The 576,716-nt window shown below is 40.2% G+C and overlaps 6 protein-coding genes across 50 annotated transcripts in view; 3 read left to right on the top strand and 3 right to left on the bottom strand.

Annotated features, from left to right (window-relative positions):
- OSBPL6 (oxysterol binding protein like 6) overlaps nt 1–99,342 on the top strand; it is a 167,815-nt gene extending 68,473 nt beyond the window's left edge. For 5 of the 16 annotated variants that reach the window (XM_061608349.1, XM_061608350.1, XM_061608353.1 and 2 more), the window contains 26 exons: nt 10,780–10,871; nt 21,849–22,120; nt 29,500–29,595; nt 33,308–33,430; nt 37,017–37,070; nt 38,668–38,781; nt 38,886–39,056; nt 39,400–39,532; nt 43,096–43,199; nt 43,796–43,882; nt 48,220–48,294; nt 58,815–58,980; nt 60,177–60,307; nt 63,993–64,100; nt 72,539–72,676; nt 78,467–78,554; nt 79,456–79,709; nt 81,338–81,475; nt 81,816–81,879; nt 82,203–82,281; nt 83,918–84,062; nt 87,014–87,158; nt 89,257–89,383; nt 91,155–91,277; nt 91,987–92,091; nt 98,399–99,342. In XM_061608349.1, coding sequence (XP_061464333.1) covers nt 22,019–22,120; nt 29,500–29,595; nt 33,308–33,430; nt 37,017–37,070; nt 38,668–38,781; nt 38,886–39,056; nt 39,400–39,532; nt 43,096–43,199; nt 43,796–43,882; nt 48,220–48,294; nt 58,815–58,980; nt 60,177–60,307; nt 63,993–64,100; nt 72,539–72,676; nt 78,467–78,554; nt 79,456–79,709; nt 81,338–81,475; nt 81,816–81,879; nt 82,203–82,281; nt 83,918–84,062; nt 87,014–87,158; nt 89,257–89,383; nt 91,155–91,277; nt 91,987–92,091; nt 98,399–98,462 — 2,934 coding nt within the window. In that variant the 5' untranslated portion in view covers nt 10,780–10,871; nt 21,849–22,018 and the 3' untranslated portion in view covers nt 98,463–99,342. Of the gene's footprint in view, nt 1–10,779; nt 10,872–21,848; nt 22,121–29,499; nt 29,596–33,307; nt 33,431–34,204; nt 34,328–37,016; nt 37,071–38,667; nt 38,782–38,885; nt 39,057–39,399; nt 39,533–43,095; nt 43,200–43,795; nt 43,883–48,219; nt 48,295–58,814; nt 58,981–60,176; nt 60,308–63,992; nt 64,101–72,538; nt 72,677–78,466; nt 78,555–79,455; nt 79,710–81,337; nt 81,476–81,815; nt 81,880–82,202; nt 82,282–83,917; nt 84,063–87,013; nt 87,159–89,256; nt 89,384–91,154; nt 91,278–91,986 lie in introns of those variants that run through there. The other 11 variants (XM_061608356.1, XM_061608354.1, XM_061608355.1 and 8 more) reach the window with 11 other exon arrangements.
- Nucleotides 96,619–130,669, bottom strand: PRKRA (protein activator of interferon induced protein kinase EIF2AK2). 2 transcript variants are annotated; one of them, XM_061608369.1, is made up of 8 exons: nt 130,494–130,669; nt 126,691–126,860; nt 124,713–124,794; nt 123,429–123,507; nt 116,078–116,195; nt 114,371–114,468; nt 112,015–112,189; nt 96,619–98,138 (listed from the first exon to the last, which is right to left on the bottom strand). In XM_061608369.1, the coding sequence occupies exons 1-8, from the start codon at nt 130,619–130,621 to the stop codon at nt 97,984–97,986; spliced, it is 1,005 nt and encodes a 334-aa protein (XP_061464353.1). In that variant the 5' UTR covers nt 130,622–130,669; the 3' UTR covers nt 96,619–97,983. The 2 variants fall into 2 exon arrangements, with proteins under 2 accessions (XP_061464353.1, XP_061464352.1); XM_061608368.1 differs by lacking the exon at nt 96,619–98,138 and adding an exon at nt 104,794–105,015 and having other exon boundaries at nt 130,494–130,659.
- Nucleotides 130,501–149,866, top strand: PJVK (pejvakin). Of its 3 annotated transcripts, none has more exons than XM_061608365.1 (7): nt 130,501–131,917; nt 137,122–137,537; nt 139,527–139,722; nt 139,897–140,038; nt 141,418–141,535; nt 145,743–145,835; nt 149,227–149,866. In XM_061608365.1, the coding sequence occupies exons 2-7, from the start codon at nt 137,327–137,329 to the stop codon at nt 149,526–149,528; spliced, it is 1,062 nt and encodes a 353-aa protein (XP_061464349.1). In that variant the 5' UTR covers nt 130,501–131,917; nt 137,122–137,326; the 3' UTR covers nt 149,529–149,866. The 3 variants fall into 3 exon arrangements, with proteins under 3 accessions (XP_061464349.1, XP_061464351.1, XP_061464350.1); XM_061608367.1 differs by lacking the exon at nt 130,501–131,917 and having other exon boundaries at nt 137,179–137,223; nt 137,363–137,537; XM_061608366.1 differs by lacking the exons at nt 130,501–131,917; nt 137,122–137,537 and having other exon boundaries at nt 139,673–139,718.
- FKBP7 (FKBP prolyl isomerase 7) lies at nt 147,214–161,975 on the bottom strand. The gene is made up of 4 exons (XM_061608375.1): nt 161,642–161,975; nt 160,126–160,277; nt 155,700–155,833; nt 147,214–154,011 (listed from the first exon to the last, which is right to left on the bottom strand). The coding sequence occupies exons 1-4, from the start codon at nt 161,899–161,901 to the stop codon at nt 153,850–153,852; spliced, it is 708 nt and encodes a 235-aa protein (XP_061464359.1). The 5' UTR covers nt 161,902–161,975; the 3' UTR covers nt 147,214–153,849.
- Nucleotides 161,976–162,002: 27 nt separating this feature from the next.
- PLEKHA3 (pleckstrin homology domain containing A3) lies at nt 162,003–188,688 on the top strand. 5 transcript variants are annotated; one of them, XM_061608371.1, is made up of 10 exons: nt 162,007–162,100; nt 162,972–163,325; nt 174,852–174,968; nt 176,858–177,013; nt 177,444–177,580; nt 178,765–178,929; nt 181,213–181,256; nt 183,405–183,520; nt 184,234–184,402; nt 186,730–188,688. In XM_061608371.1, exons 2-10 carry the CDS (start codon nt 163,286–163,288, stop codon nt 186,788–186,790), a joined length of 1,005 nt encoding a protein of 334 aa, XP_061464355.1. In that variant the 5' UTR covers nt 162,007–162,100; nt 162,972–163,285; the 3' UTR covers nt 186,791–188,688. The 5 variants fall into 5 exon arrangements, with proteins under 5 accessions (XP_061464358.1, XP_061464355.1, XP_061464356.1 ...); XM_061608372.1 differs by lacking the exon at nt 162,007–162,100 and adding an exon at nt 162,164–162,215; XM_061608374.1 differs by lacking the exon at nt 162,972–163,325 and having other exon boundaries at nt 162,003–162,100.
- Nucleotides 188,689–205,564: 16,876 nt separating this feature from the next.
- TTN (titin) lies at nt 205,565–564,731 on the bottom strand. Of its 23 annotated transcripts, none has more exons than XM_061608325.1 (342): nt 564,528–564,731; nt 562,347–562,450; nt 555,852–556,055; nt 553,802–554,089; nt 552,101–552,192; nt 551,761–552,008; nt 547,177–547,492; nt 546,604–546,753; nt 546,020–546,139; nt 540,079–540,216; nt 538,962–539,108; nt 538,379–538,519; nt 536,976–537,257; nt 536,731–536,856; nt 535,178–535,459; nt 534,809–534,874; nt 533,019–533,277; nt 532,609–532,669; nt 532,285–532,506; nt 530,956–531,098; nt 529,958–530,160; nt 529,578–529,808; nt 528,866–529,110; nt 527,155–527,378; nt 526,891–527,055; nt 526,627–526,795; nt 524,445–526,135; nt 524,026–524,307; nt 522,819–523,085; nt 521,297–521,569; nt 519,778–520,041; nt 519,411–519,671; nt 518,425–518,685; nt 516,710–516,973; nt 515,914–516,174; nt 515,495–515,755; nt 514,682–514,942; nt 512,762–512,903; nt 511,760–511,925; nt 510,665–510,896; nt 508,651–508,935; nt 508,416–508,541; nt 504,712–504,900; nt 499,551–499,607; nt 478,346–478,624; nt 476,624–477,187; nt 475,866–476,147; nt 475,489–475,767; nt 473,741–474,019; nt 473,368–473,646; nt 472,949–473,236; nt 472,553–472,831; nt 472,150–472,431; nt 471,767–472,045; nt 471,394–471,672; nt 471,012–471,290; nt 470,581–470,868; nt 470,178–470,456; nt 469,696–469,977; nt 469,319–469,597; nt 468,911–469,189; nt 468,530–468,808; nt 468,118–468,405; nt 467,599–467,877; nt 467,085–467,366; nt 465,955–466,233; nt 465,577–465,852; nt 464,062–464,340; nt 463,678–463,965; nt 463,226–463,504; nt 462,859–463,137; nt 462,478–462,756; nt 462,065–462,352; nt 461,640–461,927; nt 460,698–460,979; nt 459,583–459,861; nt 459,173–459,454; nt 458,759–459,037; nt 458,377–458,664; nt 457,956–458,234; nt 457,555–457,833; nt 457,176–457,454; nt 456,453–456,740; nt 455,560–455,847; nt 453,920–454,201; nt 453,230–453,508; nt 452,846–453,127; nt 452,451–452,729; nt 451,702–451,989; nt 451,271–451,549; nt 450,887–451,165; nt 450,493–450,771; nt 449,141–449,428; nt 448,655–448,942; nt 447,641–447,931; nt 446,230–446,517; nt 445,729–445,821; nt 445,338–445,620; nt 442,812–442,995; nt 442,067–442,156; nt 441,686–441,953; nt 441,333–441,593; nt 440,604–440,813; nt 440,431–440,508; nt 440,294–440,320; nt 438,474–438,521; nt 434,472–434,759; nt 433,545–433,826; nt 432,009–432,287; nt 431,599–431,880; nt 431,185–431,463; nt 430,803–431,090; nt 430,382–430,660; nt 429,981–430,259; nt 429,601–429,879; nt 428,878–429,165; nt 427,972–428,259; nt 426,470–426,751; nt 425,947–426,225; nt 425,563–425,844; nt 425,168–425,446; nt 424,419–424,706; nt 423,988–424,266; nt 423,604–423,882; nt 423,210–423,488; nt 420,409–420,696; nt 418,064–418,351; nt 416,526–416,813; nt 414,223–414,510; nt 412,295–412,576; nt 409,204–409,482; nt 408,823–409,101; nt 408,409–408,696; nt 407,989–408,276; nt 406,999–407,286; nt 405,471–405,758; nt 403,937–404,224; nt 401,634–401,921; nt 397,536–397,817; nt 395,679–395,957; nt 395,298–395,576; nt 394,885–395,172; nt 394,462–394,749; nt 393,528–393,809; nt 391,993–392,271; nt 391,583–391,864; nt 391,169–391,447; nt 390,787–391,074; nt 390,366–390,644; nt 389,965–390,243; nt 389,585–389,863; nt 388,861–389,148; nt 387,954–388,241; nt 386,374–386,661; nt 385,216–385,503; nt 383,866–384,108; nt 382,426–382,518; nt 381,294–381,371; nt 380,214–380,279; nt 379,348–379,431; nt 378,888–378,938; nt 378,563–378,649; nt 378,205–378,285; nt 377,774–377,845; nt 377,496–377,567; nt 377,242–377,325; nt 376,455–376,559; nt 375,037–375,195; nt 372,037–372,090; nt 371,473–371,556; nt 371,143–371,226; nt 370,846–370,911; nt 370,472–370,552; nt 369,942–370,019; nt 368,566–368,649; nt 368,158–368,388; nt 366,872–366,955; nt 366,377–366,451; nt 366,031–366,108; nt 365,421–365,504; nt 364,660–364,956; nt 364,278–364,355; nt 363,237–363,308; nt 362,935–363,018; nt 361,579–361,662; nt 355,339–355,401; nt 354,737–354,811; nt 353,947–354,030; nt 352,636–352,707; nt 352,464–352,532; nt 350,816–350,887; nt 349,387–349,458; nt 346,772–348,154; nt 346,287–346,370; nt 345,904–345,987; nt 345,398–345,481; nt 345,055–345,138; nt 342,838–342,921; nt 342,289–342,387; nt 340,428–340,505; nt 339,648–339,746; nt 339,102–339,188; nt 338,686–338,733; nt 338,019–338,099; nt 336,600–336,653; nt 334,654–335,049; nt 333,410–333,685; nt 331,682–331,957; nt 330,659–330,798; nt 328,288–328,414; nt 327,935–328,198; nt 327,555–327,821; nt 327,139–327,402; nt 326,899–327,038; nt 326,636–326,762; nt 326,234–326,500; nt 325,864–326,130; nt 324,386–324,652; nt 324,054–324,193; nt 322,341–322,467; nt 321,373–321,515; nt 319,729–319,852; nt 319,220–319,486; nt 318,816–318,913; nt 314,039–314,207; nt 313,683–313,949; nt 313,164–313,430; nt 312,776–313,054; nt 312,254–312,662; nt 312,025–312,149; nt 311,664–311,930; nt 310,785–311,054; nt 310,260–310,562; nt 309,862–310,164; nt 309,142–309,329; nt 308,930–309,044; nt 306,671–306,955; nt 306,079–306,230; nt 305,819–305,966; nt 305,154–305,331; nt 304,942–305,063; nt 304,442–304,729; nt 304,054–304,350; nt 303,532–303,718; nt 301,494–301,609; nt 301,104–301,403; nt 300,349–300,648; nt 300,147–300,252; nt 299,061–299,257; nt 298,664–298,969; nt 298,275–298,553; nt 297,680–297,979; nt 297,275–297,577; nt 296,789–297,163; nt 296,396–296,698; nt 294,750–295,049; nt 294,329–294,625; nt 293,952–294,236; nt 293,579–293,872; nt 291,973–292,272; nt 291,568–291,876; nt 291,295–291,485; nt 290,014–290,443; nt 289,343–289,651; nt 287,483–287,631; nt 287,363–287,392; nt 287,127–287,256; nt 286,725–287,024; nt 286,318–286,635; nt 285,912–286,208; nt 285,512–285,811; nt 284,463–284,777; nt 284,192–284,340; nt 280,426–280,576; nt 280,050–280,331; nt 279,639–279,941; nt 279,241–279,543; nt 278,850–279,131; nt 276,197–276,496; nt 275,783–276,085; nt 275,356–275,664; nt 274,994–275,275; nt 274,330–274,629; nt 273,883–274,176; nt 270,810–273,770; nt 270,376–270,696; nt 269,999–270,283; nt 269,547–269,846; nt 263,347–263,649; nt 262,065–262,340; nt 261,666–261,965; nt 261,271–261,573; nt 260,582–260,881; nt 260,180–260,467; nt 259,789–260,085; nt 259,396–259,698; nt 258,978–259,283; nt 257,997–258,284; nt 257,604–257,894; nt 257,212–257,499; nt 256,399–256,989; nt 256,205–256,309; nt 255,039–255,236; nt 254,652–254,948; nt 253,986–254,573; nt 253,595–253,897; nt 236,379–253,481; nt 235,737–236,033; nt 234,762–235,349; nt 234,376–234,678; nt 233,960–234,256; nt 232,987–233,274; nt 232,586–232,885; nt 232,184–232,486; nt 231,728–232,033; nt 229,867–231,633; nt 229,469–229,765; nt 228,558–228,845; nt 228,136–228,435; nt 225,985–228,051; nt 225,590–225,892; nt 225,194–225,499; nt 224,808–225,098; nt 224,406–224,705; nt 223,988–224,293; nt 222,590–222,895; nt 222,216–222,497; nt 221,329–221,922; nt 220,946–221,233; nt 220,524–220,823; nt 219,969–220,271; nt 219,507–219,809; nt 218,817–219,401; nt 218,201–218,506; nt 217,809–218,108; nt 216,875–217,450; nt 216,483–216,788; nt 215,799–216,392; nt 208,360–214,310; nt 208,111–208,264; nt 206,969–207,262; nt 205,565–206,841 (listed from the first exon to the last, which is right to left on the bottom strand). In XM_061608325.1, the coding sequence occupies exons 2-342, from the start codon at nt 562,435–562,437 to the stop codon at nt 206,549–206,551; spliced, it is 112,893 nt and encodes a 37,630-aa protein (XP_061464309.1). In that variant the 5' UTR covers nt 562,438–562,450; nt 564,528–564,731; the 3' UTR covers nt 205,565–206,548. The 23 variants fall into 23 exon arrangements, with proteins under 23 accessions (XP_061464309.1, XP_061464311.1, XP_061464310.1 ...); XM_061608327.1 differs by having other exon boundaries at nt 364,660–364,896; XM_061608326.1 differs by having other exon boundaries at nt 366,872–366,949.
- Nucleotides 564,732–576,716: the final 11,985 nt, after the last annotated feature.

Below are 576,716 nucleotides of genomic sequence, written 5' to 3'. Positions count from 1 at the left end.
AATTTGATAAGCATCCAGTGCTCTTGCCAGTGTACCTGCACAACCCTAACCTCACTGCCTCCTCACCCCTTCCCTTCTCCTTCCTGTTAAGCAGCAGCAATGGTGTTGCCAGGAAGGCAGCACTGTGGCCCTGCCCTACTGAGCAAGCAGCTTCAGGTTCAGTTAATGTAGATTAGTCCTATCTAATAACACACACAACTCCTTGTCAGAGCAGTGCAAAAAAGAGATTATTGTTCATCACCTTTTCGAAGTGTGGCACCCATGGTGATTCTAATCTGTCTTAGCACTTGTGAGTAAACCAGTGGAAGATTAGTTACTGAGGGTTAATAAATCCAGAATGGAAAGAGGATGGCTTTGTGTATGAACCCTTTGGTCTCATTTTTGTGCAGTTTGTCTAGAAAGATTCAATATTCATCTCCTTTATTCCTGGATTGCAGTTAGCAACTCATCCTTGTTGGCAAGTTCAAGGATGCTCCAGCTAATGGCAGTAGCAATGAGTAGCATGATTGGGCAGTGAACTCTCATTATTTTCTTTGCTCATTATTTAACAGATTTATAGCCTACATGTTAAGAGTCATTCTTGATAAAGTAGCTTGCAAAGTACACATCAAAACATAACCAATGCAATATGATTTAAAACAATTTAAAATATCTCCTTCAGAATTCTACTGCAAGTCAGCACAAAAACAACAAGTAGCCATGCATAACAAACATAGAAAAGCCAGAACACAGCACCATTTCTACAGCACAATTTAGAATTAGCTATGGAAGGCCACTACGAGAAAGATGGACCTTCAAGGCCCATTTAAAAATAGAGATGGGGCTTACCTAATCTTAATGAAGTTAACCCTGCTACATTGACTTGTCACAAATATTATAATATTAATTACACTGGTGCATGTTTTTTATCACAACTTACATGAGTATAAGTTGATCTAACTTCCCAAGAATGTTTTTTCAGTTGACTCCATTATAGCTCATGTAAACCTCCTTGAATAATGTTATACATATTCAGATTTGCTTTACTCATGCTTAAAAAGAGATGACTACTGTTGTGAGGGGTTAATTTTGATGATTTTTCAGTATTGGTTAATTTACATAGAACTGACAGCTGTACATGAAAACTTTAAGCGTAGTGATAACAGTTGTGTATTTCCTGAGACACCGTGACATTTTGCGTACTGCAGCATTCACTTGATTGAAGAGCACTGAAAGATAATGCTTCTGTGTGTATATGTGATATGTGTGCGCATGTGCTTCCCTTTCTTTCTCTCAAGAAAGGTCAGCAATTTTAAACCAAATTATTGACCTATTTAGTTTGTAAAAGAGCTGCAGCCTTGACTTTATCATAAGACTTTGGAGGTTTAGGTCCAGTAATTTGTGCAAACATAGGACATGGTCCACCCAAAGCTAAGCTTTTTAGTTTTAGTGGCAGAGCATTAATCATATGCTTAATTTTTATACTGAAATTAGTGGAACTTTGCAAGTTTGGCTGTTTCATGACATAATAGTGGTGGTGCAAAAGACTGGGGTTAGAATGCAACAACTAACATTACCACCACTGTTGTATTGCAAGCAACCAATATGAGTCGAAATCTGGTGGTGCTCTGGAGGAGCACATTTGCCCTTACATTATTTTATATCTAAATTTTGTACTCCTGCAGTACCAGGCTAATAGCCCTGGGGGGGAGGGGTGGTCTGCAGGTGTGAACTTCATTAGGACTGTGGAACTGGAATAGTGTGAGGGTGTGACAACCACATTGTGTCCCCAAAGTGCCTTGAGGGGGAAATTCATTTCTTTCTCCTTTTCCTTGATGTTTTCTGAGACTGCCTCATAGCTTTTTACTTATTAATAATAATCAAATTACTTTTATGATTTGGTAGTCCATTCCAGTAGGGTCTCGACATCATCATAACATGTTAAACCATAGGATATATATCAGCATGCATTATTTTGATATATGGTTTATTTTTAAAACCCTAGCAGGTAGCATCAGATTCCTCTGAGAAATTGGGTTATTGTTACTGTTTTTATTTTACTTCATACTTCCTAAGAAGGAAACGAACTGTTAAATGGTTGTATGTAAAAAGTTTAAACTAAACATGTCAAGTGAAGCATAGTAGTGCTATGAAATAGTAAAATAATTTTCAGTGTTCAGTCCTCCAAGAATTGTCTATGACATATGTGCAGAATGTGTTGGCACATGGAACCCTTGCTGGACTGGATTCTTTGTGGGTGCTGTGTGGGGCAAATATCCCACAACACTCAAGGCTCCTCACAGATCTCCTCAAAAACATCTTAAAAACAATTCCAATGCAGATTCAATCTAGGATAAAGGTCTCTACTTAAAAGTCTTGTTGGAAGAAGAAGGTCTTTGGTAGGTGCTGAAAAGACAACAGGGATGGCACCTGTCTAATATTTAAGGAAAGGGAATTCCAAAGGGTAGGTGCCTACTAGCACGCAATTGGTACAGTCAATTTAGAAGAACACCTGCTGGGGTAAGGCTGCATTCTGGTCACCACTTCCCTATTTCCTGCAAACAGGACTGTTAATCTGATTGTGTCAGGGGAACATGGGCAAATCCTCATGCATAGCGGTTCAAATACAGCCCACTGCTGTAGAGAAGGACCTGGTTAGGACTCTGGTAAATTATAGAGCTAGTCAAACTATTCTGTGAAAGATATGGAATAACTTTTGCACAAGCAAGCTAAGCAAATAGTTGATGGGAGTTTCTACTTGCAGTCCAAACATGATAGGGCTAATCCCCTCACCCATTCATCTCCGATTCCCTTTGCAGCTGCAGCGAGTTCAGTTCCTCAATTCCTTTTTGTTTTAACAAGTTATTACTTAGACGGCACTGCTAAAAGGCATTTTCACAGTACTGTTTGCTTTTGTTCAGTTTATTATTTCTTCTTCTCCATACCTATGTGCTCAAAGAGTCTTCAGTTACTCTTTACTCACTGCTAAACTTAGCAATGTGTTCTCAAAATATTTATTTTACTCCCCCTTATGAAGCTTATAATGCAGTGACTAAATTCCGCCTTGAATCATTGTCTTAGTCTTGATAATCTTGCATTTTGATTAGATTTTGTAAGTGTTGAACTACTACAACAGGCGTGTTTAACTCTTTGCACTATAAGGACAACAGATCAATGACAGGTAGAACACTAGCTCTGCCCTTCAGACATTACTGTGCATACATGGTTCCTTGCTCAGAAAAAGTTTCTGCCTAGGAAAAATGTATTTAATGCGGCAAAGAGTGCTAAGAATAAATGAAATACTGTTAAAATAGATCTGTAGTATTCCAAGTTTTATTTAAAAGCTTGCAATCAACTTCTGTGGTTTATAAAGCAGGACTCTAATTAGGGTTGCATTAAATCAGAAGTCTCCCATGGAGGGCATCTCTTGTCTTACTGCTATGTACTGGCACAGAATTTATAACAGAGATGTGTGTTGCTGAGTTTTGAACTAATGTTGGCATGGCAGGAAACTGTTAACAAAGTTTTTAAAAAAATCTGAAAATGGCCTTGAAAAGCACAAGATAAAGGTACTTTTGAAACCCTTTTGGGTATTTCATGGAGTTTTATTGACTGTTGAAGCCATAATCTCTGATGACTAATTTCTGACTCAGCCATTGGTCTATAAAAATAAAGTCCAATGAGAGCCACTGGTCTTGGGGGAAAAATATAAACGTAGGCTGATGCTGTGGATTTATTTTATCTGCAACAGCAGATGTTCATGAGTAATTTTGGTGTTTGTTTGGCTGTGCCCGTAATAATTTAGAGGAAAGCAACTGCTGGTAATTGGTAATCCATTTTCTATTGAATTCAGTGGCAGAATTCCCATTGGTTTAAGTGGTCCTGGGCAACTCTCACTGGAGCTCTTCAGAAGAATTAGCAGGCATTCCTTCTCTCTTATTTCCTCCTTCCCTCCTTTTACATGTAGCAACTGAAAGCTGCCAATCACAGTGAGCAGTGTATTATGGTATGCTATTGTCCAAAGCTGGCGGGCTATGGTTTATTCAAACCATGGTTTGTGGGTACAGAGGACATGGCAAAGAATGGTTTCCTACTAATCATGATTGGAAGTTTTTCTGATGAATCTTCTTGGAGCTGTGAGTGCTGGTCTTTGTCTTGTCCTTTTTGCTCAGTTGTCCTTTTTTCTCTACTACTAACTACAGGCATAACCCTCTTTAACATACGTACGGAGCGTGTATGTAAAGTGAAAATGTACTTAAAGTGAAGCAATTATCTATGCATGTACTGCACTGCAGTCGCCACTAGATGGCAGCGGCGTCATGCCATTAAGTGTCCGTTATTGTGAAGCGCGTACGTTAAAGTGGGGTATGGTGGAGTATGGAGCATGTACTTTATAGCAAGGCGACTTTAAGTGAAGCGACTTTAAGCGGGGTATGCCTGTATTTATTTATTATTTGATTTATATCCCGCCCTTCCTCCCAGCAGGAGCTAACTACTGTTATTATTCAAATAATATTTCAATTTACTTATTTTAAAACATGTATGTCTTTTTATACTCTTATTGGAAAAGGAATCAACTGTTTTAGTAATGGTATCTCAGTAGCTGTAATCTGTCAAATAGACAGACTAATTCATTTTCTGGTGCAACAGTGTTATTGTTTAGAAGGCCTGAAGGAAATGTTGATCCCAAAGGAAACTGCCAGTTCTAATCACAGGCTGTTCTGCTTGAAGCAGTTTAACCTTATGCAGTCTGTTGCTTACCAGTTGACATCCACTGAGTTCTTTGCCCCTGCTGCCTGAGATATGGAGATGAGCAGAACTCTACGGAACGTCTCAGTAGTGCATGGGACTCCTTTTAATTTATTCCCCATTTCAGGAGGAATAAAGATGAAAAACAACGTAATCTTCCTTCTCCCCCCTCTCCAAAGAAACAAAGCTAACTTTTGCATTCTTGACTATGTCTTCAGATTTTCAGGCTGTATGTTGTAGGAGAAAAGAGGCGCAGAAACCAAGATGCTAGAAAAGTAGAAATTTATTGTTTGTAAAAACCCAACATGTATGTATGTTTTAGTCCAGAGGTTCCCAATCTTTGTGGGCCTGGGGCCATGTTTGGAAATTTAAGAAACAGTTGTGGGCACCACAGAATGCTCAGAAAAACCTCTCCAATCAGGCAAAACAGCTACCCCACCCCCACAAAACAAATGAAAAGCACTTAAAAATAGGCAATCCCCCCAAAAGACACCCCAACCATTTTTTTAAAAAGCCAAAAATCCTTACTAGCAAAAAAAATAAAAGGAAAAGCCTTAGCAGGTGCGGTAGTGTCTGAGGACACCATGGTGACCGCAGGAACCACTCTGGAGACGTAATGTGTAGCTTGTCTTCTTTACAGAATGTTCACTTCCCCATATTACTCAAAAATGATAGTCTTTTTGCACTCTGAAGAGCAACAGAGGTATCGTAGCATAGGTTTTCATGGATTAGAGTTTGTGTATCATAAAATGTTGAGCTCCAAAAACAGCTTGGTTCCAATTCACACTGGTGTCTCCCTTTAAGATTCCTTTGTTGGAAAATTGCACTTTTCTGGTCAGCAGCAGAGTGTCCTGCAAGGTTAAAGTCAGTTCTCCCACTGCTTTCTGAATGCTGCCATTTCTAATGTCAGATTGTGGCCACTTACTCTTCTGCATAAAGGATGATCTGTTTTGTCCTATGTAAAAAGCATAAGGGGGTTGATGGCTTGTCATAGCATATATGACATTGGAAAATGAGCAGATGAATGAGCCCCCAATGTTGTGTTTGGTGCTTTAGGTCTGGTAATAATGTGTCCTAAAATTGGCAAATGCTAATTTAGGCTGCATTAACAGAAATATAGTTTCCAAATCACACGAAGGTTAGTACTAATTCCCCCCTATTTGGCACTGGTTAGACCTCATCTTGAGTATTGTGCCCAGTTCTGGACACCACACTTTAAGAAAGATGCAGACAAACTGGAAGAGGTTCAGAAGAGGGCAACAAGGCTGATTAGAAGACTGGAAACAAAGCCCTCTGAGGAGAGACTGAAAGAACTGGGCATGTTTAGCCTTGAGAAGAGAAGGCTGAGGGGAGATATGATAGCACTCTTGAAGTATTTGAAAGGTTGTCACACAGGAGGGCCAGGATCTCTTCTTGGTCATCCCAGAGTGCAGGACACAGAATAATGGGCTCAAGTTTTAGAGGAAATCAGATTTTGACTGAACATCAGGAAAAGCTTCCCAACTGTTAGAATGGTACGACAATGGAACCAATTACCTAGGGAGCTGGTGGGCTGTCCAACACTGGAAGCATTTAAGAAGCAGCTGGAAGGCTTTAAATTGGATTCCTGCATGGAGCAGGGGGTTGGACTCAATGGCCTTATAGGCCCCTTCCAACTCTGCTATTCTGTGATTCTTTAATTCCTCAGTGGATGGTGGGGACAAAGTTGGTGTTAGGTTTTGCCGCTGCATTGGGTCCTTTTCTTTCTTTCTCTACTATTGTCTGATGCTTGTGAGTAGCTGCTTTAGATTAGAAGGCTGTCTGGAAGCATGGACAGGTCTACAACTCAAGGCCTGTGAGAGGGAGTTATCTTCATCCAGGACGGGAAGTAGATCATTAATGATATATTGGCATTGTGTTTTGTAGATGAAAACAACTAGTGTTCTTTGACACATCTTTGGTTGAATCATAGGGCTTGGCTATGGGCATTGGATCTAGGGTTGCCAGGTTCAGGGCCTGAGACTGATCCTGTATCTTTAGGAGAAGAGAAAGTCAGCCAAGTGCAGGTGTTCTTGCAACATTGAAATGGGAAAAACCACAAGGTGGAAATTCTACCTTCCCCCTGCACAACCATTACAGTGATGCAAGAACCCCTGCAGTTGGTTGACTTTCTCTTCTCCTAACGATACAGGATCAGTCTCAGGCCCTGAACCTGGCAACCCTAATTGGATCCCATGGCGTATTCCAGGTGGCAGCTAAAAGCATACAGATGTATAGCGGCCTGTGGGTTTCCTGTATAAGGAGGTTCTTAAATGCCCATTGTGTAGTCAGAAAAGTGTTCAGAAAGTGAACCTTCTGTGCAGACTGGTTCAGACTCAGGTTGATGGCAGGGTGAAAACTACTGAAGTTTTGGTGCACATTCACCAGAACGTCCTAACACTGGATCCTCACAGAAAGGACTTTTGAAACAGGAGCTGAGGAGGTGGTGTTCTAGGCAAGCCATGTTTAGATTTGCACACTGTGGAGCCACATAAGTATTCATGGCAGGGCCTTTGACCTGAAGATACAAGTTCTTGCCAAATCCTTTGGTGAGGACAGAATGGCAAGACTTGGTGTCCAGCTGGGTTTGTAGTAAGGATAATATTACCAATAATTTGTACCTCATTTGTGGGGCATGTTAGTGCATAGAGCTTCAGCATCTGTGGTTGCCATCTATTGCTAGACGATTTTCAAAGACTAAAAGTGTGATCAAGCTTCTTACATGGAAGTCATCAGAGGTCATGACTTAACATAAGAAAGAGAAATAAGTATTGATATCTTCCATAACAAAATCAAGACAGTTTTGAAATGGAGTAGAAGGCAGTCAATTGTTGGAGGGTTGGTGATAGTAAACATGTCTGTATTTCTTTCTCAAGCTGATGTTTTGCAAATCTAAGCTGATACTGTTTTGATGACTGTAATCATATGTACTCAAGATACACAATTTATTGGTCAGTTTGATACTTCAGGGGGAGCTAGGATATGAAGCTATAAGTGTCTGACAAACTACTTAGCATTTATTCTTACTGAATCTCATTTCCAATACTTATAGCAGTATGTAATGTGGTTGCTTTTTAATGTAACATTATGTATCCGTTTAGCAATATTGAATTTTAAAACCTAGAATACACTGGGTATCTTTTTTTGTTTTGTGCATTTAATGGAAAATTATAGAACTAAATTTTATGGATTTTCTTGATAAAACAATCCCAGAATATTATCCATATATGCCTTTTGAGATTTAAGATGGCTTAAAACTGTGGATTTGAAAAATGTTTCAGTTCATTTGTTTTAATTCCAGTTTGCAAAAAAGTTAAAACCTTTTCCTCTCTGATATATTGCCCTGAATCCACTGAATTAGAGAGAGGAGGTAAATATTTTGTGAAGTCATTGCTGACTCAATTGTATATTGCAGCAGATTACTTCAAACTTCCTACACAAATTGATACAGAAGTCATGCTGCTGCTTGAAAATATGGATCAAGGGTGTTTGCATATGTTCGTGAGCCCTTTTGAAGCAAAGAAATTAATGTAAGACACAATGTGTATGACAGGTTCATTGTGTAGGAGGTGTAAAGGTAATATTTTTAGGTAGTATCCTGGAAATTATTATTGCTTCCAAAGACTGGAGCAATCACAGCAAGATAGGAAGTGAGCAGGTCACAGTCCACACTGAAAAACATTGTTGATGTTTGAGGTTACTGATGTCTGGTCCTGACATGCTATTTATATTCAGGACAGTCTCTTGGGGGAGGGGTGCAATGCCTGGCCACTTGGTAGCCCCCCCCCCAGCTCTGGGCCCTTCACAATAGGTTTAACTGTACCTTGAAGGCTGTGGCTGTAGCATGCTTCCTATTCATAGGATCTATGACAGAATGTTTCTTTTTGTTCTCCTAGGGTAGAACCTGTATTGTCTCAGTCTAGCACATGGAAGAGAATCTCTGAGCATGGAGAATGAAATACAGCTTGCTTGCTGGTTTTGCTTCTATTCCCATTCATCCAGATGAAGAAGAGGCAACTAGTATTGACTAGGGATATAGCCTCTTTACTAATGTTTAAGAAAGTTGTGTTAGCAATAATTTCTTTCATTTGCCATAAAATATACACAGTTATCATTGACTGTTGAAAGGTGATGTAGCAGTTAGCCGCTAGTTTTGTAGAGCTTTACAATATATGGAAGGAAATGGACTGCCTTCAAGTCGATCCTGACTTATGGCGACCCTATGAATAGGGTTTTCATGGTAAGCGGTATTCAGAGGGGGTTTACCATTGCCTCCCTCTGAGGCTAATCCTCCCCAGCTGGCTAGAGCCTGCTCAGCTTGGCACAGCTGCACAAGCCAGCCCCTTCCTTGTCCACAACTGCCAGCTGGGGGGCAACTGGTCTCCTTGGGACTATGCAGCTTGCCCACGGCTGCACAGGTGGCAGGGCACATAACCCCTAAGTCACTCACTGTGGGGGTGATCTTTAGCTGGCCCTTTGGATTCTTTACAGTGTATTAAACAAAAATTTCTCATAAAAGCTGCTTTATTTTCAGAAGTCTTTTAATTACTATTTACACTATTGTGACCCATACTATTAGAGCACCCTTTCCCAGCCAGTGTGCCTCCAGATGTTGTTGGACCACAACTCCCATCAGCCTCAGCCAGCATTGCCAATGGCTGAGGCTGATGGGAGTTGTGGTCCAACAACATCTGGAGGCACACCGGTTGGGAAAGGCTGTATTAGAGGGATGATGCTGAAAGGACCTCATTTGATTTTACAGACCTTTTACCAGTCTATAGTAGTTTTGTGATAGCAGTAGATAAAATTCAAAGTGAATGAGAAATATACTAGCTTCCCAGTAGCTTTCTGCTAGAAGTTGTATCCATTCGTTATCTTTATCCTCTGAAAATATTTTCAGTGTCTGTCTCTTCTCTGACTATGCCCAATGCACAAACCCTAACTTCTGAACTCCTTTCCCCCCAAAGGGTCCATGCCTTACAAACAATACTTCGTTATCCCCCATGCAATCTCTATATACTTGTTGGAGCTCATAATGGGAACAGGTTCCTCCCTGTCTGCCTGGTCTTTTTTCGAGGGTGGGCAGCTTTGACAATACAGGTCTCTTCTCTGCACTCTCTAGAAACATAGAAAGCTGCCTTCTACTGAGTCAGATCGTTGATCCATCTAGCTCAGTATTGTCTACATTGATGAGCAGTAGCTCTCTAGGGTTTAAGGAAAGGACATTCCCAGCCCTACTTGGAGATGCTGGTGATTGAACAAGGGACCTTCTGAATGCAAGGCAGATGCTCTACCACTGAGTTACGGCCCTTCCCTAAAGCTTATACTTGTGTGTTTGTGTGTTTCCCAAATTTGTCCACAGTCATGATTTTGTCAGCATAGTCCAAAGAATTTGCCATCAGGGCACCAAAAAAGGTCGACTTGTGATGGGTTTTAACACATCACCAGCTATGCCAGTTCCATCTGAGCAATAAAGTCCTCTTTTATTATTGGATTGCAATTCACAGAAGGCATAGCTGGATGGGTTTGGCAGCTTCCCAAGCCACGGTAACTCTTGGTGGGGCAAGCCAGTCTATATATACCTACATTGATGCAAAATCTATAGTATCTGGGGGTTTGCCAGTTTTGAGAGCTATTGCTCAAATAAATGGCTGTATGGTTTTGAACAGTTTAATGTAGCCATGCTAACTAAACTATGGACTTTGAGTATGCTGTAGTCTTTTGTAGCTATTAAACTGGTTTTAAATAACAGGGTAACTTATTAATGACAAATCCCTTCTGGCTCCATGGAACATTACACCATCCTTATATGAATGTGAATAAGATCTAATAACATGATCGTTCATCTCTGGTGTCATCTGACCTAGGCCTTGTGTGTGTGCCTGATTCTCTTCTTGGTGGAGTTCAGGTATTGGGTTCCCCTCTGGATACATAGGCTCTTTTATATCCTAGTCACATTGTTTGAAAGACTGGCTCACTCAACAAGCCTGTGTAAAACCATCTTTTCTGTTTTTCTTTTCTGTTTTTGAATAGGGGACGCATTTGCCTCCAGCATAAAGACTGACTGCCCTCTTCTCTGGTTGTTACATTGTGGTAAATGGAGCCAATAAGAATCCTTTTCTAAGGTAAGTCAGGTTTCTCTCTCTCTTACATCCATATCTAGCAAATTGTTAATATATCTACTTCTTTTCTATCCTGTTAAAGTGAACATTTTACGTTTACACTAATACAGTATATAGGTTTTCCTGAACTCTTCATCCGTCCACTTTTAATACCGAGGACAAAAGAAAGGCACTATCCAAAACTTATTTGAATATGGGTAAAGTTTTGCATGTACTTTAAAAAAGAGAAAAAAATAGTTTTTTCCATGGTTCTGAAATCCACATCTGGGTTAAATAGAAAAAGAATTAAATTTCATTATTTCAGTTCAAGAATTTCTGAAGTTCATGCTTGACAGTCTTTATGTGATAGCTTTTAAAAGAAAAAAAATAAGAGCAACATTTCTGAAGGCCTATAAATAGTTTTTAATATTTGGTAAGTAGCTCATCAAATAACCTGTTCTCTGCAGATAAAGTTCTAAATCTATGTTGCCAAAGATAAATCGATAGCTTCTGACTCATAGTAAAGGGACACTGACAAGTTTTATTATATGCATGTTTGTATCTGAAAGCAGGCATTTTGAGTTTCTTTCTGGATCAGAGCTTGCCAATCCTGCTCTTCAGTCTGTTTTTAAAATTAGTTGCTTTTGGTTACAGTTCCCCTTGGAGAACTGTAGGAAAATGCCCTGTTAATCTGAAATGACAATACTACATATTCAAAAACAATAGAGAGCAGACCTTTCTGGGAACATCCTGCTGCACATGGACCTATGAAAATACTGGCCATGAGCAAAGTATACGTCATTCATTGGAGTGGCTGCAGTATATGGTTGTCTCCTACGTCATTCAGGCTGCATAATGGCTAGTTATTATATAGGATTCTACACAGCAGAAACTGTTTTACACAGGTCACAGCTCAAGAACACCAATATTCAGCAGGAAAGCTAGCCAAAGCACAAAAACAATTCTGGATAAGACTTGTGACTGCTTGTTCTGAAGAGCTGATTGAGATGGAAATCATTTGAAAGCCCTCTCAGACTCTGACACACACATATATAGTAATTTTAAAATATTTTTGAGAAGTCTGAAAGATTGTTCCAGAAATCAAGGATTTGACCACTTCTTTCCATTTATGAACATTTGATCATGCTCCTTATATGGAAGACTCAGTGGTGATGTTTAAAGTTTCTGTCTGTTTACTGTTGCGTAGCTAGGTTGCCTTTAGTGAGAATACTAATCTGTGACATTTATTATGGAACATTTTAAAGGACTTGATAAACATAGTGCAGTAATGGAGCTACCTGCAAAGTCTAGCGATTATCAACTTTGCTTTATGCTGGGGTCTCATTCTGGCATGACTCAAAAAGATTTGTAATTTTGAGAAGGTAGAAAGTGAATTCTGAACCACTAATGTGATGAATCTGTACAGAAGCAAATACAATGTCAGTGAGGGTGGAAAAAGAAGGCAATGCAGTCAAAATGCAGGAGAGGAGGAGGAAGAGGAGGCAATGCTCGCTCTGTATAGAATACAGATTGACGTAATTGAGAATACTTTGTACTGAAATTTAAAGCTGGTACAACTGCAAGGAGACACTCTGGAGGAATATTTTTGCTAGGCTAAACAGAACACTGAGAGGAGTTACGTATTTGGACTGAAGCCTTTATGGGGGAAAACCTGAAGAAAGAAAGAAAAAGTATATGTGCAGACAGGAATATGTGGCTATTACTGTTTTAAACTGGAAATTAGGATAGTTACTTCCCACCCACCCATTTGACAGTCATAGGAGGAATTACAGATTTATAGTAATACTGCGTCAGAAAAGCCATAAAGCAAATTATGATTTAGCTCACCCAAGGCATACATTCCCAGTTGATAATCCTACATTATTATAAAATGGTAATGTTGTTGGTTATGTTTTTTCTTTTTCTTTGTTGAAGGGTGATTTTTATTTCTTATTTCCAAAACAGTGGGTACTCTGGCATTGAGGGTATGCAGTCTTTGGACTGCAGTGTTCTAAAATAAGAGTAATTTACTTAAAATAAAGACCTAGCTAATAGACACATTTTTCATAATCAACATTACTTTGGCTTCTCAGCTTGAGCAGCCACAAGCCATATACTATCAAGATGCACTTCAAAAGGGTTTGCCTGTAGGGTGGCCTTTTGTATTTAGACAGAAAATGCTTTGAGGGAAGGTTAAAGCTAGCTTGTACATTTGTGTGTGTATGCCCCTTTCATGCATGATTGCCCTTAGCTGGGATTACCAACATACATTGTTTGCATGGACATGCTGCTGTTCCATTAAATGACAATGCTCAAGCAATTGTAGAAAACAGAACAGAACAAAAACCTGTAGCTGCAACAATCTTGTGTCAGGATGCACAAAAAATAGTACTTCATTTTAAAAATGAAAAAGAACAGGAGACTCCTTTCTAAATTATCACCTAAGCTGGCAATTTAAATGCAATGAAACGTTCTGAATTACCATAAATTGTCCAGAGCTTCTAGAAGGGTAGAAAAGTGTGCTTAATCATGTAAGCAAGTGACAAATAGGAAAGGCAGATGTCATGTTGATCTCCTGTCATCAGGATGTGATTATCTGTGGTTTGACCTCCACTAACCATTTGAGGTCATCATTGATTAATTCCTTCTTAAGATTTAGACATTTAAAGCTAGCGGGGTACTGCAGAAATTATGATACTTATTTGAAACAGACATGAGAAACATCATTATTACAGAATATATGGGGTATGGGTATTTGGGGAAAGCATACAGCCAGTGAATGAACATCAAGTGATTACAATCCAATAAAATTTACTGCTGTAAACAAAACAAAACTCCACGGATTCTCATCAAGAATTGTTTAAAGTGCCATATTTTATGAAGTTGCAGAGAATGTGAAAGCAAGTATCTTCAGGTACTGCCTGGATTATAAACAAGTGTTATGTCCATTCATTCTGAAAAGTGTCAGTTCAGAACTTTTGATGCTACCTGGAAAGGTGCATTAAATTGTAATAATATATATTTTACACACTTTCATGATGATATTTGTAGCTTTGTGTAGCTTCTCTTTCTCAGTAGAATTTGATAGTATGTTGGAATTTCACACTGTTCTTCACTTTTATAAGTATTTTTTTTCTCAGACTGCCTAATTAAATCTGGAAAATAGCAGAGATTTTTGTTTTTGTTCTTTACTGATATGTTCACAGTTAACTAGGTTACTGACATATCTTGAGTGTGGAGCAGAAATAGCTTATGTGAGCAGCTGTGTAAATAATTGCCATATTCTGATCTTCCTAACTCTATTATCTTGCACATTCCCTTAAAAATGTGGCAGGTCTGTACAAAATCAGTATGTGAAATCTACTCTCACCCTACCTATTGAGCCCCCTCAGAATTGCTTGGTACACACTCTGGCAGGGTTTCCTATACCATAAAGGCTGCACTTCTGTGTACACTTACTTGAGAGTAAGCCCCACTCAGTTCTGTGGGATTATTTCTGTATAAATCTGTATAGGCCTTTTATTAGTTGGATAGAAGGGAGAATTTGCCAGGTGCAGTTTTTCCTCACAAAAGTGGTTGCAATGGGAGAAGCTGCCCCTGGTGCAATCTAGAAACCAGGGTTGGCTAGCCTGCAGCCCGTGAACCATATCAAGTCCCCCAAAAGTTTTTTTGTGGTCATCCAAGACCTCCCCATGTGTAGATTTTTAAAAAGTTAGTCACTCCTGCAGTAAACCCAGGACCCTTTAGCTTCAAAATCCATGGACCTCTATTACTAGTGATCCTTTTCTTGCTGACACTCTTATGACAACTTTTTGTAGTTCCTTCCCTTTTGTAAGATCCCCCCCCCGACCTCCCATGTTCTGTTTTGTTCCTTTTTTCTTCAGGTCAGTGTGTATAAGAGGCAGTAGAGGTTCAGCCCATTACCTTCTCTCTCCCAACTACTCTGTCCCATTATTTTTCTACCTAGTGGAGGCTGGTCCATTAGGACCAGTAATTGGGCCACTGCCCACCAAACTCAGTCTGCCCTCAGCCAGCCTCCACGTGCCTTCCTTCCTACTTATAGCCAGTCCAGGAGCCTGTCAGCCTTTTTCTCCTTAGTCTCAATTTTGCCCTTGTAGAACTCAGCGGGGGGGGGAACTAAAATTAGTTGAATCTTCCTGTCATTGGCTCCGGCTCTGCCTGTTGTTGGCTGTGGCTCCACCATTGGCCTCCCTGCCTTCCTCCCTACTACTCCCAGTGGGCACCATCCTCCACTTTTTTTACTTTTAATCTTTTGGTCTGTGACTGTAATAAATATGAGAGCCAGTGTAGTGTTGTGATTATAGTGTTGGACTATGACCTGGGAGTAAAATGTAAATGTACTGGCTTCAAGTCAGTTCCAACTTATGGCGACCCTTTGAATAGGGTTTTTGTGGTAAGTGGTATTCAGAGGGGGTTTACCGTTGCCTTCCTCTGAGGCTGAGAGGCAGTGACTGGCCCAAAGTCACCCAGTGACCTTCATGGCTGTGTGGGGACTCGAACCCTGGTCTCCCAAGGTTGTAGTCCAACACTCTAACCACTACGCCACACTAGGGTTCAAATCCCCACACAGCCATGAAGCTCACTGGGTGACCTTGGGCCAGTCACTGCCTCTCAGCCTCAGAGGAAGGCAATGGTAAACCACCTCTGAATACCACTTACTATGAAAACCCTATTCATAGGGTCACCATAAGTCGGGATTGACTTGAAGGCAGTAAGGCAGTCCATTTCCGTAATAAATGATTCATTCTTTCTTTCTTTTACCAATCTGACTTCCAACTAGCCTCCCTGAATGCCTGATATGCTATACCTTCCCCACTTTTTCCTGTTAGTAGCACAAAGCCCCTCCTATCTGTGTGTCCCCCATATGATTTCCAAACAGCCTCCTTGCCCATTGCCCCCTTCATTCAATTACCTGCTTTCTTTGTCCATTTCTGCAGGCCTCTGTCTTTTCTTTCTTGTTCACTGCTGTTTTAAATCTATTTTGCAATATTTACAACATAAGAAGAGCCTGCTGGATCACGCCAAATTCCCAACTAGTCCAGCATCCTGTTCTCAAAGTGGCCAACCAGATGGCTATGGGAAGATCAAATATTGTTCTAACTGTACAGGAAAGACGGTTCCTTGTCTTTTTAGCTAAAAAATTGGGGCGATGGAGTATCTAGTGTTCTATTTCAAAATTGACTGTACTCCCTTTTGGCTTCCCTGTTGCCTTTTTGGTGGTGAATGGAATGCCCTCCCTAATGAAGTAGCCTGACACCCACATTAATATCTTTTTGGCACCATTTCATTCTCCCAGACCTTTTAGAACTGTGTTTTAGTCCTAAACACTTCTGGTACAGATTATGTTTGCTTCGGTTTAAATGTTTTAACAAGACATTGGGTTGTATTCAATTAAGTCCTACTCAGAGTAGACACATTGAAATTAATGAACCTGTAAGTCATGTCTATTAACTTCAGTGGGTATACTTTGAGTAGGGCTAGCGTTCGATAAATGTAAATGTACTGCCTTCAAGTTGATTCCGACATATGGCAATTCGATGAATAGGGTTTTCATGGTAAGCGGTATTGAGAGGGGGTTTACCATTGGATGCTATCTATTAAATTAGGCTGAGAGAAAGTGACTGGTCTAAGATTATCCAGTGAACTTCATGGCTGAATGGGAATTTGAAAATGGGTCTCTCTAGTCCTAGTCTAATAATTTGTCCACCATGCGTACGGGCTTTTCTGCTTTCCTGTTTTAATTATTTCCACAGCAAGCTAAAGCCAAAAATGTAGTGCACCTAACAAGCCTAGCAACCCACTTCTCTCCAAAACAGACCTTAAAATATTTTTTTCTCTCAAACAGTAAGCTAGTACCATGCTTGGATCTAGCAATGACACCCTTTATTAATCAATTTCAAACGTTTAGAGGACAGCTCAAGTCTCAGATCTCTCTCTCTCTCTTTCTCATACTTATAGTTACCAATGCTAACTATAAATATAAAATTTTCCACATGAATCAACTGAATGGAGCTCAGATGTTTCAAAATCGATTAGATTTTCATTTACCCTAGGTCTAGTTGGCAGGTTTTTTAATGTCCCCTGATCACCATAAATAGCTGAAAACCTGTCCTCTTGAATAAGCTGTTGAGTACAGCTCAGTGAACTAAATGTATTATTTTGCTCTTTTACTGTGATATGCCAAACCTTTTAAGGTGCAGCTATTTTGAACATTAGAATTGATTTTTTAATTTGTGCCAAATCAAGACTGTGTGTCTTCAAATAAGTTTCACATAGATCTTTGTAGCAGTTTGTCATGTATTGTATTTATATAGTATGATTACAATCCTGCACATATATACAGACTGTAAACACAGTGCAGTATGTTCCTGTATAATTGAAGAGGATTGCAACAGATAATGTGCACTATCAAAATGTACATGATTTCATGGTAGTGTATAAGAGTCACAGTATATGACCACACGAGGACTACATTTTTTCATGTTTATGTTGTAAGTATACGTCAGGGAGGATGAGAGTAAAGTTATTTTTTTAGTTGTACAAAATGTACATGTACGCTGATGTACAAACATGTACAAACATTAGGAAAAATAAACACATATGCATTTGTCTAATGGAGCTGTTATCAATACTTGATTTCTAAATTAGAGGTGTTACGACTCAAACTTAGAATAATAGGATAGTAGAGCTGGAAGGGGCCTATAAGGCCATCAAGTCCAACCCCCTGCTCAATGCAGGAATCCAAATCAAAGCATTGTCTGAAAACTGCATACTCTGATATGGAAGCCCTCACCCTAGTCTCAGACACTTTTGCAGGCCCTTATCATGCAACCCACAGACCAGGTGGTCATGCAGTATCTCCTCAAGGTTTGGGAAATTGCACTGTTTTGCCATGCGTCTAAGTTCAGCAACATACAGTGACACACTCTCTGTTTGGCCCTGATTTCATTTGTAGAAATAATTGTGTCGTGCTATTTCAGACAGTTTTGGAGAGAAATGTTCTTGTAAAGCATTCAGGATATCCTCATAAGATGTATTAGCAAGTTTTGCTGGTGCTACAAGGGCACGGGCTAGGTCAAAGGTGTCTGGCCCACAGACACTGAATAACACAGCATGTTTCTTCCAGGGCTGTGGAGTCGTGGAGTCGGAGTCGGGAGCAATTTTGGGTGGAGTCGGAAGAAGTGTTCCAACTCCAATTCCATCTCCGACATAAATGGCAAATGTGTATTAACTAGTAATAACAAATTTACTGTAGTAAAATGGTAGCACAAGGCATTTCATCACCACCACGTGAATCCAGAGCTTGGAAAAGTTACCTTTTTAAACTACAACTCCCATCAGTCCCAGGGATTGGGCTCGTGGGAGTTGTAGTTCAAAAAAGTAACTTTTCCAAGCTCTGGATTCATGTGGTGGTGATGAAATGCCTTCTGCTACCATTTTACTACAGTAAATTTGTTATTACTAGTTAATATACATTTGCCATTTATGAAGGAGTCGGAGTCAGACAGTAGAAAAATAGAGGAGTCGGAGTCGAAGGTCTGGCGTACCGACTCCACAGCCCTGGTTTCCTCTCCGACTCTGTAATGCCATTTGCTGCCAAGTAAAACTCCTGCGTGGCTGCATAACTTTCCCACTTGCTGAGACATGCAGGGTTAAATTCTTCAAGATGCCCTTGGGTACCCATATTCCACAATATACACACTGACCCTGGAGTGCTTTGCAGTGGTTTCTGCAAGGCCCAAGCTGATGTCCTAATCCTAAGGAGAAATCTTCTCTCCCTTTAAGCCTCTAATGCGTGAAGAAAACACTCTGTGTGCCTCAGAATCCCGTCCTCATTGCCAGTGAAAAGTATCATGAAGAGGCCACACAGAGGATCTAACAATAACAATAACTTTACTATAACTAATTATATACAGAGAACAAGGCCCACAGTATGGTGCTGCTTGTAAGGCAGGCCTGGAACTGAAACTGCCACAGCCTGGGGCTGATTCAGCAGTTCCTGGTATGGCAAGCCTGGAGGGCCAATACACTACACTATCAACTTTGGTTGGTGGCCCAGCTTTGTCCCTATCTGGACAGGGATAGCCAGGCTTTAGTTGTCCACACTCTGGTAACCTCCAAATTAGATTACTGCAATGTGCTCTAAGTGGGGCTGCCTTTGAAGACAGTTTGGAAACTGCAGCTTGTGCAAAATGCAGTGGCCAGATTGGTAACAGGGATCAGATGGTTTGAACATATAAAACCAATTCTGGCGCACTTGCATTGGCTGCCTATATGTTTCCAAGCCCGATTCAAGGTGCTGGTTTTAACCTATAAAGCCTTACATGGCTTGGGACCAGAATACTGATGTGGAAAACTTTCCACAGAGTCGGTTCTTTGACAGGAACAAGGCGAGGAGCAGGATGAAAGTCAATACAGCTGCCTTTATTACGTACTATAGTAAAGAGCTGAAGTGTTACAGAAACAAAACAACAAGCTGCCTGCCTCTACAGTGCTCTGCCTTATATCTACTTTTGCAAACACACCCATGTGACCCATTAAACCCAATCAGAAAATTTTAGACATGCTCAAACTTGGATGTGCAGATAACTCAGTAACTTTCCGTTGTGCCAAGTCTTTACTCATCCCCCTCCCTCCTGTCCTTCCTTATCTGAGATAGTGCAGTTTCACTCTTTACCAATGGGGGTAGACATGTTTTCCCTCATCAATACCTGACGAAACGCCTCTCCCGACAATAACCCACCTATACACTATGCTCAACAGAGCAAAGGTCCTCCTCCGGGTGCCTACTCCAAGGGAAGCTCGGAGGATGGCAACAAGGGAGAGGGCCTTTTCAGTGGTGGCCCCCCCAATTATTATGGAATGACCTCCCCGATGAAGTTCGCCTGGCACCTACATTGTTATCTTTTCGATGCCAGATCAAGACTTTCCTTTTCTCCCAGGCATTCTAACACCATGTGCTGAGCTCTGACCCCAGGTCTTTTAACTTGTTTATCTGTGCTTCATGGTTTTTAAACTTTGTATGGTTTTAAAATTGTATATTTATTTTAACGTTCAATATTTTTAATTTTTGTAAACCGCCCAGAGACCTTTGGCTATGGGGCTGTATATAAATGTAATAAATAAATACATCATCTAAAAAAAAGAAGGGTCCCTTCACCATCACAAAGCCTGCAGCAAACTGGGTGGGAACATAAGAACATAAGAGCCTGCTGGATCAGGCCAGTGGCCCATCTAGTTGCTGGAGGCACGCAGAAGACAACACATTCTGTCTCACAACATTCTGTCTCATGATGTACCGTCAATCCCATGAAGCCTTCTGTCCCAAATTAAAAGGAAATGCCACCAAACTGCTGAGATCAGTCTAGCTGTCACTTGAAGGAGTGGCAAAGCTTTTTTTGTTGTTAGAGTAGAAAAAAGGAAAAACTGACAGTCATCTTGTCATTAATGGTAAGCCTACCCCACATCCAAATGTTCTGAGAATTTGTTTTTTCTCCTCAAACAACACCTGTCTCCACCCCTTTTGGAGCTGAGGAACAAAGTGGGTGGTTGTTATGGGATCAGGAAGGGTTTTTCCCCTGCTTAACTCTGGTTGTTTGTTGGGCTGATTCTGACTCTCTCTTTTCTTTTTCAAGATTGACGTATGTGTGTTTTGGTTGGTTGCTTCAGTTTGACTGTGTCCAAGCTATTCCTTTAGAATTCTTTCAGCTTGGCAGAATGACTAGTGTGGATGTAGGACACCAATATGGTGTGAATGAGAAAGTGTCCAGGTAGGAGGACCATCTTGGCTGTGATCGTGATAGCAGGGCACTCACAAGGCTAGAGCAGCTTGTGGAATGGAGATGCTGCCTAGGGTTGTGAAGGTAGGCTATACCCAGCAGAGTTATAGTAAGTGGCTTATGTGGAAAACCAAATCATACCTCCCACCCCCTGCAGGAGGAATCAGCTAGCACCTGTCAGGTATAGCTCAGGCTTTTTTACTCCTATTTAAATTAGATTAAAATCCATAATAATAGGGTAAGAGCCTCAGTGTTGGTGGTAGGTGGGTTAAGAATCACAGCTCTTTTTCTTTTCTTTTGCCACAGTAGTGGCTGCTACCAAAAGAGTTGAATCAAGTAAAAAAAAGGGCCTTCCCTTTTCAACAGTGGGAACGCTGTGCTGAAAAAACAACCACCACCTTCTGGCTGCATTTTGTTCCCTTCATGTCTTCTTTGGATGATAGTCATTTATTTAAGACTGAGCCCCTCTTTAAATTGCTGCTGAAATGACTATTTTCTTATTTCACTACAAAGCGTAGTTTGGTTGCTCAATATAATTTCCAAAGGACACTATGAATGTAAGGCCGATGGCCACATTGAATGTTCACAGCCATATCAGTGGTATTTGTATGTGGAGAAGATGAAGATGCTATGGTTACCATAGATACTGGGCTTCATACATGTTCTTTAGATGACATTGGCTATTTATCTGCATTTATTTCTAAACAAATAAAGCTGTGGTGAGATGGGTAGGGAAAGCTGATTGTAAACAATTTTAACTGCACAGTAACTTGTCACTTGGGAAACCAGGCAAGAGAGAACAATCAGTGTCATGTAAGGAGGAATTGTATTCTGCCATTCAAGAATGTGCTACTAGTTGGAAATCCTGCAGAACGGTATAGAAATTGATTCTGAAATAGAAATGCATGTGCTTTCCCCAAATTTAGCACTTTTTGAAAATAATTTATTGGTACTTCATGGAAATTGATTTGCATATTTTTGCATGCAAACCATTTGCTTCATGTTTACTGGGTTTTAACCCTTTTAGTTGTTTGGTAGATAAGACTTAAGGAGATTCATAGGTAAATTCAGATGCAACATAAAGTGGGCAGAATTTCCTCCCAGCAATTTTTTGTTTTGTTTTTATTTACTGAGGGATATATAATGAAAAATAAAGCGTAATCATATACAATCTCTCCTTTTTCTCCCCTTCTCTTTCAAGGTCTAGTTTGGATGCCTTTTGAATTCATCTTGTGTACACCTTTTGTGTAAGGGACAGACTGAAATGAAATAATGCTGAAAATCATTTGGCTCCCTCTTTGTATGGAAAGCTGAAAGGAGATTAATGTGGTCTTAACTCTCAAAGGAGATCATCTGAATCTAGCTGCAGTAATGAGTTCAGAAGAGAAAGGAATCTCTCCTGCTCACAAAACCTCTACACCATCTCATAAAAGTTCCTCTTCTTCATCATCTTCCCAGCGGGATAGTCGGCAGGTAACTGAAAGAATCTTATACTAGCTATTCACATTGAAACTGCCATTTCTGACAGGGTTTCCTTGTTGTTTCTTCATAATGACAAAGTTTGGAGATCAACATACAAAAACATTCTTCATAAGATTAATAAAAATCCATTATGGACTTACACCCTATAAACTTCTGCTTTCTGCTGCTGCTTAAGAAATGATAACTATGCAAGGGGTTTTAATTATGGTTTTATATAAATTCATTTTGGTGGATATTAATCAAGTTTATATATCATTGGACTTGTACACCACTTGGAATTTCCCCCCAAGCAATAAATGTAAACATTCTCTAAACAAACAAAAAGAGTCATCGCCCAGCCCACCAGTTCTCCCTGCAAGTATACCATCCCTTCTTAAGCTTGTGTAAGTGTTATGAGGGAAATGTGGGGTTGGGAATCCCATGTTAGAATGCCCAGTTGTCTGTTACCCTTCTAGGGTTTTGTTTTGTTTTGTTTGGCTGCCCTGAGTCGTGTGCTTTGCAAGCAGTACAAATGCAACATTAATTCTAACTCTGGCCTGTGGGTGAGAAACCTGACTATGAGGTATATTATAACGGAAGGTTTGCTACTTAATATTAAATATTATTATAAAATAATAATAGTAAAGGCTTTATACTTTATGTAGCAGGGATATACTATCCCTATATAGCCAGGATGAGAAACTGGTGTCCTTCCAGATGTTGTTGAACTACACATCCCGTTATCCCTGTTTATTGATCATACTGGCTGAGGCTGATGGGAATTGGAATCCAACAAAGGGTTCCAGATTCCTCATCTCTCCTATATGGTAGAGGGTAGCCTTTTCCAACCTGGTGCCCTCCAGTTGTTTTGGGCTACAATCCCAGTGAGCCCCAGGCAGTACGGCACTGCCAACTGGGTTTGATGAGAACTGTAGTCCAAAACATATGGAGTACAGCAGGTTGGTGAAGGCTGATATAAGTGATTTCTACCATGTGCAGAACCCAATGGGATAAAAAATAAATAAAACAAACACAGACCCACCCACTCTCTTGCAGAGAGAAACAACTAAACAAGCAGTCCCCCCATATTCCAGAGGGAAGGGCGCAAACAGACACCCATAGATGACAGAGAGGAGGAAAACCTAATGAGCAAGCACAGTTCCCAGAAAGAAGAAAGAAAAAGCCCCAAACCACACACAGTCCCCCACCCCAGCCCCAAGAAGAGAAGAAACCAAGCATACAAATCACCACATATTCTCCGGGCACCAGAAAGGAAGGGGGAACAAGAGAAGAGGATAAAGCAAACAAGACCCCAAAGAGGAGAAGAAAACAAACAAGTGCAGGAGGAAAGCCAGAGTACACACTGTTCTGATCCTTTCCTTCTCCCCCGTAGGTCTTGGGTCCCTCCCTACTTTCTTTCCTCTCTTCCCCCTCCCCTTTTTCTTTGACGAGATTTGGAGCATGTTTCCCCTGCCTCCCTTGTGGGTAGTGGGAATGAGCGACACTCCTCCAGTTTCCACTCTCATCTGTCTAGTTCTGCAGGCTGAAACTGCTCTCTTCCCACTTCCGAAGAGGTGGGGGGGGTTAACTCATGATAAAAGAGGCAATGGTGGTGATGGAGGATGAGGACAGAGGCTTCACAGGCACTAGGGGAGACTTTCACAGGCACCACTGTGCTCACAGGGACTGCGTTTGGGACTCCAAATCTAAAGATTCATATAGAGAGGTGCAGAACATGGCAGTGATAAATACTGTTCTTTCATTTTTTCATTGCTCTGTTAGCTTCTTAAATCTTTGCTTGGGCATTTGAAATCTCAACAGCAGTTCCCCCACCCCCATACAGGAAGACACCTAGAATTCTGACACAGCATATTTCTTTCTTTAAATACACTTCTAGAAAAATATTCAGGCACCTGTTGTAAGTGTATTGCTCTTATTTCCAATTTCTGAGAAAATGAGGTAATAATTTTTTGTTGTTAGACCTCCTTTATGTTTGTAAAATCAGGGAATCCCCCCTTTAACCTATTAATAGGTGCTGAACACCTATTAAAGGATTTTAGTGGGAACAAATAGATCACCCTAAGCAGCCATTGCTGAGTCATTGGTATTGTCCATGTGAGAAGTGTGAATGGGTTATCACAACCTGTTCATAGAACAATACTAGTAGATAAGTCAGCTGTGATTTTTGTATGAGATCTCAAACCTTTCCTAGATGCCCTTCTGGGTATCATCATACCTATTTCAGAAAACTAGCATGTCAGAGATGAGGTTAGGTTACAACCTGTCACCTTGATACTGTTTTCTTATTGGAAGGACTTCGGGTGTGGAAGAGAATTCAATCATGTAGAACCTCCCCACGAACCTGCAGTTAGAAGTGGTACAGCAGAAGTCAGAAATGTTGATGTGCTGGGGATCCCAGAGTTAACGTATCCTAAGGTCGAAACCATTGAGTGCATGCATGCAGGTGCCTGTTCCAAAACAATAAATTCAATAGATATTTTTTACTGCTAAGGAACAGTTTATTTATTTATTTATTAGATTTATATCACACCCTTCCTCCCAGTAGGAGCCGAGGGTGGCAAACCAAAGCACTAAAACCACTCTAAAACATCATAAAAACAGGCTTTAAAATATAGTACAGCAAAACTTCCTTAAAGACATACTAAAAACATGATATTTTAAAGTTTTTCGTGCTGTTGGTTGCTGTCCTGGGCTCCTGCCGGGAGGAAGGGCGGGATATAACTCAAATAATAAATAAAAATAAATAAAACAAAACATCTTTAAAAAACTTTTTAAAAAGCTTTAAAAATGTATTTTTTAAAAAAGCTTTAAAAACATATTAAAAAGTAATTCCAACACAGATTTGCATCTTACCCCATATATTCCCAGTTGACCGCTTTGATCTGCAGAACTGGTACTGTTGCAGGTGTTATGTAATACTTGTTCCATACATGTCAGATACTGATTTTATTATTGTTGTTGTTGTTTTGTTGTTGTTATTATTATTATTATTATTATTTCATTTATGTCCTACCTTTCCTTCAAGGAGCTCAAGGTGACATACCAACATGGTTTTCTCCCTCCTGATTTTATTCTCACAATAGCCCTGTGAGGTAGGTTAAGCTGAGAAACAGTGACTGGCCCAAGGTTATCCACTGACCTTCATGGCTGAGAGGGGATTTTAACCCTGCTGTCCCAGGTTCCAGTCTGGCACTCAAACCTCTACACCACACTGGCCATCTTTTAGTGTGGCAGCACCTCCGCTTTGGAACTCCCTCTCTGTTTATGTCAGGCAGGCACCTTCACTGTACTCTTTCCAGTGCCTGCTTAAAACATTTCTGTTTAGGCAAGCCTATCCAGTCATGCAGAAGATACATGTGTTTTAATTTGTTTTTAGTTTATTATTGATTTTAATTCTTGAATGTTTTTATATATCTGTCTTTAACTGTCTTTTATTGGCTTTAATATGTACTTTCCCCTAAAATTTCCTTTCTTTTTAGAAATTACACAAATTCTTCCTTATAATTGAAACCTCAAATTATTTGGTGAATTATTTCCTACAAAGCCTGAAACTACAGAATGCATGCATATTCATTGTGACTATTTCAACAACATAGCTTGATTAACCATAAGACTGTTGTGGATTGCATAATCACAATGAAACAGGAAACTGGATGGGAACAAAGCACTCATGCCTTCCATCCCCTTATTCCATCCAGAATAAGAGATATGTGCTTATTAAACCCACTCCCCCAAAGGAGGACGAGTGGCTTCTCTCCAGTCCAGTTTTGCCTTATGTAGGGTGGGAGATAAGCTGCTAACTCTTCCCTAGAAGAGAAGAGAGGGAGTTTTATTGAAGGAACTAGGCCTCTGTCTCTCTCCTTCATTCATAATGCTACAAATGCCTTTCCTTGTCCCATCAGTTATAAAAGTGGTAAGTAGCTTGATGTTTCTGTGTGGAAGTTTGGAAGGAAGCAGGAATGTATGTGTATATTTTTTGTTGTGATGCTTTGCTGAATCATAGCTAGCGTGTTGACAGTTGGAATCCCAGTTGCCAAAGAGAATATTTTTTTTGTTTCATATATAATAATTTACTTAATCTTTCATTTTTTAGTTCATCAGTCTGAGATAGTAAAGAAATGTTCTATCCATTTGTTTACTTTAATTAAAGCTCTTTTTACATAGAAAAAATGTGTAGAGTTGAACATATGTGAGGTGAAGAGCGGGATTATGGTGGATGGCCCCATCCAGTGCATGTTCAACAGACTGTGTATATTCCTATATGTGCATCAACTATATGTGTGTGGACTGTGCATGCATGATGGGGAACCCTGCAGAAAGCTCTGTGTATATTTACTCTGTACTTTGACCATATTTATTTATTTATTTTATTTTATTATGAGATTTGTTAGTCGCCCATCTGGCTGGTTGGCCAGCCACTCTGGGCGACGTACACGTTAAAATAGTATATAAAACAGTTAAAAGTTTAAGAACACAGTAAAACTAGCCCGTTCCAAAAGCCTGCTTAAAAAACCAAGTCTTCAGGGTCCGGTGGAAGCTCATTATAGATGGGGCATGGCGTAGATCATTTGGGAGAGAATTCCATAGGGTGGGGGCCACAATTGAGAAGGCCCTCTCTCGGGTCCTCACCAGTCTAGCTGTTTTGACTGGTGGGATCCAGAGAAGGTCTTCTGAGGCTGATCTTGTTGAGCGGCATCCCTGTCGATGCTGGAGGCGCTCCTTCAGATAAGCTGGGCCACAACCGTATAGGGTTTTAAAGGTTACGACCAACACCTTGAATTGGGCTCGGTACACAACCAGTAACCAATGTAAGTCCTTCAACACAGGAGTGATGTGATCTCTATGGCGGCCACCTGTAATCAGACGCGCCGCTGCATTTTGTACCAGCTGTAACTTCCGAACCGTTTTCAAGGGTAACCCCACGTAGAGCGCATTACAGTAGTCTAAGTGAGTGGTGATCAGGGCATGTACCACCGGTGGGAGCAGATGATTGGGAAGGTAGGGGCGTAGCCTCCATATCAGATGGAGTTGATACAGAGCTGCCCGGCTCACAGCCGAAACTTGAGCCTCCATGGACAGCTGGGAGTCAAGAACAACCCCCAGGCTACGAACCTGGTCTTTCAGGGGCAGTCGTACCCCGTTAAGCACCAGGTCTATATCTCCCAGCCTTCCCTTGTCTCCCACGAACAGCACCTCGGTTTTGTTAGGGTTCAGCTTCAGCTTATTCCTTCCCATCCAGCCACTCACCGACTCCAGACATTTGGACAGGGTTTCCACAGCCAACCTTGGTGAAGATTTAAATGAGAGATAGAGCTGCGTGTCATCCGCATACTGATGACACTGCAGCCCAAATTTCCTGATGATTGCTCCCAGCGGCTTTATATAGATGTTAAAAAGCATTGGAGAAAGGATAGATCCCTGTGGTACCCCACAAGTGAGGGGCCAGGGATCTGAAACCTCCTCCTCCAGTGCAATTCTTTGGTACCTCTCAGAAAGGAAGGAATGGAACCACTGTAATACAGTGACCCCAATACCTAACCTCTGCAGGCGGTCCAAGAGGATTTGGGAAGAGGTATTCCCTTAGATGACCCTCCGTGGCGCAGAGTGGTAAGTGGCGGGAACGCAGCCGAAGCTGCTCATGGCCGGAGTTCGATTCCAATGAAAGGAGGAAGTCGAATCTCCGGTAAAAGGGGTCGAGGTCCACTCAGCCTTCCATTTATCCGTGGTTGGTAAAATGAGTCCCCGGCATATGCTGGGGGGTAAAGAAAGGCCAGGGAAGGAACTGGCAATCCCACCCCATATATACGGTCTGCCTAGTAAACGTCGCAAGACGTCACCGTAAGAGTCGGAAATGACTCGCACTACAAGTGCAGGGACACCTTTACCTTTATTCCCTTAGATACTAGCATCCCAAGCTGTCTGAGGCTTTATAGGTTAAAACCAGCACCTTGAATTTGGCCCAGAAACACACTGATAGCCAGTGCCAATGACCAAGGACTAGTTTAATATGTTCAAAACATATGGCCCTTGACTCTGTGTGTTCATAAGAAAGAGGGCTGGCCTTGCTGGTATCAGTCTCTTTTAGTAATATCACTGCTGAATTCAGGCCCAGCTGAGGCTTCTAAACTATCTTCAAGAGCTGCCCCACATTATTGCAGTAATCCAAATGGGAGGTTGCCTGAGCATAGATTGCTGTTGCTAGGGTATCCTCATCCAGATAAGGCCACAGCTGAGTCACCAGCATATAACAGCATATAAAATAATGTATAACAGATATAGAGATCAGTCAGGTGTTCCTGCGCACACACAGTGTGGCTATCCTTGTTCTGTGGAACAGTATTCCTGTGCAGATGTGAGAGGTGGCCACTATCTGTACTTTCCAGAGACAATTGAAGACATTTTTGTTTCAAGAAGCTTTTCCAGCAAGATAAAAAGGTCTCTGCCTTAGGTGTTCATTTTGTACTGTTTTTAAACCTAAACCTGTTGTACTGTTTCTAGAATTATTTCAGCCTTTCTTAAGACTATGTCTGTAAATCACCTTGGGACACATATGTGGAAGGCAGTTCACAAATTAATGACAACAATAACAATAAACAATTGTGAGGAGGAGTGTGGGGCTGTGCCTGCTGTCCTTACTCTGCTACTGCTATAGTATCCTTGATCTCCCTCCCCTCATTGTTTATGCATTAGGATATGTCTGGAGAGAGGAGCTTGCCATACACACTTAGGCTGCCCTCATGATGTATAGCCCTGAGAGTTAAGAGTAAAAAAAGGAGGGGACTATAAGAAGATGGAAGAAAAGGCAGCTGAATGTAATGATATTCGATGAAACAGTGCAACAAAATTCAACTATATAAGATAGTGCTGTTTTTATTTTTATTTGAGTGAATTTCTACCTTATCTTTCTGTGAATAAAATGACTAATCATAGGGTAACAGTAATATCTTACGTGTTGTGCTGCTAACATTTATTTATTTTATTATTTATTATTTGATTTATATCCCACTCTTCCTCCCAGCAGGAGCCCAGGGCGGTAAACAAAAGCACTAAAACACTTTAAAGCACCATAAAAACAGACTTTAAATACATTAAAACAAAATATCTTTAAAAACATTTCTTTAAAAAAACTTTTTTAACATTCACACAGTTAACAGTCACACATGGTATTAAAATATGAAATACATATGCGATAGAAATTTCTGAATTATAAGAGTCAGTGGAAGAAAACTGACTTTGATGGTGATATGATAGGTTGTTCCTAGGAATGTGGTGCTCTTCTATAAGCTATGCCAGCCCTTGGTCTCTGGTTTGTATGGAAAAAATATCTTCTATGGCTGAAAATTTACTCCTCTTGTTTCTTTTTATTTTAGAGTGTCCATGTGTTAGAGCGGAATATTTCTTCTGGAAGCACAGATCCAGTAATTGGCAAACAGTTGCTAGAAAATGAACCAGTAACTATATCTAAAGTAAGTAAGGTCATGGTGTCTGCACTAGAGGTTGGTATGCAAAACCTGTTCAATAAATGGGCATATTCAATGTGAACCTCATGTATATGAAACTATACGTATTGACCTGCTGGAGTTAGCTGCCACTATTGAGGGAAAGAAGAATCAACTGGATCAGATTATGCCTTTATTGAACACCTGCGTTTATGCTTAAAAACATGAGAATAGTTTGAATGGAGCAGGAAGTGTAATTGTTTAAGGAATTTTAGGGAGGACTAATATTTCTAAAAAGTAAAAACTGGGTCATATGTAAAGCAATAATGACCTGGACATGTGGCACTATTGGTAGTAAGTTACAAAACAGTACGGCCTTGGAGAAGTGGGGTTGTTAGGTTCAGAAATAATCAACGGGGGGGGGACAGAGGTGCAGCATGGATCCCCTTGCTGGATTGAATTCAATGTCCATGAAAGGGCGTTATATAAAAAAAAATTAAAGAGCCGTTCTGGCACTTTAGTCTGAAATTGGTCTGTGTATGCTCTCTTGAAAGATGGTCATCAAGTACCAGCTCAGTGTGGAGAGTACATATCCAGCCCCCCCTCCTATCCCCCCCCCAAAAAAACTAGGTGATCAGTGCTGGAAAGCTGACAGTGCTGAGCATTTGTTTGGTAGCTACATATGTGCAGGTCGCCACATGGCAGTCCCAATGAAGGAGAAGTATGTTTGGGATATAGATTAGGACCTTTTCAGTGGTAGCTCTGTGCTTTGAAACTTCATCCCTAAGAAGGTCCTTCAAAGCTCATACTTGGTTATATTTAGGAAATCAATGTACAGACTTTTTTGTTTGCTTGTTTGAAATGGATTTTAAGCAATTTAATTCAGTACACTTGGGACATGATCTAATCAAAGTGAAGTATTTTTAAGCCCCATTAATCTGAATGGGAGTTATCCATGTTGAGGAGACCAGCTCATCCTTTTCCCTCCTCCCTGGCCCTGTTCCTTACTCACTCATTTGTCACTTTTTGGGAACCTAGTTTCACATGTGACGTTTCCTCAGTTTGGTCTCCTCATTTTGAATTCCATATTGAACTAGATTGTGCTTGTAGTTTAGCTACTTCATTCACTATCTTGTTGATGTTTAATGGATGCTTTTAAATTGGTTTTTCAAGTATTTTACAAGCTGCTTTGAATAATTGAAAGAAGTTAGGGTTAGGTAAAAATGTCCACATAAATAAAATAAATATGTAATGTTCTCAAAGTACGAAACCATAGTTCTCAACTGTATTAGAAAAATGGTACAATCTCCTCTTCCGTATTATGTATGTTTTGGAAGAAACACCATTGAACTGAAGCTATCAATATGTTGCTCTTGTTTTAGTGTCTTCCATAACAAAAGAAAAAAGGCAAATCAAATGAAACTGAACAAGTGAAAGTTCAGCAAACAATGAAGGCATAATTAGTCTGTAAAATTCACATAAGGCATACGTAACTTATTGTCATTCTGTAATTACTGATCGCTTACACAGTTGGGAGATCATGAGCTAATTTGTTTTAATTTGTTTTAAACTGTTAATGTAATTTATATTCTTGTGACCTGCCCTTGGACCTACTGTAGAAGGGCAGACAATAAATGCCATTATCATCATCAGTGCATTTTGGTAAAAAAATGAGGTGCCAGTACTCATATCTTGATAAAAGTACTGTGGGTACCAACACAAAATGGCTGGCATGGGCAGCAAAAAAAAAGAGGCGCTGCTACTCCGTGCTGGTGAGTACTGTCACAAAGAAGGCATGATGATGATGATGATGACGATAACAATAACAACAACAATAATAATGCTCAGTCCTGACTGCATCATTGATCATTTTTTAATTCTTCATTTCATTCTGAATTTTTTTTATGGGAAAAGTAATAATTTTTAGTGTTGAGGATAATTTTTCATATTAAAACCAGCTTATTGAAGGATATAATGAGAAACCTTTTAATGAAGGATTGTTTAGGCACAGTCGCTACGTTGTGATATAGTTGTGGCTTGCATCACATCAGTAATGCATAGGTTTTGATCCTCTGGTTTCTTCCCATAATAACATCAGAGCCAAACCATAGATGGTGAGATGACCAGTTTGGTAGCTGTCATTCTGCAATGGTAAACTATGAATAAGGCATCAAGTCTGCTCCAGCATTGCTTTATCTGAGGACAAGTATCATATGTAAAATATATAATACATGGTGACCAGTGTTTTCAGCACCTTGGACAGTTCATTGAAAGTTTGGACTAAAACCTGGACCAGATTCACTGCTCCACTAACATCAGAGTCATGAGCCTCCACAGATGGTGACAGAGTTTCATTAGCATAATTCTGCCACTGGATTGATTGCTAGAATGACTTCACTAGCACTTACTGCTGATTTACAGCCTCATTATACGGAACTGGTTTAATCCCATTTTTAGGCGTGACAGCTTAATACAAGAGGTGAAGCTTCCCCAAGCTTCCTTAATTTATAAAACAAAAGGCACTGGGGGCCAACCATGCTTGGAAGTCATGTCCTATGCTCTGGAAGTCCTTTCTTCCTCATCTTAAGATGCCTGAAGCTTAATTTTGATTACTCAGTAATAAAGGGGCATTGCATACAAAGAGCCTTACTGGATCACATGAATAAAGGGTCTGCCTAGTCTAACATCCTTTTTCACACTGTGGCTACGCAGATGTTTTTGGGAAGCCCAAAAGCACTGTAAGAAACCCTTCCCCATTAGTTCCCTTCAAAATTCCTTCCAGTCAATGGTATTCAAAAGCATATATGTTCAGAGGCACTCGCTTGTCTGTCAGACTTTCACATGTTATAGAACTGTGAGCTGGTTCATGTGTCTTGAGAAGCAAGTTAAAGCAAAAATGTGAATGAGATTTCTGCTTTCCTTGTTCTACTATAATGCATGACGCTACAATTCACAAAGTAGGATATGACCTCTTGGGACTTGGCAGATTTTTTGGTGGAGAAGGTCTGTGAATCTTCCTTGCTTTAAAGGTGTGTGGGGAGCCTTTGGCTGTCCAGATATTGCTAAAATTCCAGCTCCCATCAGCCCCAGCAAGCATGGCCAAGGGCCAGGAATGATGGGAGTTGTAGTTCAGCAACAGTCTGCATCTATGTTGGAATTGTCTTTAGTTTTTTTTAAAAAAAGATGTCTTTAGTGTTTTTGTTTGCAGCCCTGAGCTCCTTCTGGGAGGAAGGATGGGATATAAATTTAATAAATAAGAACAACAACATATGGAGGGCCGAAGGTTTCTGCTTTACATGCTATAGCGGAAGTGGGGAAAGCAGAGTTCTCTAACTTCTGCTCTCTACTCTGCATCCTGGTTTTGATTTTTTTTTCCTGGCTACGGTCCTATTTAATTGAACTTGCTAGATCCTATAGCCATGTTTTCAATAGTAAACAGGGCCTGGGGAAAGTTGGATGGTTCCTTTATCATACAGCATTCTATAGTTCTTTAGATTGGACCAGCTATTTCAGTGCTTCAGTGATATCACATGAACCCCTTAACCCCCTTTATAAGGAGTTGGGCTATCCATTGGCTGGTTCACTATTAAGAATGTTCCCCATGTAAGTGCCTTGGGTAGATGGGTGTGTTGCTGTGACTACACTGTGCTTACAGGCAGTCTTAATGGTTTGAAAACATGGCTCATACAATATGAGTAGTTTCAGATAATATTGAACTTATGGATCACTTTTCCTTCAGGAGCCAGACAGCTGGGAAATTATAGAAGGCCTGAAGATTGGCCAGACTAATGTTCTGAAGCCAGACAAACATGAAGGATTCATGCTGAAGAAGAGGAAATGGCCTTTAAAAGGCTGGCACAAGGTAAAATATCCATAAAACCCTTAAATGACCATCACTATAGATTAAAAACAAAGGGACATTATTATCTGTGGCAAATAGATTTGCTCTTCAAATTTTTCTTCTTTTTTGATACATTTTTATGTATTGTGTTCTTATTGTGTTCTTTCTAGGAAACTTTCCTTAGAGAGTATATGCTCCTAAGTAAAATATGTTTCATGTGAGGAATAGCAAACACTATCTCTATAATGCTTGTATGTTTATAAGTGGAAGTATTACAGTTTGGAGACTTAACCCTTTGGGAGACAGTCAACTTCTGAGGAAAGGGAACCTTTCCTTGCAACACACAGATTAACACAGAAAAGCACAATAAACTATTGTGTGCAGTGTGATGGTGCAGAATCCCTGAGCGTATTGATGTCTGAGATTGGGTACATTATTAATAATTTTATATTTAGTTCATGTCAGGAATTCTGAGTCATGAGAAACTTTGGTGTTTCTGACAGAATGCTACACATAGTGTACAAAAAGGACTGGAGATGGAATATAAGATAGGAAAAGAACACTGGTGAATATAGATGATAAGCTTGTGGTGCACCTTCTCATTTTAGAAGTTGATGCTAAATACATTGCTTTTTGGGAAATAAAGTCCACTACATTTTAGTGCAGCTTGCTGCCAGATAGGTTTGCTTAGGATCATGGTCTCTGTATTTGAGAAGCCCAATCTTGTACACTGCCTTTAGCTGCAGTACAAAGAGTTACTTGAATGGCTGCATCCAATAATTTATCTCATTCTAGCAAATGAAGCAGAGTCACTTCCAGTAATCTAGAAAGGCCTGTATGATGCCATGCAAGAGGACTAGAAGACGCCTACCCATCTCCAATTCTTGCTATTGCCACATCACCTTTTCTGTCTCAAGAGTAAGGATTGGTTATGCAGAGCTGCTCGTATCTGACTACTCAAATACAAATACATTTTCTGGGCTGTGAATGGGTTATAGCTGTAACACAAGGGCATCAGTTATGCCATCACACAAGAGTCTATTTCTTATTGTTATCCTGTCAACTCCTGTTCTTACAAAATGACTTACAGGATTAGGTTGATGTTAGTATGCCAGTATAGTGTGGCTCCAATTCACACAAGACTTGTATTTTTACATTTAACTTTGGTAAAAAGACTTTATCAAGGGATTCATTATGGCCAAGTTCTAGTTAGAATATTTAGGAATTTAGGGTAATCATTTTGTTCCAGTTTTAAAAAACCCTCCTCTTTGTTTGAGTTAGATGGAATTAGTTCTCCTGAAAAGTTATGTTGCATTTATTTATTTATTTATATAGTCTGTGTTGTGTCTGCTTAATGGTTTGGTGACTGCCTCATCTTTGAAGTCCATATTGCAGTAACAGTACAATGGTCCTAGTTGTGAAAGTGACCTTTGAATTCACATTAGCAAGGTTAATTAGTAGCTTTAAAGAAAAAGGATAACACCCCGGAATTAGTCAATCACCATTTTCGCACTCATGTAAATAATTGTATTCATATATTTATTTTATTAGCTACATTAACTCTGTGGTGGTGACAGTGGTGGTTGATGTTATGCTTATGCTTGTTTGTACCACTTGTAGTTCTTGTGACTGAGCAACCTGCTGCTATTATTGAGCAAGTCAGACTATTAAGAATTGGTCTGCATTTTCTCATATATGGACCGTTTAATCAAGATACTCTCCTAATAGGAACAAAAAATTGAGTGATGCCTTCTGATGCTGTCAGATTCATAGGATGGTTTAAGGACCACAGTAGACATTACATGTAACATTCTGCCAACATTTTTTAAAATGAACAGCAGCCTCAGAAGTCTGTATTGAGGGGATGAGATGGGGACCTTAACCCTTTCCCCTCTAGCTATTTTTTCACTCAAATCCCCCCACCACAAGAAAAAAGCAGTGGGGAGAGGAGGGGTGATTTTGAGCAAAACAGCCAGAGGGCAATGGTTTAGCAATACATAAACACTCTTTTTTTCATGTATGTGTGTACAGACAGTATTATTCTGCTCCTAATTACAAGCTCTTGTGGCTTTTTTTTTTTTTAAATGCAACAGTAGGAGCCTTGTGTCAGTCTTTCGCTTGCACTTAGGTCATCTTGATTATAGTTTGAATGTTCAAAGCCAGTGTTATAGAATGATAGGGCACAGTGGTAGGTGGTGGGACACCTGCTTTCTATGCTTTTAAGGCACAGATATGGAACCTTCTTCAGCCTGAGGGCTGTGTTGCCTCATGAGCAACTTTCCAGGGCCACAGGCCAGGGTTGGAGAGGAGCAGTGGATATGACCCTTATGTTTTTTTTAACCACACAGAAGTCTGAGGCTTCTATACTTACACACACACATACTCACACTCCTCCAGTCCCTCTGTCCAGTCCGGCAAGATGCATTAACATACTTTAAGGACACATTGCAGCCAGACAAAAGCGCTTGAGAAAAGCATATAACAAGTTTGGGGAGATGATGGGTGACCTGGGCAGAGTCCTGAGGACATATAAAAGGAATGGAGGGCTGTGTCCACCCCTTGGGCCTTAGGTTCCTCCACCCTGCTCTAAGGTATGCCAAGTTTCATGGCGGCAGAGGAATCCAAACTGTAGGAAGCCACTGTAATTAACAGCATGGTAAATTATGCCAGAATAATTTGTCCCTACTACAAACTCCATTCAGGAATAGAGCTACAGGCGGGCCCCGCTTATACGGCAGGTTCCGTTCCGGACCCCCACCATAAAGTGGAAATTGCTGTAAAGCAGAACCCCATTGATTATAATGGGGCGTGTCATGTGAAAATGTGGCAAAATGCCGCAAAATCGCAAAAATCAGCTTTAAAAAGGGGAATTAAAGCAGCCGCATTAGCGGAACGCCGGGAAGTGGAGCCCTACTGTACTGTCAGCTGAGCTGGCCTGAGCCTGGTACAGGGAAAGCCAGCCTTTAAAACAGAGTTTGACTTACACTACCCTTTTTGCCATTGTATCTTCTGCTGCATTATTAGGGCATGTGACCGAGTGCAAAGAAGTTTGGGATGGGCATACATGTCGCTCTGCCGTTTCCCCAGAACGCCCCTTTTGGGGAACTTAGCCCAGCTTCAGCTGTGCCTGGATGGAGAACTTACGTTGGGACTTCAGCTGGCATAGTCCCAGTTTAGCCCGAGCTTAGCTAGAGATCCGCCTATTCCAAACTCCAGTCATCCTGGTTGATCTTGGGTTTGGATTGCTCCCTGGGAGTGTGAGCTGGGAAGTCCGTAAATCAAATTTCATAGCCATGAACTCACTCCTTTTATGTCCCAGACATCCCTTTGCAGCATGGGGATAATGATAATGGTTTACCTTGATAAGTTTGTTGTAAAGAATATTGAGGTAATACATACAAGGAGTGCTTTGAACACTGAAAAAGTACTACATATATGCTATTACTATTACAATTAACTGCTGCCAAAGCAAATGGAAGCAAGATGTCTTGTCAACGTTATTTCTGCTGTGTGCTAGTTATTCAGCAATCATGGGGAATTTTCATTAGGTATATTGTTGTACATATTCCATATTTTATGTGATTGGTTAAAAATTGTTTTTCTGCAGCGCTTTTTTGTCCTGGATAACGGAATGTTGAAATATTCGAAGTCACCAATTGATGTAAGTAATCCTGGAGCAATTTTTACAGTTGGGAGTTGTTTGTTATATCACTTAAACATTCAGGATTGTATTCAGGTAAGTCCTACTTGGAGGAGACTCATTGATGATCCCAAGGTAGAGCATGGTCCAGCTCACCTTTCCGCCAGGCTGGGGGGAGTTGGATGTGCTGGCAGGTTCCTGGTGCCGCCAGCCTCCACCAGCAGCAGCCCTCTGCCACAGCTGAGGGGTTCTCCCAGAAATGGTCAGCCCGGTGAATGGAGCATTGCAGGGTGTGTGTGTGGACTTGAATGAGATTCTCCTCACATACAGAGCCCTCCCCTGGGTCCTGATCCATCTGGAATCTCCGCTGGCCAAAAGGTAAAAAAATTCCCTTGGTGGCCTATGAGGAGCACACTCCCTGGGAGGCCTGTTCGTGGGAGCCGGTGCTTCCTGGCCGGTTCATGCGTGTGGCTCCCTGCGGAGCCGATGTTCAGCCAGGCCGGCGGCTCCTGAGCAGGAGGAGGATCCTGCAGGACTTTCCGCCAACTCCTCCTCTGCCGGCCCCAGTTATTTGGATTGTTCTGTTAGTCGTGTCGATTAACTTCAGTAGGTCTACTCTGAGCAGGACTAGCATGGAATGCTACTTCTCACTCTTATTATTTATTTATTAGATTTATATCCCGCCCTTCCTTCCAGTAGGAGCCCAGGGCTCTTAATAGGAGTAGATGCCTAGGGATATCTGTTCTTGTGGAGAAGAACTGCAATCCTCCTCTGATGACATGCACTTCCCCCACTTTGTTTGTTTTGCCTTTAATGTTGTTTGTGGGTTTGTCACAAGGTGTCATTTAGTAACTAGCCACTATTTGTGTTTGCCACCAATCCGTCCCTTCCTCTGAGCTCTCTGGTACCTACAGAGAAGGCCTATGTGTTTTGCCTAGCCAGCTCTGAGCTGTGCAGAGGAGCTCATGCTTCTTCCGCCTTTTCTGAATTTCAGAGACACCTGTGTCTTATTTCCATGTTGGGATTTGGAGATGTGATAGAATCATTTCCAATTTGGATTTGGTACCAAAATTTCCATTAATGTGCTTATTCTCAGTCACTGAAGATCGGATTTTAATGTAGTGAATTTCTGAGGCTATTATTGAAAACTGACTTTTAAAAAAAAAAAAAAAAATCTGTCTCTAAAACATTGATTGTAGGAATGATCAATATTTCTTTTTAAAGTTTTGATATTTCCTTCACAATATCGATATTTCCTTATTTGAATCCTGGCCTCAGAGGTTTTTTTTAAATGAATTCTCTCCTTTAAAAATCTGTCCTGTCTGTCTTAAAGTAGTTTACAAAGCTTCTTACTCCATATTTTTGATGCATCTCAACCTACAAGTCTTGGGGAAAACAAAGGACAATGTATTCCCAGCTTCAGGGTGCCCTTTCCATAAAAAATATGCTTTTTATTTGTACTCCCAGCTTTCTCTGCCTCCACAAGTAAAATAAATAATATTTTGAGATGTTTCTGAACTAGTAAACAATATATTGTTTTCCATTAGTCACCATAAAGGGTAATTAAATGACCTTATTTTTCCTAATTCATTGACAGTGTTTTCTCTTTATTTTTCAGACTCAGAAAGGAAAGGTCCATGGGAGCATAGATGTTGGTTTATCAGTTATGTCAATTAAAAAGAAAGCTCGTAGGATAGACCTTGACACTGAAGAGCATATTTACCATTTGAAAGTAAGAAGTTGCCATAATTTTTTTTCCACTTGAAAGAGTCATGTAGCATGATGGAAGTCAAATACTATTACTGAACTCTACGTTCACACTGACTCTTTCACTAGGTGAAATCCCAGGACTCATTTGATGCTTGGGTATCAAAGCTGCGCCACCACAGGTTATATCGTCAGAATGAGATTGTACGATCACCACGAGATGCTAGCTTCCACATATTCCCTTCAACTTCGACCACTGAGTCTTCACCAGCTGCTAATGTTGCTGTTCTGGAGGCTAAGGTATACAATGTCCCTCATCTGGAAGATCTCCCATCTTGAAGTGCATATATTTGTTAAATAATTCATTGCATTTCCTAGCCATTGTCCTCAATTAAAAAATCTGTGCCATTACAGGCAGCACTAACAAAGAGCAGAGGAAGATGTATAACTGAAGACTTCCTGATTTTGCCACATTTACTGAATTGTTTGTTCCTAGCTTTTATTTAGACTAGAGTTCCCAGTACATATGTGCCTCCTTTCAAGAGGAAATATTATTTGCCCCTTGTTTATTTTAATTTTTTTTATCATAGGGCATTTTCCTCCCGGTATTCAGTAATATAATTTTCTGGCTTTTTTTCTTTAGGTCTCACAGAACAACTTCCCATGGCAATCATCTGTCTCCTGCAGTAACAGCCTTCCTGCGACGTACACCACTGGCCAAAGTAAAGTAGTTGCTTGGTTGCAAGACTCTGAGGAGATGGACAGGTGTGCAGAAGGTCAGTCCCTAATCATACCGCTTTCCTGAGAGTAATCCATAGTTTCCTTCAATTTATAGACCCTCCACTGCTAGCTAACAGATATTTCCCATTTAGTGTACAATTCTGGGCCCACAGGAACCAAGGGGTACTATCTCAGTGCAAATCAAATTTGGGATTTATGGTCACAAGGCATCCTATTAATGGTGGCTTTCAAGTTAAAACTGGAGGTTCAAGTTGTTTGACACTAGCCTTTTATCTATGTCTATCTAGCATATACCAAGGTTTCTGGGAGCTATTATTTTATAATGAGGATTCCTGATCAATTTTTAAAAATCTATCTGTTGCTCATACAGTATGCTGAGATTGGTCTAGAGCATGGATGGCCAACTTCTTGTGCTTGTAGGGACAGGCTGCTCTGAGGCTGGATTCCACCAAGATGTCACAGCAGCTTCGTGGAGGAGTGTTTTTGTGAACACTGATTGGCAAACTGCATTGCAAAATTTGAATAATTGAATTTCATAGGATGGCTATGTTTCGCTTACATTGTTTTGGAAAGTGCGAATTTGATACATTTGGTTTGAAATGCAAACTGAATCCTTCTCTCAGTCTGCGTCTGTGATGGAATTACTTTTTTAGATGCTTTAAAAAATGCACTGGCTGATGGCTAAGTACACTGCCACGATGGGGCAGAATGTACACTATGAACAGGCTTAGTACACGGCCACAGATGGGATGGAGCAGAATGTAAAGTCCAAACAGCTTTGTAAGGTTGCCTGGGTTGTCTCTGGCTGTTCTGCCATCATATAATTATTAAGGGTAGCAGTACACTGCCACGATGGGGCAGAATGCACTGTTCCGCCATCTTATATTTTCTATGGGTATCAGTACACTGCCACGATGGGGCAGAATGTACAGACCCGAACAGGCTCAGTACACGGCACACGACTGGGGCAGAATGCACTGGCTGATGGCTAAGTACACTGCCACGATGGGGCAGAATGTACACTATGAATAGTCTTAGTACACGACCAGAATGCACGTCCAGATATCTTGGCACAGTATCCGTAGGTGTGGGACAGTATGGAGCAGAATATAATATTTGCACAGCTTTGCACAGTATCAACAGCTCTGGTACACGGCCACGGATGGGGCAGAATGTACAGTTCAAACAGCTTTGCGTGGTATCAGTAGCCTTGGTACACGGCCACGGGTGCAGAACGTACAGTTCAAACAGCTTTGTATAGTATCAACAGCCTTGGTACACGGCCACGGATGGGGCAGAATGTACAGTTCAAACAACCTTATATAGTATCAACAGCTTGGTACACGGCCACGGATGGGGCAGAATGTACAGTTCAAATGGCTTTGTATATTATCAACAGCCTTGGTACACGGCCACAGATGGGGCAGAATGTACAGTTCAAACAGCCTGGTATAGTATCAACAGCCTTGGTACATGGCCACGGATGGGGCAGAATTTACATTTCAAACAGCTTTGCATAATATCAACAGCCTTGGTACACGGCCACGGATGGGGCAGAATGTACAGTCCAGACAGGGTTTATGTGGTATCAACACCTTGCACACTAGGTATCAGTTGCAGCAATAACAGGCTTTGTACAGGTCCAGTAGCTTTTGTATAGTATGGACAGTCTTTGTACATGGCCACGGATGGGGCAGAATGCACAGTTCAAACAGTTTTGGTATAGTATCAACAGCTTCAAGCAGTTGCAGTATTCAAATAGTCGCAAGAGGCAGCAGCAGTAGCAGAGAGAAAGCTATGTAAATCATGCTGTGGGGCTGCCAGAACAGCACATACACAGGGAGCTGATTACACACAGGGAGCTTGACAAAAAACTGGATCCCGCTAACTCCAGCCCGTGAGAGAGAAAAACCCTCCCCTTTGCAATGCTAATGGGCTCTCAGAGAGAACGGGAAGAAACGGCCATTAAAATGGCGCCCGTAGAAAAAGCGAGAAAATCGAACAAGAATGACGTTTATTTTGCCCAGCAACAACTGTTAAAAAACGTAATGAGTAATGGCGGGCAGAAAAGAATGGCGTCTGAAATTTTAACTGTAAAAATAGAGAGAGCTGCCACGGTAGAATACGGCCGCGGGACTGAACAACGTAATCGCGGCTGGTGGAAAAATGCTAGAAAAAACTCCGTAAGGGAGGCAGTACAGCCTGTGAACTCCCGTAGCCGAAGAAAAATCGACCAACAGGCAAAGCGCAGCCGCGGGCTGAGAGGGCTGTCTAGGGCAGAAACAAAGTGCCGCAGACGAGGAGCAAGGCAGCCCAAGCAAGAGGAGCTGCCAAAAAGGGGAAGGCAAAGAGCCGCAGGCACAGGCTCCAGACGGGGAACTAAAGCGCCACCCGTAAAAATCAAAGACGAAAGGAGCCGCAACCGCAGGCTCCCAATCGTCAGGGCACAAAGGGAGGATCGGTAGAGAAAAAAGGGGGTCGGAGGCTGCAGCCGCAGCTCCTGGCCAAGCCGCGTCCGCCGCTGAGGCGACAGACCGCAGCTGCGGTCTCTGTTGCTGGGGATAAAACACACACACCCAGCAAGGAGGAGAAATTAACAAGGAAATTGACACACAAACAGTGGTAAGGACAGGACAGAGGGAAGGAACGAGATGGCAAACGCACACAAAACTCCACCCTCTATCACACCAAACGAAAGACTTACCTAGCTATAGATCTTGCACGGACGAAGGCAAGAATGAACTGGAGAGTGGGAGGGGCCTGACATCCTAGTCTTGACTTCAGAAACATTCTTGCCTTCGGACGATAGGACGAGCTATAATCCAGCATGATGGGATTCCTCCTATGAAAATCACACTTCAGGTGAGACCAATGGTCCATTTTAGATGCTTTAAAAACTTTTTCTTAAAAAAATGTTTTGTTTTAATATGTTTTTAAATATGCTTTGTTCTAATGTTTTAAAGATGCTTTGTTTTAATATGTTTTAAAGATGTTTTAGAGTGTTTTTATTTGATTTCTTGCCCATCCTTACATGCTGCATATTATTATAAAACTCCTCCTCTTTAAACAGAAGAGGTCCTGACTGCAATTAGTTGGGAATAATTAGGCTACCCATATTGATTTATCACCTAACTGTCCCTCATCAGGAATTGTATCTCAGACTTCTGATTCACCTATTAATCAAGAGATTAGTGGTGGCATCTGAAACTTGAAGTTAGGAACTGAGCTTGTCTCAATTTTTGGCCTGTAACTTATCATTGATATCCTACATAGTGCTCTGCAGATGTCATTGGACTACATTCCCCATTGTCCCTGACCATTGGTTGTGTTTGCTGGGGCTGACAAGTTGTAGTTCAACATCTGGAAGGCACCGTGCTGGCTAGTCCTGGATTAAGAAGGTTAAAAGTGTAAGAATCGCACATTCAGTTCCTCTTTTATTACCTTATGAGAAATGTAGCTAAAAGTTTTATATGTTCTACATCAAGCAGAGTGATTTTGCTGCTATATAGATAATGTACTCCCATATAAGGTTTGTGATACCCTAGCAAAATAAAATCTTAAGGAAGGTAACTAATGTATTTTTTTAAATTTGTGTCAGACCTTGCGCACTGCCAGTCAAACCTTGTGGAACTCAGTAAAATTCTTCAAAACTTAGAAATACTTCAGAGAACTCAGTCAGCCCCAAATTTCACGGATATGCAGGTAACTTTGTTTTTAAAATCCAGATTAAATAATGATGATTGTACACAACATATACTTTGTATTTGAAAAAATGGTTGCTGGAGGATACCATCTGTCACCCTGCAAATAGGCGTAGTTTTATCAAGTTTAGAAACTCTGGTCAATTAGGAAAGATTTAAGCATGTGCAGAATTACCTGTTGTCATACTCAAGATGCTGTGAGGACTATAAATAATGCAACCAGTACGAATTTTCATAAGCATACTTAATTTGGATACTTTGGTCCAGCAATTTAATATTCAGTTTTTTGTTTTTGTTTCTTGTTAAGGAGTTGGACTATCACGTGGGATGGGGGATGAAACCCTGATTTCATTGCATTGAGGCAGAAAATTCTAGAGAAAGTGACATTAGAATTATTCTAATGTTTGCTTTTAAATTTGTCTTAAATGGGCACGCTCTTTGCTTTGCTTGTAGAGCGTAGGTTAGCATTCTTACCATATTTTTATTTGCTGAAAGCTAATGCTAAGATTCTTATTATTAACTTTTGCAATACTGTCTCTGTCAATTGTATGAGCTTTAATACAGTGCTTTGTTGCTTTTAACTATTTTATGACGTAGGCTAATTGTGTAGATAAGAAAGACAAGCGTGTCACAAGAAGATGGAGAACAAAAAGTGTCAGCAAAGATGCTAAAATACAGCTTCAGGTACTGAGTTCATGTTTGCCTGTTCACCCTAATTTTAGATTAACCATTTATAGAATGATGCAGCTGATTTTGAAGCACTGGCTTCTTCATTCTTGAAAGCATTTCATTTGAAGAACAAGGCCTGATGCTCTAGAAATTAACATGAAGGATTTTCATATAAAGAAAGAAAAGGACAGAAAGAAAAGTTGGACATTGGGAAAAGAAATTACTGGCTGGGATTCAAATAATTATTTTTTGTGTGTGCTAGCACTCAGCTTGCCAAATCTGATTTTTTACTCTTTTTTTTTTACTTGAAGACCGTCATGCCATATCACAAACTGAAAAAGTCTTCTCAGTTTCAGACAGTTTGCCATACAGCAGTATTAGAATGGCAGCCGAGGGGGCAGCATTTTGAAAAACATCCTCTTGCAAATACATAACTTGTCCTCTTACAAAAGTACAACTAGTTATGCAGTTGTGTTTGCAAAGATTTCCTAGATAACTTTTCTAGGGAAGCCATGTGTGCAGTTTAAATCATGATGAGCATATGTGTCTATCCTGCTCTGCAAACACATTTTCAGAAAGATATTACTCTGTTCTCTGGTAGAGTAAGGAAAGCATTTGAAGATTCTTTGGGATTCTTTGGGATTGCCCTCTTATTTATTGATTCATTTATAGGCCACTCTTCATCCAGTTGAATCACAGGGCAGTTCACAATATAGTAATAAAACAATTTTTAAAAACCAATAAAACCATTTAATGTTAAACATAGATAAAACTGTTTACAACTCTTCATGTCAGTATAGCAAATAATAAGAACTATATAGATGATCCAACCAAACAGCCATATCACCAAAGGCCTGGACGAAAGCTCAGTAATGAGGCAGATTGACACCTCCAAAGGGAGGGAGGTCCACATGTGGGGCATCACCACAGAGAAGGCCTTATCTCAAGTCACCACATGACAGGCCATTTCCTTTAGCAGAATCACTAGAAGGACCAACATATATAGGGTTCTGTTTGGAAGGATGAAAGAGGGTTGAGCTCTGTAGGAGAGGGACAAGAAGAGAAAGCAGTATGCCTTTGCCTGGAAAACACAGATAAGCTAGCTTCTGCTCTTCTTTCTGTCTTACTTCTTCTCATGTTCTGCTTCTGTCTCACCTTCTACTTGAGAGAAACAGGGGAGGCGGGGTCACAATTTGTCCAGCAGGTTGAATGCAGTAGAGGCAGTTCCTGCTTGCCTGTCTCTTCCATGGTTCTCGTAACGGAGGGCAAAAGAAGAGGTGTGTGTGTCAAGGAGCTCAGCTGAGTGAATGGGGATGGGAAACTATCCACCCCCTGATTATATGTTAGTCAGGATGATTGGTTGCCAAAAGGCAAATCAAAACGAAGAGAAACTGTATGTCTGTGGTATAATATGGAGTAATATCTGTAGTATTCTATTGGGATAACATTTTCTGGAATAAGAAACCAGTGCTTTTTTTTTTAAGTACGCCTGACAAATCAAGTCCTTTTATTCAGCTTATAGACTACGTAACATCTTCAAACAATCTTTGTGCTTGTTTTTGTGCTGTGCTTTCCTTTTTTTAATATAACACTTGTTTCTGTTACATTGCTATTAGTGTCTGTTGTCTGAAGTGCTAACTAGATGCAGACTGTTTTGTGAAATAATATTTTCTTTTTCTTTCTATTTTTTTTAGTGGAGGGGTCTATGTTTCTAATAGCTTGCGACTGAAACACAAACACAGTTATCTTGGGGGAAGACAGGATAGAACAGCCTGAAAACACTTCGTTGAATTAAGGGCCTGAGATGTCATGGTCCAGTTTTACCAGACTTTACTCATAAAATACCCCCCCACCTCCTCTGGTTGTAACAAAAGAATGACTTTCTTGAGAGGCAATTTTCACAAAATATTTCAGGATTTCTGAAACTCTCTCAACCATCACTGGGGAACCTGTGGCCCTCCAGATGTTATTGGACTACAGCTCCCATCATCCTGGTCCATTGAACATGTTGGCTACAGCTGATGGAAGTTATAGTCCAGCAACGTCCCCGCTTCAGATCTAAAACAAGAAGCTGGTCAGTCTGCCTTCTGACCTTTTTCAAATAATTTTCTCACACATAGGCTTTAATCCAGATAGGTGTGCAGATGATCCACAAACTCCTGGATTGCTACCTTATGCTTTGAAAATTATAACACAGATTTTGCACAGGCAGTCAACAGTTATGTTAACTGCTTTCTGATACAACTAGAAAAATTAAGAAAATAAGAGGTGATGAGAAGAAATGTTGCAACATCTTAAAAAATAAAATTGCATCTTTCATATTGTAAGGTTCGTAAATCTTGTCATGTTTATATATAAATCAATAGCATTTTTGGAGAATACATAGTCTTCATTAGTTCTTACTAGATCCTTGTAAGGTTGCTAGAATTTTAAACTTGTCTCTCATATATATTTTTTTCAAAGGAGCACTAATAATTTGAGGGAGGTGGGGACTGGCCAGGAAAGCCTGCAACCAAATTCTAATTTCATTATCTCTGCTTCATGAATTCACATGTTGACTTCACAAGACCATTGTGATTTGTTAATGTTTGTGTTTGTTTTAGTGCAATTCATTTGAAGGCTTGGAAGCCATGTGAAAAAAAATGGTATATGCAGCCTGTGAACATGTTTTTCACTGTTATACATGATGCTTTGTTTCTCTTGTGTGGCTCACAAGAAGTGATAGTGAAGTGCCTGTTTACACTGAGCTTCTCAACCCAGGAGTGAGGGAGGGAGTCTATGGCTCTATATTTTTCCCGCACTGTTCTTTTTGAATAAAAAGTACTATCTTTTTATTATAAAAAGTACAATATCAGGTTTACCTGCACCTGGGATCTCCCAGAAATCCTATCTGTTCCCCTCTTTTAATTGAGGGACAGCTTGAAAGAGTGGGGCAGGGAGCATGGGGGGTGAGGCTTTAAGCAAACCTTAGACTTGCTCCCCCCCTCCTGGCCTGAGAAAAGAATGACTCACAACAAGCCTGAAATGAGGGACATTTTCAAAGTTTACCAGTGGGTGTGGGAATATGGTGCATACCCTGTCCCACATAACCATTTGTCCATGAGCATACAAAGTTGTGTGGTTGCCTTCAAGAAAACCAATGAAGACGTAAAAAAATAAGTTGGTTGTAACTTTGTGAAACTGCTTGCTGAGTGCTCTGGAGTGGCATTCATTTTTTAAAATAACATGTTGAGGGACTGTTATCAGTTACTCACTCCTTTTGGAAGGTGTAGCCTGCAGACAGTGATTTAAATAAGTATTCGTCTGCAGTCCTTGACGTTGTTTTGGGAATATTGAAGAATATGTTTCAAAGGAAATGAACTAACAGGCTAATCATTCAAAAACATGCAGAAGCAGAGTTGAATGTAGAAAATAACTAGTTGGGATGAAACTAGTACCATGCAAGCCAGAAGAGATGCAACCTCAGGTGGCATGAAGTTTTACACAGAGAAATATTTAGTTCCTAAACACCTTTAGACTAGACATGTGCATACTTTCTTTAGTAAGCTTCCAAATTCTGGTAGGCTCACATGCTGAGAGAGCAGCATTCCAGGTGATTTCTGCTACAATGCATAAAGTAAATAGCTGTATCCAAATTATGGAATTTTTCCCCGCTGTCTTTTCATTCCATAGCCTCTTGTTTTAAGTCTGCATGCCAAATAACATACATACCCTTTAGACACTCAGTTGTAGTTCACATATATCAGATACCATTAGGAAGATCTTAAACGTAAATAATTCATCATATACCTTGCACTTATTTGAATGAGAAAGGCATAGGCCTAAATCCAACACGGAGTTAGGCATTGTTAAATCCATTTATTTCAATGACCTTAACCAAGCATAACTTAGTATTGGAGTTAGACCATACTATTGGATGCCAAACCCCTAACAATTAAGAACAATTACTGTTTGTGTATGTGCAAAAGAAGAGTTGCCACATTGCAGCTGGATGTGTGGTGTTGCCACAGTTTGTCCAATTGCTTCACCTTGCCTTCTAATTGCCAGTCAGGGAATGATGAACTAAGTAAAAAAAACACCCAAACTTCATACAGCTTATCATGGGCTAACTGGGGATGAGGGGAACACATAGTGGAACAGCTGTATGACTCCCATTTCCTCCCATTTAGTTACAGTGCAGATTAAGGCAGCCTGCATTTCAGCTCGCATAGAATTATGGAAACTTCCCCTTTGTAGAAATGAGGCGGTTGCAGAACCTCCTCCTCCTTTCTCTGACCGTCTTTCACCTTCTTGAGTCCCACAATCCTTTCCCCTTCTTTCTGCTTCCCTGTTCTTTTCCTGTTCACTGTCAGGAAGGGACAGCGCTGAAGGGCCAGTTCAGTACTCCACGGCGCCGCCAGAGACTAGCAGCAGCAGTGGCTACAACAGTGAGTGGACTTAACAGTCAAGGCACCTACAGTTTTAAAGTGGGAAACTGTACACATGGATGACTGTGTGCTGGCGATGCTGAGAGCTTGAACAGCACTTCAGGTGCTTGTGACAGTTGGGGAGCATGAGGGTGGTGAGGTTACAAGGCCAGCTCTGCCCTCTCACTTGAACATGTTTGCAGTACAACCAAATAAGTGTTTTTTAAAAAATATTGTACAAAAATTAGAGAAATTTAAACACTTTCAGGTCTAATTGATTTCACTGGGAGAGAACTGAACCCACATGGTTAACAAATGAGTCTTTAAAATGTGTATGTTTAGCTAGATGTGTGTGTGTGTTTGTGTGTGTGTGTATCTATGTGTGTAACTACTTTGGATACTACTCTCTGAGCCAATTCTGTGTTTTTTGTATGTATGGTGCACCTTAAGGATGCGCAAAAGGGTTAACAGAAGTTCTCTCTGGTCTCACGTCTATCCTGTTGATTAAAAGCAGTCTCACTACTGCTTTTTTACAGTGTGGTATTTTTGGAGATCTTACGCCAAGAACTCTTCAAAAAACCCAATGACTGTAATTAATCTGGTTGCACATGCTTCTGTATGGTGAGATTAATGACAATTTATTTATATATAAATATATTTGTATACTGCTATTTCATTTAAAAAAACATCAAAGCTGATTACAACTAATATAAACTGTACAGTAAAAACAAAGGTCAACTACTGCCAAAGGACATTATCTTAATTGCCTGCATAAGCCTAATGGAAAAGAAAGGTCTTCAGTAGGTATTTAAAAGGTAGAACAGAAGGTGCCTGCTGAATCTCTGTTGGCAGAGCATTCCAGAGAGCTTGGCTAATAACTAGGGCCGGTTCTAAAGGGCAGCCAGGTGGGGCACTGGCCCGAGGGCCCCGGAGCTCCAGGTGCCCCTGAGGGGCCCTCTGTTCCCCTTCCGCGATCCACCCGAGCCTCCCACCATCCCCCCGCTTCACCTACCTTTCTCTCTGTTGTTTTTTGCAGTGCGTGCAGGGTTGCCATCAATCAAGATGGTGGCCGAGGTTTCTGTAAGGGACTGAAGCCTCTGCCGCCATCTTGGTTGATGGCAGCAATCCGCACACTGCGTGCCATCTTGATTGATCGCAACCCTGTGTGTGCAGTGCGCGCAGCCGCAAAAAACAGCAGAGAAAGGTAGGTGAAATGGGGGGATGGCGGGTGGCTTGGAAGCTCCTGTCCTGCGATCCGCAGTGTGGAAGAGGAGCTGAGGGGCCCAGGGCAGGCTGATGCCCAAGGGCCCCGGCATGCCTGGAGCCAGCCCTGCTAATAACACCAAAGACTTGATTTCATGTCGATGTTAAGTGAGTCTCACCAACGTGGGGAATGACCAATGCTGCTCCTGCAAATGATCTCAGTGACTGAACTGGAATATAAGGGTTCAGGTAGTCCCTAAGATACCCTGGACCTAAATTGTTTAGGGCTTTGTAAATTAACACAAGGACCTTGAACTTGGCTTGGTAGTACATGGGCAGACAATGCAGATGTTTTAACAGTGGTGTTACATATTGTTGGCCATGTGCCCCCATCAGCAGTCTGGCCAACACATTTTGCACCAGCTGGAGCTTCCAAACCAGGCCCAACGGCAGCCCCACATTAAGTGCATTGCAGTAATCCAGCCTCGAGGTTACCACGGCATGGATTACAGTGGTTAGGATATCCCTGTCCAGGAATGGCCATAGCTGACAAACTAGACAAAGCTGGTAAAAGGTACTCTTAGCCACAAAGGACACTTGGGCCTCCAGTGACAAAGATGAAACCAGGAGTATAAACCTGCTCCTTCAGAGAGAGCACTATCTCATCCAGAACAGGTAACTTGCCTATCTCCCAGACATGGGAACCACCTACCCAAAGGGCCTCCGTCTTCCCAGGATCCAAACACAGTTTATTGGCCCTCATCCAATCCACTACAGCATTCAGACGCTGATCCAGAGCATTCACAGCCTCTCCTGATTCAGATGTAATGGAGAAATTGAGTGTGTTGTACAGAAATAGAATATGCTGATGACACCGTTACTCCAAAACCCCTAATGACAGCTTCCAACACCTTCACATAGATGTTAGATGTTAAAGTGGGGAGAGAATAGTACCTCTGGAACTCCATAGCACAAGGAACACTTACCCAGTGCTACTCTCTGGACTCGGCCCTGAAGGTAAGAGCCGAACCACCGTTATATGGTGCCTTCGATACCCATCCCACTGAGTTGATCATTCAGCATCTTATCCGAGACACACATTCATCTGGCTCCTTCCTTCCTTCCTCCTTTCCCTGAGATCTGAGGTGTGGAGGAAGAGTAAGAAACACACAACCAGGCAATTGACCTTCCCATTTCTGGCTCTTGGTGCACACACGCACGCACGCGCGCACACACACACACACACACAGGATGGGAGCAACCATGGCACCCCAATGAGAATTTGGGTTTGAGGGAAGATGTCCACCCCATATCAATGCAGTATACCAGAAGGAATGAGGAGAGCTTTAATTAGATTATTTTTAACTGTTTTATTTAAGCCGTCTGGGGAACACTTCTGGATCAAAAGGTGGGGTAGAAATAACCAAACAAACAAATAAAATATGCATAATAGGAGGCATGATGCAGATCAAAAGAATGGACTTTGAAATATAAAGAATACACGTGAAACCACTCTAAGGGATGTCAGGCCTTATCATTTTAGTACAATTATTTATATTTATTTAGAATAAAATGTATAACCAACTTTCTGACTTCAAATTGAGATGTCCAAAGTGACTAACAGAAAGTATAGAAAAAGCATATAATGATATACCCAAATAATCAAAATATGGCCTATCCTCTTACTTATACCATGCAGTATAAATAACAGGAAAGTAGCTATGTATTTTTAAGATTCTAGCTCAATTGGGAGTAAGTCATTTTGAACTGAGCCCTTATTTATGAATAAAGATGCTTAGAATTGCACTGTAATTCCATTAGCAGTGGTACTATCAAGAAAACAGAAGAGAAATAGTTATCAGGTCCATAAATAAATTAAGTCATGCTTTATTATACCGCATAAGTTTTATTTCTGTTCCATAATCTCAAAAAGTCATATTACTACCATGCCAGTTGTATTTGCTTTTATTTTAAAGAAGTAACAGAATTCTGGTGGAAGCAAAATTTAAGTAAATAAAGTGTGTCGTATTTGGCTTTTTTGAACAGCTGGAATAGCAAAATGTTCACGTAATTCAGTTGTTCATATAGAAGTAGACTTAAGCTTAAACTTACATGACTGCATATGGTGAATCTAGATTGTCAGGAAATGAGAATATTTGAGTTGCCTAGCAAGGGGTTCTTCATATTTCACTTAAATAACAAATTGCCACTCAAATTAAACTGCATGTTGACAGATAGTGATGTTAATATGCAAAAGATGAACACATTTATTTAATTCACAAGCCGCTCTTCAGTGCCTGCAGGAAGAAGGAGAACATCGCCACCCAGGGAAGGAGAGCCTGCTGTTGCTGCTGCTGTTGGAACACCACCTCCACCACCCTTCCCAGTGGGACTGCTGCCTGGCAGACGTGCCTCCTGCAGGACCAGGTCCCAGGTACCCAGCCAGCTGTGACTAATTTCCATCACCTGTCCCTCTTTGGAGGGATACATAAGCTGGCTGGCTGAGGTGGCCTGGGAGACCCAGTGCCTGCAGGAAGAAAGAGAACATCGCCACCCAGGGAAGGAGAGCCTGCTGTTGCTGCTGCTGTTGGAACACCACCTCCACCACCCTTCCCAGTGGAACTGCTGCCTGGCAGATGTGCCTCCTGCAGGACCAGGTCCCAGGTACCCAGCCAGCTGTGACTAATTTCCATCACCTGTCCCTCTTTGGAGGGATACATAAGCCGGCTGGCTGAGGTGGCCTGGGAGACCCAGTGCCTGCAGGAAGAAGGAGAACATCGCCACCCAGGGAAGGAGAGCCTGCTGTTGCTGCTGCTGTTGGAACACTACCTCCACCACCCTTCCCAGTGGGACTGCTGCCTGGCAGATGTGCCTCCTGCAGGACCAGGTCCCAGGTACCCAGCCAGCTGTGACTAATTTCCATCACCTGTCCCTCTTTGGAGGGATACATAAGCTGGCTGGCTGAGGTGGCCTGGGAGACCCAGTGCCTGCAGGAAGAAGGAGAACATCGCCACCCAGGGAAGGAGAGCCTGCTGTTGCTGCTGCTGTTGGAACACCACCTCCACCACCCTTCCCAGTGGGACTGCTGCCTGGCAGACGTGCCTCCTGCAGGACCAGGTCCCAGGTACCCAGCCAGCTGTGACTAATTTCCGTCACCTGTCCCTCTTTGGAGGGATACATAAGCCGGCTGGCTGAGGTGGCCTGGGTTTTTGTCTTTTGTTTTGTTTTTGTTTTCTTTTGGGTGCCATTGGTTTTAGCTATGGGTGGGTTCGGTTTCGTTTTATATTGTAGTTCTTGGGTTTTTATGTAGTTTGTATGTTGTATTTTACTTTATCTTGTACGCCGCCTAGAGTGGCCGCTTGTGCGGCCAGATAGGTGGCCTAGAAATAAAATTTATTATTATTATTATTATAATGTCCCAGGGCAGCATACAGATAAATGAATAAACAGTACAGTAAAATTATACAATGAAAAAAACAAACAGTAAAACCTCAGTTTTTAAACCCCACTGAATCATAAACCAACTTTTGAAATCGGCTATTAAACATCCTGGAATGCCTGGACAAATTAAAAATATCTTTGTCTGGTGCCAAAAATATATCATGGTTGGCTTCGGGCAATCTTTTCAGGTGACGGGCATTCCAAATATAAGATGTTACAAGCAAAATGGCCCCTCTTCCAGCCACCAACCACTTAACTTCAGATGGGAGCAGGGCTTGGAGGAGGGCCTCTGATGAAAAGCAAGTTTCAGGTACGGTCATGGGGTAGAAGGTTGGTGGCCCTTCAGGTAACCAGGCCAGTTTAGGGCTTTATAGGTAATGACCAGCACTTTGATTGAGCCCTGAAATGGACCGGTCAGACATACCAGTGGTCATTTAGAAGGGCGTGCTAACAGAGAGGAATTAGCTTTTCAGCATTGAATGTATGTGTAAGAGTATAATGGTTCAACTTAAAAAATAAAATTTGCAGAGCTGACTACTTCACTGAGCCAAAAAAGCTGTGAACAAATAATTGAAAATGGAGCTTGTGAAAGAGGGGAAATTAAATAGAAAAGGAGTGCAGAAGAATAGGCAGAGTTGGAGAGTGCCCCTGGGAGGCATTCTTTAGGTGGATGGGTACTGTGAAGGAGGAGATCAAGATGGTAACTGCAGCTTTAAGGTATCCCCTGGATGAGTATGCCAAAATTGTAGATGATGCAGTTTGAGAAAGAGAACATCCCCCACCCCCGCTAACAACGAGCTGATTGTTAGGGATTGTTATGGAAGTTTGTGCTGCAGTTGAGAAAGGTACATACATCTGTATGTACATTCTGTGTATCTTTCAGGCCTGTTGGAGCCAGAGTTTCATCCATCTCAGCTTAGAAGTATAAAGCTGAGAATAGCTTTCCTCATGCACGTGTCCATATTCAGCCAATCAAATCTCGGCTTAACAAGCCATGATACAAACAAACCTCCTCTGCCTGCCTACAGCTGCTTTGCACCTCCCTTCGTGTGAGCAGGGAAGCAAGTCAGGAAGCCGCAGTTAACCGTGGCTTCCTCTTATGTCAAGACAGAAATCCAAGCTTAATGGTTTCCAAACAAGCCATGATTTGGAGCTATGGTTTAAAGTTAGCTAATAAGCCAAGATTTGATTGTCCAGATGCGGCTAGCATTGTATATTATTATTGTTGTTGTTGTTGTTGTTTAAAATATTTCTATCCCTCCCTTCTACCCTACAATAGGGCACTCAGGGTGGCTACAATAAAATCGCACACATATATAATAAAATAAACAATAAAAGCACAAAACATTGCAGCAAATTAAAATGCATAAAATACTATTTCCCACAGGCATTGTTGCAACACAACACTTTTTACCTTTTTATTTTCAAATTTAGTACTGAATTTAATTGTTGCATCTTTTGGCCTCTGTTTTAAGCCCCAATTACCACATTAACTAGTGATTTAAAATAATTGCTTAATGCTCTCTGCCCTATCCCCACCCTCATTCCAGATGTTTGGTCTAATTTCCAGGTGCTATATAAAAATAGTCTTTGCCCCTGCCTCTCATGGTTAGAAGGGAGTGAGTCTTGAAATAGCCATAAGAAAATGATATTAAATTATTACTATAAAATATATTTAATTCCTGTTAATTCTGAATTATTATATTTTGATTTTAGACTGTACAGTTTTGTGTACAGTTTTGTGTACAGTTTTGTGTTATTTTTATTGTATTTTTAATGTTCACTGCCCAGAGAGCTGTTGCTAGTCGGGCGGTATATAAGCTTAATTAAATAAATAAATAAATATATTAGTTTCTTCTGTATTAAAATAGATGATGACGGTGTTTTGGTTTGCTGACTACTTGGTGGTAAAATGTTCTGTATATCATTTGCATATTGGACATCATTTTTCAATAAAGGTGAGGTAGCTACAACCTCTTCCACATGTCAATAAGGTCATTTCAGATACTCCAATCTTTGCATGTATTCAGATCATTTTTTAAAAATGCATGTACGTTAGATAGGGTCTGAAGTGCTCTCTACATGTTGTGTATGTGGTGTCAAGGCAAACTGGAGCTTTCCTGGTTTTTCATCCTACCAGCAAATCCTTGTGCAACATAGGAGGCTGCTTTTAAGGTTCCCTTGAGCATGGGGAGAGAATTGCTGATTGGCAGTGCTTCATTTACAGAGGGATCTACAACAGTTTTTCCCACCAGCCCTTTGGATCCTGAATACTGGCAGCCAGTACACACTAAGTTACAAACTCATATTTGGAGCAAAAGTATTCCCATTTGCCATTCCCTCTATAGAACTCCTCAGGGATCAGATGCATGAGCTTCCACAGTCTTTGCCTCCTTCTGCATCACCCTCAGCAGAGCCGTTTGTGTGTTGATGGCAGCTGCTTCCTTAGATCCCTGTGCCAGAGAGAAAGCTGCCCTCTGTGACCCTAGCTTTCCATCTTAGGAGCTCCTTCTCACACTGCCCTGTAGAGTTGGGCTTTCAGAATTGTCCTATTGCCATTTTAAAAGATTGATGGTAGAGCCCCCCCTTAGCTTATCTGTTTTTAAGTTCTTTCTCACAGTTCATTGCTAGATCAGCTCTTGCATGGAGTTTCACTAAATGTTGCTGCAATTGGTTTCAGTCATAGGAATCCTAATGAAGGGTGATAGCCAATTGGGGTGTCCTGCTTGTGCAAACAAGACTTCCACCTGTGCAAACAAGACTTCCCTTTCCTCTTCTGCTCACCCTCAAAATCTGCTCCAGAGAATTGGGGAGAGTGCAGGGGCTGTAGGGGGGAGAATAGGAAGGGGAAGCCACGTCCACTGACATGACATTGGATCTCACCTGGAAAAGGCACGGTTACAAGCCTGAAATAAGCGGGTTGAGAATTGAGAAGCTTATTTGCCAAAAAGGATATTCTAAGGGATTGTTAAAAGAGAGAACATTAATTTAGTAGGATATCTAAATGTAATGCAAGGGTACTGTGGGTGTAAACATACTCACTGTTCTGCCCATTCCATTGCATCTCCACCTTTTTTTCCTGAAAACGGGAGCACACAATGCTAGTCAAATCTGGAGAGATCACTTGAGTGCATTTTTAAAAAAATTCAGCTTCAAAGAGATTTCACAACTGATTGACAGATCAACCCGTTCCTCCTCCAGATGTGGCTAATGGAAACACTTTGCTGTAGGCAACAAGTGTGTTCACAGCCTATGTGCCTGTGATGGCAGTGATATTGGGAGTTCCCCTTGGGAAAGGGAAGCACTTTTTCAGCTTGTTATTTAAACAAGCCCCCCACCAAATAAGAACCATGCCATTTTCTCCAGTCTAAATTTAACTTGGGTTCAAATTTAGTATTTATTGTATAGCTGAATGGAAGAAATGTGTGAAGTACCAGCTGTTTTAAGAGACAGAAGAGTGGTAGGAGAACTGCAATAAATGTGTGAGCAGAATTAGATGTATAATCCCTCAAAATATGTTTTAATTGATGAATTGGAACTTCAAATTATATACTGTGAAAATCCAGGTTCCTGAACGGAACAGAGCAAATTTTATTCTCAGAAGTTCTTACTGGTTATGGAAAATGAATAGTCTGTGGAAATGTAGAGTAATATGACTTTTTATGCTGGTGCTGCTGAGGATATTTCAAAAGCATGTAATATATTTTGTAATAGTTTTTCAGATATTGATATTTAAATTACATGGACGATTTGGATAACAATGCAATTTAGCATATTATTTTATATTCAAGTGCTAAATTGGGTTGCAAGCTCATTGAACGTTGGGCTGCAGATTGCATATGAGGTTGCATGCATTTCGTTTTGCATGCATATTATAGAATAGCATAGCTGTTATTTAAAAAAGCATTGCAAATAAATGTATGTTTGTGTTTTATATCTGGATATGTATTACATGTAATCTAAAAACCTGCATACATATATTGTATATAAAATACACACACAAAATCAAACACACTTAATGTATATGCGATGTATAATGTGTATGCAAACATATTCTTCGAAGGGAATGAAAAGTGGAGATGGCGTAATCATGTCTTTTGGAGACATAATTCAAGATTGTTTTTCTGTGCATTGTGTACACATTGTCTTTCTGTGTATTGTGTAGTTAAATACACCAAATTAAATGGGCATTCTAAATTAAAAGAGAGGTGCCCAAAGTGTCTAGCTTCACAATATGTGATCTGTAGATATACTAATGTAGTATATTTAATATCCATTTCCAGATGTATCAGTGCTTTCATAAGCTTGTTCGTAGTTCTTCTTTGGAAATGTTTAGCTATATTTTTAGTTTTCTAGAGAAACTAGTACTGTTTAAATCCTTTTTTACTATAGCTGCTAACACATTCTTCATACAAGTTTGGAAGGTCAGACTACAATAAGTAAAGTTTTCTTTCCCTTCACTTTTTCGCTTTCCACTGCATGGTTCTGGAAACACTTGAAAATCCATTTTAATACCCCACCCCGAATAGATGGCTAGTTGTGTTCGGCTTTACTTAGAAAGCTCTCTTCCATTTTTATGTTATAAGCTATAACTGTAGATTCTATCTATTCTTCATACATTAATGCTTTTAATGCAGCATTACCCAACCTTTTTTGACCTAACACCTCTTTGCAAAATCTTTTTGTGCCCAACGCCCCCCTCAGATTAAGTATATGCCAATGCTTCCTATTCTTCCCTTAAAATATGAGGAATGCATAAAAGGTATTTTGAATGATTATTACTGATCCTTTTTATCATACCTTTTTATTGCACTTAGATTACACATTGAATTCTTAGTATGATTTATTAATATACATACATAGTTATAGAAAAGTAAATAAAATGAGATTTATTATAAAATACTAATGTGATCCTTGAGCTTGATGAGTTTTGGCTAACTTCACAATATCTGGAGTATACTTGGATAGTAATAGTCTTAAGTCACCACGACTAACAATATCCAAACAGTTTTGATTCTTCACTAGTATGCGATTCACTGCACTGAAGCCTAACTAATTAAGTCTACACAGTATGAACCAATAGAATACACAGTGTTACTTAACAACAAACTCATTCAGTTTACCGGCATTGTTTCGTTAAACAAGTTCATTTAAACATCACAGAAACAACGGGTAGTGAGTGTGTCCCATTCCTGAAGAGCACCAGCAAATAACCGACTGTCTGCGTCACCCATTTGCACATGGCACTCATCCATTGGAAGAATGCGCCCTCCACCAATACACCCAGCTTATCAAACACTCTCTCGTGATTGGTTCCAACATCCCTCAAGACAGCACTGGAACATTACCTAGTGCCGGGGCGTGGCTAATATCCCCATTCCTTGATATGACACTGGCCGGTATTCAGAATTTCTTTACTAAAGAGCACACACTATTTATAGTGTTATTTCCATGAATTGAGACTATTAAATACATTCTGGGTACAAAACAGTTTAAAAATTAATGATTTGTGTATTAAATAAAATGAAACTTAAATGCTTCAACTGTCACATCAGACCGCCAAATGTCAACGCCCCCTAATGAACCCAAATGCCCCCCTAAAGTTTGTAGTTATGCCAATGCCCCCCTGAAAGGCTGTAATGCCCCCCAGGGGGGTGCTACCGCCCATGTTGGGAATCGCTGTTTTAATGCATCAACATTGATTTCAGGGGAAGAAACATAATTTGGGGGCTGTACAAATAAGCAGAACTCTTGTTTTGAAGGAGATTAAACATCTCTTGGGAAAAGTACCAAGACTTTTAAGCATTATGGTAAAGTAAGAAATGTCTTAGGGTGCAGTTCCAGATGTTCTGTGGAGGAAAGATACAGTCCCATTTATCTCTTGGTTTTCAATTTAGGTTCCTTTCAGTACTACAATGTCTCCTGTTCGCCTACATTCATCCAATCCTAACCTTTATGCAGACATCGACTTTCAGACTCCCCCAAGCCATGCATCTGACCCCCTAGAAAGCTCCACAGACTACATAAAACTCCAGGAAGAGTTTTGCCTCATGGCACAGAAAGGTAATTGCATGTGTTACAGCTGCATCTCAGTGGAAACCTTTGATAATAGACCACCTTTGGCCAAGGCATGTGTGTGTGGTTTTGCTTGTTTTATTGTTTCATTTGTGGGCGGAAAAATGAAGTGAGGTGAATGTGCAGTTGTTAAGGGTTTCTCTATCCATTTTCAGAAGAACTCGTGTGTTTCAGTTTTAAAATATTTCTAATCTACACTTTTCACACCCCTTCACAGAAAACTGCATGAGAGGTTCTTCTTTTGGTATGTGCATGAATATTGCAGGCATGTGGGTGACTGCTTCTATGTTTCTTGCCTGATCAGCACCTACCTGGTATGAATGCCATCTTTAAATATTCCAGCTGAAGCTTTTTAGAGGCTTTTCAGATGTATCAGTTGCTGACTCTTAGAGTTTGAGTCTAAAAATTAAGAAAGAAAAACCAAATTGCACTAAGTCCTTTGAATCATTACACAGTGATATACCATGCCATTGGAAGGCATGTTGATACGCTTTACAAGGCAGAATATAAATAGCTCCCCCTGATGTTCAGCATATGCCAACATGCAACCTGGGTCACCATATGAACTGGGTCCCCCCCCCCCAATTTTGCAGGGTGTGTGAAAATATCCTGAATATTTGAGAAGTAGCCTGAGTCTTCTCCATCACTGCTACTCTTGAACAATGTATGAGCAGCAGAGGGTAAGGAGGAAGATCTTCTAGAAAATCCTTGGTTTCTTCTCCTTGTCCATAAAAAAACATACATTGACTTACTCAGACAACTATTTATACCTCTTTTGATAGGCAGGCCTATCATTATAAGGGCAGGGGAGAGAAATATGAGACACCATTTTCCTTGAATTGTCAAAGCTTCTGTTTCAAGAACAAAGTCACCCTTTAATACAGTATTAAATTACTACAGAAGGCAAACTTGGACCAGACATATTTATTCAAAAGAGAGAAGTTAAGAAAAATAGACTAAACTGGTTCTGCATTTTGTGAGGAATAGTGCTGTAGGCTCCAATACATGTATGAGGGCAAAAGTCGTCTTATGGATAATGGCCATTTTTCATACATGGTGATCCAGAGTGGGACATGTGGGCATTCAAAAGTGATAGTGAAAGGTGGAAACTGTCCACTGAAATTTTACAAGTTGCAAGTAAAGTCCTGCTCTGTGTATCAAAGACATTTCTGTTTTCTCTCCAGTACATTCTCTTCTAAAGTCTGCCTTCAACAGCATAGCAATAGAGAAGGAGAAGCTGAAGCAGATGGTGTCAGAACATGATTTTGCAGGACACAATACACAGATAACACGTCTCAGACAATCACTTTCTCAGGTATGCTCTTTTATGGATCTGTTTGCAGATTGTTGACACTGGAGATTCCTGTAATCTGTAACAATTGTTTGTGATGCATAAAATGCCAGATAACGTTCTAAAAATAAATGACAAAATAAAATGTGATACTAATAAAGTCATATCCTGATCTATCCTTTAAACAGAATGAAAAGAGGGTAGAGGTAGAATGGTGAAGAAAAATAAAATACAGCCATACCCTGCTTTAACGTTCGCAATGGGACCGGAGAGTATACTTTAAGCGAAAATAAACTTTAAGTGAAGGAATTGTCTTCACTTGTACTGCACTCAATCACCACTAGATGGCAGCGGCGTCATGCCAATAAAGTATACGTTATTGCGAAGTGCGTGAACGTTAAGCGGGGTATGGGGACTTATGGAGCATGTACGTTATAGCGAGGCGACGTTAAGTGAAGCGACATTAAGCGGGGTATGCCTGTACATTTATATGTCAATCTATAAGTCAAAGCAACATTGTGTTCAAGTACTACTTCGGCTAGAAAAACTTTAATCAAATAAAATATTGCATAACTTGCTTTCCCCCCCCCCCCAATTTCTGGCTCAGTTCCGTTTCTATTGTGGTGATGGTGATGATGATGACTATCATCCTATATACATGTTATTTGTGTGTATATAGCTGTAAATTTGAGCCATGGTACCGTAAGCAGAATTCTAATTCACATGCCAGCACGGCTATATCATTGTTGAGGCAGGAGGATCCTGTGTGTGCCTACCCACTCTGAGCTTGCTTCCTGTTACAATAAAATCCGAAAGCAAAGCCGGCATAATCTTACTGACCCACCACAGTTTAGTTTTATCTAGCTTCGCCAACACATATATATATAAAAACATGTATGGCTATATAAATTCATGATTCTCAAATCAGATGACTAGACTGAACTAAAGTCAATCTTTGGAGACCTGTTTTTTGCCCAGATTACTTTTACTATAAAATGTCATTGAGCTAAGAACTTACTTACTAGAATATAGCAGAGATTCCAGCGTCAGATGAATTGTTGAAATTAATCAGAATAATATTGATATTCTTCTCTTTCATCTCTGTTCTGTAGTCTTGCTCTCAGCTCTGTTCTGCTTTATATAATGTGACCAGTTTTTCTTAGTATGTCACTTGATATGTGTTAGTATGTGTTAGTCTTGGTCTCCTTCAGTATCCTCTTTCCAAGTACAGATCTTTTTCTGTTCTTAGAGAAAATAGGCAGAAAAGCAGCAGCTCATAATATGGTTCATATACTAACTCTGGAGTCCATTTGAATTCTGTTCTCTTGTCTTTTGTCTCTATCTACACAAGTGGCACTTTCTTTGGAGAGAAATTACTGCCAATATACTTGTTTTTAAAGACCAGGGGCACTGCCCTGTGCAAAGTAATGGTAGCATTGCCGTGTTTGCAACAACCAGTTTTTATTTTATTGTGGTGTAGCCAAGGACTATACTGTTGTCTATAGCTATAAATCATGGTGGAAGACTTGCGTCCAGTGTAGTATCCATTGGATTCCTGAGAATTCTAGAGAATTCCCTTCTTATGAAGAGCTTATTTCTGTAGCAGAACTTTAAATCTCCAAGATGAGAAAAAAAGTAAGAAAGGAAGCTTCCTGTTAGCAGATCAAATGACCTTTTCATTCCTTACAAGTCATTGCTTACGTGTGTCTCTCTCTGTCCCAATCCAAATATCTTTGCACCTCCAATACTGCTTGCCAAAATCTCATCAGTCCCATTTCTGCTTTCTCACTGCTGCTGTTCTATTTTTTGCAGTAGTAGTACTTAAACTAGTATGGGTGGTGCTGTCTAAATTAAACAGGTAAATCTTCTGCTGATGCTGAATGAAATTTATGCCCAATAAATTATACCTGACTAGCGTTTAAAAATAAACAGCATTTGGAATTAAATATATGCACTTTTTGCATAATTTACCTCATTTGTTGTAAACTTGTTTTGACTTTCTGTTGCAGCACTTAATTTTTTAGTTGCAGTAAACTAATGCAGTTGGGTAGATTAATTACTGTTTTGCTTCCTCCTGACTATTTGCATAAGGGTTGGTGACTATCTGTCCAGTTTTGTTTGACTTGACTTCAGAGAAAGCAGGCAGTGTTCGGTCACAACAGAGAGCAGATAGGAAAAGGACCTTGGACACCTCCAAGGGAGGCTGCTAAAGCAGCTACAGAATATATTATCTCTGCAGGGAACTAGTGCCAGCTGTGAAGCCTTGTGTAGGCTGACCAGATCTAGAGTGTGGTAGGCAGTGGATACTGGTGGCTCCAATTTCAGTGGGACAGTGAATCTGCTCCTGGGTTTAGTCTGAACTTTCAAGGAGCTGTCCAAGGTGCTGAATCTATTGTGGGAATGGATTTCTGTATATTGGATAGCTCTTTGAAAGTTTAGACTAAAACCCAGAGTGGATTCACTGCCCCAGTGACATTGGAGTTACTAGTCTCCACTGGTGGTAGGGCCTGGCTGAATAAGGACCTTTGCCTTATTTTGCAGAACTTGGCTTCTGCATGGCTGGAGAAATAATTGTACTTCAGGGGATTCAGACTCCGAGTCAGAGGATGGTGGCAGGTTGCATCCTCCTGCTAGGTTCCCTAGAGGTTTTCTCCCTGAGGAAACAGCCTGAAACTTGTCCTCATGTGATTCCTCCACTGTCTGCTGCTGGTTATGGCACTAGTTGGGAGGTATTAACTATATTCTGTGCTCTTCTGTGACATCTTCATTTGTATCAATAAGATGGAATGATATACTATTGACAATGCCAGCAGTATAATATTGATATAATGGATTATAGGCATGATTCATTAATGTATCAATGTTATTTATTCTGCATGAACTGCACAGAGTATTCAAGAGGATAGATGGGTCTGGTTGGGTGAACTTGAATAAAAGTAAGAGCTAAATCTCACTTTACTTATTGAATTCAGATACAAAACACAATAGGTTAAATGGCAAAATATGCAGAAAGCACCATCTCTTGTGAATGGTGCATATGTGCTAAATGACCAGGTTCTCCTGTAACAAATATAATTGGGTTTCTTCTTTCATTGTCTTACATAATCTAATGAAGCAAGGAGATGCTGCTTTTCTGATCACCCCTTGCTTTTTCCCCCACAGGTGAAAAGATGTGAGAATCCAATATCTTTTTTCCACTGGTGAAAAACTGTGTGTGTGTGGGGGGGGGGTAATTTTGACTGGAAAACTGTCTCACAAGGAAAGGACTGAACGACTCTTCTCCGCCACTACTACTACCATATTCACAGCCCCTCATGGCTGTATTCCATTAAAAAAAAGTTAGATCACACTTCTTCCACATTAATCTTTGGCCTTAAACTTGTTTAAAATTAGGGGGCTATGGACCTGTAACAGGGAATTCTTAGTATCCTCACCAAATTACCCGTCCTTATTCTTTGGGAGAAAGTCATAATAGTTAAATGAGTTTAAACTCATATAAATTTATAGTGGAAACATACCCAGTGAGAACTTCTTGGCATACCAACAATGGCAGAGAAGAGACATTAGTTTCTGAGAAGTACCATTCATAGTACTCAATACAATGTAACATTGTGGTTCTGGCCAGTGTATAGGCTACAGCAGTGGTTTGACTCTACTTTATGCTGTGTTGTACATTTGAAATTAAATATTCGATTTTTGTTATTTTAAGGCTCTCAACCAGAATGCTGAACTAAGGAGTCGCTTGAACAGAATACATTCAGAGTCTGTTATATGTGATCAGGTTGTCAGTGTAAATATTATCCCTAGTCCTGATGAGGTAAGTCTTTGGCATTGCTCTAATGGACTTACAGTAGCCAAATCCTGCTAATTATCACTAATGACTAAATCATTCTCTTTGGCAAAGCTGACAAGCAGTGGGTTGAGCTCATTTTAGATAATTTTCTAGTAGCATTCATGAAAGTAATGAGCTGTGGTTCATGTGAGATTGCCTTGGAAAACCACAGTGGAAGGTTTGGTGTGAGAATTCAAAGACCTATTTCTAGTCTATTTGTACATAATAGAGCAAGCAGATGAGAATCCATAGGAAGAGCCCTGCTGGATCAGACCAAAGGCCTATCTACTCTAGCTGCCCGTTTCCCACAGTCAACAACCAGCTGCTGTCTGGGAGGCCACACATGGGGCACGATGGCAATAGCCCTCTCCCGCAAGTGTTCCCTAGCAAAAGGTATTCAGAGGCATACTGCATCTGATCCTAGACTTGGCATGTCACCTTCATGACTACCAGCCATTGATAGCCTTATCCTCCACAAAGTGGTTTCGCTCCTTTGTAATGCTATCTGAGCTAGTAGCAATCACCACATTTATAACAGCAAATTCCATAGGTTAGCTATGTGTCATGTGAAGAAGTACTTGCTTTTGCTGGTCCTGAACCTCTCACCAGTCAGTTTTATTTTACTAACCCTGGGTTCTAGTGTTATGAGAGGGACAAACACTTCTGTCTATCCACTTTCTCCACACTCTGCACCTTTTTCTCTAAACTAAAAAGTCTCAAACTTGGAAGCTTCCTCATAGGGGACTTGCTCCAGCCCCATCATTTTGGTTGCCCTTTTCTGCACCTTTCCAGCTCTACAGTGGCAACCAGTACTGTTCACAGTATTTCAAGTGTGACCACATCATGGATTTGTTCAAAGGCATTGCAATATTGGAAGTTTTATTTTCAGTTCCTTTCTTAATGATCTCTGGCATGGAACTTGCCTTTCTCATAACTGTCGCACAGTGGTCCACATTTTCATTGAGCAACCTTACACAACCCCAAGATTCCTTTCCTGGTCAGTCATCATCAGCTCAGACCTCATCAGTTCATGGATAAAGTTAGGAAGGTTTTTTGGCCCCAACATTCATCTCTTTACATTTATTTATTACATTTGCCATTTTGTTACCCATTCAACCATTTTGTAGAGATCCTTTTGGAGCTTTTCATAATCCATTTTTTTTAATCATTCTCAATAATTTGGTGTCATTGCAAACATGGCCACATCACTGCTTCATCCCAACACAGAATCATTGAAGAGCAAGTTAAAAAGCACCAATGCCAATTCTTGGGGGACTCCACTTCTTAGATATTTTGAGAAGTATTCATTTATTCCTGCTCTCTCTTCCTGTCCTTTAACCAGTTACCGATGCTCATGATTTGGATATGGAAAGATGGAAGAGAAACTTACTAGTTTATGCTTTATCATTGTCAGAATATTTGTTATTCTTTATGCTACCTTGCCCAAACCGATTAACTGAAGTTATAATTGTTGCCCAGTATAACAAGCTCATAACCAGCAGAGAAACTTTTGAAGGGTCTGATCGTCTTCCTTTCTTTTCCTCCTGTCCCTCAGCCTCTGTTGAGCTCCATCATGCCAGAGAGTTTAGTTTCTAAATTAGACAAAGCAAACTTCACATAAACCTATGAGACACGTGGCAAGATAATACCTGAAAGTGTCACTGAATTCTCTGTATTTTATGATATACTGTATTTCTACCTAGAGTATGATTTGTTTTCATAGAATCGTAGAGTTGGAAGGGGCCTATAAGGCCACCAAGTCCAATCCCTTGCTCATTGCAGGAATCCAACTTAAACCATACACAACAGGTGGCCATTGAGCTGCCTCTTGAAGGCCTCCAGTGTTGGAGAGCCCACCACCTCCCTAGGTAATTGGTTCCATTGTTGTACTGCTCTAACAGTTAGGAAGTTTTTCCTTATGTTCAGTTGAAATCTGGCTTTCTGTAACTTGAGCCCACTATTCCATGTCCTGCACTTTGGGATGATTGAGATCCTGGCCATCCTCTGTGTGACAATCTTTCAACTAAATAAAGAGTACTATCATATCTCCTTTCAGTCTTTTCTTCTCAAGGCTAAACATGCCCAGTTCTTTCAGTCTCTCCTCATAGGGCTTTGTTTCCAGTCCCCTGATCATCCTCATTGCCCTCCTCTGAACCCATTCCAGTTTGTCTGCATCCTTCTTAAAGTGTGGTGTCCAGAACTGGACATAGTACTCAAAATGAGGCCTAACCGGTGCCAAATAGACTGGAGCCAATACTTCACGCAATTTAGAAACTATACTTCTGTTAATGCAGCCTAAAACAGTGTTTGCCTTTTTTGTAGCCACATCACACTATTGGCTGATATTCAGCTTGTGATCAGCAACAATCCCAAAATCCTTCTCACATGTAGTATTGCTGAGCCAAGCATCCCCCATCTTATAACACTGCATTTGGTTTCTTTTTCCTACGTGTAGAACTTTGCACTTAACCCTGTTAAATTTCATTTTTTTTCAGCCCAGTCCTCCAGCCTATCAAGATCCCTTTGAATTTTGTTTCTGTCTTCCAAGGTATTAGTTATCCCTCCCAATTTTATATCATCTGCAAATTTGATAAGCATCCCCTGCACCTCCTCATCCAAGTCATTAATAAAAATGTTGAAAAGCCCTGGGCCCAGGACCAAGCCCTGCGGTACCCCACTCGTTACCTCCCCCCAGTTTGGGAAGGAACCATTGATAAGCATTCCTTGAGTACAATTCTGTAGCCAACGGTGGATCCACCTGACAGTTCCATCCAGCCCACATTTAGCTAGTTTGCTAATCAGAATATCATGGGGCACTTTGTCAAAGCTTTGCTGAAGTAGAGCTATATTATGTCCACAGCATTCCCACAATCTACCAGGAAGGTTACCCAATCAAAAAAATGAGGTAAGATTAGTCTGGCAGCATTTGTTCTTGATAAATCCATGTTGGCTTCTCATAATCATTGCATTGTTTTTGAGATGCTTACAGATTGACCAATTTATAATCTGCTCCAGAATTTTCCCAGGGATCGATGTCAGGCTGACTGGTCTGTAGTTCCCAGGTTCCTCCTTTTTGCCCTTTTTGAAGATGGGGACAACATTAACCCTCCTCGAGTCATTCAGCACTTCTCCCATCCTCCACAATTTCACACAGATAATAGACAGTGGTTCCGAGAGTTCCTCAGCCAATTCCGTCAATACTCTAGGATGCAGTTCATTGGGCCCTGCAGATTTGAAGTCGTTCAAAGTGATCAGGTATTCATTGACCATTTGTCTATCAAACTCAAGCTGCAACCCTGCCCCTTCAACTTCACGTTTCTCAGGAGGGTCATAGACCCTCTTTTGGGAGAAGACTGAGCCAAAGTAGGAATTGAGTGCTTCTGCCTTTTCTTTGGCATCAATTATCATTTTGCCATCCTCACTGTGTAGCTGTACCACCATATCTTTTCTCTGTCTTATACTATGGATGTACTTGAAAACTTTTTCGTTGCTTTTGGCATATCTCGCTAACCTCAGCTCATTCTCAGCTTTAGCTTTCCTGACACCATCCCTGCAATGTCATGCTACCTATCTGTACTCTTCCTTCGTGGTCTGGCCTTCTTTCCACTTCCTGTAGTTATCCTTTTTTGTTTTCAGGTTATCTATAAGCTTTCTACGAAGCCACAATGGCTTCTTCTGCTATCTTCCCCCTTTTTTCCTTGACCAGATTGTTTGCCATTGTGCCTTTAGAATTCCTTTTTTTAGAAATTCCCACCCATCTTGGACTTTTCTCATTAGGGTCGCTTGCCATGGAACCTTACTTACCATTGTTTTGAGTTTATAAAAATCAGCTTTCCTGAAGTCCAGGGTACATATTTGTTTACTCTCAGCTTTTGCTTCCTTTAAAATCAAATATAGTGTGGTCACTTTCCCCAAGCGTTCCTGTAACTCCCACTTGCTCTACCAAGTCATCTCTGTTGGTTAGAATCAAGTTGAGGATATTTGCTTCCTTCACTTCCTGTAGGAGAAAATTATCTCCAACACAAGTCAGGAGTTTCTTGCAGGGGCCGTGTTTGGCATAATTTATCTCAACAGATATTGGGGTAATTGAAGGCCCCCATTACTACTACATCATGCCTCCTCGAAACATTGGCAATTTGCTTCGCAAAAGGATGAAATGAACCCTGGTCTCCCAGGTTGTAGTCCAACACTCTAACCACTATGCCACACTAGGGTTCAAATCCCCACACAGCCATGAAGCTCACTGGGTGACCTTGGGCCAGTCACTGCCTCTCAGCCTCAGAGGAAGGCAATGGTAGACCCCCTCTGAATACCGCTTACCATGAAAACCCTATTCAGAGGGTCGCCATAAGTCAGAATCGACTTGAAGGCAGTCCATGTCCATTTTTTCTTCTCCTTGATTGGGTGGTCGATAGTAGACTCCAACTACCATGTTCCTTTTATTCCTTGCCCCATTAATTTTAATCCAGATACTCTCAGTGGAGCTACCAAGGTCATCCTCCTGTATTTCTGTTCAGGGATATATATTTTTAACATATAGTGTGACTCCAATTCCCTTTCTATTCGTTCTTTTCTTTTTGAACAAGTTACATCCTTCAGTCGCGATATTCCAGTCATGGAAGTCATCCTACTAAGTTTCTGTTACACTTACCAAGTCGTATTTACTCTCCTGTATTAAGAGTCCAGGTTTGTCCTGTTTGTTTCCCATACTCTGGGCATTTGTATACAGACATCGAAAACCATGTGATTTACAGCCTGACTTCCTTCCTACATTTTTATGAAGACTATTACTAGACCCCATTAGAGCTGTTCCCTTAGTTCCTCTTACTGTGCACAAGCCTTTGTTAGTCGTTACCGCCATGTTTATGTCTCCCTCCCCCTCAGGATTCATTTTAAAGCTCTCCTGATGAATTTCTCCATACTGTGGCCAAACACATTCTTCGCAATCCTTGTGAGGTGCAACCCATCACTTGCCAGCAGTCCATCTTCCAAGAAGACCCAGAATCCAAATCTTTCATGTCAACATCACCTTCATATAGCCAATCATTCACCCGGAGTATTTTTCTTTCCTTTTCCACTCCTCCTCTTAGTACTGGAAGGATAGACAAGAAGACTATCTGGGCCCCAAAGTCCTTGAGTTTCCTTCCCAGAGCTTCAAAATCTGATGTAATTTCTTCATAGCTCCACTTGGCAGTATCATTTGTTCCCACATGGATAAGAAGAATGGGATATCTGTCAGTGGGTTTATGAGCGATGGCAACCCTTCCATCACATCTCTAATCCATTCTCCAGGGAGTCTGCATACTTGGTGAGTTCATGGATCTTCTCGGCATACTTGGGTTTCAGTCCCACACAGTAGGGAGTCTCCCACCACTGCTACTCTTCTACTGTTGTTGTGGGCTGTGGTTTCGTTGCCTCTGCTTGACTGAGCTTCTGCCTCTCACTTGCTGCCCCCTGAGGTTTCCTGTAATTCTTCCCCTGCAGACTGTCCTCTAGTCTCATCCTCAAGTGCCTGGAAGCGGTTCCATAGTTTCACTGGTGATGGATGTCTTCTTGCTCTTCTGCTCCTAACTGTCACCCTTTTCCACCTCGTTGTTGCTGTCCACAACACTCTCCTCTTCAGCTTCAACATGCTGTTGTTCTTCTACCTCCTGTACTTCTCTTTACTGTTGTCGTTCCAGCGCTCTATCTAAGAACTCATAGTCTTTTCTTATACTCTTCAGTGTGGCCATTCGCTGTTTCAGCCCCTTCACTTTTTCTTCCAACAGTGCCACCAGATTACACTTGTTGCAAGTGTACTCCATGTTGTTCTCAGGCAAGAAAACAAACATTGCACACACCTTGCAGGTCACCACCACTGGAGTATCCTTCCCCTCCATAGCCTCTACTGCATTTTCTTTCTTTCTACTTGTATTGGAATGGCCTGTGCTTTGTCCTGTCCTCCTTCAGGGTAAATGAGAGAGTCCCACTGGTATGTGGTGCGCCGTACAAGGGACATTTTTTTTAGGGACCTCCCCCACCAAACTCCTCTTCCAAACTCTTGTTAACTCTCCCTGTTCTCTCGCTCTGTTCGCTCGTTCTCTGAGAGCTGGCTCATTTATATCTCCTCTGGACCAGCTGACACAGCTCCCTCTGCTCTGCTCAGTTAGGAGTCAGGAAACAGAATCCTAAAGAAAGTTCTGGTGTCTTCCCATCACCATTTTTTCTGTTTTTGTTTTTTTTACTGTTTAGCAATTATCATTACCATGTGCTTTTGTGATTAATCCCTTCAACATGAACAAAAATGTAAATTTGTTTCAGTTTCTTTCTCTTGAAGTCCGCTTTACAGAATGGGAAGCTGGAAGAAGAATCTGAACAGCCATGAAACTACTGCTTAAGAGCTGCTGGCACTACAAAGGCATAGTGCCCTGAACCATCCTTTCAGGGCTTCTGTAGCCCCTGTGCATTCTCTGGATTAATTGGAGTGACTTTCCCCATGGTGCTCAGCATCTTTTTATCACAGCTCATTGAAGTAGTTTATTAACTATGTATAATGGGAAGGGGTGAGCTTTCCTGCTGGGAAACAGTTGCTGCTGCTGAAGAAGATCTTACACCCTGGCCCTTTGATTGTTTTAAGGGAGATGTGAACTGTAGGCAGTGAGCTGTACAGGGGGACGTATCTATCCAAGGAAAACATTTAAACGTTATTTTGAAATAGTGAGCCATTGCAGCAGAGGAAAGAACATTGCACTGGTTTAATATTCATGTGTGGTACAGTGGGGAGGTGAATAAGGGAGCTGAAGAGCAGAGTAAAAAACAAAACAAAACCATTTTGAATAAATAAATAAGCTCTCTCGTCATGGCAAAGTTGGAGTGAGTGCTGACAGAACTAGTCACAGTGGGGCCACAGAGAAGCAGTGCTCACATATCAGCATGCTCATTTGCAGAATTAAAAAAAAAGTAAAAACTTGTAAGGTAAAAACAGCAGCAGCAGTCTGATGAGGACTGAGCATGCTCAGTATCCCCAAAATGTAAAGACAGTGAAAAAAGAAAAAATGGAACACAGCAGGGAGGAGTACAATGCCTTGCTCTGAAGGCATGGCTGGTCCAAACCATGAAGAAGTGTGTTTCTCCGAAGGAAGGATGCAGAAAGTGGAGTCCCCCAAAGATTGGTATTGGGACCTGTGCTTTTTAACTTGTTGATAAACGATATTGAGTTAGGGGTGAGCAGTGAGGAGGCCAAGTTTGCTGATGACCCTAAATTGCTCAGGATTGTTAAAAGAAAAAAAGAGTGCAAAGAGCTCCATTGGATGAATAGGTAGTAAAATGGCAAATGAAATTCAATGTAAACAAATGTAACATTATGCATATTGGAGAAAAAATATTAATTTCACATATACTCCCATGGGGTCTGAACAGGCAATGCCTGACCAAGAATGAGACCTTTGAGTTGTCATGAATAGCTGCATGAAGATTTTGACCCAGTGTGCAGCAACTGCGAAAAAGGCAAATTCTATGCTAGGGATCATTTGGAAAGATATCAAAAATAAAATTGCTGAAATTATAGTGCTGTTATACAAATCTATAGTACGACTGTAAATTGCTTTTTAAAAATGTGTTTTTAAATTTGTATATTTGTTTTTAATGTTTTTAATTGTTGTAAACCGCCCAGAGAGCTTCAACTATGGGGCGGTATACAAATGCAATAAATAAATAAATAAATAAATGTTAAGAAGGAGGATACTCTACAAAATTTTATTACAGGTCCCACTTGGGTATGTACGTATGTGTAAACAAACAAGACCAAACCTGCACATGGAACAGAACAGGGGCTCCCAAACTGTGGTCTGCGGCATATCTGTAAAAATACAATTAGAAACCATGCAGCATCTAGCACAGTGCATTCCAATTGGCAGAAAAAAACATTAAGTGGTCTGCCAAGACCCTCAGCAATTTTCAAGTGGTTCGTGGAGAGAAAAAAGTGTGATAACCATTGGTACCATATCTATCATACAACAAAGTTAGACACCCCTTACACTGGAGTGCTGGATTGTGCCAGCTGAGGGGAGAGTCATCTGCCATTTGAATGCTGGAGAAAGTTGGTTTTCCTGCAGCTGAGGAACAAACTTGAGGGAAGGTATGTCTCTATCCCCTGCCACAAAAAGAGTAATGAGTGCTAGCTGGAAAATAAGTTCTTTGTACTAACCCTTAAAGTAGTCTTGCAAAATGGCTTCTTTTCAACCTAAGTTCTCTGTTTGCTGGAGCTTGTTCTCTGAACCAGGATGCAGGGAAGGAAGGGGAAGCTATGCAGGAAAAAAAGTAGTGCATCTGTCCAGTCAACCATCTCGATTAATCATGACCTTGGTTTTTCTCAAGCATGTGTGAGCTCTCAGGCCCTGTGTACAGCATTTGGAGTTCATATATGTTTTTTTTTTCTTTTGCAGACAGGTGAAAAGATCCATGTCAGTCTCCCACTCTCCCAGCAAGTTTCTAATGAAAGCAGGCTGTCCATGTCTGAATCTGTCTCTGAATTCTTTGATGCACAAGAGGTGCTTCTGTCTGCAAGCTCATCAGAAAATGAGGTTGGGGGTGAAAGCCTTACTATTTATTCCACTATGCTCTTTATAATTATCCACTAACAGGCAAAACACCTTGCAGTTTAAGAATGTACCTATAGCCCACAGATATTTCTATCAAACTTTTAAAAGCAGGGAAATTGAGCAGCTATAGTGAATGCACCAGGGGAGCAGGAGACCTGACCTCCTCTCTGAGATATTGTACCGCCCTACACATTTGTCAAAATGCAAACACCATTTGGGTTTGTCTTTCACAGTCCAATCCACTTCCTGTGTATCTTGGAAGAATTTGATTTTGATCATTTGCATGCTTATTGAGTTCAGTGGGATTTACTCCCATGCAGTCATACTTAGGATAGGTGAAACTGACCTTGGCAGAAGAGGAGAAGAGGGAGGGCTAGAGTAGGCAGGGGAGGAGGAAGAATGAAGAGGGGGAGGGGAGGAAAAAGGAAGAAGGAAGGGAGAGAAGAGGGGAAGGAGGGGAGGGGAGAGGGGGAAAGAGAGGAGAGGGGGAGGGGAAAGGCAGGTCTGCTCATTTGCATGCTTATTGAGTTCAATGGGATTTACTCCCATGCTGCAATGGTCCATGGCTGAATGCAATAAATCGAAATCGAAACCTACTCCCATGCAATCATGCTTAGAATAGGTAAAACTGACCATATAGAAGGAGGGGACAAAAGAGGGAAGGAGGGAGGGAGGGGATTGGAATGGGAGGGGGAGGGAGGGACAAAGAAAGGGGGAGGGAAGGGGCAAGAGGGAGGGGATAGGAGGAGGGGAGGGCAAGTTTCATCATTTGCATGCTTTTAGGGTTCAGTGGGATTTACTCCTGTGCAATCATGCTTAGGATAGGTGAAACTGACCTGGGGGGGAGGGGAGAGGGGAGAGGAAGGAGGAGGAGGGGACTGGAAGGGGGGAGAGAGGGAGAGGATAGGAGGGGGGAGGAGTGGAGGGCAGATTTGATTATATGCATTTTTTTGAGTTCAGTGGGATTTACTCCTGTGCAGTCATGCTTACAATAGGTAAAACTGACTTGGGGGGGGCAGGGAGGGGAGGAGGAGGGTAGGAAGTGGGAGGGGAGGAGATTGGATGGGTGGGCACTGGGCAGAGGGGAAGCCCCTTTATTTTGCAAAAGGAAAACACTGTGAACAGTATCATTGCTTTTCAGGGTTTCCCCCATCTTTTCATTCTATAGCAGGCACATGTAGCCTCCCACCCAAATTTAAACCAGAGCTGTCACTGGCCACATTCACACTAGACCTTTATTTCATTTTAGACAGTCATGGCTTCTCCCAAACAATCCTGGGAAGTATAGTTAGTGAAGGGTGCTGAGAGTTGCTAGGAGATGCCCTGTTCCCCTCACAGAGCTTCAATCAGAGCGGCTGACTGTTAAACCACTCTGGCCACTGGCGCTCTATCAGGGGACTAGGAGTCTGCTAACAACTCTCAGCACCCTTTACAAACTACACTTCCCAGGGGGGAAGCCATGACTGTCTAAAGTGAAATAAAGATCTGGTGTGGGTGTGGCCCCCTGATTAGCCAAATCAAGCAGCTGTGAGCCTGGCTTTTAAAACAATGACAGTTGGGTTTTACTGAGCATGCCTGACGTCATCATTGAGTTCAATGTAAAATTTCTTAAATTAATTACAAATCAGCCAGGCATTTTTTTTAACTTTTAAACTGCAGAAGATGAAGGTCAGAATATGGGGCAAGGTCAGTAATAGGATTACAGGTACTCTGTGAACATGGCTGATGTTTAATTAATTTCAACAAATTATGAGACCACTGCCAGAAAAAAGTCCAACAGGAGTCTGGATTTTCCCCCTCTTGTTTTACACTTTGAACTCTCGATTCTCTCTGAGTATTTTGTGTATCACCGTGACAACTTAGAGGGTTGTTAAGCAAGTGTTCAGGACTATCAGTTTTGTAAGGTTTTGTTTTGAAATGAGCTTCAGAATGGCATGGGGGGTATTTTCAATTTAACATTGCGAAATGCGAAAAATCCATGCTGGCTATAGTATACAGCCACTCCCATGGCTGTATAATAATGCATTTAGGATTAGGTAATATTACAGTCATAGATCCTCCGTGGCGCAGAGTGGTAAGCGGCAGTAATGCAGCCAAAGCTCTGCTCACTGCTGGAGTTTGATTCCAACGAAAGGAGAAAATCGAATCTCCGGTAAAAGGGGTCGAGGTCCACTCAGCCTTCCATCCATCTTTGGTCGGTAAAATGAGTACCCGGCATATGCTGGGGTAAAAGGCTGGGGACGGAACTGGCAATCCCACCCCATATATATATGGTCTGCCTAATAAACGTCGCAAGACATCACCCTAAGAGTCGGAAACGGCTCGCACTACAAGTGCGAGGACACCTTTACCTTTTTAATATTACAGTCTGGGTGCCAAGCTTTTGACCGTAATTCAGAAGCAGTCCCCTAGTTCAAATCATACCTCATCTATGAAGTAAGTTGATGTTCATGGGGATGGCACTATCTCTCAGCCTCAGTATGAAATATGTGGATAACATTTTTCACCTATCACACAAAGTTGTTGTAAGAATTACTGAGATGATATATGGGAAGCTGTTTGAACAATCTGAAATGCTACGTATTATTGTTATGCTTTCAAAAGCTCCATTGACTTTAGTAGGGTTAGTTAAGAATAAAGGAGCTTTTGGCCACTTAATTGTCTTTGGAGCATGGCCAAAGACAACAATTTCTGATCTATTTGCTACACCTTCCTCCTCAAAAGCTAGTAGGAGTACTACAGAGTAAGTGTATACTCCTATCATTGTATTTTTTCCATCTTCCATTCTTTGGAAGGAAGTAAATGAGTTTTTACCCTTTTGTGTCATGGGATCAGACACGTCCTCTTCCACTTACTGGTGGGTTTCTCTAACAGTAGGCCTTATGTGGCCTTTGGCCATTCTCCATGCAGCCCACCAACCCTGGGGGAGCCGTGCCCATTATCCCATGCTGCCCATCTCATCAGCCATTAGCTGAACAGCAAGGAAAAGATTGCTATTTCCACTTTGCTATTAGCAGTATGAGGACAGCGTTCTTATGTAGATCGAGAGCATGGGGGGGGAGGCTTTAACCTCCCCCACCTCTGCAAAGAGGGTCATCCCTGTGTACCTGTCTTTCCTTGGGTCAGTGTGTTTGTGCATGCATGCATGTACATGTACATACAGCTATTTGGCAGACTGGCAGGCATAATTTAAATGGGAAGATAGATGTGCAGGATTGTAAACCTGTCTTTCCTTGTGTGTTGGTGTGTGTACTTAAGGTGTGGTAGTGTGACTGGCTCCAGGCATGCTTGCTGGTATGCGGCCCCCAACCACCTACCCACCCTAGCATGTAGTCCTTGGAACCAGAAAAGGTTACTCATCTCTGCTTTAAAAATATGGCTTGAAGTATGCTTGCAGAGTATTATTTATTAATTATTTACTTACTTACTTACCAACCACCATTCATCAGGGTTTGCTGGTCTACGACCGAAATAAATAAATTCATTCATTCATCAGGAGACTCCAGGGTGATTTACAGCATAGAAAATAACAAACAATATATGCCAATACTTAACATAATATCTATGCCATGATTGAGAGGCAATATTAAGCATAGTTTTACTCATGTGTATGTCATGGGAAACTCTGGTTTGGAAAAGAATATATATAGGTAGATGAGACAGTCCATAGCGTATTTACAAATCACAAAACCACAGTTTGGAAGATTGGGTTTGTGATTCATGAGATATGAACCCGATCATTGTGCTGAACCTTATGTGTTCAAATAAACAAGAAAAATTAATTATCGACTGCCACTTCTATAAATGAATACCTAATATATAGGATTAAAAGGAGCACAGAACACCTGCCTCTCTCGTTCTGCAGCCGTTTTCCTAACAAATGAGATACAAGATTCAAAGATACAAGTTTTGCTGACAAATCAGAGATACGTTAAGAAAATCCTTAATGGCAGATATAAACGAAATGTTTATGTTTAAGGGGTGATCATTTTATGAAAACTTTTTTCCCCTAGCACATAGCTGTATTTTGTTTAGCCTACTACAAGCCATGGAATATGATATTTTCTCTATGTACATTTAAGATTTGCAATACTGATGGTATAGGGCTCCTAGGAGGAAGAGCAGGATATACATTTAATAATAAATAAATAATAGTTTGCTGAGGCTGTACTTTTTTCATATTCTTATTTTTCTTACTCTGAATTGCAGCATTTGCTTTTTTGTTTATTTGTCCTTAACTAAGTCGACACGTGAAACTTCAATTTATATAGCATTTGTAATGTTTAATGTACTTGAAATATTTTTCTTGCCCTCATAGTAATCCCAAGAAGTAGGTCACTCTTATTCCCATTTTACAGATGAGGAACTGCAACTGAGACACAATGGTTTATACAAAGCTTACTCAATAAATGAAGGGATTTTAATCCAGACTTCTTAGTGCTGTATCCAGCATGCTGCCCACTGAGTTACTCTGGCTCTTCCAAGTAACAAATCATGAGATAAGTGCAGTAAGACAACTTAGATAAAATAAACATTTTACTATTTTGCCTAACAATATTATCATTAAAACATTTATACTAAGCCTTTAGGTTCTATAACAGAATCCTTTAAACATTCAGTAAAATCAGTGAATTGTTTACAGTAGTGGCCTTGCTTGCACAAGTTCAGGCTGCCTAGTTTTCACCACACACGTTGCAGACCTCTGTGCCATGTCCCTTTCTGTTCCCAAAAGTCCCCCAACCCTCAGAAACAGCCTTTGCTAAGGGAAGGAGATTAAGTAAGTAGGAGGATCAGTTAAAATCAGGTGCTTTGACTTGTGTTTTCCATTAAGGCAAAGTCACTTTTGGATGCAACTCAACTATCTCTAAAATAAACAGTTCCATTAAAATAACAACAGGAATATTTAAACAAAAGAGAACAATAAGCAGCAGTTATGAGAGCATTAAATTATTACAGAACAAATTAGTGAAAGGTACATATGCATATTTATAATTTTAGTGGCTCGACAGCTGAATCAGGAGTTGCCTGATCTGGGTGCCACCACTGAGAAGACCCTATTCTTCATGCCCACCATCTGCACCTCAAATGGTGGCAGGATGTGGAATATATTAATGAATAATTCTTCAGCACACATTTGGATAATTGTTTTTAGACTTCTTAACCATGTGATTGTAGTGGTTAGAGTCCCGGACTTGGAACAGGGCAGCCTGAGTTCAAATCACTGCTCAGGTATGAAGCTCACTGGGTTACCTTGGCCTGTCACAATCCCTTAGCATAATCTACCTCAAAGAGTCATTGTAAGGAGAGGAAAGGGATAACCCATTTATATACCTCTTGGGTGCCTGAGATAAAAGGAAGGGCAAAAACAATAATTATATATCCCTTGGCATAATTATATATCCCTTGGCAGAGGCATTTCCTCCTGTATCATGTTGACAGTGATGCCTGCTTAAAAGAGTAATCTGTATTTAATAAGACAGACCCTCTTTGTCCTACAGGCACCTCTAGTATAGCTTGTTCTTTATAGTGTGGCAGAAACAGAGTGAGAGAGTGCATATTCAGGCACAAGCTAAACATGGTTGATATTAACCAAACCAGGGTTTAACCAGACAGACAGTCTTTAATGTACAGACACCTTAGTATACATACAACACAGGGGCCTGAATTTATGAAAACATTTATCTAATGTTCCTGTTGTTGTTGTTGTTGTTGTCGTCGTCTTCTTCCTCCTCTATTATTTATTTTCATTTAATCTTGTCATTCTCTTGTTAGGCTTCTGATGATGAATCGTATATCAGTGACGTGAGTGACAACATATCAGAAGACAACACCAGTGTTGCAGACAACATTTCTCGGCAAAGTATGCAGGGTTTTTCTTTAAGTTTTAGAAAATAAGTGTCCTTTTTAGGTGATGTATAAATAGGAACACTTTTTGAACAGGTAGCACACACCAAGTAACACACCAATGACCCAATTGCACGTAACAGAACCCTGTTGTCTTCTCCATTTTTTAAAAGAGGAAAATCTGCTTTGAGGAAGGGTTATCGGGAGCAGAGAAGGCACCATGGTGGAGCCCTCCCCAATCCATTTGGAACCTTAGTAGTGGGGGGAAGCAATTTGGGGGCAATTTGAGATGGTGAAATGGCAGCCGCTTTTTTTGCTCCTAATGATATACTTTTAAAATGGCTTTTCCTAGTGTTTTTTTAAATAGGGGTTCCTTATTTATTTATTAGTAAAATGAGGTTCTTTTGTGTGTAATGTTTAGTTAGTCATTGTGGTCATCTCAAGGTAGTCCATGCAGCATGGCTGGTTGCAGCAGGGTGGAACCCCAGCTCCATCACCCACCATTGACTCCACAGAGAGGGGAAGTAATGTGGATGGAGTGGTACATGAACCCACTCATCCACCTGTTTTGATGGGTATTGGTGGGCTTTAGATCAGGAATAGGGAACCTTTGGCCCTCCTGATGTTGTTGAATTCCTTCTCTCATCAGCCCCAGCCAGCATGGCCAGTAGATAGGGTAGATGAGAGTTGGGGCCCAGCAATATCTGGAGGCCCAAAGAAATACCCTATCCCTACTTCAGTTGTTCCCACAAAGAAGTGAGAGAGGACTGCCCACAATGGCTACAAACTGGAGGGGGCTCCAGTTCGCCCATGGAACTCACGTTGTGTGAGGCCTGCACTAAATGGAAGTTTAATCTAATTATATATTGAAGGTGATGGAAGGATTTCACATCCCTGCTATTTTGTTTCCCTTCCAGTACTTAATGGTGAGCTAACTGGTGGTGCCTTCAGAAATGGACGAAGGACATGTCTCCCAGCCCCCTGTCCTGATACAAGTAATATCAACCTCTGGAACATTTTGAGAAACAATATTGGGAAGGATCTCTCCAAAGTATCAATGCCAGTAGAGCTAAATGAGCCTCTGAATACTTTGCAGCACCTTTGTGAGGAACTAGAATACAGTGAACTCTTGGACAAGGCTGCTGAATCTGATGACCCCTATGAACGCATGGTAAGAAACTAGACAGAGCCCAATGTTACATGTTCCATAATTTGTTTATCATGTCCTAGAGCTCTAATATAGAATGCTTTTGCACATTTTCCAGTCTTGGAACTTCACATATTTAGAATATTAAATAGGTATTTATACAACTAGATGCTGACAGGTTTTTTTCCCCAGCCTATTGTTTTTATTGGTATGTTTTCTTTCAGTCAGTTGAGACAGCCCTTGGCTGGCTCTATTTCTGTAAATAACCACTTTTCCATACAAGGAGGAGTAATAGAAGAGACTGGTGTGAAATTTCAGCTCCTTCTGTTGTTAGAAAAATTGTATGGAACACATCAGAAAATGTGATGAGTACTGTATGTGGTGACCCTCAGAGTCCAGTCTCACATTACCTTTGTGGTTAGAAAGCTGCTTGAGTACATGTTTTTTCAGACTCTGAAGGGAATACCAGAAGCTTCTCCATGTGGGAAGAACCCATATTATATTTTCTCCCCACCCCATCATTGCCCCGCTTTCCAGACAGGACAGTACTGGTATGAGGATCAACAGCATGGGCTCCTCCCACATGATTTAGAACTCCTGATGTTACCTTTGAGATGTGGAAAGGAGCCATGCTCCAGTAGCTCCCACAGTGCTAAGGTAATGTGAGAAAGGGCACTCAGTGTTTCTAGCATGTAGTAGGTAGCTTCTCAAACAGTGAGCAATTCTAAATAAAAATCTCTAGCTACATCTATATATGACCATTTTACTTTTATTTATTATTTGATTTATATCTCGTCCTTCCTCCCAGTAGGAGCCCAGAGCAACACTTTTCTGTGTGAGCCAGATACATGCTCCAATCTGGCAATGAGCAAATCACTAGGGAATTCCACTTTGCAAGCCTGCTTGGAATGCTCTCTCAAGACCCTTTCATTTTAACATGGCATGCGTAGGATCACCTACATTATAGTCATAGACACAAGAATAGTGTTCCAATTTCTGTGTCTGGGAAATAGACCAAAATGCAATGAGATTATGCTCAATAGATTTGTACAGACGATAAATCTTCAGAGGGATGGAAGTTCTCTTCTCCCCCTCTAGTTATATAGGGCACATCCATTTTATTTTATTTTTCTGTTTCCCTGCCCTTGCTGACAAATGGTTTTCAGTTTTTTGATAGCACCTGGGTAAAGTGTCTGGTAAAATCCAAATAAAAATTCTCAAGTTGTCAATGCATGAAGTGGAATTTTAGGCCCCCTGTAGACTCTTGTGTGAGAAGAGTATGTTTCCCCATGAAAGGAAGATTTAAGCCCCTTTCTTTCCCTACACAATTATATTTGATCTCAAAACAAAAAGCAAAAATGTTCTCCATCCAGAAGCCTGTTTGGGACACTCTTTACCACGGGAACAGTTTCGCATGGATATTCTTGGCATTCTTGCCACATGCCCAGAGCAAGAGTTTCCCCTTCCTTTGCTATGTTGGGAAAGTGATTATACTTCTATCGCAAGAATGGAACTAGTGCCTGCCATTGGAGAATTAAGGGCAAAGGTGCTCCAATGGCCTAGAAAAAGAAACACTCTTTTGTACAGTATCCACATTTTTCAACCCAGTATCATGCAGATATTGTTTTTGAGGTTTTTCTTGTTTTAACCAGGTCCTTATTGCTGCCTTTGCAACTTCAGGATATGCCTCCACTTATTACAGAGCTGGAAGCAAGCCTTTTAATCCTGTGCTTGGTGAAACTTATGAGTCTATTAGGGAAGACAGAGGATTCCGTTTTTTCTCAGAGCAGGTAAAATCTGTTTCAAAAGAAGCCAGTAACTTTAACCTGTGAAATTATTTTTTAGGCATTTCATCTTGTTTTAAGAAAGATTGCTGATATGAATCTAAATATATACTTAAAAATATATATATTTGAAAAATATGCGGAATTTGTTTTGAAAACACTAGGTACAATTCATCATTATAAAGCTAATTCTAGTTTTGCAGAAATACTGCTGCCATGTATTCATGTACTTTGCACAGTTGCAAATATCTCTTTTTATGTAAGGCATCTGTTACAGTGATAATGAAAATGGAAATCTTTTGCATCTTTTGTACAATTCATTGCCACTGTGATTTTTTTTTTCCAGGTTAGCCACCACCCACCCATTTCTGCCTGTCACTGTGAATCAAAGAATTTTGTGTTTTGGCAAGGTATACATTTTAATTCACAAGCCTGAAGAGCAAATTTAGTTTTTTATAAAAGAAAAGAAACCTTATATCATAATTACATGTATAGTTCTCTTTTTGGAATTTAACTAAAAGATTAAGATAGTTGTGAAGCCTGCTGTTTTAGGTCTTTCACTTTCACATTTGACAAATAATTTTCTGCCTTCAACATTGCAACATTGCATAATACTCTGATCAGAACAGGCAGTGTTAGATCACATTATATACTGGTAAGAAGATGAATAGTCCATTACATATGTAGAGCTTCAGTCATTTGTAACTTTCTAAGTCTTTGCTGTATTGTTCAGACATCAGGTGGAAAAACAAATTCTGGGGCAAATCAATGGAAATACTGCCAATTGGAACACTGAACGTCACACTTCCAAAGTAAGCAGCTCCTCTGTTCTTTACTTTGTGTTTCTTCCTTCTTCCTTCTGCAAAAGCAGTCCCATGGAACTAGTTTAAGCACTTCAAGTCCTAGGTGTATCCTGATGAATAATGTAGCAGAACTGAAGCCAGACAAGAGAGGGAGCAGAATAGGAGCAACTTGCATATAGTGGTAGTGCACTGGAACCTCTAATAATTACATTCCCTGCTACTATTACTAGATGCTGCAACCATGTTTGCTCAAAAATCTGTGGAAATTCTGCTAGTTGATTCAGAACAGTTTCTTGATGGGTGATGTTTCAGTACTGTGAGTGCCTGTTTTGCACAACAGAAGGAAGCATCTGCCAAATATTTCTGTAAACATTGTTTGGATTTCCCTGAGGAGGTTGTGAGAGGTATCTTGGTAATTCCAAAAGAGGTGTGTCCTTGTAAAGCATGAAGTTTCACAATTACATGAATTTTTAAACAGTGTTGGGAATATGGTGAGCTGTGTCTTAGTGCAGAGGAAAATTAGAGAACCTTCTGAATATTGCTGTTCTTCAATGTTCTTACCTTGAAATTCCTTAGTAGTTGGTCAGCTAATCCTGCAGTTTGTCTGCACAATTCAGCTTGGTTTATACAGAACTAGTATGGTGAAACAAACTGCATAAATGACTGAAAATAGGGAGAACTGGGTTCAAAACTACTCAGCTGGGGGGCTTTTGGCAACTCACAGTTACTCTATTTCATAGAGTTCTTTTGAGGGCAAAACAGTCTTTTTATAATACTGTGGGAGATTCAGTGTCACCATAGCAAGAAAACCCATGTGATGTCCGGCGGAAGGATTGTTTGAGAATAATGTCATCTGAATTGGATCTTCATTCCAGAGGGCTGCAATGTTCCACACAGCATTTAAGTCTCTATTGAATATTTATGAGATTGAATAAATAATTGCCCTAAATGGTTGAGGACCTAAGGACTTTGCTCCCACCTGGACCTGCCAGTCTATTAAAATTGTCTATGGAGGCCCAGCTCTTTCTGTCTCCACCTTCAGAAGTGCAATGGGTAGCTGGCCACCAGAGGCAGGGACTTCTCAGTATTGGCACCTTGACCATGGACAGCCTTCCCCTCTGGCACATTTTTCAGGCATTCACACTGTTTGGTGTAGATATCTGTTAAAAATATCTTTATGTCTTTATTCACCCATTTAGAAATCAGTGGGGATGGTGTTTATGGTTACTGAACATTCTAGACTGCAATTTTGTTTTTACTGGGTTTTAAATTGTTTATTTTAATTGACTTGTAGTTCAACCACCAGCAGGACCCAATACATGTCAAACGCATGTGTTTAATTTTAACACACACACTTTTATCTAAATTTGGGTTTTGTTGGTGGCTGAATTGTTTTGTGGGAACCATTACTGTGTTTAGAATTAATTTATTGCAAGTCATCTGTGGGACCTGAAATGGTGATGGAAAGTTGAGAAATAAATGTTTTAAACAAATAATAAGCAGAGAAGTCATGTTTCCCTCCCGCTCCCCTGCAGTGTTAATTGGTTTCAATATTAGAAAGGTAGTACTAATCTGTTTGTGAATAGGCAGTGATTTGGAAAGGGTACTCTTGAAACTTAGTTTCTGCACTCAACTTTCTTTACAGGTATGGCGATTGCTATGTATGGAACAAAGTCACTACTTGTATACATAACATCCTTAGTGGAAGGAGATGGATAGAACATTATGGAGAAATAACCATCAGAAACACAAAAAGCAGTGTCTGTATTTGTAAACTCACATTTATCAAAGTAAGTTTTCTTTTATTGACATTATGAATAATAGTGAAAGGGCTCCTCATACAACTGATGGCCCATTCACAGTAGCCTCTGCAAGGACATAAGAACATAAGAAGAGCCTGCTGGATCAGGCCAGTGGCCCATCTAGTCCAGCATCCTGTTCTCACAGTGGCCAACCAGGTGCCTGGGGGAAGCCCGCAAGCAGGACCCGAGTGCAAGAACACTCTCCCCTCCTGAGGCTTCCGGCAACTGGTTTTCAGAAGCATGCTGCCTCTGACTAGGGTGGCAGAGCACAGCCATCATGGCTAGTAGCCATTGATAGCCCTGTCCTCCATGAATTTGTCTAATCTTCTTTTAAAGCCATCCAAGCTGGTGGCCATTACTGCATCTTGTGGGAGCAAATTCCATAGTTTAACTATGCGCTGAGTAAAGAAGTACTTCCTTTTGTCTGTCCTGAATCTTCCAACATTCAGCTTCTTTGAATGTCCACGAGTTCTAGTATTATGAGAGAGGGAGAAGAACTTTTCTCTATCCACTTTCTCAATGCCATGCATAATTTTATACACTTCTATCATGTCTCCTCTGACCCGCCTTTTCTCTAAACTAAAAAGCCCCAAATGCTGCAACCTTTCCTCGTAAGGGAGTCGCTCCATCCCCTTGATCACTCTGGTTGCCCTCTTCTGAACCTTTTCCAACTCTAGAATATCCTTTTTGAGATGAGGTGACCAGAACTGTACACAGTATTCCAAATGCGGCCGCACCATAGATTTATACAACGGCATTATGATATCGGCTGTTTTATTTTCAATACCTTTTCTAATTATCGCTAGCATGGAATTTGCCTTTTTCACAGCTGCCGCACACTGGGTCGACATTTTCATCGTGCTGTCCACTACAACCCCGAGGTCTCTCTCCTGGTCGGTCACCGCCAGTTCAGACCCCATGAGCGTATATGTGAAATTCAGATTTTTTGCTCCAATATGCATAATTTTACACTTGTTTATATTGAATTGCATTTGCCATTTTTCTGCCCATTCACTCAGTTTGGAGCTCTTCGCAATCCCTTTTTGTTTTAACAACCCTGAACAATTTAGTGTCGTCAGCAAACTTGGCCACTTCACTGCTCACTCCTAATTCTAGGTCATTAATGAACAAGTTGAAAAGTACAGGTCCCACAATGCTACTGGCAGTTTCATTAGCTGATGAGGATTGATGGGAGGTACCAGCTTTACAAATCAGTGCTTCAGTGTCTGGGTTGAATATATAGCTCTTTCATTAGTTGCCATCAGTCATGTAAATTACAGTGGCAATGTTTCTAGCCTCAACACAATCCCAGCAATGCAATCCCAGCCAGGTCACAACCAGCAAGCACCCTCCATGTTTCCATGGTTTTGCAGTAACGTGCGATAGATTCTGTTTTGGTGCAGGGAAACCAGAAAACCTGTTCAACCTTACCCTTCTGCAACATGCTTATCCTGAAGCTTCTATACAGCTGATCCAGGAATTTGGTCCTGGAGATGGGCACTGGCTGTGTGAACCAGCTCAAAGGTTTAGTGAAAGAATTTTAAGAAAATGTAACTGGAACCCTTTAATTTTCAGATGTGCAAATCTGCTCCACCCCGTCTTGGGCTTTGCTTTTTTCAGACTTCTATTTCTTCTCCCTTATGCCATACATAGTGTGTATTCTTTCTTATGATTAAATTCCCAGTGAAAAAGATGCTCTGTGATGTAAGACAACATGACTCAACTGATAATCAGCGCTGTGATATTTAGAAAATAAATCATTAAGATTAATTGATTCAAAAATATTTGATGGCTAAAATGACACCTGCAATTAAATAGGAAGCATTGTTTAAAAAATAATTATTTAAATAGAAGAATGTGCAGAAACTATGGGCAGCAGGCAGCCTCTTAGACGAGTCATGCATCCCATAAATCACATATGCACATTTATGCAGAGGTGAATCATTTATTAATACACTGAAATGCATACAATTAAGCAACTAAGATTTCTTTAATACTGTGGCAGTACTGCTAATAATATAAGAAGTGTACAAAATGTATTTCAAGAGGTTTTTTTTACATTTTGTAGTGATGTCCATGTCCAGAAACTGAAAGGAAAAAAATTTGGAGGTTGATAGGTAACCTGGCTTCCACCACCATAACTGTTTTCTTGAGAGCCAGTGTGGTGATGTGGTTTGAGTGTTAGACTGGGACCTGGAAGACCAGGGTTCAAATCCCCACTTGGCCATGAAACTCTCACTGGGTGACCGTGGCCAAGTCATTGTCTTTCAGCCTAACCTACTTCACAGGTTTGTTGTAAGGATAAAATCTGGAGAGGGAGAACCATGTTCATGCGTCACCTTGAGCTCCTTGGAGGAAAAGTTGGATATCAATGTAATAAATAAAATAATAACAATAAATAATAAAGCAACCAAAATGCAGATTTTGGAAGGGCTGAAAGTCTTCCATAAAATGATCTCCGTTAAAATGAAAAGTAAAATAACTTTGTGTGGTATCTTATCATCACTGATTTTTAATTTTTCATTATATTATTATGTTGGTCTTGATCCAGAAAGTGTGGCCTGCATGTAGGAGCAGACTTTAAAGTATAAACTCTCTTTTGGATCAGCATAGAATTGGACAGTTCCAATTCCTGTAGCTACACTTCCACACCCAGCATGATAGGCTCTGCACATGATTATAGTCTTGGGACTGCATGTGAAGACATTTGGCATTATCAGTCAAGGGGAGGGTGTCTGAATTTTGCTGAGTCCCTTTTCCCTTCTAGTAGCTGATTGGCACAATCTAGCTGCTAGGTGGGTGTGATGGAATAGATCTGCATGTCAGCAAGTCTTGTTGAATATATATTGATATGTAGTTATAGCCCAAACCCCTGAAAATAGGGCAATTTATCATGCAGTTAGGGAAAAGCTGTGAATCTTTGTTTCTTGCATTTTTAGGTGAATTACTGGAATTCTAATGTAAATGAAGTTCACGGTGTTGTCATGGATCAAGAAGGAAAGGTGGTGCATCGTCTGTTTGGAAAGTGGCATGAAGGACTGTACTGTGGAGTTGGGCCTTCAGCAAAATGTATATGGAGGCCAGGTAAAATCATATCGGATACATGATTCTCATAGGGAGAGAAGTGGGGTAGATAGAAAATTTGTACTACAAGTGAAGGAGCTTTATCCTTATCAAGTATGGTAGACGGGAGTGACTCTATATGATATGCTTTGTGCACTACATCTCTTGTTTTCCTTTAATTACAGGTGTGAGGAGCAATTATTATTGGGATTGTGGCATGTACGGGGGTGAGCTTTAATCATTTTCCTCCCCAGTCATAAAACCCTCTCTGTGCAGCTACATGGCATAAAAAAAGTTCTCAGTGGCATCAGTGAGAACTATTTTCTGTGCCTTGTAGCCATGCTGGAGTGTGGGGTGTGGTTAAGAAAGAAAAGGGAGGGATAAATCTCCTAATGTGCTACAAACCTGATAGCAATCAACACTTCCTCCCAAATGCCTGTAATTAATTAGAGAGGAAGGGCTCCAGTCTTTCAAGAGCCACCTGTCTTCCATACCCTTTACCTGTAGACAAGCCAGAGCTTGGAAAATTTACTTTTTTGAACTACAACTCCCATCAGGCCAATCCAGTGGCCATGCTGGCTGAGGCTGATGGGAGTTGTAGTTCAAAAAAGTAACTTTTCCAAGCTCTGAGACAAGCTGTGTATTGTTCCAAAGTGGGAGCAGTTCCCTACAGGATGCAGGACCATGCAGAATGCTCCATGTTGGCATATGATATGTTTTGGGTGAAGACAGATGTAAAACAGTATTTCAAGAGACCAGCAGAGGCAGTTTGATAGCACTGCTGTTAAAATGCAAGTGTATTTCCCCCCTGTAATTCAAGGACTGAATTTCTGATTTGGTTATATTATGGGAAGAGGAACAGGATTTGAGCCAGCTTCATCTTGCTTAATCAAGAATAACCTTTTGTAGGCCACAACGCCAGGCAGTTGGGATGTGGGGGGTAGGAAAGTGTTGAAAAGTTTTGCATGCTTTCTGCTTCCAGCAAATCTGCTTGACGTTCAAAATTTCTCTAAACAAAAGCATTGAAACCTGAAAAGTAGATAAAGTAAGGTTGGAAGTATTTAGATTAAAAAATATTCCTGATTTCCTGTTAAGGCAAAGAATTTGAGTAGTTCTAGTTTCTCGTTTATTGGCCTCCAATAGGCATTCTGTGTCACAACAATAATAGGGCCATCTAATTTGAAAAGTGAAGTTCTGATGCACCAATTGTCCATAATAATATTAAAAATAATGTTGCCTACTTTACAAATCAGTAGTACATGTTGCATTTGCAGAACTGTTACGTAAAGAAATAATCATAGCTCCGGTTCACAGGCCCTCTTGCACAACAACATACTGCAGACAGGGAGGAGCCATTCCTCAGTGATAGGCCACATACTTTGTATGTAAGAAGTCCAAGGTTCAGTTCCCAGCATTGAGACTCCTTCAGGTGTCTGGTAACAGGGATATGAAATATGACTGCTAGAGACCTTGGCGTACCAGTGCTAGAGAGCACCATACTGGGCCAATGGCAGCTTCATATGTAGCTTGTAGGTTCTCTGTAACAGAAGCTTCATGCTACTGATTCTAACAGCTGGGCTATCTATTGGTCAGGTCAAAATTTACTCTTTTTTCAAATGGAGGCTACTTGGAAAAGGATTCACATGGTGCCCTACCATGCTCGTGGTGTAAAACTGTAGCTCTCTTTATCATACGAATTTTCTTCCTGCTCATTGAGTTTCCAGACTAGCAAGACTCTCCTCCAGCAATAGGGCAAATGGTGGTGTGGAAATACTCTGAACCAGGCAGAAGAAACTTGTGAAGCCCAGACACTAAGTGTAATGGCAGTAGTTTGTGTAAGGCACCACTTCTAGCGGCAGCTCAGTAAAATGTAGAGCAGGCCTTAGTCCACCCGAGAAACAGTGATTAGAGCTGTGAGAAGTGACAGTGCTGACCATCTTTTGGCAGTGCAAGCATGGTGTCAAACACAATGTGCATGATCACCATGGTCACAGTGTGCATGTATCACCAGTAATTGGAGCCACCTTCAGGAGCTACAGGCACGCTCTTCTGTATTAAGAGGACCTTGTTTTTGTTCAAGAAATGTTAGCTACTAACTTTGTCTTGCCTATTAATGCAGGCTCCATGCCAACCAACTATGAGCGTTATTATGGCTTCACAAGGTTTGCCATTGAGCTGAATGAGTTAGATCCTGCACTGAAAGATCTTCTTCCAAGAACAGATGCACGATTCAGGCCAGACCAAAGGCAAGAAGCCCCTTTTTTTGTTTATGCCCCATGGCTGCTTTAAAATGTAGATTCTCGATTACATCTGGTTTTAGAACTCCCAACATTTATTCCAGGGGCAGGGAACCTTTTTCTTCCCAAAGGCCTCATTCCCTCCTGGACCATCTTCTGGTGGGTGAGTATGTCCAGACGTAAAAGTGGGCAGAACAACAGATGCAACTTGTGAGTTTGTACAGTTGGCTACTTTCCAGCCAGGCAAAAGACAGAGATTCTCCCTGTCAGGACCCCTCCTGTATCTTCCACCCGGTCACAGTCCCACCTCAGGATTCTGGTCTCTTAACAGTTCTCTCACCGACCCTAGCACAGATCTCTCAAGATCCCACTACTAGGCAGCACCACCTGACACTCCCTGTAAACAATATTGCCTTGAGACTGTGCCTTAGTCTCCTCCTGGCTTATTGCTACGTTATGTCTGGGTGCACTTACAGGCCACAACCCCCCTGTATCTTTGTGGCTATAAAGATTACAGCCCTGGGTTGTTTTGGATACCTGATGATGTTACACTATCTCTTCACCGCTGCCACCATTGATACTGTTTCCCAACCTTGGTATATGCCCTGCCCACCCTTCTGGTCTGTGTAAACCCAGCCAAGGATCAGCAGTTTTGGTAAACCAAGAACTATTTATTTATTTACACAGGGAATAACAACATTACTTAAAGGTTTAGTCAACATGCGTGTGGTTTCATAAGATATGTTACTCTTTATATTTCTTAATCATAAATAACCTGCCTCACTACCCGTCTAAATCCAATCCACCCAACAACCCTCTCCAAAAAACCCTCTCAGAACTCCAGCCCAGAACAACTGTCATCCTCTCATTTATACTTTCAGACACTCAGACGTTCAGCCAATCATCATACAAGATTCTTCAGCATTCCAACCCATGTACTCTCCCCTCACTCAGTCTACTTACCACATATACTCTAATAAACCCGCACTACCATATTTACAGTAATTACATTTACAGGGGCATCACACTCCTCTACACAGATATGCGCGCACACTGTCCTTCCAGGGAAGCAGGATATATTGTCCCAGTTCAAGGACACATTCCAGCCAGGCAAAAGCATTCAAGGAGGGTGCAGAGCACAACTGATGAGGGGTGTGGCCTGGATGGAATCTCAAGGGCTGCATAGAGACATGGAGGGCCACATTTGACCCCTGGACCTGAAGTTCCCCACCTCTACTTTAGCTGATTGATCTGTTACATAAATTGCTTGGAAAAAAACATGGATCAGCTAAAAGGCTGCCCCAGATTAATCAGGAAGATTTGGTATTTTTATTCACAATTTATTTATAAATAATAATAATAAATAAATGCTGCAGAGTACAGCCACTGTCTTAGAAGAAGCATTCCTCTTCACTCACACACAAGAGGGACTGATTCTTTCAAGACAGGGCCTGAATTGGCATGGACTGCATATTCTAAAAATAAAGTTAAGCATGCTGCTTGTTCAAAACAATTGGTTTTATTTGTATGAATTTCTGCTGATTTAATCAGTAAATCCAGTATGTAACTGACTAAAACTTTAATCATTAAAGATTTCTTTAATTAATTAATTAGGTGACATCGCTGTTAATTATATCTGAACTACATTTTCTGGAATGTATGAATTCAGCAACTCTTGATGGGTTAGCTTGGTGTCTCTGGGGTTTTATTTTGTTGTGGTTGTCATCGTCCAGTGCTTGAATGTTGGTGTCTACTGAAAGTTCCAATTGCTTTACTGTAGGCTTTTGGAAGAAGGGAATTTAGAAGCAGCAGCAGCAGAAAAACTGAGAATAGAAGAACTCCAGAGAAGTCGGAGACGCTACCTAGAAGAAAATAATATGGAACATGTACCAAATTTTTTTAAGTATGTGAAGTCAGGAATATGTTTATTTCCTGCTAACAGATGCACCACCAGCCTGGTAACGTAGGAGGAAAGTTTAAATAGAAGATATTTAGTTTTACTCTCAGTATGTTTTCTTTTTTAACTGGATTGAGGGGTTGGCTGGCAGCTGTAAAAGCACTGTTTTAACAATTAACATTTACAAAAATATTTTCAAGAGTTAAGATAATTTCCTTCAGCATTGGAAAATGCATAATGTTAGGTTGAAAATGTCGGTTTCTTCTCATTGTGCAGGGTGGGAGATTTCCAAAAGGAAAACAAAAACTGACTATAGGCCTTCTTTGGGTGGGGCCTCTTGTTTGAGATAATGCTGGTCCAAGGGTTCAGATTGACATCAGCTGATCAGTACTGACAGGGAGCCCCACTTGTGAAGGAACAATTGGGAGCTCACTTTAAGGTCCTGATTGTTCCTTTGTATCCCCATCCATATCTGCCCCACACCTGATCTCACATATGTCCTTTAAAAAGCTAAAATGCTGTCAGTTGTCCAGTTTGTGGGTTGAATTCAGTTCCTATACTGTCTCTTCCCTACCAAGCAACTGATTGATAGGATTTTTGCTTTTTATAAAGGGCTCTGCAGGCACTGTGTTGCATGGGAGTATAAATCTGTTATTTTTAAAGGCATTTCTGAATTTATTTTGTCTAATAGAATTTGTTTCTTTTAATTTTGCAGAAAAGTTACCGATGCCAATCAAAGAGAAGCTTGGGTTTCTAATGACATGTATTGGGAACTTCGAAAGGATCCTGGCTTTAGTAAAGTAGAAACTCTCAAACTCTGGTAAACTGAGAATGTAGATCTAGTAACATATCACTCTTTAAAAACAACTATGCACAACATGTTTCTTATAGCTGAGGTTGATTTGTGGGCCTGCAGGAAACCTTTCCTTTGCTTTTATATTCATCTTTATAAATGGACTTCCAAAAGTGCATTAGCCCAGACCCTGAACATTTCTGTAACAGTCATTAAATTAAGGGTGAAAAAAACAATACACCCTTTAAAGATTGAGGCATGGAAAATGCAGCACAAGAGAAGCATGTACTGAGTTAGCCAAAGATGCTTTGAAGAGTGATGCTTAAAATAGTCATGGAAAGTCCCAAAACAAAACAACATTTGTTTTAATTGACTTGTCTAGAATGTCTACCCATGCTATTATTAAATCTTGAGCCCCAAGACTTGTTTATATCTGGCATCAGGTTAGTTTCTTGCTGTGATGTGCTTGGACTGGCCATGTTGAAAAAGACATAATGCTTTTCTGGAAGCTCTTCCCATTCATATGCCATTGTTCATGCCTTAAAAACAATGTGAAGTTGTACATTAAGTCATTTTAAAATATGTATTCTTCTTAGACATTTGTCAAGGGCAGATTTTTAAAGCATTAGGATTTTGTTCATATTATAAATAATGGTGAAAGTGTATTATTTAAAAGGAACTCGTGGACATTCAAAGAAGCTGAATGTTGGAAGATTCAGGACAGACAAAAGGAAGTACTTCTTTACTCAGTGCATAGTTAAACTATGGAATTTGCTCCCACAAGATGCAGTAATGGCCACCAGCTTGGATGGCTTTAAAAGAAGATTAGACAAATTCATGGAGGACAGGGCTATCAATGGCTACTAGCCGTGATGGCTGTGCTCTGCCACCCTAGTCAGAGGCAGCATGCTTCTGAAAACCAGTTGCCGGAAGCCTCAGGAGGGGAGAGTGTTCTTGCACTCGGGTCCTGCTTGCGGGCTTCCCCCAGGCACCTGGTTGGCCACTGTGAGAACAGGATGCTGGACTAGATGGGCCACTGGCCTGATCCAGCAGGCTCTTCTTAAGTTCTTATGTTCTTAAACCCAAATGGATTGTAAAGGAAAGCGATCAAATAGTACATGCTTTGACTTTGGTGGGACTTGGTTGTATGGTCAAGTTGAAAGGAAACTGGCTTATTTTGTAACAACCTTGGCAAATGAATTCAAGGTCATATTCTCAATGCCTAATGCTGTGATAAATATACCATCTCTTACCATGACTTCCCATGGCTTCACGCTGACTCATTTTCTCATAAGTCTTTATACAATTGGAATTCCCTGAAGCTTCGCACAAGTGTTATCCACTAAAAGATAAGTGTCTGGCTTCTCTCCTGGAGGTGGAAGATCATCCTGATAGCATATATAGTCATGTTCTCTTTTGTACACAATATACTTTTGTTGCCCATCTCTTTGGGGTTTTGTGGGGAAATTGACTTGGCATATGCAGCCAAGTTCTTGGTAGCATCTTGCTACTGTTAATAATGCTTTTATGCAAAATTATATTTTACAGTTTTTCAGAAAGCAATTATATTTTTGGACGAAGAAGCAAAACCTAACTGGTTGTTGTGTAGCACATTTCAGTGATATGTGTGGAAAGAGCCTGGATGACTTCTCTCTTAAAGTGAAGAGGCATGCTTTGCTGTAGCCAGTATTATTAGATAAAAATCTTAATGCTTTTTTATTTAGTCTTGTCTTTCATTCATGCTCAGTGAATTAATTGACTCTACTTCCATCTCATGGGCATGATACAAAAGATATCTTTGTATAGATTGCAAAACAATATTTCTATATATACATGGCACATAATTCTACATATGCTTTTTCTTTTCATAATGCTTCTTAATATAAGTTCTCAATGGGGTTCCATAGAGATATAGAAGTGTCTCTTTCCATTATTTCCCAAAAGCAAATTAACACATATATACTGCACATTACTTATATATATATGTATATTTCAAAGCCCATAATTTCTTCTCTACAAGCATATCTGCCCAAGAATCAAGGAGTTAAAAATATGGTTTCTCCCCACAATATTACTCTTTGGATATACGATATTGTATGAGCATTAAATATCTGACCACAGCTTCTCTCTTGAGTTTCACTTGCAGCTTGGGATCTCTTTGGTTTGAATGAGGCTTAAAATAAATTCAAGACTATTCAGTGGTAATGACCACATCATCTAATTTGAAATTTGTTCTAGCAAAAGTTTTGTTTAACATTTCAGAATATCAGTTTTCATTTTCTAAACAGAGCAAATTCTCTAGCTTGCAGCTTTCTGGCTGTTGGGGTTGTAATACAAGACTGGAGGTGTGTTGATAGACTCTTCCAGAAAGACAGCCTGGGGCCCCTTGAACTATTTGCCACTCCCATAATTACAGCCTTCCTTACTCTAAATGCTTGCTGAACTCACTTCTTCCCTTCTGTAATTCAAATTAAACAAAGCAGCAAATTTGCTATCATAATGATAATTAAAAGTGATTGATTAAAGCAAGGGTGGATACAGATGTAACATTTTCAGAGTAGTGGGGTTGCTTTGGCAGCACCCTTGCTGTATTCAGTCCAAATATACCTTTAAGTTTTAGGGGCTGATCGCTTGGGGTGGAGAAAACAGTTCTGTATGTTTGCAACAAAAGCAAGCTCTGAACAGCCTGATTGACTGGGGCCCATGGAACACTTGGAAACAGTCTTCTCTTTCCCGTGGTGCTTTTTTTTTTTACTTTGGAAAAAACAGTTCCAAGGAAGAGAGAAAAAAACATTATGTACCTTTAAGAATTAATGAAAAGGCAGACAATCCTCCTGGAGCATGGGGTGAGGGACAAGAGAAGCAGAATTGATGGCTGACCTATTTTTGCTGGGATACACAGCTGTCATTCATATACAAGGGTGAGAGAATACTGGAAGCCTGCCACAGTGAACCATTCATTGACTCCTCTTTTTATAGCACATTTTTCATCACCACTATTTCCCCTCTCCGCTTTGTTCCAAGTCATTTCCTTGCTTGCAGATTCAGTTTTAATCAAATTTGTTTTTTAAGAATATCAGTAATATATACAAAAGCCATTTCTCTCAGTGTGGTTGTACGCTAGCATAGCCTCATGTAACAGGCTTGAGCTAGCCCAGGAATTTTTTTTAAAAAACCTCTCCCCTTCCCCTTGGAACATTTGTCCCACACACCTTCCTCATGCCCCATCACCAATGGCTTCTACAGTTCCCCTAGATTTCAGAAGTATGTTTATTATATGGTACAAGGACCTGCTGTTACCAGAACCATAAACTACCTAGTCTAAACACCTTGGGTTCACTGGGCTAATTTCTTTAGAGCCTGGACACTTTTGAATCCATTCAGTGCAGCACTTGGCTTGAGTTCCTGCTTTTTTATTAACTAAACTAAGTTTGGACAAAGGATATAATATTTATGCAAGATTAGCTTTATTAGAAATTCATGGATTCCAATCGTGCAAAGCAGTCATACATCACTTGCTGTGGATTTTATCTGGATCATTTTACACAGGGTGGCATGGCTGCTGTCACAAAAATGCTTCCCACTTCCACATTGCATTAGTTACATGTTGAAGAACTTTGTCATATTGTTTGCCTAGAACACCGAGGTAATGATCACAGCGGTGGCCTACCCTCATTGGAGAGACTGATGGTAGTATGGCAACATGGTAGCCAATTTCGGAAAAGTGGTTTTGTAGTATCATCCACATTGCAGAGATAATGTGTAAATTAAGCCTCAGTCATGAATATCATGCATTTTCTTATTTGAAACATGAATTTTTCATTGAATTACTTTTTCAAAAATACTATATGAAACATTTTTTAAAAGCTTATAAGCAGAATATACACATTAGTAACAAATAGGCAAAATAACACATTTAAAAATGAATATCATAGAACTCACTTAAGAAAGGAATATAGACCCTATCAGGCAGAAATGCAAAATATAATGTATTTCTGCAAGTGTCTGAACTCATATGATGTAGACTTTTCTTTATTAAATTTCCAGATTGGAAAATTGAGCTCTTCTGTACCCTGAGCCTCTTCCCTCTCCTGCAAGCTTCAGGAAAATCTCAAGAAGACATTGTATGATTTGCTTCCTTGTTAAAATGCTTTTTATTCACTGGAAAGCACTGCACCAAACTATGTCACAGTCATGTTCCCTACCAGAGCTCTGTATATATGCCCGTTTTCAAGCAAACTTCTACCCTCCCATTTTTCTATAACTGATGCTTCTCCCCCCCCCAAAGCTGGATATAACTGAAAAGGTCAAGAAAGTCTCTCACAGGGACTTGCTAAAACCAGGCTTTGTAGCATGTAAGAATTAGGAAAACTTGGCACTACACTACAAGGTCTTGGCATGCAATCACTACCTTTGCTGGATGAAGGCCCAATGTACTGATATACACTGAAGCAAAACCTACTTTTGTAGTTGTTTTATTTTTAGAGATATTCTGCAACAGTTCTTCAACAGAAAAAAAGACAAGTTGGGGGAAATCTTAGGTTCAGGTTTATTAAATTTATATGTCACTTCCCACTACAAACAGTCTTGAAGCAATTTACAACCAGAGCAAAATTAAAAGTATAATAATACATTATGCTGCAGTAATAGACATTTTCCCAAGTTTAGAGTTCACATATAGTGGTTGTGGTTGTGGAAAGGTACCTTTGAATTATGTTCAGTGTTGCATAGATAAGTGAACAAAGACCACTCTCAGACTATTAATCCACACTTTCATGATTTAATAAATTTCCATCATGTTTATCAGAATAGTGCCAATTCTGATACTGGAAAAAATCATTTATCTTTGTGGTATGTGAGAATTTGAGTGCAATCTATTAAAACAGGCATTTTCTCATTTACTTCAGTGGAAGGTGAATTGCCACCAATTCTTTGTTCAAGAGTTCTTGTTCTCCAACTAAATTACCACTGAATTACTTCCCTGTAAAATAACTTTCACTGTCAAGGGTTTTTTTTTTTGTGGGAAATCATTGTGAAGAAAGATATAAGTAATATGTCTTAAGGGCAATAGTTCAGTTCACTTTCATTTTGTATTTATGATTATTCTGTTAGAAAAAAGACAATGTTACCAAACCATGTGCTACATTTTGTGCAGTGTTTTGTTTAAATTCTAACAGACAACTTATAGCAAAATTACCATAGTAAAAGTTTAATTGTCTTTTAAATGAGCACAATCCAGTAAATAATCATTTTAAAGTTTGACTAACAATGGCCTTGTTCACACATCACTTTAACTATAGTTTAAAGCGAACTATGGTTTACTATTAATGTGCACTTCACTTGTTTCCTCCCCCTCCACTCCTTCCTTCAGTGTGGTGGTGAGGAAACATGACAGAGGCTTGTATGTATTATGTGTGAAGCAGTGCCCATGGTTTGTTTCCTCCAAACCAACCACAAGCAGTAAATCAGGAACAAACTTTGGCTGACCACTAGAACTAGTTCACACATAATACAAACCCAGCCTCTGACTTGTATCCTCCTCAGTATGCTGAAAGGAGGAGTGTGGAAAAACCTAAGCACACTTTTACTTTAAATAATTATTTTAAATTATGGTTTAATACAACATCTGATCCGGGCCATTAAAAGCAGTGAAATGGGACAATAATCATCCCTAACTTGAGTCAGCAGGAAAGAATTTAGGCAGCTGCCTTACAATGAGTCAGATCATTAGACCATGTAGTTCAGTATCAACTGCTCTGCCTGGCAGCAGCTCTTCATGGTTCCAGAGAAGGGCTTTCCCCAGACCTACCTGGAGATGTTGGGACCCTTAGGATCTTCTGCATGTAATTAAAGTGCTCTACAATTGAGCAATGCTCCTTTCCTTAAACTTTATGGGATCATAGAGTTAGTCATGATTTACTAGATTGTGCTCTGTGGCTGTAATTGAAAGAAGTGGCATTCAGGGTAGGGCAGAATGCATGTAGACCTGGAACCATTGCTTCCTCTGCCTGTCTCCACTGCCAAAGAAACAAGCCGCTGTTCTAAACGTGTTGTCTTCTCTTTGCCAGCGGGAACTGTTGTGGGAGCAAACAAAATGTGTCGCTCCAGTTACACACCATTTTTTTCCGTGTCTTATCACTTATTTGAATCATGTGTTTGTGGTGCTACTAAAAAGCACGATAACTGTGCCTCTTCAAATGAATGTTGTAGAGGAATGTTCCATTTGTAAGAAAAGAGGCCTCAATAAATTCACAGCAGTTATTTTTTAAAGTCATGTTTTTAAGCTTTCTGATTAACCTTTACTAAAGTTTAATTTGTTACATTTGTCTCCCAGCCTTCTTCCAAGGAGCTTGGGGGGGGGCTACATGGTTCCCCCCACGCCCCACATGCACATTTAATCTCCACGACCACCACTCTGTAGGTTAGAAGGAGAGACAGTGATCGGAACAGGGTCATCCAGCGAGCTTTATGACTGCATGTGCATTTGAACCCAAGTCTCCCCAGTCCAAACCGAATATTCTATTATACCACCCCAGCTTTCTACAGGATCAGACGGGTTTTGACCCGAGAACCTTCTGGCCTGAATACAGTTGATATCCCTGATGGTGAGCTTCTGAAGACATGAATAAGAATCATTAAGGCTGCAATACTAAACCTATGGAAGCAAGCCCCACTGAACACAGTTCCACTTTTCTTCTACTTAAACAATTACAGGATTGTGCTGCAGGTCTCTGCTTCTCCTATTGGGACTCAAACATAAAATCCACCCATAATTTTAAAAAAGTTATTGCACATGTAATGTGAAGTATTTGAATAGAAGTTCATACAGACATTTGAGTGTATTAATCTGGAGTTTAACAGAGATGATGGTTTATTTGCAGATTATAGTCTGTATATTTTATACTTTTACCATCAATTTAGAATGGTTCCTCCTAATCAGCTTTTAACTGACCTTTCCACCTTGCTTTCCCCAGTTCCAACTTGGCAACTGAAGAAGTAGGCTGCCGCATATGACTGTTCCTGCCTTTTTGTATAAAGCTTATTAAAAGTTTTATGCCATCATTTAAGTTTCTTCTTTAAAAAATTTCCCTGAACAAAAGATGCCATTGCTTCTTCGTTGACCTTATGAAGTGTCAAGCATTGCTTTCTAGCCCTCCAGAATGCTTAGTAATTACTGCTATGGATACAATTGTATATGACGGATATAAAACATTTCTTGTGGCCTTCTGTTCTAGCGAAGAATTGTCCTTCTTTGGAACCAAATAAAAATGTGTTTTATTGGAGCCGAAGTCAGAAGAAGAGTATTTTGTGTTATGTTGTTACTCAAACATTGCAGATAGTATTAGTCAAGAAGACCATGACACGAAGCTACTATGTTTTTCTTATTGCTGTGACCAGCATTCCACATATGCTTCAGTACAGAACCTGAGAATGAAAAATGACCAGAGAACTCTCTTGGTCTAGTCCAGGAAACTATGGGCATAGATGTATGCATGCAAGATGACTGGGCTTGTGTCAACAAAGTGTTGATACCTTTGAAGCTAATGGAAATGAACATGCTAATCTACATCTAGTGGTAGGTTGCTCAATATTGGTATACTGTCCGTCTTGTCTGCCCATACACACAAACACACAATGCTTGTTTTGTGCATCTGGTATATATGTCCAGAAAGTTAAACCTATCCTTTCAATCACACCACACAGTGGGCAACCTAGCATAGCTTCACAGGGCTTAGACTTCACACAATATATATGTTGTGTGTGACAATTTGTGATAACTATAAATTAAAAACATGATGTAAAAGTGGCTCTCAAAGTCCATAGAAGTGAACTGAACTGCCTGCATCTTTAATGTTGCTATAATTATTATAACTAGCAGCCTCATACCTGATGTTGCTCAGGAATTCTAAGAAACCAAAAACTCAATCCATGGTAAAACTCAAGTGTTATGAAAGATTTGATCTGCCATCCTGATTCAAAATGGCATCCATTTGTATCCAAATATAGACCCTGCTCCTTGATTTCAGGAACCATCATGCAAAATTTGGTTAAGATATTTTAAGTGGTGTACAACGTATACTGAACAAACAACTTTCCAAAATATATAGTAGATGTTAGCAGTATCAAAGTATAGGCTTCAATTTGTTTTACAGATTTTGATAAGACAATTTAGATTGCAGTCCCATATACACACTTGCCTGCAAGGCCCATTGAATGCCTTTGAGACTTATTTCTGACTTGGGACATACACAGGATTTAATATTATTAAAATGTGTCAATTTTGTTGGATTAAAACTTCCACATTTTCCTACTGCCTGATTTCTTAATGCTGCAGATACTTAAGTCCTCTTGGCAGAAAGTAGCTGTTTGCAACTAAAAATCATTTGTACAATTTAATGAACATTTTCTTTGGATGTGCTATTTAGATAGATCTGAATTATGTAAATTAAGAGGGGAGATTTGTTTCTAGAAGTAGGTAAAATTAATATTGGCAAAAACTGTGGAGACAGATCTCTCACATACAGATCATGGATATATTTATGCAGATATAAGAGCTCTTTCACCCCAGCCTTGCTTCTTAAGAGGTGAATTTTTTTTCTTTGGTATAGATCTATTACAGATTCTCATTCAGACTAGTTGCTTATGCAAGAGACTGAGGAATGACAAGAAACTTGAGATGAGTGTTCCTTGTCTCAATTAAGGTCAAATATTCACCTTACCAGAGTCATGTATTGCTAAGTATAACATGCATATATCTGACTGTAGGTCAAACTTTGCCTGGTTGATTTCACTAGTCAAATGATCCCAGGAAAATAATGTGCATGGAAATTACTTATGCAAGTGGACCATTATACAGTGATGTTTGCTGCAGTATTTGAACAGAAATATCCAAGAACTAAATGTTCAGATAATGTTCTTTTGCTTGGTAGAAAGGTCTATTTGCTTTTTCTTCCAAAGAAATAATTGTGTAACTATAAGAAATTCATCAGAATTGAAGTGTACTTCAAACTAGTGTTGCTTGAATCCCACTATACCTTTATTGCATACTGACTGAGCACTGGTTCACATACATAACAGGGCTAGTACTAGCTCTTCCCTAGTACAAATTACGTTGCATGATAGTATGTAGAATAGATTATGTCACACAAGAACTGGACATGCCAAATTAATGTCCAATAATGCACTTCTTCCCTTTCAAAAAGGGCTGGTGCAGACGTGGCAGCTGGCATTACTGACCCAGAATATAATGGTCAACATGAGTGACCTGTATAATGTATGACACAAGAATGCTTGGAAGACCATAGCGATTCCGTGCATCAGTAGAAAAAGTAGAAGATGCAGCTTTCTAACTATAGAAGAACCCAATGCATTATTTCAAGTGCCATGTCAGTTATGCATGCATACACCAGCTTTTTTAGGGCAAAGATCTCATGCACTGAACTTCTCCAGGTTCAGACGCCTTGGGTGTTCCTGCACATGCACTTGGGGTTTCACATGGGAACTATACTTAGCAGGAACACCCAGGGACTTCACCTCTCTTGCAGTCTCCATTGTAAAAAGGGGGCCTCTGCTTTGGCCCAATTGATTCAGTGTGATCTGAAGGCCTTTGGAGGCTGAATCCCTGCAGAGAGAAGGGACTATTCGACTTGAATTTAGCAAGTCACCTTCAATTCTGCAGCACCTTCAGGACACCCCCAAAGTTGCCTAATGGCATTCAGAATTAACCTTTGCAAAAAATGTAAACAGCCTAGTAGAATAGGCTGAATGTGACACTGCAATTAATAACTTTACCTTTATGAAAATCCCTATGGTACTTTTAAAGAAAACTATATTTCCATGTGGACAATGTGCCTACAGGTGTCTGTGCTCAAATCCCATAGTGGAGGGAGAACTTCATGAGCAAATGTTTATGGTGCTCTAGGCCATTGTGATAACCTCTAGAAATGATAGCTGTATCTGTATTAATTTGATACAACAAATTTACAAAGTGAGCATCTTCCTCTACTCTAAATATACAGAATATATGTCTTAAGATTAAAATAAAAACTTATTACTGCAATTCTTTAAAACAATTTATTAAAGAATGACTAATGACACTTATAGTTATGAAAAAGGCAGTGATGTTAATAAAGTCATTCGTTCTATAAAACTTCAATCTTCAAACCATAAGGTTTAAAAAGGCCACAGTTCACACAGAGAGAAAAATCCAAATTTATAATACACCATGGCCATCACATAAAGCTTTTCAAAACAAATTATTTTCTTGGGGTGTTTCACACACTAGCAACTTTGGTTTCAAGATCCCATATACAGAAGTGGTCAAGAAGAGCCTGTAAGCTTTAGTATACAGAGCCTTGCAAAAATAATCAAACCCCTGACCAATGCTCTCATATTACCAAATTACAAATGGTACATTGTAATTTTGTTCTGTATGGTATTTTATTTTGAAACACGGAAACTCCAAACCAATTATTGTAAGGTGACATTGGTTTTATGTTGGGAAATGTTTGTAAGAAACATAACTGAAACATGTTGCTTGCATATTCAACCCGTGCTGTGGAAGCTCCCAGTTTATACAGATGAAAGAAACTGCGCTATTGAGGACACAATTTCCTTACCATTGGCCTCCACCCGTGAACCATAAGTTGCTGTCACATTGTCAGGGTAAAAACCCCACTGTTGAAGGATCATTGGTCAGGCTGTGGAGCTGTTAAGAAAAATGAAGACCAAAGAGCACTCTACAGAAGTGAGAGATAATGTAATACAAATGCATAAATTAGGAAAAGGGTACAAAATAATATCCAAGTGTTTGGATATCCCAGTGAGCACAGTTGGATCAATACTCAGGAAGTGGAAGCTGCATCACACCACTCAGGCATTGCCAAGAAAAGGCCGTCCCTCAAAACAGCACTCGAACAAGGAGACTCATGAGAGAAGCAACAGAGAGGCCACCAATCACTTTGAAGGAGCTACAGAGTTCAGTGGCTGGGAGTGGAATAATGGTGCACCAGTCAACCATATCAAGACCTCTGCATAAGACTGGCCGGTATGGGAGGGTGGCAAGAAAGAAGCTGTTACTCACAAAGTACCATCTGAAAGCACGCCTGGAGTTTGCCAGAAAACCTCAGAGTGCCCCAGCTGTGAAGTGGGAAAAGGTTTTGTGGTCAGGTGAGACCAAGATAGAGCTTTCTGGCCAAAACTCAAAAGTGCTATGTGTGGTGCAAACCTAACACTGCCCATGCCTCAAGACACCATCCCTACAGTGAAGTATGGTGGTGGCAGCATCATGCTGTGGGGGATGCTTCTCATCAGCAGGGACTTGGCATCTTGTTAAAATTGAAGGAAGAATGGATGGAGCAAAATACAGGGAAATACTGAAAGAGAACCTGCTTCAGTCAACTAAAAAACTGATGCTTGGGAGGAAATTCACTTTGCAGCAGGATAATGATCCCAAGCACAAGGTCAAAGCAACACTAGAGTGGCTCAAGAACAAAAAGGTGAATGTCCTACAGTGGCCCAGTCAAAGTCCTGATCTCAATCCCATCAAGAATCTCTTTGAAAATTGCAGTCCACAAGCAACGTCCAACAAACCTGAATGAACGACCTAGAGCAAATCTGCCAAGAAGAATGTACGAAAATCCCTGCAACACTGTGTGCAAAGCTGGTACATACCTACCCCAAAAGATTTGAAGCTGTTATTGCAGCAAAAGGTGGCTCAACCAAATAACGTGTGGGGGTTGAATATTTATGCAAGCAACATGTTTGTTTTGTTTCTTACAAACATTTCCCAACATGTCACCTCACAATAATTTTGATTTTCAGTTTCAGTGTTTCAAAATAAAATATCATTCAGAACGAAATTACAATGTACCATTTGTAATTCATATGTAATATGAAAGCATTGGTCAGGAGCCTGATTACTTTGCAAGGCACTGTATATGCAGTGTAGGCTCAAAGCTATTTTGTGATACTAAAGCTTAGCCCTGTAAAGTCAATAGTTCCATAATTTTGTGCCAACCCTGTCCCCAATTCAACAATAATTTAAAAAGGAATTATTGTAATCAAAATAGATCATGAAGATTAACTGTTTCTGTCACACACACTTTTTTTCAGGCTTGGAAATTTGTGTCATGAAATGGAAGAAGTATAAAGGAGTCATGTAATGTTAAAGAGAAATCAGCATCTGGGATGGGATGAAGGGGAAGGAGTATGTAGAGATCATACGTCCTGCTCCTGGCCACTAAGAGCTACGCTGTCTGAGGACCAAAACAGACATTATTTTAAACGTGATTACCACCAAAAATGGAAACCGCTCTAGTTCTTCCCTTCCCCTCCCCAGTTAACATCTACTAGAACTTACTGCATGTCATGACTTCACAACATTCCTCTTTTCTCAGGTGTGATGTCATGTCACAAGTGTTGCTGTACTAGAATGTGAAGTAATGGGAGAACTGGATACGTGGCTGCAGTTTGAGGAGCAGCTGCTCACTTAGAGCAATGTTTAATTTGGGCTTTGGCCCTGTGGATTCTGACCCTTCAGATTCTAGAAAGTTGAATTCTGTATCTCATTTCATGCCTGCAGCTACGGTAGTATCTGTGCTTCCTGAGTCTAGTTATCAGACTTGCCAATAATGGATTTGTTTCATTATTATGCATAATTATATATATATGGATTTTGTGATGCAATTTAAAAAACAACAACCACGGCCCCCAATAGTTTGGAAACGGTTCAGTTGGGATACATATATTCTTTTAAGTCATATCTCTCTAAATATTTTGTTTTGCTTGAAGCTTATTTCCGGCCAACCATGATTTTTAAATATTGTAGTGCATTGTGAGCAGCATCATTGTGGGCATTGCCCCAGGAGATTCCAGTCCCATGGCAGACTGTGATTGGATTAGTTGAAAGTTCTGCAAGACACTGGTATTGTCCATTCACACTCAACTCCTCTGAAAGTACAAACACCAATGCTGATTAGTGGAATATTATACCTTTCAAAAAAACAATTACACAAATTCTTTATTCTAAATATTGTGAATGAAAGCAATCAGGATGGTGCACCAATCTAATATAAAGATACATGATTGTAATATGTAAGAAACAACTCCCTACCTGACTAGCACAGCACAGATTCTCTTATCTATATTATACAGCCACAAAAGTGGCTGTATACTATAGCCAGCATGGATTTTTTGCATTCAATGTAAAATTGAAAATACTCCCCCCATGCCATTCTGCTGCTTCTCATAAGCTCAGTTCAAAACCTTACAAAACTTACAGTCCTAAACTCAGAAACACTTGCTTAACAACCCTCTAAGTTTTCACGGCGATACACAAAACACTCAGAGAGAATAAAGAGTTCAAAGTGTAAAACGAGAAAAAAAATCCAGACCCCTGTTGGACTTTTTTCTGTCAGGTCTCATAATTTGTTGAAATGAATTAAACATCAGCCATGCTCACAGAATACCTGTTATCCTTTTACTGATCTTGCCCCATGTGCTGTCCTTTATCCTCTGCGATTTAAAAGTACAAAAAATGCATGGCTGACTTTTAATTAATTTTAAGAAATGTAACAATGGATGCTATGATAGCGCAGGAATGCTCAGTAAGAACCAATTGTCAGGTGTTCTAAAAGCCAGGCTCACAACTTGGCTAATTTGGGCCACACCCACACCAGAACAGATTGCACCTTAAATAGTCCTGGCTTCCCCCCAAAATCCTGGGAAAGTTAGTTTGTAAAGGGTGCTGAGAATTGTTAGGAGACTCCTATTCCCCTGATAGACCTCCTGTGGCCAGAGTGGTTTAACAGTCAGCCCCTTTGCTGAGGATTGTAGCTCTGTGAGGGGAATAGGGCCCCTCCAGTAACTCTCAGCACCTTTCACAAACTACACTTTCCAGGATTTGTTGGGGGAAAGCCATGACTGTCTAAAGTGGAATAAATGTCTGGTGTGGATGTGGCCAGGGACAGCTTTGGTTTAACTTTGGATGGGAGGCTACATGTGCTTGCTGTAGAATAAGAAGGTGGGGGAAATGCTGAAAAACAATGATACTGTTCACAATGTTTTCCTTTTGGAAAGGGGCTTTCCCTCTGCCCAGTGCCAACCCACTCAATCTTCTCCCCTCCTCCACCTTCTTCCTCTTCTCTCCCCCTTCCCCCTCCTCCACCTTCTTCCTCTTCTCTCCCCCTTCCCCCTCATCCTGCTTCCCCCTCCGTGGCCCTCCCCCAAGTCAGCTTCACCTATCTTAAGCTTGATTGTACAGGAGTAAATCCCACTGAACCTTAAAAGCATGCAAATGATCAAACTTGCCCTCCCCTCCTCCTATCCCCTCCCTCTTGCCCCTTCCCTCCCCTTTTCTTTGCCCCTTCCCATTCCAATCCTCTCCCTCCTTCCCTTTCCTGTCCCCTCCCCCTCCTCCTCCATGGTCAGTTTTACCTATTCTTAGCATGATTGCACGGGAGTAAATCCCATTGAACTCAATAAGCATGCAAATGGGCATGCAGATGCCTTTCCCCTCCCGCCACCTCTCCTCTCCTTCCCCCTCTCCTCTCCCTTCTCCCTCCCCTCTCCCTCTTCATTCTTCTTCCTCCCCTGCCTACTCTAGCCCTCCCTCCCTCTCCTCCTCCTCCACCAAGGTCAGTTTCAGCTATCCTAAGTAAGAGTGCACGGGAGTAAATCCCACTGAACTCAATAAGCATGCAAATGATCAAACGTGCCCTCTCCTCCCCCTGCTGCCTACTCCCATCCACCTCCTCCCTCCCTCTCCATCCCCTCATTGTGAGTTTCACCTATCCTAAGCATGATTGCAGGGGAGTAAATCCCACTGAACTCAGTAAGCATGCAAATAATCAATCCATTCTAAGCAAACTTGCACAGGATCCCATTTCTTACCTCCTGGATTAAAAATCAGAGACATTCACTAGTAGGCAAAAAAGGTTTAAGAACATACCTATAGTAACTAGATATTTCTATCAAACTTCAAAAAGCAGGGACATTGGGGAGCTATAGTGAATGCACTAGGGGAGCAGGAGATCTGACCTCCTCTATGAGATATAGTTCTGCCCTACAAATTTGTCAAAATGCAAACACAATTTGGGTTGGTCTTTCAGAGTCTAATCCACTTCATATGTAGCTTGGAAGAATTTGGTGAGTGCTGGCAACACCTGCAATCAGCCCAAAGAACAGAAATAAGACTTGTACTGTGCTGATCTTGTTTTAGCAGGGAGGAAGCAACAACATAAAGACAGTTGATATAGTTCAGATAGTCACTTTAAATAAGTTTGATTTATTTTGCAATTTTAGTGATGTTTCCTATAGTAAATCATTTTTGTTTTTGTTTCTATTTCTGTGAATATGTGAAGTACAGCAACACTTTGCAAAATTTACACTAAAAAACCTCCCAAAACAACTGTGGAATAATGGCACTCCAGTGGACATGAGGAGTGTCTCAATTTACACAAGATAAAACAGTGGGAGGTGAAATATATTTTAGCAAATTTCTAGGTGTGCTCTATGTTTTTAATTGACCATGCCCACCTTTCCTTAAATGGAGTGGTTTAAGCATAGCAGGATGAAAACATGCATCTTGGGCAGGTCAAGTTTATTTTTTCCAACAGCTAGATTCATTGCTTAAGTAGCAACATATTGTAATCAGTCTGATTTTACATCAAACTGCAGTTTCAGATTCAACTGTTAATGCACCCAAAATAGAAGTAGAACATAACCTCCTGTTCCAAACACAAAAGGCTATCTTCACCATCATATAACAGTGGCCAATAAAAAGGCGTTGAAATTAATAAACATAAATTTGACACAGATTTCTAGGATGAGTAATGAAATATGATTTTCTAGGTTAGATTCTTTGTAGAAACAGTAGTAACACAGAAAAGAAGCAAAGTAAGAATACCACCAACAAACATACAAAAATGTAATTCTCCATCTTTGGAGATGGCAGGTGTCGCCAGCACTCACCATATGCTCAGAGGCACGTTACCAAATTCTTCCAAGCTACACAGGAAGTGGATTGGACTGTGAAAGACCAACCCAAATAGTGTTTGCATTTTGACAAATTTGTAGGGCCGTACAATATCTCAGAGAGGGGGTCAGGTCTACTGCTCCCCTGATGCATTCATTATAGCTCCCCAATGTCCCTGCTTTTTGAAGTTTGATAGAAATATCTGTTGGCTATAGGTGCGTTTTTAAACTGCCAAGTTTTTTTGCCTATTAGTGAATAGAATACATGAGCCAGGACTTGAATTGGTACCAAGTGTGCTGAATAAGGTTGCATGCGATTTTTCACAAGATCTGTATCGCACTATTGGAAAATAGGTGGTGACCTTGCAGTTAGCGCTGTCTTATTCGTTTTTTTATTATGCTGAATTTAGTGCCCAGTTTTCAACAAATTGCTGCATGAATAGCCTAGGTAGTTTATTTGACCCTACACCTCAAAATATGACTTATGATATCTCATTTCACACATCTCCATCTCCTTCAAAAATCATTCCCTGGGGTAAAAGGTGTTGTTTTTGCGCAAAGCACATCAATGTGCAATGACCGCAGCTCACAGTTATGAATAAGGAAACTGTAGTTGTGCACTCCAAAATAAGCATTAGGTCATCCCAAATGACACTTGTGTACTACCAGGGGACTGTCTCCTACAGCATGCCATAGAGTTGAGTCTAGCCTACTGCTTTTTTTTTTTTTTTTTTGCACAAGGCGTTGCTATTTATAGAAACTTCAGCAAAAACAACTGTGGACAATTTCACATTACCAGAAATTCTTTTTTAGTTTCTCCTCAACCTATTATGGTAACTTCTTCATTTTAAAATTAGTCATCATTACAATCATCCATTTCCTTCTCAAACTGATGTTCACCATTCTCTGTACTTAAGTCCTGGTTACCACAGTTGGGGAGTTTGCACCTATCAGTGCATATGAGCCCATTTTTCATGCACACACATTTTGGTAGCTCACACTTCTTTGTTCAATTGCAGACTAGTAGATCAAGCACAGCCTGAGGTGCTCACAGACCCTCCATCCAGTGTACAACTAGATGCTCAGTCCCATCTCTGACTTCTAACTTCCAGCCCTGCCAACAGGACTTGGTGTTCTCAGGTCTTGCTGTAAATACGTTCTCCATATTAATTGTTCCCTGGGATAGGATGATATAGATGTGTGCATCTATGCACAACCAAAATAGAAAAAGCATGCATGAAAAGAATGAGTAACTGGGAGTGTCCACCCCAAAATGTGCTGTGGCCTAGGACAAATCATACACAGTAAAGGGTAGAGTGTCCTCTATGAGATGCCACTGCATCCCACCTGATTCGGAGCTTCTTGGGAGCATACAGCACCAATATAGGCATCTATTCACAACCAAAAGACAAAGCATGCAGAAAAAAAGTTACTGGGGGTGCCCACCCTAAAATCTGCTGGGGGCCAGGGCAAATCACATACTGAAGCAAAGAGGAGAGTGTCCTCTACAAAATGCTAGTGCAACCCGCCTGACCTGTGTTTTCTTGTGGGTGCATGGCACTAATACTAACATCTATGCACAACCAAAATAGACAAAGCATGTAGAAAAAAATATGCAGCTGGGGTCTCCCCACAAAAAAATCTGCTGTGGGCCAGGACAAATCATACACCTGAGCAAACAGACAAATGTAATGTCCTCTATCATATGCCACTGCATCCTGCTTGACCCTGAGCTTCTTGTGGATGCAAAACATGAATATGTGCATCTATGCACAGCCAAAATAGCTAAAATAAGTAGAAAATAAGTAACTGGGGGTGCCCACCCCAAAATCTGATGTCAGCCAGGACAAATAATACAACCAAGCAAAGTGGAGGGTGTCATCTATGAGATGCCACTGCATCCCACCTGATCCAGAGCTTCTTATGGGCACACAGCACTGATATGGGCATCTATGCACACCAGCAAAATAGCAAAAGATGGAGAAAAAAATAAGTAACTGGGGTGCCCACCAAAAATCTGCTTTGGGCCAGGTCAAATCTAACATCCAAGCAAAGGGGACAGTGTCCTCTATGAGATGCTAGTGCATCCCACCTGGCACACAGTTTCTTGTGGGCACATGGCAAGGATAAATGCGTCTATGCACAATAAAAATAGCCAAAACACACAGAACGAAAGAAGGAACTGGGTGTGCCTTTCAGGTATCACAAACCAGACAACCACACAAACGGGAGAGGGTCTTTTACATGATGGCAGTGGATGCTGCCCAGCCAAGAGGTTTCTGTACATGTTACACACAAGAGCATCCATGTACAAAAAAAAAAAAAATAGCCAAAATGTATGGGAAAGAAACTCTCCAACTTTGAATATAAAGGATAGTGAACATCTGTTTGAGAAGGAGATGGATGATCATTACGATGACTAATTTGAAAATGGTCAAAGATCATATATGCCCAGGAAAAGCTAAATAAACATTTAAGTTAACTTTTGAAATTGTGCAGTTTTTTGTGAAACTGCTATAGCTGACAGTGCCTTGCACTAAAAGAAAGCAGTGGGTGGGACTCAACTCTATGGCATGCCGTAGGGGACATTCCCCTGGTGGTGTGGAAGTGTCATTTGGGGTGGCCTAATGCTTATTTTTGGGGTGCACAGCTAGTTCCCTTATAACCGCGGGCTGCAGTCATTGCTCATTTGATATGTTTTGCGCAAAAACACCTTTTACCCCAGGAAATGATGATGCATCTCAAAGGGGAGACTTTCCCGGTGATGGAGATGCGCGATATGAGATATTGTAAGTCATATATTGTGGTGTAGTGCCAAATAAACCATCTAGGCTATGCACGTAGCAATTTGTTGAAAAAGGAACTGGGCACCAAAGTCAGCATCATAAAATGCGTAAGACAGTGATAACTTCAAAGGCACCACCTATTTTCCAACTCCTGAGGTATAGATCTTGCAAAAAAAAAGTCAACTGAACCTTATTCAGCACGCTTGGTACCAATTCACCATTTTTGGTCGCATGGCTCACGTCCAGTAGGCTTGTTCACACATAACAGTGAACACAGGTACAAACTGTCTCAACAGATGTACAAGTGTTTGTGGTAGAATATACACTTGTTGATTTGTATAACTCAACTAATGTGTGCATGGGTACACAGACAGTGCACTCATTGAACTTTTATATGTGCATAACTATGAGTGTACAGCTCAGCTATTTGTATTCATAGCTACACAGATTGTACACTCATTGAATGTAATGCATGAACACCCCTTGTATGTTACATAGTAGCACTCAAGCAGTTCAGGTAGTCTTGCCATCTTCACAAACACAAATGGCTGGATCTAGATTTAGTTTCCCACTGAAATCAATAGGGCTTAAGCCATTACTAAATTTTCATTATAATGGAATCTAATCTGGATCAAACCCAGGATTTGTGTTGTATAATTTTGCATACAAGTGGATATAGGAATTGAAACAACACTTCAATGTGGTAATTCTTTCCAGAGCATTTGGTACAGTGAGTGCACCAGTTCCATCATTCGTTTTGGCAACCCTAAATACTTGTTCAGGTTCTTCATTTGTGAACTATGGGAATACTTTTGTCAAAGCACTTTTTAACAAAACAGCAGGTTCAGCACAACATATCCTTGAAAACTGAGCACTGCATAATTGCCACTATCAATTCATTTTATATACATACTTCATGTTTTTAAACCAAGTTAATATTCTGAATATTAGTAGAATTGTGTGTTTTTAAGGATTTGACAAAATGCACAGAAAGTAGGTTTTCTGGTTGCTATTAGCACTAAGGTTTGGTAGAGACTGTGTTGTTGCTAACATTGGTCGAGAATGATCTTTCCATAATTCCCATTTTTTGTGCATTTCATCAGAAATGACTGGTTCTATCTCGCCAGTGTTGGTGGGAAAAAAGATACTAGGGAAGAAGATAGATCTCACCCACAGTCATGGTCCTTACCTATATTTAAGTATTTTGTATTAAAACCTTGCTCTTCTGCAAGTTCTTCAAGAAGCTGGACATAATCTGTATTAGGAATACTGAGGGGACTTATCTTCAGCAAAGTAATTCTTTCTCCAGAAGCATTCCTTAAGGTATTCCATGTGCATCCCAAATTATGACTCTGTTCATTTACCTAAAACAAATTAAGAGCTTTTAGACTTTGTCGCATTTTAAATTTTATTTTAATATTTATTTATTTTTAAAACTTATATACTGCCCGACTAGCAATAGCTCTCAGGGCGGTGAACATAGATACAATAAAATACAATATAATACAAAAACATCAGTCTAAAATCAAATTTCACAATCTAAAAACAGCAAAGGCTAAAATCAAATTACAAACATTACAATCATTAACAAAAAATTAAAATGCCTCGGAGTAGAGAAAGGTTTTAACCTGGCGCCGAAAGGATGATAGTGTCGGCGCCAGGCGAACCTCCTCAGGGAGACTATTCCATAGTTCGGGGGTCACCACTGAGAAGGCCCTTGATCTTGTCACTGCCCTCCGGGCCTCCCTATGAGTCGGGACCCGGAGGAGGGCCTTCGTAGCAGACCGTAGTGTACGAGCCGGTTCATAGCGGGAGAGGCGTTCCGACAGATATCGAGGTCCCGCGCCGTATAAGGCTTTATAGGTTAATACCAACACTTTGAATTTGGCTCGGAAGTGTATTGGAAGCCAGTGCAAGCGGGCCAAAACAGGTGTTATATGGTCAGACCGCTTCGTTCTTGTTAGCAGTCTGGCCGCCGCATTTTGCACCAGCTGTAGCTTCCGAACTGTCTTCAGAGGTAGCCCTACGTAGAGCGCATTACAGTAATCCAAACGTGAGGTTACCAGAGCATGTACTACTGATGTAAGATCCTCCTTACTCAGGTAGGGACATAGCTGGGCTACCAATCGAAGTTGGTAGAACGCATTCCGTGCCACCGAGGCTACATGAGCCTCAAGTGACAGGGAAGAGTCTAGAACGACTCCCAGACTACGAACCTGTTCGTAAAATCATTCTTTGTATTTAGAAAGTTATCCAACATCTTTAATGTGGTCTTTCCGCACCCCCACTCTGCTTGATAATGCATTAGGCAAATGCCAAGCTATCATACTCTGCCCATTTTAATGGTATTACTTTGCTTCTATGTTTCTCTTTATTTATGTATCAGTTCCTCCTGTATAGCCAGTACCAATTTCCCTGATACTCTCAAAATCTTCAGAATGAACCTTCCTCTTCTTCAGCCTGCACAAGGTTGCTGCCTGCATGTGCACACACATATGTGCACTCCTTTAGCTAGTATCTGGGGAAGGAGGGGAAAATGGGAAACTCACACAATTGTTTGACAGTAGCAGTGCTGTATGTTGCTTATTACTTCTGGGTGATAGCAGAATGCGGGGAAGAGACTCTTTTAGGGTGACGGAGAAAGGAGGGGGTGGCAGCGAGGTATTCTGGTGTGTTAAAGAATTTGATAGGGTTGGTGGGCTTCACAGAGGAAGTAACCAGATGCTCTGAAGTGGTATCTGCCAGCAAATATAAAGCCTGATTTCTACAGCAGGCCAAAGGTAAAGCCCTTACTCATATGAGCATTCCACATGCTCCTGCTCATATATAAATCCATGTATAGTGTCCTAGCATGCCAGTGGCACATCTGCATGGAACATGGATGGCTGACATACCAAGTGTTACATGCAAATGTTCACTTTGTAAGTCTATTAAATACACTTACATTTCCAGTCTTATTTAAAAACTTGCTTTTAATGCGGCTTCTCCCAGGATTCTCTTGGTCTGTATCTTTTACTGTAGGTGCTGATGTTTTCCCTCAAGCATTCTTATTTTTAATATGACACAACCTCTATGTACACTCAGTTGCCACTTTTTACTGGTTGTTCTACTGTGGCATTAACAACAGTTTGAAAAGTAGAAATGAAGCAAATGAAACTTTCTCCATTGCTTTATAAACTCCATGCTAAATATAAGGCACATGTAGAAGAGAACATCCATCACTGTTAAGCAGGTTGCTGCATCTGATACTGAGCTGATGGCTGGGATTTATTAGAAGCCTTCTAAATCACCCAAGAATTAAGTGATAAAGATGAGGAAAACAGTCTTCTTCCAGCTTCCAGAGGAGAAACAGGCAACCAGAGATTATGGTGTTTATGCATTTGAAAATATATTAGATTATAGAGGCCCCTGGAGCAGCCCAATTAATGTTCGTTTGATTGGAAATAAGTTTCATGCAACTAGAGTACTTACTCCCAAGATTACATTCTTAGGCGATTGGGTTTTAATAGCTAAACAGTTTCTATAAAATTAAATGAATTACTTACTAAAGAACTAGTGACACTGTCTGCAGAAAAATTATGGAATTTATAAAGCAGTTTCTCAGCAGCATTTCGTTTTGCTAATTTTTTAGAGGTCCCCATCCCTGCGTAATGAAACAAAAAGAAGAAAGATTAAAATAAACAGAGAACTTAGACTGGGATACATTCATACTACAGGGCTACATACCAGCAGTGAGTATGGTCAAACTGAAGGTGGGCATGACAAAATGACCAGGGTGTGCCTGTCCCACATTGCACCCACTATCTCTTGCACAAAGATGTGTGTGCATGCATGCGCGCACGCACACACACACAGAGCTCTCCCACTCCTCTGGTGACCTTCAGCACAGTACTGAACAAGGCATCTCTTTTTCCTCTTGCATGCTGCTGTTGATAGCAGATTTGTGTGCTCCAAAAGCAGGAAGGAACACTCCAAACTGTTCTGGTGTCTCCCAGGATGGCCCCGTAAACATCAGAGTAGGTTGGATTTTTCCAACTTCCACTACTGGTGGGTACGTAAGAAGGAGGAGAGGTATCTTGTTGGTGCAGTTGTTAATTTGGGTCTGGGACTGGTGGGCCTGATCTGGTCTGTGTGTTGCCAGTGCACCACACAAGTTATAAAGGCATTTCACCATGATCTCAAGCTATCTTTCCTGATAAGACATATCCAGCTAAGACCCCATCAGTATATATGTGAAGTCAGGAATTTTTGCCCCAATGAACTTCTATTGATTAAACTAATATTGGCTGCAAGACCCTCTCCCTGCTTGCTGGTGTCTTTCCACCTGGCCTGGAAGGGTGAGGCTTTGGCTGACTGCAGCTGTAAAAGGTATCACTACCTGAAGATGCCAGAAACCACCTTGACTGTGGGGTGTTGTTTAGGGGCTTCTGTTTGGGTAAAAGTTTAATTTCTGATGGTCGGTTTTTTGTTTTGCTGTTATTGGGTTGATGCTTCTGTATTTTATTGTTGGATTTTATTAGGAATTATAAGGATGTATCAATTTACTGTATGTTTTTTATGATGTTTTTGTTAACTTATTGACCATTTGAATTTATTTCTTACAGTGAGTTGTGTAACTTTTTTCTGTTCATGTTGTGAGCCGCCTTGTGCATAAATTGTTATGGAAAGGCAGCATACAAATAAACAGTGATGATGATGAATATGTACAATTCTTCCCCAAATGGGTGCTGTGCCCACAGGCCTCCTTCTCCCCTCCAATCAGCAACAGAAGGCAGAATAGAGATACAGGAGGCATGCAAAGACTTCTTGCGCTACCTGTGCACAGGTACCAGGGTGAGAAATAGTGCTTTGTTGATGCCCCCTGCCATCCATCCTGCCAGCACACTTTGGATTTGGTGGTTCCTCTTCCTTATTCTCTCCCCCCCCCCAAATCTCAGTAGGGTCACTCTGCCCAAGCACTTACCCTGACTTTCAAATTAAAAAGCTCTCAAGGCAGCTGAACTTACAAGATCTGAACAGGGTGGTTCATGACAGATGCTCTTGGAGGTCACTGATTCATAGGGTCACCATAAGTCGTAATCGACTTGAAGGCACATAACAACAACAACAAGGCAGCTTATAAAACAGAATTATATAAAATACTATCAAAAGTGATCAAAAGTAGAAACAAAAGTGGGATTGCTATGGACGATTAGTCCTGTGGTTAATTCAGGTTATGCTATATTTTGCACTAGAAAAAAAGAAATATGTACCTGTTTCTACAAATGTTTCTATTCTGCAAATCATTGTAAACTCTCTGTTATGGGGTGGCCCCGTCTCTTGTGCCAGTGAATACTCAGGAAGTCTCCAACCCTTGTGAATAGCCAGCTCCTAGAGAAAAAGAAAACAGATAATAGACAGAGCAGATTTTGGTCTAGCTTTAAAGCAACAGCTACCTATTAAGAATGGGTTTATAAATCAATTACTTAATGGTAACATAAAGCAAAACGCTGATGTAGAAATATTTGTACTTGGAAGTGGGGCAAAAAAATAAAAAATTAAGCCTGCATGTACAGAAGTGCACATCCGGTGAGCAATGTTCTGAAAGTACTGGTGTCGTTTTTATGGGTATGTCTTGTTGCTAAATATGCCTTTTTACTGCCTTTGCAAAGCAATGTACAAACGTTAATAGACAGATGAATGGTTAAATAATAGTTCTGGTCAGTGCCGTCATTCTGAAATTTTTGTAAGTATGGAATCATAGAAGAATCCACAACTTTGATTATTAATTCCCTCTTTTTTAAAGAAAAAACTATGGTTTCAAGGATTTATACATTTTTAGAGATTTAGGGTGAGCAGAGTTTAGCTTACCATGTGGCAGACTTCTCTCAATAGTTTTTATTAAGTGCCAAAAAATAAGTAGATACTGTACAAAAAGAAACAGAACAAAGGGACCCTGCTAGAAAGCTTACAATCTAACTAGTTAAGTTAATACAATGAAAAAAGAAAATAAAATCATAAGAAAATTGGAGGAGATACTAAAATAATGTGACAAGGAGGAAGCTGACCAGACAGAGAAAGTTTTAAGTGAATTCTTAAATGCCAGAAGAGATCTAATCAACTGGATCTCAGTGGGTTGGAAAGCAAGTACGGGTACTTGTGTCTGCATATGTACGGATATGGTGGTAGAAACTGAAAGAGGTTAGCAAGAACAAGATGGGAAACACTGATTTAGAACAATGTAAAAAAATCAATAACGCACTAGCAGCGACAAATAAGACTATCAGCAGAACAGTTCAGGTCTACAAAGTACCTGCTGATGCCTAGTCTTTGCAAACTAGTGTGAGCTCACCTTTAAAAATACAGAACAGCTTTTGTTAAGTTGGCATTTTTATTTATCGTGTCACACAGACATCCTGCAGACAGAACAAACAGCGTATCTCCCTTTTTGGAGGCCTGCACAGCTCTTCCTTAGCGGCTCATCTTCATTAAATTAGGCACAGTGCCAAACAATTAATTGGAAAGAGAACAACTGCCAAGGATGGACAAGGGACCACACATTCAGGCCTCTCCTCTGTTCCGTTAGGAACATAGGAAGCTCCCTTATACGGAGTCAGACCGTTGGTCCATCTAGCTCAGTACTGTCTACACCAACAGCAGCTCTTCAGGGTTTCAGGCCAGGAATCTTTCTCAGCCCTACCTGGAGATGCTGAGGACTGAACCTGGAACCTTCTGCATGCAAAGCAGATGCTCTACCACTGAGTGGCAGCCCTTCCCCTCTCACACAACCTTACTGCAAAATTTCAAAATTAAAAGAGTTCTTTGGGTTCACACTTATGTATAAACTTGCACTAGGACTTCCCCACCTTTTCTCTCATCTGTAGCTCCAAAGGAGCCACGCCCTAAAGTCCCCCAAATTTCAGAGTCAAACTAGACGTGACATGAGAATTCAGGAAGTGGAATTCTCAATATCTTAAAACAAACGACGACAGAAAGTACCCATGACCCTCCTTACTCTGATTCAGCACTGTAGGAGCGTAACCCTCTCACACCACAATTTTCCTGCTGAAAATCTCACACACACGCATACTACTATTGCCCTGACTGAAAAATTTCATGAGTGCAAAGGGCTAGGCCCATTATTTTTTTCTATCAGAGCAATACCGTGGGCAGTGGCAGGACAGTTCAGTGGGGAAATGGCACTGAAGGGATGGGCTAACCCCCCCACGTCAGAATCCCAATCCAGTTTGGGTGTCCCAACTGCTTTTTGCATGAGAAAATGGCATTGAACTTTCCAGTCATGGAATTCTGTATTATGTTGAATGTGACCCTCAGATGCAACTCCTTGTGTGGCACAGTGATTTGTTTACATTTATTTGTTTGTTTTAAAAACATTTATATCCTGGATTTCTGGTTAAACAAATGTCAACCCAAACACTATAAAATAACCTGTAACATCATAAAAATGACAGAGAGCTTTCTAATAAAGAGCCAGCACAGGTAACAATGCTAAGAATTGAGGTATTCAGTTAATTTTACTCCCAAATGCCCTCCAGAACAAGGCCTTCACAAGTGTTGCACCTACAAATAGTCCAGGAGTATATGTAGAAAAATCATGTCCCATGGCAGAATTAATGAAAAGAATGTGTGGTTGGTTTTATTTGATCAGAAACTACCTGTAGGTACATAATTTCCATGGTGTAACTCTATGTGTTGTGTATAGTTTTGATGACAACTTCAAGATGGCGACCATCAAAATTCACAAAATCATGAATATGTCTGCAAATAGTGGACAGATTTGAATTTATAAGGTCTCAATTTAAAGATAAATCAGAGAGCTACAGAATAACAATAATTTCCATGGTATAACTGGTGTGTGACGCATATTGATGATGTCATCAAGATGGCCACCATCAAAGTTCACAAAATCATCAGCATCTCCTTAAGTTCCATAAGCAAGAAGTTCCTAAGCAAATAACGTGTAGGTGTTCCACCAGTCATACCTGCTACCCCGACAGATCGTTCAATTTACAGTAGGGCCCCACTCATATGGCAGGTTCCATTCCAAGCCCCCACTGAAAAGCAAAAACCGCTGTAAAGTGGGGCCCTACTCAGCTGGAGCATAGGAGCTCCCCGCGCTCCAGCTGCCAAGCTCCAGCTGACAGGGATCAGCTGGAGCGCAAGCTCCCCGCACTCTAGCTGATCCCGCGCTCCAGCTGATCAGCTGGAGCGTACAATCAGCTGTAGCACGGGGAGCTCACATGCTCCAGCTGGAGCTCCCCGCACTACAGCTGATCGCCCTGCTGGCACCACCATATTAGCAGAACGCCGACAAGTGGGGCACCGACAAGCGGGGCCCTACTGTAGTTGACATTCTTGCACCAACTGGAAATTTAACTAAACACATTTGTGGACCAAAATCAAAATGTGTTGTTACACTAGATTTGGGTCTCTATAAGCCTGTACAGCAACTAATAATGTCTCAACACTATCTTTGTGATCGATTTGTTTTATGGCCTGGTGAACTGCACATATGCATACATTAGTTCGTGCAATGGGCACTTGATGGATCTGATATTCCTGAAATGTGGGAAATTTGGCATAGTGAGGGCACTGTGTATCACACTATCATGGGAAAACACCTTCAACACCCTGTAGAAGCTCACACACATATACTCATTGCCCTGTATGAAATATTCTTTAAGAAACATCCATGTGAAGAAATTAGTAAGAAGGCTGAAAACCTACAAGGTAAATCCGATGTTACCAAAGGCAGCAATATTGAAATCTGTTAACCACTATAGAGAAATGCAATCTCTCTGGACAAATAAGGGAATCTGATGAGATACAAAGACAATCAAATCCAATGATTAAAATGATGCAGGAGTACATGGCACTGGTAGAGTGTTTGTTGCAACTATTAGGAGTTGTGACTGGAATGTGCACATTTCATCTCCAGGAGCAATCACTGGGTATTTCTTTGCATTAGATCTACACAATTACTCTGGAATGATGGCATACTACATTGCTGAAGAATGTGCTTTAAAAGAGTCTGATCCTGAAATAGGGAAGGAGTTTGAAAAAAGTAACTGGGTTGTAAGGAAAACTAAGGTTCCATTCTGTGCCCTTGGAACTGATGAAGCACTTGCACGCTAGAATGGAGCTTAGAATGGAGGCTTAGTAGGCATTACACAGTATCCTAAGGGCCTGGCCCATTATTTTTTAACAGCATCAATACTTGACCAAATATCCAAAGAGACGCCAGGCATGGCAGGGATACCATTAGGGCCAGCAACATTGCACAAGCATCATCAGAACTCGAAAGAAGCAGTCACTAAACATAACAGCAATAAATAAACCACGTATCAAACTGAAACGGATTGGAAATCCATTTTCATATGCCAGTCCTGAACTCATTAACGTTGCAACCAAGGCAGTTTTCAGTGAAAAAATTGCAAAGGATGTTAGGTGATTATATGTTCTTGGTACCAGATTTATGAAAGTTTCAAAACATAGAGACTCATCTCAGTAACATGAAACTATGGGATCCAGTCAAGAAGAGCAAACTACATTTGTGTTCAAGTGCCAAGAATAAAAATGAATGTGGCCAGTGTTGTTAAAGAGTTAAAAGCAGACAGAACACTATTTGCCTGACTACTGATTGTAGCTAGATAACAGCACCAGGTTGATTTATGTGAGATATTGGGACACTATGAATTCTCTGCTGTACCACAATCACTGTATAATACTGATGGGACTATGCATCCATCTCAGCTAAAAAGCAAATTAATTGAAATTTTGAAGTCACTTCCACCAACAACACAAAATACTAGCGCAACCAGCAAAACACCTAAAACAGCGTAACATTTGAAAGCATCTTTTTTGTTGCTATTGTGAATGGTATGGCAGAGCTACAAGCTACAGACAAATCAAAATATATTCAAACATGTAAAGATCTGGCTGTTGTATTCATTAAAAAAATTCAGAGCAAGCACTGAGAGCATGATGAAATGCATCTGGTGTTTGACACATACAGACAATTCTATTAAGAGTATGGCACGACAAAAGAGAGTCCCGGGGATATCACCCACCCAGTACAAAATCATAGACAGCATGAACGTAGCAAATGTTACTATGAAGCATCTACTTTCGCACATTATCACCAAAGATTAATTGCTGTAAACTGCCCAGAGAGCTTCAGCTATGGGGCAGTATATAAATGTAATAAATAAATAAATAAAGATGACTTAACTGCGTACCTAGCTCATAAAATGCTTCAGCCTGCTAAAATAACTAGAAAGGACTTTGTAGCTGCATGCGTACAGATGTGGCTGCCTCATATTGTTCTTTGGAGTTTCTTCGTAGTACCCAGGAAGAAGCAGATATCAAGATAATTCTACATGCATGCCATCAATGCCACAGAAAGAGGAGCTAAAAAACTTTATATATTTGTACAGGACACTGATATTTTGGTTCTTGCTGTATGAAGGTACTAAGACTTCCTCCGGAGTCTTACTTTGTTCCTTCTTCAAAAAATGTTACATCACTTGTGAATATATTTCAGTCACTAGGCCCTTTGAAGGCTTCTGCACTGCCTGCATTTCATGCCTTGTCTGGATCGGATTGCACAGATACTTTGTCAGGGAAAGGTAAAGTTTCATACTGAAAAGCATTCACTACAGCAAACAAAGGCACTCCCTTACTTTAAACTCACTAGGAACTACAAGACACAATCCTACACATAGTATTTGATAAATTGGAAGCATTCATTTGCCAGGTTTATCAGCCAAGACCCAGGAAAACTACTCCTGCGGAGTTACATTCGTCCAAATTTTCTAGGAAACAAACAAATTGGGGGAAATTACCACTTACACAAGGTGCTTTTATACCAAGCTATGATTTGGAACCAAGATGACCAGCACGCCCAACAATTCCATCTCCTATTGAACATGGATGGAGCATGGAGGATGGACAGATATTTCTCATTCTCTGGGACATGCCATGCACACCTGATTCAATTCTGCAGTTGATCAGATATTCATGTGTAAAGAACTGATATAGTCCACCCTGAAGATGCTTAGCCAACAACCTACCATGTACAGACATGTGTGAGTGTGGAGGAAATGATGACCTGTGTGATAATGGTTCTCATATTGGACCAGACCATTCAGATTCTGATAATGAAGATGATAAAGGTGATGATGATGGTGACCATGTTGACTAAAGCTTATTAGGATATGCAATGTGTGAACAGTTATGTTATGTTACAGTAACAACTAACAGTTCCAATAAACAGTAGTGAATGACTTTATATAGCTGATAGCACTGCAATTATATTCCATATTACTATCAACATAAAACTGTCACCTATTAAACTTATTACCTATTAAAATCCTTACCAATTAGGTATTAAATATGCAATTTAACCACACATATACAAATTCCAATAGGAATTTTTTGTTCTGTCTTTATTACCTGTATAACACTCAAAACTAGTATAGAAATAGGGTTGATATTATAAATACCCAAATATCTATACGAATTATTGACTTTTGAGTTAAAGTTGATCAGATTTGTAGTTCTGTGAAATGTCCACAAAATGGGCCCTTATAAATTAAAATCTGTCCACTGTTTACAGAGATATTCATGATTTTGTGAAGTTTGATGGCAGCCACCTTGATAATATCATCAAAACTATACGCCACATACCATAGAGTTGCATCATGGAAATTATGTATCTAAAGGTAGTTTCTGATCAAATAAAACCAACCGCATTTGCTCCCATAGGGATGCCTAAGTCGCAATTTGCATGTAAAAGTTCCCCACGCAGTTAGAATGGCCAGTAACAAAAGAGGGCAGGGCTTCTGCACTTTAATAGTTCTGTAGAAGAGGGAATTCCAGCAGATGTATTTTGTGTGGTAAGATTTTTCAGCTGGCCTCCCTAATTGGGCGAGGGGAGAGGAAGAGAGACTGCATGTATGCACGTGCATAGCATACTACACCTGCTAAAATTTTCTCATCTACTCGACGATAGCATCCAGTCACCCTGACACAGCCCTCCAGATCTCAGTCCAGGATAAACCCGAGGGGGCTTCTAAGAAGGCAACATTTCACTGTGCCAGAAGAGCAACCCAGTGAAAAGATTCCATTTCAGTGATGTGAGAACAAGTCTTGCCCTCATTGGTCAAAACCCTGTGCCCAAAGAAAAGCTCTCCATCTTACATATCACCACAGTGAAAGCTCAGCTGTGAATTTTTGCACACAGAGATACATGCATGTGAAACCCTGATGAACAAATCAATAATTTATTTTCTCTTCACCACACCATTTGTAATCACGATACTTTGCTTTATGCCGCTCACTCGACATTCTTTCCTCAGTGGATATGAACGGTCTTCTCCTTCTTCATTTGTGCTACCTGCTTTTGACTGCCTGTGTTGCTCTCAGTCATCAGAAAATAAGAAGGAAACAGAGATGATGGTCTGTACATGTGGATCTAAAGGTAATTTGTAACTTAGGATAACCCAGTTTTAACCTCTAAGAACTCAAATACATATTTTTTACTTTTTTAAAAAGGCAAAAAACTTCCAAAGATGCTACATTTGAAATGCAATTGTAACTTACCTGCAATGATCCTACAGGATTGGACTGGTTCTGCGCTTGGTTGACAGGTTCAGGTATTAAGTAGTCTGGCATAGAAATACTAGAATGAACACAGTAAACTTAAAATTGGCAGTTCAGAAATCATTTCAGGTATCATTTCACTAACAAATCAGATTCCAATCCCAAACACATTCTACATTTTAATATCAGACTGCCCCATTGAGTCTCCCTCTAAAAGATACCTAAAATGAAGAAAGCTTACGTGCTTTTCTATGTCTGAATTGTGGCTATCTATGCACATACAGAGGAGGAGTGTTGTTTGCTCTCTCCTCCCCCTTCCATGGCAGCTTCCTGTGCTGCCCCACAGGCTGCTTTTTAAACACAAGGGCTTTGATCCAGAAAAGAGCAGACATAACTACACTGGTACAAAGGAGCTTTTCCTGCCTTCTACCTAGACACAGCCCCATGCACCCTGACTCAACTACCATACCTAAAAGTAGCAGAAATGGTTTATCTTTATGAAGGAAACATTTACATGTGCATTGCCTCACTGAATGCAATGAAATTAACAGATTGTAGGCAGGCTGTGAACCAAATTTATTTGGGATAACAGTACTAGAATGAAACTGCAGCTCGTTATATAAAGAAACAGTAACCATCCACATTCTTAGAGACTACAATTTTTAATATTTCCACCCAGTCCTAACTAACTTGACAACAACAATGGACTGTCTTCAAGTCGATTCCTACTTATGGCGACCCTATGAACAGGGTTTTCATGGTAAGCAGTGTTCAAAGGGGGTTTATCATTGCCTTCCTCTTAGGCTGGGAGGCAGTGACTGGCCCAAGGTCACACAGTGAGCTTCATGGCTATATGGGGATTCGAACCCTGGTCACCCAGGTCATAGTCCAACACTACACCACACTGGCTCTTAGTTCCATGAAAAGTCATAGAAAGTGTAACGTGATATGCAAGGTCCTTGATGTAAAAACTGCTAGTTTATCACTTCCTCAAAAATTCAAGAAAAGCATTTTTCAGGAGATGGTAATTTTAAAGGTTACAGTGAAATATCCCTGTTACAAGACTATTTTACCACATGGATATTGAAGGGGACAGTCACTATCCCCCTTAAATGTGGTTCCATAATTTGGTCCCATTTCATTTCACTGAGTGTATCTCCAAGTTAAGTAAGGTTAGTATCACAGCCTTCTTCTTTATATATATTTGTAAAGTTCTCTTCCAGAATTTTCCAGGAGTTTCCTTTCAGAAATAACATTGTGTCACAATAATCAAAACCAGCTCACCAAATATTTGAATTGCCTTCCAAAATGTTCAGTGCAGCTTCTGCAGCTCTTTGTTTTGCAACTTTCTTGCTGGGACCCTCTCCTGAATTAATACAAACAAAAATATTTGTGTGTTTTAAACAACAAACTAAGATATGAAAATCTGGTCTTGTAGATGTTTGATTTTGAAATATCAGTTTTCTGTTCTACGATAATTCAAAGTTGAGGGTTTAAAGGTTGTGATCCTATATGCACTTACTCACACGTAATCTTCCAAAATATTTTTCAATGTATCAAATCACAATTCCCTTCTTAAGCAGACCTATTTTTCCACAAAGGTCAGATGGTCTTTCTTGTCATATTTTGCCAGTGCAGGCAAGCATAGTGAAAAATGAGCCTTGTTGCCATACATCATTTTGTCATTGCTCACCTAAAGATTGATGTGAGAAGCAGCCCTGAATATTTTTTGTAAAAATTGCATCTTTAAAATTGAGATTGGGCAGCTGATTCCTATTCATCTGCTTAAGACTGTAGCTGTCTAACTATAAGAATATATAATACACCTGAAGGGAGATGAGTATTTTCAGGAAGGATGAGTAGCCTGCAGCAGGCAGATAACCACAGAGACTTAACACCATTAAAACCTTTATACCAACTATGGAAGCTGCACAGAGGCAGGCAAAATATGGTAGGTTTAGCCTGTAAAAAAGGTGATTAACAGGTGATACTATAGCCATCTCCAAATATCTGAAGAGTTGTCCCATAAAGGATGGACCAAATTTATTTTCTGGTGCACTGGTAGGTAGTACCTGAACCAGTGGGTTAAAATGACAGGAAAAAGGATTTAGACTAAATGTTAGCAAGAACTGCCTGGTAGTACAAGCTCTCTGATAGTGGAACAGATTGTCTCGGAAGGTGGTAGACGCTCCTTTGTTAAGCAGTTTTTAAGCAGAGGCTGGATGGCCTCCTATCAGAGATGGTGTAATAGTAGGTTTCCTGCATCATCAGAGACTCGGACAAGATTACGTCCCTTTCAACTCTATGATTCTATTTTTTCTGGCCACAGCAGCTTCTCCTCCTCTTCCTGTTTCTTTCCTTCTCTAGCTGACTAATTTTAGGAAAGAGTTCAATATAATCTGTGCTATACGTCTTATAATGCCAAGATCAGATTAGTGTCTTGGTCCACAGATCCATACATGCATAGAACGGGCTGCATGCACTCACAAGCTTACAGTGCCTCCACAGCCCAGCACATCTGCAGGGGTGAGCTTCTGCCCTCCTTCTCAACTATAAGCTGGTGAAGGGGGGCATGGACTCACTTTGGTGCTTGCTAATGTGAGGTAGGACACTCATCAAAGTGACTACGCCAAGTGAATTTTTGGACCCCAGATCCAACACCATCCTCATTCTGCTGTCCACAGGATATTATGCAAAGGACAAGACTTCCTTGTGCTGCACAAGATCAATTCTCATGTCATGCATTGTAAGTCCCAGTGCTAGTATCAGCTCCCTGGAGCAGTACCAGAGATCCGTGGTGAGGTTAGATTGCAGTAGTTACTCTTAAACGTGGAGTGTGCTTGCGTGGAGGAGATGAGGAGAGCTGGGGAAGAGGATCAAGGGAGAAGGCACTTCGGAATTAGAGGAGGGGAGGGGAGAATGGACTCTAGGGTTAGAATGGGACAAAAGACATTTGGCTTCTAGGGTTAAGAAGGGGGATGGAAGAGTTGGCAGAAGGGTTAGTTTAAAGGTGGGAAAGAGGAGTTCTGGGGCTAGGACATGAGGGAGAACAGAAGAATACAGGGAAAGGAGGTTGGGCTCTCCCTCTGCCCCTATTGTTGCCCAAGACATCCTCATTCTTGCTACCCCATGCTAGCTTACAAAGAGAGGAAGTGATGTTAAACAGAAGAAACATTTAATTCTTTTAAATAGTAAACATGTACTGCATGCAGTTAAGAAATCAAAGACAGAAATCATATCAAAATGCAACATTGTTTCATACCTGTTGCAGTTATGTCACCTAATGTGACTTTATAGGTGAAGACTGGATTATGTACTTCTCCCTCAGCTTTTTCAAAGTCATACACAGGATTGAGGTTAGCCTTCGTGCCATATTCCTGTAACAGTTGAATTGGTGTTTTCCTGGGTTTGGATGCAATAATTTCCTCCAAGCTGTTTATAAAGTAAAATAATAATGTTATGAATACTTGAGAAATAAAGAGATTAGATGGAGTAAGTGACAGTTAAAATGTTGCTTTTGAAAATACTGTTATCTTTCATTCTTGAAATGCAGAGGGCACAATCTAGAGAACATTAAGCCCACTTCTGTGTTGTACTCATAAGAATGAGTAACCAGTGAACAATTATAAGGAAATGATATCAGATATATAAGAGTCCATGCTTTGGATATTACACCAGAAGTGTGAGAAGATGAAGAGTGATAGACTTGTGCTTCTTCTGTGGTGCTTGGCTGTACTGTACACTGTAATTACAGTGATACAAAATTAACAACCTAGTAATGTTTGCAAAGCAGGCTATGCATAGAATCAGTTTATGACTGGCCTTGGATAAAACTGTCTTCTTAATCTCATTTTCTCTCTCTCCAGCAAATCTAATTATAAAACATAAAGCCCTAACCACCACACATTTATCTTGCTCACTCTCAAATCTGGTGGGCTGGGGCCCAATTAGACGAGATGGTGAAGATCTCCCATCTCTATGCAATAATTTGTATAAAATGCAGGGGCAAGGGTTGGATCAGAACTGTGCCCTCCATGCTACACATAGGTACTTCCCTTAAAAAATGTTGTTTTCATAGGGATAACAGCACAGCAGAAAGGGGTACCCCCAGCCCCCCAGTCCCAATCTGAAACCCCCCTCCTCTCTGATTGCTTTTCACAAACAATTTAAAAAGGGGGAGTTCAGACTGCAAATCTCCAATGTTTCATTTACTTTGCCTCTCAAGCTTTTTCCCTCCTGCTTTCCCCATGCTAAGTGGCTTATAAATAGAAGACATAATGAATTCTCAGTTAATGCAAAACTCATGCAGAATCTCTTATTTGAAAAGTAAAATTACTATAGGCTGTTAAAACAAAACCTAAGGGACAGGGTAAACAGAAAGCTCTTTCAAAGCATATTGCTAAGAATCTTAATCAAGAGACCAATAAAAGAGGGAAATTTGCTTAAGGAAAAGGTGAACCTGGAAGAACTAGTTAGATAAGAAAGCATGATTCAGGTACAGGGATGTATGCAGTGTACATGCAAGAACAAATTTTAAAAAGAGGACAAATTCAACAGATGATGGGCAAATTCTGCTCTAGGATTGAGATTTTTTTTAAAACAAACCAACCCTGAAAATATTTTATTCAGGACAGGAAAGCACAATAGGAATGATATGAAAGAAAGGAATATAACTAAAGGGTTAGAAACCTAGTGGTGTTCAAAACACTGAGGGTAAAAAAGACACATACATATATTCCTCTTTCCAACCTGGGAAACTTTCCTAAGGGCTATTTCACATATGCCTCCACCACTGGAAACTCCTGGGGTGCATTTCCCAGGCAGCTGCAAACAAGCACTTCCTGATTAAACACTGTAAAGTTTTGCATTGTAATTGTTTTTATATGGTTTTTGTAAAAATTTGTAAATTTAGAGGCCAATACTCAAGAAAAGCAGGATATAAATGTTTAAAATAAGTATGTCAATATGCTGTAAAAAAAGTGAATCCCCTATTTTTTATTTTTCAGGAAGAGCCACAGCTCAGTGGTAGAATATTTTCTTTACATGCAGAAGATCTCAGGTGAAATCTCTGACAGAGGTAGGGCTAGCAATGTCCCCTGCCTGGACCAATATTCTGTCTCGGTATAAAGCAGCTTCCTACGTTCCCTCTGAAGTTGCCCAAACCAAGATGATAGATTGATTTAAATAACGTCAATTTAAGCTGGCATCTTAAATTCACTGCAAGACCACTTTAAAATCACAGATTTAAGCAAAGTTACACATTTATACTTCAGGTATTTCTTAAACAAAACTGCATATGGTACAACTATTGATATGCAACTAAAAGGCCTTTTACTCTACCCAGGAGAGTGATCTAACATGTTTGCTCATATGCAATCCACATGCCATTTGCCCAGCAGTAGTCTCTTTGTGTAGAGGAGGGTTACTATAAAACGAATGGCTACGTGTATCTCTCTGCATATGTGTAAGACTGCTGAAGAAACCAGTTTACCAGAAGACATGTTCAGACCTTAACTTAGCCTCCTGGCATAATCCTGTGGGTGACAATTCAAAAGTAAGACTCACTATGGCCAATGGAGCTTGCTCTCTAGTTAAGTGTGTTTAGGACTGCCCCTTTAATGAGGCAGTGCACTGAAACTAGTACACAAGAGTAGCTACTGCCAGACAGAGAAAAAGATGTGAAGGCTGAATTGCTTGACCCAGAAACTCTTAGCTTGTTTGAAGCTCAGGGCAAGCCATGGGCTAAGATGTTTCCCAGGCAAAAGTACCGGTAAAGGTAAAGGTGTCCCCGCACTTATAGTGCGAGTCGTTTCCTACTCTTAGGTTGTTGTCTTGCAATGTTTACTAGACAGACCGTATATATGGGGTGGGATTGCCAGTTCCTTCCCCGGCCTTTCTTTACCCCCCTGCATATGCCAGGGACTCATTTTACCGACCATGGATGGATGGAAGGCTGAGTGGACCTCGACCCCTTTTACCGGAGATTCGACTTCCTCCTTCTGTTGGAATCGAACTCTGGCCGTTAGCAGAGCTTCGGCTGCATTGCCGCCGCTTACCACTCTGCGCCACGGAGGATCTTACCAGTAGTGGCACAGAAAAGCTTCCGTAAACATGGTACCTCCAAATGTGTGAACCAATCCTTAGTGCCCAGAATTTTCCAGAAGCAAAGGCTGATTGTTGTAGGATGTAAGAGAACCATCATGTGTGAGGAGTGCTGACAATGCAGACTACTGCTTCAGTGTTGGAATAGAACTTGGGAGCCAAATCCCGCTCAGCCATGAAGTTTGCTGGGTAACCTTGGGCCAGTCCCAATGTCTCACCCTAACCTACCTCACAGGGTTGTTATGAGGGTAACATGGCGAGGGAGACCAAATATGCCACCTTGAGCTTCTTGAAGGAAAAGGTGGGATATAAATGTAATAAATAAGTACTTAAATTAACAAGTTGTTTAAAGTTAATTCATTACCCCACTTAGCACCTTTTAAACACTGACTTGAACTCACAGTAAGAAAATTAGTCACAAAAAGGAGAGGAGAAATGTTTCAATGCATCTCTATTTTAACTGGATTTGAAACCCACAGTGGTCTCAAAAGTGGAACAAGTATTTGGTCCATTTACAGTGCAATCCTATACACGTTTACTGGGAAGTCCCACCGAGTTCAACTGAGTTTTTTCCCAAGTGAGTATGCACAAGATGACGGAGTGCGTGTTTTAGGGGTGGCACAAAGCACTCACCAGCAAGTGATCCGGGGCTATAAAGTGTGACTGTCACTGCAATCCTATGCATGCCATCGCAAAAATAACCTCTACTGAGTTCAATGAGCGTTACTCCCAGGATTACAACCTGTCTCACACACTCTCCCTTAAAGGATGGGCCATTCAGAGCTAGACACCCTGCCTATCAAGATGCGCGCGTCTGTGGCGTCTGCATCCGATCCCTAATGGGAGCGCGCCCTGTAGTTTTCCGCTACCGGCGGACGTTCCCGCGCCCCGCCGAATGGGCCGTGCGCGGATCATTGCTACCCACAATGCTCCCCCCCCTCTGCACGTCACCCTCTGGCCCACCTGACAGGCTTTTGTTCCGCCACTGGGGAATTTCGCTGCTCCGAGCGCGAGAGGTCCTCTTGGGTCGTAGCCTGGCAGGGGTCAGGCTGGAGCTGAGCCGTGCAGTTCACTGTAACCACCGTCTCCATTTGTACGTGATCGGGAAACACCCCTTTAGCACGGCCCCCTTTCGCTTGTCACGTGTGGTTCCGGGGGCCAACTCTGGGCGGAGCCACCGAGCGACTGAAGCACACAAACGCACAGTCTTCCTCCATGTCAATCTGGCTTGGTTCTGTGAGGGCTCGTCTCGCTCGGCTTCTCCCTGTGGGCGACATCGGAGCCTCAGTCGGTCCCAACCGCCGTGCCGCCTAGAGAGCTGAGACGGCAGAAGCTGCTCCTTGCGCCCTCTGCCTCTGGGAAGGAGCAGGATCGGGGCCTCCGAGGGACCGGGAGGCGAACGGGGCCCCACCAAAGCATGGAAATGGCCCTGCCGGAAGGGGCGCTTGAATTAGCACAATCAACATATTCTGGCGTTCTCCTCAGTGTTGCTGTAACCGTTCCTGCCTGGTCTACTTTTGGATTGAGTTATTTCACAACGGCTGCAATCCTGTAAACTCTTTCTTCGGTATGAATCGCTGAGATTTAGTTCTTGATATCCCTGCCTAGGCTTACGCTACAAGAAAAGACAAGTATAAATGTAAAAGCAGTACATAGATGTCTCATCCATACGTATAGGTTATTCATAGATGACTTTATTTATCCAATCGTGTATTAAAACAATTACAAGATCTGTGCTTCTTGAGTAGGTACGATACATTCTTTTTCACAATGCTGGCGAAACATTCCCAGGAGCAGATTTCATCTTGAAAATCAATGTGAAATTCGTCTGCTCCTGGATCCAGCCTACCTGACCTCTCTGGTGGTGCCAATTGCCCTTGACCATAGACTACCTCCCCAGCTCCTCCTCAACAGCATGAGCACCTTCTGGCTAGTGCGTAACCAATAATTTCTCGAACTACCCAATAGAAAGCAAACTTGCAACATAGCGCCCCGCTATGTGAAAGGTCTCTGTTTTGAAAAAACTGGAGGATGGATTGACATCCTGTTGCTTCGTTTGGTTCTCTTTGTTTAAGGTAATTCTGTTTCTGAAAGCCTGATATGTTACAGGACTGGAGGCGGGTTAGTCTGGATGTCATCAATGGAGCCTCCTCCAAGCCTGTTGTTTTGTATCTGTCAGATGGGATTCTGTAGAAAGAGACTGCTGAAATGCTCAAACCACTCTCTTTGTTAATGGCTCTAGCCCAGTCTATGAAGTATCTTTTTGCATGACTAAAGACTACAGGTGACTGGATGCCACAGAAAGTAATAGCTACAGATGCTTCCAGAAGGTGGGCCAAAGGGAGCAGGTTTCCCCTCCCCTCCCCTGGCTTGGAGTGATATTATTGGTGAGTGTAAGAAAACCAGGGGACAATCTCTTGTAATGGGCTGGGAAGAGAACATATCAATTTCATGGGTTCTTTGAATCCAAACATATGGCTTTGGTGGGACCCCTAGAAACCTAATTGGGGAGCAAGATCTGTTGGAATGTTAATGCTGTGAGTCCTTCCATCTTAAGCTCAGCCTGTATATATATGTAAATAAAAACATATATCTCAACTGTCTCTAGTGACCAGCTCATCCTGAACAGTCCAATTCTCAAAAACAAATCACCTGGACTTGATGGTTATAGAAATGATTTTTTAAAAATAAATTCTTATTCTACACCTTCAACAGGTTTTTCTGTTAGTGAGGATTTTCCAGATCTGGAAACAATCACAATTCATAGTTATTTGAAAACCCTTTAAAGTACCTTTAAAACTAGATTCCTGTCATCCAGTTTCTTTACTGAACTCTGACTAAAATTTTTTTACAGTGATATTATCTAAGCAGGTAATTAAAAAAATTCTTCACAGTGGATTTATCCCCAAGAGACAGATTTATGACCTGTTTAGTAAACTCTTGAATACATTAGCAAACAACAGAGTTCACCTTTAACAATCTTAGCACTTGATATATTTAAGGCTTTTGATTCAGTAGCTTGGAATTTCTTACTTAGGTCTCATCTACACTGTGGTTTAGTGTTGATAAGCCCTAATTGCTCTATGGCTAAATTAAATAAAAGAGTGGACAGGGGACAATCCTGCTTTGCTCTGTAGTTTAGTCTATTTGTTTTAGATTCCCAGTTGTTTATCCAGAAATTTGCATATAAATGTAAATGTACTGCCTTGAAGTCGATTCCGACTTATGGCGACCCTATGAATAGGGTTTTCATGGTAAGCGGTATTCAGAGGGGGTTTACCATTGCCTTCCTCTGAGGCTGAGAGGCAGTGACTGGCCCAAGGTCACACAGTGAGCTTCATGGCTGTGTGGGGATTCGAACCCTGGTCTCCCAGGTCATAGTCCAACACTCTAACCACTATGCATAAAATGTACCAAAAAACAATGTAATATTTTCTCGAATTTGGGACCACAATGGATTTTTTTTGTACTACCTACTTTGAGGGCTTATCCACTTGGGAGCATTGCTTCATACTAAAGATGCCATTTTTACCTCCATTTATTGTTTGCACCATCCACAATAAGGGCTCGATGCCAGCTGCAAACACAGTGTTTTCTATTCACACTGAGGGAAAGGATCAAACACGCAGTTTCCTAATGAGCACGCCCTTCAATTTAACATTTCCACTCCCTCTGGTTACTTGGCAACCGAGCATGCTCAGTTTGTACTACCAGTTTAATTTTTTAAAAAAAAACACCTGGAAGTGCAATTATTTGTATTTTCACTGGTACAATACAGCTGAAATACAAATCTTTGTTTCAGCAATATTATGCTTTTGTTCACAAGTTAGGGGGAAAAGAAAAATAACACACCCTTTGCAGCAACATAAAAAAGGCTTGCAGAACGGGGGAAAGCTGCTGGAAGTTGTTGGTCAGCCTACAGGAAATGAATGAAAGAAGGGAGGAGGAGGGAGTGGGCGAGGAGAGGGGAAACGATTGACACACCTACCTAAAAGCATCAGAACAAAGGGTCTGCAATCACTAGAGATACAGAGTGAAGATTTTTTTCCTTCCCTTTTCATATTATCAGAGGATTGGGTTAGTACGGCTTTAAAGGGAGAAACTGTGTGATAGCTTCTGTTTGCCAGTAATGTCATGTGAACCACATGAATTAAAAGGGAATGTGAGTAGCACCAAACACACAATAAGCCACCATGTACATGAGCCCTTAGTTCACAGTTTACATCTTAACCCACAGATTCAAGGATTACAAATCAGGAAAGTTACTTACCTCCTAAGTGTATACACTACCAATGATTTTAATGTTGTCCAGTCATCCAATCTGGAGATTGTCAGAGTATAGAAGCGAAGTCATCACTGTCTGGAAAGGCCATAGCTTGCAAACCAGTTGGAGCTGGAAATAGGCACACCTAGCCATCAAAGCCATTTGAGCCTTCAGTGGCCATGCTGTACCCAGGAGCTACAAACCTGTTGTTTCTAGGGGAGTGCAACCCAGCTCAAACAGGCCATCTCCCCAACTTCTGGACATGGGAATTCAGAGCACATAACACATATGTCTTTTCGAAATTCAGCTTCAGTTTATTGGCCCACAATCAGCCCATCACTACCTCCAAGCACCACTCCAGATCTTGAACTGCCTCTCTTGACTCAGATGGAACAGAGACGTAGAGGGGGTGTAATCCTGGGCTCCTGCCGGGAGGAAGGACGGGATATAAATCAAATAATAAATAAATAAAATAATCCACATATTGGTGACATCTTATTCCAAATCTCATGACAGCTCCCAGCAGCATCAAACAGATGTTAAATAACATGGAAAACAAGATGGAACCTTGAAGAAGGCCACAAGGTAACTCCCATGGCACTGAAGAATAGCCCCGTACAGCTACTTTCAGGAAACAACTTTGGAGTGGAACCACTCTAATAAGGTGCCCCTGACCCTCACCTCCCTGAATAGATCCAGAAGGTTACTGTGGTCAACAGTATCAAAAGCCACCAATAGGTCAAGCAGAGTCACATTTCCCTCATCTCTTTCCCAACAAATGTTATCACTCAGGTCAACCAAGCAGGTTTTAGAATCATAGAATCATAGAGTTGGAAGGGGCCTTGTAGGCTATCGAGTCCAACCCCCTGCTCACAGCAGGAAATCCACAGCTAGAGCATCTCCTGCAGATAGCTGTCTAGCCTCTGCTTGAAGACATCCAGCGAAGGGGATCCCACCACCTCCCTAGGCAGTCGGTTCCATTGCCGAACTGCCCTTACTGTCAAGAAGTTCCTTCTAATGTCCAATCTGAATCTATGCTCCTGCAACTTAAAACCATTAGACCTAGTCCTACCCTCTGGGGCAGCAGAGAACAAATCTGTACCCTCTATGTGACAGCCCTTCAGGTACTTAAAGAGTGCAATCATGTCACCCCTCAGCCTTCTCTTCACCAGACTGAACATGCCAAGTTCCTTCAACCTTTCCTCATAAGACTTGTTCTCCATACGGGCTATCATCCTCGTCGCCCTCTTCTGAACCCGCTCTAACTTGTCTATATCTTTCTTAAAATGAGGCGCCCAGAACTGAATGCAGTATTCCAGATGAGGCCTGACTAATGCAGAATATAGTGGGACTATTACTTCCCTTGACCTGGAAACGATAGCTCTGGTTATGCAGCCCAAAACCACGTTTGCCTTTTTTGCCGCAGCATCACACTGCTGGGTCATGTTCAACTTGCGATCCACTACAATTCCAAGGTCCTTCTCACACGCACTACTGCTAAGCTGGGTATTTCCCATCCTGTCCCGTGCATTTTGTTTTTGTGGCCTAAATGCAGAATCTTGCATTTGTCTTTATTGAATGTCATTTTATTAATTTCAGCCCAATTTTCTAGTCTATCCAGGTCCCTTTGGATTTTATTCCTGTCTTCCATTGTGTTAGCTATCCCTCCCAGTTTTGTATCATCCGCAAACTTCATAAGGCTTCCCTCCACCCTGTCATCTAAGTCATTGATAAAAATGTTGAAGGGTATCGGCCCCAGGACAGAACCCTGTGGCACTCCACTCGAAACCTCCTTCCAGTCCGAAGCAGAGCCACCGACGACCACTCTTTGAGTACAGTTTTCCAACCAGTTGTGAATCCACCTGACAGTATTTCCATCTAGTCCGCATTTGACCAGTTTGCTAATGCCAGTTAGTGCTATGCCTGGGCCTGAAGCTGGATTGAAATGGGTCCAAATAATACTGTCAAAAGTTTAAAAATCATATGGGAAAAGGGCTGTGATATAAACTTTGACCCACAGTAGTGGGATTCTTTTTGAACTAAACCATCATAGAAATCCATCCCTGCTAATACCAAAGAGATAATGCTAAAACTGATTCATAGATGGTATGTTACTCCGTGGTATAATGGTTGCTATGTCACAAACACAACCTCAACAAATTGCAGAACAGCCTAGAGGGCAAAGGGCATCTTCCACCACATATGGACACGTGGACACTTTGTGACACTTGCTATCAATGAAGTGTGGTTCATCACACACCAAACCACATACTGTGGTTCATCACACCAAAAATTTATAAAACACTTCAACTGGCATTTTTACAGTTACTTGTTGATGTGAATGTGAGTTTGAACAGCAAGCAGCTTCTAGAACACCTCTTGGTTGCCGCTTGTCTCACTGTAGCTAGATTTTGGAGATCTAACAGGGGCAACAATTTCATAATAGTATAGCAAAATCTGGTATATTATGCTTTCAGAAAAGCTGGCCTCTAAGCTTCAATTTCTGTGTGGTCATACCAAATCTGATAATTTTGGAGCAATGTGGTATGACTTTATCATCTATGCCAACAAGAGGGATAACAACATTGAAATATACTAAAATTTGGAGTGCCAAAGCTGGACTTTGGCCCCTGCTTACCTGAATCACTGGTGGTACAGTTCTTTCTTTTTAGTCGCCCTTCCTCGTCTCAGTTGTCATGGGAAAACACCTGTACAGGAAAAGACCAAGCTATTTACACTGTTTTACACTTTGATTTTTGTATTTTTAAAATTCTGTGAATGTACTAAAGATTTAAAAGAGCAATGTAGTGAGTAGGGTATTGAATTAGAATTGGGAAGGTTGAGGTTCAAATCCCCGCTCAGTCATGGAGACACCTGGATGTGCTTAGGCCAGTTATATCTTTCAGCCTAATCCAGTTGACAGGGCAAATAAAAGGAGAACTCCATGTTTTGCTCCTTGGAATAAATAAAGAAGAACAAATTTTCAATGAATGAGGTCAAATTAAAGTATTTCATTCAAATAAATTGTTTTCATAGTCTCTTACTGAGTTGAACTGCAATGACACAAAGACTCAAAATTATGCAGATTATCTTGTGGATAGCTGCTGATGTAAATTTGGGCTGAATAAACTAGTTGAAAAAGCACAGTAGATAAATTCATCCAATCAGTTGTATGTATGTTGAAAAAATTCCGATTAAAGACAGGCATTTTTCTAAGTCATGTGAAAGCTACTATGGTACTACAGAAAAGTATTGCCCTAATAAAGGTGAATGTTGCCCTATCAGTTTACTTCGTTAATGTATTATTCATTCTTTTGAACATGGCAGGAGACTGGAAGGGAGTCCTTGAATAATACACTGGAGGAGCTGAATGGTTAAAATAATACCAGTGCTTCCTTTCCAGCTACATGCAATACATTTTACAAAAAAGTAAGTTATTTGCAATCTAGCAAAGTTAAAATATTTTTAATATGGCTGTATGGTTTGAAAACTGCAGTTAATACAGTTCTGTTTTTTATCGTGTCGGCGTAATATGTTTGCTGCTGCTACCAAAAGTTTTGTTAAGCAGGTTGGAGATGGAGGCCGTTTAGTACCTGTTCGTAGCCTTAGTGAAGCTGATAAGTATCAACCCCTCAGTCTTGTTATCAAGAAGAAAAGCTGTTTTCTTTCAAAAAGATCCAAATTTGTTGCAACACCATTCAGCCTAAAAGACATTCTTCAAGGAGAGAAAGAAATTTCAGCTGGTAAGTGTTTTTTTTAAAACTTCTCTAAAGCGTATAAAATTTGAGTTGCTGATTTTCAGAGGCATAACTGAACAAATGCAAAACAATATGGCATTTGACTGTATAATAGCTTAAATTATCTTAGAGAAATCAAACAGCATGTCAACAATATAAACAAGCATTTTTTAAAAAAGAAAATGTAATGTTTGCATTCATTTAAAAAAGGAAGAATACATTTTAGGAGCTTTCATTGATAATGTGTTCAGTATTTTGGTTTATTTTTGGGTGTAATCTTTTCTGTGTAAAATAATAAAATTACCTGTCAGTTATGTAGAGCGTGATCCTAAACATGCTTATTTTCAAGTGTCATTGAAGTTAATAAGACTTACTTCCCAGTAATTGTGCTTAGAACTACAGCCTTAATATTTCATTATAGAATGTAATAATGTTTATTTCACTATCACATCGGGGTAAGATCACTGCATGGCATGGCCATTTCTCCACCTGTCCACAAATTTATTTTATGAACAATATATAGTTCCCCAGAGTTATTATTTAATAATATGGCAGCGAAATACTTCTGAAAAAATCCATTATCTCTGTCCTAGTAGATGCAGGGTACGGCTCGAGCAGAATGCTGTTCACTGGTCTTGTAGAAGACCATCCTGCTGGTTATGGCAATTTTAGATGCTGTCCTATATAACAGACAAGCATACCACTTTCAACAAAATAAAAAAAGAAAGCAATTTCTGACAGTGATTGTCTGTCCAAAGGATACACAGTGTACAGTGCAATCCTATTCGTATCTACACACAGTCAAGGCCCATTGGTTTCTATCTTACATGCAAGCATGTACACATTTGCAATCTCAACTGATTTCAATGGAGCCTAAGTGTGAATTGTTTACGTTGGATCCAATCCAAATAATTTTATCTCCAAATGTCAGTGGTATTCTGGGATTATACACAATTTAAGTTGTCACATTATTAATGAAGGAATGTTATTTTAGGCTAATTGTTGTATGGAAGGCAGTTCAGTTTCTTTCAGTTTCTGTTGTCAACAATTCGAATACCTTCATATTAAAATAAGTGATATATTGATTTTTTTCTACCATGGCAAAGTACATGCTCTGACAGGGAAAAAAATAATGGGACAGATGTCACAAATGCAAGCTATATTTACCTTTATTTGAAAGGGCAGATTTACTTTCTTTCTGTATTCCAGGCAAAGAGAGATAATAGTAGCAAATAGTGCCCTTTTAGGATACTTGTGCTGTGATATTTCAAGCCTACCAGAGGATTCAGACAAACGTTTTGGTTGGTCGCTTGATCTGCCTTCAAGTACATTGTAAATGTTGCTTCCATGTCTGTTCTGGAATTTTTTTTTTAAGTTTGTCAAAATGTCAATTTCTAAACTGAGATTCCTAAATAATGTTATTGCCAATGAAGATAAGCAGGATAAGCTTTGCCAGATATACTAAGGCAGCTGCCTTGCAGTTGTGCAACGCCTTCCTGGAAACTTGCTGATGCCTATGCCTGATGGGCAGAGCATCTTTTGGAAAGATTCTAACCCATTTGTTTCAGTGGAAAAGAAGTGAGAATGTGAATAATCTTTTGATGTGCCACAATTTTATTCTGTGTAATTAACATTTAACATTTTTGATTGTTACCCACCCTGAGCCTCTGGGATGGCAACTTAATCATATTAGAATACCTACTTACTGCTTAGACATGTTAAGTGAAATGAGTGTCGCAAGAGGTAACCCACAAAGAAATTAAGGCTGCAATCCTAGGCACACATTTCTGGGAACAGTCTTCACTGAAGAACACAGTGGGACTTACCTCTTACTGAGTAGATATGAACAGGCTCAGGCTGTAAGAGATTAGAATTTGAACGTGGAGTAGCATCTATCAGAATCTAACGGGTGAGCAGTTTTTACAAATCATGTTTTGGATTAATATTGCATATTAACCTTTTCCCAGACTTCAATAAGCAGCCTCTTTCCTTTAGGCATTTCATCCTACCAGCTCCTGAATTATGAAGACAAATCTGATGTGTCCCTCAATGGGAGACGAGGAAATCAAATCATGAACTCGGCTGGGGTCAATATCGCTGGATCAGATTCTCTTGCAGTGAAGGCTTCATTCGGCATTGTAACTAAACATGAGGTTGAGGTACCAACATTACTCAGAGAACTTACTAGTAGGTTGGTATTATAATTTCCATTGTTTTACTGTTGCTTAGCTGCTTTAAAGCTGCACTTTCCAAATGAGCACTGAAATATGGATATTTCACAAGAGCAGCATGGGTTACTTAGGTTTTAAGTACCAAACACAGGAATAATGCGAGATTATGTGTATTATTTCCCCCTTTATTTTAGAAAAATGAATTTTGAGCACTGCCTTGTTCGTCAGTCACGAGAAAGTAAGAGGACAGTTCTCTGTGTGGTCATGGAGAGTATTCGAACCACACGACAGTGTTCCCTATCTGTGCATGCTGGTATGAGAGGTGACACAATGAGGGTGAGTGCGCATGTTTAACTAAACGTTAACGTAAATGTTCATATATTAACTTTTTTTGAAATGGTAAGTTGCCTTGGGGGCCTTTTTTGGGTCAAAAGGCAACATATATAATGTTATAACTAAGTAAATAAATCCTTACAAATCATGAAAAGTTTATCAGTAGGCTTAAAAACATTTAACTCTATAATGGTTTGCTGTCTCTTTGTTTAAATCATGCCTGTAATTGGGGACGTTTGAAAAGGAAGAGATTTAAACAGCAGCAAAACAAAAGCCCAAGTAAACTAATTCTAACTTTTTTTGGTACAACCAAAAAAATAAAGAATGCAGAATCTTTCTTGAATCTTTCTTGTTTGTAGTGTACGTAGCTCTCTTGGCTGACGGGGTTATAGTTAAGTCAAAGATTCAACAGAAGCTTGTCCAGTTAAAGATATCCATCCCAGTCTGGGTGAGGAAGTCACACACACAACTCCCCTGCCCTGCCTTCTTGGGCTGTCCTCTTACATCAGTGGACTGGTCAGCTGTGTGTGCGTACATTTTTTGTCCCCATAAACCAGCCTCTTCCATAGGGTGGCCTTGTGTCCTCCCTACTTTACAGAAGATAGTACTCTATTTGAAGGGCTGTCTGGTCCAAGTCCAGTCTGAAGATAAAGAGCTATAAGAAGAAAGCAGGGGCTATGAAGTTGCCCATCAAAATTTAGCATCTGGCCATCAGACTGAGCAGGCAGACAGGTCACCTGGTCACAGTCTTTCCCTCTATGGTGAGATGTATTATATTTCTATTTAAGGATTTCTAAATTTGTATTTTACATATAAATTAGCATATGCAAACCTGTGTCCTCTTTTGTGGCAATGCAAATCTTCCCTCTCCCTTCGGAGATCAGGAGGTTTGATCCTGTAGGGTGCTGCTTATCTGCAAACACCATCCCTGCAAGGAAGCCCCTCATGAATTAGCAGCGCTTGGCACCTCACAGGATCGTATCCTCTGCTTACCAACTGTTGAACAGAAGAGTCCTTCCTCTGTGGTGGTGCTCACGGAGATGGGGAGACCCATTCTTCCACTGAGACTACATGGGAGTTCCGTAAGCACTGGAATTCCTTTGTGCACACGTGGGCTTGTGGAACCCCTTTTTCTGATTTGCCCCCAGCTTTGAAGAGCATTTTAAAGATGGTTGTGAACAACTGAGAAATTTGCCCTAATTGCATTAGAACATCATCTTTATCATCACCACCATAGCAGAAGCTGTAGTCCTTCACTGGCTAGGTTTGACTTTAAAATTTAAAAGTGTTATGTTTTCTAACACTTTTTAAGCTTTAGCCGCATTTTTATTCAAAATGTTTTAAGACAGAAGTTAATCCAATTATCTTTCTTTTTAAAATAGTTTCATATTATTGACGACTATAATTACAAAGGACGTGACAAAGCTATTGTCTTTCCTGCTCATACAACTATTGCATTTAGTGTGTTTGAACTTTATATTCGCTTGGATGGCAATTTTGGTAAGTAGTCAGCTGGTTCTGCAATTATGATTGCTACTATTATTTACAATGTTCTTGTTCTGAGATAATGTTTAATCTGCAACTCTATAAACGTTATATACATGCTTCATCGTATGCTTGTAAGCAATCCGATTCACTTTATCAGGGCGCTGCATCCATACCCTCCAGCAGGGCTGGAGAACCTCAGGCCTAGGAGCCAAATGCAGCCCTCCAGGCCTATATATTTGGCCCTCAGACCCCTTCCCAGGCCATACCCATTGCTAGCCCTGTTTCACAGCCTGAGTATTTTTGCCTAGCTGGAATGTGTCCTTGAGCTCTCACTTCTTGCTTGTCTGGATGAAGGATTTTATATATTTTTATATTTGTTTTTATATTTATATATTTGTTATATTGATCTTGTAATTTTATTATTGTATATGTTTCTATGTTTGCCGCCCAGAGAGCTGTTTGCTAGTCGGGCGGGATATAAGCTGAATAAAATAAATAAATAAATAAATAAAGTGGGGCAGTGGAATCCACTCTGGGTTTTAGTCAGAACTTTCAAGGTTCTGAAGCACTTTGGACAGCTCTTTGAAAGTTTGGACAAACCCGGAGCGGATTCCACAACCCTACTGACTTGGAGCCACCTGCCGCCGCTGGCGGGAAGATATGCAGGAACTACCCTACTGTACAAAGGTAAAATTTACATTAATTGCTTTACCCCCTTTTGTTTCTGGCCCCACCCACGACTGGCATGTGGCCCTCAGAAGGTTGCCCATAAGAGGTGCTTTGGCTGAAAAAGGTTCCCCGCCCCTGCCCTACAGGTGTGTGTAGCTACAATGGCACATACACAATCGCTTCCACCAAGGGATGCAAACTAGGCCTGCCAGCAGCCGACAACCTAGATTGCTTCAGTCACTTATAAAGTAGAAGTGAGGAGGTGAGTTTTAGAACAAAACAGGAGTTTGGATGAGTGGAGTGGAATCCTCCCCTACTTTCATTTTATGTCCCTATAACCTTCCCATCCCCACCCAGCTCTTTCTTCCCAGCCGATATGACTTCTGATATATGAGCTTGGCTTAGGAGAAAAACACTTGAGGGGAATGTACAGAGGGGGGACCCACTGAGTGAAAGGGAGGGGGATTTAGCAACCTCCTGCTGTGTACTCCTTTTGCTCTAACATTTGGATGCCTCCCATTTTATATATGTATTTTCAGAGCTTGGAAAAGTTACTTTTTTGAACTACAACCCCCATCAGCCCAATCCAGTGGCCATGCTGGCTGGGGCTGATGGGAGTTGTAGTTTAAAAAAATAACTTTTCCAAGCTCTGTGTATTTTAATAAATGTGTCTGCTGCTTTCATTTATAGTTTGAGACGTAGCCACATGTAAAATACATACAGGAAGTCCATTGTGCTATATGTAGATTGCAGACCCATCATACTGTTACGTAACATTTATTTAACCAATGGTGTTCTAAGTGTTGATTTAAATACATAACGTCAAGCGGGCAGAGTTTCACCAAGTAGCTGGATATAGTTTGGCTGAAAGACATTAGGTCTGACTTAGATGTGACATGAGATGTTTAATTCACTGCTGTAAATTTTGTAAAATTACGCCATAGGAAAATAAGGAACAAACAATCTTTATACAACACTGTGAAGCTCTTCACACAACTAGGCTGCAATCCTATACAAACATCCCAGTAGTAAGTCCCACTAAACTCAGTGGGGCTTCCTTCTGCATAGATATGTATAGGATGTACTGTAGCACTCAAAATAGCTGCCGCCCTAATTTTCAATTCTCTGTTGGTGTTTCCTCAAAATGTTTACCTCTAGGATCCACTCATGGAACACTTGATTCCATTATTATATGTGTGGCTGTCATTGAAAATAGCTGGACAGTATCACCTCCTCCTTCTCCCACTCATGTACATAAAAACATATGATCTTACTTGACCATGCTGCAGGTTTTCCCACCTTGCAAATGGCAGCCACTGACGTAGAGCAAGGGTGGGACAACTTGCAGATAGCAATGTCGCATCATGCATTTTCTGGTAATTGATATGACCTGGGATGAAAAGAGGAGGTGCCGTGCCGCTGTTTTTGGCAACAGCCATGCAGCTTCTCCTACATCTCATTTCAACCTCATAAGCTAGAGTTTAGAGATGAATCACAGCTCTGCCCCATTGTCATTATCAATGTCCTTTGCTGATTACTGTGCCACATAATGGCTTTGTGCACTTGTGTTTCTCAATTTCAGGCATGGATGTTGCTCTTTAAAGATTTATTATTTATTATTCCTTTAACCCACTCTTATATGGGGCTGCCACTGGTTCCCATCCAAAGGGTTGATCTGCTTAATTAGTTTCAACTATGCTGCCATATCAGGAAGCCATTGTGGACCCAGGATAAAGTTGCTGTGGTGGTATAGTAACATCTTCACATGTTGCAGTGCTTCTGTAGTGCCCTGGCTGCATTGCCATAGAAATTGCAAGCTGTGATGCAGTACTGAATGTATGCATTGTCATTGTGAAGCACATCAAGATGCAATGTTTCTAATGAGATCTCCATCAATCTGCAAGGGGTATATGGAGATCCCTATTCCTGTTCCCCATCCTATAAATTTAGAGCAGGGAAGAAGAACCTGTAGACTCCCAGATGTTGTTGGACTTTAACTCATTGGCCCAAGACAGCGTGTCTAATGGTCAGAGGTGATGGGAATTGCAGTCCTACAAGATCTGAAGGGCCACAGGTTCCCCATCCTTAGCGTAGGCTACTCACTGTGTCTGTTGTGATGCAGATGCAACATGATGAGCAAGCAGTAGGGACAGACATGCCATGAGAACTCAAACTCACATATAAAGTTGAAGCTACCTGGTGACCTTGGGCCAGTCACTGTCTCTAAGCCTCAGGGGAAATGGAAATGGACTGCCTTCAGGTCAATCCCAACTTATGGCTATACTATAAATAGGGTTTTCATAGTAAGCAGCATTCAGAGGGGGGTTACCATTGCCTCTCTCTGAGGCTAGTCCTCCCCAGCTGGCTAGGGCCTGCTCAGCTTACCACAGCTGCACAAGCCAGCCCTTTTCTTGTCCGGACTGCCATCTGGGGGGCAATTGGGCTCCTTGGGACTATGCAGCTTGCCCACGGCTGCACAGGTGGCAGGGCACATAACCCCTGAGCCACTCACTGTGGGGATGATCTGTAGCTGGCCCTTGACACCCAGGAGATACGAGCGGGCATTTGAACTCACATACTGTGGACTCCCAGCCAGGCTCTCCTCCCCACTGTGCTATACCAGCTGTATAGCCTCAGAGGGAGGCAATGGTAAACCATCTCTGAATACTGCTTACCATGAAAACCCTATTCATAGGGTCACCATAAGTCAGGATTGATTTCAAGGCAGTCCATTCCATTCCATCCATCCCTAAGATTAGTACTTAAATTCTGCAACAGCCAACCAGACTAAGATATGTGAAATAATTTTTATAAGCACAAATGTCCAAGCTGAGATTCCAAAGACGTTCTCTTATGTAAATTAAACTGTGGCACATATACAACGTTGATAATAAAGATTCATCTTGCTGCTGGGTGCAGCAGGGATCTCGTAGATGCCATGATTTAATTTCACCCTCTCATGTGAAATGACTTGCAGATGCCAAAGATTTAATTTCACCCTCTCCCTGCTACATCCTTTTGTGCATGTGCTGGAGCAATCAGTTTGCAGAAACCAAATTCAGTGTTCCCAACTCTCTGCTGGACGGGGACTAAAGTTAAGAAATGGAAATAAATTGAAATGATAAATGACTTAAAAATACAAATAAATGCAAATACATAAAGTAATTTAGACTTCATAACTTTTTTTTACAGCCACCCAGTTTGGTTGATTGTAATAGACAACGTTTGTGTTGCAAGCTACTAACAAAGATAGTGGATAGGGACACATGTTCACATCTGTATTGCAAGACACATGGGAATAGGATCCCCATCCATACCATGCAGGATGATGGATATTGTATTAGTTTTACATCTGGATTTGAATCACAATGGATGCCAATGAATCTGTGCTTGTTGAATTAAGCGTTTTATTCTCTGTTGTAGCTTTGCCTTATTTAATATCATTTTTCTATAAAAATTATAAAAGAAATCATTATTTTTAATTAATGGTATTGTAAGATTGCACTGCTTCTGAATATTTGAAATATTCTCTATCATACTTGTTTTGCAGAGCTTTGTGTCACTCCAGATTCAAAAGGGGGATTTGAAAAAGAGCCATCAAGATCGTTTTCACTAACTAAATTAAGGAATCTGTTTTATCGAAGTATGATGTTTGATATTTATGTGTATTACATTAATTAATTTGTTTAGTAATGTATTCAACATTGGGCTCCTGCTGGGAGGAAGGGCAGGATATAAATAAAATAATAAATAAATAAATAGATTACGATTGGTGTTGAAGGTCAGGCTTATAGCAGCATTGAGAAATATTAAATTAATTTAATTTTCTTTTGCATCAGACCAATGGTAACATGGCTGTTACTGGGTCTTATTAAAATAATGACAAAGTTTTCAAAATATGCAGATGTACCAATTTTTAATTATAACGAACATAATAATGATTTTGCTTAATATAAAAATGTCTTGCATTTTAAATAGTTTTAATTGTACAGTAAAATTATACTTAGTAGTCTCGGAAGACTTTTTATGTTGTACAGCGATAATGGTGACAAACAAAAAGTAAAGATAGCCATGTTGGCCCATAATAAAAATAATTTTCAAGTCTATATTAGAATACCTTTATTACACCAACAAAAATATCATAAAATACTGTTAAGCTCCCGAGAACTCTTCATCAGGCTAAATAGTAAACAAAGAAGAATAAAAGGATGGGGGAAGGGGGCGGTAAAGCCATCTATGTCTTCATCTTTCTTTACATGAAGCGAGGGAGGGAGGAGATAGAGACATTCAAATGAAGTCCTGTAGGTATTATGCAGGGATCAGGTTGCAGTAAGGCCAACTGATTTCCCAGTTTGAGGACTACAAGAGCTGGGGTTTTGTTTTGTTTTGTTTTTTGTAGTCACAGAGGTGGAGAATCAACCATGCTTCTTGTTCCTAGCAGGCCTGCCTGCAATCTGATATCTGCATTGGACCTAAGGGGCCTCCTTGAAGGCTGTGAACACTCTAGTCGCCTACAGCAAAGTGTTTCCATTAGCCACACCTGGAGGGGACATGGGTTGATCTGCCAATCAATTGTGAAAACTCTTAGAAACTGAATTTTTAAAAATGCAAGCTGTTCCCACTAGGTTTTACAGTAAAAAGAGGTGGGGTTTGACTAGCATCATGTGTCCCCTTTTTCAGAAGAGAAAGGTGGAGACACACTGGAACCAGCAGAACAGTGAGTATGTTTCCACATATATTATCTCCTACCTCACTCCATTTTAAGAAAGATGCAGACAGAGATGGTTTTATCACCAGCCATCCCCCCCTTTTTTCTTTATTTACAGTGTAGCTGATGAACACTTATAGAGAACTCAAAAGCTTGCAAACTGTTTTATGATATTTTGGTTGACATAATGTATCGCCCCGGCCGTGGGGTGCTTCAAATTTAAGTTCAGTACCAAGGAATCAGTGAGACGGATTCAAAGTTTACTCACAAAGGAGATGTTTATTGAGTAATTTAGCGAGCACACAGGCATAGTCCATAACATAGAACGGGCTGCAAGGTCCTGGCATAGACTCTTGCAGTCTGAACACCAAACTGGGCTACATGGGTGCCTTTTATAGGGAAAATCTTGGCAAGGCACAATGGTGACGGAATACGTCATTAGCCGCTATCTTACATCAGATCATTGCATCTTGACAGGATACATGATTAGCTATGCTATATCAGACTAGGCATCAAAGCTTTCCTATGTCTAATAGGCTATGGCTACTATCTCACTATCTTTGAAGTATCACAGTCTCTTGATCTAGGGTGTCAAGGCACTTGATGGATTATCCTATCTACATGAGAGGACACTGTTCTGGTGTAAACAGGTCATCTTGACCTCTCTATGCCACTCTCCCTGGGCACATGTGCTACTGTTCCTTGACATGTGCGGCTCATTAGAGCTATCTGGATCAGCTTCAAGGCTACTATCCTTGAGAGTACATCAAATGGTTCTTCCCCAGCCCATTAGCCTCCTAGATAAGACACAGCTTGGTGTAGATTGTTTACCCATTGACCATTCCTTGACCCAATCTAACAAGCTGAACTTCTTGCAGGTGCTCAAAGTTGAGAAAAACATCATTATAAGCTTCCATTTGCAAATCTTAACCTCTTAAAGTATACATATAAAAATAGCCATACATATGCATTGCAACAATTACATGAATGCCCCAGGGACTACACATAATAAAGGATTTGCCATAATATGGTTTTTGGAATCAATATTGTGGGCGCATTACAGTATTTTAAAAATTCTTACCTACTCCATTTCTTGTTGTGCTTGCTACCAAACCTGTGGTATGATCTAGTTCAGGAGCACATATGCATTAAAAATCTTCCATGCATTCAGGTGTGTGCATAACCTCATGTAGAACACTGGTGAAAGTGTTGATCAGCTTTAGAAGGAGAAATTAATGGGTTTAGTTTTAGGTTTAGTCTACCTCTTCTTCCTGCCAGCAGCTGATTGATACATTTTTTTTCCTGACTCGCGCTGTGGATGTGTTTTGATGGACAGTTCCTCATCCAGGTAGAGATAAGTGCACAACACTTGGGTCAGGGCCACAAGTCACAGTAGTGGCTTCAATTTATTGTTGGGTAATAGTTAGTGCATTACTACAAGCTGCTTAACCCCGATCTTACATTAGTCATATTGTACACATAGTTGGTTTCTTGCCACTGAAGGTTTCTAAAGTTTAAAAAGTCCTGGTTAGCACAGGGTTTTCATATTGAACTTTTTGTGGTATGAACAGAGAAACAACATGGTTTATTTTGAGGTAATAATGGGTTTTATTCAACTCCTACTCAGAATAGACCCATAGAAATTAATGAACCTTTGTTAGTCATGTCTTAATTTCAATGAGTGTATTCTGCGCAGAGCTTGGAAAAGTTACTTTTTTAAAACTACAACTCCGATCAGCCCCAGCCAGGATGGCCACTGGATTGGGCTGATGGGAGTTGTAGTTCAAAAAAAGTAACTTTTCCAAGCTCTGATTCTGCATAGTGTTCTTTGAGTTGTATCCAACTAAGTCATACTCCATTAAAATAAATGGAGTTAAGTTATTTCAATGGGTCTGCTTTGAGTATGACTTAGTTGGATACAAGCTTTTGTAATTAATATAAAAAGTGAACCAATCCAAACAGTTTATCTCCAGGTTCACAACTTAAAATAGGAATATCAACACTCAGAGTTTTCTTGAAGCAGATTCTGAGAATTTCTAGTGAATAAATAATGCACTAAAATTGTCAGATGCTTATGTATACTTTACAAGTTGATTTATGAATTCTCACTTGCTATAAAAGAAATAAAACACTTTATAATATATTTTGTACTAAAAGGTGGACATCATCTACATTAAAGAGGAAAAATTATACTATTTATGAACTTGTTAGGATGTAACAATTATTGTAGATTCTGGACTGAAGGAGCAGTTTGTATTTCTTCAGTGAGTGACCATTCTAATACGTCACTAGAATTTAACAATATTTCTTCTGTGTTTTTTTACAGATAAAAGGGTAATGGATATCATTGCTCACCCAGATAATTATTTAGACAACATTTTCGCAGACTACTATGAAAAAGCTGCAAGCATGACTGACGTCTCCGCAAGCTACTTCCAAGAAGGGGCTCATATACGAGTGAATTTACTTAATAACAATATCCCCAAAGGTCCTTGTTCCCTGTGTGGAATGGGGAGTTCCAGAAGAGAAACAGTCTATGGTTGTCTTGAGTGCTCCTTTAATGGACAAAAGTTTGTACGACTACATGCTGTGCCTTGTTTTGACCTCTGGCACAAGAGAGTGAAGTAACATTTCCTACAAATGCATATGGGTTGGATCCAGCTTGAGTTAGTTGCACTGAATTCCCACTGAAATCAGTGGGGCTTAATTTAAGTTACATCTAGCTTTTCACTCTAACGTTAATGAGACCTAAAATTGATTTGGATCCAGCCCTGTATGTATACTGAGGTGCGATTGTGCCATAGAATTCCTAATGAGTTTTGAGTGCGAAAGCTTAAAATGTGGAGCCACAGGTGCTTTTCTTTCCTTCCATGTTTTTAAAGATATGTGAACAAGAACTTCATAGAATTACTTCCTGCATGTGATGTCTTTTTAGTTAATGCTTTCTAATTGCCTAATATGAAATAGCTAACATATACTTTTGAGTTAGAAACTCAAAACAGCATTTTTTAAAAAATCTAAAAATATTTAAACTGATGTATAGACGTAATTTGTGTATATGTAAAAGTAATTTGCAAACATTTGCTTTTGTCTAAAGACAAGAATGTGTTTCACCTTAACACCACCACGGTAAGACAGTGATGAAAATATATTATAAATATTTAATTGAAGTATCAGATTACGAACATGTTTGTGTTTGCTCAAGTTAAACAGAGAAATAAAAACTAAATGTTAGTATGACATAATGTTCCCATTTAAATTTGTCAGTGCCCCCATTGCATCTCTTTCCTTAGTCCGTATTTATAATTAATATAGAGCAGGATTAGTGTTTTTAAAATGTTAGATTTGCTATTGTTGGTGCCTTTTGATGTATTTGAAAATAATATTTTTTGTAATAAAGATATACCATTTTGAAATAAAAAGTCACATTATTTTTTTTTTACGTATCTGATGCAGTGTATTATTTACAGTCTAATATCACTAACACTTAGCCATTAGGTGTCAGTATCTACTACTGTGTTTAAAATTGCATGTTAAAATTGGCACTGCTGGGGCAGTCTAGAATTTCTGCTAAATATTTATCTACCAGTGCATTAGTAAAAATAGAAGGGATTAAACATCTGATTCTCTTTAGGTATGAATATAGTACAGCCACTGACCTTGGATTCCTTTGGTGAGACTTAATTTGCATTTAAGTTTTCTAAAAGCAATACATTTAGATCAGTAATACAAAACCTAACTCCTGTACTATTTACATGGCTATTTCCACACAGATGATACTTTGCTTTGCCCATATACTGCAGGAAATGGGAGAATGAAACATGGGTGCCGTATATAACATTTAGGAATATAGACAATGATGCCTATGAAAAAATATATTATTATACACATCTAAGCCTGAGAATAGTTGCATTCTGTTCTAGAACCATCCTCACGGCTCCTTTCAAGAAATCTAGGAAACAGATGTAAAACAGATTTCCCCCAACTGCAATTTAAGTGCAAATTAATCCTGGCCAAATTGGAACCCTACAGCAGGAACACATCCAGTAGTAAAATATCAGGCACACTGATGCAGCAATGGTAACTTGCACACAAAGGTTTGCTCTCTCATGCAGATCGTCTTGTGGAACTAATCACATGCATGCAAAACGAAGCTGCTGGCGTTCTACTTCTTAAGCTGTGCTGCACTGGTACTGTACATGTAACTGAACAAATTGGTTGGTACTGTTATCTGATAACATCAATCAACTGTTTTGGAGGAGAGCACCGAATCAATTTATGTGTGCGTTTGGGTGTGTGTGGGAGCCTGAGAGCACTCCTGGCCAAGCCAACAGTGCTGCTTGTTCAGCAAGTGCACATGATCTTTGCACTCAGGATTTTGATATTGATGCTTGAAAGATCACTATACTTCTTACAACAAATCCACCTTTTTCTAAAACTCATGCAAATTTATTTTTTATAAAAACATCTTTATTACACTACCAAGCGTTCAGTATTCAGAATCAAACACACTGTGTGGAGTGGAAAGGGATTTAAAAAAAATCTAGATCATTAAAAAAAAATCTACTCAGATTTAATTGTTCCAACAACAAATTATGGCTGAAGTCAATAAATTATGGTGAAATAAAATATTTGTACCAGTAGACTGGGATTTTGTGTGTGTACAAGTTTTGTATAGGATTAAAAGTCTTTATTTACAGACTACCTTGGTATGTGATTGCTGCTCTAATGGGCTATATGTCAAGGTGCTCATGGTCCCAAATATCTGAAAGACTGTCTTCTTCCCTACAGATCTTCTCAGGTGCTGAGATCAACAGAGGGGGCCCTTTTGGTAGTTCCGCCACCCTTGGAAATTTGGGGGAGGGTGGCCCAAGAGGGCATGCTGTCTTAGCCCCCAAGCTGTGGAACTCCCTCCCCACCGAGGGGCATCTGGCATCTTCATTGTACAACTTTTGGCGAATGCTGAAGAAGCAACTCTTTACCCTGGCCTTCAGCACCTGAGATGTATATTTTTAGGACCCACTGTATTTCTGTGATGTTTAAGTTGTTTTCAACTGCTTTTAATTATGTGTTTGGAATTGTTGTAACCCGCCAGCGCCACCACCACCACCACCACCCTATTACTACTTCTATGGGATTCTTTTCAGAATGTTAGCACACTCTGAAAAATGAAAGCAGATCCTCACTGGATTTTTTTTACAAATCTCAGATGTTCTCATTTGGCACCCCCAATCTACGCAAGGTGAATGGAATCAGTGGACAGGCCAAAATCAACTCTTGCCTTCTCATACAAATGACATGAGGAATTCTAACCTGTGACATCACACTTCAGTAGATAAATACTTTTGATGTACATACACCACTCCCCCTAAAGTTATTTTCCCTACTCCCAGCTACTGGTTCTCATATGTCTGCTTTAGTGAAAAAACACAGAAAACATCCAAATCATGTTGGGATGTGAAATAATCTAGGCGTTATCACATAAGTTCATAAGCTTGCTAACTTCATGTTGGCTGTGTACACACATAATGCTAAGCCATACCTTGTTCTAAACATGGTTTGTTCAACAAACCATCAATTACCTCACAGATAAGCAAAACAAGCTATGATCCCCCCCCCCAAAGTTTGGTATGTTTTCCAGCTGCTCTTATCTTCTGCCTGTGTAGCTTGGTGTCTGGGGTGGGGATGGCCAAAAAATAAAAATGGGTAAGTAAGGCTGTTGGGTTCAGACATAAGACCAAACCATAGTTGAAACAAGCCGCAGTTCATAAGCCAAGCACAAATCATGGTTTCACACTGTGGTTTGTGGCCAAAATAACAATAAAAACCCATGGTTAATCTACTGGGCTGGTTTTGTATGTTGCAGTTAACCATACTTTGGTTAAACAAACCATGGTTTAGCATAATGTGCGAACCAAGCCATTATGTGAAAGCATAAGCCTCAGTGCCATTAAAGGGTGGTTGGTGAAGCAGCTGAGGGGTAACTCTTCTTTGCTTCAAAAATTTAAAATGAATTTGAACCATGTGGGGAGAAAAGATGTCGGTATGGTAGGGGGGAGGGGAAGCAATTTGGAGCAAAAAACACCAAGCAGCAAAAGGATCTTGCATCCTTTGTCTCTGCCACTCCCCTGCTCAAAATTACTTCTGAAGCTGAATTGTACGTCCCATTAGGGAAATTACTTAGGGATGGAACATTAGCAACTACGTTGTCTGTATTTGGTATACCAGAAATGTTCTCCTTGTTAATACTTTGTTAATTCTTACACCTCTAATTCAGAGAGTTTCATAAAGATTACAAAGCATATGGAGTGCTCCCCTTTTCACTTTTATTTTTAATGGCACCGTTTATCAAATTCTAGTTACCTCTCAATAACAATTTTAAACTTGATAAAAACGTACAAAAATTTACCACAACAAACGTAACACAAAATGTTTTGTGACATAAAGAACTTCCATTTCAGAATGTATCAGTTAAAGCCATTAATCTAATGGACAAGTCCCAGAGAAATCAATGGGGCTGAAGATTATTATAAAGGTGTTCAGTTGGTTGTAAATGTAGTGCCAAATCCCCAGCTACGTCTTCATGTGTATTCTCAAAAATGTGGGCTTCTCAACAAGCAGGGTTTCACATTGACTTCCATGGGGTGGGCAATGATGTGACTGCAGCTGTGTCCCCTCCACTAAAGTGATGATTGTGGATGTCCTTGTGGGCATGGAGAGTCCTTGGGGAAGCTCTATGTGCACATGGAAGGAACTGCTAGACTGGACACTAAGGTCCATAAAACAGGAATGGGGAATGTGTGGTCTTCTAGTTGTTGTTGGACTACAACTCCCATCATTCCTGATCACTGGTTATGCTGTCTAGGAGTGATGGCAGCAGGAGTCCAACAAGATCAGAAGTGCTAAAAATTCCCCATTCCTGCCACACAGACTTTATAGCAATGTTCTGTTACAGTTCATCATGGTGGTAGACGTTATATTCCTTGGCAGATATGAAGCCATCTCCATCGTGGTCATTCCTTTTAAATATATCAACCAAAACATTCTCATGAACAGATGGGTCACGTTTCTTGCCATCTCTTTCAAATTCCTTCTTCAAATAATAGTCTAACTGAAGAACCAAAAAACACACACAGAATTATCTCAAACTTTGTTATCTTAGTACAGTAAAGCTAATATATTTGCAATTATGTTAAGTTAGGCGGCAATCCCATACACGACTACTTGGGAGTAATCTTGACTGAAGTCAGTGGGGCTTACGTCTGAGTGCACAAGTATAGGATTGCACTATCAACAAAGCTGAAAGATGGTAGGATTGAAAATCAATGAACACATGGCAAAAGGTTAGATTGCAATCCTAAGAATGGGAAGGGACAAAAACTGATGGTGGCTGAACTACTTCATTCTAAGTCCCATTGGGTTTCTACCGGCAGGGCAGAAGTGAAGTCAAAGGAGTGCTCTTGCGTTCCTCCCTCCTCCCTTTTCAACTGTTGTTGCTCCCACTGAGAACAATGGGAAGGAAATTCTCAGTTTGGGGGCACATCAGGGGACTGAGATGGCTTTGGATCCAAGTTGCTTCTAAGTGCCCCCCAGCACACTCCTTTTGGCCCTACCAATGTCAGAGCTGACATCAGTTTGGCCAGGGCACTAGAGGTTTGTTTGGTGCAGGGAATAAGGAACCAACATAGGATCCTCCTCTTCAGTGTCAGAGAATGATATATGCTATATCCTATGGCCCCTGGGACACCTTTGCAAGGGCCACAAGATTGCACTGTAAGTGGTCAGATCACATATGTTGGAACTAGTAGCTCATGGCCCAAGACTTGACTGATTTTTCTGCTGGGCCGTGAATGTGGAAGGAATCTAAGGAGTGCCATTGTTAAAATTAGGGAGGTTCTTACTGGTGAGGAAGTGAAGAGGAACTCTCTGCTGGGATAACATACAACAATAACACAGGCAGCTCACAAAGATAAAATGATAAAGTACAAAATTAAAAACATCATAAAAACAGCTGCTGCATAAAGATTTCTAGCAAAGAGAGACCTAAAACCAACTTTTACTAAAACATACCATAAGCAACCAGATTTTTCAGATCACAGTTTAAAAATGAATGTGAGAACAAGGTCTTCATGTGATACCGAAAAGACCATACAGAAGGCACCAGGCAAGCCTCGCTGAGGAGGCTACTCTATAGTTAAGATGCCATTGCTAAGAGGATGCTTTTGGTACAGACAACCATCACTACCATTATTTTCCTGGCTTCCCTCACTGGTAAGAGCAGCTCATCTACCTTCATCTAAAAGGAAGGTAAATGGGAAAGGCTGTGTGTGTGTGCATAAAAATTAATATTATATATTTGTGACAACATGGGAACACAACCAGGTTAGCACTACTTCCGCCAGAATCCTGTCCATGCCTCCCAGAGAGTCACAAAGAGTGGAGTGAAGGTCAAGTTCTAGGAAAGAGGTGGTGATTCCAGGGTGACAACACTCTGTTGACCTATGGAAAGGTGATGGTTGCTTTTTGCCTATACACTGATAGCAAACAATAGTCAAAATTAACACTGTTTGCTCTTCTTGAAATATCAGGCCACAGAAGTGTACGTATTAAATCAAACCGTTAGCAGAAATGGTGTTAGCAGAAAGAGAACAAGAACAGATTTGAAAATGAAGCCTCTATATTTCAATTTTGTCTTGGTGCTAGATTAAAAACAACCATAAAGACAGCTTATAAACAAATAAGGGCAGATGAAACAAAAAGTTGCTGTAATGGGGAGTTTCACAATATGACTCATGTTACCTCATGTCTGGAGAGTTTTTTGTCATTATCCAAGTCTATTTGAGAAAATGCTTCAACGCTGCGGGGTCCTTTTGTTACTGCATACAGTTCAATCTCAAAGATCAATGTTGCATTCGGTGGAATCTTTGCGGGTTCTAAGAATGTAACAAGAGAGTTTCAGGAACTCTGCGTACACACAGATGACAGATAATGTTAGCCACAAACAACAGTATTTCTATGGCTATTTAGGAATGTGTTAATGATGAACTCTAATATTTGATTTTTAAAAATTGGATCTGGAATGTACTGTGTTGAACTACTCTAAATCTGAGGCTGTCCTCTTGATCTTTAGGGGCAAAATACAGCTGGATCTTCCACTGTACACACCCACTTTAATGGTTGCTGGAGAAGAGCATGTACCCAATAGGGGTGTGCAACAGAATTCCCAGGTGGATTGTGCCCTAAGTATATTGTCATGCCATTCTAAAATAGTAAAATCATTCACAAAAAACAGCTCCTCCAAGTTGGATCAAGAATTTTCAGGAAGCTTCTTGATAAACCTAGTAGTTGCTGCTTCAGCAGAGGGTGTCTGTTGTGCCTGGGGTGAGGAATGGTGAGCAGAAGAATGGGATGCCTTACATGGTCAGTGCCACTCTTGCTTCCTTGGACATACCACAGTGGCCCAGAGCTTGCCTTCATCCAATTGGCAGTGCCAGTTGGTCTTTGATGGGTGGGGCCTCAGGGCAGACCAGAGGAGAACTTCATCCCTCTAGTCTGTTCAGGAGCTATACATTCAGCACTCCATTTTCCTCAAGTGTGTGAGAAAGTTCCTTGATACACATGAAATATCTAACCAATCAGAATACTGAACATCCAATCATGACCCTGAACATTCTATAACAAAGAAAGCATACTTGAAATATGCTTTTCAGAGTACAGGGAAGGCTGTTCAAGGATAATAACGCCTCAGTTTGAAGGAAGAAAATGTACTTTATTATTTATTTATTATTTAATTTATATCTTTAAAAAAAATCCATGAGTATCTACTTGATTAATATAACATATTGTATCAAAATTGATATAAACATTTAGCAGATTTTGAGAAAGAAAATGTACTGACAATAATGAAGCTTCCAAAGGCAGTCCAAATCAAGTATTTGGCAAGCCATGCACATGCAGTTTATAAGTAAAGAACCGGGGAACTCATCTGAAATTACCAAGACCAAAATTATAGCAGGTTCAAGCCAAAGCTCAATGACAGAGCACATGCTTTGCATGCAGAAGGTCACAGGTTCGATCTCTGACATTTCCAGGTACAGCTGGGAAGGACTCTTGGCTGTAACCCTAAAAAGCCACTGTCAATCAATGTCCACAGTACTGATCTACACAGATCACTGATCTGCCTCAGGGAGCTGCATATGGTCCTGGAATTTATTTTTGAGCTTCCATGCACTGAAAGCTAACAGTTACAACAGAAATCTTCTCCATAAACAAAGGGAAATCAAATGTCATATGAAGAAGACTCAATAAATAAAGGTGCAGTTATAACCTAAAGGCTAAGACAGTCCTGCACATCTTGTGACCCACTAAACTGAACAGGACTCCCCAGCCATATATTGTGGCCTGTCAAGTGTTATCTCTATATGTGTGTGGTCGTTAAACATAACTGATGGGGTGTATCTAATAGGTCACAAGTTGCCCAAGGCTGGTCCAAGAGATCTTTTCTCTTAAAAATGTTTAGTTAAAACCCCCAACACATACAGCAGCAACATACAGTTTATATTTTGAAACGACTCAGTTTCTAGATTTAGTAGCTAAACTTAAAACAAACAAAAAGGATTCAGACACAAGCAGTTTTGAGAACAATACATACCACAGGAACCAGCATGAAAAGTTATAGAAAGCCACATGCATTCTTGGCATTCAAAATTAGTGCCATCTTTTGCAGCATGCTCAAACTATGCTCTGACAGAAAATAAGCATGTTGGGAGGGGGATCTCCTTCAACTGCAGCCTAAAACAGTCATAGTTAGTGTTCAGCAATCATGCAATGCTCATTGAGAATACCTGTTGACAAATAAAAGTATGTTAATTTGGTTGTGGTACTAATGCCAAATTTATCACTCACTTCTGTAGACTATGAATCACAGGTGAAGTTGGCCTACAAAGGTGTTATGCATGTCAAACACCAAGTCACAATAACTCAACAGCTGGGTATGTTTAAAGTATCATGGGTTCCAATTAACATTAAAAAGACACAGGTTCCAACCCAAAACCGTTAGTTGGGACTAAGTCTATTTGGAATAAGTCAGTCTCAATTATAAGTTACAATGAGACTTAGTCCTAACTAACTTTAGCTGGATTGGGGCCATCATGAAGGCTTAATCAAAACCTGAAAGATCGTCTTACCACTTACCGTATATACCCAGTCAATCACTGCAGGTGAGGGTGTCCTATGGATACCATCTTATCAAGAGGTCCATTCCACACAACATAGATGCGGGCCTTTAGTGTAGTGGCACCTACCCTTTGGAATTCACTCCCCTGAAATATTAGACAAGTGCCGTCTCTTATCTTTTCAGTGCCTATTGAAGACCTTCCTCTTTCAACAAGCCTTTTAAGTAGTGATCTTATCCCAGGCTGAATCTGTGTTGTAATTGCTTTTAAAGATATTTTTAAAGTTTTTTTAAAAGATGTTTAGTTTTAATATGTTGTAAAAGTATTTTGTTTTAAAGATGTTTTAAAGTGCTTTTAGTGTTTTTGTTTGCCACCCTGGGCTCCTTCTGGGAGGAAGGGCAGAACAGCAAGACGGAGGCGCTGTGGGTTGGTGGTTCCCGAGTTCAGACAATTGGTCAGTTGCCTGCTTTGGATGGGGTTGTACTCCCTCTGAAAGAGCAGGTCTGTAGGCTGTGTGTGCTCCTAGATCCATCTTTGTCGCTAGAGGCCCAAGTGACCTCAGTGGCTAGGAGTGCCTTTTACCAGCTTCACCTGGTAAGACAGCTGTGGCCATTTCTGGACCAGGATAGCCTGACCACTGTTGTCTATGCACTGATAATTTCCAGGCTGGATTACTGTAATGCGCTCTATGTGGGGCTGCCCTTGAGGTTGATCCGGAAGCTGCAGCTGGTGCAAAATGCGGTGGCAAGACTGCTCACTGGGGCACAGTATTGCCAACATGTCACCCTGCTGCTGAAAGAATTGCACTGGCTGCCCATTTGCTACTGGGCCAAGATCAAGGTTCTAGTTTTGGTGTACAAAGCCCTATACAGCTTGGGACCAGGATACCTGAAAGACCGTCTTAACCCTTATATACCCAGTTGATCACTGAGCTCTGCAGGTGAGGGCCTCCTGCAGATACCATCTTATCAGGAGGTTCGTTCTGCACGGCATAGGAAACAGACCTTTCATGTGGCGACACCTACTCTGTGGAACTCCCTCCCCTTAAATATTAGACAGGCGCCATCTCTGTTATCTTTTCGGCACCTACTGAAGACCTTCCTCTTTCAACAAGCCTTTTAAGTTGAGACTTTATCCCAGTCTGCTTCTGTGTTGGCATATGCTTTTAAACCTTTTTTTAAAACAATGTTTTTAAACCTTTTTTTAACAAAAATGTCTTCAAAGCTTTTTTAAAACATGTTTTTAAAGTTGTTTTGCTTTAATGTATTTTAAGGCCTGTTTTTATGATGTTTTAAAGTGTTTTTAGTGGTTTTGTTTTGCCGCCCTGGGCTCTTGCAGGGAGGAAGGGCAGGATATAAATCAAATAATAAAAATAAAACCAATAAATATAAATTTAATTAATTGTCACCATCATCAGTGGAACTCTAGCAGACAGATAGATTATCTCTATCTCTTGGAGCTGCCTCTCTCCACAGCCTAATCTTCTCAATGGAACCCAGAAACAGGAAGCTGAAGGGCCAGGCTCCACTAGGCATGGTCTGAAACACAGGCTCAATTCAGATATAATTGTAGAGGTTCCTTGGAAAGCCCCTAGTCTTGTGTGCTCCCTCCTCCCCTTGCACATGGGTACCCTTCCCGTTCCTGGATTTTGCTAATCTGTTTGCTGTCATGTCCAAAATGACAGATGATAGGTAACATCCTATGTAAAAAGCCACACAGATTGATGGTACTATAACAACAATGCAATTTTTCACTTTAAGTCTGGCAACATTCACACGAGGCAAAGTTAAGCATAAAAGTACTATACCGGAATTAAATGCCAGCAGCAATTTATCAGTGTCACAGCCATTACAAAGTGCTAGTGAATAAGTAAAATGGAGAGAAGAAGATGGAAATGTTGAAACAAATTAGATAAATATTGGTTTCCAAGAGCAATATGATTGTGAACCAATAAATATGCTTGTAAATCAACACTCCTTCTCTACATTTTAGATGGAGTGATATAAAGTAGAGAGAATGGGTATTAGCCTTAATATGTAGCCTTGTTTTACCATAACCGTGCTCTCCATAGGCGAATGAAGGAGGTATGATCACTTTCCGTTTCTCTCCAGGACACATATTTAGCATTGCAATATCTAAGCCTTTAATTACTTGTCCAACACCAAGGACAAACCATTTCGGATGGCCATCATTTTGTGTGCGACTACAAAGAAATATTAAAAAGAGACACTTCAAATTTTACCATTTTAAGAAACAAGTTTAATATATAAGCACAGCATTGTTTTTGGTGAGCGTTAATTAGTGCTTTTAATAAAGTACTCCTGCTGAGTGCAACTGACTTTAAAACATTGCTTTCATGTTCAAGATTCACCTTGCCTTTCTGTTTATTATATCCTCCCCCAGCATGAAAATGGTCAAATGATCAACTCGCTGGTGCTGTTTATGGAATCCAGGTTCCCTCCACACAGGTACTTTCATTTGAGATAAGCACCTGTGGTAGCCTCTCCAGGCCACAGCATGCTATGCAAAGGGGCCAACAGCAGATTCACTGCCCTGTTGACAGCATAACACTTATCTGCTCTTAATGAAACACAGCTGAGATATACTGCGGAGAGCAGGAAACTGCAAGTGTACCAGCTCTAGTGGAGAAACTCCATTGTACCAGTTGTGCATTATCTACAATTGTACTGAATCCAGGGACTCTAGTAGCATAGCCCCATACCTCAAGATCAGGACAGCAGATGTCAAACTAAGTACAGAGGACTCCTAATGAAGATAGGAGTCATTCTGGTATTCTGGATCTTGCCCTAAGGAGTGTATGCTATAGTTCAGGAGGAAAAAAAACTGATATAGGTGTCCCCAGTAGTGGTGCGTGTGGTGGGCCAGAGCCACCCTTCCGACATCAGCATGCGACAGCGCTAAGGCACCGTGGTGACGAGGTTGGAACCACTGCCACCACCAATCCTCTTTGCAACCCCAGCCCAGCCCCATCCAGGAGAGCAGCAGTGATGCCAATGTCGGAATGGTCTACCACACACCCCACTACTGTCCCATTGCTCTCTCTTGCACAGCTCAAAATAGGGAGGGAAGGCTCAGGATTAATTTGATCACGATAAGTGATGAGCATTTGAAGTAGGTAAGACTCCTTAAGGAGCTCCGTGCATATTTAGGCATATGCTCACTAGGGCTAAAGGGTCACTTTCCACATGCCTCCTTTAGAACATGATGGAAGTGGCCCTTTGACCCATATGTTAGACATACATGTAAAACACATACATGCATAGCACATACATACATGTTATTAAACAATGCTCAGCGCATCTGTGATTTTCTGGAAACACGTACTACAAATCTCCAAGGCTGCAGTAAACCCCATTAAAGGCAGTAGGATTTACTTCCTAGCAAACTTGTCTAGGAATGGAGTACAATGCACAACTTAAGTTAACTTTGGAAACCAACCATTCAAGTTGCTCAAAGATTTTTTTAAAAAACCGTCAAAGTACTGCTTAGGGTGTTTTATTTGTACGTTGTAGGCGGAGTCCCACAGAAAGTTTTGGACTGACTTACCTGCAATAAAACTTGGATTTATCACTGGCCAAGTACCCGTCATAATGGGCATTAAGCATATCCCCCTTCTTGCTCTTTGGCTGGCAGTTTTCGGGGACATGTATGACGTCTACTTGGACTTCGTCTGTAGATGCACCCTCTTTCTTCTGCCCGTCTGCCTGAAGGGTCACAAGAGCGAAAACCTGCAGGAAAAAACACAGCCTCTTTCCAAACCGCATAGCTGCTGAAGTACTCCGCCGTGCGCGCACCGAGCCCAACATCAGAATCTGCCTCGCTCCTTGCCGGGGTTGCGTGGCACTGGCATTGTTCGACGTCACGCCAGCCGACGGGGGCGTGGCCAAGGGCTACGCCAGATGCAGCCTCGTTTTGTCTTGTCTTGCCTCCTTCCGGCGGATGCGCAGGCGGTGTAGATCTTCCCCGCTTGCACACTGGGCCCTTTGCTCCCTGGACATTTCCCATGTAGGTTTTACAGAGTCTTTGGGACATGGCAGGAGGCAGAGTTGCTTTAGGCTGCAATCCAATACATGTCTACTCAGAAGAAAGCTCTATTGCGTTCAGTGGGACTTGTTCCCAGGTAAGTGTGTGTTGGATTGCAGCCTCAATGTCATGCCAAAAAAAGCTGACGGTCTCCTTTCCCGTTTTCACCTAGGCAGAGTGATAACTATTAGTTTTGGGAGGGTGGCGAGTGTAGATGGCGAAACCGGCAGGTTTGCAGACCCGCTCCCGCAGCTGGGGCGCGCGTTAGTGCTTCTCCCTCTGAATGGTAGCGAGGAACCGATACATGGGAGGAATTCCCCCTGTGCCCCCGCGTTAATGTTTTCCTTGAACTGGATAATTTATTATTTTGTGCTCGGGGGACAGGCTTTTAAAACAATGCCCCGCGACGGCCGATCTTGTGCATGTCCATTTGAAAGTCCCCTCGAGTTCATTGGGGATTTACTCCCGAGTAGGTGTGCACCTCAAGTTGCAGCCTCAACGGTATATCAAGTGATTGAGGCAGGCGGAATAGAAAGGCAAGTATCGTATATAGATCGTGGAAGACTGGATTGTGCACAGTGAGGGATTATGTATATCTGAATGATACATATATTCTGGTTTGTGAAAACGGATGCTGCTTCGGTTGTTGGCTTTATGTATATATACATACATATAACCAGCCCCTTTCATCCAGGAAGTAAATGAGACGTCAGGGTCAATGGAATCAAATGCAAAGGCCCGAGAAAGGGGGAGGGAAAAGGGAAGGAGAAAGGGAAAGAATGGCCGGCGAGGAGAAGCGGGAGGCACTCGGAGCCTCTGCAAGAGGATTTTGGTAATCGCTTTGTTTCCCCAGTGGCTGCGATGTGCATAGGCAATGAATGACTCCGCTGCTGTTATTACTGCTGCTGCTGCACGTGCCTATATAACCCAGTCCGGGCAGCATCCCCAAAGCCAGCCGGATCCAAGGGCTGCTGTTGCTGCTGCCCCCTCAGGCCAAGCCACCTAGCCGTCAATGTCCATAGGGGGTTGCTGCTATCGCCGCCGCCGCCATTGCGTCTGTTTAGGATTGCCGAAGGGAAGAGGGCCCACGGGGAGGCCTTGCCGTTCCTGCTGCTCTTCCTCTGCAGGAGGAAGAGCAGGATGCTGCACAAACCGCGGCTTTGAACTATGGAAGGAGTTCTGTACAAGTGGACCAATTACATCACAGGTACGGGGTGTTCTACGCATCTGGGCGCGGGAGGAGGCTGCTGCTTCTGGTGGTGTTGCTGCTGGTGACGCTGAGGGCTGGTGTGCTGAGAACCGCAGCGGCACAGAGCCCTGCCACGGGTTTCCCGATCGATCCATTGACCGCCCACATCTTCCGCTAGTTGTCCTCCTTTAAAGATTTTGTGAATGAATGGATCTGGGTTGCTGGCTGACAGAATAAAGAGAGGTTTGAATGGTCTGGGAAATTAGCTGCAACCACTTCAAGCATATACTCCAGTGTTTGGGCCTGGCTGTTATTGCTGTTGCGCTATTAACCCCCCCCCCCAATCTTAGTGGCCTTCAGCCACTACTGTCCTTCCTCACATGCTAATCTATAGGTTTTCAATGAGGGAAAACAATTCATATACTTACTGTCAGTCAGAAGTGCTCTATTATAGCGCTTCTTGGTATAGAATGAATCTTCCTCCCCAGCTTTATCTCATGAAGTTGCCATCAGCTGATGCACTTTAGAATGTGTACCTAGACTGTGTATATTTCAAGTCCTCACATTGCCCTCTATTTGTTTCCCCTCCCTTACTTTGCTGTCCTCATTTTATTTGGATTGTAGGCCTTTTGGGGCAGGGACTTGTGTTTATTGTTTTATTTTATGTACAGTGCCACGTGCATCTGATGGCTCTCTATAAATAAATGATGATGATAATAATTTTTCATCTAGCTGGGTTCACTTTTGGTGTCCGAGCTGGGCTTGGAGAAAAGTGTTGGCAGCATTGGTATATGGGGAGATACGGTGGCCCGGGGGTGGGGGGGAAGGAGGGTTCAGCTTTTGCTCTATGACAGGGTAGGGAACCTCAGACCAAATGAGGCCCTCCAAGCCTGTTTATCTGGCGCTTGAGACTCTTGCCAGGCCACCGATTCCTTTCCAGCCTTCTGGCCCTGCTTTGCAGCCTCCTTGAGTTGCTCTTGTCTGGCTGGAATGTGTCCCTGAATGCTTCCCTGGATGGAGGACAGAGTGAGTGTGTGTGAGTGTATAAAATGTACATTCCTTGCGACCTCTGCTTTTGCCTCTGGCCCCGCCCACCATTGGCATGTGGTCCCCAAGAAGGTTGCTCAGAAGGTAGCCTTCAGGCTGAAAAATGTTCCTCACCCCTATTCTATGAAGTGGACCTCCCCAATTTAAATGCAAACATAGCAGACACCTGAAGAACCAATGTGGCTGCCTTTATCACATCTAGTCTGGCCTTTCCACGTAACAACCAGCTTCTCAGAGCTCAGACATCCTCTTTTATTTCCTGTCAGCAGCTGTATCTTAAGAGATTTTACGCAAATATATAGCTCTATGGCGCCTGCAGACATATTTGATAGTTGTACTGTATTTGTGCGTGCTTTAAATGTGGCTTCCGTGCTTTAAATTTAGTAACTGGGTGGAGCACAAGTCTGCACATAGAGATAATTGTAGATATGGATACTGACAGATAAAAAGGGAGGAGCCTTGGAGTTGCATTGCAACATTGCGAAAAAAGTAAAGGAAGGAAACTTTTGAAAAACGGTTGAAAGGTGCAGTGGGATTTGAAACTGTTTCCTACGGGGTTGAACATAATAAAATTGATTTTGTGTTGGATGTTATTTTATTCCTAATGTGATGCTGTTTGGGGGATTATTTGCTCTCCAGTCCTGTAGCATGATATGTCATTTGTTATATGCAGTCCCCTTCTGCAGATTCAGAGACTTCATGTGACCATAACAAACTATGTGGAATGTAGACAGATAGGATATATTGTAGGGACAGAATATGGAGAAACCAATTGGTTCCCAATTGGAAAGGGTGTGAGACAGGTATATTCTATCATGCTATTTGTTTAATCTGTATGCAGAACATATCATATGGATAGCAGGATTGGACCAAGATGAAGGAGATGTGAAAACTGGAGGGAGAAATACCAATAATATAAGATATGCAGATGATACCATACTACTAGCAGACAGGGCTGTGGAGTCGGAGTCGTGGAGTCGGAGTCGGGAGCAATTTTGGGTGGAGTTGGAGTTGGGAGCAATTTTGGGTGGAGTTGGAGTTGGGAGCAATTTTGGGAGGAGTCGGAGTCGGTAACAATGTACTGACTCCGACTTCCAAATAAATTTTGATTGACAAGAAGCAATTTTGGGTGGAGTCGGACAGTGAAAAAATAGAGGAGTCGGAGTTGAAGGTTTGGTGTACCGACTCCACAGCCCTTCTAGCAGAAACCAGTAATGATTTGAAATGAATGCTGATGAAAGTTAAAGAGGAAAGCACAAAAGCAGACTACAGCTGAACGTCAAGAAGACTAAAGTAATGACAACAGAAGATTTATGTAACTTTAAGTTGACAATGAGGACATTGAACTTGTCAAAGATTATCAATACCTTGGCACAGTCATTAACCAAAATGGAGACAATAGTCAAGAAATTGGAATAGGCTAGGACTGTGGAGGGCAGCTATGAGAGAACTAGAATAGGTCCTCAAATGTAAAGATGTATCACTGAACACTAAAGTCAGGATCATTCAGACCATGGTATTCCCGATCTCTATGTATGGATGTGAAAGTTGGACAGTGAAAAAAGTGGGTAAGAGAAAAATCCATTCATCTGAAATGTGGTGTTGGAGTAGAGCTTTGCAGTTACCAAGGACTGCAAAAAAAACAAATAATTGGGTGTCAGAACAAATTAAAGCAGAACTATCACTAGAAGCTAAAATGATGAAACAGGTTATCATACTTTGGACACATAATGAGAAGACCTGATTCACTAGAAAAGACAATAATGCTGGGAAAAACAGAAGGAAATAGAAAAAGAGGAAGACCAAACGAGAGATGGATTGATTCCATAAAGGAAGCCACAGACCTGAACTTACAAGATCTGAACAGGGTGGTTCACGACAGATGCTATTGGAGGTCGCTGATTCATAGGGTTGCCATAAGTCAAAATTGACTTGAAGGCACATAACAACAACAAGGATATATCGTCTGGAAGAAACAATAGAGCCAATACTGCACTGTAACAAGGCCTAACTGAAATAATTACATATTCTCTTCCTGTTCCACTTTCCTTCTTTGGTTGCTTCTAGTGTATCTGTTTTCTTATTGTATGCTCCTTGTGGTAGAGATTTCTCTTCTCATTCTTTGTAAACAGCCAGGCACATAGTCGGTGCTGTATAAATAAATAAAATCCTGACGATAGAACGCTGTCATTCCAGGATGGCTTCTGGGCAGTTCAAGGAAGCAAGTAGAATTGAGTTAAAAGGATCCCCTAGTGTGCAGGCATGTTGAGAGTACAAGAAGTATTAGACCCTTATCCTCCCCCAGATGCTACCCTTGATGTGGGTATGGGAGCCACCACTTGGCAGGTAAGTGGGTGAGGAAAGTATCATAGAATAGTAGAGTTGGAAGGGCCCTATAAGGCCATCGAGTCCAACTCCCATAGCATAAGTTCTGTTTTGTTTGTTTGTTTCAAAGTTTTATACTTTGCCTTTTAATAAGATTCTCAGGGTGCCTTATGAAATTTAAAATAAAATCTAAAGCATACAACTTTAAAATATATAGAAAAATGTGATAAAACAGTCGTATATTTGGGTGAGTGCCAAGGCAAGAGTTGTTTGGGTAGATCTGGCTGGTGGAATATTGAGGAGGAAGTAGCTAGGGAGGCAGGTTACAACTATTTGGGTATACAGTTATGTTTGGGAGCTCTGGTCGCTCCTGGTGTGTCATAAGCAATAAATGCAGAGTAAAAACCTACAGTACATTGATACTACTGGAAGTAATGGCTGATGGTCATGTCTTGTAGGTATAATTAGTGGGAGGCAAGTCCCCAGCCATACCCTATGAAATATCATGACTGGCTAGACAACCATGAAAGGCATGCCTCTTATACATGATGGTGGTCGTAGGGCTGGAGGAGACTTTGGTTTGGTTTGCATTTTTAAATGAACTGACCTAATTCACACCATTCAGACCCATACACAAGTCAGAAAACCATCATCCTTGGGATTTTGCACTACTCTGAATTTTGCAATGCAATTATCTACGCAAAAAGTGTACCAAAATGCATTTAAAAAGTGCATATTTTAGGATAAAATATGTTTTGAAATGCAATATTATTATTTGCATATTCAAATACGCATTTTGTGATAACGTACAATTAAGTACATATTTAAAATATGAATTTAAATACGAATTTCCTTATGAAAAGTTCTCAGATCAATGCAGAAATGGGACAGAACAGACAGATGAATAAATGTGCACAGCGCTGACATGGGCTGGAGAAAAATTGATCTGTCCATCTCAAGGTGATAGGCATTGAGTTAAGTAGAATTTTTAAATTATTAAAAAAAAATCATACTGGAGAAATTGATTGTGCTGTTCTACTAGCACAGTTTCAACTTGTCATTTTTTTCTTTAATAAATGTTGGGCCTTTCTTGAGAAGCTATCACTGTAAGAAGTGTTCCAGATAAGAGTTGGGTGTACAAATGGCATGCAGTTAGGTGATAAGAAAGGCTGCTCCTAAGAAAGTTTTTTTTAGTAGCTTATTAACTTGTCTATAGTCATTGCTGATTTATTGAACAAAGGAATTTATAAATGAAATACTTTATGAAAATATATTTGCACTGTTTTTTAAAGTACAGACAGATACCGGTAATAGAAAGCAAATAGAATGAATCATTAAATTAATTCCACAAACTCATGAGGATTTTGTTTGATTTTATTCACTCATCCCTGTTCTCTCATTTCATGGGGCTGGCCATTGGGATGGCAAAGCATAGCTTCTCCTTTCAGCCTGTTAAAAAGGCTTCCTTACTTGCTAGAACAAATGGGTGATTTGTTCCTTTCGTACAGATCCCATCTAAGTTCCAGAAACTGCTTAATCAGGTCTCTGCCTTAACTGTAGCACTGCGGACTTTGTTTAATTCTGCTGTTCCTTTCTCATTCTGCTCAGTTTGAATCAAGTTCAAATTTCTGCAGTATGCTCAGATAGCAAGATCTGTCTCTTTCAACTTACGAATTGGTTTGTCTTGGATCATTTACCTGTACATTCTTTATCAGATTCCCTCAATAATTTAAAATGTTGAACAATGCAGACATGCAGGTGGTAGAAAGGGTCAAGTGGCCCCTGTTTCATTCTGGTATGTACCAGATGGACAGAGCAATCCAACTGTCTGGAAGCTGGTGGAGAAGGAGCAGGCAGAAAACTCTGCAGGATCTTCCTCCCGCTTGGTTCACGCCCAGTTGTTCACGCTCTGGTAACCTCTAGACTGGACTACTGTAATGCGCTCTACGTAGGGCTGCCCTTGAAGACCGTTCGGAAACTTCAGCTAGTGCAAAATGCGGCAGCCAGGTTGTTAATGAGGACCCGCTGGTCTGCGCATATAACACCTGTCCTGGCCCGCCTGCACTGGCTGCCTATTTGTTTCCGAGCCAGATTCAAGGTGCTGGTTTTGACCTATAAAGCCTTACACGGTGTGGGACCACAATACCTTGTGGAACGCCTCTCCCGCTATGAACCTACCCGTTCACTTCGTTCAATATCCAAGGCCCTCCTCCAGGTACCAACTTATCAGGATGCCCGGAGGATTGTTATTAGATCTAGGGCCTTTTCTGTAGTGGCCCCCGAACTGTGGAACAGCCTACCTGTGGAGATACGCCTGGCGCCTTCGGTACTTTCTTTTAGGCACCAGGTTAAGACCTGGCTATACTCCCAGGCATTTTAATGTTCAATGTGTTTCATTTAATTTTTTTTTTCCGTTTAACTTGTTGCTGATTTTATTGTAATTTTATTGTAATATTGTATTTTAATCTTGTTTTGTTCACCGCCCAGAGAGCTATTCGCTATGGGCGGTTCAAAAATGAAATAAATAAATAAATAAATAAATTGGGAGCTATTGGCCCAGCTGAACACAGGCTCTGTTGGGGGTCATGCGCATGAGCCAGCCGGGAAGCACTGGCTGTAGCAAACAGGCCTCTCCGGGAGTAAGTGCTCCCCATAGGCCTGAATGGGAATTTTAAAATTTTCAAGGGGGATTGGGACCCGGGGAAGGGTCTGAATGTGAGAAGGATCTTGCGTAAGTCCCTCACGTGCCTCTGCCTCCCACGCCTCTAGAATGCCCCACTTTCAGGCTTCCGCCAGCCCTCTGTCTACCAGGCTGCTTGCCCCTGGCAGACCCTTGGCAGCACTGGCAGGCTCCTGGTGGAACCACATCACCACCATAGCGGAGGGCAGCCGCTGGCAGAGCCTAGCACAGCTAGGAGCCCTGCAGCATCCAACTCACCCCAGCCTGGTGGAAAGATGAGTTGAACTGCACCCTTTCTTTATAATATGCAGTAAGTTTTGCCTATGCATTCTTCTTCAGAAATGTCCTTATTCCATGTTATGTGGATAGACCTTGACTGGATGAAACAGATGGCAGACAAAACCCTCAGCTGTAGTGTGGGCAGTTCTTGCTTATGAGATTGGGTTTCTGCATAATAATTGTGCATTTTATCCTGTAATGCAAAATGAAATGCTAAATACACACTCATTTCTCATTGCTGTTTTCTTGAGGAAAGTAGTATTAGTCAAATTGTAATTGTCATACCAGATTCATAGAGCCTTTCTTTAGGTGGAGATGTGAATCACTTGAGAGACTGATGCCACTGAGTTATTAATCTCACAAGGCTTCGTGTTTAAAATGTACTTACGGATTTGATCTCATATGTGCTCCAAAAACACATAGCTACATGTGAACGATTCTTTTGCCTTGTCAACTTTGTTGTGTAAGAATTAACCGGCAGAGTACTGCGAAACCCACAAAGCAATCATCCTGTACATCTTCCCCTCAGTCTTTTAGTTGTTTCAACCACTACTCAACTACTTCTCAGAGTAGTCAAAAGACCAGCGTGTACTTGGACTTCGTTCTTCTACTTGATCAGAGCTTTCAACACATTGCTAGGGTTGTCTTTTAAGATAGATAGATAGATAGATAGATAGATAGATAGATAGATAGATAGATAGATAGATAGATAGATAGATAGATAGATAGATAGATAGATTACATGGTGAACCACTTATCTTTTTAAAAAAGGACATATTAAATTTTGTATTTTCAACACACATTTTAAAATGTGACAAAGGATGAACATGCCATCATAATACAATGAAGGTCACCATAAATGTAAAAATAAAAACTCAATGACAATGGCCTCATTTGCACATCATGGTAAGCCAAACTATGGCTTCCCAGAACAGCGTGAACATGATGGCTACTGGAGAGGATCTCACCTGCTTCGCTGCTCCTCAATCCTTTTAGCTCAACATGGGGTGAATGGATTTAAGCCCATTGATTTCAGTGGAACTGCTCTTAGTATGACTACTCTTAAGGCTCATCCAAACGGAGCGGGATATTCCACGTTTTCCATATTCGGTTTGTCATCTGACAGCCCGCACTTTGCCTGTTATTCGCTCTTTCCCGATAAAAAAAACAGGTTTTTTTGTGCCCACACACGCAGCAGGAAGATCCCTATATTCTTTTCGCTTTTTCCCAGCTCCTCCTGTAAGACCACCCCCTATCAGCCAATTGGCCCACAAAAAATGACATGTGCTCCTCTCACCCTTTGCAATGAAGCACAAAATGCGAGTGCGAAAGATTGAATTTCCTGTGGCTGTAATGGAGTTCTTTGCCGCTCGTCACTCTGGAGCATTTGTATTTTTGTATTTCTGTTAGCTCATATTTGCGATATTTTGCAAAACCAACGGTATGCTTTTCTACCTTTACGCATGTTAACGTTTCTGGAGATACATTTTAAATAAGAAAAAACCTGCATGAAATAAGAGCTTATATCCAGCTACTATTTGGGTTCCTATTGCATTGTACATAACTATATTTCCCTTTCATGAATTCAAGCTGCCATAAGAGTTAAACATCGAGCAGCGAAAGAGAACATTAGTTCTTGCATGAAGGGATGGGATCCTTATACTTTGCAACTGTTTACACTTCAATGTGAAATTGACAAGCAGTAGCAGCAGCAGCCCCTCTGCAAAACGCACATAAAGGGATGGGATCATTATCCTTGGATACAATGCTTCAGCTCACTCTGAAATTAACAAGCAGTAGAAGCAGCAGCAGCAGCTCTGCCTAACTCACATAAAGGGATGGATCATTATCTTTCCACTTCAATGTGAAATTAACAAGCAGGCAGTAGCAGCAGCTCTGCAGAGAGAGAGAAAACTTCCTTCTTTCATCCTTAAGAGGGGCAAAATAATTTGAAAGGGAAGAAGGGGCAGGAGAGAGGGGAAAAAAAACCCTAAAGATCTTAAAAGCCCAGTAGAGCGTGGTTCAGGGCCAGATCTGTGCCGATCTCCTTCGCCCTGGAGCCAGCATGAAGCAAAGGAGGCTTTCTTGTGGCTACTGCTGCTTGCTGCCGGGGCAGTGCAGGAAACCGATCAGCTGTGAGGCGGCCGGTGATCAGCTGGTGGACTGCTTGCCCCCCCCAGCCTTTTGTCACGGCTACTGCCCCTGGCTTCCATCAGCCTGGGCAGTGCAAGCTGCGGCTGACGACCAGCTGGCCGGCGGTCCACTGTGTCCTGCCACCCCTCGCTAGCTTGCGCAGAAGTGGAAAGATGAATTAGGCTGGCAACCACCACTTCTTTCTCCCCTACCTACAACATGGCTGCGTAAACTGCAGTACCTCCTTGTGTGCAAATGTGGAAATGCACATTTCTGCATCTGAGAAGTACAACATAACATCCTGTGGCTCTGATTGGTTCAGTTTCCCAGGCTTTTCCAAGCACATTTGCGCACATGCGCACAAGCGAAAATCCATGATTGGATGGTAAAGACGGAAGGGGTACTGGGACATGCCCAAGGTCCGCCCATGGACCGCCTACAACTCTATAAACCGCGGTTTTGCATCCGAACCCCTAACATTGCAGCAGATGATTACCGGTTTAAAAAAGCAAATCGCATTTTTGCCGGTATTGGAAGGAGCGGATTTAACCCACGAAAATGCGACCAAAAAATAATAAACGCACATAGCGCACGTGTCACACATTTTGCAGTCGTCTGGATGAGCCCTTAGTCAAATACCTTCAATTTTTTCATGAGTTTTAAAGATTAGTATGGGATTGTGACAATGCTGGCAAAGTTATGTTTGTCCAGAAGAAATAAGGTTTTCAAAATGTGGATTAGTATTTGTGTATTGTTAACGTGTGTCTCTATCTTGGCTTTAAAGACTATCTGAGCAGATGTAAATATGGTTTTCAACTAAAAGGTCTAAACTGAGACATCATGCTGTTGTTTGTGTGTGATAAATTATACAGCCACAAGAGTGGCTGTATATTATAGCCAGCATGGATTTTTTGCATTCTGCAATGTAAAATTGAAAATACCCCTCATGCCATTCCGCTGCTTCCTATAAGCTCATTTCAAAACAAAACCTTACCAAACTTATAGTCCTGGACTCAAGACTGAACTCAGTTTCCATGGTGATATGCAAAACAGAGAGAATCTAGAGTTCAAAGTATAAAGCAAGAGGGGGAAAATCCAGACCGGTGCTGGACTTTTTGCTGTCAGTGGTCTCATAATTTGTTGAAATTCATTAAAAACCAGCCATGTTCACAGAGTACCTGTAATCCTATTAATGACCTTGTCCCATACTCTGACCTTCATCGTCTACAGCTTAAAAGTTAAAAAATTGCTTGGCTCATTTTTAATTAATTTAAGAAATTTAACATTGACATCTATTATAGTGTTGGGCATGTTCAGTATGAACCAACTGTTAGTGTTCTAAAAGCCAGACTCACAGCTGTTTGGCTTGGCTAATCAGGGGGCCACACCCACACCAGACTTTTATTTCACTTTAGACAGTCATGGGTTTCCCCAAAGAAGCTTGGGAAGTGTAGTTTGTTAAAGGTGCTGTTAGGAGACTCCTATTTCCCTGACAGAGCTCCAGTGGCCAGAGTGGTTTAACCATCAGCCCCTCTTCTGCAGATTGTAGCTCTGTGAGGGGAATAGGGCCTCTCCTAGCAACTCTCAGCATCCTTCACAAACTACACTTCCCAGGATTCTTTGGAGGAAGCCATGACTATCTAAAGTGAAATAAAGGTTTGGTGTAGATGGGGTCAGTGACAGCTTTGGTTTAAATTTGGATGGGAGACTACATGTGCCTGCTGTAGAATAAAAAGATGGGGGAACCCCCCCAAAATGCCCCCCCAAATGATACTGTTCACAGTGTTTTCCCTTTGGAAAGGAAAGGGGCTTTCCCTCTGCCCAGTGCCCGCCCACCCACCCAATATCCTTTTCTATCTCCCCCTTACTCCCCTTTCCCTCACCTTATTCCCCTTCTCTCCCCCTCCTCCCCCCTCCCTGCCCCTCCCCCAGGTCAGTTTCACCATTCCTAAGCATGATTGTACAGGAGTAAATCCTATTAAACTCAAAAAGCATGCAAATCATCAAACCTGCCCTCCCCTCCTCCTCCTTCCTATCCCCTCCCTCTTGCCCCTTCCCTCCCCCTTCCTTTGCTCCTCCATCTCCATCCCCTTCCAACCCCCTCCTTCCCCTTCCACTTCCCCTTTCTCCTCCCCCATGGTCAGTTTCACCTATCCCAAGCATGATTGCATAGGAGTAAATCCCACTGAACTCAAAAAGCATGCCAATGAACTGACATGCCTTTCCCGTCCTCTCCTTCCCTCTCTCTCCTCCCCCTCTCCCCTCTCCTCCTCCACCTCTCCTCTTCCTTCTTCCTCCCTTCTTCCTCCCCTCCCCCTCTTCATTTTTCCTCCTTCCCTGCCTACTCTAGCCCTCCCTCCCTCCCTCTTCTGGTCCTCCCACATGGTTAGTTTCACCTATCCTAAGCATGATTGCATGGGAGTAAATCCTACTGAACTCAGTAACCATGCATATGATCAAAGCTGCCCCCCTCCTCCCCTCTACCCTTCCTCCTCCCCTCCCCTCCCCCTCTTCATTCTTCCTGCTCCCCTCCCACCCTCTTTTTCTTCTCCCCTGTGGTCAGTTTCACCTATCCTAAGCATGATTGCAGGGGAGTAAATCCTGTTGAACTCAATAAGCATGCAAATGAGCAATCCATTCTCAGCAAACTTGCACAGAATCCCATTTCTTATCTCCCAGATTAAAAAGCAGAGAAATTCACTAATAGCCGAAAAACCTTGTTGTTTAAGAACGATCTACAACCAACAGATATTTCTATCAAACTTGCTCAGAGGCACGTTACCCATTTCTTCCAGCCTACACAGGAAGTGGATTTGACTGTGAAAGACCAACCCAAATTGTGTTTGCGGTCTTATAAATGTGTAAGGCATACAATAATATCTCAGAGAGGAGATCAGGACACCTGCTCCCCTGGTGCATTCACTATAGCTGCCCAGTTTCCCTGCTTTTAAAAGTTTGATAGGAATAGCTGTGGGCTATTGGTACGTTCTTAAACCACAAAGGTTTTTTTTGCCTATTAGTGAATTACATCTGCAATGAAAGAAATTAATGTTGTTTTTCTGTTTATGCTGTTTTCCTAGGCTGGCAGCCTCGCTGGTTTGTTCTCGAAAGCGGGATATTGTCTTACTACGATTCACAGGACGATGTTTGCAAAGGCAGCAAAGGAAGTATAAAGATGGCAGTGTGTGAAATCAAAGGTACGACCTCACAGTAAGAAGCTGCATGATGAAGTACCCTATAGCAGGGGAAGCCAACCTGATGCCCAACAACATCAGCCCCAGCCAGCATGGCAAATGGCGAGGGATGATGGGGTGTAATCCAGCAGCATCTGGAGGGCACCACGTTGGCTGCCTCTGCCCTGTAGGCTGCCTTTGAATACACGGGCTTGAAGCTGGGGAGATTCATTGGTCCCTGTGGTCTACTTTATGTAGTGAAACATGTATCGACAGCACCAAAAGAGCCAAGGGAGGGCAATCCTCAAGCTGGTGCTTGAAAATAGCAACCTGTTATTTTTTCAATGTATATCCTTTGAGTGACGTGTTTTAACTGGTATACCAGAGAAAGATGGAGGAAGATCTTAGGCTGGGCAGTCTTGGCAAAAGAAGTCGATATTTCCAAGCCCCAGGTTGAGGTCTAATACAAGTACAACTTTTATTGTGTGGTCTGAGACCGGGTAATTGAAGTCTGTTTCTCCCTTTGCTCCTTCATTTTTTTGGTGCTGACCTCCCATCCCTTTCTTGTCTAACGCCACCACCCGAGTTAATTCCTTTTGTACCTCGCTGTTCTCTGAAATCACCCAGGGAGGCTCTGCTCCCTTTGGCTTCCTTCACTCAGGAGAAAATCGATGGGTTGTATCCAGGGTTAGTTCTTCTCAGAGTAGACCCACTGAAATTAACGAACCTAGATTAGTCATGTGCACTGAGTAGGACTAACATGTGCTGCCTCCGCTGTCGGAGGCGGTATTGTCTTTTAGTACCAGTTGCTGGGTGGAGGAGACGGCTGTTGCGCTCAGATCCTGCTTATGGGCTTCCCATAGGCATCTGGTTGGCTGCTGGGAGAACGGCGGCTCTTATGTTCTTAACCCTATGACTATGAGGCCTTCTCCACGGTAGTGATTGCTTTGTGGAATATGTTTCCAGTGGAGGCCCATGGGCATGTGCAACTGACGAGCCGATATAATCAGAGACATTTGCACTTGTTTGCTGCTGCTTGTTGTCTCTTTCGTATGTGCTACACTATTTTTGTTGTTCTTAGCTGTTTTTATGTGACGTTGTTGTTTTTAGACTTTGCATTTGTACGGCACTTCCGGTATTGTTTGCGACAGAGAATTGTGGCATAAAAAGGTTAAAAATAAATAATATATCCATAAATTAATAATAATTAATAGTTACATTACTTCATTTCTTGCAGAGATGCAATATGGAAATAATAACGAGACAGCCTTGCAAATAACTCCAAAAAAGTGATAATAGCCCACAAACAAAATTATTAGCCTGTCTTAGCACAAATACTGTCTGGTACATTGACAGACTAAAGAAATTTTCAAATTCCAGACCTGAATTTTTGTTTCAGAGTAGATGGAAGCTGTTGGTCTTTTATTTTTAGGTGCTTTAAAAAAACAGTGGGGGAGAAATTTGTCGTTTCTTCCTTTTGAGAGTATTTTCAAAGATTCTCTCTCACACACACACAGGGCTAGGAAAATTAACCCCTGCTTTCAACATATGTCAAATGCCTGTTCCATACCAGGGAAAATTATAAATTGCTTATACACAACAGAGGAAGGCAGGCTCATTCTGGCAGTGGTATTATTATTAGTATCATCTATTACACTTATATTCTGCAGCAGCCTCAGGTTCAGGGAATGAATGCAGCATTTATGAATGCTGATGTTCCTAGAGATCATCTGGGGGATAATTTCTGCTCATCCAAGGAAACCAGGTGAGCCATAAGATGCAAGCCCCTTAAAACACTGTAACTGATATTTCATTTAAAGTAGGACAACTGTAACTGGGAAATACCGTTGTCACCTCTGTAATTCCAGCCAGTCTTTGAAAAATCTGTACTTTTATTTTGCCTTTGTCATAAGTTCATCCAACAGACAGCGCCAGAATGGAATTAATCATCCCAGGAGAACAGCATTTCTACATGAAAGCTGTTAATGCAGCTGAACGACAGAGGTGGCTAGTAGCACTGGGGAGCTCAAAAGCCTGTTTGACAGACACCAGAACAAGAAAAGAAAAAGGTATTCTAAAGGGTTTTAAAAAAAAAAAACCTGTTGAAAAACCAGGATCTCAGCTATTATGATTGGTCAGATGTCCATCAAATGTAATTCTAATATTTATTTAGTTTTGGTAGTTGAAAGACCACTTGAGGAATTTTGAAATTGTACAGCTCTCCTCCTCCTTCTAAAACACCTAACTCTTTCCTAAGTGCTCTTCAAGTATTAAAAGATAAGACAGTCCTCACCCTCATGCTCACAATCTTAATAGACTCAGCACAAAGGGAAAAAGGAATGGGGAGAGATCTGTTGCTTGTCAGCCAGTAGACAGGTTTTAGAAAGATAATCCTTTTGTTTTAAGGAACGCAGATGCAACTACCTAAATTTGAAACCTGTTGTGGGAACTCCTCCACTTGATCAGTGATCTTCTGATTGTTTCCTAATGTCCTTGCAGAAGTTAATGAAACCAATGAATCTCTGAAAACCAAAATGTCTGAGCTTCGTCTCTACTGTGACCTCTTAATGCAGCAGGTCCATACAATACAAGAATATGTTCACCATGATGAGAATTGCTCGTCGTCCAGCATTGAGGTATCGGATTATTCTTTTGGGGAGCTTTCATTTATCGTCAGCACTGCACATTCACTGCCTGTTTTGGATTGGGAGATGTACCAACAACATGTTGGATCCGTTACTTTATTCAGTAGAGCCATGAATGGGCCCAGCTATAATTCTGTAGGATTTTAATAATTGCATAAATATTTTTGGTGTTTATATTTAAAATATGTTAAATAACCCATGTAGTCTGGTCTTCTTAAGTTTTGAAATCAGTGTTTTTAATGTTGGGGTTGTGGTGAGATTTTGTTTTCTTACTGTATTTAGGTTGCTTTTTATTTTGTATTCAAAATTGTTTTTATATTCATAGTAAGCTGAACCAGATAACTTTGTAATGGGGAAGCATACAAGTGTCATAGTTATATAAATACATCACTCTTTCACTTCAGAATCTACAAAAAGGGCTTGCACAAATAAAATTGGCAATCAAAATCTATATATAAAAATAGCAAAATAAACAACAAAGAGCATAATTGCAAAACACAAGCAAAAAAGAACAGAAAGAGCAACTACAAAATGGCATTCAGTAAAATTGTGAAACAGTACCAAATCGTTGAAATGGCAAGTGCGGAATGGTAGGAGCCATGTTTTCGTCTGTAGTCCTATACCCATTTATCTTGGAGTAAGTCCCATTGAACTCAACAGAGCTTGCATCTGAGAAGACTTGTATAGGATTGCACAGTTATTAGGAATTTCAGGTACTCGGCATTCCCAAAGAGTAACCTTGGGGAAGTACTTGTCCCTCTGTTCCACTGTAAAAAAAGGTTACACCACAACAGAAATGTGTGTGGTGATATGGACTACTTTTGAGTCTCTTTCTGTTTCTACTGCAGGAGTGTGGAACTCGTGAACCTCCGGATGTTGTTGGACTCCAACTCCCATTAGTCCCAGCCAGCATGGCCAATAATCAAGGGAGATGGGAGTATGTCCAGCAATACTTGGAGGGAATTGGGTCCCTGATTTACACAGGCGTTCAGCATTCATCAAAGCCTAAACTATGAAGCAAGAGGAACATTAGGCAAATGTGCAGTTTCCTATGTGATGTTGTATTTAGAAGCAAGCTTCTTTTGTTTCCCCAAAAAGCTTTATCAGGCAACAAATCTAAATGGTTTCATTGTTCTTAAGCAGTTGCTGAACTGTCCTGCTTCCTGTGTTTTCAGAATATGAATGAAGCATCTTCCTTGCTCAGTGCCACCTGTGACACGTTTATCACGACACTTGAAGAATGTGTGAAAATAGCAAATGCCAAGTTGAAGCCAGAGATGTTTCAATTGTCTCATCCTGATCCCTTAGTTTCTCCTGTGTCACCTTCACCTGTACAAATGGTTGGACATCCTTTAATGTCAATTTTTCCTGCAGGCTGGAGGGAGTTTGGGAGAGGACGGTCATGGGATGTGTTCAAAAGCAGAGGCTCCTCAAAATTGACATAGCTTTTCCCAAGTCAATGAGCTGAGCCTCTCTTTCTCTTTTGAGTAATTAAGGCTGTGATTCTTACCAGGAAATAAGAATGGCTTCCACACTGCATGTTTAAGTGTTTGGAAGTGCAAGATTGTATGTACGTGTGGTAGCCAGCTTATATATGTTTTGGGGTATTTGGTAAGGTCTTTAGTGCCCAATAAAGTCAGTGAGATTTATCCGTGAACAAAATATGTTATTTATATCCTGTCTTCCCTCCAAGGAGTTCTGGGTGGTATACATGGTTTCTCCCCAGTTTATTGTCACAACAACTTTATGAGATGGGTTAGACCAAGAGTCCAAAGGTATTGAGGGGGTTTCATGGTTGAGTGGGGATTTGGACTCTGGCTCCCCCCAACCCTAAACTGACATTGTAACTACTAAACCACTCTAGCTTTATTATTTTATTTATATTTTTACCCTGACCTTCCTCCCTAAGGGGAGCCCAGGATGGTGTATATACAATCCACCATAATCGCAACATCAAAGCTCTCCTGTAAATATCGCAATAAAATCATGATATTTTCCAGCAGGAAGAGATAAAGCATCAGCCCTGATCACCCTTCCCAAAAGCTTGGACAAAAAGTGTGTGTTTCGTTGTCAGCATAAAGATGCCCATATGGGAGACAAATGTAGTCCCAATGGGAGGGAGTTTAGGACCAGTGTGTATGACAGAACAAAGGTAACTCTGTCATGGGGCCAAATTGATCATTGAAAAAGAGTGCTAACTAGGCATGCTTTCAGGCCCTTAAAGGCAAGGCTCCAGGGAAGCACAAGGAAAGCAACAATTAACCCTGCAAAAACAAATTCTCAACAGCGCTCCAGTGCGCCCAGTCTTTTCCGGGCTTGTTTTCAAAGAAGAACATGGTACTTGTGTCATACAGATTAGATATAGGGTAGATGAGACAGCTGCTTGGCCCAGAAAATAAAAAAAGAATGGAGTGCAGGGATGAGGATTGTCAGGACTCGGAGCCAAAAGCGGCCCTTCAAGTCTCTTTGATCTGGCCCTCAGGATTCTTTCCCAGGTCATAAGCTTTACTTTTCAACCCCCTTAAGTGTTTTTGCCTGGCTGGAATGTATCTGAACTCAGATAATGCACCTTGCCTAGATCAAGGGTGGGGATCCTCTGGTCTCGGGACCAATCATGGCTCCCCAAGGGGCCCAGTTTTGCCCCTGAGGCCATTTCCCCTAAACCACACTTACCATCTGACGGCACTGGTGAGGGCAGGCGTTCGAAGGTGCTCTCCCATTGGCCCTTCAGCTGATGGGCCGATCCGAGTGCGCTTTCAACCCTCTCCACCGTTCCCTGTGCAGAAGGGGTGCGTTTGAAAGTGCACTCTTATCCTGGGCAGATCGGAACACGCCTTTAGGTTCACTCTGAAGTCTGGAAAACCGGGCCTTCAAAGGGAAGCATTACCTGACGTCACTATAACATGAGGTGATTGACAGATGTGTAGCCCCACCTGTCTGTCAGCTTTTGCCCACCAGGAGTTGGGGAAATGAAGATCTGGCTGTCCAGTCAGAAAAGGTTCCCCACCTCTCGCCTAGACAGACGATACAAGTGTGTGTACAGCTAGCCTACTGTGCAAAGGTAAAATGCACATGCATTGCTCCACCTGCTCCCCCCCCCGGTATGTAGCCCCAGCGGGAAATGCAGTCCTCAGGTTAAAAAGGTTTCCCACCTGTTTTAGAGAGAGGCTCACTTCCAGTGTCAAGTGCTCATCCTCTGCCTTGTGGAGGCTTGTTTCACAGTTTGAAATCAATGGCTGTAATAAGCTCAAACTCAATTTTCCCCCAAACATAGGATGTAGTGCTTTAAGATCTTATAATGGGTAAGCAGAGAACTAAAACAAACATAAAATGCCATGTTTTTTTAAATTATGATGGAGTAAAATGCTGTCAATTAAGATTGATGCATTTATAGTCTTGATGACAATCTGTCTTGTTAACCTGGTGCAATGCAAGAGACTGTGTTGCTCATTCTTGCAACCGATTGTTATAGGAGAGGTAATGGCTACAGATTACAAATAAAACAAACAAGACTCAAACAAATATTTTCCTTTTTTTAAAAAAAGAATTATCCTACAGATGTAAGAAACGAAACATTAAGATGTATATAATAACTTGTTTTCTTTTTTAAAATTAATTCCTAGATGAAACGTTCTGTTAGCCACCCAGGTACTTGTAATCCAGAGAGGTAAGTATAAAATTGAGATTCTGTCATTTTTTAAAGTTTGGAAACCAGCCAGCCAGCCAATAAATAAAAGGTTCTTAATTATTGTATGAAACCCCGTATTGTCTCAAGTAAAAAAACAATTCTCTTGTTCACTGCTGCTGTGCTCTTCCCTGGTCCATATTGCTGTGCCGATCTAAGCCAAGTTTGGCTTAGCGTGTCGTCTGAACTAAGACGGGTGGTTAAGTTCTGTCCTCCAGAACCACGAGTTGTAGTGAAGAACGAGCCTTGGCTATAGCTCATAGTGAGGAGAGAGCTTAACCACAAGTCCCAGTTTGGACAACATGCTAAGCCTTAGTCCAGCATGGCAGTAAAAAAAGAATGGGGAGGAACACAAAGGGTCTGCAGTGTTCTCTCTGGGAAGCTGCATATTTGCACAGTCTCACTAAGCTAAGGTTTGGCTTAGCATGTCTTGTGAACTGGGCCAGTGTGTTGCCCCCATGTAGCTCCTGGGGAAAATGCATTTCTATTTACCTTGGCATGTGACATATAGTTAAACATGGTTAGTACCCAAATAGTTTGAATTCCCTGTGATAGTTCCACTTGTAGAAAGCTATTTATATACATGAGCGTTAGAAGAACACAAAGATATTTGATCATATGGAGTGTTTTTTAAAAAGCTTTTATGCAGTAATAATGAGCAGAATCCATCCCCTAGCAGCAGTGTAAATGATACATAGCAACGATACGCAAACTCCTTAAACTGTTTTCCAGTTTTTGATTTGGTTTTGCCTATTTACTCCTGTGCCAGAAAACCCTTGCTCAGTCTACCTACCAAACTCTGCACACAAAGGGGATTTTGGGTTGGTGTTCTGCTGAGCTTTACTCTCCCACTCTGGTGACCAACTGGGCATATTTCAACTGTGCTGGGCACACTGTGTTGGATCTAGGCAACCCATGGGAGTAGAACACCCACCCACCCCGCATGGTGCATTCCCGTGAAAGAAAGAGGGGGGAGGTGATTTTTGCTGATCTACTTTTCCACCTTTGTCCTCCCAAAACATGTTTCAGAGGACCGTCTGGTCAAGCAGAGGGAAGGGGAAGTGACCTTCTGCTTTCTCCAGTGAGAGCCTCTACTGGATCTCACTCCCTTCCACAAAGAGAAACAGGCCTTCCTTTCTCCAAAGTGCAAGTGTGGATCCAGTCCCATGATGATTATTTACTTGATTATGCTCAGAGGCACATGTTACCAAATTCTTCCAAGCTACACAGGAAGTGGATTGGACTGTGAAAGACCAACCCAAATTGTGTTTGCATTTTGACCAATTTGTAGGGCAGTCCAATATCTCAGAGAGAAGTTCAGGTCTCCTGCTCCCCTGGTGCATTCACTATAGCTGCCCAATTTCCCTGCTTTTTAAAATTTGATAGAAATATCTGTGGGCTAGAAGTACATTGAGAGCCAGTGTGACGTAGTGGTTAGAGTGTTGGACGATGCCTGGGAGACCAGGGTTCGAATCCCCACACAGCCATGAAGTGCACTGGGTGGCCTTGGGCCAGTCACTGCCTCTCAGCCTCAAAAGAAGGTAAACCACCTCTGAATACCACTTACCACGAAAACCCTATTAATAGGGTTGCCATAAGTCGGAATCGACTTGAAGGCGGTACATTTACGTTATACTTACATTCTCAAACCACAAGGGCTTTTTGCCTATTAGTGAATATATATTTTCTTTAAAAATAAAATAATACTACAATGCAGCCAACCATTCCCGATTAATGTGAAGCCCTGCTGTGCCTCTTATATCTTTATCCAGCCATTCTGCTCCTTGCTAAGGCCCAGTCATGCAGGATATTCCTACAAGGGGCGCAAGTATGTTGCACAAGATAGTCTCCTCTTGTTGCAAGTGGGAAAAGATGTGTGTATGTCTCAACTGAATGCCTGTAGTAATCTCTTTCAGAGGCAGAGTTCCTTTCTCTTTTACTATTTTGCTGCACTGTATTTCAGAAAAGTGCTTGACGTACCAAAGAAATACTATTTAAAAGTTAAATAAGATGACCTGGAAGAGAATTGCAAGTCTTAAAAGTAATACTGGGAGAAAGGGAGGGATATAAATCAAATCAATCAGTCAATAAAAATACTAAATAAAATGTATAATGCTGTTTCATTTGTAGGAGCAGTCACTCTATAAAAGAATCAAATTCATCTTCTCACCGGTTATCTCAAAGGTGGAGAAGGGCAGTCTCTGATATGGAACCCTCTATAGATATTCCCCTTGAAGATACAGATAGTAAGTTCTGATGCAAGCGGGCATTACTTTTGTGAACTTCATGCTTCAGTTGTATTCTTTTGCTCCTTGAAACAGAAGGCCATTTGCTCTGTAGCCATTACCTCTCCTATAACAATCGGTTGCAAGAATGAGCAACACAGTCTCTTGCATTGCACCAGGTTAACAAGGTGCCATGTGAGTTGGCACTCTGCCTTTTGGAACATTTAAGAGCTTCAGGATGGAGTCAAACTTCACTTTTTAAACATAGGTAAGAAAAAGTGGTAGGATACTTTTAAATGACAAAATATACACACACATGTTGCAACCAGTTGTGAAGTACATGTGTGTTTATACGAGTGAGTTTCAGAGGTGTGATGATCACTTCAGTGTTTATTGCAGCGAAACCTGGCCATTTACACAGTTATTTATTTAGTTATTTATTATTTAATTTGTGTCCCACCCTTCCTTCCAGCAGGAGCCCAGGGCGGCAAACAAAACGCTAAAAACTTTAAAACATCATAAAAACATCCATGTGCCACCTACGTTCAATGACTTTGGGTATCCAGATCTCAGTATATATAAACTGGAGCTTGAGGGAAATAGGTTTAGAAGTAGTTTATGCTTCCTTGTGAAGTTTGGTCTAGACTTTTTAAGAATAATTGAAATCATATTTGCATTTTTACTGTGCTGAAACTGAAGCCCTTCTCTTCCCTCATTCACAACCCCATTTGTAGGCTGCAAAATGTGTGTGTGGAGGTCATCTTGGGAAAATTCAGGGGCAGATTTGCAAAATTCATGCCACTGGTGGATTTCCCTTCCCAATGGTCACCAGTTGGCAGGTGCCATTTCCATCCCCTCCCCCAAGCTCCTAGAGCAGCCACCACAAGAGGAACTCCAGGTGTGGTGAGTGCATGTGAATTTTGGACCCCTTCCCCCCATTTGCTATGGGATATTATGACTCTGAAATTCAAGGTGACTATGGTAAACTGATAACGTTGGTTCAGTGGCTAATTCTTACACCACAAACTGTCACCCTATTGTCTCTCCTTAGGAGAAAAGCCAATTGGATAGGCTTTAAAGCAAGGCCAAGAAACATGTAGCCCTCCGGATGTTGCTGAAATGCAGTTCCCATCAGCCCTGATCATTGGCTATGCTGGCTCAGGCTGATCGGAGCTGGAGTCCGACAACATGTCGCACGTGGCAAAAGACGTGCTGTGAGGCTGATTGGGCACGAGTAAAACATCATAACCGTGCCTACTGTGTGGCGGTGAGGGCGGTGAAGAAGGCCCACTTCTCTGCCTCCGTCACATCCTCAAGTAGCTGTCTGGTGGAGCTTTTCCGTATTGTCAGGGGTCTGTTGACATCAGCTCCAGGAAATGGAGTTTTAGACCCTTCGGAGACCCACTGTGAATTGTTTGCAAGGCACTTTGAGGGTAAAGTTGCTTGCCTCCGTAGCAGTCTTGATGCCCCATCCACGTCTACTGTAGTCTCCAATGAGGTGTCCAGTGCAATGTCTGCTGCAACTTCTTGGGAATTGTTTCAGTTGATGCGGCCTGATGGTGTAGACAAGGTGCTTGCAATGATGCAGCCAGCAACGTGTCGTCTCAACCCTTGCTCTTCTTGGCTTATTAAAGCTTGCCGAGGAGGTTTGACCAAGTGGATCCAGGGTGTGGTCAACACATCATTGCGGGAGGGAGTGGTTCCAGCTGCTCTGAAAGAGGCAGTGATCTGACTGCTCTTGACAAAGCCCACCCTGGACCCATTGGTCTGCGACAATTACTGACTGGTGGCAAATACCCCCTTCTTAGGGAAGGTGATTGAGAGGGTTGTGGCGCAGCAATTGCAAGTACTCTTGGATGAAACAGATTATCTTGACCCATTCCAGTCTGGGTTCAGGCCTGGTTATGGGACTGAATTGGCCTTGGTCGCCCTGATGGATGACCTTTATTGGGAGAAGGATGAGGACTGCGATCCTGTTACTCTTACTTGATGTCTCAGCGGCTTTTGATACCATTGACCATGGTATCCTTCTGGGCCGACTTTGTGAGATGGGTATCGGAGGCACTGTTTTACAGTGGTTCTCATCCTGTCTCCAAGGGCGTTCTCAAAGAATAGCATTGGGTGACTGTCTTTCGGCCCCCTGGCAGTTTTGCTGTGTGGTGCCGCAGGGTACCATCTTGTCCCCCATGCTGTTTAACATCTATATGAAGCCCTTGGGAGTGGTCATCAGGAGATTTGGGGTGAGGTCTCAGCAGTACACTGATGATACCCAGCTCTATTTCTCTAACATCTGAATTGGGAGAGGCCGTGCAAGCCCTGGACCGCTGCCTGGACTCGGTGGTGGGCTGGATGAGGGCCACTAAACTGAGTCTGAATCCTAGCAAGATGGAGGCGCTGTGGGTTGGTGTAGTGGCACCTACCCTTTGGAATTCACTCCCCATAAATATTAGACAAGTGCCGTCTCTGTTATCTTTTCAGTGCCTGTTGTAACTGCTTTTAAAGATTTTTTAAAAGTTTTTTTTAAAGATGTTCAGTTTTAATATGTTTTTGAAGTCTTTTGTTTTAAAGACGTTTCTATCAGTAGCAGCCTGTGGGGTTGTGCGGGTGGGCTGCATTACTTTCCCGGCTTCCCAGTACTGCAGGTTGCTGCCGCGCATTGGGCGGGGAAAGGGAGAGGCATGGAGAGCTTGGTGTGGTGCATAGTGACAGCGGCAGATTAGGTCCACTGCTGCACGTGGCACTGCGTTCCCTGTGCCTCTCTCTCCGGGTAAGTGGCAGCATCCTGCAGTGATGGAAAGGCCGGAGAGCAATGCAGTCCGACTGGCTGCTACTGCTTTCTGTGCACTTACCTGGCCAAGGTCCAGTGGGGCAAGGATGGTGGAGAGTTAAAGGCTCCTTTAAGGACATGGAGCTCTCTCCCCACCCCAGAATACATGTAGTGGTTAAGGTGTTGGACTACGACCTGGAAGACCAGGGTTCGAATCCCCACAGAGCCATGAAGCTCACTGGGTGACCTTGGGCCAGTCACTGCCTCTCAGCCTCATGAAAACCTTTTTCAGAGGGTCGCCATAAGTCGGAATTGACTTGAAGGCAGTACATACACATGCGGTTCTGAATTCTGAGCTGCGCATAGTGGATCATATGGATCACACCATTTGTGCAATCAAGCCAAAATGACTGAATAGAACTTTTCCACATTAAAAAAACAAAACCACTCTCTCTCTTGGTAGGACCAGCATATTGTTCCAGACGTACTCTCAATGGAGATTTGGCACTTTCAGCCATTCCTGACGCAACTTTATTGGTTTCGAAGAAACAATCAGAACTTGAAGAGACTCTTCCACCGACTTCCTGAAGAAATGGAGGGATCCCTTTTCTCTAAGTAACGCTATGCAAAAGCTGCTGTACTTCTACTATTGTCGTAGGGAGTAGTTAGTTCCCTGTGTGAAGGATTTCTCTGCACTTTATAGAATAATGTAAAAAACTAACTTTGAAGTGTATTTTATCTTTATATAGTTTTATTTCCAAGAATATTTTCCTAAAAAGACACACAACCTTCTGTTTGTGCATTTTTGAAACAAATTATGGTTCAATAGATAGGTATGTACCTTTGTAAATGTGACTCTTTTTAGAAAGTGTGATGGGCAAATAACTTAGTTTGGATATTCCGAACCTTGACAAAAAAAGTTTTACATTTGGGGTAGGGAAAATGTGTGCCATAAATGGGATTGCTGACTTGATCACATAGCTAGTTGCTTTACTGGTACCATATCCCTTGGCGTACATTTCACCTCCTGTTGAATTGAGTGGCAACACTACCTTATTTTTTTTCCTGGCTCAAGGTTGTATCTTATTTCAGTGGGTCCTTTTTCTAACTGTAAGCCTGAGATAGTATTACTAAAACATTGTTTATTGCCCATTAATATTTTCTCCCCCTTCCAAAGCAATGGTGTATAGAAGGGCATAATCTCTGACACTTCTATCTCTTCAGTCCCATTGAAGTAAATGGAAGAGTGCAAGGTAAGGGCATGTCCAGCCAAAATTAAGCACTTTGAAGTCCCATTGGTTTTAATGAGAGATATTTAATCACAATGAAACCAGTGATATTTTAGATTGCTTAGTTTTGGTTAAGTCTTGTTCTCCATTCTTAAATTCCATCTTTTTTCTTTCTTTCTTTCTAAAAATGTATCTGGCTTGCATCCAAAATCTGGCCAATAAAAAGTAAGTGTTGGATGTACAGTATTTTTCTAAACAGGCATATAAATTATCTGATTTATGAGGCATTATTCTATACATGGGGTAAAGGTATTTTAACGTTTTGATGTATTTATTTCCTTTTGCACCACAAAATGCCTACTTGTCGTTACTGGGATGGGGTGGGAGGAAGAGATGTGAAGCTGTGCTTAATTGTTGAGGTGTGTTGCATCACTAAATAGCATTGTTTTTTAAAATCATTGGGCATGATCCAACCAAAGGTGAGCACTTTGAAATTAATAGATATCAGTTGAAGAGTAAAATGCATACTTAACTCTTTCCCATTTCAGCAAATGGGACTAAGATACTTGGCTCTGGCTGGATTGTGCCCCTCCTTTTCACATAACAGCAAAATATCCTTGATGTTTTTTTTTTTACCAAAGGGTTATTTTAGCACATGTTTCTGAAATATGCTCTTCAGCTGCTGTTGTAATGTATTCATAGTTGCAGCTATACCTTTATTTATGACATATTTATACCAAAGGGGGGTGGCTTTTATCATGAGTCTAATAACTTCAGAAGAGCATATATGTACAGCAATATTCTCCTCTCAATTAACTCAAGTGACAAATATGAATTCATTTCTAATGAAGCTGAGAATCATACTCTTAACTAGAGAATGAACCACATAACTTAGCCACCGTCTGTCGTATATTGTGGGCCCAATTTGTCAGAAACCTTTCTTGCGCAGGCTTCGCAAGTGCAAAGATGAAATATGCAGCTTACATTTCAGCAAGGTTTGGACAGGTGTTTCTGATGAACTGTGCCCAACGTTGTTAGTGTTTTGAAATGTAAATTCTTTGTTTTTGTATTCACTTTGGGATAAACTGGGTATGTAATGTCTTGGCCATGGAGCACTTTTTCAAAAAATGATAAAAAAAACTGCTTTCTTTTTAAATAAAGTTATGTAAGTGTTCAATAAATGCAGTTTTTACTCTCAGGCATGCATGAGTTTTGTCTTTTGTCAAATCTTTCAGGCTGTATTTGGTTCCTGTTAGCATACTTTAATTAGATAATCATAGGGTAGTTTGGATGAGCTTCATTGAGTGTAGAGGCTATGCACAGTGAGATCATTCCTTTCTGTCCCATCAACTGCATGGGCTTGACCCACCTACAAATCTGCTCAAGGTCTGCTTGTGGACATAGGTTTTATGAAGGCCATATGTGCAGAAAGTCCAACATGTGGAGGCCAAATCACATTTCCCAAACCATATATGGATATCATTTATATGACCCTGGCCTATGAATTTTATAGATATAAGCCTTACACAAGTTACACCTACACATTTTGTTCATTTAATTGAATTTCAAGCTGCCCTTCATTATATATGGTCTCAGGATTGTTCACAACCATAAAAACAACCCAATAAAAATAAAATACCACAGCAGTAAAGGAATACAAAAAATGAAGATGAAAAAAAAAGCAGATAAATGGCAGTGTGAAATATGTCACCAGTTTAAAGTCTAGAAAAATAAAAAAGTCTTTCCTTGGTGCTGAAAAAATGGCAAAATAAGTGTCAGGCAAGCTTCTCTAGGGAATTATTTCCATAATGGGGATGCCACAACTGAGGAGGCCCTTTTCCCAGTTGCTACCCACTTCACTCCTGTTGGTGGTATCTGGAGGGGGATCTCCAGGTTTTTATTGCTTAGCCATAGGCAAAAAGCTATCATTATCTCTATAGAAGGCCACTGCATGAGAATTAGGCATTTTTTCAAGTAACCTGACCCAAAACGGTATAAGATTTAAAAGGTAAGCCTCAATCTTTTGAATTGTGCTTGGAAATGGATTGGTAATCAGTGAAGATGTTCAGAAATCTATGAAATATTCCCACCCACTGGTTCTTGTCAAAAGACTTAGTTAAATATATTAGCAGTCTTCAAAACAGTCCCATGTACACCTCATTGCAGTAGTCTAATCTGGAAGTTAGCAGTACATGATTAAGTGTGGCCATGCTGTTTCTATATGGAAGGGGACACAGTAGGCACACCAGCCTTGGCTGGTGAAAGGCGGTCCAAGCCACTTCCATCACTTATGCCTGTAGTGACAAAACTGGATTTAGAAGCACCTAGAGGCGGTGTGGTATAGTAGTTAAGGTGTTGGACTATGACCTGGGAGACCAGGGTTCGAATCCCCACATAGCCATGAAGCTCACTGGGTGACCTTGGGCCAGTCACTGCCTCTCAGCCTCATGAAAACCCTATTCATAGGGTCGCCATAAGTTGGAATTGACTTGAAGGCAGTGCATTTACATTTAGAGTACAATTCTTAAAAACACATTGAATTCCTTCTCTCTGGTTAGAAAAAACATCTGCTAACAGCACTTCTGATTGAGTTCTATTTAATGAGCTCTTATCTAGTGTTCTGACCGTGACAAGAGAGTAGCAAAAACATCCCCACAACCAGATTACCATCCTACTGCCAACAGAATAACAAGTCTAGAGCATGACTGGTAACATGTTAGGACAGCCCCATAGTTGTCATGGCAGCCATGAAGTCTTGAACATTCGTTAACAAGACAGCATCAGCATGAACGTTGGAGAAATCTTCCAGGACAATAAACCTGGCTCTTCAACTCCAAATCCAAACTGTCAGCTCAGGTAGAGGGAGTTGGCAGTGGGATTGGAAGTAGTTTTAACAATCTAATGTGTCTTGGGTGTTCAGCACAAGTACAAACACTCGAGCCTGATGAGGGAATTGGCATTCCTGTAGACCAAGTGTGGGGAACCTTTGGCCCTCCAGATGTTGCTGGACTACACTTTTCATAATCCCTGGCCATTGGCTATGCTTGCTAGGGCTGATGGGAGTTGTAGTCAGCAACACCTGAAGAGGCAAAAGTTCCCCACACCTGCTGTAGACAACTGTATCTCTCACTATGAGAGTGTTGCACCAGGAAACCAGACGAACCAGATTGTTCACTAAAGACGCAATAATGCAAGACAGGTTGGCACTCTCATCGACATTCAAGCCATTGATGGTTGTGGGAAGGGCTGTGTGATGTTCCTATATTAATGTATATATGGTAAGTGTTGTTGTTTAGAAGATACATGGTAAGTGGAGTGAAAGAGGAGGGGGAGTGAATGGGCAGTAGAATGCTAGATGATTGGCTGAGTGTTTAAAATGGCTGAATGTATAAAAGGAAGAGTGAGAGTGGAATCTGGGGGGCGGAGAAGAGAACTGAGTGGGTTGCGCCCATACGTGTGGGGATGAAGATTCACAGTGACTACGGATCATCGGGCCTTGTGATGGTTGCAGACTATGAAAAACCATAACACTATGCTGCAGAGGTGGTCCTGGGCCCTACAGGACTATCAAGTGGACTTCCAGTTCATAAAAGGCAAGGACAATGTACTGTCCGATGGACTTTCCAGGCAAGTGGCTGGGACTGCAGTGACGTGACCAGACAGAGGAACAAAGAAAGACATTTTCCCCATAGAGACTTTTATTTGTTAACGCGACGTATAAATCCTGGAACAGGAATAATACTCTGCTGTTGTTTAAGGGGGGGGGAAATGTGATGTTCCTATATTAATGTATATATGGTAAGTGTTGGTTGTTTAGAAGATACATGGTAAGTGGAGTGAAAGAGGAGGGGGAGTGAATGGGCAGTAGAATGCGAGATGATTGGCTGAGTGTTTAAAATGGCTGAATGTATAAAAGGAAGAGTGAGAGTGGAATCTGGGGGGGAGAAGAGAAAGAGTGGGTTGTTTGGTGGGTTTGAGAGAGTGGTTTGCCAGGAGAGAGTGGAGAAGGAGGGGGGTGGAGTTTGGATTAGTATTGAGTAAATACTATATGCTTATGTGCCTTAAGAAGAAATCTTGTTAATCTTGTTAGCTTTGTTATCTTTAATAAATAATTTGGTTTACCAAAGGCCTGATCCTTGGCTGGGGTTTCACAGACCAGAAGGGAGGGTAAGGTAATGACCAAGGCTGAAGGGGAACTGTAACAAATGGTGGCAGCGGTGAAGAGAATAACAATACCAGTATTCAGAGTCTCTGGGAATACTAGTATTAGGACATGACTGGTGGTTGCCTAGCAGGGGGATCTGTTGAGATCTGTGCTAGAGCGGGGAGAGAAAAAATAAAATAAAGGACAGTCCGGACTGGTGGAGTCCCTGGTGGTGCCTAGTGACAGGCAGTAGCCACGCGCAGGTAGGAACCTGACAGGGAGAGCCAGGGAAGGGCGTCACAGGCTGTAGCTCAGTAATAGAGCAGCCACCTCACATGCAGAAGGTCCCAGGTTCAATCCCCAGCATCTTCAGATAGCACTAGGAGAGAACCTTGCTTCAAACCCTGAAGAGCTGCTGCCAGCCAGTGTAGACAGTACTGAGCTAGATGGACTAATGGTGTGACACAGTAAAAGGCAGCTTCCTATGTTCCCATGTTGTGTTGTGGACCAAACTGGCATAAGGTAATAGCACCACAGGGCTTGGTGATGCATTAGTAGAGCAACTTGGGTCATTTCTGCTGGGAAAGACGAGGATAAGGAACATTTACACACCTGCCGATCTGATTGGTTGGATGGGCCACTTTACAGGACAGGAAGGTATGCTCTTGCTTCTTCAATCAGGCTTTGGCATCTCGACATGCCATGAGGTTCTTGTAAACCAGTGTGTTGCAGGCTGGATAGAGAGTTTCTCTTTAAAGTATTAAGATAACTACTATGGCTGAAGCACCTCATCTGCTCCCTGAAACAAAGGCATCTGGGTGCACCTTGAGATTCAGTGGGCCTTGCCCAAACTATGTAAATTAGCTTTTTACTCTTGCATCCAACCCAATGTGGATGAGCTCAAATCTCACTTGGCCCTTCAAGTCTCTCTTTCTACAGGACCCTTCCCATTATTCTAGTTGGGCCTAATAGTGCTTAAATAAGTTTGGGAATTTGACAGATAAGGCCTCAGTCTGCTGTTGTTTGGCTTTCTGTATAGTAGTGACAGTTAAACAGGTAATGTTAAGGCAAACAGTAAACGTCTATAACACCTGGTGCATAGTTAAGAGAGTTTTGAATTACAAATAATAGGATGATTATTTGTCACATTTGTATCCTACAGTTCCTCCAAGAAACTAGGGCAGCAAATATACTGTGAGGATAAAACATAGGTTTATTTTATTTTAGTAGAAGGAGCTCATGTTAGTGTACATTATTTTCCCTGTCACCCCAATTTTGACCTTGCAGCAACTCTATGACATGGACTAGGTTGAGAGATTGTGGCTGGCCCAAGGTCACCAGTGAACGTCATAGTTGGGTAGGGATTTGTACCTCGGTCTCCCTAGTCCAACATCAAACACTATACCACCCTTGTTCACTTATATTAACTTTGACTTAAGTCAGGATACCCAAAGAGTTTCATGCTCAGAGCAACAAGGAGCAGGCATCAGCATGCTTGAGGGAAATGCTGAGTTTTCAGAAGTACAAAATGATGATGATGATGAAGAAGAAGAAGAAGAAGAAGAGGAAGAAGCAGCAGCAAACAACAAAACCAACAAAAATAAAGCACCCCAATCAGGACTGGGCATGCACAGTAATCATGACATGCTGACTGTCAGTTTGGAAACAACAACAGAAAAAAATGGAGAGGGTGGTTTGGAGTATCCCACAGGAAGACATGACTGGCTGGAACCCTGAACAGGAACATACCCTTTAGGGAGTCAGGATACACGGCAAAATGTTGCTGCAAGTCCCACTTGTGTATAGCTTTTTACCATTTGACCACTGTCAGAAACCTTGCTGATTACAAAGTTTGGAAACTGGAAATCCTTCTCACATTCTCTATACATAACAGGTAAAATTTAGACGCTCCAGAGTGCATCTTTCCCATTTTCTTTTACAAATCCAACTATATTCTAAGGTCCAGTCAGGTTTCTCTCTCTCTATGTATGCTTATGCATAAATTGCTGGTGCTATAAATAATATAATGTCTGCATGGCACTAAGATCCACTGGTAAATATTTGGCTCCTAGGGTATTAACTAGGGTTTCCAGGTCTCCAATTTTTATCCAAAGACTCTGGTTTTTGGGGGCCCTCTCTGGGTGAGTCACCCCAATCTCTGGAATCTTAGCTTTAATGTAAAATAAGTTTCTAGGTGGTCTGATTCAAGACATATACACCAAAATGTCAGTTGCCCTCCCTGCAACTTCTGTAAGAAGTCAGCTGCTCTAATCCTGCCTTTTCAGGTTTTTAGCCAATAAGTGAAGTCAGGGTTGAGATTGATGAGAGATTTGTTGACCTTGAGGCAATAGCTAGAACCCATTGCCAATCCTGAAAAGAAGCTTCTTTTTCCTGCTTGTCTCCATAGCAGACATTGAGTGATTGTATAACTTTCAACAACAGCAAGATTGCATTTCTCTCTACTATAGCAGGAAATCTAGAACTGAAAATCACAGTGGATCTTGGTAGGCATTGCAAAGTAAAGAATTTCAGTTATAAATAAAAGTGTACATGCAGGGTTTTTTTTTAAATTACTTGCAAAAAAATTGCATATTATACATTTTATCTTTCAAATAATTTTGAACAGAAATTTGAAAAAGTGTACATGATGCAGCTTATGATGACATTACAATGTGTTATTCTTTTCTAATGTGACAATGGACTGGATGAGGGCTAATAAACTGAGGCTCGATCCAGACAAGACTCAGATGCTGCTAGTGGGTGGTTCTTCTGACCAGATGGTGGATGTCCAACGTGTCCTGGATGGGGTTGCACTCCCCCTGAAGGAGCAGGTTCATAGCTTGGGGGTTCTCCTACAACCATCTCTGTCACTTGAGGCTCAGGTAGCCTTGGTGGCACGGAATGCATTCGACCAACTTTGGTTGGTGGCCCAATTACGTCCCTATCTGGACAGGGATAACCTGGCTTCAGTTGTCCATGCTCTGGTAACCTCCAAATTAGATTACTGCAATGCACTCTTTGTGGGGCTGCCATTGAAGACAGTTCGGAAACTGCAGCTTGTACAAAATGCAGCGGCCAGATTGGTAACAGGGACCAGATGGTCCGAACATATAAAACTGATTCTGGCCCGCTTGCATTGGCTGCCTGTGTGTTTCCGAGCTCAATTCAAGGTGCTGGTTTTGACCTATAAAGCCTTACACGGCTTGGGACCACAATACCTGATGGAACGCCTCTCCTGATATGAACCCACCTGTACACTACGTTCAAGATCAAAGGCCCTCCTTCGGGTGCCTACTCCAAGGGAAGCTCGGAGGGTGGCAACAAGGGAGAGGGCCTTCTCAGTGGTGGCCCCCAAATTATGGAATGATCTCTCTGACGAGGTGCGCCTGGTGCCAACACTGTTATCTTTTCAGCACCAGGTCAAGACTTTCCTCTTCTCCCAGGCATTTTAGCATGTGTTTTAAATTGTTTTTATATTGTTTTAAATTTTAATTTTTTGTTTTAAATTGTTTTTAAAATATGTGTTTTAAATTGTATATTTGTTTTAATGTTTTTGATTGCTGTAAACCGCCCAGAGAGCTTCAGCTATGGGGCGGTATACAAGTGCAATAAATAAATAAATAAATAAATAAATAAATCAATCAATCAATCAATAAAATAAGGAGTCAGGTTTAAATTTTCTTGGGCTGTTGAAGAGGGCAGTTTACTTGTCTAATTCATAGCCTGTTTTGAAAACCTTCTAAATATGAACCTTTAATCCTATACTCACTTTTCTGGAAGTAAAGCTGCAATGCTAATCCTGTATACCTGGGAATAAACCCCACTGAATTCAGAAGGACTTACTTTTGAATACACATAGTTAGGATTGGGCTGTAAATCAACGGGACTTTTGAGTAAACATAGCAAAGGATTGTGTTGTAAATCTTTCTTTCCCCCTTCAATCTTTTTTTAAAAGCAATTAGGCAGGGCTTACCTAGGCATCATTGCTTTTATTTAGTAGGAAACTAATGCTGCTTTAAAAAAAAAAGTTCTGCAATTACTAACTGGTTTTGATTATAAACTATTATATGGGGTGTATGCATTTTTACATCTCCAGTGTGTGTGTGTATGGAAACTTTCCAACAACCCTGTGAGATAGGGTTGGAAACCAAGGCAGCCCACAACAAGAAATGAAAAATGAAACAGACTGCCTTCAAGTCAATTCCGACTTACAGTGACCCTATTAAAAGGGTTTTCATGGTAAGCGGTATTCAGAGGTGGTTTACCATTGCCTTTCTCTGAGGCTGAGAGGCAGTGACTGGCCCAAGGTCACCTAGTGAGCTTCATGGCTGTGTGGGGATTTGAACCCTGGTCTCCCAGGTTGTAGTCTAAAACTTTAGCCACTACACCACACTGGCTCTCACAACAAGAAATAAATCAATTTAAAATCCAATAACCATAAAACAAGTATAAATCAGTTGAAAAACAGCTTAAAGTGGCATGATTTTGAATTTTGGGTTGAGTGAGTGAAGTTCCTTATCATTTGATGTTGCAGTCCTGTGCACGCTTCTCTGTTTGAGTAAGCCCCACTGAATACATTGGGACTTGCTTCTGAGTAAACATGCATAGGATTGCACTACAAATATCTTTACAAGTTGTGTAAATAATAAACATATTTGACATTCATGGTTACATACATCTTCATACTATGTCTCAATATGTATCTGATTTCACATTATGGTTGTACATTATTATTTCCTTTACATTTTAAGTGTGCCCTTCTTGCTTGGGTTGGCCATGGTCCCGCTCTGTTGTTTTCACCCTGAGGGGCAGATTAGGCTGAGAGATGGTGAGTAGCCCATGGTTACCAAGTAAACTTTGTAGCTGATTTCCATTTTAAAAATTAATTAAAATGATTTATGTGCAGGCAAAGTTTATGAAGCAATGCACATCCACACAATACATTTAAAGCATATCGAATTCGCATTTAAAGCACATTATTGTCCTGAAAGAATCCTGAGAAGTGTAGTTTCCCCCTCACAGTTATAGTTCCCACCACCCTTAACAAACTACAGTTCCTATGATTCTGTGGTGGGTTTCATGTGCTTCAAATGTATGTTGAATGTGCTTTAAATGCATGGTGTGGATCTGCCCTAGGTATGATGTGCATTCATTAGTGAATTGAAAAGAACCATTATAAAATATACTTTTTTAAACAGGGGAAGAGCTATAGCTCAGTGGAAAGGTACATGCTTTGCATGCAAAGGTCCAAAATTCAATCTCTGGAAAAGACTATTGCCTGGAATCCTTGAGAGCCAATGCTAGTCCATGTCATCAGTATTAAGAAAGATAGTACCAAATGGCCTGAGTCAGTAGGCTTTGTTCCTAAAAGAGGAAAGAGACCCAAGGGCCATAGTGACTCTGAAATGTATTTATGTATTTTACTTACAACATTTATATACCCCTTTACTGTAAAAAACGTCAAAGCAGTTTACAGAAGGAATTAAAACAATAGCATTGTGGCAAAAACAGTTAAAAACAGGCATGAAAAACATTCAAATAATAAAATCAACAATGTTAAAAACAGATAAAAAGCATAATAGCTTCTATATGCCTGGGTAAGCTTCCCTAAACAAAAAATGGTTTTAGCAGGTGCTGAAAAGAGTACAATGAAGGTACCTGCCTATTGTCAATAGGTAGGGAATTCCAAAATGTAGGTGCTGCCACACTAAAGGATTGATTTCTTATAACAGCAGAACAAGTACTGTGTGGCACCTGTAACATGGAAAGCATACCTTGAACTTGGCCTGGTAGCAAATCAGCAACCAGTGCAGATTGGAGCAGAGGTATCATGTGTTGATTGATAGGGTCTTACCCATGTCAGCAATCGTGCTGCAGCATTCTACACTAACTGCACCCCCTGGGTCACATTGTGCTGCTTGGGGATATCTGTGACCTTGGCTGACTGGCTGCCAGGTTTTTTTAATTTTTGTTTTTGTTTAGGAACCCTGACTGGCTGCAGGACACTGAGTTTTCTGCCTTACTCATAGGAATCTTGTTGTGGTTGGTATGATATTGCATTTAGGAAATCATCACTGTCTTTTGTTTTTGTTTTTCTATTTGCATTTCATTTACGTTTAACCTCACTCCTTTACATCCATAAAAGCAATAACAGTGGTTCCATGCCCTCAGCTCAACCCCCTTAAACCCACTGATGATGCACCTTGTTGGTTGCATGATGGTTTGTTTCTTGTGGTAAAACAGAATTGACACACTGGGAAGTGTGGCTTTAATTGCTGTTGTTCCCAAGCTACTGCCTGTGAAGGCAGACCAAACCATGAGTGTTGTCTGTCTGTCAATTATTACTCACTGGAATTGCGTTGGCTGTCAAACAGAGTTTATAGCAGCCCACAGGGTAGGCAGGAAAGGGTAAAGAATCTTCTTAACTCTTACTCATTTCTCAAACCTCTCCCTGTAGTGAGGAGTCAAGTGTGTAAAGAAGCTTGGAGCAGCCATATTAAAAGGCAAGCAGGGCATTCCAGGCAGGGGGTTGCCAACCCTGCTTGGATATGGATATCTGTGCAGTCAATCCTTATCAACAGCACAATCCTAACAATATCTACTCAGAAGTATGTCCTGTTGAGTTCTATGGGGGCTTAGTCCCTTAGTGTGTTTAGAATTGCAGCCATCTTTACTCCTGAGTACTCCCATCTAACATATTCACAACACTAGGCTCCCTTCCTACAATTGCCTTCTGGTGACTGGCCTGGCCAGAGGGCACTTAAACCCTTCTTGCTAGAAGCAAGTAGGCTAGGTTAAATGTTCCGTACCTAGGCTCCCTAAGCAGGTGAGAAGGAATGATCCCATCACTTCAGCTGGACCTGAGAACACCCTAATTTAGCTAAGATTTCTATCTTAATTTCCAATCAGAGAAATTTTTGTTTGTGTGGTATACTCCAAGCAACTGTGGTTGACACTTAACTTATCATGTTTAATGACATCACTAGGCCCGCCCTGTGACATCACTGGGGCCAGCCCCTGAAATCTCAGAGTTTGGGATGCTTCTGACCTGGCAACCCTAGTGTTAATCCATGTGTGTTTCAGAGTTTTTCAGGCCTTATCTTCACACTCTGTCCACCATAGAATCTGTGCTCTGTGGCATCACTTTTCTGACTCTTTCTAGACCACTTTTCACTGACGTATATATGAGATAAAGGCCACATTGACACCATACATTTATTCCACTATTATTCCACTTGAAACAGTCCTGGCTTCCCCCAAAGAATCCTAGGAAATGTAATTTGTAAAGGGTGCTGATGAGAGTTGTTCAGAGACCCCCTATTCCCCTGACAGAGCTACAAGTCTCAGAGTTCTCTGGGAAGAGGGATTGACTGTTAAACCACTCTGGCAATTGTAGCTCTGTGAGGAGAAAAATAATCTCCTAACAACTCTAAGCACCCTTCACAAGTTACATTTCCCAGGATTCTTTGGGGAAAGTAATGACTATTTAAAGTGGAATAATAGTGGAATAAACGTGTGGCGTGACTGTGGCCAAAATGTGCTGGAGTTTAATATCTTAACAGAATCCTGAAAGGGGGCTGCATGTTTTGTAGTTTGTTTGTTTTTTAGTCCAGTCTTGTACAAAAAGAGTTTAAATATCTTCTGGCTGATGCTCATGGTTTGCCGGACATATTATGGCAGTTCTGGTCCACTAGGTGTTGCTACTACCTTCTTGAACTGCAGTTATCATTTGGTTCATTTTGCATGGACTCTGCTGCTTTTTCACAGTTCCACACGATGCAGCCCAAAGACCCAACTAGCTATAATCCTAGAGTCACATGCTAGATTCTAGTACATGATATTCCAGTTTTGAACAAGGAAAGGAAAGATACCAAAATAAACCAGCAATGCTGGGGTTGTGTAGAGTTAGAGGGACTCAGCTGCATCAGGCTAATGCCTATGCTAGCAGTGCTAGCTGTGGCACCATATCAGAATTTGGAATTGGGAGGCATTTTTGCAGCCTTATGAAAATATAAAATGGTGCCCTGTGCCTCTCATATTGACTCTAGTCAGGGGTGGCAAATCATCTCTCTCTCTCACAAACATTACTTCTGCTCCGCTGGGTTATTAAACCTTGATGGGCTATCAGCCACCTATTTCCTCTTGCCCATCTCACAACCCCAATAGCCAGTCATCACCTGCTGAGGTCCTTGGTAGGATCAATTTTCTGCATTCTCCATCCTGTGTATGTGAACTTCTCCCCACCCCACCCCACATTTTACGTCTTAGCAACTTTCCATTGCAGACAGGCCAGTCCTATCTGTGAAATTCTCACCTTCTCCATTTAGAAATTGTATAACTCTTTGATGAATGTGTTCAAAGGTTAGCAAATGAACAGCTTTGGTCAAAATGGCTAATCTATATCTTGTGGTCAAAGATCAGAAAATGGGAACTAAAGGGAATGGGGAAATGCAGGAAGATAGTGGGTGAAGTGAAATACCTCTGCCTGCAACCCTACAAAGCTAGGGTTGCCATATTGCCCGGTTAGCCGGGTTTTACCCGGATTCTGTGCATGCCACCCGGCGCCCGGCTAGCCCCTTACGTGGCCCGGATACTCAGCTTTAATATATATAAAAAATTAAGTTTCTAGGTGGTCCGGTTCTCGAGATATACATAAAAACATCAGCCGTCCCCCCAACTGTTAAATCTTTCTTTAAACAGTAGTACTATAGCACTTCGTAGCTTTAACCCTGCTCGTTCAGCATTGAAGCCAATCAGGGATTGTGTTTCAGTTTCATTCACCTGAGGCAGTGTCTAGAAAACAAAATGGTGGTTTTCCCCCCCTGTTTATCTGAAATCTCATAAATTGGGTAAGTATATACATTTCAGTTTCTTTTCCTCTTATGTGCAGGAGTCAGATCCTGGGCAGTGTTTTCAAAACCTTCCCAATACTTGGTTTTGTGGGGGTAAAAGTATGCTAATCCCATATGCCCAGAGTAAATCCCATTGAATTCAATAGGACTTACTTTTGAGTAGACATGGTTATGAATGTGCTCAAAATCAATGGGACTTTGGAGTGAATGTAAAAAAGAATTGTGTTTCTGCCCCCTTCTCCAGTCCTATTTTAAAGCAAGTAGGCAGGGCTTACTTAGCTATTACAGTTTTTATTCTGTAGGAAAGTAATACTGATTTTTTAAAAAACTAATACTGATTTTTCTGCAATGACCAACTGGTTTGACAATAAACTATTATATGGGCTGTATGTATTTATACATCTGCAGTGTGTGCGTGTGCGTGTACGGAGTCTTTCCAACACCCCTGTGAGGTAGGGTTGGAAACCAAGGCAGCTCACAACAAGAAATAAAGCCATTTAAAATCCAATAACCATAAAAACAAGTATAAACAGTTGCAAAACAGCGTAAAGTGGCATGATTCGGAATTTTGGGTTGTGTGAACGAAGTTGCTTATCACTTGAGGTTGCATTTCTGTCCCTGTTTGAGTAAGCCCCACTGAATATGCTGGGACTTGCTTCTGAATAAATAAACCTAGGATTGCACTATAAATATCTTTACAGTTTGTGTAAATAATAAATATATTTGATAGTCATGCTTATATAAATATTTCTTCATTTATCATATTTTTGGTTTTTGGTTAGGAATCCTGACTGGTTGTGAGATGCTTAGTTTTTTGCCTTACTCATAGGAATCTTGTTGTGGTTGGTATGGTATTACATTTAGGAAAGTGTTACTGCCTTCTGTGTGTTTTTTTCCTATTTGCATTTCACTTATCTTTAACCTCACTCCGTTACAGCTATAGAAGCAACAGCAGCATATGCAAGATAATTAACTCCCATTAGTGATAAGAACAAGAATTTATAATTATTATTTCAATTAGAACAAGAGGCTTATCAGTACTTTGAAGAGGACCAGATATTTATTTTCTTTCTGAGCCCAGGACTGGGTCTTTCATGATGCCTGGTGGGGGGGGGGAGCAGGAGAGTAGTCGCTAAGACAGACATCCTGGCATTGGTAATCTAATTAGCAAGGTACGTGTGGGGTTGTTGCACACTTCCAGGCCCAGTTTCATTTTGAGTATGGAGGTGGAACCTGTGTAGATGTGGTTGATCAAAGAGAAAAGAAATTTTGAGTTAAGCAAAGCTCTGCTTTTATAAAACTTAAGAAACATACAAATACTTTGAATGTCTGAGTGCCTGCACCAGTGGAATACTGGAGGAACTTGTAAAACTTGCTGCAACAGTATTTAGAACTGAGCATGTGATGTGAAAGACTCCTTTTCCTAACATTTTGGCTTCTTGTTTTTCTCCACCCACCACATCTTTGAAATATATCGTATATGGTTAACTGTACTGCTGCCCTGACTTACTTTGCTATTTTGTGTTTTTATTATGTTTTTATATTGATTGTGTATTTTTATTGTTTTTATTATATTTGTAAGCTGTGCTGAGCTCTGTTTTTAACAGCAAAAGGGCAGGATATAAATTATCTTAATCAACCAATAAATACTCCCTAGCGTTGGAAACTAGAGTCTAGGTATTTAAGGCTGAAAATGTTGCTTTAAAAAAAAGATTTCTCACATCTTTCCCCAGTTTTTGGTGGTAATTCCTAGGCACAAAAACAAAACAACTGGACAATCCAAATTTTAATATGCAAATAATATGCATAATATGCAAATAATATGCAAATAATTTGCATAATATGCAAATTAACCTGCCTGGATTTGTGGAACTGGAATATGGCAACCCTATACAAAGCCACTGCCAGTCAGTGTAAATGCTCCTGGGTTACATGGACAAAGAGTTTGGCCTGGTATAAGGCAACTTCTTGTGTTCCCAAGTCTTCAGATTATCTGGGACACTTGAAAAGCAACTGACACACGAACAAGCAGCAGCAGAGAGTTCTGATAGCATCCCCTGCCAGACCCCTTGAAAGCAATTCCCATCCAGAATGTCATATATTCAGAATATCAAACAGGAGGTAGGTGGTAGATTTGTGGATTAATAGTACTTGGAAATGTAGTGGAAAAGTTGACTAGAAAGCAAGGAATGAGTGAAAAGCTTTTAGAACTTTTGGTACTTCTTTTTAGCTAATATGGGAATTTAAGCGAGAAAAATAAGCAATATTATCTTGCTAGAAAAGGGCCAAGTAACGGTAGATGTGAGTGTTTGGTTGGTTGGTTTGTATTATTGGGGGTTAAGTGTGTGGAACATTTTTTGTATAGCTTTAAGAAGTGGCATCATTGTATAATGGCTAACAGTTGATGCTGGATGAGTTTCAACAGCTAAGGAATGAGTCCGAGGAAAACAGATGCCTCGCCTGAGGGGAATGGGAATAGGAGGCACTGTTTTACAGTGGTTCCATTCCTATCTCTCTGATAGGCACCAGCGGGTGGCATTGGGAGATGAGGCTTCAGACCCTTGGCCTCTCAATTGTGGTGTGCCACAGGGTTCTATCCTCTCTCCCATGCTATTCAACATCTATATAAAGCCGCTGGGGGGCATCATCAGGAGATTTGGGCTGCAGTGCCACCAATATGCGGATGACACTCAGCTCTATCTCTCATTTAAGTCCTCACCAGAGATGGCTGTGGTTACCATTTCCAAGTGCCTGGAGGCCGTAAGTGAATGGATGGGAGGAAACAGGCTGAAGCTGAACCCCGACAAGACCGAGGTACTGCTTGTGGGAGATAGGAGGAAGTTGGGTGATTTTGACCTGGTGTTGAATGGGGTAAGATTGCCCCTGAAGGACCAGGTTCGCAGCCTCGGTGTTGTTCTTGATTCCCAGCTGTCCATGGAGGCTCAGGTCGTGGCGGTGAGCCGGGCAGCTTGGTATCAATTACATTTGATACAAAGGCTGCAACCCTACCTCCCTGTCCATCTGCTCCCACGAGTGGTACATGCCCTGGTCTCCTCTCGCTTAGACTATTGTAATGCGCTCTACGTGGGGCTACCCTTGAAGACAGTCCGGAAATTATAGCTGGTACAGAACGCAGCGGCACGTCTGATCAAGAACAGCCGCCGCCGAGACCATATCACTCCAGTACTTAAAGATCTGCACTGGCTACCAGTTGTTTACCGGGCCCAATTCAAGGTGTTGGTTTTAACCTTTAAAGCCCTACACGGTTTTGGTCCAGTTTATCTAAAGGAACGCCTTCAGCATCACCAGATAGGCCGCCAAACGAGATCAGCCTCCCAAGACCTTCTCTCGGTCCCACCAGTCAAAACAGCTAAGCTGGTGCGGACCAGAGAGAGGGCATTTTCAATTGTGGCCCCCGCCCTCTGGAACTCTCTGCCTTATGATCTCCGCCATGCCCCCTCCCTGACAGGCTTCCGCCGAGAACTGAAAACATGGTTTTTTAGGCAGGCATTCGAAACCTCTGTCTAATTTAGTTTAAATTTTTGTATGATGGGGGTAGGTTTGGATTGTGTATACTTATTGTTGTTTTGTATTATATGTTATATTTTACTCTATGTTATATTTTAGTCTATGTACGCCGCCTAGAGTGGCCGTTAATTCGGCCAGATAGGCGGCCTAGAAATAAAATTTTATTATTATTATTATTATTAAACCCAAGATGCTTGTAAAATAGAAGCGGACAAAGGGGGAGCTCTGACACTCTCCTCAAGAGCTGTTATCTGAAATTATTTTCTCTTGCCATCTGCCCTCCTCACCTCTACCCCACCACACTAATACTTCAGTTTATCATCAGACCTTGAGTACTTCAACATTTAGCGCTACAACACTGCTGGACATCTACACATGTAAAGATCATTCTTAATACTAAGTTCATGCATTATTGCATCTAATCCTATCTCCAGCACACCACACATAGAGGCCCTCCATTGGTGAATGGCTGGAACTGAAAAAGACGAAGAGAGATGGTGTCAGGCCTACATGTTTGCTTTCTCTGCCGCCTAATGTGTTTTTTTATCTTAAAAAAAAAGGTACAAATACAGCAATTTTTTAAAATTTCTGCTGCTAGTGTAAGTTTTAACATTTCCTTTGTAGGTTTTTCATTCCATCCAGTTTTTCACAGGATATTTGCTAGTGTTGTGTTTAGGAGATCTACTCTTTACTCCTTCAGGCCTTATCTTTTACTGGGTTGCTATGGTAATAATTCCCTTTCTAAAAGGGAGAGGCAGGAGCAAGGGGAAAGGGCCTACTTGCCTTTTACCTGCTGGATCTCAGAACTGGGTTCCGTAGATCTACCCTGAATAAAGTCATTTTAGGTTGCAATATTTGCTTCAAACAAACTTCTTCACCCTCTAATGTAGGAAAGCAATTTCTTCATTTATGGCCAAAGTGCTACCTAGATGGACATGTATTACTGAAATCAACTTCCCATTATAAATTGGGAATTCCGAATTTATCTCAGTAATTAATAATGATAGTGAAGAAATCAGAAGAAGGCTAGGACTGAGAAGGGCAGCTATGAAAGAACTAGAAAAGGTCCTCAAATGCAAAAATGTATCACTGAACACTAAAGTCAGGATCATTCTGACCATGGTATTCCTTATCTGTATGGATGGATGTGAAAGTTGGACAGTGACACATAATGAGAAGACATGATTCACTAGAAAAGACAATAATGCTGGGAAAAACAGAAGGGAGTAGAAAAAGAGGAAGGCCAAACAAGAGATGGATCGATTCCATAAAGGAAGCCACAGACCTGAACTTACAAGATCTGAACAGGGTGGTTCATGACAGTTGCTCTTGGAGGTCACTGATTCATAGGTTTGCCATAAGTCGTAATCGACTTGAAGGCACATAACAACAATTAATATTGTAATATTAACATTTGCAGTTTGGGTTGGATGTAAGAGTAAAAAGCAGCAGGGAGAAATTTGACAATAGAAGGATACAGGCTTAAAGTAGAAAAATGCAGGTATCAGAAAGAAAGGGAATATAATAACTAGAACAGACACATGATGAGGTGCAGGTAGCATGCTTTATTTCAAATGAACAATACTATCAAGGAGGTTCAACAAAACAGCTAACAACAATTTACTACTACATAAAACCAACTAAATTTTTTAAGTTCAGGGCAAGATGTGATGTTATAGCAACAGTTTTAACTTTTCTTAAACTGTGGTTCAAACCTTAGTTGCCTGGAGGTGACAGTATCGAGCAAAATCCTAATGCTACCACACAATCACTGCATCCTAGGAACCTCCAAGAGGTACTGTTTCTGCACCTGAGTACCCAAATACCTTTGTTAAAAGAGGCGATGGCCAGGTGATGTTACCTGATTGTAAAGCTATTCAGGCAGTCAGTGTGCCAGAAACAATACGACAGGGTGGTGAACAAAATGCTGGCCGCTTGCACTTTGCTCAAGGTATTGTTAGTCATGAACAAAATATAGTTTGACATTGATCAGACCTAACATAGGACATTAAAGTGAGGCTTACTGGAGGGTATTTGCAAACCTCACCAATGCCTTATATTTCTGATTCAAAATAAATTCGTGCACGTATAATGAAACCATGCACAGCATCATCTCTTAGGTGTAGGTAAATAAGTCTTCAACAGGGAGCCTCTCTACCTGTTGAGGCATTCTTAGACATCAACATTTTGTTGAGGCACAAAAATTAGTTATATGTTGAGCAGGGTATTCGTTTCCTACGAAACTTTCTCCTACCAACTGTTTGTTCCAAAAGTTACATTTTAAAATGTCATAAAATAAATGGTACAAAACTTCATAACCGTTATCTTCGGCTATATACAGTATGTACATGTCAAATGCAAAATTATTTTAAAGTCAGACAATAATGACTATAAGTCATAGTGCATATCCTTGGACTGTCTGGTTCAGGTAGGTACAAAAATATTTTTTATATATTTACAGATCAGTTATTTCAGTCCATATGAATCTCTTACTAAAAGTCAAGTGTAAATAAAAATAGGTCAAGCCTTCTAAATTGATCGAATGTTAATATTCACACTGGCAGAGTCAGTGCCAAATTCATTTTCTAAATTCAGTGTATAAAGTCCTCCATCATTCTTTTGAACATCCATGATGATAAGAGTGGTTAAATCTTCACTGGTTTCAATGTGGAATCTACCACCCTGACTAGAAATGCTTTTTCCTTTGCAAGACCATGATATTTCAGGAGTAGGTTCACCAGAGAAGGCACAGGAAATGGTGAGAACCTTTCCTTCCTCAATGGAGATATCATTTGGAAGAGCTTCAATTTTGGGTGGTATTCCTTTGCAAAATGGGAAAAGAAATTGAAAGTTAGTGGAAACTGCAATTTTACTGCAACAACTTATTCTACATATCTAGGATATTGTGGTGTTTTTTTTTCTAACGCTACATATAATAGTATTGCTCACCTCTCAAATCAGATTTAATCATTCTACTAGAAGAACTTTCCAGTTGGGTCAGACTAGATTTCCCCATTACACTGCTGGAACTCATCTCTGCAAAGGATTCTTTCATGGAGGACATGCTTTTGGCAGACATGCTTGCAAATTTCATTTCACTCATGCTGCTACTGCTGCTACTGCTGAATGAAGCTTCTTGTTTAGAAGCGGACATTTGATGTGACTGCGAAGAGAAACTTTTCTGCATGCTTGCATCACCACTTGTTCTCAACACTACCTCTTTTGGAGGTTCTTCAATTAGAGCTGTGGACAATAGCAAACAGATGGAAAAACCAATGACAACATTAACTGATGAAGTCATGTGACCGATATATTGATTTTATGGAAAAAGAAAGAGGAGACTGGTTTGCTATTTAAGGAAAACTGAATTTGGTTGTAAAAATGTTTTTAGTCATGGATAAAAAAATTATTAATAATGGAAAGTTTGGTGAGAGGTGGTCATATTTTGTAAATTATTGAAATATGAACTTTGGAAATATTCAAAAGAAATTAATTTTTCTAAATTATGGTTTATGTAAAATAATAATATAATAATAATAATAATAATAATAATAATAAAAGTTAATTCCTCTTAAATCTGTATATTGTTGAGTGAAAACATGTAATCCACTTAAAATTACTGAACTAATTGTAAGAATCTGGATTTAAAAAAAAATTTTTTTTAAGGTATTTTTTTGAATAGTGCTTTCTTCTGCCTGCTTACTTTGGACTGCCATTAAAAACCACCACAGCTTTCCTTAAGCAAAAGCACATACATACACACAGCAAAACAGAGAAACCCGTTGACTCCTGGTATCTAGATGACTTAAAAAGTAACAAGTAAGTTTGTATCTTAGAATTTTAATGCAACATTTTTTAAAAAATCCAAAAGACTAATCCTTTGGGAATTAATTATTCTGATAGTTTATTAAGCAGTGATTACCAGAACCAATGGGTTAACAGCAAGATATTAAATAGTATTTTGTAATTATATTGCATTTTAGGTTTGGTAATGAAAATGGAAGCTTGTTGAAGAATCAACACAATCATTTGCTTTTGTTACATCCTAAAAGCCCTACTTGCATAAAGACAAGGCTTAAAAAAGCACTTACGAAGGACAGTCAGCGATGCTGTTGCAGAGCACTGCCCATGGAAGTTTTTCGCTTTGACTGTGTATTTTCCACTGTCATTCACTGTAGCATTTTGGATAACAAGAGAATAAATATTCTTGGAACGATGTACTTGGATGTTGGATGAGAGAGTAATCTGATAACAGAAATAGATGCTTCGTTAAGATCAAGGATAATCAAGGTTTGTGAATGAAGTATTTACTTTTAAGGCTAACATAGATGATTACTTACTGGCTGGTTATCTTTAAACCAGTTGATTTCAGGGGAAGGGTCTCCAGAGACTTCACAGGTAAGCAACACATCTTGTCCTTCATTGATGTTTTGAGATTTAGGTTGTACAATAAAGGCTGGGACATTTGAAACATCTTTAGTAAGACTCATTTCAAAGTGACATTTGACGATACCCTGTTCAGTCTTTCCTTCACAGGTAAGTATTCCTTCATCTTTCTGGGTAGCTTTTTTGATGGTTAGCGTATGATCACTTCCTGACACACCATATCTATAGTCTTCAGAGTTAGTTAGCTCTATTCCATTCAGTAACCATTTCACATTAGAAGCACCAGCAATACTGGCTTTAAGGGTACCCCTTTGACCTTCAGACACACTCATTTTAGTGGTAGTAGATTTAACTTCTTCATAAGATGTTTTAACATCTTCAGACACAAGAGACTTTTTAACAAATTCCTCTTGGACCACTGCCTTTTCTTGAGAAGTCATTGCAGATTTTTTCTGGGCAGATACTTCATGTATTTCAGACTCTTTTTGAACTGATTTTTGAGATTTGGTTAAGCTTGACACCTGAGAATGGATACTTTTAAAAGCTTGGCCAACAAACTGAAAGTTGGTTTTGGAGATGCCACCTTCTCCAACAACCTCACATGTATATTCACCTTGATCAGATTCCTTGAGGTTATGGATTTTAAGTTCATATGTTCCATCAGATGCATAATGAAATTTGAAATGATCATCTTCTTTTAGTTTCTTGCCATCTTTGTACCAGGCTACTTCTCGGACACTCAGAACACTGTTTTCAACTGAACAGAAGAATTTTACTTTGTCACTAGAAGCTTCCACCTTCAGCTGTTGTTTTATCTTAGGAGGAGTAGCAACTGGCAAGTCTGCTTTCTCTGTTGGTGTTGTTTTACTTGCAGCTGTTGACTTGGCTTTGGAGTGGGCAGGAGATGGTTCAGGGGATTTTACTCGCTTGGGAGATTTTACTCTGTCTGGGGTCTTCACATGAGGCTCAGGAGATTTGACCTTTGGAGGTGATGCAATTGCTTTTTCTGGAATCCTTTTCCTTTGCACAGTCAAGCTAAAGTGGGCTTCCTGCCTGCCTTCAGAGTTTTCTACCACAACACTGTAACTTCCTTCATCTGAGGTCTGGACAGATGAAATTTCAAAGGTAGATTTATACTGTGTACGTGTTACTTGGTAGCGCCCAGAAGAAACAATAACTTGATTTGCACGGATCCACGTTACTGTTGGTGTTGGTTCACCATCGATGTCACAAGAAAATCTTGCAGTCTCTCCTTCAGAAACAGTGATTGACCGTGGCTTTGTTAATATTGTAGCAGGCAGAGTAGTTTTGAATTTCCGATGCACAGCTCTTTCTTCCAGTGACTTTTCCTCTGATGCACTGACTTTCTTTTCAGCAGAAGCATAATGTTCATATGATGATAGTGATTCTTTTGTTTCAGTCAGTTCTGACTTGATTTCTCTTACTGAAGAACTTGCTTCTGTTTCAGAAACTTTCTTAAATGAGGAAATTGCATATGCTGCAGTCCTTGTCAAGTCTGGTATAATGGATCTGGGTACTTCCTCATCTCTACGTTGTGAGGTATATGTAGTGTAGTCTCCTCCTGTAACATCTAATGTTGCATAGTCAGAACATTCTCCTTTATAGTTTGTGGACACAACACGGTATGTACCACTGTCGTCAATATGGCAGTCAAGGATCTCCAAGGTTAATACACCACTAGTATTAGTGAAATGTATGTTATGGCTTTCATGAATTTCAATACCATTATGATACCATTTCACTTCAGCAGTTGGTTTGGACTGGACATTCAAAATGAATCTGGTGTTGGTGTTACATGGTACACGATGTGAGCGCATTCTCAACGTGATGCGTGGGGCATGATCCAGAGTGAATGGTTCTTGAGTCAGAACTTCATATTTCCGTTCCATTGTTTTTTGAGTTTTCAAAGCAGCTTTCATGGACTCATACCTTGAAAATATGTCAAATCTTGCTGTCCTTTCAAATCGTGATAGTGATCTCTCGCTAGATACTGGACTTGGTGAGCGTGGGCGTGTTCTCTCTGGTGTGGGAGATCTTCTCTCAGTTTCTTCCACAGGATGTGAGCGGGGCCGAGTTAATTCAGACACAGGGCGCATTAATTCAATGTAAGTTGGAGAAAGAGAACGTCTTCTACCTAGTAATCTTGAGGGAGGAGAAAACTCTCTGTGAACATGTCTCACCATTTCTATTTCTTCTTCTTCTCCTCGTGATGTGACCTCAGTAATTTCTCTCTCTTTCCTTCTTTTCAGTCGCCTCTTTTCTTCTTGTGACATATACTCAAGCTCACTCTTGTATTCAGAGATACGCTGGCTTGTTTTAACTGGCTGGAGCAGCTCCTCGTCCTCTTTCTCAGACATTATTCTCTGTTTTTGTTTTGATGACCTATAAATTGCTCTGTCATGGCGTTGCCGGAGCTGTGCATAAGTTTCAGAGGTATCTTCTTTAGATGGTATATGATAGATTCCATACCTCAGCGCTTTGTGCTTAGATTCCTCTGCGGCAACCTGTGCTTCTGCTTTAGTGTAATGGAGAGAAGACAGTTCAAAACGTGGAGGGCTTCTGCTTGGAGGTGAAGCAGAAAAGCCTAACTCCAGTTCTTCTTCAAGTCGCAGTCTTTCTTCTTCAGTTCTCTTCATTGCTAAATAATCATCAACAGGCAGCAGCAGTTCTTCATCTGACAGGTCACTAAGTGATCGCCTTCTTGGTCTGTAATAAAATTCATAATCAGGAGATGGTGTACGCCGGCGTGCTGGTCTGACAATCTCAAGATCATCTTGTGACAATTTAGGTATGCGCCACTTAGGTTTATATTGATCAGAAATGCGTGGCAGTGGCATAACATAGAACTGTTCCCATCTGGAAAGGCGAATGCGCTTTTGTCGCTTCTGAACAATTCTGTCAAGTTTTCCTGGCATTTCATATTGGTCTCTCAGCTTCTTGTACCACTTCATGTCTGACATTGGCACAAAGAGTTTGATGTTCTGATCTTCAAGAGTAGCAGCCACATGTCTGCGAGGCTCTGGGACATCATAAGGCATTCGGAGTCTCCTTTCTTCTTTAACTTCTTCCTTTCTAAGTTCAAATTCACCTTTGACAGTCTTAGTGGTTACAGCTGGTTTATACAAGATGGCAGCTTGTCTGAGAGCTTCTTGTGCTACTTGTGTCAGTGGGACAGATTCTGTTTTAGAAAGGATTTGTGCCATTCTCACTGTCTTGTCAATGCTTTTCTGTACATGTTTATGCCGCTCTTCTTCGGTCTTGTACTCACGTTTGACATATGTCAAACGCTCTACCTTCAAGTAAGCCTGGCAGCTTGTGGATCCAGCACTATTTGTAGCAGTAACTCTGTAATAACCACTGTCTTCTGGTAAAGTATCCCTTATATGCAAAGCATAGTAATCTAATCCTTCATGTACGATTTCAACATTTGGGCTACGTGATAAAGGCTGTCCATCTTTTTCCCATTTTAGTGTTGGTTTTGGTATCCCAGATACTCTGATCTCAAAGCAGACACTATGGCCTTCTTGGCATTCTGCATTTGCCAATAGTCTTTTGAACATGGGTCTCAACGTGGTGGCCTCTGGAGGTGCATGCTGAACAACAGTTAACTTAGCTTTGCAGCTGTCCTCCCCATATTTGTTGCGAGCCAGCACAGTATATTCAGCGTCGTCATCTTCATTGACATTATGGATGAGAAGTTGATAAAGACCCTTATCAGATTCAAAGGTATACTTCCTATCATCATCTCCTGGCTTGATCTTCTGACCTGCTCTGAACCATGTCACACGAGGCTCTGGGTGAACTGTTATAGTTACTCCAAACCTGACATTTTCACCAACATAGGCAGTACGATTATACAGAGGCAGGGTAAATTCTGGTGGCCTCTCCAAAAGTCTCAAGGTATCTACTCGGCGCTTCACTCTCTTGACAATTCTGCATCTGTAATAGTCAGAAACTTCTCTCACACCTTTAACAAATAGTTCTGCATAGGAACTGTCTTCACCATAGTCATTTACAACTTTGCACCTGTAGGTACCATCATCTGATTTAGCAATATCTTTGACATACATTGTGGCCACTCCTTCATGGTAGCTGATTTCATGTTTTTCACTGTTCTCCAGTTGTCGTACTCCAAAGTACCAGGTCACTTGTGTAGATGAGTCATAGTTTTCAATCTTGCAGACATATTTGGCATGACCACCTTCTTCCCCAACAGCATGCATTATCTGCCCAGAGATGGGTCCAATATCAATTGAAGCCACTTTAACTTTGGCAACTGTAATACCTTTCTGAGATCTGACTGCACCGCCCCATGAAACACGGGCCACTGACACAACTGTATTCCATTCCTTCTTCACCAAAGTTTGGTAATAACGTCTGTGTCTCAGTGTTTTGATTACTTTAGTGCTGGTTTTCTCTGTCCTCTGCTTCAGCCATGTATGTTGAAGGGCTTCACTAGCAGTCATACGAGCTTTCCTTTCTTTTACTAGCAGGCGATCAATGAAATCCAAGGCCTCAATACTTATATCTTTGAAGGCTTCATCATCAAAGTTGTATTCTGCATTTATGATGTTTTCAACTGTCTGTTGATTTGTTTCAGCAGCGAAAGGATTCAGGCCACTTAGAAGTACATACACTAGAGTTCCAAGTGACCACATATCAGTGGCTGTATTGACCATATCATGCTGATGGACTTCAGGTCCATAATATTCAGGAGAAGTAAACTGGAGTCTGAAATTATCGCCAGGTTTCAGCTGCCTTGCCTGCCCAAATTCAATAATTTTAACTATAGAGCTTCTTCTTGTGAAATAGATAATGTTCTCTGGCCTGATATCAAAGTGCCCAATGTTGTGACTGTGTAGGAATGCAAGCGCGTCACATACTTGGCGTACATAGCTTACAATTTCTCTTTCATTAAGTTCAAATGCAGGAGTATTAAGTCTTTCAAAGATGTCAACTCCAGATATGAACTCAGAGATCATCACCAGTTCTTCTAGACTTTCAAATGATTCATGAAGCTGTAAGATATTTCTATGTCTACCAATGTTTAGGATGGAAATTTCTTTCTTTACTAGCACCTGATCGGCACCTTTTACTTTGACAAACTTGGCCAGGTAAGTCTTCTTCGAAACTATCTCAACACACCGGTGAGCAACTCCAAATTGCCCACGCCCAAGTTCTTCAGCAATCACATATTTATCATAAAGTTCTTTTGTAGAAGAGTGAGATGCTTTTGCTATGGTGATTTCTATGGCCTCATCAACTTCTTCATCATAATTTAGTGATCTGGTCTTATCTTCCTTTGTGATAATAGGATCTGTAGGTTCTGAAGGCTGGCTTTGCCCAAATTTATTCTCTGCTATAACATGGAATACATAGCTTGTCCTACCGAATAGGTTTATTACAGTATATCGGGTGTCACGAGCTTGGCCAACACGAATCCATCTCTCAGCCGTGGTAGCACGTTTTTCAATGGTATAGTGTGTGACTTTGCTTCCACCATCATTTGCTGGAGCATTCCATGTCAGGTTGACTGAGTCTCTTGAAACCTCACTTGCTTTCAGTCCTCTTGGTTGATCAGGTACATCAGCCACATCTAATTCAACTGTTTTCTGATCAATGCCAAATCTGTTTTTAGCACAGACAATGTAGAAACCTGCATCTTTTCTGTCCACACCATTAGGGAAAACAAGAGATGTGAATGACCGTGTAACAATAACTTGGTAGTGTCCATTAGTATCAATAAGATCTTGTCCTTTTTGCCATGTGATCACTGGGTCAGGCTTGCCACTGAATGGGATTTTGATACTGATGACTTCACCACGGAGAGCATGGACAGCTCCCATGCCTTCAAGATTTTTAGGCAAGTGGATCTTAGCAGGAACTGTAGCAAAAACACAATGACAAAAAAGAAAATAAGAAAATTAGTGTACATTATTATTTTAAAAGAACTCAAAACACTGCTTCTACATAGACGGAGACTGGTTCAGAAAGTCTTGGGCATAGTGGCTAATATTTGCAACAAACTATCATAAGTTGAGAGAGAAGGATGCAGGTGAAGAAGACATGAGTGCCTGCTCCAGTTGGCCTCTCCATAGGGCCGTTTACCATCAACTATCCTGTAGAAAGGATTTCAGGAAAGAGAGGGACTCAGGCGAAGGCCATATCAGAGCTTCTCCTGTTGGACTTTCCATGCTCACTGGACCATCTTCTATAAACTGTTACATGGAAAGGATTCCAGGAGAGAGAGGGAGGCAGGTGAAAACTACTTTGAGCCTGCTCCAGTTAGGACTTGTGAGAGAAAGGATAGTCTTTCTACCAGCAGCTGTCCTGTGGGAAGGATCCTGATGACTTTTTAATATTGTGTGTTGTGCTCTAAAGCTGCCATGAAAGACAAAATGTAAATAACTGAAACCAACCAACAAACACTTCCCTCTGTTATGCAGCCAGCTGAGCAACAACTGCTGTTCATAATACAGCCATTGGGGACTGTTAATCCAGTTACAGCGCTTCTTTCTGCCACAATGGTAGAGGCTCTTTACCAGACAGGTGTGTGAAAGAGCTTTTTATTATCTCATAGTTTGATAAAAGCATCAACAAAATTGATCACAACACCAGTGCTACAAGAGCACAGACATACTTAGTTATGAATGCTAAGATATGTGTTCAACATATATTTCATATGTTGTTTTATATGTATGTATCCTAGTGTATTTGCATTCTTCAAATGAAAGTACAGTGTATTATGATTAACAGAGCAGTCCTAACCCCCAAAGCCACTGTCTGGAGTTAGGATTGGATGGTTCTTCTTCTCCATAAGTGGGATGGAGATGAACATCCATCATGGAGCCCCCACTATGCCCACAGAAAGCTCAGTTGGTATATATCTACTGCTGATGGTGTTTTCATTAGCAGAAGGCAGGTTAAGTACTGAAAGAGGGCAGGTTTAAGGCAGGCTGGAGATGGCCTTGATCTGCTGAATCGAAAGCTCTTCATTCCTCTGGGCAGCCCCAGGGTCAGACTCATCAACGATGCCATTTTGATGCTGGTGTAGTTAAATATACCCTATTGGTTTCGATAGGAGAATTTCTCCCCAAAATGGAGATCCACCAGAGTGAAAAAGAAGAAAGACATTACTCCCTTTCTTCCTTGGTTAGAGTGAGCCAACAGAACAACCCCACACTTCACTGTATCCACCACTGTACTTAGGATTACTCTGTAAGCCCTGCTATCTAGATGAGCCTGTCACTATCTAACTTATTTTGAGGTTATTAAGAAAATTATTCTAACCCCAGGTATTTTTACTCTTCTATGCCTATTCTGTATGAAAAATTAAAAAAACTAATTTTAAGAGCAAAGCACATTATTTTACCTTCAACATCTAAGGAAGCAGTTCCAGAGATAGATCCTCCCTGGTTGGTTGCTCTCACTTGATAAACAGTGGCATCATCATCTGTTACATCTGTAATTACCAACTGGTGATATCCACCCTTAAATTCTTGTATCTTCACCTTTTCACCATCTGGCATAATCTCTTTGCCCTGCTTGAACCATTTTACAATAGGCTTAGGATGACCAGTGAGTTTGCAAACAAATGTGGCATGACCTCTAAATTTCACATTTAGGTTTCTGATTTCTTCCTTGAAATGCGGTGCCTGAATTGGTACATCAGATTTGGGAGTGATTGGTTGTGAAATTTCACTCCATTCACTTTCACCACCTAGATTTTCACATTTTACACGGAACTCATATTCAAGGCCTTCAATAAGACCTGTGACAGTATAGACGGTTTCGCGAATTTCTTCTGTTGTTACAGCAATCCATTTGTTTTGTTTCTTTTCACGTTTCTCAAGGTAGTAATTTCTGATCTTTGAGCCTCCATCATTAGCAGGTGGCTTCCAAAATACAATACAGGATTCTTTTGTCACAGCAGATACAACTGGTTGACTTGGTTGGCCTGGTTTCTCTGTAAAGAAGAATTTTTTTCAGGACATTAAGTCAGTTTGTTTTGTTGAATTGCAGATAAATGGAAAAATGGATTGTGGAACACACTTACCAAATGGAGTCTTGATAACAACAATAGATGAAACTTCTAAAGCTTCACTAATGCCAAATGTATTCTGAGCACAGACACGGAAATAATAGCCTGCATTTTCAGTTAGGTTAACAATTCTGCAGGTTGTGCCAGAAATGTTTGAAGAAACCAGTTGCCACTCTGTGCCTTCTTTTGCTTCTCTTTTTTCTACAACATAATTTGTTATTAAGGCACCTCCATCATCTTCAGGTGGTTTCCAGCTGATGACTACAGAGTTTTTCAGCAAAGCCTCTACAACAATTGGCCCTCCTGGTTTATCTGGTTTATCTACAAAAATGAAAGACAGTGCTTTAAGATGAATACCAAAAAGCATACTTCATATGATTTCAGGAATATTTAAAGCCAAGACTTACCTTGTATTTCCACATTGAGTACAGTATCAACAGTTCCAAATATATTACTGAGTTGCACCTTGTACTTTCCTGCATGGGTTTTGTGCTGTACATTTTTAATGGAAAGATGGGTATAATGCTCTGTGTTCTCGATAGCAACATTTTCTGTGTTCTTCAGTGGCTTCTTGTCATGGAACCAAGTGATAGCAGGCACTGGACGACCAATGTATACAACATGGAGGCGAAGTGTGGAACCCACACCTGCACAGTATTTCTCTTTCAGTGGGAAGCCAGGGTGGAATTGTGGAGGAGCTTGTAAGAGTAGCTTGCCACTAGTTTCAATCTCTCCAACATCATTAATAGCCCTGCAAGTGTAAACTCCTTCGTCATCCTGCTCTTCTGTGAGTACTGTCAGTGTGTGAGTGCGTCCATCTGATGACACCTTGTATTTTCTGCTCTGTACCAGTTCTTTGCCAAAGCGATACCATTTAATATCAGGAAGAGGTCTCCCAAGAATTTGGCATGATAACTGAGCTGGTTCACCCAGATTAGTAGTGACATCCTTCATTTGTTGTCTTACTCCTGGTGCTTCTCCAGCTGTATTTATAAAGGGAGAAAAATATATGTTGAAAGCTTCCTGTTTCATTATCCCTTTAGTTCAGTGCACATTGCCTCTCAAACTATAATACTATGGCACCAAGTATAATGTTTATTCTGCCAGTTTATTAATTTCATCTTTAATTTCATTAGCAGTGGAGGAGGAAAGAGGTTATTTCCTTCATCTTAGGCGATTAAGCAAAGTAAATATATGAAAGTAAAGCATTATAAATATATCTTGGAATTGTCAAATTACTTCAAGATCACAAAGGCAGTATGTATCTATACCATATCACTGTTTACTGTGACATGTAATATCTTTTCAATAGCAACTTAAGGCATAAAAATTTAAACGTACATGTCAGTTTTGTCTTTACTGCCATAGTTGTTCTACGAGGTCTGCTGAGTCCAGTCTCATTTTCTGCAAAAACTCTAAATTCATATTCTGTAGCTTCCAGTAAGCCTCCCATTGTAAACTGCCTGTCTTTGTTACGTTCTTTATTGCACTTTTTCCAGACAGACTCTTGAGATTGGCGATATTCAATCCAATATCCAATGATCTCTTTACCACCATCGCATTCAGGGCGCTCCCATTCTAAAGTAACACTATCTTTAGATATAGACGTGATCTCAATTTCTCCAGGCTGGCTTGGTTTGTCTGTAAGATTTCAAAAATATTTTTGTAAGAAATTTGTCTTTTCCAAAAAGTTCTGGCTGATGCCCTCTAACACAGAAATTATATTTACGTACCAAATGGATCCTTGCACAAAACTGGCTCAGAGGCAGGACTGGGTTCACCCTCACCAATGTCATTTTGGGCTACAATACGGAATTGATATTCAGCATCTGGAACCAGCCCTGTGACTGTATACATTGTAGTTGTGATGTGAGTTTTGTTGTGCCTGACCCATTTCTCAGTAGATGTTTCTTTACGTTCAATAAAGTAGCCAGTGACACGAGCACCACCATCATCTCTAGGTCTCGACCAACTTAAGCTAATGGAACTCTTTGTGACATCAAGTATTTCTGGTGGATAACTTGGAGGCTCTGGAGGATCTGTTGAAAAGAACGTAACAATAACCATGAGTTAGTCTAATGTAGTGATTAGAGAATTGGACTAAAAACATGGAAACCTAGGGTTCACTAACAGTGCTTTCCTATACATGTCAGCTCAGAACTAAGCCACACTGAGTTCAATAGAACTTACTCCCAGGTAAGCCTGTATAAGGTTGCAACTGAAATGACCTTTGGCTAATCATTATCCTTCAACTTGACTTATCTCACAGGTTTATTGAAGGAAGGGCAAATATATATATACACACACAGTCCACACATAATATACTTTTTTCTGAAACTGTATACTTACTCAGAGGTGTCTTTGGCACAACTGGCTCTTCAGATTTGAGGGACTTGCTTACACCAAATTGGTTTTCAGCATGAACACGGAAATGATATTCCACATTTTCTTTGAGTCCTTTTACTACTAATGATGTACCCTTTACTCTGGAACCAACAGTATACCAAGCAGTCTTTGGTACTTCACGCCTCTCAATAATGTATCCCAATATATCTGCACCACCATCATCAGATGGAGGTTTCCAACTGACTCTAACAGAGCGTGCTTGTATGTCATCATACTCAAGTGGCCCTTCTGGTGGGTTTGGAATGCCAATCACTCTGACCTTGATATAGACAGCCTTCTTGCCACATTTGTTTTCAAGTGTCAGATCATAGGTACCAGAATCTTCTCTTTCTGCATCTTTTATCACAAGTTCGGTATGTGATTCAGAAGTGGCAATCATGGCTCTCTTGGTGACATCATGCCCTTCTTTAGTCCATTTGCATATTGGAATGGGTTTACCTTTAATTGGCACTGTAAGTTTAATTACTCCACCTTGCCTTACAAATACACCTTCCAGGTATTTCTCTTCAAGTTCATAATCAGGGAATTCTGGGAGGGAAGAAAACATTTAATGTTATGTATGAAAAAGCCAAAGAGTGCTATGCTCTTTCAACATTTGTATTTCATTAATAAATAAGAGCTAAAGTATCTTACCAAGCATTTCAGTCACTTTAGCTGTTCCTGGCACATCAGCAGGTTCACCAGGGCCACCAGCATTACAGGCCATAACACGGAATCTATACTCTGCACCTTGTGGAAGATGTGTTATAGTGTATTCACGGATTTTGGTGGGGGTGGTATTGCATTTGGTCCATTCAAACTGATCAACCTTTTGCATTTCAATCAAGTAGCCAGTGACTTTAGACCCGCCTTCATCTTCTGGTGGACTCCAAGCCAAGGAAATAGAAGTTCTTGTAGTATCTGTAAATCTTGGGTTCTGAGGTTTGCCTGGAGGAGCTGAAATATATAATCAGAACAAGACAGACATATTAAATATAGCTGCACATTTAGTTTTTGCTGTTTTAAAAGGCAATCCAAAATGTTAGTATCCACTATTACTTAAATATTTTGCCACTAATACTCTAGTATGCTTTATGAATTTGGCAAATTATTTACCGATTGGATCCATAGCAACTGCAGGCTTGGAAGCTCGGCTTGGTTTGCCAGTGCCCCTAGCATTGATAGCTGTAACACGGTGTTCATACTCCAGTCCTTCAATCAACCCAGTAGATCGATAGCGTGTCATAGTGACTGCGACTTTGTTTACACGGACCCATCTCTCTGATCTAACTTCTTTGCGTTCCACAATATAACCAGAGATCTGTGAACCACCATCCTCTTCTGGTGGATACCAGGTAAGTGTCATTCCATCACGGGAGATATCAAACACTTCTAGGGTACCAGGAGGACCAGGAATACCTACAATTAGTAAATGATTTTTTTAGACCATTTATAGTTATGTTTTGTTCCGAATAAGCAGAGGCAGGGTACTATAGATGACTTGAACTGGGAGGAAGGTAGGGATATACATTTAATAAACAAACAAACAATTCTTTTTTATGCAAAATGAAAATGCAATTTATGAAGTATCAAGATTTCCACATTTTTATATGTCTATGTAAACTGATCTGATGTTTTTAATGCAGAGGACTACAGAAAATATTTACTTACTGATTCTGCTCTTGCATTCTACTATTTCAGATTGTAAGTATGATCCAATCCCAAAGCGGTTTGTGGCAGCCACACGGAACACATACTCGGCACCCTCAGTAAGTTTAGAAAATTTATATGTTGTCCGGGTTACAGATTCAGACACTGGTAACCATCCTGGACGATGAGCATCACGTTGCTCCACCACATATCCACTGAGTGCTGCACCCCCATCCATCTCAGGTGGTTCCCAGGAAATGGTTACAAAAGTTGAATCAATATCAACAACTTTAATAGGTCCAGTGGGTGGTCCAGGTTTGTCTGTGAAAATGAAAAATTAGTCATAAACAAAAAAATAGTAAAACAAGAAAATAGCATAGCTGCATTTGAGAAAATTATACAAGAAAAAAATGGACAATTATATTTTCAAACCAAATTCTTACCAAGAATAATAACTTTTATTCTTTCAAGAGCTGTTCCAGTTGTGTTCTTCAGTTCAAGGGTGTACTCTCCAGTGTCACGTATTGTGGTTTCACGTATGGTTAATTTAGCTACTTTAGCAACTGTTTCAACCTTGACACGTTCTGATTCTCGTAGTTTAGAGCCAGCAAAGAACCAAGAAACAGCTGGAGGTGGTCTTCCAGAAATTGGGATAGCTAGCTCTATAGGTCTGCCAGCTGGAACATGAATGGTCTTCTGAGGTATTCCAGCAAGGTCAATTGCAGGTAGAACTAAAATAAATAAGGAACCCAATGTTATTACCTGTTAAATTATATATCAACACTGAATAATGTTTCATTTTTTTCATTATAATTATGACTCTTACCTTTTTGTTCTTGCACGGTCACTGCTGTGACTATCTCTCTTGGTTCAGACACACCCTGTTGATTTTGTGCTCTGACTCTAAACAAGTACTGTTCACCTTCATTTAATGAAATTATTGTGTGCTCAAAGACTGTAGGTTTCAGTGTTACAACTTTCATCCACCTTTCTGTTCCAGCTTTACTGGCCTCAATTACGTAGCCAGTTAATCTGCTGCCGCCATCATACTGTGGTTTTTCCCATGCAAGTGATACAGTAGATTTAGTTATATCAACCACCTCCAGTTTCTGAGGCACACTTGGAACCTCTGACACCAGCACTGCATCTGACGTCTCACAGGGTTCACCAATGCCGTAGATATTTTCTGGTAGTACTCGGAAATAGTACCGAGCTCCTTCAATGAGTCCAGAAATTCTGTAAATGGTTTTGTTGCATTTAGTAGTTACTGTCTTGAATGCTCGCATGGCAGCCTCACGTTTCTCAATTATATAGTTGTTGACTGGAGCTCCACCATCAATAGTAGGAATTTCCCAAGTAACTGTCACAGACTCTTTTGAAACCTCTTTAACTTTCACTGATCCTGGTGGGCCAGGAGTATCTGTGGGGGTGAAAAGCAAAATAAACTTTTGTCATATTTTTCTGTACTACTCTTTTTTCTGCAGTATTAATATTGTTTCTGCACTACTCAAATTAAATTTACAGACTACCATTGCTCTAGAAACTAGATCCCACTGTGCTCTCTCGCTCTCTCTGCTCTTTGCCTGGTTCCCTTCTTACTTAATTGTTACACAAACTATTTACATTTAAAATCCTTTTGGGGGGGATCTTTTAATTTATGATGAAATAGGCCAAGGTATTTCTGTAACAATAAATAATAGTATTTGTACTTACCATAGACTTTTACAGTAATTGTGGCAGATTTCTTTCCTGATTGATTTTCAGCCTCAATGACATATTTTCCAGCATCATACCGGTTCACTTTATCCACAACCAACAATGTGTAGCTGTCTGTGGTGTCAATAATACCTCGACTTGCTAGGTCAACACCCTTTTTGCTCCATGTAATCACTGGTGCTGGTCTGCCAGATACTGACACCATTAGACGTAAAGAGCCACCTGCTCTAACAGTAATAGTCTTCTTTAGGTCCTCAGCAAGCTCAAGTTCTGGTATTTCTATAGGTGGGGATAGAAATAAAAGATGTGTTTGCATATTTCTAAACAAAATTGTAAACTGTAAATTTGTAAATACTGAATCTTGACATTACCTAGCCTTTCCACAGGTTCAATTTCAGCAGGTGACTCACTGTATTCGCTCATACCATTTATATTGGTGGCAGCCACTCTAAAACGATACTTCTGGCTTGTTTTAAGGCCAGTCACAGTGAATTCAGGGTTCCTTATGGTGGCAGTACTATGTGCTCTATACCACTGATCAGTACCTTCTTCTTTCATTTCAAGAACATAGCCTAATATATCAACTCCACCATCATACATGGGCTTTGTCCAAGCCAAACTTATGCTGGTCCTAGTAGTGTCCACAACTCTTGGAGGTGAAGGTGGTGCAGGAGTGTCTTTGGAAAAGAAAAATGCATGCCTCATGTTACTACAGTGGATATATCTGCATTTTTAACATTTGAAGAAATAATCACTTCAACATTTCTCCAGTAACTATGATTATGTCTTTTGAATGATTCCTGTACTTGGATTGGGATATTAATTGATTAAAATAACTCCTAGGATGTTTCAGTACATTTTGCCCCCAAGGAGCAGATGCTATTAAGGTGCAGCAGTTTTTTTGACCAGTGTGATACTCGAAAGAGATATAATAGAACTATAGGTCTTGAAAGACTCAGGAGGACATGAAGTGAAACATGCTCCCCAAAGAAGGAACTTTCACATGCCATCTCCTTTCCCTTCCTCTTACAGCTGGTCCCATCTAATTCATCCCTCACCTTACTGCAAACAAAAAGGAGGAACAAAACTTGCAGAACAGATAGCACAAGTTGGCCCAAACCTCTGTGTTACTAGTTTAACCTTTATTCAGCTTCTTCTTCTTAATGCCAGATACAACCATTCAGCTAGACTAATCGGATAGATCCTGAGGGTGAAACAAAACCAATTCACTGATTTCCTTTCCCCAAGTAGGAAAATATGATTGAGGTACTACAAGTAATTCCTAATCAATGCTGTATCTCTGGCTGTTGTGGTATTTGATGTGCTAGAGCTATGGCAAACCTTTTGGTCAAGAGTTTAGGTAAGAAAAAATGCTTTCTGACCCAAAGGTGCCAACTGGAGCACTGGAATAAAAAATAAACCACTCTTTCACAAATTTATCTGTTTATATGTGTATGACATAACCTCCAAAGTGCCTATGAATTTTAGGTACCTATTTATAATTTGATAAAATGGAGATGACCAATGGAGAAACTGAGTGAGATGTAAATTAATACATTGTTCTGGGTTAGATATGAATGCATAAGGCTTCTTGAGAACTTGTTTATAGGGCAGCATAAAAATGCCTGAAATACATAGATGAGTATATTCTCATCTGGCACTAATGAGTGGTCCAAACAGCCCATTTGGACTTTCTAGACGCAAGGCCTATGTAGCCCTCATATTGCTTAAACTGTAATTAAATGTATATTTTGATCATGAGAACTTACATGATGGGTCTTTGCACAAAATGTACTGAGAAGCATCACTAGGCTCACTGTTACCAGCAGCATTTACAGCAGTGACTCGGAACTGATATTCACAGCCTTCCATTAGACTAGTAATTTTCAATCTTGTATCATAAATAATGTAGTCTCTGTTAACTCGTGTCCAGCGTAGACTTCTCTTTTCTCGTTTGTCTACAAGATAGGTGCTGATCTCGTTACCCCCATCAGACTCTGGCTTCAACCACTGAATAATGATGTGCTCTTTCCCAACACCCACTGATTCAGGTACACCAGGTGGTGATGGAATAGCTGCAAATATTTTTAAAAGGAGAGAAAAAAAGAGATTTCACATTTTTATGTGTAATACAACTTTCTTTGTGCCTTCCACCAAACACAAATTCTTCATTAGGGAGATACTTACTGAACGAATTTCTAACAATAATGGGTCCTGATTCAAGTGGAACACCTGGTCCATATTTGTTGACAGCTCTTATACGGAATGTGTATTCATTATTCTTTATAAGTCTTGTTGCTACACATGATAGTGTATAGCATTCAGCTTCAACAATAACCCAGTTCAGCCTGCTTGTCTCACGTCTCTCTACAATGTAATGGGTAATTTCTGCCCCTCCATCTTCTTGAGGAAGGTTCCACGCCAGAGTACACTTCTCTTCTGTTACTCGGCTAATGGTGATTTTGCCAGCACATGGACCGGGAGAATCTGTTGACAAACAGTAGAAGGATAATTACTGAAATGAAAGAAATGCTTTCATTAAAAGACAGAAAAGTAGCCACAGAAAATGAGCAATTATGAAGTACTTACCAAGCACTTTGACAAAGACGGCAACTTGCTTTGTCCCACTGGCATTTTTAACGGTTAACGTGTATTTTCCAGTATCACTTCTATCACAGAACTTGATGATTGCAACAGCATGTTTGCTTGTGTATTGTAAAGAGATCTTTTCACAGGGGTCCAATTCTTTATCACCTTTAGACCAAAAGACTTTTGGTTCAGGTTTTCCTCCAATTGATGCCTCAAGAACAAGATCAGATCCAGCCCTAACTGTTACAATATCTCCTTGCAATTTGGCATCCAGCACAGCTTTAGGTGGTGCTATGAAAAAACCAAGAGAAATAAATGTATATTTTGATATCTTAAAAAACTGACATTGATTACATAATTTAAAAACCCAAGTAAATATCACTTACAGTATTCATCTTTACAGGCAACAGGGCCAGTAGATTCAGAACCTTTGCTAATTACACCAGCAGTATTCTTTGCCAGCACACGGAATTCATATTCCTCTCCTTCACTGAGAGCTGTCACAGTAAAGAAGTTTTCTGAGACAATGGTATAGTTGCATTTCAACCAACGTCCATCTCCAGCTTCATTGTATGGTTTGCGTTCAACAATATAGCCAACAATTTTACTTCCACCATCATAAAGAGGAGGAGACCAGGTTAATGACACTGAAGACCTGGTGACATCTGTTACCTCTGGTCTACCTGGTGGATCTGTAAGAGAACACAGTGCAAAAATATTACTTTATTGTCCCTTTACATAGTAAGAGGAACACAGACTTTCCCTCTACCAGTTATACTTACCAACTGGGTTTTGTGCCACTAATGGCCTGGAAGCTTCACTAGCTTTGCTCACCCCAGCAGCATTTAATGCATAGGTTCTGAATTGATACTCCAGACCTTCCACAAGCCCTGTAACCTTGTAGTTGCATTCCAAACATGGACTTTTGTTTTCCTTCACCCAAAGGATTGTGTTGCGTTCTTTCTTTTCAATCCAGTATCCAATAACTTTGCTGCCACCATCATGATAGGGTTCCTCCCACCGAATGGACATGGCATTGGCAGAAACAAAATAGACTTCAGGTCTAGTGGGTGGGCTTGGTGGGACTAATGAAAGAAAATAAAATAAATGTTAGGTATTGCTGGTTTTTTAAAACAAAATTGGAAGACATTTTTCCCTTAAAACAATTATTCCTTACCAAATGGATGCTCAGCCACTATCGGTACTGATTCTATGGGCTTGCTGACACCAAATCTGTTTTCTGAGCTGACACGGAAAGTGTATTCCATATATTTAGTGAGGTGAGTTACTTTGATCTGTGTACGTTTGACGCTGGAATTTACTAGTTGCCATGCTGTTGTACCAGATTCACGTTTTTCAACAATATAGTTTGTAATGTCACTGCCGCCATCATCTTCAGGCTCCTTCCATGATAACACACAGGATTCAGCTGTCACAGATGATATTTCTATGGGGCGTGTAACTGGACCTGGTCTTCCAATAACAATGACTGTAACAGTGAATGTTTTCACACCAGCTGTGTTCTCGAGAGTTAAATAATATTTACCAGAGTCACCTCTCATGCTGTCCTTAATAGTCAATGTGGTTCTATCCTTGGTTGTTTTGATAATTACTCTATCAGTTTCCTTAAGTCTCATTTCTTCAAGTTTCCATGTTACCTTTGGAACAGGGCGTCCACTAATGGGTATATCAATTGTGAAAGCGCTACCGGACTTGCAAGTTATAAGTTGCTTAGTTATTCCACTTAGATCTGCAGTTGGCTCAATCTGTGGCTCTTTAATAATGACAGAAGAGAAGGCTTCTCTTGGTTGACTGTAACCGGCATCATTCCTTGCTTTGACCCGGAACTCATATTCGTTGTTCTCAATAAGACCTTCAACGGTAAAAGTAAGCTGTTTTGTTTGACCAGCTTCAATCCAGTAGTCAGATCCCTTTTGTTTCATCTCTAGGAGATATCCAGTGATACGACTGCCACCATCATGATCCGGTTTAAGCCAAGCTAGTACTGCAGAGGACCTAGTAGTATCAACAATATCTAATCTCTTAGGTGGAGCAGGCTCTTCACTGGCTACAACTGGCTCTGTTAATTCACATGGTTCACCTAATCCATATTCATTTTCTGCTGAAACACGGTAAAAATAGGGCACGCCTTCTGCAAGATCTGTGACCTTGGCAATTTGACGAGTACATTTTTCACTAACAACCTGCCAGCTGCGACGGCTTGCTTCTCGCTTCTCCACAACATAATGACGGATGCGTGCACCTCCATCCAAAATAGGAGCATCCCACATTAAAGTGATAGAGTTTCTGGTCACATCCTTAAATGCAATAGGACCTGGTGGCCCTGGAGTGTCTAGCACTTTAACAATGAAAGCAATAGATTTTGTACCACTGTTGTTTTCTACAGTAAATACATACTTGCCAGCATCTGTTCTGTTGCAGTTCTCCACAGTTAATGTACTGAATGAATCAGTTGTATGTATGTCAGCACGTAGGGTGAGAGCAGAATCTGCTTTGGACCATGTAGCCGTAGGAACAGGTCTGCCCTTGAAGGCAATAAATAGACGGATAGATGCTCCTGCTCTGACAATATGAGTCTGCTTGAAGCTAGCATCAATATCAAGTTCTGGTGAAGAGAGTCTATCTATTGTTTGCACTGAAGCAGAAACTTCACAGCTTTCTCCTTTGCCTGCACCATTTACAGCACTGACTCGGAATTTGTAGTGTTCATTTGGTTCTAGGTCAATCACAGTATACTTGGTAGCAATGCACGTCTCAGCATTGACTTTATGCCATTCTCCTAAATCAGCTTTGCACATTTCAATGATGTAGCCAATTATTTCCAGGCCTCCATCAAAAACTGGCCTGGTCCATTCCAAGCTGACACTTGTCTTTGATGTATCTGTCACTTTGACAACAGTAGGAGCACTTGGTGGATGAACTGGCTCTCTGCATTTAATCAGCCTTGAGATACCACTTGGTGGACCGACTCCTGCATTATTTTCTGCCATAACACGGAACTCATATTCATTGCCTTCAGTTAGGCCAGTGACTCTGAATCTTGTCTCAGAAATGGGCCTCTTGCTGGATACTTTAACCCAGAGAATACTCTTCTTTTCTCTTCTCTCCAAGATATATTGGTTAATGTCACTGCCACCATCTGATTTTGGCCTTTCCCATGTAAGTGTAATGCTGTTTCCTGTTACGTTGCTAGGTTCTGGAGTGCCAGGAGCCTCAGGAACAGCTGTAACAAGAAAGAGATTAGATAACTTTCTCAATAAGGCTGCCAGCACTCTAATTATGATTTCTCAATTTGAAGTAAACTTACTATAATGTGCTTGTGCCACAAATGGATCAGATTCCAATGGCCTGCCGACACCAAACTTGTTGGCTGCAGAGATACGGAACTGGTATTCATTGCCCTTTATTAATTTAAGTGCAGTATAGCTGCATGCTTCACAGTGATCTTCAATCAGTGCCCAGGATACTCGGCTGGTTTCACGCTTTTCAATCACATAATGAGTAATGGTTGCACAGCCGTCATTAGCCGGAGGCTCCCACCATAATGTTGCCTTCTCTTCAGTAATATTAGTGAACCGTATTGGCCCACCTACTTTTCCTGGAGTATCTGTAACAGTCAATTATCAATTATTTTTAATTGTGCTAATTTTAATGTCAAACAAATAGAATGCTAAATAAAAGGTGCTCAATTTGACATAAGGAAAGCTTAGTAAAACAATGTCAAATTACCTTGTACTCTTATGGTTATGTCTGCATGTTTGGTGCCTGATGAATTCTTGGCTTCCACCATATATACTCCACGATGTTCCCGAGAAGCATCTCTTACAAAGATGGTGCTATAGCCGATGGCATCAGTTATTTCCATATTCAATCTCCTGTCAATCTCATCTCCATCTTTAAACCAGGTCACCTGAGGAACTGGCCGGCCAGTGATGAGAGCTTTAAGTCTTATGCTTTCTCCAGCTTTAACTGTAAGACCTTCAAAATGCTCAGCACCAAATTCAATATTTGGCGCAACTAGAAAATAAAAAGAAGTAAAATAATATACACTTAACACCCATCAACATATCTTCCCAGAAAACAATATAAAGAGTTGTATTAGTTATCTTATGCCAGCGTTTGCCTTAATATTAAATATATGACTAGCAGTATTTCTATTTTAAGCCAGTCTTCACATAATATCAATTTATGACTGCGTCAATTACCTTGCATTTATGACCTTTTATAGCAGGGGTGGGAAATATCAGGCTCCTCTGGCCTTCAGGACTCTCACTAGTCACACCCCCTCTCGCCAGGCCACACCCCTCACGAAGACGGTGTCACACCCACCTCAAGGGCTTTTGCTTGGCTGGAATATGTTCTTGAATAGCAATATCATCTCTTGCTTGCTTGGAGAGGATGGTGAGGTGTGTGTGTGTGTGTGTGTGTGTGTGTGTGTGTGTGTAGAAGTCGCTGACATTTGCATGGCTAGAATGTAGCTTACTGTACAAAATTAAGAATCACATCCATTGCTCTGCCCACTCTCACCTCAGTAAGAGTTTGTAGTTGTTCAGTCTGGCCTTAATAAAGTGAGTGCCTCACAAACTTCAAGAGAATCTGATTATACATAACATGCTTAAGTATTAATAAATAAGGCTTACCAGCTTCATCTCTGGTCATGATATAGCCTGAAGACTGAGAAGGAGGGCTGATAGTTCCAACAGCATTTCTTGCAAGAATTCTGAATTCAAATCGATCACCAGGGCTAAGTCCTGTAACTGTATATTGACATTCACTGACATCCATGAAATTGCATCTGACCCAACGATCACCACTTCCTTGCCGTTTCTCAATGCTATAGCCCACAATCTTGCTGCCTCCATCACGCAGAGGTGCAGTCCATTTCAGAGTAATAGTTTCCCTAGTCACATCAATGTAATCAGGGGTGCCAGGTGGATCTGGGGAAAAAAACAACCAAATGCATGTACAGTAATATAAATCAGTATAAATTCCTACAGTGTTGAGAAAGGTATATTATATTTACTGGTCTGTAACTTACCTACTGGAGAGACAGCCAAGGTAAATTTGCTTGGATCACTTGGAGAGCTTAATCCAGCAGAGTTTTCTGCATATACGCGGAACTGGTAGTCCAGACCTTCCATTAATCCAGTAATTCTGTATTCTCTATTAGATATTGATGACAGATTTACTTTTTGCCACAAGATGCTATTTCTTTCTTTCTTTTCAACATGGTATCCAGTAATTTCTGCACCTCCATCATATAATGGAGCATCCCATGATATGGTCATTCCATCAGCTGTTACATTGTAAACAACAGGCTTCCCTGGTGAACCTGGTGGTTTGAACTGGTGTTTTGCTATGACCACTACGGAGTTAAGTGGTGGGCTCACTCCATATCTGTTTTCTGCACGGATTCTGAACTGATACTCTGCATCTTTAACAAGGTTAGGAACTTTGAAAGTTGTCCTTGCTACACTTGAACATACCATTTTCCAGTTGGTTTGTGAGGTTTCCCGTTTCTCAACACTGTAGCCAGTAATTTCTCCTCCTCCATCATCTTCAGGAACACCCCATGAAAGAATCATACTATCTGCTTTGATTTCATCTAGTTTTATAGGTCCTTTTGGCTTAGATGGAGGGCCAAGTGTTATAACTGTAATTGGGAATGACTTCCTCTGAACACCATTGTCAAGAATTAAGGTATATTTGCCACCATTTTCTTTTTTCACATTCTTAATGTTTAAAGTTATTTTGTTTTCTGTTTTCTTAAAGCGAATCTGTTCACTTTCTTTAAGAGGCATGTTGTCTTTCAGCCAACTCATAGTTGGTGTTGGCTTTCCCTTATATGGCAATTCAATGTGTACATTATAACCTATTCTCACTGTTACTTGTCCTCCAAGTATATCAGAAAGGTCTGCTTCAGGTGTTATTACATAGTCTTTCACTGTGATGGGTCCAATTGTAGAACTATCACTTCTTCCTTTTTCATTCTTAGCAGAAACACTGAATTCCATGACAGAAAGCTCCTTAAGTTTTTCAACTTCAAATTCGCATGCTTTAGTTGTCCCTGCAAATGACCATTCTTGTTCATCCTTCAGCTTCTTTTCAATAACATAATCAGATATGATACTACCACCATCAAACTCAGGTTTGCTCCACTGTAAAATGACGGACGTCTTTGTTGAATCTTTCATGGCTAGATCCCGTACAGGTCCAGGGACTTCTGCAGCTTTCACTGGTTCTGAAGTTTCACATGGTTCACCCAGTCCATTTTCATTTTCTGCAAGAACACGGAAGAAGTATGGGATCTTCTCTGATAGGTCACTTATCTTAAATGATGTATTAGAGCACTTTGCTGTAACAGAGGACCAAGCCCTCTTCGTAGCATCTCTTTTTTCAATGACATAATTAGTTACTTCAGAACCACCATTGATGAGTGGTGGTTCCCATACCAATGTCACAGTTCCACGAGAAACATGTTTAAGATGCAGTCTCTGGCATGCAGATGGAGTGTCAAGCACTTTAACATTCACAAATGAAGTTTTGGGTTTCCCAACTCCATTCTCAATTGTGAGGACATATTTTCCTGTATCATTGCGAGTGACTTGGGGAATACTAAGAAGCGTGGATGATTCTGTGTTCTGAATGCTGTATCTTTCATCAACACCTAGATTTTTTTCACCCTTTTTCCATGTGACAATTGGAGGAGGTCGTCCCTTGAATGGAATCATTATTTGTACATCTTCACCAGCTTTTGCTACAATGGAGGTTCTGAGAGCAATATCCAGATCAATCTGTGCCTCCTCTGCAAAAATAAATAAATAAATACATAAACAAATTAGTATTTGTGAAAAGCTGAAAATACAAAATATTAAATATAATTTAAAAAATTTACATACCAAGTATGTCTTTAGCTTGTACAGCTTCTGTCATTTCAATAGGTTCACCTTGTCCAGCACAATTTATAGCAGCTACCCGGAAGTAGTAATTGATTTCTGGCTGAAGATGAGAAACAACATACTCTGTGGTTCTCACTTCTCCTCTTGAACTGACCACAGTCCATTCTTCTTCCTCCCCTTCTCTCTTTTCTATAGCATAGCTGGTAATTGCACTTCCTCCATCATAGGCTGGTTTAGTCCAGCTAAGTGTGACGGATGTCTTTGTAGTATCCACAACCTTTAGCTTAAGGGGTGGCCCAGGTTTTTCTGTAAAATACAAGTAACAAAAATGAAACTTGAAAACTTTGACAACTAATGGTAATAAGGTAGAACAACAAAATCTGCCCTCAAGCAATTTGAAGAATGCCTATAATTTGATCCTTACATTTTTACACATCCACATGTATAGCTTCTTACCTATAGGATCTGCAGCTTTGTAGTAGTCAGATGGATTAGAGAAGGGTCCTTGGCCGGCTGCATTCACAGCAGAAACTCTGAATTGATATTCATTGTTTTCTGTTAGTCCTGTCACTTTCTGTCTGGTGTCACGGATGGTTTCTTTAGTAACCTTAAACCAGCTTAGACTTTTCTTATCACGCTTCTCAAGGTAATATCCATTTATCTCACTACCACCATCTAAAGTTGGCCTGCTCCAGACTACAGTCATTGACTGCTTAGTTATCATGGTGACCTCTGGTACACTAGGTTGTCCGGGTGTAACTGTATTTTTATTAAAAGAAAAATAACATCAAGTCAATATAAATAACAAATCAGCTAGAGATGATCAAGAATGCATTAATTACCACCTGATTAACTTACCAAATGCATTTTTAGCTACAACAGTGTCAGATTCCAGAGGATCACCAATACCAAATTTGTTTACACCTCGTACACGAAATATATATTCATTTCCTTTTATGACTTTTGTGGTAGTGATGATACATTCTTCTTGTTTTTCTGAAACTACAGACCATACCACACGGCTTGTCTCACGTTTTTCAACAATGTAATGTGTTACACGGGCACCTCCATCATCTCCTGGTGGTTCCCACATAAGGGTAATCTTTTCAGCAGTGACTGTTTTGAAATGTATAGGTCCACCTGGAGGTCCTGGCTTATCTGTTTAATATGAGAGGAAATTAGATTTTTTAAATATACAATAATGGGTACAGCTAGTTGAATTTACAGAAGAAAATAATGCAACATTTTCCAAAACATACCAAGAATTTGTACTCTAATGGTGGCAGATGCAGAACCCATGGCATTCTTTAATTTTAGTTCATAATTTCCACTGTTAAGACGAGTTGCATCTTTGATCAGTACAGATGCAAATTCTGTGGTGTTTTCAATAGATATCTGGGCACTGGTTTGTATTTCTTTACCATTTCTGAACCACTCAATTGTAGGCATAGGTTTTCCTGAGATGCCAAGTTTCAGCTTAACTGAAGTGCCAGCTTTGTATTTCACCAATTCGGTATATTCTGGTGGAACATCAATTTCAGGTGCACCTTAATGAAAAATAAGTAGAATAATAAATATTAAAACATTTGAAATATTCAGGAAGATTCAAAGCAAAGCAACATTAACCAATATTCAGTACCAAACAATAATTTTCCATGTCCTCTGAAAGCAAAGGCAAATGGAGTTTGAAACAGTATTGTGCTGTCTAAGAACCCTGAATTCAGATTAGGATTTCTGCCCACAGTGTTAACTTTAACCCCAGGGTAAGAATGGAAGAAACTGTCTTTTTGTTCTCTTACTTTCTCATTTTGCCAATCTTAAATTCAGTCTGCAGCAATTCACTTTTTTTTAAAAAAAATCCATATGAAAAACTGTCAGCATTTTAGTGTGAATTTCTCCTAAACACATTTTTGTATGCAATATTGACTAATGTACATATTTTTGCAAGCAATTGCTCTGAATATAGTGCATTTTTATGTTATTTTCAATAATATATTCATTTTTATGTACAGTTTTACCTCATATATGCATTCTTAAACATTGGTTGGAGAACTACATTGCAAAATTCGGATAAGTATGAATTTCAAAGGATGGCTGTGTTTTAGATGTTGTTTCAGAAAGTGTGAATTTGATTGATTCAATTTTAAATGTGAACAGAATTGACTTTAACCACATCCCTAATCCCATGCATATAACTAGATATTAATGTTTATGTAATTATAAATTTCTTACCATATGTATCTATGCATGTGATAGGACCTAAAACATCAGATGGATTACTAATTGAACCAGCAGCATTCTTAGCAAAAACACGGAATTCATATTGGGAGCTTTGAGTCAGTCCTGATACAGTAAAATGACTCTCAATGACGTTGGTGAAGCTAGCTTTTGTCCACCTTCCATCTGGAAGATCACGTTTCTCAACAATATATCCAGTAATTTTGCTACCACCATCAAAAGCTGGCTGTGTCCAAGAAATACTGACAGACGTTTTGGAAATATCTGTGACACGAAGGCCTCTTGGTGGCTCTGCAAAATGAAAAAAAAAATCATTTGCAATTAGTAATTGTATTATTCAACACTGGCTCACCAAAGACATTTTCTTCTAAATTAATTTGAAATGTGATACTTTACTACAGAACACATACCACATGCATCAATAGCAAGAACTGGATCAGATGGATGACTTGCTTTTCCAATACCAGCTGCATTTTCTGCATACACTCTGAATTCATAAATAAGACCAGCGGTGATATTGGAGGCCTTGAAGTGAGTTGTACGTATAATCATTTTATTAGCTTTCTTCCATAAAATACTGTTTCTGTCCTTCATTTCTAAATGATAGCCAATGACTGCATTGCCTCCATTGGAAACAGGTTCATGCCATCCAACAGTGATGCTTTCTCGAGTCACATTGGTGATCCATGGTGTGGAAGGTGGTCCAGGGGTTGCTAAATAAATATTAAGTGTAGGTTAATAAAACATAAACATATGACTGAAAAATATAAAAACAAGAGTAAATAAAGTTACTTACTGTAAGGAAGTTTAACAGTTATACATGCTGAATCAATATGATCGCTTATGCCAAAGCGATTTTCTGCTTTAATACGGAATTGATATTCTTCTCCTGTGGTAAGCTTCATGATTTTAATAATATTTCTAGCAACTGTTGCAGATACTTCAGACCACACAGCAGTGCTTGTTTCTCTTTTCAGTACGATGTAGTTGGTAACTTGACTTCCGCCATCATAATGAGGTGGCTCCCACTTAAGTGTAAGTCCTTCTTCAGTGATATTACTTACAACGACAGGACCAACAGGAGGGCCTGGTCTGTCTAGGACAACAATCTTAATGAAAGATTTAGTAGTTCCACTGGAGTTGGCAGCTGTGATGTCATATCTACCAGCATCAACAGCTACACTTTCTTTAAGATTAATGATGACACTTTCTGCTGTGATTTCTGTGTTAAACCTCATAGTTGGTTTGAGAAGAACGCCATCCCTGGATAAAGTCACCTTTGGCAATGGTTTCCCAGAAATGGGAATCTCAACCTTTAGATTTGAACCTGCTCTCACGTAAACTGTGTGGTTTGGGAAACCTTTCATGTCAACCTCGGGAGATTCTGAAAAATACATTTACAAAATGTTAAAACAGTGGTTTCAAGTGCATTTTCAATTAAATCTATGAGCTTTAAGCTTACTTTTTATTATTTATTTATTAATTAAAACTATTTTTGTACCAACTTTCATGAAAATGTCACAAAGCAGTGTACCAAGATAAATTAAAATTACATTTAAAAATTTTGAATAAATAAAATAGCAGCCAACATTAGGTCAATCAAACATTAAGTTACTATGATTGATCAGCTGGCATCAACGGCCTGCAAAGTCCTGAGAGAATAAATAAGTTTTCAGCAAATGCTGAAATGCCATCATTGTCAGCACCTGTCTTAATTCACAGAGGAGGTGATTTCAAAGGGAAGACACTACTTCCATATTGGGACACATACCCAGATGTTCTTTAACTGTAACGGCAAGAAGAAGCTCTCTGGGGTCACTTAGACCAGCTTGGTTTTCAGCAAATACTCTGAAAAAGTAGTCGGCATTCTCCTTGAGACCCTGGACAACATGATGAGTTGTCTTGACTACAGCACATTTGACCCATTTTTGCTGCCCTTTCTCCAGAGCTTCAACAAGGTAGCCTACAACTCTGCTTCCACCATCATGTTCTGGCTTTAGCCACACAAGAGATACACTATCTTTAGTAACACTTGATACACCCAATTTTTCTGGTGGACTTGGTTTTTCTGAAAAATAAAAAGAATATAAATTGAGAACAAAATGGGCTATATGCATTCTACTTAATTTTAACATATTCAGCAAGTGCTTAATTTTTTACACAGGAAACTGGCTTATTTTATCGTGCATACATATATTAGAATATTAAATGTTCTTAGTTTTTCCCCAAGACAAACATGTTTGATTACTGCTTTACAATAAATTAATAAATTAAGACTTTACACCTATGAACAATTACTCAGACACATGGGTGTGTATGTGTGTGTGTGCTGCACACGCATGCATGCACGCACGCATGCACACACACACACAATATACATATAAATAAATACATATATATTTAAGTAACCAACCTGTTATTTTAACGCCATCCTTTGTTTCAGTCGGGACTCCAACACCAAACTCATTCTCTCCAGAGATTCTGAAGTAATAAATTCCACCTTCTTGTAGATTGGTAATTTTGTAGGAAAGACGATGGCAATTGTTGGTTACAGTGACCCAAGCTTTCTTGCTTGCTTCTCGTTTTTCAATGTAATAGTTCTTCACAGGAGCACCTCCATCATTCTCAGGAGCTTCCCAAGATAACACTGCCGATTCTTTTGTTACTTCTTTTACAACAATATTAGATGGAGGTCCTGGTGAGTCAAGAACTTTGACAACCAGTGTCAAAGTAGCTGTGCTTACAATATTTTGTAATGTTAGTGTATACTTTCCAGAATCATTCCTTGTTGCTTTTTCAACAGTAAGTGAGGTGCGGTTATCTGAATAATCAATACTTGCTCGAGTACGGAGATCAGTATCTTGTTTACTCCATAGTACATTAGGGACAGGTTTTCCTCTGAAAGGTACAGTCATTGTAAATGATCCACCAGCTTTCACAATTAAAGTCTTTCTCATTTCATTGTCAATATCAAATGCAGGCTCTTCTTCCCTTTCTTTTGCCACTTGAGGTTCTGAGATATCACTTGGCTCACTAGCACCAACTTTGTTGATAGACCTTACTCTGAAAACATATTCAGCTCCCGATGTAAGGCCAATTACAGTGTATTCTGTACCTCTTAAGCTTTGAATAGCAGTTGACCAATCTGTTTCACTTGTTAGCTTGTATTCGACTGTGTATCCAGTAATAGGAGCACCACCATCAAATAATGGTTTTGTCCATCCAATTGTTATATGTGACCTTGTAGAGTCTACAACCTTGGGCCTAGATGGAGGTGCTGGAAGGAAAACTGGATCTTCAGCTTTAATTAGTGATGAAGTGTCACTGGGAAGACTAAGACCTGCAGCATTTTCTGCATATACCCGATATTCATATTCACATCCTTCCCGAAGGCCTGAAGATTTTACCCTTAGATCATAAACTGGCTTTTTGTTCACACGTATCCACCGAAGGCTATTTTTCTCACGTCTTTCAATCACATATCCAGAAATTTCATTACCTCCATCACTGTCAGGTCTTGCCCAACAAATGGTCATGGAATCCTTTGTGACACTGGTAATCTCTAACGATTTAGGTGGGCTTGGAACAGTAAAGGGATCCAGGGCCTTGACAGCATTACTTTCCAAAGGTTCACCAACACCATATTTGTTAACACCCATCACTCTGAAGATATATTCATTTCCTCTAAGCAGTTTTGTTACTTTGCAGGATGTTGTTGGAAGCTCTGCTTCACAAAGAGTCCATGCAAGTCTGCTAGTCTCACGCTTTTCCACAATATAATAATCAATCTCTGCACCTCCATTTTCTTGAGGCGGTCCCCATGATAGGTGACACTTTTCAGCAGTAAGTCCTTTGATTTCTAGTGGGGCTGCAGGTGGACCAGGTCTGTCAAGTACTTTGCAATTGACAGCTAATGATCTTGTTCCACCAACATTTTGTAATGTTAGTACATATTGTCCTGAATCACGTCGAATGCAGTCTTTAACGGTTATAGCAGTAGTGTGATCTGTTGAAACAATTTCAACTCTTGCTTTTTCTTCAATGTCTTTGCCATCCTTTGTCCATGATACTACTGGCAAGGGTCGTCCTGCAATATCTGCATTGATTTTAAAGACATCTCCAGCTTTAACAACAACAACATCCCTGAATTTGACATCCATCATAATTCTTGGAGCTTCAACATCATCTTTTACAGTCACTGGTCCAGTTGTTTCAGATGGCTCACTAAATAGTCCAGCAGCATTCCTTGCAATTACACGGAATTCATATCGCTGGTCTTCAGTAAGTCCTGTTACATCAAAGAAGGTTTCTTGTACATTGGTGAAGTTGCACTTCAGCCAACGGCCATCTGGTAACTCTTTCCGCTCTATAATATAGCCTGTGATTTTAGCACCACCATCATATTCTGGTTTTTTCCATGAGAGTGAGACACATGTTCTGGTAATATTAGTCACTTCTGGTTGGCCAGGAGGATCACATGGGTCCCTTGCAGCAACAGGGTCACATGATTTGCTACATTTACCTATTCCTACAATATTTTCAGCATACACACGGTATTCATACATTAGTCCTTCATCAAGGCCTGTGACCTTCATCTGTGTGTCACTTATACGGGATTTGTTTACTTTAGTCCAAAGGATGCTGCTTCTTTCTTTACGCTCAAGGTGATAGCCAAGTACTTTACTACCTCCATCATTAACTGGCTCTTGCCAGCTTACAACCATGAAGGCTTTAGTTGCATGTACAACTCGTGGAGTAGCAGGTGGGCCAGGAAGATTAAATGGATACTCTGCAACAACAGGTGTAGTTTCAGCATAGGTGCTTTTGCCATAGCGATTTTCTGCAGCAACACGGAATTGATATTCTGATCCTGTGATTAAGCGAGCTACTTTAATTGAAGTTCGTGCAACTGCTGCAGACACTATAGTCCAAGTTGTAGTAGTTGTTTCTCTTTTCTCCACAATATAATTATTAATTTGACATCCACCATCATACTCTGGGGGTTTCCAAGATATGGTTATATTATCAGCACTGACATTGTCAATATGTAATGATGTTGGAGGTCCTGGCTTGTCAAGAACAATTACAGTGATGGAAGCTACTGTAGAGCCAGCACTGTTTGAAACATTTAATTCATAACTTCCTACATCTTCTCTCGATGCTTCCTTGATTGCCAGTGATGTAGATGTTTTTGATGTCTGGACGTTTACCCTTGTCGTCTCTCTTAAAGGCAGTCCATCCTTCTTCCAGCTAACTGATGGAACTGGCCTTCCTCTGATGGGAACATCAACCTTAAGATCTTCACCAGCTTTAACACTGAAAGTATTGAAAAGAAGCTCAACTGAAGGCTGGATTTCAATATCCTTTGCAACTACTGGAACCCCAAGCTGTCTTGCATCACTCTTCCCTTTTTCATTAACAGCACAGACTCGGAAAGTGTATTCTTCTCCCATAGTTAATCCTGATATTGTTGCTTCTAATGTTTTAACTTGTGTGCAGGTGCTCCATTTTTCACTTGTTTTAGTTTGCATTTCTACTACATAGCCAGTTATTTTACTGCCACCATCACTTTCAGGTTTCTCCCATTTAATAGTAGCACTGTTGCGTGTAACATCAACAAGAGTTACTTTTCCAGGTGGATAGGGTGGTTCAGAAGCCTTAACTGGTTCAGATGTTTCTGCTGGCAAACCAATTCCATATTCATTTGCAGCCAAGACACGGAAGTAGTAACTACATCCTTCCTGTAGCTGTTCAATTTTGAAGACAATCTTGGTGCAGTTATTTGTAATGGTGGCATAAGCCTTTCTTGTGGTTTCTCGTTTTTCAATGATGTAATTTGTAATTTTAGCTCCACCATCAATAAGTGGGGGCTCCCAAGCTAATGTTACTGAATCTTTCTTCACTTCTCTGATGGTCAAGTTTACAGGTGCACTTGGTGTATCAAGCACTCTCACATTAACGAAAGCAGATTTTTTGCCACTATTGTTTTCTAAGGTCAAGTTATATTTACCACTGTCAAATCTGTTTACATTATCAATGACCAACATTGTATATGAGCTGGTAACCTCAGTCTGAGCTCTGTCACTCAGAGTGCCTTCTGCTTTTTCCCATTTTACTTCTGGCTCTGGCCTTCCTTTGATAGTGACGAACAATCGCAATGTGCCACCAGCACGTACAGTGACAACTTTTCTGAGATCTGCATCAAGTTCAATTTCAGGAGGTTCAATTTTTTCAGCAGCAGTGACACTGCCAGGTATAGTAGCTGGTTCTCCAACTCCTTCAGAGTTGATAGCACAGATGCGGAAATTATACTCACTATTCTCTTTAAGTTTTGTTACTGTAAATTGCTTTCCTTGTAATCCTGATGGGGGTGTGCAAGTTGTCCATTCATCAGCAGTAGCTTCCTTGAATTCCACAATGTATCCTTTAACAGGTGCACCACCATCGTATATGGGCTTGTTCCATGCAAGGGACACAGATGATCTGGAGGTATCTGTCACCTTTGGATTGCTTGGAGGACCTGGTGGATATATTGCATCACAGGCACGATAGAAAACTGATGGTTCACTGGGTTCACCAACACCAGCAGCATTTTCAGCAGAAACCCTAAACTCATAGAAATGGCCATCTGTAAGTCCAGTTACTCTATATCGTAAGTCTGTCAGTCTCTTTTTATTGCATTTGGTCCACCGAATGCCATCTTTGTCTCGCTTTTCTAGTATGTAACCTTCAATTTCAGCTCCACCATTGTCTATTGGACGACCCCACGTTACAATCATAGAATCTTTTGTGATTGCAGAAACTTCAGGAGTTGAAGGAGGACCTGGAGGTTTGTATGGGTTACATGCCAACACAGGCTCAGATTCTAGTGGTTCACCGATTCCATATTTGTTGACAGCCATAACACGGAAAATGTACTCATTGCCTGGAAGAAGCCTGGTCACTTTGTGGTTCAGAGCTTGCACATCAGATGCTACTTGTGTCCATGAAAGCCGGCTTGTCTCTCTCTTTTCTATGACATAATGTGAAATGCTAGAACCACCATCTTGTAAAGGTGGGCCCCATGCCAGATAACATTTTTCTGCAGTCACACCTGTAACTTTCAAAGGACCTTCTGGAGGTCCAGGTCTGTCAAGTACTTTTACAGTTATTGGTATAGACTTTGTGCCACCAACGTTGCTCAGTTTAAGTGTGTAAAGGCCTCCATCCACTCTGATGCAATCTTTGACTGTGAGGGTTGTTCTCTGAATGGTAGACTTAATTTCCATTCTTGCAGTTGCTTCTTCAAATTCTTTCCCATCTTTTGACCATGTAATATCAGGAATAGGTTTGCCATGGATGTCAGCCTCAAGAATAAATGTTTCTCCAGCATGAACAACAATGACATCTTTGTATTTTGGATCCAGTGAAGCTCTTGGAGCTTCAATTTCATCTCTAGCAATAATTGGTCCTGTGCTTTCAGATGGTTCACTTATACTACCAGCTGCATTTCTTGCAATTACTCTGAATTCATATCTTTGGTCTTCCACAAGACCAGTTACTGTAAACTCGGTTTCTATTACATTTGTAAAACTGGCTTTCATCCAACGACCTTCAGGCAGTTCTCTCTTTTCCACAACATATCCAGTTATTCTGCTGCCACCATCATATTCAGGTTTTTTCCATTTTAGTGTTACATAATTTCTTGTGATAACAATGGCATCTGGACGGCCAGGTGGATCACAAGCATCTCTAGCAACATACGGTTCAGATGATTTGCTAACCTTACCAATGCCAACAATGTTTTCAGCAGAAACTCTGAATTCATATTCAAGACCTTCTTCAAGACCCTCTGTTTTATATTTTGTATCATGAATGAGGGTCTTATTCAACTTTGTCCAAAGAATGCTGTTTTTATCTTTACGTTCCAAATGATATCCAAGAACTTTGCTTCCTCCATCATTAACTGGTTCATGCCATTGTACTATCATGTAATCTTTGGTAGCTGTAGTGACAAATGGTGTTCCTGGTGGTCCTGGTTCTTTGTATGGATATTGTACAAGAACTGGTTTAGAATCTAATGCAGTACTCTTTCCATATCGGTTTTCAGCACTAATTCTAAACTGATATTCAGCACCTGTTTTAAGTTTTGTTACTTTAATAGTTGTTCTTGCAACAGTTGCTGATACCATATGCCAGGTAGTGGTAGTTGTGTCACGTTTTTCTACAATGTAATTGGATATTTGGCAGCCACCTGTGTATACTGGTGGTTCCCATGAGAGGACAACAAAATTTGAGCTAACTTCATCAAAGTGGACAGGTCCTTGTGGTGGGCCAGGCTTCTCTAGCACAATTATACTAAGCTGTTCTGTTGCTGTGCCTGCAGTGTTCGTTGCTGTTACAGTATATTTCCCAAAATCATCTTTGTTACTTTCTTTAATATGCAAAGTAGTTGATGTTGGTGTATCTTCAACATGTAACCTGGTTGTCTGTTTTAGAGGCTGACCATCTTTTTCCCAAGTGATAGTAGGCTTTGGTCGAGCTATAAAGGGTATTTCTACTTTAAGGTCTTCTCCAGCTTGTACCGTATATGTATTGAACATCAGTTTGAAATTTGGCTGAATTGTCAGATCTTTAGCAATAACAGGAACTCCCAATGGTTTAGGGTCACTTTTGCCTTTTTCATTGTATGCCATGACACGGAATTGATATTCATGACCAGAAGTCAAACCAGACACAGCTGCATTGCAAACTTTGGTTTCAGTAACAACATTCCATTTATCACTTCCTTTTGGCTGCATTTCAACAATGTATCCCAATATTCTGCTACCTCCATCATGTTCAGGTTTTTCCCACATAAATGATGCACTTCTCTGAGTCACATCAGTGAGCGTCACTTTTCCAGGTGGCAAAGGTGGCTCTGAGGCTTTTGAAGCATCTGCAGTTTCAACTGGAACACCAATTCCAAATTCATTTTCAGCCATTACTCTGAAATAATAAATTGCCCCTTCCACAAGGTTTTCAACTCTAAAACTTGTTTTGCTGCACTTTGTGCTCACATTTGCGTATGCTTTTCTGGTTGATTCACGTTTATCAATCACATAGTTCTTTATCTTTGCACCGCCATCATTAGCTGGAGGTTCCCATGTCAGTACAGCATAATCTTTTCTTATTTCTTTGACTACTAAATTTTGTGGTGGTCCTGGTGTATCAAGAACTTTTACTGTAACAAATGCAGACTTAGAGCCACTGCTATTCTCCAGTTTAAGCATATACTTTCCAGCATCATTTCTATCACAATAATCAATTGATAGCTGTGTGTAATTCAGGCCCTTCTCAATTTGAACTTTATCTGAAAATTCTCCTTCTTCTCGAGACCACATGATTTCAGGAGTTGGGCGTCCTTTAAATGGTATGTTTATCCTGACAGATCCACCAGCTCTAACCACAATTCCCTTTCTTAATTCTGAGTCAATATCAAGTTCAGGAGCCTCAAGTTTATCTTCCGGTTTAACTGTACCAGGAACTGCTGCAGGTTCACCTACTCCAATTTTGTTAAGGGCACACACTCTTAGTTTGTACTCTTGGTGTTCAATGAGTTTTCTGATCTCAAAACGATTGACTCTCAGACCAGTTTGTGGAGTAACTACTGCCCATTCTTCTTCATCAGCTTTGCAGATTTCTACAATATATCCCAGGATTTCACTGCCACCATCGTAAATAGGTTTACCCCATGCAACTGTAATTGAATTCTTGGTAGTATCCACAGCATGGGCATTAGTGGGTGGGCCAGGTTTGAACATAGGATCACATGCTTTCCAATAGGGAGTAACCTGACTTGGCTCACCAATTCCAGCAGCATTTTCAGCAGATACTCTAAATTCATATTCATGATCTTCTGTTAGTCCTGTGACTCTTAATCGCAAATCAGTAATTCGGCGTTTATTACATTTCACCCATCTGATACCAGCTCTGTCTCTTTTTTCGACAATGTAGCCAACGATTTCACTGCCACCATCACTATCTGGACGTTGCCAGCACACAGTCATAGAATCTTTTGTAATGTTGGTGACTTCAAGGGATTTTGGTGGACCAGGAACAACAAATGGGTTTTTCATTAATACTGGTGCAGACTCCAGAGGTTCTCCAACTCCATATTTATTAACTGCCATTATGCGGAAGATATACTCGTTTCCTTCCAGAAGTTTTGTTACTTTCAGCATTGTGGCTACAGCATCAGAAGCAACAACTGTCCATGCAAGACGACTTGTTTCCCTCTTCTCAATTATGTAGTGAGAAATGTCACTGCCACCATCATGGATAGGTGGAGCCCATGTTAAGGAACACTTTTCAGAAGTAACTCCGGAAATTTGAATACTTTCTGGAGGTCCTGGTCTATCCAGTACTTTTACTGTTATTGGAACTGATTTTGTTCCTGCAACGTTGGAGGCCTCTAAAATATACTGCCCACCATCCACTCGAATGGCATCTTTTACAGTAACCAAGGCCTTAAAGTCTGTATTTCTTACTTCACACCGAGCAGTATCTTCAAGTACTTTATCTTCTTTCAGCCACAGAATAGTAGGAATTGGCTTTCCATAAACATCAGCCTCAAGTCTGAATGTTTCGCCAGCATTTACAACAATTGCATCTTTGTATTTTGGATCCATGGAAATTCTTGGAAGCTCAACTTCATCTTTTGCTGTTATTGGTCCTGTGCTATCAGAAGGCTTGCTTACTGTTCCAGCAGCATTCCTTGCAATTACTCTAAATTCATATCGCTGGTCTTCGGTAAGGCCTGTTACAGTAAACTGAGTTTCAGTGATATTGGTGAAGCTTGCTTTCATCCAACGGCCTTCAGGCAAATCACGTTTCTCTACTACATAGCCTGTAATTTTGCTGCCACCATCATATTCTGGCTTTGTCCACTGCAGAGTAATTGAGCTTCTTTTAACAATAATAGCTTCAGGGCATCCTGGTGGATCACATGGATCATGTGCTACATAACACTCTGAAACTTTGCTTGCTTTACCTACACCAACAATATTTTCTGCAGAAACTTTAAATTCATACTCAATGCCTTCTTCGAGATTGGTTGTCTTATAATGTGTGTCCTGAATAACTGTCTTGTTTATCTTTGTCCACAAAATGCTGTTTCTTTCCTTTCTTTCAAGATGATAACCTAAAATTTTACTTCCACCATCATTTATTGGTTCATGCCATTGCACAACCATAGAGTCTTTTGTAACTGTTGTCACAAATGGTGTGCCAGGAGGACCTGGTTCTTTATAGGGATACCGAGCAACAACTGTATCAGATTCTAGGGCAAAGCTCCGTCCATATCTATTTTCAGCAAATATTCTAAATTGATATTCTGATCCAGTTTTGAGCTTCATTACCTTGAGGGTGGTTCTTGCAACGGTAGCTGAAACTGTTTCCCATACAGTGGTGGTTGTATCTCTCTTATGAACAATGTAATTAGTAATTTGGCAGCCGCCTGTATATGCTGGGGGGTTCCATGATAACGTAATGCTTTCAGCACTAATTTCATCAAATTTAACAGGACCTTTTGGAGGATCAGGCTTGTCAAGTGTTATAATTTCAATAGATGCAGATTTCTGTCCAACCACATTGGCAACTGCAATTTCATATATTCCACTGTCTTCTTTAGTGACTTCTTTAATATTCAGGGTGGTAAGATTAGGTGAATCAGTGACATTAACTCTAGTTGTCTGTTTTAATGGTGTGCCATTTTTGATCCAGGTAATAGTAGGCTTAGGTCGACCAGATACTGGTATTTCAATCTTCAGGTCTTGTCCTACTTGTGTACTGTAACTGTGGAATGCTGGTCTTACATCTGGTTCAATAACTAAATCTTTGGCAGTTACTGGAACAGCAAGTGATCTTGGATCGCTCCTACCCTTTTCATTTACAGCCATTACTCTAAAGATGTAGTCTTCTCCTTGAGTTAAGTTAGTAACAACCGCTTCAAGAACTTTAACACATGTACATTCTGACCATCTGTCACTGCCCTTAACTTGCATCTCCACTATGTAATGTAAAATTTTGCTTCCACCATCATGTTCAGGCTTAGCCCAGCTTAATGAAACACTGTTTCTTGTAACATCATCCACTGTTATCTTTCCTGGAGGTTGAGGAACTTCAGCAACTTTAACTGGGTCACTTGTTTCTACAGGCAAGCCTATTCCAAATTCATTCTCTGCACAAATTCTGAAGTAATAATAGCAGCCTTCTTGAAGTTGGTCCACTTTCCAGGATGTCTTGTGGCAGTTTGTTACAACAGCAGCGTACGCTTTTCTTGTGGCTTCACGCTTTTCAATAATATAATTTTTAATTTTAGCTCCACCATCTATCAAAGGAGGCTCCCATGCAAGTGAAACTGACTCTTTGGTGATCTCCTTTATTTTCAGATTAACTGGAGGGCCTGGGGTATCTAGGACTCTTACACTGACAAACGCAGACTTGGTTCCACTGCTGTTTTCTAAAGTAAGAGTGTATTTTCCAGAATCAAATCTGTTAACATTGTCAAGAACCAGTGAGGTAAAGCTGCTAGTGCTGTCAATAATAGCTGCTTCTCTAATGTCACCATCTACCTTACTCCATTTTACTTCAGGTGTTGGGCGCCCTCTGATAGGAACAAATAACCTTAAGGAACCACCAGCTCTTACATTTATAACTTTCCTCAGTTCCAAGTCAAGATCCAGGTCTGGAGCTTCCAGCTTTTCTTCAACAATAATAGTTCCAGGAACATCAGCATGCTCTCCTACTCCAGCTTTGTTAACAGCACAAATGCGGAATTTATATTCATGTTTTTCTTGCAATTTTTCTACTTCCATATTTGTTTTCTTAATTCCAGTTGGTGGTGTGCAAATTGCCCAGTCCCCATCTCTTACATCACATTTTTCAACAATATATCCTTGAATTTCTGAGCCACCATCATAGATCGGTTTACCCCAGGAAAGGAAAATGGAAGATCTTGTAACATCTATTGCTTTGGGATTGTTGGGAGGACCTGGTTTGTATATAGGGTCACAAGCTTTATAATAAATAGAAGGTGGGCTGGGTTCACTGATGCCAGCTGCATTTTCAGCCGAGACTCTGTATTCATAATCATGATGTTCTATAAGTCCAGTGACTCGGTAACGAAGTTCACTTATCAAACGCTTATTGCATCTTGTCCATCGAATGCCTTCTTTGTCACGTTTTTCTAGAATATAACCCAAAATTTCACTGCCACCATCAGAGGATGGTCTGTCCCATACAACAATCATAGAATCCTTGGTAACAGCTGAGACTTCTGGGGCTTTTGGTGGGAGTGGCACTACAAATGGATTTTTAGCAATAACAGGCTCAGATTCAAGAGGCTCACCGACACCATATTTGTTTACAGCCATGATTCGGAAGATATATTCATTGCCTTCCAAAAGTTTAGTAACTTTGCAACTTAGAGTTTGCACAGTGGCATCAACTAAAGTCCAAACTAAGCGGCTTGTTTCTCTTCTTTCAACAACATAATGTGAAATGTCACTACCACCATCTTGCAGTGGGGGCTTCCATGCTAGCATACATTTTTCAGCAGTAACTCCTGTTATAACAACAGGCCCTTCAGGTGGGCCAGGTCTGTCAAGAACCTTAACATGAATAGAAGCTGTTTTTTCACCTGCAACATTCTTCGCCAGCAATACATAATGACCACTGTCAACACGAATGGCTTCTTTTACACTTAGGCTTGTGGCAAAATCAGTACTTTTTATATCCAAGCGTGCTGTGTTTGTTAGTTCCTTATCACCTTTCAGCCACCTAATAGAAGGCAATGGTTTACCATGAACATCTGCATCAATCTTGAATGATTCACCAGCATTCAGTATAAGTGTTTCTTTAAATTTGGGGTCCATACTTATATGAGGTGGTTCTACTTCATCTCTTGCTGTGACTGCCCCTGAACTTTCAGATGGCTCACTGAAAACACCTGCAGCATTGCGTGCAATGACGCGGAACTCATACCTTTGATCTTCAACTAGGCCAGTTACTGCAAATTGAGTCTCAATGACATTTGTAAAGCTTGCTTTCATCCAGCGGCCTTCTGGAAGCTCCTTCTTTTCAACAATGTAGCCTGTGATCTTGCTTCCACCATCATACTCTGGTTTCTTCCATTGAAGAGTAACAGAATTCCTTGTGACAATGATAGGCTCTGGACGACCTGGAGGATCACAAGGATCATGAGCTGTGTAACATTCTGAACTTTTACTTGCCTTTCCGATACCAACAATATTTTCTGCATAAACTCTGAATTCATATTCAAGACCCTCCTCGAGTCCAGTTGTTTTAAATTTAGTGTCAGGAATTGCTGTCTTGTTCAATTTAACCCAGAGTATGCTGTTTCTTTCCTTGCGCTCCAAATGATATCCAATAATCTTGCTGCCACCATCATTGACTGGTTCATGCCAATGCACAACCATACTATCCCTGGAGACTTCTGGTACAAAAGGAGTTCCAGGTGGCCCCGGTAGTTTGTATGGATACTGGGCTACCACAGACTCTGATGTGAGATATGTACTCTTTCCATATCTGTTTTCAGCAGCAATTCTGAATTGATATTCACTTCCAGTCTTTAATCTACATGCCTTTAGAATTGTTCGGGCAACAGTAGCTGAAACAATCTGCCAAGCAGTAGTGGAGGTATCCCTTTTTTCCACGATATAATTGTTGATAGAACTGCCACCATCATATTTAGGTGGTTCCCAAGATAGTGTAATACTGTCTGCAGTTACTTCATCAATCTTTACAGGTCCAGTTGGAGGCCCTGGCTTGTCAAGGACAATAATACTAAGAATTTCAGTAGCTTCACCAGCTGAATTGGAAAGTTTTACTAAATATTGTCCAACATCTTCTCTACATGCTTCCTTTATTGTTAGTAATGTGTTGTTTGCTGTATTTTCTTCATTTACTCTAGTAGTTTGTCTCAGTGGCACATTATCCTTGAGCCATACTACAGATGGCTTTGGTCGACCAACAAATGGAACATCAACCTTTAAGTCTTCACCTGCTAGTACACTGAAAGTAGTAAACGACAGTTTGAAGGCTGGTGGTATAACAAGATCTTTTGCAATAACTGGTACACTCAGTTGTCGAGGATCACTGATTCCTTTTTCATTCTGAGCTGAAACACGGAAAGAATATTCTTCACCCTGGATCAGTCCAGTTATAGTTGCTTCAGTAACTTTTACAGTAGCACATGTGGCCCATCTGTCACTGCCTTTGCTTTGCATTTCTACAATGTAGCCCAAAATTCTGCTTCCTCCATCATGTTCAGGTTTTTCCCAAGACAAAGACACACTGTTTCTTGTCACATCTAATAAAGTTATTTTCCCAGGAGGAAGAGGCCTTTCGGATACCTTAACAGAGTCTGATGTTTCAACAGGAAGACCTATTCCATATTCATTTTCAGCTAGAACTCTGAAATAATAGTTGCAACCTTCCTGCAAATTGTCCACCTTCCAGCTGGTTTTATGGCAATTAGCCATAACTGTTGAATATGCTTTTCTTGTTGCCTCACGCTTTTCAACAACGTAATTCTTTATTTTAGAGCCACCATCTATGAGGGGAGGTTCCCATGTGAGTGTCACAGATGACTTTGTAACCTCTTTGATTTTCAGATTCTGTGGAGCTCCAGGTGTATCAAGAACCCTTACAATTACAAATGCTGATTTACTGCCCGAACTGTTTTCTACAGTCAGTATATACTTGCCACTATCAAATCTATTCACATTTGCAACTATAAGTAGTGTATAAGAGCTTGTGGATTCAATAGTGGCTTTGTCTAAAGACTCCCCATGTTCTCGTGTCCATTTCACTTCAGGTGTTGGTCTTCCTTTAATTGGAACAAAGAGTCTTAAGGTACAGCAAGCTCTTATAGTTACAACTTTACGTAGGTCTGCATCAAGTTCAATCTCTGGAGGCAGCATCCTTTCTTCTGCCTTTGGTGTCCCAGGAACAAGAGCAGGCTCTCCAATTCCTTCAGAGTTCATAGCATATATTCTGATTTTATACTCCTGGTTTTCTTTTAGATTAGTGATGGTAAAGGAAGTGACCTTCAACCCAGCTGGCGGAGTTACAATTTTCCACTCATCTTCTTCAGGTAATGCTGTTTCAACCATGTAGCCGGTGATTTCTGAGCCACCATCATATATTGGCTTATTCCAAGCAATTGTAATTGAGGACTTGCTTGTATCTAAAACACGAGGATTACCTGGTGGACCAGGCTTAAACACAGCATCAAAAGCTTTGTAGAACTGACTGCTTGGACTTGGTTCACTTACACCAGCAGCATTTTCAGCTTTTACTCGGTATTCATATTCGTGACCTTCTGTCAGTCCAGATACTTTATAACGCAAATCTGTGACAACCCGCTTGTTACATTTCACCCAGCGTAATCCTGCTCTGTCACGACGCTCTACAATGTAATTGATAATAGGACTTCCACCATCAGAATCAGGATGTCCCCAGCACACAATCATAGAATCTTTGGTTGCAGCTGTAACTTCAGGTGTCTTTGGTGGATCAGGTACTACATAAGGATTTACTGCAAGAACAGGCTCTGATTCCAGGGCTTCACCAACTCCATATTTGTTAACAGCCATAACACGGAACACATATTCATTGCCTTTCAAAAGTTTTGTAACCTTTAATTTTGTTACTGGAACTTCTGTGGCTGCAGTTGTCCATGCCAATCTACTAGTCTCACGTTTTTCAACAACATAATGGTCAATACTTGCCCCTCCATCATCCAAAGGTGGTAACCATGACAGGACACATTTTTCTGTAGTAACATCAGACACAGCCAAAGGCCCTTCTGGAGGACCAGGTCTGTCTAGAACTTTGACATTGAAAATATGTTTTGCAAAGCCACCTGGATTAGAAGCTGTAAGTGTGTATGCACCTCCGTCTCTTCTTGTAGAGTCCTTATTACTAAGAATTGTTGAGAAATCTGCTATTTTAATTTCTAATTTTGCTATGTCTTCAAGCTCCTTTCCTTCTTTTGTCCATGTCAGAGTTGGTAGAGGGCGACCTGTAACATCAGCTTCAAGTCTGAAAACTTCACCTGCTTTTAATATTAAAGTGTCTTTGTATTTAGCATCAACCATTATCCTTGGCGCTTCAATCTCATCTCTGCATGTTATTGCATCAGATGGTTCAGATGGGTGGCTAACAGCACCAGCTGCATTTCTAGCAATCACACGGAATTCATAAGCAGCATCTTCTGTGAGACCACTAACAGTGAACTCAGTTTCTAGTATATTGCTGAAGTTAGCCTTTAGCCATCGGCCATTAGGAAGATCTCTCTTTTCAACAGTATAGCCAGTTATCTTAAAACCTCCATTATATTCAGGCTTTGTCCACTTAAGTGCTACTGCATGTCTTGTAATATTGAGAGGAACTGGTTTGCCAGGTGGATCAATAGGGTCAAGAGCAAGCGTTGGTTCAGATGGCTTGCTTGGTTTACTTTTGCCTGCCAGATTTTCTGCTATGACTCGGAATTCATATGCAATGCCATCTGTAAGACCACTGGATTTGAAGATGTTGCCTGATATCAAAGCTTTACTTACAGTTTGCCAAAGAATGCTATTTCGTTCTTTTCGCTCAATGTGATATCCCAAAATTGGACTTCCTCCATCTGTCAGAGGCTCATGCCAGCTAATGCTAATGGAATCTTTTGTGACTGCAATGACTTGAGGAGTGCCTGGAGGCCCAGGAACTTTAAAAGGAAAGCTGGCAATTACATTCTCTGAACTGATGGCTGGACCTGAACCATATCTGTTCTGAGCTTTAACACGGAATTGGTATTCAATTCCAGTAGTGAGACGAGCAGCTTTATATGTAGTACGTATAACAGTAGTTGATAATTCAGTCCATGTGGTACTGTCGGTTTTACGCATTTCTACAACATAGTTACTTATTGGAACCCCTCCATCATTCAGTGGAGGTTCCCATGAGAATGTGACAAAGTCAGATGAAACTTCATCAAATTTGATTGGTCCTGTGGGAGGTCCAGGAACATCATGCACTTGTACAGTTATAACATCACTAACTTCACCAACAATGTTTTTAGCTGAGAGTGGATATCTGCCACTGTCATTTCTAGTGCATTCATTAATGGTTAAGATGGTTGCAGTAGCAGTATTTTCAAAGTTTACCCTTTGGGTTTGTTTAAGCAACTGATCTTCTTTTTTCCAAGTAATAGTTGGCCTTGGGCGACCAAGCACAGGAATCTCAACTTTGATATTGTCACCCGCTCTGGCAATTATTGTTTTCTGATAAATACCACGCAAATCAAATTCTGGAAGCATTGTTTGCTCTTTAACAACAACTGGTCTGCTTTCTCTTGGATCACTTCTTCCAGCACTATTAACTGCCATAACCTGGAAAGTATATTCTTCATTTTCAGTTAGATTCTTTACCACACATTCTAATGTTTTCACAGTTGTGATATGTGTCCACTGAGTTGAACCTTTTTTCTGTGCTTCAATTACATAGCCAGTAATCTTGCTACCACCATCATGTTCTGGCTTTGGCCAAGCAAGGCTGACTGAGTTCCTTGTGATGTCCATAATATTAAGGCTCTCTGGTGGTGATGGTGCTTCAGTTGCTCTTACAGGTTCGGGAGTTTCAGCAGGTTCACCAATTCCAAATTCATTTTCAGCAAATACTCTGAAGTAATATTCACATCCTTCAGCCAAATTAGGAATCCTTAGGGAACATTTTGCGCACTTTGTTGTGATGGTTGAATATGCTTTTCGTGTTGATTCACGTTTTTCAACTATATAATTTGTTATGCGTGAACCACCATCAATTAGAGGCATATCCCACTGCAGGGTGATGCTATCTTTAGATATGTCCCTGGGCTTAAGATTTATTGGTGGCCCTGGAGTATCCAAAACCTTTACATTTACAAAACCAGTCTTCTTGCCAGCAGCATTTTCAAGTGTCATTATATACTTTCCTGCATCATATCTGTTACATTCTGTGACAATGAGAAGAGAGAAAGAGTCGGTATTTTCAATATTGGCACGTGCTTTAAGTGAAATATCATCCTTGGTCCATGTAACTTCAGGAGGTGGACGTCCTCTAATTGGAACAAATACCCGAATGGTCAGTCCAGCTCTAACAACAAGAGTTTTTCTCAGTTCAGCATCTAATTCAAAATCAGGAGCTGCTTCACGTTCCTTGATTTCAACATTTGGTATCTTTGCTGGTTCACCAGCACCAGCAGCATTGATGGCAATAATTCTAAAATTGTATTTGGCTCCTGGCTGCAGATTAGCAACAACAAATTCTGTGATTCTTAAAGCAGTCCCTGTGGTGTCTTTCACCCATGTTTCTTCTCCTTCCTTTTGGTGCTCTACAGTATAGCCAATTATATCAAGTCCACCATCATAATGAGGTTTTCCCCATGCTAGGCTGGCAGTTGTCTTTGTTGTATCAGTAACTCGTGGGTTTGAAGGGGGTCCTGGTGGATCTATAGTAATGAAAAAAGCAACAAAAAGGCATTTAATTAGAGTTATTTTATAGACAATTATGCTGTTAATGCACTATGAAGGTTTTTTTTCAAGGTACAGAAATCATACTAACATGCAGCATCCTTGGTTAATACTGGTTGAGAAACATCACTTGGTGGCCCGATTCCTGCTCTGTTTTCTGCGCTGACACGGAATTCATATTCATTTCCTTCTAGGAGTCCAGTCACTTTGCACCTAAGGTCTGGCACTGGCTTCTTTGTAGCTCTGATCCATCTTGCGCCTTTCTTTTCTCTTCTTTCCACATGGTAACCTGTGATTTCACTGCCACCGTCATCAGTTGGTCTCTTCCAGTTCACAGTAATAGTGTTTTTTGTAACATTTGACACTTCTGGTTTTCCAGGAGGACCAGGAGGACCTAAATAGGGAAAAACATATTTTGAAAATTAGTGGAATATGAATATATAAGCAGTAAATTCATACACCTGTTCACCAGTTTTTCTTACCAAATCTATCCACCATTTTCACTGGCTCTGATTGAGATGGTTCTCCTTTGCCATAGTGATTCACAGCAGAAACACGGAAGATGTACTCATTTCCTTGAATAAGCTTAGTAACAACATGCCTACAAGACTGAATGTCTTCAGCAACTTGAGTCCATAGCAGTCGGCTAGTTTCTCTCTTTTCAAGTACATAAGACTTGATTGGTGATCCTCCATCTTCTGCAGGAGGTGTCCATGTGAGAGTAGCTTTTTCAGCTGAAACATTGCTGACTTCAACTGGTCCAGGGGGACCTGGTACATCTAAAACAGTTACATGCACGTGTTCTTCTTTAGTACCAAAAGCATTGGTTGCAGTGATTGTATATTCACCAGAATCTTTTCTAGTGGCATACTTGACAGTAAGTGTAGAAGAGGTTGGAGTTGATTCAATATGAACAATCTCTGAAGGCTTAAAATCTTTTCCTGCTTTGGACCATGCTGAAGTTGGAAGTGGTTTGCCAAGGATGCTAATCGCAGACATTGAAATGGTATCTCCTGCTTTAACTGTCAGACCATCTTTGACAGTAGGATCAATAACAATAGTTGGTGACTCTGTAAAAGAAAATTAATGTGTCAGAAAAGAAGATACTTTGAACAAAACTGGTATGTGCCTTTACAGGAAATACATACCATACTCATCCTTGCATATAATGGCTCCAGTAGTTTCTGATGGAGGACTAATAGCTCCAGCAGTATTCTTGGCTCTGATTCTGAATTCGTATTTTGAACCCTCAGAAAGGTCAGTTACTGTATATGCACATTCAGGAACATTCACATGATTTGCCTTCATCCAAGTCTTTGAAGGTAGATCACGTTTCTCCACTATGTAGCCAATTAGCTTGTGTCCACCATCATACTTTGGTTCTGTCCAGATCAGAGTCACTGAATTTCTAGTTACACTGATAACCTCAGGCTTCCCAGGAGGATCTGAAAACCAACAGAATACAGAAGTAGTAAAAATGTATATCAGAATTTTCTAACTCATGAAAAATCTTATATTTATTTTGGGAAGCTTACCAATTGGATCTAGGGCTACAATAGGTTCAGAAGGCAGACTTGGTTTACCAACTCCAGCTATATTGATTGCCATCACTCTGAATTCATATTCCAAACCTTCGGTTAACCCTGTCACTCTGAAGTCTTTCATCCTTAGTGGAGTCTTGTTTGCTCGCTTCCATAAAATACTGTTTCTTTCTTTATATTCAATGTGGTAACCTATAGGAGGAAAGACAGGAAACACTTAAAAATTTAAAAGATAAACAAAAAAATGGGGGTGGAAATGAACAACTTTTCCAATATACAAAAGCATCCTCATGTGATCTCCCAGAGCAGTTTCTGTCACCACTGCAGACCACCAGGCAACTTTACAGTGCAATATAAGGAGGTGGAGGTGAAATACAAAGGCAGTTCTACTCTTTTATCCAATGCCCTGCCAGGCTTGAGCCAGCAGAGCAGAAATAACAACAACAATAATAATTATTATTATTAGATTTAGATTTATTAGTCGCCCATCTGGCTGGTTGTCCAGCCATTCTGGGCGACGTACAGAATAAAAACATACAAATACATTAAAACATTAAAATATCAACAGTAGTAATAAACCTATGAGGGAGGATAAATGCTCTGCAATCCTATGTCCTTTTTCAGCTGTAATATAAAAAAATGTTTTCTCTTCCATTGGAAATGTGACTCAATATGTCCCCATATGGGGGGACTGGGAGGCCTATAGAACCAAACTACTTCCTGACATGCACAATTTTTGATGTACCAGTATCAGAGCTCTGACACTGGTTGGTTTAGGCACTGGAGGAGCTGGTGGAGGGGACAGAGGCTTTGACATCAGAACTCTGTCTATATCCTTTGACTCCTGGGATGCCCTCCCAGGGGCCATAGGATTGCACCCTTAGAGTCTTACTCATTTAAAACAATGATTCCAATTTCAATTAATTTGAAATACTAATAGATAAGTAAGCTTACTATGCATTACAGCTTTATATATATATATATATATATTTTAGGTGCTGTACTTGGAGGGAGTGCTGCATTATGAAGAAGTAAAAGGGGACTACATTAACGTGTTTCATCATGATTTGCATTAACATGCATTACATCATAATTTGCATTTGGGATTCTAGGAATTAAAAGCTAGGTGACATGAAAGACGACATGTAAAAAAACCACACCTGTGATAGGAGAGCCGCCTGTCTTTTTGGGGTCTGTCCATGTTAGTGATGCAGAATCATGCCTAATTTCAACAATTTTGGGGGGTGGTGGAGCATCAGGAACATCTAGAAAATGTAAAAAATATAGGAGAGAATTAGATTGGATCTCAAATAATAAAATACTTTACAACGAGCATATTTTAATTTATGCGTACCAAATGGATGCCTTGCAATTACTGGGTCAGATTTAAGACCTTCACCTACTCCGTATTTATTTTCAGCACTGATTCTGAAAGCATATTCATTGCCTTCATGAAGTCTTGTAACTCTAAAGGTAGTTTTCTGCACAGCAGATGCACACGTGACCCATTTATTGTTCACATTGTCTCTCTTTTCAAGAATGTAGTTAGTGATTTCCGAACCACCATCATCTTTTGGAGGACCCCATTTTAATGTCATAGCATCAGCAGTAACTTCATCAAATTTCACAGGTCCTGTTGGGATTCCAGGTTTGCCAACAACCTTCACAGAAATAGTGCCTTCTTTACTGCCAGCAATGTTCTTCAGTGTGATTGTATATTTTCCAGCATCATTTTTATGACAGTCACGAACAAGAAGTGTAGTGTTAACTGCTGTAGCTTCAAATGCAACTCTTCCTGTCTCAGTAAGAGCTTGATCTTCTCCTTTTTTCCATGTCACAGTTGGTGCTGGTTTGCCTTTAATTGGGATTTTCAGACGGAAACAGCTTCCTTCTCTGGCTAAATAGCATAAGTCTGGCAGGTCTCTTAAATCAAGATCAGGTGCCACTGAAAGACAAACAGGAATTCAATAATCATATGTTCAGCACAGAGAATATAATTAGCTTGCTTCAGTAACTTCTGTTCTTTAAAAGAACAAAAAGTCTTGTGACACCTTGGCTATTTTTGCTGCAACACACTAGCATAGTTATCTCATGGAAAGTTCTGCTGTTCACTAAACTGACATATATGGTGTGCTTTATGAATGAGGGTATGAAGACAACTACTTACCAATATCATCCCTTGCCACCACTGTAATTTCATTAGGTGTTCCATACCCAGCTTCATTTTGTGCTCTCACTCTGAAAGTATATTCTTGTCCTTCTTTCAAGTCTCTTGTAGAATACTGGAGATTTTTTGACCTCATAACTTCTTGCCACTGATGTTCACCAGTCATAAGCTCAACGATATACGCATTAATGTGACTTCCACCATCACTAATGGGCTTTTTCCATGATAAATTGCAGGATGATTTTGTCACAGCTAGAGCCTTTAAGTCTACAACTGGTCCAGGTGTTTCTAATAGGAAGGAAAAATATATTGATAAATATATTGATAACATAAAGTTAGAAGCACAAGAGCCTTGTAACAGCTTGATAGGTCAATCATGTGAGTTTTCGCACCCGAAGCTTTAACAGCATCACGCGTTTCACAGGGATCACCAATGCCATATTCATTTTCAGCAAAAACTCGGAAGAAGTAGGATTTGCCTTCTTCTAAATTAGAGATCCTGAAACTTGTTTTTGGACACTCTGTGGTTACTGTAGACCATGACTTTCTCTCTGCGTCACGTTTTTCAACCACATAGTTCTTCACTGGACTTCCACCATCAATTAAAGGAGGCTCCCATGAAATGAAGGCAGAATCTTTAGATGCTTCTTTTACAATCAGATTAATAGGTGGCCCAGGAGTATCTGTATGAATACAAATTAACTATTTCAGTTATTGACAAAAATATGGAAAATATAATGTGTGTATGGATGAATAAATAGGTATGCAGTATTTATAACACTTACCAAGTACTTTGACCACAATTGTGTATGACTTCTTGCCACAGCTGTTCTCCAGAGACAGAACGTATTTTCCAGCATCATATTTATTTACATTTTCACAGCGCAGAAATGTATCAAAATCAGTTGACTGGATATCTAGTCCTTGCCTGTCTCTTATATTGGCACCCACTTTAGACCAAGAAATCTTTGGAGGTGGACGGCCTCTTACCGGCACATAAAGCCTCATTGTGACTCCAGCACGTAATACTAACAGTTTCCTCAATTCAGCATCAAGCTCTCCCTCAGGTGGGACTGCATTGTAAAAATAAATAAATATATATATATGTAAAATACATTATGTATAAGAACAATTTAAAATAGAAACAAAAAATCAGCCTCAGTGGTTGAGGCAGGGTGGATAGGATGAAATAGAAAGAGAAAAATATAAAGAAATGATGCTAGGGGAATAAAACTCCATTTTTTAAAAAAGAAGGAAGTGGGTGAGCAATAGAGAGGAAATCTCTTAAGAGTTACTTCCCTCTCCAATTGTCAGTTTTTATGCCACCCAGCCAAAGACTACAGTGGTTTCTCATAATCTTCTCTCACTTTCTTCTGAGATGAGACTTGAATCCACTCTAGAGTTTCAGCCAAGTTGGAGCTGCTGTTGTACTATAATTGACTAGGAGTTTCCCATTAGGAAACTTTGCTTGCCTTGCACTCAGAACATGATATCTCTACATTATCATTCAGAAGGAGCATACTATTTTCTTTAAAACAAGACAGAGAAGGAGTGTTTGTGTTCAGTATTCAATACTGAAGAAGATTTTAGGTTGCTGTATGATTGTTGACAACTGAGAGATAGTGGTTTAAGGACCAGACACGTATGAGTTCATGAAACAATTCAGTATAGAGACTCTAGTTTTTTGTAGTCAGGTCCTCCACTAATGCTTCTTCCCCTCAATCTGCACTAAAATCAACAAGCTGGTTTCTTTTCAGGATACTCACTTAAAATGTCTTTGGCAAGGTGCTTGTCTGGCACATCGCTTGGATCACTGTATCCAATCTTATTGACGGCATAAATGCGGAACTGGTATTCTGTGTTCTCCATGAGTCCAGTCACAACATAATGAGTATCTGGCAAATTCTTTGGCAAATTGCATCTGACCCAGTTATCTGTGTCTGCTCGTTTTACTTCAACAAGGTAGCCAATAATGGGGCTTCCACCATCATATGCTGGTTTAGACCAAGACAGACTTATAGAACTACGGGTGGTGTCAATCACTTTTGGGAATGCTGGTGGACCAGGAGGATCTGAGAATGAAAGCAACAAGAAATTACACAGAGCACAAGCATAATTTAGCAAAACCATTTGAACACACCAACATCCACATAAGACTGAAAAATAGGTATGTATTCAACTTACACTGAGGATCACGTGCATATGCTGCCTTAGATGGACCACTAGGTTTGCCTGGTCCAGCTTTATTCAGTGCAGTTACTCTATACTCATATTCTGCTCCTTCCTGAAGTCCAGTGGCCTTAATAGTTCTTTCAATTACTGGCTTTCTGTTCACTTTTATCCAGTTAACAGCCTTTGTTTCACGTTTTTCAACGATATATCCAGTTACAGGGGAGCCACCATCATCAGCAGGTGCTTTCCAGCTTACAGTCATGAAGTCTTTTGTTATATTACTAATTATAGGTGGTTCACATGGTCCAGGTACATCTATAAGTAATGATTTAAAATGTTCTCAAGCAACTGTTAAAACATAAATAGTCACCAAATGGATAGAACAAACTAGTAAGAGAAGCTTACCATATGGATTTTTAGCCACTGCTGATTCAGTCAAAATTGGGTCACCCACTCCATACTTGTTTTCAGCACAAATGCGGAACTGGTACTCATGACCCTCAATCAGTTTCTCAACACTGCAGCTGGTGATTGGGACATTGGCTGTGACTTGAGCCCAGTTGGGTCTGCTTGTTTCCCGTTTGTCAACAATGTAATTAGTAATGTCTGATCCCCCATCTTCAAGAGGAGGTTCCCAAGTAAGCATTGCCCGGTCTGTGTACATGTTTGTAATCTTAACTGAAGCTGGAGGACCAGGTTTGTCTGGGAAAGAAAAAAATAGGCAGTGAGTGAAGTCTTACAACTCCTATATTTCCTGAAGTTTAAATACAGTAATTTAAATGACTATTTAGCCTACCTAGTACTTTAAGTTTAATAGTTGCTGATTTTGAACCACTTGGATTTTCAGCTGTAATAGTGTAATCTCCTGTCTGCTTTCTGTTTACACTGAAGAGCTCCACAGTAGACAAGTTTCTCTTTGTGGTTATCTTGATTCCTTCAGATGGTTCTAGGATCTCTGCCTCTTTTTTCCAAGTAATAGTTGGCATTGGTTTGCCAAACACATTAGCCTCAAGGCATACATTGGTTCCAGCTTTTACTACAAGTAATGATTTCATACCTACACCAAGTTCTATTTTTGGTGGTACTGAAATGTTAAAAGAAAAGAAAAGAAAAAGCATAAATTTCAAAGGGTACTTAACAATGTGAAAGATAAAAGTATTGCTTAATACTAACAGTATTCAGTTAACACATTCCTTACCATTTTCTGCCTGAACAGTTACAGGGTCAGAAGGTTCTGAAGGCCCGCTAATGTTTATTGCTGTTTTTGCTATTGCTCTAAATTGATACCGTGCATTTTCCTCCAAATCAGTTGCAGTGTACTCTTCCAGAGGTATTTGATGGGGAATACTATTGCATCGTACCCACTTTTCTCCAGGCAGCTTACAGGATTCAACATAGTATCCAATTATCTTGCTACCACCATCATGTTTTGGTCTTGCCCAGACAAGAGATACAGTACTCTTAGTGACATCAATAACTTCAGGCTTACCAGGGGGATCTAAAAAAAAAAAAAAGTCAGGTTTACTCTATCAGTTTGGGCATTTGATATAAATAATTTCATATGATGAGTAACACAAAGGATGCATCTCCTCTGAGGGGCATGTAAAGTGCAAGGCTTATCACTGAGCAAACTGTATATTTCTTCTTTTAAATCCAGATAAATTAAGGGTGGTGGAGGGGAAACTTTGGGAACAATCCAAGCAAAATCAAGACTTTTCAATGGAATTAGATGTAAGCTTATACTTACTTTTCATGTTGAAATCAGTGTGGTTTAGAAGAGTTTAGTTTTGGTTGGATTATGCTTTATATTACTGATTATTATGGCACTTAAGTTGTCTCAGTATTGATAATTAAACATAATGCAATGTATGCAAATATTTTGCTTACCAACTGGCATTCTTGCTGTAACAAAATCGGTTGGTTTGCTAGGCTTGCTTGCACCAGCTTTGTTCAAAGCATAGATTCTAAATGTGTACTCAAGGCCTTCAATTAAACTTGCACATGGGTATTCAGTGGATCGCACAAGTGCATCATTGGCCTTTACCCAAAGCAAACTGTTCCTTTCTTTACGTTCAATGAGATAGCCAGTTATTGGACTGCCACCATCACTGTCTGGCCTATCCCATGCCACAAAGATGCAGTCCTTGTTCACCTTGGTAACACGTGCATTCTTTGGTTCACTAGGAACATCTGTAGAGGAAGAGATGAGAAAAAATTATCATTTCACCCTTAGAACTATTCTAATAATGACCATACCATTATATGAATTCAATCGAACTTACCAAATGGAAACTTTGCAATCATCTTATCAGATGTAAGTGGCTCAGAAATGCCAAACCGGTTTTCAGCACGAACACGGAACATGTATTCTTGTCCAGGGGTGAGTTTTCCAACTCTGCAATTTGTCTTCGTGACAGAAGCTACTGCTGTTATCCAGTCTCCTCGACTGACGTCACACTTCTCAACCACATAGTTGGTGATGTTACTACCACCATCTTCAAGGGGAATATGCCATGACAAAGAGCAGGCATCAGCATCTATATCAGAAATTTCAAATGGTGGCTGTGGTGGACCAGGAATATCTATAAAAAGATATAAACATATATGTATAAAATAATGCTAACTGATGAATAAAAATAAGTGTGTTGAGAATTAAGCATGGAAAAGAAAATTCAGTGTACCCATGACGACCACTTTGATTTTCTGAGTAGCCACTCCAGAGCTATTTTCAGCTGTTAGACTGTAATAATCACTATCCTTCCTAGTTACGTCCTTAATGATGAGAACTGAAGTGCTGTCTGTTTTATGCACAGCTAGGCGGCTGGATGTTAACACATCTTGGTTTCCTTTCATCCATTTACAGGATGGGTGAGGTTTCCCATAAACATGTGCTTCGATTCTGAGTTTCTGCCCAGCCTTTATACTGACATGTTCTGGCATCAGAATCTTAGGTGGCACTGAAATTAAAATCAAACAATGGAAGCATATATTTAAATCACACACACATTAATAACTTATTTATTTGTATTTTGAATTATTTCTCAGGCATGGTCATTAAATGAGACCATTGTTACTGTTACAATAACAGCTTCCAGTGTCAACCATGCAGATTTCCTGAAACCAAATCTCACGCTCCTGACAGCCTTCATACTCTAGGGGTCTCATCATCTATGACCATTGGCCATGCTGCCTGGGGCTGATGGGAGTTGTAGCCCACAGCATCTGCAGGGCCACAGGCTAGCCACTTCTGAACTAGACATTTTGCATGAGAAAGAACTGATATTACATCCCAAAAACATAATAAAAAAGTTAGTTTGTTTTCTAATAATCACAAAGGAACTATCCCTCATTACTTGCTTCCCCCTTAGTATCCTTGAAACATAACATCTCTGCAACATAATTCAGTTCCTTCTCATTTTTTTGGTATGTTTTGCATTCTAAGGCTCAAGCAACTCACTGTTTTAATTAAATGTATAATCTTATTTTTCAGATGCGGGGAGTTTTACAGCATCTTAAAATGATGAGATGCACAAATTTAAATGTAACCTTGTGGTGCATAAATGAAACAAACTAAAGAAGTTGCCTGCTGGGACTCATATTTAGCACTTTTCAGGCCAGAACTAATGCCTAACACTTTGCTCTGGAAGGTCACAGAGCAGAACTAGTGAACCTATAAGTATAGTGCTCTTAGATTCATAGAATCATAGAATAGCAGAGTTGGAAGGGGCCTATAAGGCCATCAAGTCCAACCCCCTGCTCAATGCAGGAATCCAAATCAAAGCATTCCTGACAGATGGCTGTCCAGCTGCTTTTGAATGTCACTAAAGACAAGGCCAGCTTAAGAGACAACAACTAATTTTATATATTTTAAGACGTGACATCCAAATTTAGATACAAAATCATAAGAAATTCACTGAATTTAAAATATATTTCAATTGTACGTGATAATAATTAGTTACTTACTCAGTTGTTCTTTGACTTCATATATGCCTTCGGTTTCTCTTGGTAAACTTACTCCTACAGCATTTCTAGCAGCCACTCTAAATTTGTATTTCTTTCCTTCCTTTAGGCCAGCAACAACAATATTAAGATCTTTTACAATAGAGTACTGTGTCCAATGATCCTCTGCTTGACCTTCTTGTTGATATGCAATAATGTATCCATCAATTTTAGAACCACCATCACGCAGTGGTGGCAACCATCCTAAAGTAGCGCTGTTCTTTGTTATTTCAGTCACTTCAAGCTTCCTTGGAGGATCTGGTTCACCTTAAGAAAAAAACAGGCAGACATATTAAAACGTTTGCATTTTAACAAGCAAATGCTTAGTTTAAATTATTTCTAAGATCATGGCATCTTCCTGTGATTTATTAGTAGGGTTTAAAAAACCGAATATACTATAAATATTAATTTCAGATTTTTAATAAATAAGTTATTAGATCAGTGGTTTCTCAACCTTTGTAGTACTTTGCAGTATTCTGGTTTGCTTGTTTTTTGTGAACCCCACATATTCTTACTAAATGCCCTCTGCATGGTAAAAGATGGAGAATTACATTTTGGTGTGTTTGTTGGTGTTCTTACTTTGCTTCTTTCCTGTGTTACTAATGTTTCTACAGAGAATCTAATCTAGAAAATTTTATTTCCCTCATTATTCATCCTAGAAATCTGTGTCAAATTTATTTTTATTAATTTCAAAGACTTTTTATTGGTCAGTGTCATATGATGTTGAAGAAAGCCTTTTGTGTTTCAAACTGGAGGTTATGTTCTATTTCTATTTTGGGTGCATTAACAATTGAATCTGAAACTGCAGTTTGATGTAAAATCACACTAATTACAGTATGTTGCTACTTCAGCAATGACTCAAGCTGTTGGAAAAAAGAGGACACATGTTTTAAGCCTGCTATGTTTAAACCACTTCATTTAAGGCAAGGTAGGCATGGTCAATTAAAAACATAGAGCACACCTAGCATTTTGCTAGAATATATTTCACCTCCCACTGTTTTATCTTGTGCAATCTGAGACACTCCTCATGTCCACTGGAGACTATTCTGCAGAATAGTCAGTGCCATTATTCCACAATTATTTTTGGAGTTTTTTAAGTGTAAATTTTGCAGAGTGTTGCTGTACTTCACATATTCACAGAAACAGAAGCAAAAGAAAATGATTTCCCATAGGAAACTTCACTAAAATTGCAAAGGAAATCAGACATATTTAAAGTGACCATCTGAACTATATCAACTGTCTTAATAATGTTGCTTCCTTCCTGTTAAAACAAGATCAGCACAGCACATGTCTTCTTTCTATTATTTGGGCTGATTGCAGGTGTTGCCACCACATCCCATATGCTCAGAGCCACACGTTACCAAATTCTTCCAAGCTACACAACACAATGGTGTTTGCATTTTGACAAATTTGTAGGGCAGTACAATCTCTCAGAGAGGACATCAGGTCTCCTGCTCCCCTAGTACATTCACTATAGCTGCCCAATTTCCCTGCTTTTTAAAGTTTGATAGAAATATCTGTGGGCTATAGGTACGTTCTTAAACTGCAAGGTATTTTGCCTATTAGTGAATTTCTCTGCTTTTTAATCTGGGATGTAAGAAATGGGATCCTGTGCAAGTTTAGAATCATAGAATCATAGAATAGTAGAGTTGGAAGGGGCCTATAAGGCCATCAAGTCCAACTCCCTGCTCAATGCAGAAATCCAAATCAAAGCATTCCTGAGAATGAATTGATCATTTGAATGCTTATTGAGTTCAGTGGGATTTACTCCCCTGCAATCAAGCTTAGGATAGGTAAAACTGACCACAGGGAATTGGGAGGGGGGAGGAGGAGGAGGAGGAGGGAGGGGAAGAAAGGCAGAGGGGAGGAGAGGGAGGGGACCAGGCAGGAGAGGGAGGGGAGGAGAAGGACAGGTGTGATCATTTGCATGTTTTTTGAGTTCAGTGGGATTTACTCCCATGCAATCATGCTTAGGATAGGTAAAACTGACTAGGGGGAGGGAGTGGGCAGGGGAGGAGAAAGAAGCAAGAGGGAAGGGGAGGAGGAAGGGAGAGGAGAGGGGAAGGAGGGGGAAAGCCAGGTCTGATCATTTGCATGCTTATTGAGTTCAATGGGATTTACTCCTATGCAGTCATGGTTAGGATAGGTAAAACTGACCATGGGGGAGAAGGAGGGGGAGGAGAAGGGGGAGGAGAAAGGGGAAGGAGCAGATTGGAGGGGGGCAAAGGAAGGGGAGGGGAGGTTTGTTCATTTGCATGTTTATAGAGTTCAATGGTATTTACTCCTGTGCAATCATGCTTAAGATAGGTAAAACTGATCATGGGGAGGAGGAAGGGGAGGAGGAGGAGGCGGAAGGGGAGGAGGGGATTGGAAGGGGATGGGGAGGGAGGGGCAAAGGAAGGAGGAGGGAAGGGGCAAGAGGGAGGGGATAAGAGGGAAGAGAAGGGAGGGTGGGTTTGATTATTTGCATACTTATTGAATTCAGTGGGATTTATTTCTGTGCAATCATGTTTGAAAATAGAAATGGGCTGCCTTCAAGTCGATCCTGACTTATGGCAACGCTATGAATAGGGTTTTCATGATATTCAAAGGTGGTTTTACCATTGTCTTCTTCTGAAGCTGAGAAGCAGTGACTGGCCCAAGGTCACCCAGTGAGCTTCATGGCTGTGTGCGGATTCAAACCCTGGTCTCCCAGGTCGTAGTCCAACACTGACCCGGAGGAGGGGCAGAGAGGGTAGGAGGAGGGGAGGAGATTGTGTGGTTGGCACTGGGCAGAGGGGAAGCCCCTTTCCAAAAGGAAACATTGGGAACAGTATCATTGCTTTTCAGCGTTTCCCCCACCTTTTTATTCTACAGCAGGCACATGTAACCTCCCACCCAAATTTAAACCAAAGCTGTTCCTGGCCACATCCACACCAGACCTTTATTTCACTTTGGACAGTCATGGCTTCTCCCAAAGAATCCTGGGAAGTGTAGTTAGTGAAGGGTGCTGAGAGTTGCTACGAGATGCCCTATTCCCCTCACAGACCTTCAGTCAGAGTGGCTGACTGTTAAACCACTCTGGCCACTGGAGCTGTGTCAGTGGAATAGGAGTCTCCTCTCAGCACCCTTCACAAACTACACATCCCAGGATTCTTTGGGGGAAGCCATGACTGTCTCACGTGAAATCAAAGTCTAGTGTGGGTGTGGCCCCCTGATTAGCCAAGCAGCTGTGAGTCTGGCTTTTAGAACACTGACAGTTGGTTCTTACTGAGCATGCCCGACACTATCATTCAGTTCAATGCAAAATTTCTTAAATTAATTAAAAATTAATTAATTAATTTTAAAGTGCAGAGGATGAAGGTAATACTAAGGGGCAAGGTCAGTAATAGGATTACAGGTCCTCTGTGAACATGGCTGACTTTTAATGAATTTCAACAAATTATGAGAACTCTGACAGAAAAAAGTCCAAAAGGACTCTGTGTTTTTCCCCCTCTCTCTTTAGACTTTGAACTCTCAATTCTCTCTGACTGTTTTGTGTATCGCCATGAAACTTTAGAGGGTTGTTAAGCAATCATTGCTGAGTTCAGGACTATAAGTTTTGTATGGTTTTGTTTTGAAATGAGCTTATGGGAAGCATCAGAATGGCATGGGGGTATTTTCCATTTAACATTGCAGAATGTGAAATATCCACACTGGCTATAGTATACAGCCACTCTTGTGGCTGTTTAATACGAACATTATTTTATTTGCAGCATTAGAGGTGAGAAATGGAATTAAAGCTGGGTGTACATACATGGATCATTGAAAGAGATAGTGGAGGTTAAATAAAGATTCTATGCAGATTGTGTTTTCTGACATGACATCTAGCACAGACTCTTTTTAATTACTAACAGTGCAACCCTACACTTGTCTACTCAGAAGAAAGTCCAACTGAGTTCAGTGGGGCTTACTCCCAGATAATTGGATGTAGGACTGAAGCCTAAGTGTTTAGGAGATACATTCTGCATATAATCAAGTTTTACTCTAACCCTGCTGATGCATGAAAGCAAACATGAAGATTCTTACAGAAATGTCTGCTTATGCTTAATGGTACAATTTTAGTCATGCAGATTTGTAAACCTCCTGAATATAGACATTTGGTTAATATATTAATGCAGAAATATTAATGATTTGGTTATATACAATGGCCTGGTTTGTACATCACAGTAAGTCAAACTATGTTTTACAGGGCCTGCATGATTGTGTTGGCTCCTGGTGAAGAGCTTGAACCAACTTTGCTCCTTCTTTAGCTGAGTGCAGTTTGGCTTTGTGTATCATCTGAACCCGGGCTTAAAGTTAAGCTGACTCTTCCTTAAACCTTGGGTATAGCTTGTGGTTAAGGACAAGAGAGCATAACCACAGAATTAGGTTTGGAGAATACTCTAAGCCAGTGGTTCCCAACCTAGGGGCCATGATCCCCAGGGGGGCCACAAAGTAATCCAGAGGGGGCCGCGAACAGTAAAGAAATGAATTATTTATTAATTTTTTGAAAAAGTCTTCACTCCCTGGATGCTGTCTGTTCCCCACTGCTGCTGCAGTTGACACCTTCCCTTTGCTTCAACAGAGAGGGAAGGACTTTTGCTGAAGCCCCAGAGTGTCCTTCAGGTGCACCGAGGGCAGGTATCTGCCTATAAAAGACATGGCAGACACCCAAGAAGGTTGAGGGTGAAGCTACCAGGAAGAAGAGGAGATTACTATCACTGACTCCTGTCTCCTTGCAGTACCGCTGCTGACAATACCCTTACTCAGAACGAGAGGAGAGGGCTTTTTGGGAAGCAAAAAGAAGTAAAGCTGCAAGGAAAGGTATCTTTTCCCCCTTCCTTCCAGGCAGCCAGCCTGCCTGCCTTTCTTAGCTCCTGATTCACTGCCATCTCCTTTTAAAAATTATTCTTATTTGTAAAGCTGCCCAGATCTCACCTTTTGCCCAGACAGAGCCAAGGAGCAGGGAGGAAGGTCAGGATTTGCTCGCCCCCCCATCTCTGAGGCTAAGTGTGTGTGTACCAGTGTCCTACCTAAAATCCACCCCCAAACCTCTCTCTCCAAGATGCTGCAGCAGTTGAGGGATTCCCCCCTCCCACAGGCCCAAATACATGCATGCATGCAGTTGCTTGCTGGAGGGACAGGTGTGTTTGTGTGTGTGCATGCGCTGTCTTCTGCTCCACTCTCATTTTCCAAGTGCACACTAACCAAGCCATTGGTTCTGATGATCACCCCAAGGCTGAAAAGCACTAACACCCCTACTCAATCTATCCACTCTTTTGTCTTCACCTTTAGCATCCCCACTACTATCACATTGCTGCTTCTTTATTAATTATTATTTTTTAAAAGCTCAGCAGGTTGGCTGAGGCTGGGGTCCACATACTGCAGCTGAAACGTATTATTAAATAATTATTTATTTAATTATTATTGCATTTATGTCCCACCCTTCCTCCAAGTTGCTCGAGGTGGTGCACACAGTCCCCACACTTTTCAGTTTTACCTTTACACCAACCCTGTGAAATAGGTCAGGCTGAGAGACTATGTCTGGCCAAGGTCACCCAGTGTGCTTCACGGCTGGGTGGGGATTTGAACCTGGTTCTTAGTCCAACACTGTAACCCACTGGTGTTGGGTTACACCAGTAACCTGTACGTCTTCAGATTATGTATGTGGGGATGAGGGGGATACCAATTTGATGAACCTTTGCATTAAGAAAAGAAAGCAATACCTCCCTGTCTGCAGGGAGCTTTTTATGGAAAGGGATATATGGAGATGTGATTTTGCCACGTACCATTTTTTCACTTAACAGAGGGTAAAATTACAATTAGCGGGGGGTGGTGTCATGAAATTATTTGAGCTTATAAAGGGGGTCCTGTACTCATACAGGTTGGGAACCACTGCTCTAAGCCAAATCTTGGCTTAGTTGCCATGCCACACTGGACTAAAAGGACCAGGGAGGAGCAAAGCATTTGTGATCTCCCTGGGAGCCCACATGTTTGTACGCCTATGCTAATTCATGGTTTGGCTTAGTGTTACATGCAAGTGCAGCCAATGTGCTACTATTTAATAATAAGCTATGACAATTGATTTTGAGTATCTGAACTATCATATAAAACTTGAATCTGTTGAATGAAACAATACAGAATCTACATTAATAAATACTTACTTAGTGGATCTGTTGCCAGGATTGGCTTTGGTGTATCCCTTGGAACACCAGGACCATATTCATTGACAGCAGAGACCCTGAAGAAATACTCAGTACCAGGTATAAGATTAGCAACTTTGAAACTAGTCTTCTTTACATCAGCAGCAAGTGTTCCCCAGGTCTTTCTATTAGCCTCACGTCTTTCCACGATATAATGTGTGACAGGACTACCACCATCATTTTCAGGTGGCATCCATGAAAGCTGACATGACATTTTTGTGACATCTGAGACTTTGAACTCTGCTACAGGTCCAGGAGTATCTATTGGAGTGGGAGAGGAAACAATACATGTACGGTATTAGGCAACAATTTAAAATAAGGCAGCAGACTCCTATAAGAAGAAACTGTAATTAATACATTGATAAATCATAAAACCAAAATTAATTGTTGCTAAAATTATTTTTGTTACTCACCAAGGACACGGACATTCACAAAGACAGCCTTTTCTCCAGCAGGGTTAACAACTGTCAAAACGTATTTGCCTGAATCATCCCGTGTAGAATTGGGGATGACACAGAAGGCCATTGTGTCAACCAGGTCAACCTGTCCCTTTCTGATCACATTATCAATTCCCACTCTCCTCCAGGTGACCTTAGGTGCTGGTCGCCCTCTAACAATGGCAAAAAGTCTTATGGGGCATCCTGCTCTGACTGTAACTAACTTTCTCAGGCTTGCATCCAAATCAATTTCAGGAGGTTCTGAAAAAGAACATAAAATGTTAGTCTCTGAAAGTAAACGATAAGATAGCAAACAAATTGCACATGATTTAATGGCCTGTTGGCAAAATTACCAAGTATTTCTTTGGGAGAAACAGCTTCCTTCAAATCAGCTGGCCGGCCAATACCAACTTGATTTTGGGCAGAAACCCTGAACTCATATAGTTCTTTCTCATCCAGGCTTGTGACTGTAAATTCTGTATGGATAACTTGTGCAGCGACATTGCATCTTTTCCATCCTTCATCAGGACCTACTTTTTCAGTTTTTGGTCTCATTTCTACCACATATCCAATAATAGGAGCACCTCCATCATAGAGTGGCTTTCCCCATCCAAGAGTAATAGATGTCTTTGTGCTATCAACAACCTTGAGATTAGTGGGAGGACCAGGTGGTTCTGTAAAATGACATAAAATACAGGAGTAAGCACACCTGTGAATCAGAGAAAGATATGTAAAATTCAAATATTACTAATATTACTATATACAATAATATAGGGAAAAACAGTACCTAGTGGGTCCTTCGCTGTTGCTGGTTTTGATGGGAAACTTGGTTCACCAATTCCAATTTCATTTTCTGCCCTGACACGGAACTGATATTCATATCCTGGAATGAGATTTGTAACTTTCTTGCGTCTTTCTGGAATTGTCGTTTTGGTAACAGGAACCCATTTTAATGAATGTTTTTCTTTTTTCTCTAATATATATCCTGTAATTGATTTGCCACCATCATATTCTGGTGGATTCCAAACTACAGTCATTTCTTCTTTGCTGACTCTTGTGACTTCTGGAGGATCTGGACGACCAGGTCTGTCATACTTTGTTTTTGCTATAAATGGCTGAGTCTCTGTTGGTGGACCAGTTCCCATTTTATTCTCTGCACGGACTCTAAATATATATTCATTGCCTTCAATGAGATGTGTTACATTTACATAGGTCATTATCACTGAGGAGGAATATGTAGTCCATATCATACGTTTGCTTTCACACTTCTCTAAGATGTAGTTTTGTATTTCACAACCACCATCATCTTCAGGTATATCCCAGCTGACTGTACATCGGTCACTTGAAACATCAGAGACCTTCAAATTTCTTACAGGTCCTGGTTTGTCCAAAACATTTACAGTAGCATATGCTACAAAGCTACCAGCTGGATTAGTGGCAGTAATAACATATTTGCCACCATCAGTGCGCTTTGATTTTGTGAGAAGGAACTTAGATGAGTTTGAAGTTGTTTCAATTTTGGCCCTAGGGGATTTGCTTAGATCTGCAGCATCCTTTGTCCAAGACACTTCTGGCTGGGGCTTGCCTCTAAGTCCTGCTTCAATTTTAATTGGTTCACCAGCTTTCACAGTAAGTACTCCAGCTAACTTCAGATCAAGTACTGGTTTCTGCACTTCTTCTTTAACAACAACTTCACTTGTCTTTACCCAGTTACTTTCACCTCCTTCATTCTTTGTCTGAACTCTGAATTGATAAATTTTATTTTCAACACATTTGTCAACCATATATTGTGTTTCTTTAATGCTGCCTTTGTGCACCCTTTCCCATTCATCTGAATCCTTCAGTTTTCTCTCAACATGGTAAGTTAAATTGGGGCTGCCACCATCATAGTCTGGCCTCCTCCATTTCAGATATACAAATGTCTTTCCTGTTTCTGCAATGTGAAGGTTTTCAGGCTCACCTGGCCTATCAATAGGATTAATAGCAAGGACTGGAGTTTTGGTCTCAACAACTGGACCTGTACCTACTTTATTCTCTGCACAAACACGGAATAAATATTCATGATTTTCTATAAGATGTGTTTTTACCAACCGTTTAGTAAGATCAGAAGAAACTATTGACCAGCCTCTCTGATTTGGTTGACGATACTCTACTATATAATTTGTAATTTCAGAACCACCATTATCTTCAGGATTCTCCCAAGAAACCATACAAGAATCTTTAGTGACATAGCTTACTTTCAAGTTCTGGCAAGGTCCTGGCCTATCAAGTACATTAACAATGGCTGATGCTTGGGCATGCCCGCTGCTGTTCTTAGCTGAAATTAGGTATTTGCCATGGTCTGCTCTTGTAGCTGCTTTCACTTGCAGCTCTATATGAGGGAATTCATGAGTGATTTCAGTACGTTTATCTTTTATTAGAGTTTTGCCATCTTTAGACCATGTTATGTCAGGATCTGGTCTGCCTTTCACTTTCCCCACAATCTTTATTGTTTGGCCTACTCTGACAGTAATTACATCACGACAGGTCACATCCAGTTCTACATCTGGAGGACTGAGGATGTCTTTGGCAAGAACTGTTTCTGGCAGTTCTCTGGGTTCTCCCTCTCCTACAATATTAGCTGCTTTTATACGGAATCTATATTCATTTCCTTCAATTAACCCAGGTACTGTAAAGGCACACTGTCTGATAAGTTCATCTTTATTAATTCTATTCCACTGTGTAGTTCCGCTTTTCTGGCATTCCACAACATATCCCAGAATGGGGCTGCCACCATCTTTGAGTGGCTTTGTCCATACTAGTTCAGCTGTTTCTCTGGTCTTATCTTTGAGTTTTGGATTAATGGGAGGTCCAGGAGGTGAGATAGGACGTGATGCTTTTATTGGATCAGAAGGTAGAGATGGTTTGCTTATGCCAGCGGAGTTTTCTGCAAAAACACGGAATTCATATGTGTTGCCCTCGAAGAGGCCTGTAGCTCTGAATTTCAGATCAAGCACTGGAGTTTTGTTGACACGGACCCACTTGCCTGAGACTTCACGGCGTTCAAGAATGTATCCAGTTATTGGACTTCCACCATCAGATTTTGGTATAGACCAAGTTACAGTTGCAGCACTTTCTGTAATATCATGAATGGTTGGTTTACCAGGTGGAGATGGTGGATCATACAAAGCCTTGGCAACTGCTGGTTTTGAATCAAGAGGTGGACCAACTCCTATCTTATTCTCTGCGCAAACTCGGAAAATATATTCACAGCCCTGCTGTAGACGTGGAACTTTAATTCTAGTTTGATTGATCCCTGAAGAGACCATTCCCCAGGTTTCTTTCTTTGTCTCTCGCTTCTCAACAATGTAGTTAATCACAGGACTTCCACCATCATCTTTAGGAGGTCGCCAAGCAATAACCATGTGATCTGGAGTGACTTCTAGAATATCAATTGGGCCAGTTGGAGGACCAGGAACATCCAAAACTGTTAGATGAACAGGTACAGTTTTGCTTCCAGCTATATTAGATACTGTGAGCAGATATTCTCCCGTGTCTTTCCTTGTGCAGCTTTGAATAGTAAGAACTGTTGAGTAATTATCAGTATCAATCTTGTAATTGCCTTCTGATTTGATTTCAGTATTATCAGTGACCCATTTTGCAGTGGGAACAGGTACGCCTCTCATTATTGCAGGGAACCTTACTGTAGTGCCAGCTTTAACAACAAGGCCTTCTATTAATTTCACATCTAGGTCAACAGATGGTGGCACTGAAATAAAAATAAAATACAAAGATATTTCTATATGGTTTCCCAATTCCAATAATTAAATTTAAGCACTGAATACTAAAACTATGTACAATCACACAAATTCAGAAGTTACCTAATTTTTCTTGGCATTCTATTGGTATGGTTGTGTCTGGAAGACTAAGACCCACAATATTTTGGGCTTTTACACGGAACTTGTAAATCTTCCCTTGTTGTAGGCCAGTAACAACACACTCTGGCACAGGGACTGTTTTGAATTTAGTCCAGTCATCTGTCCCTTCTTCTTGGTACTCCACCAAAAATCCAGTTATTTCAGCACCACCATCACGATCAGGCCAATTCCAAACAAGAGTAACTTGTGTCTTGTCAACATCTACATGATGCAAGTTCTTTGGTGGACCAGGAGGATCTTTTAAAATGAAATGAAAATAGGATTAGCATTTTAGTTTTTAAACACATATAAAATGTTCATATGCTCATATATATTGCACAGATTACCAATATAGTACAGTTTACAAAGCTTTTTTTTTTAAGAACAAAATAGTAGTCAAAAGGTGCTTACAAAGTGGATCTATAGCCTTAATTGGCTTGAGGGTTTCAACAAAAGGACCTCTTCCATACTGGTTCTCAGCAGCAACACGGAAGAGATACTGAGTACCTTCCATAAGGTATTTAGCTAACAGGCTGAGTTTCTTAGAGGATGATGATATTGGTAGCCACTGAGCAGCAGCAACATCTTTCCTTTCCACAACATAGTTGGTAATGACAGAGCCACCATCATCCTCAGGTGCCTTCCAAGTCAGATAGCAAGAATCTCTTCTAACTTCACTAACTTCTAGATTCCTAGGAGGCCCAGGCTTATCTGAAAGAACAAAACAAAACAGAATAATTGTTCAGTGATCTATGTATAAAGAATATGCCTCTCTGTGGTGGTGGAGTCCCTCCACTGGGGGAACCAGGAGGAGGAACAGCTCCGCCCAATCCTAATCCCCTCCAGGAGCACAGATCAGGGTTACGATTACTCCCTAGTCTACCTAAACATTTTTGATAATGCTTCATAACATTTAGAAAAATTCCTTCCAAAGTTGGGGAACAAGGTTACTAACTGAAAATTAAAAATATAATTATTCATTCCTGCTTCCCTGCTGTAGAAAAGAGTGTCATATCATTCATATTTATCATGTTTTATTTCCCAGTAAAAGTGTTAAAGTAATTTTGCTAATTACCTAGCACAACAACTTTTACTGAAACAGTCTTTGATCCAACTGGATTCTCCACAGTCAGGGAGTAAATCCCTCCATCTTCATGAGCTGCATTACGAATTTCCAGTTTACTGCCAACTCCTGTAATTTCAATATCTGCTTTTGTAGAAACTTCCTTATCTTCTTTCTTCCAAGTCACCTTTGGGAATGGGATTCCTTTAATTACAGCACTGAGCCTCAGTGTAGTTCCAGCTTTTATATGCTGTTCTCGTGCCATATTAGCATCCAGGATTAAGTCAGGAGGCTCTGTAAAAAAGAGATTTCATGTTCAGAAAACATATCCATTTGGCCCTTTAAAACAAATTAAGATATCATATTCTGCTCACCAAGTCTGTCCTTGACTTCCACCGGATCATGAACATTAGCTGGCTCCGATTCACCTGCTGCATTGACTGCAAAGACTCTGAATTTATATTTGGTACCTTCAGTGAGGCCAATGACTTTGAATTTTGTCTCAGGGCAGGAATCTGCTGTATGATTGGCTTTTTTCCACTCCTCATCTCCAACTTTTTGGTACTCAATGAGATAGCCTATAATCTTGCCTCCTCCATCATGACGTGGTGGTTGCCAAGACAAATCAACTGAATTTTTAGTTTTATCTACTGCTTCAGGATTAATTGGTGGGCTTGGTTTAACTGAAAAACAAAAAAAATAAAAATCCATTAACACTGATATAATGAATCTGAAAAAGAGAATGATTGATCCCAAGTAATACCACCAATATAATACATGAGAAACTGTTTTATAATATACCGATTGGATCTTTAGCAAAGACTGGTTTTGATGGTGGGCTAGGTTCACCAATGCCAATTTCATTTTCTGCTGAAACTCGGAATTCATATTCGCAGCCTTCCAGAAGATCTGTTACCCTGAACTGAGTATCTGGATAAATAGGATCTTTAGTGACTCGCGCCCATCTATTAGACATTGTTTCCTTCTTTTCAAGTATGTACTTGGTTATTGGTTTTCCTCCATCATGTGGCTTGTTCCAGGTAACTAATGCAGAATCTTTGGTGACACCCTTAATGATGGGTTGTTCTGGTGCATCCGGAACATCTGAAGAAATGACATTTTAAAGTTTCAAATCCATTTCATATAAAAATAGGAACATGAAAATACAAAAGAAGTAGAAATATGGCAAAATGAATTAGTAAATAAACAACATACTGAAACGATCCTTGGCCTTCATTTCATCAGATTCTAAAGGATCACTCATGCCATACAAATTTTCAGCATAAATTCGGACAACATATTCTCTTCCCTCAATTAATTTAGGGACTTTGCATGTTGTCTTGACACTGGCTGATGTGACTGGCATCCAGAGGTCTCTGTTTGCATCTCTCTTCTCAATAACGTAGTTTGTAATCGGACTGCCACCATCATCCAAAGGAGGTTTCCAGGAGATAACAAAATGATCTTTATGGACTTCATTAAAAATAACTGGGCCAACTGGTGGTTGAGGACGGTCTATTTAAAAGTGAAACAAATATTTATACCTTTGATTCAAATAATAATGCACAGATTAAACAAATGCAAATGAAGAAAAATAAATACGGCAAAACAGAATAGGCAGAAAAAGTGATACAGCAAATACATTGTCATTATTAACAATAATGGTTGTTTGTTTACTGCAGGAGTGGAGAATCTCAGGCCCAGTGCTTAAGGTTGTCCTCCATGTCCCTCTGTCTAGCCCTTGGGGCTTTCCCCAGGCCATGCTCCTCAGATGCACTTTTCCAAACCCTTCTTGAGAGCTTCTGCAATCTGACAATGCCTGTTTCCTGCCTTGATGGAGGATGTAGAGAGGTGTTTGTGTATAGAAACCTCTGACTTGTGTGTGGTTGAAATGTAGCCTATTATACAAAAGGAAGAGTCACCTTCACTGCTCCGTCCACTTTTCTCTCTGGCTCTGCCCACCACTGGAATGTGGCCCCTGACTGAACGCGAGGGTATGTGACTCTTGTGCTGAAAAAGTATCTCTGCCCCTGGTCTAATGTCAGTAAATGATGTACTCCTTTTCCCCTTTCACATATTTTGGCAAAGTAAATTACATAGGAATCAGTTGTAGTGTGTTATTTATTTGCAAATATATTCAAGGCTGTAAATATTTTGGGAATTTTAGTTGTGAAATTTGATCCGCTAACTGATTGAGTACTTGGCCACAGAAAGGCTGGCATTCAGATTTTACATATTTATTCAGGCATATCTGTCTTGAGTCTGTCTAGTGAACAATAATTTCTAACTATGCACCACAAGGTAACTCTGGTGTGTGTCATGAGAAATACATTAATTTTAAACATAGAGTATTTTGTGAGCCCAAAATGATGCCATTAGGTAAATTTAGATTCTGGGCTTAATGGTCTTACAGGGGCCAAGGGGCTCTTTAGATGATAATGTGTATTAATTCACGTATTTCAAAATGCCAGTCTGGCTGCATTTGGGGTCCCTCCTGTTTATTCTGCTGAGTATGGTCCTGGACTCCTGTTCGAAAGTCCTGTTCTGATGGCACCACTGTACAGCACCCACCCACAGAGAAGACTGCACATTGCATCCCTGCATTATTCATCAGTCTGACCTTTCAGTTAGCTTCTACTGTGAATAGGTAATTCTGCTGCATCTTCACATTGGGTGATTGCTTTGTTCAATCACTCCCAATTCAGGAACACAGCAGAATTACCTTCCCCGAAAGAAGACGTGCCCAGAAGAATGACTCATGCAGAAAGCCAGAAGTTCCTCTGAGTTTACTCTTATACACTCTAAAATATGTATAGCCAACATGATGCCCTCCAGATGTGGAGCTGCAGCTCCCATGATCCCTGACTACTGGCCATGCTAGCTGGTTCTGATGGAAGTTGGAGTAGAAAAACATATGGAAGGCCCCCATATTTTAGAGTATATAAGAGTAACAACCACCTGCCCTTCAAGCAACTTCAGTTTTTATGCACAAGTCACTCTTCTGGGTGTGACTTCTCTCAGGGCAGGTCATTCTGCTGTGTTTAATAGCCCTAACCCTGAAACTGTTCACATATAAACATTTTTACATATAAGCTTGCAGTCTATAAAAAGTTTGGGAAACAGTGGTCTAGAGCAATATCCTATAGTGGTAGTGTAACATATTATTTGCAATGCTGCCGTTAGAGTGTCACATCGGGTTATGAGTCTAACAATGATGATGCCTTGACTGTTTCTTCAGGCTACAGTGATTAATCATATCATTCTAAAATAAATGGATTGAGATTAATAGTATAAACTCAGTGGCTGGGCCCGGAGAAGTGCAAGGGGAGCTCTGTGACTGCAACACAGCTTTCCTACTCCCACTGCATCCCCTTGCCTCCCCCAAGCCACTTCTGAGGGTTGAGACATGGGCTGCATTGGGAAGAAGCAATGGGCAGAAAGGGAGGGCACCTTGTATTTGTGGAAATATCTTCCACTCTCACAAACAACCCTTTGAAACTAAACCATTGTTCTTCCTCCACAGTTTTGGATGTTGAGGATTTATAAGGACATGGTCAGGACATCCCTTCAGCACCTATTTCAATTCAAACATGAGCTTATGTCCCCATGAGATTTAGATGTTTTTCAATCTAAGGGCACAGTCATGAAGTGGGGCCTAACCCAGGGAAACAGCCTTTATTTTTCTTAATTAACAATTTCATAAATAAACTGCATATCTGTTACTAGCAAAGTTCTTCACAGTGCACATTAGGTTAAATGTTATCATGTGATATGCTAATTTGTGATACACCATTCAACCCTTATTTAATCAGTTCAAATTCATATCACATATGCAAATATTATATTTTAGCACTATAGCAGTACTTACCAACTACCGTAACTTGACAAAAGCCTTTTCTTGATCCTGAACTGTTTTCTACAATGACACAATATTTGCCTGAATCTTCACGGACAGATTTTAATATCCCTAAGCAAAGAGTAGCTGGAGTAGTCTGGATCTTTGTCCGTTTGTCTTCTTTCACGGAAATGTCATCTTTGAGCCAAGTAACCTTTGGTGCTGGTTTGCCTGAGTAACGGCCTGTCAAGCTGAAAGCTTCTCCTACACGGACAGTGAGCTTCTCTCTGATATCAAGTTCAAGTTGTGGAGGAGCTAAAAGTATTATTAAAGGAAAATAAAAGACAAACAGTGTTATTTGTAAAAAGTCCCAGATTGGTAAAGGCACGTTGGTTTGTTTGCTTGATCCAGAACTGAAACGTACCAATTTCATCTTTGCACGTGATGGGCTTTGTACAAAATGATGGTTTGCCTTGTCCCACAATATTGCAAGCACTCACACGATACTCATAAGTGTCACCTTCTTTCAATCCTTCAACTGTGTATTTCCTGTCAAGCATTTTCTCTTTTGTAACTCTGGTAAATTTCTCTTTCCCAATAAGGCGGCTTTCCAACACATACATGGTTATATCAGAGCCACCATTATACTTAGGTGGGTTCCAGGTCAGTGTAACAGAATCCTTAGTTACTGCTTTTACTTCAAGATCCTCAGGCCTCTCTGGCACATCTGGAAATAAACATATACAACATTTTAGGTAGTTTTTCCTAGGCGTATTTGTCTTCTCATCATCACTGATGAAATAAACAACAACAAAAACTTACTTATTGGCTCTCTGATTACAAGTTCTTTTGTTGTCTCTACAAATGGGCCCATGCCAATGATATTCTCAGCTGCAATTCGGAAGAAGTATGCTTTGCCCTCAATCAGCCCCTGAACAGTAGCATTTTGTCTGGTGACTGTATAAGTTACTGGTGTCCAAGCCCTGTGGTCTGCTTCACGCTTTTCAATTACGTAGTTGGTGATAGGTGAACCACCATCATCTTCAGGAGAAAACCATGTAAGTTTGCAAGAGTCATTAGTTAGGTTTTCAGTAAGGAATGGAATGCCAACTGGACCTGGAACATCTGTGAAGGAGAATAAACATAAAATGAATAAAAGATCAACATTTACATCTGTGTTCTTAGAACCCAAATAACATAGATGTTTATTTATATATTTATTAAAGTGCTTACCTAGCACATCAACAATAATAGTCTTCTTTCTTTCTCCACCAGCATTTTTAGCAAGAAGACTGTATATGCCCTGGTGACTTCTCTTGCAGTTCTTTATGACCATAGATGAACTAATAGCAGTTTCCTCAATTTTAGCCTCTTCTGGCAGAGCTCTTTCTTCCTTACTCCAGGTAACTGTTGGAGGTGGCTTTCCTGAGACATATGCTATAATGCGGATCACTCCACCAGCATGAACAACAATTCTGTCTTTCACATGAGCATCTAACTGAAGATCAGGAGCAACTGTAGAAACAAACAATGGATTTTAAATGTAGTTTCCATTCTTTTACCCACACAACGAAAAAAAGTGGTTCTTTTATGGTGACAAATTCTGTACCTATTCTGTCCTTTATTTCAATGACTTCAGTAACATCTCCAGGCTCTCCGATACCAGCGGCATTTATTGCTCTGACTCTAAATCTGTAGAAACCTCCTTCTTTTAACCCTGCTATAACAAACTTGGTTCCTCTTATTTCTTTATCTTTTGCCTGAAAACAAAAAGAAAATTTGAACCAACGAATATCAGAAATAATGAACACAATTCCTATGTCAGATGTCCTAAAATGGCCATGTAAAAAAGAAATATAGGAGAATTTAATGCTTGACGTGCATATTTCCTTTTTCAGCAATACACTAGAGCTGTGAGAAATAGATGACAACAGCTGGAAAAACTAACAATACATTTGAGGCTTCAATAATCTTGTTTAATTCTTTACTTGACATTGACCTGGGTTCCCATTTTCCTGGAATATTAGTAAATGCAATAGATAGATAAATAAATCTATCAAACAGTAAAATATGCAGATGACACATCTATTTTTCATAAAGTCTGCAGAAATTTTTGTACAACCACTGTACCTTAAAAAAAAGACAAAGGAAGACTTTACATTTCATGTGCTTCTGCAAAGACAAACCCTTGTGTACACTACTGTACTGTACAGAATATTCTTTTTTACTAACGGGTCATGGAACAAAATTCAGAAGAAAGTTAAGCATACATAGTTCAATGGAACTAAAATAGACTTAACTCTTTCTTGATTATAATCCTTTTCTAACAAATGAAGAAAAGACGGGAAAAGATAATTTTTCTATTATAGATAGACTAATAGTAGTTAATATGCTGGTCCTTCCACGACTATTGTACCTCTTTCAAACATCCTGTTTGGATCCCCCCCCCCAGATAAATGAGAAAATAGCAATCTAAAATACGTAACTTTATATTTGGATCAAAGCAACAGCGACTTAAGAAGTCTCTGTTATATAGATTGGCAATTAAAGGTGGTTAGGAAAAGGTGGTTAGGAAATACCAAATCTTAATATATATTATGAGGCTTGCCAATGAATGCATATGGTATCTTTAATTAAAGAAAAGGAAGAAGTACAATGGGTGAGGATGGAAAATCACATTATAGAGGACACACTGTTAAGTATGATTCCTCTCCTGAAACATGAACATAGGATAATGCAATGGATTAATAATAAATTCACATATACAACCTATAAAATATGGTTAAAAAGGAAGGCTCAACTAGTATGAGGAATGACTCCAATTATACCACTTGAATATCATCCAGGGTTCAGAAATAAGGGGAGGGCATATAATCTACAATCATGGAAAGCCTGAAATGTATATCGCTTGAACTCATTTTCAATATTGATGGGACACCAGTATCATTAGAAATGTTGAGAAATTATAACAGGGACTCCAACATTGGAATCAGGATTTATTTCTAGATTTTATAAACACTTATATCTGGACTATGTCAAAATGATCACCAGAAAGAATGATGGGGATCTAATTGCGAAATGGAAGTAGAAAATGAAGATTGGATCAAACTTTGGAAACCACCACATAATTTCCTTTGGTCACGAACAAGGGAATGCTCACTAAAATTAGCACATGGCTGGCATGTAATTCCTTCACAGCTCTCATTTATATATCTGGGATCTTCCCCCATGTGTTGGCGAGGATGCCAAAGGAATGGCATCCACATGCGGTGGGAATGTCTAAAAGTAAAAGCCTTTTGGGAGAAGGTCTTTTCAGAAATTTCATTAATAATCAAACAAAATATTTCTCCCTCTCCTTATTTGGCTCTTTTGAATCTGTTCATCAGTGCTGATAGAGAGATAAAAAATAAAGAGCTGTTCACACATTTATTGACAGCTGCAAGGGCATTGATTGGCATAGTTGCATAGTTTAGATTGCTGGTATAAGAAGGTCTGGCAAACAGCCCTGCTAAAGAAAATATCACACAAGCTGAGGGCATCTAGGGGACAAATTATACAAGATCAATTCTTAACAGTATGGCAGAACTTTATTTCTTATACATTTGTGAGTGAGATGATACACTCAGGTACCCAATACCCTTGGTCTATGTAGAAATATGGTGCAGATGAATAGAACTTTGTGGTATTTGGGTAAATGGAAAAGGGAAAGAAGAAATGAGATCAGATAATTGTAAAGTCTGATTACCTGAATACATGGAATAAATTGGTAAGGTAATTTAGCACACCTGTAATGTTCTAAATCAATAAGATGGAAAACTCTTTTGACTATTCACTAATAGGCAAAAAACCTTGCGGTTTAAGAACATACCTATAGCCCACAGCTATTCTATCAAACTTTAAAAAGCAGGGAAATTGGGCAGCTATAGTGAATGCACCAGGGGAGCAGGAGACCTTAACTCCTCTCTGAGATATTATACTGCCCTACAAATTGGTCACAATGCAAACACCATTTGGGTTGGTCTTTCACAGTCCACTTCCTGTGTAGCTTGGAAGAATTTGGTAAAATGTGGCCCCCATCCTTAGTATGCACTATGTTATATATAACAGCTAGGGATGAGTGAGAATTTCGATGTAGTTCTCATTTCAAGCAGAATTTATCAAATTCGCAATTTCTAAAACAACATGAGAACTGAAACACAGCCATCCTTCGAAATTCACATTTATTAGAATTTTGGTTCACCAACTAAACAACATTTACAAAAATGCATATATTAGGGTAAACTGTGCATAGAAATGAATACATGAGTGAAAATAACATGCAAAAAGGCATGAAATGATGAGAAATGACTTGGAAAAATGTGTACCTTTGTCAAAACTACCTACAAAAATGTATTTATTTGGAGAAATTCACACACAAATGGTGGAGAATTTTCATGAGGATTTTTTAAAAAAACGTTCGCAGATCGCTATAGAGATGTAGAGAACTGAATTTAACATTGGAAAAATGAGAAATTCAGAGAACTAAAACAGACAAATCTTTCCATCCCTAGTAACAGCCCAGATGTTTATTTTGCTTGCACTTGCGGAGGGGGCATTAACTTTGCCCTTTTGCACATCCACAACTTGCTCATGCGTGGGAATTTTAAAAAAAGATACACATTTCTATGCTCTTCTGAAAAAGTAAGCAAAAAGCAAGTGACCATTATGGACCAATAACTGAAAAGAGGTGGAATTAAGGGAGTGGCCAATGCTAAATCAATTTAGGGGAAAAAATCCCACATGTATGGATGTTTGAAAATTGGGCTTTCACAATATAAATTTGACCACAACAGGGCATGTATAGATCTTGAGGCCACCAACCAAATATGGAAAACGTGGATTTTGTAGTTAGATATGGATGGGCCCTTATTTTACTAACTTGCAACTTGTTACGAATAAATTGCATTAAGAATCTTCTGACACATTGTAATGCAGCTGGCATCTCATAGGCCAAGACTGACTGTGAAAGGGATGCCATGTGGCTTGTCCCCTCCTTGGTTTCTACTTCCTCCTCTTAAACTAGCCATGCTGCCTTATCTGCCTGTCTGTTGGATACAAATTCCTCCCCCTTTTCCTCTTCCATTCTTTCCTCCTTAACCTTACTTCATGACTGGCATCACATCACTTACCTGCCTGCCTTGTCTTTCACTCCTGCTACCAATAAAAGCCACCTGAAGGGAGGAGGAACAATTGTGGTTTTTTTGCTGCTGCCACACAGATGAGATGGGGACCCTTTCAAGGATTCAACCCAGTGCCCTTAATTACCTTTTCAGGATGTCCAATCAACAAAACCTGGCACAATGTTTCAAATTAATTTCCTATGACATTTTACCTACCTTTTCCCATTCTTCCTTCCCCTCCTCTTTGTATTCAACAAGGTAACCAGTGACTTTAGAACCACCATCTTTCAATGGAGGTGACCATTCAAGATCAACTGAAGATTTTGTCCAGTCAGTAACTTTTGGAATTGGAGGACCAGGTGGAGCTGAAAAATGTTATCATACGATTTTGATGTCAGAATATGTATTTATATTTTATCAAACATTCTATACCAACTTTTGGTATATTTCCTCTTTCCACATTAAAAAATAAATCTTAACTATTTACCAATTGGGTCTCTTGCAGTTACTGGATCAGATGGCATGCTTGGTGGGCCAACACCAGCTGCATTAATAGCGTATACGCGGAACTGATAATCTGAACCTTCAATAAGGCCAGTTACTTTGTGAGAAACTCCCAATGTCATAGGTTTAATAGGATCACGGTTAACCCTTGTCCATCTCTTTCCAGTAGTCTCTTTACGCTCCAGCCAATAGCCTGTCACAGGGGAGCCTCCATCATATTCTGGTTCCTCCCAGTTGACAGTCATTGAATCATGTGTTACGCTGCTGACTGTTGGCTTGTCACAAATTCCAGGAACCGCTAGGGAAAAAGGTACACAGAGTGTAAAGCAAAGCACTGAAGGCTAAATGTACCTTTGGTAAATATGTTATTTATGCTGCAGCCTTCTCTTAGAATTGTCTTTCAAAGTCTTTCATCATGGCCTTAACATTTAGCCCATGTCCACTCCAGCTACAGTGACAACCTTTGTGAAGTCAGTAGGATAGGGCTATAAAGTCCTCCTTTTTCTTTGCTATACCTAACTATCAAGTTCAATTCTAGTTCCTAGGATCCTGTGCTAAGAGCTGTGGCTGACCTACATCCTGAAAAGCCCTTTTTACGTCAGTACTGCCCTAAATACCAGCACTTCTTATTTGGTAGATTAGCAGAGCTGATGAGGGGTTCCCTCGGACCAGCACTATGCTTCATTGTGCACAGCAGGCCATAAGGTTGGATTGAATATTTACTTAGACACAAAGATAATGTCTATAATAGTGCGCTAAATACCATCAAATGATATATAGAGACAGTATTATCTAAAATTAAAAACAGTTGTGATTTAATATGGAACAGAAAAAGAGTTAACTATAAAGTGTCTATTTATGAAAATCTTTTAAAAAACTATTATAGACCTTTTTAGCCATATAGAAGTTAAGATGTAAAAAAATATAATTTTCAGCTGTTGTACTACCTAACTATATTACTTACATTCTGCTTTACCAGAGTTCTCAAGTAAATATAACAGCAGGTGAGATTTAAGGCAATTATATACTTACTGAAAAGATTTCTGGCTATTTCAGGTTCACTATCAAGAGGTCCTCCAATGCCATATTTATTCTGTGCCATGATACGGAAGATGTATTCATGGCCTTCTAGCAGTTTAGGTACTGTGAAGATGCATTCTTTAGGTTCATTGGTAACAGGGACCCAGGTCCTTCTGTTTGCTTCCCTTTTTTCAATTACATAATTAGTTATCTTAGATCCACCATCATCTTTAGGAGGAAGCCAAGACAATGTCATCTGATCAGCTGAAATAGATTCAAATTTAATGGGTCCTTCTGGTGGTCCAGGGCGACCTGAAAAATACATTTTTTAAAATAGTAATTGATAAAAAATTGAGTATTATGTAACAAAGGGTAAATTGGGTTGCCAAAGCTGAAAGAAATTAATATGTACCTAGAACATTCAGTCTCATCTCCTTTGAATCTGTTCCATATTTATTAACAGCAGTTATAGTGTACAAGCCAGTATCTTTTCTGCGAGACTGCTGTATTAGTAAAGTACAAGAATCTTCATCCACAATCTTGTTGACATGTTGATCATATATCACTGGCAATTTGTCATCAGGTTTCTTTGGGGGAGCTTTAACCCAAGTCAGTGTCGGGAAGGGCACACCCTTTACTTTGGCTACAATCTTAATATCTGTTCCTTCTTCTGCCTCCATAAACTCTCTGAGTTCAATAGATGGAGGGCCTGAAAACAAAATCAAACAAAGATTATTGTGCTGATAGAAATATAGAAGTCAAAATGCTTTAAAATCTATCTCAAAGTGCACTCACTATTAATGTTTTGCAGCACTTACATGTCTGATCTTTGACAATGATTGGCCCAACAGTAGCTGATGGTCTACTTGGACCTGCTTCATTTACTGCCTTCACTCTGAATTCATATTCTTCACCTTCTTTAAGGTCCTCAACAGTAAACTTTGTTTCTTCCACATCACGTTTGTTGCACTGCCGCCAAGCCTCCTTCCCTTCACCTGTACGATCCCAGCGAAGGCACTCAACATTATAATGTGTCACAGGAGCACCACCATCGTTCTTTGGAGGTTTCCATGTCAAGCTTACTGTGTTCTTAGTTATAAGACCAATCTTGAGTTTGATAGGTGGGTCAGGAGGATCTTTTTAAAAATGAGTAAAGTAAAGTAAGTACTGCTCTACAATATAGTATGATTAGTAAAAGCAATTCTTACACTTTGATTTAACTTACGGATTGGATCCCTTGCTGTGGTCCTTTGAATTGTATCTGCTGGGGGCCCAATTCCAATGCGATTTTCTGCACGTACACGGAAGAAATATTGTTGCCCAGCTATGAGATCAGGAACAACCAAGGATGTGCCAGCACAGTTTGCATTAACTTTTGTCCAGGCTTTCCCTTCAACAGTTCTTTTCTCAATAATATAGTTTCTGATTCTGTCTCCACCATCGTTGTCTGGCATTTTCCATGAAAGTTTGCAGTTGCATCTTGTTATATCACTTACTTTAAGGTCTTTAGGTGGCCCTGGAACATCTATTAATTGTGAAAACACAATGGAAGAGTCATTGTATAGGCCTTATACAGACATCTTTAAATCACAAAATTAGTGCAAAATGAAGATTTTATTAGACTTACCTAAGACATTCACCCTGACATTTACAGTTTTCTGCCCTGCTTTATTCTTTGCTGTAATACTGTATTTTCCAGAATGGCCTCTGTTACATTCAGGGATAGTGATTAATGAAGTAGTATCAGTTGATTCGACCTACACACATAAAATGAACGTATTTAGAAATAAGATAAAATGTCTTGAAAATTAACTTTCAGAAAAGTAGTAGAACTAAAATAAGTGAATTCAAACTATTTGATACCGTAGCATCTTCAGGCACGTTATGTCCATCCTTTAAAATAAAGAAGAAACAGTAAATATAAAGGAAATTTAAATAATTTAATGAGAGATTTGAAACACTTTTCTTTGTTTTGTTACTGACCTTTACAGCTTTCTTTGCGTCTCCTTCAAATTCCCAAAATACTTTGGGAACAGGACGACCCTTAACAACTGCTGGAATTTTGATTGTTGTGCCAGTACGGCAAGAGAGTAAATCTTGTGCTCCAAGTTCAATAAATATTTCTGGTTCCTCTGCAAGATATAAACAATATAATCACAATTCATCTATCTGTCACATAATAATCCTCTGTGTGTATACTCAGAAGTAAGTCCCACCGAGTTCAGTAGGGAGTACTTCCAAATAAATAGTTAGGATTACAACCTTAACTGTGTTTATCATGAAGATAAACACAAATATCAGAATAATTTTTATTTAAAAGATTTATATATTTCCCTGTAGCAAAGCATTCAGGGCATTTTATAAAAACGTGATAAAATACATCAAAATAAAATATATTACAAATATGTTAAAATAAAAATACATTAAAAAACCTGGGGGGGGAAAACATTTTCGGGCACCAAATTAATAACATGGTGTTAGGTGGGTCTCCTTGGGAAGGGAATTCCATGAATTCCCACCATTGAGAAGGACCTGTCTTTGGTCACTGCCTACCTTACCTCATATAGTACAGACACATGGAGGAGAACCCCCAAAGATGACCTCAGTACATGGGCAGATTGAAATAGGATCAAGCATTTCTTCAGGGCATGGTACACAAGCCATATAGGACTTTATAAGTCAGTATTAGCACTTTAAAATTTGTTTAGAGACAGATTGGCAGCTGGTGAAGTTCTATAAGCACCAGTGTAATATGTTCAAAATGACCTGTCACAGTAAGTAATCCAGTATTCTGAACCAATTGCATATTCAGAACAGCCTTCAAAGGCAGACTCATATATGATGAGATCAATCATATTACATTGGGTCAAGCCTAGATGTTTCCAGTGCATGGATAATTGCGGCCAACCTATCTCGGTCCAAGGGAAGTCACATTTGGTGCAATAGCTTAATGTGATGAAAGACCACAGAGGCCACCTGGGCCTCCACTGACAAAGCTGGATCTAGGAGTATTCCAAGACTATTAACTTCATCCTTTAGGGCAAGTGTGGAGAACTGGATCTGGCCAGCAGGCCAGATCTTTATCTCATCTATCCCCATGGGCCAAATTTGACAGATGGACACGGCCTGGTGGGCCAAATGGAGACGGATGGAGGTTCCTCACCCCTGTTTTAGGGGGGTGCAACCCCATCCAGAACACACTGAACATCATATTACTGAACAGATGAACAGACCACAGATGAAACACCTAACCACAAAATTTCTTTCTTGTTGGACCTGAATTTAATTTTATTGGGCTTCAGCAAGGTCAGGCTGAATAGGAGCAGCTTGCTCCTGAAATAAGCTAGCACTAGAGAAGAAAAATAATTAATAGTCAAGGCTTAATGTCCAATGGATATGTTTGTCTTGCCCAATGGATATCTCATGAAATCCATTTACTTTTCTATGGTATGGCTTTCTGATTGATATTATGGCTTTCTAAGTCAGATCATGATCCTGTCATGTTTGGAGCTCTAGCTTTACTGTAGCACAGTTGCTACTATAGCACAGCTCTAGCACAGTTGTTGATAGTTTCTTCTGAAATTGATGCAGAATGATCTTCCTTCCTGCCTCTATTTATCTGATACAGCTGCTGAGCTATCAAATTGATGTATGAGTTTATCTAACTGCTCAAAATATTGGGATTTCCCTTGTACCCATAATATCCTCCAATAGGTTAAGATTTCTTTACATGTTACACCTCTGATGTGCTGGGCAGCCATTCCTACACATCAGTTTTCATATCTTTTTATCTTTCTGCATTTATATGTTCTAATGGAAAGAATTATTTCCAAGAATCCTTACCTAGAATTTCCTTGCATGGTACTTCTGAAGTAGGAAGACTTGGCTCAGATTCACCTGCAGCATTTACAGCCTTTACTCTAAATCTGTACTTTCTGAGCTCTTTCAGGTTAGGTACAACACATTCACAGGTAGGGAAGAGCTTGTCCGGTGCATTCACATTCTTCCAGTCTGAACTACCTTCTTCTTGCATTTCAACAATATAACCTTTAATAGGACTACCACCATCTTTTTGTGGAGGTTTCCATGCAAGAGATATAGTTGACTTGGTTCTGTCTTTGACATCTGGACATGATGGTGCTCCAGGAGGAACTATTGAGTAAATGCAAAATATTCTGACATTAGAACTGTGCCCCCATTGTTCTGTTACAAACCCCACAAACATTCTAAGGCATGAATAAAGCTATTGCACAACCCCCCTCAAATGAAGTGAATGGAAAGCCTATAAATATTTTATATTTTTTCTATACATACCACAGGATGAAGACAATTTAACATATGAAGACATATACTTATGAAAATGAAACATAACATTAAATATTAGACCTTAAATACAGAGCTCATGTACTGAAATCTTAAGTCACGCCAGACAAGCTCAAGACAAATTGAATAAAAATGACTTGGCATTTTGGGGTTATTTACAGGTTATGTTTCTTCACAAATTTTATACTTACAGATTGGATCTGCAGCTTCACAAAGATCTGATGGTTCACTGGGAGGGCCAATTCCAGCAATATTTTCAGCCATAGCCCTGAACTGATATTTTACACCTTCAATCAAACGCAGTACATTGTATTCCAGTCCTTTCACTGATGGTTTTGTTACTGGAGCTCTGTTGACACGAGACCAGTAGACGCCTCCTTCTTCTTTCTTTTCCAGCCAATAGCCAGTAATTGGAGCTCCACCATTGTCTAGAGGAGGTGTCCATGTTACCAGCATTGATGACCTAGTGTGTTCTATAACCTTTGGTTTTCCAGGTGGTCCAGGAAGACCATAAGGATCCTTGATAACCACTTTTTCTGAAAGACATTCATCACTGGTTCCAAACCTGTTCACAGCCCTCACTCTGAATTGATATTGACCATTTGTTGCAAGTTTATAGACCTGAAAAGCAAAACAAACATGACATATTATTTTAAAAGAATCAGATTCAAATTAAATTCTTGTGTTCTTTCCAGTACTGTAAACAAAGCATCCCCAAGGTCTCCTGACAGAGAGGGGCAACCAATGTAGTCAATGGCATGGAAAACAAGCCCTATATTGGGTATGTTTAACATGGATAAGACATGTCTGAAGAGAGACATGTTAGCATACTTCAAATTCCTGAGGGGCTGTCATATAGAAGGCATGACTAGATCAAATAAGCTACAGGAGGGTACGTTTCAATTAAACTTTAGGAGAATTCCCTTAAAAATAAGAGATGTTTGACAATGGCGCCAATTACATAGGGGGAGAATTGGGCTCTTGCTTGCTGGGAGTCTTAAGCAGAACCTGGACAGCCATCTGTTGATGGCGTTTTAGCTCTCATTTTTTTGCATTGAACAGGAATTGGACTAGGTGGATCCCTCCAACTCTACAAGGACCCCTCCAACTCTTTGATCCTATGGTATGTGCAAAATCAATACCAAAACTGTTTTTGGTGCACTTTGGATATTTCCCATGCAGGTAGATGCTATTACATGGCCATCTTAAAACAGTTCCTGAAAAAGCCACCATGTGAAGGGCTCTATACAGCATTCTATCAGACCCAACTCTGAGGGGAGTCAAGCACCATTCATTGTAGAGAATTGGAATGCCTAATTTGGCATTAAATGGAAGGTGGATGTGTAAATGGGAAAAACTTATTGGAAATCTGGAAAATGGGCAGTGTAACATTAACCTTGATGGTTTTATACATAGCCATTTTTCATTTTAAATACTGCCTTTTATGTATGAAATCAAGACAGAAACTTTACCCCAAATCGTCTATCCACAACAGTGCTGGATACTTCCTCCCAATCAGATTTCTTTCTGCTTGCATCACGTTTCTCAATAATGTAGTGGGTAATCTCGCTGCCACCATCATCAAGTGGGGCATCCCATGTCAAACAGCAAGATTCAGCTTTAATATCAGATACAGCAAGGTTTCTTGGTGGAGAAGGACGATCTAAATAAAATCAAATTTAGTATTATGGAAGAAATAAAGGAAAAACAACTTTGGTCATTTAAAGAGGAAGTCAGATACATACCAAATACTTCAACATGAGCATTACGGTATGCTGTGCCGAGACGATTAGAAGCCATAACTGTATAAGTGCCTTTATCACTCCTAACTGCTGCAGGCATACTGAGTTCAGTTTTTGCCTCTGTTCTAGATGTTTCCTTTTTGGTGATCTTAAGGGCATCTGACGTTTTCTCAATAACAACATCATCTTTGGACCATTCAATCTTTGGCATTGGAAGACCTGTCACATCTGCTGGAATACTGACTGGTTGTCCTGCCATAACTTTGATAGTATCTCCCCTAACAGTTAGGCGCAATGTCACCGTGGGAGGTTCTGGAAAAGAAAATAAGTATAAAGGTATCTAAGAATGTATAGCAAATACCTGATGTTCACATTTATAAGTACAGTGTATATATTAAAGAGTCTCACCTTCATCATCCTGTATAACTACATTAAGAGGCAGTGATGGTTCACTTTCTCCAATTTCATTGACAGCTTTGACTCGGAATTCATACATATGCAACTCAGCAAGATTTTCAACAAGAAGTGATGTAGTTGGACAGAGTTTCTTATTGACTCTTTCATATTCCTTTGAGTCATGTCTTCTCTTGTCAACAATGTAGCCAATGATGGGGCTGCCACCGTCATTACGGGGAGGCTTCCAGTCAAGTGTAATGGATGTTTTTGTTCTGTCTGTGTACATGAGCCGCTCAGGTGCACCCGGAGGACCTGTTGTGACAAGAATGTTATAATGACAAGTTTAATTCACACAGATATTCACTGAAAACCTTGTTTTTGATGTCATGTTTATTATTGTGCAGCGGTTTCACTGGTGAAGAAGGTACAAATATATTATTGTATTTATTTGGGTTTCTATCCCCCTATCCCAGAGGCTAAGAGCATGCAACATGTTATTTAAAGAGGAAGGGGCAAAGCTCTGCAGATTTTTATTGAATTCTTTCCCTACATATTGTGTTTAATATTGTCATCAAATACTAAATTAAACAGGAAGGTGTTATGCTACCTCCAAAATGCATTAATGGGGCTCCCATGAATCACTGGAGGAGGGAAGGAGATGTGAAATTTGATGTTGTAAATACAAAGCAGCTACAGAAAAGTTTTATATCACCTTAGAGCCTCTTCCCATGCAACGTTTTATCCTTGTGGTGTGAATGTTTTTTGGAATATTCCCATGCAGAAATGTACATGGAAAGCATTAGATTTTCAGTTTTCATGTAGCATTTTCCATGTGCATCCCGTCATGCTTTTCATTCCAAATGGGGCTCCACAGGAGAAATACATTGACAGAATCAGTCCTCAGATATCAGGAGCTTCTATGAATGAGAGCTGGAAATTGAATATTAATCACTGTTTGAAAACAGTATCATAATAACATTCCATTTCTCTTTAGGAAGCATTTTTTGTCAATATTTGCATGATAATCCCTTGAAACTTCCATTGTTGGAATTTCAAATCTGATTATTATACATATTGATATCCATTATGTCATCTCTATAGTGGAGCATGTTTATGTCTCTGTGAACATGTTTATATGAAACATCTAAACGTTTTTTATTGTTTCCTAGGCCACTAGGATAAATTAATATTCCCTGTATACTTATAGTTCAGTTCTTTATTATGCATGCTCATCTAAAATATGTTAATGAACAGATACCTGAAGGGTTATATACAAAATAATAAGGGTATCTTTCTGCAAGTCACTCTCTTTGTGCTACCTGTGTTGAACCTGCTTGAGCTCAATATACCATCTAGACCAGGAGCAATCAGCACAACCCAAGACTGGATTGCAGGTATTAGGCATGGTGAATCAGTTCTCCTACTCTAGAAAAGTCCCCTTTCAAGAAACTGCTCTGGGTTAAACTGCAAGGAAGCACTTTTGGATATTGGAATTATTATTGTTATTTTAAAAGGATATAATGAAATATTTTTATTATTTTTAAAGTTGAAATTAAAAGAAAAAAAATCCTCTGTTGCAAAGTGTTCTGATGGTTTATAGCAATACAATAACTTTTACCTTTGGGGTCAACAGCAAGGAGAGGTCCCAGTTCAACAGGTGGACCACAGCCAAACTTGTTCTTGGCGAATACACGGAACTTGTATTCTTGCCCTTCAACAAGACCAGTAATATCACACTTTGATCTCTCTGTGTCTACAGCTAGTCTCCAGGTATGCATTTTAGCATCTTTCCTTTCTACAATGAAACCTATGATTTCACTTCCTCCATCATCTTTGGGATCATCCCAGTTAAGTAGACACATCTTTCTATTTACCACTACAGGATGCAAGTCAGTAACTGGTCCAGGAACATCTGGAAAAGAAGACATGAGATGTAATTAAAGAACACATTTTTTTAATCTAATCATTTCCCTGTATGTAGTATTTCTTACCAAATACTTCTACCCTGGTTGCAGCAAATTTAGAACCACTTTCGTTAGTTGCAGTAATCACATATCGTCCATGGTCTTTTCTGAGTGCATTTTTTATAATCAGTTCAGATGAAGTGCCAACATTTTCAATGACAACTCGCTCTTTGTCAATTTCCCCATCCTCTAAAGTCCATACAATTGTAGGCTTAGGGCGACCAGTAACAACAGCAGGAAGTCTAAGAGTTTGACCTGCCAATATCTGAACACCTGCTTTGACAGAAACATCCAGTTCAACAGTGGGAGGTTCTGTATATGGAAAAAGAGAAATAATTAATTAATTAATAGTCTCATAAACTATTCCACATTAGATTTCTTTTTAAATTACATCACCACAGTACCTTGAGGTTCTGCAACTGTTATAGGCTCTGTTTCTCCAGGAGGTCCTTCCCCAGCAATATTTAGAGCAGTGACACGAAGTTTGTAATCTGCGCCTTCTCTTATTCCTTTAACCATATAGCTTCGGACCTTAATAGGTCTCTCTGTGCAGCGGGACCACTCATTTGATCCCACAAACTGCTTGTAAACATAATAACCAGTGATTTCACTACCCCCATTGTATAGTGGAGCATCCCATTCTAGGTCAATAGATGTTGAGCTTGTATCAACAATTCTTGGAATGGGTGGACCAGGTGGCACTAAAAAAAGTAAACATATATATATATATATATATATTAATAGACTTTAATATATAGGTATGAATAGACGTTTAAAACTTCTCTTCCCAAACTTAGTGGTAATACTGTGTTTTTAATAACTTACATATTGGATCTTGTGCAATTTTAGGATCTGAAGGGGGACTGAATTTGCCAGGGCCAGCTGCATTTTCAGCACAAACTCTAAAAACATAAGTTAGCCCTTCCAAAAGTCCTTCAACCCTCATTTCCAGGGCATTCACACGATCTTTATTCACACGAGCCCAGTGGGTTCCATTGATTTCACGCTTTTCAATCCAGTATCCCAAAATGGGGCTACCATTGTCTTTAGGCTCATTCCATTTAACCAACAGACTACTGTTGGTTGGGTCCTCTACTTGAGGTTTATCAGGTGCATCAGGAGGACCTATAAAAAGGAAAATGCAGATTTTAATGAGTCATACCAAATCATATAGAAATTTAATTTGTTAAATGGAGAGAATATCTGCATCATAACCTAGAAGGCTAAATTTGAAGTGGATCAACTGTTCTCCTGTACCATATCTTTACTTTGAGGCTTCAGTTGCAATATTTAGCCCAATCTTATTCACAGTTGAAAATAAGCCCTATGATTTCAGTCATACTTACTCCCAGGTAAAAGTGCGTAGGATTGCATCCTGTTGTTGTAATGTGCCTTCAAGTCAATCACGACTTATGACGACCCTATAAATCAGTGACCTCCAATAGCATCTGTCGTGAACCACCCTGTTCAGATCTTGTAAGTTCAGGTCTGTGGCTTCCTTTATGGAATCAATCCATCTCTTGTTTGGCCTTCCTCTTTTTCTACTCCCTTCTGTTTTCCCCAGCATTAATGTCTTTTCTAGTGAATCATGTCTTCTTATTATGTATCCAAAGTATAACCTCAGTTTCATCATTGCAGCTTCTAGTGATAGTTCTGGTTTAATTTGTTCCAACACCCAATTATTCATCTTTTTTGCAGTCCATGGTATGCACAAAGCTCTGAGAGCTACTAAATTAGCCATTATATGTTTCTATCTTTATTACACAAGGGGGCAAACTAGCACCAAAACTTGGGGAGTTAGATGGGAGAAATGGCTGGTTCCACCAGGACTCCTTTAATCGAATTCAGAGCCCCTCATGTGTAGTAAAATTTAGCCTTTTGCTCAGAAAGCACATGTACCAATGTAACTAAGCTGACTTCAGTGCAGTTTGCAACATATAAATATTTATCTGTGTAACACCCTAACTGTATAGATATGCATGCTTCAGACTGATATAGAATAGAAGGTAGATTCATAGACGTGAACATGGAAAGAAGAAAAGTGTCTTTCACAATTCTTTTTCCACTTTGCATGTATGAATGTATGAATTGCTGCTCAATTTACTTGTACTGGTGGGTACTTCAAAAATTTGCTTTTGATTTTTTTCCTGATCAGTATACCCATGTATCTCAAAGATATAATACTTATGCTTACTTCATGTTGATTCCAGAAAAGAAGAGAGAACAGAACATACAAGTTTGATATGACAAGTTTTACTGCCAACTAGCTTGCATTAACCTAGCAATTTTTTTAAGCAGTTGCACTCAGATCCAATAATCAGGAGATGTAATTGAGCCATCTCTCTCCACAAGGTTTTTCTGCTGGTTTATTATAAAATTAAAGTTTTAACATTGAAGTGCAATATGAGTGTAAAATTATTGTTTATGCAGTGCCTTTGGGGAAAATGAAACACATGGAGTACAAGACTTACTGAATGGATCTTTAGCTACAACAGGTTTTGAAAGACATGGAGGTCCAGCTCCTACTCTGTTCTCAGCTTTCACACGGAAGACATATTCCTTTCCTTCAATGAGTTTGGGCACATTATATTTGCAATGCCTAAGTGTTGAAGTGACAGTAACCCAGCCAATTTCAGCCTTTGTGTTGTCTTTCTTTTCTAGGACATAATTCAATATTTCACTTCCACCATCATCAAGAGGAGGATCCCACTTGCAAGTAACTGAATTTTTCCGAATGTCTTCAAAAACAAAGTTGATCGGTGGTCCAGGTGTATCTGTTTTTAAAATAAAAATGATGAGCACCAGTTCGCACATATCACTTCATACATTTTGAAGAAAACTGTATCATACACATAAGGACATACCTAACACATTGACTTCACATGAAGCTTTTGCAACCCCATGATCATTTTCAACTCGGATAGTATATGTGCCATGGTCTGCTCTGATTGAATCCCGAACAACCACCAAAGACTCTCCTTGTCTGCTATTGTCAATGTTCAAACGCTCTGGCAGGGACAAGTGGAAAGGGACGTCTTCTTCAACTTCACCTTTCTTCTTCCTAGTATACTTGGTAACTCTTTTCTTAATTTCTTCTGGTCTAATAACTTCCTCATTCCATAACCAAGTGATGGTTGGGTAAGGGGATCCTGAAATATGTGCTTCAAGTGGAATCTCAGTCCCTTGCTTCACCTCAAGGCCAGCTTGCAAACTAGTGGCAAGGAAAACTGTTGGAGCCTCTGAAACAATTAAAATATGGTTTTAGTTTACATTTGATACTGTAGCACAGAACAGAATTTTCATATTAAAAATGAATAGGCAGGTGGGAGGGGGAAGTTTGCAAAACGTACCAGTGGGATCCACTGCTTTCACCAGAGGAGTAATATTAGAAGGTTCACTGACACCGGCAGCATTTTCTGCACGGACACGGAACTGATATTCTTTGCCTTCCTCAAGTCCTTTTACAGGAGAAGTCAAAAGAGGAACCAAAAAGTCATTGCATCTTTCCCACTTGTCTCCTCCTTTAACTAACTTTTCCAAAACGTAGCCCATAATTTTGGTTCCTCCATCATACAATGGAGGTTTCCATGTGAGTGTTACTGACTTTGATGTTGGATTATGGACCTCAAGATCAACAGGTGGATCTGGACGCTCTGTATATTGAAAATTAAAAAGGAAATGTATATATAAAAGGCAAAGAGGAATCATTTAGCATTTTTCAGGCTTGGTGATTACCCAATGACATAAAAACTTACGCTTTGGATCTTCTGCAATCACTGGATTTCTCAGTTCAAGGTATTCACCTCCTCCAATTTTATTAACAGCTTTGACACGGAAGTAGTATTCAGCATTTGGTATCAGATCCTTTACATTCCATGCCAATTTGTTCTCACCAGACATCACTGGTATGTATGTTCTCCGACCAGCTTCTCTTCGCTCCAGCACATAATGTAAAATGGGAGTATTGCCATCAAACTCTGGAGGTTCCCAGGTCAGTTTGCATGAATTTTTAGTAACTTCACTTGCCTTAATACTATTGCACTGTCCAGGCACACCTAATTGAAAAAGAATATATACACACGCAGCATTTAATTAAGTAGATAACAATTGACTTGAAAACTTATATATATATATATGTGCGTGCACAAGTCATATGAATAATAAACATTGGAGACCAGTCATATGTATGAAATCTACAATTCCTCAGGTTGACAGATACCTACCACAGATAGATATCAGCGTTGTCTTATGTTACATGTATCAGTTAAGTAGCCATGAACTGATCATCTTGCCATCTGTTGCCTATTATGTCTAACTAACATGTCTGCTAGTATAAGAAAAATAAATTACCTATCACTTTGACATTGACTGTACCAGTTGTTGAACCCAATCTATTTTCCAAAGTAATAGTGTAAACACCAGCATCAGCATGGACAGCATTTGTTACTTCCAGCAAGGCAGAGGAGTAGTCGCTCTTCATTGTTGTTCGGTCACCTGCCTTCAGCTCCTTCCCACTTTTATGCCATGAAATGGTTGGAGACGGGACAGCTCTGAAAGGAACAGGGATCCTTAACTTTTCACCTTCAACCACAATAAGGTCTGTAGTCTTTAGATCAACAGTTGGATTACCTGTTTTTTAAAAAAAAAAGCCCAGAAAAAAATAACTTCAATTAGTGTGCCAAAGCAGTTTTACAATTTTTCATTTAGTTTGTGATTGTATTGAAAAGAAATATACTCACAATCTGGATCTTTGGCTACAACATTTTCTGATATATCTGATGGATCACTAGCTCCTATAGCATTGACAGCTCTGACCCTGAGAACATATTCCTTGTCAGGTGCAATGCCTTCTTCTGCTTTGTATTTCAAATCTTTGACTGGCCGAGAATTTATTCTCATCCATTTTTCAGTTCCTGCTTCACAGAGTTCAATATTGTATCCAATTATAGGACTGCCTCCATTTTTCTCTGGTGGTTTCCATGCAATTGAAATGTGTTTTCTGCTTGCATCTGTCACGTGCAAATCCAGAGGTGGTGAAGGAGGGCCTGCCAAAATGGAAAATTAAAGTTATTTTCTATCATTCTGTTTGGCATAACAACATATATTTCACTGATTGTAATTTTCACGGTAACTCACTTGTTGGATCTTCAATTGGCAGGATGTCGGTTGGTTCGCTGGGATGACCACAGCCAGCTTCATTTTCAGCACGGACCTGGAATTGCACCTCTGTGCCTTCAATGACATCAGTTACTCTGAAATGACAGTCAGGTCCTGCTGTCTTGCCAGCTTTCACCCAGCGTGTGCCAAGCTTCTCTTTCTTTTCAATAACGTATCTGCATGAAGAAGAGATGTTTATAAGGTGCATGAATCCATACAATTAAATCAGGTAGAATTAAATTAAAAACAAATCAATCATTTAGGTACAAAACATTATCCATGCAATAAATAATAAATGTATATGATGACCATACTAAACATCACTGCATACTTTGTTCCTCATTCTAAGTCACTGTATTGCATGCAGAATTCTCTGTCTGCCTTGTCCCAGTGTTCAGAGATCTGCAAATGTGGAATGGCTTGGTATGCACATTAGTATATACAAGGGCGCTTTCTCTTTCATTAATATCACTAGCATTAATTCCTTTAATAATGTTATTATCTACCAAATTAATGTCAGTCTTACTAAGCTTGTTTTTATCCTATAGTTTTTTGGATGCAGTTGCTGTATTTCATATTCTTTTTACAAATTACTTCACTTTCTATAGCTTTCTAGTTCATTTTCAAGATACCACTCTTACCCTTGGGGAATACAGATGACCAGTTCATAATGTGGTTAATGTGGGAAAGACCGTTACCTTTACCAAACATTATAGTGCATTCTAGGGGGAAAAACAACATCACACTTCTTTTAATACAGATGACTGAGTAAATCCATGATAGACAACCTCATCGCTTGGGAAAGTGGTCATCTTTGTTGGGCTGCTGTTTACTTTCCCTGCTTCTTCCTAGTTTTCCATACCTTACTTGAATTTCCCATTGTTTTCTGGAACTGGGGACTCTGCATTTAGAATCTTTAGAAATCAGTTACCTCTCTCTACTGATTTTATGTTTTTCCCCAACATATTGTGTGTGTGTTTATTTATTTTTCTTTAACAAGATGTATACACTACTCAATTGTAAATAGAACCCAAACCAAAAGTATTAAAAATAATGCTCTTTTACCGTTGAATTGGTCTGCCACCATCATTCTTAGGCGGTTCCCATTTTAAGTCGACATGTCTCTTTGTCACTTCAACTGGTGTAAGTGCATATGGTGCTCCAGGGGTAGCTAAAATACATGATATTAATATTAGGAAAACCAAAATTTAAAACCATGACCTAGTTTGTTGAAGCTGAATTCTGAATGTGTGCTCTGAAAACTTACTGAAGGTGTCTTTAGCAAGAACCGAGTCTTCAATTTCACAATAGTCACTCTGTCCTACTGCATTTTCTGCAGCCACACGGAATACATACAGAGAGCCTTCTGTTAGTGGAGTCACGGTATATTTGGTGTCCTTAACTGTAGTATCAACAGTCTGCCAGCCTTTCCGCCGTACATCTCTCTTTTCAACAATATAATTTGTAATAGGGGACCCCCCGTCTCGTTCTGGTACTGTCCATTTAAGGTCTGCAGTGTTTTTAGTGATATTAATGACCTCAAGCCATCGAGGTGGTGAAGGAGGATCTATAACAATATTAAAGCAAAATAGTTATGATTAATTTGAATGTGTCTTAATATTTCCACTGCATTCTTAACATATGCCATTGTTCTAATGAAGACCTACTTAATTTTATTATTGATTTGTGAATCATCTTTTCCATGTGTGTGAAGACAATTTAGAAACATATGATAAAAACAGCTAAAATAGTTTTAAAAACTACAAAAATTACTGAGGATAGGTTTAAAACAATACTAAATGAATACCCAAGGCCTTAAACCTTAAAAGCTTGTTGAAACAAAATCTTAAATTGTTTCCAGAAAGTACAGATAGTGGGCACTTGTATCTCAACAGGAATGCTGTTCAACAGAGCAGGAACAGCCGCACTGAAACCCCTGCTCTGAGTTACTGAGGAGTGGTTTTCTGATATTTTGGGGATCTGAAGGAGAAACTCTCCTATAGAATGCAATGAGCTACTTACTCAGTCTTTCCTTGAATAACACCGGATCGCTGGGCTCGCTAGGCTCACTTTCTCCAGCTTTGTTCACAGCCCTGACTCGGAAGGAGTATTCTTGTTTCTCCATAAGTCCTTTGAGGAAGTGTTCTGTCATAGGAACTCCTTCAGCCACTCTTACCCACTCATCTGTTCCAGTCTTTAACAATTCAATTACATATGACTCAATCTTAGCACCACCATCATGTTCTGGCTTTGTCCAGTTCAGGAAGCATGACGTCTTGGCAACATCTTTCACAGTTGGTTTTCCAGGAGGCCATGGGGGATCTAAACATAAATGGATAATTTAGATCTCAAAAGCCAGCATTATGAATTGGAATAAATTATAAAATTATTCTAAGAAAAATGTTTTCCTACCAATGGGATCCTTCACTAAGATTGCATCTGTCGCTTTGCTTGGTTTTCCTGGCCCAGCAAGATTCTCTGCTGCTACTCGGAACTTGTACTTCTTATGGTTTGTGAGACCTTTAACCCTAATAATGACGATAATGCATTAAATGTATTTTTAATACTGAATACTATTCAATGGTAAAATTAAACATTTGTATCAACACAAGTATATACCATGTATATGTTCTCCCACAGATGTGAAGAAGAAAAATTAATACATTTGTATCGTATAGACCATGTATGTACAATGATCCTCTATCACTCCAATCCAGGGATTCCTTGTCTGCATGAAGGATCTGATCCAAACATAGAGCTTTTGCATGTTAAAGGACTTTCCTATCACTGTAACATTGCAGAGCCCCAGGCATTGGAGAGGAGTATTATAGTTGGTATCTCTATATTATTTGTCAGTAAATATTATATTTTTTAATTAAAATTCTAAGGATAAATAATTTTAAAATGATCTCTTAGTGCCTTGCTGAAGATCTATGTTCATAATCTGACCAATGCTTTTAACCATTGGGTTTGTAACAGGACAGTAACCAAGATTAATAAATCAGACAACTTCTTATAGGTACTGGCTAACATTGTGAGCTAATATACAGAACAGTAAAGATGTCATTTTGGAGACAGCAAACAATACTTGGTGAGAAATATCCCTAGTTTGTATTAGTAATTCAAATTACTGGGAGTTCAAAAGACAGAAGGCGACATTAATCTTTAAGAAGTTCTCATACTAGCACTAATCCAATGAGCTGCTGCAGTGACAGAAACACCTTGGAAGTCACAACTCCACTACTGGTTCAACAGCAGAAATTGGTGCTACAGTGTTGATGATAATCTATACCATAGTGCAGTTTGCCTATTCAGTGGCTCCTGTGTGGCATTGGTGGATGGCTATGAACAGAGCTTGGGAAAGGATATTTTCACTGGCTGCTATAGATCCAAAAGATCATAGAATCATAGAATAGTAGAGTTGGAAGCAGCCTATAAGGCCATCAAGTCCAACCCCCTGCTCAATGCAGGAATCCAAATCAAAGCATTGCCACTGCACCAAAGAAGACTCGTGACACAGTTATGGAACAACTTTATATTTATTTAAAATATAACAATTATATATTAAATCCAATTTCTGCCAATTACCAAATTAAATCTACTTCGGGCAGGTGAGGATACCTAGCTGAGAGGGATTTATCCCTCCAGTTCACTGGGCATGTCAGTCTCTACAGACCATGACTCCCTAGCAAAGTATGTGGGTGAAATTATCCCTCCTTACCAGTAGAGTCAATCACGCGTTTCCACCTCCGCACCCCGGCCCCGCCGTACAGGCATTCATTCTGATGCGCAAGTTGGTAGGACACCCCCAAGATCCCCACCAGCCACGCCTGACTGGCGGTTCCCTAGTGAGTGCCCTTTAATACAATGCCTCAGTCACCTATTTTTGTACCCCACCTTCCTCAGCTGCCCTCACCAGCCAAAGTGAAACAAACCAAATCCCCCCTTTCAGCCAATTATATCAAATCCCAGCAGTATGGAGTAGGCAAAACGAAAGGGATGCTGAAATCAGCATCCCCCCCAAAATTCCTACTCAGCCCCAACTGGCGACTAGCAAAGCTCATACTGATCAGGGAGGGGGGGTGCCGCAAGGCAAAAGAGAGGCAAGATTTGAGGGAGGAGCTGGCTTATATGCCCTGCTCCCCCCTTACTTGGATTGGCGCCAGGGGCCCCACATGATGCAATTTTGAACCCTTCGGGAATGTTCCCGAGCCTTCTGCCAATGTGGGGTGGTGGCAAACACGCCCCCGCCTTGGCGGGAATGCCATTCCCGACAGATGGGCAGCAATACAATTATTTGATGCTATTACAGAACACCAGCTATTTTTTATTCTAATATGTGAGGGATTCAAGAGTATATAAAAGTCAACTGTTTGTTTAAAAACAAATGTCAAATTTCTTCTCAGTCTAGTTCCCTGTTTACAGAAAAAATGAAACATAATGATCTTACTTGAATGTTGTATCTTTAACTGGTATTTTATTGCATCGTATCCATTTATCTTGATCAGGGTCAAACCGTTCAACCCAATAACCAGTGATAGGGCTGCCACCATCGTCATCTGGTTCAGCCCAAGTTAATGTTACAGAATCTTTAGTGATCTCAACAGGCTGAACTCGTGTTGGAGGCCCTGGTGGATCTGAACAAAGAAGTAAAAATGGCAATATTCATATATTTGCAACTTTTATGCAAATGAAAGAGGACTCACCTGTAGCAATAAGTGCCACTTCTAATAAAATAGCTGCCACGCGGAGGCTGCTTGAAACTGTCTCTGTATGGTTGCTGCCTACTCCACTTGGCAAGCAGTTTATGGCTTATATCTATACCATCAGTGATAACATGGAGACAAACAACATGATGGTGGTACCTATGAAATGACACCATTTGGAGTGGCTTCCACATTATGCTTTCCAGCAGCCTCCTTTGGTAGCCAACTGTGACAAGTGGACCTTCTTGTCAAGTGAATGGACTTACCAAATGAATATTTAGCAATAACAGGAATGGACTGGGCTGGTTCTCCAATTCCATACATGTTTTCTGCACTGACTCTGAAGATGTACTCTTTATGAGGTGTTAGGTTTGTAACTTTGAAGTTCGTTTCTTTAATAGTGGATGACAGTTTGTGCCATATTTCACTATCTGTAGCTCTTTGTTCTAGAACATAGTTTGTGATTTTGGAGCCACCATCATCTCTCGGAGGATTCCAAGTCAAAACACAAGATACATTTGTAATATCGGATACATCGAACGCAGCTGGTGGACCAGGCTTATCTGTGGAAACATAACAATACTTTGAGCCTCTTCTATTCAAATATTAATTCAGGTAAACATTGAAAGTTATTTGTATGAAAACAAAACATACCTAGAACATTAACTTCAACTGTAGCTGTTGCCCGACCGCTTGTATTTACAGCTTCAATAATATAGGTGCCACTGTCACTTCTCTTGCTGTCTGTTATTGTGACTGTGGAGTGGTTAGGTTTGGATTCAATAGATATTCTTTTATCAGGTCTCAGGATATGTTCAGCTTTTGTCCAGGTAACCTGTGGGTCAGGCTTTCCATTTATTCTTGCTGGCAGCTCTATTTTAGTTCCAGCTTTGACAGTGATTCCAGCAAGCAGTTTCACATCTAGGAAAATCTCTGGGGCCTCTGGTTTGAGAGAATTAAGGTATTGTTAAAAGAATGATTATTTTTATTTATTGATTTATATACTATTTATATGCCAAGAATGGCTTCTATGTGGTTTACATATATCATATGTACAACTGCACATTTTATAAACAAATCTGTGAACAACAGAAACACACCCACCACTGTTTTCAAGAGTACAAATTAAGTCATATTGGGAAATCAACAATTACCCTTTGTGTCCACTGCCTGGATGTCATCTGTTGGCTTGCTTGGTTTACTTGCTCCTTGCCTATTCAGAGCCTTAACACGATAAGCATACCATTCCCCTTCTTTAAGGTTTGTTACTTCCATTCTGTTAATTATAAAACAGTTTTAGTGTGTTGCATCGTTAAATGCAACCATTTCATTTGTGAAACATTTATTCCTAACTAAAAATTCTTACTTTGTCTCAGTGACTGGTTCACCACAGGGCTCCCATTTGTCAGTGCCACGCTGACATTTTTCAACAATATACCCTTTGATACGTGAACCACCATCATATTTAGGTGGATCCCACGTAAGGAAAATGGACTTAGATGTTGGATCCCTCCATTTAACATTCTCTGGTGGATCAGGTACCGCTGTAAGGAGAAAAAAAGGACATGTATAAGATTCTATATAGTATGTCTTATGCTTTTTAAAATTATTTGCTGTCTTTGGGGCCCTCTTCTCACATTGGTTTGGATCCAACAGTGCCCTGACAAAAGGAAAGACACTTCCACCTGTACAATGTTGCTCTCTGATTTCTGTCAATTCTCCTTTCCCAGACCAGCCCTGGGCACCATATACCACATAATTCTGGGGAGTTCCCCAGTATTAAGTAGCAGCTATTCAGGGGGTACAGAGGGCTGCAATGCAGAAAAGGGCATGTAAGAGCCTGTTGCATAAGCAGAGTTCCACTTCTACATCTTTGAATCCAAGCTTCAGGTGAGCTGTACAAAACCACTGTTGATTCAAAATTTGTTCCTTGTTTTCTCCCAACAGACATGCCAACTCATGTCACTTAGCATGAGGTATTTTGCAAACTACAGATATACAAAATTAGTATGAATAATTAAGAAAACTCACTAGCAGGTGCTGACATGTTAACAGGTTCATCAATGTAGGCAGGTTCTCCTGGTCCACATTTGTTGCATGCTGAAACTTTGAACAAATATTCTTTTCCTTGGGCAAGATCTGGTACAGTGAACTCTTGGTCAAGGACATTGTCAATAACCTAAAAACATGAGAGTAATTACAGATTTTTTTTCATAGCAAGTACAAGAATATTTCATACAATCTTCAGCAATATATACTGAAGACATAGATGTTTTCTTAAAAAAACTCACTTTGATCCATGTTTTGCGGCTCACTTCACGTTTTTCAATAAGATAGCCAGTCAATGGGCTTCCTCCATCATTTTCAGGTGGTTCCCACGTTAATTGGACTGTGTTCCTAGATATATCTGCAACTTTTAGTTCTCTTGGTGCACTTGGGCGAGCTAAAAATAATATATTAGATTATAAACCAGTTATAATATATACTAATTATTTCTTTGATAAAAGGCTGTTTTTTTGGTTATACCTTTGGCTTTTAGGCCATGCGTCTAGTTAAAAAATAACGACTAGGGCCAATTGAATTCCAGGGGGCTTACTTCTGAGTAAACATGGTTAGGGTTGCACTGTTCATTGTTAAAAACAATGGCCTCTCTTGTATTACATTTCATAATAAAATGATAGAATGGGAACTGCCATCCTGGGCCTCTTTAGAAGGAAGGGCAGAATAAAAGTTTAAAAAATAAATAAATCACTGTTGTTTAGTGTTATTTATAACAAAAGGTGACTTGCTGAAACTTTCAGATTGTATACACTTAGTCTTTTACAAAACATTATATACAGTTACTATACAATAAAATTCTTCAGGATATATTTGATTGCTTACCAATGACATTAACATTGATTTCTCCTGATACAGATGACACAGGGTTTTCTAATTTCAAGGTATAAATGCCTTTGTCTGGCCGTTCACTTGGAGTAATAACAAGTTGTGCAAAGGCTGCAGATGTCTCAATTTTCACTCGGCCACCCTCTTCTAAAACTTTGTCACCCACAGACCATGTAGCAGTTGGGACTGGATAGCCAGTGATAGGAACACGTATTTTGATTGGCTCTGGGACAATAACTTCCAGCCCATCTTTAAATCCACTTAAGTCCATTGTAGGTCCAACTGAAAAACGAGCACAAATTATGCCAATTAAAGTTTAAACATTAATATTATTTACAACAGCATTAAAAAGGCAACTGCTGTCAAATGTATTCTCACTGGAAACATTACTACAGATACAGTAGCTGTTTTATCTATTGAGAACAGTCCTACTTTATCTCTCTCTATATTATATTTTTGGAAGATGTTGACATGACGGCACACATTGTGATGTGTGGGAGCAGTGGCAAAGCATCAAACAAAAAAAATGGGGAGAGGAGGTGGCACAAGACCTGGTGTTTGGCAGCGGCAACAGCAGCAGGAGAGGCCCAGCACTAGGCCATGGTGGCAGTGGCAATGGGAGAGGCCTGGCACTAGGCTGCAGAGGGAGAGGCCCAGTGTTAGGACACAGTGGCAGTGGGAGAAACCTGGTACTAGGCAGCAGCAGCGGGAGAAGCCTGATGCTAGATCACAGCCATGACAGCAGGAGAGGCCCAGTGCTAGGCTGAGGTGGTGCTGGGAGTGAGAGAGGCCTGGAGCCAGGCCATGCTGCTGGGAGCGGGAGAGGCCCGGCACTAAGCTGTTACTCAGTGGTGGTGCCGGGAGATGGGGAAGAGCAGTACTAGGCTGTGGTGCCAGGAGTGGGAAAAACCTGTTGCTAGGTGGTGGCAGTGCCAGGATTGGGAGAGGCCCAGCACTCAGTGAAGGCACCAAGAGTGGGAGAGGCCCAGCGCTTGGCAGTGGCACCAGGAATGGTAGAAGCCTGGTGCTTGCCAGAGGTGCCAGAAGCGAGAGAGGCCTGGTGTGCAGAAGCGGTGCCAGCAGCAGGAGAGGCTGGGAGCTTCTTGGAAGGGAGGGAAGGTCTGGTGACCTGTGTGGGAGTGAGAAGGAGGGAGGGGAGATGTATCAACCCTTGTGGGAAAGAGAAGGAGGGAGGGGATGTCTGGCAACCCATGGGAGGGAGAATGGAGGGGAAGTCTCATGAACCATGGGCGGGGAAAGTAGGGAGGGGAGGTCTGGTGACCCATGGAGGAGGGCAGGTCTGACAACCCATGCGGGGAAGTCTGCCCACCTGTGAGGGGCGAGGGAAGGTGTTCCAATGACCTTTGGGGGAAGGGGCAGAGTTTTGGCAAACCGTGGGGGCATGAAGGGGGAGGGGGGATTTGCTGACCCGGGCAAAGGGAGGCTTTGGTGATGGTAAGGGGAATGGTGAGTGAAGTGGCAGGGGTGGAGCCCCTAGTAATCTGATGAAATTGGTAATATAGAAAGCTGGTAGGAAAGCTTACTCTATTTTAAATACAACTAAAATTTCAATTTAATACAGTTTTAATTTTGACATGTTTATTTTCATAATAGATTGAAGGGGCAGCCTACTTTTTAGCAATGCTGCCTTGGGGCAAATATTAAATATATACCAGACCTAGAAAATGTTAAAGGTTTTCTTCCATTTCAGTATGGCTGTTTTATGTTTTAGACCAGGGAAAGAGAACCTGTTGTCCTTCAGATATTGTTTGACTACAACTTCCATAATCCCTGGCTGTTGGCCATGCTGGCCCAGGCTTATGGGAGTTGGAGTCCAGCAACATCTAGAGGGCCACAGGTTCTCCATCCATTTTAGACTGTTACTGCTGGGAGTGGGAAACCTAGGCTGTGTACACACTCCCATTTACTCTGCATCCAATGCGCTCCCACCACTGGTTTGGGAAGCAATGTACCCAGAATGTTAGCCAAAATCCAAATCGATCTTGTATCTATCCTGTTAATGAAATACTGCATTTTGATGCATTTCCCCCCAAGCCAGCTTCGATCCAAATTGAGAAAAAGCACATTCTAGTTGTCTTTTAAGCTGGTAATGTGAACATAGCCGTAGCTTATGAGAGCAATACATTATAGCATTGTTTTTACTAATAAGCATTAATAGTCTCAGATACCATGAAGGCACACACAACCTTTTCTTTCAAGTAGCTGACCATATCAATAAAATAGAATTCTTCTTACCATAAGGATCATCAGCAGTCAGTGGTCCAATGGCTTCAGCTGGATCTGATACACCAGCAGCATTTTCTGCAGATACTCTATAATAATACCTGGCTAGAGGTTTCAATCCAGTTACCTACAAAGACAGATGAAATTGTTGTAATTGATAATCAGTATTTTTTTTAAAAAAAGACAACTTAGTGAGCATTTTCCTTCAGAAAGAAATAGCCTACCTTATAAGTAAGATTAGGTACAAGCTTTGCATTGCAGCGTATCCAGTTGTCGGTGTCCTCTTCACGTCTTTCAATAATGTAACCTAATACTGGGCTGCCTCCATCTTTCAATGGGGGCTCCCATGTAAGTTTCACAGATTCCTTAGTTTGGTCAGAATGACTGAGGTTAATGGGAGGACTTGGTCTTTCTGCAAAACATAATAATTTGCACAATATATCTAATGGCCAGAATCAAAAAACTATGCAACTTGTCCCACAAGTCCAGGAGGGTTACACTTGAGTTCCTCAAACAGTGGCATTGCATGCCCACAACAATCTACTGTTTTGAAACTAAGAGGAATGTCCAAAGTACTTTGTGATGTGACATGGGGACATGCTGTTTATAGAAACAGAAGGTAATTTGCACATGTGCAAGCCCTTGAGTATGCCAAAGGTTGCTTACTAGATCCTGGCCATAGTCTTCTAATAGGTGGTCTATAGTGTTATATCTGTTGATCCTTCCTCATTGAAAATTGGCCCCTGATTTAGAGCTTATAACACTTCCATTCTCATTTTCTGACACTGCTAATTTCTCAAACTGACATATATAATGGTTTCTAGGAAATTAAATCCTAAAACCAGACTTTTGTTCCAGGTGTTGCAACCTTTCCTGTACTCTTATTTTATGCACAAATATCACTAGGTTACTTGGAAAGATTTTCTTGTTGCCTGCATACTAACCAATTGGATCCATAATCTTCACTGCATGTGTAGAAGCACTAGGTTTGCCAACTCCAACCTGGTTTTGAGCTCTGACTCTGAAAAAGTATTCTTTGTTTTCCACCACATCAGTTATGGTTGCAGATAATTCATGTGCTCCTGTGGTCATGGCTGGTTCCCACTTGATTGAACCTCTGTCACGTAATTCAATCACATAGCCCGTAATTGGAGAGCCTCCATCATAATCTGGTGGTTCCCAAGTAAGAGTTGCACCAGACCTGTTTACTTCAGCAACTTGGACATTGAGAGGAGGACCTGGGACATCTGCAAAGTGGGAAGAGAATTAAAAAAAGTGTGTTCCTGTTCAAAAGAACTTAAACAAATGATAGTTTCCAAATAATTATGAATTATTTTCTTACCAAATCTGCTCTTTGCTTCCACAGGCTTATCTGTTTCAACAGGCTCACCGATGCCCACTCTGTTTTTCGCACTCACACGGAAAAGATACTCAACTCCTCCCCTTTGAAGGCCAGTCACTGTGTATTCACAACTGTCAGCACGATCAGTTGCCAAAATCCAGGTCTTCCGCTTGATGTCACGTCTTTCAACAACATACCCAGTGATTTTACTACCGCCATCACTTTCTGGTTCCTCCCAGGCAAGGCTAACTTCACCATCAAATGTTTCAGTGACTTCCAAGTTCCTAACTGGGCCAGGGACATCTGAAATGGAAGATAAATATTGTTTACTTAAAGAATTTTGGAAATGCTTTGAGTCTCATATAACAGTAATAGCTCAATAAGGTGTATAGCTGTAGTCTCCTTATTTTCTAGTTCTCTCATTATTATATACCAGTGCTTTTCCTTTCTACATGATTACACAATGCTTTCATTGGAAAAAAATATATCAGCTAAAGGCCAGGGCACAAGAAATGACAAACTTACCAATAACTTGAACATTGATGTGTGCTTCAGCTTGGCCATGTTTATTTTTAAGTATAATTTTGTAACTTCCTCTGTGTGATGTCTTTGCTTCATGAATTTTGAAGGTGGTACTGTCAGGTGTTGTATCGACTGTAAGAGTGGGCAAGGCTTCGTCTTCCTTAAACCATTCAGCTTCTGCTCGTGGGTAGGCATCATATGGAACAGTCATAGTCAATGGCTGTCCAACATCTACCACAAGGTTCTGATCACCTGTCTTTATTCTTGGAGCAGCTAGAAAAATAATGATAAAAGAGGGTGCATTTTCCAAACATGTTACAGAAAATCTGATACAGGAAAAACCACAGTGAGCTATTTGTGATTTTTAAACAACGTTGGTGTGAACGGAGTACCAAAATTATAACCGATAGCGGTGTTGTATATATACCATCTTGTGCCACTCAGGTCACTGGGGGTCCCAGTGCTTTCTCCAACATATATAGATAATCTTTACTGGGTAAAGCCGACTTCCAAAAATACAGAAGCCACAGCACAAAGCTCTATCATAAAAGCTACAAAAAACATATGCTGCTTGCAGGCTCTCAATGGCAATGTTACGATTCATGCACGTTTATGTTCAAAATGACTAACAGTGCCTCCACATTTGAAATGTGGAGGTTAGAAATGGAAAGGAAGACAGGAAAACAGGACAATTCTCCTGCTTTGATATATATAAACGAATGGAATTGCATAGGGCCACTAAAATGTTGTATGCCTTTTCTTGTGTGACCAATGTTTATTACTATTAGAATTGTAATAAAGTATTCAAAATTACTGAAAATTTCACATTACTGCTGTAAATATTATTTTATCTTATTTTTTAAATAAACTTCAGTGGCTTACCTGCCAATTCTAGCTTAGCTCTAGCTTCTTTATCTTTGGCAATAAATCGATATTCTCCTTGGTCACGGGGCCTTATTTCACAGACTTGCAGCCTATGGACCTTTCCTTCACTCATCATTTGGTGTTTATCTCCCTGGACTATAATCATGTTATTTCTCAACCATTTGACCTCCACATTGTCTTTATTCAATTCAGCATAGAAAATCACATCAGAGCCAGGAGCTTCATAAATATCTTGTGGTGGCCGGATAATCTCCACAGGAATTTCTATTAGAAATATCAAGAAATTTATATTAAATGGACAATTCTTTACAAAACAATTTACTGAAAATTGAAGAGAAAGATACAATTGTAAACATACCCTCCACAAAAAGCCTTGCTCTGGATCTCCTGTCATCTACTCCACAGGAATACTCACATTCATCTTCTAATCTGCAGTCTTTTATAATTAGTCTGTGCAAATTTCCATCCTTTTCAAACTGATACCTTTATTGCAGATATAAAAAAGGGTTTATACATTAAATTTAGAGACAAGAGTCAATACAGCAACCGTAGTATATCAGCAACAAGTTAAGAGAAATAGCACCTACTTTGGGCCCTCTTTTATTTCTCGTCCATTTCTATACCACTTCACACTTGCTTTCTCTTTGGAAAGCTGGCAAGTAAAGACTGCATCATCAAATTCAGTGACAGTCTGGTCCTGTAAGTGCTCAATGAAATCAGTTGGTGCCTCTGTGATAATAAGCTCTGCAACTGACTTGTCTTGGCCAGCAGTGACAGTATACTCCCCTTCATCTATGAATCCACAATTTTTAATGATAAGTGAATGTTTGTATTTATCCACTTTGTACAAAATGCGGCGGTCAAAGGTGACTTCTTCGCCATTCTTTGTCCACTGGAGGGTTACGTTGAGGCGATTAACTTTGCACCAGAATGTGACAGACTTTTTCTCCATGGTTTCAATGTCTTGAAGAGGCTCAATAATTCTGAGATCTTCCTCTGTTTAAGAGAGGTGTTTTTTTTAAAAAAAAAAGTGTTAACTTGTATCTTTATCCAAACTTTAATTTGGCACAAGTGAAAGCCTGTGTCTCTTAGAACAAGAATGTACTTACCAAGTACAGTTAAAGCAGCAGAGGACTTCACATGTTCTCCCCTTTTGTTTGCCAGTGTTACAGTGTAGGTTGCTTGGTCATTCAAATGGGCATCTCTGATTCTTAAAGTGTAAACTAAATCCTTATGGACCACGATGTATTTTACACTATCGAATATTGGTTCATCATCTTTGTACCACTTAGCTTTGGCCCCTTCTGTATTAACTTCACAGTTAAAGATGAGCTCTTGTCCCTCTTTAACCTCTTGGTCCTTCAGCGGAATAACAATCCTGAGTTTTTCTGTAATTTAAGTGTGTGTATTAGGTTTTTTTTGGTGTTTGTGAATTACATCCTCACAATGGGAATAAAAGCATGCCCACAAATGTATGAGAAAAACCATAAAGCCTACCGATCACTTTCAAGCGTGCTGTTGCTTTGGCTCCACTGACCATGACAGCATAACTTCCCTCATCATCCAGGACAGACTCTTTAATGACCAGAACTCTCTTTTTGCCATCAGAAATTAAGTCATACTTATCACCAGCTTCAAGAATAGTATCATCCCTTAGCCACTGTACTTCAAAACCATCTTTGGATACTGAGCAAACAAATTCTGCCTTTTCTCCTTCAAGTACTTCAACGTTTTGTGGTCTGGTTATAAATTCTGCTGCGAGTTCTGAAAAAGATGTTGGGCATATTGGTTTTAGTTTTTGACAAGAGGAGAGTAGATTGCTCTATCTAATTGAAAACCGAAAATATTTTTACTCAGCAAAAGATGTCCTGGACTGACTTGACATGTCAATGTCCTGGCAGAGATGTCATATCCATGCATTTTCAGTCAAAAATCCAAACTGAAAACTTCACTACCAACTCAGCTGCACACACATCATCTGGCAGTTTGTAATAAATACCAAAGTAATTTTCTTACCATGAACTTTGAGCTTGCCAGTTGTTTGAGTGCTTGGAAGCTTGCAGCTGTATGGTCCTTCATCATCAAGTTGAGCATTGTGGATGACCAAAATTCTCTTTCGACCATCAACAATATGTTCATATCTACCACCATCAGGCAACTCCTTGTCACCTTTGAACCAAGTTACTTCTGCATCAGGCTTGGAAACTTCACAAATCAATTTGACAGTGTCTGTTTCATTTGCTTCCACATTGGGAAGATTTTTGGTAAAGACAGCTTCCTCCTCTGAAAAAGAACCATAGTTGTATTTGATTAAAACATTGATCAAGTCATTGCTTCTTTACATAAATGCAAAAAACTTGATTTAGTTTTACCTATCACTGTGAGCATGCCAGAGGTTCGGGCTGCTTTTGCTTCACATGAATATTCTGCTTCATCATCAAGTAGACATTTGTTGATTACAAGGATTCTCTGGGCACCTTTAGCAATGATATCAAACTTCTTGCCTTTTTTGATTTCAACACCGTCCCTAAACCACCGTGCCTATAATTAAAATATTGATAACAATCAAGTTGAGTAGAATTTTTAAAAAAGATATAGTAATATTAATTTAAGCAATAACAGAAACTGAAATACACATATACTGATTGTACTAGACTACAGCATATCTGAATGATATTTTAAGCCAAATCATAAACTAATATTCCACAGTGAACATAGTTACATTCACTATAAGCAAGATAAACTGTAAAAGCATTGTGGTATGCACATTTTATTGAAATTTTGTTTCATAAACCCAACAATCAACTCAGTCTAGTTAGGGGTGGCACACTTGTGAAAGCATAAATTGTGTGTATCCCTCATGGTATGAGGAAATGCTAATACAAAAGATGTGTGCATTGTTCCTCCCTCTGATACAGCAGTTGTACACATGGAGATCAATTAGAAAACTGGCAATAGTACTAATCACCTATTGAGAAGGGGAGAGGGAGCAGTATTTAGTTCTCTACACATTTGTCTCACATGGAAAGCGGGATTGGACCAAAATGGAGGTATGAAAATTGGAGGAAGAAATATCAATAATTTAACATATTCAGACAATACCATACTACTAGCAGAAACCAGTAATGATTTGAAACGAATGCTGATGAAAGTTAAAGAGGAAAGCAGAAAAGCAGGACTACAGTTGACCGTCAAAAAGACCAAAGTAATGACAACAGAAGATTTATGTAACTTTAAAGTCGACAATGACATTGAACTTGTCAAGGATTATCAATACCTTAGCACAGTCATTAACCAAAATGGAGACAATAGTCAAGAAATCAGAAGGCGGCTAGGACTCGGGAGGGTAGCTATGAGAGAACTAGAAAAGATCCTCAGATGCAAAGATGTATCATTGAACACCAAAGTCAGGATCATTCAGACCATGGTATTCCCGATCTCTATGTATGGATGTGAAAGTTGGACAGTGAAAAAAGTGGGTAAGAGAAAAATCAACTCATTTGAAATGTGGTATTGGAGGAGAGCTTTGCGGAAACCATGGACCACGAAAAAGACAAATAATTGGGTGTCAGAACAAATTAAACCAGAACTGTCACTAGAAGCTAAAATGATGAAACTGAGCTTATCATACTTTGGACACATAACGAGAAGACCTGATTCACCAGAAAAGACAATAATGCTGGGAAAAACAGCAGGGAGTAGAAAAAGAGGAAGACCAAACAAGAGATGGATTGATTCCATAAAGGAAGGCACAGACCTCAACTTACAAGATCTGAACAGGGTGGTTTATAACAAATGCTATTGGAGGTCACTGATTTATAGGGTTGCCGTAAATCATAATCAACTTGAAGGCCCATAACACACACAATGGCGTTCCCGCTTTGAGGGGGCGTGTTTTCCACCACCTAATTAATAGAAGGCTCGGGAAGGTTCGCTAAGAAAGCAAAGGTGGTCAGGTGGTAATTTTAGGGCCAATTATGAGGCAGGGATCAGCGGGTATATAACACCGCTCCTCCCTGGAAGACCTGCCTTTTTTTGCCTTGCGCCACCCTCCCTCCCTCCCTTTTCAGTATGGGCTTTGCTAGTCGCCAACGGGGCTGAGTTGGAATTTTTTGGGGGGGATCTTGATTTCAGAATCCCCTTGGTTTCGCCTACTCCATACTGCTTGGTTTGATGTGATTGGCTTTCTGGGAGCGGTTCGGGTTGTTCTACTTTGGTTGGCGTGGAATTCTGGCAGGTGAGGTATTTGGGGGAAAAGTAAGGAGGCTGAGGCATTTGGGGAAAGGGCTCTCCCTAGGGAACCATCAGTGCTTAATGTCTGGTGCAGATCTCGGGGAGTGTCCTAGTGGGACTGGCTTGCACATCATGGTGAACGCCTGTACGGTGGGGCCAGGATGTGGAAATTGGAACCACATACCTGACTCCAATAGCAAGGAGGGATGACTTTTCCCACATCCTTGGTGGGGAGTTACAGTCCAAGGTGACTGACCTATTTTAAGATTGAGGGAGTATTCCCTACTAGGTAGTCTGCACCTCACCTGCCCAAAGGAGTTAAATTGGATTAATTTGATTGAATTGGATTTTGGCTTAATATTTGTTATATTTTAATAAATATAACATTATACCACGTCTGTATCCCGAGTCTTCTTTGGTGTGGTGGCAAACATTTCTCTGAACAGCTGAGTAGCATTATTGCTGCCTTTCTAGTAGAATCCCTTGTGCACAACTCGAGATGCTATGTGCATGCACATTTTGATTGGGACTATTGGGTTGGATCCAGAAAGATCTGAGTCTCTGCATACAAAGTACTTCCAAATGCATGGTGTGTGTGTGTGTGTGTGTGTGTGTGTGTGAGTGAGTGAGTGAGTGAGTGAGTGAGAGAGAGAGAGAGAGAGAGAGAGAGAGAGAGAGAGAGACTTTGCTGTCAAGTGGCAACCCATTGGGGATCTGATGGGTTCCTGCCCCAGAGAGCTCTTGACCTTCAGGGGATTTCTATGAGATATGGGGAGCTACAGCCCAAAGAGGCTGAAAAGCTGATGTGAATGAATGGAAACACTTCTCTGGATCCAAGTCATTGCATTAAAAAATTATAAACACCACCATGGCCTAGACTTCTGTGTAGAAAACTTACAATTCCATTAATAACATATGTTCTATAACCAAAGTAAAATATATAGAGTTATATGAATATTTAATCTGTGCATTAATTACAAAGAGAAAGCCTATGTGCATGCAGGCACACACACACTGCTTTTCTTGTGTCTAAGTTGGATCCAGGAGAATTGAAACAGATCTTCTTGAATGTGCATGCTTTTACTCAAACCTCCCCCCCCATTCATATTAAAACTTAACTAGAGGGGTAGCTTTCACAGTAAAAACCACAGATCTGCTGCTTGTCAGCATCACAAAAACACTGATCCAAGACATAGATTTTCATATTTTTTACACAGAATGACAACCAAGCCACCAACAAATCACAGAACACAACTGTGTACACTGAGGTGACCTATTATTGGATGTTAGTTTGGAGGAGCTCTCTTGTAAAAAAATATCATAAGGACCCATGCCTCAGATTCATGTTTTTTGTGCCATGGCAGAACTGGAAAGCAATGGTTCCATGATGTTATGGTTCAGTCAATGAAGACAGATGTGATCTGCAATTGAAAGGTGGTTGGCAGTGTGTGAAAACAATGTATAAGATTTCAAGAGACTCTCCATTGTGATGAACAGGCTGGAAAGCACCCATGTCTGCCTTCAGCCAATCATAAAGTTGGAATGTTGAGAAGGGATGGTGGAAAAAACAATTGTTTAGTCCAGCCTTTCCCAACTAGTGGGCCACCAGATGTTGTTGGACCACAACTCCCATCAGCCTCCGCCAGCATTGCCAATGGTCAGGAAAGATGGGAATTGTGGTCCAACAACATCTGGTGGCTCACTAGTTGGGAAAGGCTGGTTTAGTCAGTTAAAAGCTTCAGTTGGGGTTAGTTACAGGGCAGTGGGTGTATAGCTGGGGAGTGGGAGCTGATGAGGGGCTGGAGGTTGGAAAGGGAAAAGGTTAGGGAAAAAGATGTTCTGAGTTGTTAGTAAAGGACTAAAGTTAAGTAAGAGTCAATAAGAGAGACTTCAGGGAAAGATTAAAGATTTAAACAATGTGCCATTTATGCCTGTGATCCAGTTATGGATGTTTGCATGTGAATGGTCTTGGGTTTAAAAATAAAAGTTTATTCTTTTGAGTACCCTACTGCTTGAATCTCCTGAATGCACGGAGAATGAAAGGTAAAACAGTACAAGAACCTATCTGGTACTGCTCATGCAGCTACAGACACATTGGGACACACTCTAAACCTTGAAGTTACTGTTCCTTTGGATAGTCACTTTATGCTCTATGAGTAGCCGGGTTGGGGCTGCAGAAGGCAGGTGGGATGGGACAGCAAAACTAGGGAAGTGCACTTGGGTTTACTCATTTGGAGTTTTGAAGAGGGCTCTCACACCAATTTTATTGGATCCAACATGTTTGTGTTTGTATGCCTTCTCTCTCTGGCACTCCATTCTCTCTTGCTCTCTCCCCGACTCCTGTGGCGTTCCACTTTCTCCACTCTGGCCACTCCATTTCCCTCCCCACCTCCCAATGTGCCCCCCTTTCCTCCTTTTCTCTTAATCACTCCACTTTCAGTTAAGCTGTTCAGGGGCCAACATGAGCCTTAAAAAGCACATAGGGCTGAAAGAGGAAATGGGAAGGAGTCACTCTTCCAACTTTCTCCTTCAGCTCTGTGTACTTTCCAAGGGGAGGAGGAAGGTTAACTCAGTTGCCAACTCATGATGAGGAGCAGTGAGTGGAGACAGTGCTCAGAGGCTCAAGTCCTCAAAGATGCCGTCACACTCCACTGACACCATATTCACAACTCCAAGTGTATAGTAAGGATCTGTTGAAAGTGGGACATGACAGTGTACCCTACCCAGGTCATATTTTGGTTTGAGCTATTAGGAGACACAATTTCCACCTTTAAAATGTTTTGCACTACCACACTGGCAAGAACATTACTCTAAGAGAAATAGAAGATGAGACTTCTGATAGCTAGAATAATACTGTAAAGTTCTATACAAAACCGATTGAAAAGGCCAAATATTAGAGAGACAAACATTACAGACCTTAACATTCGGTCGGGAAATTTCACATTCAAACCGAGCAACTTCTTTTTCCTTAACTTCAATATCAGTAAGGGGCTTTGTAAACTCGATATGAGGTGCTATAAGAGAAAAATATATTTCAAGTTTGAAGATTATCATAACTGTATATTATAAACTTAAAACTTAGGTCATTATTTTTCATTGAGATTCACTGATAAGAAAAACCATGACAATTAAAGTAGTGGTTCCACTTTTTTGAATGAAAGAAAAAGCCCCACCTACTTAGCCAGATGTTGTCTTTCATGGCGTTATCAGACTGACCCTCCCACAGTCATGCCTTGACTGTGCATGCCTCTTGACATGCCTACCTTTTGGGAATCATACAAACATCTTGTTCATTGTAAGGAAATTACAAGTAAACTTACGTTCAACATTCAAGAAACAAGAGGTCTTGAAATCTTTAGCATCGCATGTGTACGTTTTAGCATCATCCAGTGTGCAGCCATGAATGATAAGTCTTCTGACTCTGCCATCAGCAATGATATCATATTTCTTTGTTTTGTGAATTTCCTGGCCATTCTTGAACCATTTCACTGGTGCATTTTCTCTGGATATTTCACACTCCAGTATTGCAGTGGCTTCTTCCTCTACAGTCTGGTCCTCAAGAGGTTTAGTAAACTCAACAGGTGGTTCTGAAGGGGGGAAAACCCATAAATCATATGTGCTATAGGTCTAATATATTTCCTTTCAAGAGATTGATAAGCTGGCTATCAATTTGATCTTTTAAAAAGATTGAAATATGGCCAGAATTGTGTTCAGTATTTTAAGTGCAAAAAGTACTGCAGAAACGGTTCAGCCATGCTCTTTGCCTGGTCCAGATCGGTAGCCAGTAGCGTACCACTAAAGGAATACATTGTTATTCTAGGCAGCTTACCTTTTACAAAAAGATTTGCTTGAGTTTTGAAATCCTTTGCAGTCAGCTTGACTTCTCCAGCATCAGTTAGCTTCACATCTCTGAGAACAAGGGTGTGAACTCTACCTTCTGCACGGGGTACAATCTTAAAAATTACAGAGAATAGATTGGTAATTAAACACATTGCAACCTTATATTAAATATTTGTGTTAGCATATTTCTATCTATATAGGCTGGGATACAAAGACAAATACAAAGACTCCTATTCATACACACATGCACTTCTGTGCATGCATTGGAAGCAGCCTCTCTGATTTCCTATTTCAATTGCAGCTCTTCATATGGCATCAGCAGCCATGCCCTAAAAGTTCCCAGAGTTTTGTGAGCTGTTTGTTGGGGACAGTTCTGGGAAAGAAGAGCAGTGAACTGAATCCAACTCCTGCTCCCCTTGGCAAATAGCTGACTGGTGGAATTGTAATCTTTTTCAAATGGTGCTGCATAATTCAACTCAATCAAAAGGGGAACTACCTACATAGGATGTTTTGTACCATAGCTCCCATCCAGCTGGGAAGATGTCAGTATCTGGCTGGATTCGGGTAGGAGTGCTCTAAACTTCATTCTTTGTATTATCATAGACCCCTTTAAATTGATGTACGTGGGTTAACATCAGAAGCAACTTATAAAATCTTGTTAATTATTAATATAAATGGAAAAATAATTCTGATGATTGACTGCATCTAACAATAACACTTTAATACAATTAAAATACTTTTCAGAGAAACAGTAAATATTAATCCTTTCATTTGGTTCATATCACACCACAGTAGTTTTAATTTAATATATGATATGAGAATAAAGTAATGGTTGATTAGGCTAAAATGGCTATGGTAAATTCAAAACTTTCACCTAGACCTCTATTTTATCATGCAGATTTCTATTTTCCATTGAAAACTTCCTCTACATAAGCCTATTATTAACAGACACTGCAATGACTTAAAAACAGAGGATCTACAATGCATGCATCAAAATAATATTTCACTGAATGCAACATCTGCATATTGTTACTTCTAATATACGGCTTGATGCTAAAACATTTTAAATATTAAAAGAACTGCATTCCAGGCTGTTCACATCTCAGTGCTAACAGCACACTTAATGAAGAGTTAAAAATAGCAGGCGAGAAATGCTCAGCGGGCAATTCTGTCCAGAAAGTTATCTGGAAGCTTGTTCAAATGCCTGAAATGGAATTTCAATCTCTGTAATCCCCTTATATGCAGATATATATATCCAGTCCTACATTCAGAGAAGAAGAAAAATCAGGAAATGCAGATGATCATAAACTTCATTACAGACACCAGAGTATTACATATCCCTCTATGTTAGCAGTGATACAGCCTTTTCACTGATCACTTAGAGACTTTTTATCTTCCACTATATATCAGCAACGTTTTTGAAATTAAGAATTGGTTTTTCAAATTATACTTTAGTATAGCCCCTTACAGTGCAATCCTATGATGTCTACTGAGAAGCAAGCCCAATTGAGCTCAATGGAGCTTACTCCCAGGTAAGTGTGTATAGGACTGCAGCCCGTTTCAGAAAAGGAGGAGGGGAGAAGAGAAAGAAGGAAAGAAAGAGGGGCAGATGCGGAAAGAATGTCCTCTGTACCTTATCACTGGGCTCCAATTTCTGTCCTTTCAGGAACCATTCCACTACAATTCCCTCATAGGAGAGCTCACATTCAAAGGTTGCCGTTTCACCAGCAGTCACCGTTACATCCTTCAGAGGCCTCAGTAGGCCAATTACACGTGCTTGACGGAAAGAAGAAATCATCTTCAGATTAGCCACTTCCACCCTTTACTAACTGCTTTAGTGCCTTTCCCCAAGAGGGAGAGAGGGAGTATGATTGCACTGAGGTTATTTAAATCCCATGGCAAGATCAGAGCCCTTGGGGTTCTCAAGGGGTTCAGTTGGTCACTGGAAATTCCCTATTCACAGAGTCCATTTTAAAAGAAAAGATCAGCAAGAAAGCTACATTGCATCTGTCTCCTTGCCAAGCCCTGCATGCCTCTTTCTAGATAAGGCATGTGCCTTCCAAAATAGCAAGGCCTATGATTGGACAGAGAGACAAGTGGTCACCAACTGTGTTGGGTGTTCCTGCCCATCACTCTACTGGCACTTTTCACATATATCAGCATAGCGTTACATCTCAAATCTTAAACCCAAAATGACAAGCACAGAAAAGAGTTCACTCAAAATATCTTACATTTCATAACAACTAATTATGCTACCTGCGAATCATCCTGGAATGGGGGGGATTCTAATAGTCTAAGAACCTGCCTAATTAACTAATTGAAAATCTTTATATAATGCAGTAACTTTATTTCATGACCTAACAAGAAAAAACCCAAATTAAATTAAAAGTATCAAACTAACTTATAAAACCTTTTATAGAACAGAGATAAGTGGCACAATCACATCAATATAATCAGATAACCATTCCCCACCCCAAGCTGATCTGCCTCCCCTCCTCATTCACTATCCCAATTACATTATGACACCTACTTGCTTCAGTTTAGCTCAGTTATTGATGTAAAATACATGTGGTCTTATAGGTAGACTTGTAAGACACTTACGTTTTACTCGAAGGTGAGCACTTGATTTGGCATTGGCCGCTTGGAAGTCTATACCACCAGCCTGGTTGAGGTGGACATTGTAGAGTACAACACAATGCCTTTTGCCTTCCTCCTTAATCTCACAGTCCTTCCAAGATTAACAAATGCAAAAGAATGTACAGTCAGTGCTAATTTTTAACACAGTTCACTTGCTTTATAAGAATTCATATTCCCAATATTTAGGTATTCAATATGATACAGCAATTCATTTCCCCTTTTTGATTTCCTTTGGGAACAAAGGATTGCCCTGGTTGCAGATGTTTTGTAACCATGTTTCACAATATGCTGGGAGTATGACTATCAAAACAGGACATTCTCCAGCAGAAAAAGCACATACCTTTGCAATATCTTTATTCCACTGGTTTGTATCCAATGGTTGTGTGAGCAGAAGGAAGCTTGTGCAACCTGTCTTTGCCCTCCCAACTGGAGACCCCAGAAAAGCCTTTCTGGAAGGTCAGAGGCCATGAATAGAAAGGGCTGTGTTGATTAAAGAGGGGGGGGAATTGGGCAGGACGCCGTGCACAACTCTTCCATCTCACACAAACACTAGATATAACCCACTGCATTTTATTCAGACTTTGACCCATAGGCCTAAAATAACATATTGACCAGGCCAAAAATTGCTTATCAATGTGGATTGTCAGCAGAGGTGATGCTAATATGCTAAACATGCATATTTATTTTCTAAGTTGTTTATATGGAAACATTTTTTAAAAAAATCCTATATGGCTACAATGAACTAATTGATTGCTGTTATAAACTCCCAAAGTCATTCATTGCTATAACAATTCCAACACATTTTTATCAAATATTGCTTGTATGTTATTTACAATTGTTTTATTACAAAAAGTAATCTTCAGCAATTTTCAATTATGTAATATGTTAATTTAAAAAAAAATAAACCTAGCAGGATTTATTAGTGCATTATTGAATCAAAGGTAATTCTTTTTATTTCCAATTATTTGCTATTATATTATTCCCATGATCAGTAACAAAGATCAATTCAATCCCATTTTTTGTTCCTTTGTTTTTACATATCTGAATACTATCACAAAAGGAACATCAAGTGCTTGAATTTGAAACATTACATTTCTTTACATGGAAGCAAGACTATCATATATATAGTATCTCTGCTCCATAATGCCAGTACCTAACAGTTTCCAAATCTAAAACTCCAAGGGTGAAATCTAACTGTGTCAATTCCTCAGCAGAATTGATACTGTTGGCAGAACAGATTCTTCGTTCCCTCTGCAGTCCCCTGTGTGGCTCGAAATCTGCTCTGGAGGGTTGGGGTATCCTTTGAAGCAGATTGCGAGAGGGGGGTGTCTGGGCTGCAGTGGGTGGAGAGGAAGAGGAAGTCTACTTGCATGATGCTGTATGTTGCTCCAAGTAATCAAGTGCCATCTTGAATATATTTTAAAATAATTTTCTATTAAACTGATGCATGGTTATATTTTCATTTCCATTCCTCAGAAAGCTGAACAGTGAAAATTAAATACAGGACTTTTAAAGAAAAGTAATAGTCTTGCATAAAATCAGGGGCTTGGGTTCAAAGATCCTGTTACAATCTACCACTCTATGAAATTGGAAGTGGTCACAAGCTATCATTCTGAACATAACAAACAATCATGAGCCATATTTAGAAGTGGGAACATATTTAAAAGTACTGCTTACAGGTGACTGTGTCAAGGGCTCCCCTTTCAATTTCCAGTTGGCATGAATATCTTCCTCAGAGATTTCTGTTTCAAAACGGGCAGTTTCTGTCTCAAATATTTCCACACTATATAAAGGACGTACAATCAAAATATCACGGTCTGTAAAGAAAAAAAGGCACTCCATGTTATTAACTTTTAATACAAAATTGATGAGCAGTGTATTACAACAGAAGAATTGAGAAGATTTTATTTAGTTAGTTAGTTGTAAAGAATATATCATGCCCTTTGAATGAATGATCTTCAGGCCGGCTTACAATAGAATGTAAAAATGCATCAATAAGATGAACTTGCCTTCAATGTTGAGCTTAGCAGAAGTCTGGTCAGTGCCACAATCACAGGTGTATTGACCAATGTCTTTCTTCAAGGCTTTCTTGAGGATAAGCATTCTCTTTTTGCCATCTGCCTTGATAATAACATTCTTAGATGGAGTTATTTCTTGTCCATCTTTAAACCATTTTACTGGAGCATTTGCTTTGCTAATTTCACATTGTAAAATCACTTCATCTTTTTCCACAGCAGTGTAATCTTGAAGCTTCCCAGTAAAATAAGGATCTCCCTCTGCAAGTCAAGATGAATTTGTGACATTCTACGTATTATTCATAAGTTCAAAATTGTAGCCACTTATACAGCTCTCCTTTCAAGTAGGAGTGCTTTTTGGTTTCATACATTAGAGGAAGCTTTCTAAAAGCAAAATTAGCAATTTTAACAGAGTAAATAATTGTTATTAGGTAAAAGTTATTGATTTTGCTTTTAAAAAACTGTCTTAACATAGACTGGAAAGAAAGGCATTTCTATGGTGCTCCACAAACCATTTATTTATTATTTCGGTCATTTAAGAGATTTATACCCCGCCTTCTGGAGATTTGGATCCGCAAGGCGGCTTTCAACAAATGTGAAACAAATGGAGACACTACAATATCCAAAAATTCATGAAAGGGATAATACTTCAATAAAACAAGGCTAAAACAAAAATACAGTACCAGGACAAAATAAAATATCAGCAGAACCATATGGAGACAGAAAAGCTATTGCTGATAAAACTCAGGAAAATAGGACAGTCGTAAACTGATGCCTCAATGACAACAACAAGGAGGGGAGTTTGGAAAAAGATCACAACAGATAAAAACATAGGAAGCTGCCTTGTTCCCAGTTAGATGATAAGTTCCATCTAACATAATACTGTCTGCAAAGACTGGCAATGGGTCTTCTCAATCCTGCCTGGAGATGACAGGGATCGAACTGGAACCTTTTGTGCGCAATGCATATGGTCTACCACTGAACTATTCTTAACTGATCGGCAAACTTGTATGAGAAAAAGATGCTCCTTTAGATACCCTGGTCCCTGACCATTTAAGTATTTATAAGTACTAGTATTTTGAATTGTGCCCACCCAGAAAGAAACAGCTAGCCTATGGATATGTTTTAGAAATTGATATAATTTCAAAAAACCATCTACAATGAAACAATAAACAACCCAAAACAAATAACAAATAACAAAAGGATCATCAATAGAGTAGCAGCAATATAACAGAGCACAACTAGTGGCAGTCAATCCTCAAAAGCTTTATGGAAAAGGACAGACGCCCCCCTAATCCATGTGGAGGCAAATCTAGCCGTTCCATTAGAATGAGACCTCCTCAGAAGATTTCAAGAACTGCTCTGAGGAATGGGAAAGATAGTGCTTCTATGCACAGTGATATGCTTATGCTTCTGGAAGAGACTGTATCTAAGAAGATCCATAATGTAAATCTAAGTCAGGTCACACATACCAAGAACAGTAAGTTTAGCTTCACACGATTTGCCCATAGCTTCTACTTTGATCTGAGATGTGTCATCAATACTGAGATCTTTAAAAGTGAGTGTATGGAATTTGCCATCGTCCTTCATTGAAACAACCTTGCTGGTATGGAGCCGTTGGTCATTCTTATACCAGATGACAGGGATATTGTCATGGGACAGCTCAACAGTGAATTCTGCAGTCTCCCGCTCCTTTGCGGTTACATCCTTGAGAGGTGTAATGAATTCAAGGCGAATGCCTAAACCATAGAAGTATCTCATTAAAGTCAAACTGCGATGAATCAAATGATAAAAATATGAAAACCAAACATACAAGCAGGAGAACCAGTGGTGCAAACAAACCTTCAATGATAAGTTTTGCACTTGTTCGTTTATCTTCTGCCTCAAACATATATTTAGCTTCATCCTCAAAAGCCACAGTCTTAATGACAAGTGCATGCTTTGTGCCTTCTGGTATGATTTCAAATCTCTCATCTCCTGTGATCTCTTGGGTTCCTTTCAACCAACGGAAAGTCTTCGGTTCCCTTGATACTTCACATTCAAACTTTGCTTCATCTTTCTCAAAGACTTTAACATCACTGAGTGGAGTTATAAAGATGAGAGGCAACTCTGAAATCAAATTAGGTAATTAAGAGTGTTAGAAATGCATGCCTATCAGTTGATCCAGGTATGGATTGTGTTTGTTGTTGGACAATAAGAAAGCTTTGCAAGATGGGTATAGACTTGATGCCTTCCAGAGCCTACCTTTCACTTTCAGATTTGCAGCACTTTTAGCATTTGCAGCCTGGAAGGACACTTCGCCTGTCATATCCAATTTGCAGTTGTAAAGGATCAGGACATGTTTCTTGCCATCTTCAATCATTTCACAATCCTGATTTTTATTGGGGGGGGGGAGAAATAACAGTTTTGTCCTAATCACTTACAAAACTTTGTATGAAAGTTTTTTAAAACAAAACAAAACTTGTACTATGGTTTGTTTGCTTATTTATTCTTTGAAACAGACTTACAGGTGAAGCTGTTAAAGTTTCTCCCTTTAACTTCCAAATTGCATGAACATCAGGCTCAGAGATTTCAACCTCAAATCGTGCAGTTTCACCAACAAATACTTCCACTCCATATAGAGGACGCTCTATATTTATCATGCGAGCTGAAAGCAAATATGTACAGTATGTATCTCAGATTTCTTGCCTTTACAGGTACGTGTACAATGTTTTGAAGAGGTCCTATTGAAAGAGGGCATCACTTACCCTCAGTCTTAACTTCAGCATTTGTCTTGTCAGTTCCACAGTTACATTCATAATTTCCCTTATCAGCATCTGATGCTTTTTTAATTTTTAATATGCGGCGCGTGCCATCAGTCTTTATGGAGATTCTCTTGGAAGCTACAAGTTCCTCACCATCTTTGTACCATGTCACTGGAACATTTTTGCTAAGTTCACACTCCAGAATGATATCATCTTTCTCAACAGCAGTATAATCTTGCAATTTCACCGTGAAATATGGATCAGCCTCTATAAGACATGGGTCAGGTATGAAGTGGTTAACATTTTTTGAAGAAGTTAGTAATCAGAGTGAATTAATAAATAAAAATAGAAACACTCAAATACATAAAGAGAAATACATGCAGATTAAACTAGTAACAATATGTGACAACATAAATTACCTAAAACCTTCAGATGTGCCTTAGTGTGCAATGTCTTAACTTGAGCCTTGATTTCAGAGATGTCATCAAGTGTCACTTCTCTCATTTCCAACTTGTGTTTCTTTCCTTCTACAGATATGAGAACTGTTCTGCTGTTGTGGATTTTCTTATCATTTTTGTACCAGGTCACTGGCATATCTTCATGAGAAAGTTCAAAATCAAAGTGAGCTGTTTCTCCTTCCTTCACTGTCTGATCTTTGAGCGGGGTGATAAATTTCAGCCTGATGCCTGAAATAAGGCAAAAGATAATTAATGCCATCCACTCATGGCCCGTGGTAGTTTCAGATTATTGATTCTTCTTGTAACTTCTACACTGTAATTCTTCACAGTAATGAACTTGCCTTCTACAAATAGTTTAGCTGTGCTTTTCTTCCCGTCAACTTCAGCAGTGTACTCTCCCTCATCATCAAACTGAGAATCATTGATGACCAGAATGTGTTTCTTTCCATCTGCAATTATGTCAAATTTGTCTCCAACTTTGATTATGTCAGTGCCTTTAGACCATATTACATTGGCTTCCTTGGTGAGCACACATTCAAACCTTGCCTGCCGTTTCTCTGGTACAGTCACATCTTTCAAAGGCACAACAAAGTCCAGCTCAATTTCTGCAAATAAAGAGAATAAATGTTTTTCAAGTACACAGTGGCAGAAATATCTGAGCAAGAGAGACATACATTTTAGTAAAACACCTTACCTTTCACTGTCAGGATAGCTGAAGTAACTGCATTCAATGCCTGGTAGAGAACTTCTCCAGCTTGGTCTAATCTGACTTTGTGTAAGGTTAAGAACCGTTTTCCTTCTTCAGCTTTGATCTCACAAGTCTGCAAAAAAGAGAGAGAAATATTTCACTGTAAGGAAAGGGAATTCTAATCACAACATGTTGCACTGATTTAAAAGCAACTACTCATCATGTCCTCAAAATGTGATAGCAAATTCCACTATAGAATTAAGGTGACCCAGGTGCAAAATATTCCCACTTTCTTCCATTCCCTCTGAGCTACACAAGCTTGAGGCTGTTCAGTACTGAGCTTGAAGCTCAGTAATAATCACCCTAACATTTCTTGCATATGTAGGGACAAATATCTTAGAATCATAAATAAAAATGCACGTGACAGCACAACATAAACTGAACTATAACCAGTTGTTTATGTTGCATGAAGATATTGACATTTTAAGCTCTATAGTGAAAATGTGCCTCTTTGAAAACCACACTGACTATAAACCCCAGTGGTTTAACATCCTGCTTTAAGTATTATGTGAGCTACAACTGACTAACATTGTTCAATTGACACCAAGATGATACTGTTATTAGTGTGCTTCTAAGGTTTCCTGAGGCATATGGGGGTTGTTGTTGTTTTATTTTTGTTTTTTATGATATGATATATTTATTTTTGTTTTTAACAATGTTGTAAATTGCTTAGAGACCTTTGGATAGCAAGCGATTAACAAGTCTTTAATAACATCAGCAGCAACAACATCCACAATGGACACTATTCAATTAACATGTCCCATCAGCGCAAGGATTTCTGCTTGCACAATGGGACTTTCCCCCTCTCCCCCCCATGCATATTCTGCACCCTGCTCAAATCTGCTCCATAGGGATAACAGAACCCCTAGAACAGATGTAGGAGGCATGTGGAAAGAGGAGAGGAGGAGAATGTTCCTTTGCACAAGCAGAAATTTTTGTGCTGACAGAATGTTCACTTACGGCTGATTCACACAGGAGGTGAACTTCAGATTAAAGATGTAGCATTGCGATAGATTTGGAAGATTCACACTACCTTCCAATCTGCTGTTTTCCATTCACATTTAGTATTGTTATTTCCTTGTGACTCCACCCCCATATTTACATGTTTACTCCCTCCAGAGTATTGCTAATGGAGAAGGGGAGGGGTTTTTGTTTCATTGTTTCTTGTCAATTGCATGCTGAAGCCAGGAGAGTGTGGGAGTGTAATTGACACAAAAAACTTTTTTCTGTCAGTTTCATTTCCTCCTGACATATTTATAGCAAAAACCCCTTTTTTATTAAGTATTTATGAAATGCAGTTTTTAGTGGAAATGTGTGTGTGTGTGCGTGTGCGTGCGCCTTCTGTCACATTGGTGATTGGGTGATACAATGATATTGGAGGGGGTTCTATTGACCATCATGCAGGGGGCTGTTAAATAACACACACACATGATGTGGTTGGAAAAAGAGACTATGGAACTCAGAATGGAGAGGGGTGTGCAATCCTCATTACTGTTCAGGCTTCAAGGCTGAAGCCGGGAAAGTGCCTCAGCATGAAATTTACATGACACGGACTAGACACCCCCCCATTCCTAGTAAAACCCTTTCTTCCTTATTCTTTTTTTAAATTAGGTAGTCAGAGACAGGTTTTGTGTGTGAGAGAGAGAGACAGAGAGACTAAAACGATGCTGCAATGAAAAGTAGACACCAACGCTGCCCCCACACACTTCACAGCCCAACTTTCCCTTCCTTCCTGCAGATCTGCTGCGCTGTGCGGGAAAGTTGTGGGGGTAGTTTAGCTTCACTTTTGCAAAGCCCGAGGGAGTTTGGGTTGAAAGAGTTTGAACAGTGTAATTAGATAGACAGGTTGCTAACTTTCAACAGAAAGATAGGAGTGAAGGAAGGCAATTTACAAATTTACAAAAGAAAGGAGGAGGGCTGCAGCAGTTTATGAGCAGTCAGTCGGAAGTTGCTTGTCGAGCCACCGGAAATAAAATGGAATTCATGGAGAGTTTAGTGGGCAGAGAAAGGGAAGTAACTGAAAGTGACAATACACTCCCCAGCAAAAAACATTGGAGCAAAGTGCCTACATGGGAGGAGTGCAGGGAAGCAGAGACGAGTTTTCACATTTTTCGCATTTTCAGCTAGTTGATTTAATTCAGATTTAAAAGGAAAAGCAGCGGCATACCTTCCCGTTGCCTGCTACATCATGTAAACCCTGCAAATTAAACAGGGATGCAAGCGGCACCAATCTCACATTAAATCGCCATGTGAACCAGCTCTTAGTGCAATGTTGGATACAACCTATAATGTTTAAACTCATGAAATTCATTCTTACAGGTGAAGGTCTAAGTGTTTCTCCTTTCAATTTCCATTCACCAGGGATATCATGTTCAGAAATCTCAGTGTCAAAGTTTGCTGTTTCTTTTTCATAAACAGTAACGTCTTCAAGAGGCTTAAGCAGCTCAGCTTCACGTTCTGGCATGTAGAAATGATTTAATTAGTAACATATGTGCAGTCAGTAAAATATTTCCAGTCTTTCAGGCTTCCATGTTGATTCTTGCTATATTAGGTGAAAGCCAAGCCTTGACTCAGGATGCCAGTTGTGGGGTGGAGTGCACTACCAGACAGCAATGGGAAGGAGGAGATAACATCCTCCTATCCAACTCTCGCAGGATCACCCACCTGGGCAGTCTCTCAAGTGCACCTGAGGGGCGGCCTCTTCCTTTGTGCCAGCTTTTCCACCCACCCACCTTTGTTTTAGCACATCACTGAGCTGTGTTTACTGGGTTGTTGGTTGACGGGGCCAGATAGGAAATTTCCTCCCAACAACTCTGGCCCCACTGTTGAGCAGGTTTTTTCGCTATCCCTCAGTGGTTTGCTGTGCAATTATTAGGCCTTGATTCACCTCTGTCACAACTTTAGGCAGAAAAGGAATTGGGCAGGATCAATAATATGAGGGACCCCCATAAGGAGTCTTATTGTAGGGTACATGATGGCCACGCCCCTAGCTTGGGAGGAGTGTCACCTCATCCAGCTCATAACCCCTCCCACTGGTTGGTCAATGGAACCACAGGTGCTTTGGGTTCACACCTCAGTTGGGTCTAATGTGGGCCAAATCCCAAGGGTAATTCCCAACTGCTCATTGATTGACTCAGTATTCCTGCAGCAAGGACAGCCAGAATGAAGCGGATCCTTGCCTTGCTATCATGCTAACCCTGCTTTACTTGCTCTAATCATTAAAGTTTATTTCACCCATAAACCTGTGTCTGGCTGTGTTATTCCCATTACGAAAAGGGGTGTATGACATGCTCCTACCACGCAACCACTGGCAAATGTATTAATGTAACAATACACTTACCGCCAAGTGTCAGTTTAGCATGATATCTACGACCTTCAACTTCCACAGTATATTCTCCAAGATCATCTGGTGTGCAATTCTTAACTTTGAGAAACATATGATGTCCATCTTTTATAATTTCTGTTTTGTCATTGGGTTCAGGAGGAATCTCCTCATCACCTTTGTACCATTTAATATTTGGAGTATCCTTAACAACATCACAAGAAAAGGTAGCAGTACCCTTTGGTTTCACATGCTGGTCTCTAATAGGCTTCACTAGCCAGTCTTTTATTATTTCTGTATAACAAAGGACAATAAATAATTATTAAAATGTGTACATTGCACATAGAGGTAATTGACAACGAGGCTCCTTGCCTTTAGGGGTTTAGATCGTGTACTAAGAGACAGAAAAATGTTTGCATGGGTATACCTGTCTCTTTTTTCTCATTGTATTAAATTATGCCACATAGCCAACTTGCCAGAAAGTATGAATAATACAGAATAAAATACTCAGGCCTTGTCACATATATTATTAATTAAAATATATATAATAAAAATGTTGCAGTATATTTTCACTTCTCTTCTTGAAAACTCCTGATCTAGTGTAACAGAATTTTAACCTCGCAGTACACATTTACTAATTCTTCTGCCCAGTACACTAGTGTTTGGGACTCAAGCAAACCAACTCCCCATTTTTTGCCTGCCTCCGCCCCTAATGACACCCTTGATATTCTGTATATCCTGCAAGTTCATAGCTCCCTATCAGTGGATTTTTTGTTTTTAAAGTTACTCTTATTTTAATTTTCAAATGATTATTATTTTGCACACCTGGAAGATCCCCTGAGTATTCAGAAACCCTTCCTTATCTTTTGATGGCCTCATTTTGCTCAGGACTGCTGAAGTTTAATGTCATTACCAAACATTCCTCCCCCACTTAAAATTACCAAAAATGAATCATAGGTGACCACTGATCCTCAATCTTAATGTTGAAAAACAGACAATCTTGTGAATTGAATTGGTGTGGTAGTTAGTCCTTAGTGCTTTCACAGAGGCAATTTTACAAACTTTTCATAAATTGACGTATTTCCCACTGAAGTTGTTGGGAGTACAGTAGTGTGTATTGTGACTGAATCACTCTCCAACAGAGCCTAACTATAGGAAGCCAGCGTAACTTACCCTGGTGTACGTTAACCCTATTCCAAACTCCATTCAGGAACCTGCCAACTGAGCTGGTTTAAATTCTGCCAGCTAAGCCCCAGCTGAGTTGGGGTGAGGGACTTATGCTGGTATATCTCTGACTCAGCCAGGATGACAGACTAACACTGGCATAGCTCCAGCTCAGACCTGGCTCATTTGGCAAAACCCAGGCTCTGCTGAATCAAAACTCTCTTATCTCAGTGGATCTTGAGTTTGCATTATGCTGTAACTGGTTATTAAATATAAACACGGAACTCTAGTCCTAGTCCAACCAGGTCTAAACTAAAGTCCTTCAGATGATTTCAATACCAGTTGCACAATCAATGTAAATGAGAACTGAACTTCTTAAAATAGATTCAGTGAAGATATGACAAGGTAAAATGGCCCTATAAAGTAAGAGCAAAAATAATGTGTGTTGGGCTTAATATTACTCAACAGAATTTCACAGCAATGACCTACAGCTTCTTATTTCTTCCTTCATATCCAAGATATCCTAATTTTATTGTACATCCCAAGCACACACTACACAGTTTTGGGAGGAATTTAACTTACCAACAACTTTAACACTTGACTGACAGCTGACTTCAGTATTTTCAACAGTCACAGTATATATTCCACCATCACTGTCATCAGCATCCATGATAGTGACAGCACGCTGCAAACCGATAATGCCCAGTGCAAATTTTCCAGGCTTGTCTTTGAGAACTTTCCCATCTTTTTTCCAGATCACATCTCTCTCTTTGTTCAACTCACAACTTAGATAAAAAGGTTGCCCTTTGACGACGGTAAGTTCTTCCTCCAGAGTCTTTAAAAACCGCACTGGTATTTCTAGTGAAAAGAAGAAACCAGATATATTGTTTGCAGTTTCCCATAAACTATAGCACAGACATTTAAGCAGTCACATTAGAATGATCACTTCAGAGACCCATATGCGCTCATATATGTGTGCTTATCTCTTAAGAGTGAAGTGGATTCCATTCATTACAGGGACCTGTATGTATGTACAATCCACAGTTGGAGGCAGTAAACACCTGTTTAACACCTGTTAAACACCTGTTGCTGGAAACTGCTGGAAGGAAGAGTGCTTTGCACTAAGGTCTTCCTTCAGGCTTCCCATAGGCATCTGCTTTGCTGCTGTGAGAAGAGGATGTTGGACCAGATGGGCCATTGGCCTGATCCAGTATGGCTTATGTTCTTATTTAAATTATGAAGCAAGTCCCCATGCCCTGCTGCACTAAGCCTAATACATGTAAATAAACTAAACACACGTTCTTTTGCTTCTGTTGTCTCCCCTGTATTGAAATGTGGATTGTAAGCCCCCTGGGAGCAGAGACATGTCCTCTTATGTTTCATAAAGTGACATGCCATGTTGTTGTTGTTGTTATGTGCCTTCAAGTCGATTACGACTTATGGCAACCCTATGAATCAGTGACCTCCAAGAGCATCTGTCATGAACCACCCTGTTCAGATCTTGTAAGTTCAGGTCTGTGGCTTCCTTTATGGAATCAATCCATCACTTGGCTTTCCTCTTTTCTACTCCCTTCTGTTTTTCCCAGCATTATTGTCTTTTCTAGTGAATCAGGTCTTCTCATTATGTGTCCAAAGTAGGACAACCTCAGTTTCATCATTTTAGCTTCTAGTGACAGTTCTGGTTTAATTTGTTCTAACACCCAATTATTTGTCTTTTTCGCAGTCCATGCTATGGATGGCATGAAATAAGACAATGAGACATAAATCAAATGTACCATATTTCAGACATAAATAAATCAAAACCCTGTCGGAGGTGTGTAAAATACCTTCAACAATAAGTTTTGCAGTAGAGGTCTTTTCTTTATTTCCCAGTTTCAGTACACAAGTGTATTCCCCAGCATCTGAAAGCTGGACATCAAGAATATGGAGCTTTCTGTCTTTCCCATCAGACAGGAACCTGTACTTAGGACTCTCGCGGATGTTGCTGCCATCTTTCATCCAAGAGGTATTGGCGGTAGAGGGAGATATGAGGCACTCGAAGATGGCATAAGTGCCTATGGACTCAGCTTCTGTGAGCATGACGTCTTTAATTTCTGTAACAAACTTCAGCGGCACAGCTTTCAGTTGGTATGTGAAAGGAGGCTCATCGGGAGGCTTCTCACCACCGCTGCCTGGCCTTAATTTCCTCCTCTCAGCATCTGCTGGTGAAGGTGTCTTTTTGGCTACAAGTAAAATATTTGCAATATATAAAAGTGATCTCTGTGTGGCCCTTCCTTAGCTAGTTGCTTAGTGGCCAGTTTGACAAAAACTAGCAGAGATGCAATTAAAGATGACAAGTCTGTATAGCAGAAAATCCATGCAATTATTTCTGTTCACAGGATGAGAGTAGGAAGGGACAATTTATTCCTACCTAGTACATGTACAGCTATCTATATGCAAGCCAGTCTATCCTACTCTTCTGACATCCCATCCCACTCTAATATGATCAAGAAACAGAATGGAAGGCATGGCTATGGTATGTAGAGAAGGCCCAGCTTGGTCCTCAGTCGCTCCACTGACAATGGATAGCTTTGTCTGAGGCACTGGCTATAGTGATCGATGGCAGGGTGGGGCATAGTCCCTTTCAGGGCGGGTTCTAAAGGGCGGCCAGGTTGGGCACTGGCCCAAGGGCCCCAGAGCTACAGGAGCCCCTGAGGGGCCCCTGAAGGGCCCTCTGCTCCCCTTCCGCCATCCGTGCCCCCATGCCCCCCCACTTACATGTCAGCTGGCTTTTTAGCATTGCCCTTAATGAAGATGGCAGGTGCAGCTTCCCTAAGGTACTGAAGCCACTGCCACCATCTTAGCTGATGGCAGAGATGTGCGCGCATAGCATGCACGTGTGCCATCAACAAAGATAGTGGCGGAGGCTTCATTCCCCTTAGGGAAACTGTGGCTGCCATCTTCATTAAGGGCAATGGTAAAGACTAGACAGGAGGGGGGGCTGTGCACGGGGGCCACGTGTACGCACATGTGTGCACATCCACCCACCCACTGGGGGGGCAGGGCAAGCTGATGCCCAAGGGCCCCTGCATGCCTGGAGCCGGCCCTGGTCCCTTTCCTTGATTTCCTTAAAATCCCTTCATTTCCTTAATTTGACTGCAATATTTGCCCCTGCCAAGAGAAAAGTATCCTCTGTCTACCTACTCAGGACCAGGAATATCGCAGATACAGTAGGGCCCCGCTTATATGGCAGGTTCCGTTCCGGACCCCTGCTGTACAGTGGAAAACGCCGTAAAGCGGAACCCCATTGACTTTAATGGGCCGCGTCATGCGAAAATGACGAGAAAACAGCACAAAACGTCGCAAAAGGGGGAAAAAACCCTTTAAAATGGAAAACGAAAGCTGCCGTATCAGCGGAACGCCTTAAAGCAGAACTCTGTAAAGCGGGGCCCTACTGTATGGATTTTTAAAAAATAGATGCCATGTGTTCCTGTTAACTGAGGCACACTAAAGGATACTGTGCTTGTTTGTTTTTAGTACCCATTGTAAGTACTGCTTGCACTTTTTGAAAATGGCTATATAAAAATATGTATTTGTCAGAAGAGAAACGATTAATTATAAAAATCATCGTATTAACTTTATTCAGAGCATTCAGAAAGTCAAATGACTGGCAAATTTATTTAGGGTGGTCAGGTGTTTGGTAGTTCATAGCATAAATACTGGGACTGTTGATAATAGTTATTAGATGTTTAAATATGCCAGGAGTGGGTTTCAATTTTATCACCTCTCTTACCTTTAATAGGAAGTTTAGGCTTGCCAGGTTCCTCCTTGGGTGTAGTTTTGGGCTCTGACATAAAACAGCAACAGTAGTATTAGTTATGAAGTCAAGTATAAAGTCTGTGTGTGTATGTGTGTGTATGCATGTGTGTGTGCGCGCGCATGCATGTGTGTGTAGTGTTTCTATTTGCTTAAAATGCCGTTCCCACTATCAGTGGGGGCACCTTTGCCTCCACCCCCCTTTTAGTTCAAGGAAGGCATTAGGTGGTATAGTCCAGGGTAGGGAGAAGGTCACGTGTGACCTATAAGCCATTGGGGGAGGGGTGGAGAGCAAGGCTTTCTAAGCATGCTCCCCTCCCAGATCTCCCTCTTCGTTTGCTTGCGGCACCCGCCCTTCCGCCATTTCAGTATGAGTTGAGGCTAGTAGCCGTTTAAGGGCTGAGTAGGAATTTTGGGGGAGGAGGCATGCTTAGCCTCCCCTTTGGTTTGGTGACTCCATGCTGCGGGGCTTAATTCAGTTGGCTTCTTGAGTGGCGGGGCTGCTGCCGGTTAGCATGGAGTTTGGGCAGGTGAGGAGGTTGGAGGTTAGTATGAGATATACTGAGGCAGTTAGGGGATTAGGGGAACCCTTTGGGGAACACCCAGGGTTTAGGCCTGGGGGGTGCCTCTGGGAGCCTATCTTGCACATTCTGGTGAATGCTGGTACGGCAGGGCCTGGATGCGCAGGGTGGGTGAACACCCAGGGCTAGCCTAGCAAGGAGGAATAGATTTATCCACATCCTTGGCTGGGGGCCCACAGCCTATGGCTGTTGACATGCCCAGGGGTCTAGGGGGATGTTTATTTATTTATTTAAAATATTTCTATCCCGCCCTTCTACCCTATAAGAGGGCACCCAGGACAGCTTACAAAAAGAAAATCAAACATATACATAATAAAATTGCAAACAGTAAAATCACAAAAACATTGAAATAAATTTAAAATACATAAAATACAATTAAAATACATAAAATACAATATATATATGTATATATGTGTGTGTGTATATATATATATATATATATATATATACACACACACACACACACACACACACATATATACTAAAGGGACTACAAAGGTAAAATTCTCCCCCCAGAGATAGTTTTAGCCTCATCTTCCCGAACAGGTTTTATTCTGTTAATTTGGTTGATTTGGTCTGCAGGTTCTCCAAAAATTTTATTGTTATATTTTAATAAATATAACATTTTCCCAAGTTTTGTGTCTCTTGTCTTTCTTGGTGGTGTGGGGCCAACGTTTCTTTTTTAGTTAGCTGTGTACTGTAAATATTCTTGTTAGTAAGAACATTTTAACTTTCTGATTATTTTTGCATGATTACACAAAGGTTTGTAGAACAGTAATGCAAATAAATGAATAATACTGAACTAATATTCATACCTGCTTTCTTCCCAACCACTGGAGTTGTCAAAGGAGCTTCTTCAGGTGTTGGTTCTTCAGGGGGCTTAGGAGATTCAAGGGCTGCGGAAAGAAATAATATATATTTTTATTTGTTGACTGCTAAAACTGGTTATGGAAGTTGTAATCCACAGCAAATATGGTAGGCGGCAAACCCTCTGAAGTTCAGTGAGACTTACTTCTGAGCAACAGTGCTTAATATTACATTCTAAATGATGTTTTAAATCTATTTAGGCTGCAATTTAAAACATATTTACCTGGGAGTAAATCCCACTGAAATCAGTGGGATTACATAAGGGGTCATGCATAGGATTGCACTGAAAGTATCACTTTGAATCATATGATAATTAGACTTTTACTGCCCTTAGTTTGTCATAGAAACAGAAAGTGGTATTAGTTGGAATGAATAGTTAACTAGCAAATGTTTTAACAATATAAAACAAATCAATGCAACGTTATAGAATTCCTGAATGAGATTGTTAAAATGCAAGCTGGCAGCTGATAAAATAAGAAGAGTTGCACCATAAGGGCACAGGATAGAGTTTACATACAGTACACTCATGTACTGGAGTTACATTGACGTTATACTAACATCACAGTTAAGTAGACTGAAGAAAAATTGTCTAATGAATAGTTAAAAATCTCTTACCTGTAGCAGGCTTTGGTTCAGGAACTGCAGCTGGTTTAGGTTCTGGAACTTTAAATACAAAAATAACAAGTCAGTATTGAGACAGAATACTGCAAAACCAAGGAGTGTGAAAAGAGTTGAAGAGACAGACATCACATCAGTTAACAGGATACAGGAATTATAATTTTAAAGACATTAATAAACTACACCAAGGGAACAGTCCTGGTTTGAACCATACAAAGCCAAATAAGATGCCACTAATGAAGAGGAAATGGCTAGCTACTGAATGAAGAATTAGAAAGTATCTAGAAGAGCACCAAGATGATAGCATTTATGGCTGGCTGATATTAAAGATTAGTTCAGCGGGCAGACTAATATTCAAAATCAAATTCAGTTTTAGCTGCATCAGCAAAGATAAGACCATCATATGTTTGTACCTTTTGCAGGTTCAGGCACAGGTTTTTCTTTTTCCTCCCTTTTCTTGAAAGCTGGGATTTCAGTTTTCTTCTTTTGAATCTCTGGCACTTTAAAAAATAGTTGTTTTATGTTGAAGCTTAATTAAAATATTTTGGCATGAAACATACATGTAGTGTGATTTTTTTTAAAAAAAAGATATGTTTAAAGTTTTCCAGAAGTGTAGTAAAGATGATACATCTTTTCAGCACAAGATAATGAGAAAGACAGAATAAAACAAGCCTTTATAGAATATGTCAGATATAGTCTTCTACAAGGCTTTTCTCACACAAACTGAAGATTCAAAACAAAGAGGGGGGAGGAGAGAGGGAAACATTAGAGATTGCATCCCAACATTTTTGAATATTCCAAATATTTGGATATGTTTTTAGCTTCCATGCTATAGATGTAATGAATTATTCAATATTCAGATTGTGTAGTGTTTAGATTCAGAAAGTATTTATGGATATAAGAATCTAAGCAGAATCTCTTACTGCTTAATATTATAGCAATCTGTTTTTCACTTGTACCTTCAGGCTTCTTAATTGTTTCTAAAGGCTTGAGTTGAACTTTAGGTTCTTTCTCTGGTTTTGCTTCTTTCACCTCAGGTTTCTTCACTATCCTTTCGACTTTAAAAAAGAAAAAATAATTTCAATAACAGCTTGATGAAGTGATGAGGAATATTATTAATAAGAATCTATTATTTGAAATGGATGGGCAAAGATAAGAAATATAAATTATGCACTTATATGTCCATATAAATGATATGTGTAAATAAGTAGACTGGATTTTATAGTCATGATGACAATAATTCTCACACTGCATTTGGAGAACAATTATCTCTTTCTCAAGGTCTGATCACCATTTAAAATGTACATGATTTGATTATTTGCAATCAGTTTCCATTAAGAAGTCCTTTTTGAATCAGGGATGCAATTAAAGCATTGATTACTATATATCCAAGGGCAAACTCAGCATCAGGTTCTTTTATGTTGTGAACAATACAGAGATGTCAGAGCTTCCAGATTTCTGGGAGGTTCAATGTCATCAGTGGTTTCTAGCAGATCTCTCTACTTAAAATCAGCAGACCTAAAACAAGGTTTTCTTTGAACCAGCAGAGGAGATATCTGCTTGATGCAATTGTCTATAGGTCTGAAGAGAGGTCGTATGCAGTAGGTGGATGCAGGAAGATACTGAAGTGGTTACCTGGCTGTAGTCTGATCTCACAATGTGGCTAGGATAGCAGCCATTTTAGAATATTATAGTAGTGGATTCCTATGGCTTTTAAAAAAATAATATGGCCAAGTTACCTTTTTTCAAAACAACTTCTTCTCTAACTGGAGGAGGAGCAGGCTTCGGAAGCTGTTTCCGTGGTTTCAGTCCAGGTGCTTAAAATGATATTAATTTCAGAATAAGCCCACCAGTAATCATAGCCATCATAGTATTTGATGTACAATGAGCATCAAAGACTGACAGTCAAAGACAGTCAAAGATAATTATAAATGTTGCTTCTGAAAAATCTCTTATACCTTTCAATTTCATTTGAAACATCACAAAACATGGTAAAATCAGCTACTTTGTTTTAGTTTGGGGTCCTATCTTTAACATACTTTTTCAGAAGGAGATTTTTTTTAAAAAAAAAATCAACAACCATTTTTGTAGTTTTACTTCAGTATATTAATATTGAATTACTTCAATACATTGATATTCTTCATCACGGCCTTGCTGTCATGATTAACAATCCACAAAATAGTCTGTAATGCAAGTATGAAAACAAAGTGAGATGAGTTAAACACAAAACAACCATAGTCACTCACACATGGAATGAAAAATGTACTATATTGTGAAAAATACTAAAAACTACAATAGTGCTCTTTAAGACAAGAACAAGACACATGGGCCTGTGCATGAATCACTACATAATGGCTACACAGGCTGGAGAAGAGCCTTCTTGGGATACATGCACCCTGATGACCTTACATTGCTTTTTAATTATTTGTTCTCACTGGATGTACATGTTTAGCAGGGATAACACCCACTTCTGTTGAAACCTTACTAGATTTTATAGGCCCAATGTTTCTTCTTGCTTTATAAGCTACAAAGACACTATAATTGAGTTTTCCCATATAAATTTCCCAAAGGGAAAATATTAATAGTAAGTGGGGGAAGGGGAAATCTTACTTCAGTAGGAGGCTCTATTTCCCTCTGTTTCCTAGACTCTAAAGGTACATACAGTGTATTTGTATTTATAGCTCACTAGAAAACAACAAACAGCTATCTGCAGAAGAAGAATGTGAATATGCTGTTTAATAAGTAGAAGTCATATTTATAGTACGCTAGACCTCAAGTTTGTCTGGGAAATGTGGAAAATTTTAATTTATAAAATAGGTTCAAATGTTTCTTAGGTGCCACATTTTCAAGACTGAACTATATTTGATCTTTTCATGATGCAGTAGGTGATAAGAATATTGCAAAATGTGAGATGTCAAGTATTTTTCTCCAGAATCTTAAAAAATGCAAATTCAAGCTACATTTATTTATTTTGTTAATTCACTATTGATTTTCATTAGGAAATAATAAATCATTCACCCCTGTCTACAGAGTTCCATTTTCTCTATCCATAAGACTGGATGCTACTTATTACATACATGCTTGACACATGCTCCTTCAAATAACTGGATACAATCCAGAGAAATATAAAACCAGTTTCATATGCTCAGTGGGGCTTTGGACTTGTGAATCTTAGTGAGTAAACAAATATGCCATATGTTGAATGACTTCTGAAACTTGGGGCATGACATCACGGTTTGCTCTACCATTTTTAAAAACCTTAGAGCACAGGTAACATTAACTCTCTGGATTGCAGATCTTAAATATAATTTTAGAGGAATATAAAAATGAAAACTGTCAGTGAGTAGGAACATTAGACCAAAAGCCATTCAGACAACATTCAGTTAGACTAACATTAATATATTAACAGCGCAATCCTATACCTGCCTACTGAGAAGTAAGTTCCATTGACTTTAGTAGGGTTTACTCCCAGGTAAGGGGGAATAGGATGGCAGCCTAAAGATCACACTTTCAGAGAACATTATTATATGTCAAAATGCATTAGTTATATAACTGGGGCTCAGTAAAGTTGTTAAATACAGTTGGGATTGCTGCTGATACCTTTAAGCTGAACCTTTTCCTCCTTAATTTCCTCTTTTTGTACACGGGATTTGGGTTTTTCAGGTATCTTCTTTTCTGGTTCTGGTTCTGGTTCTGGTTCTTTAAATGATATTGTGGTAGATTCAGTGCAAATGTAATTATACTATATAAACCTCAGATGAAAATAGCTAATGTATCAATGAAAATAAACTGCTTTTATAGCCTACATTATTAGTAAAACTTCCAGTAATGCAAGTGCAAAATAAATGAAAACATTTATCAAATTAAAATATATAATGTTCCAAAGGTAAGAAATATCCTCAAAAAGACATTAATAAAAATCCAAGTCAGTCGGAAGGGCCTTATAAATCAGGGTTTTCATGGTCATAATTTTTGTGAATCACCAATATAGTTATGGCTACACAATATAACACAGAAAATGTATACACACAAGTAGGGAAAAAACATACTGGAACGTACACAAACTCTCAACAAACACACATAATTCTTACATCGCAAGATGGAGATGTTACAAAAGAAAGTATATTTTATTCTAACTTTGGCATATACCTTCTGTTGGAATTATCTCTTCTTTTTCTGGAATAGGAGCAGGTACTGGCTCTTCAGGTTCAATTTCCTCTGTAACTTCTGGCTCTTTAAAGAATACCGATAACAAGGATAAGATTGCCATTTACAAGACCAGATGGCAAGAAGAATTGGAGACATATTTCACAAAACAGCTAGGACATTACATCAACATACTCATTCACAAACACCAATGCCTTGGATGCAGCAAGTGTTGCAAAACCCCTGAACACCAATTTCCAGAGCTTGGAAAAGTTACTTTTTTGAACTACAGCTCCCATCAGCCTAATCCAGTGGCCATGTTGCCTAGGGCTGATGGGAGTTGTAGTTTAAAAAAGTAACTTTTCCAAGCTCTGCATTTCTTATTTGTTTCTTGCCATACAGATTTTGTTTCCATATGGCTGGATAAATTCTAGTAAGAGCATATTCTTTAGGACACATGAGAGGAGCATCCTAGGGATGGAAAGATGTATCAGTTTTGGTTCTCTCAGTCTCTTGCTTTTCCAATCTTAAATTCAGTTCTCCACATTTCTGCAGAAATTTGTTTTTTTTTTAAAAAAAACTCATGAAAATTCTCCAGCATTTTAGTATGTTTCTCCAATAAATTACATTTTTGTAGGCAGTTTTGACTAATGTACACATTTTTGCTAACCGTTTCTCATCATATGATGCATTTCTGCATGTTATTGTGACATATATTCATTTTGATGCACACTTCCCCCAAATTTATGCATTTTTGTAAACATTCTTTGGTTGGAGACCTGCATTGCAAAATTTGAGTACGTACGAATGGCTGTGTTTCAGTTCTCATATTGTTTTAGAAAATGTCAATTTGATAGATTTAGCCTGAAATGCGAACTGAATTGAAATTCTCATCTATTCCTACTACTGCCTTAAATACCATACTCCCCACAGGTTCTAGTCAAGTCTTTCCACCTTACATTCTAGTTTCCATGACAAAAGACAAAGTTAGCAAGAGTGGCAATTCTGCTTCTAGCAGTCACCATCCCCCCCCCCACATAAATACGACTCTAGAGTGAAGGCATGGTCTCTTGTCCTCTCCCTGATTGCTTCATGGTGCCACCACATGATGGAAAGAATTTGCTCCACCTTCTGGAAAGAATGTTTGGTTGAGGCCTCATTCTGTTTATAGTCCAGACGCAGGCTTCCCACCTCAGTGAGAAAGAATAAACCTTTAGGGAAGCTTGGTGACAGAGCATCTGCCTTGCATGCAGATGGTCCCAGGTTCAATCCCTGGCATCTCCAGGTAGGGCTGGGAGATACTCCCTGCCTGAAAGCTTTGGAGAGACACTGCCAGTGAGTGTAGACAGTACTGAACTAGATGGGCCAGTGGTCTGACTCAGCATAAGGGCAGCTTCCTACATCCCTAACTTTAACAGAAGGGTCTTAGATCAGTGGTAGAGCACTTGCTTTGCATGCAGAAGGTCCCAGGTTCAATCCCTGGCAGCTCCAAATAGGGCTAGGAGAGAATCCTGTCTGAAATCCTGGAGAGCAGCTGCCAGTCAGTGCAGACAATACTGAGCCAGATGGACCAATGGTCTGACTCAGTATTAAGGCAGCTTCCTACGTTCCTATCCTCCTAATGCCACAGTGTAGTTTCTGTATATGTGCAGGGCCTGGGATTCCATGCTTGTGGGGCAGGAAATGCATCTGCCATCTAGGAACCTTCTGCAGCTTATTTGACTATATGAATACCTATACATCTTGCCCTCAGTGGGACTTAAAAGAGCTTTGTCTGGATTACGCTCATACTTTTTTAAAAAAAAGATTGTTGCAGGCATATTCACAGTGACTTGCGATTTACATGCGTGAGGATTTTTTCCCCCTTCAAAAACATTTTGGCAGGTTTGATAGCCTGATCATTCATTTTTGTATAAAGCAAATATTAAATGAAGTTGAGTTCCATGAAAATGTTCACGATACTAAACTTGAGTCTTTACATTGTTACAATTGTTTGCATCCATTAAAAGCTGTGGCTTGAAACCTGTAATTAGGTAGACAGGCTGTTCATTTTCAACAGATGGATTTCACACCACAAGGACACTGTACCTTGTCCCTCTCTGTCATACATTCTGTCTCATACATTCACATACTGTATATGATCACATAAAACATCAGACCAAACAGAATGGGCGCAGCAGTCTGGATAAGGACGACCTTGTCATTAGCAGGGATATGTACCTTTAGCTGGTAGAAGTTCTGGCTCTTCAGGCACAGCAAGGGGAACCTCTTCTTCTGGCACAGCTTCTTTAGGGACTTCAGGCACTTCAAGAAATTTTAGCTAGTTTTACTTTCATGGATATTTATCAGTGGAGTAAAACACGCAAAACATTAAAAGTAGAAACAGAGATGACAAAGTTGTTGATATGACCTTTTGTATTTGGACATCGACACTCCCTTCTGCATCCCCACGCAAGTTATGCTCAGCCTACCATTTACATATATTTGTACAATTTACAAATCCAACAATAGAATAAAACACAAAAGGCAAGATAATGATTTTCTAAATGAATGACAAAAGTACCTTTGGTGGGTGGAGCTTCTGGCTTTTTAGGTGCAACAGCAGGTATTTTCTTTTCTGGAACAACTTTCTTGGGCACTTCAGGTACTTGAAAGATAATATTTGATTTTACTTTGAGAATTATCCCAGTAAAAGATACCAAATATGAAGAAGAGGAAGGAATCATTAAAGACATACCAAAAACAAGACTAATACTATACATATACCACTATACCTTTAAAGCACATTTGAACCATATTCTTTCCCTCAAAGAATTCTGGGCACTGCAGTTTGTTAAGGTTTGCTGGGAATTGTAACCCTGTGAGGGGTAAACTACAGTGACCAGAATTCTTTGAGGGAAAGAATGTGGTTCAAATGTGCTTTAATGCTATAGTGTGTACACAACCTATACATAAGCACATGTATACACTCACATGCTATTTACACACAGTAGTACAATTTACAAATCCAACAACAGAATCAAATGCAAAAAGCAAGATAATGATTTCCTCAATGAATGACAGAAGTACCTTTGGTGGGCGGAGCTTCTCGTTTTTTAAGTGCAACAGCAGGTATTTTCTTTTCTGGAACAACTTCCTTGGGCTCTTCAGGCACTTTAAAGATAATATTTGTTTTTACTTTGAGAATTATCCAAGTAAAAGATACCAAATATCAAGAAGAGAAAGGAATAATTAAAAATAAATCAAAAACATAACTAATGCTACAAGCATATACCTAAACACATATATACACGCACGCACGCACACTTTAGATTATAAAATGACCTCTCAGGATTCCAGTCAAGCTAAAACGATAGAATAGACAAGAGACAGAAAAGACAATAGAAAAGAGTATTTTAAGAAGATCAAAGAAATTATCTTCTTTAGGTGCGTACATCAGTATGGACATGTACCTTTAGCTGCAGGTGGTTTGATTTTTTTAGGCACTGGAGCTGGGACTTTCTTTTCTGGGACAGCTTTCTTGGGTACCTCAGGCACTTTAAAGATATTAGTTGGTTTATTAAAAGACAGAAGAAAACCCATAAACCCACAGACACACCAGACATTACCTCATCCAGCTTCAAATGAATAATTCTTCCTGAACCTGTTTCCATTCATACATTTAAGTTTTTTATTCACTAGTAGGTTGTTTAATAATGGACATTTCATATCCTTGGGGGCATAAGCAAATTATTGTGCAGAATCAGAAAGAACTCTCTCTCTCACACACACACATAACCCTCATACATGCACACATACATACACACAGCACACAAAACATCTTTATCTACAAGAATAATTTTTGAATTGCTCAATGTAAAGATGGCAAAACAATGTTTGTCAAAATTCTGCTTTATAGAAGACACACACTTTGTATGGAACACATTATACCATGTACCTTTTGCTGGCAGATGTTCTGGTTTTTTAGGCACTGCAGTAGGTTCTTCAGGAGCAGCAGTGACTTCTGGTTCTTCAGGTTCAGGTTCAGGTCCTTCAAGAGAAATAATGGCCTCTGATTCCTCAGCAAAGTATTGTTCGGGCTCTGTTACCTCAAAAACTGAAGCACTCTCAGGCTCTTCAAGTGCAGCAATGGCCTCTATTCCTTGGTGAATGAAAATTTCTTTTTGTTCTTTGTATCCAATAAAAGTCTGTATCTCTCGTTCCTCTTTGCGTTCCAAGGTATCTTTAGCTGGTGGATGTTCTGGTTTTTTAAGCACAACCTCTGGCTTCTTAGGCTCTGGTTCTGGTTTTTTAGGGACAGGAGCAAGTTTTGGCTTTTTAGGCACTGCAACAGGTTCTGGTTTCTTGGGTGGAGGTTCAGGCTCAGGTTTCTTAGATACAGCAACAGGCTTTGTTTTTTTCGGCACAATAGCAGGTTTAGGTTCTTCAGGAACAGGAATGACTTCTGGTTCCTCAGGTTCAGGTTCTGGTTCAGGTTCGGGTTCAGGTTCAGGTTCAGGTGCTTGAAGGGAAACAATGGCCTCTGATTCCTCAGCAAAGTATTGTTCGGGCTCTGTTACCTCAAAAACTGAAGCACTCTCAGGCTCTTCAAGTGCAGCAATGGCCTCTATTCCTTGGTGAACGGAAATTTCTTTTTGTTCTTTGTATCCAATAAAAGTCTGTATCTCTCGTTCCTCTTTGCGTTCCAAGGTATCTTTAGCTGGTGGATGTTCTGGTTTTTTAAGCACAACCTTTGGCTTCTTAGGCTCTGGTTCTGTTTTTTTAGGGACAGGAGCAAGTTTTGGCTTTTTAGGCACTGCAACAGGTTCTGGTTTCTTGGGTGGAGGTTCAGGCTCAGGTTTCTTAGATACAGCAACAGGCTTTTTTGGCACAATAGCAGGTGTAGGTTCCTCAGGAATGGCAACAGCTTCAGGCGCTTCAAGTGAAACAATAGTCTCTGATTCCTCAATACGGTATTGTTCAGGCTCTGTTATCTCAATAGCCAAAGCATGTTCAGGCTCTTCAAGTGCAGCTATGGCCTCTACATCTTGATATACAGAAACTTGTTTTAGCTCTCTGTGCCCAATTATTGTTTGCACTTTCTCTTTAGTGGGTGGGCGTTCTGGTTTTTTAAACACAGCTTCTGGTTTTTTGGGCACAGGTGTGGGTTCTGGTTTTTTACGAACAATGGCAGGTTTAGGTTCTTCTGTAACAACAATGACTTCTGTTTCTTCATGCACAATGACTTCTTTTTCTTCAAAATAACTAATATGCTCTGATTCTTCGAGCACAGCAACTGGTTCTGGTTTTTCAGGCACAGGAGCATGTTCTGGCTCTTTAGGTAAAACAAGAGTTACTTTTTAAACTGGCACAGGTTTCTGAAGTACTTTAGGTGCTTAAAAGAGATTAGTTTTACTTTTAAGAATGGGTAAAGACATTTAACTAATATGAAGTTGGAAAAGAATAAGAATAAGAATGAAACATAATGGACAAGTATAACAAAATCAGCAATTGTATGTTTTCATACTAAGACACACAGAGAAGAATCCTCATGAAGTTAAACACACCTAAGCATTCTCTCTCACTGGTCTGAGCCAACAGTATTGTTTACAAATGAAATTTTAAGCAATGGGGCACAGACAGGACATGAGTCTTTCGGACATTTGTTTTATAAGCAAGTTAAAACCATTTTCTTTATAATTGCATTAATGCTGAAAGACAAGCCTCTAGCCTCTGCACGGGGCACTAATTGTGGGGTGGAGCACACCCCAGGCAGCGACAGGAGGGAGGAATTAGAATCCTCCCATCTATGACCCGGCTCTTGCAAAATCACCCACAATCCTAGGCAGTCTCGTGAGAGCAGCCAAGGGGTGGAGCCAGACCCAGGCCTTTAAAGGCCCCAGTCTCCTGAGAGCCAGTGGTGGAAATGACATTGGGCAGGATCAATCATAAGGGGGACTCCCATAAGGAGTCCAGTGGGGGTACATGATGGCCATGCCCCTAGCTCAGAAGGGGCGCCGTCTCATCCAGTTCACAACCCCTCCCGTTGGTCAGCAGGACCACAGGTGCCTTGGGTTCACACCCCACTTGGGTCTAAAGTGGGCCAACTCCCAGGGGTAGTTCCCAACTGCTTGTTGGTTGATTCAGCATTCCTCCAGCATGGGCTGCCGGAATGAAGTGGATCCTTGCCCTACTTTCTCTTCTATGACAGTCTTCTTGGGCACTTCAGGAACTTTAAAGATATTAGTTAATGCTTACTATTGCATTTTGAAAGTGCAATGAAACATAAGATAGGAAAATATCATAGCTTAAGTAATGAGATGTAAGGAGGAGGGGGGCATGCATGCTTCCATCTACAAAATTTTGTACCAACAAGCTACCGACAGCTACAATTTACTTGTGCCACCAGTTGAACTCCAAGGATCAAGCTGCTATACACATATAGCACACCATAGTCAAAAGAATGCATGGCAAAGTCTCATAAGCATAGCCAAAAGATGATCAGTGATCAAGAGAATAAGAAAAAGATTGCTTTCTCTTCAAGATTCTATCCAAGATAACACCTACCTTTAGGTGTTGGTGGTTCTTTCTTTGGGGGTATAGGAACTTTCTCTTCAGGCACAGCTTCCTTGGGCACCTCTGGCACTTTAAAGATATTTGTTTGTTTTACTATTATTAATTCCAAAGAAACGCGTAAGATTATCACATCAACAAACACTGAGACATAAAACATGAAGATATAAAACATTATCTACTACATATCACTAAATATTTATCTCGGACTCTCTCTTTTCTCTTTCATTAAAACAATCACTATTGCAAACCATGCAAACAAAAACAGGGATATCAAACTAGGTAATTCCATTTGCAGTCCCACTGTGGCAATGCAGTATTACATTTCCTCTCTTCACAAACAGTAAATCTTTCCAAAGAAGAAATAGGCAAAAAGACTGGAGTGGTTTTTGCCTTTATATTGTAATCAATAATTTACTAATTATCACCATGAACTGTATTTTTAGTGTCACATTGAATATAATCCTTGATATATCTTTTCTTCCATGAAGTCATGTATTCTTAAGTGTTCATCTCATTTCTATCTAATCCTTCAAGCCCAATGATACAATCAGTTTGATGGTAAGATGTAAGTACATATTAATAGGATGTTAACATTCACTTCCAATGACTTTAATGGATAATGGAGAGGTTTATGCCTTTGACAATATTTTTGCTACCTTACTGGAAGATTACACTACATCTCTTCTTTTGCCTGTTAATATTTTATGCATTAATTTACTCCTAACATGCACTGCATAGGCTTTCCACAAATTATACTGTAAAAAAAACTTATATGAGAACTTCACAATTTGTGCAATTCACCAAGCTGAATGCAGACTACTAGTCATTTATGGCAGCCCTCCAGGAACTCATAAACCTTCTGCTTTTGCTTTCTACTTTTGGGCTGCATATAAAAAAGGGGGTGTGGAGGTAGCATTGGGCTGACCATAGTAAATGGCTAGTAGACTGTGTTCAGTTTGGTGTGTCACAAGTTGAGCAAGCCCATGTTAGTTATATCGTGTTCTATCAATGTGACCAAGGAAGACTACAAAAAAGTCTCTGCTATTTTATATACATCTGGATCACATGTCACTTTGGGCATAATCCAGCTAAAGTACTCTTCCGCTATAACCAATGGGACATGCACAAACGATGCATATTTACTCAGAAGTAAGTTCCGTGATGTTCAGTGGGCTTTCTCTCAGATGTGTGTGTAGGATTATAGACTATAGAAAGTGTTTAGCTTCATCTGGATCATGCCTAATGAATATGATGGTGCCACATCTCAATGACAAGTAATGAATAAAATTACTGAAGTCAGGTTTATGGGAACAAGACAAAAGCACAAATTTTGCTCCAATTAAAATCCACGGGAGTTTTACCACTGATTCTATATAAGCAGCACTGTACCCAAACATTTTGAATTTAATTCTGCATTAACAATTACCTTTAACAGGGGGAGGTTCTGGTTTCTTTGTTATTTTTTCTTCTAGGACAATTTTTTTTGGCACTTCAGGCACTTAAAAGATATCAATTGGTTTTGAATGTGTGATTATCAAGGTTTTGAAAACAATAAACAAAACATGAAAACAGTGGCAATGATGATCATATTCAATTATAATTTTCTCCTGTTCTCCATGGGTGACAAAAGACCTTTTATTTCATACCCTGTCTTTTTGTTATTTTTGTTACTGAAATGTCCTTTCCCTTCCCTGTAAAGTTCTGCAGATCTCTAAAGTTCTGCAATTTAATTGCCATCCCATTTCTTAGTCCTTCAGCTAAATTATCACAGATAATTTAATTCACATTAGTAGGGAATGGAGATGATTCCCTGATGCATACTAATTTGAATTTTGCTTAAGCATATGAACTATAGGTTTTATTTTTCAATAAGTCTGAGCTGCCACACTGTATGATTATGCAAATCAGGTGACAGCATCTCATCGAATTCCAAAGAGATAAGGTCTATGCAAGACAACTAATTTTTTTTAATAATCAGTGCATCAGAAGAAGGCTAGGACTGCGGAGGGCAGCTACTGGAGAACTAGAAAGGATCCTCAAATGCAAAGATGTATCACTGAACACCAAAGTTAGGATCTTTCAGACAATGGTATTCCTGATCTCTATGTATGGATGTGAAAGTTGGACAGTGAAAAAAGTGGATAAGAGTAGAATCAACTCATTTGAAATGTGGTGTTAGAGGAGAGTTTTGCGGATACCATGGACTACAAAAAAGACAAATAATTGGGTGTTAGAACAAATTAAACTAGAACTATCACTAGAAGCTAAAATGATGAAACTGAAGTTATCATACTTTGGACATATACTGAGAAGACATGATTCACTAGAAAAGACAATAATGCCAGAAAAAACAAAAGGAAGTAGAAAAAGGGGAAGACCAAACAAGAGATGAATTGACTCCATAAAGGAAGTCACAGACTTGAATTTACAAGATCTGGTGGTTTATAATAGATGCTATTGGAGATTGCCGATTCATAGGGTCACCATCAGTCAAAATTGACTTGAAGGCACATAACACACACACATACACATAGATAGATTGTGTGAATGGCAGCAGAACTAGTCCTGGACCTCTATGCATTGATTGTAATTTGCACACAGAGCCTACTCACAGACAAGCCAAATCTCTTCAGGTTGTGTGGAGATAGCCTGCTTATGTACAGCTTGTATACATATTAGATTTGTATATGCAATATAATCCACTTATGGAGGTCAGAGATGGTGCTTAGCATTGTCATTCCACTCCCAAGTGCCACACTTTAATTATATGCCATCTGCATAGGACCATAGTTGACAGACTGATGAATAGCTTAGGAGCAATTCATACCACAGGGTTGATGAAACTAAACAGGTATGGACCTGGTCAGCAACCTGGATGGGAGATTACTCCCCGGGAGCCTCAAGTAAGCATAAATTAATAAAGATATTGTTTTATAAAACAAGATGAAAGCTTTCTGAATATCTCAAGAAGACATGTTGCACAACATACAAGAAAACAAGCAAGACAAAATAACAGCATGGTTATCAAATAAGAAAGGATGCTTCTATGTGATCACAATAATGCTGACATGTACCCTTAGCTGGTGGAGCCTCTGGTTCAGGTGGCTTCTTTTCTGGAACGACTTTCTTGGGAACTTCTGGCACTTTAAAACACATTGTCAGATTGAATTAGGAGTGAGAAATTTGGAAGACCTAAACATGCAAAACAACATTATCATCAATATTTCTCAATATACTGAGATATACCTTTGGGTGCTGGAGGTTCAGGCTTTTTCACGGGTACTTTTTCTTCTGGGATTTTCTTTGGCACCTCAGGAACTTCAAAGATAGTAAATTGTTTTAAATCTTGGGCTTCAAAGATGTATGCCAGTTATTAAAAAGATAAAGCAAATTGGGGAAGGAAAACCAAAATATATGTGAAGCATAAAAGACTGTCTCTTTCTAATACACGTGTGGAATATATATATACACACACACTCTACATGGCATCATTTCCACTATGAGTAATCATCTCAAAGAGAAAAGAGGCTACTAAATACTTGTCTTCATAAATATCCAGTTATGTGAAAATAATATTAAAACAAATCTGAAGTTCTTTATGGTGTTTTCATTTAAAATATGTATCTTTAGCCGGATGAGGCTCTGGCTTTTTAGGCTCAGGAACCTGTACCTTCTCTTCAGAGACCACTTCCTTGGGAATCTCAGGTACTTTAAGGAAAATAATTTCATTTAAGAATGTGAATTTCAAAGATATGAATGAAATATTAAGAACGCATGAAACTTATAAAACATAGAACTTCAAAAATAGGGACAAAACTGGACAGAACCAATGTAACACAATGAAGGTGCACAGAGATAAAGCTTTTCCCCTTTCTATATAGATTACTCAATAAAAAGACACAGAAATTGATATCTTCCTGTCCCTCCCTTTGAGAAAGGTATGTTAAATATTAGGAGCAACACACACCTTTAACGGGTGGAGCTTCTGGTTTCTTAGAACAACTTTCTTTGGCACCTCAGGCACTTGAAATATTAATATTATTTTACTACATATAGTTTATGAAACAGATATAGAACAGTTGCAAAACTGCCCCCACAAAAAAATCCAACATGAAATACTGCCACAGGACAACAGTTTAAATTTGTGGCTCCAACATATTGTTCTTATTGTACCGATGGCCACCAACTTGGATGGCTTTAAAAGGGCTTTAGACAAATTCTTGGAAGATAAGGCTATCAGTGGCTACTAGTCATGGTGGCTATTGTCCAGTGTTGGAGGTGGTGTGCTTCAGAATACCCGTAGTTGGGAAATCACAAGTGGGAGACAGCAGCTGTGTCCATTTTAAGCTTGTGGGCTTTCCACTGGCATCTGGCTGGCTGGTTGCTGTGGATTGGATGCTGGAGCAGATGGGCCTTTGGGCTGATCCAGCAGGGCTCTTCTCATGTTTGCCCAAAGATATTTAGGTATTGCAGACATACAGTATATTAACACCAACAGAGTTTGCTTTTAAAATGTGTGATACTGCTTGTCATTCTTTCTTTAAAAATGAGACATACCTTTAGCAGGTGGAGGTTCTGGCTTCTTTGGCACAGCAACTGGGACTTTTTCTTCTGCGACAGGTTTCTTTGGTACCTTAGGCACTGAAAAATATTAGCTTATGTTAACGCTATGTATCCCAAAGGTTTGCAAATATTAGCATATGTTAACACTGTCAGACATAGCAGCAGATGGACATAAGAGGAACGCCTCTCCCACTATGAACCTACCCGGTCACTTCGCTCAGCATCTAAGGCCCTCCTCCGGGTACCAACCCATCGGGAAGCCCAGAGGACAGTTACTAGATCTAGGGCCTTTTCTGTAGTGGCCCCCGAACTGTGGAACAGCCTCCCTGAGGAAGTATGCCTGGCGCCTACGCTGCTGTCTTTCCGGCGCCAGGTTAAGACCTGGCTATGCTCCCAGGCATTTTAAGCGTTTAATGTTATAATTTAAAATTTTCTACTTTCTTTTGTTGCTGCTTGTGTTCATTGTTTGTAGGCTGATTTTATTGTGATATTTTGTATTTTACCTTTTTTGTACACCGCCCAGAGAGCTACTCGCTATGGGCGGTTTATAAATGAAACAAATAAATAAATAAATAAATAACCCAGCATAGATTATGTCTAGCTTTAATAATATATATATGTTGCATATATGAGTAATAAGTACTATTGCTGCTGCCATTATTATTTTGTGTAAAAAATCATAATGATAAGGAACTATGAAAGCAAAGAAGTGTAGTTAGTCAAATTGCAATAAGGGAATGACCAGGGGTGCATCTTCTTTGTTGAATATATGAACTGCATGTACCTTTAGCTGGTGGCATCTCTGGTTTTTTAGGCACAACTTTCTCTTCTGGAACAGGCTTCTTTGGTACCTCAGGCACTATTAAAGGAAGGGTATTGATGTTGCTTACTCTTTGACACAAAATGACACACACACCTTCTAAGACACAAATTCAAAAGGATCCCAAAGCTAGCACCTGAGAGAGTCTACTGAAGATGAAGAACATTTGGTCTTCAGATACAAAATCATAATGCTCAGAGATGATAATTTATAATATAAAAATTCATAATATACATTTAAAAGAATTATATGTACACTGACTTGTTTCACATGAGCCAGTACGCCAAACTATGACGTACTGGGATAGTGTGAATGTGCAGGCTTCTGGAGAGGACCTTGCAGCTGCTTTGCTCTTCTCCAGTCCTTGTTTACTACTGTGCCACACTGAGTTAAGTCAAGGTTTGGCTTATTGTGGCATCTGGTCCCAGACTTGTGGTTAAGCTCTCTGCTCGCTAACCACAAGCTGTAGCCAATGTTTGGTCTTATCATGCTGGGTGAACTGGGCCAATGCTTATTCAAGTGGCCCACCCCTAACCCACAGCTGCTTTATCTTTAATGAGATGTACCTTTAGCTGGACGTGCTTCTGGCACCTTTTCTTCTGGGACAACTTTCTTGGGTTCCTCAGGCACTTGAAAAGAAACAGCATTATTTTCTGTTATGTTTTGAATTATTAAAATGTAGGTAAAAGTGTCAAGAATCAAGAGGCACCTTGACAGGAATATCAGGAAGATTAATGGCAATCTTAAATGGCTGCAGTTCAGTGTACCCTTAAGTCCCACTGGAATCAATGGGGTTTAAGTATTTGTAACTCTTTGAATTGTAACCAATACCTATTCAAATGTTTCCAATTAAGAAATGAAGTCATTTTTTAGAAGAAGACAAAAAGAATTATCCAGGGGGAAGGGTGACCCTACAATGTATTTTTTTTTTTTTTGCCAGAATGAATGGTCACCAAGACTGAGGTGTACCTTTAGCGGGTGGTGGCTCTGGTTTTTTAGGCACTGCAACAGATACTTTTTCTTCTGGCACAGCCTTCTTGGACACCTCGGGAACTTTAAAGATATTAGTACATTTTACTTTGAAGGATGTCATATAGTTTATAACACAGGGTGAAGAAGTGAAAAAGAGGCATTTCCAAGCAGACAGAACACGACACACAACCATGAAATGACATTGATAACGTGGCATTAAAACCTCACAAGTGGGTGTTTAAGAAGGTAGCTCCCCTTTACATTGCACAGACCTTTCTTGCAACATCTATAGTTACAGTATGAATGAGTACCATAGTGTCAATTGTCACTGAATACTAGCTGTCCAAGAGACAAATCTTTCAAGTGACTGTAGAGAAGACACTGGGATAAGAATTTCCAACTCCAATTCATTCATGCTAGACCCTTCATTTATATAAGCACTTATGTTTTATTGGTTGGTGGAAATGGTTGGACTCCACTGAACCTATGAAAGATTTAAAAATGTCTGCTGTTATATCTATTTTGTGGAACTATCCCCATTGCTGTCCCATACCTGCTAGTGGTTTAGGTATTTATTATTAATAATAATAGCCTTTCCCCTTTCATTCTAGTATCTAATCTTGTGTTTTATAATGTGCTATGTCATGTTTATTGATAAAGGGAAGGATGCACATGCATCTAGATATGAATAAAGCCATACATAATATTAATATTTCTGCAATAATCAGCATGGGGACTTGTTAGGACATGACATGTTGATTATCAGGAAACAAAAACAGTTAATTTGTTTTCTTAGTTCACAACCCAGCAAAGCTTCTGTTTTTTGTTTTGCTTTGGCCTATGAGCACTTTTCTTGAACAGGTTTCTTGGATACTTTAATAAAGATATTAGACTGTGTTAATTGTATGAACTGAAGAAGATGTTATAAAGATAAATAACAGCAAGACAACAAAGACTGGACACTAAACCTTGACATTATTTTAACATATTCACATTTACATAGCACAAGACAAGGAGCCTGTACAAAATATACAAAATAACATTAAACAAAAGGGACATTTCTTCCTCTTAAAACAAGACAAACATTTCTTAAGGCAAGAGTGTGTTTTCTTTTTGGAGATGACATCTACCTTTTAATGGCAGAGGCTCTGTTGTTTCAGGTACAGCATAAGGTTCTCTTTCTTTAGGTTTAGTAACAATCACCTTCTCTTCTGGCACTTGAGCCTCTGCTGTTTCAAGTGCTACAACAGGCTCTGGTTTTCCGGATTTAGCTATCTTTTCTTCTTCTATTTCAGGCTTGACTTTTTCAAGTAGCACAACAGCTTCTGGTTTTGGGGGTTTGGCAACAGCTATCTTCTTTTTTGGCACTTGAGGCTTTACTGTTTTAGGCACTGTAATAGGCTCTGGTTTTTCTGGTTTCACAATGGCTGCCTTCTTTTCTGGCACGTGAGGTTTTGCTGCCTCAAGAACTGGTTCCTCAAGTTCAGCAATATCTATCTCCTCTACTTCCATTTCAGGCTCCACTGTTTGAGGCATGACAATGAGTTCTGGTTTTCTGGGTTTGGCAACAGCCATCTTGTCTTTCCGCACTTGAGGCTCTGCTGTTTTAGGCACCCTGTCAGGCTCTGTTTTCTTAGGTTTAGCAATGTCTACTTTCTTTTCTTCTACTTCAGGCTTGACTGTTTCTAACTCCACAACAGGTTCTGGTGTTCTGGGTTTGGTGATGGCTACCTTCTCTTGTGGCACTTGAGGCTCTACTATTTTAGACACTATAATAGGCTGTGTTTTTTTACGTTTAGCTCTGGCTGCCTTCTTTTTTGGAACATGGGGTTCTACTGTCTCAAGAACTACTGTCTCAAGTACTGGTTCTTCAAACTCAGCAACATCTATCTCCTCTTCTTCCACTTTAGGCTCTGCTGTTTCAGGCATGACAATGAGTTCTGGTTTTCTGGGTTTGGCAACAGCTATCTTCTGTTTTGGCTCTACTGTTTTAGGCACCATAACAGGCTCTGTTTTTTTAGATTTAGCAACAGCTACCTTCTTGTCTGGCACATGAGGTTCTACTGTCTCATGAACCACAGCAGGCTTTGGCTTCTCAGGTTCTGTATCCTCTTTTTCCACTTCAGGCTCCACAGTGGGTTCTGCCTTTCTAGGTTTGGCAACAGCTTTCTTCTGTTTTGGCACCTGAGGCTCCACTGGCTTTGATACAGCAATAGAATCTGGTTTGGTGGGTTTAGAAAGAACTCTCTTCTTTGCAGGCACTTGTGCCTGTGATATCTTAGATACGTCAGTAAGTTCTGCTTTTTTGTGTATAGAAACAGACTCTGTTTTTTCAAGTTTTGCAATTGTTATCTTCTCTTCCGCCACTCCTTTTCTGGACACCTCAGACACTTTAAATAAAATTAATTATTTGTAAGAATTCATAAACCACAAAATGCAAACAGCAGCAAGAATGAAATAAAGAAAAACTGTCACTTTTGTTATTTTGTTGTTTTATGTGGTCCTTGAAGAGAGACTGTACCTTTGGGAGGTGGAACCTCTTGTTTCCTAGGAATGGCAGCTGGAAATCTTTCTTCTGTTTCTTCTAGTAATGTTTCCTCATATGTTTCTGTCACTTAAAGATATTAGTTTTCTTTGAGACATACAAAATCAAACTTGTAAAATTGTAAGACAAAACGACATAACCAAAGACTATGAACAACAAACAGAGCCCAGCACGTTTGCCATAATCACATATAAAATGGGCAGCAGGGTGTTCGTTGTTAAGAGCAAGAGGGGCAGAAGAGCGAGAGGTTCTGCATGATGCCCTCTCTGCAATCCTTAAGTCCTTAAAGAGTGGTGATACCTAAATACCTTTTTACCAGAGATGGGTTCTGATACTAGAAGTGAACCCAGATGGGAGAAAAGTGCCTAAGGTGATGGACTACAAGGAGGTAAGATGGAGAAGGGTTCACATCTCCACACTCATGTGCCCTGTTTGCTCTTTCAACAAATCTCCACTCCCTGCATTACAGATGATTTGGCTCACTCAGGTGTAAACAAAGAAGTCTTCTACCATCACATCTGATTTGAGCCTCCATGGATGACCAACCTGTCTTTCAGATAGACAAAAGATAAGGCCACTTCTTTTCAAACATAATAAGGGCTGGCACTGATAACAGGATCTTTTCATAAGATAAGATCCACTATGAACTGAGTTTTAGTCACACTTTTATGTTTAATCTCACTCTTGTTAAAGTGTTGTCTCATTGAAATCAGCTGGGCTAATTTAATTAAAATCTAAATGCTCCACCTTAAGTGGTTTCTGATTTGTAGTTATTCCATCCTTCTGTTAAGTTTTTAAAAAATCCTGATTGCCACCAATCATTCCGTGGATCTTATGCTATTTTCTACCAGAGTTTTCCTTTTTCTCTCCTTTAATTTTCTTATGAGAATTATTTTTACTAGACTACATCTTGGACACACAAAAGACAGCCTAAATTTCTAGACATTTAAACAATTTTTCATTTGTGTCCTATTGGTGTCTTTTAAAATGTATTTACTTAATGTCTGGCCCATTATTAATGCAAACGGAACATGAATAGTCCACCAGATGATCATATAGGCCTTTAGTAGTCATGACAACCTGGGCTTGGGGTCTGTAACATGGAACATTGACAAGTTAGAAGATTTTAAAAAACCATTCAAATTAAAGTTCTATATACCTTCAATGCTAGTAGCTTCTTTCCTAGATACCGGAACTGATACTTGTTCCTCTGAGATGATTTTCTTTGGTATCACAGGCACTTTAAAGATATTAGTTTGTTGCACCAAGTTAAAAAATGTAAAACACAAAGAAACAGACAAACTAAAGAAACTGGTTTTGACGTTAGCATACAACATTCAGAAATTTATAATAATAAGCTGCAATGGCGGCTTGTTTACATGCCTTGAAATTTGTTCTTTAAAGATATTAGTCCTTTTTTTAGAAACATAGGTATTTTAAAATAAAATGTTAACGCAAACCACAGACAAAACAAAGGACAAAGACAACACACACATATTTCAAAAGATCTGATAAAAATTCTACACATTGTTTCTTCCACACTAGAATTACAGTGACAAAACTTGTCCTTATGGCCTATCACTCCTTTTGCATTCATTTCTGGTTTGGAAGAGTTGGAATGCTAGATTAAGAACAACATTCTAAGGCTGCAATCCTAATCACACTTACTAGGGAGTAAGCCCCATTGAACATATTGGGACTTGCTTCAAAGTAAATATGCATAAGACTGTGCTGTACTTGCTTTCTCCCTTAAAATAGCACTATTTTTTTTAAAAAAAATTCAAGTCACTGTATTATGATATATTGGGAAACATTCCTATCCACAGGTGGTGTCTCTGGTGATTTTACACACACACAGATTCTCTAAACTGATGTTCTAAATTTTATCTCATTTGATCATTACCCAAAATTATATGGAATTATTTGTAATTAATTTGGCAATTAATTAGTCTACCTCACACAAAGCATTGTATTCTAAAAGAGATTAGAGGGTGGGAAAAATAAGACAAAGAGATGTCTGACTTCATTGTCTTTGTAGCTAGAGCTGTGTTACCTTTAATGAGTGCTGCTGCTTCTTCAGGTGCAGGAGTAGGTTTCTTCTTTTCTGGAACAGCTCTCTTTGCCGTTGGAGGAACTTTAAAGATATTAGGGTTTTTTTGAGTATGTAGACAAATGTAAAACGTGTAGGACAAAAATGAAATGGGATACACCAACAAAGAATACAAGGGTAGTTCAACAGAAGATGATTGATTTTGGAAATTTGCAGAAGAGGTGATGTATGTACCTTTAGGCGGTGGAGCTTTCAGTTTTATGGGAACACCAACAGGAGCCATTTCTTCTGGAGCAACTTCCTCTTCCAGCTCAAGAACTTTAAAGATATTAGTATATTTGAGACATTTCAAAAGGACATCCAAAAGACAGGTTAGAAAGACAGCACACAGTGAAGATGAACAGATCAAGAGCACAAATGAAGTTAAAGTAACAATCTTGGAACTAAAGAAGCACCATTCATTCATGATTTGCACACTAATGCCTGTGTTGTTTCCCTTGGCTTTCAAAAATGAAATGGCTAACTGCATCAACAATGATTTTGGTACAGCAGCTCAATTCTTATCCTCTTCCTGACACAGTTCCCACCTTGCTGACAGACCTGGAGGTCAAAATCCCCTCCCCTAGTGTGGCCATGCATGCTGTGTCATGCTGAGGTGGTGCAGGGTAGGTATTTAAGCCCTGCTCCGTCCCCTCTCGGCCTCTTTCCAATTGGTTAAGAGTTCTGTCCCGCACTTTATCTCTGCAGATCATTTTGCATAATCAGTCACTTAACTAGCTTTATCTAAATAAATGCTGCCCTTGTTTAACCCACACTTCTCGTCTCACCTCTTCATTTCCCAGCTGTGGCTGCAATGACAACTAGCTCTGCTCTGCTTACCAACAACCCAGGCTCTGTATCTATCTCTGGCCAAGCACATTTGTGCTAGCCTTTGCAAGCCAAATGCTTGATAGGATACTTTGCAAAGGAGCTTGTGCACTGAAGCTAGAACCCCACTAGTGGACCATAAAACCTGCTGCTTCAGTGCAGTACATTTTCATTTTCTTAAGCCAAAACACGTGGACAAATATTTAAAATGGGACATTTAGATTAAACAAAACAAAACTTGATAAGGTGTTTGCTATCATAAATTCTACAAATCAGACACGTTTTACTATTTTCAGTTTTAATTAAATGATGAAACTGAGTGATCAGCTTCTCAAACTAACATTTTGTAAATTAAATAAAATTCTGATGTACCTTCAACTGGAAGAGTTTCCTTTTCTCTGGGGATAATATAAGTAATCTTTTCTTCCAATAATATTCTCTCATGAATTGCAGGAGCTTTAAAGATATTAGTTTTCTCTTAGGTTTTGTGTTTTTTTAGTTAGAACATCTTTAAACAAAAAGTCAACAACAATTTGGTATTATTCTTTAGAGGCATAATGACATTTTAAGGGATCCTTCCCAAGAAAGAAAGGGCTAGCTTTGTTTAAATTCAATAAAGTGGCATTGGGCACAGTACATGTCCTATTTGCGCTGTGCTGGGGAAGGTGGATGTGGCGGGCTACCAGCTGAGCTAGCAGGCTCCCAGCACTGCCAGACTCCACTAGCAGAAGCTGCCCATTTGGCTGAGCCAGGGTGGTGCCAGGACCCTGCCAATGATGGCCAGCCCGGCAGATGGAGAGCTGGTGGAAGCTGGTGGTAGCCGTGAAAAAAGGGACATCCTCGGGGAATGGTGGGGAGGAGCTAGGAGGGGGGACTTACACAACATCCAGGTCCCCCTTGATGCACTCCCCCAGGTCCCAATCCCCACAAGAATTCTGCTGGCTAGCACAGTAAAAATATTCCCATGGCGGCCTACAGGGATCTCTTACTCTTTGTGGGAGCTGGCTCTTCCCTGCCGCCTCCCGTGTGCAGCTCCCAATGGAGTGGACGCTCAGCCAGGCAGGTGGTTCCCAAACAGGGAGTGGATGCCACAGAGCTTTCTGCAAGCTCCTCCTCCACCGGCCCTCCCTCCCACTGGCTCCCTGTCATTTGGATTGCACTGATAGCCAATAAAATATCTCTTCTAACACTATCTAAACCTTTTTTTATTTATATAATGTAAATGCCATCAGTTAATTTAGGACATCTTCCAATGTCACCTGATGTAGGTGTTAGTGTTTATATAGCACTGGACAAGTCAAAAGAGGTTTGTAAATATTATCTCCAGATTTTTACAGCTTCATGGGATGTGTGGTGTGCTTGTGCTAGAACATTAAAGTGCCTTACGGTAGTAATCCAATAACACTGATTGTGAATGATTTTTGAAAGCGTTAAAGTAGAGTACAATGAAGATATGCTTTTTGTTCTTCCCTATTCAAAACCATCTACCTTTTACTATGGGAGGTTCTACTCCATAGGTAGGGATGGATATTTTTTCTTCAAGGACAGCTCTCTTGGGAGTGGCAGGCACTTTAAAGAGAGAGCATGTATTCAGACTTATTTGGAGAAAAATACATTTCTAAAACAATGTGCACATTGACTAAAGTTCTCTTCTGGGGTGTTAGTGTTAATACCAAAGATGAGAGGACGAGGCTCTTAAAATTCTTTCCCTCTTGATATTGATTCTACCTTTAGGCGGTGAAGGCTCCTTTCTTTTTGGAACAGGCTTAGGCGCTTTATCTTCAGGGACAGCTTTCTTAGGTACTTCAGGCACTTTAAAGATACAGTACTTTATTTAGTTATGAATCTTAGAAAAATGCTATATCTATAATTACGAAAGAAGGGAACATAAAACACAAGATCACTCACAGTGAACGCACACAATCAATACATACAAACAAAGGTGCACAACACATTTATACAAAATATACGGAGACAAGATGAAAGACGTTCAGACGTTGTTTCATAAGGGTAGTGAAGAGCAAGTATACCTTTAGGTGGGGGAGCCACTTCTTTTTTAGGTACTTTTTCTTCTGGGACTGCTTTCTTTCGCACTGTGGGCACTTTATAAAAAAATTGAATTCTTTTAAGAATTATTCATTCCTTGAATGATGAATTAAGTGCAACAATAAACAAAGACTTATAATGCCACACAAGATCACAGAAAGGAAGGGAAAAAAGAGAAAAAAACTCCTACAAGCAACATTGATAAACTCTCAAGTTCAACCACAGAATAAAAATGCTTCTGTCCTAGTTCATTAGCTATACTGGCCTGCCTCTGCTATCTATTTGAAAGGCAACTGTTCTGCTAAACACAACGAAATGTATCTGGTTTGGAACCAAGATCCAATTCTTCCTTCCCTCTCACCTGCTACAATCCCCACCTGCTGGGAAGCCTCAGGAGCTATTTTTCAGGCTTGGGATGATGTTGTTGACAAAATGTGGGTCCTGAGTAATTGGAAGTGCTTTCTAGTCCCACAGCAAGATCTTTGGATCCAAGCCGCCATGTTTAAGATCACTCAGCTTAGTGTGCATTTTTCCTTAGGATAAACAGCCAGGCTACATTCTCAAACCCCAATTTGAATCCAAGCCCTTCAGCTTAACTGGAATTGGGATGTGAATTTTGCTGGGGGAGGGAAAGCTAATTTACTATATAAAATATATTCTATATGCCTTCATGGGTCCAGAGTGGTCTTGTTTTGCTTTATCTTATTGTGATGTATTATCAAAACACATAATGGCTTAACTGAACTAAGAGGAAGAGCCATAAGATGTGTGCATAGCTCATCCCCTTAAACAGTTCAACTAACAATGTAGACCCACTGAAATTAATAGGCCCAAATTAATCGTGTCCATTAATTTCAATGGATCTATTGTAAGTAGGACTAGTATTGGTTACAACTGCTTTATTCATTATCTAATCTGTGATCTTAATGGCTAGTGAAAACTGAAATGTATAGATTATGGCCACCTAAAAGGGAACTTTATCTTTCAGGGTACATACAGAAACAGATTTAGAAGCTGTTATGTACCTTTGGCTGGTGGAGCTTCCTCTTTTTTAGGTACAGGCACTTTTTCTTCAGAAATAACTTTCTTAGGCACCTCAGGCACTTGAAAAATTTTGATGAAGGAATTCTTAGTTACTTACAAAGAAACCAAATTACTAGATTCAGAAGGCTGTAATCACAATTATATTAATGGCAGTAATCATAATTAAAGATCCTGCTTTTGAACAACCGAATAACAACATCACAGTTGGTCTGACCCACCCTGCGAATCCTCTCCCTCAGATGGATCCTTATAAGTGCAGAAACAGTTAACACCGGGGTAGGTGGGGTGGGTGGGAGCTTTCAGAATCCAAAGAAGATTCAATCTCAGGTCAAAAGACAACAAATAAATGATGAATTAATATACCTATTGCTGGCGGAACCTCATACACCTCCTCATATTCTTCAATCTCCTTAGTTTCCCGAACCTCTTCATAGTACTCATGTTCTTCTAGTTCCAGAGCTTCCTCATACTGTTCAACTTCAGGTTCTTCTGGAGCTTCCTCATATTCATCTGGTTCTTCACCCTCTTCTACTTGCAGAAACTCCTCAGTTTTCTCGTATGACTCATACTTCTCATATTCTTCATACATGTATTTTTCGACTGTGGGAGAAGGAACAGCAACTCTTTCTTCAGGGGTAGGTTTCTTAGGTACCACAGGCACTTTAAAGATATCATTAATTTTTCATTATTTCAAAATGAAACGAAAACCAACCAAGGGTATCAAATAATTACAAGAAGTTTTTTTTAAAAAAATAAAAAGAAGACCTGTAATACTACAATAATAGTAATAGACTGGAAGATGTTAAGAGAGTTTAAGAAGAAATAATCTTTGCAAGATATTCAGAGAGGCACAAAAGAATTGTTAAGTGGAGGAATTTCCTTTGATTTAGAAGTAGATATTTTCCCACATGGATCTCTCTCAATGATTTTTTTTAAAAAAAATACAGTGTTAATTTAAGCAGGCATTTTAAAATTGTTTACAAAGTACTAGTAACAAAACTACATAAAAGATTCATAAAACAACAATAAAAACAAATAATGTACTAACATATATTTATGAGGGGAAAACACATATTCTTAGTAATTAAAGAGGAATATTTTAGCACAGATAAGACCAGATGTACCTTTTATAGGTGGAGCCTCCACTTTTTTAGGAGGAGCAGGGGGTACCTTCTTTTCAGGGACAACTTTCTTGGATACCTCAGGCACTTTAAAGACAGGACACGAATTTAGCATTGTTTTTTGTACAACATCAGTCAAACGACGAGATTACAAACATATAGGATGACACAAATAAGTAAACTGCTTTAGGCTGCAATCCTATACACATGCCCCTGAGAGTAAGCCCTACTGATCTCAGTGGGTCTTGCTTTTAAGTAGAACTGTATAGGATAGTGCCCTTGGTTGCTTGACTTGATATAATGGGATAAAGGAAATGACTGGTTTCATATACTGTATATTACAAATATGCATGTTCCTTTCTCTGGGGAAGGTTCCTCTGGCACTTTTTTGGGAACAGGCACTTTCTCTTCGGGGACAGGTTTGGGAGCTTCTGGCACTTTAAAGAGATTGAGTTATTTTAAGAATTTGGTCTCAAGCCAACGGACAAACACGTAAGATATCACACAGTTTAGCGCTATCTATTTGGAGGCTTTAATAGCTAATGAAAGAATATAAATGATCATCAATGTACAAATGAATGTTTGTGTATACTATTTTAAACATTGGATGTACCTTTTTTGGGAGGAGCTGGCACTTTTTTGGGAGGAGCTGGCACTTTTTCTTCTGGGACAGGCTTAGGAACTTCAGGCACTTTAAAGACATTATAGTGGTTTATGATTTGACGAAATGCCACTGCACACACATAAACATATAAGGCCTCACAAAATATTCGTACATTGAGCATTGAGGTGGACTTGGTGGCTTATTGCGTCTCTACAATTGTATGATTCTATGATAACTATTTCTTTTAATGCTTTTATACTTAATAACAATTGATATTTTCCAGTTAAGTGTCAAAAGCATTTTAGTAAATGTAAAAAAGAATGTTTCCATGTCTATTTTTGATATATAGCTATACCTTTTGCTGGAGGAGCCGTCACCTTTTTGGGAACAGGCATTTTCTCTTCGGGGATGGGTTTAGGAACCTCAGGCACTTTAAAAAACATTAGAGTGTTTTGAGTATATGTTTTTAAAGCCACAGTGCTAACACAATGCTAAGATACACCCAAGAAGCATTAAGAATAATAAGTTGTGTACAAAAAGCAAGAAATTATCGGAACTGGATAAGAATGAGCACTTCAGCCAATATAATGTCAAGAAGTTATTTCCTATACTTAGCCAGTAGCCAATATATTGTCAAGAAGCTATTTCCCATACTTTGCAAAGAGACACAACGAAAATTAGACAACCATTTCACATCCTACAAATGTTGAAATATTTCCTGCACACATCATTTTAATCCCACTGAATTCACTGGCAAACAAGACGTTTGTTTTTTCTTCTTAGCAAGAGGAACTTTTAGTATAAGTGGAAAAAAGATATGCTCATTCTTTGTGAGTATCACTCAATGTACCTTTTTTAGGAGGAGGCTTCACTTTTTTGGGAACAGCTTCAGGAATTTTCTTTTCTGGGATAACTTTCTTTGGCACTTCTGCGACTTGAAACACATATTTTCAGATTAAGTGTGTTGCATTTAATCCATTTCAGAAAGAGAAACATAGGTTGGGCGGGAACATGCCCTATCACAAATTATGTTTGAAACACCACCAAGTTTTGAAAGTGGTTTGCCATGCAGTATGTGGGGCTTCTGTGCACCACAAATAAATCATGCACAGCAATCCTATTCATGTTTATATGGAAGTAAGTCCCACAGTGTTCAAGGAAGTGTCCTTATACCAAATCTAGCTACCTTAGTATTCTTTATTCTGGCTGGCAGCAACTCTCTGGGATTTCAGACAGGTGTCCTTCCCACCTCTGCTGAACCTGGAACCTTTTGCATGCAAATCATGTGCCCTATCACTAAGTTAAAATGCCTTTAACTTAGAAACAATTCTCTTCAAATCCTTAAATGCCATTATTTGCCTTTAGAAACAGGTTTTTAAAATTATTTTCAAAGCATTTGGAGAGAGAAAGGTCACATGAAACAATATCAAGAATGTCTAAGGCTGCAATTAAAATTATGTTTGCAGTCCTATGTCCACTCACTTGGGAGTAAAGTTTCATTCAACTCAGTGGGTTGTATCCAATGAGGCTGTTCTGCTTGTGCAACAATCCTTCTGCTTGCACTATGAAACTTTTTTCTCCTCTCCTTTCCCCTGCAGCCCTGTGTAGATTTAGAGGCATACAGGGAGATGAGCAGAAGGGGAAAGAGAAGTCCTGGGCTTGCACAGTGTTGGGTAAACCCAGTAGGATTTACTCCTCAGTGAACATGCATAAGATCCGACTGCATGCTTACAGATGTTTTGCAGAATTTTGGGGTAGATTTTAACTAATTCATATTCCAGGTTTTTCAAACACAGCTTACTAATTGGAAGTTTTATTCACCTGGGAGAAGTCTGGGTGTAGACAAAATATACTACAGAGAGTTTTGCATAAGGACTGAAGACACTCCCCAAAGCACGGACAAGCTCAGTGTTTCTGTGAAATTCTCTACTTCAACTAGAGCTACTTCTATTTGCAGCATGAGCTGCACCACACATATCGCTTATAAGTGTCATCTAAGCATTCAGAACAAATGAGAAAAAAAGAACTGAAAACAAAAATGAAGAATCCAAAGCCAAATAAACCTCTAACATAAGAGCTTTTTTAAAAAAATAAAAGATCCTCTCTTGTTAATGTACTTGAAAAGTGGGCTTTTACCTTTAGCAGGAAGTGGTGGTGGAGGTACTTCTTCCTCATACTCAGGAACCTCTTCATAATAAGGAACTTCTTCTTCTTCTTCATATTGGGATACTTCCTCCTCATATCGAGAGACTTCCTCTTCTTCATAGTGCATGACTTCCTCCTTTTCATATTGGGGAGCCTCTTCCTCTTCTTCATATTGGGGAACTTCCACATGAACCACTTCTTTTTCAATAACAGTCTTATGAACTTCAGGCAATTAAAAATATGAATGTTCAAGAGTCTTAGTTAATGTATTCATGAATGTTAAGAACCAAAATTCATTGTGATGAAAGAATTAGGCTGAAACAAAAACACTTAGAAATACAATGCCATACAGTACGCACTTAGAGCACACAACACACATTGGTACAATATCAAAGATACCTTTAGCAGGGGGTTTCTTCACTTTTGCGGTAATTGATATTGGTATTTTCTGTTTTGGGGTAATTCTCTCGGGTTCTTCAGGAACTTTAAAAACACAATATATTTATGTTTAAGAGCTTTTAAAGGTAAATATGCAGAAGGCCATAAAAAGCAGCAAAAAAATTATCAGAAACAAATTATGTGGCCAGACAAATAAACATTTGGACAAGAAAGATACATAGTTTATGTATCTTTGCAGTTGTACTCTTTAAACATTGTTATTCTACAGGAATGGTGTATACACCATTTTGTTGCTAGGATCAGGGAATCTTACAAATCTCCTATATATCTAACATTTTGGAAAGTTGTCAATTTCTTCAAACAAATTCTAGAAATACTCTAGACATAATGTTTCTATGTGATAATAAGTGAATGGATCAGATGAATCAAGCTGTTACAAAACGCATGTAACTTTTAAGGCAAGTCTTCTGGATTTAAATAAAAAAAGAACGAAGAGAAGTTCCACAATTGCTACCCTCTCAACTGTATTTGGAGGGAAAAAGGAATTTCCATTATAACTTAGGGATGGTTATAGGAATCAATAGGCAGGTTGTTAGCATGTTATCTACTTGTATTTTGATTTAGTTTAGTCAAAAGCTTTATAGAAGTTCAAAACTGCTTAATTTGTAAAAAACCTCTAAGAGGGCTGCTTGGATTCAAGACAAAAATTTTCAATAATGACAGAGAAATGTCTCACAAAACAAAGGACACATAATAATAATCTAAAGGGTATGACAGGTTTGCTGACATAATAAATAATATTGCAAAAGACATTACAAACTACCCAATCAATACAATGAGGGTCGGAATACAATGAGCTGCTGCAAATGAGCAAAGGCCAGTTGCTTGAAGTGTGCACTCAAAGTGGCTATTGGAATTAATTAGCATTATCAACTGGATTGTTAATTGCCTTTTAGACAATTCATTAATCAAACTATTACATTTCATAAAACCAAAACCTCGACATAAGTGGCCTTTGTTCTGAGGGAAATGTGAAATCTGAAAGCTCAACAATGCATTATTACGTGTCTTTCCTTGCTTACAATTGGCCCTTGCAAATTAATTAACTAAAGCTTTCGTTGATTATAATTCATGTTACCAATTAAAGCTTGAAGCCATAATAATAATAATAGAGTTTATAATATGAAACTTCTTAGTGTACCAATTTAACCCTAACATCTGCATTTGTTTTGAGGCAGTTCAGAACATTTCTGTGAACATTTCATCAGGTTTAAAGGTTGTCATTTTTGCAGAAGCAGCCAGTTCACAATTTCAGCAAGTGCCTGTTTCAGGTTTATGCAAAGGCCTTTTTGTGCAGCCAGGGCAAACTGATGTACCTTTAGCTGGTGGCGCCACCTCTTTCTTAGGAACTGGAACAGGGACTTTCTCCTCTGGCACAGCTTTCTTTGGCACAGCTGGCATTTTAAAGATATTATTTATTTTCAGGTGATTTAAATTACATACATGTGACAAATATAATCAGGTAACAAAAATGATTAAAGATATGAAGATCTAGACATTGTACGTAAAAAACAAAAACAAAGACTATTTAACATAATTAGACCAACAGAGGAAAAGCTGGGATGCAAAGAGCTACCTTAGGTATCCCTAAAAGAATAGGCAGAAAGTTTTTAAAAACTTTTTTTGTTTGAACAGGTTCTCTCTCCCGCTGTTAAATCCCTCTTGCATGTTATATAGCAAATTGCTTTTGAAAGGCCCCTCAAATGTGGTTCAATGTGTATCATGGAAGGAGATGTTTAAGAATTGAAGCCCATAGTCCCTTCTTGAATTTGCTGTGCAGTTCTTTAGTTCCTAATCAGTCTTAAGATACAGTTATAAACTCTGCAGAATTTATAACTTGATATACCTCTTTTTGGTGGAGCCTCCTCCTTCTTTGTAACTGTTACTTTTTCTTCAGTGATAACCTTTTTCTTGTGGACTTCAGTTACTTAAAAAAACACAAAGACAGGAATACTGCATGCAGTTCTGTCTCAGACAGGCAGAATTATCTTTTGGACTTAACTAGTTCCATTTAAAAATACACACAATTTGTTATCATATACAGAAAATGAGTAAGACAGTAAAATGACTTTGGAATTGACAGTACTACTTGCAGAAGACTGAAAGAGGGGCTAGAATATGGTGACAGCCCCTCAATACATACAACACACGACACTACCTAAACAAAACACATTATTGAGAAGATTGTGTGTGTGTGTGTGTGTGTGTGTGTGTGTTTACCTTTGGGTGCTGGTGGTTCCTTTACTTTAGGCAGTGCCCGTTCTTCAGGAGGAACTTTCTTGGCCACTTAAAAACATTACACAATTTTATGTTGGAGTGATTTTAATACCGTTAGGAAAAATACACTAAGAACTTTTGATACACAATTTTCACTGAACAAGCACACAGCTAGATTGCTTAGAGACAAGCAATTGTTCACATTTAATGCAAAAGAGATTAACATCACCGTAATTAAATTAGATGATGGAAAGCAAAAAAATATTTTCTCCAATGACAAAAAGCAGTTTATGTGTATACCTTTAGCTGGGGGAGCTTCTACTTTCTTGGGAACAGCAGCTGGTACTTTCTTTTCCGGTTCAGGTTTCTTCCGGGCCTCAGGCACTTTGGAAAGAATATTTAAGCATAAGTAATGTTACATGTGCATTTTATATGCAATGGCAGAAATCTCAGATTCAAATTGTATTTAAAAATCAAGGGATGAATCAATGTTTCAGTGAAAACCTCAGCTGAAATGTTCAGAGGTTAACTCTGTGCTACATGTACGCACTAAGAATACTCATCTGTGCACAGCAGAATGGAAAACAAAAACATTTTTCTCCAGTGACAAAAAGCAGTTTATATGTATACCTTTAGCTGGGGGAGCTTCCACTTTCTTGGGAACAGCAACTGGTACTTTCTTTTCTGGTTCAGGTTTCTTCCGGACCTCAGGCACTTCAGAAAGAATATTTAAGCATAAGTAATGTTCTTTGTGCACATTATATGCAATGGCAGAAATCTCAGATTCAAATAGAATAGAAAAATAAAGAGATGAATCAATGTTTCAATGAAAACCTTAATTCAGAGGTTCTAAGTCTGTTCAGAGGCTAAGTCTGTGATATGTGTACACACTAAGAGTACTCATCTATGCACAGCAGAATAAAAAGATATACAATCTATACATGATGAAAGATAAATGAGTCATGGTTGCCAAAGTTATTATTCCTTTGGACTCAAAATATGGCCATATGGCTTTTAAAAATGAGAGAGGCACAGAAATGTGCAATTAGGCCCTTGTTAGTAAAAAAAGAAGAAGTTTTGCAGCATTTTTCAAACACAACAACAAAAACAAGCACAAATACAATAGTAACAGACAGCTGTAAAACTTCTATATAGAAGAGTCTATACTTTTATACGAAAGAGCTGCTGTTATACCTTTAACTGGTGGTACTTCCTCATGCACTTCCTCTTCAATGTAATAGGCCTCTTCTGTCAATGTAAAGATATTAAGAATGTACAGTTAAATAGTTGACATATGGATACTGATACAATTAACAAAACAAGAAAACCAAAGTGGTTTCAAATACTCAGTGGAAGGATCACATCCCTACATACATGTATTTACTTGCATCTTATGTTTTCTCTTATGTGTGCAGGAAGGTTTACTCCAGGGACGGGTAACCTGTGGCCCTCCTGATGTTGCTGGAGTACAACTCCCATCATCCTGATCATTGGCAAAGGCTGATGGGGGCTGGGAGTACAACACTCTCTGGAGGGCCACAGGTTACCCATTCCTGGTGTACTTTCTACTGAGGCCAGGCACCATGTCCCACTGCATGTATGTGATTACTGGGTCTGTCAATGTTCAAATTGTTCCAAAGGCATGGACATTTATTTGTTTCTCATATAATGCGATGGTTCTGCAAGTTTTTTATGCACAGTTTTTATCTTTTGACCATGCTATGAAAAAAAGGTGTGTTCTAGGAGAATTACTTCCCACTGAAGTCAATGTAACCATGCAACAGATGACAAAACTCAACCTCCGTGAAAATATTACACCCACCTCAATGGGCCTATGTTAATGATCATTACAATAAATGAAAACGGCTTTATAAAATGGTGTATTAGACCACATCCTATGATTTTATAGCTCTGAGGCAATGGGTTCCATGTACCTCTGTTGTGTTTAGTGGTAGTTGAGCAATACATGATTAATATTTTGAGTTACTTTATAATGAAAAGCAGATAAGATATTTTACAAATGAATATATCTTTAAGATATGCAGTGGTTTTCCATGGTTTTTCTTTTTTTTGTCTTTGCACTAGATGAATGGCTAGTAGCTGTTCCAACATGTTTTGGAGGATGTTAAAGCTTTCTGGGCTGAGGCACTCATAGGAAGAGATTAAGAAGAATACAGTTTGAATACAGAAGAGGAAAACCCTGTTTAGAAGAAACAATGAAATCAACATTGAATCAATCCATGAGCAAGCAAGGCCATACTGACTAGGCCTGCCCCTGGCATCCTACATCCCAGCTTGCTACATCTTCTTCCATTCACATCAACAGTGCAAATGTCTGAAGTAAGGCAGCTTCTGCACATACAACTATACACATCAAAACATTCAGGCAATCTGGAATCCTGCATAATCAAGATTACAGATTGCATGGGTGGCTTTGTGCATATAGTTGTACATGTTGTACAGTTGTACATTTGATCGGGTAACCTCTCTGATAGACTGGGGGAATGCTGTGGACATAATATATCTTGACTTCAGCAAAGCTTTTGACAAAGTGCCTCATGATATTCTGATTATCAAGCTAGCTAAATGTGGGCTGGATGGAACAACTATCAGGGGGATCCACAGCTGGCTACAGAATTGTATTCAAAGAGTATTTATCAATGGTTCCTTCTCAAACTGTGGGAAGATAACAAGAGGTACCACTGGGCTCTGTCCTGGGATCAGTGCTGTTCAACAATTTTATTAATGACTTGGATAAGGAAGTGCAGGTAATACTTATCAAATCTGCAGATGATACAAAATTGGGAGGAATAGCTAATGCCCTGGAGGACAGAAAAAAAATTCAAAGTGATCTTGATAGGCTGGAACACTAGGCTGAAAGCACCTGAATGAAATTTAAAAGGAATTAATGCAAAGTTCTACACCTAGGAAAAGGAAACCAAATGCACAGTTATTAGATGGGGGATACTTGGCTCAGCAATACTACATGCCAGAAGGATTTTGGAATTGTTGATAATCACAAGCTGAATATGAGCCAACAGCGCTATGTGGCTGCAAAAAAGGCAAATGCTTTTTTAGGTTGCATTAACAGAAGTATAGTTTCCAAATAATGTGATTAGTTTCCCTCTGTTTGGCACTGGTTTGTCCTCTTAAGTACTGCATCCAGTTTGGGACACCGCATTTTAAGAAGGATGCATACAACACGAACAAGGTTAGAGGAGGGCAACAAGGATTATTTGGGGACTGGAAATAAAGCCCTATGGGGAGAGACTGAAATAACTGGGTATGTTTAGTCTTGAGAAAAGAAGACTGGGGGGAGATATCATACCACTCTTCAAGTACTTGAAATGTTGTCACACAGAGGAGGGTCAGAATCTCTTCTCGATCATTTCAGAGTGCAGGATACAGAATAACGGGCTCAAGTTACAGGAAGCCAGATTTCAACTGAACATCAAGAAAAACTTCCTAACTGTTAGAGCGGTACAACAATGGAATCAATGATCTAAGGAGGTGGTGGGCTCTCCAACACTGGAGGTATTCAAGAGGCAGCTTGACAGCCACCTGTCAGATATGCTTTAAGTTGGATTCCTGCATTGAGCAGGGGTTGGACTTGATGGCTTTTTAGGGACCTTCCAACTCTACTATTCTATGATTCTGTTATTCTCTTTGCACACAAGATGAGGCAAGCTAGTATCCATGGCATTGGGGGTGGTGGAGCTAGTTAGCACTGCCCTACTTCCTGATCATCTGTTGACTCAATGCACGTCTTTCTTCTGAACAGGGCTTAAGAGAGACTTAGAGCTTCTTAAATTAAATTAATAAAATATATACTTTAACTACAATATACTATGCAGAGAAAACCCAAGCTTTGGTATTATCTATGTTGATATAAGAATCTTTTAGTATTATAAAAAGTTGCTTGCAGTTTTCTGTATAGACTTATACATTCTAAGAGCACTTGAGTTTATTTCAGTATTTTCATGCAAACATAAAAATGAAACAAAAATTAAGAAAAGGAAGGAAGATGCGTATATTCTTAAATTTATTCTTTTAAACTTTTGTTTGGATTAAAACTACAGTTTCATATCACAAGCAGTGTGTGATTGCTTTAATTTCAAAAGAGCATGAAATTTTGCAGTTAATTCAGTCCAAATTGCGCCAACATTTGCTGCTGGATTTTGAATTGTGGCATACCTGACACTTCTGAAATCTCCTCCTCTCTTTCATAAGAGATCTCCTCTCGTTCATAAGAAATTTCCTCCTCCCTCTCATAAGAAATCTCCTCTCTCTCATAAATTTCTTCTTCTTCTTCCACCTCTTCCTCTTCCTCCACTTCTTCAGTCCATTTTTCCACTGTTGATATTTTAAAGATGAGTTATTTTTTTAATTTTTTGCTGTCATTTAATGACTCTTGTCAGGTCAGTGTGTAGTTAATATAAACATGCATACCTAGGGCATGAACTGAATTACATACACAGAAATATATATTTGTATCAACTGCATATCTAGCAATGTCAGACCATTCCCATTGCAACTGATGAATAAATGAATTAACAGTGGAGTAGCTACATCAAAATTAGGTACTATAAGGGTGTGTCTGACCTGCTAACTCTTTCCTCAATCTGTGGAATCTTGTATCATTGGCATGTGCTGCTCTATACATATCCTATGTGTATTGCATTGTGTACCCTTTCCCCTACATCATCACTTCTCTGCTGAGAGTATATAGCATAATAGGGCTAGATTCACAGGAAATCTTCCACTCAAAGAAAGCCTCTTCCACTCATAGATGGACTATTTCTGATTTAAGAGTGTTGCATGAAAAAAGTGACCCGAGATCCATATAAGTCCCACCATTTGCACAAGCTCTTGTGTAAGTCTTTTATGCAAGATTTACTTTTGCCAGCATGGGTGTAGTGGTTAAGATGTCTGACTAGGATGAGGGGGGGGCAGGTTCAAATCCTCACTCAGCCATGAACCTCACTGGGTGACCATGGGCCAGTTACTATATCTCAGCCTAACCTACCTCACAGGGCTGCTGTGAAAATAAAACGGGATGGGGACCATGTATGTAATTTTGAGCTCCTTGGAGGAAAGATGGGGTACAAATGTAATAGGTAAATTATAATTAAACAGAGATTGTTAATAACATTCTGGGTCATGGAACTGGATTTGAGAAACAGAGGTGCACCTGGCAACTTCATTGTACGGTATTTGGCAAATGCTAAAGACGCACATCTTTACCTTGGCCTTTGGCACTTGAAATGTAGGTTTTCGGGACCCACCTTATTTATGTGAATGTAATTGGTTTTATTGTTTTTAATACTGAATTTCAAAGAGCTGTAACCTGCCCTGGGATCTGCTGGTGAAGGGTGGGTGGTAGTAGTAGTAATAGTAACAGTAACAGTAACAACAACAACAACAACAACAACAGTATACATTTTCTCTAAGGATTTTTGCCTGGATGCAGATGTTCTTACAAAAATGTGATTATTTGTGTTAATAGGAAACAGCGAAGATCAGAACAAACGAAAAGCAGTGAAGAGTAGTGACAACACAAAGAGCTTGGAAATGGTTAAGTTTCTCACATTTCCAGTTATTTGCAAATATACCTTCAGGTGGAGGAGATTCCACTCTTTTAGAAATGGCTACTGATACTTTTTCTTCTGAAACAAATACTTTCTCTTCTAAAACAGCTCTCTTAGGCACCTCAGGCACTTTAAAAGACATTAAATGCATGGAGTTTTAATTGGAGTATGCAGATTCCTGACTGATAATTGAGGCTAGTACTTGAAGAGGTTTAGATTTACACCTCTAAAAATGGCAAAGCAGACAAGTGAACTGCACCCTGTTCCTTAATATGCAACATACAGAGTAAAGCTAGTATGGTACTGCAAAACAAACACATAAACAAATCCTCCCCCTATGGCAGAGGCGGGGAACCTTTTTCAGTCCAAAGGCTAAATTCCCTTCTGGGCAACCTTCTGGAGATCAAATATCAGTGGTGGATGGGGCCAGAGGCAAAAGTGGGTAAAGCAATTAATGTGAATTTTACCTTTGTACAGTAGGCTTGTTTGTACCCACACTCACCAAACCCTCTCTATTCTCCAGCCAGGCAAGCATCCATTCCAGCCAGGCAAAAACACACAAAGCAGAGCTGGTTAGGGATGTGACCTGAGGAGGGGTTGTGGCCTGAGGAGAGTCTTGGGCCAGATAGGCCTGCAGGGCTGTATTTGATCCCCAGGCCTGAGGTTCCCCACCCCTGCCCTGCAAGAATGTGTTGAACAGTTACTAGCAATATGACATGGTACAAAACATATAATGATGGTCAGCATACAACAGGAAGATGAAAGCTCTTGTAGATAAGGCTATTAACTGCTTCGTCCAAAAAAAGCATACCTCTGGCTAGAGGAGCTTCTACTTTTTTGGGAACAGCAACAGGTAATTTTTCTTCAGGGATGACTTTCTTAGGTACCTCAGGCACTTTAAAGAGATTATTTAGTTTTAGAACTTCAAAACTGACAGGAATTATAATAAAAGAACAAACTTCAACTATAAAGATACACAGAACATGTAAAAATGGTGCGGATGTGAAAACACAAATGGTCTTTCTTGGTTTTTGTTGTTGTGTTTTGTTTTAAAGGATAGTCTACCTTTAGCTGGAGGAGCTTCTTCTCTTTTGCGTAGGCGGGGTACTTTTTCTTCAGGAATCACTTTCTCAGGTACTTTTAATATTTTAAAAATAAGAATATATAAGAATATGTAGAGGCTGATATTATCAACAGCCATACACAAACATATGCTGTATAAGACTCAAATATGAAATGAACACACATATTAATTAAGAGGAACATGTAACGAAAGATACAGAAGAGTCTTAAGATTTATTAATTAATTTATATTAAAAATTATCAATTTTTGAGTCTTCTACCTTTGGCTGGGGGAGGCTCTTTTTTCTTTGGAACAGGAACTTTTTCTTCTGCTCTCTTAGGTACCTCAGGCACTTAAAAAAACCATGAGATTTATGAATACTGGAATCTAATAATGAAAACCATTATAAAGTAAGGAGGGGGGTCTATATTTATCAGATTGTAAGATCACTAAAGTACATTTGAATCAGATACTTTACTGGACATATGATCAAGTATCAACATTCTTGATGCATCCATTTGCATTTTCAGACTTTTGGGTTTAATTGAAGAGCAATTGTTTATGAAGATGCTGTTTAGCAATGAACAAATATAAGAAGACACAAAAACCAATAACTGCCAAGGAACATCAGATCTGTTCACAACATCTGCCATATAAACAATGTTTGAAACAACAAATGAAAAGAGCTGCTCATCAGCTATGGTATCATACCTTTAGCAGGTGGTTTCACTTTTTTAGGAACCAGAACAGGTACTTTTTCTTCTAGGACTGGCTTTTTAGGTACTTCAGGCACTAAAGATATTAAAAGCAGATTCTGAGAATTGCCTGGACACATAACAACTGATCAGTGATTTAGTGATAACGTTTGATAAGAAGGAAGAAACAGTAAATCTGAAAGAAATGCTGCAGCATCTCCATTTAAGATTCCCTGAGGCCACTCGGCCAAACATCCATGTGTCAACAGATGCTTCTACCCTAGTCCCAGTTACCAAACACAGAAAATACTGAATTTGTAAAACTCATTAAAAACTAAAGGTTCTTTTGGAGGCTTTTATTTCAAGTGAAGTACCTTTAGCTGGAGGAGGTACAACTTCTTTCTTGGGAACAGCAACAGGCTTTCTTTCTTCTGGAATAGGTTTCTTAGGCACCTCTGGCACTTGATCATTTTTAAAAAAAGAAGTTTTAGTACCTGGAACTTTTATTCAGGGTCCATCATCCAAGATAGCACAAAAATAGATATAGAAGCAGAAGTGCGATAAGTGACATATAAAAGCATCACACTAAATCTATTAATAGATGAGAACGTGTCCATCTGATCTTCTTTATGGAGCCTATGCATCAACTCTCATCCTACAAAACAAGACAAAACTCATTTGGAATAAGAGCGAATCTACCTTCAGTTGGATATTCCACGTAGAAGCTGTCCTCTTCATACTCTTCCGGCTCTTTAAAGAGAATTGTAAGTTTAAAAGTTGTACTTTATTTTCAATAACACTGAATTGGTTCATAAAAAGAAATTGGTATATAGAAATGTAATAGCAAACAGACATTCTATTCCCTCAATCCAGTTTCCTCTGCTTGCACTCCCATGTGCTCATAAAGCTTTTTGTGTATGACTACTGCCCCTTGGATTTCAATGTAGGGAGCAGATCCTCACATGCAGAAGAATACTCACTTGCAATTGTCTCTTCCAGTAAAACGAATGCAAGAATTATGAGTGGGAGAATTCCATGTATACCCAGAGCTCCCACATCCACAAGAGATCATTGAATTGGGAGAAATGTAAAAGGCACAATTTTCACACAAGACAAGATAGCAAGGAGAGAAAACAAAATGAAAGATACTTGTATTTACCTGAACCATATGTATATTCTTCTTCTTTGTGATAAGAAACAGACACCTTTTCTTCTGAAAAAGCCCACTGTTCTTCTGTTGGTACTTTAAAAGCAAGAATTCACTTTAGTATTTTTAAATGAAAAAATTGGTAGACAATTTATCTTTATGAAACTAGTATAACTTCACAATGACTTATAATTATAGCATTAGGGTGGATGTATTATGGCAATAAATAGAAATAAAAATCACAACAGATAAAAATTGAGACCAGAAAACATACAAAGTGTTTTCAAACAGTCTAAACAATCATATTTTTGTATGCGAATAGAATGAACGCATATATTTGTGAGTATACAGAAGTTACATGAAATTATAACATATAGCTTACATTAGATGAATATAGGATATACTATAAAGATAAATCAGGAAAGAAAAAAAATCTATGAGCACATATTTTGCCTATGTTGACTCAGTGCCTTCGTGTGGTAGGATCCCCATAAGACTTATGAGAACCGTGTTTTTCCCCTCTTCCACTTGAGGCACTTGAAGACTTCCATCTCTTGCTCTAATAACAAACTCAGAACCTTTAGAGTCTGGTCTGCACATGTGCCTTTCCAAGTACACAGAGATGCCTGTTAAGCATATGGGGATCCTTCACTGGTTGCATGGCCACTGCTCCTGCATGGAGAAGGATCATGTCCCACGTAATTGTGTAGCACCAGGTGGGAATAACACAATGGGTTGATAAAAACAGTGATAACTACAGGTCAGCACAGAATAGTAATGTGGATATGAACTTGAGCACACAAGTGGACACAGAGCTATGTAAGTATTTGGAAAAGGATTACACATAAACATTGAAAAAAGGAAAATATGTTTTGTACCTTTTCTTTCTACCACTTCCTCATGGACCAGCTTTCGTACAGGTTTTGGTGGTGGAGCTTCTGGAGCTTTAAGGACATAAATAGTTAATACCAAATATATGCAAGCCTCCAAAGCCTTTTCAGTCATCATTCATGCTAAACTCACACAAAAAGTGTAATATGACACACTGCATATGGACTTTCATTTTTGCCCCAGTTATTTGGAACTAAGTCAAGGCACATAAAAAGCAAAGCCTTTGGGCTTCCAAATAGAAGGAGAAAAGTATGGGATATAGTTTATATATAAAAATGAATGAATAAATAATGAGGCGGCAATCCTATGGTCCCTTGGAATTCTATTGAATATCATTGTACTCTTACGTGATATTGATACTGATAAATGTTTATTTAAGATGGACAAAAGAGCCTGACTGGTTATAAGGCAACTTTCCATTATTGATTTTATTTATTTATTTATTATATTTATATCCCTCCCTTCCTCCAAGAAGAAGCCCAGGGCGGTAAACAAAAACACTAAAAGCATGTTAAAACCTCTAAAAAACAAAAGACTTTAAAACATATTAAAACAAAACACCTTTAAAAACATATTAAAACAAAACATACTGAAAACATCTTTTTTAAAAAAACAGCTTTAAAAATATCTTAAAAAGCAATTCCAGCACAGACACAGAGTGGGATAAGGTGTCTACTTAAAAGGCTTGTTGAAAGAGGAAAGTCTTCAGCAGGCACCAAAAAGATAACAGAGATGGTGCCTGTTTAATATTTAAGAGGAGGAAATTCCAAAGGGTAGGTGCCACTACACTAAAGGTCTGCTTCCTATGTTGTGTAGAACGAACCTCCTGATAAAAAGGTATCTGCAGGAGGCCCTCACCTGCAGAGCACAGTGATCAACTGGATATATAAGGGGTAAGATGATCTTTCAGGTATCCTGGTCCCAAGCTGTGTTGGACTTTGTACACCAAAATTAGAACCCTGAACTTGGCCTGGTAGCTAATGGGCAGCCATATTAAATTGAAGGAAATGTATTAATAGCATTGTTCACTCTTAAGTGCATGTAAGTTGCATCATTTTCAGTAATACCTATAGTCCGTTTGAAATGTTCTTCCTCCATCACTTGAGCAGTTCTTTCCACCTCTTCAGTTACAGGTTTTCGAGTAACTACAGGGGATTTAAATCATTTCACATCAGCTGTGCATTGGTTATTTTTACACAGAAGTTGTCAGGCTCTTAAGTATGTAAATGGAATGATTTTTAAACCATTCTATATTTCTCCTTTAGAAATGAATTTCCTGCTGCTGGAATTTCTGAGACAGATAACATCTAACATGCCTTCAATGGCCCACTCTCAGTTTCTCTTCATCATCTGTGGGAGAGGGTTAAGAAGGTGAATGAGGGATGATGAGTGTTTTGGGAAACACTCCCCGCAATTTGCCATGCTATTTGCTTCCAGTAAAAATGAGCAAAGGCATGTTAGTAGAAAATCAGAGGGCACCAAGGATTCAGTGGTGCATCTACCATTTTGTGGCCAAGATGGCATCTTTTAAAACTTTTTGTTTCAACCACTGCAAGCAACAGTGGAGGAACTCCTTATGTTGGTGGCTGCAGCTTGCATTGCACCCCCAAAACATTTGTAAACTATAGTGCTCCTCCCCCAAAAAAGTTCACAAGTGAAGAGTTTCAGCTCAGCACTAGTTGAAATGTCCATAAACATCTTTGGACATGCTAAAATCAATAGCAAACTTTCCTGTGATTGAAATGAAGTGGAATGTGATATAAGAGAATGTTCAAATTCTCTGATATGTTCAGATTGGAGGAAGTGGAGATATGAGCAGTGTTCTGTATGGCTGGCATCAGATACGTGATCTGGCCTAAGTGTCCATGGCTGGCACCAAACCCATCTTGTTTGTGTGAGTGGAAAGTGCTTTACACTCTTACATGAAGGAGAAAGGCAAAATGCCTCCCAATAACAGCCTCTCAGGTGTTTCCTGACTTTGGGTGGGGGCCTTAGAGGAATGGGGGGAGCTTAACCCCAAAGCACCAGTTTGGAACCTGGGTCGTGAGAAGTAGTTGGGAATCACTTTTTCTGACTCTCTACTGAAGATACATAAAATGAAACTTATTTGTAAATAAGTACTTAAATGATTGTAAGAATTTTAAATGGGACATGCTGAAACGGGAAAATGTTTTGATACTAAGATTCTAAAGCACATACCTTTTTGTACAACAGCTTTTTTCTTTTCTACCTTCTTGGTTGAAATTTCAGGTGGTTTCCGTTCTGGCTCTGGTTTTCTTGGAACCTGGACAACTGTATAAAATACATCACATTGATATTACGCAATATGTACTGTTTGACCCTGGAACACATTACTTTACTATTTTAAGCTAGTTTATAACCCAGTGACATAATCTTATTTATTTTGCTTTCTTCCCTATCTCTGCCCCTGCTCAAGGTATTTAGTAATAGTTTTAAGAATATACATATAATTAGAAAAATATAACCAATTAGACATCTACATAAAATTATCTTACACCTGCTTCATGTTATAATCATCAAGGGCCACATAATCTGTGTTAAATGAATGATGAGTGCAGTGAGTGTTAACAGTGGGGTATTCTTGCTCTAAATGTCATTCAGTACTGGCCAGCATTTGCTTAAATGCTGCAGTATGGTTACATAACCAACAGATGTTTTATCATTATTTTATTTATTAAATTTCTGTCCCATCCTTCCTCCCTGATCTTAAAACATCTTAAAAACCTCTTAAAAATAAAACCTCTTAAAAACATATATTTTTAACTTTTTAAAAAAACATCTTAAAAAGTAATTCCAACAGACGCAGACTGGGATAAGGTCTCTACTTAAAAGGCTTATTGAAAGACGAAGGTCTTTAGCCGGTGCCAAAAAGACAACAGAGACATCACCTGTCTAATATTTAAGGGGAGGTAATTCCAAAGGGTAGGTGCCACAACACTAAAGGTCCACTTCCTATGTTGTGTGGAACAGACCTGCTGATAAGCTGGTATCTGCAGGACGGTCTCACCTTCAGAGCGCAGTAACTGACTGGGTACATAAGGGGTAAGACAATATTTCAGGTATCCTGGTTCCAAGCTATATAGGGCTCTGTACACCAAAACCAGTACCTTGAACTGGTAGCCAGGGCAATTCTTTCAGTAGTGGGGTAACATGTTGGCAATATCTTGCCCCGCTGAGTACCTCTGTCACTGCATTGCATACCAGCTGCTGTTTTATATTATTACATGATCTTCTATCACATTAAGGCAAAAATATAGAATATAGAATTTAGACTGGCTGAAAATCCATCTGAAATCTTTTCAGCAAGTTTATTTCTGCGAAAAAGTAAAACTTGACAGAAAAAAGGACAACAGCTTTTCCAGCCATGTTGAGGTCCCCCATCCCATCAAAAGAACTGTAAAATGAGAGATTGGAAATTAATCATATAGGACGGTGGGGGAGGGGGAGCATTGGCCCGTCAAATATCATGCCTAGCCATTGGCCGTGTTGATTTATGCTGATTGGACCTGGAATCCATCAATATCTGGAGGTCACAGATTCCCCAGCCCTGATATAGGGGGAAAGGCCAAAAGAAAAAGCAAAGTAGTAATGGAAGGTGTTTTTAAAAATGAAATATACCTTCTTCATGATGAACTCGTTTTTCCTCATAAGTTACTTCTCTTTCTCCATATGCCCATTCCTCTTCCCCTTCATCGTAACCTTCTTCTCTTTCATAATATTCATGTTCCTCTCCATGTTCCTCTTCCCATTCTTCATATGCTTCTTCATGAAACTCATAAATTTCTTCCTTTTTCTCATAAACTGCTTCTTCCTTCTTAGCTACTTTGGTTACTTTGACTTCCTGAGGTTTCTTTGCAGGAACTATAATAATAATAATAATAATAATAATAATTCCACATGAACATTCATTCCATGCATGCATTCTTATGCTTTGAAACAGTACAAATGCAAGCATTTTTGATCTCCTAGTTCCAATGCCATGTTACTCTCATAACAGCAGCAACATGGTTGTCCTAAGGTAGATGAAACAGATGTAGTTGAAAGTGGGAAGGTTTGCATGGTCCTGATCCAATGAACAGTGAGTACAGCAGAATACAGCCTTTGCTCCCCTCATGTTCTCACACAGAGAGAAGCCTCCCCTAGCCTCATTCAACTGCCAAGAAGGGAGAGAAATTGGCACCCAGACCCAACTTAGGGAACCGCTTTACCGCCACCTATGCCCTCCGAACAGGCAGATTTTTGAGAATCAATACTTATGAGATACGTCTCTCACAGGAACAATAATCTACAGTATTAGATGGGTGGAGGGAAGGAACAAGCCTGTTTGAGCCCAAGCATTGCCTCTGCTTTCACCTCGTCAGTTACTCAACTGGCACCAAAAGCCCTCTCACATCTTCACAACTGGGGGTGGAGTGGAGTGCTAAGACAGCATCCATGTGTCACTAGTACAGAGGCTAATAGCTATACCTTCACTCTCCTTGCAACTTGTTGACCATGTAGTGGAGAGGTGTGCAGAGCTCTGCGTAATTCACTGCTAATGGATCAAGTTATCTATCTATTTGTCAATGTAGCTTTCTTTTTTTAAAAAAGCAAACAATATGTAAATTGTATATGAAATATAAAATCCAACCTGACTTTTACAATAGCAAAAACTAAAGAGCACTTTAAAAGCTACACTTAACATGAGCATATGTAAAGCACAACCAACATCTATTACTTGTTCGAAGAATCAATCAGACTTCTATGAGCACAATCATTTTTCCTCTGTTCTACTGGAGTTTCAAGACATAGTAAGAAAAAAAGGCAGGGCTTATATTCCCACAGATTGCTTTCTATGCAGTTTTGTTTGTTTGAAAAAGGCCTGTCCATTTTTGACTTCTAGCAGCTAGAAGCAAAGAGTTATATGGAAAAGAAATCTTTTCTGCATGACGGAAGAAGTTTCAGCAAGGCCAACTTAAATTCCAATACCTTTCACATTAAGCTGAGCTGAGCAAAAGTCTTTTCCAGCATCATTGCTTGCTTGGCAGGTATACTGTCCAGTGTCTCCTTTGCCTACTCTCAGAATCCTTAAGTGGGCTGTGTTTGCTACAAATGTGATGGCATAGTTTCCTCCTGTTCGGATCTGTCGGCCATCTTTTGCCCAGGTAATATGTATTGGTTGGGTTCCAGTAACATGGCACTCAAAGTCAGCACTTTCACCAACCGGAAGATCTTTGGACTCAGGTGTGATATCAAACAAGGGAGCTTGTTTGCGTTCTGGGGATTCAAAGGAAGAGGAGCATTTTTATTTTTTCAGACGCATATATAGCCAAATGTTTTAACATCTCTTCAGAGGTTAGGTTTCAGTGGTGTCAGGTGTTCTCAAAAAGTGAAAACAGCCATTCTGCTTTAATTTATTCCTGCCCTTATCAAGGAAAGTAACATTCAACATTGTATTGAGGTGATGGATAAGAACTACTTAGAACGTTCGGTATGACTTTGCAATGGAAATCATACATATAGTAAGATCAGGGACAACAAACAAAAAATAATAAGTGTATGAGAAAATCCTATTTTAAAAAACATTGTAAAATTCCTGCCATTTCTGCACTAGTCAGCCATGGTCCTGATCCAATGAACAGCAAATACAGCCTTTGCTCCTCTCATGTTCTCAAAGAGAGAGAAGCCTCCCCTAGCCTCAGCCAACTGCCAAGAGCAGAGAGAAATGGGCACCCAGACCCAACTTAGGAAACCCCTTCTCCCCTACCTATGCCCCCCAAACAGGGAGATATTTTGAGAATCAATACTTCTAAGTCTTTCACAGGAACAATAATCTAGAGGGGAGGAACAAGCCGGGAGAGGCATGCAAGTGACAGGAAAGAATGAAACTGATAAAAAAGCCTTCTCCATTAGCAATATCGATACTCTGGAGGGAGTAAACATGTAAAATTGGGGCCGGGGCCACAACGAAACAGAGATACTAAACCTTTCCAGAGGAACGCCTACTCGTGTGAAAGGAAAACAGCCAACTGGAAGCTACCATTGAGCAAAGAGTGTGGACTTTGAAAAGCTACTGCGATGGTAAAAGCAGCTTCTTTAGTACAAAGTTAGGCTGCTGTGTGGATAAGCCCCTAGTCGTTTACAAACCTGTGAGTTGGAGCTTGGCACTGGAAGAAGCAGTCCCAAGAGCATTGTGAGCGGAGCAGGTATACTGGCCACAGTGAGCCATGGAGGTTTGCAAGATCTGAAGGGTTGCTATGTTGCTTAAGAAGGTTGCTTGGATGTTATCGTCATCTCTCAACAATACCCCATCCTTATACCAAGACACTTCAAGTGGTTCAGAGCCAACAATGCGGCAATCGAAAGTGACAGGAGAACCAACAGTCTCCTGAACATCTTTCAGTTTTCTCGTAAATGAAGGAGGAAGTTTAACATCTGCAAAAAGAAATTGCAGCATATACTAATTTATCGTACAAGATTCAAAAATGAACTGTTAGTAGTCACACATATATTGAGGATCCCAACAGAAATGAACAGAGTTCTGTTTCCAATCAAGCTGCTTGTGGATATCCTGGGGGCCCTATCAATATGCCTTCAACTAGGGGGATACGTGTGAACATGCCTTCCCTTCTCCTTCTCTATGCAAAGAGACTTAGTCCTAAATCTAGCCCAGTATTCTGAGACTAGGCTGGCCAACTCTTTTTTTTTGGGGGGGGGAGCAGGGATTTTGTACCTTTGGAAATGGTGTACTAGGAGGATGTTCAACAGGTGAAGCTTTCCCTGTCTTTGCATTGGCATGCTGGGAAAAGCACCATCTATTGAATTTATGCCTTTCATACAATGCCAAAGACACAGAGGCCCTGCCAGAAATAACACTGCTTTTATCAATATCCACTCCGATCCCTTTAAAGTACTTAATATTTAAAGGCTGATTTCTCTCTGCAATATGATTACAGATATGGCTTGAAGTTTTTCCCTAAACCTATATACATTATATATTAAAGTTACATATGTTTATAACACTCCTACCCAATAAAATAGTGGCTGCATGGGTTGTACCCAATGGTGTCCCTCTGCTGGTAGAAGGCATCTTGATCCAGCAGAGGATTTCATCAGCAGAATGGGAAGGCAGTTTGCATTTTCCCCTCCCATGTACAGCCCCAGGTACCCACCAAATATGCTCAAGGGGGTTTGGGGATCCTATGAAAGGGTGTAACAGGTGGTACAAGAGGCTGCAGGGAGAAGTGGAAATTGCTTGGAATCATCGCCTTCCCTGCTCCACAGATGGAATCTACCACTGGACCCAAGATACAACACAAATAAACACCAAGTTCCTTTTTTACTCTAGACTGCAGATTTCTCAGCTTCATTATACCTGTGTAGAAAAAAAGCTACCTGTCATCATTTTCAAGTAAAAATATAATAGTCCACTCCAATGTCACATCTTAAAAAGACAGTCTATGTTCAGCCTCTTTAAGGCCTTATATATTTAACAGGTTGCTAATTTTAAACAATCTTGTAAGCAATAAACACCAATCCCAATATGGTATTAACTTGCCCATGACAATAACTTCATGTCAACATCTCAAGAAGATTTTTATCAGTTGCTGTTGCAGATCCAGGATGCCATCCACCTGTGCCCATTTTGAGCTAGAGGATTCATCATGTGTTCATTTTATGGAACGGGGCAGAAGGAGGAACCAAGACAGCACTTTTCATCAAATTACCTTTGAAACCCAGCTGAGCAGAACAAGAATCCTTCCCAGCACTGTTGCTTGCATAACAAGTGTAAAGTCCAGCATCACCTTTGCCTACTTTAAGAACAATCAGTGTGGCAGTGTTTTCTACCAGTGTGATCTTGTAATTGCCACCGGGGCGGACCTCTCGGTTATCTTTTGCCCAGCTGACTTTCATTGGCGCTGACCCTGTGACATGACACTTGAAAGAACCACTATCCCCAAGAGCAACGTCAAGAGGCAAAGGCTTCACATCAAAGATTGGTGGTTTCAGGTGTTCTAAAAAAGTGAAAAAAGGACAACATGACTCATTTTATTGCCTTCCCTTCAATGTCACTAGTACAGTCTGTTGTTCCACATTGGTGATTTGTTCACCTTCTTTAAAATTGAACCAATGCATCACAAGTTGATATCTAGGGCTCATCCACACTGCAATTTAGTGGGTGGGCTCTCTTATGCCCCATCGCCCACTCCCTCTCTCTCTGCCACCCACTAAGGTTGCTGCAGCTGCTCCCTACTTTGCCTTTCACTCACTCCTCTCTCTAATCAATTTTCATACAGTTTTGTGTCAATTGCACCCCAACACTCTCCTGGAAGCTGGGAGAGGCGTGCAACTGACAGGAAAGAATGAAACTGACAAAAAAGCCCTCCCCTTCTCCATTAGCAATATCGATACTCTGGAGGGAGTAAACATGTAAAATTGGGGCCGGGGCCACAACAAAACAGAGACACTAAACCTTTCCAGAGGAACGCCTACTCGTGTGAAAGGAAAACAGCCAACTGGAAGCTACCACTGAGCAAAGAGTGTGGACTTTGAAAAGCTACTGCGATGGTAAAAGCAGCTTCTTTAGTATGAAGTGAGGCTCCTGTGTGGATAAGCCCCTAGTCGTTTACAAACCTGTGAGTTGGAGCTTGGCACTGGAAGAAGCAGTCCCAAGAGCATTGTGAGCGGAGCAGGTATACTGGCCACAGTGAGCCATGGAGGTTTGCAAGATCTGAAGGGTTGCTATGTTGCTTAAGAAGGTTGCTTGGATGTTATCGTCATCTCTCAACAATACCCCATCCTTATACCAAGACACTTCAAGTGGTTCAGAGCCAACAATGCAGCAATCGAAAGTGACAGGAGAACCAACAGTCTCCTGAACATTTTTCAGTTTTCTCGTAAATGAAGGAGGAAGTTTAACATCTGCAAAAAGAAATTGCAGCATATACTAATTTATCGTACAAGATTCAAAAATGAACTGTTAGTAGTTACACATATATTGAGGATCCCAACAGAAATGAACAGAGCTCTGTTTTCTCCTCGCCCCAATCCTCTGATATATGTGCAAATGGGAGGTCTGGGTGTGCTTCCCATATTCCCCTCCAGCCCTCCCGTTCTGACTGATGCTTGCACAGAGAAGGAAGGCTGCATGGGGACTGGGATATCTATGATTGCATGAGAGGAAGTCACAGATATCCCAGTCTCCCTAGCAGTCAATCAAGCTGCTTGTGGATATCCTGGGGCCCTATCACTATGCCTGCGATTCAAGTAGGTCACTCACTTTAGCATATTACACACAAATACTTAAATCTGTTGTTGTAAAGTGACAAGGCTCAGTTATTTTAAAATGATTCATCACCTTTGATGGCAATCACTGCTGTTGAAGTAGCAAACCCAGCACTGTTTTCTGCTTTACAGACATATTCACAAATGTCAGCCTTCTCCACCTTGCTGAAAGCAAGTGAAGCCACGTTGCTCTTGAAGTGCATCTTACAAGCCTGGGTAGATCTTAGCTTGGTATCTCCTTTGTACCAGGATACTTTGATTTCTGGTGTTCCAGCTACTTGGCATTGTAAAGATGCTGGCTTTCCTAGGGTCACCTCCACACGCTCCAAGTGCTTAACAAAATAAGGTGGTTCTGAAGAAGAAATTATCACAGAATACTCAATCAATCTATGCATAGAGTTTGATGGCAATTAATCCAAGAATAGCCAAACCAACTTAAGACAGTTAGCACACCTAAGATTGATACCAGAGCACAGCATACATCCTCCCCAGCATCATTTGCAACTTCACATGTGTATTCTCCCCCATCTTCTCTGGAACTTTTAAGAATTTCCAGGATGCCTGATTTTTCTGTGGTGGTTATATTGCATTTTGGCGACTGTGAGATATTTACGCCATTCTTCTTCCACGTCACTGTAAGTGGAGGGGTTCCACTGAATGTGCTTTCTAGAATAATGGATTTGCCGTGCTCTATGCTGAAATCGCTTAGCTTCTTCACAAATACAGCAGGCTCTAAGATAAAGTCATATGAAAGAAAAGGTCAAACCAAGAACTATAACAATGTGTGACTGCACATATGTGTGTGTACATGCATACATGCCATAATAAGGATACGGCATAGCATTTGGACAAACCTTTCACAAAAAGATGTGTGGTACAAGAAGCACTGCCAGCATCGTTTGTGGCAAGGCAGGTGTAATCCCCAGTCTGAAGTGGTCCTACTTCAAACAATTCCAGCTCTGCTGTTGAGTCTGTCAAGATGATGTTGCACGTTCTCCCCGGCATGAGTTCTCTACTTTCCTTAAACCAGCTCACTTTGAATGGAGGAGTTCCTCTAATCAGACTCCTGAAGGTTACACTCATTCCAGGTAAAACCTCCAGTGGATCAGGTGTCTTTGCAAAAGAGGGTGGTTCTAGATTTACACACATACCAAGTTTTAAAGGTTAGTGAATGTGCTAGGCAGTTGACAATTGCAGAAAATAGGTTGTCAAGAAAGCAAGATAAACACATTGTAGAAACATTTGTACAGGGTGCCTTGTCTACCCTTTACTGACCTTGCGCTGTCAAAAATGTGCTGCATTCATCAGAGCCAGCTACATTCGCAGCAGCACAGGTATAGGGACCTGTATCAGATGAGTCCAGAGCATTCACCTTCAAAGTACAGACATTATCTGAAAAGGCGGTTTCATATTTATCCCCACTGAAAATCTCATTTCCTCCATAAAACCAAGTGACTGAAATAGGTGGGGATCCAGCAATCTTGCACTCCAAAACAACTGAAGAGCCGAGCACACCAAAAGTTTCTTTTAATCTTCTGACAAAAGAAGGAGGAACGATGTGCTCTGTGTAGGGAAAGGGAACAAAGAGCCAAGTTTTAAGAGGCGAAATGATCAAAGGAGGGGAAACGGCCATTGAGAAGAAAGATTCCAAGCTAACCTGAAACGTTGACTGAGCAAGTGCAGCTGCTTTTCCCCACTTCATTGTGCACTTCAAAAGTGTACAATCCCCTGTCCTCCATGGCTGCGGAGAGAACCTTAAGCGTCGCTACTTTGTTGGAAAAGCTAATTTGATGTTTGCGGCTGTTGGTGAGTTCTCTTCCGTCCTTAAACCACTTGGTAATTAGCTCTGGAGTTCCACCCACTGTGCACTCCAATGTGAAAGCATTGCCAGCCGTAACTGTCATGGGCTCGGGCTTCTCTAAAATCACAGCCGGTTCTGAAATGAAGGAGGCAACCCAGAAAACTTGAGTTTTGCAAAACCAAGACTTAAGAAGCAAATTGTTCTATCGCTGTGATTGCAAAGGCAGCCAAGGTCTAAATCTTCAGAAGGGGGCAGAAAGCCTGTACCAACCTAGAACTTGTAAGTATCCTGCACATTCTCTCATTCCAGCATCGTTTTTAATCTGGCAGATGTACTTCCCGCTGTTGTTGGCTTCGGCACTTGCAATCTGAAGCGTTGCAATATTATCCAAAAAGGAAATCTGGAGGTTTTCGCTTTCCCGTATTATTTCACCCTTGTCCTTAAGCCAAACGACAGAAATAGGCTGGGAGCCTTCTACTACGGCCCGCAGTGCCATGGGTTCCCCAGCATAAGTGGAGGTGTCACTCAGCTTCTTAACAAACCGAGGTGGTTCTGGCAGAGAAGAGAATTACTTATGGTAAAAACAAGAATGTAAATACAAGCATCTTGCAAGGAAGCCAGAAAGATATATTAAGAAGAGGAAGCCACAGAATTTGTACAGCATTTGTACACATACTGACCTTTGAACTTTACAGGGCAAGTGCAAGTGTCGCTTCCCACCTCATTTGAAGCTTTGCACTGATATTCCCCAATGTCTGTTGCTTCAAGGTTAAGAATATGGACACTGGCAATGAAGTTCTTAGTTGTGACTTTGAACTTCTTACTGGTTCTGACTTGCTTTCTGTCTTTGAACCAGACAACTTCGAAGGGTGGAGTGCCTGCAATTTCACACTGAAGGGTGACATCAGAGCCCTTAAGTGTGTCTACTGGGGTAGGTTTCTTGCTAAAGACAGGAGGTTCTATAAGAGAAAGAATATGAGAAGATGTAGCTGTATTCCTGGGACAGGTTTCTTACTAACAGGGACAAGGCATTCAGAAACAGAAGATAGGCTTGTAAATCCCTGTTTAGGTGCCTCAGAAGATTCTCTAGTTCTCCAAAGTGCTGGGTGCATAGCAGTTCATTCTGAGGTCAGTTCTATTTCTAAAATTGTAAAGTCCTGCTTGAAAACTTTGGCATCTCTTCTTACAAATTACTTTTGCATGTGGCACAGAATTTTCCAAATAAATGCAGTCAATAAGTATGGGTGTATGCCTACGCATAACCTTTAATATGCGTCATGACTTTTGCCCACAGTCAGATCTATTATTCTTGATCCAATACGCTCAACTACATACTCTAAGTCTTCCAGGTCCAGAGTTTTTTTTCTTACCTATCTTATAAGTGCTGTATTTTTTTTTTTGAAATCCTGCAACTCCGTCCCCCTGTTATTAACTAACTATCGGGCATAGCTAGGAGTCAATGGACAAACATCTAAGAGGTGTTGTAGCTGGCACACATAAGAGAAAGCTGGTCCTCCTACTCCTGTAACCTCATATCTTGCATTATCACCCACATCTTTGATCCATTCACCTGTTCCCTCGTGTTGTTAGCTTCCTAAGTATAGTTAGATGCTGAAAACATATATCTTAACAGTGTGTCTTTAATCCTCAGACTGCCCAGAAACTGAATTACAGGGAATAGATTGGACCTAGTTACTGTCCTGTACTACCACACCATTCTGTAGCTCCTGAGACAGACAAGTGACAGGTAAAGACTAGAAGGACCTTTAAGTCGGCTGCTTCTGCTCTTAAATGTTCATGGGTGTTTTACTATTTCTTTGCATAGTGTGCCTGCCCTATTCCTCAGCACTTCCACCATTTTCACTACCGCGTTAGGTGAGAAATCTTTGGATTACAGAATCTCAGTCCTTCACTAGTACTTTGGACTATTCATTTCCAACACCATAGTTTAATCATCTAACTGTTTAAGAGCAAAGAAGGGGAAGAGCCATAATTCAGTGGTAGAGCATGTTCTTTGCATGCAGAAGGTTCCAGGTTCAGTCCCCAGCATCTCCTGGTAGGGCTGAGAGAACACCCTGCCTGAAATCCCAGAGAGCCACTGCCACTCAGTGTAAACTATATTGAAAGAATGTGTTTGACTCAGTATAAGGCAGCTGCCTGTGCTCCTAAAAGGTGGGTTGGAGGGAGGAAGTCTCAGGAGAAATTGGCTTCTAACCTTTCACACTGACTATAGAACTGCAGCTTGCAGTGCCAGCAGAATTCAGGGCTTCACAAATGTAATCTCCACTGTCTTCGAGGTTAGCATCAACGATGATCAGCATTGCTGTGGCATCAGTGAATGCCATGTGATGTTTGTCACTAGGATGGATTTCTTGGTCATTCTTGTACCACACAACTTTGATTTCTGGGGAACCACTGATCTTACATTCAAGATGACATGAATCGCCCTGTTTCACCATTCTTGATGATTCCAGTTTCTTTACAAATTTAGGAGGTTCTGAGAAGCCAGAAGGAAAGTAACATTCAACATTGTATTGAGGTGATTGATAAGAACTACTTAGAACATTCTATATGACTTTTGCAATGGGAATCATACATATAGTAAGATCAGGGACAACAAACAAAAAATAATAAGTGTATGAGAAAATCCTATTTTTTTTTTAAAAAAAAGAACCCTGTAAAAATCCTGACATGTTCTCACACATAATTCTGCATAATTCACTGCTAACGGATCAAGAAATCTATCTTTTTGTCTATGTAGCTATTTTTTTAAAAAAGCAAACAATATGTAAATTATATACAAAATATAAAATCCAACCTGACTTTTACAATAGCAAAAACCAAAGAACACTTTAAAAGCTACATTTAACATGAGTGCATGTAAAGCACAACCAACATCTATTACTTGTCAGAAGAATCAGACCTCTATGAGCGTAATCATTTTTCCTCTGTTCTTCTGGAGTTTCAAGACACAGTAAGAAGAAAAATGCAGGTCTTATATACAAACAGATAGCTTTCTATGCAAATGTTTTGTTTGTCCATTTTTGACACCTAGCAGCTAGAAACAAAGGATTATATGGAAAAGAAACCGTAAGAAAGCTTCTTTTCTGTATGATAGAAGAAAACCAGGCCAACTTAAATTCCAATACCTTTCACGTTAAGCTGAGCTGAGCAAAAGTCTTTTCCAACATCATTGCTTGCTTGGCAGGTATACTGTCCAGTGTCTCCTTTGCCTACTCTCAGAATCCTTAAGTGGGCTGTGTTTGCTACAAATGTGATGGCATAGTTTCCTCCTGTACGGATCTTTAGGCCATCTTTTGCCCAGGTAATATGTATTGGTTGGGTTCCAGTAACATGGCACTTAAAGTCAGCACTTTCACCAACCGGAAGATCTTTGGACTCAGGTGTGATATCAAACAAAGGAGCTTGTTTGCGTTCTGGGGATTCAAAGGAAGAGGAGCATTTTTATTTCTGTCAGACGTATATATAGGCAAATATTGAAGCATCTCTTCAGAGGTAAGGAAGAGAAGCTGAATGTAATGGATGAAAACAAGAGTCAGTATGAAACAAACCTGTGACTGTTAGCCTAGCACTAGAAGTAGCAGTTCCAACAGGATTTGTTGCTGTGCAAGAATACTGCCCAGTATGACTCATCTCAGTCTGCAACAGCTGAAGAGTTGCCACATTATCTATGTAAGATGTTTGTACATTAAAGTCATCTCTTAAAGGCACACTATCCTTATACCATGTAACACTAATAGGCTCTGATCCATTTAGGCGGCAAACAAATTTGATTGGAAAGCCAACAGTTTGCTCTGTGTCTTTCAATTTCCTTGCAAAAGAAGGTGGACGTTTTCGCTCTGTAAGAAAATAGGTATGCAATAAATCTATGGTTCATGTACCATCTGGACAGATGAAAACATTTTTTTAAGAGTGAAAGATCTGTAAATATGAGTCTTTTAACCAACCAAAATAAAAGAATCACCTTGAACTGCCAAGACAGCCTTTGAAGAGGCAGTTCCAATACTGTTTTCCGCTTTGCAAGTGTATTCTCCACTGTCACTGACGTCCACTTTGTTAAATATAAATGTGGCAACATTATCTTTGAAGAACATCTTATACTCAGGTGTAGATCTTAATTTTGTATCTCCTTTGTACCAAGATATTGTGATTTCTGGAGTCCCAGTAACTTGGCATTGCAAAGTGGTATAGTCTCCAACTGATACCTCAAGAGGTTCCAAATGTGTGACAAAAGAAGGGGGTTCTGAGGGCACAAAGAGTCAGCATCAGCATTAGAATATTTGCACCTGAGATTATGAAATGGAGTGGCAATCAGAATTTTTTTTAAAAATCACTAAAGACAGACCTAAAGAGGATACCACTGCATCACAAATATCTTCTCCAGCCTCATTTTCCACCATACATGTGTATTCTCCGTGGTCATCCTTTGTACTGTTAAGAATTTCCAGAATGCACGACTTCTCTGTTGTGGTAATGTTGCACTTTTTGGATTGACTTAAAGTTACACCATTCTTCTTCCATGTCACTGAAATCGGAAGGCTACCAGTGTACGTGCTCTCTAGAATTATGGACTTGCCTGGCTCCACACAATGGTCGCTGATCTTCTTCACAAAAACTGCTGGTTCTAATGAGTAATAAGAAGTCAAGTATTGGCATCAACGTTGCACAAATGTCTAAACATTCCAGAGTGAGAAATTGCAATCTGTACCAACCTTTTATATTGATGTGATGGATAAGAACTACTTAAAACATTCTATATGACTTTTGCAATGGAAATCATACATATAGTAAGATCAGGGACAACCAACAAAAACATAATAAGTGTATGAGAAAATCCTATTATTATTTTTTAAAAACACAACTTTAAAAATCCTGACATTTCTGCACTAGTCAGCCATGGTCCTGATCTAATGAACAGCAAACAATGAAACAATGGTCCTCCAACATCAACATCCAGCATCAACTTCACAAAGAGGTTTAAAGATGTTCTCAAAGCTAATCTAAAAATATGTAACATGAGCATTGAGAACTGAGAAGCCTTGGCCCATGAGCATCCCAATTGGAGGTCATCCATTATCAAAGGCGCTATGGACTTTGAAGAAACATGAGTACAGGGCAAAAGGGACAAATGAGCTAAGTGGAAGGCATGTCAAGCAAATCCTCATCGTGACCATCTTCCATCTGGAAACCTATGTCCTCTCTGTGGGAGGCTGTGTGGATCCAGAATTGGCCTCCACAGTCACTTACGGACCCACTGTTAAAGACCTTACCCTGGAAGACAATCTTACTCGGCCACGAGTAATCGCCAATGACAGCAGAATGCACCCTTTGCTCCCCTCATGTTCTCACACAGAGAGAAGCCTCCCCTAGCCTCAGACAACTGCCAAGAGCAGAGAGAAATAGCACCCAGACCCAACTTAGGAAACCCCTTCTCCCCACCTATGCCCCCCAAACAGGCAGATATTTTGAGAACCAATACTTCCAAGTCTCTCACAGGAAGAATTATCTACAGTATTAGATGGGTGGAGGGGAGGAACAAGCCTGTCTGAGCCCAAGCATTGCCTCTGCTTGCACCTCATCAGTTACCCAACTGGCACTGAAAGCCCTCTCACATCTTCACAACTGGGGGTGGAGTGGAGTGCTAAGACAGCATCCATGTGTCACTAGTACAGAGGCTAATAGCCATGTCTTCACTCCCCTTGCAACTTGTTGACCATGTAGTGGAGAGGTGTGCAGAGCTCTGCGTAATTCACTGCTAACGGATCAAGGAATCTATCTTTTTGTCAATGTAGCTTTTTTTTTTAAAAAAAGCAAACAATATGTAAATTATATACAAAATAATATCCAACCTGACTTTTGCAATAGCAAAAACTAAAGAGCACTTTAAAAGCTACAATTAACATGAGCGTATGTAAAGCACAACCATCTATTACTTGTTGGAAGAATCAATCAGACATCTATGAGCGTAATCATTTTTCCTCTGTTCTACTGGAGTTTCAAGACATAGTGAGAAAAAAAGGCAGGTCTTATATTCCCACAGATTGCTTTCCATGAATTTTTTTTTTTTTAGTTTAAAAGAGGTCTTTCCATTTTTGACACCTTGCAGCTAGAAACAAAGGATTATATGGAAAAGAAAACATAAGAAACCTTCTTTTCTGAATGACGGAAGACCTTTCGACAAGGCCAACTTAAATTCCAATACCTTTCACATTAAGCTGAGCTGAGCAAAAGTCTTTTCCAGCATCATTGCTTGCTTGGCAGGTATACTGTCCAGTGTCTCCTTTGCCTACTCTCAGAATCCTTAAGTGGGCTGTGTTTGCTACAAATGTGATGGCATACTTTCCTCCTGTACGGATCTCTCGGCCATCTTTTGCCCAGGTAATACATATTGGTTGGGTTCCAGTAACATGGCAATCAAAGTCAGCACTTTCACCAACCGGAAGATCTTTGGACTCAGGTGTGATATCAAACAAGGGAGCTTGTTCTGGGGATTCAAAGGAAGAGGAGCATTTTTATTTCTTTCAGACGCATGCATAGCCAAATATTGTAACATCTCTTCAGAGGTTAAGTTTCAGTGGTGTCAGGTGTTCTAAAAAAGTGAAGAAAGCCATTCTGCTATAATTCACCTCCCCCTCATCAAGGAAAGTAACATTCAACATTATACTGATGTGATGGATAAGAACTACTTAGAACATTCTATATGACTTTTGCAATGGAAATCATACATATAGTAAGATCAGGGACAACCAACAAAAACATAATAAGTGTATGAGAAAATCCTATTATTATTTTTTAAAAACACAACTTTAAAAATCCTGACATTTCTGCACTAGTCAGCCATGGTCCTGATCTAATGAATAGCAAACAATGAAACAATGGTCCTCCAACATCAACATCCAGCATCAACTTCACAAAGAGGTTTAAAGATGTTCTCAAAGCTAATCTAAAAATATGTAACATGAGCATTGAGAACTGAGAAGCCTTGGCCCATGAGCATCCCAATTGGAGGTCATCCATTATCAAAGGTGCTGTGGACTTTGAAGAAGCACCAGTACAGGGCGAAAGGGACAAATGAGCTAAGTGGAAGGCATGTCAAGCAAGTCCTCATCGTGCCCATCTTCCATCTGGAAACCTATATCCTCACTGTGGGAGGCTTTGTGGATCCAGAATGGGCCTCCACAGTCACTTACGGACCCACTGTTAAAGACCTTACCCTGGAAGACAATTTACTCGGCCACGAGTGATTGCCAATGACAGCAGAATACAGCCTTTGCTCCCCTCATGTTCTCACACAGAGAGAAGCCTCCCCTAGCCTCAGACAACTGCCAAGAGCAGAGAGAAATTGGCACCCAGACCAAACTTAGGAAACCCCTTCCCCCCTACCTATGCCCCCCAAACAGGCAGATATTTTGAGAATCAATACTTCCAAGTCTCTCACAGGAACAATTATCTACAGTATTAGATGGGTGGAGGGGAGGAACAAGCCTGTCTGAGCCCAAGCATTGCCTCTGCTTCCACCTCATCAGTTACGTGACTGGCACCGAAAGCCCTCTCACATCTTCACAACTGGGGGTGGAGTGGAGTGCTAAGACAGCATCCATGTGTCACTAGTACAGAGGCTAATAGCCATGTCTTCACTCCCCTTGCAACTTGTTGACCATGTAGTGGAGAGGTGTGCAGAGCTCTGCGTAAATTCACTGCTAACGGATCAAGGAATCTATCTTTTTGTCAATGTAGCTATTTTTTTTAAAAAAAGCAAATAGTATGTAAATTATATACAAAATAATATCCACCCTGACTTTTACAATAGCAAAAACCAAAGAGCACTACAAAAGCTACATTTAACATGACTTCCGGGAAGGGTGACTTAGCCTGTGCCTGCTTTTGAGACGGGCTCCTGCCTCAAAAGAAGCTTATTCAGATATATCAGTCAGTTTTTTCTTTTTTTTTGACTGATTAAACTTCTCCCGGGTAGGGAGAAACGAAGAGATTAACCTCAAAGCCTATTTTTGTTGGGACGACCAGATCTCATTAATTTATGGGACGAGGTCCAGCCGACGAAGGTGGGACGGATTTTCAACAGCAAGCTCTATCTGATAAAGCGAACGTACATCTTATCTTCTAAGAGAGAACGCACTAACAGGCAAGCACCCTTCTTTCTATATTTTTCTTTTACTTGACTTAAATTGTTGCTGTTTAAAAGAGATTTGCCAGATTGATCGGTTTTTGACATCTCACTGGGGAGCCATAACTTCTCTCTGCTACGCACTAATTAATAGCTTATCTCTGTTTTTGTTGCAAAAAGCTGTCCTGGATTTGCATTCTAAAGATATACACAGAAGAGGGATTTCTATTCCAGATTTTTATTTTGAAGAATATTATATTGTCTGAGACTACTCTCTTTTTGGTCTATTTTATTTTGACGAATCTGTTTCTTGACGACTGCCATTAATTGTTTCGATCCTGGGAACTGCATTTTGTTTACTTAACTATGGAGAGATAAGGCTGTCTGCTCTGTTTATACTGTGATGTCACCAAGTTTGGAGTATTAACCCAATTGTTGCTGAAATAAGAAGTGGTTTTCCTATATTTTTCTTTTAAAATGGCAATTAAGAAAGTGGCTGAGAATCTGGAAATAACTATGTTTCAGAAAATAATGGATGAGATTGAGATAACGAAACAAAACCTGCGACAGGGTTGTAAGGAGCTGAAAATTGAATTGAGTAAAATGACGCAGGAGATTAAAGATATAGGGGTCCCTGTGAGAGAGGTGACCCTGGAAGGGGTCCCTGTGAGAGAGGAGACCCCGGAGATTGGAACAAACGTGGAACAGGAAAAAGATTTGGAGTCTATGGACTTTAGAAATAAAATCTATTGTTTGGAGACACAGGAGATTAAAGATATAGGGGTCCTTGTGAGAGAGGAGACCCTGGAGACTGGAACAGGGGTCCCTGTGAGAGAGGAGACCCTGGAGACTGGAACAGGGGTCCCTGTGAGAGAGGAGACCCCGGAGATTGGAACAAACGTGGAACAGGAAAAAGATTTGGAGCCTATGGACTTTAGAAATAAAATCTATTGTTTGGAACTCAATGTTATCTCTGAAGAAATTAATGAAGATTCTAGAGATAAAGTTATCAATGGCATGGATAATCTTCTGGACTGGAATGATGTGATGGAGCCCAATATAGAGAAAATCTATGGAATTAACTGCAGCCATGTGACAATGGAAAAACTTTCAAGAGATGACCCAGTGTATTTTGAAAAAAAGAACAGAGATATGATTTTACAGCAGTATTTCAGCAACCTATTCAGAATGGATGGCAAGAAAATATTTGGGATAGAGGTAATTCCCATCAGACTCTTACTATATGACTATGGCTTTGACAGCAAGATTATTATGGAATACTGATAATGGAAGATTGGATACTGAAATTACTGGACTTAACAAGACTACTGAAGATGGAAGATGGAAAATGGAACTAATAGGGATAATAGAACAATGGCTACTGAAATTACTGAACCTAACAGATTCTGATGTGATGGATTAATTGAAATGTTTATTTTGACTATGGTTATGACAATAAGATTATCATAATTAGTAATGAGATGGATTAATCGATATGCTTATCTGGAAAAAAAAAAATTGATAGATATATTTCTTAAAGAATTGAAACCTCTCTTTGACTTTTTGTGGAAAGAATAAAGTAATGTTTATGAGATTTGATGATTAAGTAAGATAACTATTGGAGGAAAGTGATTTTATAATATGACTTAAGAGACAGGATTGTTATATATTATAGACTTATAACTGATCTGATCTTTGACAAATGGGAAGTCAATATTTTACTCTTTATTTTTTATTTTTATTTTTATTTTTATTTTTATTTTTTTGTTTGTTTAACTATTTTTGATTTTGTTTTTTGTCTTTGAATGTTTTATGATTTCGTCTTGTATGTTTTATGAAAATTTGAATAAAAATTATTGAAAAAAAAAAAAAAAGCTACATTTAACATGAGCGTATGTAAAACACAACCATCTATTATTTGTTGGAAGAATCAATCAAACTTCTATGAGGATAATCATTTTTCCTCTGTTCTACTGGAGTTTCAAGACATAGTAAGAAACAAAATGCAGGTCTTATGTACTGACATATTGCTTTTCATGATTTTTTTTTTTAGTTTGAAAGAGGTCTGTCCATTTTTCACTTCTAGCAGCTAGAAGCAAAGAATTATATGGAAAAGAAACCTTCTTTAATGCATGATGGAAGAAGTTTTAGCAAGGCCATCTTAACTTCCAATACCTTTCACATTAAGCTGAGCTGAGCAAAAGTCTTTTCCAACTTCATTGCTTGCTTGGCAGGTATACTGTCCAGTGTCTCCTTTGCCTACTCTCAGAATCCTTAAATGGGCTGTGTTTGCTACAAATGTGATGGCATAGTTTCCTCCTGTTCGAATCTCTCGGCCATCTTTTGCCCAGGTAATACGTATTGGTTGGGTTCCAGTAACATGGCACTCAAAGTCAGCACTTTCACCAGCCGGAAGATCTTTGGACTCAGGTGTGATATCAAACGAGGGAGCTTGTTTGTGATCTGGGGATTCAAAGGAAGAGGAGCATTTTTATTTTTTCAGATGCATATATAGCCAAATGTTTTAACATCTCTTCAGAGGTTAGGTTTCAGTGGTGTCAGGTGTTCTAAAAAAGTGAAAACAGCCATTGCCACCACACCAAAGAAGACTCGTGACACACTTATGGACTAATGTTATATCTATTAAAATATAACAATTATATTTAAATCCAATTTCTGCCAATTACCAAATTAAAGCTACTTTGGGTAGGTGAGGATACCTGACTGAGAGGGATTTATCCCTCCAATTCACTGGGCATGTCAGTCTATACAGACCATGACTCCCTAGCAAAAAAAGTGGGTAAATTATCCCTTCTTTCCAAAAGAGTAAATCACGTGTTTCCAACCTCTGCCCCCCGCCCCCGCCGTACAGCCGTTCACCCTGATGCGCAGGTTGGTCCCACAAGGACACCCCCAAGTTCCCCACCAGCCATGCCTGACTGGCGGTTCCCTAGTGAGTGCCCTTTAATACAATGCCTCAGTCACCTATTTTGTACCCCACCTTCCTCACCTGCCCGAATTCCATGCCAGCCAAAGCGAGCAACCCAACCCCCCCTTATTAGCCAATTGAATTAAATCTCAGCAGTATGGAGTGGGCAAAATGAAAGGGACCCTGAAATCAGAATCCCCCCCAAAAAATTCCTACTCAGCCCCAACTGGCGACTAGCAAAGACCAGACTGATCAGGGAGAGGGGGGGGGTGCCGCAAGGCAAAAGAGAGGCAAGAATTAAGGGAGGAGCAGTCTTATATACCCTGCTCCTGCCTTACTCGGATTGGCCCAAGGGGCCCCATGTGATACAATTTTGAACCCTTCGGGAATGTTCCCAAGCCTTCTGGCAATGCGGGGTGGCAGAAAACACGCCCCCGCCTTAGCAGGAACACCATTCTGCTTTAATTTATCCCTGCCCTTATCAAGGAAAGTAACATTCAACATTGTATTGAGGTGATGGATAAGAACTACTTGGAATGTTCTGTATGACTTTGCAATGGAAATCATACATACAGTAAGATGAGGGACAGCAAACAAAAAATAAAAAGTATGAGAAAATCCTATTTGAAAAACACTGTAAAAATCCTGACATTTCTGCACTAGTCAGCCATGGTCCTGATCCAATGAACAGCAAATACAGCTTTTGCTCCCCTCATGTTCTCACACAGAGAGAAGCCTCCCCTAGCCTCAGACAACTGCCAAGAGTGGAGAGAAATTGGCCACCAGACCCCAATTAGGAAACTGCTTCTCCCCTACCTATGCCCCCCCAAACAGGGAGATATTTTGAGAACCAATACTCCTACGTTTCTCACAGGAACAATTCTCTACAGTATTAGATGGGTGGAGGGGAGGAACAAGCCTGTCTGAGCCCAAGCATTGCCTCTGCTTTCACCTCATCCGTTACGTGACTGGCACCGAAAGCCCTCTCACATCTTCACAACTGGGGGTGGAGTGGAGTGCTAAGACAGCATCCATGTGTCACTAGTACAGCGGCTAATAGCCATGTCTTCACTCCCCTTGCAACTTGTTGACCATGTAGTGGAGAGGTGTGCAGAGCTCTGCGTAATTCACTGCTAACGGATCAAGTTATCTATCTTTTTGTCAATGTAGCTATTTTTTTTAAAAAAAGCAAACAATATGTAAATTATATACGAAATAGAAAATCCAACCTGACTTTACAACAGCAAAAACCAAAGAGCACTTTAAAAGCTACATTTAACATGAGCATATGTAAAGCACAACCAAGAATCCATCAGACTTCTATGAGCGCAATCATTTTTCCTCTGTTCTACTGGAGTTTCAATACACAGTAAGAAAAAAAGGCAGGGCTTATATTCCCACAGATTGCTTTCTATGCAGTTTTGTTTTAGTTTGAAAGAGGTCTGTCCATTTTTTACTTCTAGCAGCTAGAAGCAAAGAGTTATATGGAAAAGAAACCTTTTCTGCATGACGGAAGAAGTTTCAGCAAGGCCAACTTAAATTCCATTACCTTTCACATTAAGCTGAGCTGAGCAAAGGTCTTTTCCAACATCATTGCTTGCTTGGCAGGTATACTGTCCAATGTCTCCTTTGCCTACTCTCAGAATCCTTAAGTGGGCTGTGTTTGCTACAAATGTGATGGCATAGTTTCCTCCTGTATGGATCTCTCGGCCATCTTTTTCCCAGATAATACGTATTGGTTGGGTTCCGGTAACATGGCACTCAAAGTCAGCACTTTCACCAGCCGGAAGATCTTTGGACTCAGGTGTGATATCAAACAAGGGAGCTTTTTTGTGTTCTGGGGATTCAAAGGAAGAGGAGCATTTTTATTTTTTCAGATGCATATATAGCCAAATGTTTTAACATCTCTTCAGAGGTTAGGTTTCAGTGGTGTCAGGTGTTCTTAAAAAGTGAAAACAGCCATTCTGCTTTAATTTATCCCTGCCCTTATCAAGGAAAGTAACATTCAACATTGTATTGAGGTTGATGGATAAGAGCTACTTAGAACGTTGTGTGTGACTTTGCAATGGAAATCATACACATAGTAAGATGAGGGACAACAAACAAAAAATAATAAGTGTATGAGAAAATCCTGTTTTAAAAAACACTGTAAGAATCCTGCCATTTCTGCACTAGTCAGCCATGGTCCTGATCCAATGAACAGCAAATACAGCCTTTGCTCCCCTCATGTTCTCACACAGAGAGAAGCCTCCCCTAGCCTCAGACAACTGCCAAGAGCAGAGAGAAATGGGCATCCAGACCCAAGTCAGGAAACCCCTTCCCCCCTACCTATGCCCCCCAAACAGGGAGATATTTTGAGAATCAATACTCCTACGTCTCTCACAGGAAGAATTATCTACAGTATTAGATGGGTGGAGGGGAGGAACAAGCCTGTCTGAGCCCAAACATTGCCTCTGCTTCCACCTCATCAGTTACCCGACTGGCACCGAAAGTCCTCTCACATCTTCACAACTGGGGGTGGAGTGGAGTGCTAAGACAGCATCCATGTGTCACTAGTACAGCGGCTAATAGCCATGTCTTCACTCCCCTTGCAACTTGTTGACCATGTAGTGGAGAGGTGTGCAGAGCTCTGCGTAATTCACTGCTAACAGATCAAGGAATCTCTCTTTTTGTCAATGTAGTTATTTTTTTTTAAAAAAGCAAACAATATGTAAATTATATACGAAATATAAAATCCAACCTGACTTTTACAATAGCAAAAACCAAGGAGCACATTAAAAGCTACATCTAACATGAGTGTATGTAAAGCACAACCAACATCTATTACTTGTTCGAAGAATCCATCAGACTTCTATGAGCGTAATCATTTTTCCTCTGTTCTACTGGAGTTTCAAGATACAGTAAGAAAAAAAGGCAGGTCTTCTATTCCAACAGATTACTTTCTATGCAGTTTTTTTTTAGTTTGAAAGTGGTCTGTCCATTTTTGACTTTTAGCAACTAGAAGCAAAGAATTATATGGAAAAGAAACCTCCTTTTCTCCATGACGGAAGAAGTTTCAGCAAGGCCAACTTAAATTCCAATACCTTTCACATTAAGCTGAGCTGAGCAAAAGTCTTTTCCAAAATCATTGCTTGCTTGGCAGGTATACTGTCCAGTGTCTCCTTTGCCTACTTTCAGAATCCGTAAGTGGGCTGTGTTTGCTACAAATGTGATGGCATAGTTTCCTCCCGTACGGATCTCTCGGCCATCTTTTGCCCAGGTAATATGTATTGGTTGGGTTCCAGTAACATGGCACTCAAAGTCAGCACTTTCACCAACCGGAAGATCTTTGGACTCAGGTGTGATATCAAACGAGGGAGCTTGTTTGTGTTCTGGGAATTCAAAGGAAGAGGAGCATTTTTATTTTTTCAGACGCATATATAGCCAAATGTTTTAACATCTCTTCAGAGGTTAGGTTTCAGTGGTGTCAGGTGTTCTAAAAAAGTGAAAACAGCCATTCTGCTTTAATTTATCCCTGCCCTTATCAAGAAAAGTAACATTCAACATTGTATTGAGGTGATGGATAAGAACTACTTAGAACGTTCGGTATGACTTTGCAATGGAAATCATACATATAGTAAGATCAGGGACAACAAACAAAAAATAATAAGTGTATGAGAAAATCCTATTTTAAAAAACACTGTAAAAATCCTGACATTTCTGCACTAGTCAGCCATGGTCCTGATCCAATGAACAGCAAATACAGCCTTTGCTCCTCTCATGTTCTCACACAGAGAGAAGCCTCCCCTAGCCTCAGACAACTGCCAAGAGCAGAGAGAAATGGGCACCCAGACCCAACTTAGGAAACCCCTTTTCCCCTACCTATGCCCCCCAAACAGGGAGATATTTTGAGAATCAATACTTCCAAGTCTCTCACAGGAACAATTATCTACAGTATTAGATGGGTGGAGGGGAGGAATAAGCTTGTTTGAGCCCAAGCATTGCCTCTGCTTCCACCTCATCAGTTACATGACTGGCACTGAAAGCCCTCTCACATCTTCACAACTGGGGATGGAGTGGAGTGCTAAGACAGCATCCATGTGTCACTAGTACAGCGGCTAATAGCCATGTCTTCACTCCCCTTGCAACTTGTTGACCATGTAGTGGAGAGGTGTGCAGAGCTCTGCGTAATTCACTGCTAACGGATCAAAGAATCTATCTTTTTGTCAATGTAACTTTTTTTTAAAAAAAGCAAACAATATGTAAATTATATACAAAATATAAAACCCAACCTGACTTTTACAATAGCAAAAACCAAAGAGCACTTTAAAAGCTACATTTAACATGAGTGTATATAAAACACAAGCAACATCTATTACTTGTCAGAAGAATCCATCAGACTTCTATGAGCGTAATCATTTTTCCTCTGTTCTACTGGATTTTCAAGACACAGTAAGAAAAAAAGGCAGGCTTATATTCCAACAGATTGCTTTCTATGCAGTTTTTTTTTTAGTTTGAAAGTGGTCTTTCCATTTTTGACTTCTAGCAGCTAGAAGCAAAGAATTATATGGAAAAGAAACCTTTTCTGAATGACGAAAGAAGTTTCGACAAGGCCAACTTAAATTCCAATACCTTTCACATTAAGCTGAGCTGAGCAAAAGTCTTTTCCAACATCATTGCTTGCTTGGCAGGTATACTGTCCAGTGTCTCCTTTGCCTACTTTCAGGATCCTTAAGTGGGCTGTGTTTGCTACAAATGTGATGGCATAGTTTCCTCCTGTACGGATCTCTCGGCCATCTTTTGCCCAGGTAATATGTATTGGTTGGGTTCCAGTAACATGGCACTCAAAGTCAGCACTTTCACCAACCGGAAGATCTTTGGACTCAGGTGTGATATCAAACAAAGGAGCTTGTGTGCGTTCTGGGGATTCAAAGGAAGAGGAGCATTTTTATTTTTTCAGACGTATATATAGCCAAATGTTTTAACATCTCTTCAGAGGTTAGGTTTCAGTGGTGTCAGGTGTTCTAAAAAAGTGAAAACAGCCATTCTGCCTTAATTTATCCTTGCCCTTATAAAGGAAAGTAACATTCAACATTGTATTAAGGTGATGGATAAGAACTACTTAGAACATTCCATATGAGTTTTGCAATGGAAATCATACATATAGTAAGATCAGGGACAACAAACAAAAAATAAGAAGTTTATGAGAAAATTCTATTTTTTTTTTAAAAAAAGACCCCTGTACAAATCCTGATTATATACAAAATATAAAATCGAACCTGACTTTTACAATTGCAAAAACCAAAGAGCACTTTAAAAGCTACATTTAACATGAGTGTATGTAAAGCACAACCAACATCTATTACTTGTCAGAAGAATCAGACCTCTATGAGCGTAATCATTTTTCCTCTGTTCTTCTGGAGTTTCAAGACACAGTAAGAAGAAAAATGCAGGTCTTATATACAAACAGATAGCTTTCTATGCAATTTTTTGTTTGTTTGAAAGAGGTATGTCCATTTTTGACACCTAGCAGCTAGAAACAGGATTATATGGAAAAGAAACTGTAAGAAAGCTTCTTTTCTGTATGATAGAAGAAAACCAGGCCAACTTAAATTCCAATACCTTTCACATTAAGCTGAGCTGAGCAAAAGTCTTTTCCAACATCATTGCTTGCTTGGCAGGTATACTGTCCAGTGTCTCCTTTGCCTACTCTCAGAATCCTTAAGTGGGCTGTGTTTGCTACAAATGTGATGGTATAGCTTCCTCCTGTACGGATCTTTCGGCCATCTTTTGCCCAGGTAATATGTATTGGTTGGGTTCCAGTAACATGGCACTCAAAGTCAGCACTTTCACCAACCGGAAGATCTTTGGACTCAGGTGTGATATCAAACAAAGGAGCTTGTTTGCGTTCTGGGGATTCAAAGGTAAAGGAGCATTTTTATTTCTGTCAGACGTAAATATAGGCAAATATTGAAGCATCTCTTCAGAGGTAAGGAAGCTGAATGTAATGGATGAAAACAAAAGAGTCAGTATGAAACAAACCTGTGACTGTTAGCCTAGCACTAGAAGTAGCAGTTCCAACAGGATTTGTAGCTGTGCAAGAATACTGCCCAGTATGACTCATCTCAGTCTGCAACAGCTGAAGAGTTGCCACATTATCTATGTAAGAGGTTTGTACATTAAAGGCATCTCTTAAAGGCACACCATCCTTATACCATGTAACACTAATAGGCTCTGATCCATTTAGGCGGCAAACAAATTTGATTGGAAAGCCAACAGTTTGCTCTGTGTCTTTCAATTTCCTTGCAAAAGAAGGTGGACGTTTTCGCTCTGTAAGAAAATAGGTATGCAATAAATCTATGGTTCATGTACCATCTGGACAGATGAAAACATTTTTTTAAGAGTGAAAGATCTGTAAATATTAATATTTTTAACCAACCAAAATAAAAGAATCACCTTGAACTGCCAAGACAGCCTTTGAAGAGGCAGTTCCAATACTGTTTTCTGCTTTGCAAGTGTATTCTCCACTGTCACTGACATCCACTTTGTTAAATATAAGTGTGGCAACATTATCTTTGACGAACATCTTATACTCAGGTGTAGATCTTAATTTTGTATCTCCTTTGTACCAAGATATTGTGATTTCTGGAGTCCCAGTAACTTGGCATTGCAAAGTGGTATAGTCTCCAACTGATACCTCAAGAGGTTCCAAATGTGTGACAAAAGAAGGGGGTTCTGAGGGCACAAAGAGTCAGCATCAGCATTAGAATATTTGCACCTGAGATTATGAAATGGAGTGGCAATCAGAATTTTTTTTAAAAATCACTAAAGACAGACCTAAAGAGGATACCACTGCATCACAAATATCTTCTCCAGCCTCATTTTCCACCATACATGTGTATTCTCCGTGGTCATCCTTTGTACTGTTAAGAATTTCCAGAATGCACGACTTCTCTGTTGTGGTAATGTTGCACTTTTTGGATTGACTTAAAGTTACACCATTCTTCTTCCATGTCACTGAAATCGGAAGGCTACCAGTATACGTGCTCTCTAGAATTATGGACTTGCCTGGCTCCACACAATGGTCGCTGATCTTCTTCACAAAAACTGCTGGTTCTAATGAGTAATAAGAAGTCAAGTATTGGCATCAACGTTGCACAAATGTCTAAACATTCCAGAGTGAGAAATTGCAATCTGTACCAACCTTTTATATTGATGTGATGGATAAGAACTACTTAGAACATTCTATATGACTTTTGCAATGGAAATCATACATATAGTAAGATCAGGGACAACCAACAAAAACATAATAAGTGTATGAGAAAATCCTATTATTATTTTTTAAAAACACAACTTTAAAAATCCTGACATTTCTGCACTAGTCAGCCATGGTCCTGATCTAATGAACAGCAAACAATGAAACAATGGTCCTCCAACATCAACATCCAACATCAACTTCACAAAGAGGTTTAAAGATGTTCTCAAAGCTAATCTAAAAATATGTAACATGAGCATTGAGAACTGAGAAGCCTTGGCCCATGAGCATCCCAATTGGAGGCCATCCATTATCAAAGGTGCTATGGACTTTGAAGAAACACGAGTACAGGGTGAAAGGGACAAATGAGCTAAGTGGAAGGTACGTCAAGCAAATCCTCATCATGACCATCTTCCATCTGGAAACCTATGTCCTCACTATGGGGGGGCTGTGTGGATCCAGAATTGGCCTCCACAGTCACTTACGGACCCACTGTTAAAGACCTTACCCTGGAAGACAATCTTATTCGGCCACGAGTGATTGCCAATGACAGCAGAATACAGCCTTTGCTCCCCTCATGTTCTCACACAGAGAGAAGTCTCCCCTAGCCTCAGACAACTGCCAAGAGCAGAGAGAAATTGGCACTGAGACTCAACTTAGAAACCCCTTCTCCCCACCTATGCCCCCCAAACAGGGAGATATTTTGAGAATCAATACTTCCAAGTCTCTCACAGGAACAATTATCTACAGTATTAGAGGGAGGAACAAGCCTGTCTGAGCCCAAGCATTGCCTCTGCTTCCACCTCATCAGTTACGCTACTGGCACCGAAAGCCCTCTCACATCTTCACAACTGGGGGTGGAGTGGAGTGGAGTGCTAAGACAGCATCCATGTGTCACTAGTACAGAGGCTAATAGCCATGTCTTCACTCCCCTTGCAACTTGTTGACCATGTAGGAGGCACTGTACTGCAGTGGTTCCGCTCCTTTCTCTCCGACAGGCATCAACAAGTAGCATTGGGGGAAGAGGTTTCAGACCCTTGGCCTCTCAATTGTGGTGTGCCACAGGGCTCTATCCTCTCTCCCATGCTATTTAATATCTATATGAAGCCGCTGGGGACAATCATTAGGAGATTTGGGCTGCAGTGTCACCAATATGCGGATGACACTCAGCTCTATCTCTCGTTTAAATCCTCACCAGAGTTGGCTCTGGAGACCATGTCCAAGTGCCTGAAATCCGTGAGTGGATGGATGGGAAGGAACAGGTTGAAACTGAATCCCGATAAGACCGAGGTGCTACTCGTGGGGGACAAGGGAAGGTTGGGAGATATTGACTTGATGTTCGATGGGGTGAAACTGCCCCTAAAGGACCAGGTCCGCAGCCTTGGGGTTGTTCTGGATTCCAAGCTGTCCATGGAGGCTCAGATCTCGGCAGTGAGCCGGGCAGCTTGGTATCAATTACACCTCATACATAGACTGCAACCATACCTTCCTGTTCATCAGCTCCCATTGGTGGTACATGCCCTGGTCACCTCTCGTTTGGATTACTGTAATGCGCTCTACGTGGGGCTACCCTTGAAAACGGTCCGGAAACTACAACTTATACAAAATGTGGCGGCTCGACTACTTACAAATTGTCGTCTCCGGGAGCACATCACTCCAGTGTTGTTTGATCTGCACTGGCTTCCAGATGTTTTCCAGGCCCAATTCAAGGTGTTGGTATTAACCTTTAAATCCCTACACAGTCTCGGCCCAGCTTATCTGATGGAGCGCCTCCAATGCCACCAATTATGCCGCCCAACAAGATCAGCCACACAGGGCCTTGTCTCAGTCCCGCCAACTAAAACAGCTAGGTTGGTGGGGACTAGAGAGAGAGGGCCTTCTCAGTGGCGGCCCCCACTCTCTGGAACTCCCTCCCGTATGATCTCCAGCATGCCCCTTCCCTGAATGTATTCCGCCAGGCCTTGAAGACCTGGCTTTTCAGACAGGCCTTCGGGACTTCCGGGGAGGGTTAATCTCTATGACTAATTGCCTATTACTCTGAACTGTCATTGTTTTATAATTTTTATCGTTTGTATTGTATTATGATGATGTATTTTATTGTAACTGAGTTGTACGTCGCCTAGAGTGGCCACTGGCCAGATAAGCGACACATAAATTAAATTATTATTATTATTATTATTATTATTATTATTATTATTAGTGGAGAGGTGTGCAGAGCTCTGCGTAATTCACTGCTAACGGATCAAGGAATCTATCTTTTTGTCTATGTAGCTATTTTTTTTAAAAAAAGCAAACAATATGTAAATTATATACAAAATAATATCCAACCTGACTTTTACAATAGCAAAAACTAAAGAGCACTTTAAAAGCTACAATTAACATGAGCGTATGTAAAGCACAACCATCTATTACTTGTTGGAAGAATCCATCAGACTTCTATGAGCGTAATCATTTTTCCTCTGTTCTACTGGAGTTTCAAGATACAGTAAGAAAAAAAGGCAGGGCTTATATTCCCACAGATTGCTTTCTATGCAGTTTTTTTGTTTTTTTGTTTGAAAGAGGTCTTTCCATTTTTGACACCTAGCTGCTAAAAGCAAAGAATTATATGGAGAAGAAACCTTCTTTTCTGCATGACGGAAGAACTTTCGACAAGGCCAACTTAAATTCCATTACCTTTCACATTAAGCTGAGCTGAGCAAAGGTCTTTTCCAGCATCATTGCTTGCTTGGCAGGTATACTGTCCAGTGTCTCCTTTGCCTACTTTCAGAATCCTTAAGTGGGCTGTGTTTGCTACAAATGTGATGGCATACTTTCCTCCTGTTCGGATCTCTCGGCCATCTTTTGCCCAGGTAATACGTATTGGTTGGGTTCCAGTAACATGGCACTCAAAGTCAGCACTTTCACCAACCGGAAGATCTTTGGACTCAGGTGTGATATCAAACAAGGGAGCTTGTTCTGGGGATTCAAAGGAAGAGGAGCATTTTTATTTCTTTCAGATGCATATATAGCCAAATATTGTAACATCTCTTCAGAGGTTAGGTTTCAGTGGTGTCAGGTGTTCTAAAAAAGTGAAGAAAGCCATTCTGCTATAATTCACCTCCCCCTCATCAAGGAAAGTAACATTCAACATTATATTGATGTGATGGATAAGAACTACTTAAAACATTCTATATGACTTTTGCAATGGAAATCATACATATAGTAAGATCAGGGACAACCAACAAAAACATAATAAGTGTATGAGAATCCTATTATTATTCTTTAAAAACACAACTTTAAAAATCCTGACATTTCTGCACTAGTCAGCCATGGTCCTGATCCAATGAACAGCAAACAATGAAACAATGGTCCTCCAACATCAACATCCAACATCAACTTCACAAAGAGGTTTAAAGATGTTCTCAAAGCTAATCTAAAAATATGTAACATGAGCATTGAGAACTGAGAAGCCTTGGCCCATGAGCATCCCAATTGGAGGTCATCCATTATCAAAGGTGCTATGGACTTTGAAGAAACACGAGTACAGGGTGAAAGGGACAAATGAGCTAAGTGGAAGGCACGTCAAGCAAATCCTCATCGTGACCATCTTCCATCTGGAAACCTATGTCCTCTCTGTGGGAGGCTGTGTGGATCCAGAATTGGCCTCCACAGTCACTTACGGACCCACTGTTAAAGACCTTACCCTGGAAGACAATCTTACTCGGCCACGAGTAATCACCAATGACAGCAGAATACAGCCTTTGCTCCCCTCATGTTCTCACATAGAGAGAAGCCTCCCCTAGCCTCAGACAACTGCCAAGAGTGGAGAGCAATTGGCACTGAGACTCAACTTAGAAACCCCTTCTCCCCCACCTATGCCCCCCTAACAGGCAGATATTTTGAGAATCAATACTTCCAAGTCTCTCACAGGAACAATTATCTACAGTATTAGATGGGTGGAGGGGAGGAACAAGCCTGTCTGAGCCCAAGCATTGCCTCTGCTTGCACCTCATCAGTTACGCGACTGGCACTTAAAGCCCTCTCACATCTTCACAACTGGGGGTGGAGTGGAGTGCTAAGACAGCATCCATGTGTCACTAGTACAGAGGCTAATAGCCATGTCTTCACTCCCCTTGCAACTTGTTGACCATATAGTGGAGAGGTGTGCAGAGCTCTGGGTAATTCACTGCTAACGGATCAAGGAATCTATCTTTTTGTCAATGTAGCTATTTTTTTTAAAAAGCAAACAGTATGTAAATTATATACAAAATAATATCCACCCTGACTTTTACAATAGCAAAAACCAAAGAGCACTACAAAAACTACATTTAACATGAGCGTATGTAAAACACAACCATCTATTATTTGTTGGAAGAATCAATCAAACTTCTATGAGGATAATCATTTTTCCTCTGTTCTACTGGAGTTTCAAGACATAGTAAGAAACAAAATGCAGGTCTTATGTACTGACATATTGCTTTTCATGATTTTTTTTTTTAGTTTGAAAGAGGTCTGTCCATTTTTGACTTCTAGCAGCTAGAAGCAAAGAATTATATGGAAAAGAAACCTTCTTTAATGCATGACGGAAGAAGTTTTAGCAAGGCCATCTTAACTTCCAATACCTTTCACATTAAGCTGAGCTGAGCAAAAGTCTTTTCCAACATCATTGCTTGCTTGGCAGGTATACTGTCCAGTGTCTCCTTTGCTTACTCTCAGAATCCTTAAATGGGCTGTGTTTGCTACAAATGTGATGGCATAGTTTCCTCCTGTTCGAATCTCTCGGCCATCTTTTGCCCAGGTAATACGTATTGGTTGGGTTCCAGTAACATGGCACTCAAAGTCAGCACTTTCACCAGCCGGAAGATCTTTGGACTCAGGTGTGATATCAAACGAGGGAGCTTGTTTGTGATCTGGGGATTCAAAGGAAGAGGAGCATTTTTATTTTTTCAGATGCATATATAGCCAAATGTTTTAACATCTCTTCAGAGGTTAGGTTTCAGTGGTGTCAGGTGTTCTAAAAAAATGAAAACAGCCATTGCCACCACACCAAAGAAGACTCGTGACACACTTATGGATTAATGTTATATTTATTAAAATATAACAATTATATATAAATCCAATTTCTGCCAATTACCAAATTAAAGCTACTTTGGGTAGGTGAGGATACCTGACTGAGAGGGATTTATCCCTCCAATTCACTGGGCATGTCAGTCTCTACTGACCATGATTCCCTAGCAAAGAATGTGGGTACATTATCGCTCCTTTCCAACAGAGTCAATCACGTGTTTCCAATGTCTGCCCCCCGCCCCCGCCGTACAGCCGTTCACCCTGATACGCAAGTTGGTCCCACAAGGACACCCCCAAGTTCCCCACCAGCCATGCCTGACTGACGGTTCTCTAGTGAGTGCCCTTTAATACAATGCCTCAGTCACCTATTTTGTACCTCACCTTCCTCACCTGCCCGAATTCCATGCCAGCCAAAGCGAGCAACCCAAACCCCCCCTTATTAGCCAATTGAATTAAATCTCAGCAGTATGGAGTAGGCAAAATGAAAGGGACTCTGAAATCAGAATCCCCCCAAAAAAATTCCTACTCAGCCCCAACTGGCGACTAGCAAAGACCAGACTGATCAGGGAGGGGGGGTGCCGCAAGGCAAAAGAGGGGCAAGAATTAAGGGAGGAGCAGTCTTATATACCCTGCTCCTGCCTTACTCGGATTGGCCCAAGGGGCCCCATGTGATGTAATTTTGAACCCTTCGGGAATGTTCCCGAGCTTTCTGGCAATGTGGGGTGGCGGAAAACACGCCCCCGCCTTAGCAGGAACGCCATTCTGCTTTAATGTATCCCTGCCCTTATCAAGGAAAGTAACATTCAACATTGTATTGAGGTGATGGATAAGAACTACTTAGAACGTTCGGTATGACTTTGCAATGGAAATCATACATACAGTAAGATGAGGGACAACAAACAAAAAATAATAAGTATATGAGAAAATCCTATTTAAAAAACACTGTAAAAATCCTGACATTTCTGCACTAGTCAGCCATGGTCCTGATCCAATGAACAGCAAATACAGCCTTTGCTCCCCTCATGTTCTCACACAGAGAGAAGCCTCCCCTAGCCTCAGACAACTGCCAAGAGTGGAGAGAAATTGGCACCCAGACCCAACTTAGGAAACCCCTTCTCCCCTACCTATGCCCCCCAAACAGGGAGATATTTTGAGAATCAATACTCCTATGTTTCTCACAGGAACAATTATCTACAGTATTAGATGGGTGGAGGGGAGGAACAAGCCTGTCTGAGCCCAAGCATTGCCTCTGCTTTCACCTCGTCAGTTACCCGACTGGCACCGAAAGCCCTCTCACATCTTCACAACTGGGAATGGAGTGGAGTGCTAAGACAGCATCCTAAGTACAGCGGCTAATAGCCATGTCTTCACTCCCCTTGCAACTTGTTGACCATGTAGTGGAGAGGTTTGCAGGGCTCTGCGTAATTCACTGCTAATGGATCAAGGAATCTATCTTTTTGTCAATGTAGCTTTTTTTTTTTAAAGCAAACAATATGTAAATTATATACGAAATAGAAAATCCAACCTGACTTTTACAATAGCAAAAACCAAAGAGCACTTTAAAAACTACATTTAACATGAGCGTATGTAACGCACAACCAACATCTATTGCTTGACGGTAGAATCCATCAGACTTCTATGAGTGTAATCATTTTTCCTCTGTTCTTCTGGAGTTTCAAGACACAGTAACAAAGAAAGGCAGGTCTTATATTCCAACAGATTGCTTTCTATGCAATTAGTTTGAAAGAGATCTTTCCATTTTTGACACCTAGCAGCTAGAAGCAAAGAATTATATGGAAAAGAAACCTTTTCTGCATGACGGAAGAAGTTTCAGCAAGGCCAACTTAAATTCCAATACCTTTCACATTAAGCTGAGCTGAGCAAAAGTCTTTTCCAAAATCATTGCTTGCTTGGCAGGTATACTGTCCAGTGTCTCCTTTGCCTACTCTCAGAATCCTTAAGTGGGCTGTGTTTGCTACAAATGTAATGGCATAGTTTCCTCCTGTACGGATGTCTCGGCCATCTTTTGCCCAGGTAATACGTATTGGTTGGGTTCCAGTAACATGGCACTCAAAGTCAGCACTTTCACCAACCGGAAGATCTTTGGACTCAGGTGTGATATCAAACAAGGGAGCTTGTTTGCGTTCTGGGGATTCAAAGGAAGAGGAGCATTTTTATTTTTTCAGATGCATATATAGCCAAATGTTTTAACATCTCTTCAGAGGTTAGGTTTCAGTGGTGTCAGGTGTTCTAAAAAAGTGAAAACAGCCATTCTGCTTTAATTTATCCCTGCCCTTATCAAGGAAAGTAACATTCAACATTGTATTGAGGTGATGGATAAGAACTACTTAGAACGTTCGGTATGACTTTGCAATGGAAATCATACATACAGTAAGATGAGGGACAACAAACAAAAAATAATAAGTGTATGAGAAAATCTTGTTTTAAAAAACACTGTAAGAATCCTGACATTTCTGCACTAGTCAGCCATGGTCCTGATCCAATGAACAGCAAATATAGCCTTTGCTCCTCTCATGTTCTCAAAGAGAGTGAAGCCTCCCCTAGCCTCAGACAACTGCCAAGAGTGGAGAGAAATCGGCATCCAGACCCAACTTAGGAAACCCCTACTCTCCTACCTATGCCCCCCAAACAGGGAGATATTTTGAGAATCAATACTCCTACGTCTCTCACAGGAAGAATTATCTACAGTATTAGATGGGTGGAGGGGAGGAACAAGCCTGTCTGAGCCCAAACATTGCCTCTGCTTCCACCTCATCAGTTAAGTGACTGGCACCGAAAGCCCTCTCACATCTTCACAACTGGGGGTGGAGTGGAGTGCTAAGACAGCATCCATGTGTCACTAGTACAGAGGCTAATAGCCATACCTTCACTCCCCTTGCAACTTGTTGACCATGTAGTGGAGAGGTGTGCAGAGCTCTGCGTAATTCACTGCTAATGGATCAAGTTATCTATCTTTTTGTCAATGTAGCTTTTTTTTTTTTAAAAAGCAAACAATATGTAAATTATATACGAAATAGAAAATCCAACCTGACTTTTACAATAGCAAAAACCAAAGAGCACTTTAAAAGCTACATTTAACATGAGTGTATATAAAACACAAGCAACATCTATTACTTGTCAGAAGAATCCATCAGACTTCTATGAGCGTAATCATTTTTCCTCTGTTCTACTGGAGTTTCAAGACACAGTAAGGAAAAAAAGGCAGGGCTTATATTCCCACAAATTGCTTTCTATGCAGTTTTTTTGTTTGTTTGTTTGAAAGAGGTCTTTCCATTTTGACACCTAGCTGCTAAAAGCAAAGAATTATATGGAGAAGAAACCTTCTTTTCTGCATGACGGAAGAACTTTCGACAAGGCCAACTTAAATTCCATTACCTTTCACATTAAGCTGAGCTGAGCAAAGGTCTTTTCCAACATCATTGCTTGCTTGGCAGGTATACTGTCCAGTGTCTCCTTTGCCTACTCTCAGAATCCTTAAGTGGGCTGTGTTTGCTACAAATGTGATGGCATAGTTTCCTCCTGTTCGGATCTCTCGGCCATCTTTTGCCCAGGTAATACGTATTGGTTGGGTTCCAGTAACATGGCACTCAAAGTCAGCACTTTCACCAACCGGAAGATCTTTGGACTCAGGTGTGATATCAAACGAGGGAGCTTGTTTGTGTTCTGGGGATTCAAAGGAAGAGGAGCATTTTTATTTTTTCAGATGCATATATAGCCAAATGTTTTAACATCTCTTCAGAGGTTAGGTTTCAGTGGTGTCAGGTGTTCTAAAAAAGTGAAAACAGCCATTGCCACCACACCAAAGAAGACTCGTGACACACTTATGGATTAATGTTATATTTATTAAAATATAACAATTATATTTAAATCCAATTTCTGCCAATTACCAAATTAAAGCTACTTTGGGTAGGTGAGGATACCTGACTGAGAGGGATTTATCTCTCCAATTCACTGGGCATGTCAGTCTCTACTGACCATGACTCCCTAGCAAAGAATGTGGGTACATTATCCCTCCTTTCCAACAGAGTCAATCACGTGTTTCCAACGTCTGCCCCCCGCCCCCGCCGTACAGCCGTTCACCCTGATACGCAAGTTGGTCCCACAAGGACACCCCCAAGTTCCCCACCAGCCATGCCTGACTGACGGTTCTCTAGTGAGTGCCCTTTAATACAATGCCTCAGTCACCTATTTTGTACCTCACCTTCCTCACCTGCCCGAATTCCATGCCAGCCAAAGCGAGCAACCCAACCCCCCCTTATTAGCCAATTGAATTAAATCTCAGCAGTATGGAGTAGGCAAAATGAAAGGGACTCTGAAATCAGAATCCCCCCAAAAAAATTCCTACTCAGCCCCAACTGGCGACTAGCAAAGACCAGACTGATCAGGGAGAGGGGGGGGGTGCCGTAAGGCAAAAGAGAGGCAAGAATTAAGGGAGGAGCAGTCTTATATACCCTGCTCCTGCCTTACTCGGATTGGCCCAAGGGGCCCCATGTGATGTAATTTTGAACCCTTCGGGAATGTTCCCGAGCCTTCTGGCAATGCGGGGTGGCGGAAAACACGTCCCCGCCTTAGCAGGAACGCCATTCTGCTTTAATGTATCCCTGCCCTTATCAAGGAAAGTAACATTCAACATTGTATTGAGGTGATGGATAAGAACTACTTAGAACGTTCGGTATGACTTTGCAATGGAAATCATACATACAGTAAGATGAGGGACAACAAACAAAAAATAATAAGTATATGAGAAAATCCTATTTAAAAAACACTGTAAAAATCCTGACATTTCTGCACTAGTCAGCCATGGTCCTGATCCAATGAACAGCAAATACAGCCTTTGCTCCTCTCATGTTCTCAAACAGAGAGAAGCCTCCCCTAGCCTCAGCCAACTGCCAAGAGCAGAGAGAAATGGGCACCCAGACCCAACTTAGGAAACCCCTTCTCCCCTACCTATGCCCCCCAAACAGGGAGATATTTTGAGAATCAATACTTCCAAGTCTCTCACAGGAACAATTATCTACAGTATTAGATGGGTGGAGGGGAGGAACAAGCTTGTTTGAGCCCAAGCATTGCCTCTGCTTCCACCTCATCCGTTACGTGACTGGCACCGAAAGCCCTCTCACATCTTCACAACTGGGGGTGGAGTGGAGTGCTAAGACAGCATCCATGTGTCACTAGTACAGCGGCTAATAGCCATGTCTTCACTCCCCTTGCAACTTGTTGACCATGTAGTGGACAGGTGTGCAGAGCTCTGCATAATTCACTGCTAACGGATCAAAGAATCTATCTTTTTGTCAATGTAACTTTTTTTTAAAAAAAGCAAACAATATGTAAATTATATACAAAATATAAAATCCAACCTGACTTTTACAATAGCAAAAACTAAAGAGCACTTTAAAAGCTACATTTAACATGAGTGTATATAAAACACAAGCAACATCTATTACTTGTCAGAAGAATCAGACCTCTATGAGCGTAATCATTTTTCCTCTGTTCTACTGGAATTTCAAGACACAGTAAGAAAAAAAGGCAGGGCTTATATTCCCACAGATTGCAGGTCTTATGTACTGACATATTGCTTTTCATGATTTTTTTTTTTAGTTTGAAAGAGGTCTGTCCATTTTTGACTTCTAGCAGCTAGAAGCAAAGAATTATATGGAAAAGAAACCTTCTTTAATGCATGACGGAAGAAGTTTTAGCAAGGCCATCTTAAATTCCAATACCTTTCACATTAAGCTGAGCTGAGCAAAAGTCTTTTCCAACTTCATTGCTTGCTTGGCAGGTATACTGTCCAGTGTCTCCTTTGCCTACTTTCAGAATCCTTAAGTGGGCTGTGTTTGCTACAAATGTGATGGCATAGTTTCCTCCTGTACAGATCTCTCGGCCATCTTTTGCCCAGGTAATACGTATTGGTTGGGTTCCGGTAACATGGCACTCAAAGTCAGCACTTTCACCAACCGGAAGATCTTTGGACTCAGGTGTAATATCAAACAAGGGAGCTTGTTTTTGTTCTGTGGATTCAAAGGAAGAGGAGCATTTCTATTTCTTTCAGACACATATATAGCCAAATATTGAAACATCTCTTCAGAGGTTAGGTTTCAGTGGTGTCAGGTGTTCTTAAAAAGTGAAAAAAGCCATTCTGCCTTAATTAACCCCTGTTTTAAAAAAGTAAAATAAACTGATAATGTATTTTAGTGAGAATGTATTCAACATATAGTTAAACATGCTGACTCATCTGCAGAAAGCTCATGAAGTACATGTCGAAAAAAGAACAAGAGTTCAGATTAGTTTTATCAAGGTTATCCAGTTGGGATGACCTTTCGAGGAACAATCGGATGAAAAATAAAGAATGATGATTGGAGGAAAAATGAAGAATTACAGCCACACACTTCTAATGGACAAAGCAATTTAAAGGGTGGAGTATTTCCCCCACAACAGATTATTTCTTAGCATGTGCATTTCAGTATTTAATTACCTTTTGTTGGAATAATTTCCTGTGCTTTGTGGACTGGGACAAGGGCAGAAATTGGGGGTTGCAGCTGAGACAGCAGTTTTGGTTGAGCAAAGCGCCACTTTATTAAAACTATAACAAAACCCCTTTAAAGTGACCTGCAGAGGGAAAACCTAGGTGTGGGAACTGTCTATAAGCAAGCATCTTGCCATACAGCTCTTGGGCGACCAGCCCCTGCTGGGGCAAGGGCAAGCCCATCTGCTTACCCCTTACCCTGGCCACACCCTGTAGGTGAGCAGGGCGGCCTTCGCACATCACCATGCCCAGGGGCCGTACAAGTCCAGGTGGATGACGTATGTTGGCCCCATAAGCAGCCCATATCCTGCCCTCAGGCCATAAAGCCCTGACAGACAGGCCTCCAGAACCACCAGTCACCTCCAAAGGTGCCTAAGGGGGCCACCTAGCTGTCCTTCCTACTTCCCTTCCTGCACCTTCCTTCCCCTGTGCCTTAATAAACTGCCCCACTCCAAGCATTAGCATTTCAGACCTCGCCAAATTAGCCGAATTACCAAAACCACCTATTGATCACGACACCGCCTAACTTGATTCCCTCCCATCCTCACAATGTGGAGCAGGAAAATCCCACCCGCCAACTTGGGTGGGCAGGATAAAAATTCCTACTCAGCCCCAAAGCAACCCAGGTCACACCATAAATGAGGGAGGGTGGGGTGGGCGTCGCGCACCAAGAGAAGGATAGGAGGGGCGGCGCGGACTTAAATAAGCCCCTGGCGCCCCTCTCCTCCCCACCGCACATGCGACGCATGAAGCTGCCCATCTCCAAGATGGCGGCCAAGGCATTGCTCCCCAGCCGCCACTACGCTCCGCCTGTCCAGGCTGCGCACGGGCAAACGGAGTGGGATTTCTGAAATGTGTAATAAACAGGTTGATTAATTCCAGTGGTTTAGTGTTTCTATTTATTTTATCTGGTCTCATTAAGGTCAATAAGATGAAACTGAATTTAGTGGTACATAGACTGAGATGTTTGCTTTGTATTGTTAAATACATGTTATGCTCATTAACATTTTAAGACAAATTAAGGAAACACATCTTTGGAACAAATCTTGCTAAATATGTCTTCTGTGAAATTCAACAGCAACAATCTAATTGAGACTACAATCCTGTATCACACTGACAGTGTAAACTGTGTCTACTCAGAAGTAAGTCCTATTGAATTCAACAGGGCTTATTCCCAGGTAAGTGGGGTTAGGATTGCAGCCCTAACAAGGAGTAAGTCTCATTTGCCTCAGTGGGACTTATGTCTGAGTAGGCATGCATATTATTGCTCTGTGACTTAATTTGGAATGGAATCTCTCCCAATAACAACTTGGCAGGGAACTCAATTTCACGGAGCCTACACATACACAGTTTGTACACATGCATAATTCATATTCTGAAGTTATGCTCTGTGAAAAATTCACAGTAAGAAGTAAAGAGTCCTAAGTAGTCTTTAGAATTAGGGGAACATCCTTGTTTTTGCTATGATTTTGCTTTTATCCACATCAGATTAATATTTTTTCTTTATAAATCAGCTTTGTAATGTTGGGGCTAATGTTTTTAGTATGATAGTACCTTTAGGATAGTGCATTAGTGATGGATTTATACTTGGACTGTCCATTCATCATTCTGCTACTTTAATTGTTCTATTATGCTTCTGCAGTGTTGCTACATTATTGTCATCTGGAGAGGCACTTTTGCACTATAGCGCAACAAAAAGTTGGACAATACCATCTCCAAAACATTTGTTGTATGAAAAGTTATAGGATTTCAGCAAGAAGCTGTGTGTCCACTGCAAAATTTTTGCAAGCGCAAACAATATTGAAAGCAGAATAACGTACAACTGCTGCAATGCCATCATAAGCACAAATAATCATGAATGAACAATAATAGGAATGTCTGGAGGGGCCCATAGACTTTCCCGGGTAAGAACAGATTTCCTGTTCTGAAGCACTGACATATTTCAAGAGTAACAAATACTCATCTCTTAAGCATTCCAAAGCATATTGCCATATTCACCTTGAACAGATAGTAGCGCTGAAGAAGAAGCTTCCCCGACACTATTTTCTGCTTTGCAAATATACTCCCCGCTATCATTGCTATCCACTTGGTTGAACACTAGTGTGGCAACTTGGTTTTTAAAGTGCATTTTAGAGGTAGCGGTTGCTCTCAGTTTGGTGTCTCCTTTGTACCATGATACAATGATCTCGGGTGTACCAGCAATTTGGCATTGTAAAGATGCAGAATCTCCAACTCTCACCTGAGTTGGTTTCAGATTGCTGACAAAATAAGGTGGTTCTAAAGAATAAACACACAGACTTAGTTACAAAATTAATCAGACCTTATCACAAACTTCACAAGAGTCATTACTTTTTCAAAAAGAAAAAACACACTTCTAAAATAAGCCACAAACCTAATATTGAGACTGTAGCCTGAGAATTATCTTGTCCTGAATCATTTTCTATATGACAAGAGTACAGTCCAGCATCATCCAGCTTACTACTAGAGACCTCCAGTATGGCAGATGTTTCTGTAGTAGTAATATTGTATTTTTCTGACTGAGATATATTTATGCCATTTTTCTTCCAATACACTACAATAGGAGGTGTCCCACTGTATGTGCATTCCAGGATTAACTGCTTTCCTTTCTCAACATTAGAGTCATTCAATTTCTTCACAAATTTGGCTGGTTCTATCAGAAATAAAACAAGAGCACAAAATTAAGATAAAGGCCTAAGATTTGTGGTTGCATTCTAGTTGAAGTGAAAGGAAGCTGCAACACAGAAAAAGAGCAAACCTTTTACATAGAGCTGAGTTGTGCAAGATATTTTGCCAGCTTCATTACTAACAATGCAAGTATACTCTCCACTTTGGATTGGGTGAATGTCAAACAACTCCAGTTCAGCAACCGATTCTTCCAGAGAGATGTTACAACTGTGTCCTGGGACTAGTTCAACACTACCCCTAAACCATTTCACATCAAAGGGAAGGGTTCCTTTAAGGATACTTGTGAATGTTATATTGTCCCCAGATATAGCGTGCAAAGGTTCCGGTTTCTTCACAAAAGATGGGGGTTCTAAGATATATATAAAAAGAGGTTAATTAAATACAGTTATGGTTGAAATGCAGGCAGATGTATTTACAAAGGAAACAAAGAATGTAAAGAGCATGGATGTTTCAAAAGTGATATATCCTGTTTATATTTTCTGCCTTGGTTTCAGTATTTACCTCTAACGGTGAAATATGCGTCACATTCATCCGATCCAGCTATATTTGTTGCTATGCAAGTATAACTTCCAGTATCTGACTCAGAAAGATAATTCAGTTTCAAAGAACAAGTATTATCGGTAAGAGTTGCCTGATACTTTTCGGCACTTGTGATCTCATGTCCATCATGGAACCAGGAAACAGAGATAGGAGGTGACCCAATTACTTTACACTCAAGTACAGCAGATGAAGCCAAGATACCATAAGAGTCTTTCAGCTTTTTTGTGAATGACGGTGGTATAATGCGATCTGTGGAGCACGAAAAAAAGATAAAAGCATTATGGCATGTCTTTACAGGCATTATTTTTAGTAATAGATATCCAAGAGTTAACGATAACAGAATTATTTTTGGCATAACAAATCTAAAATGGGTCTTGAAAATAGACATGCGTTCTCTTTTCATTTTAGAAAGGCATGTTTGGATTCTGATGCGCAGCTCATATCCACCAGTTGCCATGCATTCAGTATTGTGGGCCCTATTCTGTGGAATTCTCTCCCAACTGAGATTAGACCAGCCCGCTCTTGTTGAACTTCAGGGGCTTTTCATGATTAATTTTAATTGATTTCATCCACTGTATGTTTTTGTAATCTCATTGTACACCGCTTAGAACGTCCGGTGATTAAGAGATGTATCAATAGTTGAAATAAATAAGTCTACATAAAGATGGAAATGCAATGCGGAATTGATACCCCCATCATAACCAACTAACCTGAAACCTGTACTGATGCTGTGCACCTGCTTTTGCCAACATTGTTTTTCACCTCAAATGTATATTCTCCACTGTCCTCTAATCCTGCATTCAGAATCTTAAGCCCAGACACTTTATTGAAGAAAGTGATTTTGTATTTGTGGTCGGTAGACAGCTCATGACCATTCTTGAACCACCGAGCAGTCAGCTCTGGTGTCCCAGCTACTGTACATTCTAAAGTACAAGAATCTCCAGCCGTCACTTTCATTGGTCCAGGCTTCTCCACTATATTTGCTGGCTCTGGAATGAGATACAAATCAGTCATATTTGCAAGAACAAAAAAATAGCGTAACGTGTGAAGATATTTATTCTTCAGTATGGTGGTGGTTGTTTTTAAACTTTTTAATTATACCAACCTAAAACTGATAAAGTAGCAAAACACTCCTGACTTCCAGCATCATTTTTAATCTGGCAGATGTATTTTCCGCTATTGGTTGGTTCAGCATTTGCAACCTGAAGGATAGCAACTTTATCGGAATATGACATCCAGAGATTTTCACTTTCTCTGATGATTTCACCTTTGTCTTTCAGCCAGACAACAGAAATAGGCTCTGAACCTTCTACTGTAGCTTGCAGTTCAGCTGGCTCCCCAACTATAGCAGTGGTATCATTAAGTTTCTTCACAAACCTTGGGGGTTCTGATCAAAAGATGAAACATATATAAGTGATGGATAAGAGAGTGAGATGCAAAAAAATAAAACTTCTGGGAAAAAGAAAGGAATGGAAAGTCTTTTACAAACCTTTCAGCGTCACAGAGCAAATGCAAGTGTCACTTCCCACATCATTGACAGCTTTGCAGTGATATTCACCGACGTCTGCAGCATCAACGCTGAGAATGTGAATGCTAGCAAGGTAATTCTCAGACAAGATCTTGTACTTTTTGCTACTTCTTATTTCTCTTTTATCTTTGTACCATGAAATTTGGAAGGGGGGAGTGCCTTGAAGCTCGCATTCAAAGTGGACATCCAAGCCTTTCCGAATTTCTACTGGCCGGGGTTTCTTGTGGAAAACAGGAGGAGCTATAAAAGAGGAGGTTTGAATTTCTGTTAAGTGGGAAGGAGCAACATTAGAAAGAAAAGAACACACCATTAAGAGTGGGGACTTGCAAAGAAATGGGAGATATGCGAAGGAAATTTCCCATTCTAAATAAAGGGCCCTGGCAGCGACCTTCAATGGAAATTAGTCTTGGCTTGTTTAGTGAAAGAGAGCAAGTCCTTCTACAGCAGGAAGGATGCAGAAAACAAAGGAAGAGCAGGTTCTGACCTTTCACTTTCAATGAGGTACTGCTGTTGGCGGTACCCACTGCATTTTGGGCTTCGCAAGTGTAGTCTCCGCTGTCTTCAACATTCAGATGGTGCATTTCAATGACTGCCACAGAATCAACGAAGGACATACTGTATTTGTTACTGGGATGAATTTGAGTTTCACCCTTGTACCATGCAATCTTAATTTCTGGAGAACCATCTATCTTGCATTCATATCTAGTTGAATTATGCTCCTTCACAACTCTGGAGGAGTCTAACTTCTTAAGGAACCTTGGTGGCTCTATTGAAAAAACAGGAAAGAAAGGAAAAAGAAATGCAAACATAAGAGAAATCTTCAAGATTGCTTGTGTTTGATTTGCAAGATTTCAGGATCTGTGTTTGATTTGCAAGATGTCAGAAATCTGAGTCGTCTATATTAGCTATCAAAGTCTATTGTCAAAGAGATTACTGTCAGTCTACTGGGACCTACTGATCCCTTACAAGTCAAAACGCTGAGCACTCAGGAACAGTTCAAACCACATCTGCCTCAGAAGAACTTTGATGTAAAACTATTCAGTAATATTCCACCCACCAATTGTGTAATTTGTAACAGTGTGATAAAAAAAGAAAAGCACGTGTGGGCTTTTCGCTGGCCTTTCTTGTAAAATTTAAACTGTCTCAATATCCACTCCGATCCCTTTAAAGTACTTAATATTTAAAGGCTGATTTCTCTCTGCAATATGATTACAGATATGGCTTGAAGTTTTTCCCCAAACCTATATACATTATATATTAAAGTTACATATGTTTATAACACTCCTACCCAATAAAATAGTGGCTGCATGGGTTGTACCCAATGGTGTCCCTCTGCTGGTAGAAGGCATCTTGATCCAGCAGAGGATTTCATCAGCAGAATGGGAAGGCAGTTTGCATTTTCCCCTCCCATGTACAGCCCCAGGTACCCACCAAATGTGCTCAAGGGGGTTTGGGGATCCTATGAAAGGGTGTAACAGGTGGTACAAGAGGCTGCAGGGAGAAGTGGAAATTGCTTGGAATCATCGCCTTCCCTGCTCCACAGATGGAATCTACCACTGGACCCAAGATACAACACAAATAAACACCAAGTTCCTTTTTTACTCTAGACTGCAGATTTCTCAGCTTCATTATACCTGTGTAGAAAAAAAGCTACCTGTCATCATTTTCAAGTAAAAATATAATAGTCCACTCCAATGTCACATCTTAAAAAGACAGTCTATGTTCAGCCTCTTTAAGGCCTTATATATTTAACAGGTTCCTAATTTTAAACAATCTTGTAAGCAATAAACACCAATCCCAATATGGTATTAACTTGCCCATGACAATAACTTCATGTCAACATCTCAAGAAGATTTTTATCAGTTGCTGTTGTAGATCCAGGATGCCATCCACCTGTGCCCATTTTGAGCTAGAGGATTCATCATGTGTTCATTTTATGGAACGGGGCAGAAGGAGGAACCAAGACAGCACTTTTCATCAAATTACCTTTGAAACCCAGCTGAGCAGAACAAGAATCCTTCCCAGCACTGTTGCTTGCATAACAAGTGTAAAGTCCAGCATCACCTTTGCCTACTTTAAGAACAATCAGTGTGGCAGTGTTTTCTACCAGTGTGATCTTGTAATTGCCACCGGGGCGGACCTCTCGGTTATCTTTTGCCCAGCTGACTTTCATTGGCGCTGACCCTGTGACATGACACTTGAAAGAACCACTATCCCCAAGAGCAACGTCAAGAGGCAAAGGCTTCACATCAAAGATTGGTGGTTTCAGGTGTTCTAAAAAAGTGAAAAAAGGACAACATGACTCATTTTATTGCCTTCCCTTCAATGTCACTAGTCCAGTCTGTTGTTCCACATCGGTGATTTGTTCACCTTCTTTAAAATTGAACCAATGCATCACAAGTTGATATCTAGGGCTCATCCACACTGCAATTTAGTGGGTGGGCTCTCTTATGCCCCATCGCCCACTCCCTCTCTCTCTACCACCCACTAAGGTTGCCGCAGCTGCTCCCTACTTTGCCTTTCACTCACTCCTCTCTCTAATCAATCTCATACAGTTTTGTGTCAATTGCACTCCAACACTCTCCTGGAAGCTGGGAGAGGCATGCAACTGACAGGAAAGAATGAAACTGATAAAAAAGCCCTCCCCTTCTCCATTAGCAATATCGATACTCTGGAGGGAGTAAACATGTAAAATTGGGGCCGGGGCCACAACAAAACAGAGACACTAAACCTTTCCAGAGGAACGCCTACTCGTGTGAAAGGAAAACAGCCGACTGGAAGCTACCACTGAGCAAAGAGTGTGGACTTTGAAAAGCTACTGCGATGGTAAAAGCAGCTTCTTTAGTATGAAGTGAGGCTCCTGTGTGGATAAGCCCCTAGTCGTTTACAAACCTGTGAGTTGGAGCTTGGCACTGGAAGAAGCAGTCCCAAGAGCATTGTGAGCGGAGCAGGTATACTGGCCACAGTGAGCCATGGAGGTTTGCAAGATCTGAAGGGTTGCTATGTTGCTTAAGAAGGTTGCTTGGATGTTATCGTCATCTCTCAACAACACCCCATCCTTATACCAAGACACTTCAAGTGGTTCAGAGCCAACAATGCGGCAATCGAAAGTGACAGGAGAACCAACAGTCTCCTGAACATCTTTCAGTTTTCTCGTAAATGAAGGAGGAAGTTTAACATCTGCAAAAAAAAATTGCAGCATATACTAATTTATCGTACAAGATTCAAAAATGAACTGTTAGTAGTTACACATATATTGAGGATCCCAAAGAAATGAACAGAGCTCTGTTTTCTCCTCGCCCCAATCCTCTGATATATGTGCAAATGGGAGGTCTGGGTGTGCTTCCCATATTCCCCTCCAGCCCTCCCATTCTGACTGATGCTTGCACAGAGAAGGAAGGCTGCATGGGGACTGGGATATCTATGATTGCATGAGAGGAAGTCACAGATATCCCAGTCTCCCTAGCAGTCAATCAAGCTGCTTGTGGATATCCTGGGGCCCTATCACTATGCCTGCGATTCAAGTGGGTCACTCACTTTAGCATATTACACACAAATACTTAAATCTGTTGTTGTAAAGTGACAAGGCTCAGTTATTTTAAAATGATTCATCACCTTTGATGGCAATCACTGCTGTTGAAGTAGCAAACCCAGCACTGTTTTCTGCTTTACAGACATATTCACAAATGTCAGCCTTCTCCACCTTGCTGAAAGCAAGTGAAGCCACATTGCTCTTGAAGTGCATCTTACAAGCCTGGGTAGATCTTAGCTTGGTATCTCCTTTGTACCAGGATACTTTGATTTCTGGTGTTCCAGCTACTTGGCATTGTAAAGATGCTGGCTTTCCTAGGGTCACCTCCACACGCTCCAAGTGCTTAACAAAATAAGGTGGTTCTGAAGAAGAAATTATCACAGAATACTCAATCAATCTATGCATAGAGTTTGATGGCAATTAATCCAAGAATAGCCAAACCAACTTAAGACAGTTAACACACCTAAGATTGATACCAGAGCACGGCATACATCTTCCCCGGCATCATTTGCAACTTCACATGTGTATTCTCCCCCATCTTCTCTGGAACTTTTAAGAATTTCCAGGATGCCTGATTTTTCTGTGGTGGTTATATTGCATTTTGGCGACTGTGAGATATTTACGCCATTCTTCTTCCATGTCACTGTAAGTGGAGGGGTTCCACTGAATGTGCTTTCTAGAATAATGGATTTGCCATGCTCTATGCTGAAATCGCTTAGCTTCTTCACAAATACAGCAGGCTCTAAGATAAAGTCATATGAAAGAAAAGGTCAAACCAAGAACTATAACAATGTGTGTCTGCACATATGTGTGTGTACATGCATACATGCCATAATAAGGATACGGCATAGCATTTGGACAAACCTTTCACAAAAAGATGTGTGGTACAAGAAGCACTGCCAGCATCATTTGTGGCAAGGCAGGTGTAATCCCCAGTCTGAAGTGGTCCTACTTCAAACAATTCCAGCTCTGCTGTTGAGTCTGCCAAGATGATGTTGCACGTTCTCCCCGGCATGAGTTCTCTACTCTCCTTAAACCAGCTCACTTTGAATGGAGGAGTTCCTCTAATCAGACTCCTGAAGGTTACACTCATTCCAGGTAAAACTTCCAGTGGATCAGGTGTCTTTGCAAAAGAGGGTGGTTCTAGATTTACACACACACCAAGTTTTAAAGGTTAGTGAATGTGCTAGGCAGTTGACAATTGCAGAAAATAGGTTGTCAAGAAAGCAAGATAAACACATTGTAGAAACATTTGTACAGGGTGCCTTGTCTACCCTTTACTGACCTTGCGCTGTCAAAAATGTGCTGCATTCATCAGAGCCAGCTACATTCGCAGCAGCACAGGTATAGGGACCTGTATCAGATGAGTCCAGAGCATTCACCTTCAAAGTACAGACATTATCTGAAAAGGCGGTTTCATATTTATCCCCACTGAAAATCTCATTTCCTCCATAAAACCAAGTGACTGAAATAGGTGGGGATCCAGCAATCTTGCACTCCAAAACAACTGAAGAGCCGAGCACACCAAAAGTTTCTTTTAATCTTCTGACAAAAGAAGGAGGAACGATGTGCTCTATGTAGGGAAAGGGAACAAAGAGCCAAGTTTTAAGAGGCGAAATGATCAAAGGAGGGGAAACGGCCATTGAGAAGAAAGATTCCAAGCTAACCTGAAACGTTGACTGAGCAAGTGCAGCTGCTTTTCCCCACTTCATTGTGCACTTCAAAAGTGTACAATCCCCTGTCCTCCATGGCTGCGGAGAGAACCTTAAGCGTCGCTACTTTGTTGGAAAAGCTAATTTGATGTTTGCGGCTGTTGGTGAGTTCTCTTCCGTCCTTAAACCACTTGGTAATTAGCTCTGGAGTTCCACGCACTGTGCACTCCAATGTGAAAGCATTGCCAGCCGTAACTGTCATGGGCTCGGGCTTCTCTAAAATCACAGCCGGTTCTGAAATGAAGGAGGCAACCCAGAAAACTTGAGTTTTGCAAAACCAAGACTTAAGAAGCAAATTGTTCTATCGCTGTGATTGCAAAGGCAGCCAAGGTCTAAATCTTCAGAAGGGGGCAGAAAGCCTGTACCAACCTAGAACTTGTAAGTATCCTGCACATTCTCTCATTCCAGCATCGTTTTTAATCTGGCAGATGTACTTCCCGCTGTTGTTGGCTTCGGCACTTGCAATCTGAAGCGTTGCAATATTATCCGAAAAGGAAATCTGGAGGTTTTCGCTTTCCCGTATTATTTCACCCATGTCCTTAAGCCAAACGACAGAAATAGGCTGGGAGCCTTCTACTACGGCTTGCAGTGCAACGGGTTCCCCAGCATAAGTGGAGGTGCCACTCAGCTTCTTAACAAACCGAGGTGGTTCTGGCAGAGAAGAGAATTACTTATGGTAAAAACAAGAATGTAAATACAAGCATCTTGCAAGGAAGCCAGAAAGATATATTAAGAAGAGGAAGCCACAGAATTTGTACAGCATTTGTACACATACTGACCTTTGAACTTTACAGGGCAAGTGCAAGTGTCGCTTCCCACCTCATTTGAAGCTTTGCACTGATATTCCCCAATGTCTGTTGCTTCAAGGTTAAGAATATGGACACTGGCAATGAAGTTCTTAGTTGTGACTTTGAACTTCTTACTGGTTCTGACTTGCTTTCTGTCTTTGAACCAGACAACTTCGAAGGGTGGAGTGCCTGCAATTTCACACTGAAGGGTGACATCAGAGCCCTTAAGTGTGTCTACTGGGGTAGGTTTCTTGCTAAAGACAGGAGGTTCTATAAGAGAAAGAATATGAGAAGATGTAGCTGTATTCCTGGGACAGGTTTCTTACTAACAGGGACAAGGCATTCAGAAACAGAAGATAGGCTTGTAAATCCCTGTTTAGGTGCCTCAGAAGATTCTCTAGTTCTCCAAAGTGCTGGGTGCATAGCAGTTCATTCTGAGGTCAGTTCTATTTCTAAAATTGTAAAGTCCTGCTTGAAAACTTTGGCATCTCTTCTTACAAATTACTTTTGCATGTGGCACAGAATTTTCCAAATAAATGCAGTCAATAAGTATGGGTGTATGCCTACGCATAACCTTTAATATGCGTCATGACTTTTGCCCACAGTCAGATCTATTATTCTTGATCCAATACGCTCAACTACATACTCTAAGTCTTCCAGGTCCAGAGTTTTTTTTCTTACCTATCTTATAAGTGCTGTATTTTTTTTTTTTGAAATCCTGCAACTCCGTCCCCCTGTTATTAACTAACTATCGAGCATAGCTAGGAGTCAATGGACAAACATCTAAGAGGTGTTGTAGCTGGCACACATAAGAGAAAGCTGGTCCTCCTACTCCCGTAACCTCATATCTTGCATTATCACCCACATCTTTGATCCATTCACCTGTTGTCTCATGTTGTTAGCTTCCTAAGTATAGTTAGATGCTGAAAACATATATCTTAACAGTGTGTCTTTAATCCTCAGACTGCCCAGAAACTGAATTACAGGGAATAGATTGGACCTAGTTACTGTCCTGTACTACCACACCATTCTGTAGCTCCTGAGACAGACAAGTGACAGGTAAAGACTAGAAGGACCTTTAAGTCGGCTGCTTCTGCTCTTAAATGTTCATGGGTGTTTTACTATTTCTTTGCATAGTGTGCCTGCCCTATTCCTCAGCACTTCCACCATTTTCACTACCGCGTTAGCTGAGAAATCTTTGGATTACAGAATCTCAGTCCTTCACTAGTACTTTGGACTATTCACTTCCAACACTATAGTTTAATCATCTAACTGTTTAAGTGCAAAGAAGGGGAAGAGCCATAATTCAGTGGTAGAGCATGTTCTTTGCATGCAGAAGGTTCCAGGTTCAGTCCCCAGCATCTCCTGGTAGGGCTGAGAGAACACCCTGCCTGAAATCCCAGAGAGCCACTGCCACTCAGTGTAAACTATATTGAAAGAATGTGTTTGACTCAGTATAAGGCAGCTGCCTGTGCTCCTAAAAGGTGGGTTGGAGGGAGGAAGTCTCAGGAGAAATTGGCTTCTAACCTTTCACACTGACTATAGAACTGCAGCTTGCAGTGCCAGCAGAATTCAGGGCTTCACAAATGTAATCTCCACTGTCTTCGAGGTTAGCATCAACGATGATCAGCATTGCTGTGGCGTCAGTGAATGCCATGTGATGTTTGTCACTAGGATGGATTTCTTGGTCATTCTTGTACCACACAACTTTGATTTCTGGGGAACCACTGATCTTACATTCAAGTTGACATGAATCGCCTTGTTTCACCATTCTTGATGATTCCAGTTTCTTTACAAATTTAGGAGGTTCTGAGAAGCCAGAAGGAAAGTAACATTCAACATTGTATTAAGGTGATGGATAAGAACTACTTAAAACATTCTATATGACTTTTGCAATGGAAATCATACATATAGTAAGATCAGGGACAACAAACAAAAAATAATAAGTGTATGAGAAAATCCTGTTAAAAAAACCTGTAAAAATCCTGACATGTTCTCACACATAATTCTGCATAATTCACCGCTAACGGATCAAGAAATCTATCTTTTTGTCTATGTAGCTATTTTTTTAAAAAAGCAAACAATATGTAAATTATATACAAAATATAAAATCCAACCTGACCTTTACAATAGCAAAAACCAAAGAGCACTATAAAAGCTACATTTAACATGAGCGTATGTAACGCATAACCAACATCTATTGCTTGTTGGTAGAATTCATCAGACTTCTATGAGTGTAATCATTTTTCCTCTGTTCTGGAGTTTCAAGACACAGTAACAAAAGAGGCAGGTCTTATATTCCAACAGATTGCTTTCTATGCAATTAGTTTGAAAGAGATCTGTCCATTTTTGACACCTAGCAGCTGGAAACAAAGGATTATATGGAAAAGAAACCGTAAGAAAGCTTCTTTTCTGTATGATAGAAGAAAACCAGGCCAACTTAAATTCCAATACCTTTCACATTAAGCTGAGCTGAGCAAAAGTCTTTTCCAGCATCATTGCTTGCTTGGCAGGTATACTGTCCAGTGTCTCCTTTGCCTACTTTCAGAATCCTTAAGTGGGCTGTGTTTGCTACAAATGTAATGGCATAGTTTCCTCCTGTTCGGATCTCTCGGCCATGTTTTGCCCAGGTAATATGTATTGGTTGGGTTCCAGTAACATGGCACTCAAAGTCAGCACTTTCACCAACCGGAAGATCTTTGGACTCAGGTGTGATATCAAACAAGGGAGCTTGTTTGCGTTCTGGGGATTCAAAGGAAGAGGAGCATTTTTATTTCTTTCAGATGTATATATAGGCAAATATTGAAGCATCTCTTCAGAAGTTAGGTTTCAGTGGTGCCAGGTGTTCTTAAAAAGTGAAAAATGCTATTTTGCTTTATTTTACCCCCCCTTTTAAAAAAGTTAATAAATTCAAACCCTGGTCTCCCAAGTTGCAGTCCAAAACTACGTCACACTGGCTCTATTTTAGTGAGAATTTATTCAATATATAGCTAAACATGCTGGCTCATCTGCAGAAAGCTGATGAAGTACATGTCGAAAAAAGAACAAGAGTTCAGATTAGTTTTACCAGGGTTATCCAATAAGGATGACCTTTGGATGAATAACTGGAGGAAAAATGAAGAATGATGATTGGAGGAAAAATGAAGAATTACAGCCACACACTTCTAATGGCCAAAGCAATTTAAAAGGGGGGGTTATTTCCCCCACAACAGATTATTTCTTAATATGTACATTTCAATATTTGATTACCTTTTGTTGGAATAATTTCCTGTGCTTTGGGGACTGGGACTAGGGCAAAAAGTGGGGGTTCTGGTCTCTTTACCATTTCTGAAATGTTTACAAACATGTCTAATAAGCAGGTTGATTAATTACAGTGGTTTAGTGTTTTGAGTTAATTTGATCTGGTCTCATTAAGATCAATAAGATAAATTAGTGGTACATAGACTGAGAAGTTTGCTTTGTATTGTTATATACATGTTATGCTCATTAACATTTTAAGACAAACTAAGGAAACACATCTTTGGAACAAATCTTGCTATATATGTCTTCTGTCAAATTCAACAGCAACAATCTAATTGAGACTACAATCCTGTACCACACTGACAGTGTAAACTGTGTCTACTCAGAAGTAAGTTCTATTGAATTCAACAGGGCTTATTCCCAGGTAAGTGAGGTTAGGATTGCAGCCCTAACAAGGAGTAAGTCTCATTTGCCTCAGTGGGACTTATGTCTGAGTAGGCATGCGTATTATTGCTCTGTGACTTAATTTGGAGTGGAATCTCTCCCAATAACAACTTGGCAGGGAACTCAATTTCACGGAGCCTACACATACACAGTTTGTACACATGCATAATTCATATTCTGAAGTTATGCTCTGTGAAAAATTCACAGTAAGAAGTGAAGAGTCCTAAGTATTTAGGGCTCATCCAGACGACTGTATAATGTGTGACATGACTGCTTTGTGTTCTCATTATTTTTCGGTCGTCCTGATGATGTCCCGCACAAAAGCGCATTTCCATGTGGTTAAATCCGCTTTGGCACAACCGCGGAAAATGCGATTATGTTTTTTAAAGAGTGAATCATCTGCTGCAACGTTAGGGGCTTGGATGCAATACTGCGGACTTTAGAGCAGGAGGCATTCTGTGGGCGGCCATTGGGGTTTCCCCATTCCCCTTCCTTCATTTTCAGCCAATCACGTATTTCCACTTTTGTGCATGTGCAGGAATGTGCTTGGAAAATCCCGGGAAACTGAACCAATCAGAGCCATGGGATGTTACGTTGTACTCCCCAGATGCGGAAATGTGCATTTCCGCATTTGCACACAAGGAGGTACTACAGTGGCTGGGTAAACTCCCCTTAGCTGTTCCTGCTTCTCGACCTGAGGCAAAGTGCATGTGTAACAAAGCCCTGGTGACATAGTTGCTATCCCAGCGCCGGGTGCTTGGTAACCGGGGGCTACCCCTTTAAGCCGCCAGAGGGCAGGACAGAGGTGAAGAAATCTCTTCCACCCCACCATCCTGCCAGCTCTGTGCTTCTTTCCGCCACTCAGGCTGGTTGCTCGGTCCCGGAGTGCCTCCCCGAGGGCAAGCGAGCAGCCAGGGGGAGGGCAAGCTAGAGAGGGGTGGAAGGTCATGTGGACCGCCGGCCAGGTGGTCATCAGCCTCAGCACTGGTCGCTGCACTGCCCAGGCAGATGGAAGCCAGGGGTAGTAGCTGCAACAAAAGGCTGGGGGGGCGGTTGCCGGCCGCCTCACAGCTGATTGGTTCACTGCACTGCCCAGGCAGCAAGCAGCAGTTACCACAAGAAAGCCTCCTCATGCCTTGCCCTTTGCTTCATGCTGCCTCTTGGGTGCTCCTCCCTCTGCCTGGAACGTCACTCTCCTCTCCTCTCTGGGCTACTTTCTTAACTTTTGGGAGGAAGGGAGGGAGACAAAACAAGCAGAAGCAAACTGAGGTCCCATTCCCCCTGCCCACAAACAGGAGAGGGAAGTAAGCTCCCTGCACCTGCTCCTTCTCTGGCCAGCGAACAATGTATGCCCCTACTGCTACTCATGTGTGAAATGGAGATGACTCGTGAGCTCAAGGCTGCCTGGGAACTTTCCCCAAATCCCCAACTTGCAAGAATCTGCTTGGTTCCGCAGTAGTAACTGCAAGGCACATTGCAGCCTCTGGTCTTGGTGGCCTTAAATGTAGGGGTGGTTAGCAGGGAAGGGGGAGGAAGGGCACCCTGCCTGCTTCACACTTGCCCTCGGCTCAGAGCACTCGCAAACTTCCAGGGTGAAGGAGATCGGCACAGACCTGGCCCTGGACTCCACGCTCTACCTGGCTTTTAAGAGCAGTTAGGTTTTTTCCCCCTTTTCTCTCTCCACCCCTTCTTCCCTTTTATTTTGCCCCTCTTAAGGATGAAAGGAGTATTTTTTGCTCTCTGCAGAGCTGCTGCTAATGCCTGCTGCCAGTGTTTGTTAATTTCACACTTAAGTGGAAATTGTTTTAAGGTGAGCAGATACATTGTATCCAAAACAAAATAGTTGCAAAGCATAATAATCCGATCCCTTTATGTCCATTTTGCAGAGCTGCTGCTGCTGCTGCTATCTGCTGCTTGTTAATTTCACATTTAGGGGGAAATTGTTTCGGAGTGAGTGGATACATTGCCCACTCACCCTCTGCAAGTTCCCTTGCTCGTCCTCCATTACAGCAACTTAAATTCAAATTTCCTGCTCTTGCGTCCAAGCGCCTGCGTGTGCTTCGGTGCAGGGAGCACACGTCATATTCTGTGGACCAATTGGCTCATAGGGGCGGAGTTAGAGGTTGGACTTTGGGAAAATCCTGAAAGAATGTTTGATGTGTGGCCGAAAAAACAGCGTTTTCTGGACATTTTAAAAAGTAAAAAAACAGGCGAAAAAGCGGGGGGAAAACAGAAGTGGGGACTATCCAAGCACAACACGAATAGGCAAAATGTGGATTATCCAGGTGAATTTGGATGAGCCCTTAGAATTAGAGGAACATCCTTGCTTTTGCTATGATTTTGTTTTATCCACATTGGATTAATATTTGTTCTTTATGTATCAGTTTTGTCATGTTGGGGCTAACGTTTTTATGTGATAGTACTTTTAGGAGGTGCAACTTCCTCTGAAGGTTTTGGAACCACCTTTTTGGATACTTTCTGCACAGCTGTCTTTTCAACCACTAAAATAAATACAAAATAAATAATTCCATTATGCCCCTACAGAAATGAAGGTATATGCAAAGATCTGTTCTATACATGTTCAGAATTGCAAAACTGTAATAGCTTTTTCCTTTTTGTTCACTTTTGGCATCAGAATGAAGATAGGAAGAGTAGGAATTTCTTAGAAATATAAGGAAATTTTCAATTAAAGTATATTCATTTGGCACACAGTCCCAAACTATCTTCTTCTTAACCAACCATTAGCCACAGAAACTTTTATAAAAACTGTACCTTCAGCTGGAATTTCAACAGGGACTGCAACTCTAGCATCTGGAATATCTGGAAAACCAAATATACAAGGAAAGTAGTGATCAGATTTATCTAGTATTGTCCCATATACTAATAGCAAACTCATTCTTCAAATGTGGATCCTTAAACAGCCAAAGTGGTGCCATCCATACACAAGAGGGCAGTACCTGAAGCTTCAGGAAAACCCTAAGGCCAGTGTGGGCAACCTTTAGCCTTCCAAATGTTGCTGAACAACAACTCACATATTTCCTAGCCATTGGCCATTCCCATGTAATTTGTGTCATTTTTCCTCTTTCTATTCTTTTCCAAGGATGAAATCCCCCCAGAAACTGGATCAGGCCCTGTGGCCAATGTTGTTGTAAATAATGCTGAGTGGGCATAATTTACATAATAATAATAACATGCATAATAATAAATAATGTGTCGGCTGGGTTTGTCCATGAATAGGTTCAATTGGCAGGCTTGATGTGGAAACTCTAAGTCATTTCCCCATGTGAAAAATTATTCCTAAATATACTTTTTGGCTTGGATCCAGATGTTGCGCCCACTGATGGAGCATCCTGCTGATGGGAGCAGAACTCCAGCAGAAGGGGATGTGGTGACCTTTGCCAATAGCCCTTTCCCCCCTCAGTCCCTTGCTCCCCTGAAAATCTGCTCCAGAAATCCTCCAAAATGGAAGGGGGGTGAGGAGGAAGAGAGGAGACAATTTTGCAAATCTCTGCTGAATCAAAAGCATTCAGAGGATGGATGTCTGTTCCATTTGCAGGAATCTAAGTTTGAATCCAGTGCAAGGCAAGCATCCAAAGTTCCATGAGCTGGCTTTTGTACCTGCACCAGTGTATTTTCAGCCCCCGCCTCCAGAATTCCTGCCATTGTCAGACCCAAGAGCTCTGGCAATGGCGGACCTTTGGAGTCATGCTGGGGAAGACCTGGCATGGCTTCAATGCTCTTCCCCCTTTGGGCATGGCATGGCCATGCATGCCTGTCACATAGGGGGTGGAGCAGGGTGGCTATTTAAGCCCTGCTCCACCTTCCCTCGGCCTCTTTCTGGCCTGACGCGATGACGGAGCAGGTTGCTAGGCCACGTTAGGTGCTTTGGGCCTTAGGCAGAACAGGTGAAGAGGGACTAAGCTGAGGCTTGTCCTCTTCTGTGGCAGATAGGTGTGGGAATTTCATAGGATAGGGTTTGGTGACCACCCTTAGGCACCCTTTAAGGTGATCAGTGGGTTCTGAGGTCTACCTTCTAGGTTGTGCGGACGGTTGGCAAGATAAGGCTCACCTTTGGGGCTAACCTGTAACACCCACTCAGAGGTTGTGTGGCCCTGGGGGGGGGTGGAGCAGGAAGGCCTCCCTAACCACCCTGCAAGGATGGGGCCCGGAAGAGGGGATTGGGCTTGGACCACCCCCTTTCCGATGGCAGGGTGCCCTCACCCGACTGGGTAAGAGTTAGGTCCCACACTTGTCTCTGCAGATCATTTATTATGCAATCAAGCATTTAATTGGCTTTATTTAAATAAACGTGGCCCTTGATTTACCCACACTTCATCTTGTCGTGCTTCTTCATTTCCTGGCTATGCACTGCAATCCCCTGTACCCTACAAGGGCCATTCTTGAAATTGAAGGAGTCTCTACAGTAGCATACAACCCAGCTATAGAGGCTGCAGACAGAAGAGGAAATCTACAGGCAGAGACTTTCTTTATCTAGAGAAGCTGTAGTCTTTTTAGGAACATGTACAAGCTCTTCAATGTTTCCAATACAAAAATAAAACTTGATACAAAAGCATTCATATATATTTTTTTACCTGGAGGCTTCACTTCCAGTTTAATCTCTGCAAGAGAAGAAAGCAAGTTTGTATTTGAAATTATTTCGACTTCCAGTACATTATTTCAGTTTTCCCATCTTGCTACATTTTTAAAGAGGAAGAAAGCACATACTGACCTTTAGTTGTCAGATAAAGCTCAGCTGTGCTTCTTGCTTCCCCTCTTGGCTCGAGACGGGCAATTACGGAATACACTCCTGAAATCACGATGGCAATTTGTTGTGATGTTATTTTTGTCAGTTACAGAGGGAAAAAAACGAACAAGAAAGGAAAGCAAAAGCTATAACATTACCTTCATCATCTGCAGTAACATTGTGGATAGTCATATAATGACAACGGCCTTCACTTCTAAAGCTGTACTTATCACTCTCCCTGAGTTCAACTTTGCCTTTATACCACGTGACGACTGCATCATCAAAAGATACCTCACACTCAAAGGTTGCAGACTGGTATTCGCTTACCACTATGTTCTCAATGGTCTTCGTAAATTGAATTGGTTCAGCTGTTGTTGAAACAAAATAAAAAAATACAACAGTTATTTCTTGACACAATAATTTTTTTCATCTTTATATAGCTTCCAAGTCTGCCAAAACATTAAGAAAGAAATACAAAGAACTGAGCATTCAGCACTCCATGACAGTGAGCTCACAGATCGGAAGTGGATTCAAAATGTAAGATAGCCGGTGAAACACTGCTGTGTTAGAATCAAGAGAAGTCTTGAAGACAGTTGATAAAGAAAAAGGTTGCGATCACAGTAGAAGTCATAGCACAAGAGCGCCAAATGAGGAAATGAATAAAGTCACTCTCATTATAAAGTTCAACTATAAGAATATTCAAAGAAAAGTAAGATGAAATGTAATGTATGATGATAACTGTCTGATATCTCAGAGGGAAAAAAACAAGAACTTGTGTCAATCAGAGGATTTCCCATCATTGTTCTTGTCTTTGGTTTTTGTCTTATTTGTTAAGATTATCCCAGACTTACTTATTCTTACAATAAGATATGCATATCTTTACAAACCTTCAACTGTTAGGTCAGCAGTTGTTTCTAGATGGTCAAACCTGCAGGTGTACTGCCCCTGGTCTTCTGTTTGTACATCCTTGATGATAAGCCTGTGCATCTTCTCTGAGACTTCTGTTGAATATCTTCCTCCTATTTTAAGGGGCTTTCCATCTCTGAACCACTGGGATTTTGCATTTGGTACAGAGAACTCACAGACTAAAGAGCATGTAAAGCCCTCCTTGAGTGTAGTATCACGCAGAGGTCGTTCAATTGCTGGTTCTGTTAGCATTTGAAAGTGCATATTTTAGAAAGTGCCAAGCAAAGTCTACATCAAACCTTATGCTACTTTTAAACAGAAATTTTGCACTTACCAATCACAGTAAGCTTAGCGCTAGCAATATGTGGTCCACAGACCACCCTGTAATTTCCCTGATCTCCAAGTTGACAATTCCTGATTTTAAGTATGTGTCGGTCACCTTCAATTCTTATTTCATACTTCTCATTAGAGTTCAGTTTTTCTGTGCCTTTGTACCAGGAAAGTTTGATTTCTGGATAGTTAATTTTAATCTCACATTCAAAGACAGCATCTTCATCCGTTATCACAGTCATATCTTCGATATCGCTGATCAGAGTGATGGGCTGAAAAACATTTTTATATGTTTGAGTCTTTGTTTCAGAGCACAGCCTATGGTACATAATAACTACAATTGTCAACATACAGCATTCGTTGTGTAATATATGGTAATAACTACCTCTGTCTGTGTAAGTCTTTGCTGAATAAATGAAACAAGTTCATCAAATTCTTGTTCTTCCCTTCTAGATCTCTCTTTTACTTCAATCTCCTGTTGGAACAAAGACCATTGTTTAACAGGGAAAAAATATTCTTTTAGCTTTTCCCTTCACCAAAACATCATTAAACTGAAGCAGTTGTTTGTATTTATTTCACACCTAACTTTGCTGACATGCAAGACAGCTCAGCTCTAATTCTTCTCTGTCACCTTTGGTTTCCCAAAGGTAAGCCAGTAAAAAAAAAAATCAAAAGTACTTCTTTTCTGCTCTGCTATCCCTAAAAACGACTCTTAATTTATCAATCTCATGTGAAGATCTACAGTTTATATTATAAGGAGAAAGCCAATAAGTTGGCTTAGCAGGACAAAAAAAAGTCCTCAAATGGGATAGAAGGATCATTGTTAAATGTTGAGAAGAAACCATCCCCAGATTTGAATCCTCAGGAAGTCAGAATCAACAACCAAGTCCCAAAACAGAATATGAATCTTTGTAATTGGAATCTGTACATCCAAAACATTGAACACACTTATTTAAGCAATAATCATATAACACATTTCAAAAACTACTGTGAAAGTATGTCCACAGAAAGGTCTACAGGTCACTTGCAACCTGCTCCACCCACTATTACTTTTAGACTTCCAGAAGAGGGAAATGCCCCTCTTGTCCCCCCCAATGCGGACACCCTTGAATGTATATGCTGATATTTACCAGTCTATGAGTTTCTTCTTCTTGGCCTTGTTTTAGCAACTCAAAGGCTTGGAGGAGACCTCGGAAATCAGTAATTCCATACATACGGGCATATTTCTCATATTCTTTAGGATCTACATTTTTCAGAAGTTCCATTATATCAATGGCCTGTTCTTCCTCTTCTTCTTTCCTTTTAGTTGGGGTCCTATAGAAATAGCAAAGGTTTGAGGGTTTTTTGTTAAGCAGACGTTTACCAATGCTCTCTCTCTCTTATATAAGATGAATAGCTTAATGTTATTAATTGCATGCAAGTGTGGCAAATATTCTCACTTCTAAACTAACTGAACCCAGAGATGATGAAGCATTCAGAGCTAATATTCATTCTAATGATTTCCCTCAACTAAATACAGTCCAATTAAATCTAACACACAGCGAATAGATATCTCTTTGTTTCTTTGTGATACCCTCACAACCATGACATTTGATATGAAACAGATTCACTTTCCAAGGTTTGTTATCCTTGACCTAATGCCTTCAGCCATAAAACCAAAAACTTTATGCTTATCTCAAAGATGTAAAAACTTGGAGTGACTACTATCAATGACGAGCAATAAAACCACATTAGGAATTAGATAATGATGGTGCCAGGTGTACCTCGAGAGAGAGAGCATTCCACAAGCAGGGAGCCACCACTGAAAAGGCAAATTTTTGTGTCACCACCATCTGCACCTCCCTCAAAGGGGGCACACGGAGAAGGGCTTCAGATAAAGAATATAGGGTCCAGGTTGATTCATGTGGGGATAGGTGGTCCTTGAGGTATTGGGGTCCTGTGCTGCATAAGGCTTTAAAGGTCAAAGCCAGCACTTTGAATTGAGCCTGGAAACTAATTGGTAGCCAGGGCAGTCATGCCAGAACAGTTCTGACTGTCCTATCCCAGTTAATCTGGCTTCAGAATTCTGTGCCAGCTGCAGCTTCCAAACGGTCTTCAAAGGCAGCCCCATTTATAACACATTACAGTAATCCAAGCTAGAGATTACCAGACAACTGAAGTTAGACTATCCCTGTCCAGATAGGGGCACAGCTGGGTCACGAGTCGAACCTGATGAAAGCCATTCCACGCCACTGAGGCCACTTGAGTCTCAAGTGACAGTAACAGATGCAGAAGTTTCCCCACGCTACATAACTGCTCCTTCAGAGGGAGTGTAACCCCATCCAGAGCAGGTCATGGTCCACCCATCTGGTCTAGGGAACCACCCACTAACAGTGGTTCAGTTTTGTCTGGATTAAGTTCAGATTATTGGCTCTCATCCAGTTCATTACCAAGGCAAGGCATTGACCTAACATATCCATTGCCACATCTGCAGATGTAAAGAAGAAGTAAAGCTGTGTGTCATGAGCATATTGCTGACAACAAACTCCAAAACTCTGGCTGACTCCACTCAGGGGCTTCATGCAGATGTAAAAAAGTATGGGGGATAAAACTGAATCCTGCAGATCCCCATTTTGAAGTCTCCATGGGCCAAATAATAGTCTTCAAGGATCACCCTCTGAAAACACCGTCCAAGTAGGACTGGAACCACCACAGAGCAGTGCCCACCCCCAGCTTGGATAGTTATTCAAGAAGAATGCCATGGTCAATGATATCAAAAGCTGCTGAGAGGTCAAGGAGGATTAATAGGAATGCACTCCTACTATCTCTCTCCCGACAGAGGTCATCATACAGGGCTACCAAGGCAGTTTCTGTGCCAAAACCAGGCCTAAACCCTGATTGAAATGGATCTAGAAAATCAGTTTCATCTAAGACAACCTGGATCTCGCCTGTGACTACATGCTCAAGGACCTTGCCCAAAAAGGGGAGATGAGCAACCAGTCATGTATAGATACGTATAGTTTTATACTTAGTTAAATTTAAATTTCTTTACATAGCACATTATGAAATCCATAAATTACACCATGACAGCATCTCTTAATGATTTCTCTGACCATTAAGTAGAACTTTTAATAATGCCCTTAAAATAGCATGTTCAGAGGCATTCCTTTTGGGCTGCTCTCATGCTGTGGAAGATCTTATGCATATATTGTTGGATACAGACTCAGTAAAGCTTTAAGTAGACTCACTGAAATCAATGTGACCCATTAGCAATGACTAACTTAAGTCCCATTGAACTTCAGTGGGTCTACTCTAAGCATGACAAAGTCTGGATCTAGTCCATGATGTTTAGTTTTTGAAAGTGATGATTATACTAAGAATTAGAGAATGGATCAAGTTGGTCCCTAGTATCAAGAAGTCAACAGAATGTTGTATAACATCTACCACATGTCTATCAGAATGAAGTTTGAATATCATGATTGGTTATAGACTGATAGACTTCAAGATGCATTCAGCACAATTAGAAGCATGTATGCTCATAAATAAGTCCCACTATGTCCAATAGAACATTCTCACTATTAAGTGTGTTTAGGATTGTGGCCTAAGTTATATTTGTAGATGAGATGCTATTGCATCTTCAGATAAAAATATATTCTTGGAAACATTCTAGTACTTACTTCTTTAGTTTGGCTCTAAGATCACCCTCAATTGCTTCTTTTTTCCTTTCCTCAACCTGTAGGTTGACATTGCTTTCAATTTCACCGTGTTGATTGAAAGCCACACATTTGTAGTGTCCAGAATCAGTTTTTGTTGCATCCTTTATTTCCAGCCTGGCTTCATTTCCTTTTTGCTGAATAGTAATGCGACCTCCTTGGTTGATTTGCCTCCATTTCCCCTTCATCCATTTCACAGTGGGGATTGGATCACCACCTAGTTTGGCAATAAATGTTGCTACACTCTCTGGTGGAGAAAAATGTAGTAAAGAAAATATCTGTTACTGGCTGAAGGAAAACAGCAGCCAACATATTTTATATGCAACAATGATGACAGAACATGGAAGGAGCTTACTCTCCACGACAGTGATGCTTTCAGGCTCTGAGACAAAGTAAAGCTTGCCATCGGTTGGTGCTTTCTTTGCTACTGGTGCAGCTGCTGTTTTTTCTGAAAAGCATATTAAAAGAATGAATTAGCAGGGAAGAAAGTGACCATGCTAAAACCCAAAAAACCATCAGCCATATCATAAATATCATTGACTAAATACTGCCAGCTTATGTGTTAGAATCATTTCATATGATTTCATTTTATACCCTAGCATAAGTCACATACCAATTATTATTAAGTAATGTAGGATACCAAGCAACAACTAGCTCAGGGCAGTGGCAATGCTATAAAATGATGCATGTGGATATGCATGTTTTGTAGTAATATGCCCAGCAAAAATAAGTACCTTTGATATGCTAATATATGTGTGTAGCCACTCCTATCTGCCATAATAGGGAGATGCTGAATGGACTGATCCTGCAATTTTGAGTTACCATTATATTACCAAAACATTCAGTTTCACTGTACCTTTAATTGTCACTTTGGACTTGCAAGAATCAGTTCCAGCCACATTTGTAGCTTTGCATATATACTCTCCAGAATCAGTTTTAGTAACTGCCTGGACTTCCAAAAGAGCAGTTCCATTAACAAAGCTCAAGCTGCATTTATCAGATGATCTTAGTTCTTTCCCAGCTTTTAGCCACTGGATTCTGATGGGCTGCGATCCATGCACGTGACAGCTGAGTTGCAAGATTTTACCTTCATCTACTGTCACTGGTTTAAGAGGTTGATCAAACACTGGTGGCTTTTTGGGCTCTGAAATGCCGTCCAAAGGGATAAAATTAAGAAAGCAAGAGAAGAAAAGTAGTTAGGTGATAATTTATTTTCAGCAACAAGATATAAATCCAGGTAAGATTAAGGTTATACAGCATATGCTGCTGAATGCATTTCATTTTCCCAGTACAACGTTTATAGGGTGAAAGTAGTACAAAGAGGGGGGGGGTTGAAGAAGAAGGGAGGTGTAAAGTGTGCGCGCTTTTAAAGTAGCTGTTTATAAAGCTGTTATTTTTGCAGAGAGAGATGAGTGCATTTGAAAGTATTGTCTGTGCAATATCACCCTTTATGCTCACCAGCCCAAATTTTGGTGTTTTCACAACAAATTGCGATGAGAATCTGCCAGAGGTGTACCAGCCGGAAAGGTTGGCACAATGAATTTCGCAATTGGTTGAAATTCTTCACCTTTGATGTTTTTAATGTGGCATTGTTAAGACACAGGTCATTTCAAAAATTCCTACATGGGTAACTGTTCCATGTAAGTAAAAGCATGGTATTGATTGTAACATCTTACAGTCACACATGCACCTACATCTGCAAGCTCTGGGAAACACAGCACATAAGTAGTTCTCAGTGGATTTCCTTGCACATTTCACCTCAAATATTTTCTGTTAATGGCTCAAATTATCATGTAGTGTGTGGAGAAAAATTAGATGAATATTTTCCAACAGAAATTAAGCATTGCACACGAATAATAAAGATTTTTTTAAAAAAAAAGTGAAGAAAAGATTCCCCCCCCCAAAAAAAGCTTATCGTCAGAAAAATATGTGGGAGATGTCTTTTCCAGCAACAATCAGTACTGTTGCCTCTTTTGAGCATGTATAATAATGAATTATTTAGGATGTCAGCAGAACATTTTTAGTAACAGAAATGTCAAGTAGTGAAGAGCTTAGGAACAATTCCTTTTTTTTTTTAGTATTGCGATCTGAGTACTGCAGTACTATGAATAAACAACATGGGTTTGGATTTCATTATCACATGCAGAATGGTAATTGCAATTAATGAGTGTTCTAGCTCAGTTAGACATAGTGGAAAACACCAACAGCTTACGAACTGATCAAAACAAGTAAATGCCATAAAGCAGGCAACTGTGAAATCAGCTAACCTTTAATAACAACGGATGAAGTACAGAGGGCACTCCCAGCTTCATTGGACACTTTGCAGGTATATAAACCTGCATCAGACTGTCCTGCATTCTTAATGTGAAGAAGAAGTGTGTTGTTTTTGAATGATATTTCACAATTAGGAGTTTCATAAATCTCCTGGTTATTCTTATACCAGGCAACAGTCAGAGGCTGAGAGCCAGAAACACGCCCCTCAAGTTTAAATGTGTTCCCTTCTGTTTCTTCTACAGTTTCAGACAACTTTTTGGTGAAGCTAGGTGGATTCTGTCGTTCTGTCAGAAAGGAAGAGAAATCTCAAGGTTTTGAAACAGAATATCATATGATTAAAAAAAATTAGCAACCCAGCAAAGATTCACAGAAGGATAGATTCCAGAATTTTATATATACACATCCTTCTTAACAACTGTCTTCTATTTTCCTATATTTCTGTATTGACTGTCAATGGCTGACATCCAACAGAACAGACTGTCACTTTGCAATTAGACACCCCCTTTCTCTCCTTTCCCCTGAAAACCAAGTGCCCCTCAAAATCTGCTCCAGAGAATACAGGACCCCTCCAGAATAGATTTGGGGGAGCACAGAATCTGAATGGGAAAGGAGAGGAAGGAGAAGTCCCATTGTACAATCAGAAATCTGCTAGCACATTGGCTATCACCCGAAGATTCTTAGATTGCTTCGAGTGCTTATTTTCAAAAACAGATATTTCAGTGTTTTCCAGTGTGAAACATAATAATTACAGCTTGAATTCAGCGAGCTCCTAGGCAAGAAGAAGGTACTCATGTAAGGGATCCCCAAGTTCTGCCAATTTCTTTTGCACTACATCACATGCCACTATAGATGATCCCCTGATTTTCAAGAGTGATGTCTTGGCAGGTTCAGGGAGAGGTGGGAAAACCCCATTGCACAAGTGAAACTCTGCTCACAGTTCTTTAGCTGTAAGCCAATATGAATATCTGCCTATATCTGGAATCCAGTATAGATGAAACACCCAATACCTTTAATGTTAAGTTGAGCTGTACAAGACTCCTTTCCGACTTCGTTACTAGCATGACATGAATATTTTCCAGAATCTCCTTTGTCAACTTTCACAATAGTCAAATGAGCTATATTTTCTACATAGCTGATCTGGTAGTTCCCTCCAGTTCGTAATTCTCGGTTATCTTTTGACCAAGTAACCTTAATTGGACGTGTTCCAGAAATGTGACATTCAAAGTCAGCACTGTCACCAGCAACTGCATCAACAGGTGCAATTGGGATGTCAAAGAATGGAGGTGTCTTCCCTTCTATAGTTTGGAAGAAATAAAAATAATGTGTAACTTTGTACATCTTCTTGCATAAGAGTTACATTATCAAGAAAGTAACACACGGTAATTGTAGGAAGTCAAAGGCCATTTATCCTTTAGGACAGGGGCATAAGTGGTGATGTACCCCCACAATATCCCATTCATTTTAAAGAAAAATATATTTAACACTTGACAAACCTGTAAGGATAAGTCTGGCACTAGAAGAAGCAGTTCCAATAGCATTGGAAGCTGTGCAAGTATATTGTCCTGCAAGACTCATGTAAGTTTGTGAGATCTGTAGAGTTGCAACATTATTTGAGTATAACGTTTGTACATTATAGCCATCTCTTATTTGTGCACCATCTTTATACCAAGTTACTTCAATGGGTTCAGAACCAGTAATGCCACAATCAAATGTAATTGGTAAGCCAACAGTTTCATGAATATCTCTCAATTTTCGGGAAAATGAAGGAGGGAGTTTACGCTCTACAAGGAAACAAATATAGTACAATGAAGGGTTATTGACTGAACAATTCAGTTATTATACTATATTTCAGCTTCATAAGATTTTTTTCATAGAGATAAAAAGTATGAGTATTTGTAACAATGTATGTCCCCAATCTAGCTAAAGTCAGTGATGAGGCAGTCCCATCGAAATCAGTATAAATTAATTTAACTAGCTACTTTAGCACTAGCTACTTTAGCTGAATTGGATCCATTGTCTCTTCCAAAAAAAATCCATCAGATAAATAGTGAATGGAAGTTAAAATTTATTTTTAAAGTTTAGTTAATGTTTGATCATTCATTATTAGCAAGAGCTGAAAGAATGGCTGAATCCTATGGTTGAGAATGAAGTGACTGTATAGACAAGTTCTAGGCACTTTATTTATTTATTTATTTATTACATTTATATACTGCCCCAGAGGCTTTGCATGGCATAGCTAGGTTCTATAGTGCAGCACGTCAACTTGTTTGTATTAAAGCTATGGAAATTCTCTCTTGAGCATTAAGGAACACTTGGAAACATAAGGCCCTTCCGGATTTCTGTTCCCTCACTCCCCAGGAGCATTCTCCAACATGCTATTGAGGCAGTAATAGTGCATTAGTGATGGATTTCTACTTGGACTGCCCACGCATCATTCTGCTACTTTAATTGTTCTATTATGCTTCCACAGTGTTGCTGCATTATTGTCATCTGGAGAGGCACTTTTGCACTATAGCGCAACAAAAAGTTGGACAAAACCATCTTCAGAACATTTATTGTATGGAAAGTCAGCAAGAAATGCAGGGCATTTACTGACTGGAAATGAAGCTGTGTGTCCACCGCAAAACTTTTGCAAGCGCAAACAATATTGAAAGCAGAATAACGTACAACTGCTGCAATGCCATCATAAGCACAAATAATCATGAATGAACAATAATAGGAATGTCTGGAGGGGCCCATAGACTTTCCCGGGTAAGAACAGATTTCCTGTTCTGAAGCACTGACATATTTCAAGAGTAACAAATACTCATCTCTTAAGCATTCCAAAGCATATTGCCATATTCACCTTGAACAGATAGTAGCGCTGAAGAAGAAGCTTCCCCGACACTATTTTCTGCTTTGCAAATATACTCCCCGCTATCATTGCTATCCACTTGGTTGAACACTAGTGTGGCAACTTGGTTTTTAAAGTGCATTTTAGAGGTAGCGGTTGCTCTCAGTTTGGTGTCTCCTTTGTACCATGATACAATGATCTCGGGTGTACCAGCAATTTGGCATTGTAAAGATGCAGAATCTCCAACTCTCACCTGAGTTGGTTCCAGATTGCTGACAAAATAAGGTGGTTCTAAAGAATAAACACACAGACTTAGTTACAAAATTAATCAGAACTTCCTAAAAGCTTCACAAGAGTCATTACTTTTTCAAAAAGAAAAAACACACTTCTAAAATAAGCCACAAACCTAATATTGAGACTGTAGCCTGAGAATTATCTTGTCCTGAATCATTTTCTATATGACAAGAGTACAGTCCAGCATCATCCAGCTTGCTACTAGAGACCTCCAGTATGGCAGATGTTTCTGTAGTAGTAATATTGTATTTTTCTGACTGAGATATATTTATGCCATTTTTCTTCCAATACACTACAATAGGAGGTGTCCCACTGTATGTGCATTCCAGGATTAACTGCTTTCCTTTCTCAACACTAAAGTCATTCAATTTCTTCACAAATTTGGCTGGTTCTATCAGAAATAAGACAAGAGCACAAAATTAAGATAATTGCCTAAGATTTGTGGTTGCATTCTAGTTGAAGTGAAAGGAAGCTGCAACACAGAAAAAGAGCAAACCTTTTACATAGAGCTGAGTTGTGCAAGATATTTTGCCAGCTTCATTACTAACAATGCAAGTATACTCTCCACTTTGGATTGGGTGAACGTCAAACAACTCCAGTTCAGCAACCGATTCTTCCAGAGAGATGTTACATCTGTGTCCTGGGACTAGTTCAACACTACCCCTAAACCATTTCACATCAAAGGGAAGGGTTCCTTTAAGGATACTTGTGAATGTTATATTGTCCCCAGATATAGCGTGCAAAGGTTCTGGTTTCTTCACAAAAGATGGGGGTTCTAAGATATATATAAAAAGAGGTTAATTAAACATAGTTATGGTTGAAATGCAGGCATATGTATTTACAAAAGAAACAAAGAATGTAAAGAGCATTATTTTTTTTTAAGTGATATATCCTGTTTATATTTTCTGCCTTGGTTTCAGTATTTACCTCTAACGGTGAAATATGCGTCACATTCATCCGATCCAGCTATATTTGTTGCTATGCAAGTATAACTTCCAGTATCTGACTCATGAAGATAATTTAGTTTTAAAGAACAAGTATTATCGGTAAGAGTTGCCTGATACTTTTCGGCACTTGTGATCTCATGTCCATCATGGAACCAGGAAACAGAGATAGGAGGTGACCCAATTACTTTACACTCAAGTACAGCAGATGAAGCCAAGATACCATAAGAGTCTTTCAGCTTTTTTGTGAATGACGGTGGTATAATGCGATCTGTGGAGCACGAAAAAAAGATAAAAGCATTATGGCATGTCTTTACAGGCATTATTTTTAGTAATAGATATCCAAGAGTTAACGATAACAGAATTATTTTTGGCATAACAAATCTAAAATGGGTCTTGAAAATAGACATGCGTTCTCTTTTCATTTTAGAAAGGCATGTTTGGATTCTGATGCGCAGCTCATATCCACCAGTTGCCATGCATTCAGTATTGTGGGCCCTATTCTGTGGAATTCTCTCCCAACTGAGATTAGACCAGCCCGCTCTTGTTGAACTTCAGGGGCTTTTCATGATTAATTTTAATTGATTTCATCCACTGTATGTTTTTGTAATCTCACTGTACACCGCTTAGAACGTCCGGTGATTAAGAGATGTATCAATAGTTGAAATAAATAAGTCTACATAAAGATGGAAATGCAATGCGGAATTGATACCCCCATCATAACCAACTAACCTGAAACCTGTACTGATGCTGTGCACCTGCTTTTGCCAACATTGTTTTTCACCTCAAATGTATATTCTCCACTGTCCTCTAATCCTGCATTCAGAATCTTAAGCCCAGACACTTTATTGAAGAAAGTGATTTTGTATTTGTGGTCGGTAGACAGCTCATGACCATTCTTGAACCACCGAGCAGTCAGCTCTGGTGTCCCAGCTACTGTACATTCTAAAGTACAAGAATCTCCAGCCGTCACTTTCATTGGTCCAGGCTTCTCCACTATATTTGCTGGCTCTGGAATGAGATACAAATCAGTCATATTTGCAAGAACAAAAAAATAGCGTAACGTGTGAAGATATTTCTTCTTCAGTATGGTGGTGGTTGTTTTTAAACTTTTTAATTATACCAACCTAAAACTGATAAAGTAGCAAAACACTCCTGACTTCCAGCATCATTTTTAATCTGGCAGATGTATTTTCCGCTATTGGTTGGTTCAGCATTTGCAACCTGAAGGATAGCAACTTTATCGGAATATGACATCCAGAGATTTTCACTTTCTCTGATGATTTCACCTTTGTCTTTCAGCCAGACAACAGAAATAGGCTCTGAACCTTCTACTGTAGCTTGCAGTTCAGCTGGCTCCCCAACTATAGCAGTGGTATCATTAAGTTTCTTCACAAACCTTGGGGGTTCTGATCAAAAGATGAAACATATATAAGTGGTGGATAAGAGAGTGAGATGCAAAAAAATAAAACTTCTGGGAAAAAGAAAGGAATGGAAAGTCTTTTACAAACCTTTCAGCGTCACAGAGCAAATGCAAGTGTCACTTCCCACATCATTGACAGCTTTGCAGTGATATTCACCGACGTCTGCAGCATCAACGCTGAGAATGTGAATGCTAGCAAGGTAATTCTCAGACAAGATCTTGTACTTTTTGCTACTTCTTATTTCTCTTTTATCTTTGTACCATGAAATTTGGAAGGGGGGAGTGCCTTGAAGCTCGCATTCAAAGTGGACATCCAAGCCTTTCCGAATTTCTACTGGCCGGGGTTTCTTGTGGAAAACAGGAGGAGCTATAAAAGAGGAGGTTTGAATTTCTGTTAAGTGGGAAGGAGCAACATTAGAAAGAAAAGAACACACCATTAAGAGTGGGGACTTGCAAAGAAATGGGAGATATGCGAAGGAAATTTCCCATTCTAAATAAAGGGCCCTGGCAGCGACCTTCAATGGAAATTAGTCTTGGCTTGTTTAGTGAAAGAGAGCAAGTCCTTCTACAGCAGGAAGAACACACCATTAAGAGTGGGAGCTTGCAAAGAAATGGGAGAGTAGAGATATGCGAAGGAAATTTCCCATTCTAAATAAAGGGCCCTGGCAGTGGCCTTCAATGGAAAATTAGTCTTGGCTTGTTTAGTGAAAGAGAGCAAGTCCTTGCAGCCTTCTACAGCAGGAAGGGTGCAGAAAACAAAGGAAGAGCAGGTTCTGACCTTTCACTTTCAATGAGGTACTGCTGTTGGTGGTACCCGCTGCATTTTGGGCTTCGCAAGTGTAGTCTCCGCTGTCTTCAACATTCAGATGGTGCATTTCAATGACTGCCACAGAATCAACGAAGGACATACTGTATTTGTTACTGGGATGAATTTGAGTTTCACCCTTGTACCACGCAATCTTAATTTCTGGAGAACCATCTATCTTACATTCATATCTAGTTGAATTATGCTCCTTCACAACTCTGTAGGAGTCTAACTTCTTAAGGAACCTTGGTGGCTCTATTGAAAAAACAAGAAAGAAAGGAAAAAGAAATGCAAACATAAGAGAAATCTTCAAGATTGCTTGTGTTTGATTTGCAAGATTTCAGGATCTGTGTTTGATTTGCAAGCTGTCAGGAATCTGAGTCATCTATATTAGCTATCAAAATCTATTGGCAAAGAAATTACTGTAAGTCTGCTGGGACCTACTGATCGCTTACAAGTCAAGTCACTGACCACTCAAGAACAATTGAAACCACACCTGCCTTAGAAGAACTTTGGTGTAAAGCTATTCACTAATATTCCACCCATCAATGGTGTAATTCCTAGCAGTGTTCCTAAATCTAGCCCAGTTTTCTGAGTTTAGGCTGGCCAACTCTTTTTTTGGGGGGAGGGAACTGGGATTTTGTACCTTTGAAAATGGTGTACTAAGAGGATGTTCAACAGGTAAAGCCTTCCCCATCTTTGCATTGGCATGCTGGGAAAAGCAGCTAATGGTGTCCCTCTGCTGGTAGAAGGCATCTTGATCCAGCAGAGGATTTCATCAGCAGAATGGGAAGGCAGTTTGCATTATTCCCACCCATGTACAGCCCCAGGTGCCCACCAAATGTGCTCAAGGGGGTTTGGGGATCCTATGAAACAGTGTAGCAGGTGGTACAAGAGGCTGCAGGGAGAAGCGGAAATTGCTTGGAATCATCGCCTTCCCTGCTCCACAGATGGAATCCACCACTGGACCCAAGAGCCTTCCATTCATGAAGGAGTACTGCTAGATCCAACACAAATAAACACCAAGTTCCTTTTTTACTCTAGACCGCAGATTTCTCAGCTTCATACTTGTGTAGGAGAAAAAAAGGTACCTGTCATCATTTTCAAGTAAAAGTATGATATTCCACTCCAATGTCACATATTAAAAGTCTATGTTCAGCCTCCTTAAGGCCTTATATATTTCAACAGGTTGCTAATTTTAAACAATCTTGTAAGCAATAAACAAGAGCCAGTGTGGTGTAGTGGTTAAGGTGTTGGACTACGACCTGGGAGACCAGGGTTCAAATCTCCACATAGCCATGAAGCTCACTGGGTGACCTTGGGCCAGTCACTGCCTCTCTGCCTCATGAAAACCCTATTCATAGGGTCACCATAAGTCAGAATTGACTTGAAGGCAGTACATTTTTTAGCAATAAACACCAATCCCAATATGGTATTAACTTGCTCATGACAATAACTTCATGTCAACATCTCAAGAAGATTTTTATCAGTTGCTGTTGCAGATCCAGGATGCCATCCACCTGTGCCCATTTTGAGCTAGAGGATTCATCATGTGTTCATTTTATGGAACGGGGCAGAAGGAGGAACCAAGACAGCACTTTTCATCAAATTACCTTTGAAACCCAGCTGAGCAGAACAAGAATCCTTCCCAGCACTGTTGCTTGCATAACAAGTGTAAAGTCCAGCATCACCTTTGCCTACTTTAAGAACAATCAGTGTGGCAGTGTTTTCTACCAGTGTGATCTTGTAATTGCCACCGGGGCGGACCTCTCGGTTATCTTTTGCCCAGCTGACTTTCATTGGCGCTGACCCTGTGACATGACACTTGAAAGAACCACTATCCCCAAGAGCAACGTCAAGAGGCAAAGGCTTCACATCAAAGATTGGTGGTTTCAGGTGTTCTAAAAAAGTGAAAAAAGGACAACATGACTCATTTTATTGCCTTCCCTTCAATGTCACTAGTCCAGTCTGTTGTTCCACATCGGTGATTTGTTCACCTTCTTTAAAATTGAACCAATGCATCACAAGTTGATATCTAGGGCTCATCCACACTGCAATTTAGTGGGTGGGCTCTCTTATGCCCCATCGCCCACTCCCTCTCTCTCTGCCACCTGCTAAAGTTGCCACAGCCGCTGCCTACTTTGCCTTTCACTCACTCCTCTCTCTAATCAATTTCATACAGTTTTGTGTCAATTGCACCCCAACGCTCTCCCCCCCATGCAACTGACAGAAAGAATGAAACTGACAAAAAAGCCCTCCCCTTCTCCATTAGCAATATTGATACTCTGGAGGGAGTAAACATGTAATATTGGGGCCAGGGATACAACGAAACAGAGATACTAAACCTTTCCAGAGGAACGCCTACTCATGTGAAAGGAAAACAGCCAACTGGAAGCTACCACTGAGCAAAGTGTGTGGACCTTGAAAAGCTACTGCTATGGTAAAAGCAGCTTCTTTAGTATGAAGTGAGGCTCCTGTGTGGATAAGCCCCTAGTCGTTTACAAACCTGTGAGTTGGAGCTTGGCACTGGAAGAAGCAGTCCCAAGAGCATTGTGAGCGGAGCAGGTATACTGGCCACAGTGAGCCATGGAGGTTTGCAAGATCTGAAGGGTTGCTATGTTGCTTAAGAAGGTTGCTTGGATGTTATCGTCATCTCTCAACAACACCCCATCCTTATACCAAGACACTTCAAGTGGTTCAGAGCCAACAATGCGGCAATCGAAAGTGACAGGAGAACCAACAGTCTCCTGAACATCTTTCAGTTTTCTCGTAAATGAAGGAGGAAGTTTAACATCTGCAAAAAGAAATTGCAGCATATACTAATTTATCGTACAAGACTCAAAAATGAACTGTTAGTAGTCACACATATATTGAGGGTCCCAACAGAAATGAACAGAGCTCTGTTTTGTCCTCGCACCCACCCTCTGATATATGTGCATATGGAAGAATGGGTGTGCTTCTCATATTCCCCTCCAGCCCTCCTGTTCTGACTGATGCTTGCACAGAGAAGGAAGGCTGCATGGGGACTGGGGTATCTATGATTGCATGAGAGGAAGTCACAGATATCCCAGTCTCCCTAGCAGTCAATCAAGCTGCTTGTGGATATCCTGGGGCCCTATCACTATGCCTGCGATTCAAGTGGGTCACTCACTTTAGCATATTACACACAAATACTTAAATCTGTTGCTGTAAGGGGCCAACGCTCAATTATTTTAAAATGATTCATCACCTTTGATGGCAATCACTGCTGTTGAAGTAGCAAACCCAGCACTGTTTTCTGCTTTACAGACATATTCACCAATGTCAGCGTTCTCCATCTTACTGAAAGCAAGTGAAGCCACATTGCTCTTGAAGTGCATCTTACAAGCCTGGGTAGATCTTAGCTTGGTATCTCCTTTGTACCAGGATACTTTGATTTCTGGTGTTCCAGCTACTTGGCATTGTAAAGATGCTGGCTCTCCTAGGGTCACCTCCACATGCTCCAGATGCTTAACAAAATAAGGTGGTTCTGAAGAAGAAATTATCACAGTTAATACCCAATCAATCTATGCATAGAGTTTAATGGCAAAATACAAGAATAGCCAACCAACTTAAGACAGTTAGCACACCTAAGATTGATACAAGAGCACAGCATACATCCTCCCCGGCATCATTTGCAACTTCACATGTGTATTCTCCCCCATCTTCTCTGGAACTTTTAAGAATTTCCAGGATGCCTGATTTTTCTGTGGTGGTTATATTGCATTTTGGCGACTGTGAGATATTTGCGCCATTCTTCTTCCACGTCACTGTAAGTGGAGGGGTTCCACTGAATGCGCTTTCTAGAATAATGGATTTGCCGTGCTCTATGCTGAAATCGCTTAGCTTCTTCACAAATACAGCAGGCTCTAAGATAAAGTCATATGAAAGAAAAGGTCAAACCAAGAACTATAACAATGTGTGACTGCACATATGTGTGTGTACATGCATATATGCCATAATAAGGAAATGGCATAGCATTTGGACAAACCTTTCACAAAAAGATGTGTGGTACAAGTAGCACTGCCAGCATCGTTTGTGGCAAGGCAGGTGTAATCCCCAGTCTGAAGTGGTCCTACTTCAAACAATTCCAGCTCTGCAGTTGAATCTGTCAAGATGATGTTGCACGTTCTCCCCGGCATGAGTTCTCTACTCCCCTTAAACCAGCTCACTTTGAATGGAGGAGTTCCTCTAATCAGACTCCCGAAGGTTACACTCATTCCAGGTAAAACCTCCAGTGGATCAGGTGTCTTTGCAAAAGAGGGTGGTTCTAGATTTACACACACACAAAGTTTTAAAGGTCAGTGAATGTGCTAGGCAGTTGACAATTGCAGAAAATAGGTTGTCAAGAAAGCAAGATAAACACATTGTAGAAACATTTGTACAGGGTGCCTTGTCTACCCTTTACTGACCTTGCGCTGTCAAAAATGTGCTGCATTCATCAGAGCCAGCTACATTCGCAGCAGCACAGGTATAGGGACCTGTATCAGATGAGTCCAGAGCATTCACCTTCAAAGTACAGACATTATCTGAAAAGGCGGTTTCATATTTATCCCCACTGAAAATCTCATTTCCTCCATAAAACCAAGTGACTGAAATAGGTGGGGATCCAGCAATCTTGCACTCCAAAACAACTGAAGAGCCGAGCACACCAAAAGTTTCTTTTAATCTTCTGATAAAAGAAGGAGGAACGATGTGCTCTGTGTAGGGAAAGGGAACAAAGAGCCAAGTTTTAAGAGGCGAAATGATCAAAGGAGGGGAAACGGCCATTGAGAAGAAAGATTCCAAGCTAACCTGAAACGTTGACTGAGCAAGTGCAGCTGCTTTTCCCCACTTCATTGTGCACTTCAAAAGTGTACAATCCCCTGTCCTCCATGGCTGCGGAGAGAACCTTAAGCGTCACTACTTTGTTGGAAAAGCTAATTTGATGTTTGCGGCTGTTGGTGAGTTCTCTTCCGTCCTTAAACCACTTGGTAATTAGCTCTGGAGTTCCACCCACTGTGCACTCCAATGTGAAAGCATTGCCAGCCGTAACTGTCATGGGCTCGGGCTTCTCTAAAATCACAGCCGGTTCTGAAATGAAGGAGGCAACCCAGAAAACTTGAGTTTTGCAAAACCAAGACTTAAGAAGCAAATTGTTCTATCGCTGTGATTGCAAAGGCAGCCAAGGTCTAAATCTTCAGAAGGGGGCAGAAAGCCTGTACCAACCTAGAACTTGTAAGTATCCTGCACATTCTCTCATTCCAGCATCGTTTTTAATCTGGCAGATGTACTTCCCGCTGTTGTTGGCTTCGGCACTTGCAATCTGAAGCGTTGCAATATTATCCGAAAAGGAAATCTGGAGGTTTTCGCTTTCCCGTATTATTTCACCCTTGTCCTTAAGCCAAACGACAGAAATAGGCTGGGAGCCTTCTACTACGGCCCGCAGTGCCATGGGTTCCCCAGCATAAGTGGAGGTGTCACTCAGCTTCTTAACAAACCGAGGTGGTTCTGGCAGAGAAGAGAATTACTTATGGTAAAAACAAGAATGTAAACACAAGCATCTTGCAAGGAAGCCAGAAAGATATATTAAGAAGAGGAAGCCACAGAATTTGTACAGCATTTGTACACATACTGACCTTTGAACTTTACAGGGCAAGTGCAAGTGTCACTTCCCACCTCATTTGAAGCTTTGCACTGATATTCCCCAATGTCTGTTGCTTCAAGGTTAAGAATATGGACACTGGCAATGAAGTTCTTAGTTGTGACTTTGAACTTCTTACTGGTTCTGACTTGCTTTCTGTCTTTGAACCAGACAACTTCGAAGGGTGGAGTGCCTGCAATTTCACACTGAAGGGTGACATCAGAGCCCTTAAGTGTGTCTACCGGGGTAGGTTTCTTGCTAAAGACAGGAGGTTCTATAAGAGAAAGAATATGAGAAGATGTAGCTGTATTGCTGGGACAGGTTTCTTACTAACAGGGACAAGACATTCAGAAACAGAAGATAGGCTTATAAATCCCTGTTTAGGTGCCTCAGAAGATTCTCTAGTTCTCCAAAGTGCTGGGTGCATAGCAGTTCATTCTGAGGTCAGTTCTATTTCTAAAATCGTGTTGTTAGCTTCCTAAGTATTAGTTAGATGCTGAAAACATATATCTTAACAGTGTGTCTTTAATCCTCAGACTGCCCAGAAACTGAATTACAGGGAATAGATTGGACCTAGTTACTGTCCTGTACTACCACACCATTCTGTAGCTCCTGAGACAGACAAGTGACAGGTAAAGACTAGAAGGACCTTTAAGTCGGCTGCTTCTGCTCTTAAATGTTCATGGGTGTTTTACTATTTCTTTGCATAGTGTGCCTGCCCTATTCCTCAGCACTTCCACCATTTTCACTACCACGTTAGGTGAGAAATCTTTGGATTACAGACATCTCAGTCCTTCACTAGTACTTTGGACTATTCACTTCCAACACTATAGTTTAATCATCTAACTGTTTAAGAGCAAAGAAGGGGAAGAGCCATAATTCAGTGGTAGAGCATGTTCTTTGCATGCAGAAGGTTCCAGGTTCAGTCCCCAGCATCTCCTGGTAGGGCTGAGAGAACACCCTGCCTGAAATCCCAGAGAGCCACTGCCACTCAGTGTAAATTATATTGAAACAGATGGATCAATGTGTTTGACTCAGTATAAGGCAGCTGTCTGTGCTCCTAAAAGGTGGATTGGAGGGAGGAAGTCTCAGGAGAAATTGGCTTCTAACCTTTCACACTGACTATAGAACTGCAGCTTGCAGTGCCAGCAGAATTCAGGGCTTCACAAATGTAATCTCCACTGTCTTCGAGGTTAGCATCAACGATGATCAGCATTGCTGTGGCGTCAGTGAATGCCATGTGATGTTTGTCACTAGGATGGATTTCTTGGTCATTCTTGTACCACACAACTTTGATTTCTGGGGAACCACTGATCTTACATTCAAGTTGACATGAATCGCCCTGTTTCACCATTCTTGATGATTCCAGTTTCTTTACAAATTTAGGAGGTTCTGAGAAGCCAGAAGGAAAGTAACATTCAACATTGTATTAAGGTGATGGATAAGAACTACTTAGAACATTCTATATGACTTTTGCAATGGGAATCATACATATAGTAAGATCAGGGACAACAAACAAAAAATAATAAGTGTATGAGAAAATCCTATTTTTTTAAAAAAAAAACCCTGTAAAAATCCTGACATGTTCTCACACATAATTCTGCATAATTCACTGCTAACGGATCAAGGAATCTATCTTTTTGTCTATGTAGCTATTTTTTTTAAAAAGCAAACAATATGTAAATTATATACGAAATATAAAATCCAACCTGACTTTTACAATAGCAAAAACCAAAGAGCACTTTAAAAGCTACATTTAACATGAGTGTATGTAAAGCACAACCAACATCTATTACTTGTCAGAAGAATCAGACCTCTATGAGCGTAATCATTTTTCCTCTGTTCTTCTGGAGTTTCAAGACACAGTAAGAAGAAAAATGCAGGTCTTATATACAAACAGATAGCTTTCTATGCAATTTTTTGTTTGTTTGAAAGAGGTATGTCCATTTTTGACACCTAGCAGCTAGAAACAGGATTATATGGAAAAGAAACTGTAAGAAAGCTTCTTTTCTGTATGATAGAAGAAAACCAGGCCAACTTAAATTCCAATACCTTTCACATTAAGCTGAGCTGAGCAAAAGTCTTTTCCAACATCATTGCTTGCTTGGCAGGTATACTGTCCAGTGTCTCCTTTGCCTACTCTCAGAATCCTTAAGTGGGCTGTGTTTGCTACAAATGTGATGGCATAGTTTCCTCCTGTACGGATCTCTCGGCCATCTTTTGCCCAGGTAATACGTATTGGTTGGGTTCCAGTAACATGGCACTCAAAGTCACCACTTTCACCAACCGGAAGATCTTTGGACTCAGGTGTGGTATCAAACAAGGGAGCTTGTTTGCGTTCTGGGGATTCAAAGGAAGAGGAGCGTTTTTATTTCTTTCAGACACATAGATAGCCAAATGTTTTAACATCTCTTCAGAGGTAAGGAAGAGAAGCTGAATGTAATGGATGAAAACAAAAGAGTCAGTATGAAACAAACCTGTGACTGTTAGCCTAGCACTAGAAGTAACAGTTCCAACAGGATTTGTAGCTGTGCAAGAATACTGCCCAGTATGACTCATCTCAGTCTGCAACAGCTGAAGAGTTGCCACATTATCTATGTAAGAGGTTTGTACATTAAAGTCATCTCTTAAAGGCACACCATCCTTATACCATGTAACACTAATAGGCTCTGATCCATTTAGGCGGCAAACAAATTTGATTGGATAGCCAACAGTTTGCTCTGTGTCTTTCAATTTCCTTGCAAAAGAAGGTGGACGTTTTCGCTCTGTAAGAAAATAGGTATGCAATAAATCTATGGTTCATGTACCACCTGGACAGATGAAAACATTTTTTAAAGAGTGAAAGATCTGTAAATAAGAGTTTTTTAACCAACCAAAATAAAAGAATCACCTTGAACTGCCAAGACAGCCTTTGAAGAGGCAGTTCCAATACTGTTTTCTGCTTTGCAAGTGTATTCTCCACTGTCACTGACATCCACTTTGTTAAATATAAGTGTGGCAACATTATCTTTGACGAACATCTTATACTCAGGTGTAGATCTTAATTTTGTATCTCCTTTGTACCAAGATATTATGATTTCTGGAGTCCCAGTAACTTGGCATTGCAAAGTGGTATAGTCTCCAACTGATACCTCAAGAGGTCCCAAATGTGTGACAAAAGAAGGGGGTTCTGAGGGCACAAAGAGTCAGCATCAGCATTAGAATATTTGCACCTGAGATTATGAAATGGAGTGGCAATCAGAATTTTTTTTAAAAATCACTAAAGACAGACCTAAAGAGGATACCACTGCATCACAAATATCTTCTCCAGCCTCATTTTCCACCATACATGTGTATTCTCCGTGGTCATCCTTTGTACTGTTAAGAATTTCCAGAATGCACGACTTCTCTGTTGTGGTAATGTTGCACTTTTTGGATTGACTTAAAGTTACACCATTCTTCTTCCATGTCACTGAAATCGGAAGGCTACCAGTGTACGTGCTCTCTAGAATTATGGACTTGCCTGGCTCCACACAATGGTCGCTGATCTTCTTCACAAAAACTGCTGGTTCTAATGAGTAATAAGAAGTCAAGTATTGGCATCAACGTTGCACAAATGTCTAAACATTCCAGAGTGAGAAATTGCAATCTGTACCAACCTTTTACAGAAAGATGTGTGGTACAAGACACTTTGCCAGCTTCATTAGTGACAACACAAGTATACTCTCCACCCTGGTGTGGCTCTACATCAAACAGCTCCAGCTCTGTGACTGAATCTTCCAAATAGATGTTACATTTATCATCTGGTACTAGTTCATTGACCTCTCTAAACCAGTTCACCTTAAATGGTGGTGTTCCTCTAATAACAGCAGCAAATGTAACACTTCTGCCTGGTAAAATCTCCACAGATTCAGGTTCCTTCACAAAAGAGGGTGGTTCTAAACAAGCATTAAAAGTAATAATCAACCAGTGCATAATACAGTAAGCATGAAATTAAAATGAACATTTCCTCAAATTATAACACCCAAGAACAGAACTTTGCAAGAATTAAACATCAGTATAAAATTATGGAAGATTTCTGCAAAGAGATGGCCAGTCATCAAATACTGACCTTGTACAGTCAAAACAGCTTTGGTCTCATCAGAGCCGGCTACATTAGCAGCTTTACACGTGTAAGTTCCTGTATCAGATGAGTTCAGTGAACTGATCTGCAAACTGCAAACATTGTCTGAAAAAGTGATATGATGTTTTTCCCCACTAGTGATTTTATGTCCATTATGAAACCAAGCAACTGTAATTAGAGGAGATCCAGCCACTTTGCACTCAAGAACCACCGAGCAAGCCAGTACACCATGAGTTCCTTTGAGTTTTCTTGTGAAAGAAGGTGGAATAATCCGATCTATTTAAGTGGAAGTAAACAAAACAAAATGAGGACCCCAGGAAGGAAAACCATTTCCTATTGGGAATATGGGTGAAGAGAAGCAAGAGAACTAACCTAGAACATCAACTGAAGCTGTGCAGCTGCTTTTGCCAACATTGTTCTGCACCTCAAAGGTATATAAGCCACTGTCTTCCCTTTCCGAATCAAGAATTTTAAGTGTGGATACATTCTTGTAGAAGGTAATTTTGTGTTTGTGGCTACTTGTCAGTTCTTTTCCATCCTTAAACCAGCCTATTGAAAGTTCTGGTGTTCCACCCACTTTGCACTCTAAGGTGCAAATATCTCCTACAGTGACTTTCATTGGTTCTGCCTTCTCTAAAATGACAGCTGGCTCTGAAAGAGATACAAGCAATATCCATCTGTAAATACCTTTTGTTTCTTTAGACACATGGTTTAACATTGCAGTTGCAGAAACCAGTACTCCAAACCTACATTTATGTGCTTTGGAGATGAGTCAGTACAATTATTCTCCTCTTCTGGAATTGAGATACGCACTAAATACTCCCAATATCTTTAGAATGGGAAATGTCACCATGTCTATGCAATCTACAGAACTATAAACTTCACATTTTGGAATAATCAAAAAGTATTTCTAGGGCAGTTAAGATACTCTAGATGCAGTATGAATTGCATTTATCAGTTCATTTTCATTCTTTATCAAGCATATTGTTTTCCTGAACAGAAGTTAAGATTTGTTAATGATGATGTCAAAGTGAATTTTATAACGTAATTTAATAGGTGACTACCCGGGTCTGTAAATGCCTGCTTTCCTGGAAAGCCTTTGGCACAACCCTTTAGTTCCCATGCCAAACTGTAACCTACTATTGATATTTGTAAGCAGCTCTGGGAGGCCTCTTTTTGGCTGAAGAACCAGGTAAATATGCTTCAATAACTAACCACCCAAGGAGAGCCTGGCTGGGAGTCCAGAGTCTGTGAGTTCAAATCCCCACTCATGTTTCCTGGGTGTCAAGGGCCAGCTAAAGATCATCCACACAGTGCGTGGCTCACCTGTGCAGCCGTGGGCAAGCTTCATTGTCCCAAGGAGTCCAGTTGCCCCCCCCAGCTGGGAAGGGGCTGGCTTGTGCAGCTGTGGCAAGCAGAGCAAGCCCTAGCCAGCTGGGGAGGACTAGTCTCAGAGGAAAGCAATGGTAAACCCCCTCAGAATACTGATTACCATGAAAACCCTATTCATAGGGTAGCCATAAGTCAGGATCGACTTGAAGGCAGTCCATTTCCATGTCAACTAGCTAAAATAATTCAGCCTGTAGCTAAGCCTAAGCACATGTAGCTGAACAACTGCACGTTGTTTCCCTGTTTGCCCCTGCCTCCACCATTCTCCTCTCCTTCCTCTGTTGTAGCCCATTTTAGACTGCAAGCTCTTTGAGGCAGGGACCTGTCCTCCTATACTCTGTAATGCACTATTCACACCGATGGTACTATATAAATGAATGAATGAATGAATGAATGAATGACAATATGTTCAAGGTTCTGAATGTTATCTAACCTTCCAAACTTTTAAAAATAATTCTCCCCCCCTTTTTTTAAAGGCAAATTTATGTTGTTACCAACCTAGAACTGTTAAAGTGGCCATGCACTCTCGGGTTCCAGCATCATTACTGATTTGACAAATATACTTCCCAGCACTTGCTGGTTCTGCTTTGGCAAGCTGTAAAGTGGCAATGTTTCCCACATATGTTATTGTCCTGTTTTCACTTTCTCGGATGACCTCGTCCTTGAGCCACACAACCGAAATCGGCTGAGAGCCTTCCACTGTGGCTTGTAATTCTACTGGTTCACCCACCACAACTGTAAGGCTGTTTATTTTGGTCACAAATTTTGGTGGTTCTGAAGAGGAAAGAGACAATGGATTTCCAATATGATTTCCAATAAGAAACATCCTGAAGTTTTATAAATTGTAACCCATATATTCACAAATGTAATGCTTACCTTTCAGTTTTACTGTGCAAATACAAGTGTCACTTCCAACATCATTCTGAGCTTTGCACTGGTATTCACCAATGTCAGAAGCTTCAATATTTAGAATGTGAACACTTGCATGGTAGTTTTTGGATGTGACCTTGTATTTTTTACTGCTGCGGATTTGTCTCTTATCCTTATACCATGTAATATCAAATGGTGGCGTCCCAGAAATGTCACATTCAAGGCTAACTTCAGTACCCTTGAGTGTATCTACTGGAGATGGCTTCCCGCTAAATATGGGAGGTTCTAGGAGGGAAAAAAGAAGTGGGTGCCATTTTAAAAAGTTACTTCAGCGTACTCAGTTATGGTAAAAATACACATTGTTAGATGATTGTGAATATAATGTGAGAATAGTCAGATATCTATCTGCTCCAGTGCCCGGCATGGATTTAGCAGAAGCAGCTTTTCTTTTTAAAGTGCATGTTTCAGCACTAAAATTAATGTGTCCTAGAATATTGAGCCAAAAGGAATGCATTTTATGAACACTTTCTCCTCCTTTCCATGAAATGCAATTCTTCTGACTGTTTACTTAGCCATTCTGTAACATCACAACAGAGAGCTATGATAATCGCTGCCTCACCTCACAGATTTGGTTGACACCAATCCTGATGGGTTTTAGGTGTCTTGTAAAGCCATTTATATTTACTCAGCCATTTGGTTAGTGGACTAGAGGAGATGTTTTGTTGCTCTCGCAGTGCTGTGATATAAATTGATATTGCTGTGGTGGTTTGATTTTTCAGATTGTTTCTTTTTATTACGTTGTCTTGTAACCCGCTCACTGATTTTAATGAAGAGTGGGTTATAAATTACCTAAATAAATAATAATAAAGATGTCTACATCTTCTTCACTACCACTGCCACATCCCTTAGTGCATTCTTAAGGAATAGAACAAAAGCTCTAGGTTAGAAAATACTTGTTTAAAATAAACCTAGGGCCTTGTTGGATGAGAACAAAGACACTGCCCTCAATGGATATAGAGTTATAGCAACCAGTTAGCTTAACAGTACAACCATCAGAATGAGCTAATCTCAATCATTTTAGGAATAGTTAATCAATGGCTAAAGAGAAGGAAGTTTGCCAAAGCATGTTTTCTAACCTTTTACTAGAAGTTTAGTACTGCAGCTTGCTCTGCCAGCAGGATTCTGTGCTTCACATATGTAATCTCCACTATCATCTACACCAAGATGTCTCATTTCAATGACTGCCACAGAATCTGTGAACGACATCTGGAATTTTTCACTAGCATGGAGTTCAGTGTCATTTCTGTACCATACCACTCTGATTTCTGGAGAGCCACTGATTTTACATTCGAGTCTTGTGGAGTCGCCCTGTTTCATGACTTTTGACGCTTCTAGCTTCTTAACAAACTTTGGAGGTTCTAAGAAATGAAGGAAAACATGAATGCAAGATCAACAGGAAGAAAAGGGGATTGTGTCAAACTTTCTATGGAATAAGAGGGGAGAGAAATCTAAAGGGTAATTAACTTGCGGTGAGAAGATCTCATTTTAGAAAATTCATGAAGAAAAGTAATCAATAAATATGTACAAAAAAAGAAAGCAGAAGACAAATAAGAAAAGACGACATAGGCGACATAGAACAAATTAGCACACCTGTTACGCTCAGTGTGGTTGTACAAGAATCACTGCCAACGTCATTGGAAACTTGGCAAGTATAGTTTCCACTTTTTGATATATCCACAGAATAAAGATTTAAGAAACCGGTTGACCCGTCGATGCCAAATAAACAGTTAGGTCCAGGAACAAGTTCTAAATCTTCTTTAAACCACTTTATTTTGAAAGGCGATGTTCCCTTTAAAACTGCCTTAAATTCCACTGTTGAATCAGGTATAGCTTGTTGACTTTCTGGTTTTACTAAGAAGCTTGGCGGCTCTAAAGGTTTTAAGAAACAAAACAATTCATTAGGTTTCAGTGCAAGAAATATAGCCTAGCAAGGCATAGGAAAACAATAAAGAGAAATAAAAATGTGGAAAAAATCACAAGAAAAGTTGTATAATGATAACATTAAATGATATCTACATTCCAAGATATCAGACAGTGATCGGAAGTTGAAAAAGATTTTAATACAGTTAAAAGTATCAAAGAATGCAGAAAGAAGATAGAAATACAAACCTTTCACGGATAAGGCAGCACTACACGAGTCACTTCCTGCAACATTAGTCACGCTGCAAGTATAATTTCCAGAATCTGTCAGCTCTAGATAATTAACCTCTAGTGATACAGTGTTCTCATGGCACAGACTCCTGTATTTTGCACTGTCAGGTATTGCTTTTCCATCTTTAAACCATTTTGCAGTAATTGGGAGTGAGCCAGAAACTTTACACTCCATATGGACAGACGATCCCAGAATTTTATCCATTTTGGGCAACTTTTTGATAAACGAGGGAGGGATTGATTGATCTGCCCAGAAGGGAGGAAAAAAATCAAGTAGCATCAGATTCCTTGCTTGCTTCTTCTTCATGAAAATACACAAATAGTTGACTGAAAAATTAAAATGTTCAATTTTGACCAAGAAAATACAAACCTAGTACTGCCAAAGCAGCCTCACAAGTGCTGCTTCCAAACTCATTTTCAACCTTAAAGGTGTAGGTACCACTGTCCTCTTTCATAACGGATTCAATCCTGAATCTGCCCACATTATCATCAAAGCTCATGGTATAATATCTACTGGGCATGAGTTGTTTGCCATCTTTGAACCATTTTACTTGAAGCTCTGGGGTTCCAGCCACAGTACATTCTAGAGTTACTGGGTCTTTTTCAGTAACTTTAACTGATTTAGCTTTCTCTATGATCTGAGCAGGTTCTGGAAAAAGAATTAAAATACAAATATATTGAAGTCTTCCTATGAGTAACAAGCAGAACACTTGTATTTTTTTTTTTGAGACAGAAATCAAAACTCTCAAACCTTGTGCAAAGAGTAAAGCAAAACACTTTTCAACTCCTGACTCGTTCTTTGCCTGACAGGTATATCTCCCACTGTGACTGAGGTCAACATGCTTGATCTTCAGTCTTGCCACATTGTTTTCAAATGTAATGTGGAACGTGTCATCATTTTCAAGAATCCGTTCGTCTTTTATCCAAGTCACTGTTAAAGGCTGAGAACCAGCCACAGTGCACTGAAATACAGCAGAGCTCTTCAAAAGAGCATGGATGTTTTCTAACTTCTTGATGAAGGATGGGGGCTCTGTGTTTTTTAAAATAAAATTTTAAAAGCCAGAATGAAACCTGGGTAAGGTTTAAAATTTGCTAAAGGACAAAGAAAATAAATAGAAGATTCTGAAAATCCCCCCCCCACTATGGCTGCTGAACTGACCTTTCAAACCGAGCCTTGCGCTACAGGAACAACTGCCCCCTTCATTTGATATAATGCACTGGTATTCGCCAGCATCTTGTAAGTCACAATTCATGATATGAAGGGCAAATACAGATTGTTTATCAGCCAAGGTATATTTCTTGCTGCTTCGAATTTCCTTGTTGTTCTTCAGCCATGTTACTTCGAATGGAGGGGTCCCTGTGACTTCACACTCTAACACAGCATCATAGGTTTTCACTACTTCCACAGGCTTCAGCTCCCTGACAAATGTGGGAGGTTCTAAATAATAATAAGAAAACAAAGCAATCTCAGAAAAAAGGGGTGGAAACCCAACTGCGTGGCTGAGTGAACTGAAAAGGGAATTCTTAACAACCAACCTTTCACTTTCAGTTCAGTGCTGCAAGTCTCGCTACCGGCGTCATTGTGGGCTTCACAAATGTAAGTTCCACTATCCTCCACTTTAGCATTGGCAACTCTAAAAGTGGCAATGTTGTCTACAAATGAGACTCCATATCTGGCATGGTCTAAGACTTCGTTCCCATCAAGGTACCAAACAACACGGATTTCGGGTGTGCCAGCTATCTGGCATTCAAAAGTGGTAGATTGTCCTTTTCTCAAAGTTACTACAGGGCTAGGCTTCTGTAGAAACCTAGGGGGCTCTAAATAGAAATAAAGCACAAAAGTAATCTATTAGAAAATAGTAATTGGCTTAAAAAAATAGCCTAAGGAAGGCTACAGTCCTATGCACATGCTTAATTATAAACCCCACTGAACACAGTGGGACTTATGTGCATGTAGACATGCACAGGATCAGGTTTCACAAAATACAGCTAACAACACAGGATGTAAAAGTTCAGACCTTTCACAAAAAGAGTTGCTTTGCAGGTTGTCAACCCAACGTCATTGCTTATTTGGCAGATATAGTCCCCTGAATCAGATGTCTTAGCTGAAAAGAGTTCCAGCACGCTTGAAGTGTTATCTTTGTAAACTGAGCGAGAAGCTCCTGAAAGAAGTTCTTTGCTTTCTTTGAACCACTTTATTTGTAAGGGAGGAGTACCGCTCACAAAAGTTTTGAGCTGGACTCTAGCAGCGGGTATCACATCTTGTGACTGCGGCTTTTCAACAAAGCATGGGGGTTCTGCAAAGAGTGGAAAGAAAGATGAGGACAGGAGGGGGATTATTTATTTTCGAATGAAAAAAAATCAGAATAAAAGGATAATGCCAAAGCTGTTGCCTAGGAGAAATGTACAAGATGTCCAAACCTTTGACGGTTAAATATGCACTGCACTGGTTGCTTCCTGCTTTATTTGTTGCCTCGCAGGTATATGATCCACTATCTGCACCTTCAAGTTGGTTGATCTCCAAGAATGCCATATTATCATGGAAAGAATATTTGTGTTTTTCACTAGCTGTGATTTCTGGGCCATCCTTGTACCATTGGATACTTATTGGATGTGAACCAGACACTATACACTCAAGGTGAACAAAAGAGCCCTTAATGCTATCCATTTTCTTTAGCTTTTTGGTGAATGTAGGTGGTATGATCAGATCTACCCAAGACAAACCAAAAAGAAATATATCAGATTAGGCCACCACTTTGCTTATCTTTGGCATTAAAAATGTAAGAACTGTAATTGTGGCCAGCATGCCCCACCTACCCACCTCTACGAGAAAAGAGATGTGCAATACAAACCTAGTACATTAATGCTAGCTTTACAGCTGCTGCTTCCAACGTCATTTGAAACCTCAAATGTGTATTCGCCAGTATCTTTCTTTTCTGTAGAAACTATCTTTAGCATAGAGACTGTATTGGTAACACTGATTTTATATTTGTGTCCCAAAGTCAACTCCTTCCCATCTCTGAACCATTTGGCAGTAATATCTTTTGTTCCTGAAAATCTACACTGCAAGGTGGCTGGGTCACCCTCCGTGACATCAATTGAAACAGCTTTATCAGTGATCGTGGCTGGCTCTGTGATAAATACAGGAGCAAATATCAGTTTGTGTTTCCTGAAATGTAATATTTACTAAATATAATGGTATAAGTTATGGAGGTGAGAGGAGGCTAAACAAACCTTTTACTGTTAGTAAAGCAGAACATCTTTGGATTCCAGCATCATTTTTAGCCTGACAGAAATATTTCCCATCATGCTTCACTTCAATGGCCCTGATCATAAGAGTAGCCACATTGTTCACAAAAGTTATTTTTGTGTTATCATCTTCAACAATGTCATCATTATCTTTCAGCCAAGAAATGGTTATTGGCATGGAGCCTTTAATAGTTGCCTGAAATACAATTGTGCCTCCTCTAAGCGAGCTAATGTTCTCAATTCTCTTCACAAATTGTGGAGGTTCTACAGAAAGAATAGAAGCCTTGGTGAGTATTAGCCTCAATGAGACTTTAAAATAAAATAAAATATATAGTGATATTTTCTAAGTAGTACTGACCTTTCAGAGACAAATCAGAGCTACAGACACAGGTTCCTACATCATTTGTTACCCTGCACTGGTATTCACCCGCATCTGAAGAGTCAAACTTGAAAACTTGGAGGCTAATCAAGGAATTCTCAATTGTTATTCTGTGCTTTCTACTGCTCCTCACAGGTTTGTTGTCCTTTAACCAATATACCTCAAATGGAGGAGTACCTAAGACCTCACATTCCAGTATAACATCTGAATCTTTTAACACTTCCCTCGGTTCAAATTCCTTGATAAAATAAGGTGATTCTATAGCACAAGAAAGAGAGAATGAATGAGGATGGTTAATTGTTTCTGGAACCCTTTAAAGGCAAAATAGACTTACTGAGGAAATTGAGAGGAGGGGCACACACCTTTTACAGCCACAATAGTACTGCAGGTATCTTTTCCAGCATCATTTTTTGCCTCACACATATATTCACCACTGTCTTCAACTGTGACATCCACCATTCTGAGTACTGCTGTGGAGCCCACCAAAGACATCTTGTATTTGGCACTGTCTTTTATTTCCCTGTCATCCTTGAACCAAGAGATTTTAATTTCAGGGGTGCCCTTTACTTTACATTCTAACTGGGCATATTCTCCTTTCTTAATCAACTGTGAAGGCTCAAGTCTTTCCACAAAAGTAGCAGGTTCTGTGAAATTAAGAAATATTATTAAGAAGAGTTGCAGAAAGAGGTTAAATAAAAATAAGAGGTAACAAGTCAAAATCTCATATTCAAGGGTATCATCATAATAAGAGAAGAAGTTGCAAACCTTTCACAAACAAGTTTGCACTGCATCCAACTGAACCAGCCACGTTGCTGACTTTGCAAGAATAGACGCCTGAATCAGCAGGTTTCACAGCGTAAAGTTCCAGGTAACTTGACAAAGCCTCTGTCATGATGTAGCAAGCTCCACTGGTTGTTAGCTTAGCATCACCCTTAAACCATTCTACAGAGAGTGGTGCTGTTCCCTTAAATGTACTCTTCAAACGCACTGTTAACCCGGGTGTTATTTCTTGAGACTCTGGCTCTGTTATGAAGCTAGGTGGCTCTAGACATTGAAATAAATGGTTGAAAAGAATCATTAGTGTAACGTACATACTGGGATAAAAAAGGAAAGAGTGGTTACAAAAAACACTGAGAAGAGAATGCAAAACCGGTGTCAAACCTTTGATAGTCAAAGTGCTACGGCTTTCTTTACTCCCTGCTGAGTTTGTAGCTCTACAGGAATACACCCCTGCATCGTTGGTGTCCAGACGTTTGATTTCCAAAGATGCTGAACCTTCTTCGTACCGTATGGTGTACTTGGCGCTGGCAGTGATCTCTTTGTCATGTTTAAACCAAGACATTTTTATTGGAAGAGAGCCTGATGCTTTGCAATCAAGGTGGCAGGAACCACCAACTATGCTATCAACATTCCGCAGAGGTTTAGTAAAGAATGGAGGAATGGTACGATCTGTTTCAAGGCAGAGCAAAGAAAGAAAACCAATGTATCAAAAAGAGCATTTCAGGACTTTCCCTTCCTTTTCACTGTTATATAATCTAAATTGGAGAAGTGTTGTCTTTAACAAAAAGAGAATTACCAACCTAACACAGTAAATGTAGTGGTGCATGAACAGCGTCCAACGTCATTTGAAACTTCAAAGGTGATCTCTCCAGTGTCATGTAATTCAGAGGTATAGAATTTTAACTGAGCAACATTGTTCTTAAAACTGATTCTATACTTTTTGTTAGAAACCAGAGGCTTTCCATCTTTGAACCATTTTGTTTTTAGCTCTGGAGTGCCTGCAACAGTGTATTCCAGAGTTGCTGGGTCTCCGGCAGTCACCTGAATGAACTCAGCTCTATCAACAATTGTGGCTGGCTCTATAACAGAATGAAACAGCAGTCATTACAGAGCAAATGGAAACAGACTACCAATGAATGAAGACATATGATCTGAAAGTGCTCCTACACTGACCTTTCACTGCTAATTCTCCAAAACATGTTTGGCTTCCTGCTTCATTCTCAGCCAGACATGTATATTTACCACTAGAACTAATGTGGACATCTGAGATTTGCAAAGTTGCAATGCCATTTTCAAAGGTCACTTTGACTTTGTTATCTTCTTTAATAATATCTTTTCCCTTCATCCAAGTGACAGAAATAGGAGCTGAGCCTTTCACAGCTGCCTGTAAGAAAATGGTGTCTCCAGCGAGTGTAGTAACATCTTCAATTTTCTTAACAAAAGAGGGAGGTTCTAATTTGAAAAAGAAAGAAAAAATCTTTTATTTATCATTATTGTTTCATATTGTGCTAGGAGCTGCTTTACAGAGAGGCATTTTTAGTGAAATTAGGATTCTGGCTAGGTAGGTTTTACATTCACATCGCAAACTGACTGAAATAAAAAAAAGCTCTTTACATATCATGGCTGCTTTTACATATGGGGCTTATTGTATTAGTTTAATCGATTTAAATGGTAGCTCTTCTGTCCCGATTTCTACAATTCCTTTCACACTGTAGCATCGGCATGTCGTGCAACTGTCTTTCACACAGCTGCAATTAATGTCTTGTTTTCATCCCTCACCTGGTTACACACATGCACACTGTTCCCCAACTGTGTAGAAGGTCTAAGATGTCATCCCATCGCCATGCAACCCCTCTCCTGTTAGCATCTGACTTTTTTTATTCTTTTAGCTGTATAGACAAGGTGTGTGGGAAATGCTGCTGCTATCTGCCCCTACAAAAGAATACAGCCACCCCGTCTGCCCACCTAAAGCGCAGGAATGCACTGCATACTGGAATGCCTGTCACGTGAGCAACTGAAGCTAGTGAAAAACTCCCACAGTTTTCTGGGTTCCCAAGCTTGCAAAAGGATTATTTCTGGTATTATTTATCACTAAAATTAGCGCTAAACTTGCACTACATTCCACTAGAATTACAAGCTTGTAAGTTGTGTGAAAGATCAAATATAATGCACAAATTACCAGGTAAGAAATGGCCAAAATAACAGAATCAAGTGCAGCGTAAAAGCAGCCCCATATGTAGAAATGGGCAAATAACAATTTTGGTTTTTCTCGCTTTCATTTTTACAGTTTTAAGTTCAGCTGTTTGCATTTCCACATCGTTCCTCATGAAAATTCATCACCATTTTAGTGTGAATTTCTAGTTATATGCACAATTTTCTATGCAATTTCACTTCATATACACATTTTGCAAACCAATTTCCTATAACGTATTCCATTTTTGTATGTTATTTTCACTGACGTATGCATTATACACAATTTGTTTATTTCAGCTATTTCTATACCGTTTAATTACCAACGTTTCTAAATTTCCACTGTATGTGTTTTTATACACATTACTTGGCTGGAAAACTGCATTGCAAAATTCAGAGAAGTGTGAATTTTGAAGGATGGCTGTGTTTTGGTTGACTTTTTTTAAAAAAAGGGTGAACTTGGTAGTTTCACCTTTAAATGAGAATTGAATCAAATTTCCCCAAATCCCTAATGTGTAAAACAGTTTCTTATTTGGAATTAATTTTAATGAAATCTGGTCAACGGCTTTACTACCGTGTTCAATAATATAATAGCAGATACCAGGAAGCTACAAGACACAGAAAAAGGCCAGAAAAAGACAACTAAAGAAGAAAAATCCAAGAAAGAGTAGTTTTTTCCCCTTTTGCACTAAGTTAAAAACATGTTTTTGTCTGTGCACTCACTCACTAACCTTTCAGTATATATGTTGCACTGCAAATGCATTTTCCAACTTCATTTGCTATGGAACATTCATATTCACCAACATCTGCGCTGTTAAATGAAGAAATCTCCAAAGAGACAAGAGACTTTTGGGAAGTCAACCTGTATTTTTTACTACTGCGAATTTGCTTCCTATCTTTAAACCAACTGATGTCAAATGGTCCAGTACCAGAAACCTCACAATGAAGAGTGGTATTTGTTCCTCTCACTATTTCGGCCGGCTCAAGAGTTTTGATGAAAGTAGGAGGCTCTATAAAATCATCAAAGCATTAATAAAGAATAAGTGACTGATAATACACACGTAACAGAACAGAGCATTTTGAAAACACCCTAATTTTAAGAACAAACCTTTGACAACAATCTCAGTACTACAGCTGTCACTGCCAGCATCATTAACTGCTTCACATGAGTAACTTCCACTGTCGTCAACTTTCACATTGGAAATATCTAACACAGCCACGTTGTTGGCAAATGACATCATGTGTATATCACTGTCTCTGATTTCTTTGTTATTTTTGTACCATGTCACCTGGATCACAGGAGACCCTTTGATTTTGCACTGAAGATGTGCTGACTCTCCTGGAGTCAACAAGTAAGAGGGGTCCACTTTCTTCAGAAATGATGGTGGCTCTAGAGGAACAGTTCCGAAAGAAAGAAAGTAGCCAGAAATATAACACCATAGAATATCAATTTGATATGACAATAACAAGACAAACTAAGTATTTAGAAGCACACAACAATATATCTGGGACGAAATTCCAATTCCTGCAATTACTCTGAATTCTTGTTTAATGGTAGCCATGACTTCTTTGAAGAATAACCAGGGGAGGGGTGGGGAGGGGTGGGGTGGGGTGGGAATCAAAGCCAGACAAAAGTTTGCACTTTTAAGAAAATCAAACAATAAGCTTAATAAAGGTATGGAGACAACTGCAAAAGATTTATAGCTTATTTTGACACAGAAACAGAACATCAAACTTGGAGAACTGTATAATGACTATCTTTTTCCTTCTTAATATTACTGCTCACTTTTTCAATATGCAGAACTAACAACTATAAATAAGAGGGTATGAATGGCATAAAGTTAAATATACCATCCATTTTCTTACCTCTGATAGTTACAGTTGCAGAACAAGAGCTACTTCCAGCCTCATTTGCAGCAGTGCATGTATACATTCCTGAATCTTTAAGTTTTGAAAGAGGGATCTCAAGCGAAGCTATTTTGTCTTCAAAGTAAATCTTGTAGTCTTTGCCTGGAGGTATTCTGTTTCCATCCTTACTCCAGGATACTGTTACTTTCCTATCTTCATCCACTTGGCATTCAAGGTGTATCTTTTTATTGATTGCAGACTGCACAGACTGCAGCTCCTTGATAAAACGTGGTTTATCAATAATGGCTAGTTCTGCCTGGCAGATGTCTGCTCCAAATTTGTTTGAGGCTTTACAAGTGTACACTCCCCTGTCATTTACTGTAAGACGCACAATCTCTAAACTGTGCTTATTGTCAGAAGCTGAAATCCTGCAACGTTCTGTAGAAGAAATGGCAGCTCCGTCCTTCTGCCACACGGTGTCTATTACAGGGGTGCCTGCCACTGTACAGAGGAACCTGGCACTCTTACCCACAAAAGTAGTAATAGATTCAGGTCTGGTTAGAAAGGCTGGAGGAAACGCTTCTGCAAAAGAAGGGGGATAAAGCTGACATTGGCTCAGCTAAGACATTGGCTATTTTTTTTCCAGCCACAAATAAAGAAGGAGATAGAAATACACACATTAAATTGCGTACAACATGCTAAAAATAAAGACTCCCAAAGGTTATTATATTCAATATATCATCAGGATCACTTGGCATGAAAAGGCTTTAAAAGAGTACATTTTAAAGCCAGAATTTAATCAAATAAGAGTTTAGTCATGAAATTAGGTTTTCATGTGATTATTTGAGGTGCATCTCATGAATTAATCAGCAGTGTAGATTAAAATAAAGACACAGGCAATTTTGTAGTAATAAAAAAGTAAATAGCACATTGTTTCAGAAAACCTAGAAAGATCTCTTAAAAAGAGGAATACCAAGTTGTTATCACACATTGTTTATTTACTTCAAGATGGTTACCCCCGCCCAACACTTCAGTAATCATGGATCTCAAGGGGTAAATCAAATCAATTGAATCTATGCAAATTCATGATCAGACAAATGAATTAATACTGTAGTTCTTAGACGCTGAAGACGCTTAAGAATGAATGTTTATAGGGGAATATGATGGAAACAAAAGACGTTTTAAAAGACTATGTATAATCCATTTGTGTGCTGCATTCTCCTGCCCTCCATGTGCAATGCTTTATGTGTGGGAGTTTTTGCTTACAACCTCCTTTGCCAAGAGCAGCTCTTCCATTAATACAGAATTTTGCTTGTGGTCGGTGTGTGTGTGTATGTGTGGGGGGAAGTGTACCAAATGGTGCACATCTGACACAGTCTCTTTATGATTTACAAGTTTTCCTCAAACTTAAGAGAGGTCTGAAAGAACACAAAATAATATACTAATGGGTGAACAATTAATTTGACAATTTGTTATACCCTGTTTGTTAAGCCAGTTTCCAACAGAAACATATTGTTGTTCCTCGACATGTATGTTGAACCTGTGGGAGGGGGAGGAATGCCCAGCATTTCCTTCTATTTCCATATGCACAGAAATGGAAATCCTTAGACTGTATGTCAAAAATCATAATGAATATTTGGTCCTAAAAGTACTTTACAATATATGAAACCACAATAATAAAGGCAAACATTCTCAGTTACTTAACAAGAAAGCAACGGAGGGCTCCGATGTTGCACTTACCAGTCACCGTTAAGGTTGCTTTGCTGCTTACACTGCCGTACCGATTGGAGGCTTTGCAACTGTATTCGCCACAGTCAACTACTTGTGGTCTCAGGATTTGAAGAGTGGATGTATAATTAACAGTGTGTATGGTATACTTGTCACCCTCAAAGATTTCTCGCCCAGCTCTGTACCACTGAAAGCGTACATCTGGTGCCATCTCAATCTCACAAGTAAACTTGGCAAGGTGGTTCACGGCTACTTCCTGAGATTCCAGTCTTCTCCTCAGTATCGGTGCAACTAAAATCAAAAGTGAGAGAATCATGTGGTTACAACCATCCATATTCATGCAGATATAATAATAATAATGGTGCTTATAAGTGTACATTCCAAATCAATGTTAATAAAGAGACCAACAGAAATGAGATGAGTGATTTCATGATCAATCCAAGGCTGTAAAGAAAAATGGTTGTCAGAAGTGAAAGCAAACTGAACGTAGTGCTCAGCCTACCAGAAGGACTACATCACAGCACATAGTGGAATTCTGAAGATATTCTGATGTGCTACTTAATACTATAGGCATGCGAACAATGTGATATATAAAATTATATATATGTACTGAAGCAGTGGCAAAATGAAATGTGTGACATTCTGCTAGAATGTTGCAATGAGTTCTGTGACGTGCAGTGCAATCTTTATGCATGTTTACTCAGAAGCAAGTCTCACTGTGTTCAATTGGGCTTACTCCCTAGTAAGTGCATTTAGAATTGTAACAATGAAAGGGAAGAGTGAACCAAGGTGCTCTGTGGATATGAGGATGAAAGTGCTAAGGCATGCAGTCTTAAAAATCTGAAATTACGAATGGTATTTATTTAACAATAGTCATTCATGAAACAAATCAGGAAAGTTAATTTTGTTTCAGTATTGAAGAGTGAAAAGTGCAAATAAAAGGTGTGATTGAAAAATATATAAAAATTAGAGTTTTAAGGAATAAAACAAAAAGTGGAGAATCTGTGATTAGTTTGGTGATGCACAACTGAAGTCTATATACTTCTCATACCTGTATCCCAAATGATTCTAGAGATACAAATATGTATGTGTGTTCTATTTGGTTAGAAAGTGAGTGAAAAATAAGAAAGCAATATTTTATCCCCATAATCCAACCTCTTTTTACAACTGTGAGTTTCGCTGCTGCTGTTGCTTTTCCACCTTCATTCAGAGCCTCACAGGTGTACTCTCCTTGATGTACTTCCTTGACCGCTTTGTTGATTACTAGTGTGTATGTGTCATTTTCTTGCAAACACTTGAACTCGCTCCCTGAAGATACCAGTTTACCCTCAAAGTACCAATTCACTGCTTTAACATTTTCTATAATGGAAGTAAGACTTACACTGTCCCCTTCCTCAACAACAGTGTCTATAAAACGTTGGTGCATGATGGGGCAATCTTTGCTCACTAGCCTGTCTTTTTCTTCCTTAACCTTGAATATATATGCCTCTTCATTTTCCTCAAAAAGTTCTTCCTTTCTCTCTCTCACTTTTAGGGCATCTATTGGCTTCTCAACTGGGGCTGCTGCTGAAGGAATATCAAGGGTGAGTGTGGTCGTACCTACATCTTTAATCTGCTGCTTTGGAGAAAAAGTTTTGACTTCTTGAATAGACACAAGGTGTCCCAGCTGTATTTTTGATTCGGTACTCAGGTTGGCATATTTGGGCTCAGGGGAACCCATAATATTACTAACAGATTGCTGCTGAACAGGCGTCTCAGTTACAGTAACAGACTGCATTAGTCTGGAAGGTGAACAAGTAAAAAGCAACTTACGGTGTTTAGGTTCTGCTCTAGCACTGGGTTCCTCTGCTGTCAGAATGTATTTTTCATCATAAATAATAGAATGAAAAGCAGCTTGCAATTCACTTTTTAAGTCAGCGTTATGAGCATATACTCCTTCAAGAGAGAGAGTTATTTCTGCAGTATTGGCACTTTCTGTGATGATAAGGCAGGTGTATGTTGCATGTTTAGGTTCTCTGATCACCTTTACAGTTTTCAATTGAATACTCTCTATATCATTTAAAGCATCCAAAGGAAACGAGTGTTGTTCACTTGCCAGAGCTACTTTCAGGGCCCTTCTTATCTGAGCCTTCATGTCTAAATTGCAACATACTGGAGCCTCAGCTACAAGTTGGCTTTCTTTAGAAAGCGTTTTGTTTTCCCATATTTCAGACACATCCATAATCACCTCTGATTGCTTCTGTGCCTTTACATTTTCTGCTTCTGGCTTTGCAATTTCGCCTAGGTGTTCTTCCTTGAGTTGTTGTTTTTCTTCCAACAATAATGGGAGCCTGACTGACTGCCCTTCTTGGATTAGCGCTGCAAAATCTTGCTCTGTGGCTTCTAAGAGATTGGCACTCTCAATAGGCGCACCCTGTTCCTCAATACAGGTGGATTCTGAAGGCAATCTGGGCTCAGACACCACCTCACAATTCATAGCCTGAATACCATTTAAAAGCTCAGCATGTCCTACATCCAAGGCCCTCTCTTCAGTCACGGTTGATATCTGCATTACGGTTTGAATGTCTTCCTTCCTCAAGGTAGCTTTCTGCCCTTTGCCTGCTTCAGGGAGGATTTTCTCTTTGGGCAGCTGCATTTCCTCGGCCACTGTGGTCAGATACTTACGGAGCTGAGGCTCAGCTATAGCCATGGGGTTTTCTCCCGCAACGCCACTCTGAAAGGCCTCTAGTGCTTCTGCAGCTATTTGGCTTTTTTCCGCAGACATCACAGCACGTTTAAACATTTTTTCAACTTTCTGCAAAGCAATTTGGTATTCAGGTTCTTGTAAAATCAAGATCCCTTCCTTAGGTAACACTTGCTCAGTTTGGTTACTCTGGAGATGCAACACAGAAATGGGCTCTTGAGCAGACTGGATGCTAACTGCCTCTCCCAGAGGAGGGAATGGCTTGGCATCTTCACCAGAGGTGGAAACTTGTTCTTCAGTTATTGAGAGGTGTAGCAAACTTGGGCTTTTCCTAGACTTTGCTTCATCGTCCAGTGGCACCTCAGAACTAAAATGCTCTTCTGTAGGAAGAGTGCCTTGCCCATGTACAGTGGGTAAGTGTAGTGGCTTTTCACCCTCCCTTTGGATCTTTGCTATCACTGTGTTATCTAACCTGGGAAGATCTTCTGTGTGTTCATTTGAGAGCTGCTGCTTTTCTTCCGCAACCAGGGCTGTATGGACAAGCATGTCCTGTTTCAGCAAGCCCTTTTGCTGCTCTGCAATGGTTGCATCAAAGGTGGACTCTTTGGGGAACATCTGTTTGGAAGCAACCATAGGCACACATAATATATTTGGTGGTTCTTGAGTTGGGCTAACGTCTGCAAGCGAATCAACAGACTCAATTGCCTCAGTATGAGCTTCGCTTATTTTATGTTGTTCTGCTGCTACAACAGACTGAAAAAACCTGTCTAGTTCCTGAACTGGTGTGCCCTTCTCCCACTTGTGTGTGTGGATTGCCAAAGAACTTTCCTTGGACAATTCTTGGATGACTTCAACCCTAGGAATACACACTGCTTGTTTGGGCTCACTAGTTGGTGTAACTTCCCCAGCTCCTGGAGCTGAGAGCACAACAGACTCACCAGAGCTTACCACATATTTCTCTTCAGATATAACAGAGGCAAACTGAGATTTTTCTTCTGTAGCTGACATTGGCCTGACCAATTCTGGCAACGTGATTTGCAGCCCTTTTTCTTTGTTTTCTCGATTTACTTCCTCCACGACAGGTAAACAGATGTCAGAAATTTGGTGGCGTTGGGAACTTGGGAACTCAGCTATTGGCAGGCTTTGAATGGGCTCAGAGTGTTGCTCTAGGAAATCGGAATGCTCCTTCACCTCACTCATGGTAAAAGCTGCAGGAGCCACCTTTTTACTGGCTTGAGAAGATGCGCCTGCAATTTCCTCAACTTTATAAGACTCGACCAAGGCTGCTTGTTGGGTCAGAAGGGCTTCCTGCTGTACAGTAGCTGTTGAGTAAGAAGCCATCTGTAAAGCATCTACCTCTTCACTGTGCAGTGAATGCCTGTCTTCTATTCCAATTGTATACATCCCTTGCTGCTCATTGTGCCTGACATCACCAGGCAATTTAACTGCATATATGCGTGACTCAGTGACCTCTTCACTTACAGTTGCTTTATATGACTTGGTGCGTTTGTTCTGCTTACTTTTCTGTTCCTTACATGGAATCTCACCAGGGATGTCTAGGAGAATAAGAAGTTCTGCACTACTAGACGCTTCACCTATGAGGTTAATTCCCTTACAGAAGTATAAACCGTCATCGTCTCTCTGACAGTTATTCACTGTTAGTGACCCAGAACCATCTGGATTATGAATGATGGTGTAATGTTCACTGGAGGAAATCTGGTCATTTCCCCTAAACCACTGAATCTTAGGAGCTGGCTCTCCCGTCACTTTGTACTCAAACACAGCAGAAGAACCTTGTACACACTGAATAGGGTTTAGCTTCCTATCAAACTCTGGGCATTGGGGGCTTCCTGTTTCAGTGGCTAATTCTGTCTCCAGTTCCCTGTTATCTCCCTTAGGATTGACCTTCAGATAAGCACTGCATACAGTCTCTCCATGGATATTGCTAGCAATACAAGTGTATTCTCCCTCATGCTCAAATTTTGTGGAAAGAACAATGAGGCTATAATTTTCATCATCAAATACAAATTTATAGTCTGCAGATGATGTCAGTTTAACACTATTGAAATACCATCGTATCTGAGGTTTTGGATCCCCAGTAACCATAACAGAGAGTCTAGCTACGTCTCCTAAACTTATTTCAACGTTTGACACATGCTTGAGGAAAGTCGGAACACTGCTCTTCTCCTTTTTCACCTCTAAACTAGTAGAATAAACTGGGTTTTCAGGCATGAGTTCAAGTGCTATATCTCTATCAGACAACTGTAGGCCGCTGCTGTAACTCTCAGTCCTTTCTTCCTCAGCAGACACAACAATAGAGCTAGAAATCTCTGTATGGGGAAAAAAGTTATTTACATTTTACTAAAATGTTTTCTTGAAAAGTTGCTTCTACCAGATAATACAAACCAATGAACATGTTAGGACAACTCTCTGTAATGCTACAAGATGATTAAAACACTCATATCTCTTTGAATAGACCTTGAATCAAACAGGGGGTACGTTATCTTACAATTCAATTTATCCTGATAATTTCCCATTTAAATCAGTATAGGAAAATGAAGCACAATGTAGCCCAGGTGTTTTTCAGCATGTATACAGGGTTTTTAAAAACAGAAAATGTGGCGATTATTTTCCATTAATATTTGAAAAGCAAAATAACAACTCCCACTATCCCAGAACATTAGTCTTTGTGGCTGGGGCTAATGGAAGTTGGAATCCAGCAATATCTGGAAAGCTACAAGTTCCTCATCTGTGATCTAGGACAGTCTTCCCTATACTGGTATCCCCAGATGTTTTGGACTATATCTCCCATCCACTCCAGTATGCATGGCCATGGGTCAAGGATGATGGGAGATGAAGTCCATAACATCTGGATGATACCAGGTTGTGGAAGGCCAATCTAGGAGGTGCAGGGGTCTGCAATAATTGTTTTGTTATTTAAATACTCTTTACTTATATTTTTTAGTAAAAATTATTTGGATCCACAGATCCATGAGTGGATTGCTCATCATGGGATGTTCCTGATGACAGAAGGAGGCAAAGGGATGTTTTGCTGATTCACCCTGCACCCTCCATTTGCTCTGGAAGGTTTGGAGGACCCTCCGGAACATTGTGGGAAGTGGCATGAGAATGCAAGGAAAAGGAGGAATTGGCAAAAACAATCTCCCATTTTTCTGCCAGTGGGAGCCTGCACTGGAACAAAGACACTTAAAAGGAGCCCTTCTATTTGTGGAAGAGCAAATCTGGCTTCAAGCAGAGATGGGAAGATCTGTCAAATTTTGATTCTCTTAACTTTCTCTTTTTTCCAGTCTTAAATCCAGTTCTACCCATTTCTGCAGCATTTTGCTTTTTAACCTCATGAGAATTCTTCAGCACCTTAGTGTGAATTGATCCTAATAAACACATTTCTCTATGCAGTTTTGACTAGTGTACACATTTTTGCACGCATATTTCTTCTTATAATGCGTTTTGTATGTTAGTTTTACTAAGATATTCATTTGTATGCATGCTTTCCCCTAATATATGCATTGTTTTGGATAGAGAACTGCATTGCAAAGTTTGGAAAGTGCAAATTTCGAAGGATGGCTGTGTTTTGGTTCTCATAGTGTGAAAGAAAGTGCTAATTTGATAGATTCTACTTTAAATGAGAACTGAATTGAATTTCTCCCCCATCCCTAGCTCCAAGCCAAAATATAAATAGAATATTAATAAGGGATCATCAGTATTCAGTAATATATGACACAATAATAAATATTTAAACTTTTTTTAAACTCTGTTATATAATATGTTATGTATTTTTTGTGATCTAAAGTATTCTTAACACCTTGTTCTAGTAGTAGATTCATCACCCACTCTTATTGAGTTTGTGAATGTAAAGAGCCTTTATATCGTTTGCTTTGTGGTGCTTTTTACATTTGACAAAGGACTGTGGTCTGAGCTGTAGCATGATAACTGAAATAAAATGTGTTAATCAAAACTGGGTGATTGATAGGGCACCAATCCAGAAAAATTAGCCATGCTTAAGTTCCATCAAAATCAATAAACCAAATTAGTCTTTAACATAAATCCCATTCTTTTCAATTGGATTCAGCATTCAAGCACAACTAATACCTTCCCTTTCATGTTATTCAGTAGAATCACAGAATTATAGTGGTGCTGGAAGTCAGCCATAAAACAGGTTGTTCTGGACCTCAGCCAGCAGAAATTAGCTCCAAATCAAGAGCACAGGCATAAGAAGCTGTCTTATACTGAGTCCGACCATTGGCTATCTAGCTGAGAGCACCAGTGTTTATTTTCTGCCCAGAAATATTTGATTATATATAGTCTCATATGCAGTGAAGGAAGGAAAAGGAGCAGATCTACCCTCTAATGCTCAGCAACCAGACAGTTCCCTCAGCTCTTCTTCAGAAGAACTGAGGCAGTTCTGTGGACCCCATAAAGACCACATGTATTGTTGCAGACAGACGACTAATCAGGAAACAACTTGATCTTTCTTTCCAAAGGGTTGCTATCCCTTCTTATGACATCTAACTCGCTCTGCCATTTCACATGTTACTTCTGTTTCTGCATAGGTCATTTGTGCATGAGATTCTGTAAGTCCTCCAGTGGGGGCATGAATCATGCAGTCATTGGCTTCCTAATCCATTCACCCACACTTGTCATACTTAATACTACAAATTCCTCCCTTTTCCTAATAGGCAATGAAGATTAATGTAGGAAACTGTAATGTGAGAAGGACTGTACAGATATTACTTCTGGGTAAAGTGAATACATGCATGGAAAGAGTAGAATTGTGCCTGCTAAATATGAGTAAGCTCCACCTGGAATCCCTGTAAAAAGCAAAACTGATGACACATCATTCCCTTTGTCTCTCTGAGGGAGAACAACGGGAGTCTTGCATACCTTCAGCTCTCTACACCTTTGGTGCTCTATGATTGCAGGCACTGAAGGCTATATTTCACCTATGTACATTTAAAGTACTCTGTTTAGAACAGATCCTGATACAGTGCAGGCATGTATTCATTATTAATTTAGCATGTACGCAAATGACTGGTGCAATTTAAATTTCAAAGTAAGCTTTCTTTCTTTCTTTCTTTTTCTTTCTTTCTTTCTTTCTTTCTTTCTTTCTTTCTTTCTTTCTTTCTTTCTTTCTTTCTTTCTTTCTTTCCAATTGCAAAGAGAACATTCCCAACATCCCACCCTCTGTTCAGTTCTAGAAAAAATGAATTATTTCAAGTGTTACTCATCTGGGTAAATTTTGTTTTTAAGCCTTTGAAAGGATGTGCATAAAGGAAATAAAATACACATACATACCACCATTGTTTAATGGTAAAGAATTAATTCATCAATGCATGTTCAATGCAGAAAAAAACCCCCAAGAAGAGTACTGTATTTTATACTTTTATTAAAACAATATATAGATTGACTTTTGAAATATAACATCAAATATGAACAAATAAAACTTTAGATCCTCTTTTTGAAGTACCTTGTAACTATGAAAAAAGACATTTGAGTTGACACTGGATAAGTGCATAGCTTAAATGCTAGCTTTGGAAGATATGGGTTGTATTCAACATTAGTCCTACTTAGAGTAGGCCCATTGAAATGAATGAGCATGACTAACTTTAATCCATTAATTTCAATGGATCTTCTTTGAGTAGGGCTTAGCTTGATGCAACGCTATAGGTCTAGCTACCAATCTTTGCTTTCACCACACCTATTTGGTAATACTTTTGCTGAAATCAGTGGTTTAGATTTATACCAGGTGGTTGTAATTAGACGCTGGTGGTTCTACTACATTGCTTTGATTTCCCTGGTCAGTTACCTGTGAGCCACAAACTTTAATTTAAAATGCTACAATCTGTGGTTGTCCTGATCCAGAGAAATGGAAGCTTGTGTACTGCTCCATCTGTGGTTCCAGAGAGTACTGTAATTGAGAATGGACAGCAGCCTCTGTTCTCAGCCCTGAGCAGTTCTCAGACATGGCTTGTGTAGAGGGGAGAAGGGGTTTGGTTTTAACCCTCTCCCCTAATGAGAGACCTCCAAGTGAAGATTTTCATGATGCTGATTGAGCTGGGGCAGGAGTAATGGGGTGAGGAGAGGTGCCAAAGCTGAATCAGCTGACCAACAAAGGGAAGGTTTGTATTCACCATTCAGCAGCTTGGTGTGCTTCCAATAAAGCAGATCTGCTGCAGGGGCTGCTTCTTTGCACTTATATATTTGAAGGATCAAGCCAATAGCATGTGTACATAAAGATCCTGCAAGCTGGAAGAGAGTGTGAGAGAACAGATGTGGGGACTTTCTCCAAAGTGAAACAGTGTGGTTTTTCTGATAGTATCAGACACTATAATACAGTCAGAGCATATTCCCTAATACACACTTCACTTACTCCAGAAATGCTAGTCAACTGTATAGGGAATGACACAATCTTATGAGCAATTTCTACCCAGCTCAGTGTTGGATCAGACACTTTCATTTCTCTTATATCTCAGCATTTAACTTTTATATGTTGCTGTTTTACTAAATACTGAATCTTTTCAACTCCTGTGCAAATTATTTTAATGCCTACTGTCAGCACATTAAAAGTGCTGAAATACCCTGTATATCCATTATGTTAGTACAAAGTGGCTAAAAAAACACCCTTTCTTTCTCTTACCTTAGACTTTACATACAGATGTCTAGTAGTTTACCATGTATATCTAAACTGTATGAAAAGTCCAGTCAACTGAGTCTAAAATGTTAGGCTGGAATCAAAACCTGCAAGATTTTCACCATTTGATAAAACAAATCCTTCCCCTTCTCCCTCTCTCTTGTTTTATCACATCACTCTCTCATCTGAACACAAGGAAGTGCCAGGTTCATAAAACAAAGAAATAATGAGAAGGGAGGGGAATAAGAGCCTAAACTTATTTTCAATTTCTACAATTGTTTAAGATTTACATTTTCCAAATCAGTTGGGCCAGACCAACTGAATTAGTACTATAAAACACCCTGTTTGAAATCAGTGGTGGCATTTGCATCTCTCATGATGACATATTTATGTCCACGCTGATATCTGACAAAACATGTCATGCATGTCTCTGGCAACCAGCTTTCTGCAGCTTTTCTCTATAGTCATCAGAACTGTTTCAAAACAAAGCTTCAGGCTTTGCCCTACATTATATTCTGCGATGAAAACTACAGACAAAGTTGATGGCATTTAAACGGTATGCTTACATGGTTATTACAAGAGCTACTCTATAGTTTGAAGAGTATGTCTAACATTTTTGGGGACTTTGGATATTCCTATTAATATAACATTGACTTTGAGATTATGTGGTGCCTAAAGCCATATTAGATAACAGACTGAACACATAAATACAGAAATAAGAGCATGCATATACATAACTGAGTATATAAATGCACTATTTTTTTAAGTATAAATTATCATGCTTCTTTGAAATATAGGTGTTGAAAATAATACTATGCAGCAACTCTCAGGAGTATAATTATTTTCATATTTAAAGGCAGCTGTCTTGAGGTCATTATATAGAATTTTATAAGTGTTTTCTTTTACGTCTGTAAATTAATCTGTCTGCACTTTATATAAGATTATTTTCATTTATATTTGAGTTAGATACCATGCTGTTTGTGACGATCACTATAGTGACTATGTATTTTTTTTCTTTTTTAATACACAGACAGTGTAGTCCTATACAGAGCTACATAGAAGTCACATTGAGTTCAACAAGGCTTACACCCAGGTATATAGGTACAGGAGTGTAGCCATACGGCCCAAATCCAGGCATGTTTACTTAGGAATAAAATCCCACTGCTTTCAATGGAACTTGATCCCAGGTAAGCGTCCATGGAAGTAGAGCTAGTAGGGCATCTGCCTTGCATGCAGAAAGTCTCAGATTCAATCGCCGGAATCTCCAGGTAGGGCTGGGAGAAACTTGTCCCTGAAACCCTGGAGAGCTGCTGCCATTCAGTGTAGACAGTATTGAACTAGATGGAGCAATGACCTCAGTATAAGTCAGCTTCCTTGTTCGTATGTTATTGGATGAAAATTGTACATCAGAATATTGAAAAACTACATGCATACTTTTGTTCTATTCTAGGTTTAACAACATCTGATGTTAGAAGTATTAAGATAACAAAGAGACTCATCATGACACTTGAAAACTAGCAGATTTTTTATGGCCTCAGTTTCTGTGATTTTTTATGGCATCAGTTTCTATTATGTGCCATAATAAAGGTGTTACTTTTTAAAGTGCCACAAGAAGACTCAGGTGTTTTGCTGCAACAGAATAACATGGCTACCCTTCTAGAAGGAAGTGTTTTGTTTTTTTAAAGGTTCAATATCAAGGCTTTGGCCTGAGCCAGATTTCAGGGTTGGACTCATTTTACCTATGGGCTAGAGAAAATTGTTCCTGTTTAGGTTTAACAATCTCTAATAAGTTTAGATTCAAAATATTTTACAGTATTTATACTAGCTTCTCATTAGCATATTTGTCTCTTTTACATTGGCTTTCTCTAGCTACCAGATACATCTAACTTGGTAAAAGAGAAATAAATCTCCTGAAGTGTTTATATATAACCACTTCAGGATTACATATGGGCCAATTTGGTACCTGATTCTCTTTGAATCAGGATTTTTCAACTGGCATCATGTTACTCTTGATTTGTACTGGAATGAGATCAATACAAGTCTCAGTTACTTCAGTGGGAGGTTGTTGGTTTTTTTCAGGAGAGAAATGAGAGAAACATTCAGGATCTGTTCAAGAGAGAATGTTATTTTCTGATACAACATTGTGAGGGAGAAATCCTCATTTCTTTTCTGGAACTGTATTGAAAATTCAGCGTGCTTATAAAGTACATTTCCAAGCAAGTCAGTTCCGAGAAAAAGGGGTATCAAATATTTCAAGACCCTCTTAACAAAAATGTGAATGCATCTTTAAACAACACAAGAATATTTACATGTACCAGACAAAGATGGTGTACACATGTGGGTGACAGTTAAAATGATATCATTACAAGGATGCATAAGGGGTCAGGATCAATGGAACTCACTTAAAGCGAAGAGCCTGTGCTGGAGCCCTGAATAAGAGCTAAGCACCACTTAATCTATACAACAGCTCACAAGAGTCAGTGGGGTAGGGTCAATGAATTCCATTCATAAAGATGCTTTGAAGTTACAAGAAGCATCTGAAATTACTGCTACATAATTTATTTTGGTGGATCTCTGAATGCCGTGCAAATTTGCTATCTCTGTAAGAACAAATATTTTTAAACCAGAGCATTCAGCAGATCGTTAACAAAGCACTGCTATGGGCAGTCCCTGCTTTGTTTATTGCTACACACTGATATTCTCCTTCATCAGTTTGGATTAAGTTTCTTATAGTCAGACTGTGACAGCCTTCCTGACTTTCCTCCATACAGTATCTCTCTTCATGAATCTGTGCCCCATTTTTGAACCAACTTATAGCTGGTTTTGGAGAACCGACTACTAGACACTGGAAACTTGCAGAGGCACCTATGAAAGAAGCACAATCTGAAATATGTTTCATAAACTTTGGAGGTGCTTCTGTAACTTGAAATTCAAAGCTGCAGCTGTCTGTGCTCTGTCCTTTAAACTCAACCTGCTCTTCTTTGGACGGTTCAGCAAATACATCAAAATTAATATTTACACATGATTCTCCTTCCTCTTCCTTCTCTTGTTCAGTAACAGCTACCAGCGTAACAGCTTTCTGAGAATCATCAGTGTCACGTTCAAACTCAAACTCCAGCTCTACTTCCGTCTGGTTGCCATTTTGGATAGTATTATCAACAAGCAAATCAATCTTTTGAGGCCTGCTATTAGTGCTATCCAAACTAAAATCTGTCTGATCTCCATCACCTGCCACTGCCAGAACCCCCTGGCACTCGGTTACAGCTAAGAAGCATCTACATAGAGCTTCTCCAACAGCATTAACAGCCTTACACAAATACATGCCACTATCCGAATGCCCTACATTCTGAATTTTAAGACTATGACTTCCATTCTCACTACTAATAGCGTACTTGCAAGCATCTGGAGCAATGCATTTATTTTCTTTAAACCACTGCACTAATGGAGTAGGACAGCCCGAGACTGTGCAATGAAATAATGCCTCAGATTTTTCTGAAGCCTCTACATCAGAAACAGGATTGGCAAAGCGTGGGGGCATCTCAGTGACTTCAAAGTCAATTTTGACATCTTCTTCTTTCCCAGATGAAGCCATTGTGTGTTCCACCAGAGATAAAGGGAGAACATCAAGGGACACAATCATACTCTGATTATCAGAAGCAAGCTCAGGAATAGCCACTATTTTCACTTGTTTTTCACATTCCTTAATCTCAGTTTCATCCAGCTCTACTTCCAAGAGAATTTCTTGAGGTGAAGGTGTTCGTGATGCTGACCCTTGTTCTATGTCAAACTCTATAACATGTTGATGTGTTACTGGAGGAGGAAGAGCCAAAGCTCTTCCGTCATAAGGTAACACTTGTACTTGTGTGATATTCTTAGATTCCCCTATGATATTTATTGCATGGCACATATATTCTCCTTCTTCTGATTTTTGAACATTGTGGATTTCTAAGATACAGATATCACCCTCTTTTTGTATTTTGATTCTTTGATCTTGTTCAAGCAATGATTTATTTCTATACCATTTCACATCAGGTATGGGACACCCTATGACTTCTGCAATAAAACACAATGTGGTATTCTCATAGATCTTTCTTTTAGTCAGTAGTTTAATAAATGCAGGAGGCATTTCATTTCCTTTTGGTTCCAATGCTTCACAAGGTGTACCAAACATTTCAGCACGTAACTCTTCAAAAGAAGAGCTTTTCTGTTGCAAAGGAGAGCCAGTGGGTGTTTGATATCGCTCACGAGGTGTACTCCTCCTTACTAGATTTGAAGGAGACATTCTTGAATCCCTGTTTGGCTCCTCTGAAGGTGTAGAATAGCATTCCTCTGATGGTGTAGAATAGCGTTCCTCTGAAGGTGTAGAATAGCGTTCCTCTGATGGTGTAGAATAGCGTTCCTCTGATGGTGTAGAATAGCGTTCCTCTGAAGGTGTAGAATAGTGTTCCTCTGAAGGCGTAGAATAATGTTCTGGGCTGCCAATTGGTGTATGATAAGAATCAAAAGATATGGGGGATTCAAAATTGTCCACTGAGGATGGTGGTGTGTAGAATCTCTCAGCCTCCACCATTTCATCTCCAGTCATGCTCTCAATATCAATAGACATTTCTGACTCAGGAGATAAAGGACGGGTCTGTTCTTGCTGTTGGTTGTAATAATTATAAACAGTGGTAAATGTAACATCTTCAACTTCCAAAGATGTGATAGATCCCTCCCTACTCAGAGTCCTGGATGAGCTCTCTCTGACATCTGGGGTCTCCTTTTTACCAGCAGCAAGCAAATACTTTGTAAGAGAAACATCTTTTCCTTCATGAGACATGTACTGAGTCTGAAGAGTAGTTTCTGCAATACACCCTTCGTTGAGGTTTCTTAGAGAAGAATTTATGAAACCAGTAGTCTCACATTGTCTTTCAAGTTGATATTTTGCCTTGTGTTCTTTCTCTTTAAGACTACTTAAATTTTCTGTCTTGCCTCCCTGGCTTACATGTAACTCATTTTTTAAAGAAAGAAGGAATTGGACTAATGAGGGTTCCTCAGCTGAGCTATCTGATGATTGCTGAAGAACAGAGTGTGGTTCCTCGGGCATTATTTGGGTATTAAAGAGCTTATCAGTATTGATTTCCTCAGATGAAGAGCTTCTTGCTTCTTTGATAACAGTATGTTCAGAAACAAGTGCTTTTTCTTCTCCTTCACAAACACTTTGAGGTATCTTTTCATGGATGACTTTTTTCAAATCAGATATGAAACTATCAGCTTCTGGAACCATAGCCCCTGGAATGTCAATATGTTTGTGGACACCTGTTTCCTTCACTAGGTTTTGAAAATACTGACTGAGAGAGGTGGGTTCTGACTGTCCCCATATAAAGGATTCATCTGGCATCCTAAGCACTTCCTCCTCGGAAATTTTCCCCTCATGTTCACAGTGCCCTTTTGCAACAGGTTCCTGTTCAGCAGAAAGGCTAGCACTTTCTATGGCCTTCTTCAGTATCTGTGTTACTGACAACTCTGTTTCTGTTTGCAATGTCTGATCTGGGAAATTATGTCCCTCCGCACGTACCTTATAGCTCTGATGAAGATCTTTGCTTGAAGAAACTCCTTCCAACACACTTGTTTTCTGCAACTGTTTTATGAAACTCTCTGTTTCTGTACCCACCGTCTCAAAAGCTGACTTCAGATTAAAAGAATACGCTTCTTCCTTTGGTAATGTTTCTGCCTTTTTCAATGAAAACTCTTCTGATAAAGAAGCAACATGTGCTTTTTCTGTGGTACTCTGTGTATCATCAGTTTGAACACCTTCAGAAGCAGAGTAGAGGTTTTTGAAAAATATTTCCTCTGTCCCTTGTATGTGGCTATTCTTTTCTACATATGAGTAAGCTTGCTTTAAATCAAATGTGCCATTTTTGGATGGTAATGATTGTTGCAGTGTATTACTTTCTTCCTTTATAGGTTCATTCACTTTGGAAACCTCTTGATCAGAGTGTACAGTCTCTTTTAGAAATGACACACTTTTTTGTGTGTGTTCAGTGATGTCAGCGTCCAAGCTTTCAACAAGTGAATACTCACTTGTAACATATTTTCCCTCAATAGTTTCTATGCCTGGAAGAGCAGAAACAGAATCTTGATCCTTTGCATGTGTCTGTTTTTCCTGAAGTCTAATTTGCTCCTGAATAACATTTTCTATGTTAGAATTATATTGTTTTGGGAATTTTTCTTCCTTCGAGGATAATATGGCTTCCTTGAAATTATATTCTGTCTTCACTGGTTCACTGCCTTGGAAAACCTCTTTTTTGGAAATTATTTCTTGCTCTAGAAATGATGTAGGTGTTTGGGTAATTTCTGGGGGGTTGTGTGCATCCAGTTCCATTTCTTCAGAGCCAGAATGTAAAGCTTTCACAATTACATCTTCCCGGTTTTGACTAATATTTTCTACATGCAGGGAAAGTTGTTTTAAATCAAGCATTCCTTCCTCTCCTTGTTCTATCTCTTTGCAAATGTCATGACACACCTCTGATGTGTCTACTTCTACACTTTCTATTATATTGCCTATGTTGGTGTTTGTTCCATCAAAATAAGAAAGATCTTTGAGAACAACTTCTTCCTGTTTTTCAGTCACACTTTCTGTTCCTAAGGAAGTGGGGTGTAAATCAAATTCTGCCTTTTCTAGGCATAGTGTATTATTTTGGGCATAATTTGCTTCCTTTATAAGTTCACTCTCCTTAGAAAGATCTTGACTAGCATACATGCTTTTTCCTAGATCTGATATGGTGATTTGTGCTGATTCCGTGATTTTGTTTGTATTAGCTTCTATTATTTCAGAAACAAAATGTTTCTTTTTGACAGATTTAAGTCTGTTTTGTTTTTCACCAGCATTTTCTGTATATGCATAAACTGGCATTCCAGCAAGTGTGTCTATGGGCTCCTGTGTTTCAGTTTGTTCTTGAACATTCTTACCTACATTGTCTCCAGCAAACAGCATTTGCTTCAAATCAAACACAAATTCAGGTATATCTGCATCTGCTTTTCCTATAAGTTCTCCACCACAATGTATTTTTCTTTCTTCCTCCTCACTAAAGCTAGAGATTTTTCCCTCATGGATCAAAGTGTCTTTGTTAGAAATAGCGCTTCTGAATGCTTGCTCTTTGTCTGCTCGGAACAGTCCTTGCTGTTCATTGGCTACTGCCTCCTGCAGATTTTCTTTGGTTATAACCACAAAGTCAAGCTGTTCTGCTTTAAGTGCACTTTGGAATTCCGTACTTATATTTTGCAAATGTAACATACTGGATTGATCTTGATCATTCTTGCTTAACGTGTCAGTAAAACATTGATCCTTCTTGTGGATATCACTGCCTTCTTGCACTGCATTTAATATAGGATGGGAAAAACTGTGATCAACAGATTCCTTTGCACTTAGCTCCTGCTCAAAACTGCAGATTTGTCCTTTTACTTCCTTATATGGTATGTTTATGGTAATATCACTTGAAGATACTTCCTCATGTGATGTACCTTGAGTTGGTCCATATTGAAGACTCTGCAAATTTGGTTCCAGATATTCTAGTGTGAATTCCTGGTCCTTAGTTTCCACAGAAAGTTCCTTACCAGGAGATAAGTTTGATTCACTTTGGCTGATTACAGAACTAAGTTCAATAAAATTATGTTCTTTAGAAATCTTTTGCATTTTCCCAAATATGACAATTTTGTCTCTTACATCCTCCCCTTCACCCTGTACATCTTGACCTACAGAAGCATCTTGTACTGTAGCAGACCTATCTCTTTCTGTATGATGTTCTATAACCATTGCATCTCTTAACTCATCAACACAAGGAGTGTCTGATAAAACTTCTGAAATACTGGCTATCTTTTGTTCTCCTTCTACCTTTGACTCCATTTCTTTACCTACTTCCTTTCTATCCCAGATCTGGAAGTCTGTGTTTTCACTTTCATCAGCAAGTAGGGACTTCATTACATCATTTAGATAACTTGGTAACTGAGATTCCATTTCCCTAGAAGATATGCATGTTTCTTCCCCTTTGAAATCCAGTGTACTAACACTGTGGAACTGCTGGGTTAAAGAATATTCTCTATTGCTAAAACTGCTTTCCATTATTCCTGCTGAGGATTCAAAGTAATTGTCCAAATCTTCTTTTGCAATCTGTTCCTGGACTTCTTTGACCTGGGCTTGGACAGTCTTGTGCTTAGTTTGTTCTTCTTTATCAGAAAATATTTCCATAGTGGGATCAACTGAAAGATCACAAACAGTTTCTACTACACCAGCTTTGTTTTCAGCAACACATTTGTATGTGCCAGCATCAGATGTGGAAACCTTCCAAATACGCAACTTATAAATGCCATCTCCTTCTTCAAAGGAAAATTTTTCCATGGGAATTAAAGTCCTGTTATTCTGAAGCCATGTTACAATTGGCAGAGGTTCCGCAGATATTGTGCATTCAAGTACAACTGAATCTCCTTCTCCACACCTAATATGTTGTTGAATTTCTCTTAGGATTTGGGGGGGTTCATGAGCCACATCAAATGAAAATTTAAATTTATGCTTTAGCCCTGCAGTGGTTTGTTCTTCAGGGGGTTTGTCAGGTACAAACTCAACAGACTGAATTAATTCTTTAAATTCTTCATCTTGTTCTGGAGTTGGGGTTGGAGCAGTTATTTTGATTTCCACAGGAAGGGAAAGCAGATCTGGATCTGAAATGCAAGGTCTAGGCAAGTTAATTTGTGGAAGCAGGAGGGTGGCTTTACTGTCAATGCTTAAATCGGGTTCCTCTTTTTTCAGATTGTCAAAGGCAAAACTGAGTTCTTCTTCCTCTTCTGTATAGTCTGACAATAACTCAACTTTACATATACTGAGTGGTTCAATTGCAGGCTTCTTCTTTACTTTCACTTTTAGCATGCCTGATGTTGCAGCAGTTCCATACCGGTTAAATATCACACAAGTAATGGACCCTTCCTGATCCCGGACAACAGTGGAAAATGTCAGCTTAGAATTATTTTGTGTGGTGTGAATGGTACATTCTTGGTTATGTGGCAATGGTTTGTCATTGTTGTACCAAGTGACTATGATGTGTGGGTGGCCTTGGAAATCACAATAAAAAATACAGCTCTCTCCTTCATTTACTTCTTGAGATTCAATTTCATGAATAAAGAAAGGGGGGCACGGCTCCAGATATTTTGTAAAAGGACTCACCAATTTATCAGGAGGTTCTGTTTTCTGAGTTTCAGTTTCAGTGACCTCAGCCAATACAGACTCTTCCATTTCAAAGAGGCATTCATTTACTAATGTTGTCATTGCTACATTTTTCCTCATCTCCCTGCTCTCCAAAATAGATGTAGGTTCATTAACGCTAAGTGTGATTGTATCAGACATCACCTTATCAGGTTTTCTTATCTCATTGACATCATCAGTCAAAAGTACATAAACCAGGGGGGAGAGGTTTTTCTTAATATTTTTTGTCATCTTGAAGTCTTCAGCATGCTCTTGCAGCTTGGTTCCCAATCTTGTTTCTTCTGATTTCCCTGGGGCGTAAGTATGGCTCATCCATTTTGTGTTCCCTATTGTCTCTGGATCTTGCTCTGGAACTTGATGCTTCATTTTCCCTTTAATAGCTATTTGCTTTTGTATCTGGAACGTTCCTTTCCTCTTGCTTTTATCAGCTAACGTCTGAGGAATCTTAGAAGGCTCAGAAATGCCAAGGATTTGTCCCATTCTAGCCTGAAATTCTTCTGATGTTTTCTCAAGCTCCATGCTAGAACCTTCTACAGTAATTTCTTCAGTGTCTGCCATTGTATGTAATATGGCCTTTTCATGGATTTGCTCTATTGTCTGGAAAGCAGATCCCTTTATCTCTACCTGAGATGTTGCGCAGACTGGATGAGTCAACAGGCCGCTTTTATCCCTGAATCTTACCATTCTCACAGATGCAAGCTGTGCCTCTGCCAATCCCTGTGAAAGATGCCCTTTTTTCTTTTCTAGCACAGCTTTTTTTGCCTCGCGAAGACGCTGCAACTTTACTCTTATTTCCTCATCAAGCAAAGCCTCTCCTTCACTTTCTCCCCTAAGTGAATGTTTTTTTCTTACCCAATCCTTATCATATACAAATTCTTGTCTTGAGGAGGGGAGGCTTTCAAAGCTGATGGTCCTTACCATCCCTGTGGTAGGAGAAAATGCTGCCAACATTTTCTCAGTCTCCTGCCTCTTGTCAAATGGGGAACCAATACATCGCAGATCAACCTTCAGCTTATCATCTCTCCTTTTCTGCACCAGGCATTCTATATATTCACGGGTACCCTCTGACTTTCTCAGAAACTCTAGGTATTTAGCATTTTGTTCATCACCATTTGCTACCAACAATGATGCAGTGGACTCAGCTGAGCCCTCACTGTTAATAGCAAAAACCTTATAGCTCCCCGAGTCCCTTTCCTGAACCTCTTTAACTTCTAGACTGGAATTGTGTATATCCATGCAGCTCTCAGTCTTTATTACTCTTCGGAGACTTTTGGGGATTTGCCTGTTGTTATGGAACCATGTTATTTGGGGCAAAGGGTGGGCACCCAATTTACACTGGAAAACAGCTGGTTCTCCCACCAAAACAGACCTATACTTTAACTTTTGTGTGAAAGAAGGTTTCATTTTCTCGGGCCAGGAATGCATAGCTGACACTCTACTTGCACACTTCTGAGTAGGCAGAGATCCTTGCTCCAGAAGATCTTCAGAATCAGAATCAGCAAAAGCAGTTTCCTTGAGAACTGGATTTTCTGCATATTCTAGCTCTTCATCGAAGAATATTTCTGCAAAAGAATACCATTACATTACAGCGTACTCTGTCCTTTCCATCACACAGTTGGGAAAAAAAGAAATAGCTATAAATAAAATTAAATAATGGGCATGCAACGGATTCATCACAAATCCATATAAAAAAATTCACTCACCATATTTGTTCGAATAAACGCAACAGCTTGCTCTGTTTTAAAGATTCTGACTCGAAAATCATTCATTGTTGATTCTTTCTTCCAACTGTGGAAATTTCTTCATGAACAAGCAAAATGAATCTCAAAATGACATGTTCCTGTGGGTGCATGTTTTACTGCCCAACACGTTTTGTATTTAGTTATATATATATATTCGCATCTTTTCTTTGCAAAAGGGGGGGGGAGTCTTACCTGACTTGCAGACATTAGAATAAACGCCCTTTCTGATCCCTTTGATTGTTGGTTAAAATGGTCAAACAAATTGAAAAGATGTTTTTCAAAGGTATGAAAAAAATCGTAAACTATAAGTAATTTGCTAAAATGAAATGAGAAGGCGTTTATTCGAACTAATACAGCTGCTAACTTCACAACGTTATGCAAAAAAAAAAAGGGGGGAAAGGAAAAAAAGCAAGCAACATGGCCCAACTATGCTATCTGCAAGCCAGTGTAAGACATGTATAATGGAGAATTAATCTCATGTTCATGAAATGGGAGGGCAACAGCGAAACAGGTCACTTTCCCATCTTGCATAGTATCACATCTTAAACATATGCCACCCCATGTTTGTTGACCAAATAATGAACGTTAGAATACTAACACATTCTGAAACCGTTTGAAGCAATTCAGTCTAAAATGTCCCATGCATTAGAAGAAGTTGTACAAAAGAGAAGCTTGGGCACAACCAGCTGCACAGCATGAAGGGAAAGTAAAGATGGGCAAGTTTGTAAAATCAAAAATAGACTTTTCTTTTGTAATAATGCAGCATATTAAAACAGAACATGCAGCATATTCATAGACGTTTCAGAATATGTTTTGCTTTTCTTGTCATACATATCAGCTTTTCAAAAGGTTACTGTTTCTTTATGCTAAACCTTTACTTCAGGGTAACATTTGTTTTGTGGCTTTACCTTTCACTTCCATTTCAATCTGCTCTTCTATCTTCTCGTGAACAACTTTTTCCAGGGCTGTAATAAAAAAAGAGGTGATTAATGGATAGAAAGTTGAATGTTGTGGGAGAAGGAAAAAAAACAGACTTCAGTTTATGATGCATTGACAGAAAAAGTCACACAAACATACATACACATACATGCCAGGAAGTGCCTGATAAATTGAAAATAAACAGTGGGAGAATGCTAACACATTGGGTGTTTTTCCCCACAGCATTTTAAAAGGACTTCTTTTCTCTCTCTTTCTCTTTTTTAGTAATTCAACATGCCTTTCACATGCCCTTAACACCGTGAGGAAAATACTCAACAATCCACAGCCACTTCATTTGTCACGGACTGTGGATCAAACAGGCTTCAATGCAATGATGGTATGCAGGAGGAGTATATGGAAGGAACATGCAGTTGCAAACCTGTCACTCTCAGATGTGTGCTGCACTCGGCTTGTCCCGCAGAATTAACTATTCTGCACTTGTATATACCCCTCTGATTCTCATTAACTTTCAGTAATTTTAAACTGCACAGAGGACCATCGCGCCTTAAAGACCATAATGTGGAATCCTCAACTATTAGCTGGTTATACAGCCAGATGACACAAGGTGTAGGTACACCCTTGATTACACAGAAAAGCAAGACATTATCTCCTTCTTTGACAAAGGTTTCTGGGGGCAGAGATTGAAGGAAGACTGGTACGGTGGCACCAGTTTCGATGATATCTTCACATGGCACAACGTCAGGGTAGTAGTCTCTGATCCTTGGTTTCTCAGCTTCTTGTACACTTTCAGCTGATGATATTGTCATGCTCATTGTTTCCGTGGAAGACCCTTGTTTGTATTCATAGGCTGTTTTAATATGAGACTCTTTGACTGTTTTAATGCTTTTAGTATCTGATTCAAGGGTAATTTTTTTTACTGTTCTGGCTTGTGCTTCTTTAGCTAGGTAAGAATAAAGTTAGGATAAGATTAGATGTTTTGTCGCAAATCTAAAAATCTATACTCAGAAAAATATTTATATAAAAAGCCATTAGTGTGGAAAAAATAATGTTCAGCAGGTTAGTGCAAAAACAATAGAAAATTTAAGTCTTTTACTATCCTGTTCCTCGTTTAAGGTCTCTATTCATGCCAGGCTAAATGTAGGCTGCAATTAGATCCACAGGATTTGTGTCATTGAATTGGATTGGAATTGGCTCATAGTAATTTGCACATGTACATCTTCAGTTTTAACCGAGGCTTCCTCCTGCCAGCCTAGAAGGCAGCTGCAGATGCAATGCTTCTCAAAGATGTGTAGAAATGTCAGGAAATCCCCCATTTTTGTGAAAGCAGGATAAATGGGGAAATTTCATGGCACTGTTTTGTTCAAGTTGATGTTCCTGCTCTTCTGTGTATAAGAGTACAGCTATTTCCAGAAGAGAACCAAAAGTCAATTCTCAGTCTTCAGTGCTCAAACACAAGAACGGATTATAAGTGGAGGCATGTTCCATTGCTTTAAGATACTAAATGTACATAAAAGGAATGGAGATTCCCCTTGCCCCCAAAAAAGATGTATGGTGCACTTTGAAGCATCATCATTTGATGCAGAATAGAATGGAAAGGAAAGGTACACTGGATGTGAGTTTCTTTGTCTTAAGTATAACAAATTGTCATGGCCAAAGATGTGAAATTCTCATTTTGGTAGAAAATTGGTATAGGGAAAAGCAAGTGTTCAGAGAATGACAGTCAATATTTGCAGAAGGCCCTTTGCAAACTAGAGTAGCCTAGATTAAGGATGAGACTACATAGCTTTAAAAAAACCTTTCCCAAAACTAACAGCTAGTGAAAGAGAAATAACTGTAACCAGATTATTTCTTGTCCTTCCCTTTGATCCAGTGAACACTTTCAAACTGCTTCAATATTTCACTACCAAGTGACTAATCCTTGCTTTTGGAAATGAATCCAATTCCTCTGTAACTTCCCAGGAAGAGGTATGAATCCTACTTTACAAGTAAATTACACAGAGTACCTGTGCATGTGAATAATTTGTGAACAGAGCCTTAAATGTAGAGAGTTAGGGAAAATGGGACTGAAAATTATAACTCTCAATTAAATGCTAGCACTAAAGCAATAGGCAGTGAGGATGAGAATGAAATGAGATAAGTTACATAATGTTAAAAATCAGATAACCACCTTCTACGGTTAGTATAGCAGTTGTTTTTACTTCTCCATAGTCATTACGAACAGTACAGCAGTACAATCCTTGATCTAAAAGTTGAACATTATGTATGGTAAAGAAAAGAATGCTTCCATTTTGTGACAGCCTTATTCGTTCAGACTCTTGTACTGTTTCTCCTTCATGGGACCACAAAATGTCAGAGAAGTTTTCTCGTTCCAAAGCACACATAAACTGAGCGGTATCACCACATCTGACAGTGAGATCATGAAGTTTCAGAAGAATCTTTGGGAGAGTCTCACTCGGCACCTGAATTGAGGTTGTTGATATCTTGGTACTTTCTGACTTCTCAGTAATGGCTGTGGTATGGAGACTTTCTGCTTCTTTCCCACTTTCAGCTTTCACAGCTGAAGTTCTGGAAATACGTTCATCGACCTGCACAACCATTTCCTGTGATGAATCTTGCGCGGATTTGATTTCTTTTACATAAACTTTGGTCTCCTTCTTTGCAAAAGGGGAAGCAATATGCACTTCTGATATTGCCTGGACAGACTGTCTTACATCTTTCCCAGAACTTAGCCTATCTAAGGCTTGCACTGTGTAATCAAGTAACAAAACATATTATTAATATCTAATGCACTTCAAAGGGCCAAGTTAAAAACAAAATATGTCATAGTTGATGAGAATGAAATATATTTTGAAAGCCTAGCATGCCAGGTGCATTTATTAAGAGCACCCTCAGTAGGCAGCATAATGCATACGGGGAGGGGGTGACAGCCACACTGATGAATGAAAAAATGAAGTATGCTCATGCTGGTAATGTGTGGTAGTTTTTGACTTTTCTTTCCACTGCAATTTTCCATAGTGATTTGAAGGTATTTGTGATATTCTGATAGAATGTTTGCTACGTCCCATCAAAATCCTTTCTTGCTCCCCTTTAAAACCGAGTAGAGCAAACCTCAGAGAATGCTACCAACTGCCAACAACTCACTGGCTTGAAGTGTGCACTACAAAACAGGTGTAGCTAGGATGCAAGTCCTAAACGACACTTGGAAAGTACAGGAAACAAGAGTGGTTTATTTGGTTACCGCTAGGACTATTGACATTAGTGATGGCACTGCTAATACTTTAAATAAAAATGTGAAATGAGGGGGGGAAAGAAGGTCATTAGTCACAGTGTTGAAAAGTGTGTTTTATATGCAACAGACTGAATCCCTAGGAACAAAAACGGGGCTTTACCTTCAGCAGTCACTGTAAGTGTAGCTGTGCAAGTTGCATCTCCAGCACTATTTCTTGCTTTGCAAGAGTACTGCCCGGCATATTCTGGGAATGCATCTACTATTATCAATATGGCTGTGCCTGTAGACTCATCAAAATGGAAAACTATGTCTTTGGTTGGCAACATTAGCTGTTGATTATGAAACCAGAGGATTTCTGGTTTCGGCATGGCAGAAACCCTGGCTTGGAATCTGACTGTTTCCCCGCTGCATACGCTGCAGCTTGAAATAGGCTGGATAAAGATGGGCCTTTGGCCAACGGGTTCCTTCTTAATGGAAATAGATGAAGAAACATGCCTTTGGGAATATGAGGTAACTTCTTCAACCTTAAACCCTGAAAAGAAGCATGCCAATTTTTAATTTCTTACCCTCTACACCAGTCAATGTTCTCTAGCTGTCCTACATGTCTTTAAAAACACCTGACATTTGTAAGGTATGACATTCTTCATTTCCCTAAGTGACAATGTTTAAGCTCTGGTGCAAGCAGAATAGAAAACAATACAATTGGATACCAATTGAGATTAAATGTATAATGCTTTTGAGGCTCTTGCCTCAAATCTGAATATTTGTTTCCTCTGACAAATATTTGCATTTGAATTGGCATGATGTAAGTGAATTAAATTCCTGAGATTTTTAACAAGTGCTACAGGTATTTCAAATCATTCTAGTCGTATTACCCTGAGAAACAGCAACAAAAACAAAATGTTATTGCAGGTCCTGGACTTTTCCTTTATATTTCAGCATGCGTTGGTGTTTTAATGTGTTTATACATTTAAATTCCTTTTTAATTTCCCCGTAAAGTGCTCTTCTCTTTCATACATAAATGCAATTTTATCAATAATAACAGTGCCTAGTTATTTTTATGTGTTGTAATTCATGTGGAAGTGGAATGGAATTATGGGCAACAACATGTGAAATTGACACTGACGGAAAAGAAACAGATTCGCTCATTCCTATGCCACATAATAATCTGCTTTTAAAACTCTTAGAGCTAGATATTATGTCACACACATGGCTGCAACCAAAACCAGCCCTACATCTTCTCTTTGCCCCCTTGTAACATATATTAACATAAAACCCTTTGAAGGGACCTCATTTTGTAGTGAGCCTCCCACTTGTAATTGGGAAACTCACAATCTGCAAATCACACATCTTTGTATTATTAGATGATTATTAGGGGATGGAAGAGGAAGAGATTTAGACTCTAGAGGGCTCCTTTTCAGCAATGGCAGCCAACGAGCATCCTTCTCAGTCTCAGAAGCTGTTTGCCTCGCAGCATAGGAAGGAGAGTGCAGTTTGAGAAACATAAACCCAAATCCCCAATGGAGGTATTTCGCTGACTGCACAGTTCTTTAGATCCAGGCCTCCACCTCTTTCAATATAAAGGTGATTTGATATTAAAAATAAAGCATGGTCATTTGTTTGCGTTAGGAGGATTTTTTTTTTAATGCATGCTGAATGCTAATTGGAAACAGAATGTAAAAGTAAAAAGTATGGAATGCTGTAACAATGTGAAATGATGTTGTGCACAATTTATACTGCAGGGACCAAATGGGCATGATGGATATCAGACAATGGGATCGATTATTTGAGTTAAAAGACATTGACATGATGACAATTACATAAAGGTTTAAATATATATATATATATATGTTAAAACACATGCAAATTTACAGAGTTTTCTTTCAAGCAGTACACTGTACCTTCCAGTTTCAGTGTAGCTGTACTTGACACCTGGCCTATAGAATTGCTGGCGACAAAGGTGTAAATTCCTTCATCCTCTGGGTACGCTTCTGCAATTTCAAGTTGGAAAGTGTCTTCAAACTGAGTCATCCTAAAGAAGCGGGATGGCTTGATCTCTTTGTCTTTGCTATACCAAGCTATTCTGAGGTCTGCTCAAGTGAAAATAAACAAAAAGAAAAGAAAAGGCATGTAAGTTTTATAGCATCACTCTCTGGAAGCAAATTGATGAACAAGTTGGGAGCTTGGTAATGTTTCCCAGATCAGAACTAAAGTGATATTTGACATGGCAACTCTGTATTGAGTTCTCTCCCTCCTCCTGTAAAGTTTAGTCTGCAATACAAACATTTCCCTGAAATAAATCCCATTTAATTCAATAGGTTTTACTTCTGTGTAGACAAGCATAGGATTGCACTGTTAGACTAATCCATATTGTTTCCTGTGTTCTTTTGCTTCTGACAACAACAGCAGCAGCCACCAGTGATGTGGAGTAGAGACCAGGGAAGTCTGGTTAAAATATTATAGGGAATGTTGGAAGACTTCAGCACAGGTCACTGTTGGTGGCAGCCGTGTTGCAGGTAGTTCTGCCCTCTGTGCAGATTTTGTTCTCTATTTCCCCCTCATTACATCCAGAATTTCAATGAGCATGAAAAATGAACAACTCCACTCAGGAGACTGGATATTTGGAGGCAGTGAGGGACCACAAGAGCAGGTTCAATCTGGGCCATGATCCAAATCAAGGAAAGAACTCCATGCAAAAAGGGGCTCTCCCTCTGTTACTATTAAGTAAAGCTTCACATGTACAATCCAACTGCATTGCACACAGTAATCACTGAATCTGAGATGAAAGACAAAGAAGTGAAGGAGAAGTAGATGGTCTTCAAGAGGCCTAACAGATTGAAATTAAACTCACATATTGAAAGGAAGCCCCATTATGTCAACAGAACTTATTGCAACTAGCATCAAGGGAGCTCTGTATGATACTAATCGTGCTTAAAGTCACTGTCATTACCAACTCTTAATTGTAGTTAAGGGGGAGGAATCCATGGACAAGAGTGGAGGGGCTGCAGTACGGAACCTTGTAATGGCATGGATGGCACTGATCCTTCAATCAGTTTATTGGATCAAACACATAAAATCTGTGCTGTCCCAAAGCTTAGAACTGAAGGTGGTCCATACGGGTTTGCTAGGTATTCAATTTGATGTAAGGGATTTGCATTACAGGTAGCTAGGACCATGTGAGTTATTAGAATTTTTCTTGCTTTGAATTAATATCAATTTATTGTCTTGTATTGTGGTAATCAGACAAAGAAGATATGGGAAGCTGGTGGCCTCCAAATGTTCTTGGACTACAATCCCCAAATACCCTGACTGTTTGGGGCTGACGGGAGATGAAGTCCGATATTATCTGGAGGGCTGCAGGCTCCCCATCCCATCCCAGATATAGAGTGTAAAGTGAATGTTTACATTTCAAAATTCATAATAAACTTTAAAAAGTTAAATGAACCCAGTGAAGGGCAATGGAATATGGACAGGCGAATATCTCACTTTTCTGTAACACCATACTAAACTACTGCTGATTTCATGCTATATTGAGGAATATGCACATACATTCATGAACAATACAGAGTGAGAGTTCCAAAGAACATCTCCCCATGCTTTGTTCCACAAATGCATATATATATTGTAGCTTTCAACATGCATGTCAAAATGCTATATATACCCATGTATATATACAAACATCATTCTGACATGCTTTTGCACATCTTAAATTTTGCCAATATTTTCAATGTAAACTCCTAAATACTTTTTCTATTATTATCATAAAAAGGCTATTGAAAAATAAAAATACAATGTTGGGGACATGATCCACTTGCACCATGGAATAGCACCAATATCTGAAGGTTCCTCTTTTTACACACACATCCCATCTACATATAGACATGGGCACATCAGTAGGAGTATGGAAGCTGTGGCCCTTCAGATGTTGTTGTTGTTATTATTGTTCATTTATATAGTGTCATCAATGCACATGGCATTGTACAGAAAAAACAAATGAATACTATTAATTAAAAACACATCTCTACTACAAAGGTGTACAATCTAACTTAAAATAAAAGACGGACACAGAGGAAAGGAAAGGGACTAAAACAGGTAAGGATCAAGACACCCATTTCAGGTACACAACTCCCATCATACTTGACCACTGGCTATGCTGGCTGGGGATGATGAGAGTTGGAGCCCAACAACATCTGGAAGGCCACAGGTTCCCTATCTCTGCATCAAAGCATGCCCTGACTGTGTACAAGTAAGAACAGAGGGAAGGAGGGCAGTGCTTTTTTGAGCCCTACAAGACCCTTAGTACATTGTCACTACACCCATGGTGCAAATGGATTGTACATGCACAAGTAGTTTTTACACTTATATTTCTAGGAATTAAAAAAAGCTGTTATCCATTTCAAGTACATATTTGCATTTATCTAATTTAAAATGCAATTGTCATGTTTAGATTTTTATCTGTATCTATAACATTTATAAACTATACTTAATCCAGATTTTTAAAAAATATGCAGGAGGCAAGTACTATGTGAGTTTCAATAAGGTCAGTGACCAGTATTGGGGGAATCAAAAAGAGTAATGAGTGCGTTTGTATAAAAGAGGAACTGAGGTATTAAAATTATGACATGGCACTTTCTTCTCTGCTTAAAATGGTAGCTATAATTGGCTCTCCAAAAACTAGACCGTTCAAATTTACTGTAAGTAATACATCTAGCTCCTCCTCAGTGTGACCATATGCAAGCAGTCCTGTTTATCAGAACTGCTGGTGATCCAGAACTGTGGATCAAGAGCTCTATGTGCTCTCTAATGAGAATGCAGAGCTTTCAGATGAAGGGGCTTTGCCACTCAGTTCAACAAAGCGAACACAGTCCTTTGTTCATATAGAAGCCCATTTATAAGAACCTCTGGATACATATTAGGGCATTCACGCCAGCAAGATATCAGTATGTTCAAGTGAAAGTGATTATAATATGCCCAGGCCATTAGGATATGTGATGAGATCTTTCTGCAGGTGGATATAGAGATATATAGTCTGCTGGGGATGCAGGTTATCAGTGGTTCTGATTCAGAACTGGTTGAGCGGACCAGATTCCTTTATTCCATGAAATATGGTGGACAGGACTAATGTAAATACTTTTAATAATAAAATATCTAAAGCATGGACAGAATGGGCATTGACACTCAGTTACAATAAAGTGAAGGTTAATCAGATATAACTATTTCCAAGGCAATGTTGTGTCAGTTGGTGACACCAGAGGCTTTGTCCATTTTTCAGGCTCATTTACACACAGCGCTCACATCCTCATACTTGATTCTCCAGCACTCTTACATGTCATTGTACTGACACAATTTTAATCTTGAAAACCAGAAAAGCATGGCAAAATGCCATTTTCAATTAAAAAGGGAAGAATGATTGCGCCTGTGCCTACCTTTATAATGTATGACACTGTAAAAAAAGGAGTCCTTGGTTAACCCAAATTAGTTACTGCAACTGAATCTACAGGGTTTTGTGAAAACTTGGCTTCAGTAATAACTTTTTAAAAAAATCTACTAAGTGTACCAGTTGAACAAGGAATACAAAAGCTTGATATGATCTTGTTAAACTAACCTGTCCCTGTAACTCTGCACTGAAAGCAAGCAGACTGTCCCTCAGTAGTAGTAGCATCATGGAGTGGCGTAATAATAGCAGGTGGATAAATTGGCACTTCAACATCAGGAGAAACAACTTCTGGAACTAAAGAGAAAGATCAAACAGTGATTAGTAGCTTCCATGGAAGAGCACACATCACAAAATATTGACAATGCCAGTTTCAAAAATGCTTGAGATTGCTGGGGGAGCTTGCCTTCCACTGAAAGGGATGCTGAAGAAGTAGCAACTCCATAGTCGTTCTTTGCTTCGATTGTGTAAATGGCAGCATCTTCCAGGAAAGTCTCAATCAGCAACAGAGTGTATTCTTGGGCATCATGAAGAAATTTGACCTTAAAGCCTGGAAAAAGAGGCTGTTCATCTTTGTACCATGAGATCTTGGGCTGCGGTTTGCCTGATACAACAGCACAGAAGCGGGCTGGTTTCCCAGACTCCACAGTGACTGGTTGAAGTTCCTTTTCAATCTGGGGTGGCTCTGGAGCTGCAAATTAAAACACACACACATATATAAATATTTTCTACCAAGATGAATTCTATTCCTCTCTTTCTATATCGAATGCATTTTTACCAGCTAGTTAAGTATCAATAGCCTATGTGATATTTGGTAGGGCAAGGGAATTGGATCTGGACAAGAGAGGATCAGTTGCAACTCAGCATCAAAGTTCAAGAGACAGGGTTGAGCAATGGTCAAAGAACTGATTTATGCACACATGTATTAACTATATGGACTGTGATGAGAAATTGCATGTTTGAAACCTCCCTCATTTTGAAGGCAAAAACTTATTGGATATAGTAAATTAGCAAATCAGGAAGATGACTAGGTTAGAAACCTTTCCCTCACACATATCATTCCCCACCACAACCATGAAATCGTATGGGACCAGACTATATCCCACGTTTTTTCTGAGCTTTATCATTAAGCCCTAATTTGTAGTCTAGCCTTTATCATGATGTTATTCTGATGGTAAATGTGATAAGAACTATAAAGTAATAAGCAATATTAGAAAAATAATATTTATATCTCAGATTACACCTGAAGTATAGTCATGTCTATAAAAATGAATTTGTCAGATCAAGTTGACCAAATGTACAAAGATTAATAAAAGAATACAACTTCACAAACAACTAGTCAGGACCAATGCAACCCTCTGCATATCTACTCAGAATGAAGTCCTATGAAATTCAATGGGATTTACTGCCCTAATATTATGTATAGGAGGAGCGGGGAATCTGTGGCCTCCAGATGTTGATGGACTGCAACTCCTATCATTTCTAATGATTGGCCATGTTGGTTGGGACTGATGGGAGTCCAATAACATTTGGCGGGTCAAAAGTTTCCCACACCTAGCATACCGGACTGCACCTTAATAACTTGTGGACTGATGCTGAAGAACTGCAGCTTGAAATAGCTCAAAAGAAAAATAAGTGTAAAGAAATGAGAAGGTAATATACTACAGAACACGAGCTTTAGCTGCCCATTTGCTACCGGGCCAAGTTCAAAGTTCTAGTTTTGGTGTACAAAGCCCTATACAGCTTGGGATCAGGATACCTGAAAGACCATCTTATCCCTTATATATCCAATCGATCACTGCGCTCTGCAGGTGAGGGCCTCCTGCAGATACCATCTTATCAAGAGGTCTGTTCCGCACAACATAGGAAATGGACCTTTAGTGTGGCGGCACCTACCCTGTGGAATTCCCTCCCCTTAAATATTAGACAGATGCCATCTCTGTTATCTTTTTGGTGCCTAGTGAAGACCTTCCTCTTTCAACAAGCCTTTTAAGTTGAGACCTTATCCCTGTCTGCATCTGTGTTGGAATTGCCTTTTAATATGTTTTAAACCTTTTTTTAAAATTGTTTTTAACCATTTTAAAATGTTTTGAAAGCTTTTTAAAAAAATGTTTTTAAAGATGTTTTATTTTAATGTATTTTAACGTCTGTTTTTATGATGTTTTAAAGTGTTTTTAGTGCTTTTGTTTGCTGTCCTGGGCTCCTGCTGGGAGGAAGGGTTGGATACAAATCAAATAATAAACAAACAAACAAACAAACAAATACATAGCTTGCCATTGATCTCATCCTTGCCTTGCAGACTTGACTGTAGTATCATGCTGAGCTTTGGAGCTGGCAAGTGCATTTGTGGGCTCCTGCTAACATAGTTTCTTATTCAAATTAGTAATCTAATAAAAAGCAAATTAATCCTCTATACATACCATTCACATGGAGCATAATGGAACTCCTGTTTCTTCCAGCTAAAAATGTGTATTCTCCACCATCTGTATATCTAGTTTCAGTGATGGTCATCTTATGGACTCTTCTTTCCACCACATAATGATACCTTTCCTCAACTTGGAAGTTGATCTCAATTCCATCCTTATACCAGCGAGCATCAATGTCATCTTCATTGACTTCAAACTCTACCACGGCTCGCTGTCTCTCAATGACCTATCAGTAAACAGAAACATGTATTAGCTTTACAATTATTTTTTTCCATTTCTGTCATACTGAGAAAAATGAAAATAAAGCTAATCTATTCTGTTTGTCACACAGAGCAAAATAAACATACGATGTCCTTTATTATTCAAACAAAACAAACACCAATGTTTAAAAAACAAGGACTGTGGAGATGTAGTTACACATTTCATTGCTCATTTTCCATTTTCCCATTTGGATATACAAAAGTGGGCACCCACAATAATGGGTTACAATGAGCACCTTTGCTGTTTAGGGCCCTAAGCCAGTGTGGAATAGGAGCCTTGCGGTATTGTTCAGAGGATTTTTTTTACTTTGTTATGTGTGCTACACAGCAATCCCTACCTCCAAAATATTATAAACACTTAGGGGCTTAAGTAGCTCAATTCCACCCATTCCCAATTTTCTTTCTTTTTCTTTTTTCCAATTTCTCAGCAGACATTCTCAACATCCCAGAGGTCCTTGACATCACCAGGCAGAAGCCTTTGACAGACTCTTTTTGAGGCTGTTCCTTTTCGTTTAGTTTACAAATGGAATAATATTTTAAAATATATGGGAGAACAAATCATAACATATAAGAAGCTCTGGATCTGGGTGATACGGTAATGACAACAAAATGATCAACTGCAGTCTTCAATATCTCTAGGCCAACTAAGGGATAATATTGTCAGACCACTTGGGAATTAAGAGGGCTTTCAAAAATGAGACTATTTTTAATTTTAAGAACTGAAGACTTGATAGTGTTGTGTTACATATAAACCAACATTTCTGTGATCAGGAGCAGTTCTACCGCAGGTCTACTGTGCTGGTCATCAAAATATAGGGATGTACTATACCTGAACATTTTTTTGGAGACTCCTGATGTGAACATCACGCCCCTCCACTACCAAATTAGCACTGGACATGCTTCCTCCTGCCACTACTGTGTACTTCCCAGAATCAGACATCTTTGTGGAAGTAATCAGGAGACGATGAACAAACCTTTCTCTCTGAACTTTCATTCTAAAAATAATCCAGACAAAGAAAAGTTGGAAAGAAAATATATATGGTATGGTCTCCTAACACACCCACACACACTTTGTTGTATTCAGTAAGTTACATTTTTATTACCGAAATTTATGTGACCTATCCATACAGCTGTTAATAAGATATAAAATGATAGGTTTCATTGCCTTCTCTTAGTGCATTCCTTTCTGTGACACACAGATAAAAGAGCCACAATGGTACTATTATCCCATGGCAGATCATTCTTGGTAGCTCAACATCACAAGGAGTGCGGGTCCCACTTCATCATGAGCACAGTGATACCACAACAGTGAATTACATAAGTTGCCACCTAGGAGAGGGGAGCACACTAACACCTTCATTCGCTAATGGAGGCTGATGTGCACACGGCCTGTTTGGTTCATGGAGGTCACTTTTTTTCCTCACCCTGTGACGGCTCCCTGCTTATGGCTAAGAGTTATTTGACTTATTCTGTATGAGCAGAGGTTGTAATAACACCATTCATCACAAGGAGGAAGTTGTCTCGTGTAGAGAGAAGAGAAGTCACCACACACTAGGTATGTACATCCATTGATCCTGAATCCAATGGAGGTTGGAGTTGTTAAGGGAAAGAGACTGGAGCAATCACACATACTGCTACAGAAGCTATAGTCACTGGTTCATCTCATATTATAGAACTGATGACCAACACAATGGCTAGCCAGATTGGCTGAGCAACACTGGATCCACTATCTTCACCATTCATGTCCTGTATGCTTGTCACTAGCAGCAGCACATAAGGTCCAATGTTTAACTTTTCTTTCTTTTTTTTTAAAAACATACACACAAATTACCTTTCTCCAAGCTGGAGCTCCTGCCCATCTTTCATCCACTGAACAGAAATGTCAGGTTCTGAGATTTCACATTCAAAAACAGCTCTTTTCTTTTCCACAACTTTAATATCTTTAATGTGTTTTCTAAATTCAATGTGACGAGCTAGAAAAACACCATATATATTGTCATTACAGGCTACATGTGGTACAAGAAGGTTAATATTTATTTGTTTATACCTCCCCTACCTCCCACATTAGCACTCAAAGTAGCTTACAAGAAAATATATATAATGGAAATTAACAATGCCAACAATAAATAAAATAAAATAAAATAAAAAGCATAATAAAATAAAATAAATATTGCCTGATGCCCAGCAGCATAAATGTTACCGGTTTGGGCCACATTTGGACAGTCTTATCTTGCTGAGCATGGGCAAAAAGTTCATTCAGTATAGCTTGGCTTAATAAGGGGAGGTATGAATGAGCCTTTTGTCTCTTTGTTCAGCTCCTTCACTTCTCCATTGTGGTGTGAGCAAACAAACTAGGATGTCTTCAATTAACCACAGTTTCCTGTTTTGTGTGAGCTAAGAAACTCTGGTTACCACCTTTGAAAGAAACCAGAATATTAAAGTATGTGTTGAAGTTGGTTTAATACCATTTCAAATAACATATTGGCATCACAGGGATTTAAAACGTGGTTTCCCAGCTTGGGCAAACAAGAAACTCTGCTTAAGTATAGGCTTCCTGGTTTAACTGCAGCTCCTGCAGTTAAAAAGGCTAGCTCATATCTGAAACAAACAGCAAAAGGTGGCAAGCATCCAAGAACAAGCGAGAGAGAAAAAGGGGGGAACCCCAACACGCTGGAAAAAAGTTTTTTTTTTAAATGAAGGCCCAAATGGGTTTTATTAAAATGAAAGCCCAACGTGTTTCGGCCACTCAGTGATTTAGCCTTCATCCGGGAATATACAGGTCTAAAGTTTTCTTCTCCAACAAATCTATACACATAGACATCGACCGTGAGGAAGCGTACATAAACAGGTCCAAAAATATTCCAATGAATTTGTACAACTGGATAGTGACCATCTTATCTGAACCAGCTCAATACTGCATCTGCTATTGGCACACCATTCAAAGAGGTGAATATATTTGTGGTAGCAGTAGCAGGCCAAAAGTAGGTCTGGACTGAACCCAGCGTGGGGTGGCTAAGGATAGAAGGATCTGTCAATTTTGGTTCTCTTGGTTTCTCATTTTTCAGTCTTAAATTCAGTTCTCCACATTTCTGCAGAAATATGTGATTTTAAAAAGAGTCCTCATGAAAATTCTTCAGCATTTTACTGTTTATTTCTCTTAATAAACACATTTTATATGCAGTTTTAACTAATGTACACATTTTTGCAAGCAATTTCTCCTAATGTAATGCATTTTGTACATTATTTTCACTAATATATTGATATGCACATTTCCGCCTAATATATGCATTTTTGTAAATACTGTTGGGCTGGAGAACTGCATTGCGAAGTTCTGAAAGGGGTGGATTTCGAAGGATGGCTGTGTTTTGATTCTCATACTGTTTCAGAAAGTGCAAATTTGATGATTTGACTTTAAATGTTAACTGAATCAAATTTCTCCTTTCCCTGGTGGTGGCTGATGCATATGAGCGGCTTGGCATGGATTGATGCAGCTAGAGTTCAGTATAGACTGCCTTTTTCTGAGGGGCTGAGACATCAGTGTGACTATAAATAAAATGCACTGCCTTCAAGTTGATTCCGACTTATGGCAACCCTATGAATAGGGTTTTCATGAGGCTAAGAGGCAGTGACTGGCCTAAGATCACCCAGTGAGCTTCATGGCTATGTGGGGATTCGAACCATGGTCTCTCAGGTCATAGTCCAACACCTTAACCACTACCCCTAAGTTAAAATAGATGAAGAAAACCAATACCTTCCACGTATAAAGTTGCTGCTGAAGCAGCTTTCCCAGCAACAAAAGTGTATTCAGCCGCATCGCCAAAATGTACATTCCTTATCGAAAGCGAATGTGAACGCTTCTTAGTTCTAATCTGGCATCGGTCCGTTGATTTTATTTCCACCCCATTCTTTAACCATTTGTATGTAATGCCTTCATAATTAACAGTCACTTCAAAGGTGATGGTATCTTTTTCTTCAGCATTGATGTCTTTCAGCATGGATGTAATCAAGATAGCTGTTTAAAAAGAAATAAAATGGGAATAGAGGCTCCTGACATACAGTTGTATTTAGGATCATATACCTGGAGAGAATAAAAGGGCCATTGTCATAATTGTTTAAGTCCTTGCCCCAGGTATGTATGTTCTGCCTCTCAAGAATTACCACATCAGTATTACACAGTCTAGGCAATCGGAGAGGATGTATCATCAGGCAAGCTCTGGGTGGGTCTGCACCCATATTGCAGTTTTACAGAACAAAAAGTTTGGAAAAATTGAGGGGTCGTGGGCTGTTAGTGAGTGGGCCAGATCCTGAGCTCTCCTACCCCCTGCAGACCACTTTTGATAAGTGGGTGGGACTCCCCACCTGTCATTCACCTGACAGGCTGTCATTATCATGACATAATTAAGTCAGATAATATGTTGGCATCACAGAGATTTAAACTGGAATAGTGCCATATCCAGATCAGGCCTAAATTTTTAGCCCCTAAATTTGCAGACACTGCGAACAAGAAGCTCACATGATACAATATTATATTTACTTCACCAACATTCTGCTATTTTTAGCTTACGTTTCACTGTCAGGGTTGCGCTGACTTTGTCATTTCCACAGACAAAGGTGTATTCGGCAGAATCCTCACTGCTGGTATTCATGATGTTGAGCTGATGGAGTTTTCCCTGAACCACTATTTTAAACTTCTCACTCATTTCAATTTCCACACCATTTTTCAGCCACACAGCAGGTACATTGAAATGAGACACCTCACACTCAAAAGAGGCCGTTTTGGTCTCAGCAATTTCAATATTTTTCATTGTCCTTGTTATATGTACAGCTGTGAAAGATAATAACAAACAAACAAACAAAACCATCCAAGATTAGTTGGTCCTTGATCAGGTATGATGAGATGGAGTACTTCCAGTATGATATCTGATAATGGTGCTTGATTTTAATGATAGGTAATAATAATTATTATCATTTTTAAAAACTTACTTTCTACAAAGAGTTTTGCTTTGCACTCAAGTTGTCCTACTACTGCTGTGTATTCTCCAGCATCAGTAGGAGATATATTTTGCAGTGTCAGTTTGTGAACTTTCCTTTGAGAGCTCAGTCTGTGTTTGTCACTTGGCTTGAGCTCGATGTTCTTGTGGAACCATCTGACTGGGACGGAGTCATGGGACACACTCACTTCAAATGAAACAATAGCATTCTCCAGAGCAGTCACATCCTTTGGTTTTTTGATGATCTTGACAGCTTTAGGGAAGAATTTGCCAACAATTTAGTTATTTGTTTGACTTCACTCCCAACTACTGTGAGACAATTATTGTCAGAACTGGAGACGGATATAATTTTTGTTTTCCAGAGCTGAAAGCAGCATGGAATAAAAGAGGCATCACAGCCCATAATGTACACATTCTTCCTACTATAATGTCTGTTAACAGTTTTTTTTCCCAGGACTTTTGTTGGAGTCAGTGCTTTTTTTGGTTAAAGCGCTTGATAAAAGCACTGTGGGTCCCAGCATAAAATGGTTGCCATGGGCAGCAAAAAAAGAGGTAGCGGTACTCCATACCAGTGAGTACTGTTTTCACCAAAAAGCATTGGTTTGAATGCTTAAAAACAATCACACCCAAACCTTATTGCCTAGAAATGATAGTAGGACCCATGAATGAATGTAGACACTATGGGGAAGGATGCCTCTTTTTGTCATACCCATTCCAACTTCTTTTAATTCTCTCCAGCCTACTTATAAATAAATACATTGAATAATACTGTGTAGAGGCTCACTTACTTTCAACATTGAGTCTGGCATTAGCTCCTATCCTTCCCAGTTTAAAGCCGTAAACTGACTCATCGGTTACAGTACATTTCTTGACTTTCAGCGTGTGGACCGTTCCTTCCACCTTGATCTCATATTTCTCATTAGAATGTAGCTCAACACCATTTTTGATCCATTGAGCTCCTTTTACATTAGGATGAGTAAGTTCCACCAAAAATACTGCATCTTGTGTTTCTGTTACAGTCAGGTTCTTCAGTGTTTTCTTGATTTTAACAGCTATTGGAAAAGAACAAATCATATGGGAAAAGCAACAAAAACTTGTTAATGTTATAAAGTTAGATATGTTGAGTCTTACATTACAAACATGGACTTCATAATGTAAGATGAAAAAAGGTTGGCAGAAGGTGCTCTCTCTCCCTCTTGGTGCCTTCACCCAATTTTTAGTGATCCCCCTTTCATGCAGTAGCACAGATCACAGCCCACCCAGTTCAGGAGAGACCCCTCAAGAGAGGATTTTAAGGGGGCTGCTGGGGAAAGGAGAGGTGGGAAAGTCATTTTCTTCCAATCCCCCTCTGCTGAAATTTCTGCTGAAACAATATTGTGCTTCCGTGTTGGGTAATCTCATAACACAAGGTTTTGACATTTTGTCCCCCTCCTCTACTCAGGGAAAGAAATCTCGTACATCTTTGCCTCATATTGACTTTTAAATGCTTACACTTACCCAGTGTACAGCTATGATAAATATTCACACATGCACTCCATCTAGGAATTTATGAGGTAACCTACAACCTATACATGCTTAATTTGAAGTAAACCCCACTGTGTTCATTGTGACTTACTCCCTAGTAAGTGTTTAGGGTTGCAGCAAGTTCCAGATTCCAGAGGAATTAAGAAGAATCAAGTGAGTAACAGAATTTGAGTTCCCAAATTAGATAACTCTAAGATTTTTTGTAATAAAGATGTAAGAGCATGGCTGCCAACTATATTGTTATGGGTTTGGGGTTGAGATGATTTTGGGGTTGAGATGATTTCTATGATTTCCTTTCCAACCTCTGATTTTGAACCCTGCACCTGGGGGTGAGAAACCCACTCTGCTGGTCAGATGAGTTCCCTTTGACAGTCTAATAGAGTGGCCAGGTGAGTTAATGGGCCTATCAAGTGCCCATTAACTGGGCCAGGGAGATCCTATTGTTATTGAAACTCTTCGGGAGAGCCCCCCCCCTCCCGAGGCCAAGCAGAGGCTTGGGTTTTGAGCTGAGTCAGAGGAAAGGCTGGGAACTGGAGGCAGGCAGAGAGGCTGGCTTTCTGCACCATGATTTTAGAGTGCCTCCTGTAAGCCTGATGGAAAATGCAAGATCTATTGGACTGCTGATGCTTTGAACCCCTCCATCTTAAGCTCAGATTGGAATGTGTGTAAATAAATAGCCATATTTCATTAAGACACCACAGTCTCTGCTGGCCTTCTTTCCAAGGAAACCAAACCCTGGTTTGGGGATCTCTCACTGCTCTGAGATTGGGGTGGCGTGCAACACTATTGTTGAAATATACCATTAAACTTAGTTAAGCAGATTCCATAAAGTTTTTAAATTCAACCTGTATTTCATTTTCCATTTTTCTAAATATATTTTCCAAAATTCTTAACTGGAGTACCCACAGTGTGTCATTTTATAAGATTTTCAATCAAACCAATGCGGAATTGAAGCAGTTTCCCCCCACTGATTACTCACTTTCTACTTTCAGCTTCGCAGATGTTTTTGAAGATGCCACTTGAAAGGTATATTCACCAGCATCATCTAGTTTGCTGACTGGGATATTAAGTCTCCTCTTCACACCATCAGATTCTATTTTACAGTGATCGGTCACTGAAAGTGGCTTTCTATCCTTCATCCACTGGCCCTGAGACGCTGGATTGGCTACTTCACATTCAAAAACAGCTTTCTGGGATTCAGCCACAGTTAGATCAGTGAGGGGCTTTGAAATGGCGCCACCTGTTGGGAAAAGAAAAAGCTTATATTTGCTGTTATGTGTCCTCTGTGTGATGAGATGCCAATTGACTACACCAATGTCCCATGTTCATGATGCTCCTGGTATAGCAGCTGCTGACCGTACAATGAGGAAACTGCTAGTACCTCAATCAGAGATGCCCCTGTGCTCCAGAGCACCCTGAACATTGATCTGTGGTATGTTCCAACAACCAACATCAGTACAGGCAACATTAAGAAGCAGTCATAGGGGGAGAGGGGATGTATTGCCAGTCTATGGAACTCTATTGGATTCATAGACCTGATGATGTCCTCCTTCCCCATGTTGCCATGGAGACCAAGTGGATGATGATGCAACTCCTCCCAGAGTGGGACTTGAGAAGAGTTGTAGTAATTACCATAGAAAACAAAAACTAAATAAAATAGGAAAATGAAATTAAAAATAAATATCAATAAATATTAAAAGTAAAATAAAATGTTTCTTCCTTCAGAAGCCTACCCTGAAGCATGCTCAGCACCCACAGAAGGATTTGCATGGTGTTGAAGAGATGCCCTCTTGAGAATGTTCTAGCACCACTTTCCTCCAATCACCATTCACCATGTTTTGTTTTGTTTTGTTTTGCAGGTCTTAACGTGTGGCTATGAACTTAATTACTATATGGACTAATAAATATGTAAACAGCTGGGCATTTCACTTTCAAGAAAAACTAAACAGATTCTAAACAACTAACCTGCTACAACCAGCTTCCCAGATGTCTTCTTTTCTCCAGCGTAAAATGTATACTCTCCTTCGTCATCTTTCATCATGGTCACTACTGTCAGTTTATATATTGTGCCATGCGCCTCAATCTTGTACTTGGGGCCAGCTTTGAGTTCTTGGTCCTTGAAATGCCACACAACATCAATCCCTGCATGGGACAGCTCAACTTCAAAGGTTACATTCTGAGTTTCGGTGCAGGTGATATCATGAAGACCTTTAACAATCTGAATTTCTGGTTTTATTTAAAAGAAAAAGAACATTAGTAATATTGAGTTGTCATTTGTTGCATGACCAGAACGTGTGTTTGAATAATGCCTTCATATATGACAAATGCTTACCTTCAATGGAAAGATTGCAGCTGGTTTCAACTTTGCCAACAACCAGTTTACAGTGTCCTTCATCTGATGCATATGTCCTGGTAAACACTAGCCGCTGTTTTGTGCCTTTGGAGACTGCTTGGACACGGTCATCAGGTTTTATTTGCTCGTCATTTAGGTACCACTTGGATGAAGATACATCAGGGACTGAAATTTTACTTTCAAGTATGGCTTTTGTACCCTCAATAGCATGGACATCTTTCAGTGGTACTATTATATCCACACCTACAGAAAATAATCATAGCAAAGAGGTTACATTGAAAGAAAGATCCATGAATTCTACTATAAGCATTTGACTTAAGTATGCAAAAATGTAAGAAAATAGAAAATGTAAGAAAACAGATGAGACCAAGATTCTCCTAGTCAAGGACTCCATTGTAATATTTGAAAAGTCAGATGTCCAGATGTTTCAGAAGGAAGGGCGTGATAGCCACCCCCTGTTGTTGCTATTTAGAGATATACTGCTTCAGTACATGCAGGTTCCATTTAGCTATCACACTATGTAGTTCATTTGTCATCCTTTTGTCACAGCTACATAAGATAGCTGCCCTCACAATTCTGCTCCTCTCCATCCAGCACTGAAAGGGGTCCGGGCGGGAGCGCTTTTGCACAGGGAGTGGGAAGTAGGACAAGAAGCTACTTCCACTTCTTTGGCGCCGAATGCGCCAATGTGGGGGAGGGAGGCTATTTAGGGCCATGCCCCTGCTGACCTCCCTCCTTTGTTTTCGAGGGACTGCTACACCCATCCCGCCCTCCCAGCGAGTGGTATGAGACTAGCTGGTTGCTGTACATGGGGCTGAGTAGGGATTTTTCACCCCTCCTGTGATTAGCTAGCAGGGGGAAGATTTTTCACCTACTCCATACTGCAACACCTGGGCAGGGGCAGTCTGGGGAAGGTGTTGGATAAATAGGTTAATTGGTTTAATTTGGCCACTTTGCAGGTGTGTGCAGGAAAAGGGAAGAGGGGAGTACAAGTGGTAATTACCCTGAGGCACTTTTCAGGTGATCAGTTATCCCAGAGACTTGGACACAGGGCTGTGGGGCCTTGTGGGGCAGGGTATGGGTCACTGTTGAGGTTAACCTGTGTCACTCACCTGGAGTTTTGGGGCTTCAGGGGGCGTGAGACAGGAAGACCTCCCTCTGCACCTGAAGGGTGTGGCAGGGGGAAAAGAGCTGGAAGCATGGCCAGCTTGACTCCCTGCGGGGTAGGCTCGCCCGGGCATGACAGGCTTAGGAGCCTGACAGGAATAATGGATTTCCCGCACATGTTTCCAATACCCTATGCAGCTTACTGGTTAGAAATGTTTAAAGTTCTTGAGTTCGTATGTACTTAAGTTCTAGTTAATAAAGTGGCCCTAGTTTACCCCGTACATGTGTTTGCCTCATTTATTTCCCGCCTCTTTGCGCAATATTTAGTGAAGCAAATTCTGCAAGTTAGTTATGTATTTTGTTGGATGACTTCCTAATTGCAGGCACTTACTATAGACTGTAACACGACAGGCAGTTGAGAGAAGCAGACTAGGGATGTTAAAGGAGTATGCTCCGCCGTCTTCCTTTGTTACATCTTCAACTAACAACATGTGTGACTGCTTATCTATTACAATGTGGACACGATCACTTGGCTGAATTTCGACACCATTCTTCATCCAGACACCTTCAACGTTTTCTTGGGAGAGTTTCACTTCAAGTTGCACAATGTCACCCTCACAGACTTTCTGATCAGAAAGACCTTGAAGGACAGTGACAGATCGTGCTATGGAATATGAAAGAAAAATTGAAAGTTAATAACTGTAACCAGGAGCATTGGCTATAAAACATAAAATGTGGCCCCTTAGGCCTCTCCATCTGGCCCTCAGAACTCTTTCCAGGCCACAAACACCCTTTGCCAGGCTGACCCACTCGGTGGCCCTGCTTCACCCCCTCCTCAAGTGCCTTTGCTTAACAGGAATGTGTTCTTGAACAGTGATAATGTCTGTTAATTGCCGGATGGATTGCTCTGTGTGTGTGTGTGTGTGTGTGTGTGTGCGTGCGCGCGCACACACACGCACTCAGGTGCACTGTGATGTTCCTATATATTAGTGTATATATGGTAGGTGCTGGTTGTTTAGAGTATACATGGTAAGTAGTGAAAGAGGAGGGGGAGTGAATGGGCAATAGAATGCTTGATGATTGGCTGAATGTGAAAAATGGCTGACAGTATAAATGAAAGGATGACAGGTAAATCTGGGGGAATGTGAGGTGGTGAATTGTGGAATCTGGGGGGAGAAGAGAAAGAGTGGATTGCTTGGTGGGGTTTAGAGAGTTGTTTGCCAGGAGAGAGTGGAGAAGGAGGGGGGTGGAGTTCGGATTAGTATTGAGTAAAACCATATGCTTATGTGCCTTAAGAAGAAATCTTGTTAATCTTGTTAGCTTTGTTATCTTTAATAAATACTTAATTTGGTTTACCAAAGGCCTGATCCTTGGCTGGGGTTTCACAGACCAGAAGGGAGGGTAAGGTAATGACCAAAGCTGAAGGGGAACTGTAACAAATGGTGGCAGCGGTGAAGAGAATAACAATACCAGTATTCAGAGTCTCTGGGAATACTAGTATTGGGACGTTACTGGTGGTTGCCTAGCAGGGGGATCTGTTGAGATCTGTGCTAGAGCGGATAGGTAAACCATAAGAGAGTGCGGTCCGGACTGGTGGAGTCCCTGGTGGTGCCTAGAGACAGGCAGTAACCACGAGCAGGTAGGAACCTGACAGGGAGAGCCAGGGAAGGGAGCATCACATGCACATACAAATAAACCTTGGACTTTCGTATAGCTGGATGGGAATGTCACCACTCTGCAAAGTAAAAGTCAGACCTGTTGCTCCTCCCACTCTTACTTCCAGCTTCACCTCCTATTGCTTCCATCTCCACCCCTGTGACCTCTGGAAGGACACCCCTGATGGAATGTGACCATCCGGATGAAAATGCTTTCCCACCACTGCTAGAAAACATTTAGAAGGCAGAACAACTTACGCTTCATTTTCAGTTTGCAGGAGGTCTTCTTCCCATCTGCCACAAAGCTATATTTTCCTTGATCTTCTTTAGCAACATCTTTAACTGTGAGGATTTGGCGACCTCGACGTGAGGTTATCGCATATTTGTTACTGGGTGTGATCTCAACCTCATTATGATACCATTTTCCTTCCGCATCTTCAGGCAAAACCTCACATTCCAGTTCCCCTGAGAAGGATTCTGGGACTTCAAGATCCTCCAGTTCTTTAATAAACTCAATAACAGCACCTGCATCCAGATGCAAATTATCTCAGTAAGCGATTTTATTAGTTATGAAATTTCCATAATGTTTCTTAGGAACTGGATTAAAAAGCATGTCCAATTTTAAATATTTTCATATTTTTAAAATGTAGTCTATTGCTAGACATTACTGAAACCCACTTTCCACACTATTTGATTGGAATGACTGCTGCTGCCGCCGCTACCATATTTGCTTTCATGCTGGTCTAGGGCTATACCTATGCCATCAAGATTCTAACACAGGGATGGGGAACCCACAGCCCACTAGATGTCTCATCAGCCCCAGTCAGCATGGCCAATGGTCAGGGATGATAGGAGTTGTAGTCCAACATCATCTGGAGAGCTACAGGTTCCCCTCCCCTCCTCTAACAGCCTGATTAGCATAATAAAATAAAGACAATAATATCACACAAGTAACTTGCAATACATGTTCTAAAACTTAAGAGGAACCGCATGAGTGCAAGTTGTGTCCCAGCTGTCATGGGAGCAACCACATAGCCCATGGGTAACCACAGGATAACACACGATTAAAGAGGGTGACAATGTGTACACAGATAACACAAACAGCATTTTTTAAAACTAAGGACCAGGTAGATGGTGTAAGACTGGCTATTGCAAAACTAACTAGAGCTGAACATCAGAACAATAATCTGATTGCTCTGTTATTCATCTTGATTTCAGTTCACTGTGCCACTGCAAACCTTCCAAGACTTGAAAAATTGGTTTCAGTGCTCACCAACCACCCAGAATGCACAGCTAGTGAGGATGGTTGTTTGAGCTGACCTTTGGGGAAAGCTCAGTACATATGGTCTGAAAAGCCTACACCAGGAGCCACCCATTACACAGCACTGCCCATATTTCATTTCTATAGTAACAAATGGCAACTGAAATAGAAATTACTGCGTGCTAAAGTAACCTTTGTCCTCACCTTCTACAGTTAGTTTAGCTGTTGTCTTTACAGATTCATCTTCCACCAAGGCACAGCTATAATCCTCTTCATCTGACTTATCAATCATTAGCACTGAAAGGAAGTGAGCTTTCCTATCAGAATGAGTTCTGTATTTGTCCCCAGAATAAATTTCCATGCCATTCTTGTACCACTGCACTTTGACAAAGGGCTCGGAGGTTTCACATTCAAAGGTCGCCATTGAATCTTTCTCCTTAGCAGTGATGTCTTGTAAAGTCTGTGTGAATGTTACAAGCTGCTTGGCTGCAAAGAAAATGAAAAAAGACTGAAGAGTGAGAAAGACTATTCTATGGTTTGAGCATAAAAAGCATATGCCATTTGAAAAGGGACAAATGACCCTTTTCGAAAAGTGACAATGCCATTTGAAAAAGGGACATTACCTTGTACTAACAAGAAAGCGTGACTTGAGGTTTCACCAGCAATGTTAACAGCTTTCACCATGATGCTGGCAGAGTCCTCTGCTGTTACATCTCTGATGACCAACTCACAAACATTATCTTCTGGCCAGTACCAATAGATGCGATCTGACCTCTCAATCTGCACACCATTTTTGAACCACTGGCATTCCGGGTCTGGTTTTCCTACTACGCGGACACGGAAATGGGCATCACTTCCTAGGCCAACTGTCTGGCTTTGTATGCGCTCTAATATTTTGGGAGCCTCCATGCTTGGACTGAGTTGGACCTTCTCTGGCTTGATTGTTGGAATAGTGATTTTGCCCTCAGCCATAAGGGCTTTCTTTTCTTCCTCTGTTAACTCTTTGGTCCAGTGAAGAAGTTCTTCCTTTGTCTTCTTAAGCAGATCTTCATATGCCTCATCCTTCTTACGAGATTTTAGCTCCACAGCAGTGATGGCTTCATAATAGCCCTCCTCAGTTCTGCGCTTGAATTTACTGCGGAGTTCTTCAGATTCTTCAGACACTTTCTCATGGCTCACTTTTTCTGCCCTTTTGAGCTTCACCACCTCTTTGGTCGTTTTCTCAATGGGTTTGTCAACCTTTTGGACTTCAAACAAAAGTTTGCCAGGCTCCGTTGCTGGAGCTTCATGCTTAGGCTCAGGTGCCCGGCGAAGCACAGATCTGAAATCTTCCCGCTGCTGAATCTCAAGTTTCACCTTGTGTTCTATTGAACCTTCAGGGTTTTCTGCAGCTACTTTTACTTCGCCGGTATCATATGATTTGCAGTCCACAATATCCAGGTAATAGATTCCATCATAACGAAGTCTAAACCTTTTGCTTTTACGAATGAGTTGACCATTGAGGTACCAGTTGACTTTGGGTTGCGGATAACCAGTCACTCGGCAGCGGAACCGAGCAATTTCACCCTCAAGGACTCTTGCTGGCTCAGGAAACAAAACTATTTCTGGCTTCTGTTTCACTTTTTCATCTTCTGTAACTCCAGTAAGAGCGCCTTCATGGGCCATCCTTTCTAGCTCTTCAATGCGCTGCAGTCCCCTCCTGCCTTCCGGCAGCTGAGATTCTTCAACAAGGCTTTTCTCATCCTTAACTATTAGTGTCGCTGATGTGTGGTCAGTACCATATTTGTTTGTAGCTCTGCATGTAATCACTCCACTGTCTCTGGGATAGGATACGTCATAATCAAGACTGCAATATCCAAATTCATTAATCATTCTAAGTCTGTTGGCTGCCTCCAAAGGCTTGCCATCGTGCAACCACTCCACTACCATGGTTGGGTCGCCAATTGGTGTAAGTCGACACTCAAAATGGGCTGGCCCAAAGCGCTTCAGCCTTAAGGAAGTGAGCTTCTTCTTGAAAAATGGCTTCTGTTGTTTTTCTTTGTCATAAAGGTCACCTTCCTCCCACTGTTCTTGACCATAACGCAAGTGGAGAGGTTCTAGTTCTGGTGCTGCAATTTCTTTTGCTTTGTAAGTCCCCTTGGGAATGATTAATCTCCTTTCTGGTTCGGGTTCAGTGAACTCAACTTCAACATTCACTTTACACCGTGTAGTGTCACGTCCGGCTTTATTAATGGCAGTTGCAGTGTACCATGCAGCATCATGCTTCACAGTAGACTCAATTTTCAGAGCAGCTTCTCCTTTAGTTCCCTCAATTCTGAAACACAAAGTGCGGTAAGTAAATACTTGCTCTTCATCAGGCTTTTTGATCAATTCAATCTTCCTTTAATGGTTAGCAAATCCTACACAAAACCTTGCTAAGGAAATAAACAGCACCCTCAGGATCTTATCTGCTAGTATTGTGGAAATTTGTGAAATACTGCATGATTATTGGTGAGGGATGCAAAACACTCAGAGGAACTCTTTTTTTCTTATTAATTTATTGAGCTTCCCTTAATTTTCTTAATGTATTGGCATGTGTGCTGCCCTGGGCTCCTACTGGGAGGAAGGGCGGAATATAAATCTAATAAATAACAAATAATAAATAAATAAATATTTTAGGTGCTGTGCAGCCATTACACACTGCACCGTGTGCGTGTGCATATGCACATGTTTGTATATAATTAAACAATTCCTTTCACTCCATTACAAATAAAGCAGGCTAATTATATATTTACCAAATAAATAAATAAATAAATAAAGACTTACTTTATGTTTGGATATTTATGGGGTACAATGATGTCACTGTTCTTTAGCCACACAATGTCAGGATTGGGGTTGCCCCTGGCCTTCACATTCATTTCCAGCTTGTCTCCTTCCTTGACACTCATGTTCTTCAGTTTTTCCACAAACAGTGGCCTCGCTAAGTGTTCCTTAGCTAAAAAGAACAAGATGACAAGTTATCAGAGGAATACATTGAGGGAGACCAATGCACTCAAAGACCCATCTCCAAAAAAGAGGCAGAATAAATACCTTCCACTGTCAGGGTCATTGAGATGGATGTTTTGCCTGCTCTGTTTTGGGCAATTACAACCCATTCACCAGAATCATCAGGAGTAGCTGGAATAATAATCAGTGACTGTGTGCCATCTTCCTTAATCACTATTTTATGGGTATAATCGTTAAGAACTTGTTGACCTATGGAAATATAGATATATTTTAGACTTGAGCATTATTTTCCTTCATGTGAATCTTAGATTTTACAGAGAGCTACGTGACGAGTGATGACGTTCATACCATTGTGAAACCAGTATGTTTCTGGCATGGGTCTGCCCACGACTTTCAGGTCAAATCTTGCTGTCTGCCCTTCTGCACATTTAAATGATGTGGGCTTCAAGACAAACACTGGCTTGTACAACCTCTCCAGCTGTGCTTCATCTGTCTCGTCTAGCCTCCGTGCAGGTGAGCGTGAAGGGGAACTGCGGGCAGGGGAACGGCTTGGTGATCGAGGAGAGAGAGACCTGGAAACATAATATTCCATCCTATATAATCACATGTTAACAATGGTATTGCTTCAAGTAAACAGATTGCTTCAAGAGGGCATAAGGCAGTTAATCAGAGTGTGCTGCCATGTGGGGTTTTTCATAAATCATACAATACTGAAACATAAAAACATAAGAGGATCCCTGCTGGATCAAGCCAAATGCCCATCTAGTCCAGCATCCTGTTCTCACAGTGGCAAACCAGATGCCTCTCAGAAGCCCACAAGCAGGAGCTGAGTACAACAGCAGTTTTCTCATTTGTGATTCCCAGAAACTGGTATTAAAAGGCATGCTCACTCCAACAGTGGAGGGAGAATACAGCCATCGTTGTTAGTAGCCACTGAGAGCTTTATCCTCCTTATAAACATGTGCTAAATGTCTATACACTACACATGATACCATTCAATGTGATGAAAATATAGACACCTCTGTCACTGAAAGCAACAGTTACATAACAGTGTAGGGTATGAACTATTCTAGACTTTTACCTGTAGCATATTTGAAACTAGAGTTTTACATGCAGTATTCAGAACCTGCTATCACAACATTCCACACTTAGAATTATGCAACCAGTCTAATTATGCTAAGAATAACTTCTGCACTTGAGATGCTTAATACAATTTTGTCAGATTGTTTAATCTGCCTACTAACCAAGGGTTAGGAGCAGATGCTGCTTAAGGCAATACAATCAGAGAAGAGAGGAACTATCTAGACATGGTTTTGATTATTTGCCATTCAGCACACTACTGTACATTTGAGAGGAAGCAGCTAGGAAACAGAACTACAATGGCCTCATCCATTTGGCTTAGCAAATGATCAGTCCCACATTATTTTCAGATGCTCTTCTGCCCGCCTTTCCTTTCCCAGCTGATAAGTTCATGAACACGAGGCCTCAGCAGCCTGGCTCACTATAGTTAAAATGCACCTGGTCATACACAAATCTAAAATCAGGCTGTCCTTGCAAAAAAAGACCTTCAGATTAAAGACTAAGTCCTGATGAAGGACCTATTGCATATTAATGCCTGTGTTTAAAACACAGCTGATGCAAGAAGACAGCTCTTGTGACTGTGATTCCATGATATTAGAAACAGCTCAAGTCCAGCTTTGGGAAATGTCTACTCCCACATGTCATGCTTCTTCTTCAACAACAATTCAAAGGGTATTGCTAAAAAATAAAGTCTCCTATTCACAAAATACTGCTTGCATGTGACCATGGGCAATCATCCTAGCCAGAGGTGGTAAATCTGCGGCCTTCCAGATATTATTGGACTCTGTTTCCCATCAGTCCCAGAAAGCATGGCCAATTGTCAGGAATGAGGGGAGTTGTAGTCCAACAACATCTGGTGGGTCACAGGTTCACCACCCATGATATGGGGTGGGAGGTGGGAAAAAATATAATCTAGGGGCTAGGTGGGCCCCCACAGGATCACAGTAATAACGAACTCAGGGCTGTGCCTTATTCTTACCGATATCTTCTAATCATTTCAGGTGATGGGATATAACCTGGAGACCCAGTTGGTCCAACAGGCTCAACATATAATTTTGAAGAGCATATGGCATTTCCTTTTACATTACTGGCAAAGACAGTGTAAATGCCTTCATCTTCAGGTAATACAACAGGTAAACGTAGGCTGGCTCTGCCATCTTGTAGAACCTCCATGTGGTAGCGGTCTCCATGCTTGATACGCCTGCCATCCTTGTACCACACAATCTGCATTAAAAAAGAAAGTTACAAAACCATGTACATGGCAAGAATGAGGGTGGCCTGAGGTTCCATATAATTGCCTTGAATTTCCCATGGCATGCTCCGTTGGCTTTCGTACTGCTTTAGTTGCTTTGGTCACAAGAAAATGTGTGAAGATGCATCCCTTCTTTCTTTTCTTTATTTACAATACATATAAAAACACACAAAATAAAACCTACACATGAAAAGACACAAAGAACACCTGTTCTATCATACCCAAATTACAGCTGTTTTCATGTAGCTATTATGAACAGCATTTAAACCTTCATATGTATTACTTTTGCTAACTACCAAATTTGTGGCTTCTGCAAATTGGTTTTGCCTGTTACTATCAGGAAGATGAAGAACTGGCTCTTGCACAAACCTTTTATAAATAGGGTAGAGGGAGTGCAAACAGCGTATTTTTTGTTCTACTCTACAGTGTATACACATACCTTAGGCAATGGATATCCAGACATCTTGCAATGGAAGGTCACGCCGCTTCCCTCTAGGATTCTGTAATTCTTTAATCTCAGTTCAAATCCTGCTTCAGCTGTTTCGGATTCAGATATGTCAACCACCATTTCTTCTCCATCTTCTTCAAGGAGTTCTTCCAAGGTGGTCTTAATAATTCTGTATTCAATTTCTTTGATAAGTCTTTCTTCAAAGGAAGAAATGTGGAATTCCTACCAAGAAGAAAGCAAAAGGAAGCAAGTGGTCAGTCTCTTTAATGATGGATATATTCCAGTTTTCAGGACAACCAATGAAGCAAAGAAAGGAGGAAAACAGAACTGAAATGTCTGGAAATTAAAAATGACTAATGTAATAGACTTACCTCTTCTTCCACAAAAGTCCTGATTAGCACAGTATCTTTTGCCATTTTCTTCCTAATTAGAGCTTGTTCTTTTTCATATTCTTTTTCATAGTCAGCATACAAAGTTGGTGGGGCTATTGCAGCCACTTTAGGCTCTCCTACATATGCAGTTACTTGGGTTTGATATATTTCTTGTTGAGATTTTAGGTAGACCTCATAGTCAGCTAAGATGAAAACATACTCATTTTAGTAAATTTGCCATACTAGTATATGTTAATCTCTGAGTGTTGATTTGACAGGGGAAAGGTCCTAAACAGTACACTTTTGTGCTGAATTAGGGACACTAATTCTGTCCTTCCTTGATGGTTGCATTATAATTAGAATGCCTTTTCATGGATGTTAACAAGGTTCCAAGTGAACTGTTGGGATTTATATGTGATTTGTAAGGTTACTGTGACATGCCTGTTGGAAATAGTATGGATCAGACATGTGGCCACCAAGCACAACAAATTTCCATTGGTGTGTTCTATTACCAAAAATGTTAAGCAGCCATTGGGAAAGTCAACATCTAGGAATAGTCAGTATCATCCTTCTTGTGATACCTGTTAACACCTCATTGTCACATTCAGCTATACCTTATAAAATCCAGGGATCTTTTCTCGTGTACTGTGTGTAAGAAACTCTTGCTCCTTCCTTCCACGTTAATCCAGTCAATCAAACTGGACATTCATGACTTTGTCAACTCTTAGGACAACAACTAGCCCAGGGGACCCCAATGCAGCAGCTGTGGATGCCTCACAGAGGCCTTTCCTAGCACCTGCAGGGTCCCATACCCCAACTGAAATTAGGCTTCAAAGAATTGTATTGCAGTCATTACAAAAACAGGTGTGTGTGTGTGTAGTGTGTGTGTGGTGCTTGTGACATTTTGTAAATGTGCCCATAGGCCCCAAAAGGTGGCTATTCTAGCTTTTCTTTTCTTACCAATCTTTTTGTAAAATCACCAGTTCCCTATCACGTACCTTCTTCTAGTAAGGAAGCTGATGCAGAAACTTCCCCGTATCTGTTGCGAACAACAACAGTGTATTCTCCGGCATCATCGGCAAAAGTCATTGAGATTTCAAGTCTGCATTCCCCAGTTTCTTTTTTATGAAGCGCTTTGTATCTTTAGGAACAAAAGGAAAGAACTGTAATAAGAATGCAGAATTACAAAGGCATGAATTATTGCAAATGTAAAAAAAAGTCTCAACGTCTACACTGAGAGCTGATTCAACAGTTCAAGAAAAGTTATGTGGTACAAGTCTCAGCACTGGCCACAGTATGCAGCAAGGCTGCTTCAGAAGGCAGAACTGAGGGAGACAAAATAAATGAAAGCCTGAATGGTGCATCAAGACTTGCCCACATTTTGGCTCTAGTATAAGGAAGGGATGGCATTTGGTGACCTGCTCCAAAGAGCAAAAAGTCTAGGACCAGCACTGATAATGCTCTCAAGACCTTTCCAGTGCAAATGAGGGTTCACATGGTCCCCCATGTAAAAAGCTCTCAGGATGTGAAAAGTCACCATGCTAAGAAGAAGTTTCCATCCCAGCCTTCTGTCCAACCTGTTAGCTTTCCCCATTCAGTGTGTTTCTTATGTGAGGGAGGGGGCCCTTCCACTATGTGATCCCTATTCCGAAATGGTACAGTCCATCTGCTTTAACTGAACATTTGAGTCAGGTTTGAGACACCAAGATCACACTGTCATTTTTTTTGTATGAGCTAATTACATTCTACTTTTATTTATGAACACCTGGTGGAGGCTTGAAGCAAATCAACTCTGTTGTTCACTGTAAGTAATCAGGGGTTGTATCCAAGCAGTTGGAAAGCAAAACAGCTCTTTCTCTTCCACTATCCCCCTGCACCCTCCACCCTCTCCCCCAAAACACTCTCTGCAGAATTTCTGCAGGGCCTACTGAACAGTATGGGCTGTGTTGTAAGAGGATGCAGTGGAAGGAGGCATCATCCAAACTTGGGCAGAAAGGTTTTGTGCTTCACTGGCCCAAGATTCTTCTGCCCTTAGTTTGGGTAATTCTTCCCTTCCCCAAACTAGGGATTTGTACCAAATTAGACACAGTCCACAATGTTTTGTAGATCCTCCTGTTGCTGTGGAGGAGCTTTTGGGGGGGAGAGTACAGGTGGCTGAAAGGAGTTGGGGAAGGGAAAGATACATTATGCAAGCTACCTTTGGCTCATGCAATATTGGATATAACCTCCTATTTTACACCATTTGAGCAGCATTATATAGTAAATGAATTGTTTTGAGATGTCATATCACGCAGACATTGAATGCAACTGTAAAATTCATATCACACCTGTAGCCTGTAGTAAGAGGAAGCCCAGCTTTCTTCCAGTAAACATGTGGCTTTGGGTTGCCCCCAACTTGGCATTCAAAAATGACACTTCCACCTTCAATTAATCTCTGCACAACAGGTTTTTGTATGAAGTAGGGAGCGGCAGCTTCTCCGGATACTACTTCTTCTTCTTCTGCAGCAGCAGTGACCTCGGCCATCACTACATCTTTTGATTCCATGTAGCTAGAAGAACAATTGCAAAAAAGGTAAAGGAAGACGTTGAGATCCTTTAGATGATAAGCACGAAAGCAGTAATTACAATTCAAGCACTCTTTAAAATATTACCGTTTTTCTTCTGTGACCACTTTTGCAGAAACAACTTCTTTGCTCTCAAACTCTTCTGAGACTATTAAAAAAATTAAATACTTATGTCAAGATACTTTCCATGTTGGGGAATTGTGTCAGAGTCACTGAGGATGTCAGAAAATGGGGGATCCTATGACCCAGTTTAGCATGCTAATCCTCCCCTCCTCCTTCTACTTATGGTTTTCCACAAACCATAGTTTAGTATTGTGTCCAAGTATGGGAAACTGTGTATTCAAATCAAACCAGGATCAAACTAAATCAAATCAGAATCTAATCATGCTTATGGATCCTTCTTGGTTAACAAACCACAGTTAACATTCTCATTTAGTGTGTAGCCCATCTGTCAGCTATTGTAACAAAGTCTCATCATTGTTACTTTTTGTACTTGCCTTGTACAGCTAGGTAGCATGAAGTGCTGACACTTCCTGCCTCATTGGTAGCAGTGCAAGTAAATCTTCCACTGTCTTCTGCAAAAGCTTCTCGAATCACAAGGCGAGCCACTCCTGCCTCAAAGGTAATCTGAAAATCTATGGAACTCTCAATGTGATAGTCTTCTCTGTACCATGAAATAGTTGGTGCAGGATATGCAGAGATGCGACATTCCAGAATGACAGACTCTCCTTCCATAACAGTCACATTTTTCAGGACCTAGATAAGACACATTCAGAGTATTCATATAATTTGATAATAAACAACGGTTTTTTTAAAAAAAAGGGCAGGAAAATAGCTCTTTACTTTAAAATTATTATCATTGAATTAACACTCCAGCTCCCAGTGCATAGTGCATAAACATTGATGCACTGCTCAGTGCATAGAAATTGAATAACAATCATCACAACTTTAAATATGGTTTGTCTAGGACTGTTGGCAGAGTTGCTTTGCAACCTGGTTAACTAGCAACCAGCAGAGAATCTCCATTTGTACTCTTGACAAATTCTAGCAGAAAGAAGTCATATGTGGCTTTAGCCTCAATGCAAAAAATGTTCTTCAGCTTGGTTTCTATATAAGGCCACACCAAGGCAGAACTGGCCAGCAGTCAAATCCTTGTACATGCCCAACCTTGCCTGTGATTTGCTCTGGGACTGGTCAGTTCAGAGGCAGCATTCTATTGGTTAGGCTGGAAATGCTGATCTAAAATGGACGTAGTATGCACAACTATGCAACATATCATCTCAAGGAATTGGTTGATGAGCCTTGTTTACACGCTCAGGATTTAATCAACTAGGTGACATTGTGAAGAATGTTTCCTCTGTTTGGTTGACTGAGCTTATCAGGTTGTTGTTGTTTTTGAAAAAAGGTAGCCCATATTCACTTTTCCTATATAAGCACTATTAGTTGGTCATATAGGTCCATGGTATTGGTTCACCTCACGTTCTGCTGCTTTCTGTCTGTGGTATATTGGCCTTGTATTCTTCTATTATATTGATAAAAGGCACTTTGAGAGTGGTAGATCCTGATACAATCAAGATTTCAGGTGTTTTTCAGCTCTGCAATTATTATTAGTCAATGACAGGCATGACAAGGGCACAATTTCACAACTTTCTAGAATCGAATCTGCTGAACCCATGGCAACTCACCATCTGACTGTCAAGGTGCAAACAGTGACACTTAAGAAAGTTCTGGTGAATCATTCTAGCCCTTCCCCCCGCCCCAAACCACAGGTAAATTCCATTGTTTCAGTAAGACTTATTTCCAGTAGGACATCCCAACCCAGCAATTAGTCACCACTGTGTATATGGAGTTTGGCATGCACAGCTTCCACTATTCATTTCAGCCAAGAGAACAGACCCATACATGCATTTGTCTGTGCTTTGGATTTGCTCCCTCCATTGAAATGAATGGAGAAAACCCTTGTACACAGCAATTTCATACGTGGATCACATCACACTTGTAGTACTGACTTTTGTCAGTGAGGATATGACTGGCATTTCGTATGACTGGCTGAAAACCTCTAGGATTGATCTTGCTTTGCGTCCATCAACTGACTACACACACTAGATGGCACCAGAGCTTCATCATATTTTGATTGGGGGGGGAGGACAATAAAGAGCAGATTATTTATTTATTTATTTATTATTTAATTTGTATCCCACCCTTCCTCCCAGCAGGAGCCCAGGGCAGCAACTGTTTACTGTTGGAAAAGTGCAAATGCTGTATTAGAAAAACATCTACTACTTACTGTTACTATGGATGGGGGTATGGCGGGAACTTCTGCTGGTACAGGAACTCTAGCAGCTTCAATCACCTGGGGATATTTAAAGCTGAGTTAACACATGACATGCAAAATTGAGAAAGTGAACAACAGCATGCATAAGAATGCAAGTAAGATTCCTTGTCCATCCTTTTCTGCTGCTTGCTATGACAAAAAATGATCCTAGGATCTTTAGCATTGCATGGTGCAACACAAGAATCACTACACATGGTACACAAAGTCAGTAGGGAAGATATATTTTAAGGGGGAAAGAGGGTGGTAATGAAGGAAAGTTGTAAACATGCCAGGTTACTCTGGATGCAAATATGGATGGTTGGAATGCGTTTGATGACAAACCTGTGGTTCGCCTTCTTGCATTAATTCAATGTGTTCTCGTTCCCGCACCAGACCACCTGTCACGCTCACACCTATTTCTCTTTTCATTTCTGTACCGTAACGCTTCTGATAGGTGTCTGTGGTCTCTACAAAAGGAAACTGAGGGGAGACTACTTTTTCTGCCAGCATTCTGGGTTCAGGTGACTTTGCAAGACGAGGCCTCACAGACTTGGTGATCTTTGGAACAGAAGTTGCTGACAACTCCTTTTGCAGAGTAGCTATAGCAGATCCTGCTATTGAAACCTAACCAACCCAAAAGAAAGAGAGTTACCACTTTGCTATTTTTTTAAAAAGTTGCACAATATATTAGCCAAGCAAATACATGTAAAAGGGTAGAAAGGAACACCATTCCATTATTGTAACTGTTACTTTTTGAAAGATTAAAATTAATCAATTATTTTTTCTATCATCAATTAGCTGCTGCTCTAATTTTTGAAATTATGAGAAACCGTGTTTTAATATTTTTACATTATTCAAATGAAAATGAGAGATTATTCGGGATTTGCTGTTAAGGAGCAACAAGGGTGATAAGGGTCATATAACCTGACCTTAGGCCTCGTTAGACAGAAATTCAGAGTATATTACCCATGATTTCATGGTAAATATTCAAACATACAAACTAAGTGTACTAATTTACTTCCACTTAGGCATACATATTAGGCATACAATACATATATGTTTGTTTACTAAAAAAATTATTTGGAAACCAAATTAGTAATTCCCACAACATTTTTGCATTATTTAGATTAATTGAGGGTTAAAAAAAGGTGCATTCATAATGTAAAGATGAAGAGACAACACAAATCTGAATGCTACACATGAACTAGATGGGATCATTACAGGATGATACCTGTGAAGGACACAATTAAAATATCATCTAGAAATAGGACAACAGGAATATTAAAGTAATGCAAAAGCATAAAGTTCTAGTGGAGGCATATCGTATAGCATGTATTATGAATGTATAGTATGTTAATTCCTAAACTAATTTAGTATGCAGAAGAAAGAAGAAAGAAAGTATCATTTTATGAATTATTCAATTAAAGCATGGGGTGAACATTTAGAGAGAATTTTCTACTCTTCTTGAGAAGAAAGGAGTTTGCCAGGCATATAGCATTTTATTTAGGATTCCTTTCCCTCTCCCCACCTTCCATCATCTTGTTTCTTTCTGGATGAGAGCTAATATTATTATGATCACTTGGTCAATAAAAATTGAGTATCTCAGGTGACTTTACAGACTGCTTATGCAGATAGATCTGCATGAATATATTCTATTTAACAGAGAATAGTCTACTAAAAGCATCAATAATGCCTTATCTTTACCTGTAGCATTTTAATATTAGATTTTGGAGGATGGGGTGGGAGGAGAATGACTTATGGGCAGGATCCACAAATCTCCTCCCCCCACATACACCCGAGGGCTACTGTGTTTTCTGGCCCAAGTGCATATAGTGGTTGTTTCAGGTAGCATAGCTGTTTGCTGAACACACCCTTCCCCTCCCTCTTCCTCTTACCTCATAAGTATGATCTGGTTTAGGAACAGTAATTTTTGAAACTGTAAAATGAGGGCTTGCTGTGCGGGGACGTGTGTGTTCCACATGGATTGATTTTTCGAATGATGTTTCTGCAGTCCTTTTAATCTACATTAACCAACAAAATGCTTTGTTGAGAAAATGATGCCTTTTGCCAAATACATAAAACAGAAACAGAGATGTTCAACAGCCATTAGAATGACTGCATGGTTAAACTTGAGTCTCACCTGTGTCGAAACAGCCATTCCCGTTTTTTCAGTAGCTGCAATGTGTCTCTCGGGAGGAACGTGAACCTCCTCAGTTTTCACTGGTTTGCTGACAACATGATGTTCTGGTGGTAACTCAACAACCCGTCTTGGTAAAGCATGCTCTTTATATCCATATTCCAAAGTTGCCTGTTCAGAATAAGCTTCTTCACCATAATCTGCCTCTCTTGGTTCTCTAATGCGCGCTAGATCAACTGCATGAACAACTGTGGCTACAGCTTCAGCTTTTTTGCCAACACCAATCTAAAGGTAACATTTATAGAATATTGACACATATCTAGGCTATTGACAGAATGGTTAGTGCAGAAGACAGACATGGAGGCACTTTGCTTATTCATTATTCCATAATCCAGATGCTTCCTTATTCCATATTTATATCTCATGGACTCCCTATTACTACTATATGTATATATATTTAATGGCCCCAGGCATTCTGGAGCCCCTGTTTCTTGAAAACAAATTTCATGTGCATTTGAAATATCCAGATTTGAAGGATGAAAGATTCCACTGTACACAATGCAGACAGATAAATGTATAAATACAGTATATCTAATACTGTATTTGAAGACAGATGCAAGCATTTTCCCCTACCCCAGGTGTCTGCTCCTATTGAATACTTACATGTAGAGGTGTGGGTGGGTGGGTGTGCACATGCACATATAAAAAAGCAACATTTTCTGAAACCCATATATAATAAGCTCAATGCATATGAAGACTTGCAGACAAAAACATATATGCACAAATGCACTAGCATTTCAGAAAATTGTACAGATAATTTTGCAACACGTATTTTAAAAAGACCTTGGATGGTTTTTTACTACATTTTACTATATCTGCACCTGCTGTGTGGTACAATTCTCCTTAGCTCTTGACAGAATGATACAGATAACTCCTGTCTCAAAAAAATTAACTTCCAGGGTAGTTTGGTCTTCTGCATGGTCTCTTGACTAAATTATCATAGGTTTGCCTGAGACTCTCCCTTTTAAAGTGCATGACAAATCATTATTTAAACTGTTTTTTTAATGCACTGAACTAAGATCTTGTGGCTTTTTAAAAAAAGTAGATTATTAGTTTAAATAAGTTATTTTGGAACCTTGGCCCTAATGACAAAAGGAGCTAGAAACGAAATGTTTGCTATTTTCTTAATATTCTATTTCATCTAGCTATACCCATGAGTAACAAAAAATATACCTGTAAAATAATTATACTTTAAAAAAAGCTACCTATTTCAAAGGGGGCACATTTGTTGTGATAGAACAATGTCACACAAGCCATTGCAAATGGCATTCTGCAGGTGTGGATGTTTAGTTTTTTAAAAAAAAACTTTCATAAGTGCATTTCACATTTTTGAAAGCTTTATTCACCTGATCGTGAACTAGATGAATTTGTTCTCTTTTGACAGCAACTTCTTCTCTAGTTCTTGATATTTTATCTTGCTCCCTGCGTTTGTCAACAGCAATGATTGTCGGAGCTACGACAGTTTTCTCAGCCTCCTTTCTTATCATCTGATCATTATAGCGAGAACAGAAGTTTAAGACACATTAACATCTCAAACACAAAAGGTACCAAAATAAGGGATGACACTTGGAATGCATGGACAGGGAGAGGTTAACAAGATTAAAGGCCTGGTCCCCAGTAGAATGGCCTAGCTCCTGTACAGAATAAATGCTGATGCTTGGTTATTTAATCAGCCTACTAGTCAAACATTAGAAAATTAAGATGCAATTTAGTATATGAATTTTTTAAAGCCTGAAATGTTATCCCAGGGAAGCTGTGAACATATTAGGGAACACCATAATGGGGAAAAATACCACTTTCCATTTCTCTTAAGAAATCCAACACCAGCAGCGTATTAAAAAGTTAGTACATTTATTGAAGGCATATGAGAATGTCAATATGAGGATGGGATATGAGAATGACTATCACATCACCAGCAGGTGTATTCACCTTTTCTTGGATAAGGTGGACTTGTTCTTGTTTGGCTGCAATCCCTTCTGTTGTTTTTACTGCTATGGTGGGCACTTTGGGTTTATCAGCAGTAATTACTACCTTAGGTACAGAAGGTTTCACGGGCTTCACAACTTCTTTCCTCATCTGATATTTTTCGTAAAAAGAAAGGTGTGATTAAATATGATATGGTGTTGCAAAACTATTAACAGGGCATCAGGAAGAAGCAAGGCAAGGATCGGCAAAGCACAAGGGATTATGAAGAGACAAAAACAATAGAATTTCTTTGCAGAACCTAAAATTAGTATTATGTAAGGGCTGTGCACAGTCCCATCTTAATCCTATATGACATCATTACTTTCCGTAGAGTTCCACCATACTTGAAACTGGTGAAGGGGAATCAATTTTGAAATTAAGCAGAAAAATACTCATTTATCTGCTTGCTTAAAATTACCTTCACATCCAATTTCACCAATTAGTGAGAGTATTTAGATGCATATATCACCACAAATGAACTTTCTGTAATCACATTGTGCTGGATATCTATGTGGAACTAGTTGCAGAAATAATGTAATATATGTTGGAACTGCAAACCAAACTAAGTTACCAAATGTGATTTTTGAGGTTTGCGGAGCTCATTGTCAGTTTGTTAAGCCAACACAATAGGCCCTTTCTTTAAGGTTGATCTCCTTGCTAGCAACAACACTGAAACCAATGAGACCTTTTGAACTGGGCAAAAATATTTAGGGAGTTTCATTGGGCAAATTGTGAATGCTGATGAGTGTTTTTCCTGCTTGCTGTCTGCAACAAAAAAGCAACCTGTAAAATGTCAGTACTTATTTGGTGATAATTTTGAGTGTCATAGTAAGGAAAAAGCACATAATCTATATGTTTTAACATTGAAAGTTCCAATTATGATTTTTTTTAATATGCAGGATTCCTCTTGAAATCACCTGAATTGCTGATTTGCTTTCATAAAAACAAAACAAAACAAAAAACAGGCCTTTTATAAAAGCTTCTATTGTTGCAGCATAATACAGCTAATAAGGAATCAAAAGGAAATTAAAAGCAACTGGCAAAGAATATAATTTGCAACATCTTTAATAGCTGTATTCACCTTTTCATGAGTGATGTGAATTTGTTCTCGTTTGGTCGAAATTTCTTCTCTGGCTCTTGAAATCTGTTCATGTTCCTTTAATGTGTCGGTGGAAATTATTACTTTAGGTACAGGAACTTTCACTGGTTCCTTTCTTATCTGGTGTTTATGAAAGAAAGAAAGAAAGAAAGAAAGAAAGAAAGAAAGAAAGAAAGAAAGAAAGAAAGAAAGAAAGAAAGAAAGAAAGAAAGAAAGAAAGAAAGAAAGAAAGAAAGAAAGATTAAGTCATACCAAATCTCAAAAATAAATCACATCACTTTATCTAGGAACATGGATTTAATCCCCAGAGGCCATAATCCAACACAGAGCTAAATCAATGAGTTTAAATGGATTTAACTCTATCCTGCATTATGGCCAGCAACCTAGAACTGGAATTGTTACACATTCTATGCCTGAATAATTGTGCAAAGTTAGTAAAGCCTATAGCTGCAATCCTAAACATACTGGAGGCTGATATAATCTTTCTCCATAGAAGAATTTCTTTGAGGCAGTATTCATGGTTGCAGATTACTACAATGTGATAAAAATTGATGGGTAGTAAGTGAGATCAGGAATCTGATTAACAAGTGGGCTCATCAAGTAGGCATTGTGAGAGCAGGGGCACAGGATATAAATTCAGAAGAGCAAAATTACCACAGGCCTAACCACAAGTGCCAAAGACACTTGAAGAGAGACACTGCTTACAAGTGCCTGTACGCTAATGCTAGGAGCCTCCGAACCAAGATGGGAGAACTGGAGTGCTTGGTCTTAGAGAAGAGCATTGATATAGTGAGCATAACCGAGACCTGGTGGAATGGAGAAAACCAGTGGGATACGGTTATCCCTGGATATAAACTGTATCGGAAGGACAGGGAAGGACGTATTGGTGGCGGAGTCGCTCTATACGTGAAAGAAGGCATTGAATCCAGCAAGCTCGAAACCCCAAAAGAGGCAGACTCCTCCACAGAATCGTTGTGGGTGCTGATACGATCTATCGTCCCCCTGATCAAAATGCTCAGGGAGACCTTGAGATGAGATATGAAATTGAGGAAGCATCCAAACTAGGAAATGTGGTAGTAATGGGTGACTTCAACTACCCGGACATAGACTGGCTGCATATGTGTTCCAGTCATGACAAAGAAGCAAAGTTTCTAGATATTCTAAATGACTATTCCCTAGACCAGTTGGTCATGGAACTGACCAGAGGGACGGCAACCCTGGACTTAATCCTCAGTGGGGACCGGGACCTGGTGCGAGATGTAAGTGTTGTTGAACCGATTGGGAGCAGTGACCACAGTGCTATTAAATTAAACATACATGTAACTGGCCAATTGCCAAGAAAATCCAACACGGTCACATTTGACTTCAAAAGAGGAAACTTCACAAAAATGAGGGGATTGGTAAAAAGAAAGCTGAAAAACAAAGTCCAGAGGGTCACATCACTCGAAAATGCTTGGAAGTTGTTTAAAAACACTATATTAGAAGCTCAACTGGAGTGCATACCGCAGATCAGAAAAGGTACCGCCAGGGCCAAGAAGATGCCAGCATGGTTAACGAGCAAAGTCAAGGAAGCTCTTAGAGGCAAAAAGTCTTCCTTCAAAAAATGGAAGTCTTGTCCAAATGAAGAAAATAAAAAAGAACACAAACTCTGGCAAAAGAAATGCAAGAAGACAATAAGGGATGCTAAAAAAGAATTTGAGGAGCACATTGCTAAGAACATAAAAACCAACAACAAAAAATTCTATAAATACATTCAAAGCAGGAGACCATCTAGGGAGGCGATTGGACCCTTGGATGATAAGGGAGTCAAAGGTGTACTAAAGAACGATAAGGAGATTGCAGAGAAGCTAAATGAATTCTTTGCATCTGTCTTCACAGTGGAAGATATAGGGCAGATCCCTGAACCTGAACTAACATTTGCAGAAAGGGATTCTGAGGAACTGAGACAAATAGTGGTAACGAGAGAGGAAGTTCTAAGCTTAATGGACAATATAAAAACTGACAAATCACCGGGCCCGGATGGCATCCACCCGAGAGTTCTCAAAGAACTCAAAGGTGAAATTGCTGATCTGCTAACTAAAATATGTAACTTGTCCCTTGGGTCCTCCTCCGTGCCTGAGGACTGGAAAGTGGCAAATGTAACACCAATCTTCAAAAAGGGATCCAGAGGGGATCCCAGAAATTACAGGCCAGTTAGCTTAACTTCTGTCCCTGGAAAACTGGTAGAAAGTATTATTAAAGCTAGATTAACTAAGCACATAGAAGAACAAGCCTTGCTGAAGCAGAGCCAGCATGGCTTCTGCAAGGGAAAGTCCTGTCTCAGTAACCTATTAGAATTCTTTGAGAGTGTCAACAAGCATATAGATAGAGGTGATCCAGTGGACATAGTGTACTTAGACTTTCAAAAAGCGTTTGACAAGGTACCTCACCAAAGGCTTCTGAGGAAGCTTAGCAGTCATGGAATAAGAGGAGAGGTCCTCTTGTGGATAAGAAATTGGTTAAGAAGCAGAAAGCAGAGAGTAGGAATAAACGGACAGTTCTCCCAGTGGAGGGCTGTAGAAAGTGGAGTCCCTCAAGGATCGGTATTGGGACCTGTACTTTTCAACTTGTTCATTAATGACCAAGAATTAGGAGTAAGCAGTGAAGTGGCCAAGTTTGCTGACGACACTAAATTGTTCAGGGTTGTTAAAACAAAAAGGGATTGCGAAGAGCTCCAAAAAGACCTCTCCAAACTGAGTGAATGGGCAGAAAAATGGCAAATGCAATTCAATATAAACAAGTGTAAAATTATGCATATTGGAGCAAAAAATCTGAATTTCACATATACGCTCATGGGGTCTGAACTGGCGGTGACCGACCAGGAGAGAGACCTCGGGGTTGTAGTGGACAGCACGATGAAAATGTCGACCCAGTGTGCGGCAGCTGTGAAAAAGGCAAATTCCATGCTAGCGATAATTAGGAAAGGTATTGAAAATAAAACAGCCGATATCATAATGCCATTGTATAAATCTATGGTGCGGCCGCATTTGGAATACTGTGTACAGTTCTGGTCGCCTCATCTCAAAAAGGATATTCTAGAGTTGGAAAAGATTCAGAAGAGGGCAACCAGAATGATCAAGGGGATGGAGCGACTCCCTTACGAGGAAAGGTTGCAGCATTTGGGGCTTTTTAGTTTAGAGAAAAGGCGGGTCAGAGGAGACATGATAGAAGTGTATAAAATTATGCATGGCATTGAGAAAGTGGATAGAGAAAAGTTCTTCTCCCTCTCTCATAATACTAGAACTCGTGGACATTCAAAGAAGCTGAATGTTGGAAGATTCAGGACAGGCAAAAGGAAGTACTTCTTTACTCAGCGCATAGTTAAACTATGGAATTTGCTCCCACAAGATGCAGTAATGGCCACCAGCTTGGACGGCTTTAAAAGAAGATTAGACAAATTCATGGAGGACAGGGCTATCAATGGCTACTAGCCATGATGGCTGTGCTCTGCTACCCTAGTCAGAGGCAGCATGCTTCTGAAAACCAGTTGCTGGAAGCCTCAGGAGGGGAGAGTGTTCTTGCACTCGGGTCCTGCTTGCGGGCTTTCCCCAGGCACCTGGTTAGCCATTGTGAGAACAGGATGCTGGACTAGATGGGCCTATTTGAAGGCCTATTCTGTGGCAGTACGGACAGCAAAGACATCTTTTTTCTCTGCTGCCATTGCATCTGCGCGGAGTCGTTCAGCGGAGCTGTTTCGAGTGGTTAGGGGTCTTTTACATTCGGACCACTGAGAGGATAATATACACCACTCAACAACCCGCTGTCAAGAGTTTGCATGACATTTTGCGGGTAAAATCACTCAGATTCGCTCCCACTTAGATGCTAGGATTGATACAGTCTCAGGGGATGTAACTTTGGCGCCTGCCTGTCCAATATTGATGGATTCTTTTCAATTTGTGCAGCCTGAGGATGTGGACAGGATCCTTGGAGATGTGAGAGCCACCACATGTCTGCTGGACCCTTGCCCTTCCTGGCTTATAAAAAAGGCCAGACAGGGACTGGCTGAGTGGGTGAAAGGAGTGGTCAACGCCTCCTTACAACAAGGCAGAATTCCAAGGTGCCTAAAGGAGGCAGTTGTGAGACCTTTTATTGAAAAAACCCTCCCTGGACCCCTTAAACATGGATAACTACCGGCCAGTGTCCAATATTCCATTCTTGGGTAAGGTAATAGAGCGTGTGGTGGCCTCTCAGCTCCAGAGATTCCTGGATGAAAGGGAGTATCTAGATCCATTTCAATCTGGTTTCAGGCCTGGGTATGGGACGGAGATGAATTGGTTGCCTTGGTGGACGACCTACGCAGAGAACTGGACAGGAAGAGTGTGTCCCTGTTGGTTCTGCTGGACCTCTCAGCGGCTTTCGATACCATCAACCATGGTATCCTCCTGGACTACCTAGCTGGGATGGGATTTGGGGGCACTGTTTTGCAGTGGCTCCGGTCATTCCTGGAGGGGCGAACCCAGAAGGTGGTATTGGGGAACTCCCATTCGACCCCTTGGCCGTTGGCCTGTGGAGTCCCTCAGGGTTCAGTCTTGTCCCCTATGTTATTTAACATCTACATGAAACCGCTGGGAGAGGTTGTTTGGGCGTTTGGAGTTTGGTGCCACCAGTATGCTGATGACACCGAACTCTATTTCTCCTTTCCACCTTCTTCCAAGGAAGCTGTCTTGGTTTTAAACCGGTGTCTGACATCAGTGGTGGATTGCATGAGGGTGAACAAATTGAGGCTTAATCCAGACAAGACAGAGGTGCTCCTGGTCAGTCGTAAGGCAGATCAGGGAATAGGGATACAGCCTGTGCTGGATGGGGTTATACTCCCCCTGAAGACACAGGTTTGCAGTTTGGGTGTCCTCCTGGACTCAGCGTTAAATTTGGAGTCCCAGGTTTCTGCAGTGGCCAGGAGGGCTTTTGCACATTTGAGATTAGTGCGCCAACTGCACCCGTTCCTTGACCCGTCTGATCTGGCCACGGTGACACATGCCTTAGTCACATCCCGTATAGATTACTGTAACGCGCTCTATGTGGGGCTGCCTCTGAAGACTGCTCGGAAACTTCAGTTGGTACAATGTGCTGCAGCCAGAATGTTAACTGGGGCTGATTACAGGGACCATACAACTCCCCTGTTAAAAAAGCTCCACTGGCTGCCAGTTTGTTTCCGGACACAATTCAAAGTGCTGGTGCTGACCTATAAAGCCCTACATGGCTTGGGTCAAGGCTATTTGTCAGACCGCATTGCCCTCTATGTGCCTGCCCGGGCCCTGAGATCCTCAGGAGAGGCCCTTCTTTCAATACCTTCATCCGCACAAGTACAACTAGTGAGGATACGAGATAGGGCCTTCTCGGTGGCTGCCCCTAGGCTTTGGAATTCCCTCCCTAAGGAGATAAGAATGGCCTCTTCCCTGCAGTCCTTTCGTCGACAGGTAAAAACTTTCTTATTTCAGCAAGACTTTGATTCCGAAGGCGGCTAAGGATAGGCCCAAAAGGAGGTTATATTGTTCTTGCTTGTTTATTTTTTAATTATTCTGATTTTATGAGTATAGTTTTTAATTATCAGAAACAGTTTAATGCTATTTTAAATTAGAGTTCATTTTTTAATTATATCTGTTTATATTTATTTATTTATGTATTATATGCTTTTAACTTTGGTAGGTTTTAATTGTATCTGCTTTTTATTTGGAAGCCGCCGTGAGTTCCAATTTGGAAAAATGGAGGGGTATAAATAAAGTTAATAATAATAATAATAATAATAATAGGCACACACATTCTGTCATGAGAGTCTTCCAAATCCGAACAAAAGGGAAATTGATGCATGACTTATCACATGAAGTATAAAGCTTGTAAATGAAACACAAATGACCTTTCCATGGGTAAAACAGGTACTACTCACCTTTTCCTGGATGATGTGTATTTGTTCTTGTTTAGCAGCAACTTCTTCTCTAGTTCTTGATATTATCTCTTGTTCTCTGGCTTTACCAGTAGTAACAACAATGGTAGCTTCCTTTTTAATCTGATTGTGCAAACAAAGAAAACCAAGCCTTAATATTTACTTTTGGCAACAGTTACTTAAAATAAAATAAAAAATCACAAACATAATGGCAAATGTAGGAAAATATGCTTGGGGACAAGTTATTTCAAGCTCAGCGTGGGCAGGGGTGAAGGATAACTATTAGGGAAACCTTTGTCAGTATTATAAAAATAATGTGAGATTAACCAGACTATCTACGGATAATGCTGAATAATTGTTTACTGGGGTTATTAAAATTGCTTCTGAGACATCTATCTAAACATGGTTTTAAAACTATTAGCTAATTCCTGTCATTAATATAAAATGGCAATGGTTTATATTTAAATGTTTTTCTTAATCATTAATGCATATTTATATGGAACTGAAACACTTGCTAGTATTTTGTTAATTTGTAATATATATATATATATATGCTTATACATATAATTATATATAATTTTACTTACCTGCTCCTGGGCGGGCTGAATGTGTACTGCAGCCATTGCTGCCCTTTTAGCAGCAGTAGCCTGTTCTACAGCAGTTGGAAGAGGTTCTCTTCCCCTGGCCATGTCAACAGCAGCAACTACCGTAGCAACAGCTGCTGTCTTCTCAATGTCCTGTAGGACCCAAATGAGTCACATGAAAAGATGCCTCTTTTCCCCAGAGGCTTAAAAACAACAACATAACAACAAAAGCAATAAGCTCAAGGCAAGCAGATGGGCTTAAAACTCAGTCCAGGGATGGACCTGGATCCTGTGGCTTTCCAGATCTCATTGGACTCCAGCTCCCATCATCCCTGACCATTGGCCATGTTGACTGGGGCTGATGGGAGCTGGGAGTCCAATAATATCGAGAGGGCTGCAGGTTAGCCACCCTTGACTTAATTTAATTTAAACATCAGGGTACAACTGTCTAAATAGATGTACAGGCAGATATTGACACACAGCCTTTGAAATTCCATGTAAACAGAGGAACTCACTGTCAGAGCCTCACAACATAGAGCAACAGCCTTCAAAAATGTTTCTAAAGAAAGGTCTTACCTCTGTAACTGCAGCAGCACCAACTCCGATAGCAGCAGCCGCTGCAGCAGTGCCACTGACAGTGATCTGTTCTTGGGCACCATATCTCCCCTCCCATCTTTCTTCAGTCTTCATTTGGGTCGTACTTGTAGTTATTCTGGTGTCTTTCATTCTTGTTTCCGATGTAGCTACATAACCTTCCTGTCTCCAAGGAGGAAGAACCTCAGCACCCACAGCTCCTGTTGCCTGTGTTTTACGGACCAAGATGGGGGATTTCACAGGCCTGATAGGCGAAGTGGAAACTGAGAGCCTCCCAACCATAGCAGGAGACACGGACCTGTTGAATAAAAGTAACATATTGCTGATGCCATGGAAGCAGCCCCACAAACACAATTTTAAAATAGCATTGAAGTTTGGTTGTTGGTTAGAACAGCTTTGTATTTAAGCAATCATCTGGTGGACCTAGGCAAGAATGAACTGCATGTAAGAAAGTAAGCTGCTGGAGGAGAGAAGCCCCTCCTCTGTGCCCAACATAGAAATGGAACAGGTTGCTGGAGGAGAGGCAGACCTCTCCATCCCTCCTCTGCCAGCTCCGAGGAAGCTAGTAAACACTTTTGCAGACTAGTACAAGGATGGGTTAAAACATTCTGATCTGATTGCACAGATGTTTGTGCTCTGTATACAAACTGATAATGCTGTCTGCTTACAGGAAATCAGCAAAATATGAATGGATGTGTTCAGTATTTTGAGTATAAATTAAATTGGCTCCATTAAAATCAAGAAAAATTATCTTGATTATTATTGGCAAAAAATAAAAGGAAGAAAAGCGAGTGTGGCCAGTAGGCAAGAGAGGTGTAGGGCTCAGAAATTGGCTCAGTAAAGATGTCTTAGATGGTACCTGACTAACAGAGCAATCCAACAAAATGCATGTTTCATTCCACCACACCTTTCCCCGGCATATTGGCTGCTGGAACAGAAGACTGCAGGACTGAGCTGAATGGGCTCTGGCTGTGGCGTATGTCCCATTCCTGTCAGTTCTGCCCCCAACACACCACCGGAATGCCCCTTTTTCAAGGCTTCCACTGGTTCCACTTGCACTGGTCTCAGCTGAGTCGACAGTGCCTGGGTGGTGGTGGGGTTCCCTGGAGGCAGCACATTGTGGGGGGGACTTCTGCTGATGGAGCTGGCTGCACCGACACCTTTCCTCCGCCACAGCTATGCCGCACCCAGCAGCCCCTCCGCCTGGCGAAAAGAGCTGTTGGATTGCATCCTAAGTGGTACGTGGAGAGGACCGATTGAAATCAATGGACTTAACTGAGTAATTTAATCTACATCAGAATCAGTACTCTAAATATCTAGGGATTTATATACATCCCAAAATCAAGTTTTGTTTTTAAATTTTTTAAATTGTGTTTTTAAATTGTTTTTTGTGTTTTAAAATTTGTATATATATATTTAATGTTTTTAATTGCTGTAAACCACCCAGAGAGCTTCGGCGATGGGGCGATATATAAATGTAATAAATAAATAAATAAAATAGTTCTTTGTACATCTAGAGCCAAACATTTAACTCTAATTTTATTCTGATGAAAGAAACTGCATTAGGGAACTGTGTCCTGTAGGTGTCGCTTTTGCATTACCGTTGTATTTATACGGTTGCTTGGCAGCAGATATCTATGAGGTAAGTATTTCTTCCAATCATTAATATTACATATGCCCCATATATTTTTTCTTTAACAAAATTTATATTGTAATTCTAAATAAAACATCTACACAAGTTCTCAAATAATATAAACTATATTAAAATTGTCAATAAAAATCAAAGTTGAAATCAAGTTTTAAAAAATGAAAATATGATTAAAATAAAAAGCTAAAATATGCACTGTATGCTAAAATTAGATTAAAATACATTCAGTTTGACATGTCTGGGTAGGCTTGCCTAGAAAGAAAAGTTTTTAGTAGACACCAAAAATGCACCTGTCTAATATTGCCACCCTGGGCTCCTACTGGGAGGAAAGACAGGATATTATTGTTGTTGTTGTTGTTAACAACAACAACAACAACATTAATATCATCATCAGTGGGCAAGGACTGCCAGAAGGTAGGAGCTGCCACACTAAAAGATAAAGTGCAGAACAAACATTATGTGGCTCTTGCAAAAGTGACATTGCTCGGATCAAAGTGTTCAAGCTGGGGGTTCACACGATAGAATGCTCTCTCATCACAAATTAAAATTTTAAAAAGAAAAGAAATTCCTATGCATTATTTATTTATTTTTGCATATGCAAAAGTGCATCTACTCTCTTATAGTATAGATAAGCAACCATTGCCTTAGGTGTGGCCCTCTAAGCCGAGAGAGAAAGATAGAGAGAGAGAATAAATGGATGATGGGAAGAAAGGGAGAAATAAAGGAGAAAGAATGAATGGGTGCTTGAGTTATTAAGTGTAAATAAGTGTGCCTTTGTATATGCATGCATGTGACAACTAGTGTGTTGGGGAGAGGATGGATGGATGGATGGATGGATGGATGGATGGATGGATGGATTGGTGATAGATGAATGGAGGGAAGAAAGGAAGTGAGAGAAGGTGTGGTCACACCAAGATTTTGGGTGACTCCACCAGTATGTGAACCCAATCACTTTCCCTGAAGAGAATATGACCCTCAACCCCCAAAAGCTTTCCAACTTCTGTTTCAAAGTATCTCACTCTGACACTGATAGTACCTCATAAAAAAGAATAGTACCATAAGATTGTTTGGAAGGCCAGAAAAAAATATAACCTTTCTGATTATATGAACCAAATGGTGACTGAAGAATATTAAGGGTTAAATATATATATCCTTGTAAGCTTGAAAGGCAATCCTAAAATGACTATTCTAATATGAATCAGAGACAGTTAATATAAAAAAGTGTGACATTTACTTTGGATTAATTTGTCTGCAATATGGATCATACGGTTCCTCCATCTGAAACGCATTACTTGAAAAAAATAAGGCCTCTTGATTTCAATAATCCTTACTTCCAAGTAGCATTCCTGATAGAGAATAGTCTTGAGACTTCTTTTAGTTGGCACTAGGTGTCACCTTTAAGCAACATCTTGGGATGTGCTTGATATTATGAATGACTGAAACTACCCATTCAGTGGCCGGCGTATAGAAAGCCTTCAGCTGTGTGCACATCAAGGATACATGTGTGTTTATGTAGTGCTTCATACATTTAAAAGCACTTGTGTGTCCACCATCACAGGAGTGCATACAGCAGTCCTGACCTAAGACATTTTGCTGCCTGAAGCACAGCTCAAATGACACCCTCCTCTTGCTAAAGTCTAGCTGCACCATTTAAAATGATGCTAAATCCTGCCTTCATATATACCCCTCATGGTGCTGTCTTAACTGGGTTGCTTCACCTTGCTGCATGGCAGAATTGGCCCTGGTGCATGAAAAAAGTGGGCCTGTTAAGAATTGCATGTAGATATGAACCAATGCCTCCACATGGGGGCTGTTGATGTTGTTCCTACATTTTGTACAACTACAGCTGCCTTTAAAAAAACAACACAGAGTCATGAATAATAAGCCAAGAGAGACTAGAGTAGCTACTTGTACAAAATATCTCAGCCTCAGTTCACTTTCTGCAAAATAGAAATAAAAACTGATTATTTGCAGCACCTCATCTCGGGAACTCCCCCCTTCCTCCAATTTATATTAGGCAGGCACCTTTGTTATATTGTTTCTGATGCCTGCTAAAAACTTTTGGCACCTGTTTTGGCAAGCCTAAGTAGACATGTAGTTTTATAATGTACACATATTTTAAATACGCAAATTTCATCTATATTTTGATAAATTTTACACCTACTTGTTTTTAAAGTTTGGTTTTATCAGCATATTTTTGTGTATATTTTGTATTGCTTTATGTGATGGTGTGTGCTCGAGTGCAGGTGGGGAAATGTTCCCAATGAATGCAATCAAACATTGGCATATAGATGTTGATGCGTTTTCATCTTTTTAGTCTTACTGTTTTAATTGTTTTAACAATGTTTTAATTACTTGTTTTTAACTCTTTTACTGATAATTTTAATTTTTTTGGTAAACCGCTTAGAGATTTTCTACAATCAAGCAGTATATAAATTTTGTTAAAAATAAAATAAAATAAATGTAAACCTCTTAGAGGTTGTTTATTTATTTATGTTATTATTTAATTTGTATCCCGCCCTTCCTCCCAGCATGAGCCCAGGGAGGCAAACGAAGTGCTAAAAACACTTTAAAACATCATAAAAACGGATCTTAAAATACATTAAAACAAAACAGCGTTAAAAACATTTTTAAAAAACAACTTTTAAAAAGGGTTAAAAACATTATTAAAAACATATTAAGCAATTCTAACACAGACGCAGGCTGGTTGTTGGGTTTTTTTTAAATTCAGTGATATGTAAATCTTGTTAAACAAACAGCAACTTACTTCATCGTGCTATACAAACATTTCTGCAACCAAATGGAGCCAACTTCATCAGTCTAAATAATCTGCTCCTTGCATCTAATTCCCATTTCAATTTGTATTGCCTGTTGGGACTGGGGTTGGTGGAGGAAAGATATTTTTTATAGGCAGTTACCTGACTGGAGATGGTGTTGGAGCTCTAACGTGTCTTACAGGAGATGGGGACTGTCTAACCGGGGATGGGGACTGCTGTCGTGCCATCTGTACTTTGGCAGCAATTATTGGTGGAGTTGGTGATATAGAGGTAGGCCGCGGAAGCATCCGCGGAGGTGCCTTGTGTGGCAGCTGTTGCATAGCAGCACTCGTCTCTATGACCATCTCAGCAGTTGTAAGTGTTCTGGCGTCAAAGTGGGCTTCTATCTTCTGCAATGCAAGTACCAATAATGGTAATGAGAATCTGCAACAATAAACACCATCTAAATATTTCTGGTAAACCGATCTGTCAAAATACACACCTTTTCAATTCTGGCTTGTCTTGAAGTTTCTGTAATCTGAGCAGTCGAAACAATTGTCTTTGTCTTTTTAGCGGGAACAGCTTCTTCCTCACCTAATAGAAAGGAAGACAGGGCTCTTAAATCTGTTGTTCCAGTTATTTATGTGCACATATAAACATCACCAGAAAAAAAATTACATGCCCATCTGTTTTTCTTGGGCATGTAGACAAATAATGGGGGGAACTGTTGATGTAAGATTAGTCTTTTTGTATACCTATGTAACTAGGCCATACACATCATGCATAATAAATAAGGCTTTGAATGGATGTTTCAGAATCATTGCAGCATGTCATATAAAGACTAGAAAACCAAAACTACTGTAACATATGAATATGCTCTATGCAATAGTGTTGTTTGATGGCTTCTGTGGCTACTCAGCTCATTTTTGATGAGTTTCGTATGCTTCCTTGAATGTAACCTTTGTGTAGTTGCCCTAATCCAGGTAGGAGCCATACACACATGGCTCCCACAGATGTATTTCTAGCCACACATGATAAGGTGTGTTATATGCATAATTGCCCAGCCTAATCTGATGGGCAAGGTGAGCGCATGCTGCATGGAGCCTTGAAGAAGAAGAAAAACACATAATCCTCTCTACTGGGAAGGAGTCGAAGCTCAGTGGCAGAGAGCACATTGTGTATATAGACTTTCCTAGGTTCAGTCCCTAGCATAAGAAAGGCTCCTGTCTGAAACCCCAGAGAGTCATTGCCAGTAAGATAATACTGAGCTAGACTGACCAGTTTTCTGTCTCAGTAAGGGTTTTCACCCATTACATTCAATGAGTGTACAATCTCTGTACCAGTGTTCACAAATAGGTGGGCTGTACACACATGGTACAGTTATTCACATGTAACATTCAGCGAGCGTGGAGTCTGTGCACCTGTGTACAAAATAGTTAAGCGGTACAAATAAAACAAGTGTATACCCTTTCAAGCACACACTTGTACATTAGTAGAGACATCTTGTACCTGTGTGCAGTGTCATGTGTGGACTAGCCTAGTTTTCCTGCTTTTGGCTGTTTGACAGAGGGAGCAGAAGTTGGATTATGTGGTCTGCCCTCCACCCTTCTCCATCAAACAGCTGATTGACAGGATTTCTGCTCTAGCTGCTCCATTTGTACTTTTTTGGGCTGAAGCTGTTGGAAAGAAAGAGGCAGCCCAATACTGGCATAGACTTCTATTTGCCCACTGGAGCTCCTGGAGCTTTGAGCAAATGCAAACATGTGCCCAAGCAAGTCATCATGAAGCTACAGTACACAGCAGGATAAGCCCCGGGGATAAGAATTTAGCCCACGCCTTGCTGGATTTTATATTAAAGCAACTTTCAAACAATTCTAGGAACAATGGAGGCAATAACAAAGATCAAGTTTTTGCCTCACACATGCATAAGCAATACCTAATCATTTTTCCCTTATACTAACAGGGAAGAAATGCAGATAGAGTTATTTTGATGTTATTGAGGGGTGGGGAGAAATTCTTCCCTTCATGCTGAGGTATTTATGATAAGTTTCAGCCTGGAGTGAAATTTTACATCTGAGTTATAAATGCTTGAGAGACATGATGCTGATGGATCTGTAATCGGAGTGTCGATACTGCCATGATAATACAATTTGTATGTGTGTGTGTGGTTTCTGTTTTTCACAAACTTCTGATCTGTTATTACCTTGAACTATTAGTTCGGCTGTTGAAGTAGCTCGTCCCACGCTATTTGTGGCGTTTACTGAATAGGTTCCGGAGTCTTCGGGGTAAGCTTCTGCAATTATTAAACTGTAGAGGTCTCCTTCGTGTAAAATTTGAAAATCGGGGGAGCTCTGAATTTCGACTCCCTCCCGATAGAACTTCACCACAGGTGTAGGGATTCCAGTCACTCTCACATCAAGGCGAACTTGGCTTCCTTGTCTTGTTGTCATGCTCTGTAGTCGTTTTGAAAAGTTTGGTGGTGCTGTTTCAGCTGTAGTTTAGATTAAGAAGAAGAAACATGCTTAAATACGAAAGACACAAAAAGACCAATTTCTGCTAAAATAATGTATTGTATTAAAATTCTTACATTAGAGCAGGAATGGCCAACCTGAAGCCCTTCAGATATTTTCAGACTGCAACTCCCATAATCCCTGACCATGGGCAGGGACTGATGGGAGTTGAAATCCAACAACATCTGGAGGGCCAGAGGTCACCCATCCCTGTATTAAAATGTTAAATGTGTATTAGAATATTAATATTTAATAGAATTAATAATATTTAATATTTAATATATTAGAATTAGAATTAATAATATTTAATATTAGACTATTAAATATGAATTAAATATTCTTGGTAATTGCTCCAATATAGGATTCCCAAATTATAACTTTCCCCTGAAGAACATACTCCTTTGTAATAACAAAACTGAAGTATTTTTTAAAGTGTTGATAGGATTGATCTTATTCATAAACTTGGTGCCAATAATAAGAGACCATATTTTTGTATTTCAACTGAAGAGTTTCAGTGGTAAACTCTTGTGAAATAACTAGGGATGCACATTGGATTGAGCCAATTCTGGGGGATCCAGGCTTGGGCTGAGTCAGATCGAGGCAGCCCTGCATCAACCCAGGTCAGGTTCAGCCACCCAGAACAACCTGGGGTTGTCAGGGCAAGGTGTCTTCAGCAGAGCTTGGAAAAGTTACTTTTTTGAACTACAGCTCCCATCAGCCTAATCCAGTGGCCATGTTGCCTAGGGCTGATGGGAGTTGTAGTTCAAAAAAGTAACTTTTCCAAGCTCTTCAGGTGGGAAGGCTGCAGGGATTGGCTTTGCCAGCATTCTCCTTGCAGGGAACATGCTGAGACAGCAGACTCCCAGCAGCAATGAATCCTCCAGTCACCAGTTATTGAGCAGAGAATTCAGTCTTGTGGGCTGCAGTGTGCTTCTTTGTAAGAACTATATGAACCATAGAATTTGGAGATGGATCCAGGGTAGGGTGGGTGGTTCCTAGGTCAACCCAGATCAAGCCGGGGTGGTCCAGTGGTTCATGAAGAGCCCTAAAAATAAGTTAAGCATCTATTGATACAATTAGAAATAAATATTTCTCTTGGGTGCAGGGTTCAATAATTCCAATAAAGTCAGTGAAGCCTCTAGTATGTTAAATGTTACATTATTAGGCAGAATTGAAATTATGTACCCAGCGAAAGAGTTTGTGCATTCAGGTTGTAAGTAGATGTTTCCCTGAAATAACTATATATTACCCATTGGATATTCTGTATATGGGTGCCCAACCACACACAGAGAATATATAGAAAATACAACAAATGTAACGTATGATATGAGCAAATACCATTTATGAGATACTTGTATCCCTTTTTCAAGGGGAAAAGTTCACGAGGAACTTGTATACACAAGGATGTCACATGGAAATATATCTGCAGAGTGGAGACAGCATGTGAAAGCCATCAGCTCACCTCATGTATGCTATATTTGACTGGTCCTTACTTCCAAACAAATGTGTTTAGGATTAAGGGGTAAATTAAATATGAAGAACCTTATCATGAAGTAGTCTTTGAGAATATAGGTAGTAAGATTTTGAAAGTGGTGGTGGTGGAGAGGTTTGCTTAACGACACTGATTTCCTTTCCTTGATTTCATGCTTCAAGATGTAGTAGTTGTGGGTCACTTTCAATGGGTTGTTTGGGTTAAAGAAGGGAAGTGCCAACTTCTGCTATTTCCCTAATTTCATAACATACCTGTGACGAGTAGTTCAGCGGTACTAGTTGCTTGTCCAGATCCATTGGTGGCTTGTATAGTGTATCTTCCACTGTTAGCGGCTGTCACGGTGGGGATCACAAGTTTAGCGCGGCCATCGCTAAATGAGATCTGCACACCGGGCAGAGTTGCAGCAGAAAGAACCTGGCCATCCCGATACCAGCTCACCTCAGGAACTGGGAAACCTTTAGCAAAGACAGTTACAAGTGTTAGCATTAGTCAGCTTGCCATGGGGGTTGCGGCAATGGTCATTAAATATCTCTGCTTGTATCTGATGCACATGGGGATGCCGTTACGACATAGTTTTAAGGAGGGTTGTCATAATGACCAAGGGCCTCAGTTCCTAATCAGGCAAGAAGAATGTGACTCAAGGGATATTGTAATTTGAGAAAACCACGCCTCACCACACCCTTGATTGCAAGAACATGGTGAGATTCATTTCTGCTTTCTGTGCAGTTAGAGCCACCTGGCAGTCTTCTGTTTTCACCGTCCATCAATTAAAAAAACCAAGATAATGCCATCTAAATTTTCAATGGAAGGAGTGGCTGGGGTATGAATGATGGGAAGGGATCTTTCTTAGATGGCACATTGAATGTAATTTGTCTTTCTTAATCTTTAGTTAATATAGAGAGCTAGAGAGTTAAAATTTTCTGCACATTTACACTATGCACCATATAAAGTTTTTGTATTATTAGGGAGCTTGCAGCCTCATGGTTAAAATGATGGGCTGAGCACTTGAAGTCAATCATCATCATCATCATCATCATTTCCAGAAGGATATCCAGAAGAAGCCTATGTCTCAGCCTTCCCATTAACATACTAAGTAATCTTAAGGAGGAGAGCCAGTGTGGCATAGAGGTTAAGGTGTTGGACTAGGACCTGGGAGACCAGGGTTCGAATCCCCACACAGCCATGAAGTTCACTGGGTGACCTTGGGCCAGTCACTGCCTCTCAGCCTCAGAGGAAGGCAATGGTAAACCCCCTCTGAATACTGTTTACCATGAAAACTGTATTCATAGGGTCACCATAAGTCGGGATTGACTCCAAGGCAGTACAACCAACCAACAACTCTTAAGGAAGTAGCTCTCAGCTTCAGCCTCCCATCTCTAATAAGGGGATAATCGTTCTGACTAAGGCTGGCCCTACTGAGGCAACTGCCTCAAGTGGCAGATGCTGACCTCTCTTTCTGAGCTCATCAGCCATTCTCTATATGGCCTGTCCTGTCCTGTACTCCTTAAGTTAGCCTGCTGCCCTCAGGTGCAGTGGAAGGTCAGGGTTTGCATCCCTTTGACAGTACTGAAGTAAGATTCAGCTGGCCAGCCCTGCTGGCTTGATTATGTGGAATGGGGGTGGAATGGGGGTGGGGCAGAACCCCAGCTTGTCCTTTGCCCCAGGCAGCAAAATGTCCTTACATGATCGCTGTGAGGGTTGCTGAATGGATGCATGTAAGGAGCTTTGAACATAAGAACATAAGAACATAAGAAGAGCCTGCTGGATCAGGCCAGTGGCCCATCTAGTCCAGCATCCTGTTCTCACAGTGGCCAACCAGGTGCCTGGGAAATGTGCTAAATAAAGTATCACTTTTATGTTGTAGACAGAAAAATTATATTGTAGAAAAATTATATTGTAGTATATTTATTAAGATTATTTTGAAAAAATCTGAGTTTGTTGCCCTTAATATACCGTTGTGTGTGTGTGCATGCGTGTGTGTGTGGGTGTGTGCATGTGTATATACTTTGTATTATCATAGGTAGTTTAGTTGCTGTTATGTGCCTTCAAGTCAATTATGACTTATGGCAACCCTATGAATCAGCAACCTCCAATAGCATCAATTATAAACCACCCTGTTCAAATCTTGTAAGTTCAGGTCTGTGGCTTCCTTTATGGACTCAATCAAGAGATCCAGAAATAGCGCACAACTACTTTCTTCACAGTATTTATAACATTGTTGTTGTTGTTGTTATGTGCCTTCAAGTCGATTACGACTTATGGTGACCCTATGAATCAGTGACCTCCAAGAGCATCTGTCATGAGCCACCCTGTTCAGATCTTGTAAGTTCAGGTCTGTGGCTTCCTTTATGGAATCAATCCATCTCTTGTTTGGCCTTCCTCTTTTTCTATTCCCTTCTGTTTTTTCCAGCATTATGGTCTTTTCTAGTGAATCAGGTCTTCTCATGATGTGCCCAAAGTATGATAACCTCAGTTTCATCATTTTAGCTTCTAGTGATAGTTCTGGTTTAATTTGTTCTAACACCCAGTTATTTGTCTTTTTCATGGTCCATGGTACCTCCAAAGCTCTCCTCTAACACCACATTTCAAATGAGTTGATTTTTCTCTTATCCACTTTTGTCACTGTCCAACTTTCACATCCATACATAGAGATCGGGAATACCATGGTCTGAATGATCCTGACTTTAGTGTTCAGTGATACATATTTGCATTTGAGGACTTATTCTAGTTCTCTCATAGCTGCCCTCCCCAGTCCTAGCCTTCTTCTAATTTCTTGACTATTGTCTCCATTTTGGTTAATGAATGTGCCAAGATATTGATAATCCTTGATAATCCTTGGTACAGAAAAACTAAATTTTAAATGACTGATGATTGATAAGGGGGGGAAGCACAAGTACATTTTTGTGATTTAGCTCAGATTTGAAGAGATAAAAATTGCTCATAGATTTTAGTGCATTAGAAACCCAAATCCTGAATTACTGTCAGACCTGTCTGAATTGATGAGTGGCTTTAGGGAAAGAGGGATTTACAACATCTTGCAATGTGAGTTTTACAATAAGATTACTCTGGGTAAAGGCTTGGATTGAAAACAAGAGCAAAAGAGAGGGACTTTCAGAAATGCTACCTCTTGCTATGGAACAGAGAACCTAGAAAAATATTCCTGCCTGTCCAGTCATATTTCAGTCTCATTGATGTACCAAGGAACCCAGTGAACATAGCAGAAGGAAGAATATTGAGAGATAAAAAGAATCTTACCCCTAAGGTAGGAGTGGGGACTGGGGAACTGTTTTCAGCCTCAGGGACAAATTCCCTTATAGCACCCATCCAGGGGCTGTATGTCAACGGTAGGCATGGGCAGAGGCAAAAAATGCGTGGCACAATAAATGTGACTCTTATCTTTGTATAGCAGACTTCATTCTACCCATGCAAAAGTAAGTTCAAGGACACATTTTAGCCAGGCAAGGGGTGGGGAGGCATAGAACAGGGCTGGTGAGAGGTGTAACCTGGGGAGAGGTGATGTGGACTAAAAAGGGGCTGTGTGGCTTGGAGCGAGTCCCAAGGGCCAGATAGCAGGGGTGTAGCCATCCAGTGTCTTGTGAGGTCTTAGATCCCTTACTTTTTTGGGAGCAGGGTCCCAACAGGTTCCCTATATCTCCAGCATCCTATGAGCTGATCAGCATGAAAGGGGACTGTGTTAGCCACTGAGAAGAGTCTTCAAACATGTTTCCTTGTCCTTTCCTGCATTTTGGAGCCAATCAGCGTAAAAGGAGGTGAGAGCCACTGAGAAGACTCTTCTCAGTAGCTAACACTCTTCCCTTTCATGCTTATTGGCTCCTAAGGATGTCTGCTGTTATGGCAGAAGGCATGAACAAGGTATTTGGGCTAATCCTAGCGAGCCTTCTGAATTTATGCGCCTTATGAAGAAGGAGGCCTAACATGCTTCCTGACAGATTAACTCCTTGGTAGCCTCAGTTTACCATGCCAGATCCTGAGTTACTCACTGCACCTTCTGGAACCAATACTTCTATACACACACCAGCTGAATTCTAATACCGGAAGTGAGCTTAGCTAATAGAAAAGTGTTTGGGCAGAGAGGTATGGGGAGGTAAGCAGAGGGTACATGGAAGCCATTTTGGCATATAAACAGTGTATAAATAAATATATAAATATAGAGGAAGGTTCAGTGTCCCTCTATGCCCCTTTTGTTAAAACTGCCCCCCCTCCTTTTTGAGATTGAGGCAGTTCCATGTTTAAATTCACAAGACTGTCACCATCATATCCAGTTTGGCCTTTTTTAAAAAAGGCAATACTTTCAAGTAAGTATTAGGCAAAATAGATCCTCCCACACAAATGAACACAAGGCTCAATGGCCCCAAGAATTATTGGCAGTCTTGCCCTTCCTCTCACTGCAAAATATACCGTTCAGAAGAAGGAATTAGAGTAAGTTAGGGTGGAGTATAGGGGGAAAGGAAGCCACAGAGATAGGACTGAAGTGGAGGGGCTGTGGGGAAACACTGCCAGCAGAATAGAACTGAGCCCTGGCAAAGTTGCTCATGTTTCTTAGGCTGGTTCTGTAGTTTTGTTCCCTATGTATCATGGTTCTCTCCTGGGATAAATATATATCATATTGCCTATGGCTATGACCAATGTGTGCCTTTGAGCCTCTTGAGGTTCTGAGTCATGGAGTATTTCCATACTGTATTCCGTTCCAGTAATGTGGCCCTTCACTTAAAAACATGTGGGCTGCTAAAAGTTGCAACATGATCTCATTAGGCCTGGCAATGCTTGCAGCACATCTGAAACAGGCCTTGTTCCCCTTCTGAAATCAACTTGAGGCACCCTACTGAAACCAGGCCTTATGTGTGCAGGTTTGGGAGAATTTGGGCCACTTTGCAGCATGACTTAAATAGAAGCTTAAGATTTAAGGGATTCAGTAATGGAAGTCCTGCTGAGGTAATGATCAGGATTGAAAATGATACCTGTGTGATCTACAAACTAACCAAGGTGATTTCATTAGTCTTATTATTTGATCACTGTAAACTGCCCTGGGAAGCCTTTTTGGCTGAAGAGTAGAATAAAAATGATTCAAATAAATAAAATAAAATAAATGTGAGAACAGGATGCTGGACTAAATAGACATTTGGCCTGATCCAGCTGTGCTCTTCTTATGTTGTCTATGTTCTTTTGTCCTAAAAACAACTTAAAGGTGATTTACCCAGCCACCAACTATTTCAGCATGTGGCAGCTGCAGGAATAGTCTGGCATCACCACCCCCCACCCTGGGCTGCTAGTAGATTTTCCTGGACAGCCACTCTGAGTGAAGAGGTAGACCATCAAGACCTCAGTTAGTCTCTCCTGCAGAATGGCCTACTGACAGGGCTTGTTACCCACAGATAACACTTTCTCCATTCCCTTCTGTTACCTTTGGTTTGTCAAGTGGGAGATAAGATACAGGAGGTACCATTCAGGGGGTCCCAAATCTGGCCTGCTGGTTCCTAATCTATTTCACTTGCTTCTTCAAAATTAGTTGCTTTGACATTTGTCAAGCCAGTTATGTGCTTGCTAGTGTTGAACAGGGCCCAATCCACAATTAGGATGATCAGTCTTGGCTTGCCAGAATCCAAATTCATGGAGGCATGTTCTCTGGGGCTAACATGTACATTGTTTTAATTTGTTTTAAACTATTTTTAATAACAGAACCTACTGGTGAAGGGTGGATAACAAATGTTTTGATGATGATGATGATGTAGGCCACCAGAAAAAGCATTTTGGCCTGCTAGGCATTTGAAAACCCTCCACTTTCATTTTATTATTGATGGCTTGTTTTAGTGTGGCGGACCAGTGGGGAAAATGTCTATACAAGAAATGGCAAAATAACCCAAAACCTCTACACCAACTTGAACTCTTAGATAGAAGGGAAGGGAATTATTATTAATGTGTAACTGTGCAAAGATTTCCAGACTCTTTTGAAGACTTTGGAAGGAGGAAAAAAGTGTAGAAGCTCATGAGTTCAATAGGCTGTTAGCAATGGCTTTTGAAGTGAGGCACTTTGCAAGCACTTCTTGTCCCAGTGGTTTTGGATGTAGCTCTGGCACTGGCTGCTCAAAGCTGTGCAGCTTCCTAACTTTTGTCAATTATGGCAACTAAAAACCTTTTCATGTTGTCATAATGTTTCAGACTTTATGGGGCAGACTTTTAAACTTTGTGTAGTGAGCAAGGTATGCAACATGGTCCTCCCAGCAATTTGAATGGTCAGACTATACCTTTGCTATATTCGCTGAGAACTCTCTTCCTGACCCTATATACTAACAGGGAAGGTCTCTGCACTGAAGCATTCCATTTCCTCCAGGTTAGCTTAGTGCTGAAGTTTTCCTCGGAATAGGAATCATGTGGTGTCAAATGAAGGCTTCAAGAGAGGAAGAGCCAACAAATTCCTCTGAGTTTCCTGCCTTTGAGAGGTAGAGGGAGCTAAACCAACTTGGAGACATCCAGCACCCAAGCGAGGTGAACCTTTCACCAATTCTGATCCTAACTCGGTGAGCCCCCATCAGCATGCTCAGCCACCGCCACCCTGGTGCAAACAGGCAGGGGACCACTGTGAGGTGGGAACAGAGGTGTATAACAAACTCCTTTTAAAATTACCCTCCGCAGAGGTCCCCCTGAATGAACTGATGCACCTTGACTATTGTGTCCAGAGAAATCAGCAAAACACAAGGGAAGCAATGATTGTAAGATGAAAGCCTTACCACTTATGTGAGCCTCAAAGGTTGCGGCACTACCCTCCAGTGCCACAACACTTTGTAACGGCTGTGTAAACGTTGGTGCTTTTGTCGTCATCTTGAAAGGCACTCTGTAAAGAAAGATGGAAATAAAAATTGTATGTGAGACAATGTCAATCTGCTTAAAGTCCTCAGCACAGCATGGTGAGACACTCTGCACTCTACTTTCATAGGGAATGATTTACACTGATTACATGGGACCTGTGGGCTCTTGACTGGGGTTCATCTCCAGAAAGCAGCATTTTACGAAGAATTATGCATTGTAATTATTGTTTCTGTATTATCTGCAGCTCCGATTAGCATGGTAAGTAATATGATTGCCACTGGCTTCAAGGGAGGCTGCATATTGTCAAATGGAAATAAGCATACTGCTTAAGTGTCTCCTTTCTTATGCTGATGCTGCTACTGCTTTACAATCTGACCTTTGCTCCATTATTCTCAAACCAGATTATAATTTTTTTTAAAAAGTGAAAATGAGGCAGGAGGGAATAATTTTCTTCACAACCACAAAACTGTGTGAAAATGCTAGTATCATTTCCATCTTCCATATGTCTTTAAACAATGACCATTAAAGCACAGTGGAAATCTTCAATCTATTTGGAAATTTAGACGTGTTTAAAAAGAACCTCTTTAGAATGCTTAATAGTTTCCTTTAATATGAAAGAAATATTGGGGGGGGAAGCAGAAGATAAACACAAAATGTAAATGCAAAACCACAAGCAGCCAGTTGAATCTAGGAGGGAGAGAGAGAAAGATGGGGGCCAGAGATGGGGGCCAACTTTGAAATGTGAGCTAGGCTATAAGATAACTGACATTGATGGTGTGAACAACTGCAGGAAGGTGCAAAATCTGAAAACCCCACCCTCACCCCAGGCTAAAATGTCTGTTGGTGTAATACAATGTCCTTATTCTGGTAAGCCACATAAAAGTATATAGTCATAACGTAATAATTCATCTTATGTTGCTTAATATGCAATACCTATCAACTTAATGCCTTAACATCCCATTATATTAACTTGACTACTGAATCTGTCATAAAAACAGCAGGGTCGCTATACTGATATCTTTAATGAATTCCCACAAGGGTATGAATGGAGGCATCAGAGGTTTGATCAGAAACAGCTTGGATCCCAGTCTGCTTCTTATTTCAGTGCTATATGGGAGGCCTATTTCTCTTGGTCATCATAAAAATTCCTATGGCTGTTAAGTTCAGGCAGTCTGATTCTGCCGTGATAAGAATAAGAAGCTGTATTTTAGCAAGAAGAACATGCCAGTGTGCTGCCTTTTTAATGCATATAGACCATTGTGAGTTCTTTCCTTTCTGTTTCTAAAATAGTTACTAGTTCCAGATTTCTAGAAAGTGAAGTGCTTTACATGAGTTCATTTCAACACTTAGTCTTAAAATGAAACTATTTATTTGACTTTAAAATGTAATTCACCCAGCTGGGTTCCTCACTTTATCTGCAGCTATAGCATTCAGCTAAAAAAAAGAAAGCAAAGACTATCAAAACCAAAATCTAGGATGGTTTAATTCTATATCATATATGTTGTAGTCTCCAAAATGCTTTTGCCTACCCTAAAGTAGCAGGAAAAAATTTCTCTTATCCAAATTGTGATCTTATATGGCTTTTGTATTATTAGTATTTCAAAGGTATGCCTATGAAATGTCACATTCCAAAAATAACCATTCCAGTTTTGACTGACAGCAGGCAAGTGGTCCAGAGCTGCAGTGTAATGGATAACCCAGCAGCTGATTCCCTTAAAAAGTCATCAGCAAGCAGCCAATACCATGTGCGTTTTATCTGAGCTATTCTGGGAGCGTCTCCATTTATCTACAAGTAACATAACCTTGAGCGCTCCCTGGAAGCATTAAAAGTTAACCAGACATTTTAAAAAGCATTTTTAAAGAGTCTTTTGAAATAGCTTTTCACCCTCAAGCACATTTAAAGAGGTATTAGCCAAGTATTTCAAAGACCTAAAAATTCACAGTCAACAAGGCATCGTTACTTTAATGAAAAACTGCATTCTAGTTTACAAGAATCATGTAGGACACCCCTCACCCCCAATTTTAGCTCCTGATTACATGCATATTGACCCAATGGGTTACTTTGTTACAGAAAATATAGTTATTACAGACATGCTACTAACCTGATTTCACAAGAGTGCCTAACAGGAGTGGGCTAAGCCCAAGTGTAACTTCCTTAAACGACGTCCTTATCCAGAGTATGATTTTAAACAATCCCAACATGAGAATGGTTGAGCCTCTAACCATAAAAAAACAAAACTACACAGTTGAGACAGTGTAGTTTTGCTTTTCCCTGCAATCCCTACACCCGAGGCGAGGCTGGGAATGCACGACTGCTCAGAAGTGCTAACATGGTTGTTTTACTTTTTATACCCCAGATCTGCTGACAACTCTGCCTCTGTCACCTTGGTGTCACTTCTGATTGGCTTCTTTGAGAGAAAAGGCCCCGAGAGAAGGGGGAGTCCACTTACCCAATAGGCCACCTGTTTGCCTGACTGACAATGCTAAATTTGGCACTACAAGAGAGGCCATGCTGAGGAAAAAGCAGCCAGTCATTCAGAAAGTAGAGATGTGTGAGAGACAGTGATTGTATCTGATGCTACTAAGCAGTTCATACCTTGTGTATTAAGAAATGTGTGTGAGGGGGTAAAAAATAAAGGGGGGGAAGTTAACAGAGATTGTATCAGCTAGTCAAGAAGAGCCAGCTAAGTAATGGGCTCCACCAGTCCCAATAAAACAAAGCCATGCATTTGCCTCCCTGTGAACAAAAAAGTGGATGCCAAATGCAACTGTCAATCTCCATGTCAATTAAGTAAACTGATCTTATGCCATGTGAACTTATTATACTGGTAGAATATATTGTTTTGAGTTAATAAAGGGTAAGGGTGCTTGTTTAATGTCAGAATAACAGACACTTCTTTTCTGAAGGTGGTTAAGGCATTGCTTCCAGGATGACTTAACAAAAACATGGTCTGAATGCAAACAAAAGTGTTTCTCCCCCTCCCCGTATAATCAGAGATAATCCTTGATCAGAGGTCATAGATTGGGCCTAGCAAAGATACATCAACTTGTACTGCAAACACCAGAATATTTAAGAGGGAGGCGATTTTGACTTCCACCTCTCTGCTTTAGATAATGAAAGTAGAGATAAGGGGCTAAATGCAGCAATGCCCCTCTGTTCATGGAAGGGGCTTGAATTCAGTGGAGGATCCCACAAACCAAAGTGTGGGGGAGAGGAGGTGATTTTTTCCACTAATCCTGCCTCCCCCATTCACCCCTCTGGACCCACCAAAATGTACTTTGGAGTGTTGGGGGACCCTCTGAGAGATAATGGGGGGCTACAAAGCAAAGGGCACTATTGGGTACAAACTAGGGATATGCTAGAATTTTGCAAAATTTGAATTTGACATCAGATTTCCTATTTATTTGCACTTTTTTTGTCCTTGTGGATTGGTTTTTTTCCTAGCAGTTTTCCATGGCTGAAGCAGATTTTTTTTAAAAAAAATTCACCTCACAAATATCAATATTCATATTTCTATTTTGAGGAAAATATAAATATTTTAAATCAATTAAAATTTATATTTTTAAAAAATATCAATATTAATATCAATATTATTGCAGGGGTGAAATGAATCTGTATTTATTGCAAATAGCGAGCATTGATCCTTTCCGAAGCAGTACTGGAAGGAAGTTCAACAGACCAAAAATTGAACTGGCACTGAAATGTGGATCCCATCCGTAGTACAAACGCTTGAGTAGTTTAATATTTGCATTCATTCAGAGGATATCCATAGAGCAAAACAAAGATGTTTTACGGCTTAACCTAAGGCTGAAATATTATATTCTACCACTTTAATTTAAGCATTTTCCATTTAGCTGGTTGCTAAGGGAATTTATTAACAGTCAATTGAGAGTAGCTTCAGATGTCCTAAACAAGTAGAGCAAGAAAGCAACAGTGAGTTATTAGAGAATGTTCAAAACAAAAAGCACCCCCCCGGAAGATCCATGTTCTCAAACAATAAACACTTGTCTCAATGTGCTCAGTGTGCATATGCACAGACACACACATGCACAAGCTCAGTCTCTGATGGTCTAAGCACCAAACTATAGGTGACAGTGGCAACTTCTATCTCTTTAAATGCCAAGTGTGCACATACAAAGTGGAGGATTGAAGGCACAGATTTAAAGACCAAAATGAGTGCAAAGATGTAGGGTGCACAGATGTGGAGTATCTCCCCTCCCTGTTCTACTCTAAAACCATACAGCCAGTGTGGTGTAGTGGTGAGAGTGTTTGACTGGGACCTGGGAGACCTGGATTCAAATCCCCACTCAGCCATGAAGCTCACTGGGTGACTTTGGGCCAGTTACTGCCTCCCAACCTAACCTACCTCACAGGGTTGTTGTGAGGATAAAATTGGGAGGGACAGAACCATATTTGTATGTCACTTTGTGCTTCTTGGAGGAAAGGCGGGACATACGTGTAAAAATAAATTTTAAAAATGGTTTCAGAAAAACCACTTAGGAAAAGGATGCATGAAGGAAGGAGGACCCATCAATCACATCACCTATGGATCTGTTTTTATTTTTAAATTGGGACATACCCACTCACACTTATGATACAGGCAGATGTAGGAATGGTCAAATATGACGGTTTTGGTTTCTCTCTGTTTCTCAGTTTTTAAATCTTAAATTTTGTTTGGCACATTTCCACACCCAAAGTCCTCATGAAAATATGTCTGCATTTTAGTGTGCCTTTCTCTTAATATACACTTTTTTCTATGTAAAATGCCTAATATACCCGTTTACATTTCCTCTATTACACTGCATTTTTATTTTCACAAATAAATGCATTTTATGCACACTTTCCCCTAATATACACATTTTTGTACATATATTTGTTTTTGTTGGAAGACTGCTCCCTCACAAAATTCAGAGGAGGATAGCTGCATTTCTGTTCAAGTATTGCTTCAGGAGGTGTTAGACAACGAAAACAAATTTCTCTACTGTCCCTAAGCAGATTCATAAGAAACAGTCCAACTGCTATATTACATCGCATTTTGCCATTAAAGTGTGGTGGAAAGAGGAAGTCCAGTTGATTTACATTCAGTTAAAATGCCAGAAATGAATGCAAGTTTCACAGACGGGCAATGGATTTGAAATTTGCCGCCCTGGGCTCCTGCTGGGAGAAAGGGCGGGATATAAATCAAATAATAAATAAATAAATAAAATAATCAATGGGATTGTATTAAGCATTTAATTCTGTGTTTTGTTGGGGCTTACAGGACAATCCTATTCATAGCTGCATTCAGACATGGGGCTTATTGTGTTAGTTTAACATATTAAAATGGTAGCGCTTCTGTCCTGATTCCTAAATTCCTTTCACACAACAGAACCTGTTGTGTTAAGGAACTGTGGCTTTTTCGGCTGCCATACTGGCATTTCGCGCAACTGTCTTTCACACAGCTGCAACGAACAGTACCTTGTTTTTGTCCCGCACCTGTTATACTTCTGAGCATTGTAGTTCCTCCATAATTCTTTCCTTGAGTTAGTGTATGGACACAGGGGGGGGGGAAAGGAAATGCTGCAACACGCACCTATGCTGGAATACCGGTGCAATTTTCATCAGGCAAAAATATCGGTGTGCGCCTAAGGGGCAGGAATGCATTGCATGCCGGGATGCCTATCAGGTGAGTGACTGAAGCTAGAGCAAAGCTCCCATTATCTTCTGGGTTCCCAAGCTTGCAAATGGATTATTGCTGGTATTATTTAACAGGAAAATTAGTGCTAAACTTCTACTATATTCCACTAGATTTCTGGAACTAGCTTTTATATCATGTGAAAGGTCAAATATAATGAGCAAATTACCAGGTAAGTAATTGTCAGAATAATGCAATAAAGTGCAGTGTAAAAGCAGCCCATGTGTTTGAGTTCAATGGACCTTATTCCCTGGCAGTGGTGGCTGGTGGCTTCATGACAACAGGGCAATGGAATCCACTCTGAATTTTAGTCCAAACTTTCAAGGATCTCCTGGTTTCAACATCTTGGACAGATCCTTGAAAGTTCAGACTAAAACCCAGTTGAGAATTAGTTGGGTATTGTGTAGATGACAGGAACATTTACCTTTTATAAATAAATAACAGAACTGAACATTCCGAGGCAATAAAATAAAATCATATAGCAGCAATTAAGAGCCACAACATAATTTTATGTGACATAATTTTATGTGAAACCTCTATAACTGTAGGTATGGGTTGTATGACTGTCCTTGCAAATAATCTGCCAAATTTCTGTGATGTTTCAATATCCTGGCTTATCACCTCTAGCAAAGTTACGAACTTTAGGTTGAACCAGGAGGTTGTGAATTACAAGGGGTTGCACAATGAGCCATGGCAAAGGTGGGTTATGACTCAGCTCTCCAAGACGGACATTAAACATAACTTGTCTACGATGTCCTGTTGACCTTTAGGAAATTTACAATCTCCTGGATGCAATGCTGGAAACTAAGCTTCATGATTTAAGTTTCATGATCTCGATTACCCAGTAAATGAATGCCTCAATTTCAGTCTATGCTACCAGGAAAACCAGTCATGCTATCAAGGTCTGGAAAATAACAGTATAGAGCAAATTCCGCCTCAAATGCTTTCTTAGAGAGTGCACCATTTTTGAGGGAAATTTTTATTTCTTTTAAGAAATTTTAAGAAATTATGCCCCGCTTTTCACCTAGGGATGGGGGATCAGTTCGCATTTAAAGGCAAACCTACCTAATTCAAACTTTTTGAAACAATATTCGAACTGAAACACAGTCTGAAATTTGCACTTTTCCAGATTTTGCAGTGCAATTCTCCAGGCATGAAATGTGTACAAAAATGCAGATACTAGGTTAAAGCATGGCTAAAAATGCATAGATTCATGAAAATAACATACAAGAATGCACTACATTCAGGAAAATTGCTTTGCAAAAATGACCAATTAGGAAAAATTTGCAGGAAAATGCTGATGAATTTTTATGAGGTTTTTTTTAATGGCAGACGGATGTGGAAATGTGGAGAACCAAACTTAAGATTGGGAAAATGAGAAACTGAGTGGAACTGAACTGACAGATCCGCCCATCTCTATTTTCCCAACATGTCTCAAAGCGGCTTTTCAAGTACCACAATGCCCTGCTATCACTATGTGAATTTAAACACTATATAGCTTTTTTAGGGTTAAAACTGGGCACAATTCTCTAAGTTTTCATCTTCTTTGGAAAAATGGGGTAGGTAGGTATCTATCACCTCAAGCAAACGGTGTCAATATATGAACTTGCTTTTGTCTCTTCTGTTCAAAGCAACAGTAGCATCCACTAAGTAACTGGTGGCCTGAGGGTTCAACCAAGCCCCAGGGGAACATTTCACCTGCCCCCTCCATTCCACACACCTAATCTAATTATGCACAACAGCTATTCGCTCTGCTGGTGAAGCCCAAACAACAGCAGAACTTATGCAGTTGTTTAGACTAAGGAGATGGGGCTTCAGCCTCCCCTTCAGCCAGAGACAGCTGGAGTCAATACTGCTAGGCCTTCAGCCTGTGCCCAGTTCAAAATATGGCAGCGACTAAAATTAGTTGCCAACTAGACCATCAGCGTGTGAAGTGCTGATACCAACTGGCTATGAGAAGGCGCAAGTAAACCGAAAGCTCTTTTTAAGAGAGATGTTAAAGGTCAGTTTCCACTAACGATAACCCTTTTCAGACATTCTTTCTCTAAGTGGCTTTAATCCCTACATGGAGGAGAGAGCAGGGCCATGCCTAGTTCCTTGCTGCCCCCCATCCCCCCAACCATATATTGGCAAAGCTAATCAGATGGCTTCTGGAGACAAAAACATCTTAGTTGCCGTTGTCCTGAGAACGACTAGGGAGGGCTCCCCTACACAGATGTTTGTTTTTCATAAAACTACTGTATACCTATTGTTACTACATCTGTTTACATATACCCATTTACATTTAGGGCAAAGGTGTAGTAGCAAAGTGGGAGAGCATCTGCTTTGCATGAAGAAGGTCCCAAGTTCAATCCCTGGCATCTCCAGTTAGGGCTGGGGAAGCTTCCTGTCTGAAACCGTGGAGTCAGAGTAGACCATACATCAGCTGTGAGGAAACTCTGGCCTGCAGGCTGATTAAGCCTGCCAGGCCTCCCTATTTGGCCCACAAAGCCATTTTGGCTAAGCCATGCCCACCTGTCCAACACATGATGTCATATATGACGTCAGAGATGGGGCAGGTAAAGATGTTGCTCAGCCAAAAGTGGTTTGCAGGCACTGCTGATCAGATTATTGGCAGCACCTCGAAGCCCTGTTCAAAGTGCTAAGCATTGGGTTTTGCAAACCTTGAACATCAGCTGATAATCAGGTCTTGAGGAGAGCTGTGCATGAGGCTTTGCAAGACATGGACCAACGGTCTGATTTGGTACAAGGCAGCTTCCTAAGTTCCTATTAGTACTACAATTATATTTTTGTTAGCTATTGTTCAATTATTTATTTATTTATTTATTATTTGAGTTATATCCCGCCCTTCCACCCAGCAGGAGCCCAGGGTGGCAAACAAAAGCACTAAAAACACACCAAAACATCATAAAAACAGACCTTAAAATACACCAAAACAAAACAACTTTAAAAACATTTTTTTAAAAGCTTTAAAAGCATCTTTAAAAAAGGGTTAAAAAACATTGTTTTAAAAAAACATATTAAAAAGCAATCCCAAGACAGACGCAGACTGGGATAGGTCTCAACTTAAAAGGCTTGTTGAAAGAGGAAAGTCTTCAAAAGGCACTGAAAAGATAACAGAGATGGCACCTGCCTAATATTTAAGGGGAGGGAATTCCACAGGGAAGGTGCCGCCATACTAAAGGTCCGTTTCCTATATTGTGCAGAACGGACCTCCTGATAAGATGGTATCTGCAGGAGGCCCTCACCTGCAGAGCGCAGTGATCAACTGGGTATACAAGGGGTAAAATGGTCTTTCAGGTATCCTGGTCCCAAGCCATATAGGGCTTTGTACACCAAAACTAGAAACTTGAACTTAGCCCAGTAGCAAATGGACAGCCAGTGAAATTCTTTCAGCAGCAGGGTGACATGTTGGCGATACCCCACCCCAGTGAGCAGTCTTGCCGCCGCATTTTGCATCAGCTGCACCTTCTGGACCAACCTCAAGGGCAGCCCCACATAAAGTGTATTACAGTAATCCAGGTTACCAGTGCATGGACAACAGTGGTCAGGCGATCCCAGACCAGAAACGGCCAAAGCTATCTTAACAGCCGAAGCTGTTAAAAGGCACTCCTAGCCATGGAGGTCACCTGGGCCTCTAGCGACAAATATGGATCCAGGGGCACCCCCAGACTATGGACCTGCTCTTTCAAAGGGAGTATGACCCCATACAAAGCAGGCAACTGACCAATTATCTGAACTCGGGAACCACCAACCAACACTGCCTCCGTCTTGCTTGGATTCAGGATCAGTTTGTTGGCCCTCATCCAGCCCACTACCGAGTCCAGGCAGCGGCCAAGGGCTTGCACAGCCTCTCCCGATTCAGATGTTACAGAGAAATAGAGCTGGTATCGTCAGCATACTGCTGACACCTCGCCCCAGAGCTCCTGATGACCACTCCCAAGGGCTTCATATAGATGTTAAACAGCATGGGAGACAAGATGGTACCCTGCAGCACCCCACAGCGCAACTGCCAGGGGGGTGAAAGACAGTCACCCAATGCTATTCTCTGAGAGTGACCCTGGAGATAGGATTGGAACCACTGTAAAACAGTGCCTCCAATACCCATCTCACCAAGTCAGCTCAGAAGGATACCATGGTCAATGGTATCAAAAGCCACTGAGAGATCAAGTAAGAATAACAGGGTCGCACTGCCTTTCCTTCTCCCAGTAAAGGTCATCCATCAGGGTGACCAAGGCTGATTCAGTCACATAACCAGGCCTAAACCCAGACTGGGATGGGCAAGATGGGTCTGTTTCATCCAAGAATACTTGCAACTGCTGTGCCACAACACTCTTAATCACCTTCCCTAAAAAGGGAGTATTTGCAACCGGTCGGTAGTTGTCACAAACCAATGGGTCCAGGGTGGGCTTTTTCTGGAGCGGTCAGATTATCGCCTCTTTCAAGGCAGCTGGGACCAATCCCTTCTGCAACAATGTGTTAAGCACACCCTGGATCTACTCAGTCAAACCCCCTCCACAAGCTTTAATAAACCAAGAAGGGCAAGGGTCAAGGGGACACGTTGCTGCCCGCATTGTCACAAGCACCTTGTCAACGACATCAGGCTGCATCAACTGAAACTGAATTAGCAGAGATATGGAAGAATTTCTGGAGTAAACGTTAAACTGCTGAGTAAATTACATTTCATTTCATTTATTTATTTCATTAATGAATCACTTTCCATAAAACAGCACAAAGGTATATTACATCTGAGAACCTTGTGTTGATAATGTCTCAGGGCCCACAATATAGGTTCCCTGATAAGCCTTACCACCAGGGGAGAAAACTGGCCAGTTGCCATTTTAAAAAATTTCTTGCTTTAATTTTTTATGGATATGTTTTACCTTTCAGTGGATTTCTAATAGTGCCTCAACAGTCAAACTAGGAACTAGGGCTAGGGGAGAAATTTGAGACAGTTCACATTTAAAGCCGAATCTATCAAATTTGCACTTTCTGAAACAATATGGAAACTGAAACGCAGCCATCTTTCAAAATTCACACTTGTCCAAATTTTGCAATGCAGGTCTCCAACCAATGTTCATAAAATGTATATATATCAGGGGAAAGTGTCATACAAATGAATATATGAGTGAGAATAACATACAAAAATGCATTGTATTAGAAGAAATAGCTTGCAAAAATGTGTACATTAGTCAAAACTGCAGACAAAAATGCATCCTAGGAGAAAGGAGCACTAAAACGCTGAAGAATGTTCATGAGCACAGATTGCTACAGAAATGTGGAGCACTGAATTTAAGACTGGGAAAATGAAAAACTGACAGAGCCAAGACTGACATGTCCTTCCATTCATACTAGAAAGCTAGGAAACTATCTTATACTGTCAGACCATTGCTCCATCTTGCTCAGTATTATCTGTAATGTGTGGCAGTAGCTGTCCAGGATCTCAAAGGCTTTTTTCTGTTAGTTTTTTTTTTCCATGTGGGTAAGCATGTGAAAAAGATGGAATTAAAAACGTGTAGTCTAGGGGTTTTGCATTCACAGTGATTTAAAAATAAAGTGAAGAACTTCCATTTATTATGAACATTCAACTTTTAACCTCACAGTTCATTACAGAGTGACTACTGTGTAATATAGAATTTAATGACAAAATGTGAATTATGGGTGTTGCGTGAATGAATATGCATTATGCCTTGAAGTTTCATTTTTTGTTTGCTCCTTTTTCAACAAATCAACACTTTTGAAAGATAAGGAGAAAGATTTGCCTTCCCAGGAGCTGTTTATGTGCACATATTCACTTTTCTGTGCATTCACAAAAACTTGCACTGTTTTCAAGCAATTTCTTTCTTTCTTTACTTACAGACAAGTTACATTTGTTCCTTATGTTTTATTTCTCATTGTGTGGTTAGATACAATGGGAAATGTGGGCAGATTTTACTTTTACACTTTTGCTTTGAGAAGGTAAAGGAGCAATACTACAACGTTCAGAGCTTGGAAAAGTTACTTTTTTGAACTACAACTCCCATCAGCCCAATCCAGTGGCCATGCTGGCTGGGGCTGATGGGACTTGTAGTTTAAAAAAGTAACTTTTCCAAGCTCTGAATATTCCACAACTTTTGTGACAGATAAGCAAACATATTCTTACCATGGGCTTAAATAGGAGTCATCTAAACTAACACAAAGGTAGGCCCTCTCCCATCTCATACTTAAAAATCAGAGAGCACTGCTGCTGTAGTCTTTCAGTGGCAACTTCCAATCTTTATAATCTCCTCGTGACTGAAAACATGAGTATGGCACATTATCTTATTATTAGAGAAACTCACTCAAAAGGTGAAAATTGCCAGGGGACAAAAGTACACAGGATAAGTTGCAGCTATGTGGTATTGTTTTATTAAGTATAGTGAGCATGGTTGTCTCCTGCCTACAGCATGTTCTTGTTTGTGGTTACAGTAATAAATTTTGTCTTGGGAGGGAGTAATTGGGCAGCCTGGAACCTGCAAAGAAGATGCTTATTAATTTAAAACTATCGACAAACTAGATTATATTTACTGTCTGCTCAAGTCTTCCAACTGATTATGTAAAAGAAAGTATATGATTTATTTGTAACAATCCTTGACCCTCCTTTATATTTTGTAAATTGCTTTGTATTGATTGGAATGGTCTGTTTTTATGTTTTATGATTCTCTTTAAAATTAATAAAAATATTTTAAAAATAAACGTGGTCAGATCTTCCCTTACCATACGATGAGGGTAACAGCCACTTCATCCTGAGAGACTGGAACTTTGATTTGTGTGCACTACCATGATGAGTTTCCCTGCTTTCCCCAATGATATATAGTCACACACTTAACCAATGATTTGATGTCATCATGCTGTGTATTTCACTACCCTGCCAACCAGTGATGGGGGCGAGGAAACTGAACATAATGATGTCAAGGGGTGAGCGCTCCCTACATGTTATAAAGAAGAAGGGAGAACTCATTATAGAGGTGCCATTTTTTGTGTCATCTGTGTGTCTTGAATAATATGAGTTTCAGACTGGGCTTTGTTGACATTATTAAAATGCCCAATATAAGGAGCAGGACAGGGACTTGCTTATCATTTGCTTTGAGATCATTTCTCTGCTGTCCCAGTTTGGCATATCTAGAATAATGGTTGGTAAGCCAGCTTTCATTTTGATATAGCTTCTCATGTATAATTCGGCCACAATGCTAGATGTCTGCCCTTTACTTCAGAACAAAAAGAAAGTATATTTTTCCATTTTCTTATGGAAAGGAAGACAGGTGGAAATGGAGGAAATGAATTCCAGTATGGTATACTGGCCAGTTTCTTTCAGATATGGGTGAAATAAATGAGGTTCAACTGAGCTGGCTAAAGGCAGTTTGCTCCACAAGTAGTGGCACTGGTTAGTTTGAGAGATACATCCCAGAATCCTTTATAAGTGTGATCTTAGAGCTGTGGCCCAGCATGACACTGTAAGGCAGCATAACATGGGTAATCTTCAGCCTTCTAATTCAGCCTTCTGGGCAACCTTGCAGGAGCCACATGTCAGTGGTAGGAAGGCACCAGGTAAAATGGATGGACTAACAAATGTAGATTTTACCTTTGTTCAATTGAATGGTTTCCACGCAAACTCACACATCCCTGTCTATCTTACATCCAGGCAACCAAGAGTCATTATCACAGTTCAGCAACACATTCCAGCTAGGCAAAACACTCAAGGTGTGAAGCAAGGCCAGTGAAGGGTGTGGCCTAGGGACAGAGAATGTGGCTGGGGAAGGTGTGTGGCCTGGAGAGACTCCCAAAGGCCACATAGAGAGGCCTGGAGGGCCACATTTGTTCCTGGGCCTGAACTTCTCCACCCCTGTTGTAAGGGATCCTGGTTGTGTACCTTCTAGACTGCTCACCGTTTCATTGGCAGCTCTGAAACACTGCTGTCCCAGGAGACTAGCTGGGTTGTTTCTGCATACAATTTGGCCAGCTCTGGGGTTCAAAACTCTTCTCTGCTATTAAACCCTCTTTAAGGTTGATGCATGAACATACAATAATAAGATTACATAGTATAACCCTGCTCTGAGCCCCTGGGATAGAGAAATAAACAAATTAATGCACAGGCCTTCACTGGGCCCAAATAAAGACTCATAGGAGATAACAATGCTCAAAAGACCATATAAAATAAAAAATTCATGTGCGTTGAACACAAGAGACATCCGTGCAATTTGTGCCATCTGTTGTGCGATAATTCTAAAACCATCTTGGGAAACATAATAAAGAGCTCTCTGGATGGCCATTTCTGAAAATCCTCGTGGTTCCGAGACTAATATCTTGTACTGTATTTCTCTAGTACATTTGTTCCTCTGGTGACTCAGGCTACATCTTCCAACTCTTCTGCTGGCAGTCTTGATGTAGCTTTGGAAGGTTAAAGGGCAGCTTGTATAGTTTTCTGTAGTCAAAAAAAGGAAGTCCAGTTTTCTAGTGCAACGAGGACAGCTGGAGATCACCAACAACCATCATCACCAGGACTTAATTTGTTTCCAGACTCACTAGAGGTCAGCCACGGAATTTGCTTTGAACAACAGGGCTGAGGTTCTGGAATGCATGAAGTCATATTTAAAAGTG

Source organism: Rhineura floridana, chromosome 2 (assembly GCF_030035675.1).
Source record: "Rhineura floridana isolate rRhiFlo1 chromosome 2, rRhiFlo1.hap2, whole genome shotgun sequence".
NCBI classification, from domain to species: domain Eukaryota; kingdom Metazoa; phylum Chordata; class Lepidosauria; order Squamata; family Rhineuridae; genus Rhineura; species Rhineura floridana.
Note: the sequence above shows the minus strand (reverse complement) of the source record. Positions and strands in the feature narration are given on the sequence as shown.

Bases quoted from the DNA above. Each gene is read 5' to 3' on its own strand.
- PRKRA (XM_061608368.1), bottom strand. From the start codon at position 130,621: ATGGAGACGGTGGTTACAGTGAACTGCACGGCTCAGCTCCAGCCTGAC. The intron at 116,196-123,428 runs GTAAGTTACAAT...CTTTTTCTCTAG, and splicing joins ATCCTGTAGGATCATTGCAG to GAGCTGGCTATTCACAAGGG. The intron at 105,016-112,014 runs GTAAGGACCATG...TTGTACTTTCAG, and splicing joins TACAAAATACTTAAATATAG to AGGAGTTGAGTGTGAATGGA.
- PJVK (XM_061608365.1), top strand. From the start codon at position 137,327: ATGTTTGCTGCTGCTACCAAAAGTTTTGTTAAGCAGGTTGGAGATGGA. The intron at 137,538-139,526 runs GTAAGTGTTTTT...TCTTTCCTTTAG, and splicing joins AGAGAAAGAAATTTCAGCTG to GCATTTCATCCTACCAGCTC. The intron at 145,836-149,226 runs GTATGATGTTTG...GTTTTTTTACAG, and splicing joins AAGGAATCTGTTTTATCGAA to ATAAAAGGGTAATGGATATC.
- FKBP7 (XM_061608375.1), bottom strand. From the start codon at position 161,901: ATGTTGGGCTCGGTGCGCGCACGGCGGAGTACTTCAGCAGCTATGCGG. The intron at 160,278-161,641 runs GTAAGTCAGTCC...ATTTCTTTGTAG, and splicing joins AAATCCAAGTTTTATTGCAG to TCGCACACAAAATGATGGCC. The intron at 155,834-160,125 runs GTAAAACAAGGC...TTACATTCTTAG, and splicing joins CTATGGAGAGCACGGTTATG to AACCCGCAAAGATTCCACCG.
- PLEKHA3 (XM_061608371.1), top strand. From the start codon at position 163,286: ATGGAAGGAGTTCTGTACAAGTGGACCAATTACATCACAG. The intron at 181,257-183,404 runs GTAAGTATAAAA...TTTCATTTGTAG, and splicing joins GGTACTTGTAATCCAGAGAG to GAGCAGTCACTCTATAAAAG. The intron at 183,521-184,233 runs GTAAGTTCTGAT...CCCCATTTGTAG, and splicing joins TCCCCTTGAAGATACAGATA to GCTGCAAAATGTGTGTGTGG.
- TTN (XM_061608325.1), bottom strand. From the start codon at position 562,437: ATGACGACAAAAGCACCAACGTTTACACAGCCGTTACAAAGTGTTGTG. The intron at 330,799-331,681 runs GTAAGTGTATTG...TCTACATGCCAG, and splicing joins TGCTAAACTGACACTTGGCG to AACGTGAAGCTGAGCTGCTT. The intron at 218,109-218,200 runs GTACGTAAATAT...GAAATCTTACAG, and splicing joins TTTGTGCAAGGATCCATTTG to ACAAACCAAGCCAGCCTGGA.